This window comes from Pseudorca crassidens, chromosome 4, assembly GCF_039906515.1.
Source record: "Pseudorca crassidens isolate mPseCra1 chromosome 4, mPseCra1.hap1, whole genome shotgun sequence".
Classification (NCBI taxonomy): Eukaryota; Metazoa; Chordata; class Mammalia; order Artiodactyla; family Delphinidae; genus Pseudorca; species Pseudorca crassidens.
The window spans coordinates 63,167,058-63,735,279 of NC_090299.1; the positions used below are offsets into that span (position 1 = coordinate 63,167,058).

The following is a 568,222-nucleotide window of genomic DNA, read 5'->3' on the forward strand; positions in this document are numbered from 1 at the left end:
AAATTCTTCGACTTTACGTCCTCCTACACCAGGAACTCTGAAAACACAAGGGAAGGTAACTAGCAGTGGTGAGAGTTTTCCTGCTTCTACGTGCATGTGTTTAATACTCATGGACCCTCAGTCTCCCTCAGACTGGTCACTCCCATAGACAAGCAGGAGGAACAAGAGACAAACTCACGGTGTAGTGAGACTTCTCTGTACTGTTCATGCTGTCCCGTTGTTCTGAGAAGCTGTGTGCGTGTGTGTGTGTGTGTGTGTGTGTGTGTTGTGAGTGTGTGTATGCACCCATGCAGGGATGGTGGGGAGAAAAACTGGCAGAGCTAACACAAAAGGATTCCTGGAATATTACCTGCTCTCATCTGGATTTTTCTTTCTCTAGAACCTGTCTGGTTTTATTGTTGTGGTTGTTCTTGTTGAAGTGAAGGAATTCTAGAAAACATATTGATATTTCCTAAGATAACTTACAAATGAAAATACTTTATAAAATTGTTTCATAGAAAATAGGAAAAGGGAAACAGAAATGTCATGTCAAGCATCCTGTGACGTGAGTGTGAAAAGAGAATGTTTATTTTTGATACTCCTTGTCCACTGTGCCCTCAGTGGAAGAGGACCATGAAAGGCACTGGTTGGGGGTGGGGCTGAGGAGGGGCGGGCCCAGAACTGACCTTTCACTTTTCCACTGAGATAGTCCCTCCATGTTTGTTTCCTCCAGTCCATCCCATGCAGCCCTTTCTTGGTCATCTCCTTTTTCTGTAACATTTAATATACCATCCAATGATCAAAATAAGAACAAATACCAACATAAAAAAAAAGTCTCGGGCTTCCCTGGTGGAGCAGTGGTTGAGAGTCCGCCTGCCGATGCAGGGGACGCGGGTTCGTGCCCCGGTCCGGGAAGATCCCACATGCCGCGGAGCGGCTGGGCCCGTGAACCATGGCCGCTGAGCCTGCGCGTCCGGAGCCTGTGCTCCGCAAGGGGAGAGGCCACAGCAGTGAGAGGCCCGCGTACCGGGAAAAAAAAAAAAAAGAGTCTCTGTGATATAACTTTATGTCCATGGTTATTTTCCAGATTTTAGGAATCGAGCAAAATAAATTAGTTGCCAATACCATAATTTTAATCCATATATTCAGCATGTCTAGTAGCATCTCCACGCCATATTGACTCTCATGCAAATGAGGCAGTGGCCACCTGATATCTTTTTGGATAACAACTACCATTGACTGACTTTCTGTAGATTGATTCCTACAACCACCACCTTGTAAGGTAGGTGCTATCACTGTTCAGCCTTTACAGGTAGACAAGGTGGCTCTCAGAGAGGCCCTGTAACTGCCTCACAGTCACAACTTAACCCATGGTGAGTGCAGAGCCTGGGCTCTTAGCCACTCTGCTATCTTGTCTCTCTAGGGTGAGTCAAGATAAATCTGTTTTCAAAATACACTATAATACATTAATCAATGAAATTATAGCTCACTACATCATACTGAGTCTTTAACGTTTCCTTATACACAGTTCAAGGAACCCAGTGAATAAGTCTGCAAGTGCCACCCAGCTTAGGTTTTAGGTCAGTTACTTACAAGGATTGACATGGATTGAGCCGTTATGTAGAGCACTGTCTTGTTGAAGCCACTGTATTTTGGGGTCGCTTGTTATAGCACCCTGCCTATGTCCTACCTAATGTACTATTGCACTTAGAATGAAATCCAAACTCCCAATACTGGATTGTAACGTCTCCCAGGAGCTGGTCTTGCTTCCTTCTGGGATCTCGTTTCACATAACTCTTCTCCTGACCCTCTGCACTCCAATCATACTGCCCCTCTCTTTGGTCCTTGGCCACATCATGCTTGCCCCAACTTCAGGGCCTTTACCCTAGCTTTTCCCTCAGCTTGGGATGCTCTTCTCTCATCCTTCCTTGGCTGGATCATTCTTACCATTTAGGTCTTGGCTTAAAGTTTATCTCCTCTAAGGAACCTGATTTGACCACCTAATCTAAAGAGGCCATTTTGGGCTTCCCTGGTGGTGCAGTGGTTAAGAATCCACCTGCTGGTTCAGGGGACACAGGTTCGAGCCCTGGTCCGGGAAGATCCCACATGCTGCGGAGCAACTAAGCCCGTACGCCACAGCTACTGAGCCTGTGCTCTAGAGCCCGCGAGCCACAACTACTGAAGCCTGCGCACCTAGAGCCAGTGTTCTGCAATAAGAGAAGACACCGCAATGAGAAGCCTGCGCACCACAACGAAGAGTAGCCCCCGCTCGCCGCAACTAGAGAAAGCCCGCGTGCAGCAACGAAGACCCGACGCAGCCAAAAATAAATAAACAAAATAAATAATTTTTTTAAATGGGAAAAAAAGGCCGTTTAGATGAACTTGGTGTTCATTCCCTTCATCCTATTTTATTTCTCTACAAAATAGAGCACTTACCACTATCTGAAACTTTTGTTCATTTATTTGTTTGTTGATTACTTCCCCACCGCTCACACCCATGAGAGAAGGGGTCCGACAATCTGGCTCATCTCTATTCCCAGCACAGAGAATAGTGCCTGGTACATCGCATGTGCTCAGTAAATACATTAATGTATATATGAGTAAATGAATTATCTCACTTTTTATTCCTTAGCACAATGCAGTACATAATATGCTCTCAAAAATATGTATCGGATGAATTAATTGGAGTTATGAATTCCTGTTATGATGCAGTGCATGATAATCAGAGAATGAGTTTAGTGATAGGAATTGATCACTAAGGCATAGAAGAGATAATGTATATAAACCACTTGGTATCACACCTAGCATATCACAAATGGTAGCAGTTATCAGGGCTAAAACTAGGGTGATTTCAGGCACATATTTTAAGAGGCACCAAGAAACTCAGTAATCAAGATAAATAATATTTTAATAAAATATTTTAAAATTAATATAAAATCCATAATGAACAAAATATCAAATTTTTTCATAAAGACAGGGTTAGTATTACTGATTTTTCCTCTTGTCTCAGGTTCCAGTGTGGCTTGGTAGGACATTGGCAGTTATAGTCATTAAGAAGATGAGGTGTTTTTAACATTATTATCTCACAGAGTACTTCAGTTCATAGCGACTTACTTTAAGTTGCTCCTATGTCTAGGAGCTATGGCCCTTGAAAAATACTATGTCTAGGAGCTATAGCAACCCAGTTGCTTTATCTGGAATCCCCTGAGTTAAGATGTCATAGCTTTCATGTTTTACCCATGTTTTACTCTTCTCTCTGCCCAATACCACAACCTCATCTGAAACTTATTCTAAAGAAGTGAGAGGAACTAACTCTTTCTGAACTTCTCTTAATACAATAAAATAAAAAGGTCCTCTCTCTCAGGCAATGCATATAAATTATGGCATTTCATTTAAACATTTTTAAAAGTAGGACAAACTTTTGATGAAAGATGCAGTCAATAAATATGTTACTATCATAGTCATGCTACTGTTACTGGGTGCTGAAAGCAGGTGAAAAACAGAATGACTTTCTTTAACAGTTTATGATTTAAAAGTCCAAGTCAAAAGACACCATGAAATGATTATTGGTGGCTTGCCAAAGAATACTTAAACATCTAATTTCTCTTTTCCCAATGATGCAAAAACAAAAAATGGAGAAGGGGTTAAAAACCCATCGAATGTTGAATAATCTTTACAACATAAGAGTAAGAAAGACTGACATTTTATGAGCGTTTCCTGTTTGCCTGGCACGGAGCTAAATGCTTTCCATACATTCATTATCTTGTTCAATCCTCTCAACAACCCAACAAAATGTTGGATACTTTTATCCCCAATTTACAAATGGAGGAGCTAAAACTCAGAGGTTAAGTAACTTGCCCAAGGCGAGCCAGTGAATAAGCGGTAGAGCATGAATTTGAACCCAGACCTATTTGGTTCCTTCGGAACCCAAATGGAAGGCATTTCAGACTCTGAAATGAAAGAGCTTAGGGTGTGATTTACCGAGGCTAATTCCGTTGCCGGGACTAGTTGCCACTGTGGCCTCTTCCTCTCTTCCCACCTTATGTGCCTCTCTCCGAAGCTATTTATACTCTGCTAGGTGTCATAAATTTCCGGAAACCCAAACCCTCAAGCACTTGCAAGACAATTCCTCAGATCAATAGTGATCAATAGTAAGCCCAAGGTCACTCACTAATCATTAATATTTAGATTAGTATAGGCAAAATAATAAATACTGAAAATCTGAACAAATCTACTTTCCTCCCATTTTCTTTAGAAAAGACTATGCAGCCCTTATTTCATTTTCATGAGTGTTAACAGCAAACAAAACTAAAGAGTTCTTACCCTCAGGCTTGCAGCGTCTCCGTCAGAGCTGCAGGTGTGGATTATTCATAGACAGGACTAGAATTGGCTGGAGCAGTGATTGAATCAAGCTTTTCTGTGAAGCGTACGCTCCTTTGCCCTCTACTGCATACTGGTGGCATTACATGTTGCGTGAGTTCATACAATCTTAGATCACTTTTTAAAGAATTGCAGTAAAATACACGTAATGTAAAATTAACCATTTTAAGTGCACAGTTCAGTGGCATTAAGTACATTCACATAGTTGTTCACCCATCAGCATCACCCATCTCCAGAACCTTTTCATCGTCCCTCCCTGAAACTCTATATCCATTAAGCAGTAACTCCCATTTCTCCCTCTCTTCAGTCCCTGGTAACCACTATTCTCCTTTCTGTCTCTATAAATTTGCCTACTCTCGGTACCTCAAATAAGTGGAATCACACAATATTTGTCCTTTTGTGACCGGCTTTTTTCATTTAGCATAATGTGTTCAAGGTTCTTCCATGTGGTAGTATGTACACAGTTTCCTTCCTTCCCTTCTTAAGGCTGAATAATGTTCTGTTATATGTATATAGCACATTTTGTTTATCCATTCATCCATCAGTGGATATTTGGGTTGTTTTCACCTTTTGACCATTGTGAATAATGTTTCTATGGACATGGACGTGTACAAATATCTGTTCAAGTCCCTGCTTTCAGTTCTCTTGGGTAGATACCTAGAAGTGGAATTGCTGGATCATATAGCAATTCTACGTTTAAATTTTTGCAGAACTGCCATACTGTTTCCCGCAGCATCTTAGAGCACTTTGATGCTGCTTTACTTCAAGGTTCGAATCAGTCATGCCGCCCATCAAATTGGGTGGGAAGGCCAAGTGATAATAAGAAGAAATAGGAATGGTGGCGCCAAAGTTTCAGCAATCTGACTGGAAGAGAGTGGGAAGGGGTTAATTAGAGGCTTGTCTTGAAACGAAGTGGTAAAACAAGCATGACATTTTTTAATGTAGACTGCAGAGAACAGATCAATTTTTTCAAAGCAACACTTTTTGAGGTTTTATTTATACTTGACTTTAGGTTCAGATGACACTGCTGGAGATCACTAAGGAAGATGAAAATTTCCAAATGGATTTGTCGACAGGTGCGTGATGGTCAGTTTTTAAATGGATAATTATAATAGGTTTATGTAAATGTAAAATTAGGGGGTCCTTAACACAAAATTTTTTTCACAGTTATGTTGAGGTTCTTTAGTAAAAATGTATGTATTTCTGCATATATTGTAGGGATAAAATCATACAATGAATAACTATAAAGAAAAACAAAAAAACAGTCTGCTCTTCTGCCCACGTAAACATATACAAACATGTCTACATTCACGTATACATGAAGTCAGGTGCTGGATGCATGCCCGTCGGAAATATTGGAGAGAGTGTTGTTAGCTTGTTGGATAAGCTCTAAAATTTCTTTCATCTCAGAAATTCTCAAACGACTCTGATTGGTACACATATTCTATACAGCCCTCTCAAGAAAAAATAATCACTTGGAGTTTTTCATGTCCAAAGACATATTCTTCCCTTTCTCATAGCCCAACATTTTTAAACACTCTACACTCTCAGTAAATGGGGAATTTTCTTTACTCATTTTTAATTTCCAGAAACAAGTCAAGCCAAGTTAGAGAGTAGTATTCTGTGTCGTCATCATCATCGTCGTTGTGATCACTATAGCTTGCATTCTTCCTAAGTGCAGAAAGTATTGCAAATAAGATATTGGCTAATCCTCACTACAAAGGACATAGAACATATATATGATTCCCATTTGACAGATGATGAATCTGGTTCAGTCAGAATGAGAAACTTGCCCAAGGCCATCATCTGGTAAGAGATGGAGTCAAGATTTAAAACTGAGTCTAGGGACTTCCCTGGTGGTCCAGTGGCTAAGACTCCGTGCTCCCAATGCAGGGCGCCTGGGTTAGATCCCTGGTCAGGGAACTAGATCTCACACGATGCAACTAACAGTTTGCATGCCACAACTAAGATATCCTGCATGCCGCAACTAAAGATCTCACATGCCACAACTAAGACCCAATGCAGCCAAATAAATAAATATTTTTAAAAATAAATAAAACTGAGTCTATCTGGCTCCAAAGCCCACAATATTCACTACTTCAGGTACCTAAGAGTTTGTATACTATTTCCTCTGCCTTCACCTGGAATTTCTAAAATCTTTAAATCCTAATAGTATGCTCAGAACCATATGTGCTGACATCTTTGGCTAGGCATTTTTTTTTTTTTTTTTTTTTTTTTGGCGGTACGCGGGCCTCTCACTGTTGTGGGCTGTCCCGTTGCGCAGCACAGACTCCGGACGCGCAGGCTCAGCGGCCATGGCTCACGGGCCCAGCCGCTCCGCGGCATGTGGGATCCTCCCGGACCGGGGCACGACCCCGTGTCCCCTGCATCGGCAGGTGGACTCTCAACCACTGCACCACCAGGGAAGCGCTAGGAATTTTTTTAATTCCCTTCAAAAGTCTTTCTCCGATGCAGGGGACACGGGTTCGTGCCCTGGTCCGGGAAGATGCCACATGCTGCAGAGCGGCTGGGCCCGTGAGCCATGGCCGCTGAGCCTGAGCATCAGGAGCCTGTGCTCCACAACGGGAGAGGCCACAACAGTGAGAGGTCCGCGTACCGCAAAAAAAAAAAAAAAAAAAACTTTCTCCGTTTTCCTTCCTTTTTTTCCCCCTCTCCTCTTACTCTGGGCTTCAGAGATATGTGCCCTGATATCCCTCCACCTCGCCGCCCCGCCCCCCCCCCCCACATAGTCATTCAGTCACTCACATACATTTCTTCCCTTATGCCTTCCCCTGAGTTTAGACTTCTACCTGCCGTATTTCTGCCTTCATATAAAATTTGCAACCAACAGAGAGCTTTGGGTTACCTCAAGTGGATGGAGGTTTATTTTAAAGATAAAGCTCTTGCAGTCTAGCACATAGTCTAGTATGAAACATATGTTATTTGGGTAGAGCTCCTCTAGTTTAGTTATAAGTATCAGTAAGAGAAAATAGCGACAGAAGTTTTTTTCTGAATTTCTAAAAAACAAATATAAGTGAATAAAATTCTCACATGGTTAGGAAATTCAAATCATTTATCATTCATTTACTACACTCAGTGAGTATAAGGAGGGGAGAAAATTTTAATTCAAACAAATAAGCAGTGGAAACCTAATAATTTTGCAGAGATTTGGTACTTTATTACCAAGGACTATAGCAGCATTGTCCAATAGAATATAGAAAGAATGCAAGTCACACAAGTAACTTTAAATTATCTAGTAAACATGTTTAAAATGACAAAAAGAAATTGGTGAAATTAATTTTGATTATATATTTTATTTATTCCATTATATCAAAATGTTCGCATGTAACAGAAAAAAAAACTACTAACAAAATAGTGTACGTTCTTTTCTCATAGAATGTCTTAGAAATATGATGTGTATTTTACACTTACAGCACATTTCAATTCAGATTTGCCACACTTTAAGAACTCAGCAGTCACACATGGCTAGTGGCTACCATGTTGAACAGATAGGGCTAGAGTCTTAAGTTAATAAATGACCATCCTACAATTAACCAACAAACTGGAACCCTAATTCACCACAAAATATTTCTTGGTAATGCCAAATATTGCTGTTGCTCACTTCCTCATGTCCCTGATTCCAGCTCCTTCTCCCTTTCTCATCTGACCCTGTTCACTCTGCAAATGATCCTGTTCTAGGAACATCTATCAGGACCTGTGTCCTCAGAAATTATCCCAAAGCCTTTAGGGGCAAGAAAGGGAAAAAAATCTATATAGGTATATAGATAGATATATTGGAATGGGGAGAGAAGAGAGAGGATAAGCAAAGACTAAAGAAATATTAAAGAGGAAAAGAGAGAAAAATGGAAGGTTTGGAAAAGCCAGAAGGACAGCAGATTTAAAAAGGAAAAATCAAAGAGCTGGGAGAAAGAATGGAGGACAAGAAAATGGAGGAAATGAGGATGGAAGGCAAGGGACAGGAAAGAAGAGAGACCAAAAGAAGGGAGAAAATAAAATATATAGGTTAAAGAAGGGAGTGGCAAAGGAGCACAGTAGAGAAGGAAAGAGGAAAGTCTAGATTTCTCATTCAGGTGCTAATTATTATTATAGCTTTATTAGTGAGTTGCCTGGCGTTTATCTTAGACAAAGTTATAGAGAAATTCAATGATGTATTGGTTGGCCAAAAAGTTCGTTCGTGTTTTCCATGTTAAACCCGAACTAACTTTTTGGCCAACCCAATAATAAACGTCCTATAAGACACGTCAGCGTAGGACTCTCCCTGGATTTCCTTGTTTGCATCCAAACCACATGCCACTGTTTTGGCTGAATATGAAAAAATTACACACTGAATCATGCTTACTAAGATATGTTCCAAAACATCCACTGGTCTGCTAGAGCCAGCTTACTCCAGCTCATGAGAGCCAATTTTTAATTTTCAAGAATTTGGTGGACTTCCCTGGTAGTTAAGAATCCTCCTGCCAATGCAGCAGACACAGGTTCGAGCCCTGGTCCGGGAAGATCCCACATGCTGCAGAGCAACTAAGCCTGTGCGCCACAACTACTGAGCCCGCATGCCACAACTACTGACGCCCACGTGCCTAGAGCCCGTGCTCTGCAACAAGAGAAACCACCACAATGAGAAGCCTGTGCACCACAACAAAGAGTAGCCCCTGCTCGCCGCAACTAGAGAAAGCCCGCGCGCAGCAACGAAGACCCAACGCAGCCAAAAATAAATTAAAAATATAATAAATTAAAAAAAATTAAATTGTATATACTTGCAATTAAGTAAACTATATTAAAAACAAAAGTAATAAGTACTCAAAACCCATCACTTCCTAATTATTTTACTATATATTTACTATTATTATGCTCTTGAAGTTATTTACATCTGTAGTATCTGTATGGTGGAAATATACACAGTGGTATATTGCTGGTACATCTCCTTCCAACCCCACCTTTAGTGACATCATATTGGTACCTTGAAAATGACCACACTGAGAGTATTTACACCATGAAATTGGCAAAAATTATAAATCAGGACTTTGTTTTGTTAATTTTCTGGAATTATTTTTGGAGAATCTGTTGTTAAACATTTACCAGCACACCACTGCCTCTGGTATCATCTATATCTAGCAAAAAAAAGGAAAGAAAGGAAATCATGTCTCTAACTCAATGATTAACTCTTTTTTTATTTTTTTTTTTATTTTTGCGGTACGCAGGCCTCTCACTGCTGTGGCCTCTCCCATTGCGGAGCACAGGCTCCGGACGCACAGGCTCAGCGGCCATGGCTCACGGGCCCAGCCGCTCCGCGGCATGTGGGATCTTCCCGGACCGGAGCACGAACCCGTGTCCCCTGTAACGGCAGGCGGACCCTCAACCACTGCGCCACCAGGGAAGCCCGACCTGGAAGATCCCACATGCCGCGGAGCAGATGGACCCGTGAGCCATGGCCACTGAGCCTGCGCGTCCGGAGCCTGTGCTCCGCAACGGGAGAGGCCACAACAGTGAGAGGCCCGCGTACCACTAAAAAAAAAAAAAAAAAAAAAAAAAAAAAGTTATCTCTTACTTTTGGTTAAATCATGTTCAGTGTTTACATTCTTGTGGTATGTAAATATTGGGGCACAGCTGAAAACTACATTGTATACTATGATTACGACTCCACGATTACACTTAAGTCTGACTTGTAGTTGCTGCCATTCTGCAACGTCCTTGCCCCTCTCTCCTCTGTTAGATTTATTAGATTGTCTGTTTCCTGGAATGCGTGGCATCTTCTTTCTTGATTTTCACCTATTGTAGTGGAACACATCTTCCCATAGTCTCCTAAGAAAGAGTGCTTTGACGGTTAATTTGGAGAAAGAACGTAAATGTCCCGCCTCATGTTTGGTTGATTGTTTGGCTGGATCTAAATTTCTAAGTTGCAAATAATTTTCTCATGTAATTTTGGAGATTTTTCTATTTTCTAGCTTATAGTATTGTATTGAGAAGTGCAATGCCATTTTGATTTCTGTTTCTTTGTACATGCTTCCTCCCTTTCTCTCTTTCTCTCTCTTCCCCCACTCCCTCCCTCCCCTCCTCTCCATCTCTCCCTCCCTCACCCCCAATCCTACCTGCCCTCTCATTCTTTCTTTCTATGGAAGTTTTTAGAATCTTGTCCTTGGTGTTCAAAAATTTCAAGGGAAAGTGGCTTATTCCTTTCATTTTGCTGGGCTCGGTTTGGAGATGCAGGTCCTCCCATGGAATTTCTCAATTTTATTTCTTGGATAATGTCTTCCCCTCCATTTTCTCTTTCTGGAACACCCATTAGATGGATGTTGACCTCCTGATTTAGCTCTTTTTTTTAAAAAATTTGTTTTATTTTATTTTTGGCTGCGTTGGGTCTTCGCTGCTGCGTGCGGGCTTTCTTTAGTTGTGGTGAGCAGGAGCTACTCTTCGTTGTGGTGCATGGGCTTCTCATTGTGGTGGCTTCTCTTGTTGTGGAGCACAGGCTCTAGGCATGCAAGCTCAGTAGTTGTGGCATGCGGGCTCAGTAGTTGTGGCTCGCGGGCTCTAGAGCACAGGCTCAGTAGTTGTGGCGTACAGGATTAGTTGCTCTGAGGCATGTGGGATCTTCCTGGACCAGGGCTTGAACCCGTGTCCCCTGCATTGGCAGGTGGATTCTTAACCACTGCGCCACCAGGAAGCCCCCGGATTTAGCTCTTATTTCTTATTTTTTCTCTTGCATTCGCAATTTATCTTTTTGTTCTAATTCCTTAGAAATTCCCTTAGTGTATTTTCCAATGTTTCAATTTATTTGGGGGAGGGGACTATCATATTTAAGTTCTAAGAAGTCCCTGTATCTTCAAGTTGTCCTGAAAGAGAGGTGAACATCCTCATGGGCCTGATGTGACCACATCATCAACATGCAGCACTCTTGTCCCCTGACTCTCAAAGGCACGGTGCTGGGGACCTTGTTGATTAACTTTGATAATGGATTTTTATTAAGGGTAGTCATCCACTTGTGTGTAGGTGTTAACCTGGGGAATACAAGAAGTGACTGTGTCCTAGTATGAGGATGAAGTCCATCAGAGAGCTCAGGAACAGCCAAGGAAGGCAGGGATGAGCTGGTCCAAAGTGTCGTGGAGACACAGGAAGAAAACAGTCCAGAAAGAGAGCATGCGAGGTAGCCAGGAAGTTCAGCACACCTCTGAAACCCTCAGGAGGGACAGATTTCCTGTCACCACAGAGGTTGGGGACTCAAATTGTTTAATTGAAAATAAAAGGAAGTGGTAATCCCACAACTAGAAACTTTGGCAACAATCGTGTTGCACTAATGAGGTTGAAGTTTTTCATGTGTTTCTTCTCTAACTGGATCCTGTTTGGAGCTGTCCAGCTCATTGTCAATATATCAGTTGGGATCTAAGGGCTTTTCTGTTTTATCTTATTAGTTATTTCTATAACAAAGGAAAAGAGAATTTTATCTGTGATATGAGCTACCGGTTTACTTCCCAATTTATTATTTCCCCATTTGTCATTTTTAGTGGTTTTTATTTGTTTGCTTATTCATTTGCTTGTTTGTTAACATAGAGCTGTTTCCAGGGGGGGTTTTTTGTAGTCAAATTCTGTCCCTTTTATGATTTTCTTTAATCTTAGAAAGCCCAGGACAATCTAGACTGAACACGATCAGCAGCTCAGCTCCAGTTCCACATTTGGTGGCATAAGATAATGAAGATAACAATAATTGCAATAATAATGATATCATTATAAGAGATAGCATTTATTGAACTTTTGCTTTGTGCCAGCCACTGTTCTTTGACATTACATATATTAACTCATCTAATGCTCCTAACAACATTATGAGACAGGTATTACTATTCCTATTTTACATCCAGGGTAACAAAGCAGAGAGGAATTACATAACCACTCAGGGTCACTAGAAGGAGGTGGAAGAGGCAGAATCCAGGCTGGGGTAGCCTGTCTCAGGAGTGTTCCTCCTACCCACTATGCACCTCCAGCCCTAGAGTGAGTAGCCAGACCCTGACTTTCCACACATTATACATCTGGTTTCTTAACAATCCTATAAGAGAGGTATGGTTATTATGCCATTTTACAGATGAGGAAAAGGAGGCTGGAAGAGGTTAAGGAATTCATCCAAGGACACAGAGTTATAGAGAAATTGAGCCAGGATTTAATTCCAGAATGCTTATCTGCAGAACCCAGCTTCATAACATTTATTCTCTGCTGCTTTCACCTCTAATGGAGACCTAGTTTTGTTCTCCTAAACCCCATTTCCTTTCTTTGTTGGTTGTAAAAATTTTAAGTACAGAAAAATGTAAAAGCAAAAGCAAGCATCAAGCACAGGCAAGTGGTGATAATGTTTTTGTATATTTTCATCTAGACTTTTTTCTCTGCATATTTTTAACATATTGAAACCATTCTGTGCATACAATTTTGCATCCTATGTTTTTCATTTATATTGTAACATAAGCATTCTCTTATGTTAATAAAGAAAGACTTCCTATACCTTTTTTTAGTTTGTGGTAAAAAACACATAACACAAAATTTACCATCTTAACTGTATATACTACTTTTAATAATTGTAAAATACATCACTAAATGAGCCCAGCACATCCTTCCATTGTTGGAAATTTGAAGTGCTTCAAATTTTTCAGTTAACAATGACTCTGCAATTAACCTATTTGTAAAGAAATATCTGTCCACATTTCAACTTATTTGCTTAGGATGGATTTCTAGAAGTGGAATTACAGGTCAAAGATCATGAATATATATATATATATATATACACACATACATATATATATATATACACACACACACACACATATATATGTATACATATATATTCCAAATTAAATGCCCATTCCCTTGCAGTCTTGTTAATATAACAAGCTGATAAAAATGGAACTATTTTAATTTCAATGTTGTCGAGCACCCTGCAGTGAAGTGTGAGACTAGATAACTGCAACCCTTTGCTGACTTCTAGCCAATAAAAAAGATTGGAAACTCTGAGAGAAATTAAGGATTAGAAGAGGATTTTGGAGAGGGTTTTTGGTGTCTTATGAACTCCCTCTTACCTCAATCCTAGGAAAAGGGGCTTCAAAAGAACCACTTGGAAAGTTGGCCATGTGAACTTTGCCCTTTGGGGGACATATTGTAAACAGTCTTTAATTCATACCTGGAAATCTAAAGGTCTTGGCTTGCTACTCTAAAGGTACATTTTACAAATAATGAATTTAGGCTTAGAAAGTTAAAGTAAATTATCCAATGTCATTCATATATAAGTAATGGTTAGCATTAAAACCCAGACACTGCGAATCAGAGCTTGCTTATGTACCCAATCTGCAATGGTTTTTTCTTTTTTAATTAATTAATTTATTTATTTATTTATTTTGGGCTGTGTTGGGTCTTCATTGCCGCGCACAGGCTTTCTCTAGTTGTGGTGAGCGGAGGTTACTCTTTGTTGTGGTGCACGGGCTTCTCATTGCAGTGGCTTCTCTTCTTATGGAGCACAGGCTCTAGGCGCACGGGCTTCAGTAGTTGTGGCACGTGGGCTCAGTAGTTGTGGCTTGCAGGCTCTAGAGCGCAGGCTCAGTAGTTGTGGTGCACGGGCTGAGTTGCTCCATGGCATGTGGGATCTTCCTGGACCAGGGATCGAACCCATGTCCCCTGAACTGTCAGGCAGATTCTTAACCACTGTGCCACCAGGGAAGTCCCTGCAATGTTTATTCTCCTTTACCTGTGACATCTTTCTTACTTTCCTTACTATATATTTATTCACATTTTGAACTGATTCTTCATCCCCCAACTTTGAATTCTTGAGCAGGAGATTCCACAAATACAATTTCAAGCTCCAAGGGGCCTCCTTAAGATCACTTATAAGATCAGATATTTACATATAGGATTGATCTAACTTCTCAAAATCTTGAGTTTGTTAAATAAACTTTAACTGACTTTATAACTCCCTTTAAGGGTTTTTTTTAGACTTGCAGTATGTAATGAGTTGAATTGTGTTCCTCAAAATTCATTTGTTGAAGTCCTAAACCCCCGTACCTCAGAATGTGACCTTATTTGGAAACAGAATCATGTATATTATATTAGTTAAGTTGGGGTTGTTAGGATGGCCCTAAGCCAATATGATTGGTGTCCTTATACAAAAGGGAAATTTGGACACAAACAGGCATAGAGGGAAACCCATGCAAAGAAACACAGAGAGAGACAGTCATCTGTAAGCCAAGGGGAAGGGGCCTGGAGTAGATCCCTCCATCCCTCAAAAGGAACAAACCCTGCCAACAACTTGATATTGGACTTCTAGCCTCCAGAACTGTGATACAATAAAATTCTATTGTTTAGGATACCCAGATTTGGAGCCCTAGCAAACTGATATACAACTAGTACTGAACAATTGAAACTTGGTTATGAAATCTTGAAGTTCAATACAGGAAGGGCATTCATCCTAGAGAAAACAGGAAAATCCAGTTCTAACAACTGTTGCAACTTCCATTACAGAACGAGAGGTTTCATACATTTTAGCATATATTTCATGGTTTTAAGTTGCTTTCTATTATAAATGAAATATAAATGATGACTTTCCTGTAGCCCTAAATTTTAACTCCATAGCTTGACTTTCGAGACCCTTGACAATATGATCTTAATCTAACTTGCCATGCTTATATCTCACTGTTGTTTTTCATAAACTTCATGGTCCAGTCAAATTAAGACACCAGTCCCAGAATAGGCCTGGGTATTCCTGTCTTCTCCACATCTTTCTACTTAGAATGGCCTTTTCATTCTTCATAATTACACATTGAAAAATCCAACAGTCTTCTTTCAAGGCCCAGTGGAAAAACCGTCACTCCTAAGATTTTTTTCACTCAATCTAAATGGTCTCTGAACTTCCATTTATGTTTTTGTTTCATTATTTTTATTTTAGTTGTCTGCATACATGTAATGTCCTCTGATTGACTGTAAGTTTTTTAGGGCAAGAAACAACTAGCACAGGTTAAGTGTTACGTGGGTTTCTCCTCCCAAAAGTGAAGACTCAGACAAGAGCATTGTGTGTGGGTCATTTGTTCTGAAGATGTAATCTCAGGGCTCAAGTGTGAGGAGACTGAGAAGAATGAAACAAGGAAAAATGGAAAGCCAAACCAAGAGTGAGTTATTGAGCTGGTTACTCCTGTAACCAGCTGTAATCCCATGGGGGATTCTGAGGAATGGTCTAGACTATGCCTTATTTTTTTTACCCAAGAATAAAAGAAAAAGGAATATTTATCTAATGACTCCCATCCCTTTAGAAGTCAAGGATCTCTTCCCAGGGTATCTCTTGTACTTCCAGGTTTGTGCATAGACCAGAATAGCTGAACAGACCTCTACAAACATCCTGTGGAGTGGTATTAGTGACATCATGGGGCATAAAGTGAGAAGTAGATGGTGCAGCTATGACAAGGTGCTGCCGGGCTACACCTGCCTAGCACTGGCTGCCAGAGTAAGAGTCTCTAGAGACTGACTGATGAGTATGGAAAATAGCTGATATCATAAAGCGGGGGAATAAAGTCTGATAAAGCCCATTCCTTGCACTGCTCCAATCTGCTCATGCCCTATTTTAATAGTTTCCCCAAAGACAGGGATGCTGTGTATAGAAGCAGTACACATCAACTATATTCCTCCCTCTGATCAAAAGAGCAAAGGCTCTCCTGCATGCTAGTTCAGACAACTAGAATCTTAGCAAGATATCCAGCCACAGAAAACCAGACTCATTTTCCATTTGGCCTGAAGTGCAACACACTCTTGGTTTGCAACCCTGAGACAAGTATTCTACTGCAAGTAGTTTATTTCAGAGGTGTTCCCAGGAAACACCCTTGGAGGAATGAGGATATGAAATAAAAATAGAAAAGAAGCCAATAAAGCCATTTCTACCATAGAGAATCAGAATTCCATCCTACTGGGGGATTCAGGGAGAATGTAAAGTATATCTCAGGTTTGTCTCCCCCAAAATGGGTGAGAAAGTTGTGGTATTTATCTGTCAATTCCTTTCTGGCATTGGTTGATGGCTGCTTCCAAGGACAACTTCCAGCACTTCTGAATTGCCCTTTGTGTGGACTAAGTGGCTTCTCATGGCCAAGAAGAAAATCCTTCAGGCAAAGAGTGTCCAGTATTAGCAATAAACAGCCTTCAACATGCAGAGGCAAATGCTGACTGGAAATGAGGAGGACACCAATAGCTTTAGAAATCTGCTTTAGAAACCCAGCTACAAGTATAAAATGCATGGAGTTTTCTAACATTGACCCTGGCACAAAGGGACATTTATCAACTGAAGTTGTTTGAATAGATGCTTCTCTTGATTACATGATAAATTCAATGAATTCAGTCCTACCAAAGAAATAGGTGAATCCTGATGAATACAGATGCAAAAATCCACAACAAAATACTAGCAAACAGAATCCAACAACACATTAAAAGGATCATACACCATGTTCACGTGGGATTTATCACAGGGATGCAAGGATTCTTCAATATACACAAATCAATCAATGTGAAAACCATATTAACAAATTGAAGAATAAAAACCATATGATCATCTCAATAGATGAAGAAAAAGCTTCTGACAAAGTTCAACACCGATTTATGATAAAAACTCTCCAGAAAGTGGGCAGAGAGGGGACTTACCTCAACATAATAAAGACCATATACGACAAACCCACAGCAAACATCATTCTCAATGGTGAAAAACTGAAAGCATTTCCTCCAAGATCAGAAGAACAAGACAAGGATGTCCACTCTCACCGCTATTATTCAACATAGATTTGGAAGTCCTAGCCATGGCAATCAGAGAAGAAAAAGAAATAAAGTAATATAAATTGGAAAAGAAGAAGTAAAACTGTCACTGTTTGCAGATGACATGATACTATACATAGAGAATCCTAAAGATGCCACCAGAAAACTACTAAAGCTAATCAATGAATTTGGTAAAGTTGCAGGATACAAAAGTAATGCACAGAAATCTCTTATATTCCTATAAACTAATGATGAAAAATCTGAAACAGAAATTTAAGGAAAGACTCCCATTTACCATTGCAACAAAAAGAATAAAATACCTAGGAATAAACCTACCTAGGGAGGTAAAACACCTGTACTCAGAAAACTATTAGACACTGATGAAAGAAATTAAAGACGATACAAACAGATGGAGAGATATACCATGTTCTTGATTGGAAGAATCAACGTTGTGAAAATGACTATACTACCCAAAGCAATCTACAGATGCAGTGCAATCCCTATCAAATTACCAATGGCATTTTTTACAGAACTAGAACAAAAAAATCTTAAAATTTGTATGGAGACAAAAAAGACCTCGAATAGCCAAAGCAGTCTTGAGGGAAAAAAACGGACCTGGAGGAATCAGACTCCCTGACTTCAGACTATACTACAAAGCTACAGTAATCAAGACAATATGTTACTGGCACAAAAACAGAAATATAGATCAGTGGAACAGGATAGAAAGCCCAGAGATAAACCCACACACCTATGGTCAACTAATCTATGACAAAGGAGGCAAGGATATACAATGGAGAAAAGACAGTCTCTTCAATAAGTGGTGCTGGGAAAACTGGACAGCTACATGTAAAAGAATGACATTAGAACACTCCCTAATGCCATACACAAAAATAAACTCAAAATGGATTAGAGACCTAAATGTAAGACTGGGCACTATAAAACTCTTAGAGAAAAACATAGGAAGAACACTCTATGACATAAATCACAGCAAAACCTTTCTTGATTCACCTCCTAGAGTAATGGAAATAAGACCTAATGAAACTTAAAAGCTTTTGCAAAGCAAAGGAAACTACAAACAGGACGAAAAGACAACCCTCAGAATGGGAGAAAATATTTGCAAACGAATCAAAGGACAAAGGGTTAATCTCCAAAATATATAAACAGCTTAAGCAGCTCACTATTAAAAAAACAAACAACCCAATCCAAAAATGGGCAGAAGACCTAAATAGACATTTCTCCAAAGATGGCCAAGAAGCACGTGAAAACCTGCTCAACATCACTAATCATTAGAGAAATGCAAATCAAAACTACCATGAGGGATCACCTCACACCAGTTAGAATGGGCATCATCAGAAAATCTACAAACAACAAATGCTGGAGAGCGTGTGGAGAAAAGGGAACCCTCTTACACTCTTGGTGGGAATGTACATTGATACAGCCACTATGGAGAACAGTATGGAGGTTCCTTAAAAAACTGAAAATAGAATTACTATATGACCCAACAATCCCACTAGTGGGCATATACCCTGAGAAAACCATAAGTCAAAAGGAGTCATGTACCACAATGTTCATTGCAGCTCTATTTACAATAGCCAGGAAATGGAAGCAACTTAAGTGTCCATCGACAGATGAATGAATAAAGAAGATGTGGCACATATATACAATGGAATATTACTCAGCCATAAAACGAAATGAAAATGAGTTATTTGTAGTGAGGTAGATGGACCTAGAGACTGTCATACAGAGTGAAGTAAGTCAGAAAGAGAAAAACAAATACCGTATGCTAACACACATATACAGAATGTAAAAAAGAAAAAAAAAAGGTTCTGAAGAACCTAGGGGTAGGACAGGAATAAAGACGCAGATGTAGAGAATGGACTTGAGGACACGGGGAGGGGGAAGGGTAAGCTGGGATGAAGTAAGAGAGTGGCATGGACTTACATATACTACCAAATGTAAAATAGATAGCTAGTGGGAAGCAGCTGCATAGCACAGGGAGATCAGCTTGGTGCTTTGTGACCACCTAGAGGGGTGAGATAGGGAGGGTGGGAGGGAGACGCAAGAGGGAGGGGATATGGGGATATATGTATATATATAGCTGATTCTCTTTGTTATAAAGTAGAAATTAACATACCATTGTAAAGCAGTTATATTCCAATAAAGATATTAAAAAAAATAGGTAACTAATAAGAACCTGCTGTATAAAAAAATAAATTAAATTAAATTCAAAAATACAAAAAAAAAGAATTAGGTGAATCACTCATGTGGTAGAAATTAACTGTTTAAATAGAAATTATAACATTTCATCAAATTTATTACCACATATACATGGGAACCTGGGGCCTGAAAGGACATACCCATTTTTATCTACATCCTAAATTCAGAATCATGTTTATATCCATATTGATGCAAAATAAAGTCATTGCTGGAGCTTCCAAAAGCAGCAACATTTTTTCCGAAAGCAGCAGAGGAATATTTTTATATTTGTGTGTGATTTATTTCTTTTGCTTTGTCCATCAGTTTAATATTTATGGATGCTCTTAGATTAGCCCAAAAAAGTCTATGTTTGCTCTTCTCCTTGGGCCATTCCAAATAAGTTCTCTGGGCCATGAGAGCTTTGAGCTTGTGATAGCTGCTAGGAACAGAATACTGTGGAATGGGATCCAGCAAGATCAGGATTAAGTTATTAGATCCTTCACTGAAGAGATTGTGGTGGGCAAAGTAGAGTTCATAATGGCACCACTCACTCTGGACAAAGTTGGGAGACAAAACAAAGATGCACTTGTAACTTTTCTCAATGCAGTTTATGATATTTTCCACGATGCTCTTGCCGGGAACAAAGTTTCTCTCATGGAGACAAATTCTTATATCTTCTTTTTCTAGGTTTGGTATTAACTCATTCTTCACCCAGGCAGAATCATGCCCACTATATGAAATAAAAGCATGGAACTGGACAGTTCTTTGGAGTTCTTCTAAGGGTACATTCCTAGCCCTGCGCCGGGTCTGGGTCCACTGACACACCATCCTGAGATACCAGGGCAGATCCAAGTAGACACAGAGGGCAGTCACGGTAACAGCCAATACCAGCCCAGGGACCCCAATGGTGACAATCAGCAGAGCTGTGCTGCAGGATAATTGAGATACATGGAAGTCCTTTAGTGGGGTTCCCTTATAGCTTTCTGGATAATCGCACTTATAAGAATCAGGCCAACCCTCTACCACTTCACTTGATACTTGGCCTACACTTTGGATGAAGTCTCTTAACTCACATGTACATTGGAATGGATTGTTCCCTGCTTTTAGGGACCTAATCTTCTGGCAGCTCTGGAAGAAATCAGCTGATGGGTTGGAGACTGAATTATAGTCAATGATCAGTATGGAAAGGCTGCTAAAGGTACCACATCCAGGAAGGTGGGCTAAAGAATTGGAAGCAACATTGAGTTCTTGCAAAGTTTCTAGACTGGTGACATCTTTAGGGATGCTCCTTATTCTGTTATTGTGGAGATCAAGAACCTTGACCCTGGGAGGTAAACATCTGAAAACAGAGTCAGTAAGTATATTTGACGACATATTTAAACTTAATAAACTTCTGGTCCAAGGGCAATTTCCTTCACTTTCATCATACTTTAGGGAATTCTGGCTAACATCCAATTGTTGTAGAGACTTCATCTCCTTGGTCATATGAACTATATTTGCAAGTTCTTTTAACTGATTCATTTGTAAACTGAGTGTCTTCAAATTAGCTAAGTTTGCACAGTTTTTAAAAACCATGTCTGTTAAGAGATTGTTGGAAAAATTCAAATACAGAAGTGGGCTAATTTGGGATGGGCAGACCATGTGGACCATGTGTGCAGCAGACACTGTGAGATGCTGGATGTTCATATTTGAAAGGGTTTTATAGATATAATCTTGTGGAAGACTGAACACTTCATTGACAACTTGGTGTATAGACAAGGCCTTCAGTGAAGTACCAGAATAATCAAAATCTCTGAAGTCAACGCGACCTTTTAGTTTCACATTTGAAATTGAGAAATAGTTGATGTTTGTAGGCCAAACCAACTGGAGGATCATAAAGAAGGAATTCCAAGTTGTTTCAATGTTGTTTAAAGTAAGATTTGATAACCTTGAATTCTTTTGAAGTTTTGACAGAACATTTTGGAAAGAAGAACACCCATTATCATCTAGCACACATTTGATATTAGACAGTTCCAGACTTACGGCGGTGCTGACTGACACATCCAAAATAAAATGGAATTCATTTCTTGTGGGGAAAACAATGTGCAGACTCTGGGTGTTAAGGTCTCGAAGGCTCTCAGGGTCTTCTTTTTCCCCGTATGTGTCTCCTAAGACCAGTAAAACCTTACTGATGTGCAAATAAGCAATCGGCAGCATGCTGGATTTTTGTAACTGTGTGGCACTCAACCCCAGAAATTCTAGTTGAGACATGTTGCCAAGCTCTTGGCATATGGGCAGAGCATCAAATGCATTAAATGAGAGGTCTAAGTGCTTGAGGTTCAGAGTAGGGTGGCAAGAAATCTTCTCCAGCTTGTTGTGGGACAAATCCAAGTATTCCAGTTCCTGGTTAAATCTGAAAACACTCATGTCAAGATACTGGATTCTATTATGAGAAATTATCAAAATCTTCAGCTTTGATAGTGATATGATGTCAGAAGTCCAAAGTTCAGAAATGTAGTTTTGTGATATATCTAAGATTGTTGTGTTCAGGGACAGGTCTTTGGGAACATGGGTAAGACCTGTTTTTGATCTGTCAACTAAAAATTCACTTTCATCAGATAACTGGGTTCTGATCTCAAGTATTAATATGAAGATGATGGCAAAATGGAAGATGCTAGAATTCGTTTTAGTCATTTTGTAACAGTAGACAATCCTAAGAGTAGTTGCTATTCTTCAGAGCATCTTGATACAGATACAGCTCCTAGGGGGAAAAAAATCAACATTAACTGACTGTATTAAATTAGGCATGGCTGACATTAAACATTTTTTACTAGAGACTCATTAAATGAAGGCTACATTATTTGGAGTCACACAACCTGAAACCAGGAAAAGGTACATATTTATAAACAATTATATTATCTCTAATCAAATAACTTTTAATATGGATATGTAATGGGTTGAATGGTGACCCTCCCCCCAAAAAAGATATGTCTGCCTCCTAACCATGTCCTAATCTCCTAACTGAATATTATCTAATTTAGAAAAAGGGTATTTGTAGAGATAATTAAGTTAAGAATCTTGAGAAGATCATCCTGGATTATCTAGGTGGTCTCTAAATCCAGTGACAATTATCCTCATAAGAGAAAGAGGGAGCGTTATTTACAATAGCCAAGATACGGAAGCAACCTAAGCGTTCATCAATAGACAAAAGATAAAGATGTGGTACACGTATACAATGGAATATTACCCAGCCGCTAAAAAAAAAAAATGAAACCTTGCCATTTGCAACAACATGGATAGATCTAGAAGGTATTATGCTAAGTGGAATAAGTCAGACAGAGAAAGACAAAAACCACATGATCTCACTTATATGTGGAATCTAAAAAACAAAACGAACAAAATGAAAACAGATTCACAGATACAGAGAATAAATATGTGCCAGTGGGGAGGGGGATGGAGGGTGGGAACAATAGGTGAAGGGGATTAAGAGGTACAAACCACGAGTTATATAATAAATAAGTTATGGGGATGTAATATACAGCATAAGGAATATGGTCAATAATATTGCAATAACTCTGTATGGGGACAGATGGTTACTAGACATATCATGGTGATCATTCCATAATGTATTCAAATGTCAAATCATTAGGCAGTACATCAACTACATTTCAGTTAAAAATAATAATTAGAATTTTTTAAGCATAAAAAATTATAAACAAGAGAAAGGCAGAGGAATATTTGACAGAGACAACAAAGACATGGAGAAGAAGGCCATATGAAAATATGAAGATGGCCATATGAAGGCAGAGAGTGGAATGATACACCCACAAGGCAAGGAATGCCAATAGCCAGAGGGCCACCAGAAGCCGGAGAGGCTCTGGAGAGAGTGCAGCCCTGCTGACGCCTTGAATTTAGACTTCTGGCCTCCACATCTATGAGAGAACAAGCTTCCGTTGTTTTAAGCCACCAAGTTTATGGTAACTGGTTACAACAGCCACAGGAAACTAATACAGAGGGGTTTACACATTCAAGGCGAGTCCTCTGACCCCAACCTCCCCAAGATCCTTTAGAGCTCACGCTAGGATTCACAGCTGGTGTACTTTCTATATTTGATACGTACCTCCCCATGGCTTTTTTGAGAGTTCCATCCCTGTGTGGTTGAATTAGGATTCTTTTTGCATTACCTTTTGTTACCTACACACAGTTTGGTGCCTAACTTTGGTCTTATTCAAAAGACAAGGATGTCCACTCTCGCCACTCTTATTCAACATAGTTTTGGAAGTCCTAGCCATGGCAATCAGAGAAGAAAAATAAATAAAAGGAATACGAACTGGAAAAGAAGAAGTAAAACTGTCACTGTTTGCAGATGACATGATACTATACATAGAGAATCCTAAAGATGCCACCAGAAAACTACTAGAGCTAATCAATGAATTTGGTAGAAGTTGCAAGACACAAAATTAATGCACAGAAATATCTTGCATTCCTATATACTAACAACGAAAGATCAAAAAGAGAAATTAAGGAAACAATCCCATTCACCATTGCAACCAAAAGTGGCAGGGGGAGGGGTGGTAGTGGTGGGATGAATTGGGAGATTGCGATTGACATATATACACTAATATGTATAAAATAGATAACTAATAAGAACCTGCTGTATAAAAAATAAAATAAAATTCAAAAGTTCCATAAATAAAAGAGTTCTCCTGCCAATGTAGGGGACACAGGTACGAGCCCTTGTCCGGGAAGATCCCACATGCCAAGAAGCAACTAAGCCCGTGCACCACAACTACTGAGCCCTCGTGCCACAACTACTGAAGCCCACACACCTAGAGCCCGTGCTCCACATCAAGAGAAGCCACCGCAATGAGAAGCCCACGCACTGCAACAAAGAGTAGCCCCCGCTTGCCGCAACTAGAGAAAGCCCATGCGCAGCAACGAAGACCCAACGCAGCGAAAAATAAATAAAATTAAATTAATTAAAAAAAAAAAGTAAGGGTGGTATTTTTATGTCATTGTTTGTATTTGGCTGAAAGACCCAGACATGACCCAAGTCTTCCTCTCTAGCTTCCTGAAAGAGCTACTCATACAAGGAGAAATATTTCAATGAGAATAAAAATAATACTCAATTACTGCCTGGGCCAGTGCCTAATATCTCAGAACAGAACCATCCTGTATAAGCTATATTGAAGTAAAAGTGGTTTGGGCTTATGGCTCGAGTGGGTTTCCCTACTTATTCCTAAACCTGAATCCAAATCTGGGGATCTTTTAACTTTCTGGCCAAACTCCAGAGTTCAAGGAAGTAGTGGTCAGCACCATCAGGTATGGTACACAGCGTGTGACTGGAGAGACAAAGGGCAGAGACAGGATCCCACACACAGACGTGAGTGCTTAGCACACAGTGAACCCATCACAAGCAAGATGAAAGCGGTCTTTGTTTGCTTAACAACGGCAACCATCACAGCAAATTTAAATTTATAAAACTGAGACAAGCTGGGACCTGGGACCCTTTGTGGCAGTGCTGCAGTGCTTGTATCTGGACAAATGACTCCTCAAGCAACAAAAAAAACCCAAAACAACTATAAGGGACTAAAAATAACTGCGTGCATGTGCAGTTGGGGCAAATTCTGGACAAAAGACACAAAAAGACCAAAAAAGCCCAGCTGCCGCTTCTAAAGAGCCTGGAGCAAAAACATGGTGTCGGGAGCAAAAGCAGGGTACTGCGCATGCCCACTGCACACAACACCACAAAGGGGCGGGCAAACCACCAAGCCACACCTCCAGCGACCCCCCTGGATACACCCCTAACCTCACTCCAAATAAGGAACCAGCTTGCCACCCCCCTCCACCTCGGGCCAGCAAGCAAGGGAAACTGTTACTTGTTCTTGCTCCCCTCTGCTGTGGCAGGGGCCCCAATAAAGCCTTGCCTGAGTTTCCTGTCTGGCCTCTAGTCAATTTCTATTTATTGGGGAAGTCCAAGAACCCTGGTCAGTATCAAAACTGCCTGTCTTCAAGCATTTAATGAAAGCATGGCTTCAGTTTTCTATCTAGCTTAATTAGTTGACTCAAATATCTTCTATTTGCTCAACCTCCATGTTGCCCTTTCATTTATAGTCATTATCTGAAGCACTCAATTTATGAAACCATCATATTACACCTGAGATGAATGGCCAGCTCTTTTTACATTCCTTTCTGTTTATGCCTGACTGTCCCATCCCTTTAACGGGAAGAGATTTGTTAACTAAGTTAGGGGCCACTCTTTCTCCAGGGGCAAGGGAACCACCCTCATCACCAAACGGTTCTAACAAAAAGCAAAAAGGAACAGATAAATTCTGAAGCTAAAATAGAAGCCTTAGTAGACCCTGGAATGTGCAATATCGAGGTTCCGGGCTTGGCCAAAGATGTCCAGCCAGTGATTAAGTAAAAAGGGTTATTCAGTGTCTAAATATAAGGTACAAATTTCTTAAACCTAAGGAAGATCTTCAAAAATGTTTGGAAGTAGATTAACAAAATAGGAGGCCACTGGTCTGACTAAACTGACCATAGCTGATATTCAGACCCTGATAGGAATTTTGGAAGAGGCCTTCTCCCCTAAGCTAAATGAGGAAAAGTAAAACTTTCCAACATAGGTGAATGGGTATGTCAGTCCTTCAATATCATTGAGGTAACCACCCAATTCTTTGAAAAGGAAAACAAAACTTCCTTGTTTTATAAATGTAGTCTTCACAGGACCAGAGGTGTGGTTCCAAAAATAATCCAAAACTCACCAATCCTTTTGCCACTCCCAAAGCCTTCCCTGTTTATCTTAAGAGGCTTGAAAGTATTAAACAAAGGGGAAACAAAATCATCCTAGGAGGAACTTGCCTGTACCTTTGAGATGCAAATGTCCTATCTGGTCTTTTCAGGAACCCTAATTTCTGACATCTTTTTAAATGGAAATTTTAAAAAAGAGGGTAAAGTAATTTAGAACTTGACTTGTCAAGGATAAATAGAAATCTTAAGTGCCTTTTCTGTAAACACTAGTAAAATGGGTGTGTTCATCTGCTAGAAACCCAGTTTGAATCCAGCCCCTTGTAACTGATGGCTTTTATGTTATACCTGACTGAGGGCTGAAATTTTGAAATGGGTACTATAAGGCCTCTGTGTTTGTTTGTGTGTTCATATGTATCTACGTGTGTTGTAGGTGTATGATATTGCAAAAAAATGAATTTGTAAAAGAGCTCTACTTAATAGGCTTAAAAAAAATTAAGTGCTTATATAAATACTCAGAAATAGAAAATAATCTGGCCAGAGTGAATTTCAGGTTCATGTTATCTGGATAATATTCACTACTAAACTGATATCTGGTATTGAAGGTGGCTTAAGCTTGTTGGTTTGATTAATATAGACATGTAAGAGTCATCAATGTTAAGTATAATACTTCTGTTGTAACTAGGTTTTTTTTTTAAGCTTTTTTTCCCATACATACATTTATTTATTTATTTATTTATTTATGGCTGCATTGGGTCTTCGTTGCTGCACACGGGCTTTTTCTAGTTGCGGCGAGCGGAGGCTACTCTTCCTTGCGGTGTGTGGGCTTCTCATTGTGGTGGCTTCTCTGGTTGTGGAGCATGGGCTCTAGGTGCACAGGCTTCAGTAGTTGTGGCATGCGGGCTCAGGAGTTGTGGCTTGTGGGCTCTAGAGCGCAGGCTCAGTAGTTGTGGTGCACGGGCTTAGTTGCTCTGTGGCATGTGGAGTCTTCCCGGACCTGGGCTCGAACCCATGTCCCCTGCATTGGCAGGCGGATTCTTAACCACTGTGCCACCAGGGAAGTCCATCTAATTGGCTTTTGATCAGGCCACTATTAAAGGTGGCTGAAAGTGGGAAGAGGGAGGGGTCAAGATCAAAGTTTTGCTAAAACTCATTCATAGAGAAGATCACTCATGGGCTTTTACCAAATGGAGGCTAATCATGTCTTTTCCGACAAACTGGATTTCAGAGAAAATCTGGTGCTCAAAGTTTTTTCCATGGATATTTCAAACTTTCTTCAAAAAGTGATTTTTGAAATCTCCATGTGAAAAACACGCTAGCTAACAATCTCTTTTCTCCGATAAGGTCTAAGACATTTCCTGTGGGTTCGTTGCTGTTGTCGGCATGCTCAAGGAATCCAACCTCATAACTCCACTCTGGTCTTTTAAAACAACAGTAACAAAACAACAAATGGGCAAATAAAGCTAAGAAATGCTAGCTAGCTGTCTTCCTCTGAACTTGTGCTCAGCCTGGTGCTGCATGATGTCCTATACAAGCTGGATGCAATTCTTGCTGGAATCAGCTTTTCTCCCACAGCAAGCAAAGTCAACTTCCCTAAGAACCCTGAGATTCTTTTTGACTTGTACTATTCTGTCTCTCTCTGTTTCCTCCTAGCCCCTCACAATTTGTTTAAGCGGGAGGCATGTCTATAAATCTATTTTTGTGACTGAAAGAATGAACGTCGTCCCCCCTTCCACTCTCACTTACCATTACTTCCCCCAGGTCCATAAATGGAGATAAGGGGGCTCTTTGATTAACAATTCAGTTCCTGGCTCCCAAAAGGCATTTGATTTTGTGAACCAAATCTAGAAACTAATGCCCAGGACAGGGAAGTCAGCAGGGCAGAAAGAAAGCACTTTAGCACTCACAAGCTCATCCCCACTCTGAGTTGCCCACCCGCCTCTTTTTTTTTCTCCCTATTATCCAATAGGTCAGCAGTCCCCAACCTTTTTGGCACCAGGGACTGGTTTCGTGGAAGACAATTTTTCCACAGAAGTGGGTGGGTGGGGGATGGTTCAGGCAGTAATGCCAGCGATGGGGAGCGGTGGGGAGCGGCAGGTGAAGCTTCACTCACTTGCCCGCCACTCACCTCCTGCTATGCGGCCCGGTCCCTAAGAGGCTGCGGACCGGTAGCAGTCCACAGCCCGGGAGTTGGGGACCCCTGTAATAGGTAACCAGGGGCCAAACATACTTGTAATTATGTACACCCAGGCATTGATATATCCACCTCTCCTAAGGAAAAACTTTAATTCTCAAAGAACATGCTTTCTTTTAACTTTTTAAAATATTTTACTTAACCCAGTATATCCAAAATATCATTTTAACATGCCATCAATATAAAACATTATTAATAAGATATCATCTATAATATTCTTCATTCTAAGTCTTCAAAATCCAGTGTGTGTTCTACATTCACAGCCCATCTCATCTGGGCTCCCCACATTTCAGGTGTTCCATGGGCACACGTGGCTAGTGGCTCTACCATATTGGATGGCCTGAGCCTAGATGGAGTTATCACAGCCATGCAAATAAGTACAAGCCTAAGTCCAGTCAATAGCAGCTCAAAGAGCTAACTCAAAACAGAGGTTCCATATCTTAGAGCCTAGGCACCTCTTTACTTCTCTCAATAGCAGTTTCTGTCCACTCTTGATTCCATACCCAGGTGTTCCTTTTTGGATTCAGGGCAATGTAAATGTTCTGCCAATTAGATGGGACCTGTATGTGTTGTTTGTTTTTTTAAAACAAAAGTTTTATTGAGATGTAATTCATATACCATAAAAAATGTCACCCATTTAAAGTGTACAATTCAGTGACTTCAGATCAATTCACAGAACTGTGCGACCATTACCGCAAGCAATTTAGAACATTTTCATCACCCTGAAAAGAACCACACCCCTTAGCTGTCACCCTCCAATGCCCCATTTGCCTCAGACCTAGACAATCACTACAGATTGTACTAATCTCTATAGATTTGCCTATTCTGGATATTTCATATAAATGGAATCATATTAGAAGTGGTTCTTTGTGTGGTTTTTTTTCTTTCACTTAGACTAGTGTTTTCAAGATCCATCCATGTTGAACCATGTGTCAGGATTTCATTTCTTTGTTGCTAAATAACTTTCCATTGTATGGATATACCACATTTTATTTATCCATTCATCAGCTGATGGATATTTGGGTTGTTTACACTTATGGCTCTTATGAATGTATAAACATTCACGTACAAGTTTTTGGTAGACATACTCTCTCTTGGGTGGATACTTAGATACTTAGGCATGGACTTGCTGCATCGTATGGTAACTGTGTTTAGCCTTTTGAGGAGTTCCAGGCTAGCTGCACCATTTTACCTTTCCACCAACAGTGTATAAATGCTCCAGTTTCTCCATATCCTTGCTAACACTTGTTATCATCTGACTTTTATTATAGCCTTCTTACTGGGAATGAAGCAGTATCTCATTATGGTTTTAATTTGCATTTCCTTGATACCTAATGATGTTGAGCATCTTTTCATGTGTATATTAGCCATTTATATATCTTCTTTGCAAATTTGCTGAACTTGTGTATTAGTTCTAATGGCTTTTTAGTGGATTCCTAAGTATTTTCTGCAATTAACATCATGTCATCTGCAAAATGTCATCTTCTTCCTTTCCAAGATGGATACCTTTTATAACATGTTCTTGCCTAACTGCCCTGGCTAGCACTCTCAGTACAATGTGGAACGGAAGTGGTGTGAGCAGACATCCTCGTCTGGCTCCAAATGTTAGGGAAGAGCTTTGAGAACCGTTAAGTATGATGTTAGCTGTGAGTTTTCCATCTATGCTTTTTATCAGGTTGTGGAAGTTCCCATCCGTTTCTAGTTTGTGAGTGTTTTTTTTTTTCCGGAAGAGGCAGAAGTATTGTTTCTTAATCAACAAGGAAGAAAACAAATGCTCTGACCACAGTGTCCTAGTTTGGGAGATGCCTCTCCCAGTGGAGTTAGTACAGTTGACCCTTGAACAAAGCAGGTGTTAAGGGTGCCTAATATGATTATAACTTTACAGTTGGCCCTTTGTAGCTGTGGTTCCACATCCTTGGATTCAACCAACCGCAAATAGTGTAGTACAGTAGTACATATTTATTGAAAAAGTATCTGTGTGTAAGTGGACCAGTGCAGTTCAAACTCATCTTGTTCAAGGGTCAGCTGTACTCACAGCTGTGTTCCATTCCTTCCTTCCCTCCCTATTTTCCTGACAGAAAGTACAATTCCTCTCTCCAACCTGACCCCAGAGTTCAAACTGTGCCCCATGAAGCTGGCTGGGAATGAAAGATGACATCACTACGACATTTAGCATTTAATTAATTCTCCCTTATCTACTTAAAATTTTCCAGCAATTTTTTTTTAAGTTGCCACCTGAGTAAATCTTAGGCTAAGGCCAACCTGTCTCCAGCTACTGACCTGAGGGGAGGGTTCCTCTTTTAGCTTCACGAAATGTTAACCAGCAACTTTGTACACAATCTTGGTCCAAGTTTTTTACTGTTGGCTTAGGATAAATTCCTGGAAGGAGTAAATAAATGTCTTGGATGGGTTTTCATGTTTATTGATAATTTCTATCACTTCTGTGAATTACTTGTTCACGTCATTGCCTATATCAGGGTTATGATTTCACTATTTAATTATACATTCTCTTTTATGTTACTGACACTAACCCTCCATCAAACTTTCTGCAAACATCTTCCCTCATTGTTTATCTTTTTATCCCATGATCTCTTGAACCAATAAGTACATAACGTTTTATATAAACAGGTAAGTTGACTTTCTCTTTGCTACTACTATCAGTTAGTTGTGTACTGGTGAACCAGGTTACAAAACAAAAATAAAAAGCCTGATTTTTTAGCACTTGCCAATATCTATGGTGTAAGTATTTCCAGTATAGCTGATTTCTAGTTACCAACTGACATGCCTGCAAAATTTCTGAATATTTAACCACTGGTTCTCACAAGTGTGTACAAACCAGCTCCAGCAGACTACTGGTATATGTTGCTTTTAGGTTTAGAGAGTTATTCTTCATAACAAGGTCAGATAGATATATGTGTATATGATCTCCTCAAACATAATTTTTCAGTTAATTTGATTTTTTTATTATCCAAGTAATAAATGTTTACTGAAGAAAACAGGAAATATGAATAAATAAAAACAAAATTTCAAATCAATAATAACCATATAGAGATACACCAATATCATTTTTGGAGCAACCATGTAGACTTTTTTCTTTTTTTTTTTTGCGGTATGCGGGCTTCTCACTGCTGTGGACTCTCCCGTTGCGGAGCACAGGCTCCGGACGCGCAGACTCACGGGCCCAGCCGCTCCGCGGCACGTGGAATCTTCCCGGACCGGGGCACGAACCCGTGTCCCCTGCATCGGCAGGCGGACTCTCAACCACTGCGCCACCAGGGAAGCCCCAGACTTTTTAATATATATATAAACATGCTTTAGGCTCTTGATACCTGTTGCCAAATTGCTATTCACACACCCACCCCCTCAGATGGCACTGGACCAAGTATTCTGTTTTGTAATCTGCTTTTCTTTTTTTAAATTAATCAATTAATTTGTTATTTTTGGCTGTGTTGGGTCTTCGTTTCTGCGCGAGGGCTTTCTCTAGTTGCGGCGAGCAGGGGCCACTCTTTACCGCGGTGCTCACTGTTGCGGCCTCTCTTGTTGTGGAGCACAAGCTCCAGACACGCAGGCTCAGTAGTTATGGCTCACGGGCATAGCTGCTCGGCGGCATGTGGGATCCTCCCAGACCAGGGCTCGAACCCGTGTCCCCTGTATTGGCAGGCAGATTCTCAACCACTGTGCCACCAGGGAAGCCCTAATCTGCTTTTCTTAATCCATAATGCGTCATAAATGTCTGTTTATATCAGTAAATATCCACCTACAGCTTTGTTATTATTGGCTGAATAATATTCCATTTTATTTACAATGTATTTTTAAAATATTTTAATTAACAATGTATTCAAGCAATCTTTTTAAGTTGTCTCCAAACTTCACATTATTATCATAAACAACTCTGCAATAAGCATCCTGTTCATCCATTTTCTTAGGATGTGTATGAGCAATTATTTCCTTAGGATACATTCCATGAAGTGAACTCTCTGAACCAACTGACATAAATCCATACCATTTTTCTCTGCCTATTGCTATGAATATGCCTTTTTGATTTTTTTTATATGTCTTTTTTAAATGATTTAATCCAAATTTAGAATAGATTTTTAGGTTGTTCATCTGCTATATAATTCAATAGCCTACTGACAATTTTGGTTTCCCTTCTGTTGGTTCTACTGATTATGGTATAGGGTGTTGACTGGAACTTTTCCTATGACTTGGGTCCAAAACCAAGGACTAGGAAGTGTTACTTACCCCATATTCTAAGGAGAGCTCCCAACAATTAGGGCCAAGCACTTCCTAAAGCAGTTGAACCAGACAGTGCAATCCCCACCATCACCCCATCCTCACATTTCCCAGGTACAAATACATAAAGAGGCAGCAGTGAGAGAGTCAGCAGCATTGAGATACCAGTGTTTATGATGTAAGGCTACACCCTATGATATGGGGAAAGGAGAAAACCTTTAGATGGAATTGGAGATTGAAAATGTTAAGCTAGAGTGCACTGTTAATACCTCAAAAGGGCTGAAGATGTCTGAAATCTGCTCACAAAAATTACTTCATATTTAGACTTGACTCTGTTGAGATTCCTTACTCCGTGCTTCCAATGCAGGAGGCGTGGGTTCGATCCCTGGTCTGGGAACTAAGATCCCACATGCCATGCGGCCAAACAAACAAACAAACAAAAAACAGAAAGTCCCTGTGGCTTTAGAAATCCCTTTAAGTCTCTTTATCTGCCTGTAATTTATTCTAATTCTCTTCCGATCAAACCAATCTCCAGAAATCTAGACAGAAAGTGACTTCCTCCTTTCCCAGTGCTGTGTTCTGTGTTCTCATTAAGACTCACTCTCTCCTCCATTTATATCCCAGTCATCCAGTCACTGTCTCTTAGCCATGCTTTCACACCCCTCCATCCCATCTTCTCTGCCAATCTCTCCCTTTTTTGGACTTCAGAACTGTGAGAAATACATTTCTGTGGTTTAAGCTACCCAGCCTGTGGTATATTGTCAGGGCAGCCTTAGCAGACCCCTACACCACTCTTCTCGATAATGGTCATGAGGCAGGTAACCCTGCTCCCCACTCCTCAATCCCCGTCCTCACTCACCACCATGACAGCAGGTCATGACAAGGAGCTTGACTTTTGTTCTTACTGCAAGGGGAGGTCATTTAGAACGTTTTAAGCAGGGGAGTGGCTTAAAATAATTTATACTTTAAAAATAATTACTCTGATTGCTGTTTGGAGAATGTATGAGGCAAGAGTAAAAGCAGGGAGGCCAGTGAGTTTACTGCAGTCATACAGGTGAGAGATATTGGTGGCTTAGTCGGGACAGCGGATGCTCTGCTCCAGGTTACAGAGTGGAACATGCACACTCTGTCCCTGATGGCCTGCAGACTCACCTGGGGGTGGCAGTAGAAAAAAAGGGAGGGAAGAATATCACAAAAGCTGCGTGGGTCCATGAGACACTTCTGTATCCTTGAAATAAACACGCCCTTTCCCAAGTTGGTATCTGCTACTTGCAACTAGAAGAATTCAAAAGAGGAAACAGGATTCCTGGAGATAGAACATCTTTATCTAAAAAACAAACTTATCTCTTATGATAGAGCTTTCATATGTCTGAAATGTGCATGGTTTCATATGTGGCAAAAATACAGGTTTTGTTTAATTTTATTTGAAAATGCCAAAATTCTATATTTTCATATAAAATATATTCTATATTTTCTAAATACTGTCAACAGTATTTTGTGGGAAACATATTGGAACCATTTAAAAATATTTGATCATTTAGAAGGTGTGACATAGTTTGTTGTTTGCTTTTTTTATGAATTTATTTATTTTTTTATTTTTGGCTGTGTTGGGTCTTTGTTGCTGCGCACGGGCTTTCTCTAGTTGCGGCGAGCGGGGTCTACTCTTCCTTGTGGTGAGCGGGCTTCTCACTGCGGTGGCTTCTCCTGTTGCAGAGCACGGGCTCTAGATGTGCAGGCTTCAGTAGCTGTGGCATGCAGGCTCAGTAGTTGTGGCTCGCGGGCTCTAGAGCGCAAGCTCAGTAGTTATGGTGCATGGGCTTAGTTGCTCCACAGAATGTCAGATTTTCCCAGACCAGCAATCAAACCTGTGTTCCCTGCATTTGCAGGCGGATTCTTAACCACTGCGCCACCAGGGAAGTCCCAGTTGTTGTTTGCTGTTTTGGTTTTGTTTGTTGGCTTGGGGATTCTTTAGTTTAGGGAACAAGTCCAACAGGGGCTAGAGAAAATTTACCATTTGGGAAAGGGCCTGTGGAAGAAAGTAAGTGCTCTCCTGAAGAGAAGGAAGGGCTAATGCAGACAGAAGATGACTCTAATACAATTTCATTAAGGCTAGTTTCTTTATAACTATTAATTATGAAACCAGTTTATTGAATGAGCTAGGTCCAGAAGGAAAGGGCTTTATTTTTCTCTCTAACCATAGCTTTACAAGCAAGTTTTGTTGAATCTCTCCCTCTATAAGGATCTATTCAGGATCTATCCTGAATCCTGAATCCCACAGATTTTAGTGACAAGTCTCATTTTAGTAATTGCACCTCTATTTCAGGCATTGAAATGTCCAGGCCAGTCCAGTTTAACATCAGTCTCACACCTAATTCAAAATTCTGCTTGGCCCTGGCTCGGGCCTTTCTTGCAGTGAAGCGGGGAAGGAGTGTGGTCAATATCATCACTCTTCCTCCATCTTCTCTGCCTTCTCTATATTCTGGATGTTCCCAGGCCCCTGCAAGTGAAGAGAGTATTAGAGAAAAAGGAGCAAGTCTCCCTGCAATTAACAACTGGATAAGGCAGGCAGGCCATCATGCCTCTGCCTCTGATTATGGCGGAGTCCAAATGTTGGTTCTTTCACAGGATGCATCTGTGGGTCATTCAGAGGCCTTGGGGGGGATCCCACATTGCACAGCTCTTTGATGCAAGTGGCACATTCTCTGGCTGACCTCTTGCAGCACCCCCCTGACTCCCCAAGTCATACGCCTCTTCTCCCTAACCCCTTGCCTCTTAGCAGTATTGTCCCTTTGCACAACAGGCTGCCCTATTAGCTAAGGTCATATCATGACACCTCAAGCCCAGATACCCTTCCCATGGTCATTATGGCCCACAGGAAATCCACAACACTTCTGCCATGCCAAATAATGGAAGGGTAGGTTGCAATCACTGCTTCCTTTCTTTCCTCATCCTGCTATTTCGGGCTGCCCAAGCCACCCTCTTACCTCCTGAATTCTCCAGGTGAGAAGCACTCATGCATTCATTCAACAAATATTTATCAAGCACCTATATTTGCAAAGCATTGTTTGCCAATAGGTGACACTCATCCAGCTCTTCCAAGAGCTCTCACTCCATACTCTGTCTGCCTCACTGGACCTGTGCATTCCTGTTACTCTGCAAGCTTTCAGGCTGGGAGTAGGATGTGAGGTTACTGTTCTCCTAAGCTTACAGCCCATCTCGTTTGCCTTTGGAAGAAATCCAAAGCAATTTCCCCATAAGTCTAGAACCTCTACTTAATGACTCTCTAATCACCCTTTTGAAGCCAGTCTTCTGAAAATGGGTAATATGAGTTGATAGTTACTGATAGTTACTGACGTCTTTCTGCTATTTTTTTATAATTCCAGCCTGGCTGTGTCTAATATCTGTTTAAAATGTGGTGATATTTACGGCCTTTTGTCAGCTTTGAGGCATTTGCCAAAATTCTAACACAACCAGATAACTCCTATTCAATCGGTTACAAATAACTCTGGCTCTGAGTTTCCTTGGCAAGCCAGTAAATCATGTCTTTGGCCTCAACAGCCTATGACTAAGACTCTATTTCCCTTTATATACATAGACTACCAATGCCATAAGTCACTACTGATTAATTGCATATTTGTGTAGCAAAGTCAAACATTTTATAAACTATTACTCAGATGTGAAGAAAAAAAAAAGTATCTTTATCTTCCATATCTGGTCTAATTTCTCCCCCAGCCCCAAAGTAGAGCAGGATAACAGAGCCGACCAGAGGCCGATGAGGATTCACAGGACACTCCACTGCATACAGTTCTGAGGTTGACTCTTTCCTTCCATGAAGTCTCATAAACTCCTGCTCACACAAAATCCTCTGGGGAAAGGAGAAGAGAGCATTTACTCAAAAGAGCTTGTTTCAATTTGAAACGGAATGGTTCAACCAGAAGAGACTGAGCTACCTGTCATCAGCACGTTTGAGCACCACCACAGCCCCCAGTCTAGTTCCCAGTTCAACTGAAACACAGTTTTCATTAAGTGTTTCCTGAATGCATGGAGATAATGGAGGCAGCAAACACAATAACTTGAAAGCACAGTGTCCATCAGAATTCAAGTTAATGATGGTTTCTTAAGTTGGACGTCTGATCTTTTTAAGCTTTCACATCATCATTTTCAGTGACTAGTATTAATTTAATATTAAAAGCAGCTCTAATATTAGCCCAAAAAAGTCCATGTTTGCTCTTCTCCTTGGGCCATTCCAAATAAGTTCTCTGGGCCATGAGAGCCCTCAGCTTGTGATACTTGCCAGGAATGCTGTCCTGTGGAATGGGATCCAGCAAGATCAGGATTAAGTTATTAGATCCTTCATGGAAGAGATTGTGGTGGGCAAAGTAGAGTTCATAATGGCACCACTCACTCTGGACAAAGTTGGGAGACAAAACAAAGATGCACTTGTAACTTTTCTCAATGCAGTTTATGATATTTTCCACGATGCTCTTGCCAGGAACAAAGTTTCTCTCATGGAGACAAATTCTTATATCTTCTTTTTCTAGGTTTGGTATTAACTCATTCTTCACCCAGGCAGAATCATGTTCACTGTATGAAATAAAAGCATGGAACTGGAGAGCTCTTTGGAGTTCTTCTAAGGGTACATTCCTAGCCCTGCGCCGGGTCTGGGTCCACTGATACACCATCCTGAGATACCAGGGCAGATCCAAGTAGATACAGAGGGCAGTCACGGTAACAGCCAATACCAGCCCAGGGACCCCAATGGTGACAATCAGCAGAGCTGTGTTGCAGGATAATGGAGATACATGGAAGTCCTTTAGTGGGGTTCCCTTATAGCTTTCTGGATAATCGCACTTATAAGAATCAGGCCAACCCTCTACCACTTCACCTGATACTTGGCCTACACTTTGGATAAAGTCTCTTAACTCACATGTACATTGGAATGGATTGTTCCCTGCTTTTAGGGACCTAATCTTCTGGCAGCTCTGGAAGAAATCAGCTGATGGGTTGGAGACTGAATTATAGTCAATGATCAGTATGGAAAGGCTGCTAAAGGTACCACATCCAGGAAGGTGGGCTAAAGAATTAGAAGCAACATTGAGTTCTTGCAAAGTTTCTAGACTGGTGACATCTTTAGGGATGCTCCTTATTCTGTTATTGTGGAGATCAAGAACCTTGACCCTGGGAGGTAAACATCTGAAAACAGAGTCAGTAAGTATATTTGAAGATAAATTTAACACCACTATACTCCCAACCCAAGTGCAATTTCCATCATGTCTATCATATTCCAAAGAATTCCAGCTAACATCCAGTATTTCCAAAGAGAGCATATCCTTAGTCATGAGACCTACTTTGAAAAGGTCTTTTAATTCATTCTTTTGTAGAATAAGTGTCTCCAATCTAACTAAAGTGTGGCAATTTTGAAAAACACTATCTGTGAAAATATTCTGGGTGAAGTTCAAAAATGTAAATGTGCTTGGTTTCTGAGGACAAAGCATGTGTACAAAAGGTGTGTCTGATATGGTTAACATCGTAACAGTCATCTCAGAAAACACTGTGTATAATGCTGTCTGTGAAAAAATAAAAACTCTGTTTATAATATGTTCTATATTCAGTGCTTTCAATGTTGTTTCATGATAAGTAAAAACTTCTTCATTGATGCTTTCAACTATTGTTAAATTGTAAATATTGAGATATTCTACAGGTTTGGGCCAAAGGAATTGAAAAACTCCAACCAAACATTTCCAAGTTGTTTCCATATGGTTTAGGGTAAAATTCAGTAAGGTTGGCCCTCTAGTGAGTTCTGACAAAAATTTAATTAAAACTTGACAGTTGTCATCATTCAATTTAATATTAGTCAGTTGTAACCACCCTAAACTATTCACTGATATGTTCACTTGGACAGAGAAGAAGCTATTTGGGTGAAAAACAAGGTGAAGTTCCTTTGTATTCAGAATTTGAAGACTTTCTTTCTCATTTTCTTTCACAAAATAACCTTCCAAATCCAGAAGGATGCGACTTAGGTGCAAGTGAGCAATTGGTAGTAGATCTAATTGCTGTAACTTTGTAGCACTTAATCCTAAGAAATTCAGTTGAGTCAAGTTGCCAAATTCCTTACAGATGGGCAGGGCATCAAAGTCATTGAATGAGAGGTCTAAATGCTTGAGACTTGTAGTGATCGGATGACAGGATATCTTCTGCAACCAATTGTGAGATAAATCCAAATATTCCAAATCCTGGTTGAACTTGAAAATACTAATATCAAGGTACTGGATTCTATTATGGGAAAGTCTCAAAACTTTCAGCCCTGAGAGAAAGCCGATGTCAGAGAGGTGAATCTCAGATATGTAGTTTTGAGACATATCTAAGACTTTGGTTTTTGGTGGCAGGTCTTTGCGAACACGAATAAGGCCTATTTTTGACATGTCCACCACAAATTCACTTTCATCAGAGAAATGGATTATGGTTCCAAATACTAAGGTCAGGATGTAAACAAAATGAAGGTTTCTGACAGCAGATTCTTTGCCTTTGGTCATGATGTTGAAGTGGCTATCCCCTAGAGGGTTGTTGCTGTTCTTCAGAACATCTTGCTATGAATCCAAATTCTAGAAATATAATATACATTAAGATGTATAAAGATTGGATGATTGCTCTCAAACCTCATCTTACTAAACACAAAATCTCAATGAGTTCTTCATTCATTTTCAGAATCATTTCTGTCCCCATAATTTAATGTGTTATTTTTTCCAGTTATACAAGTTGCTTGTGCCAGGAAAGGCAATACAGACCTTGTTAGCAAAGAATTGTAGTTGTGTGTTATAACCTGTCTGGTGGCTTTCTGAGGGGTCCACTCAGGAGTGCGCCTTTGTTTCACCCCATCCAACTCAGAACTTTCCCAGGGCTGCAGCAGCCTCCTGGACAGTGTTTCGAAAACCTTTAAAGGCACAAACACTAGCCACAGCCACCTGGAGCAAGGGATAAGATATGGGGCAGGCAGCAGACACACCAGAAAGCCAGAGAAGGAGGAAGCTGGGAAAGGAGATACATGGGAGAAAAAAGACTCTAGAAATCTCCATGTATCCCAGGTAATCTAGAGGCCATACACATGCCCAGGGCTGGATGCATGCTCAGAGAAGACCTGAGAAAATCCTAAACATTCACCTCTGATTGGCTTTTAGGCTCTGTGCAAGCAGAAAGTAAAAGCTAAGGCAGAGTTGGAAACAGCCTGGATAAGCACTGAGGAAGTGCTTCAACACAGCCAATCTGCAAAGATCAGGTGTTTTTTGTTTTGTTTTGTTTTGGTTTGGTTTTTTTTCTCCAGATGTTTAAGAACATCTCTGTCAAATCACTAGCTGACCACTAAGCCAATGGAACAGAGAATTCAATGGCCACACACAAGAAGGAATACAGTCTTTACAAAAAATAGTTTAGAAACATCACCAAACAGATAAACAACCACATCCCACAGCAAGCAGCAACAACAAACCCTGGGAAAGTGGAGAATCTGAGTTACCACATCCTAATATTTCCAGAGTTACCACGTTATAATATTCAAAATGTCTGACTGAAGTAAAAGAACTATGAGGCATGCAGAGAAATAAAAAAGTATTGTTCATTCATAGGAAAAAAAAAATTAAAAGAACAAAGTTAGAGAACTGACACTACCCAACTTCAAGTCTTACATAAAGCTATAGCAATCAAGACAGTGTGGTATTGGTGAAAGAATGGACAGATAGATCAACTGTCCAGCATAGCGAGCTCAAAAATAAACCCATCCAAATACAGTCAACTGATCTTTTACAAGGGAGCAAAGACAATTCAGTGAAGACAGGATAGTCTTTTTAACAAATAGTGCTGGAAGAACTAGACATTCCACATGCAAAAAAAAAAAAAAAAAATAGGTCTAGCTCAAAATGGACCACAGACCTAAATGTAAAATACAAAACTATAAAACTTCTAGAGGTTAGTATAGGAGAAAATCTAGGTAACCTTGAATTTGGCAATAACTTTTAGACACAACATCAAAAGTACAATCCATGAAAGAAAAAAATGTTAAGTTGGACTTCATTAAAACTAAAATTTTCTGCTTTGCAATTAAGAAAATGAGAAGACAAGCCACAGACTGGGAGAAAATATTTGCAAAGCACATATCTGTTACAGAACTTGTATCCAAAATAAATGAAGAACTCAAGCTCAACAGGAAAATAAACAACACAATTTAAAAATGGGCAAAAGATCTGAACAGATATTTCACCAAAGAACATATACAAATGGCAAATAAGGACATGAAAAGATACTCAATACCATATGTCATTAGGGAATTGCAAGTTAAAACAATGAGGAACTACTACATACCTGTTAGATTGGCCAAACAATCCTGGAACAACATCAAATGTTGGTGAGGATATGGAGCAACTGGAACTTTCATTCATTATTGAAATTCAAAATGGTACAGATACTTTGGAAGACAGTCTGACAGTTTCTTACAAAGCTAAACATAGTCTTACCATATGAGCCAGCAACCACACTCCTAGATATTTACCCAAATGAACTGAAAATCTATGTCCACACAAAAACCTGCACGTGAGGGTTTCCCTGGTGGCGCAGTGGTTGAGAATCCGCCTGCCGATGCAGGGGACACGGGTTCGTGCCCCAGTCTGGGAAGATCCCATATGCTGTGGAGTGGCTAGGTCCGTGAGCCATGGCCACTGATCCTGCGCGTCCGGAGCCTGTGCTCCGCAATGGGAGAGGCCACAACAGTGAGAGGCCCACGTACCGCAAAAAAAAAAAAAGAAAAAAAAACCTGCACGTGGATGTTGATAGAAGCTTTATTCATAACTGCCCCAAACTGAAAGCAACAAGATGTCTTTCAATAGGTAAAAAGATAAACAAGCTGTGGTACATCCATCCAATGGATTATTATTCAGCAATAAAAAGGAGTGAGCTGTCAAGCCATGGAGGAACCAAAATGTGATTGCTAAGTGAGGAAGCCAATCAGAAAAGGCTACCAACTGTATGATTCCAACTCTCTGACATTCTGGAAAAGGCAAAACTAAAGAGACATTAAAGATCAGTGGTTGACAGAGGCTGGGGGAGTGGGGGATGAATAGGCAGAGTATAGAGGACTTTTAGGGTAATGAAACTATTCCATGTGATTTTGTAATGGTGGATATATGACCATATGCATTTGTCAAACCTACAGAACTATGCAACACAAAGACTGAATCCTAATGTATAGACTTTAGTTAATAATATATCATTATTGGTTCATCAATTATAACACATATACCACACTAATGCAAAATGTTATAATAAGGAAAATTGTGTGTAGTGGAAAGGGAGTATATGGGAACTCTCCAGCCCATTTACTCAAATTTTCTGTAAACTGAAAACTGCTCTAAAAAATAAAGTCTATTAGGGCTTCCCTGGTGGCACAGTGGTTGAGAGTCCGCCTGCCGATGCAGGGGACGCGGGTTCGTGCCCTGGTCTGGGAGGATCCCACATGCCACGGAGCGGCTGGGCCCGTGAGCCATGGCCGCTGGGCCTGCGCGTCCGGAGCCTGTGCTCTGCAACGGGAGAGGCCACAACAGTGAGAGGCCCGCGTACCGCAAAAAAACCAAAACAAAACAAAACAAATTAAAAATAAATAAATAAATAAAGTCTATTAAAAAAAAAGGAGAAGAAAAGTCAATAGAAATGGTACCCAAGGAAGCACAGACATTGATTTGCTAGACAAAGACTTTAAATCAACTGTCTTAAAAGTTAACTACATGACTACGGTCTCTTTTCATTGGACTCAGAATACTTTATTGCTCTTTCAAAGGGCAGTCCTCTTATCCCCTCAAAATGTTTTACCCGTCAGTCAGTTTGATCATCTAAAATTGTACAAAATGGTATGCAAGGAGCTATTGCCAAAAACTACAAGACAGGGCTTCCCTGGTGGCGCAGTGGTTGAGGGTCCACCTGCTGATGCAGGGGACACGGGTTCGTGCCCCGGTCCAGGAAGATCCCACATGCCTCGGAGTGGCTGGGCCTGTGAGCCATGGCCGCTGAGCCTGTGCATCCGGAGTCTGTGCTCCTCAACGGGAGAGGCCACAACAGTGAGAGGCCCGCGTATCGCAAAAAAAAAAAAACTACAAGACATTCTCACGAGTCTACACCAGCATTCAATTTGGTACTACACTCAGCCATCTGCTGCAACCAGTGACCCCTCATGGGTGAAGGGTTAACAAACTCATTTCTCTCCTTCTCCATGGACTAATCTGATCTAACTCTTTTCTGGAAACCTGATACAGGGAGAATGTCAGCTGTGTTATCAGGAAGAATCACTTATGATAAAAGTGACCATTGAGGGGCTTCCCTGGTGGCGCAGTGGTTAAGAATCCGCCTGCAAATGCAGGAAACATGGGTTCGATCCTTTGTCTGGGAAGAGCCCACATGCCGTGGAGCATCTAAGCCCGTGTGCCACAACTACTGAGCCTGTGCTCTAGAGCCTGTGAGCCACAACTACTGAAGCCCACGCGCCTAGAGCCTGTGCTCCACAATGAGAGAAGCCAACGCAATGAGAAGCCCACGCACCACAACAAAGAGTAGCCCAGCTCACCACAACTAGAGAAAGCCCATGCACAGCAACAAAGACCCAACACAGCCAAAAATAAAAACAAATAAATAAATTTATTTTTTAAAAAATGACCATTGAACGGTAAATAGCATCCAGGCTGAAAGGACTGCGTATGAACTATAAATACCAAGTAGGAAACCTGAGCTCTATTTCCTCTCCTGTATCTTCCTGAGTAAACTGGGACCAAGTGTGGCCTATTAGCACTTGTGCGTCTGAATGTTCAGATGAGCCTGAGAGGGCCTCCTGGTGGGCACTGCAGAGCCATGCCAGCAGTAGGCTAGACCTTCAGATCCTCAACTCAATTTGGCCAAAACAACATGAGATGAAAAGGATGGGGAGGAAGGTGGTTGACAAGTCCCTGAGGCCTGGTTGGAAGGCCCATCTCCCTGTAGCTTGATGGCTAAATCTCTATGGCATAAGACAGGGGATAAATCCTCTTGTGAGGGTAGATGAGGATAGGAGTGAGGCCAAGTTTGTGTTACAAGAAGAACTACTTATACTCTTTACCTCCATGAATTGGACCTCAACAAAACCAGCTGTAGCTGGGCTGGCAGAGAGGATACTACCGTTCATGGAGCCATTTGAGAAGATATGATTAATACAGGCCAAGCCGGGCATTGATGACCATTGTGGGTGCAAGCAGATTCACCAGCCCACAGACATCATGCTTGTGACTGAGACAAAGGGGTGGAACTAAAATTGTGCTAAAGGTCAAGCAAGAAGCCAGTCCCAGAAATTCAGACACACATTCGTGAGTCTATGCCACTCCAGCTCTGATCTGCACAGAAAAACATCTATGAGCCCCAGCAGGGAACAAAAGCTGGCCAGGACACACCAGGCTCCACAGCCACCTAGTTCCCTCAGCAGCATCCTGAGAGCAGCAGTGGCAGCTGTGATGGTCACAGGGCAGCCTCCTGCACCTACATTGGAGTGTCCACACCACATCTGCCTGGAACCACCTATAGGCAGAGGTTAGAAGTGCTTCACAGACTGGCGAGGGTCCGTTGAGATAACACATATACTCTGCTCTTTCCAGTCACAGGATTTTTTTTTTAGTTGCAGGATCTCATTTTTGGACACAATTCTCATAAACATGGAAATACGTTTTTCCCATTCACATTAGACCAGAAGCAACAAATTCAGAGAGGCAGGATTCGGCACTTGATAATCTGAAATCATCAAGTTCCTACAGTTGACACACTGATAAAACAGGAGAAGATGGAGAAATATTAAAAAGTGCACTGAAGAAATTGGAAGGCACTTCAGGATAAAGCTGCTGTATGTAAGACAAAAGTCTTCCCAGAGCCCAGAAAGTCTCACTGTACTACAATGGATTACAAGACATTGCCTCTCAGGACAATGATGCTGAGTGAATGAGAAAAGATTAGCTGGCAGAGGGGAGGAGGCAGGTGTATGCACCCATGGACTCAATATCTGCTACCAAGACAAAGGGCTAGAACTTCGAGGCTTGCTCAACCCCATTTAGGATCTGATCTCCACAAAAAAGCATCTAGGAGGCCCCAGGGGACAAGAGCAGGCAACAGAGTCCTGTGTAGCAGGAATAATTGAGAACAGATTTTGACTACTTGTTGTTGTTCAGTTTTATTAACAAAAGGATCCACTGTTCATCACTTGAGGGCACACTGGAAATAGCAAAATAGTTAAGAGATGAATAGTTTTAACTAGTCATACTTTGGAAGAGTGAAAACTCTTCTGGGTTGGGGAAATTTCATTACAAAATGGCATATAGTAGTTAAAAGTCCCTCCCAGCTCCTCCAATACAGCATTTCCCACCTGCCCATCAAAACACCCAGAAAACACAGAAACTCTCAAAAACCCACCTTGTCACCAAAACCAAAGAAGGATGGAAAATTAATGGCCGGATCCAAAAGCATTTACACTCATGAAGAAATATCTGGAGCTGTATTAAGGAAAACCTGGCATACTCAGGCTTTGTTTCAGGAAAACAGACTCCCTTCTGAAAGGTAGGAAAGAATTTTGTCCCTCTACCTGTTTGTCTCTGATTCAAATGCCAAGGATAAGTAACAACCAGGCAACGAAGTAGCATTTCTTTTACCCCAATGCTACTGATGTTAGTAGGTCAGAATACTGAGTTTTCCTTCTACAGACCATCCCCCCGCCCAGCTCTCCAAGATTTCTACACCTAGTCAGTGATGGACATTATCAGGTAAGAACTGAGCAAGAAGCACTATCACCACTCCTATTCAACACAGTACTGAAAGTCCTAGCCAGAGCAATTAGGCAAGAAAAAGAAATAAAGGTGTCCAAATTGGAAAATAAGAAGCAAAATTATCTCTGTTTGCAAATGATATGATTTTATATGTAGAGAATCCTAGATTCCACCAAAAAGCTGTTAGAATAAACAAATTCAGTAAGTTGCAGGATACAAAACCAACATACAAAATTAGTTGTGTTTCTATATGCTAACAACAAACTATATGAAAAAGAAATAAAACAATCCCATTTACAAATGCAAGAAAAATAATAAATTTAACCAAGGAGATGAAAGACCTGTACACTGAAAACTATAAGGAATTGATGAAAGAAATTGAAGAAGACACAAATAAATGGAAAGATATGCCATGTTCATGGATTAGAAGACTTAATATTGTTAAAATGTCCACACCACCCAAAGCCATCTATAGATTCAGTGCAATCCCTAACAAATTCCAAAGGCATTTTCCATAGAAATGAAAAAAAAAAATCCTAAAATTCATATGGAGCCACAAAAGACCCTGAATAGCCAAACAAGCCTGAGACAGAGCAAAGCTGGAAACATCACACTTCCTGGTTTCAAAACATATTACAAAGCTATAGTAATCAAAACAGTATAAATTTAGCATAAAAACAGACACACAGACCAATGGAGCAAAATCAAGAGCTGAGAACTAAGCTCACACATAAATGGTCAGCTAATATTTGGCAAGAGAGTCAAGAAGACTCAATGCGGAAAGGGTTATCTCTCCAATAAATGGTGTTTGGAAAAGTGGATAAGCATATGCAAAAGAATGCAATTGAACCTGTGTCTTACCCCACTCACAAAAATTTACTCCAAATGGATTAAAGACTTAACTGTAAGATCTGAAACCATAAAACTCCTAGAAAAACAAGTAGGAGAAAAGCTCCCTGACTTTGGTCTTGGAAATGATTTTTTTTGGATCTGACACCAAAAACATAAGCAACAAATGCAAAAACAAACAAATGGGGCTACGTCAAACTAAAAATCCTCATGCACAGCAACAGAAACAATCAACAAAATGAAAAATCAACCAACAGAATAGGAGAAAATATAAACCATTTTATCTGGTAAGGGGTTAATATCCAAAATATGTAAGGAACTCATATAACTCAATAGTGAAAACAAAACAAAAACTTAAATAATTTTATTTTAAAATGGGCAGAAGACCTAAATAGACATTTTTTCCAAAGAAGATATACAGATGGCCAACAGGTACACGAAGAAATGCTCAACATCGCTAATCATCAGGGAAATGCAAATCAAAATCACAATGAGATATCACCTCACACCTATTAGAATGGTTATTCTCAAAAAGACAAGAGATAACAAATGTTGGCAAGGATGTGGAGAAAAGGGAACCCTTGTGCACTGTTGGTGGGAATGTAAATTGGTGCAGCCACTATGGAAAACAGTATGGAGGTCCCTCAAAAAATCAAAAATAGAACTACCATGTGATCTAGTAATCCCACTTATTGGTATTTATCTGAAGGAAATGAAATAACTATCTCAAAGATAGTGCACCCCATGTTCATTCCAGCATTATTCCCAATAGCCAAGACATGGAAACAACCTAAGTGTCTATCAGCAGGTGAATGGGTAAAGAAAATGTGGTGCAGACACACAGTGGAATATTATGCAGCCATAAAAAGAAGGAAATACTGCCATTTGTGACAACATGAATGGACCTTGAGGGCATTATGCTAAGTGAAAGTAAGTCAGACAGAGAAAACAAATACTGTATAATCTCACTTATATGTGGGATCTAAAAAAGCCAAACTCATAGAACAGAGAATAGAAAGTTAGTGGCCAGGAAACAGAGGAAATGGGGAGATGTTAGTCAAAGGCTACAAGCTTCCAGATGTAAGGTGAATGGGGTCTAGGGATCCAATATGCAGCCTGAGGACTACAGTTAACAAGACTGTATAATATACTTGAAAATTGCTAACAGAGTAGATCATACATATTATTACCACACACACACAAAAAGGTGTGTGTGATGGATGTGGATAACAAACCTTATTGTGGTAATCATTTTGCAATATACATGTATCAAATTGTCACATTGTAGACCTTAGACTTACACAGTGTTGTATGCCAATTATATCTCAATAACGTTGGAAAATAAAAAGAACTGGGCAAGAGGTAAGGAGGGATTTGAGGGGGTACATTTCATTCTGAATGGTGTAAGACATACAATACTTGTAAATGGGGCAGAAATAAGAACTTTAGCAAGTGTATTCATCAGAAATTGAAGTTTGTATGTATAATACTCCATTAGGTCAAAGTATCAGAGAATTGGGCAATGAGAATAAGAGAAGCTACTGTCTAATACTGGTTAAAACAAATAGCTCACAATGAAAATACAACAGATAAGGACACCTATGCAATGAATAACATTGCATCAAAATTTACAAAGTAACAATGCTGAAAACATAAGGAGACATTGATAATGAAAGTAATATATTTCTCTGGGTCATAGTTAGATCAAGTAGCAAAAAAATAAACATATATGGAGGGTTTGAATAAAATAATTAATAAAGGATTTAATAGAGACTTATAAACTTTGACCCTACAAAAAGAGAATATTTTATATCTAAGGGCCAGGGTTCATGGAACATTTGCTAAAATTGTTTCTTAGGTCAAATAAATTTTAAAACAAATACCCCAAAGCAGAAATTCGTGAAGTCGTATTTCTGACTACAAAATAAACTTTTAAGATCACTTTTTAAAATGTTCTAAATATGTTCTGGATCAAGAAAATCACATTTTCAATTATAAACATTAAAAATGATGAGAGTCAACAGGGTGATATGCACATGCGCTAGCCACTGCCTCTTGCTCTAAATCCCCAAAATAATGAAATACACACACACACACACACACACACACACACACACACACACTTAAAAGCAGAAAGGGAAGTCTTTAGGGGAACTGAAACTAAGAGAAGTCTCTGAAATCCACAAGCAGATTGGACTACGATTGACAGAATAGTAGCCTCCCAGAGATGTCCACTTCCTAATCTCAGAACTTGTAAATATGCTGTTACATGGAAAAAGGGATTAAAAGTTGCAGGTAGTATTAAGATTGTTAATCAGCTGACCTTAAAATTTACTCAGGTGGGCCCAATGTAATCAAAGTATCCTTAAAAGTGGAAAAGGGAGGCAGAAGAGGTCAGAGTGATGTGATATGAGAAGGAAGTGACCTTTCTTGAGGAAGAGGGCCATGAGCCAAGGTATGCAAGCAACCTCTAGAAGCTCAGAAAGGCAAGTAAGTGGATTCTCCTGTAGAGCCTCCAGAAGCAATGCAGCCTTGCCAACACCTTAAACCCAATAAGACCTATGTTGGACTACTAGCCTACGGAACTGTAAGATGATAAAGTGTGTTTTTCAAGCCTCTAAGTTGTGGTAATTTGTTACAGCAGCAATATAGAATTAATACAGACTAGTTTGGTCTAACCGCCCAACAAGCAGGCTGTGAAAACAGATCAACAAGCAGTTTTACATGGAGCCTCAAGCACAATTTGGGTTGCACAAACAAGAAGCATGACACTTTTACAAAGCAAACCCTGTGATAGAAAGGAACCAGACTCAAGATACAACAGACATTAACACCCAAGGAGACAGAGATAAAAGAGAATAGGCATTTTAATAGATAGATATTCTCAGAGAGGTAAGATTCTAAAAAAGAATGGAGTAGGAATCATGAAAATTAAAAACTTAATAACTGAAATGGAAAACTCGTTGGATGAGTTGAACTGCAAAGTGGCACTGCTGATGTGAGAATGAGTGAGATAGAAGACCAAGAAGAGGAATTTTCCCAAAATACAGTCCAAGAGGCCAAAGAGATTAAATATATGAAAGAAATGCTAAAAGATGTGGAAGACAGATCCACTATATGAATTAGTAAAGGATAGACTCTATCCTCTGAAAGAGAAACTGACTCAAAAAAAAAAAAAATTGGGAATCAAGAAGGAATACTTCGCAAAAAAAGTAGAAAATTTATTGCTAAGTCCCAATAAGGATAGATGACAAAAATTTTAATAACAATCTGGAATTTAAATTGCCAATGATAACAAGGGAGTTAGTGGATAGTGGAGGGAGAGGGAGAGAGTGGACTGAAAGCATGTAAAGATCCTTGCCTGACTGAGAAGCAGCTATAGATACCAATTAACTCAAGATTCTGTTAGAAAAATATAAGCTTAAGTATGTGTATTATAAAATTAAGAGTATGTATATTATTAAAATATAAATAAAAGAGATAAATTCCAATTATTTGGTAGTAGGGAGAAGATCAGATTGAAGAAACCCTAATCAATTTTGCTCTATGCTGAAGGGATAATACATAGTGATTAATTTGGATGTTTCTGGGACTGTAAGCATGACTTATTAGTAAATCTATAACAATAATACAGCAGTGGATAAAAGGAAAAAAAAAAACAGAAGAGCATCTCCATAGATATTAAAAATTCACTTGATAAAATTCAGCATTCATCTTTGACTAAAAACATGTTAATTAAAGTATACATTTAAAAGATACTTTTAAAACATGATAGGGCTTCCCTGGTGGCACAGTGGTTGAGAGTCCGCCTGCCGATGCACGGGACGCGGGTTTGTGCCCCGGTCCGGGAAGATCCCACATGCTGCGGAGCGGCTGGGCCCGTGAGCCATGGCCGCTGAGCCTGCGCGTCCGGAGCCTGTGCTCCGCAACGGGAGAGGCCACAACAGTGAGAGGCCCGCGTACCGCAAAAAAAAAAAAAAAAAAAAAACTTGATAAAGAATATATCAAGTATCTGACTTAAACAAATATCCCACCCCCAAAGCATTTCCATGAAAGTCAATATCGAGGATGCCCACTATTATTTAACACTGTTCTAGAAGTTCTAGTCATTGTAAGTAAGGGGTGAAAATGAGAGACAGAAATATTGGAATGGAGGAAATAAAATTATCATTATTTTTAGATTATGTGATTGTCAATGTGGAAAATCCAAGAGAAGTAATTAAAAAACTGTTAGAACCAGTAAAAGAGTACAATAAAGGGGCCAGTACAAAAATATTTTTTTAAAAAGAAATCTGTCCAAAAATAGCAGATTGTTCAAATAAATTATGGTATCTCCATATAATTAAATATTACTGTGTGGCCTTTAAAAATAATGAAAATCTAATTCCATGGAAAATTGCTCACTATATATATGTGACAAAAAGTAGCTTATTTATAAAATGTGCAGCAGTTAATATGTACACATGCATATGGAAAAATTAATAAGATACATACCAAGATATTAACAGTGATGATCTCTATCTGGTAAAATTTTAAGGGGAGGGGTTATTTTCCTTTTAGTTGTTACCTATATTTTTCAAATTTTGAGCATTTAAAATTAAGTAGATCACGTGATCTGCTCAGAAAATTTATCCCCCCAAAATCAATAGTCAATAATATGAATAACATCCAGTCACACAAAAATCATATTAAATCAAAATAGTGTATAACATCTAAATGAAACTTGTGATATTGGACTGAATCTCAACTTAGACAGACCTGCTGTAAACGTTACTTGAGTATCAAGGGGAGAAAGGATTTTAAGAGGGACCAGGTATTAGATTCTATTAAGAAATAAATGTTAATTTTTGATAATGTTATTTGGCTATGTTAGGAAAATGTACTTTTTTTAGAAATACAGAATGAAGCATTTAGAGGTGAATTATTAGCACGCCTATAATTTAAGATATTTAAGTATAAAAAGATAAATTGAATCAAATGGGAATTTTTTTCTTAAATATATTTTTAAAGGCATGATTATTTTCACCTACCAAATTGGGAAAACTCAAAAATATAGTACCCAGTGTTGGCAGGTGGGACTAAAATAAGAACTCTCACTTACTGCTGGCAGGAATGAAAAATTAGTACATTTGTGAAAGGCAATTTGGTCCCATGTATAAATTCCTTAAAAATATGCTTACCCTTATTTTAGCAATTCCACTTCTCAGAATTTTCTTCTAAAGGAATACACATAAAAATATTACTATGAGGTTGCTCATGAAGATGAAAAATTGAAAAAAATCATAATGACTAGTAGAGAAAATTGTTTAATCAGTTATGGTACACCCATACCACGGAATAGCATGCAGCCTCAAATACTGCACTTCGGAAAAAAAATTTCTATGACATAATGTTAAGTGGACAAAAGAATACAAAATCGTGTGTGCAGTAGGACTCTAGTTTTGTTAAATATGATTAAAACCTGACATGTACAAGAAGCCTAGGGGAAAAAAAAGAATGGAAAGAAATATACAAAATGCTAACTGGTTATCTCTAGATCTCTAACTCACAGATGAATTTATATTTCCAAAATTTCTAATTTTGAACATGTTTTATAAGTTGAAAGGCTTGTCTGGAAATATAGCTAATATAAAATTATCTATATTTAAAGAAATATAATACACTTGCATTTGTGTGGAGAGAGAGAGAGGGAGAGCTTCTTCCACGTGATAGACAATTGACATCGTGGGTGAGAACCCACTCAGAGGTCTCTGGATGGTGTCTGTGTTCAGGGGACTGAAACTTAGCCACTACGTAGGAAAGTTGATAAGCTTCCTGTATAACACCCTGCCTCCAAAACACAAATATTCCTCCCCGATCATTTATGTCCTCAAGCGTTTCCTAGTGTTTACATTTAAGCCAGGAGCTTCTCTATTTAAGAAAAAAAAAAAATATGGAGGGGGGAAAAGGGAGACGAGAGAGCGGAAGATTACAGAGGTCACAACTTTTTTTTTTTAAAGGAAGTGTAAGAGATAAAAGGTAAAAGGTTTTTTGTTTTGTTTTTTTTTCTTTAATGCATCAAATGAAAGGTGTGGGTGGGGGAGACAGAGGGAAGAAGCTCTATATCAAGAAAGAAAATGGAAAAAAAAAAAAAAGGGGGGGCTTCCCTGGTGGCGCAGTGGTTGAGAGTCCGCCTGCCAATGCAGGTGACACGGGTTTGTGCCCGGTCTGGGAAGATCCCACATGCCGCGGAGCGGCTGAGCCCGTGAGCCATGGCCGCTGAGCCTGTGCATCCGGAGCCTGTGCTCCGCAACGGGAGAGGCCACAACAGTGAGAGGCCCGCGTACCGCAAAAAAAAAAAAAAAGAAAAGAAAAAAAGAAAGAAAATGATGGATAGGATCTATGAAAATAAAAACTACGAAAAAGGAAAGACCGGTAAAACGTGCAATTCCATAATCAAATCAACAAATATGCAAGAGAAATACTGTTTTATTTGTCAAAGCTTAGGTGAGAATGTTGAAAAAGGCAAGTTCTGGGCTAGTCCCCGCCACTTCCTCCATTTAATAAATGTTTATTCAGAGTGTACTATGTACCAGAACTGCCCCAGACGTCCAGTGCTGGGGATATAAATACGAATAGCAAAGGCATAATCCCTGCTTTCAAAAGCTTATAAATTAGTGACAGACACAAATAAACAATTATAGAACCATGTGACAGGAAGGATCAAACACTCAGGTCTGTGGTAAAAATACATAACATGTGATAGGCGCCATATCAGCGGCAGAAACTACTGTAAACCTTACTGAAAACAAGGAACTAGGGAAAGGTGAAAAGAAAAAATGTAGTAGACAAAAACAGAAGAAAGAAATAACATCAGTTAGTTTTTTCCTTAATTATGACAAGTGCTAGCTATTTTTATATCTTTCAAGATAGCCATATCTTTATCTTTCTTGTCTAATAAAAAGAACGCTTGCAACATTAAAAAAAAAAACAACCTTAAAATCATTTTGCAAAAACTTAAAAGAAACTTTACCTATTTCCTATACAATCGTTAGCATTTTCTTGCTTATTTGAAGTAATTATTCCATAATTTGAAAAAGCCACAAAGGCTTCTTACTTACCAAGATTTCTTTCTCAGAAGAAGGGAAAATAACTTCTAAATGCACGGAAAAATAAGTGCTTGACAAAACCAAGTCCTTAGTTCAAGTAAAGCAATACCATAAAAACGGTTTGCGCCACCTGTCGGACATTACTGGAATTACCCCTGCACATGAATTTCCCCTTCAAAGGTCCTGAGCAAAGCATGTGGTCAGTAGGGTTTTCTGGGCTACAGATTAAAACAGTAATCAAATTTCTTAATTCATATGATCACGCAGCTTATGACAATTTCAGTATGAAGTAAAATGTTTTTCTAAGGTGACATTTATCTGTAAAAGTTTGCAGCCTGAATGTTAAATTGTCACCACAATGGAAAGTTACTGAACTTTGCCTGTTTTATCACCATTTTTAATATTTTCAATATAATTGTAACTACCATGATCAATCAGTTTTGAAGCATTATTTTAGCTGGATGGGATACTTTAAAATAAAATGAACTTAGGTTCAAGAATTGGTTTTTAAAAAATCAACTTTTAAGGAAAGTTTAGTAGTTACCACATCCGGGGGAAATTACATCCTGTTTCTCCATGTTCTGACCAACATTTGGTATTGTTAGATGTTTTCATTTTTAATTCTAAAATAATAAATGCCACTGAGATCCTGCAAGACTAATTAAAAATCAATTTTCTAAAGGCCATTTAGAATAATTTTAGAACAATATCAACAAAGCTTGACGATACAAAAAGAGGATGTCTGATTAACCAGATACTTCAGGCAGCCAGGATACCCTGTTCCCAAGACTTTCCCTTAACTGAGGTTCTGTAAAGAACTGAACATATGAGTTAAATAATCATTCTATAATTAATCCCACTGTTTGGCATTATTTCATCGTTAAAAAAACAAGTTAAGACTGTACAGTCTGACCCACGACAAAGTTGGACATCAGGGTTAGAATCACTTCTGCTTTCGGGGGAAGGAAAGGCCAACTTCTTACTATACATTCTTACGCATCAAACATAACAGGAAGCCTTCACAGGCCTGGGGAGGGTCAACAAGCAGTGGCTGGATCTCTGCTGAATGAGCAGAGGAGACGGCTAGAGTGGAGTGGGTGCCTGTGACCCTGGGAAACCAGCTTTGTGAAACAGGCAGAAGAGAAAGGAACCAGCTATGGGTTTGAGGGAATTTCAAACAACACTGAGCCAAAGTCTTTAAGAAATAAGCACACATACATGGCTGCAGATTTGGTCACATCACACAGTGACAAAATGTTTATGAGCATTTGGTCACAAACACTCATTAGGGTATTGCATAATAATGCTGGTTTTCGGGAACAAAGAGGCTATTCTTGTTGAGGCTGTTAGAATTCTGAGAAATGTCTTTAAGGAGATGAGAAAACCCACAAAAATCAGGTAATATGCAAGATGGCATGGCAGTGGAACAAACAAACAGACAGTGCTGGGCAGAAGTCCTCCAAATGCCATGTCCTAGCTGTATGGCCTTGGGCAAGTGGCTTAACCTCAAAGACTCCATTTATTCATCCACAAAATGGGAGTGCTTGTGACTTTTTTGGGAAGATAATAAATAAAAAGTATCTGGAATAGTGATTTCCATAGAAGACAAGTCATTATAGTAAGGAGTTTTAGAATTCTATGCAAGCCTCACATTTTTTATGCTGAGGTGGAAAGACTATGAAATGAAGAAAAGCAAAGGGCAGAAGAGTATGGAGAGTGTTTCAGACTTTGCATAAAATCCAGTCCCTCAGACATCTGCACAGGTTATCTTCTTGCGAGGAGTAAGGCACACACAGAGGAGAGACACACACACAGAGAGAAAGGAACAGGCCAGGTGAAAACAGAGGCAGAGGTTGGAATTCTGCAGCCACAAGCCAAGGAATGCCCGGAATCACCAGTAGCTAGCAGCCCTGCCAGCACCTTGATTTTGGACTTCCAGCCTCCAAAAGTGTAAGAGAATAAATTTCTCTTGTTCTAAGCCACCTGATTTGTGGGAATTTGTTATGGCAGCCACAGGCATCTAACACAAGGGTCTACATACTTATGCTGACATCTGCATAAAAATCTTTTTTTCTGAGGGGATACTTAAGAAACTGTTACCTTTGAGCCAAAGAACCAAGGGAGGGAGATATTTTTACTCATCATTTTATGCTCTTTTGTCCTGTTTGATTTTTTTTTTTTTTACTATGTACATGCATTACTTTTATTTTTAAAAAATAAAATAGCATTATAGTGGGATAAGTAAAATAGTCTAAAGCCAGCAAATATACTGTCCCTATACAAACAGAAGCAAGACATTACTTTAATGATTTTTGTTCTTTAAAACTTCTCTTTCCCTGGAAAATCAATTAAAAAATCAATTGCCTACCAACAGGTTTGAAACAAGTTATATAAAAATGATCAGCATCATAAAATATACAAACCACTAGAAATGAAATTGATAACCTAGATATTAAATATTAATATTAAAACCAAAATCTTCTGCTGAATTAAAAAGAAAAAACAAAACACATTCCAGAAGATACTTGTAACACATATAACCACAAAAGGATTAATATCTGAAATATATAAAGTATTCCTACAAATCATTAATAAAATGGCTAACAAACCCAATGGAGGTGGGGGTAGGAATTAGCAAAGGATATAATCAAATGGATAACAGGATAACATTAAGACAACCAGGAGACACCATTGTACACCCCTGGGATGGACAAAAATTAAAACATCTAATGATACCAAGTGTTGGTCACAATGTGAGGAAACAGGACCTCTTACACATGTCCAGAGATTCTGACTTAAATAGTCCAGGATGGGGCCAGATATCAGTATTATTTTGAAAGCTCTTCAGGTGATTCCACTCCAACCCAGTGAGGATCAGGGCGCCCTGAGACCTAAACGCCATCCTGAACACCGCGCCCTCTAGTGGTCCCTAGTGGTCTCCAGTGGTCCCTCTTTTCCTCACACCTCAGGGCCTGGAGGTGATGTAGGTTTCCCTGACTCTCACTGCTACTTCCAGATCACTGTTCTTCCCTCCAACCCTTGAAACCTACCCCTCCTGGTTGCAGTCATCCACAGGCCCATCACTCCCTCATTCACTGAGTATTTTTGCACCATTCACTGTCTGAGTCTAACACCACCACTGTCATAATTCTAGTGATTTCAGTAGCTATGTAGAGATTCTTTCATTCCCCTGGCTTCTTAGTTCTTCGATATTCTCTCTTCTAATGAGCTTGTCCTGAAACCTACCTCAGCCATGCATTCCCTTATTGTACCCTACATATTATTATTACCAATGGCTGTGCTCTCTCCATAACCTCTCTTGCCAGCATCCCGCTTTTCAACTAGCGCCTCTAACTCTTTCTCTCAGATGCCATCAATTCCCCAGTCCCAATGCACTGGACTGAAAGATCATGGTCCACCCTTTTAACCATCTCTCTGAATTCACCCTCAGCTACCTTACTCCTCTCTCCTCAACCCAGGTTAAATCCAACTCGCCACTGGACTATATTGAGCCTGACCAGCTGAACACAGTTGGAGAAAATACACACCCATCCTGAAATTCATGACTTGAAATTCATGACTGGATCCCAACCTCAAGAGGGAGAAGCCATTCTACTATACTTTTTGCTCCCCTTCCTTAGCCCATTCACTCTCACTGTCCTACACATCCTCCTCTTATGCTTCCAACACCTCCTTTCCTTCCTCACTTTCAGCTGCTGATACTTCATTTTTCAGGAAGAAAATAAATGCAGCCAGAAGAGCATTTCCACATCTTCCCTCCAAAATTCTACTAGTGCCTACTTGTCCCTGTTCTATCTGTGCTTTCCTCTGTTCTCCTGAATGAACTCTCTGTGTCGAGCCAATTCCTCCCCATTAAGCACTGAACCTCACTCCTGCTTATCTACTCAAGGAAATCCCTTTACAATTATCCTCTCTACATTGCATCATCATTTTTTTTTGCTCTGATGTATGATTCCAATTAGCATATAATGCTACAATTTCTCTCATAGTAAAAAACAAAACCCTCCTCTGAACCCACAACCTCTTCCTCTCTGCTCCTCTTTACACTAAAAATCCTTGAAAAAGTTGATTTACTCACTAACTGCAATTATTCTCCTCCCATCTTCTCAAATCCTCTCTCTCTCTCTCTCTCTCTCTCTCTCTCTCTCTATATATATATATATATTTTCATATTCTTTTCCATTATGGTTTATTACAGGATAATGAATACAGTTCCCCGTGCTATACAGTAGGACTTGTTGTTTATCTATTTTATATAACTCCTAATTTATCCCTCCCCCACCCCCTTTCCCCTTTGGTAACATAAGTTTGTTTTCTGTGTCTGTGAGTCTGTTTCTGTTTCATAAATAAGTTCATCTGTATCATATTTTAGATGCCACATATAAGTGATATCATATGGTATCTGTCCTTCTCTTTCTAACTTACTTCACTTAGTATGATAATCTCTAGGTCCATCCACCATCTACCTCAAACCCCAAACCTGTCCCTTTTGCATCCTTCCTCATCTCAGTAAATGATACTTCTATTCTTGCAGGCTAAATTCCTTGGAGTAATTTGAGACTTCTTTCTTTTCGCTCAAACTCCACACCCAATCCATGAGCAAATTTTGTTGAGTTTTTCTTTAAAATATATCCACAAGCAAAACCGCTCTCATGCCCTCTACCACTCCCACGTGGCCAAACCATCAATTCCCTCACGTGGGTAACTGCAGTGGACCCCTAATTGGTCTATCTGGCTCTACCTTTCCCTCCATCCCCCCCAACCCCATCCCAACCCAATTAAAATCATGGCACACTCCTACTCAAAAGCTGTAAGGATTCCCTTGCCACTCAAAGCATAAGCCAAATCCCTACCATGGTTTGCAAGGCACTGCCTGGTCTGCCCCATCTCTCAGCCTTCAGTGCCTCTGTGGCCTCATTTCCTTCCACTCTGCCCCATCCTCCCTCTGCTCCAGCCACACTGGCCATCTTACCATGCTGTGAGCACACCAAGCATGCTCCCACACTGCTCCTGCCGTTCCCCCTGCCTGAAACTGTCCCCACATATCACCGTTGTTCACTCCCTCACTTCCTTAAAGTCTACACTGAAGTGCCGCTTTATCTGCAGGGCCTTCCCTGACCACAGCTGCTTCCACCCATCATTCCCTAGACCCTATAGACTATATTCTGCTTTATTCCACCACCTTGCACATTATCTAGTTAGGGTCTATCTGCCTTGCGACAGAATATAAATTCTTGGAGGGCAGGACTTTGCTCTGCTCCTTATATCATCCCTAGTACCTAGATCAGTTTTAGGTACGTAGCGCACTCTCAAAAAAATTTTGTTTAGGGGCTTCCCTGGTGGCGCAGTGGTTGAGAGTCCTCCTGCCGATGCAGGGCACACGGGTTCGTGCCCCAGTCCGAGAAGATCCCACATGCCGCAGAGCGGCTGGGCCCGTGAGCCATGGCCACTGAGCCTGCGCGTCCGGAGCCTGTGCTCCGCAACGGGAGGGGCCACAACAGTGAGAGGCCCGTGTACAGCAAAGAAAAAATTAAAAAAATAAAAAAAATTTTTGTTTAATGAATGGTTGGGACCACAGTGTAGAACGATTTCATAATATCTAGTGATGGTCAACTGGCTATTCCATTTCTAGCCTGGGATACAAGAAAACATACAAAGTTGACCATAGCAGCTCTATATGCAATATAGTAGGTAGCACTATATTGGCATTCAGCACATGTAACAACATGTAATAGTGAAACATGAAACACACTAAATGTCCATTGTGTGGGGAATGGATATATGTGGCACATTCATACAATGGAATCCTATGAAGACTTAAAAATGCATGTACTGGAGCTACATGTATGAATATGAATGATTCTCAAAAATATAATGTTGAGTAATTAAGTGTACAGGATGTTATTTATAACATTTTAAAACACTGAAAAACAATTTTATATAGTGTTGATGAATGAGGATATGTGCAGCCAAATGTAATAGAACTATGGGTGGGAAGGATGCACAACAACCTCAGGACACTCGTTACCGTTACCTCTGGAGAAGGTGGAGACCAGGAGGAACAGGGTTCAAACATATCTGTAACTTTTTTCTTTTTAAAAGAAGGTTCTAAAATAAATGTGGCAAAAAATAAGATTTGTTAAATCTACATATTTTCATACCATTCTCTACTTTTCTTCACACACATAAGTATTTGTCATATTTTTCCCAACCTGGGTTCTTGGACTCTTTAATCAATAGAAATTGCTAAGAGGCCAGACGAGGAATTCAGGCAAGGCTTTATGGGGACTCGTGCTGCAGCATGAGGGATTGAAAACAAGTAACAGGTGCCCTTGCTCGAGCCCCAAGGTGGGTGAGCTGGTCCCTTAAATGGGGTGAGGGTGAGGGCAGATTTGTGGGTTGGGCTGGAGGGTTGCTTAGGTCATTTGCCTACCCCCTTGGTGGTGCTGCATGCAGGGATCATGCTCAGGACGCTGCTTTTGCTCCTGGCACTTCAAAAGTGGCAGTTGGGTTTTGGCTTTTTTGTATCTTATTGTTCATATTTTGCCCCAACTGCACATGCATGCAGCTATCTTTAGTCCCTCATAGTTTCTTTGTATTCTGTTGCTTGAGGAGACATGTGTCCAGGTACAAGCAGTGCAGGAAAGGGTCCCAGGTCCCAGGTCCCAGCCTGGCTCAATATTATTCTCTAGTTTTCTATATATTTTAACTACTCCTGAGTCTTTTAAATAAAAATTGCTTACATTGCCAAAAATTAAAGTTTTGAAATAAACCAGGTGGGCTTGAAGCAGCAACATTTGAGTAAAAGGGCATAATTAGCAGTTGGCAACAAAACCTGTTGCTTGATTGATAGTCTCTTATTGTAAAGATACAGTTTGGGTCAAAGGAGAAAGAAAACTGGATAAACCTACCTAAGGAGACAAAAGACCTGTACTCCTAAAACTATAAAACTGATGAAAGAAATCGAAGATGACACAAACAGATAGAAAGATATACCATGTTGTATATACCATTGATTGGAAGAATCAATATTGTCAAAATGACTATACTATCCAAGGCAATCTACAGATTTAATATTATCCCTATAAAATTACCAATGGCATTTTTCACAGATCTAGAACAAAAAATTTTTAAAATTTGTATGGAGACACAGAAGGCCCTGAATAGCCAAAGCAATTTTGAGAAAGATAAACGGAGCTGGAGGAATTAGGCTCCCTGACTTCAGACTATACTACAAAGCTATAGTCATCAAAACAGTATGGTACTGGCAAAAAACAGAAATATACATCAATGGAACAGGATAGAAAGCCCAGTAATAAACCCACTCACCTATGGCCAATTAATCTACAACAAAGGAGGTAAGACTATACAATGGAGGAAAGACAGTCTCTTCAATAAATGGTGCTGGGAAAATTGAACAGCTACATGTAAAATAAAAAAAGAAATTAGAACATTCTTTAACACCATACACAAAAATAAGCTCAAAATGGATTAAAAACCTAAATGTAAGGCCAGATACTATAAAACTCTTAGAGGAAAACATAGGCAGAACACTTTGACATAAATTGCAGCAATATCTTTTTCAAGCCATCTCCTAGAGTAATGGAAATAAAAACAAAAATAAACAAATGGGAACTAGTTAAACTCAAAAACTTTTGCACAGCAAAGGAAACCATAAACAAAATGAAAAGACAACCCACAGAATGGGAGAAAATATGTGCAAATGATACAACCAACAAGGGACTAGTCTCCAAAATTTACAAACAGTTCATGTGCCTCAATATCAAAAAAACAAACAACCCAGTCAAAAACTTAGCAGAAGACCTAAATAGACATTTCTCCAAAGAAGACATACAGATGACCAAGAGGCACATGAAAAGATGCTCAACATCACTAATTATTAGAGAAATGCAAATCAAAACTACAATGAGATATCACCTCACACCAGTCAGAATGGTGTTAAAAATCTAAAGATAATAAATGCTGGAGAGGGTGTGGATAAAAGGGAACCCTTCTACACTGTTAGTGGGAATGTAAATTGGTGCAGCCACTATGGAAAACAGTATGGAGGTTCCTTAAAAAACTAAAAATAGAGTTACCATATGATCCAGCAATCCCATTCTTTTGCATATATTCATAGAAAACTCTAATTCAAAAAAAATACATGCACCCCAATGTTCATAGCAACATTATTTACAAGAGCCAAGACATGGAAACAACCCAAATGTCCATCAACAGATGAATGGATAAAGAAGATGTGGTACATATATACAATGGAATATTACTCAGCCATTAAAAAGAATGAAATAATGCCATTTGCAGCAACATGGATGGACCTGGAGATTATCATACTAAGTGAAGTAAGAGAAAGACAGATATGATATTGCTTATATATGGAATCTTAAAAAAAATGATACAAGTGAAGTTATTTACAAAACAGAAACAGACTCACAGACTTAGAGAACGAACTTATGGTTACCAGGGGGGAAGAGTGGTGGGAGATACATTAGGAGTTTGGGATTGACATGTACACACTGCTATATTTAAAATAGATAACCAGCAAGGACCTACTGCATAGCACAGGGAACTCTGCTCAATATTCTGTAATAACCTAAATGGGAAAAGAATTTGAAAAAGAATAGATACATGTATATGTACAACTGAAACTAACACAACATTGTTAATCAACTGTACTCCAATATAAAATTTAAATTAAATTTAAAAACAAGGGGAGGGGGTTTCCCTGGTGGCACAGTGGTTGAGAGTCCGCCTGCCGATGCAGGGGACACGGGTTCATGCCCCGGTCCGGGAAGATCCCACATGCCGCAGAGCGGCTGGGCCCGTGAGCCATGGCCGCTGAGCCTGCCCATCTAGATGGAGCCTATGCTCCGCAATGGGAGAGGCCACAACAGTGAGAGGCTCGCGTACCGCAAAAAAAAAAAAAAAAAAAAACACAAAGGGAGGAATGCCTGATAGGGCTGTTGCCTTTCAGCAGGGCAAGGAGGGGCAGGTGTGGCAAAGGTATTTGCTATGCCCTAGGCAGGCACAGAAGTCACAGGCAATGGTGTTTGTGTCTGTGGTACACCAAAACACACCTGTCACACCTGGAATACAATTTGCTAACACTCACAATGGCAGAACTCAGAAAGAATCACTGTTTTTAAAATTAAATTTTCCCTAAACTTTATACAAAAAATTACAATACACATACATATTCACAAGAATAGGTTTATACTATATACACACTTTTGTAAGCTTCCCTTGCTCTCAACTTAATATTCGGCTATGGCCCGCCTTCCTTCCATATCAACAAATTGGACGTACAGTTATAGTTAATGACTACAGCATGTCCGATTGTTTGAAGTTACCATAGTTTACTTCACCAATCTTTTTACTGGGGGACAGATTATTTCCGCGTTATTTTCCCCGGCATAAACAACCACAATAAACATCCTTGGACGTACATATTTGTACATTTGACTGTTTACTTAGTACAATTCGCAGATGTGGAATTCCTGGGCCAAAGCTAATACATTTGAATTTTGATCCGCATTTCTAAACTGGCCTTCTAGAAAGTATTTTTATTCGGTTGATTGGTTTTAAATCAAATTACACTCCCACAAACAGAGTAAGACAAAGCTGTTTAAAGCACCACCAGGGGATCGCAAACTCTTACTGAACTTGAGCGGTCCCTTCTCGGTGAAACTGTCTGCGGTGTTTCCTGGGCGCTTTTAAAGGAAGGAAAGGGATCCGGAGAACCCCGAGTCCCGCCCTGGGTGGGGGTGGGCGCCCCTCCAGTTCACCCGGAGGCGCAAAGCCAGAAAAGCCAAGTTCCCCAAGCTTGGTCGGAAGCGCGCCCGCGACCCCCGCAGCCTGAGGAAAGAGGTGCCCGGGACTTCCGCCGCGCTCTGGGCTGGGGCGGGGTCACGGGGGGCGGGGCCCTGTCGGGACCGCGGGGCGGGGCAGCTCGGCTCGTCAGCACCCGTCCCCCTCCTGGCCCGCCCTCAGGCCGCGTCCCCGCCAGCCCTGCCGACGTGGCGGGGCGGGACCCGGCGGGCGCTCACGCGCGCACTCGGCCGCCTGAGCGGTAAGAGCCCTGGGTAACTCTCGCCGTCGTCCCCTTCCCCGGGCGGGCAGATGGGGGGGGGGTGGATGCGGGGACAGCCGCCGCGGGGTGGTGGGGAGACCCTGCCGTCGCTGCTTGTCCTGTTCCCGGAGTCGGCAGGGGCTTGGCACGGGGCGCAGGACCCGGAGGACCGGCCTTGGGTGAGGGTCCCGGGCGGCGCGAGCGTTGCGGCCGAGGGCCCTGCGTGGGTGCGGGCGTGTGAGTGTGTGTGTGTGAGTGTGTGTCGCTCCGGGTCCACGCTCATGCACACACCCACACGCCCGCACTCTGGCTCTGCCCCCTCGGCCGGCGAGAACCTCTGCGGAGCCTGTCTTGTGCTCCCGAAGTATCCGGTCCAGCACCATGCAAGTCGGAAAAAGTTTCCCCAAGGTCCTAGGATCGACTGAGAGGTAGGCTGCGGGGTCTCCGCAGCGGGGGACACAGAGGAAGCAAGTCCCATCCCGGGGTTCGCTGCCCTTGGCCTCGGAAAACTGAGCTCAGGCCTTGACCTCCCACCCAAGCTCATCATCTCTCCCCCTGCAGACGCCGGCCGTGTTGGCTCTTCCACCCCAGCCAACACTTTAAGCCAGCAGCACCTCCATTCACAGCTCCCAGGTTGAGTCCTACTCCCTACGCCAGCTCCCCAGCCCCCCAACCTGCCCACCCAGTTGGCTCATCTTCTTCCCTGGAATCTGGTGAGTATTTCCAGCCATCTCAGATCAGGCGCCTAAACTTCACTGCCCTTTCCTAGAGTAGGAGACCTCTCTGTATCATCTTAAGAGTGATCTCTGTCCTACCGATCCTATCAATTCCCATCCTAAACACGGAGAGAGTCAGGCAGGTAGCTTTTTAAAATCAATGTCTCTTGAACTCCAGAAGACCTCAGCCAACCTGAGGAAACTGAGAATGAGGCAGGCTTACTCCTCAGAGGCCTCTCTCTGCTTTCTTTTCCGCCTAGTGCTCCTTTCCTACCTCACCCATATCCATTCCCTGCTCTCTCCTTCCTTTCTCCATCAAAACCTGAGCTCAGGAAAGACTGATAAACTCCTTACATCATAAGCTTTAAGCAAAAGAAGGAAACTTTCAGGGTGGAATTTGAGGCTCCACGGAGCCAGTCCAGAAGGAATTTGAGGGTAGGAAGGGACCTTGCTGAATCTCAGGGATTCAGACCATATAAGCAGCCATTTATTTATAAGACCAGGCTTACAGGACTGAGATGGTGAAGAGATCTTCTGGGTACTCTGGGATCTCGATACAGGGAGGCCTTGGTGAGCTATGAATTACTCTCATCTGCCTCTCCACAGGGGTTGTCGTCACTCCTGTTTTCCAGAAGATTCTCTGTAATGTTTCTGTAGGACTTTATACTCCACAAGCTTCAATTAAAGCAGGATTCAGTTTGAAAAAAATAATAATAAGACCAGGCTTATATGGAACGTTGTTTCTTTTTAATCAATATCAAACAATATATTTCAGTTCAGTAAATATTAGAGGGTCCAAAGCCAAACTATGTGCTTGTTGGTCACAGTTCTGGAGGAGAGAATGACAGAGAAATAAATATTCCTTATAAATGCCATAGAAGTCCATGCAAGGTATCATGAAAAACACGGAAGAGAGAGTAATTCATTCTTTGGAAGGAGTGGGACAAATTCAGGAAAATTTCAAAGTAAACAGTGACATTACACATTGAGAAACAAATAGGAACTTGCCAGGCAGTTGGAGACAGGGCATCCTGGGCAGAGAAACCAGCATAAGCGGAGGTGGGGATGTTTATGAGCTGTGCCGGCAGTGATGGAGCATCTGGTGAGGGAAGAGTGTCGGGTGTGTTGAGAGTTACAGAAGCGGATAGAGAGATTGGAGCTGGATTGTGCGGGGCCAGGGATGCCATGCAAAGGTGTTTAAACCTAATGGTTTTTAAACAGGGGAGCAGGTAGGTCCTCTCCGTGTTTCATAAAATTACCTGGCAGACACGTGGAGGCCGGACGGGAGGATAAAGAGACTGGGCTCTGGGCACGTGTACTTGTCAAGCACCGTAGAAACTCTTGCAACCTGGTTAAGAGCCTGTCATCCACAGTTTTTGTTCCTGGTCTTTCACTTACTGGCACTTTTTGAAATTGGGAGCAGTGATTTCACACAGGGTATGGTATTACCAAATTCTTATTTTGCCAAGTGAGATCATTAAAAAAAAATCCATGCACTACACCACTATTTCATAAAATGAAAGACATTTTAATACCAGGAAAAGCACGAAGGCTAAACTTGCAAGATGAAGGCAGTGCTTTACATTTAATAAATTTAGCTTGATGAAAAACTCTCTATCTTGTCCTCATTTTCCTCTGTCATCATGGACTGGTTCCAGTCCTGCAGTCTGGTGTTGGGGAACAAAGTATCCAGATCATTTTGTCCAGCCTTACTCTACGTAGGAGGGAGTGAGGAACAACAACAAGAATGAGCTGTACGCCCACAGAGGGATGGTGGGACCAGAGCATGGCTCTTTGCGCCTCAGCGTCCATCCCTCCCATCCCTCGCTATTCCTCCATATCGCTCTTGGTCCAGCCACACAGCATCTGTTCTGAATATCTACATTCATTCTTGGGCATTTGCACATACTCTTATCCCATCATGCCTGAATAACTATCAAAGCCGCTATCAAGGTTCTCCCATGTATGAGATCAGTCTTGTTCAGGCACATCTTTCCCTGCTTTGATGTGCTGTTTTGCATCATCACTTAACCATTTCATGTTAGATGCAATAGTTTCCTGGGCCTTCACTGACCAGGAATAAAATGAAAACAGATTATTTGTTTTCTGAAGGATAGTAACCATGTCTTCCGTTTTAAACTTATTTTTGGAGCTATGATGTTGCTGCTCCAATACCTAGCATAGTTCTGGGAGCATTCTAGGTGATGAATGAATTTACTCATGAAAAACTAACTTATTCCCAGCCCATAAAGGCTTCTTTATATGCCACTCTTCCTCTCCTTGGAATCTACTGAAGAAGCCTCCTTGTTTCTGTGGGTTGAGGCTCCCTAGCATCAAAGCCACAGGACATGGCTGCAGCGATCAACATTCCAAACCATAAATCGGGAGATTTTAAGTCTGACTGCTTCTGGGGCATCCAGGCAGAGGTGGGGGCTGTCCCAGGAAAGAGCATGTATCACAGCTGTGGTCCTTCTGGACACCAACAGTCACTGCATAGAAACAGCTGTGTCTTTAGAACACAATTTCTAATGGCTTCAGACAAAAGGGCACCGCCTTAAAAAAGATTACATATCTCCTGTCATAATAACATCCAGAGTAGACAAAGATCTACCAGGACAAAAAAGGTTTGGGAGGGGATTCTTTTTTGGTTTTGGTTTAGGGAAAATGTGGACCTGTAACAGGCAGAAGTTCATGTACAATTAGAAGTTAAAGTAGGGCTGAATATTATGGTGACCATTTTCATTATTTGAACAGATGTAAAAATATAGTCTTTCTGAAATTTATAAGTTGTCTATAAATATTTCCTAACAGTATTGGTTCAGCACCTGATAGATGAACTTTGGGCATGTTTCTGAAGGAATGGCTTCATGTTGTTGCTTGAATACAGAGCAGCTGCAGGGAAGAGAGGTTTTGTTCGATAATTTTTCCACAATTGAGGTGAGCTGACTTAGGGCAGTTTGGCCATCAGAGATGGATGAGGGCTGTAGGGCTCCTCTGTGCAACATCCCTACCAAGACTGATTGTACTATGAATCCACCTCTCAGATGGAGTTCTGCCTCACACCCACATGTATATTAGCGACCAGGCTCAGTTATGTAGCTTGTTCTTGTAGGTTGATGAAGTCCTAGCTCTCTTTGCTTTTAGGACTGCTCTGGTGGCAGGACTCAGCTAACCTTCTAATCAGGCTTTGATGTTCTCCTGCAATTAGCAGAAGAACTAGAAAAACTCTACTGCAAAGTTCAATAGCTGCTGGACTGAATATAATCTTCTGCCCTGGAAATGGAAGAGCTGAAAGCACTTGTGCATAATTTCTTGCCAATCCACTTTAAGCACTATTTCCATTTTATCAGTGAAAAATGCTTTTAATACCCCTTAGGATAAGTAGTACCCCCTGATAAATAGCGATCAGAGAGAGGGATAATTGAACCCTCTCAAAAGGTGAACACTTCATTACAGAATCTGAAATGCTAAGTAAGTAAAGACCCTGGAGAGTATATTCCTGAATAGGGCGCTTCAAATGTTAACCAGCCACCCTCAGGGCATAAAATACAGCTAACTCACATAGATGTCACATGGTATGTGCTGAAATATTTTAGCACTGGGAACAGTATCACAACAATTGAGGGTGAAGCAGATACAACAAAGTGTTTATAATGCTTTTTATTCACCCATGAATGTTTATCATAACCAGGTTTATTCTCATGTTCCTGCTTATAGAGAAGTGAAATAGCTTGGAACTTCTTAATAATCCAGATCAATAAGGATTTTCAAATTATCTTACAAAGAAATTAAGATATCAGACAGTGCCTATGACCAGCTGTTGATGAACAAAAAAATGGGAATATAAGTGATGTCCAATATGGACCCATTCTCCTTATGGTTGTGCCCCTAGGACCCAGGCGGGGTTAGGGCAAATTAGGACAGAGAACTCTAGGCCATGGCCGTCAAGCAATGTCCTAGACCATGGGTTAGCAAACATTTTCTATAAACGGCCAGCTAATAAATATTTTAGGCTTTGCAATTTTGTGGGCCATATGGTCTCTGTTGCAGCTATTCAACTCCGCTGGTGTACTAGAGAAGCCATAGACAGTACATAAACAAAATGAGCATGTCTGTGTTCCAATAAAATTTTATTTACCAAAACAGAGGGAAGGCAAATTTAGCCAGCAGGCTGTAGTTTGGCAGCCCCTTTCCTAGGCCAGTCCTGACTCAAGGTTTTCATAAAGATTTTATAAGTTTCCATGTGATGATAGCTTTTCAAGTACCCTCCCTCAATCTCATCCCCCTCCCATGAACCACAGTAACTACTCCTTTTCTGTACAGTGGCCTTTTTCACTCTTTACTATTTCATCTAGGCATTGACCATACTCATTGACAGACCATATCCAACCTTGAATATCTGAAATTTAATATCCCACCTAAAAGGAAATATGCATTATTTGCCTTTCCCATCTGTAGACTTGTTTACAGGTGTGTTATCAGAGAATTCAAGTATTTTTGTTTAAAAAGAGACATTCTAACTCAGTTATCTGGGAGGTGAAGGAACAAAGGAAAGACAATATGGGTCATTTGGAACCACTTGCTGTAAGATAACTCCTGAGTAGTGAATGGGGTAAAGACATTTTCTGCTTGCTTTCATTCCAAATTACACTTTAATTTTAAATCTCCACAAAAATATTAATACAACTCAACACACATATTTCTTGAGCTTCCCACTATATTCAAGAAACCATGTTAAGTGCTATATAAAATATGAAGACAAAACAAGGAAGATCCTTGTCTTCATAGAATTTACAGTATAGTAGGAAAACACTCAAATGACTGATCAAAGACGATTGTAACCCTCCAAAGTGAGACAGATGCAAAGCACTCTGGGAAGTTCAGAGGAAGAAAAGTTATATCCAGTTGGGAAGAACAAAAATAGAGGAGGCGGTTATTTTAAATGGGCCTTAAATATGTTAAAACAACATACTGAACCAACAGCCATCTGAGGTTCTTTTGTGAATGTCAGGCATTTTTCACATACTTATGTTGTCTCACTTAAGGATTTGGAAGGGCATCGTGGGAGGTAAACCTAGTGGGATCAGAGCACAGAGGTCCTTGGATGGCAGCTGAAGGATGTAGCTTCATCTCAATAGGAAGTGGGAAGCCCCTGAGGATGTCTGAGCAGGAGATGATGTAATTAAAGCAGTGAGGTAAAGGGTGGGGAAGGATGGGGAAGTGAAAGGGAGAACAGTGGAGAGGTAACCCCAATATTGAAATCATCAACATGAACCAAATTGAGGACCTGACTGAAGGTGATGGCAGGGAAAATAGAAGTCAAAGAAAGGATATGGATTCTGAATAAAGAGCCTCTAGGATTTGAGCACTGGTTGAATGTAAGAGAAGAGGCAAGTGGCATTGCAGATAGGGCTCCAACGTGGCTCAATCTCAAAGTCAGACGTGGGTTCAGATCTCAAATCTGCCACTGTTTCTTAAAGTGTGACCTCTGAGCATCAGTTGCCTCATCTGTAAAATGAAGCTCGTCGTAGCTAACTCACAGGAGATAGCACGTTTAAAGAGCTTGGATTTAATAGGCACTCAGTAAATGATAGCTATTGATATTATATATTCTTGAGAAAGTGAAGGTTTGGTCAATGACAGCTCTGAGATTTTAAGCCTGGGTTATTGGAGAAATCTAGGTGCCATTAAAAGAAACACAAAGGTCAAAGTGAAGATCTAGAATTAATGGCAAGACAACAGGTTTCCTTTGGGATAGAAAGAGATGTTCAGCTGACGATTAGAACTGCTTATCCAATGGTGGAATTTTTTCTATGGCAGTGTATTGAGATATAATTCATACATAACAAAGTTCACATACTAAAACTTCACTCTTTTTAAATGTGCAGTTCAGTGGTTTTTAACATGTTCACAGAATTGTACAGCCATTACCACTATCTAGTTTTAGGACATTTTCATCACCCACAAAAGAAATCTATACCCATTAGCAGCCATTACTCATTTCCCCTCCCTTCAGCCCCTAGAAGCCACTAATTTACTTTCTGTCTCTATAGAATGGAGGTAGATATTTGAGAGTCACAACATAGAAGTGTGTAAAACTGTGAGAAAGGAATGTGATTCACCAAGGGAGAGAAGGTAGCAAGAGAAAAGAAAATAGCTAGACAACTTTAGGGAATGGCTATTTGAGGGGACAAGAGGGTTGGCATAGGCACGTGAGTTCTAAGTCTGTGCCATCATGTGGCCAGTATGTTAAATGGCTTCCCATATACTGTGGTTTTAACAGTGACCAGAGATTTGACCAACTGGTAAACACTGAGGTCAACAAAAATACCCACTGATTTTCCTGAGACTTGGCTTCCTGTATAGTGAGAACACTGTGTCTTTATTTTAGACTAAGAAAATTATCATCTTGAATAAGCCTTCTAGATATGTGTTATTCAGTAAGATAGCCACTAGCCACACATACCTGTGTAAATTTAAGTTTACATTATTTAAGATTAATATTTTTTTTTGGCTGCACCGCATAGCTTGTGGGATCTTAGTTCCCCAACCAGGGATCGAACCCAGGCCCACAGCCCTGAAAGCGCCAAGTCCTAACCACTGGACCACCAGGGAATTCCCTAAAATTAAAATTAAAACTTAGTTCCTCAGTTGCACTAGCCACGTTTTAAGTGCTCAATAGCCACAGGTGACTGTTAGCTACCATATTGGCCAGTGCAGATACAGAACATTTTCATCATCACTGAAAGTTCTGTTGAACTGCACTGTTCGATATGATAGCAATAACTTGCAAGCTTCATAAAGAGTTTTCTGCTTCGTAGATTATTTTGTAATGGCTACATTCCTTATTTGGCTTAATATTGGCTTCTTTTTTTTCTGTTTCATCCTTGTGTTTTTCCATCTAAACTATTGTCCAAATATAGCCCAGGCCTTCATGGGCTGGTACCCAACAAGGCACACTTATGTGTATGTATGTCTCTCTCAATTTGAATTTCAGACCACATTGCAAAGCCAAATGTCAAATATTTTTTATAAGCTCTCAGGTATTTTCCATGCTTATTCTCATTATGGCTAAAAATATAATTAATAAAGTCATATTAAATAAGTACTTTCACAGATACAGATAATGCTCTTAGTTCCCATATGCATATTTATTTCTTCATGCCAAGTAAGAGATCCATGAAAGTTTAAAGAGAGCACGGTTGGCTTGTATTAGTTTTTTATTGCTGTTGTAACAAAGTACAACCAACATAGTGGTTTATAATAATACACATGTATTCTCTTATAATTCTGGAGTCTCTGAGGGGAGAATGGTTTCCTTGACTTTTTCAGCTTCTAGTGGCCACCAGTGTACCTTGGCTTGTGGCCCCTTCCTTCATCTTCAGAATGCATCACTCCAGTCTCTGCTTCTATCATCACATCGCCTTTTCCTCTTTGTAGTCAAATCTCCCTCTGCCTCTCTCTGATAAGGACACTTGTGATTTCATTTAGGGCTCACCCAGATAATCCAAGCTTCTTAATTTAATCATATCTTCAAAGTCCTTTTGGCCATATAAGGTAACATTCACAGCTTCCAAGGATTATGACATGGATATTCTGGGGGGCCATTATTCAACCTACCCCAAGGTTACATAAACTTTCTTCTTGGTAGAAGAAAGGTTACCCCCACCAGATTTAACTTAATTATTCAGGGCTTTGAATTAACGTTTAACAATTCGGATTAAAGCATAAGATGTTTGTTTGTAATCATGTTGACAGATATTAAAATGTCTGATGATGGTGACGATACCTTAGCCACTGGAGACAAAGCAGAAATCACCAACATGCCCAATAGTGATACTTTACCCAAAGATGCAGAAGCGCACTGTGATTCAGCTACGATTTCAAATGAGCTAACGCCAGCTGACCCCAGAGGAGATGTACATGAAAATGCGGCTGTTCAGGGTGCAGAGACTGCTGACACTGGACTCACTGAGCAGCCCAAAGACCCCGGTCCCATGGAGCACCCCCGCAATGGAGAAGTGACTGAGGATACCCTTGTTGAATGCATTGACTCCGTCAACCTCGAGGCAGAACTTGGATCCGAAATACTCCTGAAAGAGCAGAGTAATCCGGTAGGAGTGGTTCACTTGACTCAGTTCAACCTAAGTTCTTACTGATACTACCATGGCCATAGATTTGTGCCAGGCTCTTTGGGTAGGGATTAGAAGTTCAGTATATACTGTGACATTACCTCTGTCATCAAAGATGTGTTGTGTGGTGAGAAAAGGCTTATATGAGAGTAATTGGTCATTATAATATTTGCATTTTGATAATTATTTTATTATTAATAATAACAATCACCAATTATTGGGCACATCCTGTGTGCCAGGCACTCTGCTAGCTACTCTATATGTTATGTAATTCACTCTATACAACAGTTCTTTGAGGTTCTAAGCTGGATATTATTGACCTCAAGTTATAGATGAGGCAACCAGACTCAGAGATATTAAGCAACCCAGTAAGATTAAGCTACTCAGTAGTATATGGAAGATATTGTAATATTGAACATAATGAGTCCAAATTATTAATGAACCTGATTCCACCCTAAACAAGTCAATGTTTCTTTAACATCACTCAAATTTTGATACATATTTACAAATCTACTGTGAAGATCTTAAACATTCAGATCACTCATTTATTATCACATACCACCGTCCAGGGGACCAGAGGCAGAACACGTTCATGCTTCCCTTCAGTGCCTGCACCTGTCTCTCTGGGCGATAAGACAGACCAGTGTCTCCCAGGTGGTACCTGGTTCCACATCAGTATGACCATCAAGCTGGGTTTTCCTGACACCTTCCCCTCCATCCATGTGGGGACTGGAAAGGGTGGGGAGGCCCTGTCCTCCAATCCTCCCTTCTAGAAGGATGCTACGGTATAGGGGAAATGAGAGTCTTCCCTCTGCCAGGCCCAGCCCTGCTCTCCTGGAGTGTACCACACAGATCACCGCCTTGAGGTGACTCTGCTCCAAGCAGTGAGGGACGGGAATGAAGCAGGGGGTCGGGGGGGCCTGGTTTTCATCCTCCATCTATCGTTAACTTTGTTAGTTTGAGCAAGACACCTAATTTCTCTGTGCTTCAGTTTTTCCTCTGTAAAATGAGGACTTTGCACACGAAGACCACGAGGTATCCTTCCAACTAATGTTTTGTGATTCTTTTATTCAGAATCAAACTTCTTAGCCACAGTTTCCTCAAAGCGACTCTTAGAATTATTCTAAGATGATATGAGCTTCCTCAGGGAAGAGGGGGGGTTCCCATCACTGGAGATGTTTAAACAAAAGCAAACAATCATTCTGCAGGAACGTCATGGAAGGCATTTGAGGACCAGATGGGAGTTTGGATCAGATATGTAAACATACGTGTAAAATTTTGTTTACAAGTTCCATGATATCACAGACCCTTTAAAGCCATCCATGAACCCCCCTGAGGGAACTCCTAGACCAGAGGGTCTCGACCCTAGCTGAACATTTCAACCACTGAGAGAGCTTTAAGAAATAATGATGCCAGGATGTATATTAGCCTGAATTCTCAGAGAAACAGAACCAATAGGATATACCCTATTCTTGTATTTACCTATATGCCTGACTCTGGAACCTGGGTTCCCTCCATGCTGTCTTTCTATTGGGGGACCACTGGTTCCCAATTGTTATTGTAAGTGCTACTATTGATACATATTAAGACACTATGTCTTAGCCACACCATTTTGACCGAAGACGACTTAAAGAAACTACAAAAGCTCCACTGATTCAAAATACGTGAGCTCATGAAGGCTAGATTATACATTCCAATTTCAGACTTCTGAAAGTTATAACAAGATTGCCAATAAAGATAGCACAAAAAAATTCAGTATGCTCCTACACATCCATCTTCCTAAATTTTGAGCAAATCGAATGAATCCTGCTCTTGCAAGCACTTTATAAACCTCCTTAGTGCTACAGGGAGAGAGCCAACTGGCAGACAGGTACTCCCCTCCTCTCCCAGCACCACTGATAGCTTTCAAGGACTTTGAAAAGGTGAGCATTTCCTCATAATGAAGCATCACAAAAGTACCTGGATGGAAATACAAATATTAGCCACAGAGTTGGGGCCATGGCTCTGCATGTGTGTGTGTGGCATTGCATCAGGAGCTCAGATAGAAATGGGGTGTAGGAGGAATTCTTGTGAGTATATTGGTTCTAAGAAGGCAGAAAGCTGATATGGGTGGCTGGAAGGGCCTTGAAGGGAAGGGATATATCTCTTTCACCCAGGTTCCATTTAAACCCTTCTAAATAGGTACAAATATAGTCTCCTTTAAATAATTACCAGAAAAGGGGGTTCTGCTATCTCTCGTGGCAGCCTATCCTTGTATCTTAGGTTAATATAGAAGAATTTGGTTTTGTGCTTCATCTTCAAGCATTGTTCGTTTGCTGTTTTATTTGCTGTTTGTTGGACACTGATAAGAAGTCCTTTTGCAGTGATGAAAACAACCATTTTTCTGTTGATCCAGCAGATAATGAATTCTACAAAAAATCTTCAATGAAAAGTTCTTTTACAAGTTGGCTGTTTGGATCTTGAACACAGATCCCCTGAGGGATGTCAAGTCCTATAGGTGTAGTCAAGCTCCAAAACCTATCTGATTCCAGGTGTATCTGAGCCTAAAAGAATCTCATCACCTTTAAAAAACGTTTCTAAGGGAAAATTCCTGCTTAAAAAAAACCTGGCAGAATAGTCTTTGAAGACGTAAACTTATATAATCTAGGACACACTAGATTTTGTGATAATGGGTTTAAATGTATATATTTTTCTATAAGTGGTCTGAGTTCCCTTAAAATCCACATTATTAGCTTCACCTTTGCCTGAGCCAGCATGGGGGCCATAACTTGGCAGGTAGGGCGGTGTGACAAGGAGGGGGCCTGGGGCCAGCGGTTCTGCCAGCTACTCAGCTGGCACCTCTACCTTGAAGGATCACACCGTTCACAGTTGATGCACTCAGAGAAGCTATTTCTGTCTTTAGGGCCCCTTTCTCATCCATTCTGATGTACAGACTCAGAAGCCATTGAGTTAAGGCTTCCTTCAGGACTCCACTCTACCACATCCATAAGAGATGGTCCCCAGCCTCACTTGAACTTTGAAGGTTGTACTAGATCCTTTAAGGCCTCAACCAGCCTCAGGATACATGAGTTATGCCCCAGAATCTGAGTAGTACAACTATCTTCAGGACGCCTACCACCTAGATGGGTAAGGCAGTGTTGCATAAAAGCAACTATAGCATGTCTTATAGTACTAGATAGGACAGGCACAAGGTAGCCTTAGATAGAGCACTCAAATCAATCTTAAGGAGTCAGTGAAGTCCTAAGCTTCCATTCAGAGATGTTTGTCTTGAGTGCTAGCCTGGAGCGACATTTATTCCCAGAGATCTTGTGGGACCTTATTATGTACTAGTCTATCAGCCCCTAAAAGATCTAATCTAGATAAAATTTCTCTAAATTCTTAGCACCAAGAAATATTTCCCAGAGTAAAAAAAATTTCATCCCTACTGTCCTACACCAGTGCATAAGACCAATTATGAAGAAGGTAAAGAACGCAATGTTACAACTAAAAGTACTCTCAAAGGAAAACATAGACTACCACTCAATAGTTCTGTCCCTGGAAAAGGAAAAGCAGGGTGTTTAAGAGCAATAAAATTGCTATCAACAGAGACAAAGATGAGAGAACATAGGCCAAGACATGCTGATGATAGATTTTTGCCTCTTAAATGAGTGAGTAGAGTTTGCTACAATTCTGTTGGAGTATTTCTCCTTTTAAGCCTCTCTCCATCATGGCACCTGATTTTTGACTTGGGCAACCAGGTGGATGCTGTTGCCTTATGGCTATATTGGGCAGTGCGTCCTAAATCTGGTGGTATATTAGAATTACCTGGGAAGCTTGTTAGAAATTCAGATTCTCAGGGTAGAAACCCTGAGAGATTCTTTTTTAAAAATTTATTTACTTTATTTATTTTTGGCAGCGTTGTGTCTTCGTTGCTGCGCACGGGCTTTCTCTAGTTGCGGTGAGCGGGGGCTACTCTTCATAGCGGTGTGTGGGCTTCTCATTGCGGTGGCTTCTCTTGTTGCAGAGCACGGGCTCTAGAGCGCAGGCTTAGTAGCTGTGGTCCACGGGCTTAGTTGCTCCACGGCATGTGGGATCTTCCCGGACCAGGGCAGGAACCCGTGTCCCCTGCATTGGCAGGCGGATTCTTAACCACTGTGCCACCAGGGAAGCCTGCTGAGAGATTTTTGTTTTGTTTTGGTTTTGGTTTTTGTGGTACACGGGCCTCTCACCATTGTGGCCTCTCCCGTTGCGGAGCACAGGCTCCGGCCACACAGGCTCAGCGGCCACGGCCCATGGGCCCAGCCGCTCCGCGACATGCGGGATCCTCCCGGACCGGGGCACGAACCCGTTTCCCCTGCATCGGCAGGCGAACTCTCAACCACTGCACCACCAGGGAAGCCTGAGAGATTCTTATTCACAAGATCACAGTAGAAGCCAAGACTCTGTATTTTTAATAAGTTCCCCCAGATAATACTCTTGCAGTCAGTCTGTGGACCCGTGTTTGGGAACCACTAATACGGGAATCGTGTAAAATTGAGAAGATGGTGAGTTCCATATTGAACATGAGATGAGACATCAAGTGAAGATATTTTGTGGGCAGTTGGTTATAGTGGTCTGGAGCCCAGGGGATAGAGAGAGATTTGGAGGCCAGCAGCAACTGGATGTTATTTAAGTAATGGGAGTGGGTAAGATTGCCCAGGTGTTATATATAAATAAAGAACAGAGGCCAAGGACCTGGCCCTGAAGTCTCCTGTCTCTAAGCCACTTTGGTCATGGATCGCTCTTTGATAAGTTGTGATTGCCAGCAAAGTTCATTCTATAAATGAAATCAAATCTCAAATCACATTATACTACACTGACGTTTTAAAATTAAACATTAACTAACAAGAAAGTTAAAGATAGCTTGTGAGAACTCATGTAGGCTTGAGAATGTGCCATTGTTTTGGACTTTTAGGTGCTTTGACCACTACCCTGCGTGAAAGGTGCATTCAACACAAATGTCTAGAATTCTAGGGGCAGGGGTTTCTTCCCTTATACCTGGCATCAGAAACCAGAATTCTCCAGAGTTCAGAGATGGATAGAAGATCATTTAGTACAGGGAAAAACCCTTTCTTGCACCCTATTCATGTAAAGGTAGGAAGAGGCTCTAAAATATATTTAACCATCTACAAGTGTTTAATACCTTTAATTTCACCATCGAGAACCCCTTTCAGATATTTAAAATGCTAGTCAACAGTCCACCATGTTTACCAGTTAAAGCCCATTTCTGTAATTCAGTATGCTAATTAGCAAAGCATCATACGTTAATACAGATGCAAATAATAGAAGTGTTCATTATAGCTGCCTTTGAGGTATGGCTTTCCTGATTAGGATGCCAGCTGACCACCTGGACTGTGTGTATTTTATTGGAATGCAGTTGGGTTGTATCTTAATCTAAGGAGCTTCCATAATATCACAATATGCATGTGGAAACTTTCTAAAGTAAACTGAAATCATCATAATAAGGGATGGACAAAAAAAGCAAGAGTCAAAAGATAGGTCATGAAAGCCATGAGAAGAGTCTTTTAAGAATTGAAAAGTGCTTAAGCTTCTGATGCTACTGAGAGGTCAAGAAATAAAATGACTAAAATGAGTCCATGGCTTTGACAATGAGGAAGCCATTGTGATCTTGGTGAGAATGGTTTCATGAAATAGTGACCATGGGAGAGTCACCATGGTGGGTAGAGGAGTGGAGGGGGTGGATACAGAAGGCAGGCATCTTTTTTAAGAGTTGAAGAAGAAAGAAGGACATGGAGCAGAAGCCAGAGAAGTTCGAAAGAAACATTTTGTCATCGTGATTTTCATTTGCTGGTTTTAAGATGGAGGAATCGTGCACATCATTAAATGTGGGAAGCAGCCAGAGAGAAAGGTTGAAAAACCAGGAAAAAAGGGAGAACCAACCTTCCCAGGCCCAGAGGAGTTCAGATGGAGGTGATAATTACAACTAAGACGAAGATATCATTTCCGTTATGATAGAAGGGGAGGAAGTAATTGTGACTGGGGATGCAGTAAAGTTAGATTTGTATTGAGATAGGTTTTTGGTGTAGGCTAGTCTGTGTTTTGTCCATAAGAAAAAGCTACTCAGACTTTTAATTTGGTTTAAACAATTAGTGTTCAATATATTAAGGTTACAGATTCACAATGTCAATTCTCCCTAGTATTTACATTCATCTCACAAATCTTACTGTATTTAGAAGCCTAACATAATTGAACAGTCACTTTCAAGGGGCTTTTGATTAATGCTTGGTCCTTTTTGCCAACTTAAACACTGTCAAATATTTTTAAACTACATCTATAAACTTAATATACATTTTAAGTACCTCATTTATCTACTTAAACAAAATCTTGCTGAGTACTTAAAAATTGTTGTAAATCTTAAATTTATAGAGTAGACTAAACAACCCCTTAGGTGGCATAACATTATGCATAAACTTAGGAAGATTTCAACTTAAAAATCAGAAGTCTAATAATTCAATTATTCATTTTAAATTGATTTTCAAAAAATTGTCACTCTAATCAGTCAAATTCCTTAAACATCAGTAGTATAGAAAAGACCAAATATGCACAAAATGATTAATAGCATATTTCACGCTTTAAACCTTTCCATATTTGATGTTAAATCTTCCTAGAGTTGAGTGATGCATACTCACCAAGGAAGAAGATTACCTGGGAATAACTGAGGCCATTTTCAAGCAAATATTTCGACAGAGCTGCAGGCCTCCAGAGTAATTTACATCCTCCCAAATGTCACACTGGGCCCTTTTTAGAACAGCTGTGTCACAAGTTACAAAACTTAAAAAGGCTTTGGTCTCATAACTCCTACTGTCCACATCCCAAGACCAAAGTTATACACAGTATCTGATTCTTGATCTACCCAAGGAAATAGGACAACCAGGTTGGTCTTTATCCTTTAAGAGAGGTACATATATCTTCTATCTAAATGTTAAAGGCCTTTGAATTTGATGGAATTCTAAGATTTGTGCATATTTTTCTATCTAATGATACCTTTGAACTTGATAGCCTAAAAATAAATAAATGTCTTTTATATTTAAAGAACTTCGAACTTGATAGAATCTTGCACTCTTTCATGTTCTTAGGACCACACAACAGTTATAGATGTTTAAATGATCTCCAGTTGAGTTTTGGAGATCCCTCTTGATCAAACCAAGTCTGATTTGCTGTTACAATATGAGGTCACTCTTCTGTGAGTTTATGAGGAAGGGACAGGAAGTTGAGAGAGTTCTTATCTGATGGCTTCTGTTTTCTCTGTAAATTAGGATGTGAAGTTCTCTGGTAAAGGAGGTGGGGGTTACATGGGTGAGGGTGAGAAAAAAGCTTTAAAATATCCATATATGAAAATGGGAGATCTGAGTAGATCCATGCTGCCTAATTTGTAGTCTCATAAGCATGTGACATTAAAGCTATTTAAAGTGGAGACAATACTCAAGATGAGATATATTTATAATTCATGTCAAACATTTAGTTTTTGTGGTTTTATATTAAATGTGCACATTTAGTTATTTGAGTATTTGCCATTGATAACAAATATTCTTTTTAGCTGATCAGGAAGTCACAGCTCAATGTCAAAGGAGCTTTATTAATAAAGCAATTGAAGTAGTCACACTGCAAAAAGTTCTAGACTCATTTAACATTAATTTCCATTTGCTAGTCAATTACCAGCTGTCATGGCATATTACGTATTGTAAATTTGAGACAGAAGCTGTCACCCCTAAGTGTATTAACTCTCCCTAATCACATAGGTAGAGATTGGTCCCATGAAAGAACTATATTAATCACCAACTTACATATGTCTTCATGATGGTATAAAATTGCCACTGGCTTCATTGCTGAAGTGAAGTAAATCAATGTAGACACCAAAAATGAAAGCAGACTGTCATGAATCTTGAGTATTTCCATTCATGTTAACAAGCTTCTCATTGTTTCCAAACAGAAAAATAATGTCAGCCAACTTTCAAAACCTTTTGCTTCTTAGTGTTAAAAATGTAGTTACTTATTATTATTACTAGTTAACATTTCTGGAGTATTTATTATGTGCTAGGCACTATGCTTACAGCTTTAAGCGAATTATTTCTTTTAACTTCCACAATAACCCTGTGAGGTTATTGGTTCTTATACCTATGGTTGCATTTTTGTAATGAGTCAGTGATAGCTAAAAGACTTGAGTAACTAACATGTCCAAGTGGCAGAGCCTGGAGTCAAACCCAAGCAATTTAATTCCATAACCTTTACTCTTGACCAGTAGTCTCTGCTGATGGATGATGTTTGATATTTACGCGGTGAATCGCTTAGGAATGCATTTGGGTGCAAGTAACTAAAACCCAACATATATTAGCTTACAAAATAGCAATTAATTTTTTCTCACTTAACAGAAAGAATGGAGATATGCAACAACTCACATTTGTTTAGTAGCTTAGCAGTACCAGGACCAGTGACTCTGTGATTCCCTGGCCTTTCCCTCATGGCAGCAAAAATGGCTGCTTCAGGTTCAAGCATCAGGTCCACATTCAGGGCAGGAAAAAAGGAGAGGGGAGAGTCGGCACCAGACAAAACTGTGTATTTTATCATGAAAGCAAAACCTTTCCCATTTATATCTCACTTGTCAAAACTGTTTCACATGGCCACCCTTATCTGCAAGAGTGGAAGATAAGAGTGGAAGACTGCACGCAGAAGGAAGTTGGGGATGACGATGGACCAGCCTTGAGTCAAAAGTTATAGAATCTAGAAACTCTGTAGGAATTTTTCATTTCCTTCTTAACTTCTTCCGTTCTTTTCTTGGAGTGAAAGAGCTGTTATTCTTCATCTCCTAATGTGTTCTTTCCTCATTTTCTATAATGCATTCCTGGATATTAAGGGAAAGCTGTGGTTCCACCAAGTCAGGATGCATTGGTTGCAAGTAACAGAAACTAAGCACACCTAAGAAAATGGATGAATTTCAGTCATTTATTTAACAACTAAATTTATTAAGCACTCATTATACGCCATGAATTCTATGCTCTGTGGACATAACAGTGAACAAAACATTAAAAGAGAGAGAAACACTGTGCTGGAATCTCATAAAACCCAAAAGTAGGAATGCGGTAGGGCCTTGAAGAGGGACAGGAAGCAGAGGCTGAGAAGCTCTCTGGAATCCAAACAGTTTCTCTGAGCGTATCTCAGAGAAGATTCTGCTCACTATGCTTTCTCTTAACTCTTAGTCTGCATGGTGGGTAGAATATGGTCACCCCACATTGTCTGAGTTTTTATCTTCTATTCAAGCTGAACCAGAATCTCTCAGTCCCAATCAAAATACCTAGGAAAAAGAATTTGAATCAAGTGAGCCCAGGGACAGTGAGAGATATAGTTACAGGGGTCATTGTGAGTGGAGTGGACACCTTGAAAGTTGTCTACCTCAAAAGGCTTCCTGTTGCTATTCGCCATCTCCAAGCTTCTTGATGCTTTTCTAGACACTTTGCCTACTACCATCCATGCCAAAGCTCCCTCCTACCACCCCAGATTTTTGAAAGTTAACCCTACCTTGAAGAGCACATTATTTTAGTTCTGTAAAAATTGCATGAGTCAAGGTTGTTTTGGAGTTTTAACAAATCACTGTGTACCCTAAAATACTAAATCTCTCCCTCTCCTCCACAGCCCTATCCCTGTCTTCCAGATAATGGGAGATTTGGGTCTTAGTTGACATCAAATTCCCTTCTCACCTCAAGCTAAGCCCTCAGAAGCCGACACCACTACAAACCAATTTGGTTCCAAAGTACACATTGCAATGTAGACTGGTATATTTTATGGCCCTTATAAACTATAAGCCAATGAGATATGGTTGTTGGTGATTTTTTTAAAATCTTCTCTTTGTTTCAAATGAATGGGTGTTTTTCCATTCAGGGATGAATGAAATTGCTGACCTTGTGGGTAATCTGGTTTTTTGCAGGCCGTGGATTCCTCTCCACGTGGAGGGGGCTGGGCAGGCTGGGGCTCCTGGGGCAAATCTCTGCTCTCATCAGCATCTGCCACAGTAGGTAAGCATTACACATTGCGTTTGAATGGATAAAGTTCAGGAGCCAAATAGGATATGACATTTTGATCATACCATGTACTGATAGAGTTTAACATTAGCTCATGACATAATAAGAGCAAATTGTTTTTAGTGTTTGCTGTTCTAAGTGCTTCCTGTATATTAATATATTTATTCTTCAAAATAACCCTATGAGGAGGCACTCTTATTTTCTCCATTTTAGAGGTAAGGAAGCTGAATCACAGAGAGGTTAAACATTATCCAAAGTCAGGAGTGGCTGAATTGGCTTTTAACCATTATATTATATTGCATCTTAGAATATAAGATTTAGGCTTTTATAATATATCCTTAATGCTTTGTGTTTATCATCCCGCATGAACATTTTAAAATATATAAATAGCCTACTCCCTAAAAGGATTTGAGGTATCTCAATAAAAGGCATTCATCACAGGGTATTAAAATACAAAAAGAAATATGCAGGTAGGGAGGAGATATATATCAAGGATAATATAATTGAACATTGACCTTAACTCTAAGATTCTTGGCTACCAGTAGATTATCTGTCTCACTGAGTGATAAAACAAGACTTAGTTTATTTAGATAAATTTATTTTCCTTGTATTAAACTTTTGAAGAAATGTCCCATATTGGCTCATATACAAAGAGAAAATATAATAGACAATGTCTTCATCAGTGAAGGTTTGTCAGAATATTCTTCATGTGACCATTTCTTATATCCACTCTTCATGAAAACTGAAGGTACAACCTAAACGTGTCTATGATAATGTAGCCGTAGCATTTCATCTTGAGGGTAGAGAGTGAAGAGCAGGACAGGGGAAGTCACAGGTAACACAGCTTGCAGATCATCTAACTCAGGTGTTCTCAAGGTATCTCTGTGGCATGAGGATCTTGTGATGGGCCATGAATTGGTCCAATTCACTGTTACTCCTAAAACCAGCAGGGCTGAGGTCTTTGACCCCACTCTAATGGACCATGGTCACAAACAGTTGAAGGGCCAGATACCTAATCTGATAGAACTTAGACTCCCTGGAAGAATGGATAGATTGCATTCTCCTAATTCCATGTCTGTCAAGTATCAGGAGAGCTCTGGCAAGAAGTAGATGGTGGTCAAATAAACGTTGCCCTCTGCATGAGAGCCTGGAAAGCAAATTTTTTTCTATTGCTAATTGAAAGGCCAGGTATGCCATGAATATTACATATGCAGATGGAAAAATTAATCAGATTAAAGTAGAAGAGCCTGTTTTGTTTTTTGAACAGGACAGAGTCTTTTCATAAGAGTGAGGACAGGAACCTGAAGGCATCCTACTTCCTAGGGAAAATGTTTGAGATTTAGTGGCTCTCAAATGCATCTTGCCTCTGGCAACACTCAGGATTGCCAGCTTTCTGAACCAAAATTAAAAATGTGCAGTCTAAAAGTTTCTGAAGTTGTGATAAGTCATGGAACAGTAAATTATATGGTCCCCAAATTATACGGCTCTCCTCATGGTTTATGTCATAAAACAGTACAGTGTTTTGGGTGCTTCCAGTTATAATGGTGTCCAGAACTGCCCTGGCTTATAATGAACTTGGTGCTTCAGAAGGTTCTATTATAGACAAAGGATTTACTTTCTCGTTAAAAATTTAAATATAAGCTCCTTCCACGGTAAAGACAGCTATCAGCTGCCCTGTGGGTGTCATGTGCAGGTGTTTTTGGTACACTTACAGGTGCACTCACCTGTGACTGCTTTGCTCCTCGTAGGTCTGACTCTTTGCTATTGTTTCTTATCAGTCAGCGACTACACCTCACCATTTGACTTTGGGCTTTGCTGGACCTTTATAAAGTTTTCCATCCATCAACTGGCGGCTTACCTGTTGAATTTACTGTGCATTATCTTTTTCAGTGTCCAGTTGTAATCTGACCTTTGCACATATACAGCCTAGTGCAGCCTTCTTCTGGTGGACTGTGCTCCAAGACCTCTAGATTTTGTTACCTGATTCAGGTATAACCAGTAGATGATGCTGGCTTTACTGCTTAAAAATCAGGCTGTGACTCCGATGGCAGGTCCCAGCCCATACTGGTAGGCACTCATCTTTTAATTTGACCTCAAGTCAGTGTCTTAATCTTTAGCCTGTGCTTGGGTTTGGGGTTACTCTTGAGGTTTCCCTAAGGCACCCCGAATAAATGTTGCGTCTTGTTAATGTTGCAACCACTTAAAACTTGTGGTGCTTCTCACCTGGCTCTGTGCAGTAACTGATCCAGAAGAACCTGGGGAGATAACTGCCTGTGGACCAGCAGGATCATTGTGCCATCACTACTGCCATTTCCCTCTTATGGTTGGTGGAGACAGGGCTCCTCTGAGATGATCTGACAGTCACACATTGCCCCATCAAATATCAGAATGAAGTTCAAGTAGACCCTCTTGTATTCACTTCTATTGCTATGTAACGAGTTACCACACATGTGGAGGCTTAAAACAACATACAGTGATTATCTCACAGTTTCTATGGATCAGGAATTCAGGTCCAAGATAGCTGGGTTCTCTGCTTAGTGACTTGCCAGGCTGAAATCAAGGTGTCAGCTAGCTGCATTGTCATCTGACATTCAGGGTCAGTTTCAAGGTTATTCAATTTGTTGGCAAAATTAGTTCCTTGCAGTTGTAGGGCTGACACCCCTGTTTTCTTGCTGGTTATTGGCCAGGGTCGCTCAACTCCTAGAGGCTGCCCTCCGATCCTTTTTCAAAGCCAGCAGAATAATTTCTCCCATGCTTCAAATCTCTCCCTTTAGGAAGGGCCCAAGTCCCTTTTAAAGCCCACCTGATTAGTTCAGGCTCATCCAGGATCTCTCTTTTGATTAACTCAAATTCAACTGATTAATGACCTTAATTACTTCTGAAAAGTCCCTTCACCTTTACTATATAATGTAACCTAATCATGGGAATGAATCCCATCATATTCACAATCCTGTCCACACTCGAAGTGGGGGGATTGGGCTTCCCTGGTGGCGCAGTGGTTGAGAGTCCGCCTGCCGATGCAGGGGACACGGGTTTGTGCCCCAGTCCGGGAGGATCCCATATGCCGCGGAGCGGCTGGGCTCGTGAGCCATGGTCGCTGAGCCTGCGCGTCTGGAGCCTGTGCTCCGCAACAGGAGAGGCCACAACAGTGAGAGGCCCGCGTACCGCAAAAAAAAAAAAAAAAAAAAAAAAGTGGGGGATTGCATGTTGTATATGCCAGGGTTGAGAATCTTAGGGTGATCTTTCAATTCTCCCTAACAGACCTCCCTTTTCCGTTTGAAAACCTCATCAGTTATACCACCAATGCCAGAAACTTAGTATTTTTTAAGGGCTCTGGCTACATGTTGGAATTTTTTTTTCAGGAGAAGGAAGGATTTATTATTACTTGCAGTAAGTAAGGAGAACACCAGGGATCCTTCCCAAAGCACTATCTCCCTGATATATGTTGGAAGTTTGAAAAGCATTTTAATCTTGGCATTTTTCTCTTATTTGCACCCACAATGACCAAAGGGCACATGAGGGAGAGCAAAGAAAGTTTGAAATATTGATACTCATTCTAAGAATCCCTTTGGAAAAATTGGAGCTATCTTTAGAGATGTAGAGACTAAATATGTTCATCACCGCTGGTCATCACAACCCCAATAAATGCAATAACAAGATAGCTGAATGCCATCCCTAAGTTGTTCTCCAGGTACATTTTGGAGATTTTTGGTCAGGATGGGCTTTAACTTTACAAAGTAATAGTAGCTAAACTAATAGCAGTATATACTTGAAAACGAGATAAGTATTTTGGTGGACCTGATAGAGAACTAAAACTTGAAGCATAAGGGGAGGCTTAGGTTCCAAGGCTGGAAACAGGCAGTGGTGGTGATTGGGAATTTGACTCCCAAAACATAACAGGGATCACAAGTGTGCCACAAATGGAGAAGTGTCACAGCCAGGCTCACAGCCTGAAATAGACGGTTAGAATAGGGTTCAACCACCTGTTTACAGAAGCTTGAAAAAGTTATGGGCACCGTCCTGGGTTGTGGTCTATCTTGAGCTACTATCTTTGGATTGAGAGAGGCAAGCAAGGCAGACCTTCCATTATGTACAGGCAAATAATATCCATCCAGGGCTTTGCAACATTAACAGTTTATTATCACAGGGTGAAAAAACTTATTGGAAAACAGAGCACGCACAGCAGCAGACAAGCTCTTGAAGGTTTATAAATTGCCTGTGGAAAGTAAAGAAAGAAAATAACCATATATTCTATTGCAATTAATTCCCACTCAGAAACCTCATGTTACCCCCGGGGTAATTCCAGTTGCAGATGGAATTCTATGCAAGACAGCCTCTATAGCAAAACTCAGAGCTGTCAATTGAGCACTAGAAACAGAAACCAATACTTCTTACAGTTGTTGAAAAACTGCAGTCACAATCATTAGAACTGTTTAGAGTTGGCAGGAGAGTAACTGGAGAATGGAAAGATTTAGAAGATGATTCTGTCCTGGAAAGAACACTGTATCAGAAGTCTAAGACCTGAGACCCGGTCCCAACTGCTACTAACTTGTGATCACAAAGAATTGTCACTACCTAGCTACACTATGCACTGAACCTCTCCAGACTCAGCTCCTTACTTGGGAAAGTATGGGTGGAAGAACTTGAGAAATTCTAAGATTCCCTCCAACTTCCAGAATATGATGATTCCATAGTTTGTGGCTGTATATAGCAGGAGAAGGATATTTGTAACCACTGTGCTAAATAGAAAAATATAGAAAATTGATTGACTTTTTGCTACACTGTATTTTTATATTTTATCTTTTGCCTCACTACTTTGACCCCCAAGGTTAAGGGAAAATGAGAAAAAGCAACCTTTCCAATGCTTATATAAAATCCAACATTTCTCAGCCAACAATTGTTTTTGGAGAGGCCATATCTCCTGCATTAGTTTCGTTGACAGCCATGCTATTATCACATTCTAAGAAGACTTGATCAGCTGCCATTCATGCCTTTGGACAAGTTCGTAAGATACAATGAAAACGGTTGTTATTTAAGATCCAGGAAGAAACCTGAGTGGGAAAGGAAAATGTAAAAAAAAAAAGAAAAAGCAATTTTGATGATAATTTCAAAGTACTGTTGTGAGAACCAGATGTGATTTCCCACAAGCACCTTAGAGACCTGACTTAATCATAGAATATATTGCTAAGTTAAGTGATGGACCAGTAATCAAAATGAAAATCAACAATGCTGAGATATATACAAATATACCAAGGTAAAAATTCTATAGTAGAAAAGATCAACTTATTTCCAGATACTACAAATGACCTACATGTTTATTTAAAATTCTAGTTTTGACAGTTTTATGAGTCTCAACACCTTGTATAAGAGTACCTGAGGAGGGGGAGGGAGATCTGATCTGCATATTTACCTTTTCAGAGTTACCATTGTTCTCCTTCCCCATCCTCTCCTGAGTTACACAATTTTTTCCTTCAGCACATTTTAATGAAAGTCTTCTACCAGCACTGTCAGAAATAATGACAATGTCTTTTTATCACAGAGAACGGCAAACTTGTCAGAATGATACTACAGTAAGAACTCTTAACTAGGTATTTCAGTATCAATATCACATGGGTTTATTTTTGAAGGTGGCATTGCTGATGATGTGAAAATTCTCAAGGATCATTGATACAAAAGATAATAGGATTAATGCTTGGAGTTTGTTCACAATCCTTTACAATCTATGAATAAGTTAATGAATTCCTATGTGATGGCAAGGCAAACACTATGAGTTCAGAAACTCTTCTTGTCAATTTTGAACCTAAAGAGAAGTGAGTATCTGATTACAGAGTGGGCATCAACCATCATTACGGAGAGAGAAGACTTTTCCAAAAGGAAGGTTGGTTGGCTGCAGGTTCTGCTGCCCTGAAGTTGGCTTTAGTTGAGCACAGCAACACCATCTATGTGTTTTTCTAAATAACTACTTCTCACAACTATAATATCTTGAATTCATTGATAGTAGAGTCTGAAATGCAGCCAATATTTTTATTTTTATTTATTTTAACATCTTTATTGGAGTATAATTGCTTTACAATGGTGTGTTAGTTTCTGCTGTATTAACAAAGTGAATCAGCTATACATATACATATATCCCCATATCTCCTCCTTCTTGTGTCTCCCTCCCTCCCACCCTCCCTATCCCACCCCTCTAGGTGGTCACAAAGCACAGAGCTGATCTCCCTGTGCTATGCGGCTGCTTCCCACTAGCTATCGGTTTTACAGCCAATATTTTTAAATGGTTCTATTTCTCAAAAATTCACCCAAAGAAGAGTAGAAATTGGCACAACCTTCAGAAGAACAATTAACACTATCTATAAAATTTTAGATGCATGTGTCCTCTGTCTAGCAGTTCCACTGTTGATTCTTTGCAAAAGTTCATTAATGTATATGTTCAATATGGAATTCACTCAGCAAATACATATCTTACCAGGCCCTGTTCTAGGCACTTGAGGTAAAGCAGTGAGTAAACAAGATGAAGACCTTGTAGTAGAGTTTACAGACTTGTGGAAGGATGCAGACAATAAACAATACACATCCAGCAATCCCACTCCTGGTTATATACCCAGAAAAAAACCATAATTCGAAAGGATACATGCACCCCAATGTTCATTGCAGCACTATTTACAATAGCCAAGACATGGAAGGAACCTAAATGTCTATTGACAGAGGAATAGATAAAGAAGATGTGGTATATATTTATATAATGGAATATTACTCAGCCATGAAAGAGAATGGAATAATGTCATTTGCAGCAACATGGATGGACCTAGAGATTATCATACTAAGTGAAGTAAGTCAAAGACAAATATCTTATGATAGCACTCATGTGTGGAATCTAATTTTTAAAAAGGCTGAAACAAATGGACTTGTTTGCAAAACAGAAACAGGCTTACAGATATCAAAAACAAAGTTATGGTTACCAAAGGGGAAATGTTGGGGGGAGGGATAAATCAGGAACTTGGAATGAACGTACACACGCTACTATATATAAGATAGATAACCAACAAGGACCTACTGTATAGCACAGGGAACTCTATTCAATATTCTGGGATAACCTATATGAGAAGAGAATCTAAAAAAGAATGATTATATGCATATTTATAACTGAATCACTTTGCTGTACACCTGAAACTAACACAACATTGTAAATCAACTATACTCCAAAAAAATTAAAATTTTTAAAAATTAAAAAATAAACAATACACATAATGAGTAGGAAGATTATAGAGAGGGTTATAAAGTGTTAAGTCTATGAAAAATATAAGGTAGTGTCAGGAGTACAGGTTAAGCTTTTAAAAAAGGTGGTGTGGGATAGATCTTAATGAAATGGTATTTGAGCAGAGACCTGAAAGAGCTGAGGGAGTTCACCAGGCATATATGAGAAACTGGAAACAACCCAAGTATCCATCCACAGAGAATGTTAAACATGACAGAACCATTCAGTGGAATTCTGATTCTATGCAACCATTAAAAAGAATGAGGTAGATCAGTGTCCTAGGTCGGATGCCCGGGGAGAAACTGAGGCAGGGATGAGTGTCCTGGAGTTTTATTAGGAAGGACCCTCAGGAGCAAGCCTTGCAAGAACTGGGCTGCAATGCAGTTGCGTCAGAGGCCACAACCCATCCCACAGGGAGCTTGGGGGTTGGGATGACTCTTCAGAGCTGTCCCAGGGCATAAGGCACAGGACCAGGCTTTTGTATCACCAACTTCCCCACTGACCAGTCATTACAGTACAGTCTTGAAGGAGCCAATTCCCTTTGGTGAAGGGCATTTCAAAGGGAGGCGTTTAGCTGAGAGCTAGCTGTCAGCAGGGGTGAAGAAGCACTGGGCTCCCAGGCAGCACACACAGCCTCCACCACCACCTACACATGCTGAGACCTCCATTGTATATGGTGAAGCCGGGTCCAAGACACTTATATGTAGGGATGTGCTTTTCAGAACTTTTCCCTGAAAGGAATCAACAAGAAACAAATCAGACTTGTTATCCTTAGAAGGAAATGGGGTGTAGGGGGTGGGACTGGAAGGAAGGCAGGGCCCCTTTAAGTCTTTTAAGAGCCCTCTCCTTTTGGAAGTCCCTCTCATATCACAACAAATATAATAAAATGCACCCACATCCCTCATTAAATATGTAATTTGTATGTAACTGTGGAAGAGTTGAATTTACTTGAACTATAGTTGACCAGTTGACCAAGTATTACATTTTTGAACACATTTAAGTAAATATTATTTAATTTCTAATTTACAAATTTTCTTTTTTGTCTTTTAGAACCAATACTTCTTTTCAGGTCTTAAATCATTCCGTAGGCCCCTGTAAGCTCATAGACTGTATTGACTGTTAGGTCAATAGGCGCTGTTTAGGGAGAAAGAGGCTGGCCCACCTTCTGTTGTCTATGTTTCTATACTCTGATTTTGCTAACATTATAAATGTTTATTTTTACTTATTTATTTAATTTTACATTTTTTATCACTTTAATTAAAAGTTTTATTTTGAAAAATATTCAGACCTACAGAAGAATTGCAAAAATGTTATAATGAACTCTCACAGTACCTTGATATAGATTAACCTAATAAATGTTTATTTTTAGAAATCAACCATATAGAGAAATGAGATTATGGGATTTTTTTAAAGTTTCTTTTCTATATATCCACCTTTTAAAAAGAAAAAGAAAGAAATGAAATGAAAAAGAAGGAAACGTTATATTAAAGATTAAAGCAATCTAAAAGGGGAGAACCCTCTGGACAAGTTAGCTGCTGCCCTCCTGGGGGGTCCTTTATCATAAGGGATGAGCAGAAAGTACCCATAAGGCTACCCAGTCATCCAGGGTGCTGTGTAGAACTACTCTTGCTCCCCTAAGTTACCACTTGGTCAGAGAGACCCTCCCACCAATAACAGATTATTTTCATCCTCCAGAGAGAGGGGAGACCTCCCTTCAATGGGGTTTTGATCTTCTCAACAAGAAGCGAGGTTGGTAAAAAATTTTTGAGAAAAAATTAAACTGGAGGTAGAAGACAGCACCACACAGTGTCTTGGGATCCGTGCCTGCACAGCACAGGGATGATCCTAAAAACATTAAGCTGTACCAACCCAAAGCACAGCTGGGAGGGCCAGGGTTAGAGGAAGGTTTCACTGCAGGGGTGACCTTCACCTGGCTGTTTGGTCAAGGTAAGGTAACTCAAGCTAATTTTAACATAAACCAATATTTTAAAGATGAAGAAGCTCCTGATTAAGTATCTGATCTCCAAGGAGTTATAGAAATGGGACTAAAATGACGTTTAATCAACTACAAACGGCATGTAAGACTTTCTTAACATAACATAGTGATTGAGCAAGTGAGTTTTAGAGTCAGAAATATGGGGTTCAAATCCTGCCTCTGCCACTTATTGGTTTGGGGACCTTCAGCAAGTAATTTCACATCACCAGGTCTCAGTTTTCTCAATCGTGAAATGGGCATAATAGTATCTCTTACTTCATAATGAAAAGATTAAATAAGATAATTTACTACACTGAAAATATTTAGTCCAGTGCCTGGGACATAGTAAGTGCTCAATAATGTTGACCAGTACCAAAGGTTTCACATATTTCTTCTCAGTGACCTTATAAAACCCTGGGAGGTAGATGTTATAAACCTCCTTTCAGAGAAGACACAGCAGCAGAGACTCAGAAAGGTCACCAAGACCACATGGCTAATAACTGATGGAACCAAAATTCCTCCACAAGACTCCTGACTCCTAAGTTTAGGGTGTTTTCCACTAGAGTATGGATGATAAATTAAACACCAGCCAATCATTTAACATTTGTTTTTAAATGATACAGTATCACGGCATGTATTATCTTACTTTCTTTGCAGTACTCACCTTTTTACTGCAGTAAGTCAAAGAGTAGAGGATATTCCGTCTTTAGAACGATAGAATTTGGATGGGTTCATTTCTTGGGGATACTTAGGGTTCATGATGACATGTGAAGAAATGAATCCATGAACTACACCCTGTAGTACTATTCATATTGGTTGTTTTTCTCTGTTATTGGTAGAACAAAACCAGTATCTCTGAGAATGAATCGCTCTCAGTCAAAAGGCAGCAGTGGCTCCGTATTATTACTTCCTTGTCTGGGCACTAGATGTCACACTAAGTAAAATTTTAGAAGTTATTCTTCAAAGTAGGGTGTGGCATAGAGTCTAAACCTTAGCTATGAAAAACCATAGCTTTATATTTCTAGTAGAATGTAGTTAAAGATGTACTTTCACTAACAAAAGAACTCAGAAAAAAAGAACTGTTAATTAGAAAATATAATTGGAGGAATCTTAAATATGTGCAAATCCTTGTACATCCATGATACCTCAATAGTGTGTATATGTTTGTGTGTATATGTGTGTGTATGTGTGTGTGTGTGTGTGTGTGTGTGTGTAGGTGGAGTAGGAGCCTATTGTCATGTCTGTTAAAAAGACACATTCTACTTATTATACACGTAAAATGGTATTTCCTTCCAGAAACAAAGCGATTTTTCTAGAGGCAGGTAGTGCATACATATCCACAGTCGTTTGTGAGAAGCTGAGATGGTGAGAAGCTGTTCTTCCCCGGGAAAAGATTCAGACATGGCTCTAACCTGCAAAGGGATGGAGAAGGTGAAAGAGGAGGTAATGACAGTGAAGTTCATTAAACCCTGAATGGTCTCAGGGAAGGATATGGAATCATCTCTCTTGTACAGTTTACACAAAGAAGATATAGCAGATGCCCACCAGCCTTCTGAAACTCATTTATCCCTTGATTTTAGCTCTCAGAAATCTAAATGAGAATCATGGATGGAGATTTGGATGTACATTATTTCCTTTTTGAAAATGTTTGTGCTTTTAAAGGATGTCGAGGAATATGAGCTCAGTATATAATAAAGTTAGATAATTATATCCCATAATTTACATGTGTTACTGAAACTCCAGTGAGTTTCCATTGAAATGCTTTGAATTAATTGGAAGCTAGAGAGAATCAAGTCTTACTTTTAGCAGTTATAGTGCATCTTTTTTAAAAGTAACTCAGTAAGGCTTCCCTGGTGGTGCAGTGGTTGAGAGTCTGCCTGCCGATGCAGGGGACACGGGTTCGTGCCCCGGTCCAGGAAGATCCCACCTGCCATGGAGCGGCTAGGCCCGTGAGCCGTGGCTGCTGAGCCTGCACGTCCGGAGCCTGTGCTCTGCAACGGGAGAGGCCACAACACTGAGAGGCCCGCGTACCGCAAAAAAAACAAAACAAACAAACAAACAAAAATAGTAACTCAGTAATGAATTTGGACTGTGTCTAATGATCTACACATGAATATAGTCATATGTTTCTGTATGTAATTAATGTTGTAAACATTGTAAATATTGTTTCCTAAGTTTCAGTGTTTTCTAGATAGTGTATAATAACAGGTGATTCCCACTGGATTTAATTAGTCCTCTATCAGTTTGGCAAATTTCGGTGCCGTGATTAAGTTAAGACCCCTCTGATAAGCAAGCTTACGATTGATGAAATATGACTCTTTGGGTTTGGGGTTCATCCGTGTCTTTCTCTTATTCAGGAGATGGACGGTCAGTCATTTGAATGGTGCCCTCTACAACTAGATGGTTCTCTTTGGCTCTCAAATCCTGCTGTGACTTGGGCCTTTTTCCCCCAGATATTAATATTGCTGCTGCCTTGGGTTTTAACATTCTGAGGTTGCCTAGGGTCCTGAGTGAATCTTTCATTTTCTTCCCGAGCACTAAGGGGGAGGTGAGTGCTGTGACGATGGCAGCCCAGGCTGCTTCTCCAAGAATTCAAACAGCCACTTAGGACATCACTAGACTATTAGTTTTCTAAGGAGAAAAAAATGGCTCCAAAATAAAATGTAGACAGAGCTATTTCTCTGTCAAGCCAAAGTTTGTTTGTGTGTATGTGTCAGTGGCGGGGCGGGGGTAGTGAATGAGAAGGTCAGCTCTGTATTCACTAAACAGTTATTGATATTGAATGCACACTGTGCTGGGCTCCAGGGAATTATAGGGATTGTCCCGGCTCAGATAGAGTAAAATCAGTGCCCCTCATCCTGGCCGACTGTTCTTACATCTTGTGTTTGGACTGTTACTGCTTAAGATAACTATCAGAGCTGTTGAGTGCCCTTTCTGGTTTTCCCACTGGCTTGCCTTTGGATCATGACATGTCATCTCCAGACCCTGCTCTCACACATACAGACCATACTAAAGGAATGACTGACACTTTGTTAAGGCTCAGCTGATTTCTATTCAACAAGTAGTAATTGAGTACCTACAATAGGATAGGCCTACAAGGAATCAAAAAATGAATGACACGTACCTGCCTTGAGAAGCTTAGAAAAGAGGAAAGAGGGTAAGACAGGGATACCATTCACAGATAATACCTTGGGTTGGAAACCCCAGGTTGCTAGTTAGATAGTGTGAGAAGTAAGAGGGACTAATAAAGCATCTGGGAGCCCTGTACACGCACTTATTTGCTCCTCAACAACAACACAGTGGAGAAATTGAGTCACAGAGAGGTGGTAACTTCTCAAAAGTCACCCAGCTGGGTGATGGTGAAACTGAGCTCGAACTGGAACCCACATCTGAGGGCTCGCAAAGTCTGTGCTGTTAATCACCACGTTCTCTCACAGTCAGGATATACACCTACAGCTTACAAGAAGAGCTCTGGGAGATGAGCTGTGGAACCTGCAGACCGTGGGCTTCTATTGTATCTATGAGCCATATTTTATTTCCTGACAGGTCATGGGTTGACAGCGGTCAAGGAAAAAGCAGGGGCCACCCTCCGGATTCATAGTGTGAATTCTGCCTCTTCCGAAGGGGCCCAACCTGATACTGCAAATGAAATCCCTCACAGTGAGTGGCGCATTTATTTGGGGATTTCTTGGACTTGGGCTGCATTACACCACGTGCACAAATAGAGTTCCAAGTTCATATCAGCAAAACGAACTCTAAAAGGGTGTTTTTCTCTTTAGTAGCAGTTGCAGCCGCAGATCAGAGGCCTGCAGAAAGCCCGCCCACTTCTCCTTCATCGGGGTCTCGGGGCATGCTGTCAGCCATCACCAATGCGGTTCAGAACACAGTGAGTCGTTGGCTGCTTCCTCTGTTTTCCCTGAGGTCTGCCAGTGCCTTTTTTTGATATTTCTATTTACCAGTGACCTAGATACATCAGAGAAAAGATGGTCTTGCTCATAACTTTGGATTATGATTTTGTTATGCTTTCTCCCACGGAGTAGGCGTGACCTTGGAACCAAAATGATAAGAACAAAATGAAATATATTTTATGTTTAAAAGAAGGGAGCTGCTTAGAAGGAACATTGTTCAGTCTGATATAACAGTGTCCTTTCCAATGGCTGCGAGGACAGCCTCTGCTTGCGGGGAGAGAGGGCTCTTTCTTAGAGCTGTTTTTCTGAGATGCTCTATGTTTCTTAACCTTCAATTTGAAAAATTATAAAGTGATTCAGGTATATATATATATATATATATATATATATATATATCAGTAAAGAATCAGGAACATTCCCCAACATGTTACTAAAGTGTTTCCAGATAACTAAGACCAACATTCTTCCTCCATCCCTACCTCCCAATTCCCACTCTCCTCTTTCCTTGAATAGCCCTAATACACATCCCTCCTTCCCAGGCCCCTTCCTTTTAAAGAAGCTTAAGAAGCTTGTTATTGACAACAAAACACTAATGAATAATGAAAAAAGGGGGATGCACCCCAACTGAGATAAGGCAGTTAGCTGGTCTTCAGGATCAGAAGGAAAAGATTTACTTTCTGCTATGTGAAACCAAATAACTAGTTTTTTAAGAAATATGGCTCACATCCAATTTATTCATTCATTCATTTAAAAAAAAAAGGTAATTAGCTTTCATTATATCCCAAGAGCTATGCTAGATGCTGGGCATAAGCTGGAAGAGGGCATAACATCCTGGAAGGTGGAGGCAACTTAACAGTTATCAAATGCAATGCTGTATGGGAAGAAGAGGGGGCTGTGGACACACGTATGGGGGTGTCTTAGCCAGACTTCAGGTCAGGGTATGCCAGAAATAGGAAATGACTGTTCCTTTCCTTGATACTTGAGGTCCTCTAGACTAAGCAGGGAGAAGGGGGGTCAGCAAGTATGTTTTAGGAGTCGGATAGCAGTACAAGTCCAGTATGCCCACGGCAGGTGTGTGGGGAGGGTTGTAGGGCTGGGGATGGGACAGAGCACTTTCATTACCTCTGGCGTAAGAAGTGAATTCGTGGGGACTTCCCTGGTGGTCTAGTGGCTAAGACTGCACGCTCCCAATGCAAGGGAAGAGAGTTTGATCCCTGGTCAGGGAACTAAGATCCCACATGCCTCATGCTACAAAGGCACGGCCAAAAAAAAAGAAAAGAAAAAAAAAAGGAAGTAAATCCATGGTCTCCCTGAGCTACGAGGCAGGGCCCTCTGAGTTTGTTCTCAGCATCCTCACATTCCTTTCTGTGCGCTCTCCAACCTTCCGGTTCTCCCTTTACCCAAGCTCCAGACACTCCCCCACCAAGTCTGCCCTTACTCAAAGTCCCTTCATCCTTCCTTCTCCCATCTTATTCTCTACTGAAGTAATCCCTCACAGGATGTTAGGAGAAAGTAAATCAAATTATGCAAAAGTGTGAATTGCTGATATCCGCTAGTCCTCCCAAAATATGTGCATTTAAAAATCTGTTTTGGGGCTTCCCTGGTGGCGCAGTGGTTGAGAGTCTGGCTGCCGATGTGGGGGACGCGGGTTCGTGCCCCGGTCTGGCAAGATCCCACATGCCGCAGAGCGGCTGGGCCCGTGAACCATGGCCGCTGAGCCTGCGCGTCCGGAGCCTGTGCTCCGCAACGGGAGAGGCCACAACAGTGAGAGGCCCGCGTACCGCCAAAAATAATAATAATAATAATCTGTTTTGTAGTGTGATTATTGATTGGCTCCCAAATCGGAAAACAGTCTAAATGTTCAAGATGGAGATGACTAATAAAGCATATTAATCAGTGAAATCAAATATTGCTGTTGAAGTGATAATTATGAAAATGGATAATGCATATAAAGAATAATGTAGGGCTTCCCTGGTGGCGCAGTGGTTGAGAGTCCGCCTGCCGATGCAGGGGACACGGGTTCGTGCCCCGGTCCGGGAGGATCCCACATGCCGCGGAGCGGCTGGGCCCGTGAGCCATGGCCGCTGAGCCTGCGCGTCCGGAGCCTGTGCTCCGCAACGGGAGAGGCCACAACAGTGAGAGGCCGGCGTACCACAAAAAAAAAATAATAATAATAATGTAATAATAAAATATAACCTATGCAAACTCATGTAAGGTGAGAAAAAACACAGATATATGCATATTGTAATTGTAGTTGTATAGTTGGGGTATAGGCAAAGAAGATGTTGCAAAGAAATGTAAGCAGTTCTGTTTGTATGTACAGTTTATATGAGTAAATCTTGGTTGTTTTACTCTTTTTTTTAGAAAGAGAAACAGTGACTGGCAAAGGAATTTGCAGTGGTTAACTACATAATAGAACAATTTCTAAAGCCAGAAGCACATGGAATCAACCTGTCTTATTTCATGAAAATACTAATTATAGGCGGTTATTGCTACTTTCTGAAAGTATGCAAGAGCCACTGAAACAGCCTGAGGGTCCTACACTCTAGGGCCCTATATTAAAGAATTCCCTAAACTGGCAAGAGTATTTGACATTTTTATAGACTGTTCCAAATGATTCTGCTACTTGGGTTAAAATTTTTTCAAACAAAAACAGCAATTGGGTCACCTATTAATTTTTTGTCTTAGGAACATATCTATTCATACACACAGCCAATAAAATTAATCCCTAATGTGCTTTGGTTTTCTTAAGCATCCTTATTTAATAACATTGCATGTCCTACAAAGTTATATGACATACGCTCTTCCACGGAAAAGAAAATAGGATTAAATGGATGATACATCTCCTGATGAGAAAAAACTGTGACTTTATATTGCTTTTCATATTTGAAGATAGTGCAGTCTAGGAGGTGCTGACTGCCTCGGAACAGCAAAACATGAAAACCTAATCTCATGCAATTATCTCATTGGCAGGGTAAAAGCGTCTTAACAGGTGGTCTTGATGCTCTGGAATTCATTGGCAAGAAAACTATGAATGTCCTTGCAGAAAGTGACCCAGGTTTTAAGCGGACCAAGACACTCATGGAGAGAACCGTTTCCTTATCTCAGGTGGGATTATGTACTTTTGTGATTCGTTCTTTCAGTCAATAAAGTGAATACATTTTTATTTACCTTTTTAAATAGATGTTTTAAAGCACATGTCAAATTCAAATGACACAAAATATCAGGGAGTGAAAATTGAGTTTCTAATACACCCCTTTCCCCAGCCACACATCATGGGAGACAACCATTGTTAACAACTTCTTACGGATTCTATCAGAGACATTATACAGACAGATTTAGATATAGCTATAGATATGGATATAGATATGACTATATAGATAGATGTAGCTAAACATATACATATATATACATGTGCACATATATACATACAAACTTTTTCAACCAAATGTTAGCATACTAACCATGCTCCTTTGTACCTTGCTTTATTAAGTATAAATTATACTTAATAATTTCTTGAGGATGATTCCATTGATGCCATTTGTCTTAGTCCATTCGGGCTGCTATAACAGAATACTGCAGACTGGGGGGCTAATAAACAACAAACAGTTATTTCTCAAACTTCTGGAGTCTGGGAAGTTCAAGATCAGAATAGCAGCAGATTCAGTGTCTGGTAAGGGCCTGCTTTCTGATTCATAGACAGACGTTTTCACACAGTTTCTTCGCATGGTAGAAGAAGGCAAAGGAGCTCTCTGGGTCTCTTTTATAAGGACATGAATCCTGTTCGTAAGGGTTCCACCCTCATGACTGAATCACCTCCCAAAGACCCCACCTCCAAATATCATCACACTGGGGATTATGTGTCAACATAAGAATTTTGGGCAAACACAAACATTCAGTCTATATTACGATTATATTCCAGCTCTACCACGTTCTAGCTACATGACCTTGAGCAGACGACTTAACCCTTCTGTGCCTCAGAGTACTCATCTGTACACTGGGAACATCAATACCTACTGATAGCTTTGTTGTGAGGATGAAATGAGTTAGACTAGAACCTGACTCATAGTTAGCACCCAAGAATGTTAGTTGTGGTCATTGTCTTTTTTATGTATCAAGATGATAGGTAGAAATGGTATCTCATTGGAATTTTAATTTATATTTCTCTTACTATGTGCAAGGTTAGACTTCTCCTCTCATACTTCCAGCTCTAAAGTGTTCCTCCTTGAGAAATATGGTATGAAGAATTTAATCTATGTTTTGCTTACTTACAGTAGTCAGTAAAATTAAAAATAATGTTTATCTTATTTTCCAAATACAAAACTCTAATACTGAACTTGCTCTTTCAGTTGACACATGACCAGCTCAGACCCCATAGTGTCAATCATGCCCCTTTTCCCCTTCCCCCTTAAGAGTCTGATACACCAGGTCTCTCTATGTCTTATCAAAATCAGGAGCAGCAGATGCAGGATCTTACAAATTTCACAGGCAGGACAAACACATCTTCCCATGGCTCAGTGCTGGGAAGCCACGAAAGAGCTATCACTGGCAACAGGTGAGTGGCAGCTCCTGAAAAGTTTGATTTTTAGGTTATTTCTTCTTGGCTCTTCCAGAATAACCCACATATAACCACTGTGATATTACAGCCCAGGTAGGGACTTGGTAGGATCAGCTAGACCATCACCCTCCTGATCCTTAAAGAAGAAAATAGATTTTGTATTAATCAGGACATTAACACTAGATGTTGTACAAATACAAAACAAAACCAAAAATAATAATAATAACCCAAGTATCAATGTGGCTTAAAATGAAGACGTTTTATCTTTCATTCCTATAGCGTTAGCGTTCGTGGGCAGCCCACGTCTTGTGGCTCCACCATCTTAAAATCCTTTACTTCCAGCCTCATAGAAAGGGGAGAAAAATATGTGGGGGGCCACTGCCCACTTCAGCTTCCTTCCGAACAGTAATTTTTCATTCGGTCATTCACTCCACAATGCATTTTGAATGTCCGCTATGTGCTAGGCACTGTTCTAAGCACCTGAGATACATCAGTGGTCAAAATGAGTAAATATCCCTGCATTATGGAGATTTGCTCTAGTGAGGAGGGACAATAAACAGTATCTCATATTTTAGAAGATGATGAGTGCTGTCAAAAAAATAGAAAAAGTAGAGCAGAAAGAGGGTAATCAGGAATATGGGAGTGAGGGGCAGGTTAAGTATTAAGTCAGATTGTGAGGGAGAACTTCATGAAGATAGATGAATGACGTTTGAGCAAATACTTGAAGGAGATGAAGACTTGACTATGCAGAATCTGGGTGAGGCGCATTTCAAGCAGAAAGAGCAGTTTGTGAAAAGGCCCTGAGGCAGGAGTGTCTGGTATGAACGAGGAAGAGTAAGGATGCTGTGTGGTGGGAGAGGAGTGAGCCAGGATGAGAGTTGCTGAAGATGAGGCCAGTGTGGTCATGGGGAGCAGGTGATGGAAGATTGTGGAGGGCGTTTGTAAGAACCTTTGACTTCACTATTAGTGAAAAAGGGAGACCATTGCAACGTTTTGGAGTGACAAGATCTGATTTTAAAAGTATCACTCTAGTTATGGTGTTGAAAACAGACTAGGTTGGGGGGAGGGTGAAGGGCAGGGAGGCCAGTTAGAGTGTGTATCAGCCTACATCCTCCCGGAAGCAGATGCCAAGGTAAGTTTAAACGTGCAAGGATTTTATTGGTAGAAATGACAATGTGAGAGAAAATTGTGGGAGTTGGGGGAGAGCCATAAGACCACAATGCAAGTCTGATCCCAGTGGAGGGGAACAAGAAAGGAGACTGGGTGCAATCATCCTAGACTGCTGTGCAGCCTAAGGAAGGTTTGGCAAAGCCATGGGAGAGTCCTTCAGCCAAAGTCCACTGACAGGAGTTTCCGTCTCTCAGGAGAAGGTCTGCCCTAACATCCCTGCTGCACCAGTGATTGGCAGGGGGAGGTGGTAAGAGGCATGACCTCAGTGAAAATGAAGAGTGGGTTTCAAAGCGCACCCTCGGGGCTCTTGGTCATTTATGCTCCCCTCTCACAGCCTCCTCAGGAGGCATTTGCACGTATCTAAACAAAGGATAATGGTGGCTCAGAGCAGTGTGAAGCCATGAAGGTGGTGATGAAGGCTGGTTCTGGGTGTAGTTTGAAGGTCAATCCAGAGTTCCTGGTGGACTGAGTATGGAGTATGACATAAAAGGAAGAGGCACGGATGATTCCAGGGTTTTTGCCTGAGCAGCTACAAGGATGAAGCTGCCATCAACTGAGAGAGGGACATCTGTTACGTTTTTCCTAATCCACACTAAATAACTCTAGACATCAGAAATGTTCATGCATGCCCTCCCTAAGTTTCTCATGCATTCTATCTTACTCTTTGAATAACATGGGGACAGGGTGATTCTCAGATCCCACTGGTGTAAGTTTCCAAAGCTGCCCTTCTGTCCCAAAGTCTTCCACGCCAGAATCACTCACTGCTATTTAAACCAATCTCCTTTTCTTCTCCGGAAGGAATGTAGCAGCAGCACCCCGAAAGCCAGTTAATTCTTCTTTAGGCCACTTTAATTTCACTCTTCATTTCTTGGGTGAATCCACATCGTTCCAAAGTGACAATTTCCCTTTACCTTTTATTGCATCCCTTTTTCCCTCTAACCTGAATCAGAATTTAGAGATGGAAGTTGGTGTAGGAAAGAAAGCAATTTCAGTGTCACTTTGTTACTTTATTTCACCACCACCAAGCCAGTGAGATCCGTGGGAGTAGCTGGGTTTTATTGTAAATGTTAACAATTCCCAGGGATGATTTGATGGGGCTGTTTTGAAAACTTTCAGATCTTATACTTATTTAGTCTTAAAGACAGGCAGGAGGGAGAATTCTGTCTGCAGCCTGGTGGGTTTGGGGTCAACAACCTCAAGAACCAAAAAGGAGAATGAAGCTGATTGTTTATTGACACATAATAAAAACCAAAATCTATTCTTTCATGATCTTCCCCTTGTGACCTTGTGGTGGCCAGTGCATTTATGGTGCTCTTCACAGATATTAAAGAACCCTATAAACTAAATGCCACAGTCACCTTGATGAGGAATCAAATAAAAGATGCTTAGAATCAAAGAAAACAAAGGCAGGAAATTAAGAGTAACTGGTGGACTTGCGTTTATTTTACTGTCTTATTATTTAATCAGCAGAAAAATAACTGGAGAAAAATGATCAACCTGGAGAGGAACTCGGTTCACAGTATTTCTAGAAACCAATCTTATCAAAGAACTGATAAGCTAACATTCTTATTTACATTAATATTAAGTATCTGGTGAGGAATACACTATGAGTTTATATTTTATTAATCATTTTCATCAAAGATGTTTAATAACCACACACACAAAATTTTTAAATAACTCAAATAAAATCAGACCAGCTTATTTTTCCTTTGAAGTCTGCCTAAGTGTACAAGTTGCAAGTAATCCTGTCACAATAGATTCAACTTTCCCAGTGTAAATAAAATTTGCTCATTATAGAAAATCTGGACATTTTAAAAATAAGATTAATCACACACATGGAAAACACTTCAGTAGAAACCACTGTTCAGCTTTTGTTTTGCTGCTTTTCAATCCTCTTCCTGGGTGCAGAATTTTTGCTTTGTTTTGCTGTGTACATATGAACATGAAAAGTTCAAAGTGGAATATTATGTAAAAACTTGTGAGTAAGATCAATGCAAAAAGTCATTTTTTTTAGAAATTCCACAGTGACTAAAACCTACTCTTCACAAGTACCAAGTCAGTGCTCATCTCCCCCAACATCTTCCGCAGGAAATGCGGCTTTTAAGCGTACACCTAGTATACAAACACTGTGTATTTGTGCAGATGTTGCGGGAAGCCAAGGAGAAGGAGAAGCAGAGGCTGGCACAGCAGCTCACGGCCGAGAGGACTGCACACTACGGGATGCTGTTTGATGAGTATCAGGGTTTGTCACACCTGGAAGCCCTGGAAATTCTGTCCAATGAAAGCGAAAGCAAGGTATGTCTGTCCTGGTCATTTGAAGTAGTATGCTCATGAATACGTCTTCTTTTTTTTTTTTTTAAATGTTAAAAAAAAAATTATTAAACACACACACGCACACACACAAACAGGGTCCCTGTACTCATCTCCCACATTTGGGGTCTGAGGACTGTCTACTACATGAGAAGCACCTGGAGTGAATACGTCTTCTTAAACACGAAAGAAAGCCTCCTTTCTAGAGCCTCATTACTGTGCTGAGGTCACAGATACTGTCCACCCTGATGACCCCCCTCAGGCTCCATATTATTTTCTCTCTGTCCTGTGCCTAGCTGTTCCCCCTCACCAGCCCCAGGAGGGCCAGCATGATAGGAGTCATCACCACCCCCAACTCACGGCCCAAAAGGCCTTGCAAACCCTGGCTGTCAGCACCTGGCCTGTGCCTCCATTTGATGATGTAGTACCCAGATCAGAGGTGCCCTGCCAGGCCATGTCTTCATTCCTACCCAGCGGAGACAAAGCAGCTGGTATTTCTCCCAGACTGCAGGGTTCTAATATATTTAGTTTCATGGGTGATATAGTTATTTATTTAGAATGCCTGGGCCACAAAGGGCAGGATTATCTTACTGGGCGTTAAAGCTCTATTTAGTGATGCTCCTGAACAGAGCTCTGGGAAATTACCTAACAGCCCTGCACATTCACACTGTCTGATCCCAAGAAAACAAACATGAATAGTGGAAGTCAGCAGGGTTGTTGGTGATTTCTTTTTTTTAAAAAGGATGTGTGTGTGTGTGTCCGTCCCTAAATGTGTGTGTTTTTATTTAACAAACACTTATATGTCATTTATATAATCACTAATCTAAGCACTTTAAAACTATTGACTCATTTAATTGTATATACTGCTCTTTTTGTGAGCCAGGCTTACTGTAGTCTGGGGTGTTTTTGCAGTGAAGGCCACAGGGCAGTACCCTCTGGACTTCCTGGGAGGGGCCATGGGCCATCCCAGTGACATTTACTTGGGGGAGAGGCAGGTCCTCAGACAGGAGGCTGAACTTGGAAGTAAGCCTTAGAAGCGAACAGTGATTTTTGACTCTCTGTTGACCTTGTCTTCTTACATTTGGACTTTGGGGGGTTGAGACATTCTTGAAGCCCACCTAGTCAGGGAAAGAGGACCTCTGCCATATAACAGGTAACGAAGAACCAAACAGGATGGACACACACACACATACAAGATTACAGAATTACAAGTTACTCTGTGTTTATTTCCTTTTTCGTTATCCATCAGCCATCACTGACAGTCTTGTGGTTAAACTGTTAACGGATCATTTTTTTAAAGCAAAATCATGACTCATGCAGATACCAAGTGAACACAAATCAAAGAATTTACTTACCTCATTAATTAAATGAAAGAACCAGACAGATGTTATAACCGGTTCGAAGGAAAAGCCAAAGAAGCACAAATTCATATGAAATAAAGCAATTTTGAAATGAACGTACAAATGGACACAAACCTGGTTTTTCCATAGAAGGAGAGGTTGTCCCTCCACTGGGCAAAATTCGTTATTGTTTTGCACTGCTATCAGCTATCTACATTTTACGGAGTTATAAAATTACTCCCATGGAATCAGAATCCAATAATCTGGTAAAGTGTGATCTGGAAAATGTAGTTTTCCACTAAAAAACAAACTTTTCCCTACAAAAGCAGGGTTTGGGGTCAGACATTATGTGATCAAATGCCACTCAGTAGCTGTATGGTTTTGGACCTGTCTTACCTCAATCTCCTTACCGATGAAATGGGAATGATAACCAACTTCGTAAAATTATTAAAAGAATTAAATGAGATGATCCATGTGAAGCTAGTTGCAGCATGCCTAATACATAATAAGTAGTCAATAAACGTTAGCTGCCATTTTTACATACACGTGTAGATGCGTATATAATGTTGATGACATTTTATTTTTATCTGCATTCTTATATATACATGTTATTATTGTTGAAAACATTACAGGGGAGCATGGCCCCTTGAATCTATCACGGTGGTAGAGATACATTCCACTCTGGCTGGTTCCAATGCAGGTCTAGCTGTAAAACAGCCCCAGGCCTCTAGAAAAGAGCCCCAAAGGACTGATGTTGCCAGGAAGGCAGTTTGGTCCCTGGAGGGGGGTGTTTCCCTCTGTTGGCATACTGCTCCCACAAGCTCTGCTTTCTTTCCCCAGCCTGGAGATTTTCGTAGTTTTCATAGTGAGAAATGCAGAACTTTTTCTTGGCTTAGTAATAATAGTTACTGGGTGTTATAATAAATAGTCCTAAAAATATATGGGTCAAAAACAGTAAGAGTTCTCCTCACTCCTGTGACAGCCCAAGATATGAGTGTCTGGTCAGCAGGCAGCTTGCCAGCATTTAGGGATCCAGAAGCCGGGCTCTGTCCATCTTATGGCTCCACTAGTCCCATCCTAATAGTCACAGGCTCCTGGCAAGAATACAAATGGAGACCCTACTGCGGTTGTCAGATTTAGCAAATAAAAATACTGGATGACTAATAAAATTTTAACTTTAGATAAACAATGAATACTTTCTTAGTATAAATATGTCCTGTGCAATATTTGAGATACACACTTATACCAAGAAAACGCTCATTGTTTATCTGGAATTCAAATTCAGTCAGACATCCTATATTTTATCTGGCAACCCTGCACATACCAACTATTTCAAAGTTAAAGAGTTTTGGAAACAAACTGTTAAAGAAAACATATTCTGTCATCCTTCCTTGACAAATGTACTTTCATAATGGCCTGGAAGGCCAGGTTTCCACTTAGAATTCTCAGACTCCTCAAATTTTCATATCACCCTCCTGCCTGCTCTCTTCCCTTTATCTCCAGCTGTCTGTACAAACTTGCAAAAGTAGTAAATAAGCGATAGAGATCTAATGTGTAGTATGAGGCATACGGACAACAGTACTGTACTATAATCATCAAACTGGCTAAGAGACTACAATTTTAATTGTCTCAACCACTAAAAAGAAAGTATAATTATGTAATGTGATAGAGGTGCTAAATATCGCTACAGTGGCAATCATATTACAATATACACATGTATCAAATTAACATGTTATACACCTTAAATTTACACAATGTTATCTGTCAAATATATTCACTTAAAAACATGGGAAAACTGAAGCCCAAGGAGCTTATGTAACTTACCCAAAGTTGCACAGTTACTAGGCAGTTAAATCCAACATTCAACCCAGTGTTACCTCCCACACCATGAATCACCTGGGAGAACTGGGCACAGCTGTACGTAAACATCATTAATGAGAAGAAAAGATGACAGTTATGCTGACCTATTTCTTTTTTTCAGGTTCAGTCATTTTTAGCATCACTTGATGGAGAGAAGCTGGAAGTCTTAAAAAATGACCTAATTTCCATTAAAGACATCTTTGCAGCCAAAGAATTAGAGAATGAAGAGAATCAAGAAGTGCAAGGTAAAGGAAAGTAACCAGTTAAATAGCAAGACAAACGATTGGTGCCATCCTTAGAAACTGCTGTTAATAAGCATAGCCCTTTGAACAGGAGAGAATTACTTAATTCAGGTGCTTCTCCTGCTCACTTCCAAATTCTCTGTGCATCTGCTCTTTTTACAGGAGCTGGTCACATTGACCTATAGTCCTCCTGTCCTTTGGGTGGGAACTGCTGAGTGAGGCACCTTTATTTCTCTGGTGTCCCTGTCATGTCACAGGCACACAGCAAATGCATCTGGTCAAGTGAACAAAGAGCACAGTGCACTCAACAGGGCCCTGATGACTAGAGTTTATGCTCCAGTGTCTGATTTTTTACCTGCATGTGGAAGTTGTTGAATGTGGTTGATCTTGATGGTGGGCAGGTCTTTCAATGGATTTCTTTTCATATTTTTCTTCTTCCTTTTAATTTCTGTGTGTAGGAGTTAGGGTGTATTTGTAAGTGGCCTACACGTCACCCCAAAAATACAAAGGCACAGGGTGCATCAAGGCGTGATTTGTCAGGTTTGATTGATTTAGTCAATCACTAAAGTGAGCCAGGTACACGCTCTTCCACCCAGACGATGACATGACCCCAAGGAGACTAGAACCTATTTTGTGAGAAGCAAGGCTTCCTTGAGAGAGGAAAAGAGGTTCCCAAAGTTGGATGTGCTTAATGATTAAGTTGTCCATTTAGGAGCAGAATATAGTAAAGCATTTGTTGTGTACATGGAGAGTGATTGATGTCATCACCAAGCACTAGACAGTTGTTTCACGTAGGTTACGCTGAAAACTTAAGCAACCTTGGACACACAAGGCTGGCTTCTCCTGGGATCATCTGAAGGGTCTTATTTGCAACATTTTCACTACTTACTTGCTATTTGTCCTTGAACAAGTTATATAACCTTTCTGAAATTCAGTATCTTACCTGTAAAATGGAGACAGTGATACCTATTCCTAAGGGCTATTGTAAGGATCAAATTAGATAATATATGCAAAAACATATTACAGAGCCTGGCACACAGAGCTGCTCGAAGCGTTAGCTGTTATTATTATTAAAAGTGCTAACATAATTCCAGGAAAATAGTAAAGATGCAATAAGTTACAACTTTTATTTACGATTGTACTTGTGATAGTGTACATGCATAGCATGTACATCACTCTCTGGAAGCATTTTGTGCCCAGACGTGTTACATATCTTTAATCAAAGCTCAAACACAAGAGCTCAAATGCTTCAGCCTAGATGCTCGGGGCAAAATTATTCTAAGCATTTGCAAACTGTCTTTTAAATACTATCTCCCGCTTTAGCCCCGCATGCTGACCTCGTGTGCCTTCAGTTTAATGAGATATGCTCACTGCATCAAAATAGAAGAATCAATTACACTGAAGCATAGGAAAAGGTCAATATCAAAGAGACAGATGGAGAACAATGGTTTTGAGCATTTGTGTGTTTCTACAAAGTCACAAAGGATGACAATCTTGTCTTTGCTTTAATAATGAAGAAACTAAGATACTAGCTGTCAAAGGTCATGCAGCTAGTATTCTGAACCCAAGATGAGCTAATGTAGATGCCTCTTTTCCAGAGTAACAATCACCAAAAAGATGCAGGCTATTTTTCTTCAGTTTATGATGCCTGAGGTAGACCTTTGCCTTACTGGGGGTGTCATTCAGAACGGATAAAAACAGGATCCCAAATTCTCCCTAACATCAAAGAAATATTGTTTCCAGTGTAAGTGAATGCAGTATGGCATCCCCAACTAGTGCAATTTCTTGGAGATAAAACTTGATTCAATACTGTTAAATAGAAAATGTTACTACATGTGTTATGTTCCAGTGTTAATATAGAGCTTCAGTAAATGGAGATTTTTTAATATGACCAAAAAAAAAAAATTGAAGTCCTGAACAGCATGCTTAAGAAATGGTAGATTGGGCTTCCCTGGTGGCACAGTGGTTGAGAGTCCGCCTGCCGATGCAGGGGACACGGGTTCGTGCCCCGGTCCGGGAAGATCCCACATGCTGCGGAGCGGCTGGGCCTGTGAGCCATGGCCGCTGAGCCTGCACGTCCGGAGCCTGTGCTCCGCAACAGGAGAGGACACAACAGTGAGAGGCCCGCGTACCACAAAAAAAAAAAAAAAAAAAAGAAATGGTAGATTAATCTCTCTTTAAGTGATGGAACCCTGTTACCTCCCATAATATGTCCATTTTCCTAAAGGGCAGCTCCAGATTATCAAAACACAATTACTTTTAATTAACTTAATTTAATAAATAAATGTCATTTAGACACCTAAAGAAGAATAGGAGAGAAGAATAGCAGGGTTGTCATTAAATCAATCCAACATGATGGAGTGTTACAACTCCAGAAAGGTGAGGGATTAACTAAAAGCTGTCGAGAGCAATCTCATTAGTGAGGGAGAGCAGACAATCCAGGAGCAAAATTCTGGGAGAAACCACAGCATTCTCATCATATTTTTTCTTGTAAGCTTGCATTCCTAAAAGCCCCCTAACACCTAAATAATTTATCTGGTAGTCTTAGAAAATGTAATGAACTGTCATTTTTAGATAAATTTAATATTGGACTCCTCTGCATTTAATAACATTAGCTAATGATTTGCATGTTTGTCCTACCAGCAGAGTGTAGTTTTATCACACTGCCGTGGGTCTCTAATTTGGTTTACCACTGTTGTGAAAAGATTTTTAAAAGATATTTTCTCTTTTTATTGACTTGGTGAAGATCTTCTCGGCCACACATACAGACCAAGAATTGTAGTAATAGGTATTCTTTGTTGCAACACTCTTTAACATCTGTTTTTTATTTACATCCATTTTTCTCTGTGATGATTTTCCTAAAACATTTGCTACAAGTTATTGGTGTTTTTCTCTGTCCTATAGAACGAATGCACATTTAAAAGCTGGAGCTACAGAGAGTACGTGTATCCTAATTTAGTGTTGATTACTCTCAAATATTTTTAATCTCCCTATGTTTATATCTTTGTAACACTTAACAATATAGTTTATATAAAACTCTAGTGTTTACAAAATTCTGCTTGCTCAGTACTGTGGCTCTGTGGACCTAAAAGGGTACCCTGAGTATCATTAAGGGTTGCAATGCTAAGCATAACAGTACTGTAAGTCATAAACACAGTGTTGTCCCAGGGCTCTCAAGCCTGAGAAGGGTCATTCATTTGTTCATTCAGTCATTTAGCAAACAGCTACTGACCACCTACAGCTGTGAACAAGACCAGTAGGTCCCTCCCTGCCCTCACGTGCCCTTCGGGCCAGCCCAGGGATGCCCCAGCTAGAGCTGCGAGCAGCAAGGCTCCACCAGCCCCTCGCCCAGCTGCAGCCTGCTGCCTCGCCTCTGTGCTTATACATGGGCACAGCTTGTCTTTGCCCAGCGGCTGGAGGGCGGGCTGCTGCTGCCCCCACTTATACTCTGACTGTGGGCTCTGACTGTAAGGTTGGGGGAGCTGCCACATTCTGAAGGATGAAAAATAAATCATGCTTCTTACTTCTGTCATTTTCTATTTCCAGGGATAGAAGAAGAGGGAGAAGAATTTGCTAGCATGCTTACAGAGCTTCTCTTTGAATTGCATGTTGCGGCCACTCCTGACAAACTCAATAAGGTCAGCACCATATGAATCTCAGTTTTTGCTTGTTGGTTTCTTTTTGTTTTTTTTTAAAGGTCTCGGTTGTAAAATCCAGAAATCCACCTGAAATAGAAAAACCCCAAGTCCCAATGGCACATAGCAGGAGGGGAGTCCCAGGTCAGTAATTAAGATTCGAGGAGGCAACATCATGAAATGTGGCTGCGGAGAACCTGCTAGGCTGTGTCGCGAGACCTGCATTTTAGTTGCAGTTTCACTGGCAATTACCTTGTGACCTTGAACAAGTCATTTCTCCTTAAAATAGGGTCTTAGATCAGATCAGTGGTTACCCTCAGCCTAGAGGAGGAAAGAAGGTGCAGAATCACCAAAGGGCTTTTTCAAATTCCATCTCCCCTCCTCTCGAAAGTGACATGCCACCATTAGGCAGAGAAAGCACATCTGCCAGAGCCAGGCCACTCACACAACCCCTCCCACGGGAAAGCCGGTGCTTCGTCGTGTCTAAGACCATCTGAGCTTTCACTGTCTGGCTTCCTCTGAGGGTAACACTGGATGTTTTGCAAGTTCCTACAAGGTCTTGCGATGGCATTTCTTAATGAGGTCACTGATCATTAATTACTTAAAACTGTCATTTTTCCCATTCTCTCTTTCTTCTCTTTTTTTTTTTTGAATTAATTTAATTTATTTTTTTATACAGCAGGTTCTTATTAGTCCTCCATTTTATACACATCAGTGTATACATGTCAATCCCAGTCTCCCAGTTCATCCCACCACCACCCGCTCTCTTTCTTCTCTTTAGCGATCGGTGGTTGACACAGGTCCTCACTCATCAAGGTGGGTGAGGAAAGGGCAGACTGAGGCAGTGAGGTGGAGAGATGAGCAATTTCTTTATCTCTGGTAGAGGTCACTGATTCTGGCAGGTCAGTGACTTGAACACAGCAGGGAAATTGCCTCGTTCATCTCCACACAGCACCTGCCGCAGCTCAGAGAGTGTGTGTGGTGCCTCCGAGGTCTCACTGGCTTATTTACATAGGTAAACCTTTGTCCCTAAAAGAGGACACACCAAGCATGGTTTGTTAGGTTTTGTCTCCCCTAATCTTCTCCCCATTAACTTGCCATCAACACCATGACACATTAAACTTTGACATGCAAGCTTTCAAATGAGAAGTAAGTTTTGCATAAGCTCAGATGCAACTTAAGCAAACAGCTTAAACTATAATATAAAAGCTGGTAAGTCTGCCCTTTCAAAATTCAGGGAGTAACAGATAGGGAAGGTGGTGTCTGCTTGTTCAAAAACTTTTAAGGCCACAAGTTGCTCAAACTGCACTCATGTGAAGTGAAATTCATCACAGTTCTTCTCTTGTTCCCACCCCCCGACCCCGCCCTGCGAGGTTCTGGCATGGCTGGAGAGGAGCAGAGCCATCCTTCATCTTCCGGTGCGATACATTATTAGGTTCATGAAATATTAAGGGCTTCATGAGACATAGCAGATGAGGAAATTGGCTTTAGCAATGACCCTGGCTAAATTTCATATATATATATATATATATATATATATATATATATGAAATTTTACAGTTGGTCACAAAAAGTGAAAAATATACTATGGCTTTTCCAAAGTGACGGTCATTTTTATTCCTATCTGAGTATCATTTTATTTTTATTTTAAGATTTTATTTATTTATTTTTTGGCCGCATTGGGTCTTCTGTTGCTGTGCACAGGGTTTCTCTAGTTGCGGTGAGTGGGGGCTACTCTTTGTTGCGGTGAGAGGGCTTCTCATTGCGGTGGCTTCTCTTGTTGCAGAACACAGGCTCTAGGCGCGCAGGCTTCAGTAGTTGTGGCACACGGGCTCAGTATTGTGGCTCGCGGGCTCTAGAGCGCAGGCTCAGTAGTTGTGGCGCACGGGCTTAGTTGCTCTGTGGCATGTGGGATCTTCCCGGACCAGGGCTCGAACCCGTGTTCCCTGCATTGGCAGGCGGATTCTTAACCACTGCGCCACCAGGGAAGCCCTGAGTATCATTTTAGAATGCTTTCCAAAAATTCCTCAGGCCCTGCAGTTTTCTCTCCATACATTCTTTCTACTCTGTCCCTTTTTCTTACTGTGTTTTTTTACCAGAAAGCAACAACAAGGTGTTTTTAAGGAAGTTGAGGAATTGCCCCATCACTCTTTAAACGTACAAAGAACCACCCTTGGCGGTTTAGGGTTTGATCCAAGTCATGGGATTGGCTTTTGTGTCTCCATATTTGTACAATAAACGTATTGCTTTGGTTGGGGGCCTTTGCAGGCCATGAAAAAAGCTCATGACTGGGTGGAAGAGGATCAAACTGTGGTGCCAGTAGACGTGGCCGAAGAGTCAGAGGACAAAACAGAGAAGGAAGAAAAGGAAGAGAAACCTGAAAACGCCGAAGAAGACAAGAAGGAAGAAAGGAAAACTAAGACAGTCGAGGTAAACGCATTACAGATCGTCCGCCTAAAGAGCAGTAATATTGTGTTCATTTTATTAGCAGCCTAATTTTAAGTGAGGCAAAACCATTTCATTTTCATTTATACCCTATTCCACACTATAGAAATATGAGTATTAATGTAATAAACACTAAAATTTCTCTATACCAGGACATTTCATGATTTAGCATAGATATTGTAGCTTTCCTCCATAGCGTTACAGTTATAATTTAAAGGAAAAAAGATATTTAAGAACATAGTTGATTTATCTTTAGGGTAAAATTCCATCATATCAAATTTGTAACCATAACATGTCCTTATGCCCCATAACTAATGAGATAATTCAAGCTTTTTCCAAAAAAGAATTTCATTACCACAGTTTTTATTCTGTAGTTTAATAAATTTATATGTGCATAATTTATAATCTGCCTATGTTCACAAATGAGTTTGTAATAACTTCATTTTACGTTGAATTTTAATTTTAGAGAAAGAAAATTTCAAATTAGATCGCTCTAAAGAAAAATGTCCACTGAGGTCTGTTCAATTCAGCCACCCTTCCACACGCTTTCATGTCTGTTGTGTGCCCAGCACTGCTCTGAGAACTGGGGACCCAGCTGTGAAGAAGGCTTGTTATGTCCCTGGGACCTGGTGACACTTCTGTTTTATGGTAGTATTTCCACTTAGAAAAGTCTTAGGTACACCCATTAATCTTTGGGTAAATTTTTTCAGGTCATATTTGTTTTGGGGGATTTTTTCCAGGAATTATGTAATTGTTTTAATGTCACAGGAGTTTTTTAGAAAGCATCTTCTCCATGAATAATTTTCTGACTTGTACTTTTTGCTTTCAGGAAGCATACATGCAGTCCATCGAAAGCCTGGCAGAAGTAACAGCTCGCTGTATTGAGCAGCTTCATAAAGTAGCAGAATTAATTCTTCATGGACAAGAAGAGGAAAAACCAGCTCACGACCAAGCAAAAGTTCTGATAAAGTAAATGTTACTTTTAATTCTTATTTTTCCAATTTTATGTATACGTGCCATTCAAATGCACACACACACACACACACACGCATACACCCTCAGCTACTAAAGATTCAGATTTTATGTCAACTAATTCCATTGTTCTGTGGTCATCTTAAGAATTAAGAACTCTCTTAAGAAATGAGCCAAGTTAGCGAGAACAGTAATAATTAGCTAGACATTCCAGGAATTATTTATGAAGAGATTTAAGGGAAGACACCCTACATCATTCAGCGCTAAGTGTTTCTTTTAATAGATCAGAATCTTGAAAGTACAGACCTTTGAATATAATTACATTTTCAACATGCCACACAGATAAAAGACACCTTAATGGACCTTCTCAACTAGTTTCACAGAAATATGCAAACACACCCCCACTGTTCCGAGGGACTTACACAAGCTCTGCATGTTCTGAATTCTGGCAGTGATGGTCACTAACGTAAGCCAGTTCACGGTGGATTGCTTTTGCATGCATATTTGCTATCATATGTTTATTCTTCAGTAAGCTACTATTATTAGTTTAGTGAAATAAAAACGTGTATATATATATAATGTTATACACATGAAAATAGCTGGTATGGAGCGTTCATTAAAATAATTGATTATGGAGCTGAAGAATAAGCCATTAACTTTTACACATATGACTGTAAGCTATGGTATAGAAAATCAGCACAGGTCCAAACGCCCTCTCATTATTATATAGACACAGGAGCCCAAATAAGAGCCTCCTAAAAATATATGGGTACACACGCACAGACACACACACACACACACACACACATCTCAACACATTCACTCACTTGCTAGCTAACTAGTCTTCACTTATTACTACATTTGGCATTGTAGGTTGGGGAGCAAATTTTTGGTGGAAGGACCTTCCAAAAAGTCATTATTAGTGTCTCTGATGGCATTTTTCCTCACTTGTACAGATTTGTGATCTAGTGTAGATTTTCCTATCTAAACATGTGAAAATCCAAGATATTATAAGCACTGCACAATCCTGCCCTTAAAATGCCTGCAAAGAATATGTACTTGTCTAGACGTAAAGAAGGAAGAGGAAAGGGCGACATAGGAAAAGTTTCAAGTATTGAGGAAAACATCTGAGTACTGTTTTATATTTGCATGCTGATTGGAAAGAGGAGGGCTGAAGTCAGAAGTTTCTGAGTATGGAAAGCAGAACCTTACCTTTAGCTCCTGTCTGATTCTCAGCCCCTGATTGTCCCAACCTTACCAAGCTGCTCCAAGCAAAATGTAATAAGGCCTCATATATGTCTGTACAGTAAGTGCCTTTCCACCCACCTGCCCAAGAACATAGGCAGAACTGCTCTTTGCTATCTCTTGGCCTTACTCCTGACCCTTCCTGCAGATAAGTTTTGGATGGTTGGGTGGATGGATGAGTAGTTGGATGGATAGATGAGTGGAAGGAGGGATAGATGGATATAGCTCAACAAACCTGAATACATAGCTTAGACAGAACCCCTATTTATCAGAACGAAACTTGCCTCTACTGACTTCACTAGATCTTTTAACATGTAAGATTCTTAACTTGGAGTTATTGTTTTGCTAATAGCATTTTAATCACTTCATAAAAGTCTTACATACTTATTGTTTAAAAAAATCAGGCAAAATGCACCATTGTTAGGTAGATTGTTTTCAGCTTTTGTCATCATCTATAATGTTATGACAAACATTGCTTTGTTAAATATTTGTATCTATCTTGCATTATTTTCTTGGGGTAAAGTCCTAGGCGTGATGGCTGGAATAAACATTGGGGTAAAGTTTTGATGTATTTGATGTAAGTCTTAAAAAACATATTCTACAGGATCTTTATTTTGAGGCATCTCATAAAAACATAATCAAGGGCTTCCCTGGTGGCGCAGTGGTTGAGAGTCTGCCTGCCAGTGCAGGGGACACGGGTTCATGCCCCAGTCCGGGAAGATCCCACATGCCGCGGAGCGGCTGGGCCCGTGAGCCATGGCCGCTGAGCCTGCGCATCCAGAGCCTGTGCTCCGCAATGGGAGCGGCCACAACAGTGAGAGGCCCGCGTACCGAAAAAAAAAAAAAAAACCCATAATCAAGATATGAAGAGACATCTGAGTTTGAATTTCTTCATCTATAAAATGGGAATAATAATGGACCCTAATAAGGTCATTATGCAGATTAAATGTGATTATGCATATAAAAGTATTTAACATAGTATCTCAGTGAATGTTCATTATTATTTTCAAATGAACAATGCTGGAGAAAAGTCCCTTGGCAAGAGTTTTATACCCCTTGTGGAGCTCAAGCCTGATATTTTCCTGCATATGCCTTTGCTTCGATAAAGAGGTAGGGTGAGAATTAGATTAAACTGTGATTGTGAATCATGGAAGAATACTGAGGAAAATATTTCTACAGAGCATCTTCAAACTTGAGTGCCCTTCTTTTAAAGGGAATACTGTATTAATATCAATAATTGTATTAACAATACAATTATTTTTCTTTATTAAAAATACCCAAATCTCTTTTTTTCTTCTTTCAGATTAACTACTGCAATGTGCAAGGAAGTGGCCTCCTTATCAAAGAAGTTCACAAATTCTTTAACCACTGTTGGGGTAAGATTATGATACTGATTCTTTTTTCACCTTTTTGAGGGGAAGGCCTACAAGGGGCTGTGATATGGAGTGGAGGACATAGTACCTTCTTTGATAGCTCCACAAAGCAGAAGCTCTGCCGGGACATTTGCTAAAATGAGACCTGAGCATCTTCTTTAGCTATAGGCAGCTTAAGGCTCTCATCTGACTGAGTTCTAGCCCTGATGTGACCATATCAGACATACAGGGTATTGGGTGGATTTTCAAACCTCTCTGGGCCTCATTTCCTTTATTTGTTCACTAAGGTTCCTTCTGTTATTTAACATCTGCGATATATAATTCCACAATCTCTAGTAAAATAATTCTGCTTTATTGTTACACTTCAACTTTGACCAAAAGAAAAAAATTTCACCAATCTGTAGAAGTGTTTCTGTTCCCAAGGCAACAATTTTGAAAGGTTCGGCATTCATTTGGAGCTGTGGCTTCTGGTTCTTTTCTTTAGAAATCAGTCATGTTTTGTAACTCAACCTAATGGGATTGGAGAAGACAGTGGCAATTATTCCTTTTCAACCTTTCTTCTTTTCCTTTTAAGGCCCTGGATGCAAAGGCAGATGATTCTTTACAAGAGAAACAGCAAGTTTCACTTCCTGTTTTAGCTAGGGTGTTTGGGTTACAAATGAATTAGTTTCTTAGGACTGCCTTGACAAGTACCACAGACTGGGTGACTTCAACAACAGAAATGTATTGTCTCACCATTCTGGAGGCTAGAAGTCTGAAAGTAGGGTATTGGCAGGGCCATGCTTCTTCTGAAGCCACTAGGGAAGGACCCTTCTCTGCCTCTTCCAGCTTCCCAGGCATTCTTTAGCTTGCAGCAGTGTAACCCCCATTTCTTTCTCTATCTTCACATCATCCTCCCTCTGTGTGTGTCTATGCCCACATTTCCCTCTTCTTATAAGGACAGTGGTCATATTGGATTAAGGTATGACCAGTACAACCTCATCTTATCTAATTGAATCTGCAACACCCTATCTCCAAATAAGGTCACAGTCTGATATACTGGAGGTTAGGACTTCAACATATCTCTTCCTAGCACAAAGTAACAGAAACAAGCACTAAATAATTTAGACAGAAAGGGGAGCTTATTAAAGGTAGTGGAGGTATATGAGCAGCCGTGGGGGACCCATCACCAGAGCTCATGTACCTTCTCTCTGAAGTGTTGTTATTAATGTGACTCAACTACAGCAGTTCCTGGTTCTCTTCATTCAAATTCCAGGATCCTGGGTGAGAAGGTTTGAAAGGCTCAGATATGCATCTTGGTGTCTCCAGTAGTGATGAGGACAGGGTCGTATCATGTAGACCTACTTTGCTGCTGGGGTACACCTCTTCGCACCCCCACCCCAGGCAAAGAGCAGGTCTCAAAAAAAGCAAAAATGATTGTGGACTGGGCTGTCCGATTTGTGTGCCTCTCAGACTTCTGTAAGTGGCTTAGTTGATAAAGGATGAGTTACATACCAACTATTCATTCTGCTGTCAAAGCATATGGTTTGCTTCTCCTATTTTGTAAAAGACCAGCTTTTATATTTGTCTAATTTCAGGCCTTCAGCAATAGAGCTTCACTGTAAACAGGCAGAGTGAAGGGGGAGGGTAGAAGCTCATTGATAGGATAGGCTTGATAAAATACATTTATGTGATTGGCATCATCTAAGTTAACTGATGCCCATGGACTTTGGTGTAACTGCTAGATTTACAGAGAGGTGTGAGCTCTTAATCAGGATGGAATGACCTTGGCGACTCAGCTTCCCAAGGCTCTACTGTACCCTCTTCTCGCTCTTTCCAGCTTACTACCTGAGAAACTGAGTCTCAGAAGGGTGAACGATTCACCCAGTTGACTCAACTCCCAGTTGGCTGCCCATCAGACACAGCAGATAGATAGCTAACTGTTTGGTTCTCTACGGTTGCCTAGTGATGAGGATGTATATGTCTGTGTCTATGTGTGTTATATGTTTTATATGATTCATGTTAAACATTAATTAATTTATGTTAGTGGGTGATATTCATGGTATTGCTTTCTATTCCGTTTAATGTATTGTATTCCAGCACAGTGCTTCTCAAACCTTAATGTGCAAGCAAATAACCTAGAGAGCTTATTAAATGCAGATTTTGATTCAGTGGGTCTAGGATGAGGACTGAGATTCTGCATTTCTAACAAACTCCCAAGTGGTAACAGTGCTCCTAATTCATATCCTACATTTTGAGTAGCAAAGCTCTAGCAGGTAAGTGTGTACTTGAATAAATACACACACATAAAATACACACACACAGGGCTTTCCTGGTGGCACAGTGGTTGAGAGTCCGCCTGCCGATGCAGGGGACACAGGTTCCTGCCCCGGTCCAGGAAGATCCCACATGCCGCGGAGCGGCTGGGCCCGTGAGCCATGGCCGCTGAGCCTGCGCGTCCGGAGCCTGTGCTCCACAGCGGGAGAGGCCACAACAGTGAGAGGCCCGCGTACCGCAAAAGAAAGAAAAAAGAAAAAAAATACACACACACACACTTGTGTCCAAATGTTTGTATGAACACAATCAGGAACACACAGATTATCGTTTGGAGAAAGAAAAAGCCAAATCTAAATGGAGTTTACTGAAATACCATCTCACGACAACAGTACCTCTCATCTTGTGCTGTGATGAATCATTCACATCGTCATTGTTTGTATTCTCTAAAAGAGCCATTATTCATAACTTGAAGTTAATGAGTATATATTGCTCTCCAGACTCTATTTAAATTGCTTGCACATCTCATTGATTCTGAAAACCGATGCCATTTTATTGCCCTCATTTTGATTATATTTTAGAGGTTTATTGATAATCAAATAAACATGAAAGCAAACCATAATGGATTTTCTGGTTACTTACTAAAATGACTGGGTTTTTAAAGAGTTTTTCCCAAGACTCCATTCTGGTTTCCCCAGTAGGACATTACTTAACCCTCGGTAGAGTAATGTCAGTGAAAGTGGGCTGCTCTGGGAAGAAATAGTTCATTTATATACTTTTGTTTGTCATAAAGTCTTTCAAGTACAGTGAGGGAAAGCAGCCTATTAAGACTGCCCTCTTCTTTCTAGTCCCTGTAATTATTTATTGTCTAAGAGTGGATTGAACATTTTAGATAGAGAAGACTGGACATAATAATAACGGCGACATGAACACTGACTCCCACTTTTTGAACACCTACTTAATATCAGGTTCTGTATTCTGCGTTTTCCATGTTTTGCAAACTGGGATATGCTGACCTGTTTGCAAGTTATATTTAAGAGTGTTTTAACTTTACTGCCAACCTTGAAGACACACCCTATAATCAAGTACCCGTGTTTGCATTTAAAAGAAAAAAGACTACAGACCAGGTCTGGAACTAGGGTAGGCAAGTAAAAGTACATAACATGTCTACCAAATTTAAGGGGACTCCCCCCCCCACAAAAAGAGACAAAGAAACAACCTCAGTCATCTAGATAAATATTTTAATGCAGTATTTTAAAAATCAAAATTAACACCAAAAAATCATGATGAACAAAATATCAAAATTTTAAATAAAGACTGAATCCGACCCTGTACAACTCAGCCTCACTCACCTCCCCCTAATCCCAGACCTGCTACGAGCTTTAAGTAGTTTAAAAGGTCTGAGTGTAAATTTCTAGCTACATGACCTTAAGCAAGTTACTCAACCTTCCTGATTACTATTTTCTCATCTTTATTTTTTTTAATTTTTTTATTAAGATTTTTTTTGATGTGGACCATTTTTAAAGTCTTTATTGAATTTGTTACAATATTGCTTCTGTTTTATGTTTTGGTTCCTTGGCAGCAAGGCATGTGGGATCTTAGCTCCCCAACTCCCCAACTAGGGATTGAACACGTACCCCCTGCACTGGCAGGCGAAGTCTTAACCACTGGACCGCCAGGGACGTCCCCTATTTTCTCATCTTTAAATCGGGGTTATCATGGTACCTACCTACCTCCTAAGATTTCTGTCAAAATTAAATGATCGTGTAGGGGAAGCACCAAATATGAAGCCTTGTCTGTAGTAAGCATTCCACTTCTCCCCTTCTTCTCTAAGAGATTCCTCAACAAAGCCAGCATCTGCATTTTCTGGGACAAGCCTTGGAGTATGAGCACCTAATCTGTCAATTTCATCCTTTTGATTCCACAGAGCAACAAGAAGGCTGAGGTCCTTAACCCCATGATCAATAGTGTACTGTTAGAGGTAAGTGGCCTCCTGGAGCGAAAGTGCTTCTGAATCAAAGCAAATGTTAGAGCTACATTTTGTGTGTGTGTGTGTATTTCTCCCAGGCAGCAAGTGTTATTGCAATTCTAAATTTTATCGTCTGCAGTCTTTTCTGAGTACATTTGTGTAGTTAAACCAGCTGTAAACCCTCGGGTGAAGCAGCAATACCTCATTTTCAAGAATTCTGATTATAAAGAGAAACGCTAAGCTCGCATGTTATTTCTGTTGCTGTTTCCCCCGACAGAAGCACATTTCTGCTGCCAAGTTTGACACCAGATTTAACACTGTGATAACTGGCTGCAATGAGGTATTCTTGCTCAGTGGTGATTTTCATAAAAATGGGCACTTCCCTCCATTTACATAACCTTGAGTTTAGCTAGGTCTAAGCTCCAGACTGGCAAAAATGACAAGTAGAATGTTTATCATCTGCCCGTTCAGTGACCAGAGGCAAGACCCTCTGTGACCGCTCACTCCGTGGCCTGCCCACCCACCAGGACATTGTAACATGGACATGCAGCTGCCCCGTACAGCTGTGGCTTTGCCAGAAGTAACGATGTAAGATCGAAGAAGAGAAGCCCAGGAGGCCTCATTCTTGACTTAGAGGCACTGTGTTCCACCTGTAATTAGTGGGGAAAACCTTCTATTAGGGACCATCTCTAAGGAACTGGCACATCTGTAGCCCCAGGGCACCCCACTGAAGCCACAAGGTGTTGACAAGTTGAGTTTGAACATGGGCAATGCATATACAGTAGTTTCTTGCTGTCTGAAGTACCTGTCAAATGCAAAATTTGGAAATTACAAAAGTCAGGGAGGGCTACCTATGTATTTATAGCAATGCGTTTAGGAATTGGGTGTTATCGTTAAGGGAAACTACCAAGGTACAAGAATAACAATGTGGTGACAACAAATGTTATCGTTTAAGACAAAGCCACAGAGGGGGATGGAGTTGACAAGAAGAGACAAGGAACCATAGAGGCAGGTTCTGGAGGACGCAGCTAAGAGGAAACCCAGGCAGTCAGAGACAGAATAGAAACATCCAAAGAAATGTGTTTACATCTTTTTTAAGCACCAACATTAAAAGAAAAATATTCTAAAATAGTGTGGGGTATGAGGAGAAGGAACATTATCAAATGGGAGGAATTGTCAAGCTGGAACTCTGACAATAACCCTCCAACCACAATTTTCTCCCTTCATAGGGCTGCAATAGCACCACATACATACAGGATGCCTTCCAGCTGCTGCTGCCTGTCCTGCAGGTTTCACACATCCAGACGAGTCATTCCAAAGCACAGCCATGACCTGGCCAGACTCCATCTAGTTAAAGGAAACAGCAGGCTCTGTTGCTCTGACATATACCATTTCATGGAATGTTTTCGACGCATCTGACCACAGATGCCTGTTTGGAGACACTACAAGCAATTTTGCACAGACAGATTGAGAATGCAAGTTCAAAGACAGTATCATTTCTCTTAATGTATACGGTTGTTTTTACAAGTAATTATGTTTCCTTTATGTTAATTTAAATTTACATGGCTTTGTATTGATAATTTCCTTTATCTGGAGTTCACTCAAAATATTCATTTCTATTTTCCTGGTCAAGCATGTTATATTTGGAAATTCATGGACAGACCCTAGACTTTATATTTCCACTTTTAAATTTCCCGTTCTTCTAGTATGACTTAAAATCAATTTTTATCCTAAACTTAGTTTTGTTATATTAATGCCACTGTCAGAGATAACACTACTCATAGATATTACCTATTATGGTGAAAGAGAAACGTAAGTATCTGTTTATAGTCATGTACTCTCAGAACAAGCATTTATTGAGTTCCTACTGTGCGCTCACAATAGAGGAACATGATCTCACCCCAGTAGAGACAGATATTCTGAGAGGGGATTTATAATAATTCTTAAAATGCTTTAAAATACTAATAGCTTTTTTAAACCTTAAAAAATTTGAAGAACAAGGTAAATTAGTGTTTTTTAAAATGTTCTACCCTTCAACTGATTGTACTTTTTTATCCCAAGCTTTACATATGGGATGAAAATACATATGAAAAAGGATACTAAAGAATATTTTGTTTAAAATTGAATTCTTATGACTATAAGTACATAATAGCACAATCATAAAGCTTGTAAGTATTCAGATAGAAAATTAAGGGAATTACAACAGAGTAGACCCCTAGGACTGCATTTCTAAATCTACTACAGTTGAGTCAAGCTGTTCCACGAATACACAGATCACACTCGCCAATGGCAAATGTAATGATTGCTTCTAAAGACAGAAAATGCTGATGTGTGGATGACTAATTGGTCACAATCCAGGAAGCTGCACAGAAGACCCTGCGGCCAGGAGAGGCCTTGTCAATGGGCATTTCTCCCCCCGAACCCCATATAGTCACTCTGGGTAGGGGTCTGTACAATGTTCCTATCTGGGAGCCCCGCTGACATCCCTCCAGGTACTGTCACAAGGTGTCTTGCACAGTGGCTCTCTCCAGGCCAGATGAAGCCTATACTTTTGCCAGGGTGAAAAAATCCCTCGTTCACTTTTGGTTTTATTCCCCTGATAGAGTTCCATACAGGCAAAGTAGGTATATTTTTGTATCATCCTACTTCTCAGCATTTTATTTTCCAATATCCTGCATTTCATTTGTGTATCTCCTGAAACAACAAAATGGAAAATATAAGAATTTATAATCTGGAAAAAAAATTCTCTGAGGAATCAATTAAAGCTGGGTTTTCCTACTTGCTTTTTTTTTTTTTGGCTGCTTTGGGTCTTTGTTGCTGTGCGTGGGCTTCCTCTAGTTGTGGCGAGCGGGGGCTACTCTTCATTGTGGTTCACAGGCTTCTCATTGCAGTGGCTTCTCTTGTTGCGGAGCATGGGCTCTAGGCACGCAGGCTTCAGTAGTTGTGGCACATGGGCTTGGTAGTTGTGGCTCGCGGGCCCTAGAGTATGCGGGCTTCGGTCATTGTGGCACACGGACTTAGTCGCTCTGCGGCATGTGGGATCTTCCCAGACCAGGGATCAAATCCGTGTCCCCTGCATTGCCAGGCAGATTCTTAACCACTGAGCCACCAGGGAAGTCCCCCTACTTGCTTTTTGATTGCCTGAAATGTTTCTGCTATTCAGTCTAGAGAACAGTTAACTCATGAAAGTGTTCCATTTGCCTCATCATAAATTTTAGACGTTTTGTGTATAGAGCAGAAGAAAGGGTTTAGATTTACAATTTCTTCACATCAGATGTTTTAGCATCAGATGGATTTATAGACGATAACTGGAAATGTAAAAGAAACCAATAGTTTCAAAGGGGCTAGATTCCCAAAATTAGACTTTAAGCCTAACTGCACCCATTTAGTGCATAGCAAAAATTTTAATCATAAAATGAAATAGAAATCTGCGAAAGAACAAGAGAGATAATTATTTGTTTAAAAGTGGTTGACATTATTTACATTGCATTTATATATCTTTTAATGATAGAATGTCAAGGGTTGCCAAATGGAAACGTAGGCCGAGAGATGATTCCTGGGGCCTAGCTCCATGGTCTGTGAATTATATTATTTAAGAGAGAATCGTCACTTAAAATGTATCCACTCTCCAGGATTGCTCTCTTTCAATACTGTTTTTCACCATCACTTTTATTTTTTTTATTTTTTTATTTTTGGCTGCGTTGAGTCTTCATTGCTGTGCGCGGGCTTTCTCTGGTTGCGGTGAGCGGGGACCACTCTTCGTTGCGGTGCGTGGGCTTCTCATTGCAACGGCCTCTTTTGCTGTGGAGCACAGGCTCCAGGCGTGTGGGCTTCAGTAGTTGTGGCACACTGGCTCAGCAGCTGTGGCCCATGAGCTCTAGAGCACAGGCTCAGTAGTTGTGGTGCACAGGCTTAGTGGCTCCGCGGCATGTGGGATCCTCCCGGGCCAGGGCTCGAACCCGTGTCCCCTGCATTGGCAGGCGGAGTCTTAACCACTGCGCCACCAGGGAAGCCCCCACCATCACTTTTAAATAACTGCTTCTTTGCTTTGCTTTAAAAGCTAGCAAAGCACAGGATCCAGATCTGGGCACATGTCAATCCGTTACTGAATGAATGATTTAGCAGGCTTACTTTGTAGGTTTTGTATTCCTTCAATAATCCTTTACATAAATTGGGTTCATTTTACTCTATGCAATTACCCTGAACATGCATGCCAGTTTTTTATTTTTTCCTTACATCAGGTGCAAAAGATGTTCTAGTCTAAATAATGAATGTAGTCCTGTGCCTGTGCCTTATTAAATAAAAAGCATATTTCAAATTCAAAGCAAAATGCATCCAAGAAAAATTGCTTTGGGGTATTGATACATACAGCTCTGAAGGGCAAAATCCCAAATCCTAAAGCAAAGGCCTAAGCGTAAATATTCTATCCCACCGAGGACAGAAGCCTCTCTTTCCTCTGGGTCTCACACTGGGCTGTACATCAAGCCTGTGGTTAAATGAGCAGTGTGGCTCACTGGGGCAGTGCCAGGAATGAGCTGCTTCAGCTGCACCCACAAAGGAACCATGGACCTCAGCTGCAGAACTCAAAGGCGAAGAAGCACCAGCCTTGGGAAGGCAAAGGAAAGTGCGAATTACATGGTAGAAGTCCCAACCGAGAAATGAGAGTGTCTCCAGTGCTTTGTAGAAGTCAGCTGCCCCTAGGGGCTTGCATGTCTGGGAAATTACCTTCTGCACAGGCCAGCCAGGCTGCACTTAAGCTAGAAACAAAAGCAGGCAGATTCCAGTCACAGCCATCTCAGAGGTCCAGGATATAACATCTTATGAAGTAATTCAGCAAAAATGTGAAATAAGCATATTTCTCTTTTTTCCTAAAAAAAAAAATGTATGTATGTATGCTGAACAGATGGGGTGGATCATAACACATGACTTCAATCCGTATTTAATTTTATAAAAGCAGTTATTCTTCAAGGTCAAGGTAAATTTTGTAATGTAAAAATTACCCTTTGGTCTTCCTCTTAAGTGTGCCCTACGTTCTGATATTCAGATCCAGGCTTCAACTTGGCTTCTTAAATTATTGTGTTTGTAAAGGCACATCAGAAGAGATCATAATGAAAATTCAGTTCAGAACTGCAATTCTGCCTTGATTTTGTAGTTGATTAGAATTCAAAAATCTAATCTAGGAGTGGATTCAGACCAGCCATTCTTCACATTAAAGAAAGTTAACCATTTGTTGTATTTTTCTAGGTATCTCATAACTTATTCAGGTTTGTGTTCATTTTCTGTATATTTACCTATAAATAGATGCTCCACTACAATATCTGCTATTAAACAAATCTAAATTCTTTGTGTGTGTGTGCACGCTTAGATCCTGAAAATAATCTGAGTTATTCTATCGTTTGGGCATTTTACCTTTAGCAATGATTAACTTATTACAACCCAACAGTAAGAAATCAGTGGTGTTTCTGTTATTTCTAGTGTCTCCTGTCATTGTAGACTGGGAATAGAAGCTGATTATGGAGGGTAAGAATTTTGTGTTGGGGCCTTCCCTGGTGGCGCAGTGGTTGAGAGTCCGCCTGCCGATGCAGGGGACACGGGTTCGTGCCCCGGTCCGGGAAGATCCCACATGCCGCGGAGCGGCTGGGCCCGTGAGCCATGGCCGCTGAGCCTGCGTGTCCGGAGCCTGTGCTCCGCAACAGGAGAGGCCACGGCAGTGAGAGGCCCGCGTACCGCAAAAAAAAAAAGAATTTTGTGTTGGAATTGAAGCTACATTTACCTTTGTCTGAACCAGAGAATATTTTTCTCTGCATGAGCTGTCAGCCAAAAAGCAAAAGGCTTATGTCTGCCTTTGGTCACTGCTGACTCACTTGACAGGCCTGTCTCTTCTATTAGTCTCAAAGGAATTACGTACTGCAAAAGACTAATATGTACATTTCATATATGCCTTCCCTGAGAACAGAAGTTTAGGGTAATTCAGAAATGGTCTGTCTCCTTGCCCTGGGTTTCACCACTAGGTTTCTAGAGCTGCATTTGGAGGAAACAGCAAGCATAGAAGCCAAGACCAGATGGATGAAACCTTGGCAAAAAAGCAAAGCTAATTCTCTGCCTCGAGTCCCTGCCATCTTTATCCTTTTTCTCTCTCAGGACTTTTTTGACAGTCGTTAAGTGCCTCTCTTCCAGGATCAGCTTTTCACATCCTGCCTCTCTTTTTCATGTCTCCTCTTCTATCCTTTCTCTTTCTCTACATTTATACTCTCCTTTCCCCATTTACCTCACCAGAAAACAATCCAGCCAAAAGATTTCTATAATGATCATCATATGTATTTACTGTTTGCTGGGCACTGTGCTGAGTGTTTTATATGCATTATCCCATTTAATCTCCATAAGTACCCTATTGGGTAGATATGATTACAATTTCCAGTGTCTAAATGAGAACATTTAGACCCAAGGAATTATGGAACTCATCCAATCTTACACAACTAGTAAAACAGAGCCAGGATTCAAATCCATGTCAGCAGTTCGTCCTGACCAGCTAACATTATAAACTATTATGTAGAACTTCCCAACAAAAGAGAAAAGTAACACGTTATTTTAGAGACATCTGAACACTTACGTGTTTAGTTCTCTTTACGCCGTGAGGTGGATTTGTAGCTGAAAGATTTGGTCGTCAGCTTGGGTTGTTTCCACACAACTGAGGACACACTGGGGCCAAAGAGACACAGAATGAAGCCAGGCGAGGTTATGGAGCCCCTGGATGGTTCTCACCGCAGGCCTCTTCACCGCTTCACAGACATTTACATCAAGCAGCTTCCTGGTCAAATTCAGCACAGCAGCCTGTCTCACAGGTGCCTTTGTCCTAAAATGGCTCTACTTCCCCCTCCCCCTCCCCCTTCACTGGTGCCAAGGAAGCCCATTTTCATATCACCACCCTTCCTGAAAATCCTTAACCCTCTACTATTTGCCTGAAGCTTGGGCTTGTTTTATGCTTCCCTTGCCTAGAAGATTACTGACTTTAGGCAGCCTCTCTGCTGAATCTTCAGTACCAGGTGCTGTGAGATACAGATAAGTGTTTTAAGGATGCACTCAATAATACCTGCTTGTCCCTGAACTTGCTGCTGTTCCCTGTTAAGCCCAAGAAATTATGGTGGTGGTGGTGATAGAGATGATGGTGATGGTGATGGTGATGATGAACTTATTCACAAGTACTTACTATGTCCCAGACACTATCTCCATGATCTCAATTTAATTCCCAATGTCAACCTTATGAGATAGCGACTATTATCATACTCATTTTACAGATGAAAAGCGAAACACAGAGAGATTAAATAATCTGCCTGAGGTTATCCAACTGATACTCGCAAGAGATAGGACTTATATCCAGGCAGTGTATAAAATGCTAGTCAGAGCCCACAGACAAGCAGATACCTGGTCATAAAAAGGAAAAGTTGCTCATTTTCCCTTAGGTTGAGTTCTTTTCTTCCAGCTAATACCTGGGCTCTCCTCTCTCTACCCTGTGGCCTCAGGCAGAGACAAATTGCTCCACAAATCTCCCTGTTAGAAGGCTAACCACATTTTTCCTGCTCATGCTTCTGATCCCAAGAGAAAGTGGGTAGCCTGTGTATACCATTCTCCCTCATGTTATAAATCTCATGCTGAGTGGTCCATTTCTCACTGAAAACTGTGATTGCCTCTTAACACTTCTGCAAGAAAGCTCTAGTCTACTCTCTTTGGGGAAAAATCCGATGCTAGGAAATGTGATAAAGGATGAGAAACCAATGATGCACTGCAGGGCAAAAAGACTGGTCATTTCTGTCAGAAAGAATTATTTGGTCCTAGAGGGCGTCTTAGTCAGGGATACATAGGATAATTTTCTTCCAGACAGCTTCACACATCCCTCCCTCACTTCTTTTAGGTCTTTATTCAAAAGCACACCTTCTTGGTGAGGTACCTCCAGGTCAAATTGCAACCCTCCCAATATTCCCTTTCCCTGCTTTGTTTTTTTCTCCTTAGGATATATCACTATCTACCATCCTTTACATCTTACTTGTCTATTATTTATCTCTTGCACTGGGATGTAATTTCCATAAGACAGGGATTTTTTTGTCTGTTAACATATTCCCTGCATGCATACCAGTGTTTGGCTCATAGTAGGGGCTCAGTAATGATTTGTTGAATGAACAAATACATCAAAGTCTTAAGGGTGCAATCTGTAAACACTGAATAAGAGAATGGGAACAGCCATATTATGGAGTAATTAATGATGGAGAATATCTGATCGAGTTAATGTTAACTATAGAAGTCCTTGTGTCCATTTTAATGGTATTTGGTGTTGTAACGTAAATGGGCATGATTTGAGGGCTTAGAAGTACATAAACGGGCTTCCCTGGTGGCGCAGTGGTTGGGGGTCCGCCTGCGGATGCGGGGGCCACGGGTTCGCGCCCCCGTCCAGGAGGATCCCGCGTGCCACGGAGCGGCTGGGCTCGTGGGCCGTGGCCGCTGGGCCTGCGCGTCCGGAGCCTGTGCTCTGCGGTGGAAGAGGCCACGGCAGTGAGAGGCCCGCGTACCGCAAAAAAAAAAAAAAAAAAGAAGTACATAAACATTTTTTTCCATTAAAGTGAATGGAATTTACATTTTTTACTTAGAAGAATTCACTCTGTAAGGGATTTTTCAAGACTCTTCATCAGGCCAGGGTAGACTATAGTGAGAAATTAGAACCACCTTAATAAGTAACTATGGTATACCAATACTGTGAAATATTATGCAACAGTTAAAAAGAATGGAAAGAATGTGTCCTGAGCTGTTTGAGCTGCTGTAATAAGTATACCATAGACTAGGTGGCTTAAACAATAAACATTTATTTCTCCAGTTCTGGAGGCTGAGAAGTGTAAGATCTAGGTGCTGGCAGATCCAGTGTCTGGTAAGAGCCCACTTCTTGGTTTGCAGATCGCTGTCTTCTCAGTGCATTCTTACACAGCAGAGAGCGAAGAGAGAGAGGAAGCAAGCTCTCTTATGTCTCTTCTTATAAGTGCACTAATCTCATTCATGAGGGCTCCACACTTATGACCTAATTACTTCCTCAAAGCCCTGCCTCCCAATACCATCACATTGGGGATTAGGCTTCAACACATGAATTTGGGGAGGATACAGACATTCAGTCCAGTATATTTTCTCTCAAATAACATGTGCACACACAAAAATATACTACACACACACACACACACACACACACACATTCCTAGAAGAAGATCTGCAAAGATACACACAAAACTATTAACAATGCTTGTGATCAGGGGTGGAAAAGGTTGCAATAGGGTGGGGAGAACATCAGAATTTGACATAGTAATCAAAGGCAACTCCAGTGTTGTTCGTAATATTTAAATATTTTTATAATGAAAATATATTAATGGATGACTTATATAATGAAAATTTTAAAATCAAAACAAGAAGCAAAAGAACATAGCTTCTGATGGAGAGACGAGAGGATAGGGCCCTGCCAGAGCCTTAAAAGTGTAAAATACACAGGTTATTTTTCAACAGAAGGGCCAGATGTGTGAGTGAGAGCATCTAAATGATTTGGATTTCTTTGTCATCAATGTTCCTATAAAGTTCTAAGACAAATTTGAGGACGATACAAATCTCTCCTTCCTTTCCTCAAAAAAGCCCAAAACCAAGTATTCCAAATGCATAGTTTGTAAAGACTGTGATGATGTAAACAGAAAAATTTGTCATTTCTATCTCATTGGAAAAGGCCAACTTCTTTAGCTGGATAGTCTCTCTAATCTTCCTACTAAACCTGAACAATCCTACGTCTATGTAATGACTACAAAAGCAATTTCAGAAACTTCTGGAGGGAAACACCACACAAATGAATGAGTCTGTGGTTCACAATTATTAGTTTGATGCCCAAATGCATATCATGTTTGCAAGAGGCAGTTTACAATCTGCTCATCTTGACAAATGTAGCACAAGGGGATTTAAATCCCTGCATTTGCAATTTCTGTCTCTCCCTCTCCAAATTTATGGCGAAATTGTAGACATGAATAATGTGTCAGGGATGAGTGAACTGAGGTCTGTGCTCTGTTCCTATAGCTCCATTTCACTCAAAGGACAGTAATGAATGGGAAACAAAGAAAAGTCTCAGCAGGTAATGAATTTGAGTCCTAATGACCTTCCTGAACAATAAAATGGATTTTCTTGGCATTGCCCAAACCATTTGGTGCCTGTAGTGAGGTGTGAAAACATTTTGACCATTCGGGGCCAGGACCATGCATTTTAAGTATTTCCTCGATGATTCATGAAGAGTCAGAACTACCTTTCCATGGAAAGGTAAAAGTCATCCGTCAGTGGTAATGGAAGACTTGTTTCCAACCTGCCCTGTCTATCGCCTTGACGGCAGTGTGGTTGATTATTAAGGAGGCTTGGACTATTCTTCAGCCCCCTGGGACCATAGTATGGCCATTTATATAAGATACGGGTATCACAATCCAATGCCTGGTATCCCACATCTCTTTCTTTTAAAGCCAGTTGATCTCTGGCAAGGAATATAGAGTGAAGACTCACATTTACTCAAAGAAAGTCATGTGCAAAATAACATGTTTGCTTACTGAACAGTAACAAGTCTGTCACTTGACTGGTCACCTCCATCTGGATTTGCTGCAAAGGCAGCAGTCGATCAGTCACTGCTAGGGCATCAATACCTAATGGGAATAATATACATCAATGGTCTGAACTTAGTTGGCATAAAAATGAAAGGCTCATTGGCTTTTAAGAGCAGGAATGCAGTCTTCCATGTATTGCATCCAAACAACCCATCCATTGTGACCTTCTTGCTTCTTTGAGATAGTCATATTTTTCTTCTTTCCAGAGCTAAAACTGAAACAAATCATGAGATAAAGTAAAAAAGGAAAACATCTATTGATTTTCATGAAGCTCTACCCTTCATTCATTCAGTTATCCATTCATCCATATATTCATCCAGTCAGTACCTAACATTTATTGCAACTGTTTTACCCTCTAGTAATTAAAATAGGGTTCAATTTGAAATTCAAACTGAAACTGACTTTGCAGTTCTTTTATCCAAAATTATATAAATCTGTTTGTGCAAAAAAATCCACTAGGTATATCCATGGTTTCTACAACCACCCACCTATATGTTAATGACACCCAAATTTCTACCTGGAGCCCTGATATCACTCCTGGATTCTAGCCATAGAGTCAGCTTCCTACCAGACACCTGTACATCAATATTTGGGTGTCCTTGTAAATTTAATCTGAACATGTCTGAATTGAATTCATCACCTTTCCCCCTCCTCCTACATTCTCTGTCTTAGTTGGATACACAGTGTTACTTCTACCAGAAACCTAGCTGTCACCCTAGGCTCTTGCTTTTCTACACCCTCAACACCCAATCAGTTTCCAAATGCTATCAGTTACTTTGTATATCTTCCTCAATCCCATTGCCTCAGTCTTGTTTCCCTTTCTTCTCATCATTCCTGTGAACTGGTGTAATAGATACTGAAGGGTTGCAGCATATGCCACTGCAGTATATAACTGTAGGAGTTCAGGACATGCCATCCCCAAATATGCTGCTTTGGTATGTTGATTACTTTGAGTTGTAGGCACTTGAAAAACAGCAAATAGGCATTCCTAAAGTCAGCATAGCATCATTAGCACAAACTGTGCTTTCATGGAATTTATCTTAGACTGGATTTTTAAAAATCTGGCTATAATATAACCCCAAAAGAGGGATGAAATTTCTTCCAGTGTCTCAATCTTCTCTTACTGCAATGATTCAAAAACTGGTAGTCAGGGATAATTGGGAAGGAAAAAAAAGAATTTTCCTGAGAAGAGTGTTAACCATTAATAAACCTTTTTTTTTTTTTTTTTTAACTATAGTGAATTCCCAAACCTTTCAGTTTATTATTGTGTATTGAAACTCTCCAAAAGGTGGACTGAAGGTGCAGCTTCTCTCCAGGTTGAACAGGGAAGCCTAGATCTGGAGCCCCAATTAACAGCCACCTCCAGTGGTGTTCCTCTGAATGCAATCTGGCTTCCCTCCCTTCCAATAACCTTGTGAGTAATAAATCATTCTTTCAGTTGTGCAGTAGCATTTAAGGCCTGCCTGCTTAATCTTTAATTGGTTAAGCAGTTACAAGCTCAAATTATAGAGTGTGAAGAATATCACAATAGATCACAGTATTGTCAGTTTTCCCCTGCAGAACCCTGACATTATCAAGTTTAACAAAGCCCATCCTCTCCCACATTAATTACGACAATGTCCTTGAAAGAGAATAGCATGGTTATTACTATTTCAAAGAGAGCATGCTTCTGTCTCCTGCATGACAGGAGCTCACGTGTGTGTGTGTGTGTGTGTGTGTGTGTGTGTGTGTGTGTTGTGTGTGTGTGTGTTAGACACATAGATCTTAATTTAGGCCCCCACTTTTCTGTACACAACTGCCCAAGTGCCTTCATATGTGTTCTTTACACCCTGGCCAACTTCTCCTTTCAATCTCAGATTGTGTCCCCTCCTCCAGGAAGTTTTCCTTCACTTCTTCCTCCTTGATTTAGGTTCCCCTTGTCTGGGCTCCCATAGCACTCCATTCATTAAGTCCACAAACACTTAATGGGTAATTTCTATATCAGATACCAGTATTCGTTACTGGCGCTCAGACACTAGCTTGTCGGGGGCACAGGTAGGCCAACCTGGGTCCCCAGGGAGGGGAGGCCTACACGCCCAGGGCTCATACAACCAGTTCCCAAGGGAGGTAGGAAGCCTCCTACCTCCTCTTCCTCTCTCCTCCCTACTGCTCCTCCACCCCTACCCATCCCATGCATACCAGCAGTTTCTCAGGAATACAGCCTGTGTGAATTCTGTCTCTGATGACATTTCTGTCAGTAAAACATGCCATTGAAAGAGATCATTTTTGCTCACATTGATCTAATTATTCTGATAAAAAAGCAACAACTACTACTGAATAATAAACATTTTGTCTAGTATTAGTCTGTTATTTAGATAGCTGGAATAAAATAGACAATTTTTAAAGTACCTTTTTTTCTATTGAATTTTTCACTCTGAATAAAGAATAATGTAAGAAAAAGAAATCTCACTGTGATATAATCATTAAGCACTCTTTTTTTTTTTTAACATCTTTATTGGAGTATAATTGCCTTACAATGTTTTGTTAGTTTCTGCTTTATAACAAAGTGAATCAGCTATACATATACACATATAAACATATCTCCTCCCTCTTACGTCTCCCTCCCACCCTCCCTATCCCACCCCTCTAGGTGGTCACAAAGCACCGAGCTGATCTCCCTGTGCTATGTGGGTGCTTCCCAGTAGCTATCTATTTTACATTTCGTAGTAGATATAGGTCCATGCCACTCTCACTTCATCCCAGCTTACCCTTCCCCCTCCCCGTGTCCTAAAGTCCATTCTCTACGTCTGCATCTTTATTCCTGTCCTGCCCCTAGGTTCTTCATAAGCTTTTTTTTTTTTTTTTTTTTTTTAGATTCCATATATATGTGTTAGCATACGGTATTTGTTTTTCTCTTTCTGACTTACTTCACTCTGTAGGACACACTCTAGGTCCATCCACCTCACTACAAACAACTCAATTTTGTTTCTTTTTATGGCTGAGTAATATTCCATTGTATCTATGTGCCACATCTTCTTTATCCACTCATCTGTCGATAGACAGTTAGGTTGCTTCCATGTCCTAGCTATTGTAAATAAGCTGCAATGAACATTGTGGAACATGACTCTTTTTGAATTATGGTTTTCTCTGGGTATGTGCCCAGTAGTCAGATTGCTGGGTCTATGGTAGTTCTACTTTTAGTTTTTTAAGGAACCTCCATACCGTTGTCCATAGTGGCTGTATCAACTTACATTCGCACCAAGAGTTCAAGAGGGTTCCCTTTCCTCCACACCCTCTCCAGCATTTTTTTTTTTTTTTTAAATCTAATGTTTAATTCCAGGAAAACAACTCTTTTTTTTTTTTTTTTTAACAGATTTATTTATTTATTTTTGCTGTGTTGGGTCTTCGTTTCTGTGCGAGGGCTTTCTCCAGTGTGGCAGGCGGGGGCCACTTTTCATCACGGTGCATGGGCCTTTCACTATCGCGGCCTCTCTTGTTGCGGAGCACAGGCTCCAGATGCACAGGCTCAGTAGTTGTGGCTCACGGGCCTAGTTGCTCCGCGGCATGTGGGATCCTCCCAGACCAGAGCTCGAACCTGTGTCCCCTGCATTAGCAGGCAGATTCTCAACCACTGCGCCACCAGGGAAGCCCCACCAGCATTTATTGTTTGTAGATTTTTTGATGATGTCCATTCTGACTGGTGTGAGGTGATACCTCATTGTAGTTTTGATTTTCATTTCTCTAATGATTAGTGATGTTGAGCATTCTTTTGTGTGTTTTTTTGGCAATCTGTTTATCTTCTTTGGGGAAATGTCTATTTAGGTCTTCTGCCCATTTTTGGATTGGGTTGTTTGTTTTTTTGATATTGAGCTGCTTGTAAATTGTGGAGATTAATCCTTTGTCAGTTGCTTCATTTGCAAATATTTTCTCCCATTCTGAGGGTTGTCTTTTCGTCTTGTTTATGGTTTCCTTTGCTGTGCAAAAGCTTTTAAATTTGTTGAGGTCCCATTTGTTTATTTTTGTTTTTATTTCCATTTCTCTAGGAGGTGGGTCAAAAAGGATCTTGCTGTGATTTATATCATAGAGTGTTCTGCCTATGTTTTCCTCTTAAGAGTTTTATAGTGTCTGGCCTTATATTTAGGTCTCAAATCCATTTTGAGTTTATTTTTGTGTATGGTGTTAGGGAGTGTCCTAATTTCATTCTTTTACATGTAGCCGTCCAGTTTTCCCAGCACCACTTATTGAAGAGGCTGTCTTTTCTCCATTGTATATTGTGGCTTCCTTTATCAAAAATAAGGTGACGATATGTGCATGGGTTTATCTCTGGGCTTTCTATCCTGTTCCATTGATCTATATTTCTGTTTTTGTGCCAGTACCATATGTCTTGATTACTGTAGCTTTGTAGTATTGTCTGAAGTCCAGGAGCCTGATTCCTCCAGCTCCGTTTTTCTTTCTCAAGGTTGCTTTGGCTATTCGGGGTCTTTTGTGTTTCCATACAAATTGTGAAATTTTTTGTTCTAGTTCTGTGAAAAATGCCAGTGGTAGTTTGATAGGGATTGCACTGAATCTGTAGTTTGCTTTGGGTAGTGGAGTCATTGTCACAATGTTGATTTCCACTCCAAGAACATGGTATATCTCTCCATCTGTTTGTATCATTTTTAATTTCTTTCATCAGTGTCTTATAGTTTTCTGCATACAGGTCTTTTATCTCCTTAGGTTGGTTTATTCCTAGGTATTTTATTCTTTTTGTTGCAATGGTAAATGGGAGTGTTTCCTTAATTTCTCCTTCGTATTTTTCATAATTAGTGCATAGGAATGAAAGAGATTTCTGTGCATTAATTTGGTGTCCTGCTACTTTACCAAACTCATTGATTAGCTCTAGTAGTTTTCTGGTAGCGTCTTTAGGATTCTCTATGTATAGTATCATGTCATCTGCCAACAGTGACACCTTTATTTCTTCTTTTCCGATTTGGATTCCTTTTATTTTTGTTTTCTGATTGCTGTGGCTAAAACTTCCAGAACTATGTTGAATAATAGCGGTGACAGTGGGCAACCTTGTCTTGTTCCTGATCTTAGTGGAGATGGTTTCAGTTTTTCACCGTTGAGAATGATGTTGGTTGTGGATTTTTCATATATGGCCTTTATTATGTTGAGGTAAGTTCCCTCTATACCTACTTTCTGGAGGGTTGTTATATATGGGTGTTGAATTTTGTCAAAAGCTTTCTCTGCATCTATTGAGATGATCATACGATTTTTCTCCTTCAATTTGTTAATATGGTGTATCACATCGATTGATTTGCGTATACTGAAGAATCCTTGCATTCCTGGGATAAACCCCACTTGATCATGGTGTATGATCCTTTTAATGTGCTGTTGGATTCTGTTTGCTAGTATTTTGTGGAGGATTTTTGCATCTATTTTCATCAGTGATATTGGCCTGTAGTTTTCTTTCCTTGTGACGTCTTTGTCTGATTTTGGTATCAGGGTGATGGTGGCCTTGTAGAATGAGTTTCAGAGTATTCGTCCCTCTGCTATGTTTTGGAAGGTTTGAGAAGGACAGGTGTTAGCTCTTCTCTAAATGTTTGATAGAATTTGCCTGTGAAGACATCTGGTCCTGGACTTTTGTTTGTTGGAAGATTTTTAATCACAGTCTCAATTTCAGTGCGTGTGATAGGTCTGTTTATATTTTCTATTTCTTCCTGGTTCAGTCTCAAAGGGTTGTGCTTTTCTAAGAATTTGTCCATTTCTTCCATGTTGTCCATTTTATTGGCATATAGTTGCTTGTAGTAATCTCTCGTGATCCTTTGTGTTTCTGCGGTGTCAGTTGTTACTTCTCCTTTTTCATTTCTAATTCTATTGATTTGAGTCTTCTCCCTTTTTTTCTTGATGAGTCTGCCTAACGGTTTATCAATTTCGTTTATCTTCTCAAAGAACCAGCTTTTTTATTGATCTTTGCTACTGTTTCCTTCATTTCTTTTTCATTTATTTCTGATCTGATTTTTATAATTTCTTTCCTTCTGCTAACTTTGGGGTTATTTTTGTTCTTCTTTCTCTAATTGCTTTAGGTGTAATGTTAGGTTGTTTATTTGAGATGTTTCTTGTTTATTGAGGTAGGATTGTATTGCTATAAACTTCCTTCTTAGAACTGCTTTTGCTGCATCCCATAGGTTTTGGGTCGTCGTGTTTTCATTGTCACTTGTTTCTAGGTATTTTTTGATTTCCTCAGTGATCTCTTGGTTATTAAATAGTGTCTTGTTTAGCCTCCATGTGTTTGTATTTTTTACAGATTTTTTCCTGTAATTGATATCTAGTCCCATAGCATTGTGGTCGGAAAAGATACTTGATATGATTTCAGTTTTCTTAAATTTACCAACACTTGATTTGTGACCCAAGATATGATCTGTCCTGGAGAGTGTTCCATCAGCACTTGAGAAGAAATTGTGTTCAGTTGTTTTTGGATGGAATGTCCTGTAAATATCAATTAAGTCCATCTTGTTTAATGTTTAATTTAAAACTTGTGTTTCCTTGTTTATTTTCATTTTGGATGATCTGTCCATCAGTGAAAGTGGGGTGTTAAAGTCCCCTACTATGATTGTGTTACTGTCGATTTCCCCTTTTATGGCTGTTAGCATTTGTCTTGTGTATTGAGATGCTCCTATGTTGGTTTCACAAATACTTACAATTGTTATATCTTCTTCTTGGATTGATCCCTTGATCATTATGTAGTGTCCTTCTTTGTCTCTTGTAATACTCTTTATTTTAAAGTCTTTTTTGTCCTATATGAGAATTACTACCCTAGCTTTTTTTGATTTCCATTTGTATGGAATATCTTTTTCCATTCCCTCACTTTCAGTCTGTATGTGTCCCTAAGTCTGAAGTGGGTCTCTTGTAGACAGCATATATACGGGTCTTGTTTTTGTATCCATTCAGCGAGTCTATGTCTTTTGGCTGGAGCATTTAATCCATTTATGTTTAAGGTAATTCTTGATATGTATATTCCTATTCCCATTTTCTTAATTGTTTTGGGTTTGTTATTGTAGGTCTTTTCCTTCTCTTGTGTTTCCTGCCTAGAGAAGTTCCTTTAGCATTTGTTGTAAAGCTGGTTTGGTGGTGCTGAATTATCTTAGCTTTTGCTTGTCTGTAAAGTTTTAATTTCTCCGTTGAATCTGAATGAGATCTTTGTTGGGTACTCTTGGCTGTAGGTTTTTCCCTTTTGTCACTTTAAATATGTCCTGCCACTCCCTTCTGGCTTGCAGAGTTTCTGCTGAAAGATCAGCTGTTAACCTTATGGGGATTCCCTTGTATGTTATTTGTTGTTTTTACCTTGCTGCTTTTAATATTTTTTCTTTGTATTTAATTTTTGATAGTTTGATTAATATGTGTCCTGGCATGTTTCTCCTTGGATTTATCCTGTATGGGACTCTTTGTGTTCCTGGACTTGATTACCTATTTCCTCTCCCATATTTGGGAAGTTTTCAACCATAATCTCTTAAAATATTTTCTCAGTCCCTTTCTTTTTCTCTTCCTCTTCTGGGACCCCTGTAATTCGAATGTTGGTGCATTTAATCTTGTCCCAGAGGTCTCTGAGACTGTCCTCAATTCTTTACATTCTTTTTTCTTTATTCTGCTCTGCAGTAGTTATTTCCACTATTTTATCTTCCAGGTCACTTATCGGTTCTTCTGCCTCAGTTATTCTGCTATTGATTCCTTCTAGAAAATTTTTAATTTCATGTATTGTGTTGTTCATCATTGTTTGTTTGCTCTTTAGCTCTTCTAGGTCCTTGTTAAATGTTTCTTGTATTTTCTCCATTCTATTTTCAAGATTTTGGATCATCTTTACTATCATTACTCTGAATTCTTTTTCAGGTAGACTACCTATTTCCTCTTCATTTGTTTAGTCTGGTGGATTTTTACCTCACTCCTTCATCTGCTGTGTGTTTCTCTGTCTTCTAATTTGGTTAACTTACTGTGTTTGGGGTCTCCTTTTCGCAGGCTGCAAATTCGTAGTTCCTGTTGTTTTTGGTGTCTGTTCCCAGTGGCTAAGGTTGGAGCAGTGGGTTGTGTAGGCTTCCTGGTGGAGGGGACTAGTGCCTGTGTTCTGGTGGATGAGGCTGGATCTTGTCCTTCTGGTGGGCAGGTCCACATCTGGTGGTGTGTTTTGGGGTGTCTGTGGCCTTATTATGATTTTAGGCAGCCTCTCTGCTAATGGATGGGGTTGTGTTCCTGTCTTGCTAGTTGTTTGGCATAGGGTGTCCAGCACTGTAGCTTGCTGGTCGTTGAGTGAAGCTGGGTCTTGGCGTTGAGATGGAGATCTCTGGGAGATTTTGACCGTTTGATATTACGTGGAGCTGGGAGGTCTCTTGTGGACCAGTGTTCTGAAGTTGGCTCTCCCACCTCAGAGGCACAGCACTGACTCCTGGCTGGAACACCAAGAGGCTTTCATCCACACAGCTCAGAATAAAAGGGGGAAGGAAGGAAGGAAGGAAGGAAGGAAGGAAGGAAGGAAGGAAGGAAGGAAGGAAGGAAGGAAGGAAGGAAGGAAGGAAGGAAGGAAGGAAGGAAGGAAGGAAGGAAGGAAGGAAGGAAGGAAGGAAGGAAGGAAGGAAGGAAGGAAGGAAGGAAGGAAGGAAGGAAGGAAGGAAGGAAGGAAGGAAATAAAATAATTAAAATTAAAAATAATTATTAAGAAAAAAATTTTAGAAAGTTAAAAAAAAAAAGAGACGGACAGAACCCTAGGACAAATGGTGAAAGCAAAGCTATACAGACAAAACCACACACAGAAGCATACACATACACACTCACAAAAAGAGAAAAAGGTTAAAATATATATATATCGTTGCTCCCAAAGTCCACCGCCTCAATTTGGGATGATTTGTTGTCTATTCATGTATTCCACAGATGCAGGGTACATCATGTTGATTGAGGAGATTTAATCCGCTGCTCCTGAGGCTGCTGGGAGAGATTTCCCTTTCTCTTCTTTGTTCGCACAGCTCCCGGGGTTCAGCTTTGGATTTGGCCCCGCCTCTGCGTGTAGGTCGCCTGAGGGCGTCTGTCTGTTCTTCGCTCAGACGGGACGGGGTTAAAGGAGCAGCTGATTCGGAGGCTCTGGCTCACTCAGGCCAGGGGTGGGAGGGGCACGGAGTGCAGGACGAGCCTGCGGCAACTGAGGGCAGCGTGACTTTGCACCAGCCTGAGGCGCGCCTGCGCGTTCTCCCGGGAAGTTGTCTCTGGATCACGGGACCATGGCAGTGGCAGGCTGCACAGGCTCCTGGGAGAGGAGGTGTGGATAGTGCCCTGTGCTCGCACACAGGCTTCGTGGTGGCGGCGGCAGCAGCAGCCTTAGCGTCTCATGCCCGTCTCTGGGGTCCGCGCTGTTAGCCGCGGCTCGCGCCCGTCTGTGGAGCTCGTTTAGGCGGTGCTGCGAATCCCCTCTCCTCTCACACCCCGAAACAATGGCCTCTTGCCTCTTCAGCAGGTCCAGCCTTTTCCCCGGACTCCCTCCCGGCTAGCCGTGGCGCACTAACCCCCTTCGGGCTGTGTTCACGCTGCCAGTCCTCTCCCTGGGATGCGACCGAAGCCCGAGTGTCAGCTCCCAGCCCCGCCCGTCCCGGCGGGTGAGCAGACAAGCCTCTCGGGCTGGTGAGTGTTGGTCGGCACCGATCCTCTGTGCGGGAATCTCTCCGCTTTGCCCTCCGCACCCCTGTTGCTGTGCCCTCCCCCGCGGCTCCGAAGCTTCTCCCCTCTGCCACCCGCAGTCTCCGCCCGCGAAGGGGCTTCCTAGTGTGTGGAAACGTTTTCTCCTTCACAGCTCCTTCCCAGAGGTGCATGTCCTGTCCGTATTCTTTTGTCTCTGTTTATTCTTTTCTCTTTTGCCCTACCCAGGTATGTGGGGAGTTTCTTGCCCTTTGGGAGGTCTGAGGTCTTCTGCCAGCGTTCAGTAGGTGTTCTGTAGGAGCTGTTCCACATGTAGATGTATTTCTGATGTATTTGTGGGGAGGAAGGTGATCTCCACACCTTACTCTTCCGCCATCTTGAAGGTGTCCCCCATTAAACACTCTTGATTTGTTTTGACGTAGTGGAACTTTGTTTTGGTAAATTGCTTAAAAATAAAACATTGTCCGTTTGCCAAAATAGGATGGGGAATAGAGATGATTTCCTGTTTCTCTGTAACAAATTTCAAGTAGAAAAATGTTTTGAACCCATAAGCAGAAAGGGAATTTCCAGGTACTTAGTTCACAGCTTTTTCTAATCAATATTTGGCTGTTTTTGCACTGTAATTAGTATCATTCACCAAAGGGGATCTTGAGATGAGTTCAAAGAATTTAATTCTTTTAAAAATCTATTAAATGATTTACCTTTGATCCTATTTTATGAGCATCCAGAGCAAAAAGCTTCCTTCTGTGCAGTTTTCCTCACAACTACCAAATAATTAAGTTCTTTAGATGTGCTTTGTTGCATGGGTAGAGACAAGAAAAGCATTTGTTGTGGAGGAGTACTTGCCATTGAGCAGTGCTTTTTAAGTATACCGTCCAAGCATTGTTGGGACACGGGAGATTCATGCTATAGAACCCCCTGCTAGAAGTGTTTATGAAAAGGTGTTGGACAATCTCTTCCTAAGAAAATGGATCTACCTTTACCTCCACAGAGAGATTCCATAATTAAGATGTTACGGGGAAGATGGTTAAGGGCATGGACTTTGAACCCAGACCACCTGGGTTCAAATCTCAACTCTGCCACTTAAACCTGTGAGTCCTTGAGCAACTGCTTGACCTCTCTTTGCCTTAATTTCTTCACCTATAAGCTGGAATCCTGATAGAGGTACTTACCTTCTGGTATTGTGCTTAAAATAGAGACAGGCACATAATTAGTACTACATTAAACCCCTCCTCAACTCCTACCCTAACACTGGGCTATTTTGGCAGCAGTTATATGAGGTACGACTGCCCTAAAGCACCTGAAAAAATAGAGCAGATATATATCTTCTAGTGTGAATTGAGGAAGGCTCTCCCCAGATGCACACAGCTAGAAGCTAGAGTTAAAAATGGTAGATAATCACTTTCAGAGCCCTAGCCCATATGTTTCCCTAGAGCAAACCACTTCCTTTCCAAACATGAATTTCAAGAGAAAAATAAATATTTATAGATAGCTGGAAGGAACTAAGGCTCCATATAAGGATATAAACTGATGCCTGTCTTTACCAGATGCCATATACCTGAAAGGACTATCTCTGAAACAAGTTTTTTTTAACTACACAAAGCAAATTGTCAGTTTGCAGGGGGAAATGAAGATTTTAAAGTCGCTATTCTGTGTTAATCATGAGAGAGAGAGGAGAAAGTCAGACTGTGGTTTATACTAAAAAGGAATTAAAATTAAAAACTGACTGCACTACCCTGGGCAAAGGAGCCCCTGTCTTATTCCCAGTTCTGTCACTGACAAGCTCTGTGATGTAACCTTGGGTGAAACCCTTAACCTCTGGGAGCTTCAATTCCCTCAGCTGTAAAATGACGGCATTGACCAAATGATCTATAAGATTTCTTACAGCTCAGACATCCTGTGATTTTATGAAATAAAGTAGATGTTAGATGTATATAGCAGGCAACAGAAACCAACTCTGAAACTGAAGCAGGAAAGAATCTTTTTGCAAGGATGTTACTGGTAGCTCACAGAATCAAAGGGAAGACTGGAGAATCAGGCTCAGGACCAAGGCAGTTTGGTGGGGGTAGGGAGATATTGGGGTGTCTAAAAGCAGGAATGACTCAGCAGCTGGAATGAAGACGCTCAGATCTTTTTTTCCACCTTCATGTCGCTATAAATCAAAGTCCTAAGGAAGTGGGTCAAATTGGTCTAGCTCGGGTCATATGTCACCCCTTGCCCAATGGGAAAGAAACCATGATTTACAGTCTTGCCAAGACATCATTCAGTGGACGAGAGAGAATTCCTAAGAGGAAAGTCACATAAGGCCACGAAAGAAAGGTAATGACGACCATGCAGCTCTTCACTACAAATGTTGTGCCTGCCTTTGTAATATCACACACTGATATCACTTTTCTATGTGGAAATTGTTGGGTTATTTTCACAGTCCTTCTGAAAATAGACATGTCTTTGGAGGGAGATAATGGCCCCACAACAACGCTGTTGACACCCATCGTGAAATGTTGGGCAATGACACATGCTTGGCAAACAGCCTTAGCATGCCCCCAAGAGATTGTTCTGGGGGGAACATAAACAAGCCTGTGTTTTGTCTTCAATCAGTTTCTCTCTGCACGTCTCCTTGGAATTGAGGAGGAACGTTCCCAGAGCCACCCAATAGTCATTTCCTCTTCTTCCATGTTTACAGAGCCCTGTTTTCATTCTGATGGTCAATTCCTCTCCCCTAAAGCAAATCTGAGTTCTTCTAAACTAGTCATAATGTTCCCAACCCCCTGTCCTGTCATTGGTGGGTTTAAGGGTGGGTCTGTGATCCAATTCTAGATGCTCTGACATGAGGAGAAATCTTCCCAGGAGGGGTCTTCTTATAAAGTTTCTTTACTCTTAAAAAGGATACTGTGGTGTAAGACTGTGCTGATGGCTGATGCCGTGGCATCACCATTGAATACAATCTCTTCTTGAAACCATAAGAGGGGAAGCCTGAAGGCAAAAGCCAACAAGTTGAAGGTGGCAGAGAGGAAAAGGAGGAAAGAACCTGCGTGCTCGATGATGTGAGTTCTTGAATTCACCAACTTGGGAAGCACCCTATTCAGAATTTCTATTAGGTAAGACAGTAATTTAATTTATCTTATAACTTCTGTCATTTTGATTTGGGCCTGCTATTATTTGCAGATGAAAGTACCTCAATTATAACCCTCAAAATGATATTCTTTCAATAAGCAATAAATTTATCTCCATATTTCTCTCTGGAAACAGCCTTAACTCTCAGGTGAAAAAATAACTCATCCAAAGAATTTTGTGAGTATTATTTTTTGCCACAATGTCCTGTTTTGCTCCATGCCCTTGCATGCACACTTCATCTTGTCCTTCAAATTATAGAAGCTTCTAGACTACCCTGTCTTTACTAAAGTACATGATTCCCAGTTCATAGAGGATTTTTAAATGCATCTTTTGTTGTCATATCTCTCAGTTAATCAATAACATACCTTATTTGGATTTTAAAAATGTAAGAACTTCCTTCCACTCATTATCCTAAGATTGCCACCCATCAGAATAGCACCAATAGTTGGAGATGGTTAAGAAAGATACAGACAGAAAAGAGAAGTAAAATAAAAAATAGAGAAGGAAGTAAGCAAAATCAGATCATGGGAATCAACTGTCAAAAAATTGATTCCAAGTCTTTATTCTACCATGTTTTACATGAAGGGAAAGAAATATAGTTGGGAGAGAGACAGACAGAGCTATCTTCTGACAGAGGGAGAAAGGAAGATGCAATTTATATGCTATTTATCCTTTGTAAAATTTGGTTTTATTAAATTTCGTGTAGGTACAAAAGTATATTTTAAAATATATGTAAGCTACATAGAATCATGACACAAAGACTCCCATATACCCACCACCAAGTTTATAACAGAACATGACAGTTGTGTTAGAAGTCCCTGGCATGTAGCTGCCCAGCCCCATCCCCTTCCCCATCGCCTTAGAGGTAACCACTGTGCTGAATTTACAGCCAACATCTGTCAAGCTCCATTGATGAGCATTGCGAGGGAGGAGCGGGTAGGGAGAAGTGAGTACCTGTCCCTGGGGATTCAGAAGCTGGAGAAGATGTGGTTCCAAGTCTCCTCACCATCTGGTGGGGAAACAGACATGAGTACAATGGTTGTGGTGTGAGGCAGGATGGAGAAGTACTTTGCAAGAGGACTAAATGCTGGGAAAGCACAGAAAAGAGACATTATTCCAGCTGCGGTCAGCAGGGGCTGCTCCATGGACAAGGTAGCCTTTCTGCCTTTGAAGGGTGGAGAGGATTTCTACAGATGGAAGGAAAGATCAGATGTCACAGTCAGAAAGGAGGCAGAAGGAGCAAGGTGGTCTGGAGAATGACTGCTCCATTCAGGATGACTAAGGATGCAGGGGGCAGGGGGAAGAAGAAGTTACAACCAGGATGAAAGTAAAGTTTGAAGGGAATCCTTTGGGAAATGAAAATTCTTCTAGAAACCCAAGCTAGCAGCTATAAATTCGGGTGATGCTGTTTTCCCCACATAGAGATCCGAGGGGTGCCCTCCGTGCCTCTTCTCTCCGCCTTCTCCTGCCCCACCCTCACTCACACACCTGCATCAAATCATTGCCAAGTGCCACCAATTCTCCCCTCACATCCTCTCTCCCTCTCTCTCCCTCTTTCTACCAATCTAATTCCACCGTGTCTGCTCAGTGACTGAGCAACGCTGGCAGCCTCCCTGCCTGGTGCCGGGTTCCCTCCCCCTCCAGTCCACACCTGAACCCCTCTGCATGGAGTGCTGGGGTCCCGGCTGCTGAGAAGGACACAGAGGTCAAGGAGGTGAGTGTGGCTCACAGCTGGGAAGGGGAGCCTGTGGTGAGAGCCACAGACACACGACGACAAAGATATAAGTCATAGGGAAGGGGTGTGAGGTGGGTCAATGTCAGACGTGGAACCAGTTGAAAACCAGGATGGGCCAAAAGTCATGCTCAGCTGTGTAGACTGGAAGCCAGGCATCACACCAGGCACCCAGGAACACAGGGTCGTTTTTATTGGAGCCAGGCGGGCAGGGAGGCGAGCAGAACTGCGGGGCTGAGGGAGACATGCAGGACCAGCAATGCCGAGGCAGTTCCATCAGAGGCCTCCTCTGAAGGCAGGTTCACCCAGCCTCTTTGCACTCCCAGAAGAGAGGCCGCTGGTGTTCTCGGAGGGAGCCCTTTTCTCAGGCACCCCCTCCAAGGATCCTGCACCCTTTGCCCCATCTCCACCCCACAGTGCGAGTCCTGGGAGTAGCACCGGCTTTACAGACCTTGCCTGGAGCCAAATACTAGTCCAGAGATGGCAGGCAAACTGGTGAGCTTCCCTTGGCCTCAGCTTCCTCAGGGATGATGACACCTAAGAGCAGTTGTGAGAGGAAATGAGTATACACGACTGTGCCTGATGCACAGGGAGGCTCCATAAATCGTTCTTCATCCAACAAATAGTTATTAAGCGCCTACTGTGAGCTGAGCATTCTACCAGCTGCCAGGGATAGTATGGTGAGCAGAACCAGTCTAGAGAAGGAGACAGACATTAATTAACAACCACAAAAACAATTGTAAGTGACCAATATGAAAAGGGCTATGAGGGCTGAGAACATGTACACGTGGGAGATTTGACTTCTACTGAGAGAACAGGAAAAGCCATCTTCCAGACCCTGCTCAAAAGTGGCCTTCCCAAGAAGCCCACCAGATTACCCCCACTGGCAATGGTTCTTTTGGCCTGTGAACTCTCAGCATGAAGCATGGAGCCTGCTAATGACACTCACCTTACCATTGCATCTAGTATTGTAACTAGCGGCATTCATATCCTGTCTCCTCCACCACATTGTAAGCTTGCTGTGGGCAGACAGCCCATAACACTACCTCTTTCAGTGCTTCACAGTTTCTGTTAAAGTCTAGTATTTTAATAAATAAGTGAAATTAGCTTCTAAAAGCTGCCACAATGTAACAGAACTTGAAGCTTAATTCATGCCTTTTGTAAGCCAAGTTGCCATTGATTTCCAAGTCGTTTGTCAGATCCTAATAGGTGATATGCAAGGAAACAATAATTTGACTTCTCAGAAACTGTATATAAGGTCCATACTTCAAAGAGTGTGACATCCCTCAATTCCTGCTGAAGCATCCCAGACCTGAGCCTGACTCACCTATTAATCAGGGATATACAAGTAAGAAAAAGTATGACTAGTAGAATAACATTTGCCAAATCCTCAATCCCTAAATTTTACAGGTAGAATCTCAGTTTGTGATCTAACAACAACAACAAAAAAAACTGGAGTACCAAAAAAACCTGTGTGCTGAAACATTCATTCCTGTTAGGTTGCTTAATGTTAAATCTGACCCTGCAGTTAAACTCTGAAAATCTACTCAGATAAGTAATTTTAACCATATAATGACATCAGGAGATTAAGTTCCACCTTAACTCTCAGAAGGTGTTTTCTTTTCCTTTTTAAAATTGAAGTATAGTTGGTTTACAATGTTGTGTTAATTTCTGCTGTACCGCAAAGTGATTCAGTTATACATATACATTCTTTTTGATATTCTTTTCCATTATGGGTTATCTCAGGATGTTGAATATAGTTCCCTGTGCTATCCAGTAGGACCTTGTTGTTTATCCATTCTATATATAATAGCTTACATCTGCTAACCCCAGGTTCCCACTCCATCCCTCCCGCACCCACTCCCCCTTGGCAACCACAAGTCTTTTCTCTATGTCTGTGAGTCTGTTTCTATTTCGTAGATAGATTCATTTGTGTCATATTTTGGATTCCACATAGAAGTGATATCATATGGTATTTGTCTCTCTGTCTGACTTACTTCGCTTAATATGATAATCTCTAGGTCTATCCATGTTGCTGTAAATGGCATTATTTCATTCTTTCTTAAGGCTGAGTAGTATTCCATTGTATATATACAGCACATCTTCTTTATCCATTCGTCTGCTGATGGACATTTAGGTTGTTTCCATGTCTTGGCTATTGTGAATAGTGCTGCTATGAACATAGTGGTACATGTATCTTTTTTTTTCTTTTTCTTTTTTTAATTAGAGTATAGTTGCTTTACAATGTTGTATTGGTTTCTGCTGTACAACAAAGTGAATTAGCTATATGTATACATATATGCCCTTCCCCTTGAGCCTCCCTCCCACTCCCCTGTCCCACCCCTCTAGGTTATCACAGGCGTGCATGTATCTTTTTGAATTATAGTTTTGCCCGGATATATGCCCAGGAGTGGGATCGCTGGGTCATATGGTAGTTCTATTTTTAGTTTTTTGAGGACCCTCCATAATGTTTTCCACAGTGGCTGCACCAACTTACTTTCCCACCAACAGTGTAGGAGGGTTCCCTTTCCTCTACACCCTCCCCAGCATTTATTATTTGTAGAATTTTTAGTGATGGCCATTCTGATCAGTGTGAGGTGATATCTCATTGTACTTTTGATTTGCATTTCTCTAATACAGTAAGTTCCCTACATACAAACAAGGTCCCTTCCAAGAGCGTATTCATAAGTCCAATTTGTTCGTAAGTCCAACAAAGTTAGCCTAAGTACCCAACTAACACAATCGGCTATATACCACTGCTTTTACGCTTGCTTCTGGACATCCTGGGCTTGAAATAATGATACTGTACTCTATACAGTACTGTACACAAAAGCACAACCACTTGTAGAGGATGCATACACGTGACAAGGTATGACAGACACATGAATTTACATGATTGGACATGCGAACACATGTTCGCATCTCTGAAAGTTCGCAACTTGAAGGTTCATATGTAGGGGACGTACTGTAATTAGCAATGTTGAGCATCTTTTCATGTGCCTGTTGGCCATCTGTATGTCTTCTTTGGAGAAATGTCTATTTAGGTCTTCTGCTCATTTTTCGATTGGGTTGTTTGTTTTTCTGTTGTTGAGTTGTATGAGCTTGTATATTTTGGAAATTAGGCCTTGTTCATCTCATCATTTGCAAATATTTTCTCCCATTCCATAGGTTGTTTTTTCATTTTGTTTATGTTTCTTTTGCTGTACAAAAGCTTGTAAGTTTCATTAGATCCCATTTGTTTATTTTTGTTTTTATTTCTATTGCCTTGGGAGACTGACCTAAGAAAACATTGGTAAAATTTATGTCAGAGAATGTTTTGCCTATGTTCTCTTCTAGGAATTTTATGGTGTCATGTCTTATGTTTAAGTCTTTTAGCCATTTTGTGTTTATTTTTGTGCATAGTGTGAGAGTGTATTCTAACTTCATTGATTTACATGCAGCTATCCAACTTTCCCAGCACCACTTGCTGAAGAGACTGTCTTTTTCCCATTTTGTATTCTTACCTCCTTTGTCAAAGATTATTGACCATAGGTGTGTGGGTTTACTTCTGAGCTCTCTATTCTGTCCCATTGATGCATATGTCTGTTTTTGTGCCAATACCACACTGTTTTGATTACTGTAGCTTTGTAGTATTGTCTGAAGTATGAGAGGGTTATGCCTCCTGCTTTGGTTTTTTTTTTTTTTTTTTTCCCCCCCTCAAGATTGCTTTGGCAATTTGGGGTCTTTTATTGTTCCATATAAATTTTAGGATTATTTGTTCTAGTTCTGTGAAAACTGTCATGGGTATTTGATAGGGATCACATTAAATCTGTAGATTGCTTTGGGTAGTAAGGCCATTTTAACAATATTAATTCTTTGGAAAGTATTTTTCAATGTTAAGAACTATCCTCTTTTTTATATTTGATTTTACTGTAGTTAATAACTATAATTATTCTTGACATCAATGATAGCTATGAAAAGATGAAAGCCAAAGGAAACAGAGGAAACATGTTGTTATTAGATTTAAACATTCAAGTATTTCACTTAAATTCATTTTATTTTGGTGTTTTGAATTTTTTTTAAACATCCCAGTGCCAAAAGGAAGGAAGGCTTTACACATGCAAGCAAATGTATAAACAAACAACCCAGGTCCTCTTAAGCAATTTGCCAAATAGAAACAATCCATCTATATAAGAAAACACATCAAATCAGGATCTGCAATGTGGGCCAGTGAGAGAAAGGATTTGCATCCTCAACTCTGTTTCTGGTTCCTCAAAATCAAAATCTTGGGACTAGTGTAAGCTGTATAATGATGGATAAACAAAGAGAGTAAGTGTTCTCTTGCTTTTTCCATGGGTTTCATTAGCTTGTTTTCCATGACTCATAATGCCTTCCTGAAAAAAACTCTTGTGCCTTTGATCTCCTGGGTCAAATGAGTGCTGTTGAGTTAGTTTCCATCAACCAGTCAGCACTCCTACTGGTTCCTATTGTGCATCCTCAGCCAGACCAACTATTACCAGTTAACTCATTCCCAGAATAGAATCATGAATACTCTTCAGAAGGGTTCAGTCCAAATCGCCCAGAGGAATTCATATGGATAGTCTGAAGATTTAAAAAAAGGCAAATATTATTCACACAAAAATGTTGTTGACCTGAAAATAATTAGTGGAAAAAAATTTTAAACCGTTTATTAAAACTATGTCTTATAAGAACATGAAAAACTTCCTAAAGTCACTGATTAAGGGCTCTTTCCAATCCTTTGTTATGCCATGGAGCCTCCTTTATATCCCCAAGTAGACAGTGTGGTTAGTGGTAATAAACTTCTCAGCCTAGGTCCCAGGAAACCTGGGGTCTCCTCCAACCTTTGCCACTATATTTTTTTGGCTTATTTCCCACTTATATAAAATAAAAGTGAAAGTGTTCACGCAAGTTTCTTTTGGTTACAGGAGTCCATGATTCTATTAGAGAGACACAGAAGTTGAGATTTATCCATTCACTCAATACTTATGTCCACTAAATATTTATTGGACATCTATTACATGCTAGGCAACATGTCCTCTGAATGAGGGGTCTCCCCATAATGCTCCCCAAGTCCCGTATGGGTACCTCCATCATGGTACTTGACACTCAGTTGGAATTAGGGATTCCCTAATCTGATTCCTCCACTGATGGACTGCATGTTATTTTGCCAATGAGTAGCAGAATTCTTGGTACACAGTAGGTGCTCCAAAAGCATTTGGTAAAAGGACAGAGGAAAGCTCTTCACGTGCAAGCTTGAGCATCCGAGAATGAGGACCAGAATGAGAAATATCAAGCATAATAGCCAGTAACATTTCATTAAAACAATTATATGATGACATTATATTCTCCCTAGGAATGTCTGAGCCAACAGCAGACCCTGATTGCACTAAAGACCCAAGCACGAAGACCTGCCTCTCTCTAGTCCTGAAGACAAAGTGTTCCTTGGCACATAGTTTCCAGTTTGATGTATTGGGCCACCTATGCTGGATCCCTTTGGTTGTCTCTCCAGATCTGCCCTCCCCTTTTGTCCACTTTGCCTGGTGCTCTGGGAGGCCAATCTATATGAACTGTCTCAATCAGCGCCAGTGTCCTCTGGCTCTGGTTGGGTTTGGCCAATGGGGAGTACTGGACATTGGGAAAAAAGGAGAACAGCCAAGTTAGGATATTCATTCTCTCTCCTCAGGGCAACCACAGGCTGTTGTGTCCATGACCAAATGCCACAGCTCCTATCAGTCAGCCCTCCCCACATATTCCTTCTGTGTGTGTATGTGTGTGCTTCTGTCTTTGTCTCTCTGAGTTCCTTGTCCCTTTAGTCTTAGGGACAGTAGCAGTGCCCCCAGTTACTAGTCCTAGGATGCTACACTGTCCTTTTTTGGTTTCCCCACATCCTGGCTTAATAGGCCCTTTATGAAACTCTCCCCAAATTATTCAATATGAGTATACCATCAGTTTCCTGCCAGGACCCAAATATTATAAACAGTAAATGATCTAGTCTATTACCACCAAGCATAATAAAAGAATGCCAAGAAATGCTAGTTTCCCTTCTTGTCCCTGTTATAATTTTTATACCCCCTGCAGTGGTTATCAGTAGTGCCTTTAACAAAATAGCTATTTAATAAATATTTGTTGAATGAAAGAAAAAGACACTAAGACACTTCTGATCACAGTTTTGTATTCAAATACATGGTAATCAATGTGCATTAATCTAGGTTATCAAGTATTAAATTTAGAGAAGTTTTTATTTCAGTAGTTGAAAGTCAGTGAGTAGTTCTGCTTTACAAATTTACATTCTCTCTTTTCTCATGTTCCAAGTGAAATAATGATTAGCCTACTGGACTTATGACTCAACCCCAGGAAACAGTACCAAGAGATGAGCAGACATCTCAGGGCACATGTTGTTCAACAAACTAAGAGATTAGTTTACTGGTCCTTCCTAGACCTTGGAGGAAACAGTGATTTTATTTCATGCCATCTAATTCATATGAACTGATTTTGAAAGTTCATCAATTTCTATCACCTACACCCGGATAGAAATGCAGTTTGGGGAAAACTATACCTCCTTGGATCTATTCACGTTTATAATGAATAGTCAAATCGTCAATAAATCTGAAGCATCACTCACCGTGTATATTGATCTTGCTGATGCGCCGTGGAAGTAACTTCTAGTTCTGGTATTGGAGGAAGCACGTCCTTGACATGAGCCATAGGCAGCCTCTGCATGGTCTCTGCTGTTTAAGAAGGAGAGCTGTTCTAGTCTGTATTTAGTCAAGAGCAATGTGAAAGTAGACACAGTATATTCCAATGTAGTAAGAGAACCATGCCTTCCACCTAGACAGGACTTTGGAAGTTTCCATGACTTACTAAATTTCCTGCCTGCAACTCTGACACTCTTTTTTTTTTTTTTTTTCATTAGTCATCAGTTTTATACACATCAGTGTATACATGTCAATCCCAATCGCCCAATTCATCACACCACCATCCCCACCCCCCAGCGGCTTTCACCCTTGGTGTCCATACATTTGTTCTCAACATCTGTGTCTCATTTCTGCCCAGCAAACCGGTTCATCTGTACCATTTTTCTAGGTTCCACATACATGCATTAATATACGATATTTGTTTTTCTCTTTCTGACTTACTTCACTCTGTATGACAGTCTCTAGATCCATCCACGTCTCAACAAATGACCCAATTTCGTTCCTTCTTATGGCTGAGTAATATTCCATTGTATATATGTGCCATATATACATGTGTATATGTGTATATGTGTATATATTTGATTTATGTCGAAGAGTGTTCTCCCTATATTTTCCTCTAAGAGTTTTATAGTGTCTGGTCTTACATTTAGGTCTCAAATCCATTTTCAGTTCATTTTTGTGTATGGTGTTAGGGAGTGTTCTAATTTCATTTTTTTACATGTAGCTGTCCAGTTTTCCCAGCACCACTTATTGAAGAGACTGTCTTTTCTCCATTGTATATCCTTGCCTCCTTTGTCATAGATTAGTTGACCATAGGTGCGTGGGTTTATCTCTGGGCTTTCTATCTTGTTCCATTGATCTATGTTTCTGTTTTTGTGCCAGTACCATACTTTCTTGATTACTGTAGCTTTATAGTATAGTCTGAAGTCAGGGAGTCTGATTCCTCCAGCTCCATTTTTTTCCCTTAAGACTGCTTTGCTATTCGGGGTTGTTTGTGTCTCCATACAAATTTTAAGATTTTTTGTTCTAGTTCTGTAAAAAATGCCATTGGTAATTTGATAGGGATTGGATTGAATCTGTAGATTGCTTTGGGTAGTATAGTCATTTTCACAATATTGATTCTTCCAATCCAAAAACATGGTATATCTCTCCATCTGTTGGTATGACCTTTAATTTCTTTTATCAGTGTCCTATAGTTTTCTACATACAGGTCTTTTGTCTCCCTAGGTAGATTTATTCCTAGGTATTTTATTCTTTTTGTTGCAATGGTAAATGGGAGTGTTTCCATAATTTCTCTTTCATATTTTTCATCATTAGTGTATAGGAATGCAAGAGATTTCTGTGCATTAATTTTGTATCCTACAAATTTACCAAATTCATTGATTAGCTCTAGTAGTTTTCTGGTGGCATTTTTAGAATTCTCTATGTATAGTATTATGTCATCTGCAAACAGTGACAGTTTTACTTCTTCTTTTCCAATTTGTATTCCTTTTATTTCTTTTTCTTCTCTGACTGCCGTGGCTAGGACTTCCAAAACTCTGTTGAATAATAGCAGTGAGAGTGGACATCCTTGTTTGTTCCTGATCTTAGAGGAAATGCTTTCAGTTTTTCACCGTTGAGAATGATGTTTGCTGTGGGTTTGTCATTTATGGTTTTTATTATGTTGAGGTAGTTTCCCTCTGTGCCACTTTCTGGAGAGTTTTTATCATAAATGGGTGTTGAATTTTGTCAAAAGCTTTTTCTGCATCTATTGAGATGATCATATGGTTTTTATTCTTCAATTTGTTAATATGGTATATCACATTGATTGATTTGCGTATATTGAAGAATCCTTGCATCCCTGGGATAAATCCCAATTGATCATGGTGTATGATCCTTTTAATGTGTTGTTGGATTCTGTTTGCTAGTATTTTGTTGAGGATTTTTGCATCTATATTCATCAGTGATATTGGTCTGTAATTTTCTTTTTTTGTAGTATCTTTGTCTGGTTTTGGTATCAGGGCGATAGTGGCCTTGTAGAATGAGTTTGGGAGTGTTCCTTCCTCTGCAGTTTTTGGAAGAGTTTGAGAAGGATGGGTGTTAGCTGTTCTCTAAATGTTTGATAGAATTCACCTCTGAAGCCATCTGGTCCTGGACTTTTGTTTGTTGGAAGACTTTTTAATCACAGTTTCAATTTCATTACTTGTGATTGCTCTGTTCATATTTTCTATTTCTTCCTGTTTCAGTCTTGGAAGGTTATACCTTTCTAACAATTTGTCCATTTCTTTCAGGTTGTCCATTTTATTGGCATAGAATTGCTTGTAGTAGTCTCTTAGGATGCTTTGTATTTCTGTGGTGTCTTGTAACTTCTCCTTTTTCATTTCTAATTTTATTGATTTGAGTCCTCTCCCTCCTTTTCTGGATGAGTCTGGCTAATGGTTTATCAATTTTGTTTATCTTCTCAAAGAACCAACTTTGCTATTGTTTTCTTTGTTTCTATTTCATTTATTTCTGCTCTGATCTTTATGATTTCTTTACTTCTACTAACTTTGGGTTTTGTTTGTTCTTCTTTCTCTAGTTCCTTTAGGTTTAAAGTTAAATTGTTTACTTGAGATTTTTCTTGTTTCTTGAGGTAGGCTTGTAGAGCTATAAACTTCCCTCTTAGAATTGCTTTTGCTGCATCCCATAGGTTTTGGATCGTCGTGTTTTCATTGTCATTTGTCTCTAGGTATTTTTTGATTTCCTCTTTGATTTCTTCAGTGATCTCTTGGTTGTTTAGTAACATATTGTTTAGCCTCCATGTGTTTGTGTTTTTTACATTTTTTTCCCTGTAATTCATTTCTAATCTCATAATGTTGTGGTCAGAAAAGATGCTTGATATGATTTCAGTTTTCTTAGATTTACTGAGGCTTGATTTGTGACCCAAGATGTGATCTATCCTGTAAAATGTTCTGTGCACACTTGAGAAGAAAGTGTAATCTGCTGTGTTTGGATGGAATGTCCTATAAATATCAATTAAACCTATCTGGTCTATTGTGTCATTTACAGCTTCTTTTTCCTTATTTATTTTCATTTTGGATGATCTGTCCATTGGTGTAAGTGAGATGTTAAAGTCCCCCAGTATTATTGTGTTACTGTTGATTTCCTCTTTTATAGCTGTTAGCAGTTGCGTTATGTATTGAGGTGCTCCTATGTTGGGTGCATATATATTTATAATTGTTATATCTTCTTGGATTGATCCCGTGATCATTATGTAGTGTCCTTCCTTGTCTCTTGTAACATTCTTTATTTTAAAGTCTACTTTATCTGATATAAGTATTGCTACTCCAGCTTTCTTTTGATTTCCATTGGCATGGAATATCTTTTCCCATCCTCTCATTTTCAGTCTGTATGTGTCCCTAGGTCTGGAGTGGGTCTCTTGTAGACAGCATATATATGGGTCTTGTTTTTGTATCCATTCAGCAAGCCTGTGTCTTTTGGTTGGAGCATTTAATCCATTCACTTTTAAGGTAATTATCGACATGTATGTGCCTATGACCATATTCTTAATGGTTTTGGGTTTGTTTTTGTAAGTCCTTTTCTTCTCTTGTGTTTCCCACTTACAGAAGTTCCTTTAGCATTTGTTGTAGAGCTGGTTTGGTGGTGCTGAATTCTCCTAGCTTTTGCTTATCTGTAAAGCTTTTGATTTCTCCATCGAATCTGAATGAGATCCTTGCCAGGTAGAGTAATCTAGGTTGTAGGTTCTTCCCTTTCATCACTTTAAGTATATCATGCCACTCCCTTCTGGCTTGTAGAGTTTCTGCTGAGAAATCAGCTGTTAACCTTATGGGACTTCCCTTGTATGTTATTTGTCGTTTTTCCCTTGCTGCTTTAAATAATTTTTCTTTGTCTTTAATTTTTGCCAGTTTGATTACTATGTATCTCAGCATGTTTCTCCTTGGGTTTATCCTGTATGGGACTCGCTGTGCTTCCTGGACTTGGGTGGCTATTTCGTTTCCCATGTTAGGGAAGTTTTCAACTATAATCACTTCAAATATTTTCTCTGGTCCTTTCTCTCTCTCTTCTCCTTCTGGGACCCCTATAATGTGAATGTTGTTATGTTTAATGTTTTCCCAGAGGTCTCTTAGGCTGTCTTCATTTCTTTTCATTCTTTTGTCTTTATTCTGTTCTGCAGCTGTGAATTCCACCATTCTGTCTTCCGGGTCACTTATCCATTCTTCTGCCTCAGTTATTCTGCTATTGATTCCTTCTAGTGTAGTTTTCATTTCAGTTATTGTATTGTTCATCTCTGTTTGTTTGTTTTTTAATTTTTCTAGGTCTTTGTTAAACATTTCTTGGATCTTCTCCATCTTTGCCTCCATTCTTTATGAGGTCCTGTATCATCTTCACTATCATTATTCTGAATTCTTTTTCTGGAAGGTTGCCTATCTCCACGTCATTTAGTTGTTTTTCTGGGGTTTTATCTAGTTCCTTCATCTGGTACATAGCCCTCTGCCTTTTCATCTTGTCTATCTTTCTGTGAATGTGGTTTTTGTTTCACAGGCTGCAGGATTGTAGTTCTTCTTGCTTCTGCTGTCTGCCCTCTCAACTCTGAAACTTTTGACCCATTTCTCTCAACTCTGTATCTATCCTTTAGTTGTTTTTCTGGGGTTTTATCTTGTTCCTTCATCTGGTACATAGCCCTCTGCCTTTTCATCTTGTCTATCTTTCTGTGAATGTGGTTTTTTGTTTCACAGGCTGCAGGATTGTAGTTCTTCTTGCTTCTGCTGTCTGCCCTCTCAACTCTGAAACTTTTGACCCATTTCTCTCAACTCTGTATCTATCCTTTCAATTCCTCCTCTCCCATCTCCTTCTGAGCACAAGACCTGCAGTATAGTTAAGGTGGAGCAAAGTCAAGAAAAAATTTAAGGTACAATGTCAAGTAGCAAGAAAAGAATTTTAGTTTGGAAAGTACAAACATTTCCTTCTTTGCATATTGTTGAAATATGTCCCTAAGAATAATATTAATAAATAACATCTTTGATTTCAGGGACAATTTTACCAAAAAGCAAGGTTACAAATTAGATGAACTCTAACCTGTCTTCCTTTGCTATGACTCTGTGACTTTATAAAACTCTTCTAATATTATCTTCAACTGACTTCAAATAGAAGGTAAAACTTGATGTCCATGGCTCAATGGTATCTCTTTTATTCCACTGGGGTCCTGGGTCTTGCTTTTCTAGTCTTTATATTGAAACTTGTGTTCTACATAATACACGTGGTTTTTTGCTTCACAGATGTCTCTACTTTTTATACAAAGCCCTGAACATGGATGGAAATGAGGTGACCTCTAATTTAAAGAGAAATTTGTGTAGTTGCTTCTTAAGAATAGATATCAGAAAGGAAGATTTAAGTATAATCAAGAATATGATGCTTTTTTTCCTAGAAGATTATTAAACACTGGTGTAGTTTACCAAAAGGGAAATCCTGTCAAAGCTTCTGTCAGAATGTTATTCCTTTAATTAGAAAAAAATTTTTGATAAGAAAAACTTATTTTCTGGACTTAATTTTCTGTATAAGGAATACATTCACCTGATTAAAAATTTTTAAACTATGAAGGGATATTCAGTGAATATTCCTTTTTACCCCATCTCCCAGGCAATCACTTCCCACCATTTCACATAGTTCTTTCCCTTCTAGATAGTTAGATAGATAGATAGTTAGATAGATGATAAATTTATACTTTAATATATGTGTTATTAAAATTTTGTTTTTGTTCTTCTTTACACAATTGGTAGAATACCATACATATATATCATGAATGATATATCTTAGGGATCTTTCCACATAAGTGCTTCCTCTTTCCTTTTTACAACTTCCTGGTATTCCACAGTATGGATGTAACACCATGTCTTTGAACAGCCTAGATGGTGTCTGCTTAGATGGTGTCTAATCATTTTTGATCTTATAAATACACAAGCAGTAAACATTGTATAGATGCCATTTCTCTCCTATGTGAGTAAATCTATAGGATAAATTCCTAGAAATAGAATTGCTGGCTCAAAGGGCTTATACATTTGTAACTTTGATAGTTATTGCCAAATTACCTATCATGGAAGTTGCACCAATTTTGCCTCTCAGTTTACCTTAGTAAAGTATGAGAGTACCTCTTGCCCCTTGCCATAGAGTGTAACGTCAAACTTCTGGACTTTTGCCAATCTGATAGATGAAAGTGGCATCTCAGTGTAGCTTCAACTTGCTTTCCCACCTGAATGAAGCTCCATGAGAGCAGAAATCTTTATTTTGTTTGGTTCACTGCTGTGTCTCCTGTACCCAAGTGACCAATATTATTGGCACATAGTAAACAACAATAAAAAAAGTTTTTTTTAAGAATTTGGTCTGAGTGAGACCAAACAACCTTTCATATGTTTAAGAACTATTTGTATTTCCTTTTTCTGTAAACAGTCCATTCTTGTCCTTTACCAATTTGCCTACTAGGTTATGATCTTTTCTTCATCAACTATTAGAAGCTCTTTATATACTAGGAAAGGTTGCTTATCTGTGATGAACTACAAATAACTTTCCCCCAATTGCTTTTGCTGTGTACATTCTTTTTCATAGGGTCAAATTTATTAGTGTTTTAGCTGAGTTTTGTGTCATGATTAGTTCTGCGTTAATTGTAAATGAATTCTACCATTGTTTCCTCTATTACTTTTGTGGTTTCATGTTTTCATTAAAATCACTGATCTGAATGGAATTTACTCCAGTATTAGTGTGGGCTCTGGATTAAGTAAATTTTTTTTCCTAGATGATTATTCAGTTGTTCCAACATCATTCATTCAGTATTTCTTTGTTTCCCTACTGATTTGATATGCCATTTTCATCATTTACTAAAGTCCTGAACTTTCTAATGTTTCATTGGGTATTTTTATCTAGTCTGTACCAGTACCATAATGGAATGGATACTTCTGTTTATTCTTCTATGTCCATTTTTTTCCTGTCTACTATTGACAGTTTATTTTTCATTGGGATATGGATATGAACTTGTTTATTTATTGACTTAGGGAAAATTGGCATCTTTTTATATTCATCTTACTTTCAAGAACATTATATACTATTCCTTTTCTTCAAGTCATTTTTATGTCTCTCAGGAGCATTTTTCTGAAGTTTTCTTCAGAAAGATCATGCACATTTCTTATGAAGTTTATTCCTAATTACTTTATTTTCTGCAGCTGTTTTAAATGCAGTATATCTTCTAACTGGTTGTTGTTTAAATATATAAATGTTGTTTGACTTTTTATATTAATTTTGTACCCTGCCCCTTACTGAACTTTTCAAAGATGTTTTTAGGGAATTAGATTTTTTGGGTACATATCATCTGCAAAATAAGTGATCATTTTACTTATCCTTTCCAACTTGTGAACCTTGTGGTTCTGCCTCTTATCTAATTGTGTTGACTAGTACTTCTAGGATAACTGTAGATAAAGTGGCAATAGTGAACATTCTTGAACATTTCTGGCTTTAGCTAAGCATGCTTTCAGTATTTCCCTACTAAGCATGATTCTGAGTTTTTGTTTGAGACAGATATATTTTATGATATTATGGAAGTACCTATTTATCTTATTTTTATTAGGTGTTTTTATGAAGAATGGGTATTGTATTTTGTCAAATACATTTTTTTCATTTTTAACAACTTTATTGATATCTTTGACATATAAAAATAGTAGTTATATAAGGTATACGTACAACTTGATATTTTGATATATGCATACATTGTGAAAAGATCACCACAATAAAGCTAAATAACTTATCCGTCACCTCCACATAGTTACCATTGTGTGTGTGTGTGTGTTGAGAAAATTTAATTTAAAATCTATCCTTTTAGCAGATTTCAAGTATACAATACAGATTAAATAACACTTATACAAAATACCCAATTGTTTATACTTAGCATTATATCTTCCTTACTTTGTCTAAATTTTATACATTTTGCTTTTTGTGTGTGGTTTCTGGATTTTTAATTTAGATTTTACTATATGAATTATGCTTTCTGTAATTTAGTCTTAGGTGTTTTGATCGTTAGGTAAATTGTTTTTAATTTTACTAGTTTTACTAAAGGTTTACAAAATCCCTACAGCTATTGCTGTGAAATGACCTAAGCCAATCTAACCATGCACAACCCTTAGGTTATTATCAGTAGATAAAATCAACCACCAAAAAGTTTGAGCATGGGTAGTCTCACCAGGAGAAATTTTTCCTCACATACAGGCACTTATTAGGTATTTGTTAGCCAGTAGAGAGAAGGCAAGGACACAGCTTGGAAAACCTGCTGTATAGGCTTGATGTGAGTCCATGCTCCCTGTCACTTGGGCTTCACAGCTCACTTGGGGAGGCCAGGACATGCTCCAGAGGTAGGACTTGGTTAGGCTTGCAGTTGGCATCATGCAGCCAGGGACCTGTGCAAGGAGTTGGACGATTCCTAAAGTAGAGGTTACAGTGTTGGCTGGGTTCTCATACCCCATTAGTGCAGCCATGGAGCATTTTTCTACAGTATTTTATCCAGCTAACAAATCTTGAATGCCTCTAATTTCAACAATGAACATACAATTCGGACTTTGATTACCACTAATTTTACTAATGAAAACTCATTTCTAATATTCACATTCTACTTAGCAAAGTCTCTGATTGATAGCTCAGACCCTTGTGGTGTGCTTAATATTTAACTGTAACATCATATTATCTATGCTGAAATGTTTTAAATCAATTGAATATAGCATAACAGCTATATTTGTCTTTTAAAAATTAGAAGTAAATTTGTAGAATAAATAATGAGAAAAGTAGGTCTTCTAAGTCTTCTTCTTTTGTGCATATAATCAAATACATTTTTATCATCTATAGAAATGATCCAACAATCGTTCCCTTAGATCTGTTAATACGATGAGTGATATTAATAGATCTCCTAATGCTGAACTCTTCTTGTATTCGTGGAATAAGCCCCACTTGATCATAGGAGTGTGTGTATGTATGTATACATATTTTTTTAAACTGTGCTACTGGATTCTTTTGCTAATATTTGTTGAGGATTTTTGCATACTTAGATATAAGTAAGATTGATACTTTCATTTTAGACAATCTTTCTTGGGCTTGAATATAACTGTTTATTTCATAAATAGACGTAGGAAACATCCTTTTTTTCTATGGTCTATAACAGTTAAAATACCACTGGAAATATCTGTTGTTTAGAAATTGTTAAAATTCCGCTGTGTACTGCTCTTCCTGTTATTTTTTGAGAGATAACTGACAAATTTTCTGTTTCTTCTATGACAATGGTTTTGTTTAGATTTTCTGTTCTTCTGATGTGAGGTTTTGTAAGTTTTCTCAGAAGAGTATCCGTCTTAACTAGACATTTTAAAAATTAAGGTAGCAACTCCTCTTTAAGGGAATTAGATGCCTTTTTGAGGCCATGTCCAGCAGACACAGAGGGCCCTTTCATTCCTATAGAAATGCTAAAATCACCACCAAAGTCCACATTTTTTCCTATGGAGCCTTTAGCTGTAAAGAGTAAATGACAAAGCTTTCCTGACTGATTAGAGCAAAGGTGGGAAAACAAGACCAGTCTTTCCATTTTTATTTTATTGTCAGTAAGGCCCAACCGCACCTATGAGACTAAATCTATCAACCTTATCTGTGTCACACTGAAAGTTCCCAGGCGTCTGTGATTTTTGTCCTCTGAAATCTGTGCTTTTCAAGGGTGGCTGTAGCAAGCAGGATCTCAAACAGCCCCCAGATTCCCACCCCTGGTGTACATGGCCACCCTCGTGACTCCCTTCCCTTGAGCGTGGGCAGAACGGTAAATAGCATCTCATTCTGGTGACTAGGTTACACTAAGATGAAGAGCTGTTGCAGGCGTAATTAACATCCCAAATCAGTTGATTTTGAGAGAGACTATCCTGGGTGGGTCTGACTTAAAGAGGTGAAAGCTTTTAATAGAGAGACTGGGCCCTCCCTGGGGTCAGAGAGCATCCCTCCCTGGGCTCAGGAAGCATGCCGCCATGTCTGCACTGTCTATGGAAAGGGTCATGTAGCAGGGGTCTGCAGCTGGCCTCTAGGACATGAGAGTGGCCTCTGACTGAGAGCCAGTTAAGAAACCAGGGCCTTCAGTCTACAGCCTCTAAGGAAGGAATTCTGCCAACAACCTGAACCAGCTTGGAAGCAGAGCCTCCAGATGAGAACACAGGCCAGCTCACATCTTGATTTCAAGCTTGTGAGTCCCTGAGATCCAGCAAAGTTGTTCCCAAATTTCTCACCCAAAGAAACTGTGAGATAATGAACATGTGTTGTTTTAAGCCCCTAAGGTTGTGGTAATTTGTTACACACAATAGAAAATGAATAAAGTGATCAACAGAGCCTTGGCTTGAAAATCCCCAGAGGTAGTAATTTAAAATGCAGGTTCTAGGACCCTGCCCCAGATCTACTGAATTACAATCTCCTTTCATAAAGGCCCAGGAGCCTTTGATGGTTAATTCTGATGCACATTAAAGCTTCAGACTGAATTTACCATTGCGAATAATTGTTTAGACATCCTTGACAAAGCATCTTTTTTTTAACTTTTTATCTTATATTGGAGTATAGTTGATTAACAATGTTGTATTAGTTTCGGGTGTACAGCAAAGTGATTCTGTTATACATATACATGTATCTATTCTTTTTCAAATTATTTTCCCATTTAGGTTGTTACCAAATATTGAGCAGAGTTCCCTGTGCTATACAGTAGGTCCTTGTTGGTTATCTATTTTAAATATAGCAGTGTGTACATGTCAATCCCAAACTCCCTAACTATCCCTTCCCACAACCCCTCCTCCCTGACAAAACATCTTATAACCTTCCAGAATTTGAGATTTGGAGATAATTCTTTTTAAAGGTTAAAATCTCAAAAGAGCCTATTCATGAAACCAAATAATTATCAAAGAAAATTAACAGAGCTCTTTTGGTTGGAAAGCCAAACTGCTCATCATTTGCTTATTCATTAGGTTTGCTGACGTTTTATAGTATGGTATAACCATAATTCAGAAAGCCATTATCTGTCAAAATGACAGCTAGTCCGAAGTGACTCTCTAGTGGTACGTTATCTTCTATTTCTCCTAGTATCCAAAGTCATGTAAGTTACATGGTAATAGGAAAACTTCTGAAAAATTGATAAAAAGACAAAAAGGTAGGATATCCTGTCATTTTTATACCTTCTTTAGAATAGCTAAAACAGGTGGAATTTTTTTCTAGTTTTACACTGAGAAATAGGGTTTCTTTCAAATCATATTAATTCAGCAACACTAGTTAAGTCAGCAGAAGCAGTCAGAAGTATTTTAAAACCTCACAGAAGTCTTTTCATGAATTTGTCAAATCTCTAAACCAAATATTTCTTTGACTTTTTCCAAGAACCTTAGCAGAGCCTAAAAAATTAAAAAGAACCCCGGTCTGAGTTTTGACCTGGTTGAGTCTAGTGAACAAAATGGATTTCCAACAGTAGAAACTTTGATTAAAAATAAAACTCCATGCCTTAGGTTCTTGAATAAAGCCCCTATCATTCCGTCCATGACAGTGTCCAAGCTGACCTCTGATATTTCTTTCTCTCCTTTTTAAAAAAGGTTATCACTTTTCAAAATGCTTTATATCTATGTCATCTGGTATCTAACCTCAATTCATCTTTCCAAAGTAATTCTTGATTCCCACTTAGTAATGGAAACTTACGAGGTATTTTCTTCACTTTGTTCCTGATGATTTTCATGTCAAAGACAAGGTACATCTCCCACACTGAAGACACATCTAAAACTTCCCCATCCTAGTCAGTCTGTCTTGGCTGCTAAGGGAATTTGCCCCATCAATGTTTGATATTCGTTATCTCCCAAAATACTTGTTCAGCTAAATTTTACTTGGTTATTAAATTGGAAAGCCAAAAAACAAAAGAAGAACAAAACAGATTTATGTATCCATACTATCTATGACCCTCTGTGACCTCTACTTTCCCAATAGTGAATTTATCCAATTTTGCATAAATTTGCATAATTTATCCTTATTTGCCCACTTGTGTACAGAGATTGTTTTGTTTTGTTTTGTTTTGTTTTGCGGTACGCGGGCCTCTCACTGTTGTGGCCTCTCCCGTTGCGGAGCACAGGCTCCGGACGCGCAGGCTCAGCGGCCATGGCTCACGGGCCCAGCCGCTCTGCGGCATGTGGGATCCTCCCAGACCGGGGCACGAACCCGTGTCCCCTGCATCGGCAGGCGGACTCTCAACCACTGCGCCACCAGGGAAGCCCCAGAGATTGTATTTTTATGCATGGTTTTACTCCCCAGAACCCACCTTGGAGCATGACACATAATAGGTACTCAATAAATACATGTTGAATGACTGAAAGAATGTTATTTAACTTCTTTGTGCCTCATGTTTCTTAATAAAATGGTGTATGTTCAAGCAGAACAAAAAGTCAACTCTGGGGTACCACCCAGGAATTTGGAGATAAGGAAAATAAGAGTGCCCTGTGAGAAAGCACCACCAAGTGCAAAACAAAGTATTTTTACTGGCATCGTTTTAAGCCCACTGGAGGGCCCTGCTCAGAATTTAGTAGGACCTGTGTGTGAACTCAGCAGAGAAGGACTATGGATAGCTAAACTCGGAAGCGATGACCTTGGGCGCTTCCTTCTCTCCTTCATACTTCAGCCATGACTCTTTGTGGAGACAATGACTCTTTGTGGAGATTCAGCCATGACTCTTTGTGGAGACAATGGCAATAAATGTCTAAACTGTTACCCACAAAGTACTTGGTTTCCTCATAAGAGCCTCTCCAAAAAGGAAGGAATTCAAGTTAATCGTCACAGATTTCTTCGGTCAAGACAGATGTGGACATTTTCAGATGGTTTGGTGATTCTTATTCAGTTCTCTAATCAGGCTTCAAAAAAACTTTTCAGTCTTAATTATTTCTTCTTACTGTCATAGGAATGCAGAATTTCAGTATTGCTATGCATCATTCTGACCTTTCCATCACATAAAAACACAGGCACTTTTGTGCAAGTCCAAGATAGCTAGTAGCCTTTTAGGGTTAATAGAACCAATTATGGTGGCTTAAAATAGATTTCCACTATTCAAGAGGCCAACTCCCTACTATGTTCAAAGATCCATCTGTTATTTTTAACAGTGAACCTAAAACTACTCAGCTATTCCAAATCTGGCCAGTGTGAAAATCAAATGAGGATGGAAAAATAAATGACTGCAGAATTATCTAGAAATAGCAATTAAAGAGGGGAAAAAAAACCCTCCTTGAACAGACAGCTGCCAATATTCTGAGCCATTGACTCAGTTTCCAATTCACTCACACTTCAGGTATCCTTAATACTCCAAGGAATAAAACTGATGAAGTGTTTAACCATTCTCCTTTTGTTATTTTGGGTAGGCATTATCAAAAGTTATACTCTGGGGGTGGGGGAAAGTATTTGAAAGGTCTTTGTAAGACAGCAGCAGTCATTCTTTCAACATAGACAGTGTAGAGTTGTATTTATTTAACAAATATTTATTGGGTACCTATTATGAACTCATATGCACTGTGCCATGAGCTGGGGACGCAGTGATAAGTATTATCAGGTAGTGTCCCGGATCTCAAGGAGCTAACTGGCTCATAGGAGAGACATCAATCAAATAATAACAGAAATGTAAAAGAGCAATAGTGATAATTGCCACAAAGAGAGAAGTGTGATGTTATGAGGGTCCACCAGCTCTGAGACAACTTCCCTGAGGAAGTGTTAGTTAAGCCAAAATCAGAGGACAGGGTTGGACTTAACTAGATAAAGGCAGGGTGGGAAAAGGGGAGGATTGCAAGGGAGGTGGCGAGTGAGGCCAGATGGTTCAGGCAGGGGGAGTCTGTGCGAAGATGGAGAAGATGTTTATCTGCATGTTTTATCATCAGTTTTTTCAGACCTGGCACAAATGGCTGTCACATAAAGTCATTCAATGAATGAATAGAATAAATCATCCTATTTTGCCTATAGATTCTTCACACTTTATGAATTTCCTCCTGCAGGTAGAGTCACCCTCTGAATCTTGATCTATTCTGTAACCAAGCAGATGGCTATAACCTTTACTGTTTTATGGACCCCAATCTGTATTTTGAGTCTTAAATATTATAGTTAAGCAAGTAAAAATTAAATTTTCATGTTATCTTGCTTGGTTGCTAGACATCTGGCACCAGTAATTTATCTTCTCTTTGGCAGAAAATTGAAACCTGCTTAGTCTTTATTATGTTGGTCTTAAACATGTTGCAAATTATAATTTTACATTTCCACTAGTTTTATTTTGGGGTAATATATATTACTGGGTCATCCACTTCCCTTTGGCATTTAGCAATTCTCTTTCACAATGAATTTCCGTTTTCTTTGCTTTGTGGTCCCTAAGAGCCCACCCACATTAAGTGCCAATGCTGAAATATTACTTTGAGGATGACTCACATTGTCTCACACAAGCTTTTGATACCTTACAGAGAAAATGTCTCATCTCAGTTCCCAGCACTAAATGTAAAGTAGCGAGAAAAGTTTTGATCTGTGGCTTGAACCAGCAGGAGTAAACTCCCCAGTTCATCTTGCCATTAAGTGATGCGCTGGAAAGTGCAGCCATTGGACAGAACTGAGTTTGAACCCTAACCCTGCTGGGATCTGGCAGTGGGTCAGTTACTTTAAACTCCCTTAGCTTCAGTTTTCTCACCAGGAAAAAAAGTGAGGCTCTTATGAAATGAAATCAAATGATGTGTGTGGAAGTACTGTGCACGTGGAAGGTGCTGAATGAGTTTGTATAGCTTAATTAGCTTCCCTTCTCCTAAGGAACTAGGAATTGAATCTCCTGAAGGGTGGTGTCAGCTCCATGGAGGCGGGGACTGCGCTGTGGTACAGCCACTGCATGGGCAATGCTTAGCACAATTTCTGGCCCATAGTCAGTGTTCAACAGATTTTGGTTGAATATTCGAAGGTGAAGAACTTCAAGTTTTAAAGATCTCACCAGTTTTGATGGACAAAGTAGAGAGATGACAGGACTCCCTTGGCTGACCCATGCAGTGGAGGCTCGAATCCTAGGAACCTAGTGTCGTGCTTGTAGATATTTATTTGTTGGCTGACCAGCATGTGGCCATCTCAGGGGTACTCTCAAGCATGCAGGAAGCCAGAGGGGCATATATCTCCTCTCCCTGCCTCCTGGTACCTGGAGTACCAATCTGTGGCCTGCATTCAGTCAACCAGATACCCCTCCTTAGGGCTTGCAATCCTGGACAGTGCTGCAAAGTTGCAAGGTGGTCAAAGGGAAGCTCTAGCAGCCCAGAGGGAGCGTCCAGTGGTGGTGACACCAGCAGAGGCATTCTCACCAGACCATTCCTATGGGGCTGTATTTTTGGCTGCTTGGCCTGTCTTGACTCCTGCATAAGCTCAGCTTGCCTAATGTTCCTGTTGCTTGCATGGGTTACCTACTGGTTTTCCAATAAATTTCCTTTCTGCCAAGTCAGCCAAGTTGGTTTCTATTGTCTGCATCCAATAATTCGAGTCCTAGTACACTGCTCCTGCCCCTGGCCTTGGTCTCCCAATGTGGTCAACTCATTAAGCACTGTTTCTAGGGATGCATTTCAAAGTTACTTTTGCATCGTTCTCAAAATCTCTTCTTCAAGACTTTTTTTTATTATTCTTTGATATCCTTAGCAATTCTACAAAGTGAATTTTATGTTCTTCAATGAAATGGAATTATGTTCCCTCTGAACACTCTTTGTTTCTCCATTTGTTTTCACATTTCCCAACCCCCAAGATTCATTTCTCGTTCATCTTCTCTTTTTACTCATTTCCCCTGAAGGTTTGTGCGATTTACTAAGCGTTTATTGTGCATGAACTACATGCCAGATATTATGCTAGGGACAGGGATCCAAAGATGAGTAAGACAGAGTTATCACCTGTGTGAAGAGAATAGCTGAGTGAATAAAATGTAAAATAGATTAACACCAAGGCAATCAACAGAAGGTATCACACTTCCCCAAGCAAGGAAGAAAATATCAGAGACACATAAAAGCTTGGGATTCGATTCTGTATGATATCTCTTTCTACAGCGATGAGGCTCATTTACTCTATCGGTGTTTAACCTGCGCCGGTACATGCCAAGCCCTGTGCAGTGCCAGGGTGTTGGTAATCTCTCCTTATTTCTCTCTTATCTTTTTGAGGGTGTGAGTTATCTATAGCTCTGTGTGTATGTGTGTCACAATACTTACTTTGCAATACATGAACAACTAGAGAGACATTCTGGAATGTACAGCCAGAGCTGACAGCAAGCTGCTCGGCTGAATGTGACTATATTCACTGCTCTCTTTGAAATACATTTTTTTTTTCGCTCGTGTTACTGCTTCTCCCGAGAACCACGCTGGCACATTTTTTCCCCTTAGATTCTCACTGCTGCCTATAATCCATCATTACAAAGAGAGGCCTTAAGAACAGCACTCGGGGGAGACATTGTTTCCTTCCCATTTCGCTCTCAGAAAGAGCAACTTATAATGGGAGGGGAAAATTGCATTTAGGTTAAAGGAATATATATAACAAGAAAGCATCTGCTTCTACCCCTCTTTAAGATGCTAAGCTTCAAAAGGCCTCTTGGTTTTAAAAAAGGCCATCACCCCTTGGCCTGCTCTAAACATTAATATTATATGCCTGGTAATAAAGCCAGAGGATTTTTTTGTGAGAGCCATTAAAGGGAAAGGATGGCCGAGACAGATTCCTCTGGTGAATGAAAATCACAGGCTCATAAATAGAACCTGTGAGGTTAGTCTTGTGGTTAGCTAGTACTTTAAATTTGCGATTCCCCCGATTATATTGGTTGATGGGAACTGCTGACCTTTTCTGAGACGAGGCTGTGATGCTCAAAATTATGACTTAAAAAGAGAAAGTACCAGAATTCCTAAGGCAACCAAAAGCCCAGCAGCACCAGGTTAAAACACGCCTGGTACATGAACGTCAGAGTACTGATAAGAGGGGAGAACAGAGTAAATGCAATTTTCTCCCCATAAAAGTTAATTTTGCCATTTGAAACCGCCCTATGATATTTATGTCATTCATCAAACAAGATTGTCACTGACCCCACAAAATTTTCATCAACTTTCTTCACATTTAGCTGGTGTCAAATGACTACTTAGCTAATGCTTATTACTAGCCATAGGTTAATAATTTTACTGCTAATTATGAGACTAGAAAGTCTAATTTTTTTTTAATTGAGCTCTTTAGGTGCACCCAACCCAATTTTTCCTCACGCTAGGGGTGTGAGTACCTCCTAGTTTAAATAACTAAGGAAAGTCTCAGCACAGTTCCTAGTGAAATGCTGTGCAAATCTCCACGTGGTTACAGATGCAGCTATGGTGGGCGCTCGGGATTTGTTCGGTTTCCTTACATTTTTGAAAACCGTTTACATACCAGACTTGAAGCTCCTTATCTAACTTGTCACAGAGTACGAAGGCGCCCGCTCCCTGGCTGTGTGCAAGGAGCTGTGGTAACATTAGTCATAATTCTGGGGTTTTCAAAGAGTCAAGGACATTATTTCTCCCTGATGAAAAAGAGGCCTTTGCCCACATTGCATTCTCTCTCTTTCTTTTTAATGCGGTTTGACAACTTGAATTCAGAAGATTTCACAATTAGAAGAACGAGATCGAACCACAGCATCTGTGCTCACAGCCCCCTTAGCTGCTCTAATTAGGATTCCCTTATTCCATTTCTAGTTCTCAGGAGAGGACAGGGGACTTTTTAATTGGGGCTATTAGACGTTCTCTTTGTACAATGACACCCTCTGCTAAGCGAAGGCTCCAGCAAAAGCCACGCCCACTCTGCAGTTACTTCTTGCAATTCCGAGGAATAATGGTATCTTGTCTCATTTAAAAATAAACCTGAGGCTTATTCCTTATTGCTTTCTCTCCTCTGCCTACTCACATGAATTTCTTCTTGCCAATTAAACCAACTTTCCATTATTTAAGGAGGTAGTTTTGATCATAACTGTCGCCTGATAATAAGACATATTAAACTAGATTTCATTTGCTCACAGCTCCTTTCTTCTAGCTACAAGACTAATTTAAATGAGCTCAGATCACTCGATCTTATGTTTACTCAATAGTGAGTGGTGAAGTGTTGGAATTTCATAAGTGGTACTCTGCATGTCGCAGAACTCACCTGAAATGACCTGCACGTTCAATGTTCGCAGTTTCTCAGAATCACTTCCTCTTAAGAGGACAGATGTAGGTTTGTATTTATGACCTATTCCAAGAAAAGAAATTAAATATTTAGATGCTAAGCAAGCACATTCTTAATATATATTCCCCATGTTGGTTCCAAGGATTACCAAAGAAAATGGGCCATTCACAGCAGAGCCTGGAGTAACAAGACATTAACAGCCTTTTCTTATTAAGTTATTTTCCATTAACAAATAGGTACTTTCTAAAACCAGTGGCTTCTCCACTGCCATAAATGCCATTATGCATCTCTTCTTAAATGCAGAATATTATTTACATTATTACATACAATAGATATATACAGAATATTTGATGTATATTTAATATTTAATAATATTTAATGTCATAAATGGCGTGGTATTTTTCACTACTTCATATGCTTCAATTTGCAAGGCAGCTTTTGAAAGCCAGTAAGCCTGTCATTTAGGTAGATGTTCATAAAAACTTAATGTCACGCCCCACTATTGGTCTCTTTCTAGGCATTTTTTTCTATCTGGCTTCTGTTCTCTCTTTCCTAATATGTAATCATTTATAGAAAAACAGATCAAGAAACTCAAAACTATGCACTAATTGCAAATGACACACATTTATTTAAAATAATATAATTTTCAAAACTAGAAAGACCCTGGGTCTTAATTCTGTCATTTTATTAGCTGTATTACTTTGGACAAAACACTTAATCTCTCTGAGGCTCAGGGTTTTTTTCATATATAAAAAATGAAAGGAATAACACATACCCTGTTTATAAACTTTGTTTATAAATAAATAAACTTTGTTTATAAACCCTGTTTATAAACTTGAGAATCTAGTAAAAATCTCATGAAAATGTTCTGAAAATGTTTATTCTACAAATATACAATACTGATGATGTTATTAACCAATGCATTTAGGACTGTATATACTAAGGTACCAATGACAAGACTTGATATGAAACTGCTCTCAGAAATATCTCCAACAAACACTTAGCCAAAAAAGTTAATGAAACTTTCACTCAGCCCTACAGGCAACCACTCTTTCTGCCTACTGAAAGGACTAACACAGCCTTGCCTGGTAAAGAACACAAGAGCCTTGGGAAATACTACACCAGCACAATGCTACTATCCTTTATTGAGAACTACTAGGCTCAGGGCACTTTGTTACACTTCTTATGTAATCTCTTTAGTTCAATCCTCACCTCAGCCCAGTGGGAATGGTGATTATTCTTGTTTTACAGAGGAGGGAAGGGACACTCAAATATGGCAAGTAACTTGCACAAAGTCACATAACTAGTAAGTGGTAGCACTAGGATTCTAACCTAAATCCACCTGACTCCAAAGCCTAGTTTTTTTGTTGTTTTTTTTTTGCTTGTTTTTTTGCGGTATGCGGGCCTCTCACTGTTGTGGCCTCTCCTGTTGTGGAGCACAGGCTCCAGACGCACAGGCTCAGCGACCATGGCTCACAGGCCCAGCCGCTCCACGGCATGTGGGATCTTCCCGGACCGGGGCACGAACCTGTGTCCCCTGCTTCGGCAGGCGGACTCTCAACCACTGCGCCACCAGGGAAGCCCCAAAGCCTAGTCTTATAATGACACATTTTATCCTGTCTTTAAGAGACCAACTACTCATATTATAAACTGTCCATCAGGTCTGATATTCAGCCAGTATGTGCATGGGTGCACACCAGAAGGGTCATGTATACATGCTCACACACCAGTAGGGCCAGTATATACATGGGTACACACCATAAGACCACGATAGTAGTTGACAGTCAATGTCCATTCTGATAGGTGGATGCCCGTGTTATGCTAGTTAATTCTTTTTTAATATCATCCCTACTTCCTGATTTCCAACTACACATTTTAGTGCTTCACAGTCAAAAATCTACTGTCCCCCCACACTTATTAAAGATTGACTCCTGCTCATCACCTAGAGCCTAGAGCTCAAGAACTCCAACTCCGAAATTCTTTATCACCACTCCTATTCTTCTACCCCTCTTCTGCCTTCACTTCCACCAAGCTCTGCTCAACCTCCAGTCCACCAACTCCTTCCAGTTCACGCAGCCTTTCTTCCCCTTCTATTCACTTGTCTGGGCTGGAGAAAGATACATGAAAATCCCTGAGTGCTGGCACTATGTCTTACTTATGCTTATGTTCCTTGGGTTACCTAGAATCACCACTTACACACAGTAGGTGCTCAGTTAGTGGTAAATTGAACTAGAAAAAGAAATTGAGCCTACAGATAAGATTAGGAGTACCTTGATACTAGATGAATTCTCCCAAAAGATGGATTTATTTTTCAATACTTACCCTGCCACTTCTGCACTCTCCTGTGGGCTTCAAGTATTTTGTGGATAATGAAGATGAGCAAAAATATAAAAACTAATAGAACCAGAACATACCAAGTGATCTTCATGGAACAAATAAAATCTGCAAAAAAAAAATGTACTATAAAAATACGGTAAAATGATGCAGGAGATAAGAGGCAACATGGTGATGTAGCTGGCTTCTACTATATATTCTGCCCATAACTGAAAAGTTGAATATATAACCATCACTGTAACAAGGTCACTTGCTTTCCTGAGTTCTTTCCTAACGTGTTAAATGAAGAAACATGACCAAGTGGTTTCGAGGGATCCATTTAGTTTCATAATTCTAGGATTAATTTCACTTCCAAGTTATATTGATGTTAGTTTTGCTATCATTGCTATCACTAGGTTAAGACCACAACAAGCAGAGTGCCAGAATCAGAGCCATTTGTGATTAACAATTTGGCCCTGGACCAAGCAGCCAAAAACTGTGTCCTCAAATCAACAAAGATACAGTGTGTAAGATGAGGATGGGGAAGAAAGGGAAAGGCAAAGAAAGAGGTTGGATTGAGGCATATAAGAAACCAGGGTAGATGATTAGTCATACGTTCTTTCCACAGGGGCTCGCATGGCAATGATCAGATCAAGTGCATGCATTAGTTAAACATACAGTTACTCTCGCCTGAATTTAATAAGGATACAGGTAAAAAATCGCTCATTCAAATGACAGTGAGGCAATATGGAAGTAGAGTCACCATCAGCAATAGCTGAGCACGATATTCTTTCGTCCCATAAACACACACTGGCCAGCAGACCCAGGAATCAGTGACTTAAAGGAGGTTGACTTCATTGTGTCCAAAACACAATTGTCTACTGACTTTCTAAGCCACCCTATGTACTCTCTTCCTGGTATGCAAAACACAGCTAGTACTTATTCAACTTAGCAGGATATATAACTTCTGAATACCCTTAGATGACTGCTGTTTGGGGGCTCATGATCTGGGTACCCCTTTTACAGGTCCCCCACTCCATAAGCAGATGTACATTAAATAGGCAGTGAACATTTATTTAGAGAAGACACTGAATGGAGAAGGTAGAGTTTGACTGGAATGGCAGCACTCGGCCTTCCTAACATCATTCCATACTATTTAGACTTGCATACCTCACTCAGCAAAATAAAAGCATGCAGTTAACTGGCATAGAGAATGTGCAGTGCCAGCAAGAGTCAAGGTGGACCCAATACCAAGGTATCATGGGGCACTGATCAAGCTATGAAAAAAGGACCATGCATTCACCAACTTTATATTACAATAGCAGAATGTACACAGCTCGGGCCAAGCCAGCCAGAACACCCACCAAAGCACCAGTGAGAACACAGATGAACGTATCTCCCTACATCCTATGCTGTCCCCCTACTCCCTGTCCCTGTAGCCGTCTTGGAGAGGAACAAGGGGAAATGGACAGGAGTCTGAAAAAAATCTAAAGAGGTAGATTAAATTATTTTTTCTGAGTAAATTTACCAGACTGGACTAAATTTAGTCCCCCTCCGCCGCTCTCCAGTAGATAGGACTTTTAAGGGAGATCAAATTAGTCTTTGGACAGCAGAGTAAAATATGAATAAATTTTTAATCTTCTACACATGGCAAAATAGGTATACTTTTCCCCAAATATAAGACTATATATTTGCACTACTATGTATAAAATAGATAACTAATTAGAACCTACTGTATAGCACAGGGAACTCTACTCAGTACTCTGTGGTAACGTAAATGGGAAGGAAATCCAAAAAAGAGGGGATATGTGTACATGTATAGCTGATTCACTTTGCTGTACAGCAGAAACTAGCACAACATTATAAAGCAACCATACTCCAATAAAAATTAGGTTAAAAAAGACTACATATTTGTACACTTCTGTTATCTTTCTGATTTATGGACCCATAAAAGCTGTCAATTACTACTTCACTTTGGCATTTATGATTTTTTCCATTAACACAAAAATTAATTCTCAAAATAAGGAATATGGTAATGCTTATTTTTCCTTCATGTTTTAGAAAACATAAAAAGCAATTAGATAGATACATAAATGGACATTGAAACAAAAATAAGTTTTAAATATCTATAATCCAAACCTCTTTATCTTTCAGATTTCATCATCGTCTCCTTCTCTATGTGGTCTTTTCAAAACCTCCAACCTCATTCCTGAGCCAGAGGGAATTAACCCCTCTGTTCAGCTTCTCAGATCCTCTCCCATACCCCCTACACATACACACACCTTGAAATACCCCCCTAACTGCAGAGACTGTAGGGCCTTGGGCAAACTAACTCACAGGAGAAATTTATTTGAAGTCTTATATTTCACTTTAAAAATGCATGCATATTATATATTTGCATTTGCTTTAAAATAAATATAACATTTTAAAATAATTACCTCTAATAGAATTAAAGCTTTAGAAACTCATTCTAAGGCAATCTGAAAGGCTTCCCTATGTCTGGAACCTCAGAAAACACAGCAAGTTACTCTGCCCTAGCACCTGTCCCACTGATTGCACTGACTCCATTGTTTTACATACATCTATCTCTGTGTCTCCAGTGCCTGGCACACTGATTGGCATACAGCAGGCACTCATTAAATGGTTATATCATAAAATGCTCTTCAAGAGTAGAGTATATGGGTCAAGTGAGGGTACCCTGCTTAGTAGTGAGGATCAACTGTGTTAATTTAGAATAGGGTGACTAGAGTGTTAATCAACCTTAAGCAGAATTAAGATATATGTAAGTTTTATATTTCAGACTCCTACCTTTCCCTCAGAGTCATCCAGTGCCTCAAAATGCTTAATCTGTACCCCACCTAACTTCACAGCAATATATCAAAAATCCCTTTAATTCAGGTCTGTTTCTCAGCTCTAAGAGAGGACATGTTAAATCAATTCAAAATTTAATAGCACATCACAATGTATATGTATATTTACATTTAAAAAGAAATATCATCCTTGAATACACAAATGTGATAGTGTTACCTCAAGCACAGCTAATAGGCATTCCCAGAAGTTATTCTGGGGCAGAGGGTCTTTCTAATGCCCCTCAGATCACAACCCATAGACATCTCCTTCACCTCTGAGTACAGCTGGGTTCCACAAAAAGCACATTTTGAAAGAAAAAATAAACAGATAAAGGACGAACGTTCTTTCCAGTGTTGCTATTTCATCAATAAAATTCTTCAACTATTCAACTTTCAATGCAGTTAATGTGATAGTCCTTACTTAACTTTGTGTCTATATTCCATTCTCCTTTTCCCTCCAATTTCCTTAAAAACTTACATTTTACATCCATTTCTAGGTGCAAAGAAATATTTATACAATTAGTCGGGTGTTCCATAATTCTACAAGTATGGTTTATATCTGTTTCCTTGGTTGGATCTTCCTCATCGATTGCTGACCTTCTAGTGTGTGTTTTTAGATTACAGGTAATGTTACATTGCTCCAAGTGGTCAACCACAGGAGTTACAGTGAAGTTAAAATGTTGACAAGGTGAATGAAAATCATTTGCCTTCACTTCCGTTGATCCTCTCATGATAAGAACTAGAAAGAGATTAAGAAAATGTTATTCACAAAAAATAGTAGTACATGGTAAGAAAACACATACAACTCAAAACTAAATCCCCTCCTTCCTATACAACAAAAAAGAGTAGAAACAAGAAGTACCAGCACTAAAAATAACAATTACAGTGCTTACATTTTTTAAGAGAGTGAAAACTAGGTGAGTTTGAAATAAAATTGGAGCATCTCAAAGAAAAAGCAAACATTCTCCTGATGACCTGTGGGACAGATTTTATTTTCCAAAATGGCCACAACAATATTTCCCATCCCACATTATACTAGTTTGCTAGGGTTGTCATAACAAAGTACCACAAAATGGGTGGCTTAAACAACAGAAATTTATTGTCTCACAGTTCTGGAGGCTACACTTTCAAGATTAAGGTGTTGACAAGGTTCCTTCCTTCTGAGGGCTGTGAGGAACAATGTCTCCCATGCTTCCCTTCTAGCTTCTGGTGGTTTGCTGGCAGTCTTTAGTGTTCCTTGTCTTATAGAAGCATCACCCTGATCTCTGCTTTCATCTTCACATGGCATTCTCCCTATGTGTGCATGTCTATATCCAAATTTTTTTTATTTATAAGGATGTATCAAGGATTCAATGACTCCTTGGGGAATCAAAGTGTGATTTTATATGAGAACCTGCAAGTTTACTTAGAATTTTTTCAGTACTTTTGAAGAGAGCTTGCTAAATAATACTTTAACCATTAAATGTACATGGATTAGTGGCATTTTGATGTATTTTAAGCATAGATATTTTGATAAAGTAAACCAAGAACAAGTTATTATCCTATCTCAAAGCCTGTAAGTCACTCATTAAGCACCACACGGCTGGGTGTTCCAGGGCCACTAGACTTAACATTGGGATGTATTATTAATACTTTTTTAACAGAATGAGGTTATTTATCCTTGATAATTTTAATTCTCACTTTTCTTTTGCATTTACCTTTTGATGTTTGTTCCTGAGAAATAAAATCCATGTTTCCTTTGGACTCACAAGCCAAACATGAGGAGCACATTTTAAATTCACTTGTGATGTCTTGGCAAATCCTGGTGAAGTTTTGAAAACTGGAGTGATTTAGAAAGATTCCCATAATAGTCTGAGTTTCTTTTATTGGTTGCAGAAAAGTCACGAAAGAAAAATTTAAAGAGGAGAATGAATAGGTGAAATTACGTTGTAAACATACTTCCAGGCATGATAGCTCCAACGTGTTTCCTATAAAGGAAAAAACAAAACAAAACAAAAAACAACTTTCTTTACTGTAAAATTTTGAGTTTTTGGCATTCAAATGAATACACAATAAGCTCCCAGTTTTTCTTAGGCAGATTCAGTACATTTCAGTTTATCACTGACAAGACTTTGTTTTCACGTGAATTAACAATATCTAGTCCATTTAAATATTTTTTTAAAAATTTGTCAACATTCCCTATTAATTTTCAGAGAAGAGAAGTCCTGCTGAGAAGTTCTTTGAAACCCTAGCATTGTAACCATTCTCTTTTCTAGGAAAATTTTAATGGACAAACCTTAGTTTCCTCTGAATCCATCTGTTCCCAAATAGAGGTTCAAGTGAATTGCATGGAGTTGAACAGGGAATGGAAAACTTGAACAGTATCTCTGTATTAGTTTCTGAGGGCTGCTGTAACAAACTACTACAATCTTGGTGGCTTAAAACAAGAGAAATTTATTCTTTTACAGTCCTGAAGGCCAGAAGTTCAATGCCAGTGTTACTGGTCTGAAATCGAAGCATTCCCAAGACCACACTCCCTCTGAAGACATTGCACCTCTTCCAAATTTGGGGGACTGTTGGCATTCCTTGGCTTGTGACCACATCACTCCAATCTCTGCTTCCATGGTCACATTACTTTCTCCTCTGTATCTCCATCTTCTACTCTTCTGTCTGTGTCAAATCTCCCTCTGCCTCTCTCTTATAAGGACACTTGTGATTAGATTTAGGTTCCACTGGGATAAGGCTCAGGATAATCTCCCCATCTCAAGATTCTTAACTTAATCACATGTATAGAGACCCTTTTTCCCTATAAGGTAACATTTATAGGTTCCCAGGGATTAACACCTGATATATTTGGGTGACAATTATTCAACCTACTTGAAATTTAATAGGATAACATCATAATTTTTATTTTGGTGTGAAGACAAGTATCAGATTTGGAAATAATGGCATAATAGAAGGAAGACTGAGTTCAAAGCAAAAGACAAAGACTTTAGTGCTAAAGCTGTTATTAGCCAAGATACCTGAATAATTTACTTTTTCTCCACAAGTCTCATTTTCTCATTAGCAAAATAGAGATAATAACAAGATCCTGCTAACCTTGTGGGGTTATAGTAGCATCAAGTGATATATATGAAAATATTTTTGAAAATTGTTCAAATGTATATTATTAAAATGCAAACCCATATTCCAAAGTAAAAATTTAAAATTCATCCTTTATTTAAGATGAGATTATGTAAGATTTAATCCACATGAGTAATTAAAACTCACTATATGAAAATTGGGAATCCCTATGTAGCAGTAATGATAAACTAAGCAATAGGTAACCTCTCTTTCAGATATTCTCAATTTGACAGTCATTTACTAGCATGAGAAAATAGCTGACACGCTCAGTTCCACATTTATGTGGCTTTCTTTACCATTTCTCATAATCACATGGGGCAAAATATATTTTTAAAATTTTCTAAATAATGTGGAGCACAATGAAAGAATTTCTTCATTTTTAAGAATGATTACTCCTAGTCATACATCTTGATTCAAACGTAAAAGAAAATCAAGCTATTGATTTATATTAAAGCACATTTTTTACTTGTTGAATTTGTACTTTGATAGTAATTTCATAATTGTTTCGTTACTGATGATATTTTTATTACTTAACAAATTAAAGGTTCATTTACCAGCCCTCTACATTTGAAATTGCTTCTGTAATAATTCACATGTAATTTCCAGCTATAAACACATTTCATACTTGAATTGCTATAAAAGTTTTGGGAGGTAGAGATTGTATTTTAGTCAAATACACAATTTTGTAATGTCTCAATATATTTGTAAACAAAGTTGTAATCAAATTAAAACTATTTTTTAAAAAATTGTCTTCAATAATAATGTCTCAAAAAGAAGATAGGAATGTATCATTTGATAGAAATTTATAATCTGTAGATTTTTTGTATTACTAAACACATGAAAAAATTATTTCTTGCCATCTTTCCATTTTCCTCACTGGCATTTTTCATCTTATGAAATTTTCAACTTCTTGAATTTATATTCTTATGTTATGACCTAGAAGGGAGATAGAGAAATTTTTACTGTCATAGAGAAATGTTTACTGTCAGTATTAAAGTCTTCTTATCCAATAAGTGACAAACTTGGCTTTCTAGAATTGTTGAGATATATCCATTGTATTTGGCTATGAGGTCATTTTATGATGGTTTTTAAATCTTAGTTTTAAATAATTCAATTAGGAAAGAAAGAAATACAGGACATATCCTTCCCCAGTATAATTTTAAGAAATAAATGAATTCTACTCAATCATTTTTGTTATCAGGTGGGCTGTATTCTCATCTTCATAAACAAGGATATATGAATTTAACTACTGCCATTAATATTACTGAGAGTCAGACATCTAAATTCTCACTCCCAGAGATAGAAATGCATTCCAGAATTACTCCAGTACTAAGACTGCAATCTTTCAAGATTGCAGGATATAGAATACTAACTAGAATTAGGAAAGTAAGTTACAGTATAGGACAAATGCCCAAGTCAATGATTTTTTCTTTTTAAAGAAAAGCAAAGAGTAAGGTTAAACTGTCTTTATTTTCTTTTTTAACTTTATTGTAAACATATATCATATACAATCCTATATAAAATGCATTGTTCCAGTTAAAGAATAATAAAAATAAACGAACACTCATGTATCTATCACACAGGTTAAGAAATAGAATATTAGCAACATCTCTGAAGCACCCTATCCCTCCCTGCCCCTACATACTCCTTCTTTCACAGAGGTTAAGCACCACATTGAATTTTGTTGCATTAGCATACTGTATACATATATATGGACTATATTGTAGGTATTCATCTATGACTTGATTTTTTTGCAGAATATGTTTTAGTCGTGTTGCTACACATGGATGTAGTTAATTATTTGTGGTACGTTTTGAATGAATATACTACAATTTATGTATCTATTCTTCTGACAGTGAGCATTTAGGTTGTTTCTATTTTTGCTGTTCTGGATAATATTGCTGTGTACCATAACTCTCATACATTGTTGGTAGGAATGTAAAATAGTACAACCACTTTGGAAAACATTTTTATTTTCTTTAAGTTAAACATATACTTAGCACGTGACCCAACAATTCTACTCCTAGGAGTTTACAAAAGAGAAATAAAAACATATGTCCACACAAATACCTGTACATGAATTTTCATGGCACCTGTAAAATTTATAATAGCTAAGAACTGGAAACAATCCAAAAGTCCAACAACTAGTGAATATATAAACAATTCCTGACATATCCATAGAATGAAATACTACTCAGCAACAAAAAGGAAGAAAATGCTGATACAAACAACAACACGGATGAATCTCAAATGCATTATCCCAAAGGAAAGAAGCCAAACACAAGTGACTATATACTAATGTGATTCCATTCATATGAAGTTCTAGAAAGTGGAAAACTATATTGATAGTGGGAGAAGGGTTCTTCTGCAAAGGAGAAAGAGGGACATTTTGGAGGTATTGGAAAGTTGTATATCTTGATTTTGTTGATAGTTACATTGCTGTAAACATTTGTCAAACCTCAAACTTTGTACTTAAAAATGGCAGCATTTTATTATATATAAATTATATCTCAATAAAGCTTATTTTAAAATAGCGCTACTATGAATATTCATGAACATGTCTCCTGGTACACAAATACAGAAGTTTCTCTAGCATACATATTGAATGAAATTGCTGGGTATTCAGTATGCACACCTTTGATTTTACTAGAAAATGCCAAATCATTGTACAAAGCAGTTGGACCAATTTAATCTCCCATCTGCAGTGTATAAAGGTTTCCCATTGATGCATATCTTGGCCAGCACTTTTCAAGTTTTGACAATTCAGTGAATGTTAAATAGAACCTCATCATGGTTTAAAAGTGTATTTTCCTGGTCTTCCCTACTTTTTCTATTTTTCCATTTTTCTGGTAGGTTGTTTGTCTTTTTCTTATTAATGTTTAGGAGTTTTTAACTTTCCTTTTAAAAATTTTAAGAAGTTCTTTACATTTTTTATTAAGATATCTTCTCACAGTTTGTACCTTGTCCATTCATTTTCTTTATGATCTTTTAGTTAAAGGAAGCTCTTAACTTGAATGTATTGAATTTATCAATCATTTTCTTTACAATTTGTGCTTAGTGTCTTGTTTAAGAAATCCTTCTCCTGGACTTCCCTGGTGGCACAGTGGTTAGGAATCGCCTGCTAATGCAGGGGAGATGGGTTCAAGCCCTGGTCCGGGAAGATCCCACATGCCGCAGAGGAGCTAAGCCCATGCGCCACAACTATTGAGCCTGCACTCTAGAGCCCATGAGCCACAGCTACTGAGCCTGCGTGCCACAACTACAGAAGCCCGCACATCTAGAGCCCGTGCTCTGCAACTACAGAAGCCACTGAGGTAAGAAGTCTGCACACCACAACAAAGAGTATCCCCCACTCGCCACAACTAGAGAAAAACCCGCGCGAAGCAACGAAGACCCAACGTAGCCAAAAATAAAATAAATAAGTAAATAAATTTATATAAAAAAAGAATCCTTCTCCTTTAAAAAGATCTTCACCCACATGGTCTTCTAAAAGTTTTGAAGTGTTGCCTTTTATGTTTAAGTTCTTAATCTATCTGATACTGTGTACAGTATGAAGTAGGAAACCAGATTAATTTCTCCCACATGTGATAATCAATTGTACTACCAATTATTAAGTAGTCCCCACTATCTGTAATGACATCTCTATAATCTATCAAAGCATCCATGTATGTATGACTGTGTTTCCGGGTTCTCAATTTTGTTCCATCAGTCCATTTTTCTATCTTGGCAAAGATATCTTACTGACTTAATTACTTTTGCTCTGTAAAGCTCTTATATCTGACAGGAAAAATCCCCTCACCTTGTTCATTTTCTTTAGGAACATCTTAGCGATTCTTGACCCTTTGCTCTTTCCAATACATTTTAGAATCAGCTTACTAAGTTCAGTGAAGAACCCAGTTGTGATTCTGACTTGAATCTCAAAATCAGTTGGAGAAAAAAGATATGCTACTGAGTTTCTCCTATCACTCTTTTCTTCCTTTTTTTCTCTCTATTTATATAGGTATTCTTTGATATCTTTTAATAAAGCTTCCAAATTTTCACCATTATGGTCCCATATATCTTTTGTTAGATTTCCTCCTGGCTACCTTATTTTTTGTTGCTATTGCCAATAGTATCTTTCAAGAAATATCTTTTCTGTTTATTAGTAGTACATGGAAATACAGTTGACTCTTGGATATCAATTTTATTTTTTACCACTTGTAAACTTCCTTATTAATTTTAATTTTTCCTATAAATCTTTTGAGTTTTCTATGCAGATATGCATGTTGACTGCAGATAATGACACCTTTATATCTTGCTTTTCAATTCTTATACCTTTTATTTCTTTTGCTTGTCTTAATGCACTGACTAGGACTTCCAGCACCATGATAAATAGAGGTGTTGAGAGCAGACATCCTTGCTTGCTTCTGCATGCTTATGATGTTCAACGCTGAGAGTGATGTATAATCATTTTTAGATATCCCGTTTCACTTTAAGGAAGGTCTCTTCTATTCCTAGTTTGCTAAGAGTTTTTAATTATAACGGCTGTTGAATATAATTGAACACTCTTTCAACAACTATTGAGATGATTATATAGTCTTTCTTCTTTAATCAGTTAATACAGTGAATTACATTAGTAGATTTTCTAATGCTAACTCAATCTTGCATTCCAGGAATAAATCTAATTTGATCATTTTTATACATTGCTGCCATCAGATTCTTAATGTTTTGTTTAAATGTTTTTTACCTATATTTATAAATGAGATTGGCCTGTAAAGTTTTCCTTTTTGTCTTTGTTGGGTTTGGATACTAAGATATACTAGCCTTAAAAATAAATTGGAAAATGTTCCCCTTTTTCTATTTTCTAAAAAGGTTTATTATAAAATTGCATTTATGCATTGCACGGGGAGATCAGCTCGGTGCTTTGTGACCACCTAGAGGGGTGGGATAGGGACAGTGGGAGGGAGATGCAAGAGGGAGGGGATATGGCGATATATATATACGTATAGCTGATTCACTTTGTTATACAGCAAAAGCTAACACAACAATGTAAAGCAATTATACTCCAATAAAGATGTTAAAATAAATAAATAAAATAAAAATTAAATTGCATTTATCTGTTCAATCCATTTCTTGAAAGTTTGACAGAACTTGCATATAAAACCATCTGAACCTAGTGCTTTTTCAGGAAAATTAAACCACTGGTTCAATTTTCTTTATTGCTGTATGATTCTTGGGTTTTCCATTTCTTCCCAAGTAAGTTTTGGTAAGTTATATTTTTCTAGAAATGTGTCTTTATATTTTAACTTTATTGACTTAAAGTTATTCATAATAATCTCATTATATTTTAAATTTCTATGTCCCTTTTTCATTCCTAACATTTGTTACTTGTGCCTTCTCTCTTTTGATTATTCAGTATTAGTAGGCAGAATAATGGCCTCCCTAAGATGTCCGTATCCTAATTCCCAGAACCTGTGAATATGTTATATTATATGGCAAAGAGGAATTAAGGCAAAAGATGGAATTCAAGTTGCTAATGAACTGTTCTTAAAATAAGGAAATTATCCTGGATTATCTGGGTGGGCATAATGTAATCATACATGTGTCAGATGGGAGAAAAACTCAACAGGCTTTGAAGATGGAAGGAAGCCACAAGCCAAGGAAAGCAGGCAGCTTCCAGAAGCTGGAAAAGACAAGAAAATAAATGTATTCTTTCCTAGAGCCTCTGAAATGAATGTAACCCTACTAACACCTTGATTTTAGCTCAGTGAAAACTCTGTGGGACTTCTTACAGGCTGTAAGATAATATATTTGTGCTGTTTGAAGCTACTGTTTGCGGTCATTTGTACAGTGGCCATAAGAAACTAATACATCAGTCATTCCAGAAGTGTGTCCATTTAATTAGTCTTTCCAAAGAACCAACTTTTGACTTTATTGATCCTTTCTATTGTATCTTTTAATTTCATTGACTTTTGCTTTCGTCTTTATTATTTCCTGCCTTCTACTTTCCTTGGGTTTATCTCACTGTCTTTCTTCTGACATCTTACATATAAGTACTTAAAGCTATAAATTTTCTCTAAATATCTGCCATTTTTATAATATCCCACAAGTTTTAATAGATGTTATTTTATTATCATTAATTTTTACCATTTTCTAATTTCCATTATGATTTCTTCTCATCCATGGCTTATTTTTACATTTCCAAATACAGTGTTTGTTTTTAGTTTGCTTTTTGTTACTAGATTCTAGCTTAATTGCATTTAGTCAGATATATATTAAAGATTGTTTGAAATTTATTGAGGCTTACTTTCATAACCTAGTATGTGGTGAATTTGTATTAATGTTTCATAAGTGTGCCAAAATAATATGTATTTCCAGATGTTAAGTATTCTAAATATGTCATTAGATAAAACAAGTTATATAAATTATTTGAATCATCTGTATTCTTATTATCTGTCTGATTATATTTTATACTGGAGGATCATGTTTAAAATCTCCCACTCTAATAATGAATTTATAAATGTCTCTTTTAAGCTATCTCATTAGGGGCATACAAATTTAGAACTGATAGATATTTTTGTGAAGTGAACTCTTTTCCATACATACTGATCTTCTTTATTGCTAATAATGACTTTGATCTTAAAATCTTATATTAAGACAGTGATACATGCTTTCTTCAGTTACTATTTGCACCTTATATTTTTCTCATCCTTTTATTTTATTTTATTTTATTATTTTTTTTGCGATACACGGGCCTCTCACTGTTGTGGCCTCTCCCGTTGCAGAGCACAGCCTCCAGACGCGCAGGCTCAGCAGCCATGGCTCACAGGCCCAGTCGCTCCACGGCATGTGGGATCTTCCCGGACTGGGGCACGAACCCGTGTCCCTTGCATCGCCAAGCGGACTCTCAACCACTGCACCACCAGGGAAGCCTCATCCTTTTATTTTTATCTTTCTCATATTCTAATGCTTTAGATGCATCTCGTTTAAATGTCATATTGCTGACATTTTTTAAATTTAACCTGATAATTTTTTGTGTCTTTACCTGGATAGATTTACCTACTTACATTTACTGAGATCATTGATATATTTGAATTTAACTCCATCATATTATTTAGTGCTTTCTATTTTTACCACTTTCCCTATTACCTTTCTTGCTATCTATTGATTTAATGATTTTTTAAATTCCATTGTTTTTCCCTTTAGTTATTTGCAGGTTAGACACTATATTTCTATTATTTTAGTAATTTTTAACAGGCATCCTTAACGAGTCTAAAGCCAATCAATAATGTTACCCTCTTTCAAACAATATAAGGATCTTAGAATACTTTAACTCTGATCACATCCTTCCTGACCTAAATGCTATTTTTGTACAACATTTTAGTTCTACCTTGTTTTTTCATTAACACACAAATTAGTAGTTAATTTTGTTTTATACAGTAATATTTTCAAGATTTATTTGGATTTACTCATATGTTTATAATTGTTGTTGAGGGTTCTTTTCCTGCCACTTCTTCTTTCATCTCTGTCTTTTCTCTTGGGATTATATTCTTTCTCCTGAAATTAATTCTCTAGCAGTTCCTTTACTGAGGATCTGCTGATTATACACTCCCTGTTTTTGTTCATCTGAAGATATATATCTCACCAATTCTAGATTGACAATAATTTTCCCCAGCACTTAGCAGACATTATTCCATTGCCTTCTGATTTTCATTGTTGCTTTCAAGAAGTGAGTTCTCAGCCTAACTATTGTTCCTTTGAAGACAATCTGCCTTTATCTCTGGTTATTTTTAAGATCTCTTTAGGTTTCATGTTCTACAGAATTTCTTTTTATTTATTCTATCTAGAATTTATTGGGTTTCCTGAATCTGAGGATTTGAGTCCTTCATTGCTTCTGTAAAATTATCAGCCACATCTCTACAAACATTTTCCCCATTCTGTCTCTTCTCTCCTTTCATAGGTTTAATTAGAAATATCTCCCTTTGTTCTCCCATGGAGAGCTATTTCTAATTCAACTCTGTTTCACATTTTCTATTTCTTTGGTTCTCTGAAATGTGTTCTAAGTAATTTCCTTACATCTACAATCCACTTCATTAATTCATTATTCAGTTGCATCTAATCTATTTATTGCATTCCTTGTGTTTCTACTTCAAATTATTATATTTTCATAATTAGAATTTCTAGTAGGGTTCTTTTTCAAATCTGCCTGGTTATATTTAATAATCTTGTTTCTTAATCATACATTTTGATACCATTTTTAATGTATTGAAACAAATTAAATACTTATTTTATATTTTATATCTCATAATTCTGATATCTGAATTCTTTAAAGATCCAATTATATTTGTTGTTTCTGTTGACTCTTGTCAACAGGAGTCTTAATATGTTTTATGATTTTTGATAGTAGCACATGTTCGTTAGAATTTTATTCAGGAATATCTGAGATCTGGTTTGAAGGTATTTTCCTCCAGAGAGGATTGTGTTTGCCTCTACTTGATGTCTAATGACACCATTAATCCAAAATTACTTTAAATTAAATTTTTGGATTGGGCTTTTCACACCTCATAGACAATGACCCTCAGTATCCAAATTATGACCATCTTGTGTTCACAGACTCTCAAAGGAATTTTTTCCTTACAAAATTTACTTACAAACCAACAGGTTATTTTCCTTGATTACTCTTTCATGGAGCATATCATCTTTTGAGTCCCAGACTTACATGTCCTGCCCATGCATGGCCCAATGAAAATGAGACTCTAGCCACCAGGAATTGGTAGATGCTCCTGAGGTGACCAATTTCTTCACTCTTGCTTATCCACCTAGATTTGTAATTTCTAGTCATTTTCCAACTTTAAGGAGTTTTTTTATTTTCTTATCAGTTCAACTATGTATTTTTAAAGTTTTTAATATGTTTAATCTCGTATTTTTAGATATTTTGTGCCAGAAGTGTTTTTTAAAGTATAACTGCAAGAACAGAAGTCTCATCTATCTGTTGAACTTCAAAAGTAAGTGATAATTTATAATAAAATCTTCATTGTTTGGCCCACAACAGGAGCTCCAGAAACTACTTTATGTCATATTTTCCCAATACCTAGGTTATTCCTCTGTTAATCAGTTGTCAGGGAACTCTAAGGAAGCATGGATTATTTCAGACAATATATATATTCTAAGTGTTATTGGTCCAATATATTAGATATAAACCAGAGAAGATAAATTTTACCATGAGTTATAGTGAGTACAACTCCTCTGGAGAAGCATTTGGTGATTTCTTATAAAATTAAATATACTCAGTTATTTCACTACTAGATGGTTATCCAATGAAATGAAGATATATATTTATTCAAAGATCTGTAGAAGAATGTTCATAACCGCATTTTTATAATAGCCAAAAACTGGAAACAACCCAGTGGTTGAAAGGACAATTGTAGTGTATTTGGACAATGGGCTACTTGGCAATAAACAGAAGGGAACTACTGATACACTCAATAACATGGATTAATCTCAGAAACATTATACTAAGCTGAAGAAGCCAGACCAAAAGTAGATACTTTGTGATTATTCCATTTATACAAAGTATAAGGGACTTCACTGGTGATCCAGTGGTTAAGACTCCATGCTCCCAGTGTAGGGGGCCTGGGTTCAATCCTCTGGTCAGGGCAGTAGATCCTGCATGCCGCAACTAAGACCTGGTGCAGCCAAATAAATAAATATATTTAAAAAAAAAACGAAGTATAAGAAGGGACAAAACTAAACTATGGTGAGCTAGGCCAGAAAGTTGCCTTGGGGTTGGAAGGAGAGTTGATCGGAAAGAGCAGAAGGAATCTTCCTGAGAGTGATGACAATCTGTACCTTGTATAGGGTGATAGATAGGTGCATACAACTATGAAAATTCATGAAACTGAACACTTAAGACCTTTCCATTTTATTATATGTAAATTATGTCTTTAAAAAAAAAGTCAAACCAAACAAAACGTAGCCAATTGTTTCTAAAGATCTTTCATCATTACTGGATATTCTGTAGCTAAATTCAGCAATTTAAAAATATTAGCTGCCAGAGGTGTAGACAAGATGGCAGAGTAGGAAGATCTTGAGCTCACATCCTTCCATAGGCACACGAAAATTACAGATATTTATAGGTCAACTATCAATGAGAACAACCTGAAGACTAGCAGAAAAGATTTTTCACAACTAAAGATACAGAGAAGAAAGCACAATTAGATGGGAAGGAGGAGCAGAGACGTGGCACAGTCAAGACCAGGCCTCCAGGTAGGTGGCCCACAAATGGGAGCATAATCACAACTGCAAAGGTTCTCTCCAAGGAGCAAGGGGTTTGAGCCCCAATTTGGGCTCCCTAGCCCAGGGGTTCTGCACCAGAAACATGAGCCCCCAGAACACTTGGTTTTGAAGGCCAGAGAGGTTTACATATGGGAGAGTCAGAGGGCTGTAGGAAACAGGGACTCCACTGAAAATTTCACACCCCCCAAGTCTCAGCACAGAAGTAGGCTTGAAAGAAGCCTGGGTCAGACTGATCCTGGAGAGCCTCCCAGCGACGTGGGAAGCACCTGAGATTCTTGCTTGTGGACGTAGATGCTGGTGGCAGCCATTCTTGGGAGCTCATTCTACCACAAGGACACAGGTGCTGGAAAGTGCTGTTTTGGAGTCCTCCCTCCAGCCTATTAGCATCAGGGGCTTACCCACCCACTAGCAGGCCAGCCACTAGCCCTAGGCCCCCGCAGGCCCCACAGCCAGCTGCACCAGGACCTGGCTCCACCAGCTGGCCAGCAGCCACCACACAAGCAGAGCCTGGCAGCCAACCAGCCAGGGGCCAGCCCCACCTACCAGAGTGCAAACAGTAGTTGGCCCCAAAACAACGGAAGGGCCCACACAGCCAAGTAGGAAGTACCCCTAGAGTATATAGCTCCAGTGACCATGAAGGAGTGTTCTGTTGGGCCCCATGAGACTTCTCCTACATAAGGCCACTTCTCCAAGACTGGGAAATGTAAATGGCCTAAAAAATACATATAAATAAACACAGAGAACTGGGCAAAATCCGGAGACAGAGGAATATGTTCCAAACAAAGGAAAAAGACAAAATCCCAGAAGAACTAAGTGAAGTTGAGATAAGCAATCTACCCAATAAAGAATTCAGGGCAATGATCATAAAGATGCTCAATGAACTCAGAAGAATAAATGAACACAGTGAGAGGTTTAACAAAGAGAAAATATAAAGAAGAACCCAAAAGCTAAAGAATACAATAACTGAAATAAAAAACACACTAGAAGGAATCAACAATAGATTAGATGATACGGAGAAAAAGATTAGCAAACTAGGAGACAAAGTAGTGGAAATCATCCAAGTTGAACAGAAAAAGGAATTTTTTTCAACTTCAAGCATACTAATATTTGCATTATAGGGATCCCAGGAGAAGAGAAAGAGAGAAATGTGCAGATAATTTATTTGAAGACATAATAGCTAAAAAATTTCCTAACCTGGGAAAGGAAATAGACATCCAGGTTCAAGAAGTACAGAAAGTCCCAAATAAGATGAACCCAAAGTGGTCCACACCAAGACACATTATAATTAAAATGGCAAAAATTAAAGATAAAGAGAATCTTAAAATCAGCAAGGGAAAAGCAACTAGTTACGTATAAGGAAACTCCCATAAAACTCTCAGCTGACTTTTCAGCAGAAACTTTGCAGGCCAGAAGGGATATATTCAAAATGATGAAAGGAAAAAAACCTACAACCAAGAACACTCTATCCTGCAAGGCTATCATTCAGATTTGTAGGAAATATAAAGAGTTTTACAGATAAGCAGAAGCTAAGAGTTCAGAACCACTAAACTGGCTTTACAAGAAATATTAAACGAACTTCTCTAAGTGGAAAAAAAAGACCACAACTAGAAATATGAAGTTACAAAGGGAAAAATCCCATTGGTGAAAGCAAACAGTAGATCAACCACTTATATTATGATGGTTAAAAAACAAAAGCAGTAAAATCATCTATATCTACAATAAGTAGTTAAGGGATACACAAAACAAAAAAATGTAAAATATGATGTCAAAGGCATTAAACATTTGGGGGATAGTAAAAATGCAGGGTTATTATAATACATGCAAACATAAGAGATCATCAACTTAAAACAATTACATATATTATAGGTTGTCATATATACCTCTTGGTAACTACTAACCAAAAATCTATAATAGATTCTCATACAAAAAACAGAAAAGGAACCCAAACATAACACTAAAGATAATCATCAAATCACAAGAGAGCAAAAGAAGAGGAAAGGAACAAATAAGGACTGCAAAACAACCCCAAAACAATTAACAAAATGTCAGTAAGTACATACCTATCAATAATTACTTTAAATTTAAGTGGACTAAATGCTCCAATCCAAAGATATAGCATGGGCCTCCCTGGTGGTGCAGTGGTTGAGAGTCTGCCTGCCGATGCAGGGGACATGGGTTCGTGCCCCGGTCTGGGAAGATCCCACATGCCGCGGAGCGGCTAGGCCCATGAGCCATGGCCACTGAGCCTGCGTGTCCGGAGCCTGTGCTCCACAACGGGAGAGGCCACAACAGTGAGAGGCCTGCGTTCCGCAAAAAAAAAAAAAAGATATAGCAGGGCTGAATGCATACAAAAGCAAAACACATATACATGCTGCCTACAAGAAGCTGACTTCAGATCTACAGACACATGCAGACTGAAAGTGAGGGGATGGAAAAGAATGCTCCATGCAAATGAAAAAAAAAACTGAGGTAGCAATAATTATATAAGACAAAATAGACTTCAAAACAAAGACTATAACAAGAGCCAAGGAAGAACATTATGTAATGATAATGGGATCAATCCAAGAAGGTAAAACAACTCTAAACATATATGCACCCAACATAAGAGCACCTAAGTACATAAAGCACATATTAACAAATGTAAAGAGAGAAATTGACAGTAACACAACAACAGTGAGGGACTTTTAACACCGCACTTACATCAATGGACAGATCATACAGTCATAATACCAATAAGGAAACACTGGCCAACAGATTAGAGCAGACAGACTTAATAGATATACATAAAACATTCCATAGAAAAGCAGCAGAATACACATTCTCTTCAAGTGAACATAAAATGTTCTCCAAGATAGATCTCATGCTACTCCACAACACAAGTCTCAGTAAATTTAAGAAGATTGAAATCTTATCAAGCACCTTTTCTGACTACAGCAGTATGAGACTAGAAATCAACTACAAGAAAAAAACTGGAAAAAACACAAACACATGGAGGCCAAAGAATATGCCGCTAAGTGACCAATGGGTCACTGAAGAAATTAAAGAGGAAATAAAAAAATACCTGGACAAATGAAAATGGAAACACAACAATCCAAAATCTATGGGGTGCAGCAAAAGCAGTTCTAAAAGGAAAGTTTATAGCAATATAAGCTTACCTCAGGAAACAAGAAAAATAAGTAAACAATCTAACCTTACACCTAAAGGAACCAGAAAAGGAAGACAAAGTTAGCAGAAGGAAAAAAACTCATAAAGATCAGAGCAGAAATAAATGAAATTGAGACTGAAAAAAAAAAAGAAAAGAAAAGATCAATGAAACTAAGAGCTGGTTCTTGGAAGAGATAAATAAAATTGATGACCCTTTCACCAGACTATAAAGAGAAAAGGAGGGCTTCCCTGGTGGCACAGTGGTTAAGAATCCATCTGCCAATGCAGGAGACATGGGTTCGAGCCCTGGTCTGGGAAGATCCCACATGCCACAGAGCAGCTAAGCCCGTGCGCCACAACTACTGAGACTGCGTGCCTAGAGCCCGTGCTCTGCGACAAGAGAAGCCACCACAATAAGAAGACCTCACACTGCAACGAAAAGCAGCCCCTGCTCGCTGCAACTAGAGAAAGCCTGTACACAGCAACAAAGACCCAACGCAGCCATAAATTAAATAAATAAATAAAATTTTTAAAAGAGAGAGAGAGAAAAGGAGAGAGAGCCCAAATAAATAAAATCAGAATAGTTACAACCAACATCACAGTAATACAAAGGGATCATAAGAGATTAGTACAAACAATTATATACCAATAAAAAGGACAACCTAGAGAAATGGATAAATTCCTAGAAACGTTCAATCTCCCAGGACCAAATCAGGAAGAAATAGAAAGTATGAACAGACTGATTAGCAATAATGAAATTGAATCAATAATTTTAAAACTCCCAACAAACGATAGTCCAGGACCAGAGAGCTTTGCAGGTAAAGTCCACCCAACATTTAAAAAGAGTTAATACCTATCCTACTTAAACTATTTCAGATAATTTAAAGGGAAGGAATGCCTCCAAACTCATTCTACAAGGACGGCATCACTCTGATACCAAAACCAGATAAAGACACCACCAAAAACAAAAAGAAAATTATAGGCCAATATAACTGAAAATATTAGCAAACCGAAGTCAACAATACATTAAAAGGATCATACACCATGATCAAGTGGGATTTATCCCAGAGATGCAAGGATGGCATTTTTCACAGAACTAGAACAAATAATTCTAAAATTTGTATGGAACCACAAAGACCCCGGATAGTTTAAAAAAAAAATCTTAAAAAAGAAAAGCTTGAGGTATCACACTCCCTGATTTCAAATTATACTACAAAGCTACAGTAATCAAAGAGTATTACTGGCACAAAACAGATACATAGATCAATGGAACAGAATAGAGAGCCCAGAAATAAACCCACACTTAAATGATCAATTAATCTATGACAAAGGAGGCAAGAATATGCAATGAGGAAAAGACAGCCTCTTCATTAAACAGTGTTGGAAAAACTGGACAGATACATGCAAAAGAATCAAACTGGAGTACTTTCTCACACCGTATACAAAAATGAACTGAAAATGGATTAAAGACTTCAATGTAAGACTTAAAACCATAAATCTTCCAGAAAAAAACATAGGCAGTAAGTTCTTTGATATTGGTCTTATTAATATTTTTGGATCTGTCTCCTCAGGCAAGGGAAGCCAAAGCAAAAATAAACAAACAGGACCATGTCAAACTAAAAAGCTTTTGCACAGTGAAGGAAAATACCAGCAAAATGAAAAGGCTGCCTACTGAATGAGAGAAGATACTTGCAAACAGTGTATCTGATAAGGGATTAATATCACAAAGAGCTCATACAATCCAACAGCAAAAAATCCAACAACTAAATTAAAAATGGGCCAAGGACCCAAATAACATTTTCCAAAGAAGACATACAGATGGCCAACAGTCACATGAAAAGATGCTCAACATCACTAATCATCAGGTAAATGCAAATCAAAACCACAATAAGATACCACCTGTCAGAATGGCTGTTATAAAAATACAACAAATAAGTGTTGGCAAGAACGTGAAGAAAAGGATACCCTTGTGCACTACTGGTGGGAATGTAAACTGGTGCAGCCACTATGGAAAATAGTATGGAGGTTACTCAAAAAATAAAAACAGAACTACCATATGATCCAGCAATTCCATTTCTGGGTATTTTTCCAAAGAAAACAAAAATACTAATTTGAAAAGATATATGCATCCCTATATTCATTGCAGCATTATTTACAATAGCCAAGATATGGAAGCAACCTAAGTATCCATTGACAGATGAATAGATGAACAATATGTGGTATACACAGTTGACCCTTGAACAACACAGGTTTGGAACTGCATGGGTCCAAACTTTACATGGATTTTTTTCAATAGTAAATACTACAGTACAAGGTCCACAGTTGGTTGAATCTGCAGATGCAGAACAGTGGGTGGGTGTGGAGGAACTGCGTGTTTGGAGGGCCAATTATAAGTTATGCATGGATTTTTTGCTTTAAGGAGGGTCAGCACCCCTAAAAACTGTGTTGTTTAAGGGTCAATTGTATATACAATGGAATATTGCTCAGCCATAGAAAATAACGAAATCTTGACAGTTGTGACAACATGGATGGACCTAGAGGGTATTATGTAAGTAAAATCAGTCAGACAGAGAAAGACAAATACTGTATTATTTCACTTATATGTGGAATCTAAAAACAAAATAAACATATCAAAACAGAAACAGACTCATACAGAGCAAACTGGTAGTTGTTAGAGGGGAGAGGGGTGAGGGGAAGAGTGAAATAGATGAGCGAGATTAACTCTCAGGGATGTAATGTCCGGCATAGGGAATATAATCAATAATATTGTAAAAACTTTGTATGGTGACAGATGGTAACTAGACTTATTGTGGCAATCATTTTGTAATATATAAAGATATCAAATCACTATGTTGTACACCTGAAACTAATATAATATGGTAAGTCAATTATACTTAAATTTAAAATTTTTAATTAAAAAATTCTTGTCTCTAACCACATAAACTGCATAAAAATATGCCATGATAAATTTCTATTCCACAAGAATTAAAATATGCATATTGGTTGCCAGGATAGAAGTTCATGGCTTACCTACCTAATTTACAGAGACGTTAGTTAATATATATTGCTTTCCTTTGGTCACAGGTCTGCTTCTTTAACAACTGGCATAGACTCAAAAGAGTATCAATTTCAATAGCAAAAACTCTATTATATTTCCATTTGAGTACAATAGTTGAAGCTTCTCTAGCAATATTGAGCGGGAAAGGGTGAAAAAATATCATGTTGTGTATGGATGATATATCCATGGTGTTAACCAGATTAGGAAAAGGGCAGTCTAGAGAGAATATGGATTTATTCAGAGATCATTTGGGGAAGACAATATAAAATATTTCCTAGGAGGAAGGGGCAAGGTTTGGGATCACTTTTAACCTATGGTCGCAGTATATGAATGGCAGGTTTGGGACATAAGAAAGAGACTACTGGTTTTATTTGTCAAAACAAGGAAAGTAAATGCACACTGTGAAATTCTCCATTGGGGAAAAAATGGTAGGTAAATGATTCAGGGTAAAGTGATGCATATCTTTTAAGTAAAAGATTCTGTGAAATAAATTTCAGAGGGTGCACAACCTAAAAGTTCTAGGTTTGTGGTGAAATTTTATGTTTCAGAAATGTAAGATGAGGATAATAATGCCTGACCTACCTAAATTAAAAGATGGTTGTGAGGGTCTGATGGGAAATACTTTCTTCCAGAAAGCATTTTCTTTTTTATTTCCTTTATAATATTTTTAATTTCCTTTACAATATGACTCAGAAATTTCACTTAAGCACAAACTGAGTGCCTTCTAATGTGCCGAGTACGTCCTAAGTGCTTGAAATATGAACAAAACAGACAAAAAACCCTCATTTTCACTGAGCTTACATTCTATTTGGAGAAATCAGGCAACAAAAACTATAAACAATAAATAAGTAAATAATATAGGTGGTAAGCGCTATGGAGAAAAGAAACAGCGGTATAAGGGGAATATACATTACCATATTAATGTTTTAGAGAAAGCCGTTTTTTCTATAAAAACAAAAAAGATATTCCGAGAGAACATTTATCTACTAATGCAGATGAATGAGACATGTAATGAGAAAGCTTCCCAAGCAAGGGTTATTGGTTGTAACCTCGCCTATGAGAGAATAAGGCCAATTCTGCCAAAGCAGTGAAAAACATTATTTTCAGCAGTAATTTTTTTGCCAGTATGTATGTCTAAGATATATATGTAAAAATACCATGTCCATTAGTAGCCATTTTAAAACTATAATGATTCAGAAAAATCAGTAAGAAATAAAATCTTTAAAAAAGCAAATTTATCCATCTAGGCTTATTCCTTCTTCCTGTAGATTTTCAGAACAGTCTCCCTTGAGAATGATGCTTCACCATTAATGAGTTGAAATCTTTAATGAGTTAAAATAAGTTATTATATGTAAAAGTACTTGGTGTATAATACCTGCAGATGTATGTATAAATATTTGTTAAATTTTTAAAAAACTTTTTTTAATAGTAATGACTATATCCCAGACCTGATTGGGGATTACTGATTAAATTATTAATGCATCAGCCAATAAGAAAATAAAGTGCCCATTTTTTGAGAACTAAGATAAGAATTTCTCAAATTAATTGCAGTTACCCTGATTACACTGGTCTTTATAATATAGACATAAGTAATATGTACATACGCTCATATACTTCAGGGTTTATCCTATAGTTTGTAAGTATTTGAGGTTCCTTTATCCTTTGTTTTCTTCCATTGCACTGCTCACTATACAGCCATTTCCATCAGAAAGTGTGAAGTGGAAGGGAAATGAAAGCTGGTAAACATAGTGTATGTCAGTTTGGCTCTTAAAAGTAAGAGAGGCGGGCTTCCCTGGTGGCGCAGTGGTTGGGAGTCCGCCTGCCGATGCGGGGGACACGGGTTCGTGCCCCGGTCCGGGAGGATCCCACATGCCGTGGAGCGGCTGGACCCGTGAGCCATGGCCGCTGAGCCTGTGCGTCCGGAGCCTGTGCTCCGCAACGGGAGAGGCCACAGCAGTGAAAGGCCCGCGTACCGCAAAAAAAAAAAAGTAAGAGAGGAAGTCAAAACAGCTAGATGAAATTAGGTATGAGGTGTTTTCATCTGTGCTATTCCTGGTCCTCGTCACCAAAGTCAGGAATATACTCACATAACTCACTAAAATTTCTGGCTTCAAGAATTTCTGAGATATAAATACGAATATATTTTATTTGAAAATCAATAACAATTGCTTCTTTTAGAAAGTGCTCCTGCAAGTAGCGAAGGAGAAATATTGGGTGATCATTAGAACTCTGACAATTATTTCTCTTTGTGAATGAAAATGGAAGAAACATCCTCCCCCAGACAGGACTGGAAGCAACTTTTATGTTCCCATTGCATCTTTTTAACGTTGCTATTTTCATGATTACAGTATTGTATTTAATTATTTAACAGTCAGTCCTCCCCTTGACTGAAAACTTTTTGAAGGAAGAATTGCCTTCATTTTTGTAGCCTTGGGTTCCTAGTACAGTTAGACACTATTCATAAGTGAAAGAATAAATAAAGATCACTGAGATTTATATGAGTTAACCAGGTCTCTCTCTCTCTCTTAAACACTGTAAGTCCACCTAAAGCAGGTTGGTAAAACATCTTTTATTTGGAACAACCCAGCTCCCTTAATTTCAAGAACTCTGAATAAAAATATATCCATACCCTTTTATATCTCTATTATCTAATGCAATGTAAGAGTATGAAACCGTTATATTAACTATTGTGTCTTAGTATAAGCTGCCTTTCCAATAAACTGAAAACTAGAATAAGCTATCTTGCCAGTGCAAACCAATGTAAAGTTATTAGAAGTCCCAAACACCATTAAAGAAGTTCCCCATCTTTGCTAAAGTTAGACTAAATAGCTTATACTATGTAATTATAATAATTGAATATTCTGTGTAATGATTATTCAGATACATTCTTGATGAAAGATGATCAAACACAGTGTTCTATTTTTAACTTAGGCCTTCAGAGGATTTATTATTTTGAAATCAAATCTATTAAACCTGGTGAATACATTATTCCTCATTAAGATTCCTTTTGAATTCATTCGACATGTTAAAGACAGTGTATCAATAAATAATTTGCAAGTAAAAATCATTTTATAATATTTATCTTAGAAATTAAAGTGAATAGAATATAAGAATGGAAAAAAGACACAAGTAACTGATAGGAAGGGTAAGACTACATGGGAAACTCTCAAGGTTAATTTTAGCACTTCTGGAACTCTTTTATCTTATCATCTAAATAATCTTACTAGATATTTTATTTTATGAAATACATCAGTTAACAAGTCAACTCATTTCATAAGGCAACTTATTGTGATTAAAAATTATTTTAGGCCTTCTCTGGTAGTGCAGTGGTTGAGAGTCCGCCTGCCGATGCAGGGGACACGGGTTCGTGCCCCGGTCTGGGAAGATCCCACATGCCGCGGAGAGGCTGGGCCCGTGAGCCATGGCCACTGAACCTGCGCGTCCGGAGCCTGTGCTCCACAACGGGAGAGGCCACAACAGTGAGAGGCCCACATACCGCAAAAAAAAGAAAAAAAAATATTATTTTTTAAAAAGACAAAACAATTATGTGCCCTTAGTTTAATCAATATAGAACTGTATAAAATGAAGATATATAAACTTGCTCCTGGTGATCCATAAACCATTATAAAATATAAAGCATTATTATTACACTATTGCATGTGTAAAACATTTTGCCTAAGAATCAACTTTTCATTTATGGCAGCTCTGTGCAAAATTCCTTCTACCACAAAATGATATTAGGACAAAATGGTGGTTTTCAAACAGTTTTGTTTGTTGGTTCCAAGGAGAGTTCCTTTGAAACAAAATTCTCAGATAAATCCATCACTCTAAAAAGAGTTGGAGGAAATATCTACGTTGCTCTTGGACAAGGAAAAGAGAAATGGGTATTTTAAATTTTAGGAGGCAGTAAAGGTAGTATTGGAAGCTATTGTAATCAGTTAAGAAACTAAGAGTACAAAATCATTATCAATGATGGTTGATTATTGTCGAGACATCTGCCCCCAAAAGAAAAACTTTTAACATGCTCTTGTAGTCACCAGTTCTCACAAAACACTAACCAATACTTAGCAAATAGATCATTAAATCTTTTAGACTGATTACCTGGTTTTCATTAGATCCAACCTGATTTTCTTTAGAGGTGCTAGATACATCTATCTGATCTACCTTAGACAGCTATTAAATGAGCTACCCCTCAGCCCACAATAGCTTAAAAATTGAAATAAGTTATCTCCATTCCAATTCTAACTATTCCTTTTATATTTTCACTCAGTGAAATCAAGAATTAAAATATATGCTATGATTGCTTAATCTAAGCAACATAATGCCAGAAAACCAAGAGTAATTTGAAAAATTCAATTATTCACAAAATGGACATTCATAGTGTTTATTTATCAAAAAAAATTTTATCTGCTACTTTACATCATGTATATACAATATTAAATAATCATTGCAATATGTCACCAAATGTTATTAGCAAAAGTATTTTCATCTGGCCACTTAGTATTATGTATATGCAATAATAAATAATCATTGCAAAAAGTCATGAAATATAAGCTTTTCTCTGATTTTAATCAAATTCATATGATAACTTTTTAATGATAGAACACAACATTTTCTTTTTACTTTTTCTTCTTATGAAATGCTAGGGAGAACAATTACCATTCAAACAATCACACTAATATATTTTCAAATCTTTTACTGACACATAAACATAGTTTAAATTTACATCTATTTATTTTCCTACCCTAGGTTTCAGCAATATCACAATTTTCTGAAATACACACAAAGCTAATTTTGTTCCATTTTTCTCTAGTTGCAAATATGCACAGGCATACACGTGCTTAAATTTGCACCCATCTTATTTTGAAAAAAATCTAAATACATTTCCATAAAGTGACAGTAAGTGATGTGTGTGAAATAGTTGTGATAGAGGGAATTCAAGCATTTTTAACATAGTAAATGTTACTTTCTTTATAAAATAATTCCAGAATGTAAAAGCATAATTAAAACTGTTTTGAAGGAAACTTTCAAAGAGCAAAATCTTATGATGAGATTATTGTAAACTCAGTGTTTGAAAGCTAGACTACAGATTTCAAGTATTTCTTTTCATTTTTTCATTTCATTGTTGTATGCTACAATACTTAAGTACTGTACTATACTGTACTATATAACAGTCAACTAAAATTGCCATCTCATTTTATTAGCTTTTCAGGCATAGAACTTCAGCCCACACAACATGTACTCAAAAACAAAGGCCTTTCCTGTAACCATTAGCTGACATAAGTTTTAAAAATTAAAAAAGAAAAAATAGATTGTAATTAAATACTCACTGTTTGGTGTCTTGAAATATTCTGGCAAAATTAAAATGAACGTGATTACCATGGCCAAAAGTAATTTAAGGAGGGCTGTATTTGTCATGTCTCTTCACATGACACATGTGTTCTCATCAAGTACATTGATGGCATGTTTCTTCCTGGTTTAAGTTTCATCTCTGCGGTACTTTGTTTATACAGCTTACCTCATACTCACTTCCTTTTTTATAAAAAGGAGGCCTTGAACTGAGACTTCATTTTTGAGTCACTTTCCACTAAGAAAACTATCTTCTAACAAGCACTTTCAAACTATCTTCTAAACAAGAAGGAATAAAGAAATGATCTCAGGAAGAAAAGAGGTCTTGTTCTCATCTAAATTTGAAGCTGTTTTCCTACACTTACCAATCTGTGTGAGTAAATATAAACCCACAATATACTCACCGAAAGTGAAATGATGAATGTCAGTTATGTCCAGGTTGTAAGAACGTCATTCATTCATTTACTTATTAAGTGATTATTGACCCACTTTTAAGTGCATTGTCCTGGATTCTGGTGTTCAGAAAACAATATGTCTAGAAGACAGTAAACAGTATAAAAGGTAAGGATAAATTAAAAAGACACATGTAAAATTTTGGCTGTACTACATTGTATAAAAGCAATAGAATGGTACTTATTATCATTATACCTATAAATACAGTGATTATTGTTACAGAATCCACATTTTCAGTTCCCATTTCAAAAAAAGATCTTTCATTACAATAATTCCAGTGAAATAAAATGCATCATCTTAGAATATAAATGAAGGGCAGGTAAAATTCATGGTGAATATAGAATATGTGCAAACAAGTATTTTTATTCTATTGTTCTTGTTTTCTGGTTTAAAAAAAAATGGTATCAGATATGTCCAATCTTTTCTCCCTGCTCATTCCCTCTTGTACCCTCACCACCCATCCATTTCCATCTATCCTATTTCTTGTTCTTTACCCATCCAGCCCTGAGCTTTATGGAACAATGGGTGAGCTGGGGGTAGGAAGCAGGGAACAAAGGTCATCCTGTGAATATATTGTGAATATGAATTAACTGTCTTTTCTTCTGATTGGGTGCAACAATTTGTTGGACAAATGGGAATCATGGACCTTAAGACTTGAGTCTAAGAACAGTCAAAATGGGTGTATGACTTCAAATATGGGACTTATTTTATGACCAGCATTAAGGATCATTCAAAGGAAGAGAGAAATTGATGAGAGTTATGGCCTGCACCAATTACTGGACTGAGATATATTGGATTACAGGTCAGGCAGTGTCTTCAGTAGAGATTCTGGTAAGGATGGATGGGAAACCCTGTTCCTTAATTCTTACAGGTATCACTAAGTGGTCAGTGGACTCTCTACTCCCCATTTTGACCCTGTTTTGATTCCCTCAGACATTCTCTTATTTATGAATACAAACATTCCAACCATAACTTTACCAATGGCGATAAAATTGATCAAGAAAGTATTTACTTGACATAGCACTATTAAGTCAGTTTAATTCCTGGGTGAATTTTCTCATAAGAGCAGTTAAACCACTTCTATATTTTTCCCCTTTAATTTTGATTTTACTGAAGCTACTTTTTTTTTTTTTTTTTGCGGTACGCGGGCCTTTCACTGCTGTGGCCTCTCTCCCGTTGCGGAGCACAGGCTCCGGACGCGCAGGCTCAGCGGCCATGGCTCACGGGCACAGCCGCTCCGCGGCATGTGGGATCTTCCCAGACTGAGGCACGAACCCGTGTCCCCTGCATCGGCAGGCGGACTCTCAACCACTGCGCCACCGGGGAAGCCCTGAAACTACTTTTGTTAGTACCTGCCCTTTTCTATGAACGACAGCGCTTTGGTTCATTTATTAATTTTTTTGTCCATATTAAATTTTATGGATTTGTGAGCTTTTTGTTTGTGTGGTAGTATTTCTTATAGATCTGCTTCTTTCCTTGCTACTCCCTTCCCTGCAATATGAACTCAGGCTGCTAAACTTATTCCTGAACACCTAGAAGATAAACTTGCCTAGCGGCATCATGGGTCCTTTGTCAATAATGGGCTGTTCCATGTTCTCTGCAGCTGGCTTCTCTGGTGCTGTACAGATGGTGGATGTCAGGAGGCCAGTCCAGGGTCCCTTAGTCCCAGGCCACTGCCTGGCTGCTCTGAGGATGTAGGGGTTCAGTGTCTCATACCTGGCCTATAATCCATTTGCCGGATACCAGTGTATCATCTCTGATTTAGCAAATCATGAGAAAATTGTGATATTCCTTCAGATATTTCAAGAATCTTTTATTGTCCTCGATTGTTCTATTATATTTTAATTTAATTTTCATAAATACTTTTGATCTTTCTGCTTACAGTTACTAATAGCTTAAAGTGTTAGCAGAACAATAGCCAACAAGAAGTTCCAAGTACCCCTTGGGTCAAATCCTCCAAGATTCAATAGCAAGGGTGAAAAGAGCTGAAGTATCTTGCTTTTTCTGACTCCACTAAAATGTTTTATTACTGACATTGCCACATAAAGTATGTCATTAAATATTTGCATTTTAAACACCACCAATCACGAAAAGTTAAGAATTAGGCTGCAGTTTCTTGTAGGTAATCCAACTTAAAATGATAGTGCCTTAGAAATAAATAAATATGGGTTGTGCTAACTCTTGATTTTATTTAATTTTAATTTGAAGGTAGAACTGAAGCAGCAGAAAAGTAAGAAACAAATAAGTAGATAAGCATCTAGTGGTGTGTAAGAAACTTTGTTTAACAATGTCATTTGTGGCTTTGAAGGCCAGAGATGTAGTAAGCTCTAAACCTTTAAGCGTGTGACTCTGAGTTACTGTTAGAATTTAATGTGAATATTTACCCTAAGGTACTGTGAGAAGCCCAGGAGACTCCCAGAGCCTGAGAAGTATGTAAGGGTAAAGGACACTCCTCTTTAGATGTCCCCCCTTGCATCTGTGCTCTCCTTTCTTTCATATTTCTGTACCATCACCTCTCTGTAAGCCAAACATGAAAACTCTACAGAATAAGTTATTTCTAAAGACTATTTGATGTAAAATAGCTAGCTAGTGGGAAGCAGCTGCAGAGCACAGGGAGATCAGCTCCGTGCTTTGTGACCACTTAGAGGGGTGAGATAGGGAGGGTGGGAGGCAGACACAAGAGGGAGGAGATATGGGGATGTATGTATATGTATAGCTGATTCACTTTGTTATACAGCAGAAATTAACACACCATTGTAAAGCAATTATACTCCAATAAAAATGTTAAAATAATAAAATAAATAAAATAAAGACTATTTGATTTTCTAATGGTTCATAGATCGAAATTTATTTAAGCATACTCCATTTGTCATTAAAAATTTTTTATATAGCACCACAATGTGAATAGTCACATGCATATATCTTTGTGCAAGTCTGATTATAGAGTAGAATTATGAAGACAAACAGCATAAAGATTTTTGAAGTTCTTAATTCATATAGATAACTGTCTCCCAGCAAAGTTGTGTCAACATATACTCTACCCACAGTGGATGGGGGTGCCCTTGTATCACCAAACTTCAACACTGGCCATTTTATTCTTCTAACCTTTGTCAATTTGAAAGGGAAAAAAAACACAAAACTTGTTTTAATTTGTGTTTCTCTGATTGCTAGTAGGTCTGAACATATTCCATATTTACTGGCAATTTGAATTTCTTCTCTTTTGAATTGCCTCTTCATGTCTTTTATGGGAGCACTCATATCCTTGTTGTTGCTCTATGGGCCTATTTTCTCTATTGGGAATACGTATTTTTTGCCATATATGTTGCAAACATTTCCCCCAGGTTGTCGTGTTCCCTTTTATTTTGTATATGGTGGGGGTTTTCTCCCCCATTTTGTGACAATTTCCAAAGCACCTTCACAAACATCAGATTATAAAAAGAGAATGACTACAAATCTGCAAACTCACTGTGGGCTTCTCTCTACTATCTCAATGAAGGAATAAAACATTAATAAATCTAAAACACAAGAGACTGTTGATACTGTACTAGTGTTTAACATTCCTAAGTTTATATTTCATATTTGAGAGTTGGATTCTGGAAATACTTTAGTGTATCTATAATTCTAATTGAAAAAAGTCTTAATTAAATAATTGTATGTTGCGTGCTAGATACAACTTTTTTAAATGAGAGAATCCTTTATTTCAAGGAGCTGCTCTACCAGGATAGCAAGAGCAACATAGTTTTAAAAAATAATAGTCTTAAAAATGATGGTTTGGATTTAAAGTCTGTGTAGTTATCTCTTATTGTATGAAATATACACTTGTAATACTTTATATGAGCAATATTTTTTCTATTTTTTCTTTGTTGAAACTACCCCCAATCCCTTCACTATATTCTGTGGAAAGATCTTTTGCGGTCAACAAAAACAATAGCAATGATCAATGACATTTATTAAATGTTTACTATGTGCTATTACACATTGTTGACTTAAAACAGGTAGACTGCCAATTATTTCTCCAGGAAAAAAAAAGTGGGGGGTTGTTATTCAGGATCAGCAAAGAATTGCAATTCAGAGTCTGCAATCATGGCAAGCCACAAGCAAGTCCACAGCAAAAGTGAAGAGGAGTACTCTTTTATAGAAGGGGAAAGGAAATTGGGAGGACTATAGTAAACAAAGAGTCCATGGATTTTCATTGGCTGAGTTGTGACAGTCTCTCATTGGTTGAGCTCTTGCCAGGCAAGAAGAGGAGTCTTTCTTCTTCCTATTAGGCTCTCCTATTGTTGTAGGACATGGGAGCTCCCTGCTCTGGTCTCCCAACTCTATTTAATTGAGGTTTCTGTTGATTAATTTTTTTACAACATTACTGAGTGTTTTATATGGATTATTTTAATCAATCCCCAGCAACTTTCTGAGGGAGTTTCTATTGTTATTCCAATTTTATAGGCAAAGAATATGAGGCATAAAGTCAAGTAATGTGCTTAAAATCACATTGTTAATAAACAGTAAAGCTAAGCTTCAAACCCAGAGTCTGACTGTAGACTTAATGCTGTCAACCACTGTGCTATACCCCCAGTTACAGACTGTGTGAGAACATTTGTCTGTCAGAGAAGAATCACTTATAAAATAATAATAATAGCAAACACAAATACAGTAAGTCCCCTACATACGAACCTTCAAGTTGCAAACTTTCAAAAATGCGAACATGCGTTCGCATGTCCAATCACGTAAGTTAGTTCTCATGTCTGGCATTTACTGTCACATGCGTGCATCCTCTACAAGTGGTTGTGCTTTTGTGTACTTTACTGTACAGTACTGTATAGAGTACAGTAGTACGGTATCTTTATTTCAAGCCCAGGATGTCCAGAAGCAAGTGTAAAATCAGCAGTATATAGCCGATTGTGTTAGTTGGGTACCTAGGCTAACTTTGTTTGACTTAAGAACAAAACTGGCCTTATGAACGTGCTCTTGGAATGGAACCCATTCGTATGTAGGGGACTTACTGTATAGCCCTTTCTGTGTGCCAGACATTGCTCTAGTCGAGGGTTTCTCACAGGTGGCACTACCAACGTTTGGGGCTGGATAAATCTTTGTAGGGGGCTATCCTGTGCATTGTAGAATGTTTAGCAGCAGAGGCCGGTAGCAACAGTCCTCACCCCTGTTTGGACAACAACAACAAAAAATGTCTGCAGACAATCCCAGATGTCTCTGGGGTGGGCCAAATAGCTCCCAGTTGAGAACTACTGTGCTAAAAACTTCACTTACATTAAGTCATTTAATCCTAATAACAACCGTATGAAATAGTTACTGTCATTATTTCCATTTTACCCACTTCAGACCAGTTCTATTCTAGATAATCTAATCATCCAGAAAGTGAATTTAAAAGACAATTCATAATCTGGACCAGTCTAATTACCTCTAAATGTATTACTTGAAGATAAACCATCTACTTTGGCACAGCAGTGCTTGGATTAACACATTTTGGGGGTGGAAATAATCTTTTATTAATGAGGCCTGCCTAAGTATAGGGAGGTTTGGGGGAAGCTCCATTGTCCTCATTCATTTTGCAGTTCATTCAGCAGACATTTAGTGAACACCTACACAGTGTCAGGCAGTGTTCTGAACCCTGGAGATGAAGTGGGAAATGAAGCAAAGTCCTGGCACTCACATTCTGGTGGGAGTGTACATTCCAGTGACAGACAACAATCAAGAAAATAATGACAATAGTTCATTTTCAGATAATGTTAAGCGTTCTGAAAAAAAATAAGAGTATGATGTGCTAACAGAGAGTTGGGCAAGGTACATGTTGGTTTAAATAAGGATGTTAAAGAAGGCTTTCTATGATTTCTTTTATATGACACCAGGGGAAAGCAGAAGTGCAGAGACAGAAAACAGGCCAGTTGTTGCCAGAGGCTGGAGGTAGAAGGAGGGGTTGACTACAAAGGCATATGAGGGAATTTTTAAGGTGATGGAAATATTATATATCTTGATTATATCTTGATGATGACGGCTATTATACAACTGTATGCAAAAACTCTAGAACTGTACACTGAAAAGGGTAGATTTTACTTTATGTAAATTGTAACTCAGTATACATAATTCTCTCTCTCTCTACACATAGGCTTTTTACTGTTTTAGAAACAAAGATTATTGAGAAAGAGGCTGGGATGTTGTTCCTGAGGCTGGGAGTGTAGGCCAGAACTTGAACTTAGTTGGAGAGAAATTCAGAGAAAGCCTCAGGTCAGGCTGACAGGAGACCACAGTGTTGCCCCTGCTTGCCTTGTTACCTTCAGTGGCTGTAGTGAGGCTGCTGCAAAGAACTGAGGTCATGTGGGCACACAGGAGGTCACCTGTTAGCAGCCAGTTGAGCCGGGCCAACCTGGGATGTACACCTGGCCCCTCAGAGAACCAGAAAAGATGCTCAGACCACAGGCTACGGTTCACTGAGCTGCCTTTTCTTTGTTCACCTCCCCTCTGGGGAAGATCTGGTTTGCTCTGCCACAGCTGTGTTTAGAACTCTCAAGACTAGGCAGAGTTCACCCAAGGTCTTCACCCACAGGCCTCCTCAGAGGTGTCAGGCCTTCACGTGCCTGGCCCACACATGGCTGCTTTCCCTAACCTGTCCCCACCCCATCACCTGTGGCAGGAAAAGCAGAATCTGTTTTCACTAACAAAACCCATTGAACTGAGATAGCAGCCTGTGCAGGAAGGAACCTGTCGGGACCACTTTCCTTAAAAGGAATAAGAGGCAGGCTTGTCTGCCCAAAGAGTACAGTCAGAGAGGGGAGGCTAGATGGAAAGCCACCCTGGAATGGATTCCTTGGACCGCTGCAGTATTTCAGCCTGTGGGAACAAAGTTTCTGGCAACTAATTTGACCTTGAAATGTATTATCATGTTAATGACATGTATCAAGAGACAGAAAAGTACAACCGAAACATTCTTCATGATGCTAGAATATAACAACCTTTGACTCTTTAGGAAATAGAGTAAAATCAATCGCTGAGCATCTGAAAGTTTAGGTCCAATAGGTCTATACTCAGATAAAAAGAACTGGCTGCAATAGGAGGGCTCTTCTAAATCTAAGCGACACTATTTCTTGATTTTCTTGGGAATGGAGGGGAGGAGAATGAAATGCATTCATAATTTGACATTGAAATGCCCTCTTGTTGCAGCAAGTTCTTTATATCTGAGACTGGACCTATTGCACCTAAAACTTTCAGATGCTGAGCGATTGATTTTACTCTATTTCCTAAAGAGTCAAAGGTTGTTATAGTCTAGCATCATGAAGAATGTTCTGATTGTGCTTCTCCATCTCTTGATACGTGTAATCTATAAGTAATACTATGTCTTGACTTTCTTAGGGACTGGGGAAGGAGAATGAGATGTTTGTTTTCTTCCCCGTCTTGCTGAGACCATTGACTTTGTGACTGTCTTTGAATGTGTATAGAACATGCCACTTTCTAGTCACCCACTGTTTTTGTATCTCAGGTCAGCTGCTTATTACTCAACCTGAATCTTTCCTCAAGAATTCTGTGCTAAGTATAGATATTGAATATAGAATGCTGGTGTGAACAAAGAGGGATTTGTGCTTTTAAAAAAAGATGAGCAAAATGGAGGAGGAAGAGGAAGCATAATGATAAGAACTTTTCAGTTTACATATCTGTCTGAATCATCTTTGTTTAATACTTTCCCCCATAACAAGTAGCATCGTGTCTTCTGTGCTGTAGGCCTCTTCATCACATCTGGTAAGTGTTGCTGCATGAATATTCGAAGAGCAAACCATCAGCACAGTGCCAAACCTAAATGCTTAACCCTGCATAGTGGTTATCAACTTCTTCTCTGAGACCATTGAGATGGAAGCCAGAGGAGTGGTTCCTGTCTGTTAGGCAGTGGACCCAGAAGTAATATATCAAATACGAAGATACATCAAGGAACATTTTTTAACTCATAAGAAATCAACATCAATTAGCAGTCTTGCAACTTTCATTTTTAAAAAGCACAACAAGTATATTGAGATGCTGGAAGAATTTTTTTAATGCATGAAAATAAATACAAGTACTTTGTGCTCATTCTCTTGCCTTATAAGTTAATAGGATCCTAAATTAAGGACCTTCTAAAGTTTTATGAAACTGGTAGTGTAACACTATAAATTAGAGGAAAGTTTCCATTCATATATGTTATAATGCTAAGGAGTAGAAATGGCCATACCCTAATAAGTTGCTATTTCTCAAGGCTTCATAGGCAAGGGGTTTTTTCATTCATTCATTCATTCAACAAATATTTATGAGTGTCTGACATCATAGACTTCTCAGCTTGTCAGGGAGGCAGACAAGTAAACCAATGTTCATAGCCCATTAAGTACCTGTGACAATAGAGAAGTATGCAGGATATTATGGGAACACAGAGAAGGAACAAGGTCAGCCTGGAAGATTCAAGATAAAGATTGCCAGATGAGATGCCCCTTGAGTTGAGTCTCAAGGAACTCACGCAAGCAGAGATTGGAAAGGCAGGACATTCCAGATGGAGGAAACATATTTAAAAGTATAATTATAGAAGAAATGATACATTCTGGACACTGCAAATCATTCAGAATGGGCACAGGCCTGGAGAGGTAATAAAGGGGTAAGGTTATAAAGGATCTTACAACCATGCTAAGATGTTTGAACTTTACCCTGAAGGAAATGGAGTCACTAAAGCTTGCTAAGCAGGGTCCTGGGGGATGAACAGAATTAGGTTTGTGTTTTAGCAAGGTTAGGGAGACTGGCAGGAAGTGTTTAAATTTGTTTTACAAAAACCTTTTTTTCTGGTTAGAACACAGCCTGATTATAAAAGGCCTACTTACGAATGAGTGGATGGAAATATGTGCATGAGAGAATGCACATTGTTTTCCAATGTCCCCAGCAGGTTTGGGGGGTGGGGAGGCTTGGGTTTCTTTGTGGTTGTTGTTTACTTTTCTTAATTTTTTGTAAAAAGTTGGCTTTATTTGTTACTCTTTCACCTTATCTCAGTTATGCCATTTTGGCGACCACCGTGGCAATCCCCGGGGGAGCTGGGGCTGGTACCGCCCACCATGATCATTAACCACAGAGAGTGAACCTGAGCCTAGTAGGGCCCTGCTGAATGGTTATAAGCTTCAGGCAGGGCTGCAGGGCCCCCCCCACGAGGCCCAGTGCCCTCCGACTCACAGCCCCTGAGCCTGAGGACTAGTACCCTGCCTGCCAGAGGCCACAGTGTTCCCAAGGGAGGGGGGTTGCTGAGCAGACCGTGTGTCGGGGGAGATGCCAGATCTCTGCTCAGGACCGGGTCTGATACAGCCATCTGTGGTATGGTGGTATGTCCTGGACTGTGGGAGGACAGACCTGTTGGGCACATCCTAGTTCTGCCGCTGACTTGCTGGGCAGCTTTAGACAAGTCATTTCTTGTCCCTCTGTCAGTCTGTTTCCTGATAGGCACTGCCAGTGATGTCTCCTAGGAGCCCCTCATGACTCAGACAGGTGCCAAGTTTGCCACCTCTGCTGAATTATGACCATGGATTTGTGCTTTGAAGGCCACTGTGTGTCTGTTGCTGAGCATCTCTCACCATAGGGCTGCTCTTGCCCCTGGTGTTCCCTTCTTAGCACTGGGGTGCCCTCCAGCAAGAAACCCTCAGGCAGTCAGTACCTGACTTTGTTGTCTCTGCTGCCCAGCACTGCCAGGCCCCTGTCCCAAGAGGGGAGTCCTTAAACTTTCTAATTCCTAAGATCTAGGTCACCTGTTATTGTGAACAGAACTTATTTTAGACATAATTGTGAGTCTTTCTATTGTAGAGTAATTCTTATGTGAATGCTCTGGGGACGGAAAGGAGTAACCTGACAGTGGGCTTATAATGACCTTTCCTCCATAAAGAGAGTCCCACCTGAAGAAGGAACTCTCACATTGTGACAGTCCCCAAGGTCCTGGCATTGGACTGGGACTATACCATAGCCCTCTGACCAGAAGCAAGCATTGAACAGGTGTACAAGTCCAATAGTTGTGATTGGGACAAACCTGATGGCTCTCATGTGAAAGACAGAAAAAATGACCCTACCATGTGGAGAAAGAAAGGAAGTCAAGAGGGAAGGAAACTAGGTAGATTGCCTGCAAATTTATACCTGCCCTTTGGGGATGGAAATTTGATCCTGGAAGAATGGAAACTGGAGAAGAGCAGCTGAACAAATGAATGGAGTTATGGGTGTTGCTTATATTTTCCATAATAATTTCATTTTTATTTTCCTTTAGAATTTAGTAAAGTTCATTTTGAAAATTCTAGATTGGCTTGGCTGTGGTAAAGAAAGCCAAGGAAACCTTTAATTTAATTTAATTTAATTTGGTATTTGAACCAAGTTAAAAAGGGAAATGAAATTACCCTGGGGAACCAAAAGAAACCAGAGTGAGAATCTGAAGTGAACTTCAAGGGGACACATTTTGGGTTGGGTTTCTTGGCCATCTATCTCTCCCAACCTGGAGATTCTCCTTCCAGGGGTATGATCTGCTTAGACCTTTTAAAGCTCTGTATTGTCACAGAAAACTGTTTCATGTCAAAACATGGATAGCAGCAATACTGTTAAAAGTAATCCTAAAGTCTCTAAAAAAGATCCCATTCCTGGGATTTTGAACATACTGTATATAATGATATTTAAGCCTTTAATTATCCCCACTCACACAACTGGTAATCAGAGCAGAAAATAAAAAGTCAAAACACCTCTTTACTAAGGGCATCTATACACTAGGATTAAGTTCTGTTTGCTATCTATCAGTGCTACATTTTAACCAGATTAAAACATTAATTGTTAACCTCATTATCATGATTATTACCAATTAAAATCATCTGAGCACTCACAAAGGACATTGTATTGGCACCATTTATCAAGTTATCAGCAGAGTAATCACATTTTAGGTTTAATTATTCCGCTTCTGATTACTGCTATATTGTTTCATCTCAGGGAAAAATATTAAGACTTTGACAACATTTATTGATCTATCATTATTCTCTGATTCTATGGATCCATTTTGGGCCAAGTTGTAAGATCTCAGCATAAATTCTTAGCTGGGAATACTTCTTCAATTCCTGTTTCTTAGTGTATTGCCAGAATAAGAGATTAAAACCTGCCATTTTCAAATTCTAATTTTAAATAGGGTAAAACCAGGCTGTATTTTAGACCTTATAAATATGTCTAAGTCATATGACTCAGTTATAAGATAAATTTCATGAAAGCCCTTTGGCCGTTACAAAAAGGGATACAAGCTATCTTTCCTATGTGAAGTCATTCATTCATTTAAAACATATATGTATATGTATATATATATATTTGCTGAGTATCTACTATGTGACAGACAACAGTAAGTAATAAGACACTGGATATGGAACGGTGAACTAAACAGACAGGATTCTGCTCTCATGGAGCTTACATTCTCGTGGGAGTAGAGAAACAAATATATGTCAGGTGGTGCTAAGTGTTGAGAAAAAGGAGAGGGGGTGGGCTGGCGGTTTGCAGGTTTACATACATAGTCAGGAAAGGTGACATGAAAAAAAAAGGGAGACAGTCATGTGTATGGCTAAGAGCCTTCCAAACAGACAGACACGCAAAGGCTTCACTGGCAAATTCTTGGTTTGTTGGCAGGAGTGAAAGGAGTCCACTGTGTGGAACAGCCTGAGAGCAAGCATGGTGCGAGCTGAGGCCAACAGCAGGATGCCAGATCACAAGGGATGTTTTATTTGATTTGCTTTCACTGGGGTGGAGGAGCAAATAAACTGTAAACAGATTAGTAAATCAAAGAGAATAGATTTCAGGACCGAACAAACAATATACTTAGTATGGGGGAAAAAAAAAAGAGAGAGAGAGGGAATTCCTATTTCTTTTTTACTGCAATTGTAATATGATTTGATTGTAATGCGTTTTTAGCCTTTCTCACTATAAACCCAAATGAAAAAGACTGAATTAAATTTCCAAAACTGAACAAATAACTATGAGAGGAAACAAAACTATGAGAAGAGTGTCATTTGCTGTCAATGTGCACAAATGTTAACACTGAAAAATCAAATGAGAGCTTAAAATTAGTACCAAATTCTATAAATTCAGGCTGTGGGTTTACACAGTTGTCTTGTGTACTTAAAGACAATGCTATTGAAGTAATTTTTATCTATGCATGGTAGGTGAGGTTGCAAAGAGGGAGTGGGGAGTCTCTTCCAGGTGGCTCTGATAAAAAATGTATCCTGAGCTTTGCGGTTGGAGCCCTCAGTGGTAGATTTTGTGAAGTATCTCTTCCTGATTTTAACAGTTTAAAATCAGGTCATCCACTTTGAACTAGCATATCAATGCTTCATTGTTTTACATTATGTTGCTTTTTCTAACCACTTCCCCAAGAAGGAGTGTACAAAATAGATCCCTAAATAGATCTCCCAGGCACCCCAGGCTGTTGCCACAATTTGGCTATGCTGTTTTGCTGATGACTTGACCCATCAGTCTTCTGGACCATTTGCTTCCATTGGGTTTTCATTATGCACACGTACTGAAGACCTCCTTAGTAAGTCATTTTGGGACGACTGACGACATGCAGCCCTCACCGATAGGATAGATAGAGATGGCTCAGAGTACACTGACTGCAAATAATGAACATATGCATTACATTGAGATCAAAAAGCAGGTGGACATTTCCTTTACACATCAGTCTGAGACAAACTAAGGAAACCCCTTCCCTCCCTTATCCACCGTGAGCTCTGTGGGGGAGGGACCTTAACTGTTTTGCTTAAGACTGATTGAGTTAACACATATAAAGCGCTTTAGATTTGTGTTTGCCATATAGGCGCTGAATAAACTAGTCACTGACATTCTCAGCATCTATCATATATATACATTAACATACTAGAGAAATAAAGAATATAGCTCGCTAGAGAAATAAATAAGGAACCAACTTTTGCGGAATTCTTATTAACCCACCATTGGAAACCAATGATTATGGCCACAGAGTTGAGGATAATAATTGCTATGTCACAATACCCACAAACCCACTACCTGGAGCACAATAATTATCCGAGTGTTTCAAGGGGAAGGGTTGCAGGGGCTGGAGAAGAGAGGCAACTCTTGGTGAGTTCCCCCAAAGCTCTAGGACAATACAGTCCTGTTCTCCAAGGAATCAAAAAAACACAGGCCAGCTCTCTGATCGGCTTCCAGCCCTGCAGACGGACGTCTTCCTAAACTTCCACCCCCAGGAATTCCCCCTCATCCCAGTTTCAAGGGGCGGGGAACAACCGGAATCTTTGTCAGGTCCTCCGCGCCCCGCCCCCTCCCCCCAGAGCCCCACCCAGCCTGACGTTCTCCTCCCCCACAAGCTCCCCTCCCCGCAGCCTGCGGCCTTGCCTCCCCTCTACTCCCCGCCCCTCCCCCTTCTCCTCTCCCTCCCCGGGCCCAGGCCGTCGGCGGGCACCACTCCCGGGGCAAGGGAAACCGCCAACCGGGTGGCGGCGGCGTCTCCCGGGGCAGGCGGGCTGGCGAGGAGGGGCGGAGCCTGGCTGGAGGGGGCGGAGCCAGGCTGGAGGGGGCGGGGCGGGCAGCCGCTCGCGCCGCACCCGGACTGACTGGCGAGCCGACCCCCGACCCCCACCCGCCGGCTCGCTCGCCCCCCCTTCGGGGCTGCCAGACTAATTTCTCTCCCCACTGGCCTGGTGCGGCCTGACGGAGGTGGAGTGGCTGGCTCCGGGCCGGCCGGCGCCGGGGGTGAGGCTGCCGGGAAGGGGCTGGGGGCGCCCGAGGGGCCGAGCATCCCTCTCCTCGGCCCGCCGGCCCCCGTTCCCCGCTTTCCCTCCTTCTCCCGCCTGGCCGCCCCGCCCCGCCGTGACCACCGGGCGCCTCCAGAGCCCGACGCGGTAAGTGCGACTTTCTCCTCGGCGTCGGGGATGGGGCCGCAGAGGGCCGGCTGCGCGCCGAGGCCCGCTCCCCTCTCCGCGCGAGCTTCCCGCCCGGCCGCGGCTGCCCGACTCCGGACGGGCCCTCGGGGAGGCGGCCCCGGGGCGTCTCGGTCCGGAGGGGTGGGCTAGGCGGGGACTTCCCCGAGCCGCGCCCGGGGCTCGAACCCCGGCCGGGTCTCCCGCCGCGCAGCCGAGAGTCCTGAGCGGCGTCTGGGCTGCCCTCGAGTTGTACAAAGTTCTGGACGCGGCGTTTGTGGCAGGCCTGCTGCGGCGTGGGCTGCTGTCCAGAATCAGTGCTTCCTCCCCGTCCTCTTCTACCAGTAAAACAAAGTGGAAACCACATCGAATTTTTTTTTAATTGTTACCCGCAGGCGATCATAATCTAAGTTTTTAAGTATATAATTGCCTCAGACCCGGAGTGAGGAGAATCAGAAAGAGACTTTATTTCAATAAAAACCGGCGTGTCTGGTTGAAACTTTTTCATTTAGGCGTTTCAATGCATACGCAGGGATCAAAAGCTGACGAAGAAAGTTTATTGAATCAAAGAGTAAAGCACTTCTGCCGTCTTTATTATCATACCGTTTTTTAAAAAAATGTTTTGAGTAATAGATTCCTAAAATTCAAACGGTACAAAAGAGATACACAAAGTCTCTCGCCCCACCCACCAATATTACCAGTTTCTTGTGCATCTTTCCAGGGATCACGTATAATGCCAATGTCCTTCTTTAAAACAAATAATAAAGTGAAACTGTTGTGTGTTAAGTGCCTAGCAGTTACTGGTACCCAATAAATGGTAGTTGTCCTTACGTTTCCAAAAGAGTTTAATAAGTCTTTTTGGTATTAGACCGCTGAAAAACCAGTAGTAACTTTTCTTCTGGTTTAAGCGTTGCAAGTTTGATTATATTGTGAATGTGTATGTTCTATTGGCTTGTCATAACTCTGTGGATACTTTTACACAAAGGTGACACTGATATTTTGGGGTAATGGGACAGGTAGGGAGATATCAATATGAAATTGTAAGAAAATAGGACTTAGTATATACAATAGATTCAAAAATGATTTGAAGCAACTTAGTGTCCATATAGTATTGTAGGGTAAAACAAAACTAAATGAGAAAAATTGAGGCAGAGCAGGGAAAATATGGCTACAAAGTCAAGGGTAAGATAATACCAAGTGCATAAGATCCTGTACTAGAGGTGACAGTTTTGGCTCTGGGCTTCCCTGGCAGCCAGGCGGAAAAAAGAGAGAGTGGAATAAAATAAGTTTCAGTGTGTTTCTAATTCCAAGATAAAAACAAACCAGTTCTCCTGCATAAGCACGACATTTTCTAGTAATGAGGCCTGAGAGGAACATTTTCTTATGGGCCCTAATAAAAAGGAAGATTGTTGTGATACAGTTGACAACAGCTTTAAAATATCCCTACAGAAACTGATGAATTTTGGTTAACAGTGTTCTTCAGTATAGGACAATGGTAAGACTCTAAAGGTGAGTTCTCTGAAGGCTTAACTTTATCCATTCATAATGTTTAGAATTACCTAGAACAGTATTTCCCGAACTGTGTTCTTAGGCCTCAGAAATTAGTAGTTTATTTCTTAAAATAAGATTCTGAGCTCAAATAAGTTTGAGATAACTGGGTTAGACAAATTTCAATAGTTTTTTTTCTCAATTTCTTGGCTAATGTTCAAGTTTACTGTCTTAAAGGGGGATGTATTGTGTGACCTTTTCCAAAATTATTTGACTATGGAACACAAATTGAGAACCACTGAACCCGTAGAAATGGGTGGATTGCCTATCCTTCAGGTGATTCTTTTTTTTAAAATTTATTTATTTTTGGCTGCGTTGGGTCTTCGTTGCTGCGCCCGGCGTTCTCCAGTTGCGGCGAGCGGGGGCTACTCGTTGTGGTGCGCGGGCTTCTCATTGTGGTGGCTTCTCGTTGCGGAACACTGGCTTTAGGTGCGTGAGCTTCAGTTGTTATGGCACATGGGCTCAGTAGTTGTGGCTCGTGAGCTCTAGAGTGCAGGCTCAGTAGTTGTGGCGCACGGGCTTAGTTGCTCCACCGCATGTGGGATCTTCCCGGACCAGGGCTCGAAGCCCTGTCACCTGCGTTGGCAGGCAGATTCTTAACCACTACGCCCCCAGGGAAGCCCCCTTCAGGTGATTCTTTGTGAATATTTCTTACAGCTGAGGTTTGATAAGAATTAGAGCGCAAAGGGTTTGAGGTTAGCCAGTTTATTAAGAGCCAAACTGAAGATAATCTAAAAGTCAGAATTTTTTTTTTTGGCTGTGCTGCATATGGGATCTTAGTTCCCTGACCAGGGATCAAACCCTCGACCCCTGTGTTGGACGTGCAGAGTCTTGACCACTGGACCTCCAGGGAAGTCCCTAAAAGTCAGAATTTTAAAATACTATATATCAAAGGAAAAGGCTGCTTTTTCCTGGAGTTCTTTTTATAGTTCCTCGTTGTTCTGCAAATTGCCAAATGATCTCGAGAACTTTTTCCTGTTCTGTGCTTCAGGGTACTCAGGGTCTTGAATTAAACTAGGTTTAGGCAAGTAGAACTCCTTAAAGGTTGACTTTTATTATTCTTGGATGTAAATATGTCATTAACATTTACTTTTTATCCTAAACACTGTTGGTACTATTACTATCAAATCCTAGAATTCTGTAGCTGTAAGAGATCTTGGAAAGCATGGTACGTAATGGAAAGGGGTTTGGAGCCAGAAAATCTGGGATTGTGCCACTAATGTGCAGGGTTGTTTCCAGTAAGTTTATGAACCTCTCTGAATCTGTTTCCTTATTTGTAAGATTAGAATGATGACAGCACACAATTCATTCAATAGATGTTGAGAGTCTAGTAGATACTGGGCAGTAGAAAAACAGCTTTAAGGGCACAAATGAAATAATGTATCAGGAATCCTTTACTGTCCAATTTTTTTCTGTTCTTGAGTGTAGATGGCAAGAGTTTGAACAGCAAGGAATATCATCCTATTCCAATATATTTGGTCTCTGAGTTTCAGATAGCAAGTAGTGAGGGGTTGAGAGAATGAGGGATTAGTCCAAAAATGTATTTGACTCCATCCAGTTGTGTTGGGATTTTGAGAGTTTGGATAATGAGTGATACTTCTATAAGAAAGTATTCTATAAATGATGCAGTGCTGTACAAAATGTTACCATTCTGAAGACAATGAGAGGGGTTTGCAGAGTATATCAGGTAGGATAAATAATGATGTGGTAACAAAAGCCCTCACATCTTAGTGGTTTAAAACAACAAAGGTTTGTTGCTCAGTCAGGCTCAGTTAGGGTCAGCAGGAGAGCTCTGTTGCAATAATCATTTAGAGCTCCAGGTTGTCAGAGGCTCCATTTCAACCCCTGCTTCCACATTTGTTAGGGAGGGGAGAAGATGTGATAAATTGCACATTGGCTCTTAAGGCTCTGCATGAAAGTGACACAGTAACTTCTACTGCCATTTCATTGGCCAAACAAGTCATATGACTGCAACCCAACTTCAAGGAGGTGGAGAACTGCAATTCTATCTCGTGCCCAGAAGGAGGAGAACGGGAATAGTCTTAAGAACAACCTAAGCAGACTTTATAGTACCACAAGTTAATACAAAATCTGAATAAATCAGATCCAGATTGTGTTTTTCAGTATTCTATTTAGAGAATAGAAAACAGCATTCCTTTGTGTATATATATATATAATCGTAGAATTATGCTAATGAGAATTTAAAGAACGTATTTTATTAATTGGAACTGAAATGCTTTTGAAAACTCCCAATTAGACAAACTGGCCAAGTGGATTTCATTATTTTTTAATTATATGTCCATTCAATAAACATTTGTTAAATGTGGTGTATATGAGGCAGGATGTTAGATACCATGAGGATAAAAAGATGAATGGAAAGTTTATACCCCAACAGAAAATAACTGTAATTGAGTTCTCTCTCTTTCCCTTTCTCTTTAAAACAACATTAAAAAAAAAATTAACAGAATCTTTCAATATGATAAAACCTGATTATGTATATATACATTGTTACACTTTGCCTCTAACCATCTTTTTTGGTCTTAGGGATTATTTGGTGACAAGTTATAGAAAATTAGTTAAACTAATTTAAGCAAAAAGGATGTTTTGTTAGAAAAGGGATATAGCTTTATGTCAAAGAATCCAAGGGCAAGAAGTGCAGCTGAGTCTCAGAGGCAACTGGCATCAATAACAGAAAGTTAGCAGCTGGGCTGCTTGCCCCTCTCCAGGTCTATATGATTTCTTGCCAGTGTCTCTCTCTGCACGTATACTTAATTCCTCTTTTTCTCTGTTGACTGGTTTTCTCTATTCTGCTGTTAAATGGGTGTGTTTAACCTAAGAGTTCACACACTTAAAGGAAACTAACTAGAGCCTTTAGCAATTCCAAAAGAACTACTTTTTTTCTAAGTGCCACATCTTGGTTAGTTCTTAAGTTAACCACTATCAGAATTTGAAAATAATAGAGTTGGCCCTAAAATATCAATATAACAAGTTAGGGTAATTGACAACTTTGTAATAAAGGAGGCAGTTCTAATAGCTTAGGATGAAAGAAACCTGCGATGCTGGTGAAAGTTCTACATAATTAACATCAGCTTGCAGATATCCTGGGACAGGCTGATTAGAATAATCAGGATAAGAGGGTAGAACTAGAGCTGACTTGTGGCAACAATATCCCCTCCCCGAACACTGGCAAATGCCATCTCCATTGTAATCCTTTTAGCCATCCCTTCTCCCTCTCCCAAGGTACAGACTACTGAATTGTCTAATTCTTATAAGTCACCTACTTTTGATGCTAATGCAGGGCTCCCTGGTTTCTTCCCATGGTTAATAATGCAGAAGGGAGCACTTAATAGACTGCTTTACGCTGTTCTTTTCTATCCTCCAAATTGGTCTAGACACTCTACTTGGCATTTTACCCTTTAACATGATCGCCATATTTCCCCACCAACTTAACCTATTTTTATTCTTGATAAATTTCCATTCTTTTTTGTAAACTGTGTACTTAGCTTCTCTAGAAGAGTTCCCTTGGCATTCTTTACCTATGCAATATCTCCTCTAGTTTTGGAAAAACGTCCGTAGCTTCACCTTAGCAGATGGCTGAAGGGATGGACTGTGGAGAGGTAGTATATGTTACCTGGAAGAGGGGATCCCCAGGAACAAATAACAACAGAGGAAGGCGAGTAAAAGCTGTGTAAGAGATCAGGTGGGATTTGACAGGGATACATGTTAGGCTAAAAAAAGAAAGAGGAAGGGGTTGGGTTCAGATTGTAGAACATCTGGAACGTCATTCTAAGACATTCTTATAGTCTTGTTGCTGTGCAAATGAATGGATCTTCTTGGGTTCAGACTTGTAAAACTACCACAGGCTTGTTTACTCAGAAGGCTATCAGACAGGAACCACAGCTTGCCAGCAAGGCAGCATCACATATTACTCATCAGTGGTTGTAATCCTCACAGCAGGCCACGTAAGCCATTCTTGTAGCCACCTGGGAGACATCTCTCCCTGTGAAAGCTTAGGTGCAAGGAGACAAAGCTCACAACAGGAAGATGCGGGAGCTGAGTTGGCTTAAAATCCTCGTGTCCCACAGGCGACAGTTCTCTCTTACAGGATTCCATAAACTTAGCTTCCAGGGTCCCCACAGGGAATGTGCCAATTACAAGAGCCACCACACTTAGGAAAGTCAAAGCTATGGCTTCTTAAGAGGTATTTATAGTTCATTTATCATTCCTCTGAATCCAGATGCAAATTTACTAATGGGGGATCATTTTTATCATAAGCAATGTTGCCAGGTAACATAGTCGGCATACATACTTCCATCAGATTGCCAGGGGAATAGAGCCAAGAGAGTTAGTTGAAAGTTAGTAGTAGAAGGGAAAAATTTTTTTTTTTTTTTTTTTTTTTGGCGGTACGCGGCCTCTCACTGTTGTGGCCTCTCCCGTTGCGGAGCACAGGCTCCGGACGCGCAGGCTCAGTGGCCATGGCTCACAGGCCTAGCTGCTCTGCGGCATGTGGGATCTTCCCGGACCGGGGCACGAACCTGTGTCCCCTGCATTGGCAGGCGGACTCTCAACCACTGCGCCACCAGGGAAGCCCGGGAAAAAGATTTTACCCACACTTGTCATTATCCACAGTGTCTTCCATAGTCCTTTTCATTTGGGAAGTACTCAATAATATTCATTTTGCTTATGTTAATGTAGTGTGTTTTAACTCTTCGTGACAGAAAGTGTGAAATAGAGAGCTTGAGAGAAAGGGAAGACTGGAAAGGTAGGCAAGGACTACTAGGTTGTCAAAAACACTGAATTCCATACTAAAGACCTTGGCTTTTATTTATCTTGTAGGTGATCAGGGAAAAAAAAAGTTTTAAGTAAGAGTGATGTCAAGAATTACACTTTGGAAGGTTAACTTTGGCTATAGTGTGAAGAGCAAATTAGAAGAGATTTAAATTTGAGGCTGTTTGGTTCATTTCTAGTAAATATTTGCCTTTCTTTGGGGAGATATTTCTCTTATAAGCAGAAAGAGGGAATATTCAATTCTGTGCTCTGCAGTTTAGAATTGCTGGACAGCTTCAACATGGTCCACTGGATGGAACCAGTTCATCTTTTAAAATTTATTTGCCATCCCCCCCAACCCCCAACTTGAAGACTGAGAGTTTGGGAGGACTGCTGTGGACTGCCTGAGAACATTAGATTAACACTAAGAAATAATCCTCGCCTCCACTGGTCTCCACTGATCGCCATTTTACTCACTAGCATGCCTTAGTTTGCTTTTTGCCAGAGTTAAATTATAGAACAGTCTTTTGGTGGCTTTTTCACTTCTTTTCTTTCTTTCTTTCTTTTCCCCTTTTTTTTGGTTTGGTTTGGGTTTTTTAGGCCTGGTTGTAGGGCAAGCCAGGGAGTTTCTTTAATAGCTAACTGGTTTAACATTTGTAGTGATTAACCATTTCTAATTATGAGCAGTTGAGAAACCTAGTGCTTCATGTTTTTCTCCTCTCTATTGCTTACATTGCCCTTTTTACCCTTTCCTTACCCAGCTTACACTGTTCTATCTAATATAAAATACAGTTCATAAAATCTGATTGATCCTACAGCAGAGTCAAGTTGATCTGTGATGGGCTCATTATGTTCCAAGAACTCAGGCAATTTTGCTTGATTATATTTGTGTCTAGAGAGTACTGATTGATTACTTTTTTCCATCACCATAAAGCTACAAAGAAGACAAACACTTACTGGATTTGGTTCAGGTCAGTAAAAGACAAAATTATGGTTATACAGATTATTACTTTTTATGGTACATAAGACAGCTATGTGCACATGCCAAACATAAAGTATCCAGCAGGAATTTAGCAGTGGTTTGCCATCAGATTTATGGTATGATTTTCATCCTTGTGCCGCAGCAAATACATACTTAAATTCACAAAATCTAAGGAGGTGGTGCTAAGGAAGTCTTTCGTTTTGACCTGTCATCAAGTCAAAGGGCTGTTTTCTTTTTGTTTGTTTGTTTTTTGTTTTTTTTGCGGTACGCGGGCCTCTCACTGTTGCGGCCTCTCCCGTTGCGGAGCACAGGCTCCGGACGCGCAGGCTCAGCGGCCATGGCTCACGGGCCTAGCCGCTCCGTGGCATGTGGGATCCTCCCAGACCGAGGCACAAACCTGTGTCCCCTGCATCAGCAGGCGGACTCTCAACCACTGTGCCACCAGGGAAGCCCCAAAGGGCTGTTTTTTAAAGTCAATATTTTGTTATAATCATGCTATGGTCTTCAAAGTATCAATTGTGATAACTTTTATAGATGAGTTGGGGATTAAAAGGCCATATAATATTAGTTTAGCTGATTTTTAAAATGTAACTTGTTCTACTACAAGCTGTTAGTACCAATGGACAATTGAGGGATGAAAAGGTACTTTTGATGTTAATGTGGGTCAGCACTTCACACTATAAGAAATAGTGACAGAAGTTGGGAGGGAGCCAAGTGGGGCAAAATCTGTGAGGCATTTGTACTTGGTGAATAAATGCCATATTGGCACTTAATTGCAATAATGATGAACTTAGTATTTTGTTATATTAGGAGTGATATGGTAAGTACTCTTTTTTTCTTGCTTATTGTCTTTTTGCTTTTAGTTTGGTCAGTCTTACTGATAAAGCATTTAAGTCTGCTCTATGGCTCTCTTCTAGATAGCTAACCTTGATAACCTAGACTTAGCTACACTCTGAGTCTGCTTCCCAATTTGGACAATGAGGGTAAATACCTACTCTGCCTTCTAACAAGGTAGCTGTGGGTTGCAAATGAGAATACTTTAAAAGCAAGAAGCAGTGTGATGTACTTGACAGTGTATGGTCTTTAGAGCCAGTCTTGGATTCAAATTGAACCCTGCTACTCACCAGACAGATACATGTAGCCTCACTTCACTTCAAGGTCCTCACGTGTAAGGGGAAAGCGGAATGACCCGTGTTTGCCCAAGTGCCTGTGACAACTGAATGCCCAATTCAATGTAAAGTATTCTGTGTTACCCTGCACATTTGCACACTGAGGAAGTGGTAGCTGGTTTTACAAATTCACGTTCTTACTCAGTTCTTCCACATGCTACTTACTTAGTCCATTTATCTTAAGAGAAAACTGAAGATCGAGGAGGTAAAGTGATTTGTCCAAATTATACAGCTAGCTGGTGAGTAGCTCAATTATTGACTCAAGTTCTTTCTGCTCTACCACTTAGGCTACCACTAATAAGTGACCATGTGGGAAAATGACAGCAACTGTCTGTGAACTGACTCATGGTTTTAACCTAACACACTCTTTTCCCTCTGTAAAATGTACTTACTGATCCCAGGGGCCAAATGATCACTCATGGCTGAGTAGGCTACTCCGTGGCAGACCTGCATGACTCTGTGCCTACCTGTTGAGTTGGGTACTTACCAAAAGTTGGTTATTTTTATTCACAAACCTATTTTTAACAGTTATGCTTGTTATGGTAACTATAAAACGTTGGTAAACATGTAAATTCATGAGAGTGTAAGAAAAAGAGAATTCATTCTTTGAAAATTAAGTTGACTGCTTTGGGACGTCATCTCAATATAAATGAATTATTAACAAATTTGCTATCAAATTTGATGAAGGCTGGATAACTGTAAAAGACTAGGGGGAACATCATCAAAGCCTAAACCAGAGGCTGTTAAAAGTGTTCAAGTCCATGGTCCAGCTAACTGGTCATTAGACTATTAGTGGTTCTCAAGGAAATAAGGAGCCCACACCAGAATGTAAATTAACTACATCATTAAGCACACTGTTTGGTTCAGCTGAGAGGTTTTTTTTGTGGTAAAACTTTCTCCTTGAAGGAAGCAGTGCATTAATTTACATTCTGGCGCAAGTTTTTTATCTCGTGGTGGATAGACCATTGGACTAATGGATTCTGTATTCATATTCTTTCAGAAGTGCTTTTAAGTTCTCTCTCCATTTATAGAAGCAATAAGTGGAAATCGTAGATGATGGGTCATTGTGAGCATGGCTTATGCAAGAAAGAGGACCCAAACTCAGTAGGAGGCCCACGTCAAATATGTGGCATTAACCCTATATGAAAAGATTTATGAATGAATGTGCATTTATGTTTAAATTGAAATAAAACCTTTAAGAATATGTAAATATAATTTTTATGCTTACTAACTTTTTCATTTAGTGGACCAGCTATGGGTTTCATCCAACAAGGGGACTTTTATTATACTTAGAATTCCAGCTTAACTGGAAATATATCTTTGACCTCTGCAGCTATCTTAGCATCCTGTGCTTGCCCCTGTATATTTTTACCATGCTGTATTGCAGTTTTAAAATTGAATGTCAGTTCATGTATTGTAAGTGCTTCAAAAGCCGTAGTCCTTTCTGTAATCTTCATAGAGTTTCCAGTCTAGGGAAGAAGGCAGACATTAAGTAAATAATTTCAGTGAGATTATTGAATTATCTGAGCAAGTAGTTTGGAATGCTATGTGACCATATAGCAAGGAGACATAATTTAAAGGTTAAAATTTAGCCCACTCATTTTTTTTCACCTTGATTTCATATAAGTATATATCACAATACTTTTAGGGTACACAAAGAAATAAAATCCTTGTATTAGATGGCTATTACCATGAAATTAGTCTTCAGTTTTCAGTGTATAGGAGAGTTCTCAACTGCTGTTTTCAATCTACCGTATAACTTACAAAGCTAAACTAAATCTCTTAGCTTGTTACAGCTGAATTTAAATTCAATACTTATTTTTAATTTTCATTTACTGTTTAATCAGAAATATTTCCCAAATATTTTTAACAGAGTGAAAGATTTAACATTGTGCTAGAAATTTAATTTTGGATTTCAGAGTGTGTGTCCCCTGCATCGGCAGGCGGACTTTCAACCACTGCGCCACCAGGGAAGCCCTGCTGCCATACATTTTTAAATGTTAGTGGAATTATATCAGTCTTCAAATTTTTAAAATAAGCCAAGTTCTCATAAAAGACCTAATTTGACAGAGCTTTAAAAGTGTCCTGGAATTATCAAACTTTAAAGGGTTCTTTGAAATCATGTGTTGTAACTTATTCTTTTTATAGTTGAGGGGAAAATTGGGGAGGTGAAGTGCTGCTAAGTTAGTACAGTAAAATTAATTCTTGATGTGTTTTATGCAATATGTAGTACACACTTAAAACTATAGGAATAGATTCATTAAAATTGATTACTCATAAAACAAATACTGTTTTCTTAAAAACACTATGTGATGAGAGGTTTGTATAATAATGATTACACATATAAACCAGTTACTAAATGGTTGTAATTTAAATTGTTGAGTGAAGCCATAGCTTTAAAAGCCATACTGTTGAAGTGAGCTCATCTGCAGTGTATCTTAATGACATCTCAGTGTTGCTATTGTCATATTGAGTAATGTCATCTTTTAAATTCACAAACTAACATATGAGAAGTTTTGAAGCAGAAATTGCATGTGGATTCCTTAATTACTTTTAAAATAATGTATTCATAATTGACACTTACCTATTTTAAATACTGTGTGAGCTTTTGTATCTCAAATTTAAGTAAAGCAAAGTTATTAAAACAAGAAAGAGGTACAGAATATAATTTGATAATCAGTTTGAAGAAAGAAATGTCAGTCTGAAAAGATATCTGCTGTTTAGCCAGTAGATTTCAAAGTGATACAAATTTTATGCCTAAAGAATGAAATAGAAAAGAGAAATTCTTTGAGTAATATATTGTGATTTTTTTCTTAAGTTGAAAAAATACTAAAAAGGTTTTGTCACCAGAGGTAAATGTTTTCTAATATTCTTTTAACATTTGGTTCTTAAGTTTATTTTTATTTATTTATTTTTTTTGCGGTACGTGGGCCTCTCATTGTTGTGGCCTCTCCCGTTGCGGAGCACAGGCTCCGGACACGCAGGCTCAGCGGCCATGGCTCACGGGCCTAGCCGCTCCGTGGCATGTGGGATCTTCCCGGACCGGGGCACAAACCCATGTCCCCTGCATCGGCAGGCAGACTCTCAACCACTGCGCCACCAGGGAAGCCCCTTAAGTTTATTTTATAATTTCAAAAATGTACATAATAAGTATATATCTTTTATTATTGCTCTTATAGTTATTGGATTCATTCATTAGAGAAATATTTATTCAGCACCTGTCTTTCAGGTACTGTTTTAAGTGCTAGGGCTACAGCAGTGAGTCAAACAAAGCTGTACTGCAGCTAACTTTGTGGTGAGGGTGAAGATAATAATAAGGGAATAGCATCTCATATGCTAGGGGATGATAAGTGCTGTGAAAAAAATCAGGAGGGTCAAGGGGATAGAGAATGATGAGGGATCTAATTTATATAGAGTAGCCTGTGCAAACCATTTTGATAATTTAACAATGTAATGCCTTTTAGTATGTATTGCTCTTTCATAAATAATTACCCTAGGAAGGACTTCTCATCAGAAATGCATAAATTTTTGAGTGAAACAATATTATATTGTATAGTAAAAGTTGATGGGACAGAAGAAAAAGTGTTATTTAAATAAATGCTGAATTCCATGCCATGAAAACCTTAATGCTTAAGTTTACTACATATTTTTCATAAAGTATTTGGCCCAAGAATTCAGTTAAAGCTGGGAAATATTTCTGTAAACCCCTTTCTATCAGTGGGTTATAACAAGCTACTTTATGAATAGATCATTTTTTAATGTATTTTGTTAGAGTAAAGATTTTCCCCCAAAATACCCATGCTTAGACAGGCTTAAGCTTAGGTGAAAATTGTTAGAGACCTAGCTATAAAGGATTTTGAGCAAATTCTGTCTTTGAGGAGTATTTTCCAACTTTGCTTACCTAAATTCTCTCCATTTGTCATCATTTCCATTATTCAATATGACATTTAAAATTTTTGTTGCAATAGTGATCTTTTATTTTTTAAGTCTTTTATTTAAATATTCTATTTTAATGGTCATGTTATCCTCATTCTAAGTTCTAATTTGTTTTTTCTTTGATTGAACTTGCTAGGAGGTAAGAGAAGATACCAGCAAATTTTTTTGTGTGTGTGGCGTGTGAGCTCTAGAGCACACGGGCTCAGTGGTCAAGGTGTGCGGGCTTAGTTGCCCCACAGTATGTGGGATCTTAGCTCCCCGACCAGGGATCAAACCCATATCCCCGGCATTAGAAGGTGGATTCTTTTTTTTTTTTTTTATACAGCGGTTTCTCATTAGTTATCCATTTTATACATATTAGTGTATATATGTCAATCCCAATCTCCCCATTCATCAGTACCAGCACATTTTTAAAGAGATAGATCTCTAATTCTGTCATTTCATTTCTTAATTCTTTAGTTTCTCCTCTAATCTTTATTATTTCATGACTCCTTTTAGAGGACTTATTTGGTTTTCAACTTGAATAGACTGACTAGTGCATGTCTTTTCTTTCCTTTTTAAATAATCAATGCATTTAGAAAGTCATAAATCTTACAGTAGAGGAAATATCCCACCTACAATGATTATCCAAGCCATCCACTGTGCTTAGGTGCCATTCCTTTTTCTTTTATCAAAGTCTTCACTTTTTTTGCTCCAGTGCTTTCGCCTGCAATCATCAATCTCACCTTCCTGTTGGATCATTCTCATCATTCTAATATGTTCTGTGTTTTTTTAAATCAACAAATAAACAAGCAGGCAAAACAAATCCATTGCCTTGATTCCTCAACTCTTCCAGCTGTAATCTCATTCCACAGCCTCACTATTGAGCAGAATTTTCTGAAGGCGTTGTCTGTACATGCTCTCTCTTATTTCCCATCTTCCGTTACTCTCAACCCACCGCAGTCTGGCTTTGGTCCCCAACCCTTTACTGAAACTGCTCCTATCTGATTTGGCAAAATTTTTATATTGCCAATTCCAGTGGACATTTTTCTTTTCACGTGGTACCTGACCTCTCATTTGACATTGTGACCATGGCTTTTGCGTTGAAACACCTTTATCCCTTGACTTGCCTAACACCATACACTGCTGATTTTCCTCTACTTCATTGGTTGTTCCTTCTTAGTGTCCTTTGCCTTCATCTGTTAGAGTTCCTTGGAGCTTGGATCTGAGCTCCAGGAACATTTATCCAGCTACCTGACATCTCCACCTAGATGTCTCAAAGTTGCCTCTAACTTATCAAGAAATGAACACTAATTTTAAAAATATCAAAGCTAATGAGAAAGTATGATAAAAGGACTGGATATAAGATAAATGTACTTAATACTTTTATTATAATGGCAATAACCATGTGGAAATGCTAGAAAAAATTTATTGCATTTACAACAGTGAAAAAAGAGAAAATAAAAGAACATGATAAAAATTTTAATAAGAAAGGCACAGGACGTATAGTTAAAAGATTTAAAAATCTTATTAATGAGCATAAGATCTGAACAAACTAAAAAACATGCTTGGATGTGAAGCCTTGATATCATAAAATGCCAACCATCTTAAAATTAATACACAAATTTAATGCAATTCCAATTAGAATCTCAATAGGGTTGGATTTTTTAAAAAATATTTATTTATTTATTTGGCTGTGCCAGTCGTGTGCAGGATCTTTTAGTTGCAGCATGTGGGATCAAACCTGGGCCCCCTGCACTGGGAGCATGGAGTTTTAGCCACTGGACCACCAGGGAAGTCCCTAGGGTTGGAGATTTTTGTTGAGAGGATTGGGTAATATTATTTTAAAGTATATATAGAAGAGTACATATTCAAAATTAGTTTAAAATTTATTGTAAAAGACTATATGTGTAGATAGGAACTTGCTTTAACAAATAATAAACATATTGTAACTGTACTGTAATTAAAACACTAATATTGGCATAAAAGTAGACAAATGGTGCAACAGAATTAGCATCCTGAACTGTTAAAATTCATAACAAAAATAATACCTCAATTCAGTGGGAAAAGGGTGGTTTATATCAAAATGATGTTGATAATAGAGGGCTCATATTAGAAATATAAAGAATTATAATACTTATTGTTGACTGGTGGGCCTGTGAAAATGAATGAGGATACACTCACTTTACTTTTGAAAATATAAATTTCAGGAAAGTAAACTATCTTTTCAAATTTAAGATGCACATACTTGCAACCCAGCAGTTCCACTCCTGTGAATAAATTCCAGAGACACAAAAGCCTCACAAGGATGTTTATTTCAACATTATCTTAATAGCATAAAACAAAAAAAACTGAAATCAATTTGCATGCCCACTAGCAAGGAAGTAGTTTAATAAATTGTGTTTTACAATTATGGAATATTATGCAACTATTAAAAAGATCATTATTAGTTTATATTTCCATGTATATAATTTTGGTGGGAAAAGCAAAATGCCAAAAATATGTATACAGTATGATCTCTTTTATAAAACAATAACAAAAACTCCTATATATGTGTATATAAGTTTGGATATGAATTTTATAAACAAAGAGAAAGGTGTGAAAGGCTGTACACCAAGCTGTCAACATTGATTACCAGGAAGAAGGAGGAAGATTGACAAAATAAGTGTCTCAGTGAAAAAAGCATGCAGTATGAGTCCACCAATACAAAAGGTTGGGGTGGTGGTGAGCTTTTGTATATACATGCGTATGTATGTATGTATGCATGTAACCAAACCCATGACTATTACAGCAGTGGTTAAAGGCTGCTACTTGGCCTTTGTCAACCCAAGATCCTAGTATCCCTTTAAAATCAGAAAGCCTATTTCAGTGGCTAATCTCCCATATGCATCTCTAGTCTACTCAGAAGAGCTACTACATTAAAGAGGTATTTATTTAATGTATATCTCACTACCTTGGTGAAGAGGGTCTTTGGCCCCTCTTGGGAGTGGAGGCATGGTTCAACATTTTAACGTTCACATCTTTGGATTTCTTCTCTATATCGGGAAATGTCTTGCATATCGGTGGCCTTTTTTAATAAATTTTTTAAACTTTATTTATTTTGGGCTGCATTGGGTCTTCATTGCTGCACGTGGGCTTTCTCTAGTTGGGGCAAGCAGGGGCTACTCGTCGTTGTGGTACACGGGCTTCTCACTGCAGTGGCTTCTCTTGTTGCGGAGCACAAGCTCTAGGCATGCGGGCTTCAGTAGTTGTGGCACGCAGGCTGTAGAGCGCAGGCTCAGTAGTTGTGGCGCATGGGTTTAGTTGCTCCGCAGCATGTGGGATCTTCCTGGACCAGGGCTCGAACCTGTGTCCCCTGCATTGGCAGGAGGATTCTTACGTACTGCGGTACCAGGGAAGCCCATCTCAGTGGTCTTTAATGAAGTCCACTCTTGTGTTCAGGCTCCAACCAATCAACCAAACAGCAAAACAATTAAAATTAGCTTTTGGAGCTGGCACAGTGTAAATGGACTCTCTGGTAATTGTTTTCATGTTGACAGATTGAATTTGAAATTAGAAATTATATTTATATAAAATTATATATATCAAAATGTATTCTTTATTTGTAATGTTCGTTTAATTATCCTTTTCTCTACCAGAGTATAGCCCTCTTTAAAGAAAGATCTTTGTTATTTATTTTTCTACCTCTTGTGGTGCCTTAAACATGTAAATGCTTCGTAAATTCTTATTTGCATGAAGACAGTGATGGCAAGATCATTATGAACTACTACAGTGGCATTTCTTCATTGTGTGGGTCTATACCATGCACTGCAAGATGTTTACCATCTCTGGCCCCTGCCCATTCAATGCCCATAGCCCTCTCTTGTCATTCCAACAACTAAAAATCCATGCCCCCTTCTTCCAGAAGCCTTTCTGGGGTGTGGGAGCAGAGAGCTGTTGTTGCCTTTGTTGAGAACCACAAGGCTAGAGTAATTGGAGAAGCCTTTCTAAGGGCAGCAGTATCTGTGCTAAAACTTGAGGGATGAGTGGGATTTCAAAACCAGATAAATTGGGACACAAACAGCATGTAAAACAGGAAGCACAGTAGACTTTGTCTTAACTGATGAAGCAGTGTGTCCATTTGGAAAATAGTTAGAAACAAAGTTGGATAGGTAGAGTGGAGTTAGAAGGGTGTTGATAAAAGGAGTCTGACAGAGGTGAGAGGAGAGGGAATGGTGTCATTTCATTCTCTAATGCATCCTGCATACTACTGCCAAATTAATTTTCTAAAACATTGCCCCGTTCAACAGTCCACTTAACATTGCCTGCTAGCCTTTACACCTTTGATATGTGTTCAGGGCATTTTATGTCATCTTATGCATCCAAATTTATCTCTTATTACTCCTTAATATTAATTAGGTATTTCTGGTTGGCTGATCAAACTGATATTCCCCCCTCTTTCTTTGTCAGTGTGCTCACTTCATGCTTTGTTAATATCTTTCTTCCTTTATAAAATCTTTCATCATTCTGGCTGTAAAACTTCTTACTATTCTTAGAAGCCTTCTCCCTAATGAAACTGGCCCATAGCACTCCACACCATCCTGATATCTCCTTTCTCTTTCTTATAGTATTTATGGTTTGTCCTACAGTATTTGGCACAAAATTATATATGGCTTTTCATGCCTATTAGTCTTATTTCTCTGAATAATTTTTATTCTCCTAAAGAGCTGTGTGAGGTTAAGATATACCTCACAATATTTTTGTAAGCCTCCAAAGCAGCTTTTTTTGTCATTTATTTTGTCATTTTGATATAGCACTAGATATTGAGCACCCTGAAAACTCAAACTCTGTTTTTGTAGATGACAAAATGTTAATACTGCAGCATTATAATATTTCTTATACTTAAGTTATCAATTTTGTTGTTTCAGTAACTCGATTTAATTATTTTTGAGGGTAGGAACCAAGATGTATGTATCTGTTCCCCCATAATGCCTATAGAGTGTCTTGCTCACAATAATCATTCAATATTTTAAAATTTGATTGCATTTGATAGATTTTTATTTGCTTTATCAATTCTCCTTAGCTGTAACCATGTTCAGACCATTGCTTTGTTTTGCCAACAACAGAGGGCACCATCGGGGTACTTATACACCCAAGAAATAATCCTATCCCAGTCCTAGGTAGCTTTCTTGAGCCACACTTTCCTTTTCCTAAGTAGTGTCATAGAAATTTGGCTATTGTAGTAATTCAGAGTGGCTCAATCCTAATTATAGAGCAATATGGACTTCAGGTCATTTATTTGAGAAAGAATAAGTACTGTCGTATTTTGATCCTTTGTAGTTTTCAGACTTTTTCTTTCTTTTTAGTCTTCTCAATATCTTTGCTCAGATGAAGTCTTACCCAGATCTTACTATATTAATGAAACACACTCCTTTCCTGAAGGGAGAAGATAGAAGTGGAGAGCAGTGAATGGGAACCCCATCTTTGTACTCCTCCTTCTTCCTGACCCCGCATCCAAAGAGCCAGCTTGAAAATCACTATAACTCATCTAATTTAAAAAAACTTTAAAACAACCTGTTGTTTTGTGATATCTCATTTAGGAACTTAGTATAAAAATAGAAACATTTTAGTTTTACAGTGATTTTTAAGTACAAAGGAAAATGCTGTGGCATACATTTCTTGTTTCAGCAATAAAAGAGTTAATATACTAAGCAGCAGAGACTGAGACACTGCGACTACGGGATAGTGCTTTCTGTCACTGTCATTTGTGGTTTAAGAAAAGGGGGTGGTGTTCTGCGTTTAAAAGGACTTTAATGAATGCTGTCAGTGTTTGTGAGAGCTAATGGTCAGTAAGGGAAAGGAGAGTAGGGGACAGTGGTCTAGCTGTTTCAGGATAGGTGGATGAGAGTTTGCTCTGATTGAATGGAATGTTCCACCGTGTTTCATCTTTTTTTCATTGTCCTTTGTTCTCTATAATCTGATATATTGGTATAAAAGTAAATGTAGATATATATGTGAATGTGATTTATTTTCCTTTCAATTTGTTTATTGTGTACAACAGGGCATATACTTCTCTTGTCTTGGTTGGATGCACAAATTGTGCAGTGCTTTTTGCCCGTTGCCTAGACGATCACTTGGTTTCTCTGAGGATGTCTGGTTCTCGTAAAGAGTTTGATGTGAAGCAGATTTTGAAAATCAGATGGAGGTGGTTTAGCCATCAAGGATCATCTCCGAATTCTACAGTTGACAGCCAGCAGGGAGAATTTTGGAATCGAGGACAGACTGGAGCAAACGGTGGGAGAAAGTTTTTAGATCCGTGTAGCCTACAATTGCCTTTGGCTTCAATTGGTTACCGAAGGTCCAGCCAACTGGATTTTCAGAATTCACCTTCTTGGCCAATGGCATCCACCTCTGAAGTCCCTGCGTTTGAGTTTACAGCAGAAGATTGTGGCGGTGCACACTGGCTGGATAGACCAGAAGTGGATGATGGCACTAGTGAAGAAGAAAATGAATCTGATTCCAGTTCATGCAGGTTGATTATTTTCTTACTGATAGAAATGGGGTGTGGGGGTATATTCTATATACTGTTTAAAATAATTTAGTATTATTACTTAAAATCTATGATTTTATATATATATATACACATACCTCTACATATATACACATATGTAATATCTTGGTATGTATATGTGATACTTTTGCTGGAATTTTTTTAAATGTTCTAATATTGATTTTAATTCTGTAAAATTATAAAGACAACAAATAGCTTTCATTTTGAAATATCTTGTGTTCCCTATATAGATCTGGCTCTGCCCTGAAAATAATACATGGTAGCAATTTTATGCATCCTTGCCTTGCATTTTGCTTCATTCGTTTATCTTCTATAGTCATAGCAAAACTATAGAAGACATTTCTATAGTATAAAAATTTTTATGACATTTTAGTTTGCAACAGATTATAGAGTCATTTTTAAATTTTTATGAAAATGAAAGGTTTTATGAGGAGAGGTATATTGTAGTTGCCAATAATTTTTGCACCATTGTAGTTATCAATAATATTTTTCTTATGGTTATTTCTCTTTGTCCTATGTTGCAGCCCTCCAGACTAATTCAGAGAATACAGTAACATGTCTCTTTCTAAGATGACAGCTCTACTAATTCCTGTTGCCTTCACTTCTCTGAAAATTGTGCTATTTAGGGAAATGAAGGACATTCCTTCAGTAGAGTGTAAGGGAACATAGAGGAGCTAGATGTGGTCAGCTGGTGAAAAGGGGGCAAAAAGGAGAGGAAATGAGTTTGAGGAGAGAAAATTAAAAATTGGTAATTTCATAATGACTTTATCCACCTTCACCCGTGGAACCAGGCTTTACCTCTGAAATGAATTTTCTTCTTTATCAGTTTAAACTATCAATACTATAGCATATTATGTAACAAGTTAGGGCCTGAAAGTCATCTTTCTGATTCACCTTCATTCAAAAATATTTAAAGGCTTATTATTTTTCTAGATTAATTACTGGATCCTTTTTCTTTTAAAATTTCTTTACAGGTTTTGATAACACTTGTAATTTGTATGTTGGTTATTATTAATATAGGCATCATAAGAGATGGAGACAAAATGAGTTCGTATATTCAGATATCTTTTACTTGGGGATATTTACCGCCTTCTCTTCTAATCTTCAGAATATGGAATTCTGAACTGTGATGCTGGAATAATAACAAATATAGAACAGTCCTCTGTAATCATTTGTTTAATGGAGAGAAGGGAATATCTCTACATAGGTAACTAGTGTATTTAATTTTTTAAAATTTAATTAGTTTATGATTTAGCATTATTTTAAGGGAATAGGAACCACGAATAATTTTGATTGGAGATTATTTGAATTAATATGGTTTCATTGTTTTGTATTTTCTTTGGATACTTGTTGCCATAAAAAGAATAAAGTATATATTAAAAGGTTCAGGGTTTATCATTTTGGGGATAAAACCATTCCCATTTGGAGGGAAACCAAAGAGTAATCATCTTTTTATTTGAAACCAATACAATGTATCAAGAATATTCTAACAAAATTAGAAAAAAACCAAAACATTCATTCGTTTACCAGCATTAGTTATGAAAATCTTAACATGTATCTACTACCTGGAGAGAGTATGCATATGTGAGTATAAAATTTATATACATGTATAACCTTAGAAAGGTTGTACACACATAGGTCACTATAATTTACTTCCTTCAACAGAAGTAGTTTGCATAGCTAATGATTACTGAAATTAAGTTAATCTATTCTTTAGTATCCATATTAAAGTGTCATCTTGATGGGATATTCATTATGACAGAAAAAGACTTTTTTTTTTACTGAGGTAGCTATGTGCATACTTCAAGAAAATACAATTGTTATTTTTAGTTGTAGGAGTTATAAAAATAAGAAAATTATATGTTTTAAAATTTAAAATAAATTTAGTTGTTTTCAAATGCTAATCAAGAAGATTGAGAGAGTAAATAATAAGATGGGAGTAAACAGTTCACATCTGCAGTGACCAAACTATTTCTAAAATATTATTTCAAAAATAAAATGTACTTAGAGAACATGTCTTTGATTTTTAGATATAAGAGGGGAAATCTGTCAAAGAAATTTAATATTCCTGGTGGGTTAAAATTTCTATCCCAACATCTTATTGCAAAAAAGTATTCTAGATTTTAGAAACGTCAATTTGCGTGTATACTTTTACTTTTCCATTTTTTCCCTAGATTTAAATACATCTAATTGTCACATCCTCCTTCAGTCCTCCAGCTCTGAGTCTTTGATCTTCGTTATGTGGATAAATTTATTTGCCCCCAGCTTTTTGATTAAGTAAGCAGTCTCTCTAGGTGTTTGCCCTTCTACTGTAAACAAATCAAAAACTATCACTGTTAATGTCAAAAGAAGCTGCACTGACATTCATCAGATTTTGTATATAACTTGGAAATAGTTATTTTCATTATATAATATTTGCAAATAATAAAATATATAGTAAACATTTTATTTGAGTATACTATAGATTGATATCACATGGTGGGGAAATACAATATACGAAGAATTTCTCATTTAAGCGGTCGTAATACTTGCATAGACCTCAGAACTCAGATTGAAATTTTGAGTTATTAGAAAAAAGGGAAGACAACTTAATGGTTTTACATACACAGAATCATAACCCCTACAGTGGGTCCAGACAAGTTAAAGCAGAAGTTAAGAGGCAGCATATGTTGCTAATATGTTTGATCAGTTGTATTCTAAGTAGGAGAAATGTCTGCCTGAGCCTTCCGCTTATGGTAATTTCTGCTGTCACACATCTAAGTGATTTCTTATCTTTTAACTTGGATCTTGGGTCTATAGCCTAGCCACTCTCTGTCTGTGGAATCAACTCTAAGTCATTACTTTGTTTTTAAAATAAAATAAAAAACTTTGGTTTCTATACCATGAGGAATTTTAAACCCTAAGTAACTGTTGTGACCTATGTGAGCAGTAGGTTCCAATGACTTTAACTCAGGATGAATTTTCACCAGGGCCAGCCAGGCTTACATAGTGGCTCACCATGTGACCATAGCTTAAACACGGTTTACACTTTACTGGATTTGCCAATTTTGAAATTATGTAATATTGACATATTGGAGAAATTTTCATTATTTATATTTTCATTATAATTTCATTATAAACAACCTTTGTTTATAAAGTTAGGGTTTAATATTTTATATATCAGACTACTTTTAGTCAATATGTATAAAATACTTCTATACAAATATCCAAAAATTATAATAGCTAATATTGATTGGGGGCTTGCTATCTGTGAGACACTGTTCTAAGCATTTTAGTACTATATTACCTCATTTAGTCTTCACAAATTTCTGAGTTAGATTGCTATTATTATCATTCTAATTGTAGAGATGGGGCCAATGAGGCACAGAAAGGGTAAGTAACTTGCTCAAGATTAGTAAGTAAAATGAAACCGCGTTTAAAAAACTAAAGTTTATATTTTTACAATAGTTTTAGATTTACAGGAAAATTTCAAAGATAGTATGGTGAGTTCCTTATATCCCACACCCAGTTTTCCCTATTACTAATATATTAATATGGTATATCTGTTACTGTTAAACCAGTATGATACATTATTATTAACTAAAGCCCATACTTTATTCAGATTTCCTTAATTTCCTTTTTTCTGTTACAGAAAACGTCCTAACGTCCTTTTATCTGTTACAGTCCATGATACCAGTTACATTTAATCATATCTCCTTAGGCTCCTCTGGGCTGTTACAGTTTCTCAAACTTTCCTTGTTTTTGATGACCTTAGCAGTTTGGGGAGTAGTGGTCAGGTGTTTTGTAGAATGTCTTACTCAGTTGGGATTTGTCTGATATTTTTCTCATGCTTAGGTGGGGGTTAATGAGTTTTAAGGAGGAAGACCACAAAGGTAAAGTACCATTTTCAGCACATCATATCAAAGATACATATCATCAATCTAACTTATCAGTGTTGATATTGACCTTGATCACTTGGAAATAGCTGCATTTTGAACCCAAACGATTAACATGTAGATTTCATGCACACATACCAGTAAGCAGTTCTCTGTGACTATTCATTTAATCACTGAGTTCAACTTGGATCAACATAACAGTTAATGATTCAGTCTATCCAGTTTCACTTTCTCTCCTCAACTAATTTTCTCAGGCTGGTTCTTGAAAAAGCCAACCCTGGCTGGCATACAGGTATAATCTTTCGACCCACAACCCTTTACCCACAGTCATCCGATCTGTCTTATCCATTGTTTGCTACTCTGTGTTTCAACTGCACATACCCTTGAACTCTTCTATACTTTGTCAGTTGATTTGCTATTCTTTGACTCATCTTGAAGGCATTTAGGTCCTTCTCCTCTCCCAACAAGGGGTTATCTTCATAATATACCGTTTCTCAAGTGCTATCTCCTTTTTCTTGACCCTCTTTAGGTTGTCTCTGTATCTCCTTGTTTGAACCATTCTATTGATTCTGGTTTACTTTAAAATTAAAATCTTATATGTTTCCACATGAAAAAAATTTTGCTTCCAGAGATGGCAAAGAAGTTCAACTATATTGTACTTGTATCTGGGAAGGATGTATTGCATTGTCCTCCCTCACATGTGTATGCCCAAGTCATATCATGGATTCCCTTGACATAAGCCATGGAAACTCTCCCCAGAAAACCGTCTGTATGTGTGTGTGCACATACATGTGCGTATGTGCACATGTGTGTGTTAAATATTTCATATGGGGCTCATATGGGGTTCAAGGAATTCGTAAGCCCTCTAAAGCCTGTCTGTACACTGTATCAATCAGTGTTCTTAGTTTTAAGCAACTGAAATTGGCTGGTTTAAACAGAATAGGAATTTATTGGAATCATGTTAGTTCCTAGAAAGAATCAGCTTAGGAAAAATGTTGAGCATTACAGTTGCACAACTGGTATTTATAAGTCCAGATTTTTAAGGCAAAAGAATCTTTTATGACACTTATTGCTTATATTTTATTTTCATCTAGTTGGAACTGGATAGTGAAGTTTTACATTTTTAGAATTAGATATATTAGGCATGAAAACAATGATACACATGCACACACATACACACACCACATAATCACTCATGCACAGAGCCATATAATTTGGCCATTTAACTTTAGGGAATATATTAGTAGAGAATAGGCTAAGATAATATAACAAAGAGATTCAGAAATATAGTGGCTCAAATAAAATAGAAGTTTATTTCTCTGTCACCTAACAAATGGGGAAGTGACCCAGGGCAGACAGGTAGCTCTGCTACACAGGTTCCCTCAGAGACCCAGATTCCTTCTATATTGTTTCTCCATCCTGTAGGGTGTTATTATTTCTTTATGGTCAAAGCTTCCTCAGCTCCCCTCTGCATTCTAGCCTATGGGAAGGACCAAAGAAAGAAAAGGGAGGACATTAAGCAAATAACACAAGTTGCATATATCATTTCTGCTCACGTGCCATTGTTGAAAACCTAATCACATGGCCACGACTAGTAGCAAAGGAGGAGGCGCAGCTGTGGTCTCTGCCTGGGTAGCCATGTGTCCAGCTAAAACTCATTACTGTGGTAGATGTGAAGAATGGTTTGGAGGTTAAAATCAACAGGGTGCAAGAGGTGAGGACAGCTGGATAGAACTCTTCGGAATCTTTGGATCTAATTATTTAATGATTTTTTTCTCATATTATTTACTATTTTTACCACTGAGACGTGAGCAAATAGAGATAAGCAAAAATGGAAAAATAAAAATTACAAATTACCCTGCCACCCCAAAATAATAACCATTAACAATTTGAGGAAGTATCCTTCCAGTATATTTTAGGTAAGTATGGAATAAAAATATATTTTTAGAATAAAAATCTGAATCTTATTGTACATACTATTTTGTAACCTTTTTTGCCCTAATGTAAATATAAAATTAAGACTCCTTTGGTCAAAAAAGGCAGAAGCCCCAACTCAAACTGACAAGCAAAAACTAGAACTTTTTTTTTTTTTTTTTTTCCTGTACGCGGGCCTCTCACTGTTGTGGCCTCTCCCGTTGCGGAGCACAGGCTCCGGACGCGCAGGCTCAGCGGCCACGGCTCACGGGCCCAGCCGCTCCGCGGCATGTGGGATCTTCCCGGACCGGGGCATGAACCCGTGTCCCCTGCATCGGCAGGCGGACTCTCAACCCCTGCGCCACCAGGGAAGCCCAAAAAACTAGAACATTTTGATTCACATAAGTAAATAAAAACTCAAACAACTTTAGACATGATGAATCCAGATACTCAAATAACACCAGAAATCCTTTTTTTCCCCCTCTTTAGAATCTGTTTTCCTTTGTGATGGCATTTCCTTAGGCAGGCTTTCTTTGTGGTAGCAAAAAGCCACTAGTAGCTCCAAGTTTACTTTTTATCAGCTTAACCTCCTCAATGGAAAGAGAGTGACTCTTTTCCAAGAGTACCAACAAACATCTTGAAATGGACTCTCATTGGTTTTCTTTGGATCTTATGTCCACCCAAATCAATCATTATAACCAGAAGATATGATACTCTTGTTGGCCAGGCCTCAGCTGCTTGCTCACCTCTGCCCAGGGGGAAGACTCAACTCTGCCCAAGCCCTGTGAACTGAGGTAGGGTATGTGTGGTTTCCCAAAAGGTCGAGATGGGTCTGTTACCATAGAAAGAATCCTGGATAGGCAAAAGCAGTGTCCAGTAAAACAGCTTGCTATGTCATTAAATGTTCTCCTGTATCTTTTTGAATGGCTGCATCATTCTCCCTTGCACAGACATACCTTTTGGTTATTTAACCAATATTCGAATTTTTTTGGAATTTAGATTGTTTCCAGTATTTTCTTGTTAGAAACAACCTGTGATAACCCCGTCCCCATAGTTAGATCTCTACATACAGATGACCATTTCCTCTGGATAAAGTCCCAAGGGTGTGCACGTTTTTAGGGTTTTTGATCTGTATTCTCAAAGTTATTTCAGGAACATTACTCCTCTTTTAATTCTCAGCAGCATTGTATGAGAGGGCCCACTGGCCCTTCTCCTTCACACTGGTTATTGTTTAAGAAAATCTGATTCTTATATAAACAACATTTGACTCTTTTCACCACAGATATTCTGACTGCAGGACCAGCAGAGAACTCCTTAAATTCCAAAATGAAAAAGTATTTCTCTTGAGAAGGGAAGAGGTGAATGTATTCTTTTTCTTTGCCTCTTGCCATTTCTCTTTATGCACCTGCCTTGTCCTCTCCTTAAAAGAAAAACCCCAACTTCTCTTCCTCCTTGCTCATCTAAACCTTAAGATGTATTTCAGATCTCACCTGCTGCTTGTTGCCTTTCCAATCACCAGCCCATACTGATCTTTCCTTTCTGTAAATTCTGATCGCAGTTACGTTCCAATTGGGGATGTACAAGATGATCTGTTGGAGAAATGGTAATTATATGTATATATACTAGAATGTTTATTTACATTTTATTTTTTAAATCTATTCTTTTTCTATTTTATAATATAAATAATAATTGTACAATGACATATGTATATCTTTTATAAACTCATAAATATCCATATATTGGGGCACATGCTTAAAAGTATACTGAAAAGGATATGCATAAAAATATTTTTAGAGACTGCTAGCCTACACTAAGCAATTTACATTCTTATTTTACATTTGTGACTTTGAATATGTGTAAAAGATGTCAAAAGATTCATGATATAGTAATCTGCACTTTGGCAAAAGCATGAATTCTGAATGCCAGAAGCTATGAGGCAGCTTATCACTTACCTGGGGAGTGAGCCAACAGACCACTTAAGAGTTTCAATGCAGCTTTGTTTTCTACGCAAAATCATATACAGTATAATTCTTGTGAAGTGATTTTTAAAACTTCTTTTTGAAAAATTACTCCATTAAGAAAGCCTAATGCAAGTTCTGGTGATGATAGTGAGGAAATCTAAATAGTTTCTAATAAAAAGATAGTATTGGCCATGGTGCATATTGTGTGCGCACAGATGTGTGAAATCTGAAGAATTGCAAGTATTAGTGTTGCTGTTTACTTTTTTCCACTTTATAAAACTTAAGTCTTCAAATTCTAAGTCCCTTCACTAAAAGAAAAAAATCATACCTTCTTTGCATCCCCAGTTTCTAACAACTGGTGCAATAATGCATCTCAGGAGTTACTCTATAAATAGTTGGTGACTTGATTTGTTTGATACTTGCCTCTTTTCTATGTTTAGGCATTTTCTGACTTACAAATTCATAGCCTACTGCAGAGGGACAATAAGCTAAAAAATAAATGTTTCCCGGTAGCCTGGAAATATCCAGCAATGTAGAGTTCATTACAGTGAACGTCTGTTACAAAAGATTTGAATGATCTCATGATGCAATTCTTTGAAATATGACTTACCATCTTAGTAACATCAAAGATATAAAACTAAGCAGAAATGTTAGATATATTTCCTCTGTCACCATGTAAAGATCTAGTAGGAATCACAGAGAAATATGTTTTAAATGCTCCATAAATGGCCTATTCCCAGATGTTTATATTGTGGGTTAGGATGTCTACTGGGTTTGTTAAAGGCCATTTTAATTAGGAATCAGGAAATTTAGTTATAAAAATTGATAATGTTGGCGATCGTTTTTTAGGAAGACAACCAAACAAACAACATTGTATAAGACAAAAGACTGAGATTACAGGCCTTCCCACTGGCCTTTGAAAAGCAAGGATCTACTAATAGGAGTTTATTTACCTTGATTGTGTACTTTTTCTGTGCTAGGGTTATGCATTCATTTAATAATCCTCCCATGAAGTATCCTCTAAAAGAAAATACTATGTATTACTTATTCCTGTATTGCTATTGGAGGTAAGACTTAGAGAAGTTAAATAACTCGTCCAGATACATAGTAACAGAGTTGAATCAGCACTATGCAATAGAACTTTATGCAATGATGGAAATGTTCTATCTCTGCACCATCCAATCTGGCAGCCACTAGCCCCATGGGGCTACTTGAGCATTTGAAACATGACTAGTTCAACTAAAGAACTTTTTTATTTTATTTTCTTAATTAAAATAGCCACATGGGGGGCTTCCCTGTTGGCGCAGTGGTTGAGAGTCTGCCTGCCGATGCAGGGGACATGGGTTCGTGCCCTGGTCCGGGAAGATCCCACATGCCGCGGAGCGGCTGGGCCCATGAGCCATGGCCGCTGAGCCTGCGCGTCCGGAGCCTGTGCTCTGCAACGGGAGAGGCCACAACAGTGAGAGGCCCGCGTACAGAAAAAAAAAAAAAAAAAGCCACATGGGGGCTAGTAGCTAACTATATTGGACAGCACAGTTCTAGAACCTTCCTAAAATGCTCTTAATCACTACCCCATACCTCTCCAATTCAAGCTTCCAAACCAAAACACATAATAGGAAAAGAAATAGTAAGAAAGTAATGACATTATAAATTACACAGAGCCAGAGTATTAAAAACCTTTGATTAGCCAGAGATAGAGATGTTATCTCTGCCCCATGGAAAACTAAGAGACTCTTGCTGTCTTAACCCTAGCTAAGGGGCAGTAACAGAGCAGTAGACTTTTGTCTAAGATCCTGAATTCTCATGTCTTTTGTTGTTGTTGTTATTGTTAAATTATCCTCATTCATATTGTACTATCATTCTCCCTTCATACCCTTGGTCCTTGCACTCACTAATGCCTTAAGGTAAAGGTAAGCAAAAATTTCCATTCCTTTGTGAGTGATTTGACCAACATTCTGAATGCCTCCTGATCCCTGGTTTTGTATCCAGCTACCTATATGTCCTTGGTTGATCACTTTGAGCCATTTGGGGCCTCAAAATTTTCTCATCTGCAAAATAAGGGGGTTGAATTAAATGACTACATAGGTTCCTTCTAGATGTAAAAATTCTGTGTATAATGGTTCTGATACTTAGGTTCTACAGTTGTCTGGATATGCAGCAAATTCTTTTTTTAAGTAAATTCTTCCATTATTAAAATTGTATGTGCAAGGTCCCAAATTTCTTAAAATAGAACAAGAAACGCTAGAAAGCTGTGCAGCTCTTTAAGCCTGAGTAGCTTTGTTCCTACCTCTTTCATGTTCCTTTTGTGAATGGACAGCTTTGCTTTTCCACAGACTACAAATCAGAAGCCTGCACTTCTTTTGATCCTTCATTTGGAGCAGTAGGAGTGATTGCTATACCCAAAAATCTCTGAATTAATTGTCACATTGAAATAACATGTTTATTTAACATGTGATAGCAACTGAAGCCTTGAAAGCAAATCAAGAAGTTCGAAATGTTCAGCAGAGAGTGTAAATAGGAGTAGAAAATTTGAATTCCTAGGAGCCAGAGAGCTAATACAAATCAGCAAAGAGGGTAAGGTTGGTGGTCAAGAGGACAGCTGGTCCCTGGTAAGATATTAGATATTTATATTAAGAAAATTCTCTTAAGATATAGTGAGGCTTAATTCAACAAAGCATTTATCAGAATCATTATATCCTTAAAAGTAGATCTGATGAGAAATGATAACTAAGTTACGGCATAGTCGGTAGTTTTGTAGTTAATTGTATAACCAAGGGATGTTGATTACTTGATTCAAGTGATCTTGGAGAAGGGATCTAGGGGAGAGGGATGGGTTTAGGATTTCATTCTTAGTCCCAATCTTTTCACTTTTTCACCATTTCCATCAATGAATCATAATGAAAATATAGAACAAATACTCTTCAAATTATAATTTGGAAATTTCAAATAATTTTTAGATACCTGGGTTAGGCCATCAAATTCTCTTAAGCTATAATCTAAGTTATAGGTTACCTGGGCTATTGAAGACTAGTCAGAGAATCAAATGATTTATAATGATTTATTTATAATGATCTATTAATAATTATTTATAATTTATAATTATTTATAATTCATTTATAATTTTATAATATATTTTGTATTCTAAACAGTTATAAATGAACTGTGAACATAACCCATTTTTAAATAAAGGATGGCTTGGGTTTATATCTCCAAAAGAGTTTAATTCCCTTTCTGCCTTCAAAAAATGATCTCTTGGGCTTCCCTGGTGGCACAGTGGTTGAGAGTCCACCTGCCGATGCAGGGGACACGGGTTCATGCCCCGGTCCGGGAAGATCCCACATGCCGCGGAGCGGCTAGGCCCGTGAGCCATGGCCGCTGAGCCTGCGCGTCCGGAGCCTGTGCTTCGCAACGGGAGAGGCCACAACAGTGAGAGTCCTGCGTACCGCAAAAAAAAAAAAAAAAAAAAAAAAAAAAAGATCTCTTATGCCCTTAAATATAATGTTGGAGCTATGACTATCAATATGAATATAGTTTGGCTCTTTTTCAGCAGAGACGTTGTATTGACAAGAGAAGAGACCTCAGGAACAGGCAAAGAATATATGTAGCTATTAACTAGAAGGTATCACATTCACAGTGTTTGCAAGACACACATATGATTTGAGCCATCATTTGATTTTCAAAGGCAAAAATGATGAATGATTGTTCATTAATATAGACTGATAGCATTGCTTCTATTACATTTGAAGGATTTAAAAGGACTTAATAGGAAAGATATTTTTAATGTGTTAGCGACTTTTCAAAATGTGTGTTTTCTTTCTTTTCAGGACTTCCAATAGCAGTCAGACAGTATCATCCTGCCATACTATGGAGCCATGTTCATCAGATGAATTCTTCCAAGCCCTTAATCATGCTGAACAAACATTCAAAAAGATGGAAAACTATTTGAGACACAAACAGTTATGCGATGTAATTCTAGTTGCTGGTGATCGCAGAATTCCAGCTCACAGGTCATTGTTTTCTAAATTTCTATATGTGTGAAATATTTCCTTGATCATTTAATTATGTATATTGAGGTAACTTGTTCTAATTGATTATGCAATGGACTCTTTTGGTAAAGTGGTATATTTCATGGAGTTTCTGCAAAGAAGACAGTGCATATGAAATTATTACACATTGAATGACCCCAGAAGGATCACTTTCCCTCTGTAGAAGCATAAAAACAAAACATACCAGCCTGAAATCAGTATTGTTTGGTATAGATTTCAGCTACTATGAGCAGCATTCCACCATTCCACCTATTAAATAACTTTCAGTAAGTTCAGTAGAAATTAGAGCTCTGAGTATTTAGAAACAAAAAGGCTGGTGGAATGGAGTGGCAAAACTGTTGAGTTTTTAAATAGCCACATCTATTCCAACTTCTGTTTGCCTGCCTCCAAGAAATATGAAAAGCAGTGGTGCTAGGGAATAAAAGCCTTTAACAGAAATGAAGTATTACTTCTTGATGTAAGAAAAGGAAATGGAAGCTGTTAAATAAATAACGATTCATTATTTTTCTCCTAATAATTACATATTTAATTGTTCAGTGTTAATCACCATTATGATCCCAAAGGTTTTTTTTTATAATACCTTTCAAAACTAATTAATACTGTGTCCCAAAAGTTTTGTTAAACCCTCAAAAGCGAAAGTAAAATTAGAAAAAATGGTCTTGGTCTTCAAGTTTTCAGTTACTCAGTTCAGCATATATTTATTGAGATGCTACTATATATTGTGACAGAAAGTCCATGTTGTGAGCATGGGTTTATTAGAAAGATATTCCAACCTGAATTTCATACAGGCATCTCAAATTCCTTGTTTACAAAACAAAACTCATTACCTTACCTGCAATGCTTGTGAAAGCCATCACCATCTCACCTGGATTACCAGTGCAAGAAACTCCTAACTAGTCTCCCTGTTTGCACTTTTCCCTCTTACATTCCATTTTCTACACAGCTCCCTGAGTGATCCTTTAAAATGGAACTTAGATCTGGTTGCTTCTGTGATCAGACTTTCCAGTGCCTCCTCATGTCACAGTGTGAAAGCCCATTTCCTCACAGTGGCTTATGTGATCCAGCCTGCCATTACCTCTTTACCATTCTGCCCTCCTTTCTCACTCTGCTTGAACCACACTGACCCCCTTGTGGTCTCTTGCATGTGGCAGGCATGCCGCTTCTGCCTTTGGATTTTTGCACTGGCTGCTACTCTGCCTGAATGCTGTTCCCAAATACCTGTGTGACTAATTCCTGCACCTCCTTCAAGTCTTTTCTGAAGTGTCACCTTCCCATGAGACCACCTATTTAAACCCACTCCCCATTTGCCCTTACCCTGCTTTTTTCCCCATGGCACTTATCACTTTTTGATGTACTATAGAATTTACTTCTGCTGGGTATTTGTCTCCCTGTAGAATATAAGACTCCATAAGAGAAGGTATTAATACATCTCAAGTATTTAGAACAGTGCCCAGTATTTATTAGGTGTGCATTATTATTTGTTCAGTGAATAACTGAATGAATGGGCAGTTCTCAGAAGAAGAAACCTGAATGGCCAAAAAACATTTGAAAACACCTTCAACCTCACTAACAATCAGGTGAATGAAAATTAAAACAACAATGAGATACCATTTAACACCTTGCAGGTGGCCAAAATTTTGACATCGACAATATTGTGGGGAAAGGTTAACTCTTATGCAGTGCTGGTGCTAAACTAAACTGGCACAGCTCTTTGGAGAGCAGTTTGGCAAACCGTAGGATTCAGCAGTGCCCTCCTGGGGAGAGAGGTGAAGGGAATTAGAGAGGAGCATAGAGAGAGCTTCAACTATTATCTGTATCATAATTTCTACTTCTTTAACAAATGAATAAAGTAAATCTGTGTAAGTGTGCTGATATGGAAAATATCTTCAAGACATATTATCAAATGAAAAATGCACGTTTCAAATACATATGTTTATAACCTATTTTGCTTAATATGTGACTATCAATAATTTGGACAGAGACATACCTAATATATAATAATGTATTATAACAAAATACAAAGTATAGTTTTGTATTGCGATAATGATATAATTTTATAACAAAATACAAGCATTATAATATACTATCATAATTTAAAAATCATGAAGTTTAAAAATAACCTGCTAGGGACTTCCCTGGTGGTCCAGTGGCTAAGACTTGTGCTCCCAATGCAGGGGGCCCAGGTTTGATCCCTGGTCAGGAAACTAGATCCCACATGCTGCAACTAAGAGTTTGCATGCCAACAACTAAAAGATCCCACATGCCGCAACGAAGATTCCACACATGGCAATGAAGACCTGGCACAGCCAAATACATAAATAAATATTTTTTTTAAATAACCTAAAACCAGTCTCAAATGTCTTCCATGTATTGACTACCTCTACAATTAAAACAAAACTTAGATTATTTTCAAAAGTGATAAAAAGAAGAACCTTTGCATTCTTCCCCCCATTTTTTTAACCATCAGTTTAATGCTGTGAGCTTGTAGCTTTTTTTTCAGGATGTTAAAAAGGGATATTTAAGTAGTGAATGAGTAAATCATTTATGTCAGCAGAAAATTTTCAGTAATGGTAATTTGTTACTCAAAGGAAGGAGCTAGAGCATAAAGCAATTGGTCAAACTTAAAATGCATTTCTCAGTACCAAACACTCTCTATGGGTAACAAAATTTTTTTAAAAAAGGAAAAGAAAAGTAAGGAAAAAGAAAGCAGCAGCATTTACTAATGAACATCAGCTTTGACGTTGTCACTGATTTGTTGCTTTTCTTCTAATATGTTCATAGATTGGTGCTCTCTTCTGTCTCAGATTATTTTGCTGCCATGTTTACTAATGATGTCAGGGAAGCAAGGCAAGAAGAAATAAAAATGGAAGGTGTAGAACCGAATTCACTATGGTCCTTGATTCAGTATGCATATACAGGTAATAAATCTGAAAATATGAATTTAAAACTTCTTAAATGTAAGTTGTATTATTAGATTTCAGATTTCTGCTTTTAATAAAGCCTGCCTTAGCTAACAGTTAATTCTGCTGTTATAATCACCACCCCTGGTGGTATGTATATAGGTTAAAATCTCTATATTAGAACCTTTAAAATGGTTATCATAATTAAGCTATTGAATGATATTTTAAAACATTAATGTAATAATTTGATGAGTTATGTTTTTTAATTATTGTATTTAAAATTTTAGTTATATGTAATAGATATATTACTAATTAAATCATTCTTTAAAAATTCTGGAAACAAACTATTAATTTTTAAATTTTAGTAGAAGTCACAAAGTGCTAATAGTTTTTTTTCATGTTTAGTACTTTTTTTTCTTTTTGGAATGTCTTAAATCATCTATGTCTGGAATGCATGTAATGAGCTCTTGCTTAGAATTATTACTGTTAACACCAATTACCTTATAAACTAAAGTTAATATAATTCCATAGTTAATGGAATTTCTTTTTATCATTAAGGCCGCCTTGAATTAAAAGAAGATAATATTGAGTGCCTGTTATCTACAGCTTGCCTTCTTCAGCTTTCACAGGTTGTGGAAGCATGCTGTAAGTTTTTAATGAAACAGCTTCACCCATCCAACTGTCTTGGAATCCGTTCTTTTGCTGATGCTCAAGGTTGTACAGATTTGCATAAAGTGGCTCACAATTATACTATGGTATGTATTTTTTGAAAAGCAAGAAGGTATATGCTCTTTGCTTTATTCCTTATTGTTGCAGGCTTATCTACATGTTGCTGTCTTCCCATGGCTCTGCCATATGTCTTGAGGTTCAGGCTCACTGTGTAGTTTGTCATATTTTCATTGAGTTATGAGGAAAAAACATCAAGTAATATTTCTCCTGGATTTATGAGTCAAGCCTTAAGTTATTATAGCCATTAAGAAGCATGGCGGTATTAAGAAGCAGAGCGGTAGCCTAGGACTGTTCCATTCAAGATTTTCAGATCTGCTGCTTTTTAAAGCAGGATTTCCCCCAGACAGTTTATTTTGTAGCACATGGATGAATTTCAGAATTGTCCACATACTGTTGGAAGTTGGTGATGGTGATTGTAGTGTATTGGTGCAGTATTAGTACAGAAGATAGGAGGATGAAAGGGAGACTTTTTATTAAGGATAAATCTGACTATATGTTAGAAGTGTCTTTAGCTACATAGAAAAATGTTCTTATTAATTGTAGCAAATTATGTGCTCAAAGTAAAACACAGGGGGTTCTGATTCAGAAGCCTGGAGGATAATGGATATAGATTGATCAAGGACAGCAAGAAAATAAGGGCATGTTGAGGGCATACTGTTGGGACCAGCCTCCACCATCTTAATAGTAGAAGGATTTGGGGAACAGAGGTGTGTGGATTTTTAAGGAACGACCATCTTGCTACACGTGGGTCTTCACACCTGGGCAGTGATTGAAATTTTTGCTTTAAATGCTTCATTTAGGGCAATACGGCTTCTGAGAGAAGAAAGAATGTGAACATTCACATACACGTATATCATTATCCATGTTACTGATTTAGTCAACATTTAGGAGATATTTTTTTGTCTACCCTCTCTTCCATCCCCCTTCCTTCCATTGAATTGGTTTGTAGGTGAAGGGATTGAACAGTACTTTAGGAATCTTCTACTAGAGAAATAGAGATTTGGAAAAAATTATAAGAATAGATATTTGTAACTATGAGGAAGATTAATTCTGCTTACTTCATGGGCTTAATGTGAGGATTAAATGAGTTAATAGAAGTTTAGCACTTAAAACAGTGATTGATACATAGTATACCCAGTCAATAAATGATGTCATCATCATCATTATTTAGATTTACTCTGTTCAACAGAGTGATCTAAGTGAGTGAGCAAAAGCACTCAGGCAAAAGCAGAACCTTTATTCTCCCCGTGGTGTAATCGCTTCTTAGAAATGTTTCTTATTTATGATGTCAAAGTGTTTCAAGTGAAAAAATAGAGATTGTGTAGACAGGGCAGTACTGTATAGACCTAGCATCATATTAGCTTAACATCTTTTAAGTCCTTTGAAATATTCCCCACCGCCAAGCCTTTTTTTTTTTTTTTTAAGGAGACTGGTACCCTCTTTAAATTTTTGTTTGTTTGTTTGTTGTTTTTTGAATTTTATTTTTTATACAGCAGGTTCTTATTACTTATCTATTTTATACATATTAGTGTATATATGTCAATCGCAATCTCCTAATTCATCCTACCACCACCCGCTTTCCCTCCCTGGTGTCCATATTTTTCTTCTCTACATCTCTGTCTCTATTTCTGCCTTACAAACCAGTTCATCTGTACCATTTTTCTAGATTCCACATATATATGTTACTATATGATATTTGTTTTTCTCTTTCTGACTTCACTCTGTATGACAGTCTCCAGGTCCATCCACGTCTCCACAAATGACTCAATTTCGTTCCTTTTTATGGCTGAGTAATATTCCATTGTATGTATGTACTATTTCTTCTTTATCCATTTGTCTGTCGATGGGCATTTAGGTTGCTTCCATGACCTGGCTATTGTAAATAGTGCTGCAATGAACGTTAGGGTGCATATGTCTTTTTTTTTTTGGCGGTATGTGGGCCTCTCACTGTTGTGGCCTCTCCCGTTGTGGAGCACAGGCTCCGGACGCACAGGCTCAGCGGCCACAGCTCACGGGCCTAGCCGCTCCATGGCATGTGGGGTCTTCCCAGACCGGGGCGCAAACCCGTGTCCCCTGCATCGGCAGGCAGACTCTCAACCACTGCGCCACCAGGGAAGCCCACATGTGTCTTTTTGAATTATGGTTTTCTCAGGATGTATGCCTGGTAGTGGGATAGCTTGGTCATATGGTAATTCTTTTTTTAGTTTTTTAAGGAACCTCCATACTGTTCTCCATAGTGTCTGTATCAATTTACATTCCCACCAAAATTTCAAGTGCAAGAGGGTTCCCTTTTCTCTACACCCTCTCCAGCATTTGTTGTTTGTAGATTTTCTGATGACTCCCATTCTAACCTGTGTGAGGTGATACCTCATTGTAGTTTTGATTTGCATTTCTCTAATAATTAGTGATGTTGAGCATCTTTTCATGTGCCTCTCAGCCATCTGTATGTCTTCTTTGGAGGAATGTCTGTTTAGGTCTTCTGCCCATTTTTGGATTGGGTTGTTTGTTTTTTTAATATTGAGATGCATGAGCTGTTTATATATTTTGGAGATTAATCCATTGTCCGTTGATTCGTTTGCAAATATTTTCTCCCATTCTGAGGGTTGTCTTTTCGTCTTGTTTATAGTTTCCTTTGCTGTGCAAAAGCTTTTAAGTTTCATTAGGTCCATTTGTTTATTTTTGTTTTTATTTCCATTTCTCTAGGAGGTGGGTCAAAAAAGATCTTGCTGTGAATTATGTCAAAGAATGTTCTTCCTATGTTTTTCTCTAAGAATTTTATAGTTTCCAGTCTTACATTTAGGTCTTTAATCCATTTTGAGTTTATTTTTGTGTATGGTGTTAGGGAGTGTTCTAATTTCATTCTTATTTCCCAGCACCACTTATTGAAGAGACTGTCTTTTCTCCATTGTATATCCTTGCCTTCTTTGTCACAGATTAGTTGACCATAGGTGCATGGGTTTATCTCTGGGCTTTCTATCCTGTTCCATTGATCTATATTTCTGTTTTTGTGCCAGTACCATATTGTCTTGATTACTATAGCTTTGTAGTATAGTCTGAAGTCAGGGAGTCTGATTCCTCCAGCTCTTTTTTTCCCTCAAGATTGCTTTGGCTATTTGGGGTCTTTTGTGTCTCCATACAGATTTAAAAATTTTTTTGTTCTAGTTCTGTAAAAAATTCCATTGGTAATTTGATAGGGATTGCATTGAATCTGTAGATTGCTTTGGGTAGTAGAGTCATTTTCACAATATTGATTCTTCCAATCCAAGAACATGGTATATCTCTCCATCTGTTTGTGTCATCTTTGATTTCTTTCATCAGTGTCTTGTAATTTTCTGAGTGCAGGTTTTTACTTCCTTAGATAGGTTAATTCCTAGGTATTTTATTCTTTTTTTGCAATAGTGAATGAGATTGTTTCCTTAATTTCTCTTTCTGATCTTTCATTGTTAGTGTATAGGAATGCAAGAGATTTCTGTGCGTTAGTTTCATATCCTGCAACTTTACCAAATTCATTGATTAGCTCTAGTAGTTTTCTGGTGGCATCTTTAGGATCATCTATGTATAGTATCATGTCATGTGCAGTGACAGTTTTACTTCGTTTCCAATTGGGATTCCTTTTATTTCTTTTTCTTCTCTGATTGCCGTGGCTAAAACTACCAAAAGTATGTTGAATAACAGTGGTGAGAGTGGGCAACCTTTTCCTGTTCCTGATCTTAGAAGAAATGTTTCAGTTTTTCACCACTGAGAATGACGTTGACTGTGGGTTTGTCATATACGGCCTTTATTATGTTGAGGAAGGTTCCCTTTGTGCCCACTTTCTGAAGAGTTTTTATCATAAATCGGTGTTGAATTTTGTCAGAAGCTTTTTCTGCATCTATTGAGATGATCATATGGTTTTTCTCCTTCAACTTGTTAATATGGTGTATCACACTGGTTGATTTGCATATATTGAAGAATGCTTGCATCCCTGGGATAAATCCCACTTGATCGTGGTGTATGATCCTTTTAATGTTTTGTTGGATACTGTTTGCTAGTATTTTGTTGAGGATTTTTCATCTATATTCATCAGTGATATTTGTAATTTTCTTTTTTTGTAGTATCTTTTCCTGGTTTGGTATCAGGGTGATGGTGGCCTCATAGAATGAGTTTGGGAGTGTTCCTTCCTCTGCAATTTTTTGGAAGAGTTTGAGAAGGATAGGTGTTAGCTCTTCTCTGAATGTTTGATAGAATTCACCTGTGAAGCCATCTGGTCCTGGACTTTTGTTTGTTGGAAGATTTTTAATCACAGTTTCAATTTCATTACTTGTGATTGGCCTGTTCACATTTTCTATTTCTTCCTGGTTCAGTCTTGGAAGTTTGTACCTTTCTAAGAATTTGTCCATTTCTTCCAGGTTTTCCATTTTATTGGCATAGAGTTGCATGTAGTAATCTCTTAGGATGCTTTGTATTTCTGTGGTGTCCATTGTAACCTCTCCTTTTTCACTTCTAATTTTGTTGATTTGAGTCCCCTCTCTCTTTTTCTTGATGAGTCTGGCTAAAGGTTTATCAATTTTGTTTATCTTAAAGAACGAGCTTTTAGTTTTATTGATCTTTGCTGTTGTTTTCTTTGTTTCTATTTCATTTATTTCTGCTCTGATCTTTATGATTTCTTTCCTTCTACTAACTTTGGGTTTGTTTGTTCTTCTTTCTCTAGTTCCTTTAGGTGTAAGGTTAGATTGTTTATTTGAGATTCTTGTTTTTTTGAGGTAGGATTGTGTTGCTGTAAACTTCCGTCTTAGAACTGCTTTTGCTGCATCCCATAGGTTTGGGGTTGTCATGTTTTCTTTGTCATTTGTCTCTAGGTATTTTTTGGTTTTGTCTTTCATTTCTTCAATGATCTCTTGGTTATTTAGTAACGTATTGTTTAGCTTCCATGTGTTTGTGCTTTTTACGTTTTTTTCCTGGTGATTTGTTTTTAATCTTCTAGCGTTCTGGTTGGAAAAGATGCTTGATATGATTTCCGTTTTTTTAAATTTACCGAGGCTTGTTTTGTGACCCAAGATGTGATCTGTCCTGGAGAATGTTTCGTGTGCACTTGAGAAGAAAGTATAATCTGCTGTTTTTGGATGGAATGTCCTACAAGTACCTTATCTATCTGGTCTGTTGTGTCATTTAAAGCTTTTGTTTCCTTATTAGTTTTCTGTCTGGATGATCTGTCCATTGGTGTAAGTGAGGTGTTAAAGTCCCCCAGTATTATTGTGTTACTGTCTGTTTCCTCTTTTATAGCTGTTAGCAGTTGTGTTATGTATTGAGGTGCTCCTATGTTGGGTGCATATATATTTATAATTGTTATATCTTCTTCTTGAATTGATCCCTTGATCATTATGTAGTGTCCTTCCTTGTCTCTTGTAACATTCTTTATTTTAAAGTCTATTTTATCAGATATGAGTATTGCTACTCCAGCTTTCTTTTGATTTCCATTTGCATAGAATATCTTTTTCCATCCCCTCACTTTCAGTCTGTATGTGTCTGAAGTGGGTCTCTTGTAGACAGCGTATATATGGGTCTCTTTTTATATCCAATCAGCAAGCCTGTGTCTTTTGGTTGGAGCATTTAATCCATTCACATTTAAGGTAGTTATCTATATGTATGTTCCTATGACCATTTTCTTAATTGTTTCGGGTTTGTTTTTGTAGGTCCTTTTCTTCTCTTGTGTTTCCCACTTAGAGAAGTTCCTTTAGCATTTGTTGTAGAGCTGGTTTGGTGGTGCTGAATTCTCTTAGCTTTTTTTCTTTTTTTTTTTTGTGGTACATGGGCCTCTCACTGTTGTGGTCTCTCCTGTTGAGGAGCACAGGCTCCGGACATGCATGCTCCATGGCCATGGCTCACGGGCCCAGCTGCTCCACGGCATGTGGGATCTTCCCGGACCAGGGCATGAACCCATGTCCCCTGCATCAGCAGGCAGACTCTTCAACCACTGCACCACCAGGGAAGCCCTCTCTTAGCTTTTGCTTGTCTGTAAAGGTTTTGATTTCTCTGTCGAATGAGATACTTGCTGCGTAGAGTAATCTTGGTTGTAGGTTCTTCCCTTTCATCACTTAAAGTATATCATGCCACTCCCTTCTGGCTTATAGAGTTTCTGCTGAGAAATCAGCTGTTACCCTTATGGGAGTTCCCTTGTATGTTATTTGTTGTTTTTCCCTTGCTGCTTTCAATAATTGTTCTTTGTCTTTAATTTCCGTCAATTTGGTTACTATGTGTCTCAGCATGTTTCTTCTTGGGTTTATCCTGCCTGGGACTCGCTGCACTTCCTGGACTTGGGTGGCTATTTCCTTTCCCATGTTAGGGAAGTTTTCGACTATCATCTCTTCAAATATTTTCTTGGGTCCTTTCTCTCTCTCTTCTCCTTCTGGAACCCCTATAATGCAAATGTTGGTGTATTTAATGTTGTCCCAGAGGTCTCTTAGGCTGTCTTCATTTCTTTTCATTCTTTTCTCTTTATTCTGTTCTGCAGCAGTGAATTCCACCATTCTGTGTTCCAGGTCACTTATCCGTTCTTCTGCCTCAGTTATTCTGCTATTGATTCCTTCTAGTGTATTTTTCATGTCAGTTATTGTATTGTTCATCTCTGTTTGTTTGTTCTTTAATTCTTCTAGGTGTTTGTTCTTTAATTCTTCTAGGTCTTTGTTAAACATTTCTTGCATCTTTTCAATCTTTGCCTCCATTCTTTTTCCGAGGTCCTGGATCATCTTCACTATCATTATTCTGAATTCTTTTTCTGGAAGGTTGCCTATCTTCACTTCTTTTAGTTGTTTTTCTGGGGTTTTTTCTTGTTCCTTCATCTGGTACATAGTCCTCTGCCTTTTCATTTTGTCTGTTTTTCTGTGAATGTTGTTTTCATTCCACAGGCTGCAAGATTGTAGTTCTTCTTGCTTCTGCTCTCTGCCCTCTGGTGGTTGAAGTTATCTTCCCCCCCAGTCTTTATTCTTCCCTGTAGATTTCTTAGTTTAACTTTTACAGCTCAGGTTCAAATATTTTTTCGAATAAGATAAATATAAATAAAATAAAGGTGGATATTTTCCTTTGTAATCATTACATAATTTACGTAATATCTCTTACCTACCTAAGAAGGAGTTTTATTCACATGCAAACATTTGTATGCATTTAGGTCATTGCTGTTCTTTACAGTAGAGGCACAGTTGCTCCTTTAAGGCTTAGATATAAATTAAATTTAAATTAGCTCGATGTTTATAAAGCTATTTTCATAGCCAGTTAGTTGTGGTAGTTTTTTTCTCCCCAAGGCCATTATTTGACATTATTCAGTTTCAACAGAGACGTGAAATTGAATTCTAATAACAATAAGTAATTTAGAGGCAGGTTGTGTGATTTGAGTTGTTGCTGTGGGAACGGAATCAAAATGTATAGCAAAATTCAGTCTTCAATTTAAATAAATCCCTCAGTAATTTCATGTGCTTGAAAACTATTCCAAAGGAGGAAAGAGCATAATGCTAGCAAGTGTTTGGTAGCATGATAGCTGTTTGTATCGTAAAATGGATTTAAAATATGAAGTAAGCACAATGCCACAGAGTGAAATCAACTGTCACAATTAGCAAATAGTGCACATACTTGGGATGTTCACTCATCCTGCACGAATACAAATAGAAAAGGATGAAAAGTTCCTTCTTGTAATCCTGAAATCTGGAAACTTTTGTTCTTGTTCTGACTGCCACTGAACGTGACCTGGAAGACATCATGTAACCTCTACAAAAAAAAATCTTAAGACTGGTTATGTCATTACAAATATTGAGTGTTATTGTGGATTGATAAAATAAATACAAACATTTGATTTTACAATTTTAAGTTTTGTTTCTTGTTCTAGAAAACCTGTAAAAAACATTGAATTTTGCTAAAATACTTGCTTCAAAACCAAATTAATACTTTTGAAAAGCACTTTGTGTTTAACCTTGAGTTCAGTAGTATTTCTATAAGGTATTGAAAAACCCCATTTTCACTTAATACAAATTATACCAGAGTGGAATGGGCATTGTTCTGAAATAGATATATCAACAAATAAACTATTAATTAAATGAATATTTATATAATCTTTTTCTCATTGATAAAATGCAATTAATTCCATTTGAAAGTATGGCAGTAGTTACTTCAGTGTTGTATAACTGTTGACTGTGCTATACACTATACTTTTGAACAATTAGAAATGTATATTATTTTGATTTCTTCAGAATCTCATCTAACATTATATAATAAATATCTTTCCATTTATCTATGTGGTCTTTGTCCCTAAAATTGTTAATGCCTGAATAATAGTCAATTGAGTTACGACCCCCTAGAGCTGGACATTTAGGCTATTTCCCATTTTTTTACTATTATAAATAATAATACAAAGAAGCACCATTAGAGAAGCATCAGCTTTTTCTTCCCCTTCTTGTGAATTATTTACTAAGGATTAAACTACTTGTGGTATAACTACGAGTTGAGAGCTTCAGCATTTTTATAGCTCTTGCTGTGTGTTACCAAATCATTTTATAATGTCGGTATACAATTGAGTAGTACAATTTGCTTGAAGCCATTCCAGCCCTTAGGTTTTATTAAAATATATTTCTGAAAAATGATAATCAGTCATATTAAAACAGATTCATTTGGGCATCTTTAACAAATCGTGATGAATTGAGGCAATTGAATGTAGTTAATTATTCATGTATGGTTTTCCTCTTAAGAATTTCTTGGAAAGGAGTGAAATGTCAACCCAAGATATATCTTAGATCAGTACCTAACTTGGGTTACTGGATGCTATGTGGAAAATACAATTTTCATCTTAATATAGAAGATAATTGTTGATAGTCCTTATCTCTAGCTCTAATTTAAATATCTTGAGCTATTTTTAAATGGCTCTGATTTAAACAGCCTTAGCTTTTTTTTATTAAAACTGTATGCTGAGACAGCCATAGTACGTTAAGAAGCATAAGAAAAACATTAAGGGACAATACTTGTAGCATTTGCGTTTGTATTATAACTGTGTAAGCAGCCCATGCATTAAGACTTGTAACCTTTTACAACAGAAGACTATTTCTCTTCTCTTTAGATTGTTTAGCATAATAGCCTAGTAAAAATTATCTAAGGGCATTTTTATCTTCCATTTCAAATTATAAAGAGGCTGATTCTAGAATGTAGCCAGAACTGAGTCATCTTCAGTCTAAGGCTCTGGAGTCCCAGTGTACTGTAGGTCAACATTTTTGTTTTGGCTGTTTTTCCTATGAGACCAAAAGAACTTTGTACGTAAATCATGTAAGAAGAGATTAAAGTTTTCAAATCAGACCTAAAATCCTTGGTGGTCTTATAAATAATATTAAAATACTTTTAAAGGCCAGTTTGGCTCATGGATAGCTCTAAGGACACATTCTCTTCCCAGGCAGTCTGAGAAGACTTCCGTGGTTCAGAATGGTCTTGGGAAATTTAGCCACCCTAGAGGCCATTTCTGGGTAAGAGAAATAACTTCATTCTCACCCAGGTATTTTGCTCCCCTCTTGGCCAAAATCTTCTGCACCACAAATCTAAACTCACTTTTGATGTTAATCATACAAAGTGTCTATGTCATTTTTTCTATCTTCCTTTGAAAGACTTGCCAAAACTATTCCCTAACTTGAGCAAAGCAATGCCTAAAAGTCCCAAATTTATTTTTTAATTGTAATAAATGATACAAAGCTTTAATTCTACTTACATAGAAATAAGAATTTTAACAACATAATTACAGTTTAAATGTTATTTTCTGCTGTGTTTTTTCCCTTGCAGGCAATAATACATTGTAAGGAAGGGCTGAAGTATAAACTGTGTTTTGGCATCTAATTAAAAAATGTTTAGTTTCTTTTAAACTGTGATGGACAGAAGAAACAATATCAATTATATGCTCTTTTTCCCTCTAGGAACATTTCATGGAAGTAATTCGAAACCAGGAATTTGTGTTATTACCAGCCAGTGAAATTGCAAAGCTCTTGGCCAGTGATGACATGAACATTCCTAGTGAGGAGACGATATTGAATGCACTTCTTACTTGGGTCCGTCATGATTTGGAAGAGAGACGGAAAGATCTCAGTAAACTTTTGGCTTATATTAGGCTACCTCTCCTTGCGCCACAGGTAAACTATTTTTGATTATTTAAAATCAAGGTCATAATTTCAACAACAGTAATTGCTGCAACTTTGAGTAGTCAGCCTTCCACATCTGTGGGCTCCGCATCTTAATTTCAGTGAAGTGTAGATTGAAAATATTTTTTAAAAAATTCCAGAAAATTCCAAAATGCAAAACTTGAAGCTATCCTGTACCAGCAACTATTACATAACATTTACGTTGCATTTACAACTATTTACATAGCATTTGCATTGTATTTGGTATTGTAGGTAATCCAGAGATGATTTAAAGTATACAGGAGACTGTGTAGATGTTATCTGCAAATACTACATATTTGAGGTGAAATGTTGTATCCACACAAATCCTGGAACCAACCCTGTGTCCCCAGAATACTGAGGGACTACTGTATTCACTTTATGCTAATTACATTAATATGAGCTTATCTATTAATTACATTAATATGAGCTTATTTATTCTATTCAATATGGTTATTTTATATATATTCCTATGAAATGTTAAGGTGAAAAGTAGCAAAAATAAAATTCTGTTTGTTTTCAACCCAGAAGGTCTGACTATCTAAATTGCATCCATTAAGTAACATTGTTGCTTTGAGGTTAGTAATTTTATTTGACTCAGCTGCAGACCTATCCTAGCAACTGCAGACCTATCCTAGCAACTGAAGAATTAATAAAGCTGCTAATGAAAGAAACACTGGACTCTAGGAACCAGAAAATTTAGATTAATTCATTTGCCACATATTTATTAAGTATCCACTAAATGCTGGATTCTGATGGTATATAAATTAATAACATGTTAATAGTTCTGGCTCTGACATCCTAAAACTCGGTGACTTGGCAAATTCACTTACCTCGGTTTCTTCATCTGTCAAGTGGAGATAACATCGTTTCTATCTCACAGGATTTTTATGAGGATCAGAAAAGTGCTCTGTGAAATAAAATGTGTTATAAATAATATTAGTATAATTATTACCATTATTTTAGAATTGAGATATCTAGTTGGTATATTCAAAGCAATCAGTAACATATTTACATGCATAGTTTCCCCTTTTTACAGTTTCAGCTGGAATATACAAAAATTTCCTCTGCATATTTTGCTACTTATTTTGAGGCCTTAAATAGAGTCCTTGAAAGTAAGGAAAGAATGAGTTGTTACTGCTTGAGATCAGATTTTTTGTTGTTGTTGTTTAAAGTGCCATGAGTTTAATTTTATTTGTATTTATCTTGAGCATTATATATTATTTCCATCTGTTGTGAGCAAAAGTTACTGTTTGTTCTCTACCTTATAGAAACAAAAATCAGTGCTGATGCTTTATAAGAAAGACCTCTCTTCACAGATAGAATATTGTTTGAATTCATAGGAGTGAAACTACACGAACTGGTGACAATTCAGGAACAATAACATCATAAAACATTTCTCTTAAAATCAGATTTAAAGATGAGAGGACTATTTTTGCTGATATACAACAGAATTTTTTTCTTATCCTTTTCTAAATGAAAGAAAATAAAATCTGAAAAATCCTAGTGGACTTTGAAAAGAATCTGTGCAATTAAGTAAACTGACAATTTACTTCAGTCCTGTAGCTTCAAATATTTATGATACTATATTTGCATGACTCTAAGAGATCTTTAAAATTTCTTTTATCCAGGATACTGCTGATAATCATAGCCATAAGATCTTAGAGTTGAAAGGCACTTTGGAGAACATTTAGTCTAACACCTGTTGTACAAATGAAGTAACAGACCAAAAAAGTAAAACCATATGCACAAAATCGCAAAGTGATTGCATGAATCCCTTCTGCGTTGTAGTTTTCTTTGGCTTTGTTACTTGGCTAACATCATATATTAGAGTTATGAGACAGAGGTAGGACTTGAACCCAAATAAAGTTCTATGCCTTTTCCACTGAACTATTCTGCCTTTTGAATGTACTTTGTGTAAATTTGCGAGGTGGGGGGAGGGACATCAGGTGGAGGAAGAAATAGATTAAAAAATAAATCGGGGCTTCTCTGGTGGCGCAGTGGTTGAGAGTCCGCCTGCTGTTGCAGGGGACACGGGTTCGTGCCCCGGTCTGGGAAGATCCCACATGCCGTGGAGCGGCTGGGCCCGTGAGCCATGGCCGCTGAGCCTGCATGTCCAGAGCCTGTGCTCCACAATGGGAGAGGCCACAACAGTGAGAGGCCCGCGTACCACAAACACAAAAAAATAAAAAATAAATAAAAAATAAATCAGTAATTACAATATAATGAGATGAAGGCTGTGATCTATACATAAACACGGTATTATGAAAATAATTGGAGTGGCCCACCCAGACCGATGGTGGGGAAGCTAGGAGAACCTCTGAAGTGTCAGTCAGTTTGCAGGCTGAGTTCGCCACCCAAAAGAATGGACATAATAGCCCAAGGAAGAAGGGGTTCTAGTTATAGAGCCATGAGCAAATTCGTGTTCTGGAATTTGAAGATAGCTTGCATGGCTAGAGTACAGAAATAAAAGGGCAATGTTGAGAGATGAGTCTGGAGAGGTAAACAGACCGGATTGTGAAGGAACTCAGTCATGCTAAGGTGTTTGGATTTTATCCTAAAAGCAGTGAGGAAGCACTAAAGGGTTTTAAGTAGGGAATGGCATAATTATCCTTTTAGTTTAGAAAGATCCTATAACTGCATTGCAGAGAATGGATTGGAGGAGTCAAAGTAGAAATACACTAGGAAGGCTATTGGATTCAGACCAGTGAATTAATCACTTTCTGGAAGTGGAGGTAGAGAAATTAATTACCAGAATCAAGAGCTATTTAGAAGGTAGAATTGATGCAACTTAATGACCAACTGAATGGTGTGGGGTAAAAAAGAAAAAAAAAGAAGGGTCCAGAATAATTCTGATTTGTGCAACTAGGTTGATGAAGGTGCTGTTGATTAAGACAGAATACAGGATGAAGAGCTGATTTTGAAGGTGGGGAAGAAAGTAGAAGAACCATGTTCCCAGAGCTTCTCGACACCTTGAATCCTCTTAGAGTCTAAGAAGTTTTGAAAACTACTTATTTATGTTGTTGAAGCCAAGGAGAAGAGAGTGACACTGATCAAAGAGAACATGAGGGTACTAGGGGTGGAACCCTAAGAATTACTAATATTTAGTGGTAGTCCCAAAGCTGCCTAAATACCTGTAGTACCATTAAAAAGAGATTGCAAGTTCTAGAAGGAGGAAATTTTTTTTGCAGGGGAGCTGCATTGGGTCTCCTTTGCCACGTGGGCTTTCTTTAGTTGCGGCGAGAGGGGGCTACTTTTCGTTGCAGTGCATGGGCTTCTCATTGCGGTGGCTTCTGTTGTTGCAGAGCACGGGCTCTAGGCCCGCAGGCTTCAGTAGTTGTGGCTTGTGGGCTCTAGAGTGCAGGCTCAGTAGTTGTGGTGCACGGGCTTAGTTGCTCTGTGGCATGTGGGATTTTCCCAGACCAGGGATCGAACCCGTGTCCCCTGCATTGACAGGCGGATTCTTAACCACTGCACCACCAGGGAAGGAGGAAATTTTAACATCATCAGATACTACAGAGAAGACAGATAAGGATGGAAAAACCACTGGATTAGCCCAATGGTTCTCAAAGTGTGATCCCCAACTATAGGATCAGCACCACATGGGTAATTGTTTAAAATGAAAATTATTAGGCCCCCAGTCTACACCTACTGAATCTGAAACTCTGGGGGTTGTTATTAAAACACAAGCCAGCTGTATTTTATAAGCCCTCAGGTGCATCTGATGCCCACTCAAGTTTGAGAACCACTGTCTTAGCTTGATGAGTAGCTGTGATGGAAGCCACATTGCTCTGTATAATTTAAACAAGTTAATAACACCTCTTGGAGCACTGTTTTTCTTTTCTGCAGTGGTAATACTCTGTTGCACCATCATGGCATTTAGAGATACTAGCAGGTTTTTTTTTTCTCCCTTGCTAAAAGTAAAGGGCAAGTTTGCAGACTTAGAGTTGTCAAGTGATGAAGTATTGAAGTAGACTCTGAAATCATCAAGAAAATGTTGGATTGTATTCTGAATGTTTTATTTTAAAAGATAGGAAAAGGATGAAGTTGCTAAGATCTTAAAATTTCTCATCACACACCAAAAAATTGTAACTCTGTGGGGGTGGATGTTAACTAGACTTATTGTGGTGATCATTTTCATATATATATATATATATATATATACATATCTCAAATCATTATGTTGTACACCTGAAACTAATATGTTCTCTGTCAATTATATTTCAATAAAAAACAAAAGTGAAAAATGAAAACAAAAGAAGTCTAGTGCCTATCAAATAAATGACTAATTTTTTTAATTGACATTAGATCCAGTTACCTAATGAGTTTACTTTTGTGAAATAATTCCTTTTTCAATGAGGTTTTACCCTACTCCATTGATAAGAAACATTCTATTTACCCTAACTAGAAAGAGTTCAACTGACATATAGTAATTTTATTGTAGTGTCTCCTTAAAATGATATAGGAAATCATATATATCATTGTAATCCTCATCCAAATGATCATTTTAGTGTGGCTTTTTTTTTTTTAAACTCTGAATAATCCAGAAGACAAGTGTGTGTGTAGTTTTATTTTACCTTCGAAAGCATTTCAGACTTTTCTGTTTGATCCCATTTTAAATAATGTTCATAGAAATACAGTTGGCCCTCGAACAGCATGGGGATTAATCTGTGTATAACGTATAACCTCCATATCTGAGGTTCCTCTATATCTGTGGATTCAACCAGTGGACTGTGTAATACCGTGGTATTTACTACTGAAAAATATCTGTGTATAAGTGGACCTGTGTGTTTTGTATCCATGTTGTTCAAGGGTCAACTGCATTAGGACATTATTTTAAAGATTTTGGCACCTAAATTCTTAATGTTCCCAATGGTTACCCTGTATTACAAGTGTCTTGGTCTCCACTATTCTGTTCTCAATTCTCATTATTGTTTTTTACTAAAATTCAGAAATATAAAACGAGTCAGTATTTATATTTAGTATTTTATTTTACAAGTTTTGTAAAAACTTTTTTTTGCAAGTTTGTAAAAAAAAACTTCTTTTAAAGGCTGTAGAGTTCATAAATCATTCACATTCTGTTTTTCACTCTTAGTAGTAGTTGAAGGGACAGTTTTAGTGAAATAGTCATATAGTGAACAAGTATGTGAGTGAAGATAAAAATTTACAAATGGAAAATGTTTCTTCTATTTTCTAAATGTTTCCATTTTAATAATTTGCCATTCTTTTATGGCAGAGAAGGTACATAGTATTCACCTAAAATGAAGAGTATATGAGAGTCTGTATTTTGTAGTGCTTTATCAGTACCTTCTGAATGATTTTCCAAATGATATCTGGTACCTTCTATTTGATTAATCTGATACTTAGATTAATGGATGCATATTTCCTTCCATTATTTCATCTCTCTACTTAAATATAATTAATTCCATTTGTTCAAAAATTATAGATAATGTCAGCATGCTAAGAAATATATTTTGCTTCATATTGCAGTAACTATTGAGTCTCACAAGACTTTACTTTCTATAATTTTTTCACATTTATTTTTTTTCAAAGGACTAAAGCAATTATATATAACCGAAGTAATATAAACACTAAGATTAATCTAAATGAACCAACTCAATGCATATTCATTAATGGCTTCTCTAGCAAGTATAACTATATTTTGTGTGCACAGAATAATATAGAATAATTAATACCAGAATTTATACTCTGGCTTAGGTCCTGAGACTTAGGTCTTAATTTGGCTTTTTTGCCTTTAGCATGCTGTTCTCAGTTTCCAAATGCCACAAACTATTTTACAGTGACTTTTGTTAGAGACTCTTCCTTCTCTTCCATTATCAAAATATGAACATACTCTCAACATTATTAGCCATTAAGGCAATGCAAAGTAAAACTGCATTTCCCACCCACTCAAGTGGCTAAAAAGAGAAGACAGTAATAATTGTTGGTGAGAATGTGGAGAAACAGGAACACTCATAGATTGCTGGTGTGAATATAAATAGTGCAGCCACCTTAGAAAACAGTTTGACACTTCCTTAAAAAGTTAGCATAAGTTTATGACATGACCCAGCAATTCTACTCCTAGGTATATACCCAAGAGAAATGAAAACATATATCCACATAAAGACTTGCACACAAATATGCTTAGCAGCTTTATTCCTAATAGCCCAAAACTGGAGACAATATAAGTGTCCATCAACTGGTGAATGGATAGACAAAATGTGATGTATCCATACAATGAATTATTATTCAACAGTAAAAAGAAATGAAGTAGTGATACATGCTACACATTGATTAACCTCAAAAACGTGCTAAATGAAAAAAGCAAGATACAAGAGACCGCATATTGTATGATTCTCTTTATACGAAACATCTAAGGGCAAATCTACAGAGACAGATTAGTGCTTGGAAGAGGAGACAGGAACAGAGATTAACAGTAAACAGACATGCGGGATCTAATCAGGGTAATGAAAATGTTCCAAAACTGTTTTATGATAATGGTTGCGCAACTTGGTAAATTTACTGAAAATCATTGAATTGTATACTTGAAATGGTGAATTATAAAATATATAAAGTATACCTTATATTATCAAATACAATCCTACAGTGTATCAAAAGGATAATACACTATGACTAGGAAGGTCTTTTTCTAGGAATACAAGAATGGTTGAGTATTAGGAAATCTGTCAAGGTAATTATATCAGTAACTTCAAGGAGAAAAAGCCTAATAATCATATTAATAGATGTATAAAAGATACTGGAAAAAATTAGCAACCATTCTTAATTTTAAAACTCTAACGTAAAATAGGGAGAGAAGAAAACAACCTATCTATAATAAAGATGGATTACTAAATGCTATAGTAACTCTTATCTTAAATAGTGAAACACTAAAAACATATCAATTTAAACCAGAAAAATGGATACTCTATATCACCGTAATTATTTAACATTGCTTTGAAGGTTTTAGCAACTACAATAATAAAATAAAAATGAAATAATTGGCATACATATTAGAAAAAGATGTAACTATCCCTGTTTGGTGATTATTATGATTTTATGCCTAATAGCTAGAGTTTGATAAGGGAATGTGGTAAAGTTGTAGGTTATGATACAAGTATACAATGACAAAAGATATGTAAAGTGGAAATTCAAAAATCTATTTCCAATAGCAATAAAAATAATTTTAAAAATATATTTAATACATTATTTAATACATTTAATATAAAATGAACATATTTAATTTAAAAAGGCATAATAGTACCTATATAAAGAAAGCTATAAACAGTGGAAAGGCATCTTGAACAAAAAGACTTAGCATCATAAAAATGTAAATTCTCCCAAAATTAATAAATTGAATGCAGTTCATATTAGAATGCCAACAGGATCAAGATGGCAAAGGGGAATTAGATAAATCTGTCTTAAGTTTATATGGAAAGTAAAGACTCAAAAATAGTCAAGGGCTTCCCTGGTGGCGCAGTGGTTGAGAGTCTGCCTGCCGATGCAGGGGACACGGGTTCGTGCCCTGGTCCAGGAAGATCCCACATGCCGCAGAGCGGCTGAGCCCGTGAGCCATGGCCACTGAACCTGCGCGTCTGGAACCTGTGCTCTGCAACGGGAGAGGCCACAACAGTGAGAGGCCCGCGTACCGCAAAAAAAAAAAGCCAAGAAAACTGTGAAAATGAATAGTGAGGGTAGATTTATATCATATAAGCAGGAAATGCCATAAAGATGCTGTAATAAAATATAGTATTAGAAAAGGAATAGACAAATAGATTAGAGGATTAAAGAGCAGATCTCATATATCCTGAGACTATTTATGACCAAAGTTCAATTCAGTTGGAAATGGAGGGAATTATTTAGTAAGTGGTGCCAATACAGAACTAGCTATTCATTTGGAAGAAAAAATATTTCTCAACTCATCTTCTGTTTAAAAATTAATTTCGTATGGCTCAATATCCTAAATGAAAGAAATAAGGCAATAACGGGGCAGGGAGGGGGATGGAGAACCAAGTACAAAAAGAAAAAAAATAATTTTTTAAAAGGCAGGGTATGACCATATTTATGCATTTACATAAAATTACATAGGTAAAAAAATAGAATTCAGTGAAGTACAAGGAATTTTAATTCATTTAGAATAAATCACCATTTGGAGTTCTTTGCCGCTTAAAAAAATTGGCAAGGTTTGTTTTTGCTGTTGGTTGCTGGTTGAACATTCTTTAGAGAGGTCAGATAAATGCAGTCTAATTAGTCAATTCCTACTTATTATTCTTCAGTTAAAACTATTTCTAACTTAAAGAGTAAAATGATTTATTTTAGACAATCTGGAAAATATAGAAACATACAAAGAAAGATTATTTAAAACACCAGTTTCCCCACTACCCAGAGATAAGCACTATTAAGATTTTAAAGCATACCACTTCTCCTCAGTTTCTGTTTTTCAATGAAATGTAAATTTTGTAAATGTTGAATATTTTAGTTAAAAATAGATGTCCAGACTTGGATTTTTTTTAACTTTTCACTTTATCTTATTTTTTAATTTTTTAAATTCATTTATTTTAATTTTTTTGGCTGTATTGGGTCTTAGTTGCGGCACACAGGATCTTCATTGAGGCATGCAGGATCTTTCCTTGTGGTGCACAGGCTTCTCTCTAGTTGTGTCGCGTGGGCTCCAGGGTACGTGGGCTCTGTAGTTTGCGGCATGCAGGCTCTCTAGTTGAGGCTCACGCAAGCTCAGTAGTTGTGGCACGTGGGCTTAGTTGCCCCACGGCATATGGGATCTTAGTTCCCTGACCAGGAATTGAACCCACGTTCCCTACATTGGAAGGAAGATTCTTTACCACTGGACCACCAGGAAAGTCCCTTGGATTTTTTTTTTAATGAGATCATTTCCATTTGTGAACTAGTTTATTCTTTCAACCCTACTATTTTCTTGGTCATTCAATACACATACTATTTCTTCTAGTTCCTAGCAGACATGGAAAATAATGCACTTTTTCGAGATGATATACAATGTCAGAAACTAATTATGGAAGCAATGAAGTATCACCTACTACCAGAGAGACGGCCCATGTTACAGAGTCCTCGGACAAAACCTAGGAAGTCAACTGTTGGTACATTATTTGCAGTTGGAGGAATGGATTCAACAAAAGGTATTAAATAATCTTTTATTGGAAGGAATGGAAAAATGAATATTTTAAAAATTTTTATTGAAGTATAGTTGATTTACAATGTTATGTTAGTTTCAGGTATACAGCAGAGTGATTCATCTATACATATACATATATCCACTCTTTTTATAGATTCTTTTCCCATATAGAGAAAAGAGTATTACTCATTACAGAGTATTGAGTAGAGTTCCCTGTGCTATACAGTAGGTCCTTACTAGTTATCTATTTTATATATAGTAGTGTGTATATATCAATCCCAATCTCCCAATTTATCCCTCTCCCCTTTTCACCCTGTTAACCATAAGATTGTTTTCTACATCTGTAACTCTATTTCTGTTTTGTAAGTAAGTTCATTTGTACCATTTTTGAAGATTCCACATATAAGTGGTGTCATACAATATTTGTCTTTCTCTGTTTGACTTACTTTACTCAGTATGACAATCTCTAGGTCCATCATGTTGCTGCAGATGGCATTATTTCGTTCTTTTTTATGGCTGAGTAGTATTCCGTTGTATATATGTACCACATCATCTTTTTTTTTTTTTTTTTTTTTTGTGGTACATGGGCCTCTCACTGTTGTGGCCTATCCCGTTGCGGAGCACAGGCTCTGGAAGCATAGGCTCAGCGGCCACGGCTCACGGACCCAGCCACTCCACAGCATGTGGGATCTTCCCAGACCGGGGCACGAACCCGTGTCCCCCACATCAGCAGGTGGACTCTCAACCACTGTGCCACCAGGGAAGCCTGCGGTGGCTTCTCTTGTTGCGGAGCACGGGCTCTAGGCACACAGGCTTCAGTAGTTGCAGTACGCAGGCTCAGTAGTTGTGTCTCATGGGCTCTAGAGTGCAGGCTCTGTAATTGTGGCACACGGACTTAGTTGCTCCACGGCATGTGGGATCTTCCCAGACCAGGGCTCGAACCCATGTCCCCTGCATTGGCAGGCGGATTCTTAACGACTGCGCCACCACGGAAGTCCTCAAAAATGTTTTTGAACAGCTACTGTATACAGTGGAGTCTATTATATGCCACTGAGAATGCAAAGATGGAAAGAGACTTGGTATTTATTACAAATAACTTAAAATTTTTGTAAAGTAAATAAAAAATAATAAAACTCAAATATATAAGAAAAATATTTTATATATATGCATATATTTACACACACACATATATATAAACCTTCAAAGGTTTCTTGCCATATATGTATATGGCAAAACTATAAATTTTAGGAGATATCAATAGCGTCTGTGCTCTGGTGACCTAATTGTAGCAAATACTTTAGAATAAATGTTTGTCTTGATTGTAATTTTGTAAGAATAGCACTGATAGCATGTTGTATTAGAAGCTTAGAGGACAGAAGTAAAGTAGATACTAATGGAACTCTTCATACCTGGGGGTTGGGTGTTTGTTTGTTTTAGAGGAGTGGGTCTTTTTTTTTCTTAATTCCACTATTCTTACCTCATAAAGAGAACAGAAGAGTTCCTCGGCTCTTCTAATTCTTGAAAAAAATGTAGACACTGTCCAGCAGTTATTCCCTAAACTTTCCACTCTCACAGCTCCCAAAGCACTTGATGTACACTTATGCTCTTGTCTTTCCTGGTTGCAGTGGAGTGTGTATCCTCTCCCTCCTCCTATCAAAGCCCCTCCCCTGTGCCCTGATACTGCCCTTTCCTGCCTCTTCAGGAACCTCCCACCATTAATGAGGATCCCTTCATCTCCTGTATTTTCAGCTTCCTTCCCCACAACTCGATCCTTCCCATTGACTCAAGTTTTTCTACTTTTAAAAGCAAAACAAAACGAAACCTCCCTCCACTGAGTAATTCTTATCTCTCTCTTCCTTTTTGTAGCCAGACTTCTTAGAGGAATCGTCTATGCTCACTGTCTCCATTTCCTCACCTCTCAACTGCTCAAACAAGGGACCCTGCCTAAAGTCATCAGTGACCTCCATGCAGCTAAATCCAGTCATACTTTTTAGTCTTCATCTTACTTGATACTCTCAACAGCTATACACTTTTTTACTTTGGTTTCCACGGTGCTAAACTACCCTGCTTTCCTCCCACTTCTGGCTGTTGCTACTCAGCCCCCTTTTACAGATAATCCTTTCTCATTTGACCTCTTAGTACCAGAGCCAGGTGTACTCTGGTACTAGAGAATAGTAGGAGCTGAGGACAGAGATACAAGCAAGGATGAGCTCATGCAGGGGCTTATTGTAATTTATTAAATGTATTACTGTCACTGCTAATAATATACTTTTATATGTCTAATTTCATAAAACACTCAAGCACGGTGAGCTTTTTATTTGCCTAACTTCTATCTATCACTATTAAGGAGCAACAAGCATTGAAAAATATGATCTCCGTACAAATATGTGGACTCCTGTAGCCAATATGAATGGGAGGAGGCTGCAGTTCGGCGTTGCGGTGTTAGATGACAAACTGTATGTGGTTGGAGGAAGAGATGGACTGAAGACTTTGAATACTGTAGAATGCTATAACCCCAAAACAAAAACTTGGAGTGTGATGCCTCCTATGTCTACACATAGGCATGGCCTTGGTAAGCATAACTGCAGATTCATTCATAAGGTCATACCCTAGGCTTGCATGGCATTTTCACATTCTTTACCAGGCAGAAGAGCAGTGTGGCAGCTGCTGGACCAACAGCAGTCACCAAGCGTTCCTGCACATGCTCCCTGTCATCTGAGAAGCAGAAGCAGAGAAAACAAGCCTGTACATAAATGTATATTGTGCAACCAGCACAAGTGAAAACATGAATATTTAAGAATTGTGGTGTACCACGATGGAGTGACAAGCCACCTTTTGACATGTGGGTTCTATGTTGACAATTAGTGTTATCTAACCTAATTGAAATGCATACTTATTTAAAAACCTTTAGCATTATTGGTTTTCATCTATATCCCTTAGTTTTTAAGCAGAAATGAGTACGACGCAGAAAAATTTTGAGGTGGCACAGAGAATGTAATGATAGAGGTTTTTTTTCTTTAATTCAGTAATCCACTGAGCAGATATTGATTAGTGTGTGCTATATGCCATGCTCTGTGTTCTGTAGGTATACAAAGATGAGAAAGATGAGGCTTGCAATGTATGTGTATCGTCCAGATTTTGCTGCACAACAAGCCACTTCAAAACTTGGAGGCTTAAACCAAGAGCCATTTATTTAGCTCATGGACCTGTGTATCAGCTGGGCAGTTCTTCTGGTCTGGACTGTCTTAGAAGATTTCTGCTGGGTTTTCTCACGAATCTAGGTTGGGCAGGCAGGCTGGTTGGCTGGTTGATCTAGAATGGCCTCACTCACGTGGGTACTGGTAGACAGGCTGTCAGCCTGGGCAGCAGAGGCAACTGGGCCATATGATGCTAATCATTCAGGCTAGACCAGGCTTCTGCAAATGGTGGCAGTCACAGGGTTTCAAAAGCAGGAAGAGAAGGCATGCTCCAATGCACAAACACTTTTCAAGCTTCTGCTTGCCTCATGTTTGCTAACATCCCATTGGCCAAAACAAGTCACATGGCCAAGCCCAGATTCAAAGGATAGAGAAATAGACTCCTCCTCTTGATGGGAGGACCTACAAGAATCACATTGAAAATAAGCATGTATTCTGGGAAAGGAAGAATATGTGACCTTATCGTCAATTTATCACAATTTGGAAAATGTTTAAAATAGTTGCAATAAAGAATTTGATAGGTTATCATAAAAGATGAGTTAAAAGATGAATGAGTAGCAGTGAAAGGATAGTTGAGTTTGGATAGCATAGGTTTCTACTATACTCAATTTATTAATACTGAGCACCACAGTAGAGGTTGCCCAAAAGGCCAATGAAAAATATCTAGGCATGAAGATTGGTATGGTAGTGGATACAGCAAAAAATCAAAGAGACAAGGGTTTCTACTAGTTGCATTTAGGTTTCAATGAAAGATGATCTTAAATTCCAAGTTAGGTAAGTGAGTAAAACCAGACAGTTGGGGCTAAGGTACTGAGAGAAGAGCTTAAAATTAACTATATGAAATTTAACAAAGAAAACCATAACACATTACTCTTGAGTCCATAAAATCAACTATTACGTAGGCACAGAACAGGAAGATATATCTTAAAAGCAACATGAACAGGACTTACAAATTTGTGTTGACCATAAAATCCAGGGTCAAAAGTGTGATTCAATTGCAAACTTTCCCCTACTATGGGGAAAAGAAAATCAATTCTAACTTAAGATAAATCTTATAGATATAGTATTACATAGAATGAGAATGCCCATGATCCAGCTATGTCTTGTGCAGATGTGATTGTGCATGGAATACTATCATTAGTTCTAGGTACCATACAAAAGACTTTATTGAACTGCAGCAAGTTCAGAGGAGAATGATCATATCACGCAAAGTGTCTTCTTTAAACCTTTATTTCCATTTTTGTGTCATTCAAAACAGCTTTGTTGTAACTATTTACCTTGTAATATTATTTACCTTATAATAATGTTTTAAATTTGAACTTATAAAAGAAATCTTTATGTAAGTAAATTTTAAATTAATTATACTCACACACATATATATAATTGAATATGTATTATATATAATTGGAGATAGATTAGATAGATCGATCTCCTATAGCCAGTACTGGCAGAACACAAATGAGTGGAATGATACGTTGGTTTTGGTCATACATGAGTGGTGACTATGTCATCTGGCCATGATTTCACAAAAGTAAATGTCTTCGTATCACAATATTTGTGTTTTGGCCTTCAGGTGATACATATTTATATCTCACCTGACTATGGTCATATCATACCTCTTCTCAAAACCCTCTGCTGACTTTCCATCTCATTTAGAATAAAATCCAAAATCCTTACAATAGTCCCGACCACCATGTGATTTGACTCCACCCTTCCTCTCATCTCCTACGCTGTCCCCCTTACTCACCCTCCACAGCCAACTGGGCTCCTTGCTGTATGTACCACAGACGCACTAAGCATGCCTCAGGACCTTTGTACATACTGTTCTCTTTATCTCACCTTCTTCTCCCCCAGATACATTCATGTCTGGTTTCCTAACTTCATTCACATTTTTGTTCAAATGTCACTTTATTTGAGAGGTCTCCCTTGATCCTCTCTACTCTTTTACTTTGCTCCTTTTTTTTTTGCGGTACGCAGGCCTCTCACTGCTGTGGCCTCTCCCGCTGCAGAGCACAGGCTCCGGACGCGCAGGCTCAGCAGCCATGGCTCACGGGCCCAGCCGCACCGCGGCATGTGGGATCCTCCCGGACTGGGGCACGAACCCGCATCCCCTGCATCGGCAGGCGGACTCTCAAACACTGCACCACCAGGGAAGCCCTAAATTTTTTTTTAAGATATATTTATTTATTTATTTTTGTCTGTTGGGTCTTTGTTGCTGCACGAGGGCTTTCTCTAGTCATGGCAAGCGGAGGCTACTCTTCGTTGCGGTGAGCGGGCTTCCCATTACGGTGGCTTCTCCTGTTGCGGAGCACGGGCTCTAGGCGCTCGGACTTCGGTTGTTGGCGCACACGGGCTCAGTTGTGGCACGCGGGCTCTAGAGCGCAGGCTCAGTAGTTGTGGCTCACGGGCTTAATTGCTCCTTGGCATGTGGGATCTTCCCAGACCAGGGATCGAACCCGTGACCCCTGCATTCGCAGGCGGATTCTTATCCACTGTGCCACCAGGTAAGTCCCACTACTTTTTTTTCTCCTTAGCACTTATCAATGCCTGAAATATACTTTGTATCTGTTTCCTAACTAAAATGTTAGGTCGAGGCTTCCCTGGTGGTGCAGTGGTTAGGAATCTGCCTGCCAATGTAGGGGATACGGGTTCGAGCCCTGGCCCAGGAAGAACCCACATGCCACGGAACAACTAGGCCTGTGTGCCACAACTGCTGAGCCTGTGCTCTGCAGCAAGAGAGGCCACCACAGTGAGAGGCCCGCGCACTGCAATGAGGAGTGGCCCCCGCTCTCCGCAACTAGAGAAAGCCTGCGTGCAGCAACGAAGACCCAAAGCAGCCAAAAATAAATAAATAAATGATTAAAATAAAATAAAATATTAGGTCCATCAGGGCAGAGTCCTTATCTATTACGTTCTACTAAGTGCCTGACACTTAGTAGAAACTCAATAGCTATTTGTTGAATAAACGAAATTTGGCTTGGTTCCCTCGCGATGAAACACGCCAATGGATTGTGGTATCTAATCTACAGCAAAATCTTATGAATTTGAATTAAAGGGAGAAAAGAATAAAATTGCAGTTTTCTAATATATTATAAATCCAAATTATTGAAAAATGTTTTAAGTATGGCAATGTGTGCATCTTGTATTTTTTTAAAATACCTTTCCCCTGTTGGACCTCAAAATACTGCCTCTAAAACTTTTTTTTTTTTTTTTCTTGGTACGCGGGCCTCTCGCTGCCGTGGCCTCTCCCGTTGCGAGCACAGGCTCCGGACGCGCAGGCTCAGCGGCATGGCTCATGGACCCAGCCACTCCGCGGCATGTGGGATCTTCCCGGACCAGGGCACAAACCCGTGTCCCCTAAATCGGCAGGCAGACTCTCAAACACTGCGCCACCAGGGAAGGCCTGCCTCTAAAACTTTTAAGAGCTACAGTGCTATTGCTCCCCCTCACCCACCCACCTATCTACCAAGAAGAGCTATGAGGAAGCCAGATATCTTTATCATAAATTTTTGCCTAGTTAAATTTGCATGTTAAAGGTTCATTGTACTTACATTTCAGTTAAAAGATTTTTAAGTCACTGCTTCTTTCCTGTCTCCTTGTAGGTGTGGCTGTATTGGAAGGTCCTATGTATGCAGTAGGAGGGCATGATGGTTGGAGCTATCTGAATACAGTGGAAAGATGGGACCCTCAGGCTCGCCAGTGGAATTTTGTTGCCACTATGTCCACTCCCAGAAGCACAGTAGGTGTGGCAGTACTAAGCGGAAAGTAAGGAAATATTTAAGGTTCCACTTAAAACACAATAAATTAAATGTATTAAGCTATGTCTTGTCCAACTTAAAGATATATAGAAATCATGAGAGAAATAACTCTGAGTGATGTAAACAACCTTTTTAAATAGTCTCTTTTTATAATAGCTCTAAATATAAATAGCTCAACATTGTTAGTCTTTTATTCTAATGTGCAGATACTATAAATTTCTAGTTATCATTTTGAGTGAATAAATTTTATATGAATATTCAATGTCATCAAAATCTGGTGGTTCATATAGCTTTAAAAGTATATGGTCTTTTAAAAGTTGTATGGTCTCTCTCATGTTTCCCTAAATAATTCTTTCCATTTCTTCTACTGATTTTTCCTTACTTTTACTTCCTTCTTATCTTGGTAAACTGCTGAAAACTAGAATGCATTTAGAAAGAGGTGCTTTCTTGCTTCTTATCTGCTCTAAATAGAGTAAACAAATTTGGATAGAGCCGCCACTCAAATACTAAATACATAGTATCTTTTTCAGGCCTTTCTTCCATAAAATGAAGCCCTTATGGTTATTAAATAAAAGTTGTTTGTTGCATACCTTTACTCACTTAAAATGTTTTATCATCATTTCCAGGAAGAGGAAGGAACCAAGGTTAAAACATAGAGACTTAAAATTATTTGTTGGATTGTTACTGATTATCAAAAAAATGAGAAAATGTTAGTAATATTTTTATATTTTATGACCTAAGGTCTTGTTTCCTCAGGACCTGTTAGTTGCATCCTTTTTTTTTTGTTAATTTTTAGCACGATTACAAGTAATAAGATATAGAAATAGAAACCCATTTTTTAAATATATCTGATCTCAATACACCTCTCCTCATTTGTTTTAGCTAAAGAAATGGCTTCAAATTTTATCACTACATTTCTCTCCTAGTTCTTTGGTAGAAGAGTCAGCCACGAAAGAGTATAGAAAGTGAAAAAAAGAAATTACTATTTCTGGCTAGAAATATTTATTTCTAATAGAAGACATAAGAATAACTGCCTTCTCTAAAACCTGATTTCCAAACCTACAGTATCCTGGACTTCTAGGCATAGAGGTATCTTACTTTCTTACCTTTTCTTGCTCTCTAATGAGAAATAAATATTTCTGTATTTAACCTACCTGAAGCACAATTTATTGAGTATAATTCTGAGAGTACCTAATAATATCAGAAGCTAAGGACTTCTTATCTACTAAGTAGTAAGTTGATTTTGAAAGTATCGTATATCTACGCTGTGATTTTAACTGGTCTATTGGGGTAGACTGGTCACTTTGTCCCTAACCTTAACTCTCTTCCTTTCATTCTTCATTTTAGAGACTCACCTAATGTTCTGCCTAAAACACAAATAGGACCATGTCACTTTCCTACTTAAAACCTTTCAGTAGCTTATCTGACCAAGCCTCCTTTTTGATCTTGCCTCTGTCCACCTCTCTAGCCTCTTCTCTCTCCTCTACCCATGCATAATACACTCCAGCAAAACTAATCCATTTGTGAAAAATACATTTTGTTTCACATTCCTATTATCTGTTAACCAACACCATCTTTCTTAGAATATTGTTTCCCCCACTTTCCTTCCTGGCAAACTCAGCATCCTTGAAACTTGCTTAAAAATCACCTCCAGGAAACCTCCAATCCCCACTCTCATCTCTTCATTCCCCCTGCACTGATTGTCCATTCCATCCTCAGCAATTTTACTGTATATAATTTGTATATAATTGTATTGCAGCATGTACCACTCTATTATTGTAGTTATTGACTTGTCCATCTCCTATAGCAGATCATGGTCTTGAATGACCTGATCTGACTTCTTGTTTCTTACACCTAGCACAGTATCCAGCACATAAACCTGAAGTGTGCAACCTTAGTGAAGAATATCCTGGTACCAGTTATATGCAGTAGTGCTTTAATCACCCCAAGAAGAGGATGTGTTAATCCATCAACCACCATTTTTCTAAGCTTGCACTAAAATAAAGTAGCAATGTTTTAAAATATTTTGTTAGTTTCCATTTTGGGGTACAAATCCAGAACCTGGAAAAAATAGAAATTATGTTGTTAATATTTTAAATATGCAGTTGATTGAAAAAATTAATTATGTATCTTCTCTCTACCAGTTCTTTGTGATTTAAAACAAATCATTTCTCTGTGCCTCAACTTTTTTAATTTATAAAATGAAAAGCCCAGTTAAATACTGTTTTTGTTATTTTAAATTATTTGACGATGCTTCCTGATGCAAAATATAGTTCGTTTCTTTAGGGAAGAACTGTTTTAATGTTTTATGAGTTACACTCTGTATCTTAAAATTTTGAAAGTGTTAAAATTTTTATTTCTGCCATGTTTGACAGAAAGAAGCTTTGTCTAAACTTCCAGTTGCTCAGGCTACTTTTAAGCCATTGGCTGGCAAATACTTTTGGCAATAGAATCTTTCTTTCAAGTGAAATCTTACAAAAACCTCGATGCTTAAGGCAAATGGAGGTTCAAGTTTATAATAAGCTTATTTTAAATTTATTATAAGTTTGAGTTTATAATACTTACTGTAAAAATCAATGTAGAAGCATAAGTCTGTTATAAAGAACACAGATTATTTCTGTTTTGTTTTGGTTGTCCAGTATGAAGAAAATCCTGATTCGCAGATAAGAAGCTGAAATTGGTAATAGTTATTTTAACTACTAGAGCAATTTAATTGGAATCACAGGAAATTCTTCAGTTAAATTGCTCAAGTAGTTTGAAAGTAGTAGACATTTTTTTCTCAGCTGAATCTCAAACAATATCTACCAACCACTTGTATTCTTGCTCATAATTTTAGAAGTCAGGTGAGACCTAAATCTTATTTTTAAATATGTAGTACAATACTATTGCAATTTGACATAATATTTCTCTTTTTATTGTAATAGATATTGTCATAGGGAAGAAAGATGAGTTCTGAATTTTGCATGACGTTTAATTGAGCCAGGTGATATTTTTGAAAATTAAAACTACTTTTTAATCTTTAATTTTAAATGAACCATTTTGGGGGTCCCCTAACATCCTCCACAGAGTCCTGGTCTTAGAATACAGTTTGAAAACCATTGCGTGAGATATGATTCTTCAGAAAGTGTTACAATACATTTTAGCCCTTAATATTATCTCAGTATGAATGTTGTTTGTACATTTAACATCTCCTAAAATACCGTTTTCTAAAAGAATGCAAATAGAGACAGAATTTATTTTTCCTCTTTAACACATACCATGTTTACCATGTGCCAGGCAATATTCAAAGTACTTTAAATTTGATCACCAATAATCCTGTGAGGCAGGGCTTCTAGATTTTATGGATGATGAAGTTCAGGCAGACGGAGATTAAATAACTTGTCCACAGTCACAGCTAGTAAGTGATAAGTGGTAGAACCAGGATTCAAACCCGGAGAGTCTGGCTCCAGAGTTCATGCTCTAAATCACTGTACTACACCACTTTTCACAAGAAGACCCATGAGTTCACTGTGAAGAGGGTAGGGTGCTGGAAGCCTATGATACTATATGTGTGTGTGTACATATATTTTTAGTTACTGACATTTTCTAGTTGATTCCTTCTAATATTCTATGATCCATATTTAGGTAATTATTCTTCCAAGTATTAGAGATGAGGACAGCTTAATATTAAGAACAGTAGCACAAAAAATAGTTTTTAACAGATAAAATTTTTAACAGATTAAAGTTTCAAATAAATTTCAAATTCCATACTATTAATATATTTTAAGTTTAGAACAAGACACTGCTACAAACATGCTTTGCTGTTTAAAATATGGTCGTCTTATTATTTAAGAACCAGTTTGAGTGGCATAGGTACTTTAAATTATGAATTAAAATTATGAAATCTGTCTTTAAAATATGTATATTTATCCAAATATAAATACTTAGAGTTTTAATGGGCAGAAATTTGATATAGTTCAAATATTATTTCTCAAGAATTAAAAATAGCTAAATATTAACTAAGGCATCCATAAATTCAAAATGTGTGGGCTTTTGAACAAGCAGTGAACTGAATTTATTATTTTTTTAAATGATAGAAAAAATATCTACAAAGAGCTTCCTATGTGAATAGTAAGTGTAAGAAGATTTTGTGCTTAATAAAGAATATTCAAATGTTTAAATATTTAAAATATTTTATATATATTTTAAGTTCAGAGTAAAAAGACTTTTAAATTAATGCAGTATATTGATTGATAATAAATTGGTTTACTAGGCAACGTTTAGGACGTTAACATACCAATAAATATAAATATGGTATGTTAACGTCCTAAACGTTGCCTAGTAAATCACTATTACAAGTACATACCAGATGACTCTTGACTGTCCAACTGCTCATTAATATAACTATTGTCCTGGTTCTGCTTCTTCCTGGGTGACTATGTACAAGTCTCTTAATCTCCATGAACCCCAGTTTCTTCACCTGTGCAACAGGGATACAAATGGTTTGTCATAGCATCATTATAATGATTAAATTAATACATGTAAAGTGCCTCGCCTGTGGTAGGTGCTCAGAGAAGGTTAGTTTCTTTCATTTATCACCAAGTCCTATCTTAGCTATTTAAGAAATGTTGTGGTATATTTATACACAATATTTTATCTATTTTAAGACATACTTTAACATCTCTAAAATTGTGACGCATTTTACACTCAATGATAACTTGTCAAACAGATGGCAGCTGTGAAAATGTTGTCATGTTTTCATGTGAGTTTGTTTTCTTTTTTTATATGTACAGAATAATATATATATGTGCCATTTAATTGGTAGCACATCTTTCTCTTTTTTATAAATGTATTTATTTATTTATTTTTGGCTGAATTGGGTCTTCGTTACTGCACACGGGCTTTCTCTAGTTGCGGCTACTGGGGGCTACTCTTTGTTGCGGTGCTCGGACTTCTCATTGCAATGGCTTCTTTTGTTGCAGAGCATGGCCTCTAGGTACGTGGGCTTCAGTAGTTGTGGCACACGGGCTCAGTAGCTCTGGCTCGCGGGCTCTAGAGCACAGGCTCAGTAGTTGTGGCACACCAGCTTAGTTGCTCCGCGGCGTGTGAGATCTTCCTGGAAGGGATCGAACCCATATCCCCTGCATTGGCAGGCAGATTCTTAACCACTGTACCCTCAGGGAAGTCCCATCTTCTTTCTTAATGGCACATAAATTGACAGTATTTCTTTTTTTTTTTTTTTGGCGGTACGCGGGCTTCTCACTGTTGTGGCCTCTCCTGTTGCGGAGCACAGGCTCCGGACGCGCAGGCTCAGCGGCCATGGCTCACGGGCCCAGCCGCTCCGCGGCATGTGGGATCTTCCCAGACCGGAGCACGAACCCGTGTCCCCTGCATCGGCAGGCGGACTCTCAACCACTGCGCCACCAGGGAAGCCCGACAGTATTTCTTATCGTTGATAGGCACCTTGAATTCAATGAAATACCATAAGAATAATCTCTGTCTTATGCATAATAATAGCACCATCTCTTATTTATCATCCCATTTGTTGTTTTTACAGACTTTATGCAGTTGGTGGTCGTGATGGCAGTTCTTGTCTCAAGTCAGTAGAATGTTTTGACCCTCATACTAATAAATGGACACTCTGTGCACAAATGTCAAAAAGGAGGGGGGGAGTAGGAGTCACTACCTGGAATGGATTGCTGTACGCCATCGGAGGCCATGACGCACCTGCATCCAACTTGACTTCCAGACTCTCAGACTGTGTGGAGAGGTAATTTCCTGTGAAGGAAAACTAGGAATAAAAAATCAAACCTAAGCCTCTGACACTTCCACACGAATTGGTAACTCTTTATTGAGCATCCACCATGTGCAAGGCAGTTCCTTAGGAGCTCTGTAAACACTGGGTGGTCTGCTCAGGCCATCTCTCAGTCTGTCACCAAGAGCCTACTCAGTCTTCTCTCAATCTGACGTTAGAATTGATTATACAGTTTATTAATTGAATCATATGACAAACATTTATTGTGTACCTATTTTGTACTGGACATTGTACCTAATAAGAAAAGGGGTTTGACAAATTTCACAGAGAATTAATTACGGGCTGGAGGCCAAATAAGCAAAAAGGAGAGGGACATTCCTGACATATTTTGATATAAAATGAAGTAGTATGAAATACTAAAAGAAAATAAAGGGCCAGTAAGGCTTGAAATCTTGATCAAGTCATCCTTGTTCAAAACTCACATATGGGCCTAGGTAAAGAGCCCGACGTCAGCGGAAGCTCTGGACAGTGGTTTAGGCTCCCATCTGCTATGGTCAGTGGAATGGGGAGAATTGAAGGGCTTTAGGAGGTAGAGTCAATAGGAGTGTGTATGAACACTCCAAAGCAGGAAGGAATATGTTTCATTCAGAAAACTGGAAGTCGGCCACTGTCATTGGATAACAAAGAATGATGGAGAGAGTGGCAGGAAAGGAGTGGCGGGACATTGGGGCAGATCATGCAGAGTCTTGATGCCTTATTAAAAACTTTGGATTTTAAAGAGCAATGGGAAGTTAATGAATGTGTGTGTATATATTATTCAATAAATTATAAATGACTAGAAGAAGAAGAAAAAGTGAAATGAAGGTTTGTTGATGACAACAAGTGCTTTCTATGAAATAATAAGCAGAGTTGGTTGGTGTTTTTTGAGAGAGCATGATAGTTACACCTGCATTTCACCTGTATTGGGGAGAAAATAATTCAGACTATGCTTGTTACATGTTACAATCCAGGAAAGGGATATAGAAGTCTTTATATACTTTGCCCCATAAATTACAGGCCCACTACAGGACTGCACCCAGTGAAAAATTGTTCATTGATACAAGTATTGGAAGCAGTATAAGTCATCTTAGCATGATGTATCTGCTCTCAGATAGACAATTTGGGGCAATTCTAATTAACATACTTCATAAAAGGAACAAGAAGCTCCAAAAATGGACAGTTAGCAATGATTGAGGCTGTAAGTCATCTTACATAGAGCTTCATAAATTGATTTCCTCAGATTTTCAGTAGGCAACCTGAAACCTTAAAGCAGTTTTCAACATTTACATTAGCTCTTTTGACTAGTTTAAGTGTTATGCATCTGCAAAATGGCTCTATTATGTTGTAAGTTAAAAATTTTCAAGAAAATATTGATATTTTTCTCTAAAATATGTTCAAATGTATTTTATATAGCAGATGATAAGATTAAAGGACAAAACTATTTTTATGTAAAATATTGTGAGAACAATATCAGCTCCAGTTCTAAAATTTTCTTTCAGATATGATCCTAAAACGGATATGTGGACTGCAGTGGCATCTATGAGCATCAGCAGAGATGCCGTGGGAGTCTGTTTACTTGGTGATAAATTATATGCTGTCGGAGGGTATGATGGACAGACTTACCTTAATACAGTGGAGGCTTATGATCCCCAGACAAATGAGTGGACCCAGGTATGGCATTTCATTTTTCATTATTACACTTACTCTGTTTTTGTTACAAACAATTGTTTTGGTAAAACAAATCCTCTCAATTATGTCCAATATCAAAATATATGGCATAAACATGATAAAGTCATCTTTTAACTAAATATAAGAAAACAGAGGGAATGTTTAATTTTATAGTATAGTTAAAATCCAAAATTACGTTTAAAATATAAGTTAATACTCAAAGAAATTCTTATTAGTTGGTTATTGTTATTAGCTGCCACCATTTACTTGCTGAGAATTGATGAGATGTTCTAGCGTAGGTAGAGCTGATAGGACCACAAGAGGGCTGTAATAAAGGGAGGGAGATTGTGGAAAATTAAAAACAAAGATAGTAGTCAGGAACAAATGAACCACTTACCCATACATGAGCAATAATTTTTAAATACTCAAGCCACAGATATTTGGGAGCAGATCAAATGTCTGGTTAAAACCTAGTAAAGATGGCAATCCTAAGTTACATTAACAAGTAAGAAACCTGACCTGACAAACTTAACAGAAAAAATTCCCTCTTTGTCTATTTCTGAGAGGGCCTAGCACTTCTAAGAATGATGTTTTGAGATCTTTGTTTCCATCATCACCCAGAACAGAACGAGGAATTTTCTGCCTCTGGCATCCAATTCAGTATAGGGTACATAAAAGGCACTCAGATGTTTAATTGAGCCAAGGTTTTCCTATATACAAGGAGCAGTGGTAAGTACTGTCAAGAAAACAATACCTATGAGAATCCCTGCTGTCACAGAGCTTAACTACTTAGGTAGGTGAGATCTGCTCATGTAAAGGGAGGATCCACAGTGTGGAGCAGTTGGTATGAAGTGTCCGATGGTATAGGCAGTGAGTGGCCTAGGAAATCAAAGAGAAGAGAGAAAATGGCTGTTGAGAGGGCTTCGGTAAGGAAGAAGTGGGATTTACTCTAAGCCTTAATGAATTGATCCAATTCAAAAAGATAGAAGGAAGGGGCTTCCCTGGTGGTCCAATGGTTAAGACTCCTTGTTTCCACTGCTGGGGGCAAGGATTCTCTCCCTAGTCAGGGAACTAAGATCCCACATGCCGCGCAGCGTGGCCAAAAAATAAAAGGTAGGAGGAAAAAGGAAATTGTGTGAGAAAACATGAAAGAAATGTCACTAAGCAGAAATATGCAGGCTCTATTAAGGAAGTGTGGTGGGTTATAAGGCTCCATGCTTGAGAAGAGTAGGAGTTCTTATTGGAGAGGAAGGTTGGGGTCGGGATGGAGGTCCGCAATGGTCAATCTAAAGAGTTTGGTAATGAGAAACCAGTGGAGACTTCTAACCAAGAGAGCAATGCAGTAATAGAAAGTCCACATGTCAGCAGGTGGGGACAGGGTAAGTTGGGTTAGGGGCAGGGTAAGTGAAGCCTGGGTGAAAGGAAAATATTTATAAAGTTATAAACTTCAGTTATAAGGCTTGAGGTGTTAAATATACAGATGGATCCAAGAGATATTACCAAGTCCTGTTTATTTTTAATTTATACACTTACTAGGTTGTATAGAGAGGTGCAGCTTCTGAAGGAAACAGCAGAAGAATGATTAGAGAGTGTCTTAGTAGATAATGAAATAGAGCATTAAAAGAAAGGGGGGGGGGGCTTCCCTGGCAGTCCAGTGGTTAAGATTCTGCACTCCCAACGCAGGAAGCACAGGTTCAATCCCTGGTGGAGGAACTAAGATCCCACATGCTGCATAGCACAGCCAAAAAAAATAAATAAAATGTTTAAAAAAAAAAAAGGAGAGGGGAATTTCAACAGCGTAAGGAAGAATGAAGAAGATTTGTCATTCATGAAGTTGTCAGGACCTTTGAGAATATGATAGAATCAGAAGCCACCACACAGTGTAAAAAGTGAAAAGAAGAGTAAAAGTAAATGTGGGAGCTAGAGGGGCATACAATTTTAAAATGATGATGATGATAGAAAGTTAATACTTACTTACTGAGTACATTTTATGTACCCGACTCTGGTCTAAGTACTTTACATTAAAGAATCTTCCCAACAACACTATAAGGAAAGTACTATTATTTCCTCACTATGTTGGATGAAGGAGTCTGAGACAGAGAGGTTAAATAGCTGACCCAGCGTCACACAGCAGATGAATGGTGGAGTTAGAATTTGAGCCTAGGATCTTTTTCACGATAGAGATGAAGACGAGAGTTGAACAGGATTCCAGATGCTAGAAGGAGAAAGCAAAATTGAAGGGCACTTTTCTGAAAGAAGGACAGGAACAGAATTGAGAGCAAAGGCAGGTCCTCCTTAGACTGGAGGAAAGATCTTATCCTCCAAAGCTGGAGGGAAAAATGAGAATATCAGTGTAGAAAGATACAAAGTGTTTTCAAGTGAAGAGAAGGATAGAAAAAAAGACTTAGATTGTTATGACCTTGATCTTGTTTCTTAAGTAAGTGAGATCACTTGGTGAAGGCGAGAAGGCATAATTTGAGAGCTTGAGTTAGAGCTACGGGATTTCATAGAAATTATGAGATTACCTACCATCAGCCTCCTACCGTGGCAGAAGTAATTGTGAATGATAACCAAGGAATCCAAGAAGAGATAGAAGAATCTCTTTTCCTGAGGTGTATTTTATTTAGCCCTTAGGCCAGTTATAAGGAAACCTATTAGCCAGTATTTCAGACTTGCTGTTACAGATAATTAATACCTTATGCTGAATCACCCTGTATCAAAATTAATAATCTGTGACCACATAGCTCTTTGGTTTACATGCCATCTCCATTACTTTTCTTTAAATTTTTTTTATTGAAGTACAGTCAATGTACAATATTATAAGTTACAGGTATACAATATAGTGATTCACGATTTTAAAGGTTATGCTCCATTTATAGATATTATAAAATATCGACTATATTCCCTGTGTTGTACAATATATCTTTGTAGCTTATTTTACACATAATAGTTTGTACCTCTTAATCCCCTAGCCCTATTTTGCCCCTCCCCCTTCCCTCTCCCCACTGGTAACCAATAATTTGTTCTCTATATCTGTGAGTCTGTTTCTTTTTTGTTATATTTGCTAGTTTGTTGTATTTTTTAGATTCTACATATAAGTGATTTTAAAGCTCCTAAATGTGAATTTACAACCATAGTATCTGAAAAATAAATGTTTTCCATTCAATGTTTCTACAAATGGACAAGAGGACATTTATTTGTACAGGGAATGAAATGTGATTACTAAGTCTTAAGCCATCACCCACCCCACTACCAGCCTTGACCCAAAGCAGGAGGTGACTGCATTGTATTTAATAAATTCTCTAAGCTAAACTTTCTAGCTGGTTGTCGTGACAACATCAGCTATTCACAATGTAGAGACTTAGTGTCTTGAGTGTTTTGAGAAAAGCTGCTGATTACAGACGTTTTGATTTAAATGACGTAGAGGTTACTTCTAGAATACTGTAAGTAGATATGGTTTTAAAATAGGTTATTTGTTCAAAAAGATATAACAGTGATCAAAACAACTGATTCAGATGGAGAACAACCAAGAATTCTCTTAAAATTGAAGTCAGATGTATTCTTAAAATCCACTCATTAGTCTGGGGAGGGGGAGTCAAAATGACTAGAAAGTCACTTTGATATCATGTATTTGACAAAAATACTTTATGACATACACCCACATCCATAAGTACAAAACAAACTTTCTTAGTACTTTATATTAGTCACCCCTTCCCAAATGCTAGTGTCTTAATTCTGTTAGCTCAAATGCATAGATTCCTACTGGGCTCCAAGTAGTCCTTCTTTTAAAACTATCCTTGTCCACACTTATCTCCGCTATGAATTGCCCAGTGTCTAGAGTACTTTAAAAAAAAAAAAAAAAAAAAAGACAAGAAGTGAAAGATTTAAGAATTGTTCCTAATGCATAAGTCAAGATTATACTTTTCCCGTAGTACCTCATACTTCTATCTCACTGTCATGGAGTTTATTCACCAGGTTTGTTTCCACTCCTAAGGAGTTCAATCGGTAGTATTTATTATTTATTCACTCTGGTAAAAAACAGTAGAATGGGTTTAGACCCTTCAGCCATGCTGAGAAGGTCATCAGTGAATGTGAAGTTAGTGGTTCCTCTGGAGTCGACAGACCCAGGGCATGTGGTATATTCTATGTACTCTCTCTGAGATAGCATTTCTGTTGCATGGCCTCTCAGGATAATACTTGGTATTTTCTCCACATTAGTCACAAAGTTACTCTAAGTGTTCAGCATTTCCTCACATCCATGTTGTGCATCATGTTGGCCAAAATAGTGTTTCATGTAGAACAATTCCTGTGCTATCTTTAAAAATCACCTTTAAAGAGAAGTAAATACTACATAATTATGTTATATACCCAAAACAATTTAGTCTATGAAGCTTTGGCATCAGGAGGAAGAGTCTTGTTTAAGACCTGGGCCAGCTTAGGGTGCAGGCAGCAGCTCTTTGCCAACAAGTATGAACTATTTCAGTATTTCACCGACTGGTGTGGTATTATCAACGTTTTTACCCACAAACCCAACACGTGTCTTTTTTTTTTTTTTTTTAGGTTGCTCCACTGTGCCTAGGAAGAGCTGGGGCTTGCGTTGTGACTGTAAAGTTATAACTTAGTGCTTTGTTTTCTCAATGAAGATATTCGCTTCCTTTATGAATTTAGTATAATTGTTCTACTATCAATGGATACGTTTTTAGTAAATTTGGAAGGCCACATTCCAGAGCACGAAGTGCCTGGTCTCTAAGGGAAGATGTTAAGACAAGGAAGAACCAGGATTAAATACTTTTATTTCTTAGCAAATCAAAACTGCAGCTGGTGGATTGTGAACATATGTTCCTGATATAAAATATGAGGACAAATGCACTGTTCCTGACACAACCCAGTGTTAACCGGAAATTTCATTTCTTTTAATAATCAAGCACATTTTGCTCATATTATCCACATTTCTTTTCTTACAGTGCAAATACCCCAGATAAAACTTCTAATGTTTTGCTATGTAACTTTATCATACATGAATTATGGTAATTTTTATTCATTTGTTTACTTAACTACAGCCACTGTCTTAATGATATTACTAAAGACTATGCATTTAGCTGTTTTCGAAATAGCTGCATTATATATGCTTCGCTTGTGGATATATTTCTAAAATCGGCTTAGTCCAATGAATAAATAAAAATATTAAAGAGTTAGAACAACAAAGACCAAATAAAAACTTGATATGACCTTTGGGATGTATTTAAATGTTCATTCCATCTAGATTCACCAAGAACTCCATGTTATTGATATTCTTAAATTAGAATTGAAACATGGTGTTTTGCATTAAATTTAAGATATGCAAATTTTGTGGAGAAAATAAATGTTATATACCCTCTAATGTTCTTTCACCTAATTAGCATTTAATCGTGTGAATTTGCTTTCTTTTATATCGTTAAAAATGTTTTGATTTTGTCTTTTTATATTGACAGAACTGTTTGGATATTCTTATGTTCTCAGATCTCTATTTGCCTCCCCTGCCTTGTTTGCTATCTTTTGCCAGAGTTAGTTAATCCTTTGTGCTTCTTTGTAATCAAACAGTTTGGGGGGAAGGGGCTTATTCAATGTTTGAAAAATAAGTTTAAAGTGTTTATTACCCAAAGTTTTGTACATTTGTAAACTCTTAATTACACATGTGAATGTTAATATTCTCAGTGAATTATTTATTGTTTGCAAAAATGCACTGGGCAGTAACATTTTATGATAAATCCTTTAAGGTATAAGTCATTAACTTATATCTTAATATAAAATGAGTATAAACTAAATTTCCACCTTTTGAAAGTCCACATTGTGATTAATGTGTTTTTACATTTTATATCAGGGTAGCCTTTATTTTAGTTGCTTCCTTTAAAAATTAAAAGAAACTTTTTTTAGCTGATTTTGAATGCTTGTGAAATGTTTCTACACAGGAAACCAAGAAACTTAGTACGTCTATGCATAAAACAAATTCCATGGGCATTTTACTGGTGTGACCACTAAGAAAATAGCAGTGATAGTGACAAATACATTAATATTTCATATATTCATTATAGTGTGGATATGAATTCAGTTACTTTCCTGACAAGGAGGGATCAGTGGTAGAGTATATTTATGTATTTAGGGTAAGGGAGAGAAGAAGAGGAAAAGCTATAAGAAACAAAGCAAAAATTTCAAAAGCAGAAATGTGTCAGTACATCATCCCTTCTTGTGGAGGCTTAGACCTGTGATTTGGAAGGAAAGTACTTACACTTGTGATCATTTCTCATCTCCACTCATCATCCACTCTCTTGTTCCCTGTGCCCGCAATGGAGTCAGACTCACCTTAAAGTAAAGGAACTGATTCTTTTCTCTGAGGATCTTCCTTTCCTTTATGGCATTCATAGAACAGTCCCTTTGATTTTTTATCCCACTGAAGGGGCCTCTCTAATGCAGTTTTGTCATCAGCAGGCTCTGCTCTTCTGGGTACTAGTGAAGAAAACTATTTCTTTTCTAGTGACAGAGCATTCACCAAAGCATTCATTCTTCTCCTACTGTGGGATCTTATAAATCTAGAGGAAAATATGGTCCTTCCTTGTGTGCATCATCTAACATTGCTATCTTGACTTTTACTGTTAGCTTCTGCACTGAGATGTGTAGCTGCTCTTAATTTTAACCCCAATTAATGACCAACTTATGAAAAATAATAATATTTCTTATAATTATTGAATGTTTATTATGAACTAGGAACCAAGTTTTTGCACGTATTAATGCACTTAATCTTCACAGCAACCTTATGAGGTATGTTCTGTTATTATTCTCCTTTTTACAGATGAGGAACCCGGGTCAGGAAGAGTTTAACCCCAAGATTCTATATGGCAAATAAGTGGCAGAGCAGGGATTCAAACACAGGCAGAGGCTCAGGAGTCCATTCTGTCATCACTCCTGTTTCTAGGTAGAAAAAGAAGTTTCCTTTTATGTGAGAAATCATTTACTTTAACAAAAAGAAACGTGAAGAAGGCTTATGCTTTTTAGAAGTGAAATTTATCAGTCACACTCTTATCAGAAGATTTTTGTTTCTTACTATTGGGGAAATTTTGTTTAATTCTCTTATGGAATTTTATATACATTTTGCTTTAGAAGACTAAATGCAAGAAAACATACATTTCAGGTTTTATAAATATTAGATAAATTGCATGGTATTTTGGATGGCTGAACCATAAACAAATTTATTCATCAAAAATAAGCTTTATTGCCAACAAAATAGATAACCTAGATGAAATGGACAAATTTCTAGGAACACACAAATCACCAAAACTGACTCAAGAAGAAGTAAAAAGTCTAAACACATCTATAACAAAGAGATTGAATCAATAATCAAAAACCCCTCAACAAAGAAAGTACAGAACCAGAATTTAGTAGAAACCGCTGGTGAAGTCTACCAAACATTAAAAGAAGAATTAACACGAATTCTTCTTAAACTCTTACAAAAAAATAGATAAGGAGTTAACACTTCCTAATTCCTTCTATAAGACCAGCATTACCTTGATACCTAAGCCAGACAAAGACAGATTATATACCATGACAAACTAAGATTTATTGCAAGAATATGGGGATGATTCAACATATAAAAATCAGTTAATGCGGTATACCACATAATAGAATGCAGAGAACTCAGAAGAAACTAGAACAGTGATATGAAAATAAAGCTCTTTGTTATTAAAAAAAAAGAATGAAGGGAACATAAACATTATCATCTCAATTGATAAGAAAAAGCATTTGACAAAAATCAGTACCCTTTCATGGCACTCAGCAAATTAGGAAGAGAATGGAATTTCCTCAACCTGTTAAAAGGCATTCACGAAAAACCCACAGCTAACAGCATACTAAATGGTGAAAGATTGAAAGGTTTCCCTCTAAGATCAGGAAAATGTTCACTCCCACCACTGATAGTCAACATTGTACCAGAAGTTCTAGCCAGAGCAATTAGGCAAGAAAATAAATAAAAGGAATCGCAATTAGAAAGGAAAAAGTAAGACTCTCCATTTGCAGCTGACATGATCCTATGTATTAAAAATCCTAAAGAATACACACAAAAACTATTAGAGCTAATAAACAAATTCATTAATGTTGCAGGATACAAGATCAACACACAATTGTTAGTTGATTCCTATACACAGGCCCCCCCCCAAAAAAAAAGCTAAGATGGAAATTAAAACTAGTCCATTTACAATACTTGAAAATAAATCTAACCAAGGAGGTGCAAGCCTTATACATTGAAAACTACTAAACATTGCTGAAAGAAATTAAATAAGACCTAAATAAATGGAAGACATCTCATGTTCATGGTTTGGAAGACTTAAGATGGCAATACTCCACAAATTATAGATTCAATGTAATCTCTGTCAAAAGCCCAATGGCCTTTTTTTGCAGAAATGGAAAAGCTGATCCTAAAATTTGCGTAAAATTGCAAAGGACCCAAAAGAGCCAAAACAATCTTGAAAAAGAACAAAGTTGAAGGACTCACATTTCCTTATTTCAAAATTTATTGCAAAGCTACAGTAATCAAAACAATGTGGTACTGGTATAGGGATAAACATATAGACCAAAAGCATAAAATAGAAAGTCCAGAAATAAACTGTGGTCAACATATTATGGTCAATTCGTTTTCAACAAGGGTGCCAAGGCCATTCAATGGAGAAAATAGTCTCTTCAGGGATATTCATGTTCAAAAGAATGAATTTGGTCCTTACTTTACAACATATATAAATATTAAAGACATAAATATAAGAGCTAAAACCATAAAACTCTGAGAAGAAAACAGGCATAAATCCTCATGACCTTTGATTTGGCAATGATTTCTTAAATATGACATCAAAAGCACAAGCAACAAAAGAAAAAATAGATAAATTGGACTTCATCAAAATTAAAATCCTCTATCAAAGGATACTATCAAAGTGAAAACCCACACAATGGGAGAAAATATTTGCAAATCATATATCTGATAAAAGTCTAGTATCCAGAATATATAAGGAACTCCTACACTCAACAAAAAGACAATCTAATTTTAAAATGGGCAAATGACTTGAATAGGCATTTCTCCAATGAAGATATATACAAATGGCCATCAAGCACATGAATAGATTCTCAACATCATTAGTTATTAGGGAAATGCAAATCCAAACAACAATAAGATACCACTTCACATCCACTAGGATGACTGTAATTTTAAAAACAGAAAATAAGTGTTGGAGAGGATGTGGAGAAATTACATAGCAAAGAAAATGGTAAACCAAGGTGGAGCTTCCAACATCAAGAAAGTGATTAAAAGAAGATGAAAGACTGAGGAATGAGGCCTTGAACTCAGTATGTCAGGTCTCCCCACTGAGTCTCTGGGCCTGAAGACAAGCAGAGCCTCTCTTAGGTGTTGAAGCATTTAAATGAAATTGGGCTAAAAGCTCATGTTTTATTAAATTGCCTCAGACTTGGTCATTTGTTTACTGAAATATAGGGAGGTTGAGTCAACTTGATTACGTGGCAGGTACTGTGTGCTGAGTACATCATGTATATGTTCATACATTTAATCTTTACAGTAGCCCTATGAAGTAGATACGATTATTCCCACTTAATGATGTAGAAACTAACAGAGCCAAATTTAAAAACGAACCAGATGTGTATGACCTTAGAGCCTTTAACAAAAATCTATGCAAGATTGCCACATGAAGGTGAGTTCTGGCTGTCCTGATTACATAGGATGATGATACCTATTTGATGCCAAGGTTAGATATTGTGATAGTGTCCTCATCACATCTGTGCTACATTTGAAGCTTTTAAGGAGTAGAAACAGGCTGGGTAGTTCTGCCTATTACGTGCATGAGTGCATACACACACACACACACACACACATGCAGAAACTGATCCTTACTAAGTACGTTTCTGTGGTGAGAGGACAAAAGCAGGGCATTTTAGTAAGGATGGCATATTTAATGTACTGGGTACAGAGAAGAATTGGTGCTGTCAATAGAGTGAAGAGCAGGGATGCTGAGTAGAGCAGTAATGAGTGGAAATGAGAAGATGAGCCATTAGTAGAAAGTCATGAATCCATTATTAGAAGTTTAGTATAATTTAATAGAGACAAATGCTTAAAAATTCTAAGGCTATGAGGAAGATGATTCTGTAGTTATGATGTATTAGTCAGGGACCAATCAGGAGACAGAAACCACACAATAATTTGAACAGGGGAGGTTTGATATAAAGAATTAAATGCTATAATAGAGGACTGAACTCACAAAGGATCGGCTGGTTATTAAGATTTGGAATTTGATCCTGCCCTATTTGCAAGCTAGTAAATTATCCTGTTATTGTTTCATGGATGCTGGCGGAAGACACAAAACTCCTGGATCAGAGAAAAAGGACTTTATTACTCAAGGCGTAGAAAGCAGTATGACTGTCATCTTTGGGTTAATTCCCCTTGCCTCCCAAGTCCCACATGAGCAACATGGAAGATCCCAGGTAGGAAATTCCCTGACTTGGGGAATCCACTGCTTTTGTAGTAAATGGTAGGCAAACCTGAATTTAAACTATGTCTCAAATTTTAAAATTAACGTGTAGCATCTAATATTCCTTCCATGATCTGATTCCCTTGTCCAGCCCCAATTAAACTTCAGATTCAGAAGTTCAACAGAGACATGGAGGTACATCTCACGTTCTACCTAAACGTCAATTGAGAGAGCGATAAAGGATGTTCTTTTCCTTTTCTGCATGAACTAACAATAACAACAAAATCTATTGTGGCCATCTTAGACTGTGTCATACCAGCCTATGGACCCTTCCTTGGAGAAATGAAAAAGAAAAGAAAAGAAAATGAGTGACTAAATAATAGAAGAAAAAAGAAAGAACATGGCAATGGGGAAAAAATGGTTTACAGGGGTTATTATGAAGTTGAACAGAGAAGGGGGAAATAAAGAATAGGGAAGGGGGAAATAAAGAATAGGGAACAAACTGTCAAGATTTACAAGGCTTTTGAAAGTAAAAACAACAGCCCTTGAAAAATGTATACTCTTTACGAGTAACTTCAACCTAAAGTACCATCTGATTTTGTTGCCAAGCCAATTTAAAAGTAGGTAAGAGAATCAGAATGAATGACTGTAAAATTAATCTAATTCAGATAAAAACATACTAGGGACTTCCTTTGTGGTCCAGTGGTTAAGAAGCCACCTTCCAATGCAGGGGATGTGGGTTCAATCCCTGGTCAGGGGAACTAAGATCCCACATGCCTCGGGGCAACTAAGAGAGCCCGTGCGCTGCAACAAAGACCCAGCTCAGCCAAAATATAGTTTTTTTTAAATTAGAAAAAAAAAAGTAATTTAAATTTCATTTTAAAAAAGCATTTTCCTATCCTAATAATGTGATCTAAAGCCATTAGGTGGAATATGACAAGGATGGCACCTGCAGTGGTGCTGAGGGACGTCATGGTAGCCCCATGTGAGGTATTGGAGTCCAAGTGGGGTGAAGAGGGCATCCTACAGAGGAGAGGGATGGCCTGGGGTAGGGTGTCAGACCCCAAGCAAGGTAAGGAGGGTAACCACACAGGGAGCAGCCTGGCATTAGAAAGTCAGAGCCTGAGCAGTGAGGAAGGTGTGTGTGAGGATGATGACACATAATGAAAGTCTGGAAAGAGGACTTAGAGCCCAGCAGGGAGGCGTGGGCATCTGGGCAGAGAGGGAATGGGGGCAGGGATTAGAGAGTGTTTGCATACAAGAGTGTGATGTTGTGACTTATAATAAGAAATGTGTATCACTATTTGTCTTCCAGTTTCTGGCAGCCTCCTAAAACCCTTGGAATTTCCTGAGCTGAGGGCGATCAGGGTGTCTTGTGTGTGTTAATGAGGTAACTTTCCGAAAGCACCTAAGGATGGAGGTCTGTTGCCAGGAGAACCAACTTAGTGATTAGAGGGTTGGAATTTTCAGTCCCACCTCCTTTACCTCAGGGGAGGGGAGAGAGGCTAGAAGTTGAATTAATCACCAATGGCCAATGATTTAACCAATCGTGCTTTGTAATGAAACCTCCATAAAAACCCAAAGGGATGGAGAACTTCTGGGTTGGTGAACACGTGGAGATTTGAGGAATGGAATGCTCAGCAACGACTGGAAGCTCTGAACCCTTTCTCCATACCTTGCCCTATGCATCTCTTCCACCTGGCTGTTGCTGCATTATATCCTTTTATAAACTGGTAAATAAAATGTTCCTGTGAGCAGCTCTAGCAAATGGATGGAACCTAAGGAGGAGGTTGTTGAAACCTCCAATCTATAGCTATTTGGTCAGAATCACAGGTGACGCCTGGGCTTGAGATTGGTATTAGGAGTGTGAAGGTGGGTGAGTAGGGGGTAACAGTCTAAGGACTGAGCCCTTAACCTGTAGGATCTGCCGGGATATTTCCAGGTAGTGTCAGAGTTGAGTTGAATTGCAAGACACCCAGCTGATATCAGAGAATTGCTTGGTGGTGTGGAAAAACCCTGCAGACATTGGAATTGGTCCCAGAACTATTAAAGGGGATTAATCAAATTAGTGATTATATTAAGGATAATGAAAGACCAGATTCTCACTGTTGGAGAAGAGAGTTATGAATACAGAAAAGGGAAGAAAAACTAGAATGAACACTGTAGTGTTGAATTGGAATTGGGCACATTAGTATGAACTCAGTTTTCAAGATAGATTTAGATAGATGATAGATAGATAATAAACAGATAAATAGATATATTCCCTAGCTCAGTCCACAGAGAGTCTGGGAATAACAGTGATCACATCTTGTGCCCAGATCTTGACTTCTAAACATCACTTTCTACCAAAAGGAATGACGGATCCTTGGGCAAATGGCTGGTTCCAGAGTTGAGGCAGGGAAAATACATGGTGAACCTGGAACATCTTATTGTTCCAGTAAACAAGACTGTGCTCAAAGAATGTTGGGGACATAGCAAAAGTACACAGAAGTCAGCTTCGAGGGGCTTCCACTGGCCAAAATGGAGCCAATTTAAGCATAAAAATAAATGAGAATAATGAATTATATCCCTTTGAATAACACAGGAATCCATACAGGCATAAATAAACACACAAACTGAAAGTTTGATGAGGAACAAGATATTTACATGGTTCTAAGATATCTTCCCCCCAAAATATTCATTTATTACAAAGGGCAAAGGATAACTTTACAGGTAAGAAGCCTGGCAGATACCACTTTAGTCAAGTGATCAAACTGAAAATCATCAGTAATGGGACAAATCAAAATCTTATGCCACATAATAGAATGGGATGAGAAGAACACAGCATTACTTCTGTGATACTCCTGCCGAAAATGCATAACATGAATCTAATCATGAGAAAATATTAGACGAAGTAAAATTGAGGGTCATTCTACAAAACAACTAGCCTGGAATTTTCAAACATGTTGAGGCATGAAAGTTAAGATTGAGTAGCTATACCAGATTGAAGACTAAAGAAAAATGGCAATTAAATGCAATGCATGATCCTGGATTGAATTCTTTCACTGTAAGCAACATTATAGAGGCAACTGTCAAAAGTTGAATGGTTTTGTGAATTAGATGATAGTAATGTATCAATGTTAACTTCTTGATTTTTATGGTTGTATTGTGATTTTGTAGATAACTGTCTTTGTAGGAAATACAATGTATTCTGGGGTGATGGGCCATCATACTGGCAACCTACTCTCAAAACAATTCGGGGCAGGAGTCGGGGCAGGGGGGCGTTACTTTTCTGTAACTCTGATTGTTTCAAAATTTGGGAAAGTGGTTTTTAAAAAGTAGGCCCATTTTAGGCTTAACACATGTTCACTGTGTTCTAGGCCTCTTCCTTCCAGTCTTCCACAAAGCAAATTTCTTGCCTTCCTCAGATGTATAGGAAACATTAGTGGAGTAGAAAATCATCTACAAGTAGTTGATTATTGAAAACTGCACATCTGATCTCAGATTTGCCAATGATAGCTTCTCCGCATATAACTCCATCAATATGAGATCGATTTTATGAAAATGATCCATATTGCAAATGAAGCAGACAAAATTCAGTTTTCCATTTCTTCCTTCCAAGAAATTCTTAGAAGCAAATTGATACCCTTCCCTGTGGAAGAGATTAGATAAAGTGAGTGAAGGCATGGAAAAAAATGCTGAAACCTTTGAAATGAGTAGCATATATTGTACACATTAACTAGGAAGATGAAAAGGTGTTTTATATTCAGGGATAGCCTTAGGGTTTGAAAGACCTGATGTAACCAGAGTGTTTTAGGGCCTTAGCTCTGTGTTATATTAGTGGTCCTCCTATAGATAGAAGTATCAGCTAGAAGAAATCTAAGGGCAGGTCTCGGGTCCCTGACCACTTCTGCCCTGTAAGTCTGATCCTGTGTGTTTATCATAGAATGTTGTAGTGTAACAGTTACATTACTTATCCATTATTTTCACTCTTTCAGAATAGTAACTTTTCACTCTCAAATAGTAACTTTTCCCTTGGTTCCAAATATATCCCATCCGCTTGGCATTTTTAAATACCATAGGATATCTTTTTCTTTTTTTTTAAGAAAAATTCACATTTCTGGTGTGTTTTCAAGAAAAATCTTGACGTCTACAGCTACTTAAGACAATATTCACATTTCTCAACCCTACTACTCTGATTTTTCCTATTCTTTTTATTTTCCTTAATTTCTTTCCTTCCCTTTGGCATGCTTCTCCTCTGCCCTTTTAGAGAAAGCATTATTTTCAATGATTTACCCTTGGAGGACAGGTCCATCCAGAAGTTTTAAAATCACTAACACTAAGGGACTTCCCTGGTGGTGCAGTGGTTAAGAATCCACCTGCCAATGCAGGGGACACGGGTTCCATCCCTGGTCCAGGAGGATCCCACATGCCACGGAGCAGCTAAGCCCGTGTGCCACAACTACTAAGCCTGTGCTCTACAGCCCGTGAGACAAAACTACTGAGCCCGCGCACCTAGAGCCCGTGCTCCATAACAAGAGAAGCCACCGCAGTGAGAAGCCCACGCACAACAACAAAGAGTAGCCCCCGCTCTCCACAACTGGAGAAAGCCTGCATGCAGCAACAAAGACCCAATGCAGCCAAAAAATAAATAAATAAAAATTAAAAAAAATAAAGACATAATATTTTTAAAAAATCACTAATAATTGAGACAAGGGATACCCTTTGGTCACTGCATGCTCCTCACTGAGGACCTAAACACCCAATTTAAAAAAAATTCAAATCCCCAGATACAGTATATTCTTAGGTATATTCAGAATATAGGTAAGTGAGAGCTTCTACCTAAGGCTCTTTATGAAACAAACAAAAAGCCTGGATCGTGTGATTAGGTAGATTCAATAGTTGTTTTATGACAAGGTTTAATCTGATTTTCAGAAAAGCTAGTTTTGTTTATCAAGAAAATCACATTAAATGTAAAGATTCAATGTGCATAGGCTTTTTTTTTAATTAAGTCAAAATTCATGTAACATAATATCCATTTTAAAGTGGACGATTCAGTAGTATTTAGTATATTCATATGTTTGTGTAACCACCACCTCTGTCTAGTTCCAAAACATTTTCATAAGCCCAAAAGAAAACCCTGTAGCCACTAAGAAATAACCTCCCATCCCTCCTTTCCCCAGCTCCTGGCAACCACCAATCTGCATCCCAGCTCTGTGGATTTACCTATTCTGGGTATTTCATGTAGAATAATACAATACGTGACTTTATGTCAGGCTTCTTTCACTTGGCATATTTTCAAGATTCCTCCATTTTGTAGCATGAAATGTAGCAACACTTCATTCCTTTTTATTTTGGAACAATATTCCATTGTATGTGTATACCAAAATTTGGTTATCCTTTCATGAACATTTGGGTTGTTTCTACCTTTTGGCTAATGTGAATAGTGCTGCTATGAACATATGTGTACAAGTATTTGTTTGAATCCCTGTGTTTAATTCTTTGGGGTATATACCTAGGAGTGGGATTGCTGATTCATATAAGTAATTCTATGTTTAACTTTTTAAGGAACCATCAAACTGGTTTCCAGAGCAACTGAGCCATTTTACATTAGTGAGCATAGGCTTTTACCAGAATTAGCTCTCCACTTTCAGAAACAAAACAGGCGTTCCATCTGCTGTTTTACATTTGGCATACTGGTCCAAATGTAAATAAACGAATGGTTCTCACCTCTGTACACCACAGAATTAGAGAGAGACAGAGACAGAGCAGGAAAGAAATAAAAGATAGGCTTCATCTCTAGAAATTCTGTTTCAATAAATCTGGGTTGAGCCTGAGCCACCCCGGGTGACCCCCAAGTCATTCTAATGGCAGTCAGGATTAAGAACTACAATATGAACTCCGGAGAGTAATACAAAACATTTCCCCTAGAGAATAGGAATCATTAAATTGTCATGGACCCAGAACTAATTTTTTGTTTGTTTGGTTTGGTTTTTTTTTTTTTATAGCTCTGCATTGGAGTATAATTGCTTCACAATACTGGTTTAGTTTCTGTTGCACAACAAAGTGAATCAGCCATATGCTTACACATCCCATAGCCCCTCTCTCTGAGCCTCCCTTCCATCCTCCCTATCCCACCCCTCTAGGTCATCGCAAAGCACTGAGCCGATCTCCCTGTGTTATGCTGCTGCTTCCCGCAAGCAAACGATTTTACATTCTGTAGTGTATGATGTAGTGTTGATGCTACTCTCACTTCGCCCCAGCTTCGCCCCCCTACCCCATGTCCTCAAGTCCATTTTCTATGTCTACCTCTTTAATCCTGCCCTGCAACTAGGTTCATCAGTACCATTTTTTTTTTTTTTTTTAGATTCCACATATATGCGTTAGCATACAGTATTTGTCTTTCTCTTTCTGACTTACTTCACTCTGGATGACAGACTCTAGGTCCACCCACCTCACTACAAATAACTCAATTTTTTTTTTTAATATCTTTATTGGAGTATAATTGCTTTACAACGGTGTGTTAGTTTCTGCTTTATAACAAAGTGAATCAGTTATACATATACATATGTTCCCTTATCTCTTCCCTCTTGCGTCTCCCTCCCTCCCACCCTCCCTATCCCACCCCTCTACGTGGTCACAAAGCACCGAGCTGATCTCCCTGTGCTATGCGGCTGCTTCCCACTAGCTATCTATTTTACGTTTGGTAGTGTATATATGTCCATGCCACTCTCTCACTTTGTCACAGCTTACCCTTCCCCCTCCCCATATCCTCAAGTCCATTCTCTAGTAGGTCTGTGTCTTTATTCCTGTCTTACCCCTAGATTCTTCATGACATTTTTTTTTCTTAAATTCCATATATATGTGTTAGCATACGGTATTTGTCTTTCTCTTTCTGACTTACTTCACTCTGGATGACAGACTCTAGGTCTATCCACCTCATGACAAATAGCTCAATTTCGTTTCTTTTTATGGCTGAGTAATATTCCATTGTATAAATGTGCCACATCTTCTTTATCCATTCATCTGTCGATGGACATTTAGGTTGGTTCCATGTCCTGGCTATTGTAAATAGTGCTGCAATGAACATTGTGGTACATGTCTCTTTTTGAATTATGGTTTTCTCAGGGTATATGCCCAGTAGTAGGATAGCCAGGTCATATGGTAGTTCTATTTTTAGTTTTTTAAGGAACCTCCATACTGTCTTCCATAGTGGTTGTATCAATTTACATTCCTACCAACAGTGCAGGAGGGGAATTCCCTTTGCACCACACTCTTTACAGCATTTATTGTTTCTAGATTTTTTGATAATGTCCATTCTGACCAGCATGAGGTGATACCTCATTGTAGTTTTGATTTGCATTTCTCTAATAATTAGTGATGTTGAGCATCTTTTCATATGCCTCTTGGCCATCTGTATGTCTTCCTTGGTGAAATGTCTATTTGGGTCTTCTGCCCATTTTTTAACTGGATTGTTTGTTTTTTTGATATTGAGCTCCATGAGCTGTATGTATATTTTGGAGATTAATCCTTTGTCTAATGTTTAATTTGCAAATATTTTCTCCCATTCTGAGGGTTGTTTTTTTTGTCTTGTTTATGGTTTCCTTTGCTGTGCAAAAGCTTTTAAGTTTAATGAAGTCCCATTTGTTTATTTTTGTTTTTATTTCTGTTACTCTAGGAGGTGGGTCATAAAAGATCTTGCTGTGGTTTATGTCAAAGAGTGTTTTTCCTATGTTTTCCTCCAGGAGTTTTATAGTGTCTGATCTTACCTTTAAGTCTTTAATCCATTTGGAGTTTATTTTTTGTGTATGGGATTAGGTAGTGTTCTAATTTCATTCTTTTACATGTATCTGTCCAGTTTTCCCAGCACCACTTATTGAAGAGGCTGCCTTTTCTCCATTGTATGTTCTTGCCTCCTTTGTCATAAATTAGGTGCCCATATGTGCATGGGTTTATCTCTGGGCATTCTATCCTGTACCATTGATCTATATTTCTGTTTTTGTGCCAGTATTATACTTCTTGATTACTGTAGCTTTGTGGAATAGTTTGAAGTCGGGGAGCCTGATTCATCCAGTTCCGTTTTTCTTTCTCAAGGTTGCTTTGGTTACTCGGGGTCTTTTGTGTTTCCATACGAATTGTAAAATTTTTTGTTCTAATTCTGTGAAGAATGCCATTGGTAGTTTGATAGGGATTGCACTGAATCTGTAGATTGCTTTGGGTAGTATAGTCATTTTCACAATATTGATTCTTCCAATCCAATAACATGGTATATTTCTCCATCTGTGTCATCTTTGATTTCTTTCATCAGTGTTTTATAGTTTTCTGAGTACAAGTCTTTCGCCTCCTTAGGCAGGTTTATTCCTAGGTATTTTATTCTTTTTGTTGCAATGGTAAATGGGAGTATTTCCTTAATTTCTCTTTCTGTTTTTCATTGTTGGTGTATAGGAATGCCAGAGATTTCTGTGCGTTAATTTTGTATCCTGCAACCTTATCAAATTCACTGATTAGTTCTAGTAGTTTTCTGGTGGCATCTTTAGGATTTTCTATTTATACTATCATGTCATTGGCAAACAGTGACAGTTTTACTTCTTCTTGTCCAATTTGTATTCCTTTTATTTCTTTTTCTTCTTTGATTGCCATGACTAGGACTTCCAAAACTATGTTGAATAAGAGTGGCGAGAGTGGACATCCTTGTCTTTTTCCTGATCTTAGTGGAAATGCTTTCAGTTTTTCACCATTGAGTATGATGCTTGCTGTGGGTTCGTCATATATGGCCTTTATTATGTTGAGGTAGTTTCCCTCTATGCCCATTTTTTGGAGAGTTTTTATCATAAATGGGTGTTGAATTTTGTCAAAAGCTTTTTCTGCATCTATTGAGATGATCATATGGTTTTTATTCCTTAATTTGTTAATGTGGTGTATCACATTGATTGATTTGCGTATATTGAAGAATCCTTGCATCCCTGGGATAAATCCCACTTGATCATAGTGTATGATCCTTTTAATGTGCTGTTGGATTCTGTTTGCTAGTATTTTGTTCAAGATTTTTGCATCTATGTTCATCAGTGATATTGGTCTATAATTTTCTTTTTTTTGTGATATCTTTTTCTGGTTTTGGTATCAGGGTGATGGTGGCTTCATAGAATGAATTTGGGAGTGTTTCTCCCTCTGCAATTTTTTGGAAGAGTTCGAGAAGAATGGGTGTTAGCTATTCTCTAAATGTTTGATAGAATTCGCCTGTGAAGCCATCTGGTCCTGGACTCTTGTTTGTTGGAAGATTTTTAATTACACTTTCAATTTCATTATTTGTGATAGGTCTGTTTGTATTTTCCTGTTTATATTTTTTTGATGCTCTGTCCATTGGTGAAAGTGGGGTGTTAAAGTCCCCTACTATTATTGTGTTACTGTCGATTTCCCCTTTCATTGTTGTTAGCATTTGCCTTATGTATTGAGGTGCTCTTATGTTGGGTGCATAAATATTTACAATTGTTATATCTTCTTCTTGGGTCCTTTGATCATTATGTAGTGTCCCTCCTTATCTCTTATAACAGTCTTTATTTTAAAATCTATTTTATCTGATATGAGTATTGCTACTCCAGCTTTCTTTTGATTTCCATTTGCATGGAATATATTTTTCCATCCCTTCACTTTCAGTCTGTATGTGTCCCTAGGTCTGAAGCGGGTCTCTTGTAGACAGCATATATATGGGTCTTGTTTTTTGTATCCATTCAGCCAGTCTGTGTCTTTTGGTTGGGGCATTTAATCCATTTACATTCAAGGTTATTATCAATATGTATGTTCCTATTACCATTTTCTTAATTGTTTTGGGTTTGTTTTTGTGGGCCTTCTTCTCTTGTGTTTCCCACTTAGAGAAGTTTCTTTAGCATTTGTTGTAAAGCTGGTTTGGTGGTGCTGAATTCTCTTAGCTTTTGCTTGTCTGAAAAGCTTTTGACTTCTCCATTGAATCTAAATGAGATCCTTGCTGGGTAGAGTAATCTTGGTTGAAGGTTTTTCTCTTCCACCACTTTAAGTATAACCTGCCACTCCCTTCTGGCCTGCAGTTTCTGCTGAAAAATCAGCTGATAACCTTATGGGGATTCCTTTGTATGTTATATTTTGTTTTTCCCTTGCTGTTTTTAATATTTTTTCCTTGAATTTATTTTTTGTTAGTTTGATTAATATGTGTCTTGGTGTGTTTTTCCTAGGTTTTATCCTATATGGGACTCTCTGTGCTTCCTGGACTTGGGTGACTATTTCCTTTCCCATGTTAGGGAAGTTTTCAACTATAATCTCTTCAAATATTTTCTCAGACCCTTTCTTTTTCTCTGCTTCTGGGACCCCTATAATTTGAATGTTGGTGCATTTAGGGTTGTCCCAGAGGTCTCTGAGATTGTCTTCTTTTCATTCTTTTTTCTTTATTCTGCTTCTCAGCAAATATTTCCACTATTTTGTCTTCCAGCTCACTTATTCATTCTTCTGCCTCAATTATTCTGTTACTGATTCCTTCTAGTGTATTTTTCATTTCAATTATTGTGTTATTCATCTCTGTTTGTTCTTTAGTCCTTCTAGATCTTTGTTAACATTTCTTATATTTTCTCAGTCCATGCCTCCATTCTATTTCCGAGGTTCTGGATCAACTTTACTATCATACTCTGAATTCTTTTACAGGTAGATTGCCTATTTCTTCTTCATTTATTTGGTCTTGTAGGTTTTTACCTTGCTCCTTCATCTGTGATGTATTTTTTTGCTGTCTCTCTTTTTTTTTTTTATGAGTGGGATTGTGTTCCTGTTTTACTGGTTGTTTGGCCTGAGGCTTCCAACACTGGAGTTTGTAGTCTATTGGGTAGAGCTGGGTCTTGGTACTGAGATCAGGACCTCTGTGAGACCTCACTCTGATGAATATTCCCTGGGATCTGAGGTTCTCTGTTAGTCCAGTGGTTCGGACTTGGAGCTCCCACCGCAGGAGCTTTGGCCCAACCCCAGGCTCGTGAACCAAGATCCTGCAAGCTGCCTGGAGTGGCAAAAAAAAAAAATAACAAAGTAAAAAATAAAATTACTCTAGGAAACTAACAGATATGTTAGGAAGCGTATAAAGATTAAAATAGAGATGAATCAACAACCAGAAGGTACATGAGTACCACAATAGTAAAAAAGAGGAGGAGGGAAAAGAAAAAAAAAGGGAGGGGGGAAGACCTTGGCTGTGGAGGGTGGGTCCTAAGCAAGGGCGAGGTTTGGGTGGAGGGCAGGGCCAATGCTTAGGACCCACAGGGCTGGAAAAGGCCCTGGGGGATGTGGGGGGTGTGGCTTAGGCTCAAGGAACAGAAGGGGCCCAGTTGTGCCCTTCCCCTGGTCTCAGAGGGCAGGGGACCTCACCTGGGAGCCCAGCAGGCTTCCCAGGATGAGTGGACAAGGCCAGCGCCCTCTGCTCCTCTCCCGCTCCTCCTGGAGGGCTCCTCCCGCCTGCCTCTCCTCATCTTCCTAGCCTCCCTCCTGTTGCCCCCAGGACCCACACGGCCTGTATGGGGCTTTGGAGGGGGCAGTACTGGCTTGGTAGCTCAGCAGGCTCCCTGGCCTGGTGGGCCAGGCGATCACCCTCTACTCCTCTCCCCCTCTTCCCGGAGAGTCCCTCCCACCTGCCTCTCCTGATCTCCCCGGTCTCAGGGGCACCTATCCCCCCTGGGCTCCACTTCTCCTACCCCCTCAGTCTCCCTACACCACACTGGTTCACTTTGGGGTTCCTCCCGTCTCCATGGGCAGCAGAGTCCCCCACCAGTGGCCGGCAGGTGCCCTAGTTGTGGGGAGATGATAACTCCATGTCTTCCTACACAGCTATCTTGACTCCATCTCCCAGAACTAATTTTAATTTCTTAATTTCCTTGGCTATTTGATTCATAGCCATGTATCTGCATCTAGAATCATGCTTGGCACAGAACTAGACAAAAATAATTGGCTTAATTTTGAATATTCAATTATATATATATATTTTTTAAATAAATAAATTTATTTATTATTTATTTATTAATTTTTGGCTGCTGTTGGGTCTTTGTTGCTGTGCACGGATTTTCTGTAGTTGCAGCGAGCAGGGGCTACTCTGTTGTGGTGTGTGGGCTTCTCATTGCAGTGACTTCTCTTGTTGCAGAGCACAGGCTCTAGGCGTGTGAGCTTCAGTACTTGTGGCTCGCAGGCTCCAGAGCGCAGGCTCAGTAGTTGTGGCGCACAGGCTTTGTTGCTCCGTGGCATGTGGGATCTTCCTGCACCAGGGCTCAAACCTGTGTCCCCTGCGTTGGCAGGTGGATTCTTAACCACTGTGCCACCAGGGAAGCCCCAGATATTATTTTTGAATACACTGTCTTTCTCTAGTTATTGTTAGGCTTATTAGACTTCCTTTCTATATAATTTTTGTTTTATTTATTTATTTATTTTTGGCTGTGTTGGGTCTTTGTTTCTGTGCGAGGGCTTTCTCTAGTTGCGGCGAGCGGGGGACACTCTTCATCGTGGTGCATGGGCCTCTCACTGTTGCGGCCTCTCTTGTTGCGGAGCACAAGCTTCAGATGCGCAGGCTCAGTAGTTGTGGTTCACGGGCCTAGTTGCTTCACGGCATGTGGGATCTTCCCAGACCAGGGCTCGAACTCCTGTCCCCTGCATTGGCAGGCAGATTCTCAACCACTGTGCCACCAGGGAAGCCCTCTATATACTGTTGGTAGGAAATTATTTCCTCAAATGGCTATCATTTTAAAGTTTGGAAGTGTAAATGATAAACTGGAGGCAAATTATAAGATGATCAAACAATATTGGCATTTCCTGGAAGTGTAGTATGCAATAAAAACTTTCTGAATTTATATCTATTTATCTTTAAAATCTGAATTCCACCTAAATTTCCTAGTTTCTTTATCTGTACTTAGTGTTAAGTGTCATTATTTTCCATCCCCAATCCCATGCTATCCCGCTTTCTCTTCACCTTGGAAGCTCTCCTCTTTCTCTCTTTGGAAAAACGTTTTTCTGATATTATAACAAGTTATGTTATTCATTTTTCTCAATATCCGTTTGAGAAGCTTCATACCATTTTTACCCAGATTCTGGCAAATACTTTCTCATAATGCCATACTTTTCCAGATAAATTAGAGGTTCCTGAAGATTACTATAATAACATATTTATTTATACTTAAATAAGGAATCAATTTTAAGTTGTATAGTTCATTTTAAAAAATAGCTCTGTGCACTCTAGAATTACCCCTTCCCATAGATTGTATAACAGATTGGCTAACTCTTCAGTGAATCTCTCCCCACAAATGGACACCAGATCCTTTCCCAGATGTACAGGTTTAATCATGTTCCTGGTTCTTAAATTTTAGAATGGGAAGCTGTATTTCTCTTCTTTCCCAAATATTTTACATAAAATTTTGTATTTAGGTAAGGATACACATATTTCCAAGGTTACAAAAACTTCCAGAAGAATACCACAACTAAAAATATTTTTTATCAATTTTCAAGTTCCATTATAGATAATAAAAGTGAAGCTTAGGTGGAGTTCCCTGGCAGTCCAGTGGTTAGGACTTGGCACTTTCACTGCCATGACCCAGGTTCAATCCCTGGTTGGGGAACTAGGATTCTGCAAGCCAAGGTGCAGCCAGAAAAAAAGAAAAAAAAGAAAGAAAAGTGAAGCTGATAATTATTGCTACAATGGCAATCATATTACAGTATATAAATGCGTCAAATTAACATGTTGTACACCTTAAATCTATACCACGCTATATGTCAAATATATGTTTCAATTAAAAAAAAAGTGAAGCTGAGAAAGTTAAGTACATAATCTGTTACTAACTGGTTGTTACTGGGTTCAAATCAGTTTGTCTGCATCTTCCACCTTGTACCTCATTACCTCTAAGTATCCTTTCTCTTTTATCCACCTGTTGAAATCCTGCCTATTCTGTTAGCCTAATGAGAAAAACAGAGTAATAAAAAACAAAAAACTAGGCAATAATTAGGATCCCTGTTTTATCTAAAATAATACCAAATGCTCCTTGCGCTTAAAAATAATAAATTGAAAAGTGACTTTCAGAGGCATATACTTGGAAAAGATTTGTTGCTTTGTAAATTTAATCAACATAAAAAGGAATACAGACTGTTTTTAGTATAACACGTAGGACAAAAAAGTGGAGAGGCTTTAGGAAACAAATATTTAGAGAACAGTGGCCTCAAAGTGTAATCCATAGATGGGCATAATCAGCATCACCTGAAAATGTGTTAGAAATGCAAATCCTCCACATCAACCCCAGAAGGACTAAATCAGAGACTCCAGGTGGAACCAAGCAATCTGTGTTTCAACAGGCCCTCTAGGTGAGTCTGACACCCACTAAACCTACCAGATACACAGTAAAGTTAGAGAACCAATTTTTGTAAATGATTCAGCCTCAGAAGCAGTGGAAGGAGTGGAAAAAGTTGATTTTCTTGGTATGGGGAAACTAAAATTATTAGGATTGTATGCTTTTCTACTGCTCAGTACTAAGCACCCTAATAAATGTGTTATATTATTTGACCTAAATAAATGTGTTAAATACACACATAAATACCATAATTATAAATACATAGTAAAATTGGTATACATAGGGGCAAAAAATAGAGGGAAATATGCCCCCCCAAATTAATATGTTGATGTGGGATTTTTGTTTTCTTTTTAACTCATTCTCTCATATCAGGTAAACATAATACATAGAAATTTGTATGCTTTTCCCCTGTTAATTGGTCTTATGTCAGTTTAATTCTCAGGCCCCAAAGGTAAAGGTAAAATTTTGTCTCACATTCCCGAAATCTAAAAAAGTCCCATTCACTCTGTTTTAAATACTACAAGGACAATTTCTGAATTTCTACTTCTCTAACCTTTTTCTCCTTCACTCAGTCACCTATTAAAAACATCTCCCGGGGCTTCCCTGGTGGCGCAGTGGTTGAGAGTCCGCCTGCCAATACAGGGGACATGGGTTCGTGCCCTGGTCCGGGAGGATCCCACATGCCGCGGAGCGGCTGGGCCCGTGAGCCATGGCCGCTGAGCCTGCGCGTCCGGAGCCTGTGCTCTGCAACGGGAGAGGCCACAACAGTGAGAGGCCCGCGTACCGCAAAAAAAAAAAAAAAAAAAAAAATCTCCGTTTAAATGTGCAGGTCTTGCACCCAAATTTAAACATCTGAAGATACAAATATATCCCCAGCAGAAATCAGTCTTCAATTTTAACATCCCTTGAATAGCTTCAGAGTGATCTCTTTGCGTGGATTGCTTAAGAGTATTGCCCCATGAACCAACTCCCCCCTCCTTTTATCCACACTCAGTTCCTTTCTTTTCTTGAAATTCTCAGCGCCCTCCTCTGGCTACTATTGACTTCTTAGCAGCCGGGGCCGAAATTTACGCAGGCGCTTTCCAACGTCTCATAGAGTCAGCCTCCCCTGGGTCGCATCCAATCAGGGCCCAGCCAGAAAGCAAGGGCGCTGCAAACCCTCGCGAGGTTCAACTTCTCTGGGCCTTGCTTCTCGGGCTTCACGTGATCTCAGTCCACACCTCCCGCTCTTCTTCGCGGAGGTCGCCGCTAGGCACTGTTTTCAGCTGGCGCTCGCTGATTGGCCATTGCTCGCGCGGTCTCCTGGGAGACGGGAACGCGGTAGCCTTCTTGAAGGAGACTGCGTGCGCCTGCGCACTTGCCAGATCGCGCGGCTGCTCGAGCTTTGAGATGAAGGTAAATAACTTACGAACCCCGGGGGAGCGGGAAGAAGCCCGCCAAGAGTCGCTTTGAGGATAGGAGCTTGTGATCTCCTTTCGTCCTCCCGAGTGCGTGAGAAGTGGGGAAGGGAGCGCAGGGGCGAAGTTGAAGGAACAAGGGAATAGGAAGGAAAATTGAAGAGAAGGCGGGGAGGGAGGCCTCTCATTTCTGGGACCGCGGCTGGGGTTCGTGCTTTGGGGGAAGAGGGAACCCCGCCACGGCTGGAAATGAGCAGACTGGATCTGAAGAGAACCCAAACTTCGCACGGTAGAAAGAACGAGTTGTGTGAAAGCGCTTGGAGGGTCGCGGTGAAGTTGACTCGTTCGGGTGTCAGGAGCTGCCTCATTTATTGCAGCTAAACACCTGGCAAGCCGCGCGACTGCTCAGCGCCTTAAAACGAGTGAAAAGCCTGCGAAAAAATAATCCCAAATTGTATTGCCTGTGACTGGTGCAATTTACAGATCACCTGGTGGCGATGTACATTATTCACGGGGAAATCTGCACACGCAGGTCTCAAGCTCTAGAGCGTCATCCTCTGCACGCACGGTTTCTAGGCTTGGGCTTCTCGTGAACCCCATTCCCGGGTCACTGGCTACAGATCATTCACCCTTCGCTTTACCGAGCAATATCCCCTTACACACACACACCCCGGCCCTGATCCGGCAAAGAAATGGAAAGCTTAATTTTTATAAGTTCTGGTGGCTATTAATGTGGAGATTGCAGTTGACAGACTGGTAATCTTAACTCATTTCTAAAGCTCTTCACGACTTATGAAGTACCAGAAGTAAGGAGATATTATTATTCCTGGTTTACAGTTGAGAATTCTGTGTTTGAGGCAATTTAATCGACCTGCTTTAAGCCCTACAGCTAATAAATAAAAAGCCAAATATAAACGTTGGTATTCTGGTTGTGAAGCTAGCACCTTTTCTGGTCCATTGTATGTGTATGGAGTGTCTATAAACCTCCTTTGAAGAAAAATAGTTTATAAGGTCACAGCCAGAGGAGGTCTACCATGAAGCTGGTAAAATTCAAGTTTAGGGACCCCTCACTTCCATGCAGGGGTTCCAGGGCAATGTGGTCATAAAATTGCAAAAGTAAGATGCTTTTATACTCTTTTTTTCTTTAAGGGTGTCTTCATGCTTCACGAAACTTGGATGCACCTGTGATTTTAGCGCACCTGTTTTCAGTACAGGTGGATTTAATCTTTAACATAGTAAATGCCTGTGATTGCTGTTCAATTTTGACCATTTGAAGAGTTTTGTGTTGCTATTCAGACTGTCAAGCCACCTGCAGTAGTCTCTAAACTTCACATGCCTAGATATAGGCATCATTGTTTAACCTGTAATTTAACCTAATGTTAAAATCTACATTTATTCATCCCAAACTCTTAAGTTCCTAGATGTTCTAGATCAGCACTGTTTTGATATAAATATAATGTGAGCCAATGTAATTTAACAATCTTAGTAGCCAAATTAAAATGTTTTTAAAGAAACATGTAAGATTACTTTTCATAATATATTTTATTCTACCCAGTATATCCAAAATATTATCATTTCAACATGTAATCAGTATGAAAGTTATCAGTGAAGATAGTTTGCATTCTCTCCTTTATAGTCTTTGAAACCCCATGTGTAGTTTATATTTACAGCACATCTAAATTTGGACTGCCCACATTTCAAGTCCTCAATAAAATTCCAAGTCCACATGTGGTTTGTGGCTTCCATACTGGATACACAGTTCTTTATTGTCTAAGTGAAAAGAATGATTTTTCAGTTGAAAAAGTGTCCACCCAATAGCCAAATTAAACACTGAATGATAAAGTAAATGTAACTGATGGGGAAAGGAAAATAATAATTTTGAAGAAAATATAGACATTTTGTATTTCTATCAGAGTTAATATTTTTAATAGCAATTTTGTTAAATTTAATCTCCCCAAATCTATGCTATTAATAATTAGCTAAGTTCAAGTTTAAATTATTTAAATTTTTAATAGCTATAAAACACTAAAGCCATACATTTTTATAAAATTAATATTCGAAAACATTCAAAAGCAAAAATGTTATATAGTAAATGCTCCCATATGTATTGAGGTCCATACTTTACCGATCAGATTGTGATTATTTGGTTGGTTGGTTGATTGGTCATTTTGTTTGTTACATTGTTGACTTCTTTTGGGTAAGCTCTAGCATAAGGCTTCACCATCCTGAATCCTACTGTTTTCATTATCATGTTTTGACATCTTTTCTGACCAATGCTTAATTGTATGTTTTGAAAATACAGAAATTGTATTGTGTTTTTTAGCGTGTTTTCTCACTGCTAGAAAAGACTTGGCTTGGCACACCAATAAAGTTTACCTGGCAGAAAACATCAGGAAACTACCTTGCAGTAACAGGGTAAGAAATCAGTGAATGTTGGTAAATCGTCCTGACTCCAAATGGTTGTATGCCCACCTAACTACACTATCTGTTCAGTAGAAATTCTTGGGTGATGACTGAATGGTGGGAAAAGTAATATATTTCCATTAACATCACAATTCATAGAACCTTTTCCCTGGTAATAACTTTTTACATATAAATTATGAAACTATCGTGAGAAAATAAAATCAGTTGGGTGTATAAAAAAACTCTTTAGAGAAATAAGAAACACTTAAATCGTATCTTTGTGTTCTGATTGCTTTTAGAGCTGATCATATTGTGAAAATCTTTGATCGCCATGGTCAAAAAAGAAGTGAAATCAACTTATCTGGGTAAGTACAGTGGTAGATCAAAAACTTTTTCAAGCTTTGTGGCCTAAAAAATAAAAAAACATTGTCTTAAAACTATAATCAAATAGAATTTTATAACTTATATCTCCTCTTTTGCCTTCTCCATTTGCAAAGAGATTTGGTTTTTTATACCATAAACAGTTAATGAAATATGTATATGTATAGCATATGAATTAGAATTTAACGTTTATAAACACTCATACATTCACAGATAAGCTGTAAGACAGAATTATAAATGAGTCCATGTGAAATAATTCTTATTTAATTATAAACAAGCTTTAGTGTGTGTATATGCAGATAAGATAAGCCCATATGGCTGTAGTATTTCCTCTCTAATAGTTACTTTCTGCATACTTCTTAAAGGACAAAGGCCTTATTTTATCTATTTTAAGGAAGTCATTCTAGATTACAGTAAGCATAACATAAGCATTTTTAATGATTCAGTGTTATCATTCCCTGTAGTAGTTATTTTACTGATAGTCTTAGTGGTTATTATGATGTGTAGAGTCCCTCACCTAAATGGTCTTATGCTGCCAGCCTTTTTAAATACACATCTGCTTTCTGCTTTTATCACCACCATCTTTGCAAATCAGGTTGCTTTACTTCTCTCCCATCCACCTAATGCCACCATTTTGGCATTTCCCATTGCTCTCTTTTTTTTATTATTATTAATTTTTATTGGAGTATAGTTGCTTTACAATGTTGTTAGTTTCTGCTGTACAGCAAAGTGAATCAGCTGTACGTATACATATAGCCCCTCTTTTTTGGATTTCCTTCCCATTTAGGTCACCACAGAGCATTGAGTAGAGTTCCCTGTACTATACAGTAGGGTCTCATTAGTTATCTATTTTATACATAGTAGTGTATATATATATGCCAATCCTAACCTCCCAATTCATCCCACCCCTGCTGCCCTTGGTATCCATATGTTTGTTCTCTACATCTTGTGTTTCTATTTCTGCTTTGCAAATAAGTTCATCTGTATCATTTTTCTAGATTCCACATATAAGCGATATTAAATGATATTTGTTTCTCTCTGACTTACTCTGTATGACAGTCTTTAGGTCCACCCTCTTCTCTTCAAATGGCACAATTTCATTCCTTTTTATAGCTGAGTAATATTCCATTGTATATATGTAGCACATCTTTATCCATTCCTCTGTTGATGGACATTTAGGTGCTTCCATGTCCTGGCTATTGTAACTAGTGCTGCAGTGAACATTGGGGTGCATGTATCTTTTGAATTATGGTTTTCTCCTGGTATATGCCCAGGAGTGGGATTGCTGGGTCATATGGTAGTTCTATTTTTAGTTTTTTAGGGAACCTCCATACTGTTCTCCATAGTGACTGTATCAGTTTACATTTCCACCAACAGTGTAGGAGGGTTCCCTTTTCTCCACACCCTCTCCAGCATTTGTTGTTTTTAGATTTTCTGATGATGCCCATTCTAACCGGTGTGAGGTGATACCTCATTGTAGTTTTGATTTGCATTTCTCTAATAATTAGTGACGTTGAGCGTCTTTTCATGTGTTTGTTGGCCATCTGTATCCCACTGCTCTCTTAATTGTTGCTTCTGGTTTCTCTATTCTAGGAAACAGAGGGCAAGCTAGTTATAATTATGTCTAAAAGTAAGAAGCACTTAGTAAAAGAACTTCTTTGAGTAAATTGTATGAGCTTTATTGCATAAAGCTCAGATAGATCTCTGTGACATCTATTTTGGTTACACAATGGCCTTATTTTTTTACTTATGAATTCTTTTTTGTTGTTGTTGTCGCTTTTGTGGTACGCGGGCCTCTCACTGTTGTGGCCTCTCCCGTTGCGGAGCACAGGCTCCGGATGCGCAGGCTCACCAGCCATGGCTCACGGGCCCAGCCGCTCCGCGGCATGTGGGATCTTCCCGGACCAGGGCACGAATCCGTGTCCCCTGCATCGGCAGGCGGACTCTCAACCACTGCGCCACCAGGGAAGCCCACTTATGAATTCTTTTGCTGTATTCATCATAGTTGAATTAGACTGACAAAAGATCTCCACATAAATAAAATGCCATTATATATTGTCTTTACTTGGCAGATGATTTTATCAACAATTTGAAAGCCTTCCTCTTCCACACTCTCAAAATCCTGAAAATATTATAGAAAATTGAGATCCCAAAACATATTTTATTTATTTTTAATTTTTTTAATTTTTGGCCACACAGTGTGGCATGTGGGATCTTAGTTCCCTGACCAGGGATCGAACCCATGCCCCCTACATTGGGAGCATGGAGTCTTAACCACTGGACCACCAGGGAAGTCCCCCAGAACATATTTTAACAGTTCAAAGAATAAAATAACTTAAGTAATGCCCAGCTGTCTTAAATGTAAAGCTGAGTATGGCTTAGCCAATACCCAAAAACAGAGGGTCTCCAAATGAAATATAGCATCAGAGAAGGAAGGAAAGGTTAATCTTCAAGGAAGTTCTTAAATTATAATAGACATTTGGAGTAATTTTAAACAGTAAGAAACATGTTAAATAGAGCATTTCCTATTTATAACTATTTTGTTATCTTAATTGAATCACTCATTCTATTAAGATATGAAATAAAAATAAACTTTCTTACTATTTCAGAATTCAAGTCTTTCTTGTTGTTTGCAGTCCTACGTCTACCCAGCCTTGATCTGTTCAATACACAGTTTATCTAGATATAACATCACTTCTTATCAGTACCTACTTTTTCCCTCTGTAAATCTGAAATAACCTTTCGAAAGTTGATCATACAAATTTTCTCTTGATTCCAGGTGTGATTCCTTTCCAGAGGTGCTTGATGAGTTTGTTTTACCAAAGGGCCAGGCTCTTTATAGGTGTTGAGAAAATCTGCTAACTTATTAGGTATAATTATATTTAATATAGTATATGAAAATGATATTTAAAATGTTTCTGTTCCCTCAACAACGATATAATTGGTGTTAGTTTTATCTAGGCACTGAATGGTGAGTTATATTTCTCACTTTAGAAAGTTTATGACGTATTCAAAAATAGATTGAATGGTCTTGTTATAGACAAAAATCACAAATAGTTGAGTGTTTAAATTTCTTTCCCTACTTAAAAAAAATGCATAGTGATGTTTTGCTCTCTTTTTAAAAAGTAACTGTGTTGCTATGGATTGGGATAAGGATGGAGATATCCTAGCAGTGATTGCTGAGAAATCCAGTTGCATTTATCTGTGGGATGCCAACACAAACAAAACCAGCCAGTTAGACAGTGGCATGAGGTAAGGATAGTTTTTTTTATATTTTAAATCTTCACTTAGAAGTATCATTATTTGCAGATTTGATGCTACAAATACTACTTTCATTATAAAGATGCATTGATGAGTTATTTTCTTATAAAGGAAAAAGTTCATTTCTTTTTTAATTGTTATATATAATCCTATTAATTTTGTTCAGTTAATTAGAATAAAGTTGTTATGATTATAAAATATGACTTCTTAAAAAGTTGCTTTCAATGGAACAGACTAAAATGTCCAAAGAAGAGAGAAAACGTATATGGGAAAATCTGGAGATGGGATTGGCTGCAGGCATGGCTGGATCTAGGGGTTCTAATGATGCAATCAAGACTGTCTCCATCTCTCGGCTCTTCCTTTCTCTGTATTGACTTCTTCTAAGTCAGACTCTCTCTCTTTTTTAAATTTTATTGAAGTGTAGTTGATTTATAATGTGTTAATTTCTGCTGTACAGCAAACTGATTAAGTTAAACATATATATATTCTTCTTCATATTCTTTTCCAATATGGTTTATTACAAGATACTGAATATAGTTTCCTGTGCTATACAATAGGACCTTGTTGTTTATCCATCCTATATATGTAAGTCAGACTCTTGATGGCTACTGGCAGGTATCAGCTTATACCATTCTTCACAGCAAGTTATGCCAGAGGAAAGAACATGCCCCTATCACATTACTAGTGTCCACTCAGTTCTTCAGAAGGTCTCTGAATAGGGTAGGCAGGGCCATGGGGTTGATAATCCTACCCAGTGAAGAGTGGAGTGAGGGTGGGGAAGTTCACAAGTGGGAAAAATCCTGGGCAGACAGAATAAATTGCAGGTCTCTGCTAAAATGGAAACCATTTTGCCATATGGAAAAGAAAAACCTATCGGTATTTACAACTAAAACTGCAATTTTGACCTTGGATAAGTTGCTTAACCTCTCTTTAATCCTCAATTTCTTCATATATGTAAAGAGTGTATAGTAATAATAATCTGCTTCATGGCATCATGTGGCCTGCAGGTGGGCAGGAAGAGATCACACACATACCATAAGGTTAGACTATACTTTTCCAGCTTACTTGCCAAGGAATAACAGAGCAGGACCAAACATCACCTTAGCTCAGGTTCTCTTGACCCTCCAAAGTGACGCACGAGACATGCATCCACAGGCAATAGTGTCTGACCAACATCAAGTCTTGCTAGGTATGAGAACCTTCATTTCTTGCTCTGTCCTTTAACACTTTGGTACATCACTTTTCAGAAGGATTTTACACACCCTGTGTGCTTCCATTCAAGAGGATGTTTATAAACATCAGGTACTGCTTCTTGAACCAAATTGAGCATCAGTGAGGCCACATCCTGACCCAGAGAAAAATGCATAATTAATCCCAGGTGTTTCGAATTGGCAGCTCTGCCTCCCACTGTCTTATCTTCCCCCACTTCCATTTTCTCACATCATCTCAGGATTGTTGTGATAGTTAATTGTATGCAGTGGCCAGGCACCAAAATAAGAACTGAGGGAACAGTAGATGTTATTGTAATTATCAATAAGGTAAAATTAAGGGTGTTTTACTGTTGCTATTAATATTTAATGTCTAAAGCCCTTTGGCTATAGAAAGGTATACCTACTACTATTTGTTTTTTTGTTAATGATCAATCTAATACATCACGATAGTTAACAATTCTGAATATCAAGTTTGCAAAATTTTCTTAAATATTTTGCAAACTTAAGTTTCCTTTAAACAATTAAAATTTCATTTACAAATTTAATCTGATTAGATTCTTCTGTGCACTTCAGACACAAATAATTCACAAAGCATCAAATATAATTATTACAAAACTTGCTGCAAGGCCACTTAACTATCTTAAATTATTATGTTAGCACAATGGGCTGAATTTATTTCATCATTTTTACTAAATGTATTTTTTATACCTTTTTAAGATTATAGTGGTACTTACCCTGATCCTACCTAGGCCGACAGCAGTCATCATTTAGTTTTTTACCTGGGATACAGCAATCTTTTCAGAGAAACTCTGAATACAACATCTGGTTCATAAACCAATTGATTCTTGGTTGGATCATGGGACATGGTTGCTTCTCCCAAGGCCATTCACACCTGAGTACTAGTCACCCTACTCAGCTTCTTTTCTAATTGACCTTCAACTGTCATATCAGCCAGAATTTTACAAACCTATGCCTTTCACATAGGTTGCCTTTTTTTGTAGCCAGGTGCATTTTCCTAAAATAATATATTCATTACATTTTTCTTGGCCAGAAATATGTGTCATTATTATATGTTGGCCTCATCGGTTAGCATAATTGGAAACATGTATGCCTTGGGATCTTACTGTACTTTGTAGGACCTTCTAGACGTCTTATCTCCTAAGAGAGGAAGATAAAGCCCATTCAGTTAACTCTTCTTTTGATGGCATTTGATTACTTGATCTTCTTGGAATACACTATTTAACCCTCTTTCTAGTTGGTTGTTCTGTGACTGTTAGTACTGATCAACTATTGACTGGACTAATATTGTTACACTACTTACTATATGTGACCGCAGTTGCTAATCAGACCTTGTTCTTGTCATATAGTTCCTCTTTTCTCTGGTACTATTTAGCTCACTCCAATTTTTTAAATTCATGTTTTCTGAGCAGCAGACTCCAAAATGGGATTAAATGTGTAAGGTGTTTATCACAGGAAATATCTGTGAGGGAACAGAGAGGGAGAAGAAGTTAGAAGAGCCGTCAGACCCTTGTAAAGGAGAGAGGGAAGAAAGAAAGGGGGGGTAGAAACATCTGGGACCGCAGCACAGTTCTAAAAAGTTCAGCTAGGCCCAGTCTGAGCCAAGGTTACCATCAAAGGAGTCCTGTGCCTCCCAGGAATGGGCCTCAACCGGACCCTTGCCATGCGCAATCATTGTCTGGGAGCAGCCCATGGGAAGGTGTGGTCCCAGCACGTTGAGGTGATGGATTCCAATGCCTAGCAGCTGGGGGCCTTGGTCGGTTATACTTTCTATAGTTGGAGATCTGAGAGGCATATTCTCAGGGCTGCTGTACCTACTTAAACTGAGAGACAAATGCATATTTATCTTTTATAAAGTATGTACTTAATATCTTTTATAAAATATACTGTATACTTAATATATTCAATAATTGTAAATATATGCTCAATTGAAGAAAGCTAGCAGCCCAGTATATTAATATTTCTTGTTAAAATTAATTTTTAGCTAAACATTTTATTACATTCACTTATTATTACAACTAACTTTTCCTATGCTTTAAGTGAATTTTTGTCTTCCAAGTATCATTAGGTTTTATGGCCTTTCACAAACTCAACTTGTTTCAATTAAATATGTAATTTTTAATGCTCAAATTCCTCTAATTTAGCCAGAGGAGTCCCCTTTAAGCTGACTCTTTTGTCCTTTTATTACTGCCCTCAACATTCTTGAGAGCTGTGTTGCTTTCTGAAAACAGTAGCTTGATCTATCAGTGACTGTCAAAGTTTAGCTGCATCAGAATCACCTGGAGAGCTTATGAGAACACAGACAGCTGCGCACCACCCCCAGTTTCTCATGCAGTAGGACAGGGGTGGGATCTGGGAACTAGCATTTCTGAAGTTCCCAGGTGATGATGCTGGTCCTGGGATTGTATTTTCATAACCACTTTTCTAGATCCATTGTGATTTCTTTCCTCAATATATAAATGAGCTACTCTCCAAGGAGTCTTGATTCCCTTTAGTAGAGGATTGTATAAAAGTTCAACCTATGGATCCTAGAATGCACAGTAAGAACTGGTGGTAGGCAAACGTGCCTTCTACCTCCTTCTGAGCTACTCTTAGCAGAGCTGGAAAATGTATGTCCTTTTTCATGAATTCCCAATGATTTTTCCAATTTAGTATATCGTATAGTTGGACCCTACTTTTTTTTAAAGCATAAGATGTTATCATCCATGAAGATTTTTACCACAGAGTTACAACTATCATTAGTAGACAAATTAATAAGTATCTCATCATGAGTCATCTGATGAAATTTGAGATTCCATCATGACTGAATTGAAGCCTATATTCATCATACATTTGTATTTTAAGTCTCACTCACCTAAGATCATTTTATAGTGTCTCAGAATGTCTTTAGCACTTCTTCGTAGTCCTAAAGCATTAAGTTGTAATTTTGTACTTCAGCTTCTACGTAGATGTTAAAACTATTCATGAAGTACTTTTTAAAAGGACTACTTAGGGGGTTATAATTGTGAATTGTTTAGTAATTTGTATCTTAATGTTACAGGGATCAATTGTCTTTCCTTCTTTGGTCAAAATTTGGAAGTTTCCTGGCTGTTGGAACTGTTAAAGGAAATTTGCTTATTTATAATCGTCAGACGTCTCGAAAGATTCCTGTCCTTGGTAGGTTGTAGCTGGAAACACTGCTAAATATTTGAGATGCTTTACATAAATGGAAATTTTACCACCTCAGATTTCCCTGATATTGCAAGAGAAATTTTGTAGTTTAAAATGAAGACTTCCCTGGTCAAGCCATACATCTATCTAAACTAGAAGATCCATCTTCACTACCTACTAAGAATTTCCCAGGCTATGTAACAGGTTGCCCTAGGGTGAGCCTGTGCCTTTGGACACCAGTACATTAATAGCATGGCTTCTATCTGTCCCTTTCTCACCCAAATTGTGCCTCTGGCATGGAATAGCTCAGATGCATATCAACACATTAGTAGATGGGCTAAAACATTTGGTGGCTTCTTGGACAGAGTATCCAGATTCCTAATTCTGACCCCTCACTCTCTCCAAACACCAATTTAATCTAGGAGTTAACTTCGAGTTATATTTCCCTCAGGGTATATGACTGGATGATACGCGTGTTTAATCCTTTGACCTTCTTGGTTCAGTCTCTGATTCCCCCAGCCTCTGGTCGCCTAGCATCTGCCCTGGGACTCCCCAGGAGGAAACAGTATGGATTCTTTTCAATTATTGTAACATCATGCTGGTGAATGGTGAAACAGTGGGCTTAATTACATACAGGTGGCCAGTATAACTTACCACTAATGAAAGAATCAAATCCTGGAGATAATAGTGCCCACAGAATACTTGAGAAAGTGCCTTTCAATTAAGGACACTTGTTCATTTCAAATTATTTTCACATATATGTATATCTTTCATAGGAATATTTTTAGTGCTCTAGCTAAACAGTTATGTCATTGATCCATCTGAAAAATTAAACTAAAAACTTTTGAGTTACAAAACTCTGCTTTCACCATATAAATTAATTTGTTTGACTTAAATAGGCATTTTCTATATCCCACTTCATTTACAGGTATATTCTACCAGTTAACTTATAAGCCCTAGAAATTTTGACACTTGAGGTATAAGAAAATAATTTGTCAAAGTATGATTATTTTGTGTCAGTAACTGTCATATATACATGATTTTATGTGATCTTTGTATTTAATATGAATATTGATTCTAATCTCAGCTAATTTAATTCACTGTGTAAAATGGAAAAGATTCAGGCTAATTATATATTTTAGGTCCTTTAGCTGCCTCTTTCAGAGTTAGTTGTGATTTGTGGCTCTGCTTTTTTTCCTTTGAAATAATTTACTTTCCTAAAACCAAGGCATTTCACTTCCAATAGCAGCTGCACGAATGCATGGTTTTTACAGTAGCTAATGTCTGTTACCTTGTTTTGTCATGCTCTGATTTATTTCCTTGAACTAGACTAGATATAGGCAGTTCTCACTTTGCATGCTTCTAACATGCATGAATTTCAGTGTTCACAGTGTACCTAATATTGCCAGTCTCCCAGTAACATGATTTACATTTCAGTGGCCATAGTATGGTAGCTGTAAGTTAATACTAATTAAATGAGTCAATATGTGTAAAGTGCCCAGAGCAATGTTAAGTAAGCACACAAAACATGTTAACTGTTATCAGTGAGGTTAAGGTTAACCTGAATTCTGAGCACTAGAAGAAAAGGAGAGATTTTCTTCTCCCTTTCTTGAGTATAGAAAGAAGTTTGTCTTTGGCATCTTTCCACCTCTCTTTATGTACTCCTTTTTTCCCTTCTAACACCCATTACTTCCGACACTCAGTTCCAGTGTACTACTTAAGCCACTTAATCTATGATCAGCAAAATCTCCTATATCCCAATCTCTTCTCTGAATGTTCCCTTCACTTTTGTGCTCTGGTCTTCTGATTTGAAATACTACCTCTATAGTCCCACATTTATCTCTTCCAAACTCTAGACTCATACATCCAGCTGCTTACTCAACATCTCCAATGAGATTTCTAGTAAACACTTCAAATTTAATACCACCAAAACCAATAGTTTTCCCTCTCATTGATGGCATTTCATCCTTTTAGATATTTAAGCCTAACCTTACCATCATCCTTGACCCTTATCTTTCTCCTACGTTCCATACCTAATTTGTCAGAAAATCTAGTAGGATCTATCTCCAAATATCTCCAGAATCAAGACTGTTCTCATCACCTCTACTGCTGCCACCATGGTGTGGGGCTCAGACATCTTTGAACTGAATTTCTGGAATATCTTAACTGGTCTCCCTGCTTCAGATCTTGCCCTGCTATAGAATATCCTCAGCCCAGAGGCCACAGTGAGCCTTCTGCTCGGAACTCTCCAGTGGCTCTCCATGTCACCCAGGGTCAAAGTCCTCACTATGGCCAGCCAAGCCCTCTGTGACCTGGCCCTTGGCGACTCTCTGACTTCATCTCTTACCCATCTTCCGGGACTTCACAGCTATACTTTCCTCCTACCTGAGCCTCTAACACACTCTGGCACACTCTGGCCTCAGGGTCTACTCACTTAACAACTATTTATTTAGAGCCTGCCTTCTGCATACATACTGTATTAAGTTCTGTACGGGGTACATGAATACAATAAACATGATCTCTGTCTCAATAACAGCTAAAATAGCTAACATTTATATGGCATTTCCTATATGCCTGGCACTCTTCTAAGTGCTTTAACTCGTTTGATCCTCAACCCCTATGAAAGAGCTCCTACTATTATCCCCAATTTTTGGATGATGTGACTAAGGAATAGAAAGGTTAAGTCACTTACCCATGGTTTTGCAGTAAGTGGTGGAGCCACTTATTCAAAATAGGCAGTTTGCCTCCAGAATCTGTATACTTAATTAACCTTGGGGCTCTTGAGTATTTATCTATCCCAGGACCTTCAACAAATGCCCTCAGTGTCAAGCATGCAATTTCCACTCCAAAATGTGGTTTTTGCACTGTCTAGATTGCTCAATAAAAAAACGTCCTGATACTTAGTGGCTATCTAATATCCCTCACTAGCTAAATGAGTCAATTCTTTTTTTTTTTTTTTTCGCGATACGTGGGCCTCTCACTGTTGTGGCTTCTCCCGTTGCGGAGCACAGGCTCCGGACGCACAGGCTCAGCGGCCACGGCTCATGGGCCCAGCCGCTCTGCAGCATGTGGGATCTGCCCAGACCAGGGCATGAACCCGTGTCCCCTGCATCGGCAGGCGGACTCTCAACCACTGTGCCACCTAAATGAGTCAATTCTTAACACAAGTCTCACTAAGGTGCATTCATATTTGTACCTCAGTGTTAATCATGAATCATTGTATGTCCTTTAGTTATATACGAAGAGTCAGAAGTGTGATGTTGAATCTGCTTATGCTAAGGGTCTCCCACACTGTGAAGCTGAATATAGTAGAGATAGCTTCAGTGCTTTGAGATTTAAGCACATTTTGTGCTTAAGACATTAATGTGATAAGTTTGGTTATATGGTAAACAAACTTGTCAAGGGGTGGAATGTCTTTTTTATGTTAGGACCTATGCTCATATGCACATAAAAAATTGGAAAACATGATTGCCCTCATATGCCTTTATCTTGATTTACAACTTGGTAATAAACTGTTTTAAATAAGGTTGCTTAGACACTAACTGCTTTGATGAGATTTTAAATTTCTTGTCTGTTTAATTTCCATAGTATATTACCTAAACTTTCAGATTAACATCATGGAGATCTAAAATTTTTTTTGAGAAATCAATATGTACATCTCTTTTTCAGGAAAGCATACTAAGAGAATCACATGTGGATGTTGGAATGCAGAAAACATGCTTGCTTTAGGTGGTGAAGATAAAATGATTACAGTTAGTAATCAAGAAGGTGACACAATAAGACAGGTAATACAGTAACATCTCTTTGGTCTGCTATATTCAAATTTTCTTCCAAAACAAAGTTTGTCTATCAAACAGATCTATAAAATTTAAAAATCTCTATGTGAGATATGTAAACAATAACTTCACATTCTAAACATCAATTTTCTTAATGTATTAGGACGTTTTTCTTTAATATGAATACTTTATCCAAATATCCTCCTTTGTACATTTCCCATTGGCTAGTTATTAGCATGGATTATCGGCTCTGTGGTTATAGTCAAACACTGTATTTGTGAAATAACTCTTATTTTATATATGTATTTTACGGCGTAAATGTTAACAACTGGACTCAGAGTCAGGTAATGTAATCAACTGCCTGATTCTAAAGCCCACTCCTTTAGCTGATATGTTAAATTGCTTCCAAACTAATTCTAATTAAATTTAATTTTAGGATTAGATTTTACTGATGTTCAAATTTCCCAAGATTGATTAGATCTTCAGAGGCTCCTTTCAAGGGAATTTGTATTACCCATAGCTGTAGAAGCTCACCAGTGGCAAAATTTCACTTTGGATGACTTGGCTTATGATTTATTACTTCTAGAGCAATATTGACGTGCTTTGAATACCTTCTAGTTACATGGCACTGTGCTATGTACTATAGAAGAAATATGAAATATGACTACAGAAGAAATAAGAAATATGGCCCTATATTAACTATCTATTGCTGCATAATAAATTACTCCCAAAACTTAGCAGTTTAAAATAACAAACATTGCTTTGCAGTTTTTGTGGATGAGAAATCCAGCTGCAGCTAAGCTGGGTGCTTCTGCCTCAGGGTCTCTCATGAGGCTGCAATCATTTTGTCAGTCTGAACTGCAGTCTTATCTGAAGGCCTGACTGGGGACCACAACAAAGCAGCTGGCAAGAGAGTGAGAATAGTCATTCAAGACTTAAGCTGCAATCGTTAATAAATAACCTGATCTCAAAATTATTTTTGCTGTATTCTGTTCTCTAGAGGTGAGTCACTAGGCCCAGCCTACACTGAGGGGCCGGGATGGGGATTACACAAAGGCATGAACACCAGGAGGTGAGGATCATTCCAGACCATCTTAGAGGCTGCCCACCATAGGCCCCCTACTCTCAAGAAGAGAAAACTAATCATGATAAAACATATATCATCTTATATGATTATCAAATTGTGTGATATAGCTTACAAGTCCTGTAACATTTGTGAGATAGAGGAGATAAATGAAAGTTGGATTGTGAATCTGTAAGGGAAAAGATGATCTAAATCAGTCAGGGTATAGGCTAAACTATTGTAACAACAAGACCCAAAATTACAAGGACTCTAAGAATATGGTAGTTTGGGTGGTTTTTTCTCTTTTTTTTTCTCATAAAACAGAGGGGTAAGCATGTCATCTATGTATCTCTGCTTCTCAAGGTTGTATAAATTCCCCCTTCCTTCCTTCCCCTCCCTTCCTTCCATCTTATTGTTCTGCCATTTTCTAGGGTGTTTTGCCCTCATGTACATGGTTAAAGCAAGCATACCAGCACCTCATTTCAGCCCCAGGCAAGGAAAAAAGAGAAGTGGAGTGCAAGAAATTTGTGAACGACCTAATCTGGAAGATGCAATCATAATTTCCATTCATATCATATGACCAGAACCTAGTTATATGGTCACACCTTGCTGCTGCCAGGGAAGCTGCAAATTTAGTCTACCTAGGTGATCATGTGCCCTGCTAAAACTTGTTTTAATGGGTATTGTAAGACATTTAGCAGTTGCTGTCATTCACTCCAAGCAGAACAGAACAAAGATAAGAGGAAAAACTTATTACAGCCTTGTTCATGGCTTATTCCAGACTGGACTGACTGAAGATTTGGACTTTGAGAATTTATAGAAGATAAGTCTGAAGAAGAAAGTTGGTTCTTGTATCTGGAAAGCTTTGAAAGTGAGATAGAAGTAACTCAATCATGTTGAGCAGACCATAGCATGGTGGTTCTTAAGGAAGGTTAATATGACATTACAATAGAGATGTTAAAATATATATATATATATATATATATATATATATATATATATATATATATAGCATTACTGTAAAAAATAGTTTCTAGAAACCTTGTAATTTTGGTCCATCTATGTTGGAGTCCTTTAGAATTAGAATGCTACAGGTCCCCCCTCTTGTATCCATATCACACATCATCAGTAGATATTGGCATTTTTTTCCTTCACTGAATCAAGACCTTAGAATACTTTTCCACACACAACATCCAAGGAAGCCACTACCACTGAGCCATTATAAACATACAAGACAACTATTTCCCATTTTTAATCTGCAAGAAGTATGCTTCCAGAATTTGGCATACTACTTAAGTTATGATGCAGTAAACAAAACATACGTTATAAGTATTGTTTTGTCTGGTATTTTCTCTGCGTTGCTTTGACTTGGCTATTCTGCAGAGCACTCCATTGTAACTTGTGTGGATTTATCTTTATTTATCCTGCTGAGGACTTGTCTTGCTTCCTGAATCTGAAGATTGCTATCTTTCATCAATCCTGGAAAGTTCTTAGTCATTATCTCTTTGAAATTCACCTCTCACCCTTTCTATTCTGTCTTTCCAGAGCAACTGTTAGACATATGTTGGATCTTCTTATATCTCTTGATCTCTCTTTCATAGTTTCTTTTTGTCACTCTTTGCAATCTTCAGGATAATTTCCTCAAATCAGTTAACTTATTCTTTCTTCAAATTTGTCTAATCTTCTGTCCATCCCATTGAGTCTTTATTTTAATGGCTCTACTTTTTATTTGTAGAAAGTACTTTGTAGCTCTTTTTAAAATCTGCCTGGACTTTTAAAGAAAGTGTTGTCTTTTCTTATATTTATGAGTCCTTTTATGTTTTTAGCCATTTTAAATGTATTTATGATATCTTTCTGATAATTCTGTTCTTTTTATATCTGGTGACTCTTCCTCTTGATCCATTGTTTGTTTCTGAGTTTTCTCATTTTGAATTGTGAGCTCATCTCCAGCAGGGCTTGACTGTGGAAGTTTTTTGCAGCCTTTGAAGAGGATTTAGATTCGTTTTGGCCAAACACTGCAGGGACTTTCTAGACCACTCAAAGTATAACTTTGGACCTTAGACCACAATGAGCATAGGAGGGAAAGTCTTTGATTTTAAAAGAATTTTTTCTGACCCAAAGCCCAGCTTGAGCCAAATGGGCTTTCTTATCGTCTCCCTTTACCAGCTGCTGCTCTGGATATCTGCAGCATCAGTTTCTGCACACACTTTGGTTTTCAATTTGATCTTTGCTTATGGTCCCTGGAAATCTCCTAACCTTCTTTCAAGCTTATCTTAGCCATTTAATGTGTTCAGTTTCATCCACAATTTCTAGAAGTTTGTAGCAGTAGGATTTTCAGGTTGTTAGTCCAACCTGTAACAGAAATGAAAGCAAGTTACCTGTTTTAGTAATAGAATGAATTTGAGTTTGGGGTTTATTCATAGTGATAGTATTTTCACCCTTGCAGACACCAGTGAGATCAGAGCCTGGCAACATGCAGTTTTCCATGATGAAGACTGATGACCGAACCTCCACTGCTGAAAGCACGGTAAGAGTTCTAAATCAAATCCAGGCCCAAATTATTTTGGTAATTTTTTAGGATATTCTGTCTCCTTTTCTAGTATGGTTCAGAATCTATAGTGATAAATAAATTATAGTCCTTCACTTATTAAACCAATGCAGGCCCCAGTTTCTCAGGCCTAAATGTTTTTTCTGCTGCCACCTAATATCACAGCAAGTGAGGACAGTTTCCTGTTAACTTGCTGCTCTTCTTGTTCTTATGGTAGCAAAAACAGTGGGGGCACCTTGAAAAGCAAGAGTATTGATTTCTCTATCTTTTTTTTTAATTTTCACTCTATCAGATGTGGGGACCAGAGCTCTGGAAATTACAGTTTTATTTTTTTAATACCTTAGATTGTTTTCCCTGCCACATTTTAACATTCTGAAATCCAGATGATTTTCACAATCAACAAGAATATGTTTAATGAAGTAATGTTCCTTTATTTCTCAAAAAGCTATTATTAAAATGATAATAACTCCTAACTGGTAGCATCTTAGAATCAAGGAAATATATCAAAGTGTTTCTCTTTACATATATATATCCATTACCCTTAATGAGCCCAAATAAGTAATGCACTCTTTTCTCTCCCCAACACAGTTAGACCCTCAACTGAGAATTATAGTTAAGTACCAACTTGTAACAGCGGGATAGTAGTCTAGGCACACTGACCAGTGCCCTGCTGGTGATGGGAAGAGTGATGGTATAAAAAGCCGAGCTAGATTATCCACACAGGTGTGGACCTGTAATCCCAGATAGCCCCAAATCAAAATCAGACGGCCTTAGGATAGAAGACTGTCTATACTCTGGATATGAATTCAGTTTCAATGGAACTATGTCAGACCTACCTTCCTGTACTGCACAGGACTCATATTAGAGGTACAGAGAATTGTAAAAGGTTATTCCATCGAGCTATTTTAGTGTACTTCCAAGGGTGTATTGCATATATGTGAAGCCAAGGATCCTTTCCAGACTGTATATTAGTGAAATGTTACAAATGTTTTGAGTTAGTCACATTGTTACCTTACTAATTATAACATTTAACACGCTAAATTTGGCTCATTGTTTTTCTAAATTAGGTTTATGCTCTTTGGATTTGCTTATTAGTCTTTTCAAGAAGTGCTGAGTAATTCATTTCATAATCTCTTTTCTTTTCTGGCAGATAAGTGTAGTGGTTGGCAAGAAAACTTTGTTTCTTTTTAATCTGAATGAACCAGATAGCCCAATTGATCTGGAGTTTCAGCAGCGCTATGGCAACATTGTCTGCTATAGTTGGTATGTACAAAAGCTCATTACAGAAGGATACCCCTGTGTTTTCCCTTACTAATTATATGTAATTTTTATAGCATTTTCACTTCTCTATGTAATATTTTCTGGATTATAGTCTATGATTTATTATGTGGAACTACCTAGCATATTATCTGACAAATAGGCCCTTGATAAATTATATTCTCTAATTCCTTAGTTTTAAGGTATTTGCTTATTTACTGTATTGCAAATGATAATCTTCCTTTTTACTGTATTATTGCCTTCGTTGCTATAGGTATGGTGATGGCTACATCTTGATTGGTTTTTCACGTGGAATTTTTGTGGTCATTTCCACTCATATTCGAGAGATCGGTCAAGAGATATTTCAGGCTCGTGACCATAAAGATAGTCTAACCAGTATTGCAGTATCACAGACCCTTAACAAAGCTGCTACATGTGGTGATAACTGGTAAGTTATATTCACATATTCCCAGGAAAGCTTATATAAGGAATATTGAAGAGATTCAACAAGACATTGTTAACTAATGTGAATCTGTCAACCATAGTTGCACTGTTAAAATACGTTTGCAATTGAAAATTCCTAACATGCCTTTACCTCTGCCTTTAACACTCGGGGTAATACCTAAAATACTAAATGCGTACTAAATACAGAACCTAAAATGGAGTATGCTTGAAAATCAATCTTAAAAATAAAATAGGCACTTCTGGGTAACATGGAGTAAGCACACTCCACCCTGTCACTCTCACCGAATACAGCCATAAAACCTGAACAGAATCCATGGAACAGCTATTTAAGGACTCTGAAAAGTAAACAGTAGCAGGCAGATTGGAGAAGAAGGCCGGCGTCTGAAATATCACTGAGCCAGCGGTGAGTCTCCCATTTGTCTTCTGGTCTCTCTCAGCCAGGACTCAAGGCTGCCTGAAATCTGGACCCTGGATGTAAGCACTGGGCAGAGAGAGAGAACTCTGAGAGAAGCCCTTTAGTTCTGGCTCAAGTTGCAGGAAAGAGAACTCCTAACACTCAGAGAAAGTTGGGGAAATCCCCCAATTTTCTTTTTTTTTTCTTTCTTTGTTCTCTCATGCCCCAGCCACCAAGCAGTCTCACCATGGGAGTGACAGAAAGGACCCACAGGCACCTAAAACTCTGATGGAGGGTAACCTTCCTCTCCAATTGGAGGAGCTGTGGTCCCGAGAAGGTGGGGCATACCCTTGTTATTTATTTTTCTCTCTGTCCTCTCACTACTTGGCTGCAGGCACAGTTGTAGGAGGTACAAGGCAGAGGAGAGCAACTAGAGCCCCAGATTTCCTGCTGGAAGACCAAAAAGGGGAGCCCTAGGGAACCAGAATATACCAGGGAGGTCCTGGAGAAGGAGAAACTCTGGAAAGCAACCTGTGAAGATATTTATGAACTCCCAGGTTCATCCCTGAGCTGTGTGTGTGTATCACATCCTAAACACATACCAAAGACTTTGACAACTGAAATAAGGGATAGATCATAGCCCATGACCTATACTGGCCAAAGAGTAGGGCATACAGGGACATATCCGAGTACCACTACAAAGGCTTTGGAAGTGGAACTGACATTGAAATCATAACCCACAGAAGGCTGGTTAAAATGTGTGGCCTGAACCCAACTGGGCTGATTGCCTGCTTAAAAAAAGAAAAAAAAAAATTAACCTTCTCTGTGGGATTTAAACAAGACAGAGTCTCCTAACATAATATTCAAAATGTCCAGAGTATAACCCCAAATTACTTGACATATGAAGAATCAGGAAAATTTCAACTCACTTGAGAAATGGCAATCAAAAGACACCAATGCCAAGATGATGCACATAGCAGCTATTATAAAAATGCTCCAAGAAGTAAGGGCTAGCATTCTCAAAACACATGGGAACAGTCTCAGGAAAGAAATAGAGCCTATAAAGAACCAAATGGAAATTCTAGGACTGAAAAAATAATATTAATGCAGTGTATGTAATACCAGCATGGAAATCACAGAGTAAAAGAGTTGGTGAAGTTGAAGGTAGAGCAATAGAAATATCCATTCAGACCCAGAGGAAAAAAAGATTGGAAAAGAGAAAAATGAGCAGAGCCTCAGGGACCTGTGAAACTACCAAAAGTCTAACACTTTTGTCTTAAGAATCTCAGAAATAATGGCCAGAAACTCTCACATTTGGCAAAAGACATAAACCTATATATTATATAAGCTCAGCAAACCCCAAAAGGGTAAATCCAAAGAAATCTAGGCCCAGACACATCATAATCAAACTGCTAAAAGCTAAAGGCAAAGAAAAGATTTTGAAAACAGCCAGAGAACATTTTGAATGACAGCAGATTTCTCACCATAAACCATAGAGGCCAGAAGGAAACTCACAACATTCTTAAAGTGCTGAAAGAAAAGAATTGTTAACGAAACCTCTCTCTATATCCAGTAAAAATATCCATCAGTAATGAAGATGAAATAAAGACATCCTCAGATGAAGGAGAATGAAGAGAATTTACTGCCCGTGGACCTCCTCTAAAAGAATTGCTGAAGGAAGTTCTTCAGATAGAAGAAAACAGATGACAAGGAAATTTGGAACATCAAGAATAAAAGAAAAGCAACAGTAATGGTAAATAGCTGGGTAGGTCTCCAGGCAGGGGAGGCTGTTGGTCACAAGGACTGTTGGTGAAGTCACATAAGGAACTTATATTTGCTTGTGACTGTGGGCTGCTATGTAGGGCATGCATGTGCAGGAAGGACTAGTGTTAGTTTAAGGTCCCTGCAAGCCACGTGGCCAAAGTAGATGCCAAGGCAGCTACATCATGGTGTAGCTTAGCTAAACTCTCAACAGACTTGGACTGTGTTGTAAACCAACCAGACCTAGCAGCCATCTACAGAACACTCCACCCAACAACAACAGAATACACATTTTTTCCAAGCACCCATGGAACATTCACCAAGGTAGACCATATCCTGGACCATGAAACAAACCTCAGCAAATTGAAATTGAAATCATTACAAAATGTGTTCTCTAACCATCATGTAATCATGCTTGAAATCAGTAGCAGAAAGACAACAAGAAATTCTCTAAATGCTTGGAAAGTAGACAGCCTACTTCCAAATAACTCTTGGGTCAAAGAGTAAATCTCAAAGCAAATTAAAAAATACATAGAACTTAGTGAAAATGGAAATGCAACATATCAAAATATATGAGAGTCAGCTAAAGCATTTCTGAGAAGAAAATTATAGTATAAATTCATACACAGCAAAGAAAAATTTCAAATCAATTAGCTAAGTTCCTACCTCAAGAAACTAGAAAAAGAAGAGCAAAATAGGCCCAGAACAGAAGGAAGAAAGTAATAAAGAGCAGAAATTGAAAATTAAAAAGTAGGAAAAAATTAATTAGAAAGCTGGAATTTTTGAAAAAAATTGATAAATCTCTAGCAAGGATGACAAAAATAGAAGACACAAATCACCAATATCAGGAGTGAAATAGAGGTATCACTACAGACCTGAAAACCATTGAAAGGAGAAAGGAATACTACAAACAACTTTATACTCAGAAATTTGACAACTTAGAACATAGGGAACACAACCCAATCAAAAAATGGGCAGAAGATCTAAATAAGCATTTCTCTAAAGAAGACATACAGATGGCCAAAAAGCACATGAAAAGATGCTCAACATCATTAATTATTAGAGAAATGCAAATCAAAACTATAATGGGGTATCACCTCATACCAGTCAGAATGGCCATCATCAAAAAGATCTACAAGCAATAAATGTTGGAGAGGGTGTGGAGAAAAGGGAACCCTCCTACACTGTTGGTCGAAAAGATACGTGCACCCCAATGTTCATTGCAGCATTATTTACAATGGCCAAGACATGGAAGCAACCTAAATGTCCATCGACAGAGGAGTGGATAAAGAAGATGTGGTACGTATATACAATAGAATATTACTCAGCCATAAAAAAAGAACAAAATAATGCCATTTGCAGCAATATGGATGGACCTAGAGATTGTCATATTGAGTGAATAAGTCAGACAGAGAAAGACAAATATATGATATCGCTTATATGTGGAAACTAAAAAAATGGTGCAAATAAACTTATTTACAAAACAGAAATAGTCGCAAATGTAGAAAACAAACCTATGGTTACCAGGGGGGAAGGGAGGGAAGGGATAAATTGGGAGACTGGGATTGACATATACATACTACTATATATAAAATAGATAACTAATAAGGACCTACTGTATAGCACAGGGAACTCGACTCAATATTCTGTAATGACCTATATGGGAAAAGAACCTAAAAAAGGGTGGATATATGTGTACACACACACACACACACACACACACACACACACACACACACACACACACACACACACACACACACACACACACACACACACACACACACAGAGTACAAGTAAGACCAGGGACATCTGAATAAGATTCATGGGTTTTATCAATGTCAACATGATTATGATATTATACTATAGTTTTTCAAGGTGTTACCATTGGGGAAAAAGGTAAAAGTTACACAGAATCTCTCTGTTACTTCTTAGAACCACATGTGGACCTATAATTATATCAAAATTAAAAGTTTAATTAAATGAAAACATTTAATGTTTTAAATGAAAGGAAAAATATATAAGTGGGAAACAGTGGGAGGGAGGAAGGAAGGAGAGGGGAAGGGAGACAGGAAGAAAGAAATGTTGCAACCGTTGGGTCCCAACATCCTGCTACACAGCTTTCATTCTCATTAGCATACTTACTCTTCCCAATAACCCCATGAAGTAACATTATGCCTGCATTTTTCAGAGCTTTCCACCTAGGCCTTGTGATTCCAAATTGAATGCTCTTTCTATTATACGTCATTTCTTTTTGTAGGAAAGAACTCTTGGGGTGGGCGGGGCGGGGGGGAGGACACATTGCAAAGAGAAACCTGTTTCAGCTTGCAGTAATCAATACTGCTCAGGGGAATGTTTTCCTACTCAAACTTTTCTTCAGGATAACTTAGACCTCCTTGTTCCTGAAGCTGTAGATTAGAGAACTAGGGCACAACCCTACCCCACAACTCAACAAACAAACAAAAATTTAAAGGATAAAATATAATTAAATATAGAAAATTTAATATTTTCTTACCTTAACCCAGTGGATCCTCCTTCTTTTGAAGAGCACAGACCTGTTCCATAGCTTATAATTGTTTGTGAAGAAAAACAATTTAACTTAGCAGTCATATTTAAAGGACATTTTTTTTTTTTTTTCAGCATTAAAATCCATGACTTGGCAGAATTAAAAGACATGTATGCTATAATCAACCTGGATGATGAAAATAAAGGTACTGATTTTTCTGTAGTAGAATGACATTTTATCATTTCGATTACAGAGAGTAATGTGTCACTGTATAGTTTGCATTAATTATAGGAGGAATAAAATTAACACCTTTCACTAGAGTTCCCTAAGATAGCATCCTTATTTCAGTAATTATGTTGAGTCATACTCCTTGACTAGAAGCATGTAAGTCCACTTTGATTCAAAGATTTCTAGTGCATTTTATCCCAAATCCAGTTGCAAAAACTAAATTCTTACATACCTTCCCTTTGAGCCAGTGTTGAATGAATCAGGGCTCATGTCCATAAGCCAATCCATGATGAATGTCCTAGTCTAAATAAAGACTAAACTATTTTTAAAATTTGAAGATTTTTATGCTTCTGGCAGCTTAAGTGAGGAGAGTTGCTTGTTTGCCTACAACAGTATCTCTGTTTTTGAATAATCCTTTATTATGTCCATTATTTCAGGGTTGGGCACCTTGTCCTGGACAGATGATGGTCAGTTGCTGGCACTGTCTACTCAGAGGGGATCGCTCCATGTTTTCCTGACCAAGCTCCCTGTCCTCGGGGATGCCTGCAGCACCAGGATTGCATATCTCACCTCCCTCCTTGAAGTCACCATAGCCAACCCTGTTGAAGGAGTATGAAAATGCTGTTACTTTTATTTATTAATAAAATCAAAACAGTTTCAACGGTTAACTACTGTTATTTTTCTCTATTATAGGAGCTACCAGTCACAGTTTCTGTGGATGTGGAACCCAACTTTGTAGCAGTAGGGCTTTATCATCTGGCTGTGGGAATGAATAATCGAGCTTGGTTTTATGTCCTTGGAGAGAACGGCAAGTCTAAATCCAGTTGTTTTCTTATCTAGCATATAATTTGTTTTTATTTGGGAAGCACTGATAGTTTCTTTTAAGACCAAGTCTTTCACTCCTTTTCTTCAGACATCCCTTTCTTAGCTTAAATGGTTTTGCAAATCTTCTAAAAAATTTGCATAATATTTGGAAAGGTTTTATTCTTTACCTTTGTTGTGAAGACACCATGGTATAGCGGGGCAGAGTGTGATCTTTAGAATTGGGCCCTGGGTTCAAATTCCCTTCAGCCCCTTTTAGCTGGGTGCCTGTAGACAAATTCTTTACCCCTCTGAGCCTTGGTTTACTTATCTGGAAAATGAGGATTCTTCTACTTATGAGGAAAATTAAATGAAGTAAAATGTGTGATCTGCTTTTGCACACCGTCTTTCTTAGGCACTTCTTGGTCTGGTGGGTACTTAGTAAATGTTGATTCCCTCCCCCGCTTTATTCTTTGAAAAATGACCATTAGCATCTGAAGGGAGCCTTGCTTTTTCTTCCCCTCCTTCCTCCTCTCCACCCCTTTCCCCACTGGAGGTCAGATATCCCTCAGGAACAGAGCCAACCTGAGAATTATCCTTAGATGTTCTATTAAGCTTATTGTCACTAAGGTTTAATTTTTGGTTGTTTTGCATGTGATTTTATTTTACATTACTTTGTTTCGTGTGAACCACTATGAAATTCCTGAAGGCAAATTTATATGGCAACTAAGATTTTCTTTAGAATGGCTAAAATAAAAATTTTAGGTTCGGAATATTCTTGCAAAGGCACACGTTTAAAACTTATTTGCAAATCATTAATTAGATCATTTTATTTATATTTTAATGTGTTTGGTTTTGTTTTAATTGCTGCAGCTGTTAAAAAATTGAAAGATGTGGAATATCTGGGGACAGTAGCCAGCGTTTGCCTTCATTCTGACTATGCAGCTGCACTTTTTGAAGGCAAAGTCCAGTTACATTTGGTAAGTATAATTTTGATGTCCTGAGGCCTGCTCAGGTAAGTGATGAACAGCCTAATGTTTTATTATCAAGAACTTTGGTCAAGAAGCGACCATATGCTTTGTGACCACCTAGAGGGGTGGGATAGGGAGGATTGGAGGGAGCACAAGAGGGAGGGGATATGGGGATAAATGTATATGTACAGCTGATTCACTTTGTTATACAGCAGAAACTAACACACCATTGTAAAGCAATGATACTCCAATAAAGATGTTAAAAAAAACAAACAAAAAACAGCATTAGGGTAAAAACTAGGAAATCTGAATAACGTATGGCGTTATGTTATAAATGATGTATCGATATTCGTTATTATTTGTAATAAACGTACCATACTCATGTAACGTGTCAATGATAGGGGAAACCAGGTGTGGGGTGTATGAGAACTCTACTATCTTCACACCTTTTCTGAAAATCTAAAAGCATTCTAAAATAAAGATTTATTTTAAAAAAATAAAGAAGCAACCATATGACAGACTAGCTAGAAAGCCAGATGTGGATAAAGGATTAACAGAACTCCTTACCCTTCTGCACGAGCTGTTCAGTTGACTCCCAAGCTCTGTTCCCATGAAACCTGACAGAGTTTCAGCTGTGCTACTCACAACATTGCTTATGGTAAAAATGACTGTGTAGACTGCATCTAGGAGGAACTATAAGTAAATTGTAAAAACTGATGGGAATGCCATACGTCTGGCTTCCTGGAATGCACTGACCCATGTATTTGGGCATGTCACTTGTGGGGATCTTGAAACTGTGCCTGTTGAGTTGTTCAAGAGATATTGGCCCCTGAAATATGGGACTTCTCAACCAGGGCATCTCCCACATCTGTTTCTTGGCTCTTTGCTTCTGGGAAGCCAAAGATACTAGCTACTAGACAATTGCAGAGCCTGCTGCGGAGACTATTCCCATTAAAAGGGTTGTTTAATGCGCCCTGCTGGCAAGCTGGGTTCCTTCCTGATATCTTTCTGAGTAAACTGGTCTGTGATAGTTTGGTGAGTCTGAATGTTTAGCTGAACTTAAGAAAAAGACTCTCCCCTACCCCTTAGATGTTGCAAACCAGGTTTATTCAGATAAATCTATGATCCACTATTATTCTTTATGTTTTAGATAGAAAGTGAAATGTTGGATACTCAAGAAGAACGTGAGACTCGACTTTTCCCAGCAGTGGATGATAAGTGCCGTATTTTATGTCATGCCTTAACTGGTGATTTCCTCATCTATGGCACAGATGTACGTATTGTCTTCCTTAATATAGGACATGGGGGAATTTCTCATTTTTACCTTGTAATTTGTTTATTATATATGTGTTTATATACATCTATTATATAGATATCATATGTGCAGTTACAAACATTATATACTTATGTAGCGCACATAGGTGGTGTGATTTGCCAGTGTCAAGTGCTTTTGTAACTATAGCAATTTTGATGGCACAACGGCTTTGGAGCCTGGACAATCTGGGCTCAGATACTAGCTCTCTTACTTGCTGCTTCCTGCTTGACACCTCCCAGCCTCATTTTCCTTATCTAGATGCTTTAAGGATTTAATTTGATGACAAATGTAAAACACGTCATTCAACTTTAGCTCTCCAGTGCCTACATTTAGTGGGCATTTAATTAAAATTACTTGAATATTGAGAATCCCACTTCAATTTTTTGTCTTTTGAACCACCAATACCCTGTACTCCTAAATATTACATTAGCCACATATACATAAAACTTAGTTTAGTAATAGCATCTTATATTTGTAAAAAGTTTTCAGAGTTTTTCAAAGCATATCATACCTCTTACCTTGCTTAGTCTCTAGAAGAATTCAGTGAAGTTGGTCTAAAAAAAAAAAACATTGTTTTCCACATTAGAAAACAATTATTCACTGTTTCAAAGGTTCCATTATCTCATACTGTTTTTTAAACCGAGCATATTTTAAAACATGCTTATTGCCAGACGAGAGACTTTTTAAATTTAAGTTTGACCTAAAATAATGAGTCTTTGAGCTATATACACAAGTAGGGTAGGTTTCATGTATCAGGTAAAGTGGTAAATGATATGGTAAATAAGTAGTAAATATAGTCATAAATATATAAGCAGAAAAGTTTTAGAGATAAGGATACTGAAGATTGAGAAGTTAGTAAGTTTGTAGTAGAGGTGGACTTAACAAGCAAGATTTTCTGATGGAAAATCTACTCTTCCCACTGTGCCACACAGCATTGTGAAGTAAGAACTCAAAGTGTAGTAATCTGCCAATAACGTAGCATTTATCTCTATCTCAGTTTCTTTTTTTTATTGAGGTATAATTGACATATAACATTGTATTAGTTTCAGGTGTGCAGCATAATGATTCAGTCTTTGTACATATTGCAAAATGGTAACCCTCTAGTTAACATCCATCACCACACACAGTTACAAAATCTTTTTTTCCTATAAAATATCTCATTCTTCAGTGATTCTGAAAATATCGGGGTTTTTTAGCAGCTTTATTGAAGTATAATTGTTATATAATAAACCACACTATTGAAAGTCTCTAATTTGATAAGTTTTGACATATGTATATCCTGTGAAAACACCATCAACTTAATCAAAATAGTGAACATATTCATCACCCCCAAAAGTTTTCTAATGACCCTTTATGATTCGGTCTTCCCATCCCTCCCCACTCAGTGCTTTCTGTCACTATAAATGAGTTCGTCTTTTCTAGAGTTGTATATACATGGAATCATATAGTAGGCACTCCTTTTGTCTGGCTCAGTATAGTTATTTTGAGATTCATCCATGTTGGTGTGTGTGTCAATAGTTCATTCCTTTTTCTTGCTGGGTAGTATTCCACAGTATGCATATATCATAATTTGCTTATCCATGAACCTATGGATGGACATTGGTGTTACTTCCAGTTTGGAATATTTACAAATAAAGCTGCTATAAACAAATTTGTGTTCAAGTCTTTGTATAGACATATGCTTTCTTTTCTCTTGGATAAATGCCTAGAAGTAGAATGATATGTCATATAGCAAGTGTATGTTTAACCTTTTAAGAAACTGACAGACTCTTTTCTAATTTAATTGGTTGTACCATTTTACATTCCCATCAACAGTGTATGAGTGCTCCAATTCCTCTACATCCTCACTAACACTTGATATGATCGGTCTTTTACATTTTAGCCACTCTAATAAGTGTGTAGCGATACCTCATTATGATTTTAATTTGCATTTCATTACCGGACTAATGATGTAGAACATCTTTTCATATGCTTATTTGCTAGCTGTATATCTTTGGTGAAGTGTCCAAGTTTTTTGACCATTTCTTTTTTTTTTTTAATTTATTTTATTTATTTATTTTTGGCTGCATTGGGTCTTTGTTGCTGTGTGCGGGCTTTCTCTAGTTGCAGCAAGCAGGGGCTACTCTTCGTTGTGGTGCATGGGCTTCTCGTTGCAGAGCACAGGCTCTAGGCACGCAGGCTTCAGTCGTTGTTGCACATGGGCTCAGTAGTTGTGGTTTGCGGTCTCCAGAGCGCAGGCTCAGTAGTTGTGGCACACGGGCTTAGTTGCTCCGTGGCATGTGGGATCTTCTCAGACCAGGGCTTGAACCTGTGTGCCCTGCATTGTCAGGCGAATTCTTAACCACTGCGCCACCAGGGAAGCCCTTGACCATTTCTTAATTGGATTGTTTGTTTTCTTATTGAGCTTTGACGGTTCTTCACACATTTTGGATTCAAGTCCTTTATCGGATATGTGCTTCGCAAGTATTTTCCACGCAGTGCGTGAGTTGTCTTTTCAGTCTCTTAACACTGTCTTTCAAAGAGGAGAACTAAAAAATTTTTGACCAGGTCCAGTTTATCAATTAATTTTTTTTATAGGTTTTGCTTTGGGTGTCATATCAAAGAAATTTTTGCCTAACCCAAGGTCACAAAGTTTTTCTCGTATGTTTTCTTCTAGAAGCTTTCAACTTTTATGTTTTACATTGAGGTCTGTGATCCATTTTGAGTTAATTTTTGTTTATGCTGTGAGATATGGATCAAAGTATTGTGGGTTTTTTTCCCTGCATATAGCTATTCGGTTGTTCCAGCAACATTTGTTGAAAACACTATTATTCTTCGAAACTATACTGTTTTTGTACTTTGTTGAGTCGATTTTGTACTTTTGTCAAAAATCAATTGTCCATAAATGCACAGATCTTTTTCTGGACTCTGTTTATTCTCTTGATCTGTTTATCTGTCTTTACATCAGTATCACACTGTTTTGATTACTGTAGCTTTATAATAAGTCTTGAAATCAGGTGGTGTTAGCCCTCTAACTTCTGTGTTTCCTTTTCAAAGTTGTTTTGGCTATTCTCAGTTTTTTGTATTCCCAGTTAAATTTTACAATAAGTTTGTCCAGTTTTACAAAAAGCCTGCTGGTATTTTTATTGGGATCATTGTTGAACTTACAGATCAATTGCCATCGTAACAATATTGAGTCTTCCCACCAAGGAACAAGATATATATCTTCATTTATTTAGATTTTCTTTAATTTCTCTTAGCAGTGTTTTGGAGTTTTCTGTGTACAGGTCTTTCACATCTTGTTTCAGATTTATACCTAAGTATTTCGTATTTTGGGTACTCCTATACATGGTATTGCTTTTTTATTTCGATTTCTGATTATTCATTTTTAGCAGATAGACATGCAACTGACTTTTGTATATTCATCTTGTATCCTGAAACCTAACTAAACTCACTAATTCTAGTAGTGTTTTTTTGGTAGATTCCATTGGATTTTCTATATAGATGATCATGTCATCTGCTAATAAAGATAGTTTTACTTCTTCCTTTTCAGTCTGCCTTCTATTCCAATATATTGTTGGATAGAAGCAATGAGAGTAGATGTCTTCATCTTGTTCTTGACCATTAAGTATGATGTTAGCTGTAGGTCTTTTACAGATTCCTGTTATCAGGTTGAAGAAGTTTTCTTCTATTCCTAGTTTACTAAGAATTTCTGTGGATGTTGGATTTTATCAAATGCTTTTTCTCCATCTATCGAAATGATCACATGGGTTTTCTTTTTTAGTTTGTTTATAATTTGTGGATTATATTAATTAATTTTCTAGTGTTAAGCCAACCCAGCATTCCTGGGATAACCCCCGCTTGATCATGATGTATTCTTCTTTTTATACATTGTTGAATTCATTTACTAAAGTTTTATTTCAAATCTTTATATCTACGTACATGAGGGACATTGGTCTGCTGTTTTCTTTTCCTATGATGCCTTTGTCTGATTTTAGTTTCAGGGTAATGATCATAGAATGAGTTAGTCATCTTCAATTTTCTGGAAGGGTTGATTAGAATTAGTGTTTTGTTTTGTTTTTTGTTTGTTTTTTGCTTAAATGTTTGAAAGAATGTGCCAGTGAAGCCTACTGGGTGATCAAGCAATTCCTAGCAGTAGTTGAGTAGTACCTGCTAGGTTGGCTTGCTGCACTTCCATAGATTCAGCTGGTAAGGAGGAAGCAGTCCCAATAGATGTATACAGCAAAGGCAAGATCATGTTATTAGAGCTCCCCACATCCTTAGTGCCACAGAATAATACCAAACCGAAGAGGTCAGATGCTCTTCTATGTACTCTGTGGTGGAGGACTCAACTCTGCTACAACTAAGCAGTTTATACTCTGCAGCTATACACTAAGGAAGGTGAATTGGACAATCCAAGATGAATTGGACATCATTGGAACCAGGGAAGCAGCTGAGAAATTCCTCATGGAAGTCTCCCACAAGACAGAGAGGTGGATGAGAAATGACTCAGTGACAGATTTTCACAAGAGTGCCCATCTCACCATGTTCCTTGTAAGATAACAGAGGATTCTGCCAATACATGGGTCAGACTACAGTTGAGCCTTGACTCTGTGGCATTGCAAAGTAGCCAGGTGCCATGGTGGAGCTGTTTTCCTACGAAGCCTTCTAGGCCTGGAGTTTTTTTATGGGAAGGTTTTAAACTATAAATTTAATTCCTATAATCAATATCAAAATATTTGGGTTATGTGTTTTTTCCATGAGTGAGCTTTGGTAGTTTGTGTTTTTCAAGGAATTTGTCCATTTATCTAAATTATCAAATGTATAGGCATAAACTTATTCATAATATTCCTTATTATCCTTTTAAATATTTGTAGAATCTGTAGTAATATCACCTGTTTCTTTCCTGATTTGGGTAATTTGTGTCATTTTTCCTGATTGGTGTGCCTGGAGGTTTATCAGTTTTGTTTTATCAATCTTTTAGGAGAATACAACTTTTTTGTTTCATTGATTTTTCTCTGTTGTTTTCTGTTTCATTGATTTCTGCTCTGATCTTTATTTCCTTTCTCCTGCTTATTTTGGCTTTAATTTGTTCTTTTTCTAGTTTCTTAAGATGGAAGCTGAGTTCATTGAGTTGAGACAATTCTTTTCTAATATACTCCCTTAGGGCTAGACATTTTCCCCTAAGTACTATCTTAGCAACATCCCGCAAATTCTGATATGTTGTGTTTTATTTTTATTCAGTTCAGAATATTTTACAATTTCTCTTTTAATTTCTGCTCTGATTCATGGGTTATTTAGAAGTCCGGTGTTTAGTTTTCTAACAATCGAGATTTTACAGAGATCTTTCTGTTATTGGTTTCTGATTTAGTTCTGTTATGGTCAGTGAACATACTTTGTATGACTTGAATCCTTTTAAATTTGTGGGACTTAATTTATGGTACAGAGTGTGATCTATCTTGGTAAATGTTCCTGTGTATTTGGAAAGGATATGCTGTTCTAGAATGTCAGATCAAGGTGGTTGATGATGTTCAAGACTTCTGCAACTTTATATATACTTGTTCTGTCAATTATTGAGAAAATGGTATTGAAAACTCAGATTACAATTGTGGATTTGTCTATTTCTCTTTGCAGTTCTGTCAATTTTTTTTTGTGTATTGAAGCTCTGTTATTAGGTACATAACCATTTAGGATGGTTATGTTCTCTTCATAAATTAGCCCCTTTATCATTTTGAAATGACCCTTTTTATCCCTGGCAATAGTCTTTGCTCTGGAATTGATTTTGCCTGATTTTAATATAGCCATTCTAGTTTTTTAGAATGTTACCCTGGTATATATTTTTCCATTCTTTTATTTTTAACCATTTGTGTCTTTATATGTAAAATATTTTTCTTGTAGGCACCATATTAATTCTCACAATTTGACAAACTCTGCCTTTTAATTACAGTGTTTATTTTTTTGTAAATTTATTTATTTATTTATTTTTGGCTGTGTTGGGTCTTTGCTGCACGTGGGCTTTCTCTAGCTGCAGTGAGTGGGGGCTATTCTTCGTTGCAGTGCACGGGCTCCTCATTGCGGTGGCTTCTCTTGTTGCAGAGCATGGGCTCTAGGTGTGCGGGCTTCAGTATTTGTTGCACATGGGCTCAGTAGTTGTAGCTCACGGGCCCTAGAACTCAGGCTCAGTAGTTGTGGCACATGGGCTTAGTTGCACCACGGCATGTGGGATCTTCCTGGACCAGGGCTTGAACCCATGTCCCCTGCATTGGCAGGTGGATCCTTAACCACTGCGCCACCAGGGAAGTCCAATTATGTTGTTTAGACTTTTGAATTTAATGAGATTATCTCTGTGTTTAGGTTCGATCTACCATCTCGCTATTTGTTTTCTATTTGTCCCATCTCTTCTTTGTTGCCTTTTTCCTCTTCTTTTGCCTTCTTTTGGATTGTGTATTTTTTACTATTCAATTTTATCTCATTCATTGACCTTATTAGCTACAACTCTTATTTTAGTGGTTGTTTTAGGTTTTGTAGTATACATCCTTAATTTATCACAGGCTACCTTCAAGTGACATTATACCTTGTAAGGTATAGAGAATAGTATAAGTTCATTTATTAGAATATTATGTGTCCCCTCCTACCTCTGCTGTTGCTGTCATACATTTTACTTTTGCAGGTGTCATAAACCCCATAATACACTGATATTAATTTTGTTTAAACAATTAAGAGATTTACATAATTAAAAATATCTTATATATTTCTCCATATAGTTACCATTTTTGGTGCCCTTCATTCTATTATGTGGATCCATAGTTCCAGCTGGTATCATTTTCCTTCCACTAAAGGACTTCCTTTATCACTGTTTGTAGTGCTGGTCTGCTGGTGATGAATTCTTTTGCTTTCGTGTCTGAAAACATCTTTATTTCACCTGCATTTTTGAAAACTATTTTTGCTAGATATAGAATTGTAGGTTGACAGTTTTTTCTTTCAGTACTTTAAAGATGTTGCTCCTCTGTCTTCTGGCCTGCATTATTTCTAATGAGAAATCGGTCATCTTTATCTTTGTTCCTCTGTGTGTAAGCTGTCTTTTTCCTCTGGCTTCTTTTAATACTTTATCACTGGTTTTGAGCAAGTTGATTGTGATCTGTCTTGATGTAAGTTTCTTCATATTTCTTGTGCTTGAGGTTGTTGAATCCAAGGGTTTATAGTTTTAATAAAATTTGGAATATTTTCAACCATTATTTCTTCAAATATTTTTTTCTCCCTCTGTTTGCATTCCAATTTCAGAAACTCCAATTATACATATATTAAACCACTTTAAATTATCCCGCAGTTGATGCTCTTTAAATTTTTTTATTCTTTTTTCTCAGTTTCATTTTGGATAATTTCTACTGCTGTATTTCAAGGTCACTAGCCTTTTTTTCTGTCATGTTTAATCTGCCAGTAGTTTCATCCATCATATTTTTCATTTCAGACATGGTAGCTCACCTGCAGAAGATATATTAGAGTCTGTTTTTGTATCTTCCATGTCTCCGGTTACCTTTTTAAACATATGCCATGCAGTGATATTAACTGTTGTAGTTACATTGTCTGCTAATTCTAATATCCGGGTCAGTTTTGATTGATCAGTTATTCTCCTTAATATGGGTTATGTTTTCCTACTTCTTTGCACTCATGGTACTTTTACCTTTTGGGGTGCTGGATGTTTTTGTATTCCTAAAAATACTCTTCAGCTCTGTTCTGGGATGCAGTTAATTTTCTTGGAAATCAACTTTGACCCTTTTGAGTCTGATTTTGTGATTTGTTAGGTAGATGTGAAACACTGCTTAGTCTAGAGCTGATTACTTCCCACTTTTGAGGCGAGATCTTCCTGAATACTCTAACAATATCCCATGAATTATGTTTTCCAATCTGGCTATTGGGAACAGTCACTCTTCCCAGTCCTGTGTGAGTGCCAGTCACTGTTCACGCTCATCCTTTTGGATGGTTCTTTTTCCTGGCTTCAGCAGTTTTCTCATATTTATGCAGTGATTAGTTCTCTGCTGAAGACTCAAGGTAGACCCTCTGAAGATCTCCAAGTTTCTCTCTCAGTGCAGCTTTCTCCTCTCTGGTACTATACCCTACAAAGTCTAGCCGCCTCCTTCCCTGCCCCCACTGGATTCTCAGCTCTATCTCCTCACCTCAGGGAATCACGCTCCACCTGCATTTTCCCTCCCTTTGCCATGGCTTGAAAACTCTCTCAAGGCGAAAGCTGGAGCATTCACAGGACTTACCTTGTTTGTTTCCCATCACTAAGAGATCACTGTCCTTTGTTGCCTTATTCCAATATCTTAAAAACTGTTTTTTCATGTATTTTGTCTGTTATTTTTGGTCATTTTGGGTGGGAAAGTTAAATCACGTCTGTTATTCCATCTTGGCCTGAATAGAAATCTAAGATATTATTATGTGTTTTTATTTCAATTAAACTTTTTATTTTGAGATCATCATAGATTCACATGAAGTTGTAAGAAACAATACAGAGAGATCTTAATAAACCCTTTTCCTAGTTTCCCCCAATGGTAATATTACATTGCATATCACAACCAGGGTATTGACATTAATAGTCAAGATACAGAACAATTCTGTCACTACAAGGATCCTTCATGTTGCTGTTTTATCTCCACATCCACTTTCCTCCTGCCCCCACCTCATCCTTAATCCCTGGTAACAAATAATATGGCTTTTCTGGTGTATTCCAGTGATCTGTGTGTCTTTCCTCCACCAATACTACAGAACCTTGATGGCTGTAGCTATAAAAAAAAGTCTTGAAATTTAATATACTAATTTTCCCACTATATTTTTTCAAAACTGTTTTAGCTATTGTAGTTCCTTTGCCGGTCCATATAAATTTTAGAATAATCTTGTCTGCGTCTACAAAAAAATCTTGTTGAGATTTTTGTTGGAATTATATTAAACTTATATATAAGTTCAGGAGAAGTAACATGTTTACTATGACACCAATCCATGAATACAGTACACCTCTCCATTTATTCAAATGTTCTTTAATTCTTTCATTAGTGTTTTTTAGTTTTCAACGCACAAATCCTATGCATGCTTTGTTGAATTTACACCTAAGTATTTAATTTTTTTGAGTGATTGTAAATGATATATTTTTAAATTTTGATGTCTACATGTTCTTTGCTAACATATAGAACTACAATTGATTGTATCTGGTGGGTTTTGGTTTATTTTTTATTTTAAACTTAATTTTCTAATTTATCTATTAATTAATAGCAAAAATATTTAAAGTAACATGACTTGAAAGTCACTCTTAAACAATAAGGGTATTTCTTGCAAGTGGAAAATCTGAAAAATCAATTAAGCTTTAATATCACTAAGAATGTTAGAATTAATAGACTGTTTAATCACATGTGCGTTTTCATTTTACTTATTTTCTTGGGTCTGTACTTGGCTCATATAGTAAATATTATTCTTAAATTCTTCCTTGATCAAAAATACGACATTTTTTTTCTTTAAGTTAAGAAATATGTTTAACATAAATGCTGAAAGTCTGTATCTTCTTGACAACCTTTTATTTCTATGACTGTATTTTTTTAGACTGGTGTCATTCAGTATTTCTACATTGAAGATTGGCAATTTGTTAATGATTATCGACATCCTGTCAGTGTGAAAAAGATTTTTCCCGACCCAAATGGGACCAGATTAGTTTTCATTGATGAAAAAAGTGATGGATATGTCTACTGTCCAGTAAGTCAAGAAAAGTTTTCAAATGCTTGTCTTTAAAAAATGCAACATATGAAGAAAAAAGTATTTTTAAAATATATTCCATATATAAGATCATTTTCTCTTAAACCTTGCCAAGGATTGTAGTACTTTGTTATCATGTTTGTGATATCATGTTTGTGATCCGTTTTCATGACTATTTACATCAAGAAAAGTTTTTCCATCATTTTGCCATTTTTCAGTGTTAAAGATCTTCAGAGAGATTTTTTAGTGGAAAGAATAGTTGTTATATTCTGCACCATTTTTAACCTTATTTACTGCACAGTATTACAGCGCATCTTCAGGTACATGAGTTTTCTCTCTAGAAATGCAGTAGCTTCAGAGGGCAGGGACTGTTCTCTGTCCTTTTTGTCCACCTTTTTGTCCTCAGTTGATTTCCCTCTTCCCTTAAAGATCCTGAACATAAAGGAAAGGTATTTTTGTATTAGGTAATTGAAAACAGATGAACCCATTTTTAGACTTACTCTTACTTTTAAACATCCTTAACTTTTTTGAGAATAGATTTAGATAAAGGAGATGTTGTGTTTTTACATTATCTACTATACTTGAATTTTTCATTTATTTTTGATATCCAGTTAATGATTTGTATGTTGCTGGTCACAGTTCACACAGCCTACAGCTGCTCTTGGACCCACCCTTAATAACTGTTCCCTAGGCATCTGTGCTTCACCACAGCGAAGACATGATTCAATGAAGACAGCTCTCCCCTCACAATACACTCTCCTAGATATAAAGACTTTCTTCCTTCCATTTCTGTCTCTCTCTTCCTCTCCTCCCTTCCTTTCTTTATCTTCCCTTCATTTTTTTCTTTCTCTTTTCTTTCTTTGACAAATGTAACAGGTTTCCATGTGTGTCTGAATTATTTATGCCAAATTCCTAATATTCTAGTTCTTATTCAACCCATTTCTCGATCACAAAACAAATGAGGAAAAATGACCTAAATAAAAAGATGACCTTGCGTTCCCTCTACTTAATAAGGAAATTCAATCTGTAGAGATTTCCTTTCTGGAACAGGGTATACGGAGTTAAGCTGCCTTGCTTCCTATGTGGGTTCACCCCAGGTGGAGTCTGCTGTTTAGACAGGGTGCACAAGAGGGTAGCAGGGTGCAGCGGGGCATCTGACAGGACTGAGAGTGAGAAGTGGGGTCTGACGGCTCGGAGAAGGGCCAGGGGTAAGACCTGTCCCGAACAAGTTGATGCTTTTTTCTTTCTCCTTTTACAGTTCTCCTTTCCTTGATAATTTCTGTCAAAGAGGCTAATGTGACCTCCTTCCTGGGGTTGGGATGAGGTTTCAATGAGCTGATTTTTCCAAACATATTATCAGGCATAGGGTAGCTATTTAGCAGGGGTTAGTTAAAGCTCTGCCCTCTTACCTCTTTATCACAACTTAAAACCCTCACATTCCAGAATTTTGTCACCTGTTGCTGCTCATCCCCAATCCCTTTTCCAAGTCTAACCTGAAACTCAGCTAAGTTAAAAACAAAAACCCTGGTGAAACAAATCCGCACAAAAGAATGACTCCACGAGGGCATAGCCCCTCCCTAACCCAACATGGGGTTGGGTGTGAACTTCTTTCCAAGTTAGGGTCTCACTGGTAGGTTAGAGTTTTAGGTTGTTGGATAAGATATCCGAGGGGCGTGTGGTACCCACAGGAGCAGTCCCTCTTTTAAATAATACCCAGTCTTGCCTAGGAGTAAGGCCAGCCTGGCAGGGAAGGGAAAGGAGAGCTTGTGGTGCAGAGCCTCCCCATACCTCAGACACAAGAGGAAGCTATGCTAAGGCCCTTGGACTCTTGACCAGAGTGCTGTGCTGTTTTTGTTTGTTTTTTTTTTAACACTCACCCTGTCATAGTGTGCTACTATTGCAGCTTACTTTTTCATCCAACTTCAAAGTGAGAAAAACATTGCTTCTGTGATGTACATATATGAAAGTATATAATAATTCAAACCACAACTATTCCTCTTTAAAATTCCCATATATACTCGCAATTTCTCTTCATGTGTACATTTATTCAACCTCTTTTCCCTCACTGTGTGGATGGCAAGGAAGTGACTCCTGTCATACATTAGAGTTGGGAGAGATGGCTTTTTTCTTACATGTGCCCTAATGAAAACCTTGCGCCCCATCACTCCCTATATACCCATAAAGGCTGACTTGTGATATACTGTAGGAAGTTCATAAACAGAGGCAGTAGAGTATAGTAGTTTAGTGCATGGGCAGACAAACCTGGATTTGAGATTAGTAATAATGACAACTAATATTTCCATGCTGAGTATGCTGTACATATATCAGGGGTTTCTTGTAATCCTTAAAGCAGCCCCAGAGATCAATACTCCTATCTTACCATTTTACAGGTGGAGAAATTAAGGCATAGAAAAGGTAAGTCACTTGTCCAAGGTCACACAGTCAGCACATGGTATCAGTGGTGTGAGACTAGGCCAGCTTCCTCCAGGGCTCTCACTTTGATTGGATTCCCAGTTTCCGCATCTATAAAATGAAAATGGTTCCAGTACCTACTTTGTAGATTGTATAAAAATTAAATGGGATAATGCACATAAAGCTTTCAGTACAGCATCTGCCACATAGTAAGCATTTAACAAATGGTTACCCCCTTTAAAACATTTCTACCATCTAGCACTGGTGTGCTCATCCTTACAAACTGAGAGTCAGTATGACATAGTGGCTAGAAGCATAGACTGTGGAGCCAGACTGCCTGGTTCAAATCCTGACCCTTCAGCATATTAGCTGTGTGACTTTGGGCAGATTTCTGTGTGTCTGTTTCTTCATCTGCAAAATGGGCATAATAGAATCTGTCTTATAGAGTAAGAGATTAGAATTCAATATATTAAATTATAAACTATTAAATTATATATATACTTACATATCTTAAAGTAATTCTATATATTAAATTCAGTAAGTATAATTTACAAAAAGTAATTTATAAGGTAAATTAAGTAAATATAAGTACAATAAGTATAATTAAATATAAGTACACTTCTTGGTAAGCAACACTATCCAATAGAAATGTAATTTGAACTACATACATAATTTTAAATTTTCTACTAGTCACTTTTTTAAAACAGGTGAAATTAATTTTAATAAGATTTTTAATTTAACCCAATATTATCATTTCAGTATGTAATCAACATAAAAATTATTAATGAGATGTTTACACTCTTTTTTTCATACTAACTCCTTGAGATCTGGTGGGTAGTTTACACTTACCCACATCCCAATTTGGACTAGACACATTTCAGTGCTTAAGAGCCACATGTGGATATTAAATAGTGGCCGTACTGTATTGTATGGCTGTATAATATTAGTTATTATTATCTATAGGAATTTTATATTTCATTCTTATTTTGAGAGGAAGATAGATTAGAGAGGAGGCAGGTGTTTCTTAGCTTCACATTGAGGATATATATAAGCCTATCTGCCTGAGGAATATGTGGAATCGGAATATGTGGACTGATTTTTTTTTTAATAGCTTATATTACTGTAACTATAGTTTATGTTTGTTGGAATTGCGCTGTAGAGAAGTTTTTGAAATAAAACATACCGAGTGTAATTTATTTAAATCTCAAATCATATACAAATTAATTTGTTTCTTCTCTAGTTGGAGCATTTCTGTACCCAGTACTATTGAAAATTTTCTAAGCACAAATGTGTTCATAGTTTAAATTTCCATCATCTTGAACAACTTCAACTTTTTTTCTTAACCTGAAGTTTTGTGTCCAGACTTGTAGTTTTTCCTGCAAATTCACCAAATTTTAGATAAAATCCTTGATTTTCCATATAACTACAGGTTTTTTTCAAGCCAGACCTCTAGGAACGGGAAAAGAAACTTTTCTTCCTTTATCTTGGGATGTTGCTGAGTTGAATGTGGGTTGGTAAGCTTTGCCAGCTAAGGCTGTAGACAGGCTCCTTCCTACCAAGGCAAATGATAGTGGTTTAAGTGCAGACCTGGGGCAAATCTGTAAATCCTTATTTTGTAGGTTAATGATGCTACCTATGAGATTCCAGATTTTTCACCAACCATTAAAGGTGTTCTTTGGGAAAACTGGCCAATGGATAAAGGTGTGTTTATTGCCTATGATGATGATAAGGTGTACACTTATGTCTTTCACAAGGACACTATACAAGGTACTTAATCACTTTTTTTGTACATTTACTGAGAAATACATTTCCATTGCAGTGAAATTAAAACATGCCTTTCTGATGTGTGTGCTGAGTATTAGCTTTCAGCATTAAGATGTCTGTTTTATAATATAGGATCCAAGGTCGTTTTGGCTGGTGGCACCAAAGTTCCCTTCTGTCATAAACCTTTGCTGTTATATAACGGAGAGTTGACCTGCCAGACACAGAGTGGAAAAATAAACAACATCTACCTTAGCACCCACAGCTTGCTCCACAGTTTAAAAGATGTGGAGCTTAATGATCTGAGGCAGATGCTGACGCAGACTTTAATGCTAAAGAGGTATGGTTTTAAATACTTCTCGTGGGGCCTCTCATTTGCTTTTGTGATTTTAAAGGTCAACTTCTATTAAAATAGTTAGAGGTAATAGTATTTACCTCATTTACTTCACAGGATTATTGTGAGGCTCAGATAAGATGATGGATATGAGAATGTATATAAATTCTAAGGGAAGTACTTTTGTACAACACTATCAGTGCTTTATTCCAAGAAAAGCCCTTCAGAACAAAAAGGTTTCCCATCACCCAAATAGCACAGTTATTGTGAAATTCTAATAAACGTAATTATTTCAACACTCTTAATTTCATCATAACAAAGTTTGATTTTACCTTACTTAAGATTTCCTTTTCCTGCTTTTTCCTCTCACCTCTTAGGGCCACTGTGAATTTCTTTGTGGTTCTGATTCTTCTCACCATCTCTTAAATGTTGCTCTTCCTCAGGGTCCCTTGAGCTCCTTTCTTCTCTTCTCACTCTAATTATTCTTCCAGAGTGAATCTCCTCAAAGATGGTTTCAGTACCATCTATACGAGGCTGACTCCAAAATGTGCATCCTTGACTTAAAACTCTGTTTACCACTGCCTCCCAGTCATAGGTAGTTGGGAGTCCATGCGTTCCTCAAAGTTGCCTCATCATCTTCCCCAGCCTCCCCCGCTGCCCTAATCACATTGTACACATGCCCTACCACCCACCCACACACGCACACACACACACCCTCACACACACACCCTCTCACACACAAACACCCTCACACACACACACCTTCACACACACATGCTCACACACACACCCTCACACACACCTTCACACACACACCCTCACACACACACGCTCACACACACCCTCTCACATACACCCTCACATGCTCACACACACACCCTCACACACACTCACACATCCTCACACACACACCCTCACACACACACCCTCACACACACACACCCCTCACACACCCCCTCACATGCACACCCTCACACACCCTCACACACACACAGCTTCACACACACGTTCACACTCACACCCTCACTCACACACATACCCTCACACACACACACACCCTCACACACACACACAGACACACACCCCACACACACATACACCAGGTCCTTTTGTCCTCTGCTATTCCCCCACCTTAACTCAGGCCCTCACGTGGAGTAGTATATAGCGGAACCACTCCTGACTGCTCTCTCTTATGGTAGCCTCATTACAATCTAATCTATTCTTTACACACTTTGGAAGATGTGAATCTGATCCTGTCATTTCCCTGGTGAAGATCTTCCAGTGACTTCCTGTTTTCTTTAGGAAGAAACCCCTGCTTCTCGGGGACCTCAGCATGACATGCTAGGTTCATGATGATTTAATACTAGCCTCATCTGTCCCCACTCCTCCACTCCTCTCTGTGCACTGACTGCTTGGATTCAGTATTTTTCATGATTTCTTGCCTTGGCACGAGCCGCTTTTTCATCCTGGGCTGCCCCTCCCTGTCTCTGTAGATAGTAACTCTTCATTCTTCACCATACAGTGGAGCGCTCTCCTCCTCCAGGAAGCCTTCCCAGAAGCCCCGACCACTGACAGTCTAGGTCAGGGCCTTTCCGATGTGTTGCCTCAGAGCCAGGATCCAGTGTGCAGAGTGGTTTAGCACATGTTATCTCTTACCACTGTGTGACCTGGGCTGGATTTTTAAGGCCTCTAAGCCTCACTTTCCTCAGCTCTAAAGGAGAAATAATAATAATACATAGTGGATAGGGTCGTTAGGGTGATCCAGCGAGAGAATTTACACAAAGCACTTAGCACAAAGATTCACATATTGTAGGCACTCCGGTACCTTTGTCATACTGTGTCATAGTCATCTGTTTTCTTACCTGACTCTTCCACCTTCCCCAAGTATGACTGCCTAAAGGACAGTGATCTGCATTTGAGCCTTACGTCTTGGTTCCTGGCACATAATGGTGCTCAGTGAATGTGTGTTGGATGGAAAAATGCATCAGTGAATAGAGGGGGAGGCGTAACATATTCATCAACGTAGGGGTTCCACAAAAAGTCTCACTGGCATTTATGGTTAAGTTTTATACCAGAGGTCAGCAAGCTTTTTCTGTTATGGTCCAGATGGTAAGTATTTCAGGCGTTAAGGGCCATAGGGTCTGTCACACCTACTCAGGCCAGCTGTTGCAGTGCAAGCACAGCCAAGACAGTCTGTAAAGAGCGGGCGGGTGAGTGTCTGTGTTCCACTCACACTTTATTCTCCAAAACAGGCAGCTGTGGGCCATAGTTTGCTGACCTCTGTTTTAAAGTTCCCAGTTTATAGGGATAGAGTACTAATTTTATTAGAATTATGTGAGAACAAAAATAATTTTCATCTGTGTGTGAAGTAAACCAAAAATAAATAAACAGAATTAGTTGTTGATGAGGGAAGGTGGTTATACAGAATAGATTGAGATTAATTCAAGAAATTCAAGAAAAAACATCTGCATAAAACTGGAAGAAAAGTTTATGTAGCTTTTCATAACTTGAAAATGACTAAAGATGAAGAAATGTTTCTGCAAAATTTATCTAGGGCATAACATTAAATTATATACTATCTGAAAATTGCCTAATACGGGGCAAATAGAGCTCCCTGATTAAGCTTATGTACTCAACTGCTAGGTTTTCTGATGCTTGGGAAATGTGCAAGATTCTGAATGATCATGCTGCCTGGAATGAGTTGGCCAGAGCTTGTCTACACCACATGGAAGTGGAGTTTGCAATCCGTGTTTATCGAACAATTGGAAACGTTGGCATGGTGATGTCCTTGGAACAAATAAAGGTAAACAGCATCTTATGGGAATTATCAGATTAGCATTTAAATGGTGTTTAGTCAAACATTTAAAATTTCTGCAGTTAATCTTACCTAACTCATAAACATTAATTGATAGACCACTACCACTTCCTCCTAAGTACAGTCCTTAAATAAAAAACCCCTGTATTGGGCTTCCCTGGTGGCGCAGTGGTTGAGAGTCCGCCTGCCGATGCAGGGGACACAGGTTCGTGCCCCGGTCTGGGAAGATCCCATATGCCATGGAGCAGCTGGGCCTGTGAGCCATGGCCGCTGAGCCTGCGTGTCCAGAGCCTGTGCTCTGCAACGGGAGAGGCCACAGCAGTGAGAGGCCCGCATACCGCAAAAAAAAAACCCAAAACAAAACAAAAAAAACCCTTGTATTTCTTCTCATTAAAACTGCTTTTATTTGTAGGGAATAGAGGACTACAATCTTTTGGCAGGACATCTTGCCATGTTTACTAATGATTTCAACCTGGCTCAGGACCTGTACCTGGCATCCAGCTGTCCCATTGCTGCCCTGGAGGTACGGCTCTCACCTTTTGTAGAGTTAAAATCTCTCAGCAACAGATACCACATGCCTTCCCCCTCCTGGAATTTAGACTTCAGCTTTAAGAATTCCTGAGTATTCATTAACTTTAGAAATATTTTCATTCTGCATTCTGTGGAGCCATAAAAGGCATGGTATTGTAATATTACCAAATAATTTTAAAGTCAGACTGTGTCCAGAGAGGACAGATTCTGTAACTTACAAAAACGCACACAAATAAAAACAGCCACCATTTCTTTCTTTCTTTCTTCTTTATTTTATAGACAAATATGTTTATTTTAAGAGTATTTGTTTTTTTGTTTCTTTTAACATCTTTATTGGAGTATAATTGCTTTACAATGGTGTGTTAGTTTCTGCTTTATAACAAAGTGAATCAGCTATACATATACATATATCCCCATATCACCTCCCTCTTGCGTCTCCCTCCCACCCTCCCTATCCCACCCCTCTAGGTGGTCACAAAGCACCGAGCTGATCTCCCTGTGCTATGCGGCTGCTTCCCACTAGCTATCTATTTTACATTTGGTAGTGTATATATGTGCATGCCACTCTCTCACTTCATGCCAGCTTACCTTTCCCTCTCCCCATGTCCTCAAGTCCATTCTCTAGTCTGCGTCTTTATTCCTGTCCTGCCCCTAGGTTCTTCAGAACCTTTTTTTTTTTTTAGATTCCATATATATGTGTTAGCATACGATATTCGTTTTTCTCTTTCTGACTTACTTCACTCTGTATGACAGACTCTGGGTCCATCCACCTCACTACAAATAACTCAATTTCGTTTATTTTTACTGCTGAATAATATTCCATTGTATATATGTGCTGCATCTTCTTTATCCATTCATCTGTCGATGGACACTTAGGTTGCTTCCATGTCCTGGCTATTGTAAATAGAGCTGCAATGAACATTGTGGTGCATGACTTTTTTTGAATTATGGTTTTCTCAGGGCGTATGCCCAGTAATGAGATTGCTGGGTCATATGGTAGTTCTATTTTAAGTTTTTTAAGGAACCTCCATACTGTTCTCCATAGTGGCTGTATCAATTTACATTCCCACAACAGTGCAAGAGGGTTCCCTTTTCTCCACACCCTCTCCAGCATTTATTGTTTGTAGATTTTTTGATGATGGCCATTCTGACTGGTGTGAGGTGATACCTCATTGTGGTTTTGATTTGCATTTCTCTAATGATTAGTGATGTTGAGCATCCTTTCATGTGTTTGTTGGCAATCTCTATATCTTCTTTGGAGAAATGTCTATTTAGGTCTTCTGCCCATTTTTGGATTGGGTTGTTTCTGTTTTTGATATTGAGCTGCATGAGCTGCTTGTAAATTTTGGAGATTAGTCCTTTGTCAGTTGCTTCATTTGCAAATATTTTCTCCCATTCTGAGGGTTGTCTTTTCGTCTTGTTTATGTTTTCCTTTGCTTGCAAAAGCTTTTAAGTTTCATTAGGCCCCATTTGTTTATTTTTGTTTTTATTTCCATTTCTCTAGGAGGTGGGTCAAAAAGGATCTTGCTGTGATTTATGTCAAAGAGTGTTCTTCCTATGTTTTCCTCTAAGAGTTTTATCGTGTCTGGCCTTACATTTAGGTCTTTAACCCATTTTGAGTTTATTTTTGTGTATGGTGTTAGGGAGTGTTCTAATTTCATTCTTTTACATGTAGCTGTCCAGTTTTCCCAGCACCACTTATTGAAGAGGCTGTCTTTCTCCATTGTATATGCTTGCCTCCTTTATCAAAGATAAGGTGACCGTAGGTGCATGGGTTTATCTCTGAACAGCCACCATTTATTGAGTGCTCACATGTGCCAGGCACTTTTTTAAGCATTGACATATTTTAAATTCATTTAACCTTCACAACAGTCCTGTGAAATAATACTATTATTTTCTCTATTTTCTAAATGGGAAAATTGAGGCGCATTTGTCTTTTATTTATTATGTGAAATTCTCTTGTGTATGAAGAGGGCGTTAAGGCTTGTGTATCATCACCAGTTTCCCAGAGGTGAGTGTTGCAGGGGAAGGATTAGAAATGAGTGAAGGACCTAGTTCAACGCAAGGAAGGAGAGAGCTGTGGCTGTGTAGAGTAGTGGTTAAGAACGTGGACTTTAGAGTCAGACGTGGCTGGGTTCAGATCCCAGCTCTGTGTAACCTTGGACAAGTTATTTCATCTCTCTGTGCCCTAGATCCCATTTAAAGGAGGGATAACAATATCTAGCCCACAGGGTGTTGTAAAGATTTAATTATGAGATTAGGTCTTTTGGAACAGTGCCTGAAGGGCTGTAAAGACAGAGATGGTGGCTGCTGACACTCACATTATTTCACCCCAGCCAGCATTTCTACAACCACATAGAGGGAAGCATATTTGCTGTTGATTTCACAACTTCTCTTTTCAAATTGTTCTATAGCAAATTTTCATTTTAAAATTTTAAGTGAACTAAATTACTTTTGTTTTAAGAAAAAATTAGATAATATTACAACATTATTTGAGCTCATTGGGGACACCCTGGGAAATTTCAGAACTTGGATTGGTAAGCACTGAAGTAGGAACATGGCTGCACTGAGTGAGGGCAACGATGTCATCCCAGCTCTTCTGCATTAGCTGTGGACACTTGTGTGCTGCTGGATTTATAAAGGATTTAAGGTGATGGCTTCACAATGGAAAGAGGTGATTGCACCCTGTTGTTCCTTTAACCTCACTTTGAAGACTGATAGGTTAGCTAAGTAAAGAGGTTGGAAGCAAAGCCCTACTGCCCAGCCCTGCCACACACTAACAATGAGACTTTGTGTGCAAAACTCCCTCTCTTTGCCTCAGTTTCTGGATCCCTAAAATGGGCACAAGAGCAGCTCATTACAAAAAGCCTAGTTGTGAAGAGTAAATAGGCTAATGTCCTAAAACAGTACCTGGCAGAAAATAGCACTTACAAAATGTTAGCCATTATTAATTCTTTACAAAGAGTGAATAAAGTGAGGAATGAACTCTAAAAAATTAATGATTTAATCTTTAATGGTTAGTTTATATGTGGAATTATGTACCAGACACATATAAAAGACCTTGGGAGCCAGAGAGAAAGACACGTTCACGTTTTATTTATGTTTGCTACTATTCATCTCATGATATAGGTTCAGATTTTCTCAGAAAATAACATCAGTTCCTATAGTAAAGTATTTCTCAACTTTTTCTTTATTATCTTCCCTCTAAGAAGAAATATTAATTTTAATTTAGCTGATTGAATTAATTTTAATTCAATTTAATTTTTTCCTATGGAGAAAAATTAACTACTAAAGAGAATAAGATTTTGTTTAGGATTGAGTTTTGGAGGGCCACAAACCATTGTAATAGCCAAGATGTTTTTGGTCTCCAAGAACCAATTTTCACCCTTTTGGAGGCTCTGTCACCTGCATTGAGAATGTATGCTATAGTAATTTATTGTCTTTGGAAAGACCAAGTTTCATTTTTTAAACAAAAAGTATCTGTAATCACTTTTATTAAAAACTATATGGTGACTGTGCAGAATAATTTGCTATTTGAAATTAATATCTCTCTCTTCCTAATAGATGAGAAGGGATTTACAGCACTGGGACAGTGCTCTACAACTGGCAAAGCGTTTAGCCCCAGACCAAATACCTTTTATATCAAAAGAATATGCTATTCAGCTTGAATTCACGTAAGTACTTGTCTTTATATGTTTCAGTCAGTATCTAATTATTGAATATCTTCAATTCTAAACAGCTGTTCATTATAAGGCCATTAATTTAATAATTAAATCCATTGATTTAATAATTGCTTCTTAGGTGGAAAAAGCCATATTAATTATACGTCCAAAAAGTTTTATTCTAACTAATGATGTCTTATCCATGTATTTATCCACTTGCATTTTCAGCATCAAAGTCTAAGTTTGGGGCTAAGCCTTTTCTATATTTAGAGTCTAAATATTATTTTGAATCACATTCGGCCAACAACAGTTACACATAAACATTGGGATGACTCTGCTTTTCTTAACCTAAGTGCATGACCTTGACCTCTTTGAACACTTTGAGGATTTGCAGTGTGATTTCAAGGCACAGTGAAAAATACCAGGCTTTGTTCTACAACTTCTATTTGCTTAAATTTGTACTTTTTTTTTGTAAATTGAATTGCACATAGATAAAAATTCAACAGTTAATGTTGAAAATCAAGCCAGAAACTTTCCACAGGTGGATATGTAGTGCTAGAATAATAGTCCTTCATGATGCATGATGAATAGGCTTCACAGATCTTTCCTACCTTTGAAAATGCCATAATCCATTCTGAGAGATTTAGAATTTTCTAGTGCTGTTAATTGCTAGATGGTCTTAACTGTCAGTAGTCTTAATTGGCAGACTATACATTTTTATTTCAATGCTGCATAAAAGTGTAAGTTTAGAGGCATTCAAGATCCAATTGTAAACTCACCTTCAGCCATGGTTAATGCCACTAATGCAGATACCTGCAGAGACAAAAAATGAATAATTCATTTGCAAATATAAGTTCACAGGTATATGTGCAATGGCAGTTACATCACAACTGGACAATTTCTTTTGACATTTATTATAGGATACATTCCAATTTCAAAAACTATAAAATGGGAAGAATACTGTTTTTTGAACAAAGAAAATATGGTTCTAGCATTTAAAACAAAATTTTTATATAGTTCCACTTTGTTTTCTATAGACTTTAGATTCATTGAGAATCTTGACAGATAATAGTTGTAGAAATTATTCCATCAAAAGTATTCTTTCATTTCTAACCAAGATACCTTATTTAAAATTTTCCATTTTGCAAATAAAAACTTTTGGAGATTTTATTTCTTCTTAGTCAACCTTGATCTAAATTTGGCACATTTCTGCCTCTTATACAGTTAATCTATATTTTGAAAAGGTCAAATAGGAATCTTAGTACATAACACAACGGACAAGGCCCTCCGTGTCTGTCCTGAGAGTGACTGGGTCTTAGAGTAAAGAGAAAAGGGTCAATACATTGGGAGATGACCCACCATCTCCTGTCAGAGGACAAACACCAAAGTAAGCCCTGGAACCATCCAGAAAACTTCCATTGTCTCTTCTTTCAGGAGAATCAAAGTTTTTGTAGCAGACCCTCAAAAACTGTCTCGTTATAGTCAGATGAGCTGAGCCAGTTGAAAGCCTGTGATGCTTTTGATATTTTTTAACCGTTTCTGCTCAACACTTCACCGTGAAGCCACCAATTCCCAAAACTTTCACTGCTATTTCTGTGCTGACCCCTGGACCCTGATCTAGATACACACCCCAGCCCCCCAAATCAGGAGACTTTCCCTTGTGATAATAGTAATGAACTAAGTATATCTCATCATCATCCGATATCCCAGTAGCCACCAGCTGCTGATTTTGATGCTAAGGCCCTAGGCCTGTGCTCAGTTCCATCAGTCTGTTTTATTCTGCATCCAAGACATTGATTAGATCAAAGCAGGACCAGTCTGTCACCTGTGGGAGGGATTTAGCTCTCCAGTCTGGCACTAGAATAATGAGCTAGATCCACATGAGAGTTCCAAAATAAAATAATAATAAAGTGAGTGAACTAAAATACCATAAAAATAAAGTGAGAGTTCCGAAGTCTTAATTTAGCATCTCCTAACTGGGTTTGCCCAAGGAAAACCTCAGGCTCCTGAAGGAGGAACTATCAGGAGACATCTCTAGCTGTGTTGATGTAATTGGGTCCAAGTATTAGAAATTCGCACTTAGGAACACTGCTGACTATGAAGCCCTGGGCTGTCCAAAACAAAGTTCTCAATTGGCTTCTCTTCCAGAAAATTCCTTGTAACCAACAGATGAGGAAACTGAGTGAGGATGAGAGAGGTTGAATAACTGGTCTAAGCTGATAAGGTAGAGCTCAAATAATGCCATTTTCAGAGCTGATTAATTTATTATGGAGGAGGTGATTTCTCAGAGGACAATGGATCTCCAAATTGATCTTAAGTAAATCACTGGTCCATTCTGTTCCAAGCAATAAAAATGAATTGATACAATAAATATGACTTCTAGATATGCAGATCCATGTTAGCATTGGTCATGGGAATAGGGAGTGGTATTATTTATTTCATGTATAATACTTCTAATCAGAATAAGAACCAGGGCCCTTAATACTGTCATCCCCAGTGTTTTCCTTCATTTCTACCCAGATTCTCTTAATACATATTGTACTTATAAATATTGGGTGTTTGGAAAAAACATTCTTTTTTATGGTCACATGATTGTCTTTAGTGCCCCAAAGGAGATAATTAAGCAAAAGTGACCCATAAAATTTAATGTACTTCCCCAAAATGCCTAGCATACTGCAAAGTTAGTACCTTACAGTCTTAGCAAAATCTAGCTTAATAATTATTTTTAAAGTAGCAAAATAATGGACTGCACTTGAAAGAATGCATGTATAAATGTATATCACACCTTTTATGTGCTTAAGCAATTCAGTGACAGATGATCTTTTAAATCTTGTATATGTAAATAAGATACTTGAATGTGTATTAAAATTCACATTTTTTTTTCAGGGGTGATTATGTGAATGCTTTGGCTCATTATGAGAAAGGAATAACAGGTGATAATAAGGTAACCTTGAATAAAGATAAGATATGCATAATTATCTTTGGGTTTGTTGTTAGTTTCCTTTAAAAAATAATCTTATTTGCATTGTATTTATTCCATATATAGCAGGTGAGCCTTTTTTCAGTTTATTAACAGCTTTGCAAGGATATGGTTAAATCATTTTAAAACCCTGAACTCTTAAAAACTGAAGTTGACAATATTTTTATCAGTCTGAAAAAGCTATGTTTTCCATACACCCTAATTATGAGCTTCATGTTAAGGTTGGGAGTATGATTTTTATCCCTTCCCAGTTACAGGCTAGCTATTGATTTTCATAAAGCTGTTCCTTTTACTCTTAAAAAGTTTCAGTAACCACTTTGAAAGTGAATTCCCAGTCCATAAAAGTTTGTTCTGCCATTTCATTCCTTATGCTGTATCTTTTATGATGAACCTGGTAAGCATGTACTTTACCCACCATTCCAGTCCATTCTCCCATCCCAGACGATCCCAGAATTTTAGCTCCAGAAGCTAAATTTTGCGATAAAAATGGATGTTTTTAAGTTAGGTGATGTCAAGATTGAGAATCTTTTTCTTTTCTATATTATATCTAGCATTTTATTACAGAAGTAATACAATTTCAGTATAGTCAATTTGAAAAATCACCAAAGTATGTTAACCTGCAAAGTGAGAGTCCAACGTTCTCTCCTCCATCCACACTCCTTAATTTTATATATTTCCATCCAGAATCTCTGCTAAGCATACAGATATGTATCTAATAGGGATTTTTACTAAAAATGAAATCATTCACTTCCATTCATTCAGCAAAGATCAACTGAGAATACATTCTGTGAAAAGCAGCATTTTGCTTTATGGTCTTTCCAAATCAATACATTATGAATGTTTTAATTTTTTAAGAGCTTCTATAATTTCATTGTTTGGATGTACCATGGTTTTTTCATCCACTCCCTTATTGATTATATTGTAGTTGTTTAGGGTTTTGTTTCTATCAAAAACACCACAGTGAATATTCTACCTAGCATATATATCTTTAGCTACTTAAAATAGTATTTCTGCAGGATATATTCTTACAGGTGGGATTCTAGGTCATAAAATGTGTGCTTTTAATTTTTTGTACTGCTAGATTGCTCTCCAAAAGAACTTGTAGTAATTCATCCAGCTGTTAGTTGTGTAGGAAAGGGTCTGTTTCCCTCACATTCTCAACACTACCAATCTCTACCAATTTGATCAGCCAAAAAAAAAGAAGGTATTTCATTTTACTTTGTGTGTGTTTGATTATTAGTGAAGTCAAGCATGTTTTATTTATTTATTGGCCAATTGTATGTTTTTTTATGAGTTGCCTGATTATATCCTTTGTTCATTTATCTCTTGGGGTTTTGACATTTTCTTTGTTTGGCTGCATCTATTTAGGTTCGTCCTTAATTGTGTTATTAAAGACAGTCACCACTAGTCACATGTGGCCATTTAAGTTATTTAAAATTAAATAAAATATAAAATTCAGTTCCTCTGTCACAGAATAAATAAATAAAGGTTTTATGTTTCATCAGGCCTAGTAGAGAAATTTTCAGTTTGATGAATATTTTCTTTCTTAATGTTATTCATACATAGCATTTATGCTATGTGCCCAGTATATTTCCTCTCACGTAAAATTTTATACCAAGAAGACATACAAAGAAATGCAAGGTATTACGACAAAGGGGCAGTAAAAATTTGGTCTTGAGCACAAAAGATCTAGACTTCTAAAGAAAAAAATATAACTTTACAACGGATGATTTTTAAAAAAAAGACTAAATGTTATTTCAAAATCTTGAGATTTGCCAGAAAAAGATTAATGAAAGTAAACCATAACCTTTGGGCTCATTTTAGATATAAATTGTTTGGCTAGAATACATCATTTTAAGTTAGGGTCTGATTCATTAGTTATTTGCCTTCTAATTTCAGGAACATGATGAGGTATGTCTGGCTGGCGTGGCCCAGATGTCCATAAGAATGGGAGACATCCGCCGAGGGGTTAGCCTAGCCCTCAAGCACCCCAGCAGGGTCCTTAAAAGAGACTGTGGAGCCATATTGGAGAATATGAAGGTAGACTTTTCTGTGAATAAATATTCATGTGGTCTCATACATAATAAATTTAGTATTTTGATAATCTCATATTATTTTAGCAATTTTCAGAAGCAGCTCAACTCTATGAAAAAGGTCTCTACTATGACAAAGCAGCATCTGTTTACATCCGCTGTAAGAACTGGTAAGAATTTGCTAAAATTTGTTCTGAGCAGGTGTGGAGATGAATGTGTGTCGACGATCTCCCCACTGGTTTTCTTGCTGCTCCTCCCAGCTGTACAACTGTTGCCTCTATCTGGGCCTTCCTTCCATCTCCTCTTTTTCTTTTTAGATGAGTTACATTAATAGTTCCTTTTTCAAAGAACAGCACATTTTCTTGGTTTAATATGGGGAAATACCTGATAGATAAATTGCTAGAATAAAAAAGCCCTGTTGTCCCCAAAGAGTTAATGAACTAACCTTCATTTTCCCACAGAGGGTGGGCTAGTGGGGTTGCGGGCCGGAGAAACAGCAATTAAATCTTTTACCTGTAGGAGGCCAAGATTTTTTAAAGATCACGATAACTGTTTTTTGAATCCTAAAAATGAATATCTGATTGTAGGAAGCTACTTTTAGAGCAAATGTAGTGCTGATATTATTCTCCTAAACCTACCTTTCTAGGGCAAAAGTTGGTGAACTTCTGCCTCATGTTTCTTCACCAAAGATTCACCTGCAGTATGCCAAAGCTAAAGAAGCAGATGGAAGGTTTGTACAATTTCTCAATTTTATACAAATTTAAAAGAATGTTTTTATAAATTAACTTTTGATATTTGCAACCCTCTAAGAAAGGCAGAGCACAGAAAGACAGAAAATACCTTTACTCCTCACCTGGCTTGAAGTGCCAGACTATTAAATTTTTCCCACACTTCGATATCCCTCAGTCAGTCCTTTATGTATTCATATATGGACTAAAATCTCATTTTTACTTGAGGGTTAAATATTAGAAGTTGAAATTTTGATATAATACGGCATGAAAATGAAGTGAGGCAGTAGTCATTTTATTAAGGACGATAACTTACAGATGCAGAGGAAAAGAAAAGGGAAGAAACATGAAGTTCATACCTATGGCTGCACTGTTTAAGCCACAGAACAGTATTAAAATATAGCAATGGATAGTTGGTATCCTAAATATACAAATATTTCCTGGAACTTTAATACAAGAAACTCAAAGGCACTAGGAGGAAATGGGCTAAAGACAAGGAAGAAATACAGTTATGAAATTATATTTTATGCAAACGTGAAAAAGTTCTATCTCACTAACAGTAATTAAATTAAAGCAAACAGTATGTCATTTTAACTTATCATATTGGGGAAAAGATTTGTTTTAAACTAATAACCATATTGTCAAAAAGCACTTGTTTTACATGACTGATGAGACTGTAAATTTCTAAAGTCTTTAGAAAGTTATTTAGCAATATGTATTAAGAGATTTTGAAAGGTTACTTCCTTCTACTTTTAGAAAAGTAACCTTAAGAAAGAGATATACATTAAGTGTCTTGTTAAAACGGAAAGAGCTAGAGAGCTCATGGGGACTGAACAGAAGTCTTGAGCTCCGTCTAAAGGTCAACACACAATGATTTTATATATCACTGTTAAGCTATGTCTCTAATTGTGAAAAATTCCTTATTTTCTGTTTTCTAAAATAAGCCTGTATTACTATTATAATCTTTCCACTCTAACAAAAACAATAAAATGTAAAAAATTGTATATATATATGGTTCAGATGAGAAAACAGTAAAATTGGTATTTTACTGTTAGTTTATCAAACCTCTGAAAAGAACGTATTTTAGTGAAATGGTTCCTGGTATTCTTTCTGATAAAAAATGAAGTTGTTCAAGAAAAATAAGCAACCACCATCAATAAAAAAGTGTCCCAAACAATTATTGACATTTTTTTCCCCAAATGTGACAGTGTTAAGAAAGTTTGTCTGAAATAAGTATCTCTTATAGATACAAAGAAGCTGTTGTGGCTTATGAGAATGCAAAACAGTGGAACAGCGTGATCCGCATCTACCTGGACCACCTCAACAATCCAGAAAAGGCTGTCAGTATTGTCAGAGAAACCCAGTCCCTGGATGGAGCCAAGATGGTAGCCCGGTAACATAACGCATTAATATTTTTGGACTTCCAAAAACGAACCTTAAAAGAGAGCCCCCACTTCCTCTTATCAAAAAATCAATTCAAATGGAATACTTATTCTGTTTTGGGGTTTTTTTTTTAAATTATATCTAAGTGTTTAAATTCAAAGGCTGTTTGTTGTGGTCAACGTATGAGAGTGTGTTTTCCAAATATAAACATATGGTATAGAACTGCAGTTTACCGAATACATTTTTACTTTTAAGTGGTTTCTCCAGGTTGAAAAATAACTTATTTTGTAAATGACAAACTTCTTTTAAATGAGTCAAATTCATTAAAGTACTTTGTTTCAGGTTTTTTCTACAGCTAGGTGACTATGGGTCTGCCATCCAGTTTCTTGTTATGTCCAAATGTAATAATGAAGCTTTCACACTGGCTCAGCAGCACAACAAAATGGAAATCTATGCGGACATTATCGGTAAATATCGTTTTTTTCCCTAATTTCTCTTAAAGACTTTATCAAAGGAACGCTTTGACTCTTATGGTCTAATGATCAGATTTGTATATCCACAAGGACATGCACACACACCATTTATACACAGACACACACACCAGCTATATGTAACTTGTTAGATTTCAAGATCCCTACTATACCTTAAAGATGAGACGGAATTATAAGACCATTTTCAAAAATTAAGGTGTTTTGGGTGACTTCTGCGAGAGGCCAGATTTCCCAAATCCTGCTACTGCTCAAGGAACCTGGTAAAGCAAGGTTCCAAGATGAAGGTAATAGGAAATGAAGAATGATTTTTGAAAAAGTAAATGTTTTCATAAATTTTTTTAATTGAGTTATAAATTAAGAATATATGGGGGCTTCCCTGGTGGCGCAGTGGTTGAGAGTCCGCCTGCCGATGCAGGGGACACGGGTTTGTGCCCCGGTCTGGGAGGATCCCACATGCCGCGGAGCAGCTAGGCCTGTGAGCCATGGCCGCTGAGCCTGTGCGTCCGGAGCCTGTGCTCCGCAGTGGGAGAGGCCACAACAGTGAGAGGCCCACGTACCACAAAAAAAAAGAATATATGATGTGTTTTTTAAAGATTTTGAAAGTACAAAAGAAAATTTTATATTCTGAGAATACTGGCTTATACGTTTTCTTCCCATGTTTGTAATTATTCTTAGAAATTACTGAAACAATTTTCAGATTTTTCACTTCATGGGCCATGTATAACATTATTTGTGGTGTGATTTTTCTTCTTTTTTTCCTTTTTTATTGTAAAATATACATAATGTAAATTTACCATTTTAACGATTTTTAAGTGTACAGTTTGGTTGCATTAAGTACATTCGCATTGTTGTGCAACTATCACCACATCCATCTCCAGAACTTTGTCATCATCCTAAACTAAAACTATATACCCATTAAACAATAGCTCCCATTCCCCTCACCTCCCAGCCTCATAACCACTGTTCTACTTTCTGTCGCTATGATTTTGACTACTCGTGGTACCTTTTATAAGTGGAATTATAATATTTGTCCTGTTATGTTATTTCGTTTTTTTACAATTCACAAAATGACTGTAAGAATTGTTGGTGGGATTCATGAGAAAATTTTTGTTTCAGTCTTCAAGGGAAGTAATAGGTAAAAGCATCTTCTAATATCTTAGGAAGTCATTCAAGTAATTGGAGAAAATAAAGAGCTAAAGAAAAAAAGGAAATACAGATAAAAGCAACATTACCAATATTAATGTTTAACATGACAGATGACATTTCTGTCCTAACAATTGCAAATCATCATGGCACTAAAGCATTTAAGTTTTTCTAATTTCAGAAGGATGTGGCTTATCCTAAATCATGCACACACACATATACACACATATGCCCTCCCACTCCCAAAACATAACACACTTTTCTTCACCTTTCTTTACTCCCTTCTTTTATAAACTCCATATCTGCCTTGGTCTGGAGACACAGAGCTGTTCTTATACTTTGGTGCCCTACTGGGCCTCCAACTCCCATGGGTAAACATAAACAATGAATTGGAATTCCAGCAGCTTTGGGGTCTTCTGTGCTTAATATGTTTAAGCCTGTAAAAGAAAAACAGAAAAGGGACTTCCCTGGTGGTTAAGACCCCACGCACCCAATGCAGGGGGCCCGGGTTTGATCTCTGGTCAAGGCGCTAGAGCCCACATCCCACAACCAAGATCCAGTGCAGCCAAATAAAAATTAATTAAATAAATATTTTTTTAAAAAAGGAAAAACAGTAATTATCTTTATATAGCATCTGTTGTCCATTTGAGTATCATCTCCCTTGTCTGACAAATACATACAGACTATTGTTTAAACTGGGCACTGGAGAAAGGAGATGGATTACATTTGCATTATGGTTAACTTTGCTCCTGATTGTTCTGAAACCCTAGGGAAATCCTGGATTGTTCCTTGTTTTAGGAAATAAGATTGAGACTCTTAAAGAAAGATAAAAGTCACTAAGGGTAATATCAAACCGTAACCCAGCTTCTCACAAAGCGTCATAACTTCCTCTCCTGATTGTTATTTAGAGCGAAAAGAAGATGGAACAGAGTTGATATGTGGGGTTATTATGGTGAATGTGTTTTGTGATGAAAAAGACACTGATAATAATATTTGCTGTTAAAAGGTTTTCATCACCTCTTTTTAGATCACCTCTTTTTAGATCCTATTTTTAGATTAGCAATAAGAGGTAAACAAGTTTTGCTCAGATATTTTACTCAATGAATTTCTGTTGTAGGTTCTGAAGACACTACTAATGAGGACTATCAAAGCATTGCCTTATATTTCGAAGGAGAGAAAAGACATTTTCAGGCTGGAAAATTCTTCTTGCTGTGTGGCCAGTATTCACGAGTGAGTATTTGCCAAGAAAACATACTTTGGACTCCACAGGAATGATCAGATAAAATAAATAATGATATTAAAATAATGATAATCATTAAAATAACGATATTATTTTAAGTAATATCTTAAAATATATTATGCTCCCAGACACCCAGATTTGAAATCTCAGAGTCAGCCTTAAACTCTTCCCCTCTCTCCCACATCCAGTCACATTCTGCCTTCGTAACCTCTCTCACAGCTCTCTCTTTTTCGTTCTAACTACCATCCATGTAATCCAAACCTGGGTCACCTCACTTTAGATTATGGCAATGGTTTCCTGTTTTCCTCGTTTTTAGCTTCTCTGTCTATAACTCATCCTTTATTTTGTTCCCCAAATGGTACTAACTTTGACTGACAAAGAGCCCCTAAAGCAGGGGTTACGGTGTTCAAGCAAGGGACGTAAACAAGTGAGCTGCAGGGTCAGGCTGTGCGTTTACTGAGTGACAGGGTAGGGACTGCTGGACGGGGACGCATTTTGTCTGAAGGGAACAGCTGTTTCTCACCTCCAAAAAAGTGTTGCCATTCAGGAGTTTGGTCCTACTAGCTCAGATCATAGGATTTTTTCACAAGAAACACAAGTCTGGGTCAATATTAAAATATAGGCCCAGATATTTGTATAACATCTCGCTGGCCAAAGAAACATGTCTGTGTGTGAATTCAGCCTTCAGGCCATCAATTTGCTGTTCTGGCCTCTTAGTTACTGAGTCTAAACTCCTTAGCTGGCACTCAAGAGAATTTCCACAGTTGACCAACCAGCCTGAACTTCCCAATCTGGCATCTAGCTTTTTCCATTGAAGAATCCCACGCTTTCGCTAGCCTTCTCCCGTCCCTGTTCTCCACCTGGGTTCCTCTTTGCCCTCTTCCCCACCTTCCACAGACCTGTCCATCTTCAAGTCCTTTTCCTCTGTGTTATCTTCAAGATCATCCTCATGTCTAATCATCTTTTCTTCTTCAGACCACCTATAAAGCGAACTGGCAATACGGCCCATTTGTCTCTGAAACTTTTATAACTTTAAACGTCTTCATAGGTGTGGTGGTGTGGCGTTCAGGAGTTAGACAACTATGGCTTAAAATATTTGATTATAATAATTATATTTTCATCACATCACATAGATCTCTCCAATTAGATTGTACATGATACAAAGAGACGGCCTGGTATTTTCCATAGCATCTAGCACAGTCTCATATACAGAGCAGCAAGTTGTCAGTAAATGTTTGTTGAGTGAATAAATGAATGAAAATAATTAACTCTTCCTGCCTAAAGAGGGCACATTTTTCATTCTGATTTCATTTGAAATCAGAACTAGATGTTTCAAAGGGTCAACTGGATCCTTCCACTTTTTAAACTACACTCAGCCTTTTAAGTATATATTTTAAGACTCAGCACTGTGCAAGCTCCTGGTTAAGATGAAGGTACTTTCACAAACTGTGATTACTTTGTTTGTGTGAAAACTTTGTTTTTCCCAAAGTGAAAGCAGTCTGAAAATTTTTAATTTCTATTCAATTCTCATTTCAGGCACTTAAACACTTGCTGAAATGTCCAAGCTCAGAAGACAATGCAGCAATAGAAATGGCAATTGAAACTGTAAGTTAACTCTGGAATGAAACTTTCATGAATGCTAATTATTTTTTTAACTTTTTGAGGAAATTTCCAAACATTTACAAAAGTAGACCAAACAGCATAACAAACCCCCAGATACCCATCATCTCATTTCAACAGCTGTCCACACGTGGCCAGTCATATTTTATTCATACCTCCACCCTCTTTCCCTATATTATTTTAAAGCAAATCACAGACATCATATCATTTCATTTGTGGATACAAAATCTATCTCTAAAAGATAAGAACCTTTGCATTTTCTTTTAGGTGTAACTTGCATACAGTAAAATGCACGAATCTTAAATATGCAACTCAATTAGTCTTTTCAAATAAAATCTGTGTACACCTGTGTAACCCCCATCCAGATCAAGCTCCCCAGAAGGCCCACTGCTGCCTCCCAATCAGTGTTCCCCACCAGGGGTAACCACAATTCTGACTTCTATTCTTATAGATTGGTTTTACACGTTTATGGATTTCATGTAAATGAAACCATACATATGTTCTCTTTTGTGTCCAATTTCTTTCAGTCAACATTAAGTCTGCAAAAGCATCTGTGTTATCATGTGTAGCAATAGTTCATTCTTATTCATTGCTGTGTAGTATTCCACCATATGACTGTCACAATTTCTTTACCCATTATTCTGTTAATGGACATTTAGGTTGTCTCAGTTTGGGCATATTATGAATAAAGTTGCCATAATGCTGTTCATGTCTTTTTGTGTACATAAATAAGCCCTCAGTTTTATTGGGTATATATCCACGAATAGAATTATTAGGTCACAGAGCATATATATCTTCAGCAATAGTAGGTACTGCCAAACATTTTTTTCAAAGTAGTTGTACCAGTTTCACTCTACCAACAATGTAAAAGAATGTAGTTGCTTCCCATCTTCACCAGCACTTATCAGTCTATTTCATTGTAACTATTCTGATAGATGTGCAGTGGTATCTCGTATGGTTTTAGTTCATTTTTCAAAAGAATAATGAAAGTGAGCATTTTTTCATGTGTTCATTAGCCATTCAAATATCCTCTTTTATGAAGTTCTGTTCAGATCTTTTTTCTAATTTTTAATTGTATCATCTCATTCTTACTGATTTGTAGGACTGTATTATATATTCTGGATACAAGTCGTTTCATCAGATAGATGCAGTGTTGTAACATGTATCAGTGCTTTATTCCTCTTAAAGCCTAATAATATTTAATTGAATGTGTACACACTGCATTTATCCATTCATCAGTTGATACACATTTGGGTTGTTTCCACTTTGGGGCTATTATGAACAATGCTGCTGTGAACATTTGTGTACAAGTTTTTGTGTGGACATGTGTTTTCATTTCTCTTGGGTATATACCTAGGAGCAGAACTGCTAGGCCACATGTTAAGTCTATGTTTAACATTTTGAGGAACTGCCAAACTGTTTCCCAAAGCAGCTACACCACTTTACATTCCCAGCAACAATGTATTGGGATTCCAGTTTCTCCAACAATAATTTCTTTTTTTTTTTTTTTTTTGCGGTACGCGGGCCTCTCACTGTTGTGGCCTCTCCCATTGCAGAGCACAGGCTCCAGATGCGCAGGCTCAGCGGCCATGGCTTACGGGCCCAGCCGCTCCACGGCACGTGGGATCCTCCCGAACCGGGGCACGAACCCACATCCCCTGCATCGGCAGGTGGACTCTCAACCACTGCGCCACCAGGGAAACCCCCCAACAATAATTTCTTGATATTGTTCCTTTGCTCTTGCTGTTACCCACACCTAGGACGCCCTCCCTCCTGCACCCCTGCCTCCTACCCAACATGCAGGACCCACTTCACACGCCACTCCCTGTAAAGTTTTCCTGAACTGTCCTCTGGATGAAATTTCACCCTCCTTAGAATCCTGTAAGTACTCTGAACCTTACTTACTGCTACAGTTAACCCCCTTCAGATTAGTAGTTCCTCAAGGTCAAAGGCCCATCTCTTTATAGAGTGTTCAGCACATTGTGGACACTCAATATTTATTGAAACTACTATGCAGGTGATATTAGTTTCCTTCCCATTCCTTTATCCCTTTATCTTCTTTCCACCTTGAGACCCCTCCCCTGAAAAAAATAAATCACCTTTACTTGTAACATGCATTTTCTCACAACCTGTGCACTGGTACCTGCTGATTCTCAACCAGAAGGCATAGCCCTTAACCATTTGAGAACATCTTTAAAATATTCATGCTTCACTCACCCCCACCCCCATCCTCTACACCTCAGAGTTCTGAAATACCTTCTTGGAGAAGGGGGGCAGTAATAGACCCCTAGTTGGGAATCATCACCTGAGAGAACCCACGATAGGGATGGGAAAGATGGGTCTGTACAGCATCCGACGGTTAGCTTTGTGGGGGGCCTGCTCACCTTGCAGTCAGCTTCTGCCTTCACCCCTCTGTAAACCTTCTCTAAAAGGTCCCCTCTGATCTCATCCTTGCTAAATACGGATGTCCCTTCAGCCTGCACCCTACCCCATGTTATGGCAGCATTTTACACTATTACAGTGCATCTTTCTCGAACTTCTTACTCCCTTAGAACACTGCTTCTCTGCTCTCCAGGTACTCCTCAGATGGTCCCTTCTCAGCCTCCTTCTCTGGCTCCTCTGCCCGTCAGTGGAAGTGTCCTCAGCATTCTGTCTCCACCCTTCTTTTAACTTTAATTCTGAGTGGCCACATCTGTTCCCTGCTGGCTCCCCTTTCCATCTATACTAATGTCTTGGGTGTGCTCAAGTCCCTGAAATTCAAACTTAACTGGGCATCTTATATTTTTTGTTTGCTTTAGCTGGCAACACTGCCTGTTTGGCACCAGTCCAAGCCCTTTATGTGTATTAACTTATTTAATCCTTACAACAATTCTGTGAGTTAGGTATTATTTTTATCCTCTTTGAGGTCCCAAGAGTGACCTGCTCTGGATCACACAGGTTATCTTTTGACCTCAGGCAGGCTGACCCCAAAGCCCTTGCTTTAACCATTTCTCCGTACGGGCTTATTCACCCAAAGCCACGCACAAAAGCCATCGAGGTGATGAGCTCTACCTTCTCTTCCTTCCTTAGAGCAGTGGCGAGAGCAGAGGCAACAGATTGGTCAAAGCTTAGCTTTCCTACACTGGTGACGACCACGGTCAGTGGAGTGTGCAGAAGTTCTGCAGCCCGAGAGCCTCTGTCCCCGACAGGTTCACGGCGACCTCTTCTGTGCTCAAGTCAGCTGATCTCATCCTTCCTCTCCTGCACAAAGAACTTCCGAACTTTTCCTTACACTTTCCCGGAGGGGTGGCAAGCTAGGCCAACGTGTTGCTCTGTCCCTAATGAGCTTCCTTTCTTTTCTGGTAGCTTTTCTCACTGTATCGCTGATGTGGCTGTGCTGTTCAGTGTTCCTTCTCCTCGGCTGAGCTCCAGTTGGGTTCTTGGCTCACCTCTTTTTTATAGACACAAGACTCTTAAGCCGCCTAATCTTGTCAGTAACTATTCCTACTATCTAAATCTAATACATTTCCGTCCTCCAATTTGATAAATAATTTTCCTGATCAACACGGCAGTGATTTAAGTCTGAGCTTTATGGAGATGACTCTCAAATCCAGATTTCCAGGCCAAAGTCCTCTCTAGAACTCCACCCCACATTTCCAGCTGCCTGCCCTCTTCTGGGACCCTCTGGCCGTACTTTTATTTCTACTTTAAATTACACGTAGCCATATGCAAGTGCCTTTTCTCAGGGAGCTGCTGGAGATGAGGCACTTGGAGGTATATTGTTGTATAAGGCCCAGTTCCTGTGCTCAAGGAACATGGCATTCTCTCCATGTCACAGTCACTTATCTTAAGAAAGTTTTTATTGAAACATCCAAGAAGTACATTCTCTCTGTGTGTAAAAAACAATACCACAGTATTTTGATACGGCAACTTAGAAAAGCTCTAGCTTCTAAGGATGGATTTTTATTAGTGGAGACTCTACAAATGAATGAAGACACACCCTGAGCTTACATCATGTTTCAGGCACTTGATTATGGGTATTTTTACACAATTTTTAAATTTCATCTCCTCAGTAGATTATTTGTCCTCCCCCCCCCCCCCCCCGCCGTCCACGACCACCCCTTCCTAAGTTTAAGATGCTGGACTTATATTGTTTCTTTCTCTTCCTAAACAGGTTGGTCAGGCCAAAGATGAACTGCTGACCAGTCAACTGATAGACCACCTTATGGGGGAGAGTGATGGCATGCCTAAGGTACTTAAAGTGTTTTCGCCACTGAGATTCTCAAGTATCTTAGTTATGGTTTTACTTTATTCTGCCCTGTTTTTATCTGTTATGGCTTTTGCATCATAGATGTAAAAAGTTTTCTTTCTGGGTGCAGCTTTAGGTCATCTAGACAGACCCTGCATTTTAGATATTGTGTACATTCACTCTTTGACATTGGCATTGCCCCCTGTGAAATAGCCACGCCCTTCTGGGTAACAATCCTCACCACCCACAATTTTTCTCAAATGTTACAGAGTTTTATTTATTCTAGGAACCATGAAAATGATTACTAAAACCATGAGTTAGCACTAATCCCTAAAAATCAGTGTACTTTGTTCATATTTCAGAAATTTGGGGACTTAATAAAAATCCTATTTACCATAAAAGTAACTCACTGAAAATATAAAATAGAAATAAATCATTAAGAACACGTTTTCGAAATAGGTGACTCTTGGATTTTGTGCAGAAGTTGGTCTTCTCTCAGTCCTAAGGAGGACAGACTCCTTTCAGAATGCCCCTAGAGCCTTTTTTTTCACTTTTGCTTTGGTGTTTTAAGGGGATCTGCTTGTGAAGGAAACTCGAGTACAGTTGACCCTTGAACGACACGGGTGTGAACTGCACAGGTCCGCTTATACACAGATTTTTTTCAATAGTAAATACTATAGTACTACCCAATCTCAGGTTGATTGAAACCGAGGATACAGAGGAACTGCAGATACAGAAGGGTGACTATAAATTAAACACTGATTTTCAACTGCGTGGAGGTCGGCGTCCCCTAACCCCAGCATTGTTCAAGGATCAGTTGTAAGTGATTTGGATACAAGGTGCTGGAATGTCATAGCTGGAGAGGATTGTAGCCATCCTGATCCCTGAGTCCATTTTCTGTATTTTACAGATAAAGACACTGAGACCCAGGGAGGCTAAGTTAATCTGCCAAAGGGCACAGGCCCTTAACCTGTGCCGAATCACCTCACCTTATGTCCACTTATTCTGATAATCAGCACACCAGCATCAAGTATGTGAAATTGTTTAGAGTTAACATAGAAATGGAAAATGGGCCAAAGAAAATTTTATAGGCCAGAGAAATTTATATAGGTGTAAAAATTTTTGAAATCTTGCGAAGTTGCTACATTGTATAAGAGCACCTTTCCGTTTGAAGCACATGAGAGAGAACTCTATGGACTAGGGTTAGCATGCAGACTCTGAAGCCAGACCACTGTGCTTCAGATCCTGGCTCTGGAGAGGTGCTGTTGTGTTTCAGTTTCTCATCAATGAAATTAGTACAAAATCGCACCTTCCTCCCAGGGAGGGTATGAGGATTTAACCGAGTTATTACTTCTAAGGATACTTAGAATACTTACCTGGCACATATTAAACCCTGAATAAATACTTGATAAATAATTCTTTTTTTGTTTGTTTTTTTGCGGTACGCGGGCCTCCCACCACTGCAGCCTCTCCCATTGTGGAGCACAGGCTCCGGACGGACGCGCAGGCTCAGCGGCCATGGCCAACGGGCCCAGCCGCTCCGCAGCACGTGGGATCCTCCTGGACCGGGGCACGAACCTACGCCCCCCGCATCGGGAGGCGGACCCCCAACCACTGCGCCACCAGGGAAGCCCGATAAATAATTCTTTATTTGTTGGCTTTAAAAAAAAAAACAATTTTGGGCTTCCCTGGTGGCACAGTGGTTGAGAATCTGCCTGCTAATGCAGGGGACACAGGTTCAAGCCCTGGTCTGGGAGGATCCCACATGCCACGGAGCAGTTAGGCCCGTGAGCCACAACTACTGAGCCTGCGTGTCTGGAGCCTGTGCTCCACAACAAGAGAGGCCACAATAGTGAGAGGCCTGTGCACCGCGATGAAGAGTGGCCCCCGCTTGCCACAACTAGAGAAAGCCCTCGCACAGAAACGAAGACGCAACACAGCAGAAATTAATTAATTAATTAATAAACTCCTACCCCCAACATCTTCTTTAAAAAAAAAAAATTTCAACCCTCAGTTACTGGAAAGTGAATATGATTCTAACAGAAATACAGAATTTTAGATGTTTCTCCCTTTAACAAATGCAGAAAGTGATGTTTCTCTAACGGCTTGTATGTCAGGATGCCAAGTACCTGTTCCGCTTGTACATGGCCCTGAAGCAGTACCGAGAAGCCGCCCGGACTGCCATCATCATTGCCAGGGAAGAGCAGTCTGCAGGTAGGTCCCCAGTAGGCATGTTTTTCTCCCCAAACAAGTAGTAGAAGCCAGCTCCAGTCCCTTCTCTGTCCATTTCTAATCTAGGATTGCTTTGAGCCCAAAAGGCTAGGCGGATGACCATTTCTGGGCTTCAGGGAAGTAAAATCATTCACCGTCACAGAACAGCCCCACTGAAGCCTTCTCATGTTCGGTGCTAGTTCCTCTCCTCCTCACAGTTCTGTCTCCTGGACGACGGCTTCTCTGACCTCTCCAGCCCACAGACCCCCCTGCACTTTCACTACACTTTCTTTCCATCCCAGGTGTTTGGTCTTAACAATATAAAACATATTACAAGGTGGAAGACGATGTGGTATTCTTATTGACCTAGTTTTTTATAACACGCAGGGACTGTTTATAGAATCTCTAGAATGGTTCTGTTCCTGTCTATGCTCTGTAAATACTCATTGAACAAGTCAGAATTAGTCTGACATCTTCACTGATTTTTGCAAGCTGATTCTTTTAAATGTTCATAAATATGGAATACAATTTTGGAAAATACGGAATTAAATGTCATTCTTTATTACCTAGTAACTTAATAAGATGATTAACAAAATCCACCTGTAAAATGGTGGCCCATAGAAAGTCCTCAGATTTCATCCTTTACAGTAATGTCATCTTACCACCTATTTTCAAGGAAACTATCGGAATGCACATGATGTTCTCTTCAGCATGTATGCAGAACTTAAATCTCAGAAGATCAAAATTCCCTCTGAAATGGCCACCAACCTCATGATTCTGCACAGTTACATACTAGTGAAGGTGAGGCCCTTTGAGTGACTTGGGACACAGTCTGCCAGGTGCGCTAATCACCTGAAGGGCTTTCGTTCTGGGCACCTCTCCATTGGATCAGAGCCATTTCCTAGATCTCTGTAGCGTTAACCGAAAAAGCAAGATACAGAATAATTATACAATATGCTGCCTTTTGTGTACCAAAAGGCAGAAATATATATATATATGTTTTCATTGCAAATAAAATTAGAAATATACTTTTTAAAAAAAGCCTAGGAAACATAGTTTCCTAAAGGGATCAAGGCATGGAGCAGAGGAGGCGTGGCACCAAACCCAGTCAGGGGAGAAGAGGGAGAACAGGTTTCTCCATACAGTATATCTTTTTATACTGTTTTGATTTTGAAGCATATAAATGTATTACTTGGTCAAAAAAAGATTTACGGAAAACATTTTTGTTTAACCAGAGCTTCCTAAGTTTATTAATTCTAGGATAGTGGATTTTATACAATTCCACTGTGTTTTAATACTATTTAGTTTTCATCTGAATATAAAATAGATATTCAATGAGAAAATTTAGAGAATATAGAAAAGTATAATGAAAAAATAACTTGCCCCCTTTAAATCCATCACCAGATATAACAGTTGTTAACACTGTGTTGTATATATCCTCCATATTTCTAAAATAATGTGTGCACCCTTTTTTTACATTAGGAATATATTTATGTCCATAAAAATCACTGATATTTTTTAATCAGTGATTTTCAATAAAAACAAAATAGAACATGCAAACCTGAAATACTTCTATTTATAATTTACATAAATGTTATATGTGTGTGTGTATATATATATATATACACACACACACACATAGTTATATACAGACACATATCTTTGTAAAAATACAGGTAGATGCCAACTTACATACTTTTCCAAATTTTCATTTATGTCAAAGTACATCTTTCCATATTAATGCTAAGTCGGTTTTCAGGCCAGACCACAAGAGCTTATGCAATTTTGAAGCTTTCTAGCTTACAGCAATCACGTTATGAATGGCTTAGATCCTTATTATGGTCCATAACAGCACTGCCCAATAGAACTTTCTGCAGTGCTAGAAGTGTTCTGTATCCACTAGCATGGCTGTGGAGCACTTGAAATACAGATAGTGCAACTGATAAACTGAACTGTAAATTTTATATAATCTTAATTTTTATTTAACTAGCCACATGTGACTAGTGGCTACCATTTTAGGCCCCACAGGTCTATAGTCCTGATTGTAAGAGAAAACTTAGAATTCCAGCTTGCAACCACTAGGAGTGTATTTCCCTTCGGAGCCGCATGGGGTCCCTTCTCTCGTACAGAAAGGAATACAAAGGGGGAGGGAGGACTTTCTCAGTTTCAGACATCAGTGCTGGTGCCAATGTGCTGGGGCACAGAATCCAGCCTTTAGGGGTGGAGGGGAGGATAGAAACAAGTTAGTGGAAGATGGGAACAAAAATAGGGATTGCTGTAAGAAGCCCTCCAGGACCAGGGCTTTCTTCCACTAAAAGCCATAGGGATGGTTCTCGAGTCTTTTTCTTTTCCTCCGGCCCCAAGAGCTGGCCCATCACTTCCACTGGACCAGACATCCTCTTCCCCTTCCACTGAAGAGCACCCGTGTGACTTTTCCCCTCTGCTCTAGTCTCTTATTCAAGCACCAGATATTTTCAAGATTTTTAACAGCTTGTGGTATCAAAAGGGAAACTATTAGACCTTATCAAATAAGAATTGATGTAAAAATGTCACAGCCCTCTTTGACACAAAGGACTGGAGAAAGTCAGCCACATTTCAGGGGAAATGGAGACTTGGCTTTGGTGGATGCTTCCTCCCCAGAGCTGAGGCAGGGGCTTTGGCTGAAGGACACCCTGGGGCCTTTGCACATGGGTGGCTGAGCCGGGTAGTCTGAGGCCCAGGGAGTCAGTGGAGGGTGACTTTAGATTCAGTTAGTATTTATGAATTACATTGCAGTGCTCAGTAAATTATACCATCATCTACGTGCTTAGACTGGATGGATGTTATGCCTGGGAGTTATTCTGTACTCACCCTTCACATTCTCACCAGATATCATCAGTTCTGACTCCTCGTCTGTCTACTTCTCTCCATCCCCACTGCCTGCCCTCTGTGGACCGCCTCCTCTCACTGGACGACAGCAGTGACATTGTGGTCTGGCCCTGCCGACTCGCCAGCCTCATGTCATCCTAAGTGGACCCCCTCCTTTCATCACAGATCCCACTCGTACTTACCTAAGCTCAGGCCCCTCCAACCATCGTTGCCCCTTCCCTTACACAGGCAGCGCCCTCTTCCTATAACAACTCATCCCTTCTCCTGCCTAACTCATAACTCAGCTTTCAGGTCTCACAACAACTTGTTAGTCCTCCCATAATGGCCAGTAAGAGATGGACCAAGGATTGAACTCATGTTGAGTGGTCTCAGGCAAAGTGAAAAGCTGAGTGTAGAGTAGGGGTGAGGCCAGTGAGGCCAGGGGGCCAGGTAGCAGCTGCTGGAAGGAGGATAAGTAAGAGAGAAACCCCAAGTGGCATTAAAGTAAGGCTGCAAGGAGCCCGTGACCACCCGTTCAGGGTCACAATCAAGGATTGTTTATTTCGGTGAATGAAACATGGATTAGGGTTAATCAAAGTCTCTAAGAAGAGTAAAATTTATCATTTATTTCAGATTCACGTTAAAAATGGAGATCATATGAAAGGGGCACGTATGCTTATCCGGGTGGCCAACAACATCAGCAAATTTCCGTCACGTGAGTACTGAGAGGAGCCTGTTGTCCCCATGTCTGCCCGACTGTAGCACGCCAAGATCATCCTCACGGACTCTGCCAGCCGCTCTTCTCTACACGTAGTAACTCATTTAATCCTCACAGCAACCCCATGAAGTGGTGTAACCGGCGCCCGTCCCCAAGACCACCCCCAGGCGTGAAAATTCACGAGGGGGATTCACATAACTCAACATATAGTAGTGCTAAAGCTAAGATTTATTACGGGGAAAGGATACAAAACAAAATCGGCAGAGGGGAAAGGTGTGGGGGGTGGGGGGCCGGAGGTCAGGGGCGAGCGTCCACAGCCCCCCTGCCACCACTCCCCCCCCCCCCAGTAAAGTCACACTGGACACACTCAGCACCTCCAGGCAGCACGTGGAAGGTGGTGTCTACCAGGGTGCTTGTGAGAGACTCGGTACCCAGGGGTGGTCTTGGGGAGCTGGCCACGTCAGCACTCCCTGCTTAGCATGTACCAAATTTTCAGACTCCCAGAAAGCAGGTGTTCTGCATAAACCCTATTGTTTGCACAAAAAGGTCAGGCACAGGCAGCCACTCTTCTCAGTTCTGGAAATGGCAGGAACTCTCCCAAAATCCAAGTTCCCAGATCCCAGTTTCAGGCAGATCCTTCTAAGGAAAACAGTCTCAAGATTGCACACAAGTGGCCTATTGTTATTTTCCCTATTTTACAGATAAGCAAACTGGGGCAAAAGAAGTGAGGTAACACTTGCCCAAGACCATACTGTCAGCCAGTAAGTCTGACTCTGTGTTCTCAACCACTGTAGACCATTGCCTCTGAAAAAGGTCCCAGTATTCTAAAAGACTTGTCATTATAACATTTTTCAGTGATTAGATTTTGTCACATTCCATGACGGAGTTAACAAATGTTTGCTGTAAAGGGTCAGATGTCGAATGTTCGGGGCTTTGTGGGCCACGTGGTCTCTGTTGCAACTATTCAACTCTGCCGTTTCGGCGTGACCCATACATAAATGGATGAGCATGGCTGTGTTCCAACAGAACTTTATTCTTTTGGACACTAAAATTTGAACCTCATAAACCTTTCAAATGTCGCAAAATATTCTTCTCCTTTTGATTTTTTTTTCCAGTCGTTTAAAAATGTAAAAGTCTTTCTTAGCAAATGGGCCATACAGAAACAGAGGGCCAGATTTAGCTCACGGGTCATAAGTCACCAACCCCTGTTCTCTAAATGTGTTCTTTTTTGTTACATAAAAAAGACTAAAATAACTGTTCACCATGCTGGCAACGGGTGTGATAGGACAGGCATTCTCATGACTGCTGGTGGGATGGAATGGACATTGTTGTGGCCTTTCTAGAAAGCAGTTTCACAATTTGTGCTAGGAGTATTTGTTCTTTAAAGTCACGTTCTTTGAGCCAGTAATTTGACTTTTAGGTATCTGTCCTGAAGAAACAGGTGCATGCAGAGAGGTTAGTGCATGAAATTGTTAATCTCCCCACCGATTCATCAGCAGTCCTGTCAAATGCAAAACTCTCTCAGAGGCAGGGAAGGACGCACGCAAAAGGTTACCTCAAGGGAGTGTGGGTCCTGGTGTTACAGGCAAAACACAGTATAATCGGGAAAGACATTGTGGTGAGCAGTTACCTGACTCTACTGCCGTGCCCTTTCCTCGTTAAACAGTCCACTTCTGGTTCTTTGTCAGAAAAAGCAAATTTAGAGAGGTGCAATCCTGGCATCACGCCAGTAGAGGCAACATGCTCATTCTGCTCCTCCGTTTGCGTTGCAGACATCGTGCCGATCCTGACGTCTACCGTGATCGAGTGTCACAGGGCCGGCCTGAAGAACTCTGCCTTCAGCTTTGCAGCCATGTTGATGAGGCCCGAGTACCGCAACAAGATAGATGTCAAATACAAAAAGAAGATCGAGGCAATGGTCAGGTAGGCGGCTGTTTCTACCATCTAATCGCATTTCACAAGCGTATCTTTCAGAACGTAGCTGCTATTATGTGGGCTCAACAAGAACACAGATTGGGGGTAGCAATTAGGATTGTACTCAGCTACCAGCACCTGGAAACCCAACGACGGCTTTATCTGATTTATGTGACTCACGCACAAGGCATCGTAGCCCAGGGCTGGTGGTGCCGTGTCCCGATGTCACCAAGGACCGATCCCTCTGCCTTTTGGCTTTACCATCCAGAGCACACAAGTTTCCTCCTCATGGCTGCACAGTGGTGGTTGTCATGGTGGGGTGACATCATGTACCCCATTCAACGCAGAAAGAAGGAGGGAAATTAAAAGATGAAAAGGTCTTTTGCCTTTTTAGTTAGGAAGGACACCACCCCCAGGACTTGCATTTACATCTCACTACTCAGCCGCGTGGCTACCTCTAGCTGAAAAGCATACTGCTGAGTAAAAACCAAGTTCTCTTGGCAAGGAAGAAGAAAAGATGGCTATTAGGGAGGCAGCAAACAGCGTGTCTGCCACAGACAAAGAGTGGGTATTTCTCAGTGTGAGAAACCTGGTACTTATACCGCCTACTGCCAAGAGACTTCACTTCGAAATCCTGTGTAGCTCCAAAGGCACGTAAGGCATATCCTCACTTCAGAAAGCCTGGTTTTCAACAGGAGAACTAGGAGAAAGTAGCACTCATCTTTACAAAAGGAAAAATTACCTGCAATCCTGTAGTAGTTCTGTACTACCACTTGTTCATAGCGATGACATCTGGGGTACCTGTTAGTCCCGTTTTGACCAGGGAGCTCAGGTGTACCTGAATCTTGACCCAGAACTCTCTCATCTCAGCCAAGGGAGATGGCTACACCAGTAATGGCAAAGGGAAGCAAATACTACTTATTGTTAGCTGGGCTCATGGCAGGGAACTCTAACCTGGACAGGGGCTACACGGAACACTCCCTTTTTTTTTCCAAAGCTGATAAGCCTAAGTAGCTTCAGACCAAATCAGTCTGACCCAACATACCTGCCATCAGGAAGAGTGAGGTGGGGAGAAAAAGCTAGAGCACATTTATCCCCCAGTTCCGTGCCACACCAGTCTAGGTGCCAGCTTGAAGAGGCGCTGGTTATTCTCTCCCCGCGCAAGAGCACTCTTAGCTATGAGGTCTAATACGGTATCTGCCGGCTGCTTGTGGCTATTTAAATTTAAATTAATTAAAAGTGAATAAAATGTAAAACTTAGTTCCTCACACTATCCATATTTCAAGCGCTCTGAGCTCCATGTGGCTCATGGCTACCGTATTGGAGAGCGCAGAATTAGAACAGTGCCATTGTCACAGAAAGTTGTGCTGCACAGCTCTGGACAGCCTTTACGACTTCAGTACACAAAGGGAAAGACAGAGAAGCAGCAAGCTCACTACTCCAGTGACAAGGAAGACACGAGACAGCCAGACCCACCCGTGTTTTCTCCCACATAATGTGCTGTGAACCCCAGCTCCCAGAGGTGGCCATGGAACGCTAGCCTGAGCAGTCCTCATTCCTCTCCCTCCTCCGTGGGCCGGAGCGTGTATCTCTAGTCTCAGAGTCTGACTGTGAAGAAGTAGGTGCATTTCATGTGATTCTTCCTCACAGGAGACCCGATACATCTGAGACAGAAGAGGCCACGACCCCATGTCCATTCTGCGAATTTCTTCTCCCAGAGTGTGAACTCCTCTGTCCTGGATGTAAAAATAACATCCCATATTGCATTGCAACAGTAAGTTTCTTTATCATCATTTCCCTTTCTTTGCATATATATCTATAGCCCATTTGAACACTTGTTGTATGTCAGTACTTTCTTCACTTCTGAAATAATCTTATCCCTCAAATTTCCTGCAACATTTAGCATACAATTTCATGGTCAACAAAGTTGAAAGTTATATTCAAGGCACATAATAACCTAAGTTAGTATCAGGAAGGCACTGTGGGGCAGGAGAGCACACACTCGGGGATCAGATGGTCCTAGGCTTAGATCGTCTTTCTGCCACTTACTGGTTACATAACCTGGTGCGATTTGCTTTTACCTTGCTAGGTCCATCAGTTAACAGTACCTGCCTATTGAGGTAAACTGCAGGTTGACGAGAGGACGTGTTTGAAGCCTTAGTACAATTCCCGGCATGCTGTAGCACTTAATAAATGATGGCTTCTATTGTACACTTTAATATTAAGACCTATTATTAGAAAATTTTTAAATATCAGATTATTTGTTCATCACTAGGCTAACGTAAGCTTTATTTTAAAGGAAAATAAATCTAGGTAATGTCACAATATTGAAGATTATTCTCTTTATACATGAATCTGATAAATTTGGCTTTAGTCCTTTTGATGCCATTTCTTTCTAATTACCCACCTATGTGAAATATCAATAATTTCATAATTTAGAGGTCTGTCTGGCTTTTAACTGTAACCATGTATTATAATTGAATAATGGGGGGAGTTTTAAAAATAAAGATGAATTTTATTCTTCAACGTACTGTTTCCAGGGTCGACATATGTTAAAGGATGATTGGACGGTGTGTCCACATTGCGACTTCCCTGCACTGTATTCAGAATTCAAGATGTAAGTGCACATCATTTCACTCAGCCATACAGATTTATCCAATAATAGGCCTTTTATCCAACCACTTTTATACTGAGGTCTCTGTATGTGTTCATGTTCTTAAAAATCTCTAAAGACTCAAATTGTCTTCTTGGAAGAACCTTCTGTGATCTTTGAGAACATTTTCTTTAAAGGGGATTTTGCATGAGACTGAATATTCCTAATTCTTAAGTCTCATGATGAACATGTACTAAGAAGTAGAAAGGAATAGTTGGTTTTCACATCACAATAACCCAAAAGTAAAGGAATATTTAATCTACTCTGTCTTTCCCTCTCCAAACAGCATGTTAAACACTGAAAGCACATGTCCTATGTGTTCAGAAAGATTAAACTTTGCTCAGCTGAAAAAAATCTCAGACTGTACCCAGTACCTGCAGACAGAAGTGGAGCAGTGAGTGGCAAGCGCAGGTAAGTCAGACCATCCACTTACCTTCCCAGGGCACGAGATCCACGGGGTGGACACAGCTTTACAGTGTGTTTTGCCATTGGCTCCTTTTTGTGCATCATGTAACTTGTCAGATTTGAACAAACAAAACTTGTCAGATTTGAAACAAACCTTTGATGTACTTAAAAAAAAAAGCTAAAACGCAGGTTGTACAGTCTCCATGGTGACAAAGGTTATTTGGCCAAGCAGCATCATGGATTCCAACCAAAACGTATATTATCAAATCACATGGGCTTCTTTTTAACCAGTCCATTAAAACTGTAGCTAGCTATTAACAGTGGGGTTTTTGAGTTCTATAATTCAGAATATATTGTAAAAATTTTTGCTTCCAGAGGCTTGAAAACTCCCCATTTCTTTTTCTTTCCAAGTGTCATTTTTGTTGCATGGAAGCAACACAATACCGCTTCCACTCTCACTCCATTGGCAAGAATTTACTCATAGGGCCACACATACTGCAAGGGGAGGCAGGGAAACGTAGTCTCCAGGTGGAAAGCCAAAAGCCCCTGCCAAAAACTCTTTAATTTTAAGATTCTTTAATTAAAAGGAAAAAGTAAGATTAGTCCCTGACACAGCACTAAACATAGTTAAAACGGAACCCTTGGTTTTCACACGAAACCTGTTCTCGCAATCTTCACTCCATCAGTAAACAGCAGCTCCATCCTACCAGCTGATCACGATGGAAATGTGGACACCACCAATCCCCCAGTCCATGGGCAAGTCCTCTCAGTCCCCCTCCAGTGTATCTGGTTCCCTTCCTCAGGGGGACTTTTTATTGCACCTGCAAAAATAAAGAGCCTAAAAGACTCGACACGAACTGCCCCAGCCTCCTCCTCTGCTCCCTACGCTGCAGCCCCACTGGCCTCTTGGCTGTTCCTTGGACTCCAAACTGCTTTCTGTAGCACCTGCAGTCTCTCACATTCCTGCCAGCAGCACCCAAGGGTTCTAGTTTTCCCATATCCTCATCAACACTCGCTGTTGTCTGTATGCTTGATTATAACCATCCTGGTAGGTGTGAAGTAGTATCGCATTGTGGTTTTGATGTGCATTTCCCTAATGGTAACGATGTTGAGCATCTTTTCACGTGCTTGTCGGCCATTTGTATATCTTCTTTAGAGACCTGTCTTCAAGTCCTTTACCCATTTTTTTAACTGGGTATTTTGTCTTTTTATCGAGTTGTAAGAATCCTTAATATATTCTAGGTACAAGTCCTCTATCAGATACATGACGTGCAAATATCCTATTCTGTGGAAGTATTTTTTTACTTTCTTCATAGCATCCTTTGATGTACAAAAGTTTTTATTATTTTGATGAAGTCCAGTTTATTTTTTTTTCCTTTGCCTGCTTGTGTTCTTGGTGTCATGTCTAAGAAACCACTGCTTAACCCAGCGTCACAAAGATTGACACTTACATTTCATTCTAAGAGTTCTATAGTTGCTGCTCTTACACTTAACGTCTTTGATCCATTTAATTTTTGTGTATGATGTGAGGTAGGGACCCAATTTCCTTTTGTGTGTGGATGACCAGGTGTCTCAGCACCATTTGTTGAAAAGACTGTTCCTTTCCTATTATTACTGGGTATTGTCTTATTATTATTGTTATAAAGGTTATTTGTATATTCTAGATATAAATCTTAGATTTACTTTGCCGATATTTTCTCCCACTCTGTGGCTTCCCACTTCTTTTTCTTAATGGTTTTTTTTTTTTGGAATATAGTTGATTTATCAATACAATGTTGTGTTCGTTTCAGGTGTACAGCAAAGTGAATCAGTTATACATATATCTTAATGGTCTTTTAATGAGCAGATTTTTATTCTGATGAATTATAATTTATCAATGTTTCATTTTATTATTACTTTCATTACTTTCTGTGTCTAAGAAAATTTTTGCCTACTCAAAAGTCAGGAGCATATTCGCCTGTGTTTTCTTCTAGAAGCTCTGGGTCTGTGATCCATCTTGAAGTTATTTTTGTTTACAGTATGAGGTGGGGATTGAGATTCTTTTCCCTCTCAAGTAGATATCCAGTCTTCCAACACCATCTGTTGAAAAGTCTTTCCTTTCCCCATTGAACTTGCTTGCATGCCTTTGTTGAAAATCAGCTGGGTTTTAAATATGGGTCTACTTCTGGACCCTCTCTTCTTTTCCATTGCTCTGTTTGTCCCCTATTTTTATACTATACTGTCTTCATTACTGTGACGTTATAGTGTATCTTAAAGCCAGGTATTGTGGATCCTACAACTTTGTCATATTTTCCAAGACTGTTTTTTTTTTTTTTTGCGGTACGCGGGCCTCTCACTGTTGTGGCCTCTCCCGTTGCGGAGCACAGGCTCCGGACGCGCAGGCCCAGTGGCCATGGCTCACGAGCCCAGCCGATCCGTGGCACGTGGGATCTTCCCGGACCGGGACACAAACCCATGTCCCCTGCATCGGCAGGTGGACTCTCAACCACTGCGCCACCAGGGAAGCCCCCACCAAGGCTGTTTTGACTACTCTTACTTCTCTCCATTTCTCTCTAAAATTTTAGAATCGGCTTGTCAAATTCTGTTTTAAAATCTTACTCAAATTACGATTGGGATATGTTTATTTTTCTGTTGCCACATAATATCACATATTTAGCATCTTAAAACAATATACATTTAATATTTCACAACTTTTTTTGAGGTATAATTATCACCTTGTATTAGTTTTAGGTGTACAACATAATGATTTGATATATGTTTATACTGTGAAATGATTACCACAGTAATTTAGTTAACATCCATCACCACACAGTTACAATTTTTTTTAATTGAGAACTTTTAACACCTATTCTTTTAGCAACTTCCAAGTATACAGTGTTGTTAACTATGATCGCCATGCTGTATATTACATCCCCAGGACTTACTTGTAACTGGAATTTTATACCTTTCAACCACCTTCATTCTGCCCACCCCCACCCTCTGGCAACCAACAGATTGTTCTGTATCTATGAGTTCAGTGGGGTTTTTTTAAAATTAAACACGTGAGATCATACAGTATCTGTCTTTCTCTTATTTCATTTAGCAAAATGTCCTCAAGGTCCATCCATGTTGTTGCAAATGGCAGCATTTCCTTCTTCCTTATATGTATATACACATGTATACATATGTACCACATATTCTTTATCCAGTGCCATTTTCTTTATCCAGTATTAGTGGACACTTAGGTCATTTCCATGTCTTAGCTATTGTAAGTAATGCTGTAATGAACACTGGGGTGCAGATACCTTTTCAAGATAGTGATTTTGTTTCCTTCAGATAAATACACAGAAGTAGAATTGCTGGAACATATGGTAGTTCTATTTTTAACTTTTTGAGGAATCTCTGTAGTGTTTTCCATAATGGCTTCATCAATTTACATGCCCACCAACAGTGTACGATGGATACCTTTTCTCCATATCCTTGCGAAGACTTGTTATTTCTTGTCATTTTGACAGCTGCCATTCTAACAGGTGTGAGGTGCTATCTCATCGTGGTTTTGATCTGCATTTCCCTGATTTGTGATGCTGAGCACCTTTTCATTTACGTATTGACCATATGTACGTTTTCTTTGGAAAAATGTCTATTCAGAGCGTTTGCCCATTTTTTTGATTGGATTTTTTTTTCTATTGAGTTGTATGAGTTCTTTATATATTTTGTATATTAACTCAAATTATCAGATATATGATTTGCAAATATTTCTCCCATTCCATAGGTTGCCTTTTCATTTTGTTGATGGAAACTTTTTAGATTGATGTAGTCTTACTTGTATATATTTGCTTTGTTGCCTTTGCTTTTGGTGTCACATACAAAAATACATTGCCAAGACCAATGTCAAGGAGCTTACTCCCTATGGTTTCGTCTAAGAGTTTTATGTTGTCAGGCCTTATGTTCAAGACTTTAATCCATTTTGAGTTAATTTTTGTGTATGGTGTAAGATAGTGATCCAGTTTCATTCTTTTGCATGTGGCTGTCCAGTTTCCCCAACACCATTTATTTAAGAGATTGCCTTTCCCCATTGTATATTCTTGGCTTCTTTGTCATAAATTGACCATATATGCACAGGTTTATTTCTGGGCTCTCTATTCTGTTCCATTAATCTGTGTGTCTGTTTTTATACCGATACCATACTGTTTTGATTACTATAGCTGCATAATATAGTTTGAAATCAGGAAGTGTGGTGCTTCCAGCTTTGTTCTTTCTCAACATTGCTTTTTGGCTGTCCAGTGTCTTTGTCGTTCCATACAAACATGAGGATTGTTTGTTCTATTTCTGTGAAAAATGCCATTGGAAATTGATAAGAATTGCATTGAATCTGTAGATTGCTTTGGGTAGTGTGGACACTATAACAATATTAATTCTTCCAATCCATAAGCATAGAAAATCTTTCCATTTATTTATATCTTCAGTTTCTTTCATCAGTGTCTTATAATTTTTCAGTGCACAAGTCTTTCACCTCCTTGGTTAAATTCATTCCTAGGTATTGTATTCTTTTTGATGCAATTATAAATAAGATTGTTTTCTTAATTTCTCTTTCTGATAGTTGATTATTAGATACAACAGATTTTTGTATATTGATTTTGTATCCTGAAATTTTGCTGAATTTATTATTCTAACAGCTTTTTTGGTGGTCTTCAGGGTTCCCTATATATAATATGTTATCTGCAAATAGTGACAGTTTAATTTATTCCTTTCCTATCTGAATGCCTTGTTTCTTTTTCTTGCCTAAAGGCAAGAGTGACATCCTTGTCTTATTCCTGATCTTCGAGGAAAAGCTTTCAGCTTTTCACCATTGAGTGTGATAGCTGTGGGTCTGTCCTATATGGCCTTTATGATGTTGAGGTATGTTCCCTCTATACCCACTTTTGTGAAAGTTTTTATCATGAGCAGATGTTGAATTTTGTCAGATGCTTTTTCTGTATCAAGATGATCATATGATTTTTATCCTTCATTTTGTTAATGTGGTGTATCATCTTGATTTTCTGGATGTTGGACTATCCTTGCATTCCTCCAATAAATCCCACTTGACTGTGGTGTGTGATTCCTTTAATGTATTATTGAATTCAGTTTGCTAATATTTTGTTGAGGGTTTTTGCAACTATGTTCATCAGAGATATTGGCCTGTAATTTTCTTTCTTATAGTTCCTTTGTCTGGTTTTGGTATCAGAGTAATGCTGGCCTCATGGAATGAGTTTGGAAGTGTTTCCTCTTCTATTTTTTGGAAAAGTTTGAGAATTGGTATTAACCAGTGAAGCCGTCTGGTCCTGGATTTTTGTTTGTCAGGTTGTTTTTGATTACTGATTCAATCTCCTTGATAGTAATTGGTCTAATTTTCTATTTCTTCATGATTCAGTATTAGAAGGTTGTATGTTTCTAGCAATTTATCCATTTCTTCTAGGTTGTCCATTTTGCTGGCATTCTAGTCCATTTTGCTGGCATTATAGTATTTCATAGTAGTCTCTTTTGTATTTCTGTGGTATTGAATGTAATATCTCCTCTTTCATTTCTGATTTTGAGTCCCCTATTTTTCTTGGTGATTCTAGCTAAAGGTTTGTCTATTTATCTTTTGGGCAAAAAAAAAAAAAAATAGCTATTAGTTTCATTGAACTTTTCTATTGTCTTTTTAGTCTCCATTTCATTTATTTCTGCTCTTTGAGATTTCCTTCCTTCTACTAACTTCGGGCTTAGCTTGTTCTTTTTCTAGTTCCTTAAGGTGTGAAGTTAGGCTGTTTATTTGAGATCTTTCTTGTTTCTTAATGCAGGTGTTTATTGTTATGAGCTTCCTTCTTAGAAACTGTTTTGGTATGCTGTATAGCTGTCCCTCAGTATTCGTGGGGGATTGGTTCCAGGATCCCTAGTGGATACCAACATCCACGGATGCTCAAGTCCCTTATATATAATGGTGTAGTATTTGAATATAACCTATGCACATCTTCCCGTATACTTTAAATCATCTCTAGATTACTTATATTACCTAATGTAAATGCTATGTAAATAGCTGCCAACATGTAGCAAATTCAAGTTTTGCTTTTTGGAACTTTCTGGTACTTTTTTTTTTCTTCCTGAATCTTTTGACCCATGGTTGGTTGGATCTGTGGATATGGAACCCACAGATATGGAGGGCCAACTCTATTTCCATTTTCATGTCTCAGGTATTTTATTTCTCTTTTGATTTCTTCTTTGACCCAGCAGTTGTTGAGCAATATGTTTGAATGTCCATGTATTTGTGAATTTTCCAGTTTTCTTCTTGGAACTGATTTGTAGTTTCATACTTTTGTGGTCAGAAAAGATGCTTGATATGATGTCAGTCTTCTAAATTTATTAAGACTTGTTTTGTGGCCTTACATATGATCTGTCCTGGAGAAATGTTCCATGTGTGCTTGAGAAGAATGTGTATTCTCCTGCTTTGGGATGGAATGTTCTGTAAATGCGTTAAGTCCATCTGGTCTAACATGTCATTTAAGACCAATGTTTCCTTATTGGTTTTCTGGCAAATGAAAATCTATTCACTGATGAAAGTGGGGTAATGAAGTCCCCTCCTATTATTGTATTGCTCTTTCTCCCTTTAGATATGTTAATATTTGCTTATATTTAGGTGCTGCTAATGTAAATAATAAATATCTACAAATGTTATATCCTCTTGTGGATTGATGCCTTTATCATTATATAATGGCCTTCTTTGTCCCTTCTTACAGTCTTTGTTTTAAAATCTATTTTGTCTAAGTATAGCTACTCCAGCTTTCTTTTGGTTTCCATTAGCATGAAATCTTTCTCCATTCCTTCACTTTCAGTCTGTGTGTCCTTAAAGCTGAGTGAGTCTCTTGCAGGCAGCATATAGATGGGTCTTGGTTTTTATCCATTCTGTCTTTTGATCAGAGAATTTATAAATTATATTTAAAGTAGTTATTGATAGACAGGGACTTGCTGCCATTTTGTTCATTGTTTTCTGGCTGTTTTGTAATTCCTTCGTTCCTTCTTTTCTTGATCCTTTTTCTCCTTTTGTGATCTGACAATTTTCTGTAGTCATATGCTTAGATTCCTTTTTGTCTACCATAGGTTTCGCTTTGTGGATACCATGAGACTTACATAAAATACAACAGTCTGTCTGAAGTTGATAACAACTTAAGTTCAAATGCATTTTTACTCTCACCATCCACATTGTTTGTGATGTCACAATTTATATCTTTTTATCTTGTGTATCCATTAACAAATTATTAGTTATTTTTACTATTTTGTCTTTTAACTTTCACACTAGGTTTATAAGTACTTACCATTACAACATTAGATTATTCTGAATTTATATATTTACCTTTACCTTTGAGATTTACAATTTCATATATTTTCGTATTATTAATGAGTGTCCTTGTGTTTCAGCTTAAAGAAGTCCCTTTAACATTTCTTGTAAGGCCAGTCTAGTGGTGATGAACCTCTTTAGCTTTTCCTTGCCTGGAAAACTTCCTCGCTCCTTCAATTTTGAAGGATGGCTTTCCCAGGTAGAATATTCTTGGTTGGCAGTTTTATTCTTTCAGCACTTTGACTATATCAGGCCACTCTCTTCTAGCCTGCAAAGTTTCTGCCAAAAGAATCTGCTGACAGGCTTATGAGGGGGGAGGGGGTTCCCCTGTACAGAACAAGTTGTTTTCTTTTGCTGCTTTTAAGATCGTCTTCTTGTGTTTAACTTCTGGCGGTTTAATTATAACTTGTCTTGGTATGGGCCTCTTTGGGTTGAGTTGCTGAGCACTAACTAACTTTGCACTTTCTCATTCTTCTCAGTAAGGTGGCTGTTATCATCATCCTCACTTTATAACAGAGGTTCAGCAGCTTGCCCATGCAGTTCTAGTCAGTTGAAAAGCCAGGACTGACACTCGATTACAGACTGGGAATTTCTTACTTGAACGTAGTGATCCTGCTCCACATTCCAGAAATGAGCAAAAAAATCTTCTTTATTATGCTTGGCTTTATTACTAAATGCTAGTAGTTACCTGAAACCCTTCTAAAAGCATATGGGGTTTTGTTTTTTATTTTTTTATCCTTTCTAGGTATTATGGTCCTGAGAAGATACCATTTTTCCACAGGAGGCTGTGTTTCTACCCCTGGCAGATTTCAAGATGGTCCATCCCGAATACAGAAAAAACAAGGTCACCTCTCCAGGTCACCACTTTCAACTTCTGCAGAGTGGGAAACAGTGACATAGAGCATTGCTGTTTATACTTTGTACATTTCCTCTTCTGAGTCTTACATAGTCTATGCTCTATACTGTTAATAGTAACCTACGACATAACTGTAAATATTCAGCTTTTTGATATCTTTTCTATTTTGAAATACCTCCTTTAAAATAAACTTATTGATTAGATATTTGTAATGTTTTCCCAGATTTAAAGACAGCAAAAGAAATAAAGGAAGGTAGCTTTAAACCATACTGTGAAGTTTGGGCAGCACAGATATTAACAGTGTTAAAAAGTTTGAAGTGAGAGGCTTACACAAATCCAGGCTATTTAGCAGAATCAGTCTGAGAATAAAAACGTCAAAAATCAGTAAAATCAGCACTTTTAAAGAATGAAACTATAAGCTTATGTTTCTTGAGTCATTATGCTACATAGTATGGAATTCCTGTCACAAAATTAAATCGTTTGACTTCCCCTGAAGACGTACATTATTCAGAATCTTCCCCAAGGTGGGTGGAGGGTTCCTTTCCCATGTCACACACACCCAATACTATACATATCAGTATATGCTTCCTTGCCATCCAAAGCCAAAGTATCAAAGTCTGAGCAGCTGACAGAATCATGTAGCCTAACTAACTCTGAATGTATCAGATGATATGATTTTACAGTATAGCCACCAGCATTCCGAGCATTACAGAGGTACCTACGAGCCTAGGGTAGAACCCAAAGTGCCAGTAAAGTTTTACAGCATCCAGGTATCCATATGCATGCCTCCAGCTTTATGCTTTTCCTTCCCAAAGGCTGGCTAGAGGCTCTGGCCTTCCTAAGTGATACAAGTCATTATCATTAACCCCACCCGTGGTCCCTTTGTTTTGTGTTATCACTTGAGGGATGTTGTAAGGTTACAGGAATAATAAGAGCCATAGGCACTTGGGATCTGTAAGGGTAAGCACATTATATTTTGGGAGTTAGTTATGGGCCTCAGACATTCACTAATGAGCATAATTGTTCCAGAACTTATTTAGGAAGATACTCCTAGTACACATAACTATGTGCTCCTTATTAATAACTTCAAGAGGCCCAATAATGTTGCTGTAAATAATACACTGACAAAACTTAAAAAATGACGGACGAAGTAGTATTAGTAATAAAGTAGTAGTTTGTTATAGACTACCAAATGGCCAAGACTCAATGGATCGCAAAGAAAGCAAGTGTACAGTTTTATGCTGCAAGGATGATGTGTGGCATCCAGTGGCTCCAATAAGGATTTACTGGTTGCTCCAAATCATAATGAACAAGTAAAGGACACTATCTGTTGTTCTGGCTGCAAGGAGATAATAGTCCCTTTCCTGGAAAGCACAGAGCAAGCAGGCAGATATGACTTGCATATCAAAAAGCAATAGAAATGGAAAAATATGCATAAGAAATTTATGCTCACCCCGCTGGTGAGGTGAGGCAGTCGTCAATCAAGAAAATCTTCACTGGGCTTCCCTGGTGGCGCAGTGGTTGAGAATCTGCCTGCTAATGCAGAGGACACAGGTTCGAGCCCTGGTCTGCGAGGATCCCACATGCCGCGGAGCATCTGGGCCCGTGAGCCACAACTACTGAGCCTGCGCGTCTGGAACGTGTGCTCCGCAACAAGAAAGGCCGCGATAGTGAGAGGCCTGCGCACTGCGATGAAGAGTGGCCGCCGCTCGCCACAACTAGAGAAAACCCTTGCACAGAAACGAAGACCCAACACAGCAAAAATTAGTTAATTAATTAAAAAGAAAATCTTCACTGAAGCAGAAGTTTCAAGCAGGGCTTTTAACAAAGAGAGGGACGTGGTTTAGTAGGCAAAGGCTTAAGGCAACATTTTATTCCCATAATGAACTTAATCTACATGAAAGACATTTTTCACACTGGTAAATACATTTTAAATGTCTCAAGAACTTCATCTGGCGTCCCAAACAAGACTATCAGTTCCTTAAAGGCAGGGAACAGAATCCTGATTTTACATTCCTTTTAGCACATACCTTGCAGAAGTAGCACATACCCTTGAGCATTTACTAACAAGATTTTAAAAATTGCTAGACACCCAAATTCCAGACTAGTTCCACAGCCTCAGGCCCGTCAACAAGCAGTTACAGGTACAATCTAAAGTTCCAGTAGGGTTTGTGGAATCTGTCAGGACAGAACTGAATCCCTCAGGGACAAAGTAAACAAAAGCCAGTGTTCATTTAGTCCCAAACCAGAGTGAGGATAAGAGTTTGACCCAGCCTAGGCCCTACTGGTTTTAAACTAATGAGTTGAAACTCTGGAAGGCTAGGAATGTCTGACAATCTTTCTGCAGCCACAATACCCTCTAATAATAACAAAGAGCCCTCTCCACGAAATTCTATTCACAGCAGAGGTGTGGTTGACACTCATGGGGTAATGAAGTTGGGAATTAGAGTTCTGACTCTTCAACTGCCAAAGTTATGTTTCACAGAACAGGTCAGTAGGAATATAGTTAGCTTTTGTATCCAATCATTTGCAAATTAATAAGGAAATAATATACCAACATAGTATCCTACTGTACAAGATGACAATCTTAAGAATTTGTACATGTATCATGTGAAACATTTTTATTTCTAATTTCTATTTTGCAAGGTATTTGACAATGTACAAAGAATACCCAGTTCTAGGTGGTGACTGTTTTGTATTTTATTTACAAAATTTCTCCACATAATAGTAATAACTACCTACCTCTTTTTTTAAAAATCGGCATTGGTCGTATAATGGCCATTAGGATAAATTCTTAAGCCTACAAAAGCCGCCTTAGTACCTCTGTTCCCAGACATATTACTGTTAACTAAAAATCTGACTCCAAAGCCCACATGTAGTTTCTAATTCTGAATATACAGTCATTTTGAAGTACAATCTCATTAGATTGACAGGGGACAGTGGAGGACCCAAGCAGTCCTATCAACCTCTATAAGAGGTGTACATCAGCCTACTGTTTACATCCTTCTAGCTGTACCACCATTTATTTGTAATGGGACCATGAGGTTGCCCCATTACACTAAAACATGGTTCCTTTGGAAAAACAAGGCATTCTCTAAGACCAGCTAGACTGGTCAGCAGGTTGAGTAAAAAGTAGCGGTCAGCAGTGAAAAATGGTTTTATTTCTTTGAACTTTTTCCTTTTCCTTTTCTGGACTCTTTTTCTGATTTTGAAGTCTTTGAAGATTTTGTCTTTTTCTGTTGGGAGGGAAAGATGCACAAAATAGTTAGTGGCTGTGTTTATGAGTAAATGAAATAAGTTCATCTCTACAAGAAAGCAAATCTTTACCTGCAACTTAATAAGAAGAAAGGTTGCAAACACCTAGATCTTGAACTACAGCTACCCTCGATGAGCTTACTAATAACAACTGGCTAGCTGTAGCTTTGAACTACTGAAAAGCTATTTAGACTCTAGAACTAGGATATGTTCCCCAGAACACCGATATATTTAGGAAAGACAAAATAAGCAAGATATAATTTACACACATGGTAATGTTTTCATGAAGAATTTCCTTTTCTTTCAGTTTCAGATTAGAGATCCAAACACACTCAGTTTGAGCAGGGGAGGGAGTAGACTTCTTATGTCTACACAAGACTAGAGAGCCACACTGGAGAAGGCCACTACTCCCACCCCTGCACATACAAAACAGAATCAAGGAGCAAGAATGATAAACACACACACACTAAGGACAGAAGAGGATACAAACTAGATTCCTTTGCCTCAGCCAATGGTAAACGGGGCTGATACCATAAATAATTTTAATCTTTCCTAGCAAAAGATGAGGATGTTTTGCTCTGGGAAACTTCTATGGGCAGTTCAAGAGCTATAGCAAAAAATAAATAACAGAAAGGAGAAATGGTTTCATTAAAAATGCTTTTCTTGATTATGCTATGAAAATATGTCTGTGGGTAAAGCACACACCAATGGCAAATTAAAAAAAATAGTCCTTTTTCCAACACAGCATATGACCATCAATATGATGGCCTATTTTTTTGCTGTCTGGCTCTTCCACTGTTATAAGAAGTTGACTGTTTATAAAAATGAAATCTACACCTTCTTCACCCTCGGAACTGTGATGAACAAAACAGAAAGTATTTTCAGCTTCCTCTGTTACTTGCTAAACAGGCTCTGAATAATTTCAAAAGGCAAGTTATACACAAGATAAGCTGTTTTGAGGGAGTATCATAGCTTCTCCTATTTGCAGATGAAAATACTACCTTGATCATAGCATCAGTTTCCAAAGTGTCCTGGTCTTTCTCATCAGATTGAGAGTCATCTTCATTTAACTCTTCATTGTATTCAGCATCCAGCGCTGGGCCTGTGCTGTGTCTGTGTGTCTTTACTGCCTGGAGTGAATACGGAATAAGGTGGACTTCCTTATTGTAAGCTCTTGTGAAGGCTGCTTTCACCTACACAAAAGGAATAGAGGGAGGTTTTTAAAACTCTAACTGCCAAACAACCCCTTTAAACTCTGTAGGCCTAGAGGCTCTGAGAGACCCTAGGAGCCCCTTGAAATTGTTTGTAAAATATGTATGCATGTACATGTAAGTATATCTATATGCATTTTCCTATGGAGAAGTTCCATATTTTTCATGACGTTCTTAATAGAGCCATGACTCAAAAAATAAGAATCAGTATTTGGGAACATTAGGCAGGTTTTTAAAAGTCACTTTAAGTCATCAATTTTTTTCTATTCAGTGTTCTCTGCAGTTCTACAAAGTGACAAGCAAAGTTAGTGAACCAATAAATCAAAAAAGGCTTACAATAAAGTACAAGTTGTCCTTTAATTACCATAAAATAGTAACTTGAAAAGCTTAACCTCAAGCTTCTAAACCTAACTGTAGAATTAGTCCACAAATTCTAACAACGAATGTCTCTTGTGAGAATTTACCTACAGTCATACCCGTAGTCAGGTCAAAATTCTAGAGAAGACAAGCCACAGAGAACATGTCTTCTAGAACAGCACCAAGTAAACAAGCACAAGGGTGACATATTAGATACCACAAACTCATGTTACGTCACTTTACTTTTTTCATGGTCACTATATAAAGTAGGGGATACATCATTACATAATAGATTGTCCAACTGTAATAAATACACTAAAACACAGATTAGGCAGACTAAGAAAAAGTCTAAAAATGCTCAGCCAGTAAACACTTCTTTTCATCATGCATTCCCACCACCTCACTTTTACTTCCCCAGGCTCATCTGCCTATCCTTGTAAGGAATACATCTACATTTGCTCCTCAGATTTCACACCTTGCTTTTCCATGCAGGATAAGGCAAAGATAAAACTATAAATTATAAAAGTCAAATCCCAGAGTCTACTCTTAATATTGTACTCAAATAGTATCTTTGGAAAGCACAGACCATAAGTAAAAAGCATTTAAGAAAAGAAATTAAACTTTTAAAAACATCTAAAACATCTCTGAAGTACTCCTAGTAACACGGTAATTACAAAATGATGGAGAACCAGTGGGGTACACAATTTACCTTGGGATCCAGCTTGGAGAAGCGACTAGGTCTGTCTCCCCAGCTGCTAATTTCCATGATATTCTCAAAGTCTTCTTTCATCAAATAATACGCGTCCATAAGAGCAACAACATCCTGTACTCCTTCTATCCCTTGTGAGGTCAAGGGCTGTACAAGTGCATCCCTTATATGGGACAGATAATCCACGTTTACAGTCCTTTTGCTGGAGTAAGTTCTTAAACCAAAACAAAAGATACACTGTAATCGATGGCAAACTACCACCAACTCATAGTCCACTTTTAATAATGTTAATGTATCTACACAATGTATCTACACAAATATAGTGGAAACATCAAAGAGGCACACCCCAGGGCAAAGTGATACATCACCTTGAAAAAGTGGTGGGCAGGGAATAGGAAAGGAGCTGAAAGACAGGCCTTCAGCTTGAGCTATGAGAAGAGCAGGGGAGAAGAGCCCTTTCAAGCTTCTAGAGGCCACCTGTATCTCTTGGCTCGTGGTCCCTTTCTCCATGTTCAAAGCCAGCAGTGGGAGCGCAACATCTTCACATCTCTCTGACTGATGCTGCCGCCTACCTCCACCACTCCTTTTTTTTTTTTTTTTGTAAAAACACTTATGATTACATTGGGCCCATCAGATAATCCAGGGTAATCTTCCCATCTCAAGATGGGAATAAATTTGTGTTGTTTTAAGCCAGTAAGTTTTGGTAATTTGCTATAGCAGCAATAGAAAACTAACATGGGGTGGCAAAAAAATGACCCACACCATAAACTACAAAGAGGGATCATAGTAGGAAGCAGAATTCTACAGGAACAGAAGAAAGGAACATCTCAGTTCAGTTTTAAACAAAAGTTAAGGTTAGACTAATATTAATATTCTTTCCAGGGACTAGAAAGGAAAATAAGATTGCTTAAGTAGTTCTTCATGGTTAAAAATGAATCCCTAAAGTTCACTTAATATTTGTATGCAAGCACATTTCTAAGTTTCTAAACTTTAAAAAAATTTAACCAAATTAAGAATTTTTGAACGTCCTTAAACTTCTCCAAGGACATTGGTTTTCAATCATCTGAGTATCCACCTTCTGTAATACGCTAAACTGTATCCCCCTGTCCCAAATGACTAGGTCAGTTTACTATTAGGATAGGAGGCAAAAACTAGTTCATGTATTTAAATAGTTCCCTTTTTCCTATTAATTTATTTGGAGGCCAATATATTATGTATGCCTACTAGTAATAGGCACAGTCACAATAACAATAAATAATAGCACTACCTCAGATTTATATAGCTTTAAAACTTATCTTAACATTATGGCACATCTACCATCTGGCTTTATTCTCCAAAGTATCCTTTTAAGTAATAAAACGAGTGTCATACCAGTTACAGATAATAAAACTCAGGGCCGTGAACTTATCCATGTTCACTTATCTAGTTAGTAATGAAATCAAAACTAAAACACAAATCTTTGTGACTCATGCTATCCTTATTAAAGGCTAGATATACTACCCTGATAAAATGCCACACATAGAGTAATACCCCGCTTACCTGAGACTCATATGCAATGCTAGGTCCTGAACAATACGATCGTGTTTGCCCATAGATGAGTGCTTCCCCAACCAACTTGGGAAGGTAGGAAACTGGGTCATGTACCCCCTCATTAACTCTCCAGGAAGAACACTGGCATAAATGGCCTGAAAAAATTAATTGCAGTCCACAAGTTAAATTCAGTACTGAGTTAAGTTGCTTCTTTAGCAGCTGTTGGCTTCCAAGCAGTCTCCGGAAAATGCAGTAACATTGCTCCCGGTACCTAATTCCAAGATAGGCCCCTTCCCTCTCTCCCTCATCTGTTGGTATGGGAAACTTCAACTTGAGAAAACAATTAATTGCAGTAAATGCCTTGGTCCAAAACATGTTATGGCCCTCACAGATCATCTAGCCAACACAGACTCCTCAGCCAACTGATCTCAACATACACCAGTTACCTCACAATGCCAGTGTTATACAAAAAAACTGTTTAAGAGGAATATGATTGTCTTCAACATAAGATATCAATAAACCAGGTGGATCAAAGCATGGAAAATCTAATAATTAGAGAATTAAGTAAACTGACACTTGAGAAAAGTTTTTTTTAAAGGTATCCTTGGATATCATCTATATCCAGGGTTTTTACCTTTTTTTATATATAAATTTATTTATTTCTGGCTGTGTTAGGTCTTCGTTGTGGGCTTTCTCTAGTTGCGGTAAGTGTGGGCTACTCTGCAGTGCACGGGCTTCTCATTGCGGCGGCTTCTCTTGTTGTGGAGCATGGGCTCTAGGTGTGCAGGCTTCAGTAGTTGTGGCATGCAGGCTCAGTAATTGTGGCTCATGGGCTCTAGAGCACAGGCTCAGTAGTTGTGGTGAACAGGCTTAGGTGCTCCGTGGCATGTGGTATCTTCCCAGACCAGGGCTCGAACCCGTGTCCCCTGCATTGGCAGGCGGATTCTTAACCACTGCTCCACCAAAGAAGTCCCAGGTTGGAATTATACATAGGTTGGAATTATACATAGATCTTGTGTCCTGCTTTGTTCTAATAATATTCTCTCATAAGTATTTTTTATATTAGATGTTTTTTAAAGGTTGGAATTATACATAGATCTTGTGTCCTGCTTTGTTCTAATAATATTCTCTCATAAGTATTTTTTATATTAGATCATCTTTACAAGTAATTTTAAAGGCTGCATAATGTTCCATCAAGAGGATCTACCATAATTAATCAGACTCCTATTGCTGAACATGGAGATTTTCTCCCATTTCTTGCTATCAAAATTAATGCTTTAGGGCAGGGGTCCCCAATCCCCGAGCCACACACCGGTATCGGTAGGAACCGGGCTGCACAGCAGGAGGTGAGCGGCGGGCAAGCGAGCGAAGCTTCATCTGTATTTACAGCCGCTCCCCATCGCTCGCATTACTGCCTGAGCTCCACCTCCTGTCAGATCAGTGGTGGCTCATAGGAGCGTGAACCCTACTGTGAACTGTGCACGTGAGGGATCTAGGTTACGCGCTCCTTATGAGAATCTAATGCCTGATGATCTGAGGTGGAGCTGAGGCGGTCCCATCACCCCCAGATGGGACTGTCTAGTTGCAGGAAAACAAGCTCAGGGCTCCCACTGATTCTGCATTATGGTGAGTTGTATAATTATTCCATTATATTTTACAATGTAACAATAATAGAAATAAAGTGCACAATAAATGTAATGTGCTTGAATCATCCCAAAACCATCCCCCCGCTACCATCCGTGGAAAAACTGTCTTCCATGAAACTGGTCCCTGGTGCCGAAAAGGTTGGGGACCCCTGCTTTAGGAAGTAGTTTTGCACATTAAGCTGTTCCTGTGTTTAACATTATTTCTTCAGGATAAATTCTCATAGGTATAATTATTAGGTACAAAAAAAAAAATGAACACTTTTAAAACATAAGAGAAAGGAATCTTTAAAAGAAGAGTAGACCTCCAGAAGCCCCTTGCTTGTTAGGTCAATATTACATAAATATGCAAAACTCAAGAATAAATAACCAGTCTTAATTATGAAAGTTTGCAAAACTCTGTTTTGAGTAAAAGATACCAACCTAAATAAAGTACCCAATACAAAGCTGCCTCTGTATCAAGGAAGAATAAAGAAAATCAGAATTCATATATCCGAAAAATGGCTGTGAACCTGCCCTGGTTGCATTTCTTCAGGGATGAGCTACTTAGTAACAATCTGAGATAGCCAAGAATGACAAAAAAAAAATGGATTCTTAAGGTAAAAGAGAGCAAATGAAACTTTTGACTTACATCTTAGTTATGACCAAAATCTGACATTCCTAGTTCCATGTGTCCATTTACATTAAAAACATTGAAAAATAAGAGTAGATTAAGAAATAGATAATAGTGACCACAAGGTACTTTAATCTATAACAGATTATATTTTTTGCCATTAAGAGACGTAATGTTTATCTGGTATTTCAAATAATTACAGGAGCTAAAAGCTATTTTGTTCTAACTAAAGCAGGGTCTGCGCTTTAAGGAAAGCCCTATGCTTACCTGTGTGGGCAGAAGACTCCAGTTTTGCTTATTCCGGATCTGACGGTCCACTAGGTCACCATCAGATATGCTGTCTGCTGCTCTGCTTAAAAGCATCAAGTGCTTTTTCATGTCACCCCTGCAGGAATAAACCAGTCCGAATTACACCACTGTCCACACTCCACACCCCTCCCTCCCAGGTATCTGGCCCTACCCCTCATTAGCTCTGAACACTCACCCTGCGGCTACAGGCTTCACATGTATGTAGTTCTCCTGGACAAAGAGGGGTGCTATTGAATAATCATGAAAAAAGAGATCTAATTTGTCCACAAGTGACATATGAGCAGTCTCCTCTCCAGTTACAAACACTTTCCGGGCAACGTCAAATGGGCCCTAAAAAGAGAGAGGGACATACCTAGTAGAATGACCAATAACCAAAACACTGACAACACCAAATGCTAGCTAAGATGTGGATAAACAGAAACTCTCTTTCACTGCTGGTAGGAGTGCAAGATGGTACAGTCACTTTGGAAGACAGATAGGTAGTTTCTTACAAAACTAAATATATTCTTAACATACCATCCAGCAACTCCGCTCCTTGGTATTTACCCAAGTGAACTGAAAACATATCCACATAAAAAGAAATGACTTACAAAGCCATGAAAAGATATGGGGAAACCTTAAACGTATATTACTAAGTGAAAGAAGTCAATCTGAAAAGATGACATACTATACGACTCCAACTATATGACATTCTGAAAAAGGTGAAACTATGGAGACAGTAAAATGATTAGTGGTTACCAGGGGCTGGGGGAAGGGAGGGATGAACAGGCAAAGCAAAGAGCATTTTTGGGGCAGTGAAAGTATTCTGTATGATACTACAATGGTGGATAAAGGCCACTACATATTTGTCAAAACCCACAGAATGTACACCACCAAGAGCAAACCCTGATGTTAAACTATGGACTGTGGGTGATAATGGTGTGTCAGCGTAGGTCATCAATTGTAACAAATGTGCCGCTCTGGTGGTGGGTGTTGACAGTGGGGGACATTATACAGGGGGACATGCAGGCAATCTCGATTTTGCTGTGAACCTAAAATGGCTCTGAAAATGTTTACTGATTTTTTAAAAAGAGGAAGGGAGGGGAAAAATACTGTTTAGTCATTGCTCTAACTGTAATAATAAATTCTGACTGGTGACTAGGTGAAACAACACAGAGACAATTGATACAGACCTGTAGTTTCAGAGAGGTCATTTAAACTATAAGCCAACTGAAACAAGATTATTCTGACCAGTTCCAAAACCATTCAAAACATGAAATCCATATATAAGGGACTCTAGAAAGGCCATTTCATAACTACTGAGGCATAAAACTTCCCTTTCTCAAAATTTACAATTACATTGACAGTCCAGTAAGGAAAAATTCATTTGAATTAGAAACACTTTTAGCAGCTGTCTATATCTCTTACTATAAATATCCATAGGTTCCACAGGTGGCTCAAGGAACTATAATAACTATTTCAATTAAATTAATACTAACAGGAAAAGAAGTGCTTTGGCACTTAAGAAGTGGAAATTTATTTTACCAATTTGATATCCTTTTTGGCTCTAAGAGAATCAGCCTTAGCCTGGTCATAGGTTAGTGCTTTACTTCGTGCACACCACATACTCAGATTGTGTAAAACCTGAAAGAATCACAAGTAAGACACTGTTAAGACAGGAAAATACTGCCACTCCCCATCCCCAAAACACTGAAGGCATCCATTCAAAATCATCATCAATGTTATATAATATATATCTCATTTACCTGTCTGATATCTTGATTGGCTCCCAAAATTATTTCATTCATAGCTGGAGGGGGGATCTTTAAACCCTCTTTAAATGCAATAGACATCATAGCACCCTGAAATTGACAAAGGGGAATGAATCTTCACTCATTTTTTTTAATTCATATAATCAGATTTTTAAAAAATATTTATCAGGTACTTTTAAAAATTGACCCAGAAAACACGGAAAAAATAAAATGACACTTTCCCAAAGGATATTATAAGTTTCAGTCTCCAGGCTTTGAAGACTGGAGATGTTATGGGGCATTTTTCTACAAAGCTTTCATCTGAAAAGATTTCCGCTTTATGATGAGGTTCTGCCGACACTTCCAATCTTCTAGGAGCTTGTAAAATTGTGGAACTGAAGAGCCGTTGTGGATCTTGGATATTACCTTTCCCAAACCTCATATATCCCAGAAATCATATTTTCACTCACAGAAAGATAGACAAGATGAAAAGGCAGAGGGCTATATACCAGATGAAGGAACAAGATAAAACCCCAGAAAAACAACTAAATGAAGTGGACATAGGCAACCTTCCAGAAAAAGAATTCAGAATAATGATAGTTAAGATGATCCAGGACCCTGGGAAAAGAACAGAGGCAAAGATCGAGAATATGCAAGAAATGTTTAGCAAAGATCTAGAAGAATTAAAGAACAAACAAACAGAGGTGAACAATACAGTAACTGAAATGAAAACTACACTAGAGGGCTTCCCTGGTGGCGCACTGGTTGAGAGTCCACCTGCCGACGCAGGAGACGCGGGTTCGTGCCCCAGTCTGGGAAGATCCCACATGCCGCGGAGCGGCTGGGCCCGTAAGCCATGGCCACTGAGCCTGCGCGTCTGGAGCCTGTGCTCCGCAATGGGAAAGGCCACAACAGTGAGAGGCCCGCGTACCGCAAAAAAACAAAAACCTACACTAGAAGGAATCAATAGCAGAATAACTGAGGCAGAAGAACGGATAAGTGACCTGGAAGACAGAATGGTGGAATTAACTGCTGTGCAACAAAATAAAGACAAAAGAATGAAAAGAAATGAAGACAGCCTAAGAGACCCCTGGGACATTAAATGCAACAACATTCGCATTATATGGGTCCCAGAAGGAGAAGAGAGACAGAAAGGACCAGAGAAAATATTTGAAGAGATTATAGTAGAAAACTTCCCTAACATGGAAAAGGAAATAGACACCCAAGTCCAGGAAGCACAGCAAATACCATACGGGATAAACCCAAAGAAAAACATGCCAAGACACATAGTAATCAAACTGGCAAAAATTAAAGACAAAGAAAAATTATTGAAAGCAGCGAGGGAAAAACAACAACTAACATACAAGGGAACTCCCATAAGGTTAACAGCTGATTTCTCAGCAGAAACTCTACAAGCCAGAAGGGAGTGGCATGATATACTTAAAGTGATAAAAGGGAAGAAACTACAACCAAGATTACTCTACCCAGCAAGGATCTCATTCAGATGGAGAAATCAAAAGCTTTACAGACAAGCAAAACCTAAGAGAATTCAGCACCACCAAACCAGCTCTACAACAAATGCTAAAGGAACTTCTCTAAGTGGGAAACACAAGAGAAGAAAAGGACCTACAAAGACAAACCCAAAACAATTAAGAAAATGGTAATAGGAACATACATGTTGATAATTACCTTAAACGTGAATGGATTAAATGCTCCAACCAAAAGACACATGCTCGCTGAATGGATACAAAAACAAGACCCATATACATGCTGTCTACAAGAGACCCACTTCAGACCTAGGGACACATTCAGACTGAAAGTGAGGGGATGGAAAAAGATAGTCCATGCAAATGAAAATCAAAAGAAAGCTGGAGTAGCAATACTCATAATCAGATAACATAGACTGTAAAATAAAGAACATGACAAGAAACAAATAAGGACACTACATAATGATCAAGGGATCAATCCAAGAAGAAGATATAAAAATTAGAAATATATAAGCAACCAACATAGGAGCACGTCAATACATAAGGCAACTGCTAAGAGCTATAAAAGAGGAAATTGACAGTAACACAATAATACTGGGGGACTTTAACACCTCACTTACACCAATGGACAGATCATCCAAAATGAAAATAAATAAGGAAACAGAAGCTTTAAAAGACACAATAGACCAGATAGATTTAATTGATATTTATAGGACATTCCATGCAAAAACAGCAGACTACACTTTCTTCTCATGCATGGAACATTCTCCAGGCTAGCTGACATCTTGGGTCACAAATCAAGCCTCAGTAAATTTAAGAAAATTGAAATCATATCAAGCATCTTTTCTGACCATAACGCTATGAGATTAATAACCAAGAGATCACTGAAGAAAACAAAGAAGAAATCAAAAAATACCTACAGGGCTTCCCTGGTGGCGCAGTGGTTGAGAGTCCACCTGCCGATGCAGGGGACACGGGTTCGTGCCCTGGTCCAGGAAGATCCCACATGCCGCAGAGCGGCTAGGCCCATAAGCCATGGCCGCTGAGCCAGCATGTCCGGAGCCTGTGCTCCGCAACGAGAGAGGCCACGACAGTGAGAGGCCCACATAACGCAAAAAAAAAAAAAAAAAAATACCTACAGACAAATGACAATGAAAACACGACGATCCAAAACCTATGGGATGCAGCAAAAGCAGTTCTAAGAGGGAAGTTTATAACCATACAAGCCTACCTCAAGAAACAAGAAAAATCTCAAATAAACAATCTAACCTTACACCTCAAGGAACTAGAGAAAGAAGAACAAACGAAACCCAAAGTTACCAGAAGGAAAGAAATCATAAAGATCAGAGCAGAAATAAATGAAACAGAAACAAGGAAAACAATAGCAAAGATCAATAAAACTAAAAGCTGGTTCTTTGAGAAGATAAACAAAATTGATAAACCATTAGCCAGACTCATCAAGAAAAAGAGGGAGAGGACTCAAATCAACAAAATTAGAAATGGACGAGGGGAAGACGGCGGAAGGGTAAGACGCACAGATCACCTTCCTCCCCACAGATACACCAGAAATACATCTACACGTGGAACAACGCCTACAGAACACCTACTGAACGCTGGCAGAAGACCTCAGACCTCCCAAAAGGCAAGAAACTCCCCACGTACCTGGGTAGGGCAAAAGAAAAAAGAATAAACAGAGACAAAAGAATAGGGACGGGACCTGCACCAGTGGGAGGGAGCTGTGAAGGAGGAAAGGTTACCACACACTAGGAAGCCCCTTCGCGGGTGGAGACTGCAGGTGGCGGAGGGGGGGAGCTTCGGAGCCACGGAGGAGAGCACAGCCACAGGGGTGCGGAGGGCAAAGCGGGGAGATTCCCGCACAGAGGATCGGTGCCGACCGGCACTCACCAGCTCGAGAGGCTTGTCTGCTCACCCGCCGGGGCAGGCGGGGCTGGGAGCTGAGGCTCCGGCTTCGGTCGGAGCGCAGAGAGAGGACTGGGGCTGGCGGCGTGAACACAGCCTGCAGGAGGTTAGTGCACCACGGCTAGCCGGGAGGGAGTCCAGGGAAAAGTCTGGACCTGCCAAAGAGGCAAGAGACTTTTTCTTCCCTCTTTGTTTCCTGGTGCGCAAGAAGAGGGGATTAAGAGCGCTGAACGCTGCTTAAAGGAGCTCCAGAGACGGGCGTGAGCCGCGGCTAACAGCGCGGACCCCAGAGATGGGCATGAGACGCTAAGGCTGCTACTGCCGCCACCAAGAAGCCTGTGTGCGAGCACAGGTCACTCTCCACACCTCCCTTCCAGGGAGCCTGTGCAGCCCACCACTGCCAGGGTCCCGGGATCCAGGCACAACTTCCCCGGGAGAACGCAGGGCGCGCCTCAGGCTGGTGCAACATCCTGCTGGCCTCTGCTGACGCAGTCGCGCCCCACATCCGCACCCCTCCCTCCCCCCGGACTGAGTGAGCCAGAGCCCCCGAAGCAGCTGCTCTTTAACCCAGTCCTGTCTGAGCAAAGAACAGACGCCCTCCAGCGACCTACACGCAGAGGCAGGGCCAAATCCAAAGCTGAGCCCCTGGGAGCTGTGAGAACAAAGAAGAGAAAGGGAAATCTCTCCCAGCAGCCTCAGGAGCAGCGGATTAAAGCTCCACAATCAACTTGATGTACCCTGCATCTGTGGAATACATGAATAGAAAACGAATCATCCCAAATTGAGGAGGTGGACTTTGAGGGCAAGGTTTATGATTTTTTCCCCTTTTCTTCTTTTTGTGAGTGTGTATGCTCTGTGTGAGATTTTGTCCGTCTAGCTTTGCTTCCATCATTTGTCCTAGGGTTCTATCCGTCCAGGTTTTGTTGTTGTTTTTTTTCTTAATATTTTTTAATAACTTTATTTTATTTTACTTTATCTTCTTTCTTTCCTTCCTTCCCTCCTTTAGACAATGAATCATCCCAAATTGAGAAGGCTGACTTTGAGAGCAAGATTTATTAATTTTTCCCCTTTTCCTCTTTTTGTGAGTGTGTATGTGTATGCTTCTGTGTGAGATTTTTGTCTGTATAGCTTTGCTTCCACCATTTGTCCTACGGTTCTATCCATCCAGTTTTTTTTTTTTTAATTTTTTTCTTAATAATTATTTTTTTAATAACTTTACTATATTTTATCTTACTTTATTTTATTTTACCTTACCTTCTTTCTTTCTTTCTTTTTTGCTTCCTTCCTTCCTCCCTCCCTCCCTTTCTTTCCTTCTTTCTTTCTCTTTCTTTCTTTCTTTCTTTTCCTTTCTTTCTTTCTTTTCTTTTCCTTTCTTTCTTTCTCTCTTTGTTTTTGTATCTTTCTTTCTACTTTTCCTCCCTTTTATTCTAGGCCGTGTTGATGAAAGGCTCTTGGTGCTGCAGCCAGGAGTCAGTGCTGTGCCTCTGAGGTGGGAGAGCCAACTTCAGGACACCGGTCCACAAGAGGCCTCCCAGCTGCACATAATATCAAACGGCGAAAATCTCCCAGAGATCTCCATCTCAACGCCAGCACCCAGCTTCACTCAACCACCAGCAAGCTACAATGCTGGACACCCTATGCCAAACAACTAGCAAGACAGGAACACAACCCCACCCATTAGCAGAGAGGCTGCCTAAAATCATAATAAGTCCACAGACACCCCAAAACACACCACCAGACGTGGACCTGCCCACCGAAAGACAAGATCCAGCCTCATCCACCAGAACACAGGCAATAGTCCCCTCCACCAGGAAGCCTTCACAGCCCACTGAACCAACCTCAGCCACTGGGGACAGACACCAAAAACAACGGGAACTACGAACCTGCAGCCTGCAAAAAGGAGACCCCCAAACACAGTAAGATAAGCAAAATGAGAAGACAGAAAAACACACAGCAGATGAAGGAGCAAGATAAAAACCCACCAGACCTAACAAATGAAGAGGAAATAGGCAGTCTACCTGAAAAAGAATTCACAATAATGATAGTAAAGATGATCCAAAATCTTGGAAATAGACAAAATGCAAGAAACATTTAACAAGGACCTAGAAGAACTAAAGATGAAACAAACAATGATGAACAACACAATAAATGAAATTAAAAATACTCTAGATGGGACCAACAGCAGAATAACTGAGGCAGAAGAACGGATAAGTGACCTAGAAGATAAAATAGTGGAAATAACTAATGCAGAGCAGAATAAAGAAAAAAGAATGAAAAGAACTGAGGACAGTCTCAGAGACCTCTGGGACAACATTAAACGCACCAACATTCGAATTATAGGGATTCCAGAAGAAGAAGAGAAAAAGAAAGGGACTGAAAATATTTCAAGAGATTATAGTTGAAAACTTCCCTAATATGGGAAAGGAAATAGTTAATCAAGCCCAGGAAGCACAGAGCGTCCCATACAGGATAAATCCAAGGAGAAATATGCCAAGACACATATTAATCAAACTGTCAAAAATTAAATACAAAGAAAACATATTAAAAGCAGCAAGGGTAAAACAACAAATAACACACAAGGAATCCCCATGAGGTTAACAGCTGATCTTTCAGCAGAAACTCTGCAAGCCAGAAGGGACTGGCAGGACATATTTAAAGTGATGAAGGAGAAAAACCTGCAACCAAGATTACTCTACCCAGCAAGGATCTCATTCAGATTTGATGGAGAAATCAAAACCTTTACAGACAAGCAAAAGCTGAGAGTTCTGCACCACCAAACCAGCTTTACAACAAATGCTAAAGGAACTTCTTTAGGCAAGAAACACAAGAGAAGGAAAAGACCTACATTAACGAACCCAAAACAATTAAGAAAATGGGAATAAGAACATACATATCGATAATTACCTTAAATGTAAATGGACTAAATCCTCCCACCAAAAGACACAGATTGGCTGAATGGATACAAAAACAAGACCCATATATATGCTGTCTACAAGAGACCCACTTCAGACCTAGAGACACATACAGACTGAAAGTAAGGGGATGGAAAAAGATATTTCATGCAAATGGAAACCAAATGAAAGCTGGAGTAGCAACTCTCATATCAGACAAAATAACTTTAAAATAAAGACTATATTAGAAGAGACAAAGAAGGACACTACATAATGATCAAGGGATCGATCCAAGAAGAAGATATAACAATTGTAAATATTTATGCACCCAACATAGGAGCACCTCAATACATAAGGCAAATACTAACAGCTATAAAAGGGGAAATCGATAGTAACACATTCATAGAAGGGGACTTTAACACCCCACTTCCACCAATGGACAGATCATCCAAAATGAAAATAAATAAGGAAACACAAGCTTTAAATGATACATTAAACAAGATGGACTTAATTGATATTTATAGGACTTTCCATCCAAAAACAACAGAACACACATTTTTCTCAAGTGCTCATGGAACATTCTCCAGGATAGATCATATCTTGGGTCACAAATCAAGCCTTGGTAAATTTAAGAAAATTGAAATTGTATCAAGTATCTTTTCCGACCACAACGCTATGAGACTAGATATCAATTACAGGAAAAGATCTGTAAAAAATACAAATACGTGGAGACTAAACAATACACTACTTAATAATGAAGTGATCACTGAAGAAATCAAAGAGGAAATCAAAAAATACCTAAAACAACTGACAATGGAGACACGACGATCCAAAACCTATGGGATGCAGCAAAAGCAGTTCTAAGGGGGAAGTTTATAGCAATACAATCCTACCTTAAGAAACAGGAAATATCTCGAATAAACAACCTAACCTTGCACCTAAAGCAATTAGAGAAAGAAGAACAAAAAAACCCCAAAGTTAGCAGAAGGAAAGAAATCATAAAAATCAAATCAGAAATAAATGAAAAAGAAATGAAGGAAACAGTAGCAAAGATCAATAAAACTAAAAGCTGGTTCTTTGAGACGATAAACAAAATTGATAAACCATTAGCCAGACTCATCAAGAAAAAAAGGGGGAAGACTGAAATCAATAGAATTAGAAATGAAAAAGGAGAAGTAACAACTGACACTGCAGAAATACAAAAGATCATGAGAGATTACTACAAGCAACTCTATGCCAATAAAATGGACAACCTGGAAGAAATGGACAAATTCTTAGAAAGGTATAACCTTCCAAGACTGAACCAGGAAGAAATAGAAAATATGAACAGACCAATCACAAGTAATGAAATTGAAACTGTGATTAAAAATCTTCCGACAAACAGAAGTCCAGGACCAGATGGCTTCACAGGTGAATTCTTTCAAACATTTAGAGAAGAGCTAACACCCATCCTTCTTAAACTCTTCCAAAAAACTGCAGATGAAGGAACACTCCCAAACTCATTCTATGAGGCCACCATCACCCTGATACCAAAACCAGACAAAGATACTACAAAAAAAGAAAATTACAGACCAATATCACTAGTGAATATAGATGCAAAAATGCTCAACAAAATACTAGCAAACAGAATACAACAACACATTAAAAGGATCATACACCATGATTAAGTGGGATTTATCCCAGGGATGCAAGCATTCTTCAATATACACAAATCAATCAGTGTGATACACCATATTAACCAACTGGAGAATAAAAACCATATGATCATCTGAATAGATGCAGAAAAAGCTTTTGACAAAATTCAACACCCATTTATGATAAAAACTCTCCAGAAAGTGGGCATAGAGGGAACCTACCTCAACATAATAAAGGCCATATACAACAAACCCACAGCAAACATTATTCTCAATGGTGAAAAACTGAAAGCATTTCCTCTAAGATCAGGAACGAGACAAGGATGTCCACTCTCACCACTATTATTCAACATAGTTTTGGAAGTCCTAGCCACGGCAATCAGAAAAGAAAAAGAAAAAAAAGGAATACACATTGGAAAAGAAGTAGTAAAACTGTCACTGTTTGCAGATGACATGATACTATACATAGAGAATCCTAAAGATGCCACCAGAAAATTACTAGAGCTAATCAATGAATTTGGTAAAGCTGCAGGATACAAAATTAATGCACAGAAATCTCTTGCGTTCCTATACACTAATGATGAAAAATCTGAAAGAGAAATTATGGAAACACTCCCATTTACCACTGCAACAAAAAGAATAAAATACCTAGGAATAAACCTACCTAGGGAGACAAAAGACCTGTATGCAGAAAACTATAAGACACTGATGAAAGAAATTAAAGATGATACCAACAGATGGAAAGATATACCATGTTCTTGGATTGGAAGAATCAATATTGTGAAAATGACTATACTACCCAAAGCAATCTACAGATTCAATGCAATCCCTATCAAATTACCAATGGCATTTTTTACGGAACTAGAACAAATCATCTTAAAATTTGTATAGAGACACAAAAGACCCCAAATAGCCAAAGCAGTCTTGAGAGAAAAAAACGGAGCTGGAGGGATCAGACTCCCTGACTTCAGACTATACTACAAAGCTACAGTAATCACAACAATATGGCACTGGCACAAAAACAGAAACACAGATCAATGGAACAAGATAGAAAGCCCAGAGATAAACCCACGCACCTATGGTCAACTAATCTATGACAAAGGAGGCAAAGATATACAATGGAAAAAAGACAGTCTCTTCAATAAGTGGTGCTGGGAAAACTGGACAGCTACATGTAAAAGAATGAAATTAGAACACTCTCTAACACCATACACAAAAATAAACTCAAAATGGATTCGAGACCTAAATGTAAGACCAGACACTATAAAACTTTTAGAGGAAAACATAGGAAGAACACTCTCTAACATAAATCACAGCAAGATCTTTTTTGATCCACCTCCTAGAGTAATGGAAATAAAAACAAAAATAAACAAATGGGACCTAATGAAACTTAAAAGCGTTTGCACAGCAAAGGAAACCATAAACAAGACGAAGAGACAACCCTCAGAATGGGAGAAAATATTTGCAAATGAATCAACAGACAAAGGATTAATCTCCAAAATATATAAACAGCTCATGCAGCTCAATATTAAAGAAACAAACAACCCAATCCAAAAATGGGCAGAAGACCTAAAAAGACATTTCTCCAAAGAAGACATACAGATGGCCAAGAAGCACATGAAAAGCTGCTCAACATCACTAATTATTAGAGAAATGCAAATCAAAACTACAATGAGGTATTACCTCACAACAGTTAGAATGGGCATCATCAGAAAATCTACAAAGAACAAATGCCGGAGAGGGTGTGCAGAAAAGGGAACCCTCTTGCACTGTTGGTGGGAATGTAAATTGATACAGCCACTATGGAGAACAGTATGGAGGTTCCTAAAAAACTAAAAATAGAATTACCATATGATCCAGCAATCCCACTACTGGGCATATACCCAGAGAAAACCATAATTCATAAGGACACATGCACCCCAATGTTCACTGCAGCACTATTTACAATAGCCAGGTCATGGAAGCAACCTAAATGCCCATCGACAGACGAATGGATAAACAAGCTGTGGTACGTATGTACAATGGAATATTACTCAGCCCTAAAAAGGAACGAAACTGAGTCATTTGTTGAGACGTGGATGGATCTAGAGACTGTCATACAAAGTGAAGTAAGTCAGAAAGAGAAAAACAAATATTGTATATTAACGCACGTATGTGGAACCTAGAAAAATGGTACAGATGAACCAGTTTGCAGGGCAGAAGTTGAGACACAGATGTAGAGGACAAACGTATGGATACCAAGGGGGGAAAACCGCAGTGGGGTGGGGATGGTGGTGTGCTGATTTGGGCGATTGGAATTGACATGTATACACTCATGTATATAAAATTGATGACTAATAAGAACCTGCAGTATAAAAAAACAAACAAAAAAGAAATCATATTTTCTCTGTGTATATGCTGTGATAAAGCTCAGAACTTAAAGCACTGGTTCAAAAGTTACGTTTATGTTAAAACTGTAATAGCTATAGTTCCTCCCCAAATTGTACTCATTTATACATCTGTCATTAACATATGAAAATACCCTTTCCCATACCCTAGACAACACAATATATTGCCAAGATTTAGAAATGAAAAAAAAAAAAATTGACCCAAAAATATATAGGACAGTGTGATGGAGAAAAATATTCCAATTATCATACCTTAATTTGTTCAACCCGAGGTCTTTGAAAACGAAGATCAAAACAGTAATGAACCAAAGATCGAATCTTGGGATGATTTCTATCATTGCACATACAAATAATGGGAATTTTTGTATGTTTTATCAGGCCAATTAATTCCTGAAAGGAAAATTTGCAACATAAAAACAATTTATAAAAGAACAACAGAATACCACACAACGTATGTATTTTAGGTTTTAAAACCTCCTCAGCAACATGCCTGAATTGCCGTAAATATCACAGCATGATAATTAGTTCTTTAAATATATATTTTTTTAAAAAAATAAAAATCAACAGTGAAACTTCAAAACTACGGTGATTTCATTACCTGAATTCCTCCCCTGTCCTCATTGCCGGCCATGCCATCTACTTCATCCATGATGAGAGCATGTTTCGTGCCTACTGAATGGGCTGCTCCACCTGCCCCACGTTGAGAAGCAATGGGACGGGACACAAACAAAATCACAATTGTTCAAACACGGCTGCTTTAAAAATGTATCTATGTAACACATGTCCATGGCGTGAAATTCAAGAGGCACTAGAGTAAGCAGTGAAAAGAAATTTTCCCACCTTTGTCTCCTAGGATATGCAGTTTCTAGAGGCAAACAATGGGAACAGTCTCCTGTACGTATATCCCTTAAGAGACATTCTATACATATTAAAAACGTGTACATAAAAATATACACCTTGGTTTTATCATTTAATATGTTTTTGTGATCTGTTCCTTATCTGCACATACACAACACCTTATTTATTAAAGGCTATTTAAATATTCCATTTTACACATACATCATAATTAACCACTTTCCACTGATAAAATATGAAATGCCTCCAATCTTTTGCTATTATGAATCGTGTGCAATGAATACCCCTACATATATCTGTCATTTTGCATATATACAAGTATAACGGTTGCTAATTTCCAGAAACTGGATTTTCTGGGTTAAAGGGTATGTATAATTTAACTTTGAGCAATACTGTCAGATTGCCCTCCAGAGCTGTACTGATTTATACTCCCCCCAATCATGTATAAGAGTGACATTTCCTGAGCAAATTCTTTTTATCATCTTCTACCGTTCAGGTGACCATGCAATATACCATAGATTCTAAATATGCAGTATAGTCTGTAATTTGGGTATCTTATTTTCCACATAAACTCTGGCCATGCCAGACCACTAGCTACAACCTGAAACACAGTGGCACTTTCACACTATGTCCTTTCTCCTCCTCTACCACCTTTGCCTGAAATAACCTCTTCCACCCACAAACTATTCCCTTTCTCATTTTTCAAGGCCCTCTGAACAAACGTCACCTTTTACTGGTAGTTTTCCCCAATGTCTCAAACAGAATCATTCCTTCACTTACAGCCTTTATCTCTTCTCTCATCGCACTGTATCATTTATCAACTTTCTCTCTTCACAGGATTCACTTTTGAATCCTCTAAAATCTGCATAAATGTGTCCACATATACATTTTTATCACATTCTCAGAAACCACTAAGACCTGGCCAAAAAAAATTTAACTACTGGCTTCCCTGGTGGCGCAGTGGTTGGGAGTCCGCCTGCCAATGCAGGGGACGTAGGTTTGTGCCCCGGTCCGGGAGGATCCCACGTGCCGCGGAGCGGCTGGGCCTGTGAGCCATGGCCGCTGAGCCTGAGCATCCGGAGCCTGTGCTCCGCAGCAGGAGAGGCCACAGCAGTGAGAGGCCCGCGACCGCAAAAAAAAAAAAAAAAAAGTTAACGACTGTCCTATCAGAATTATGTCAGAGGCTTTTCTTATTCTCTCATTAGCTCTAGGACTTAGAAGGGTGCCTGGCACATAGTAATGTTCAATACTAGTTACTGAACATTGAAATTAACCTGTTTTTCTTACATAACCTCTCCCCTCCACCAAAAAAAACCAGTTTAAAAATCCACGTACTTGAATAAAAGCCTTTGATGCTGGTATTATTCAGCGATTCAGCAACAATCTCCTTCAAACTGTTCTTACTCCGAGTGTCACTTGCATTCAGTTCCACGTAGCTATATCCCAATTCCTAATCAAAATATTGGACACCATTACTATCACAATGCAAATTAATAACTCACCCCCCAAAAACAAGGCAATTAAGAAAGAAAGAGGGTAGAGAAGTCACATAAGTAACCATGGGTGAAAAGATAAAGTAGGATACTAACAGACAATAAGATGAACTATAATATGCCTCACATTACTAAGAGATTTTTTAAAAATATCATATACATAACATACCACACACATGTAAACACACACAAGTTTGGTCTTAAAACCTTACCTCACATAGCACTAATCTGGAAGAGTATATTTGAACACAAGCAATTTTAAGAAGTTTGCTTCTTAAAGTCCCCAAAAGAATTAAATATAACCATCCTAAAATTTCAATAGTAGATCTAGAATTAATCTTTATTAGGATAACAAAAATTATTGACTCTTCAAGATAAACTATACAGTTAAATCATTCTTTGTCAAACTATCCCGATACACAATCTTCCTGTCAAATTGTGAAAAGTAATTTGGACTTATTTCCCAAAATTGATCATTATGTTGATCATAAGGCATTATGAAAGACCGTAATTCAATTCCCAAAAAAAGTAATGATAATAATAAAGGGAAAATGAGCCATCTTCACAATTGTAAAGACAAGGGAAAAAATTTTTGTTTTTTTAAATGTTAAATAATAGAATAGAAAATATATAGTTATTACACCAACTAAAAATTTATGGTCTGGTCCATACAACAAAGACTAAATGAAACCACCAGCCTATCCAACAGAGGGTTGGGAAATCCAGCAATAATTTTTTTTTTTTTTTTTTTTTTTTTTCCCTGCGGTACGCGGACCTCTCACTGTTCTGGCCTCTCCCGTTGCGGAGCACAGGCTCCGGACGCGCAGGCTCAGCGGCCATGGCTCACGAGCCCAGCCGCTCCGCGGCATGTGGGATCTTCCCAGACCGGGGCACGAACCCGCATCCCCTGCATCAGCAGGCGGACTCCCAACCACTGTGCCACCAGGGAAGCCCCAGCAATAAATTTTTAAAAAATATATATATATTTATTTATTGGGTTGCACCGGGTCTTAGTTGCGGCACGCAGGCTCCTTAGTTGCGGCATGTGAACTCTTTAGTTGCAGCATGTATATGGGATCTATTTACCTGACCAGGGATCGAACCCAGGCCCCATGCATTGGGAGCATGGAGTCTTAACCACTGGGAAGTCCCAATCCAGCAATAAATTTAAAGTAAGTTTAAAACCTCTCATTTTATTATGCTGATACTATTTCATGTATCGTTTCATAGCATCCTGATACATGAGCCCTGCTTGGCTCTAGTGCCTCGTCCTCTCATTGTCCAGAGATATGGCAGCTGTAGAGACAACAAGAGCAAAGGCAGGATCCCATAGCAGTGAAGAGTTAGACTACCTGGGTTCACACTGTGCCACCACCCTCCTCTATAAGCCTGTTTCGTTTGTCACATGAGGATGGCAACAGTACCTATATTGAGTACACAGCATTCTTCCTACAAGGGTATATAAGATATCTGTATCTATAAGAGTCTGCAAGACATATTATCTATAAGATTATACACCCAAGGGCTTATTTGCACACTGTCTGGCACACAAGTGAATATCACCTATTATTATAATTACCAATATTTAAAAAAGGATGAAAATGACAAATATGCCCAGAACCAAAGCAAATTCTAGAGGTTTGATTTTAGAAAAGTAAGGACAGAATACCCACCTGACAAACCAGAGAAGCTGTGGTTGTTTTGCCAACACCGGGAGGGCCTGAGAGCAATGCAGCTTTAAAACTGGAGCCATCATCTTTGCCAGCAAATTTACCAAACTTCGCCGCTAGGAAAAAAGAAGTTCCAGAATGTTAACCTCTGCTACCTAACAGAAATGCAGGAATGGCAGGAATAACTGCGTAAAGTTAGCATCAGAAGCACCTCCAGTTTAGTTCGAAATTTGCAGAATATTTTTTACAAAGTATAAACAACCGTTTCCAGAGCATTTAGTGAAATTCTACTCCCTATCTCACCTCCACTCAAAATAAAACACGAAAACTTTAAAACCCTGATCTGAAACAATAATCTTATGAGTTTCCTTTCCTACAAAAGCACAGGTCATGGAGCACACTACCTGGGCTCTGATCCTAACTCTACCGCTCACCAGCAGCTGGGAGAACTTCAGAAGTGACTTAACCCCTCTGTGTCTGTTTCCTCCTTTGTAAAATGAGGGTAACAATAGTAATGCATCTAGTGGGCATGCTGTGAGGATGGACATGCTGAGCACAGAGCCTGGCATGTCTCAGTAAATACTAACAAGCACAGTCACCTACATGATCACAAAAATAATGAACTGAAAATGCTGTATCTGCAACTATCCTGCCCAGCTCAACTCCTCCCCTTATCACATGGGGACCTGGCACATAATGGGTTCTCAATTCACATACAAGGACTGAGAGAGAGATGGTTAAACCTACTTCAGGCATGGGAAAACGGACTATAGTTCACCCGAAGCCTTAAAAAGTCTTCTCTAGGTACACAAAGCACTTATACCACCTTTTATTTGGTGTTGGAAAGAGAAAAGGGGTCAGCTTAAGTTTAACCCTGTATTATTACAATTATATTATCTGTTATAAATAAAATAAACTGGAATTTTTGGCCAATGTCTAGTGACCACCTAGACATTAATAACCCCGGTCATTGCTTTGGGAATTCACTATGATGCTCACTAAATTTTTCCTTCTTATTTCTCACACAGTATCGCCCAGGGCTGTGGCTGGAGCTCAAGACAACACTACTAACATTTGTGATTGGAAACTTCAGTTCCAATAATAAACACTTTGGACATTAAATATATATTGCAACTGTTCATTTTCCGTGCCTACCAAAAGCAAACATGCTACTGGGATTCTCAGGCTGCCTACTCGGTAAGCGTGCCTCAGCTTTTTATTTGCACCTTTCCTCCCAAGTCTCTCTGGCCCTCTCAGGGGTCTTGCTCTCACATGTCTCGGACCTTGGTACATGTATGCTCTCCCACCCCACACTCCCCTCCCTTCACTTCGCTAACTCCTTCTTAGTTTCCAAGTCTTAGCTTACATAGCTCTTCCTCTAGGGATGGGAATCCCTGACCACACACTTCCACCCCCTGAGGACCCTATACTTAACCCTGTAACAGTACTTAGCACAATACATTTTAATTACTGGTTTACCTACGTCTCCCTCACTGACCGGGTGTGCCTTAAAGGGGACTGTGTTTTGTTCACAATAGCATTCCCGGGGTCTAGCACAGCACCTAGGCTCAGAGCAGGCTCTCAATAAATGCTTGCTGAGAGATCAATGAACCAACTACTACACTTCCTAACACATGTGTCACTGAGCAATGACATGGTGACAGACACACAGAAAAATGAATGAAGCTGTAAAATCACCGTGTTTCTTATCTTCGGATGGACTCTTGTGCCAGTTTTGGAGCCAGCGTAGGAGTTTGTTGGCACAGCTCTGGTCACCTTGCTGTCCAATTATGGTCTTGAGCGAGGATGGCTTATATTTATCCACCCAGAGCAAATTCTCCACTTTGTTTTCACTGCTGTCATCAGCCAAATTCCTAGCCCAGCTGTCACCATTTGTTTCCTCAGCCACCTGCTCCTTGAAGTCCAGGCCTCTCTGAAACATACTTGTTTCCTTTTTTATTGACTTTATAAAACTTTGCTTTTTGGGAGTCAGTCTGCACTTTTTAGATTCTGATTCCTTCTTAGTTGGACTAATTTTTCTTTTTCCTTGGTCATTTTTTTGGGGTGTCCTTTCCAATTTGGATTTTTCTTTCTTCATCTTAAAAATTGGAGGAAAAAAGAAACCTGATGAGATATAGAGAATTTCTATCCTTCTAAATGTACTCTAGAGGGCAATCTAAGATATCCAAATGAGCTACCCAACCTGGGTCTGTCTTTTCACAATGGACCCTGCTATTTGTGGAAATCCCCACCTTCCAAACCTTAAAAAAATTAACAGCACACCGAAAAGCACCCAAATACAATTTTAAAAATGAGAATATATTAGTTTTTTGAAAGTAATAAGTATTATAAAATCAGTTTAAAAAAACGTAAAGGGGCTTCCCTGGTGGCACAGTGGTTAAGAGTCCGCCTGTCGATGCAGGGGACACGGGTTCGTGCCCCGGTCCGGGAAGATCCCACATGCTGCAGAGTGGCTGGGCCCACGAGCCATGGCCGCTGAGCCTGCGCGTCCGGAGCCTGTGCTCCGCAACGGGAGAGGCCACAACAGTGAGAGGCCCGCGTACAGCAAAAAATAAAAAATAAAAAAAGGTAAAGGATTAAGAATTTGTTTTCTGACTAGTTAATATTTAATTCCTCCACAAAACCTCATACACAAATGTTCATAGCAGCATTATTATATTTTATACATACAAATAATTATATTATTATAGCCAAAAGAATGGAAACGACCCAAAATGGCCATCAAAAGATGAACAAATAAACAAAATGTGGTACACCCACACAATGGAATACTAATCACCAATAAAAAGGAGTGAAGCACTGATTTATACTTCAACATAGCTGAACCTTGAAAACACGATGCTAAGTGAAAAAAGCCAGGAAAAAAGACCACATATTACATGTTTCCCTTTATAGAAAATTTCCAGAACAGGTAAATCCATAGACAGAAAGTAGAGTAGTGGCTGCCAGGGGTGGGAATGAAGAGTGACTGCTAATGGGTGTAGCGTTTCTGTGGGGAGTGATGAAAATGTTCTGGAATAGACAGTGGTGACAGCTGCACAGTCTTGTGAATATACTAAAAACCACTAACATACATTTTAAAAGGGTGAATTTTATGATGTGTGAATAATGTCTAAATAAAAAGAAAAGTGCCTCTGCATTGTTGGTGGGAATGTAAATTGATACAGCCACTACGGAGAACAGTATGGAGGTTCCTCAAAAAACTAAAAATAGAACTACCATACGACCCAGCAATCCCACTACTGGGCACATACCCTGAGAAAACCATAATTCAAAAAGAGTCATGTACCACAATGTTCATTGCAGCTCTATTTACAATAGCCAGGAGATGGAAACAAGCTAGGTGTCCATCGACAGATGAATGGATAAAGAAGATGTGGCACATATATACAATGGAATATTACTCAGCCATAAAAAGAAACGAAATTGTTATTTGTAGTGAGATGGATGGGCCTAGAGTCTGTCATACAGAGTGAAGTAAGTCAAAAAGAGAAAAACAAATACTGTATGCTAACACATATATATGGAATCTAAGAAAATTAAAAAAAAGGTCATGATGAACCTAGGGGTAAGATGGGAATAAAGACACAGACCTACTAGAGAATGGACTTGAGGATATGGGGAGGGGGAAGGGTAAGCTGTGACAAAGTGAGAGAGTGGCATGGATATATATACACTACCAAACGTAAAATAGATAGCTAGTGGGAAGCAGCCGCATAGCACAGGGAGATCAGCTCGGTGCTTTGTGACCACCTAGAGGGGTGGGATAGGGAGGGTGGGAGGTAGGGAGACACAAGAGGGAAGAGGTATGGGAACATATGTATAACTGATTCACTTTGTTATAAAGCAGAAACTAACACACCATTGTAAAGCAATTATACTCCAATAAAAATGTTAAAAAAAAAAAAGTGCCTCTTTACCAGTGAGTGGGTGCTAAAATTAGTGGGTGAATGTTTGAGGAACAACAAGGTATTAAAGTATCTCCCCAAGATATTTATCAGTTACAAAGGGGAAAAACTGTCACTTCACTGGTGGGAAAGGCAGGCAGAAATCATCTTAACCAAGTAACAAAGGTTAACATCACCAGTAATAAGACATACCGACATTATGCACAGCTGATACGATACACTGAGGAGGACAGAGTATCACTTATGTGGTCTTCTTTGCCAAAAATGCATAACCTCAATCTAACCATGAGAAAACATCAACAACCCAAACTGAGAGACATTCTACAAAACAACTGACTAGTATTCATCAAATCAAGGTCATAAAAAGACAAGGAAAGTCTTAAGGAACTATCATAGATTGGAGGAGACTAAGAAGACACAACTCAATGCAGTGTGGGATCCTAAGGATAACGGGGGGGAATTGTGAAGTTAACAGCATGGCATCAATGTTAACCTCCTGGTTTTGATAACTGTATTACGGCTATGTAAGCTGTCAACATTAGGGGACACTGATGACGGGCTAATCCAAATCATTCTCCAAGATTTTTCCAACTGGAATAAATCGGAAGACCACCTCACCACTTGGATGACAGAGCTGGGGACATTTAACTTGGGCTGCTGGCACCCCTGTGTCCTACACGTGGACAAGACCTGTATATAGTGGAAATGAATAAAGCTAACACTAGGAGAAGTAGAGACAGAAACTGAAAGGGTCCTAAAAGCACTGCAGTCTGTACATGCAGTAGTTCCTGCATCCGACTGCCCAGAGTTTAGTTGTGTGAGTCAAAATTTTTCCCTTTTTGCTAAAGCTAATATCGGCTCGGTTTCTGTCACAACTGGAAAAGTCCTAATATAGTTCTAAATGAAAATATTATCATGCTGATACCTATAGCATATCCTTCAAAGAACTCTTAAGCAAGAACCTTTGCACAATGTTATTGCAAGAATATGGAAAATATGGACGGTTTAAGTAGATATGGTAAGTGCAATACAAGGTCCCCTCTCCCTCCTCATACTCCTTTGAGAAAGGTAAGGAAACACGTCAAAGACAACAGCCTACAGCACAGTCCACCACTCAAAAGGAAATAAGGTAAGTTCATTTGTGGTAGAAGGAAAAGTTAATTTTTTAGCCCACAGACCTGCATCCACCCAAGAAATGTCTCTATGAAACAGGGAAGCTGCTATACACCAACTTAAATAAGTCAAGTTCATTGTATACAAACCTCAGCTTCAGCTGCTATTTCATACTTGGACTTCTTGCCTGGCATAGTTCGAATCAGATTCAATAGGCCATCTTCATCAATAATTTTTGTTCCCAAGGCTGCTGCCTATTAATTAAAAATGCAAATCATTGAAACCATTACTTTCTGTAAAAAAAAAAAAATATGATTCCCAGGCTTGTCAGAAGGTGAAAAACCACATTTGTAAATTAGATAACACTGGAATGTTTTCTAAAACCATGTTCATGAAAAAGTATCATTAAAAAGAAAGAAAATAGGGCTTCCCTGGTGGCGCAGTGGTTGAGAGTCCGCCTGCTGATGCAGGGGGCGCGGGTTCGTGCCCCGGTCCGGGAGGATCCCACGTGCCGCGGAGCGGCTGGGCCCGTGAGCCATGGCCGCTGAGCCTGCATGTCTGGAGCCTGTGCTCCGCAACGGGAGAGGCCACAACAGTGAGAGGCCCGCATACCGCAAGAAAAAAAAAAAAAAGAAAATAACAGATACCTCCTCTAAGAGTGGTGGGTTGGCACCTGAGGTATCACACTGCCACTTCTGTGGATTGCTTTACCTTTCCCTCTGCCCTACAAAGGTCAAAGCCACTAGGGTCAAAGCCATATCGGCTGGCAGACACTCTCCTCTACCTTATCCCTGCTAACAGAACTCCAATGTGTCCATCTCCAAGTGATGACTTATGATTGGTCTGAGAATCAGAAAAGTCCTCATCCTCCCCAACCTCTTGTGTAGCTGTGAATGGCCATGTGACAGCTCCGGCCAATGAGACTTAAGTGGAATTCTGTAAGAGGTGTTTCCAGGAAAACTCTTATAAGGTCAGTCACAGCTAGTATAACATCTTGTCACTGCTCCCTATTTCCAGCCTTATATGTGAACTTGAGAGTGGCAGCTACCTTGCAACACAAGGCAACGTGCATGAAGACAGAAGTGGAGGATGGCACTAAGTCTAGCTACATCACCGAGGTGCTGAACCATCCCCCGCAACTGCCTGCCTCTGCAATTCTCATAAGGTAAGGAAATAAGCAGCTATTTGTCAAAACCACAGTTAGTCAGGTATTCTATTACTTGGAACTAAATGCAATACTACCCAACAGACCTTCCAATAAAAAGATCTTCCAGTTAAAAAACTTAAGATGGAGTCCACAGCAGCATATATAGGTATACTTAAGACTAGAAAAAGAGATTTTCAAAACAAGATTTTGACTAGAATAGTACGCTAAGAAAGCCAAGTACATAGGAACTGTGCCTTCAACTGGAAAACCAAAATCCCAGGGTCAAAGCCAAACAACATCTCTGTGGAGAAGAAATAATGTAGTGAAGAGATTACTTTTCCATTTTTTTCCTTCATCTCACAACATGTAAAGGACATTATACTACATATGGTCACATGAAGAGCCCGCCAAGGCAAGCAGCCTACTTCACTGTGCTGAGAACACAGCAGTACCCACCTTATCACTCTTGGACTGACCACTATCACGACCCATGACAAGGTAGTTTGTTTTCTTGCTGACATTTCCTGTTACTTTTCCCCCATAACGCTCAATTAGAGACTTGGCCTCATCTCGTTCAATGGACTCCAGCACTCCTGTGATTACAAACGTAAGGCCTTCCAAGCAATTTTCAGCTCCCTAAAAACCAAAGTGTTCAAGCAGAGAGGAAATTACATGGCAGCTTTCCAAAGAAATATTTGGCATCAAAGCTGCAGGAAGTTGATTTTTCTCATTTGACATCATAAATAATCTCAGCATGAAAAAATTTACAGGAAATTTACAGCAAATAAGCAGGAACAAATTAAATCCTGAGAAATTCTTATGTAGGTTAACATTTAATAAACTTATAAAACCAGCAATAAAAAATATACGTCCAACATGGTTAGGAAAGTGTATTAAAATTATCCATTCATACTATTCTCATTTTTTTTTAATATTTAAACTACTAGTTAACTTGTAACACTTTAACAACCAGATGCAATGTACCTACAGAATATCTTGCTATTGTTAAAAAATGAAAGTTTCAATTCTGAAAAAACTAAACAAGTTTGAGCTCCTGCCCTTCTCTCTGGCTGTTTCCCCTATGATAGTAAATCTAACAACCTGCGAGCAACTTAAAGGCAATAGCACATAATCTCTTGATTGGAAAGTTAACTTGATAATACAAAAGACATGCGCCAAAGAGAGCCAAGTCCTACAGATTTTGCCTCTTCCATTGAAGCTACTTCACTTCTCAGCCCTTTCACTGCTACTAGCCTGGACAAGTCACTATTATTTCTCACCATCTCCCCTAATTGATCTCCCTATATTTATTCCTCCCCCTCCACTGCACTCTATATTCAGCAGCCAGAGTGCTCTCCTTGAAATGCAAATCTGGTCATACTCTTCCCCCACTTACAACTCTTCTTAGGGCCAGGTTCCTCTGTTACACCCCCTAAAAGAATCTTGGATTGTTCCCTTATGGTACATATCACAATTATAATTAAATAATAATTTACTTAATGTCTCTTTCCTGAGTTAGACCATAAGCACCATGAAGGCAAAGAGCATTAATCTTGTGACTGCCGTAGCCTATCTCCTAATTCGTAAAGATGGTGACTAAGGCTTTTCTGTTCATTTTTAATTATTAATTCTCTGCTACTATAAACATAGTAAATACATACATGGACCCACAGGCCAGAGGCCATGACATATCCTTTCAGTACTCTTACCTTTGGTATCTCTTTGGAGCCCAGAGCTTTGGGACCTTCTCGATTTAAGTAGCTTCGATAAGCTTGATAATTAGTTCGTCTCTTTTCAGAATCTTCAGGACTTATAGACTTTGGGGAGAGGGAGAGGAAATTGAATAAAGTCATGCAAATTCAATGTAAAATTAAAAATACATATCAATAAATAAACATTAAGTCACTTCAGTGTTTGGTCCTGATATTAACAATTTTAGCTACAGAGGTACTCCCCAATTTACACGTGCCTGGCTTATAAACATCCCTGCCATCAGCCCTTCTCAAACCTTTTGACTCTCTCTAAAGGCACGTACCTCAGGGTAGATTGGGTGTATAAGCCAAGTTGCCAGCCCCAAGCAAAAAAAACGAAAAGGGGGACTTCCCGGGTGGCACAGTGGTTAAGAATCCGCCTGCCAATGCAGGGGAAACAGGTTCAAGCCCTGGTCTGGGAAGATCCCACATGCCGTGGAGCAACTAAGCCCATGCACCACAGCTACTGAGCCTGTGCTCTACAGCCCGCGAGCCACAACTACTGAGCCCACGTGCCACAACTACTGAAGCCTGTGCACCTAGAGCCCGTGCTCCGCAGCAAGAGAAGCCACCGCAATGAGAAGCCCACGCACCGCAATGAAGAGTAACCCCTGCTCGCCACAACTAGTGAAAGCCTGCGCGCAGCAACGAAGACCCAACGCAGCTAAAAATAAATAAATAAATTTATTTTTTTTAAAAAAAGTACTGTAATGACTTATAAAGTTAGAAATAAAACTTGAACACAACCAAACCAAGATCAACACACAGCCCCCAAATGATATGCTTTTAGAAAACTTATACCTCTTTTTTAGCTGGAGAACTTTTGATTTTCTTAGGAGTTCTTGTCTCTTTCAACTCAATGGCATTTTCTTTTCTTTTTGAGGCCATAGGCTGTGTTTCTTTATTAGAACTTTCTTCTTTTTTTTTCAGTGGTGCCAGCTTGGAACTGGTTTTTGGAGAAGAAGTTTCTCCTATTTTATGAGTGGATGACCTGGAATGTTGCTGAGATTCTTTTGAACTTTCACATTTAGTTTGCTTCTTAGGACTGCAGTTCTTTCTGTCATCTGAAAATTGTTCTGTTTTTATTAGGAAGAAGGAAAAGATTATGATTGTTGTTTTTGGAAAATGATACCCAATATCAAGATTATTTTTTCATTTTTCAACTGAATAATCTTAGTAGGACACAACGTCATATGGTGACTTCATAACATGCACATTAAGATTTTAGTTCTTCGCGGCTTCCCTGGTGGCGCAGTGGTTGGGGGTCCGCCTGCCGATGCAGGGGACACGGGTTCGTGCCCCGGTCCGGGAAGATCCCACATACCGCGGAGCGGCTGGGCCCATAAGCCATGGCCGCTGAGCCTGCGCGTCTGGAGCCTGTGCTCCGCAACGGGAGAGGCCACAACAGTGAGAGGCCCTCATACCGCAAAAAAAAAAAAAAAATTAAACATCTGTATATTACTTCTTTGTATAACCAGTTCAAATTAAGAGATCTGCCTTTTTCAATATAAATTACTCACTAATTGAAATAATATGGTAAACTACATCTGCGAACATGGACTTTATCCCACAGATAAACGTCAATGATCTGAAATTCACACAGAAAAGTTGCTAATTAAAATATGTCACATAAAAATTTCTGTTTGTAATAAAGTCTGAAAGAATCTTGGGATTTCAAGACTAAAATTATATGAACAGATATACTTATAAGATTAAGCCCATCTATATTAACAGATGGTTAGATATCAGGACCACTAAAAAAAAAACCTAAAACCTACAGACAACCAGCAGAAGAGCTTCAGATGACCTGGATAACTATGAGCCAACTCTATGAGCCTGAAACATCTAGTCTTTTGTCTTCATGTATTGAAGTCCACACAGTTGCACTACACTTGGAAATAAACATGAAGCCAAGAGCTATGATACATTTCTCGCAATCAGAGCAGACAGGCATTCTACACCAACTAATATCCAAACAGCTTTCCAGGTATCTAAGTAGAACACGCTCCAGTACTCCTATGAAGTATCTATCTAAGAATACCAGGCAATTACTCAACAGAACGTTTAAAAATGATTACATCAATTTTCTTCGATAAAGATAAATGTTCCAGCTTACTTTTTTCTGCTAGTTTTACCTTTATGAGGATATTTAGGTTTTTCTGCTTTACATAAACTGGCTTGCACAGATGAAAACGTCTCTCTCTCTCCTGGGTCCTTTTGAGCCTAAGAAAACGTAAAAAGTGTCAAATGTGGCAAATAACAGGAAAACTGTTACCACAAAATATGTTGTTAAAATCAACCAAACATTAAGGGTCGTCTTCCAAAGTAGAGGAACAATACAATAAATTTTCATTCATTTATACACAAAATTTCTGGGGCAAATGAAACATGTTTTAGTACTTTTAATTTTACAGATGAGGAAACAGATGAAAGGGTATAAAAAATACATCTATAAAAAATTATGCCAGTTGTTCCCCACTTGTGAGTCTGAAAATGAAAGCCTTGTTTCTGCTGGTTTCATCTCCAGTCTCAAATTGTTAGCATTATGCAGTTAAAAACTAAAATCTAAACCCAAAAGACTAAATTAAAAACAATCTAAAGATCAAAAGAAAAATAAAGAGTATTTTCTCAAGAGAAAAAAATGTCCATTCTCTTCACTGCTCCTTCAAAACTCTCCATTTTACAAAGAGGTCACAAACTGGGGTGCATGACACAGCATATTTTTTAAATAATTCTAATTTAAATGCCTTTAGATGAAGTAAGGCATTTCAAATGACAGAGTTCCCACCATACCCTATTGTGTTATACCTGCCTGCTGTAAAATCTTTTAGTCAGGTATTGATAATGACAATATTAACAGAATGTGATTCAACAGAAATAAGGCTAATTATTTGGAGATCAAGTGCTTAAAGAAAAAAATCTTGATGCTTTTAGAGAGTCCCAAAAATACACTCATTATTATTTGAGACTGTCCTAATACAGATCTTAAAGTTAGCTAACTAGAAACAGCAAAATTATGTTTTTAAGAAGACAGTAATTAATATTAAAGTTATTAAACTTTAGATTCATTGTAATCTTTATAAATGTTATTCTCTGAACAAGTACATGAGAATCCCTTTGTGACAGACAGTAAGTAAAAGTTACAACTTGTTGTTTTGTGAAGAAGGGTTTTGGTTGGCTTTGGCTCTATCAACCTTCCTTTAGGAAGAAGAAGTTTCTCAATAAGCTTCTCCAAAAACATTTTTATAAATGAAAATAATTTAGCTTCTCTCTAGCAGAGTTATTCATGGTTATATCTCCAGAGCCTAGACTACACAGGTCTGAAAGGGCACACTGATCTGTACTGTATATTCAGAGTGCAAACAGCCTGGTAAAACACCACCTTTTTGGTCTTGGGTTCTTCATCCAACAAGGCTAATGTTCTGGCAAACTCTTCATCTTCATGCAGTTGTCTCTCTAGCTGTAAAAAGTGTCAACACAGTGAGCTGCTTTTTTTCTTTTTGTAAATGAAAAGTTTTAAAATGTGTGGTTCATGATACTTAAAAGAAACTGGAAAAACATTTCCCAGAAAGTAACTAGGACATTTTTTCACTTAATAGCTGAGTATCACAAGTTTGTTTCGTGAAGCCAAATTAGACTGCAGAACATATATTTCTAGTTTTGCAGGCCTGATAGATAAATTGAGCATAAAGTTCCAAGTCTTTAGCTTTTTCTTAATGGTCCCAATGCAACACTTACAGATCTCTCATCTCTATTTATTTTAAACTCTAAAAAGAGTTCAGGAGAGAATCACTATCCTAACAGAAAAACAATAGCCATGTGGGGGACGTGGGGGGCACACAAAGAAATGAATCTATAAACCAAGAAAATTATATACCTTCTTTGCACACACAGTAAGATACATACTAATGCAACTATCACTAATATCATCAAACTTCTATTTTCAATTACTAATTCAAATGTATCTGTTCTGATATTTTTTTTAATTGAAGTACAGTAGACTTAATAGTATATTAGTTTCAGGGGTACAACACAGTAGTAATTTATCTGTCCTGACTTTTGAAAATTTAAGTCATTATATCAGAAGTTTTCCTAAAATGCTAATGTAACACGCAGACATTCACCTCGCTGTTATTTCCAAATATTTTTACTTTCAGTAAAATGGAGCTCTTCCAGAAGAGAACGTGTGGAAGTAGAATGTATTTCTCATTATATATGAGAAACAGGACCCAAACAGGATTCTGAAAGGATGTGATAGAAATGGGAAAACAGAGGATTGTGATACAAACTGCCACACCTGGTTTGGAAAGGACAGGGTAAGCCTCCAGTATTTCAGACAGATAAGAAGTCAGGTCCCTAAAAAAATCACTTCATGATTTTACCTAGGCCATCTGTCCTACCCTGAGTCATGTGGATATCTGTATGTAGTTTATAAAATTCAGTGTCGTCAATAAGATGGAAAAAGATTTTGAAAACACAAACTATAAACTGCCAAATTAATAAAACGTGAACAGTCAGTATTACTATTTCAGAAGACTAGAATACTGTTCTCTCAAAACAATTGTTATCAAGAGCCTCTTCTTTGTATAAGTATAGCTGATTCACTTTGCTATAAAGCAGAAACTAACACACTATTGTAAAGCAATTATACTCCAATAAAGATGTTTAAAAAAAAAAAAGAGCCTCTTCTTTGCCAAGCACTAAGATGAACACTGATGTCACAATAGTTGAGACATAAACAGCCCTGGTAGGTAGAGTTTAAAGTCTACAGACAGGAAGACAGTGAAATAGCAATTTAAGAAGACACAAATAAACATTAATAGTAGCTACAGGGCATACAGAAGGGATTTCTAACATAGTTTAGGGAATATGAGAAAGTGGCACTTAAGCTAATAAACAGGAAGGAGGTTCAAAGAGCAGGTACCAAGGTCTAAAGTCTCTGACAGAGACAACACTCCCCCTTGAAATACCTTCTTCACTTGGCTTACATAAAATACCAAGCTTTCCTTATTGTCCTACTTCACTAGCCACTTTCTTTAAATCTCCTCTGCTGGATCATCCTTCTCTTCCTGACCTCTCATTGTTAACAGTGCCCCAGAGCTCAATCCTGAGACTTCTTTTCTGTTTACATTCTCTCCCCATGATCTCATCTAGTTACATTGGTTTTAATACCATTCAAATGTTAATGATCCCAAATAAACATCTTCAGTTTAGACCTCTCCCCTGAGCTCCAGATTATTCTACCCAACTACCCACTCTGCATATCCATTTGGAAGCCTATTCGGCATCTCAAACTTATGTGCGAAACAGAATTCTTGATTTTCCTGTACCAGTGTTCCAGTCTTAATAAATGATATCACCAGGGCTTAGCTGGTGGCGCAGTGGTTGAGAGTCCGCCTGCCGATGTGGGGGACACGGGTTCGTGTCCCGGTCTGGGAGGATCCCACATGCCGCAGAGCGGCTGGGCCCGTGAGCCATGGCCTCTGAGCCTGCATGTCCGGAGCCTGTGCTCCGCAACGGGAGAGGCCACAGCAGTGAGAGGCCCGCGTACAGCAAAAAAAAAAAAAAAAAAAAAAAAAAGTGATATCACCATTCACCCAGCTGCTCAAGCCAAAAAACATGGAGTCACCTTTAAATCTTCTATTTCCCTCATACCTTACGTCCAGTCTATCTGCAACAACTTGAAGGTTGCACCTTCAAAGCATATACAGATGATGACCACTTCTCACTACCTCTTCCGTTACCCCCATCCTGGTACAAGCCAACATCTTCTCTCACCTCCCCTACCCTAACAGTCTCCAAAATGATCTGCTTTTGTTCTTGCCCACCGTGGTTTCTTTAGCTTCACAGCAGCCAGAATAATTTTCTTTTAAGAGCCATCAAAAGTCATGTCATTTCTCTATTCAATACTCCAATGGCTTCTCATCTCACAGAGACTAAAATCCAAACTCCTTACCATCTCAAGTCCTTCTGGTAGGTACCAAAGACCAGTCATGACATAACAGGATTTGCTGCTGGCCATTTCTTCCAAACTCATTAAACTCAAACATTTCTACCTCAGGATGCTTACACCTGCTATTCTCTATGTTTAGAGGAAAGCTTCCTCCAGGTAGAAGGAAGCCCCATGGCTCACCATTATCATGAATTATGTGCCCCAATGTCACTTCCTCAGAGGGGTTTTCCTAACCCCTGTATTTCAAATAGAACACTCATAACCCCATTGATCACACCAAACATCTATTCCTTTACTTTTCCTCGTGGCATTTATAATGATCTGACTTTTTTTTTTTTAATTTCAGTATCCTTAACACCTAGAAGTGTGCCACGCACTCAGTAAGTGCTCGATAAATACTTACTGAATGAATATAACAGGTTCACTACAAAGGGCACTCTGAACTGAAGATAGATTTAGAGATCACCAGCATATGCATAGTACTTAAAGCCAGAGGAGTAGATGAGATTGCCCAGAGGGGAAAGAGAAGAGATAGGACCAAGTTAAATTATTTTAACTATTCTAAAGGAGGCTTCCATTCAAAGAAATCTAATAATAGATCTTTAGTTATCCCCTGCTCTCATCATTTATCTTTTATATAAACTTAGATTTTCATATAGTATTAGATTTTAACTTATTTTACACATAACTCTTACAATGAGGCTCAACCCAAAATGAAACTAGAACTATCTTAATTGCCTGCCTGGGTAGACTAAATAGCAAGTGACAACATCAAGGTGCTAATGAAATCTAAAGAAAATGCTAATACCTCTGCATCTTCATCAAGTTGCAATTGCTTGGCGATGGCTTCATCATTTAATCTGGAATCATCTGCATTTTGTGAAGGCTATATTTCAAGGAAAATCAAGCAAGATCAGCATAAACCTTAAGTTCAAAGTAAGGTGCTTTTTCTTAACTATAGCTAAATAAATACACCAATGAGAGATAAATGTACCAGTTATGAAACAGACTCAATGCACACCAGCCAAAAAATTATGTTCATGGCTACTCCGTGACCACATCCAATTTCTTAACAAGCAAATATGCTACAGACAGATGATTCTCACTTAATTCTATTGAAATGTTCAAAAGAAGTACCCAAAAAAAACCCTAGAGACTAATGTCTTCGCTTCAGAAGTAGTCCAGAACATTGGCACACCAACACATGAGAAAGATTACACTGTCTAATGGAGGTACTAATGAAATCAACACACACACTGCTCGGCAGGCTTCCACGCAGGGAACTACTTTCACTAACTTATCTGTATTTGTTTCCTAAATGTCCAGGAAAAGATGAATCCAACATCAGCCAAAATAGAGTAGGTCACAAGTATAGCATAGGGAGGCTCTATTCTAAGTTATGTGTTCATGACCTCATTTGGGAACAATTATATTGTCTGAGGTCAAGGGTAAAATGAGTTTGCATTCTGAGTATTTAAATTCTAAGAATCACAATTTATTCTTATGATTTAAATGATCTTTTCTCACTTTCAAATATTAAAAACTTAAATGTGTGATATTCTAACTTGGTCGTCCTCCAACATAATAGCAATTACATTTTACCCATAATCATAGGAAAATTATTTTCATCAATAAAATGCTGGTCTATTCATAAAATCCAATTTCACCTCTTATTAATAACTGAACGGGTACAAATCCTGAACATTCTTGCTTGCCTGTAGAACACTCACCTCTTTTCTTTTGCTTGCCACCATCTTCTTAGCCGATCTTTGGACACTTGCAGTTCCAAAATAATCAAGCACTGATGTGGGGGTAAGCTTCATTGGTGACAAAGGCTTATTCTTAGTGTTTAGTGTCTTAGTGTTTTCTTCATTCTTTTTCATGTTTGATGCTCCAAGATAACTATTTGGAGATCCTCCATTCTCTTTTGATTTAGAGGCTGCCTTCTTACACACAAAGTCATCTTCTTCATCTTAAATGAAATATGACCAAATATGGCTTGATAAAATATCAATTCTAATTACAAAAGCAACCACTTCCACCAACTTTATAAAAAATATACAAGTGCTATGGAATGCTAATGATTTTCTTTTCTTCCTATCTCCTAAATTCAACAGTTATCCTCACATTTACCAGTGCCAGGTCTGTAATACACCATCTCCCCCAATTACTACCCAGAGTACACAAACGTGTATATTTACTCATGTATTCAACAAATAATTACTGAGCATCTATTATGTGTTAGGCACTGAGGATAGAGCAGCGAATAAAAAAGACAAAATCCCTGCCATCATGGAGCTTGGAACCTAGAAGAGGAAACAGATACAGAAATAAATAAACATATACTGTCAAGTTATAAGTGCTATGAAGAAAAGTAAGACAGGGGCTTCCCTGGTGGCGCAGTGGTTGAGAGTCCGCCTGCCGATGCAGGGGACACGGGTTCGTGCCCCGGTCTGGGAAGATCCCACATGCCGCAGAGCGGCTGGGCCCGTGAGCCATGGCCGCTGAGCCTGCGCGTCCAGAGCCTGTGCTCCGCAACGGGAGAGGCCACATCAGTGAGAGGCCTGTGTACCACAAAAAAAAAAAAAAAAAGTCTTTCTAAGCATTCATGACAATGCATAGATAATTAAAGACCCCAAAAATGCACCTCAAAAGGGCCTCAGTAAACTTTTTTGTTTGATTCAGTGATTCACAAGATAAAAATCTTTTTACTTTGGCCTAATAACAAAAGAAATCCAATAAAAAGAAAAATCTAAAAGGCAGCCATGAATACTAGGTCAGGTCACTGTGGGGGAAGGAGGGTTCACTTTATAAGTTTGGTGTTCAAGGCCACACATGAATGGGTCTTACCTCCTCTCAAGTACTCATTCAACTACTAGTGTTTGCTAAGGGTCATACGTGCCAAGCACTGTGCTGTTCCTAGGTGCTGCCATCGCAAACAAAAAAGTATCCAAGATATGTAAAAATCAAAAAGGGTTTAGCCTTACTCTCTAATTATTATATTTATATTAAAATTAAACTATAAACTTTACAAAGCATAAATAACTTACAGGTTTCTGAGTACTAAATGTAAAAAGTAATCCACTATTTAAAGCAAGAGCAGAGTAGACACCTCTGAGGATGTCCATACAGTTCACTATAAGCCTACTTTCCCTAAGGACTTACACCCCACTCCACCCTCCAAGGGCCTCCAATAACCACAGATATATTTATTAGATGGTTCCATATTCCTTGCCATCACAAACTGGACCAGGAGTGAGCACCTGAACAAGGTGGGGTGTATCTTACCCTTGATCAGTTTGCTGAACTAATGTGTTTAAACTAAGGTGCTAAAGGTTTATTTTTGCATTCAATGACATTCAGCAATGGCCTTCTAATAAATTCCATTTTGCTTACAACAAGCTAGGTTTTCTTCTTAACCTGCAACCAAAGATTTTAGTTAAAGCATACTTGTTTTCTTATCTTCAACTATAGCCAATCTACCTTCAAGATTAAATTAAAAATTCATTCATCAATCTTTCTAAGCACATCCAAGGCTTGATGCACGTACCAGAGTTCAATCCATGTATTGACAAGAGTCAACAGACTAAGTTTAGTCACTCATATATCTGTTCTTCCTACATAACGAGTCCTTCTCTGCCTCTGCCATCTGCTTCAGATGGTTCTGCAAAGGCTAGTGACATTATCCCCATTCCACTTAGGTACCATAGCCATGCAAATCACTCATAACAGTCCTAGTAACCACTGAGAATATAATCTGAAACTCCTTCCCTCTTCTCTAAGATAACAACATAATGAATTGTTATATTACTGAAATCCAATTTTTTATAATTTAAGGTTTGTCTATTTTAAATCCCTAGACACAGTTAAGCTGTAGATAACCAAACCAGTAGCATTCAACAACAAACTATTCTACCTTAGCAGTCAAAACAAATTATATGAAATGCCCTTAAAAGAAGATTCAAAACAAAATTAACATTGCTGGGACTTCCCTGGTGGCGCACTGGTTAAGAATCCTCCTGCCAATGTAGGGGACACAGGTTCAATTCCTGGTCCGGGAAGATCCCACATGCCACGGAGCTACTAAGTCTGTGCACTACAAGTACTAAGCCTGCGCTCTAGAGCCCGTGAGCCACAACTACTGAAGCCCGCGCACCTAGAGCTCGTGCTCCACAACAAGAGAAGCCACTGCAACGAGAAGCCCGCACACTGCAATGAAGAGTAGCCCCCGCTCGCCACGAACAGAGAAAGCCCACGTGCAGCAACGAAGACCCAATGGAGCCAAAAATAAATAAATAAATTTATTTATTTTAACAAATAATAATAACATTGCTGATATCCTGGCTTTAATAAAAATAAAATAAGAAAGCTACAAAACTGGAACCTCCTAAGTATAGATATCCAATATATCTCCTTAGGCAGTAAGTGCAAAGTTAAAAGCATATCTAGTGTATACAAGACAAGACTTTCAATCTTATCGAGAGCTTATTAAATTTTATAATTTTTACTTGGTTTGTTTTGAATTCAACAACTGTACTTCTGGGAAGAAAGGATTTCCTTAATGGAGAAAGGACAAAATTAAATTGTATCTGCAAAATGACAGTCTTCTACTAGTTTCTCCCTCACTTTAAAAATGCCCAAAGCAGTAACATGTGTACAAGCAGTATGACAGAAAATCCCAGAACTGAATGGACCAAGTCAACCACTATGTTTTTCTGTTATAGTTCTTCCCCTACACTCAAGAATTTCCTTAGTATATAAAATATTGTAACTGTCCTTAAGCAATTAACTCAAACTAGATCAATCACTGATATCTGGTATAGACTCAGAAAGGGAAACAATGGTATTGTAGATATTTGCAATCCCTAGCTTAACGCTTTCTCCAGCAATCTCATAAATATTCACAGGTAACAGATGAGCATGATATCTAGTGAGATCAAGAATTTCTAAGACCATCAGATTAAAAAGACTGTTGGCAAGGGTGTAGGGAAATGGGACCTTTACATACGCAATAGGCAACAGTATTTTTAAATAGTAAATTTAAAAAAATCTTTATGGGGGGGCAATCTTGCAACATGTATCAAAACCTCTCATATGCATACCCATTAGTTGGACCCAGCCATTCCACTTCTTTTTTTAATTTTTTTAAATTTTGGCCGCACCGGGTCTTAGTTGCTGCATGCAGGATCTTCATGGTGGCACGCGGGATCTTTAGTTGCAGCATGCATGTGGCATCTAGTTCCTTGACCAGGGATCCAACCCGGGCCCCCTGCATTGGAAGCACAGTCTTACCCATTGGACCACCAGGAAAGTCCCAGCAATTCCACTTCTAACTAACTAGTCTAAAAACAAAACAGGGGGTCTTCCCTGGTGGCGCAGTGGTTAGGAATCCACCTGCCAATGCAGGGCCACGGGTTCGAGCCCTGGTCCAGGAAGATGCAGCGGGGCAACTAAGCCTGTGCGCCACAACTAACGAGCCTGCACTCTAGACCCCACGAGCCACAACTACTGAAGCCCACGGGCTTAGAGCCAGGGCTCTGCAAAAAGAGAAGCCACCGCAGTGAGAAGCCCGCGCACCGCAACGAAGACCCAACGCAGCCAAAAATAAATAAGTTAAATAAATAAAATTTAAAATAAATAAATAAAAACAGGGACTTCCATGGTGGTCCAGTGGGTAAGACCCCACGCTTCCACTGCAGGGGGCACAGGTTCGATCCCTGGTCTGGGAACGAAGATCCCACATGCTGCACACCGAGGCCAAAAAAAAAAACAAAACAAATGAACACGTACACAAAGACATATGTACAAAAATGCTTATCATAGCATTTGTCCATTCAAAAGTATGGAGGGCTTCCCTGGTGGCGCAGTGGTTGAGAGTCCGCCTGCCAATGCAGGGGACACGGGTTCGTGCCCTGGTCCGGGAAGATCCCACATGCCGCGGAGCGGCTGGGCCTGTGAGCCATGGCCACTGAGCCTGCGCGTCCGGAGCCTGTGCTCTGCAACAGGAGAGGCCACAACAGTGAGAGGCCCGCGTACCGCAAAAAACAAAACAAAAAAAAAGTATGGAGAACAGACTGCAAGAGGGCAAGAAAAGATGAAGGAAAAATTAAGGGACTAATACAGTTTAGGCAAAAAAGACAGCCTCAACTATGACAGTTGCACCAAAGATAGAGATAAGTGAACACTGTTTATAAAGTGAGAAAACAAATAACCTGAATACCTACTATTATGTTCAACCATGTAATGAATTATGCAGCAACAGAAAATTATAATGCATATCCATATTTACTGACATCAAGATATTCATATGTGTATTAAATGATAAAAGAGATATTACAAGATGTTTAGTGATATATCTAAATCTACCCATCTATATATTTATAGATATGCTTTTAAATTCATGTTCAAAGATCTGAAAAGAATAAAATGTTATCAACTTTTATCTCTGGATAGGGGATTGTGGGTGATTTTTCATTTCTTTCATCGTATCTTTTTTATCTGTATATTACACTTCTCTTTCTTTTTAACCTACATCTAATATTTTACAACAAATTGACTATCTCCTAGAAACTCTCCGTCCCCTTGGCTTTCTGAGACAGAAGAGGTTTGGCTTTAGCTTCTCCCTCCTCTCCATTTTTCTTTGCTTACTTCTTTCATTATTTATTAGCATCTCTGCTTATTCTGTCACTAGCTTCAGGGACTTCATGGTATCTTTTTATCTAATTTATGATATAATTAGTTTATAATAGTTATCATTATTGAGCATTAAACTCCATGCCAGGTACTCTACCACATTCTTTATAATGCATTATCTTTAGTCAACTAGTTCTCTTATTCCATACATGGATTCCATTTTCCACATTCCTGGCAAACGCAGACTGGGCTTAAATACTTTCAAAATGGAGCAGTGTAATTCAACGTGACCTCCTCTTTCTTTGGTGAACAGCACTACTGTATTCTTTAGAAAAGTTCTTCCTTACATTAAGCCAAAACACTTCCCTGTGAATTCCACCTATTTTCCCTAATTAATCTTTTTTCCCATTCAGTGTTTGAAGACTGCCTTCGTTCTCTTCTTTAGCTCCTCTTCCCTACAAATGGTAAAGTTTCAAACCACTCACCACTTGGGTTATTGGAAAGATTAGATTTTTAAAAATCAAAGTGCCCAGTATAGTACCGCGCCATGTTATAATAAACATTCAGTAAACAATAAAGCAGTATTCTCTGGTGAAAACAATACTGAACCAGAAGTCCAGAAAACTAAAATGCTAACCTGACTTCGGCTTTCTATTGTTATTTTTTTAATTATCTGGGATTCGTTGTCCTCTGCAAAATGTTGGACCAGACAAACTCTTTTAAGATTTTCCCTTCTATAATTGTGAAAAATCTGTGGATAGTCACATAGGTTTTGTAGCTACTATACTCAATACTGATGAGAATGTGATAAGTCTGTACTAATATAAACACTAACTATGAAAGTGTAAACTACTGGGTTAGCCAAAACAGTTTGTTTGGGTTCTTCCATAACATCTTACGAAAAACCCGAACGAACTTTTCGGTCAACCCAACAGTATGACTTTTCTAGAAAGCAATTTGGCAAAATATATCTAGAACCTTAAAGAAGTTCATAACCTTTAGCATAGTAATTCTTAGAGATAATGAGAGGTGCTGACAAACATTTATATACAAATATATTCATCACACTACTAAAAACATTAAAAACGTAGGCAACAAAAATAATTAAAACTGGAAGGGCTATATACATTGTGATCTAGTCATACAATGAATTCATGCTGTCATAAAAAATTAAGCCCAAATTTCAAAGCTCAAAAAAAAATTATGAAAACAGTAAAAATAAGCTGGCAAAAAACCAAAAATGCATCACTTTGTTCTTTAGGTTAGCCTTAAACATCACTCCTAAAAGAGAGCTTCTTTCCATAGCCTTCTCTACTAGAGATCTTTTTACAATGGGTTTAAAGTTAACAATGTCTTCAAGCTACAGATCCCAAAAATATACTACATCTAAACACAGACATAACTTTATAAACATTTTCATAAATACTGAGTAAAAATGTAAGTTTCAAGAAAAAATATGGAAATATTCTGCATGAAATTTCAAGTATGTTTTCACTGTACTAAGCAAAAATTATATACAAGGTGCTTTGTTCTCTACTAACCACAAAATAAATGGTTCTCCAAGTCCCCTTGGAAAGCAGGAGCAATTCTAGTGAAATACAGTTATGCAAAAAGGAAAAAAATATATTGACTTGCTTGATTTAATGCTTATTTAGTGCCCTGTGATTTGTGAACTTCTCCACAGTCCTTATAGTTACATGGACCTGTAACTATAAGGCTGTGACCATCCTTATGTAAAATAAATATTTTACGATTCTACACAGTGTGTAGATATGAAACACCCCAAATAAAGTTATGGTTGTTTTTCTTTTTTAACATTTGTTCTTGTTTCCTAATGAGCCTAAATTTGTTCTGCCTTGTCAGAAGCCAAAGGCAAAACTGTGTTCTCTTCTTCACATTAACTTAAAATAATGATAAATAGATCTAAGTCAAATTTCTGTGACCTAGTTGAAAATCATGGGCAACGGAACACTTAGAACCTCCCCCCAGGATATCTGACTCCTTATAAAAACACCATTTATTTTTATTTATATACAACATAACCTCAAATGTGGTAAGAATCACCACGTAAACTAGCATTATCCAACATACAGCAGAGGAATTGCCTGGAAGAGAAGATTGCTTTGCCACTCTGAGTTAGATACATTCATTTATTTAAAAGGATAACAAATGAAAGAGCAAGAAAATAATGTGCAGGTCTCTAAAAAAATCTAATTCTGAAGTTCCTACTGCTGAGAGTTTGGGATTCTAATTTTTTTCCCTCAGTGTGAAATACACAGAAACCAAATTAATGGAGACCATCCTAGAGAATCTGGTTACAGAGATTAAAAATAATTTATTTTGCAACAAGTCAAAAACTAAAAAGGGAATCTGAGTCTTTAGAGCCTTTTTCTACTAACTTCCTTTTCAATACTTCCTTGAGTCAAAAATCCAAACTGTCATTTTGGTGTGGACATAGAGAACGGTTCATATGCATATTCCAAGTCTTCAATAAATATTTGTTAATTAAGTGGTTGGAAAAGAAACTACACATATCATCTTTGCACCGCTTATGGGGTGTGAGAATCGGACATTCTGGGGTGAATCACTGAATGATTTATGTGGTGAATCAGATATATTTCAGTATAATGAAATAAAACTGAAACTGCTCATCCTTAATCAAGAAATTTAGAGATATCATGATTCTTTACCAATAAATCCTCTTAGAATCAAATGGAGTCAGTTATATTTTAAGAATAAAATTACTTAATAATTCGTGAGGTCTAGTGAGGTAGCTAAGTAATGATATTTATCATTAAGAGAAAAAAGTATTGGCTTGTGCTGTGATGTTATCTACCACATAGAGTCCTCCCCAGAGCAGGAAGAACAGTCCATGGAAAGTCACAGCTGGTTTCAATTACTAAGAAAACAATGCAGGAGAAGAAAGTGGAACATTTTACTACTTACTCACCTCCTTCCTCCATCTCCACTGCATCTCACAGGAAAAGAAAAAGGAGGTTCAGGGTTAGGGGAGGGAGGGCTTAGACAACTAGCCACAGGTACATTATCCAGAGCTTCTTACAACTCTAAAGCATGAAACCGGCAACAGAAGGAAAACTCGACTGACCGGAAGAGTTAAGGGAGTGGTTCAGCAATGCGATTCACCACTTCCATTCACATTCCACTTCCCCGCACATGAGAGGACATAACAATGCTGGTTTCTATGCTAAGACCAAGTATAAATCACCTGTATACTGTTTCATTAGTGCTTAATGACATTTTCATAACATAATCCTACTTCCTTAGCATTCTCGAATACAATCCTGTATCTCTCATACTTTCACAAGTACCTGACAACAAAATATGTGTCACCAGAAAACAACAGTCTGTTCATTTTCAAAGATGTTTCAGACACTCAATAATCATTCCAGATACTCTAGTGCTTCATTATTCACTATGTCCTTTTCAGTTCTCCTTCTTCATATGCCACTGAATTTTTTTTCAGGTCTCATAATATGCACTACTGAAAGGGGACTGAAGAGCAAACTAGGGAAAAAAGACTACAAGAAAGCACCTAGCTCTTATAATGATGCTTCAGTCAAAATGAATTTGGGAATGAACTTGCTAAAGGATATCAGTGACCTTGAATCATCATATAAAATGGAAGAAGTCTCTAAAGATTAAAGAGGAGAAGTGGAGTCCTAATTGTCGAAAAGAAAAAGGCAGATCCCCAACTACAGAAATATAGAAGGAGAAAGGTTTGGTTACAGTTCTACACAACAATATCAAGAGCAGGGCAAAAAGAGAGTATTTACAGATAGCCAACAGTCACATGAAAAGATGCTCAACATGGCTATTAGAGAAATGCAAATCAAAACTACAATGAGATATCACCTCACACCAGTTAGAATGGCCATCATTAAAAAGTCAACAAATAACAAATTCTGAAGAGGGGGTGGAGAAAAGGGAACGCTTCTACACTATTGGTGGGAATGTAAGTTGGTGCAACCACTATGGAAAACAGCATGGAGGTTCCTCAGAAAACTAAAAATAGAACTACCGTATGAACCAGCAATCCCACTTCTGGGCATATATCTGACAAAACTATAATTCAGAAAGATACATGCACCCCAGTGTTCACAGCAGCACTATTCACAACAGCCAAGACATGGAAACAAACTAAATGTCCATCGACAGATGAATGGATAAAGATGTGGTACATATACACAATGGAATACTACTCAGCCATAAAAAAGAATGAAATAATGCCATTTGCAGCAACATGGATGCAACTAGAGATTATCATACTAACTGAAGTAAGTCAGAAAGAGAAAGATGAATACCATATGATACCACTTATATGTGGAATCTAAAATGACACAAATGAACTCATCTACAAAACAGAAACAGACTCACAGACATAGAGAACAGACTTGTTGTTGCCAAGGGGGAGGGGGGTGAGGGAGGGATGAAGCGGGAGTTTGGGGTTAGCAGATGCAAACTATTATATATAGAATAGATAAACAACAAGGTCCTACTGTATAGCACAGTAAGCTATATTCAGTATCCTGTGATAAACCATAATGGAAAAGAATATGAAAAAGAATGTACATATATGTATAACTGAATTACTTTGCTGTATAGCAGAAATTAACACATTATAAATCAACTATACTTCAATAAAAAATTAAAATAAAAAACAAACAAAAACCAAAAAGAGAGTATTTAACAGAAGCAGACAGAGATTCACTGAGATTAAACTATGCTGGCCTGAGCCATCATTTATTCTTTAGGACTAGCAGATGAGATGAATATTAGAAACAGGGATGTCTGGACTGTAACAAAGCATCTACCAAATTGTCTTCCGATAGGCTACGGCAGGGTTTTTAACCTCTGCATTATTGACATCTTGAGCCAAATAATTGTTGTAGGGGGCTCTCTGGTGCACTGTAGGATGTGTAGTAGCAACTCTGGCCTCTACCAACTAGATGCCGCAGCATCCGCCAGTTGTGATGACCAAAAATAGCACTCCAGATATGCCAGATTTTTTGCTGCAAGGCAAAATCACCCTTGATTAAGAAGCACTGATTTATGGCAAGATGGAGAAATACAAGATACGTAACAGTGGTTTCTGAGATTCATAACTAATTGCAAAGCTCTTCAGAAGAAACTGAAAAGCTGTATCCAGGATGCTGATATTCGATCATGTCAATTTTGAAAAAGGTTTCTTTACATGTCCCTTAATACTAAACAGTTTTACTAATGATTCAGAAAGAAACACACAGATAGGTTTATCAAATCTGTAGAAGATATGAAATCAGATGATATAAAAAATAAGTGGATGAGGGGCATCCAAAGAACTACAGGATTCTTTCACACTGAAGCTTTGTGCAACCTTAGATTGAAAATTGATTCTTTAAGAGTAAGTTTTCTTAAAGCAAGTCAGCTCTGATATAAGGTAGTTTTGAAGATCAAATGAGACAGATAGGAAATATAAGCCATATAATAAATAATGTTATTCCATTCCATGAAGTCAGTATAAAAGTGTTTTGAAAAAAATTTATAATAGTATACAAGACAAAATTTATGTTGACATTATTAAGGTCGAATTCTCCCTGCCTTTCACATGGACACAGAGGTTTCAAGTAAAGTAAGAGATTCCTAAACAGATGATACTGTAATTAAGAAAATACAAGGTACGATACAATACTAGGTAGTATTAATCTGGTCTAAGTAAATCTGTGAAAGTTTATAAATTGAATTTTTTAAAGTAGATTTTCCTCTTTCTATAAAGTTAGAAAGTAGTGAATAATGCACATGAAACAGCACTACTGATTTCCAAACTTCACATTATTCTCCTTTCTAGTATACACAATACCTAAATCTCCATGTTAAATCCTACCAAAACCTTTGATGTTTATCTCAAATTTCTCTCTCTCCCAGGAAATGTTTCCTGAACTTCCAAAATAAAAGTTACCTCTCTCATGCCCAAATATCCTTGGAAGATATTTTTATCACTGTTAATTCTTTCCTTGTATTATAATTTTTATGTAAAAGGCTTATCTCCCCAGTAGAATTTAAGCCCTTGAGGACAGGGCTGAACTTTATTCTCTTATCTATTTCATAGATTGTCCAGTATGCTGTTGGGCACAAACAGTGAACAATCGCGTTTGTTAAATAAATAAATCAGTGAGAATTTAATATTGTTAAATGAAAATATTCAAATGTAAAATTAAAAAAAAAAAAGATGACAGAATCAGAATACAAAACCCTGGAAGCTAACAAGATAAAAACGTAAGAGTTTCAGAAAAATATTTTCAGCAAAAAAATTTAATAAGGATAAACATAAAGTCCCTTTTCTGGACCTGAGAAGCACAAAGTGGAACCCCCTTCTATTCTTTATAATATAGGTGAATAAACTACACCCTTAAAACAAATGCCACTTAACCTCAAGAAATTCTATTCTCTTTTAAGTGATAATATTCTTCATTGTGAATTGTCCACTTATTGATGGCTAAATATGTTCTATTACAATGAAGCATAAACAAGTATGTTCACATCAATAATCCAATATCCAAAATAAGAGTATGAGAAAAATTAAATGCATACCATTAAAATTCACTATGCAGAAGTTTAAAAGAATGAGATAGGAATCTTTCTGTATTGAAAGAGAGAGAGGCTGAGGGGTGGGGAGGGAGGGAGGGGAGAAAAGGAGAGAAGGAAGGAGGAAGGGAAGGAGACATTAAGTTATGAAAAAGCAAGCTGCAGAAATGTTACAAGATGCCACTCCAAATACGTGTATATATGTAAATATACATGTGTGTATATATATATTTTTTAAATTTATATAGCTATGTAAGGCAAAAGGGATGGATGAAGGAATGGAACATTTTTTATCTGAATTGTTTCTTTTTCAGTGAGAATGTGTTACTTAGGAAATTCTGAATAATATTAATCTAAATACTCATCCTCAAAAATCTAAACTTAGTTTCTTTTATAGTCTTATAAAAACTATAAATATTAATAGTATTATTAATTTTTTAATATTGATTTTAAATCCATATTAATTTTTGCACAAGTATAATGAAAGAAATATAATACACAGTTCTTAGGTTTCCTCTCACTTCAAGGAAATTCTCTGTCTCAGCCACACTGGGTTTCCCTGAAAATATCTAAGAGAAGTTCTCTATCCTATACAGAAATCTATTCTTATTTATCTGGTACACAAAGCTGTATGTCACTAAAAATTAGCACACACATTCCCCAATAATATTTTCTGCTGCTATTTTCCCGAGTCACAAGTCACTGATATTACATGGTAACCTGGAGAACAGCACATTCCCAATTTTTTCCCACTTAATGTCCCCAAAATAATTATAACTTCAAGAACACTATCAGCCTATGGAATTATATGCTCAATAAAAATTACCGGTCATAACAACCCACAGAATGGGAGAAAATATTTGTAAATGAAGCAACGAACAAGGGATTAATCTCCAAAATATACAAACAGCTCCTGTTTGGACTTTTTTTAATACAATATAGAAAAAAAAAACAGCTCAATCAGAACATCGGCAGAAGATCTAAATAGACATTTCTCCAAAGAAGACATAAAGAGGGCCAAAAATCACATGAAAAGATGCTCAACATCACTAATTACTAGAGAAACGCAAATCAAAACAACAATGAGGTACCACCTCACACCAGTCAGAATAGCCATCATTAAAAAGTCTATAGGGCTTCCCTGGTGGCGCAGTGGTTGAGAGTCCGCCTGCCGACACAGGGGACACGGGTTCGTGCCCCGGTCTGGGAAGACCCCACATGCCACGGAGCGGCTGGGCCGGTGAGCCATGGCCGCTGAGCCTGCACGTCCAGAGCCTGTGCTCCGCAACAGGAGGGGCCACAGCAGTGAGAGGCCTGCGTACCGCAAAAAAAAAAAAAAAAAGTCTACAAATAACAAATGCTGAAGAGGGGGTAGAGAGATGGAGAAAGTGTGGAGAAAAGGAAACCCTCCTACACTGTTGGTGGGAATGTAAACTGGTACAACCATTATGGAGAACAGTAAGGAGGTTCCTTAAAAAATTACATATAAAACTACCATATTATCTGGCAATCCCACTCCTGGGCATATATCTGGAGAAAACCATAATTTGAAAAGATGCATGCACCCCAATGTTCATTGCACCATTATTTACAATAGCCAAGACATGGAAGCAACCTAAATGTCCACTGACAGAGGAGTGGATAAAAAGACGTGGTACATATATATGATGGAATACTACGCAGCCATAAAAAAGAATGAAATAATGCCATTTGCCACAACACGGATGGACCCAGAGATTGTCATACTAAGTGAAGTAAATCAGACAAAGACAAATATCACATGATATTGCTTATATGTGGAATCCAAAAAAATGGTACAGATGAACTTATTTACAAAACAGAAAAAGAGTCACAGATGTAGAAAACAAACTTATGGTTACCCAGGGGGGAAGTGGGGAGGGAATAAATTGGGAGATTGGGATTGACATGTACACACTACTATGTATAAAAGAGATAACTAATAAGGACCTACTGTATAGCACAGGGAACTAGACTCAATATTCTGTTATGACCTGTATGGGAAAAGAATCTAAAAATGAGTGGAGACATATATATATGCGCATATATTCACTTTGCTGTACACGTGAAACTAACACAACATTGTAAATCAACTATACACCAATAAAAACTTTTTTTAAATTACCCGTCATAAACAATTCTCAAGATTGGGAAAAGCCCCACCATTTTCAACCAAACACAAGCAGCCCCTGATGAAACCGCATAATAAAAGGTCACCTGTGTCAAACAAAACTCAAGGTCTCTCACTTCATTAAACAACTAAAAGTAAACATATTTACCCAGTACAACAAGTATTTGGATTTTTACCAACCTACAAGAACATTTTACTACAGTCAATGGTTAGCTATGAAGATATGTATAAGCAATTTTTTTCCTTTTCCTGTAATATGAGAAACTAATGTAGTTAAAGTACTTTAAAAATCAGTAAGGGACTTCCCTGGCAGTCCAGTGGTTAAGACTTTGCCTTCCAATGCAGGGGGGTGCAGGTTCGATCCCTGGTCGGGGAGCTAAGATCTCACATGCCTTGCGGTCAAAAAACCAAAACATAAAACCGAAGCAATACTGTAACAAATCCAACAAAGACTTTAAAAATAGTCCGCATCAAAAAAAATCTTTAAAAAAATCAATACATAATAGAAGACAAATTTAATCAAACAAAGTGATGATGAAAAGTGTGTCATGGAGCTAAATGATAAGCCTAAAGATCTGTATAACAATATAGCCTAAAGAACTGTGTAATAGTACAACCAAAGGCACCTGAAGTAGGTTAAGTAGGTTATTTTCTTTTCTTTTTTAACTTTTTAAATTAATTTTTATTGGAGTATAGTTGCTTAGTAGATTATTTTCTAAAGTTAGGTTATTTCCAAGACTTCCTTGGTGGTCCAGTGGGTAAGACTCTGCACTCCCAACACAGGGGGCCCAGGTTCGATCCCTAGTCGGGGAACTAGATTCCACATGCATGCCACAACTAAGAAGTCCACAGGCCACAACTAAGAGCCCACATGGAGCAACTAAGACCCAGTACACCCAAAGTAAATAAATAAATAAATATTTTAAAATAAATAAATAAAGTAAGGTTATTTCCTAAGTATGTTTCTCATTGTTTATAAAGCACTGTGCAACAGGAATAAAATGCAAGCCACCTTTTTAAAAAGGAAAAAGAAACAGATGAAATTAATTTTAATAATATATTTCACTTATCCTAACATATTTAGATTATTATTTAAACATGTAATCAATGCTAAAAAATTATTAATAAGATAATTTATCCTTTTTTTTTGTAGTAAGTCTTTGAAATCTATACTTCACAAGTAAAACATTCTGAATTGGGGCTAATCATATTTCAAGTGCTCAACAGCCACATGTAGTAGTTCCCATACTGGACAAAGAACATCTATAACATAAGTGGGCCAAATACAATTTCTAAATTTCTAAAGCACAGTTATATAATCAAAAAAAGCCCTAAGTATCTAAGCAAAAGCAAATGTCTTTAGCATAATCTTAAAGGCAGATGTAGGTGTACGATCAGGTCAAAATATAATAATAACAGTTAATACTTACTGAGCATTTCAGTAATGTGACAGACACTATTTTAATTGCTTTTCAAGCATTATCTCATTTGATCAAGCACAAAGGCCTCTGATGTAGGTACTAGTAATACCCCATTTTACAAACAAGAAAACTAAGACACAGGGAAAGGTAAATGAAGGTTTAACCCAGGCAGGAGGTTTTACTCAAGAGCTCATGTTCTTAAACACTACGCATGCTATGCTGTAAGGAAAAAAAACAGTTGGTTTATAAAAGATAAAATATGGAATAGTAAAGAAAATTGTTTCTTTTGGAATTAACAGGTTTTTAAAACTGAATCATCTCATATAATCCTTTTCCACAAGAAGCTCCAAACTCCAAAAAAAAAAAAAGTACAATTTTATTACCACAAATATTTTATTTAACCTTATACTGATAAATTGTTGTTGTGGGTTTTTTTTTTTTTTTTTTGGCCACGTGGCATGTGGGATCTTAGTTCCCCTTACCAAGGATCGAACCCATGCCCCCAGAATTGGAAGCATGAAGTCTTAACCACTGGACCTCCAGGCAAGTCCCAATATACTGATAAATATTTATTTCTACAATATGAATACTTATTCATAACCAGCATTGAAATTTTGTATGTAGTTTTAGCTTTAAAAAAAAGAATAAAAGAATTATTTTATGGTCAAGAAATTTCTAGTTAGTTTATTAATTTCAAGAAGCTGCACTTTTCTTTTTGTGAAACTCATTATATTTCTGATTTTATTATGCTAATTTTATTGCAGACTTCTTTTTAACCGTCTCATTCTCTTTTATGATGGGAAGGAAAAGGGCTTTTCTCCCATTCACCTATCACTCCAAGGCATAAAAAAGTATGAGAAGATAAAACAGGCAAAAAAACAGCTAACTTCTTTCCTGTATCTCAAATCCAGGAAAAAGCAGAATACTATGTAATACTGAACATCATATGAGATAGATATACTGTACCCCAAGAATTTTTGCTAAGACAAGATGACAACATTCACTTTCACATGTACATACCCTTGGCAGGGTGATATAAATACTGTCTAATGGTCATAAAAATTTCAGATAAGATGATAGTTAGTTATCTTTTCAGAAAATAACATTCGAAAATACCTGGTCTGAAATAAACAGTCCCATGTTAAAGAAAACCTGTGATCAGAGCTTAAATTGTTTGACCCTTCTGTGTACCTAAAATCACAAGATAACGATAGCCTTGATCCACAGTTGAAGGCCATCGCTGTCTGCACACTAACTTTGACGTTTTCAGGGTGTCACTGGAAAGCTTGATCACACCACCTTCAGTTACATAATAAACCTATCACCATACTGGTTTTAGTATCCCTCCCACATATTCAAAACTTGACAAAGGTGGCCAGATGTAAGAGGGAGCCTTTTAATGGAAGAGCGCATTTGCACAACGTGCCTGAACAGATATTTAGCAACAGAACAGAAAGGTTCAAGAGTCAATCTGCCACAGGCCATAATGAAGAAATTTATCTCAGCTTCCAGAAAATATGTTCATGTCACTTAGATTTTCTCTTTGGTCATTTGAACAACTTTATCAAATATGTAAATGTTTCAGAGAGCCTACAAAGCTTCATCTGTGGGCTTCTTTCATTTTTATTTTTTCCTTTTGACAGCCTGTTATTTATGTTTCAGGCACTGGGTCTGGCCCTTTCATATGCATCATCCCATTTTTTCCCAACTAGCCTATTCAGTTAGTGTTTCTACTTTACAGAAAGGGAGACAGACTCACTGCCCTTTAGCCCAGTCACACAGCTGTTAGATGGGAACTAAGGATGTACCCTCCACGCAGGGCTTCTGACCTTCCAGTCTCAGCTTCCTTCTACAACTCAAGGACTTCTTTCCTGTTTCATTCCCTACTTACTGACCAATTTATCTACCATGAGTACCTTCATACTCTCAAGTAACAGCCCATACATGAAAGCAAATTCCAATAACATTAAAACATTAAAGGTGGGGATTCCCTGGTGGCTCAGTGGTTAAGAATCGGCAGGGGACACAGGTTTGAGCCCTGGTCCGGGAAGATCCCACATGCTGCAGAGCAACTAAGCCTGTGCGCCACAACTACTGAGCCTTTGCTCTAGAGCCCGCGAGCCAAAACTATTGAGCCCACGCCCCACAACTACTGACGCTGCGCGCCTAGAGCCCGTGCTTCGCAACAAGAGAAGCAACTTCAATGAGAAGCCAGCGTACCGCAACAAGAGTAGCCCCCGCTCGCTGCAACTAGAGAAAGCCCGCATGCAGCAGCAAAGACCCAACGCAGTCAAAAATAAATAAATAAAATAAAAAAATTTTAATTATATTAAAAAAACCATTAAAGGTTAATTGTATGGTATGTGAATTATATCTCAATAAAGTTGATGTTAAAAAATAAAAAAATTTTACATGTAAGCATGCTAATAACATCAGCTCTCTAATTATCCTAATAGTAAACCATAGATAGCATGGCTGAATGAAGCCCATAGGTAATCCAAAAACCTAACCTATAACTCATCCCCAAAATGTTTATAGATCAGTCCCTAACTATTGCTAACTTTTAAGACTCTCATTACTTCACTCGTAGATTACCATAAATGCCTCAGCCTCCCCAATTATGATTTTTCTATTCTCCTTCCCACCTTAAATACTCGCAATCACTCTTAAATACTAGCAATCACTCTTAAATACTATTTTCATCATTCTATATCTGTTCAAAAACTTTAATGGTTCCCTTTTCCCTGCTATGTGGAATTCCTCTGCCTAGCTTTCAAGATCTTCCCTAAACTGGCTTCATCACCTCTCATTATTCCTCATCATGTGGGCAAGCAATCTCTTCAGTGTCCTGCTAATACATCAAGCCTTGTGCTGGATGCTGTGCTTTAAATAATCCCATCTTATTAACCACACATGTTCTTTCCCTCCACCATGGGCTCATCCATCAAGGGTTAGATCAAATCTTACCCTCTCCATGAAGCCCTCTCCCTGACTATTGTATATTGCAGCCTCAGGCAATTCCTATAGTACTTAGGAGTCTTTAATCATCTTTGTATCCCAGCACCTAGTATCTAGGACAGAAAAGACAATCAATAAATGTCTGTTGAATGTAAGTTGTAACATGCTGTGTCAAAATAATTGTGGTTTTTACCCTGCCTCTTCAAACCAGGTGTATTCACTTCACTAGCAATACAAGTAGCAGAGTGCTAAAAATAATGGTGTCAGAGGTTTTCCTTAAGATGAACAAACTAATGAGGTATCAGATGCTCTCATGGCCCCTTTAAGCAATTTCTATATAGGAACTGATAAAACAGGTTCTGTGAATTTGAAGATGGTCTCCTCTAGGAGTTAACAATGCTAAAATCTAAATGGCTTTATAATGAACCCATCTAAGTGTTTTTTCCTAAGATGACAATATAATTCAGGGTTCCTCACCATAAAAGAATACTATCTATGAAACAATTATTTATACTATGATATCTTAAGATTAGTGTACATTTATAAATGTCTTATTTTCTGACCACTCAAAACAGCTCAAATAAATATAAATACAATAACAATCATTTTTTTTTAAAGCCAATGCTAAAATCTTTTGTGTCACCAGAGAATATAAGGAATTTAGGTCACATCTGTGCTAGATTATAAAGCACAAATATGAATAGTCATTATATACTTAGATTATTATGACTTTAACACCCAAGATAAAAAAACTTACATTAAAAAGTTTTAAAACAACCCAATAATATTTGAATATATGATTCAAGACAGAGCTTCAACATATATGCTTCAATATACAGCACTTTAAAAAAATTCTAAGAACCAATTCCCCTGTAATTGGCCCTTAACTCACAGAAAATGCCAAAGATAATTACAACCTTCCCCTGGTAAATATAATTCAACAAACCAAAAAAGGCAACAGAAATTCAGTTCAAAGTGAAGGAGGTACATTTAGATACCAACGAGAAGCTCAAGAACATAACACACACTGCGCTTTTTTCTAAAACAACAAACATATTCGGTACCCTTACCTGTTTCTGAAATGTATGTAACAGGATCCTGGTGTCGAATTTTAGCAGGTTTAGAAGACAGTGGCAATTTTTCTGGTCGCTTTTTGGAGTTTTTTACCTGCACTGTCTCCTCTGATTCTGAATCTAAATGAGAGGAAAATTAAAACTTTGAAAAGAAATAGTATAATATAGTGTGTTTTTAAAGTGGGTTTTTTTGTTTTGTTTGTTTTTTGGCTGTGCCATCCATCTTTCAGGATCTTAGTTCTCCGACCAGGGATCAAACCTGGGCCCACAGCAGTAAAAGCACCAAGTCCTAACCACTGGACCACCACGGAATTCCCTTAAAGCGGTTATTATTAACCAATTCCTCAAGACCCTTTTCAAGGCAAATCTCTTTTATAAGTTCTCATAGGTTGCCTTCTATCCAGTGTTAAGCCTTTGTATTACTTTTCTGTTGCTGCTGTGACAAATCACCACAAACTTAGTGGCTTAAAACAACACAAATGGGGAATTCGCCGGTGGTCCAGTGGTTAGGACTCCATGCTTCCACTGCAGGGGTCACGGGTTCTATCCCTGGTCAGGAAACTAAGATCTCGCATGCCGCATGAAGCAGCCAAAAAAAACAACAAACCAACACAAATGTATTATCTCACTGTTCTGGAGGCTGGAAATCCAATTTGGGTCTCACTGGGCTAAAATCAAGCATCAGGATGGCTGTGATCCTTTCTGGATACTATAGGGAAGAATCCATTTCCTCACCTTTCTAGTTTCTAGTGACTGCTAGCATTCCTTAGCTCATGGCCCCCACTTCCTCCATCTTCAAAGCCTGCAACATTAGGCAAAGTCCTTCTCATGCTGCCATCTCTCTAATTCTCTAACCTTCTTCCATAGTCAATCTCTCTCTAAATCTCTTCTTCTGCCTTCCTCTTCTTTGTGACCACATTGGGCCCATCCAGATAATCTCCCTACTTTAAGGTCATCTGATTATCAACCTTAATGTCACCTACAATTTTAATTCCCTTTTGCCACGTAACCTAACATATACACAGGTTCTAGTAACTAGGGTGTGGACATCTTTGGGGGCCATTATTCTGTCTACCACAATCTAATCACCCAGAGCACTTAAATATAAATCAAGACAAAGTATAAATACCTAGTATACGTCTGGTACACAATAGAGGAGTTTCAGAAACTTTAGTGTCCTTCCTCTTCCTCTCACCATGCATTTTTAAATCCTGTCTCATATTGTTCTAAAATGTATCAAACAATTAAATTTCCACTCTCCCAAAAGATGGAAACTCCTGAGAAATGGTGATATGTACTTATTTCAAATTCTTTACAATTCTATACAGCAGTAAAAGACTCACGATAAACACTCAAGTACTTTTAGAAAATGAGTCAGAATCTTTGCTACCACTGTCAAAATCCTAACAATCTATAAATGCTTCCTTAGGTTACATTTCTAACTTTAAGAATTCATACCAAATAGATCTTCTCCAAAAAAAGCAAAACCTAAAACTTCCTGAGTTCTACTATTATTTTAACATATCATAAAAGGCATGCATAAAAGTGTATGTTCCCTATCTTAAAAGGATAGTTGATCCTTGAACATGGGTTTGAATTGCACATGTCTACTTATACACAGATTTTTTTCAATAAATACATTGGAAAAGCTTTTGGAGATTTGCAACAATTTGAAAAAAGAGACAAACCACGTAGCCTAGAAATATCGAAAAAGTTAATTAAAAAGTATGTTATGAATGCATAAAATATATGTAGATACTAGTCTATCCCTACATAGGTATAAGGTGATCTTTAATATAAAATTAACGTGTTAGTTTTCTGTTTTGTAACTTTGCTTTCAAAGAATCACATTACTATACAGTATGCCTCTCTATAACTGGAGAAACTGCATATCAGCCTATCTATCATCACAGGTGAGTTTTTTTTAATGTAACAATGTTTCCAATACTGTATTATGAATATGACTGTAATACTGTATGCCAAAATTTTATAACAGATTCATTCATTAGTGCATAGGCTAGGCTATCATGAAGCAATTGTATCAACAACACTAGGCTACCATAAAGCAATCATACTGCTGCTTCTTCATTATTAATGTATGAATCGTTGTATCTGTAAATAAATACGAACTTCCTTTTCACATTATCTTTTCATTTTTGATGTCTAGCATTAGTAATACATATAACATCTACAGTCTTTTGTATCATATTAGACAATGTTGATGTAGGTACTAAGAGATGATTCATCTTGTAAACAGATGACATAAACTTACGGTATCAAAAACACAGTACAGTACTGTAAAGGTATTTTCTCTGCCTTAAGATTCTCTTAATAACACTTTCTTTTCTCTAGCTTACTTATTGTAAGAATATAGTAAAAATATATATATAACATACAAAATATGTATTAATTGACTTTTTATGTTATTGACAAGGCTTCTGATCAGCAGTAGGCCATTAGTACTTAAGTTTTGCAGGGAGTCAAGTTATATGCAGATTTTCAACTACAAGGGGGGTTGAAGCCCCAACCCTTGCATTATTCAAGGGTCAACTGTATATTCCAAGTTTTTAAATTGTGTTTGTTCCTTTTTAACTGCAACAAAAAAGGACCAGATCAAAAGCACAAAAATTATATTTTAGATCTTTGTTTCTAAAGCAACATTTTACGGCACTATTTTTCAAATTCAGTTTCTAAGAACCTCAGCTGAAAGAGAAGTTAATATGAATATTTAAAAAAATAAACATACCATATTCAAAGTAAGTTTCAGACATGCTGTATATACTATCTCCCCTCCCGAACAAAACTTTAATATATTAACATATTTCGGCTCTGATAAATTCTGTAGTGTAATAAAGTTGTTTTCAACTTTACTAGAACATAGAACCCTCTTCTCACAGCACCTGTTAACATCATAGAGAGCTGTGTGTCTCAGAACATCAGTCTGGAAAACACTGTTCTAACAGATATAAAATAGTTTTTAAACTTGAAAGCTCCTCAAAAGAAATATTACCTGAATCATAGATGATCCTCTTTTTCTTGTTTGGTTGCTTCTGTTTGAAGTCATCTTCTTTACAAGAACGATTTACCTATAAACATCACAGTATAATTAGAACACAGAGAAGACCATATAACTTAGCTGTTTTTTCCTCATTAGATTTGGGCTCAATAGTTCACAACTAGAGGAAGGCTGCCCCCCCAGGAAACATTTCTGCTTGTCATAACTGGGGTGAGGGTGTTACTGGCATATAGTGGGTAGACGAGGGATACTACTAAACATCCTGCAATGCACAGGACAACGAAGAATTATCTCCACAACGAAGAATTATCCTGCCCCAAATGTCAGTAATGCCCAAATTAGGCTAAAGAACAGGCCAGACCCATCATCAAAAAGATAAGAGATAACAGATGCTGGTGTGGATGTGGAGAAAAGGGAACCCTTGTGCATCGTTGGTGGGACTGTAATCAGTGCAGCCACTATAGAAAACAGTATGGAGGTTCCTCAAAAAATTTAAAATAGAACTAACTACCATATGACACAGCAATTCCACTTCTGAGAATATAACCAAAGGAAACAAAACACTAACTTGAAAGGGTATCTGCACCCACATGTGGTAATCACTGTGGTAATCATTTCATAATATATGTAAGTCAAACCATCATGCTGTACACCTCAAACTTATACAGTGGTGTATGTCAATTATTTCTCAATAAAATTTGGGGCGGGGGGAGGAGCAGGGGAGAGAATAAGCCGGATAATAATTGCATCAGATGGCAAAGGCAGGATCGTAGAAAACGCTATATTATTGTTCATTTCCACTTTCAACACTAACCCATGTATAACAAAGAGTAAAAGGATATCAGATATTACAAGGCAAGTGCTTCCTGAAAATGAAAAATTGAGACAGAAATAAAAGCTAAGGAGTTGTGGGCCTATCACTACTCATTGCCTGGTGGAAAACTAAATAAAACCAAGGCAAGGGTAATTAATATTTATATTTTTTAGTTATATACACATTTCTAACATATTCATAAGGTATTACTAATATTTTGTATTTTATATTTTATATATTTTATATATTTTGTAGTTATACATCACATTTCTAACACATTCAAATTTTCCCAAACAAAAATCAAGAAAGCAGACAGCAAAAAAACTGACTATAATCAATTACAAGGTAGAAATACGTTTCTATCCATTATAATAAAACTTCAAAAACTTAAGCACAAAGAAAAAAAAACTTAAGCACAATCAACTAGCTTGGAAGAAAATGAGATGAATAAACCACTGTAATTCAAATACACCACCAGACTAGAGGACAGGGTTAGAAACAATGACAATAATTCAGAAGTGAGAGAAAGGGGTATCCCAGGAGGGAGAGAGCCACAGAAGGAGTGTTCCAAATTCTGTCAGTAAACTTAGCCCAAATCTGTGGCTGTCTCCTGAACTATATACGCACAGAAAAACTCGAAGTGCCCAGCTAAGGTTAAAAAAAATTGAACAAAGACTTCAGATGCTGCCCATAACAGAGTGGACAAGAGTTTGGAGTTTGAGTTCAGGCAGGTTAACTGCCTGCTAAACTAAAAGAATTAACACTCTTTGGAGGAAATAACAGAATCCAAAGTTCCTACATTGTAAAATTCACACTATGCAAGGTAAATCCAAAATAACCAGATGTACAAAGAAATAGGAAATGTGACCTGTGATGGTTACTTTTATCTGTCAACTTGACTGGGCCACAAGGTGCCCAGATATTTCATCAAACAAGATCAAACAGAGTTTGCCTTGCTAGGTTTTAGACTTGCTTGGCACCTGTCACTCCTTCTTTCTTCTGATTTCTCCCTTTTGAAATGGGAATGTGTATTCTATGCCTGTCTTACTATTATATTTTGGAAGCGCATGCTTTGTCTGGTTTCACAGGTTCACAGCTGGAGAAGAATTTTGTCTCAGGATGCATCATACCTAAGTCTCACCCATATATGATTTAGATGATATTTAGATAAGCCTTTGGACTTCAGACGTTAGAACTGGTGATGCACTGAATTAAGACTTTGGGGGGCTTTAGAATGGAATAAATGTATTTTGCATGCAAAAAGGACATGAATTTTGGGGGACCATTGGCAGAATATTATGGAATGAAAGCTTGTATCCCCCCAAAATTCATACATTGAATCCCTAACCCCCAGTATGGCTGTGTTTGGAGATGGAGTCTCTAAGGAGGTAATTAAGGTTAAATGAAGTCATAAGGGTAGAGCCCTGATCTGACAAGTTAGTGTCCTTATAAGAAGTGAAACCAGAGAACTCACGTGCATACACTCACTCACTCTGTCTCTCAACCTCTCTCCCCACGTGTTCACACCAAGGAAAGGCTATGTGAAGACTCAGCAAGAAGGGAGCCATCTGCAAACCAGAAAGAGAGTTCTCGAGAGAAACTGAATTGACTGGAACCTTAATCATAGACTTCTAGCTTCCAGAACTGTAAGAAAATAAATTCCTGTTGTTTTAAGTCAGCCAGTCTACGGTATTTTATGGTAGCCCAAACTGACTAATACATGACCCACAGACTCAAGATAAAAGGCACTAAACTGAGATGAATCCAGATGTTAGAATTAGTAGGCAATGCTAGAACTGAAAAATACAATACTTAAAACAAAATATTCACTGTATAGGCTTAATAGCAAATTGGAGATGACAGAAGAGTCAAAGAACTTGAGGACAGTAATAGAGAAATTATCCAATCTGAAGTACAGAGGAAAAAAAGAATAAAAATAAATAAGCTGCAATGATCTGTGACGCAATTCCAAAATTCTTTTTTTTTCCATATTTATTTATTTATTTTGGCTGCACCAGGTCTTAGCTGCGGCACACGGGATCTTTAGTTGCGGCGTGAGGACTTCTTAGTTACAGCATGCAAACTCTTAGTTGCGGCACGCATGCAGGTTCTAGTTCCCAGACCAGGGATCAACCCGGGCCCCCTGCACTGGGAGCATGGAGTCTTACCCACTGGACCACCAGGGAAGTCCCGTAATTCCAAAATTGTAATGTGTATATAATTGGAATCCCATAAGAAGAGGAGAGAGATAATGAGGCATAAATATATTTGAAGAAATAATGGCAGAAGTTCTCAAATTTGAAGAAAGATATAAATTTACAGAGTCAAGAAGCTCAGAAACCCTAAACAGTATAAACACAAGAAAATCACACACAGGTATACCATGGGCAAAGCTGAAACCCAAAGATAAAGGGAAAATCTTTTAAAGCAGCATGAGAAAAATAATACATTACATACAAGAGAATACAACATGACCACTAACATCTCACCAGAAAAAATGGAGGCCAAAAAAAGAATGCGACATTTTTAAGTGCTGAAACAAACTGTCAATCCAAAACTCTATATCCAGCAAAAATATCCTTCAAGAATGAAGGCAAAATAAAGACATTTTTAGATAAACAAAAACTTACAGGATTCATTGCCAACAGATCTACTCTACAAGAAACGCTTTAAAAAATTCTTCAGGTTTTAAAAAAATGATATTAGATGGAAATTCAGATCTTCAATAAGAAATGAAAAGCACTAGAAGCAGCAAATACATAGTTAAGTATAAAAGATCAATTCTCCTTTTATTTATTTATTTTTTTGCAGAGCAGAAAACTGAGGTTTTTATTTTAGTCTCATCTAAGAAATAAAAAAATTATGTGTTTAAATTATAATTTATTGATGATTTTGATGGTTTGCTTATTTTAAATTATTATATGTATTTGTTTATAATTTTAATCTTACATATTTTTAAAATTTTGTTTAATTTTGTTTATCTTATTAATTTAAGGTAAGTTTTTATTGAGAAATAATTGACATGTAACATTATATTAGTTTCAGGTGTATAACATGAAGATCTTATATTTGTATATATTGCAAAATGATCATAAGTCGTTAACATCCATCACCACACGTGGTTACAAATCAATTTTCCTCTTTTAATTTCTTCAAAATAAGGTCAGTTTACAGCAATAATTATTACACTGAGTGTGGAGTATTAATATATGTCGATATAAGACATATGCCAATTAGGGCATAAAGGATGGGGTGGTGGTAATCAGACCTGTAGAGTTGCAGAATGCTTACATTTTACACAAAGTGGAACAATATTAACTCAAATACACTATTGTAGTCATTGCCTGCTTTTCATAGTGACGTTATATCTTAACTTCTCTGAGGCCCAAGGAGGACAGGAAAAAGAATAAAGCTTTCCTCCAAAGCCTTCCCTCACCAGAAGCCCAATACCATTCACCTGGCACTCCTGTCTTTATGAGCAAATTTTGGTCTTAAAACACAAAGTTTTAACAACTAAAAAGGGTTCCATGTCTAGTGAAGGAAAACACCAAGCTATGAATGCAGTAAGATATATTAACCAGAAATAAGTAATACCTTATTACTTTTCTTCTTCCTCTGCTGAGTTGAAATCTATATTTACTCGAGACTCCAAATATATCAAATCTCAGAACTGAGTTTATTTTATACAATTCAATATTGTATCTGGAAAACTGACCTTGATTTCCTTTATTCCTTTCTTCGCTTTTCTGGTTTCTTCAGCAGACTTCGTTTTCTCATTCTTCTTTGCTGTTTCACTTACAACTTTCTTTCCACTTGGTATAACCCCAAAGAATTTTCGAATATCCTAGAAGCAAAAAAGGAGAATCATAAACAAACATTAACTGCACAAAATTCTAATTTCAATTGTAAAAAGGAACAACTCTCCACACACACTGGTTTACTCTCAGTAATTTCTTCATAATGAGATAGTTCCACGTGTGCAGCAGCATTCTTTCTATATGCAAAAGTTAACTGATAAAATTACCTCAGTTAAAAATAATGTGTCCAGGGACTTCCCTAGCAGTCCAGTGGTTAGGACTACTCACTTTCACTGCTGAGGGCCCGGGTTCAATCCCTGGTTGGGGAACTCAGATCCCACAAGCCACGTGGTGTGCATCCCCCCGCCCCCAAAAAAAGATTTAAAACTAGTGTGCCTAATGAAAAGTAATATTAATTCTCAGAATCTGGCCAAAAATAGGGCAAAAATAAACAAAGGAAATTTTTCCTAACGACAGCACAACTACTAAAGAGGCAAGTAACAAGCATTTATTGATCATGTATGCACATACCCCATCATCTCGGGCATAGTAGGTGAAAAGACAAAGAGTTGAAGAACATAATCCTTGCCTATGGGATTTTGTTTTTAATATTTATTTATTTATTTGGTTACACTGGGTCTTAGTTGCGGCAGGCAGGCTCCTTAGTTGCACCTCCAAGGCTCCTTAGTTACGGCATGCATGTGGGATCTAGTTCCCTGACCAGGGATCGAACCCGAGCCCCCTGCACTGGGAGCACGGAGTCTTATCCACTGTGCCACCAGGGAAGTCCCGCCTATGGGATTTATACTCCAGTTTGAGAGAAGAATAACTCTCAGAACCCTGATCATTTAAGACCTTAATAACTAAGAACCTTGAAATTATTTTCCTTTACATGATTTTTCCAAATTCTGAAGAAAAAATTTTGACAATACTTTCTTCAATTACTCTACCCCATGTTAAACAACAGAATCAAATTAATCATACTGAAACACTTACAATGTAATTTACAATTAATATCACTCATCTTTCTTATCCTTCGCATACATATTCTTCCCTACCCTTTTATATTTTAGCTTTGAAGAAACTGTGGTATAGAGAACAGGGAATAGACCTTAGAATGAGAAACCTCTGGTATGAATCTCTGCTCTAGTGCCTTCTAGCTGGGTGACCCTGAGCAAGTTACTTTAATCTGTTTTCTCATCAGTAAAGTGAGACTAATACTCTCTACACTTTATGAGGATTAATCATGCATCTGTCACAATATTGGCTCAGTAAAAACTTCCCTTCTCTCTCATTTATGAACTATTATCCCTTCATGTCACTGAAACATCTCCATTTACAGTTGTCTCTGCTCACAGGCAAGGGTATAAGGAACAAAGTATAGTGAGAATTTAGGATCTGAATTCCAAAGGATGGGCTCAAGAGCCTGTTGTATTGTTTTCCCTATTCCTATCCTTAATGGTCATAAGCCTGAGTCTTCAATTCTTTTTACCTGTTCCAACCTATCTCTATTGTAGTGAGGAAAATGCCTGTTAAAAGTACCTTACCAAGTGGAAGAAAGGTAACAACTTTTCTCCTAGATCCTGGCAGTAATTGTCAAACCCTTAAAATGTCAAAAATCCCAAACAAGTGTGTTATACAAAGACACACACACACACAGCTTTGTGGTTAAGGCAATAAAGAAAACAGATAAATGAGATACACAGACATGTTAATTTTTTTTGAAAGGTTACAGACTTCCCTAGTTTTATACCCTCTTTTGTAAATTTCTTAATATAAAAAAGTCACAAATCCATCCTAATAAAATCTAAGTCTAAAAAATACTGTTAAAAAATAAATAAATAAAATAAATAAAAAATACTGTTTGCAGAATGGATACCTCAGTTATGAAACTCAGACATTTGTGTCAGGTGCTAAAGAAAAGTTAGAGGAATCAGAAAGCCACAGTCTTCCATATAATTTGCAAAGAATTGAGTTTGAGGCTAACAACTACTTACTTTATTGCTTCTGGAGGAAATGAGAGTTTCACATTGGAGTTTCACTTTTGAAATGACCAAGTGAGTCTTCATTCAAACAGTGGTGATTTTTTAAACACATACAAACACATACACACATACACACATACACTCACACAGCACACATGTACCATGGAAATATCAAAACTAAATATTAATAATCAGCTTAAAGTCAATGGTGGTTTTCCATCTGTGTTGGAACCACAAATACTTAAAAAAGCAAGAGGAAGAAAACAAAATATAATTCAGGAAATGGAACTGTTGGTAACGTTGAGCTCTCTGATTTTTGTCTGTTCCATACTGCCAATCCTCAGCACTGTTGCCACCTTTCCTCCCTAAGTAATTCTTCCTATTCACAACCTCTTTCTTTTCCTTTCCCTTTATTCTACCCTACTCTCCCACTCCCCATGCCCTTATACTCTGATGGCAGCTGAAAAATTAAATTACAGCATCCTGATCTAACTCAATATACATTAAAAATCTAAACTTTTGGAAAAGAATTTACATCAGAATGAAAGCGATTCTACTCACACCTTTTTAGGGATTATCTCTAGTGTGAGCAGCCATCTGCTGTATGAACATTTAAGAGCCAAAGTCACCAATTTGACTTTAATTTGTAGTGTGACTTCACCTCACTCTTTTTTTTTTTTTTTTTTTTTTCCTTCTGGTACGCGGGCCTCTCACTGTTGTGGCCTCTCCCGTTGCCGAGCACAGGCTCCGGACGCGCAGGCCCAGCGGCCATGGCTCACGGACCCAGCCGCTCCGCAGCACGTGGGATCTTCCCGTGTCCCCTGCATCGGCAGAAGGACTCGCAACTACTGCGCCACCAGGGAAGCTCCACCTTACTCTTAATTCACATTCCCTGCCTGGTATTCCAGGTCTTCGAAGACTAGTGACTAATCGAACTCCCAAATAATGGATCTAGACATCACTCTTACCTGCACGGAATAATTCTTGCTGAGTATATTAGTAAGGAACAAATTTTTAAGTTTACTTTCATAATCTTAGCAAAGGGAAGTCCTTCCAAGCAGAACATGAAGGCTAGAAACCACCCATAAAGAAAGATTTGACTGCATAAAAATAAAACAAAAGATGCCATAAACAAAGTTAAAATATAAGCAACTAACAAGAAAATATCTACAACATGTTATATATAAGAGGGCTCCTACAAATCAATAAAAAATAACCCAGTAGAAAAATGAGTAAAAGCTACCAGTAGACAAATTATAAAGAAATGCAGATAACCAATAAACATAACAAAAGATGCTCAACTTCACAAATAATAAACAGATAAATTAGAACTTGATTATATTTCCCTAAGCGTTAAAAGACTGATAATGCCCAGATATGTCAAAGTTGTGGGGAAACATGCTCACATACTACACTGCTAATAAAAGTAAAAATTGGGGGGGGGGGGGGGAGAGGGGGAAGATGGCGGAAGAGTAAGACGCGGAGATCATCTTCCTCCCCACAGATACATCAGAAGTGCATCTACACGTGGAACAACTCCTACAGAACACCTACTGAACGCTGGCAGAAGACCTCAGACCTCCCAAAAGGCAAGAAACTCCCCACGTACCTGGGTAGGGCAAAAGAAAAAAGTATAAACAGAGATAAAAGAATAGGGACGGGACCTGCACCAGTGGGAGGGAGCTGTGAAGGAGGAAAGGTTTCCACACACTAGAAGCCCTTTCCTTCGTGGGCGGAGACTGCGGGTGGCGGAGGTGGGGAACTTGGGAGCCGCGGAGGGGAGCGCAGCCACAGGGGTGTGTAGGACAAAGCTGGGAGATTCCCGCACAGAGGATCGGTGCCGACCAGCACTCACCAGCCCTACAGGCTTGTCTGCTCACCCGCCGGGGCAGGCGTGGGCTGGGAGCTGAGGACTTGCAGCGTGAACACTGCCTGAAGGGGTTAGTGCACCACAGCTAGCCGGGAGGGAGTCCGGGGGGAAAGTCTGGACCTGCCGAAGAGGCAAGAGACTTTTTCTTCCCTCTTTGTTTCCTGGTGCGCGAGGAGAGGGGATTAAGAGCGCTGAACGCTGCTTAAAGAAGCTCCAGAGACGGGCGTGAGCCGCGGCTAACAGCACGGACCCCAGAGACGGGCATGAGACCCTAAGGCTGCTGCTGCCGCCACCAAGAGGCCTCTGTGCGAGCACAGGTCACTCTCCACACCTCCCCTCCCGGAAGCCTGTGTAGCCCACCACTGCCAGGGTCCCGGGATCCAGGCACAACTTCCCCGAGAGAACGCACGGCGCACCTCAGGCTGGTGCAACGTCACGCTGGCCGCTGCCGCTGCAGGCTCGCCCCGCACTCCGTAACCCTCCCTCGCCCCAGCCCGAGTGAGCCAGAGTCCCTGAATCAGCGGCTTCTTTAAGCCCGTCCTGTCTGAGTGAAGAACAGACGTCCTCCAGCGACCTACACGCAGAGGCGGGGTAATTCCAAAGGGGAGCCCCGGGAGCTGTGCGAACAAAGAAGAGAAAGGGAAATCTCTCCCAGCAGCATCAGGAGCAGCGGATTAAATCTCCACAATCAACTTGATGTACCCTGGATCTGTGTAATACCTGAATAGACAACGAATCATCCCAAATTAAGGAGGTGGACTTTGAGAGCAAGATTTATTATTTTTTCCCCTTTTCCTCTTTTTGTGAGTGTGTATGTGTATGCTTCTGTCTGAGATTTTGTCTGTATAGCTTTGCTTTCACCATTTGCCCTGGGGTTCTATCCATCCGTTTTATTTTTACTTTTTAAAAAAATTCTTTTCTTAATAATTATTTTTTTATTTTAATAACTTTATTTTATTTTACCTTACTTTTCTTTTATCCCCTTCCTTCCTTCCTTTCTTTTTCTTTCTTTCTTTCTTCTTTTTCTCCCTTTTATTCTGAGCCATGTGGATGAAAGGCTCTTGGTGCGGCAGCCAGGAGTGAGTGCTGTGCCTCTGAGGTGGGAGAGCCAACTTCAGGACACTGGTCCACAAGAGACCTCCCAGCTCCACGTAATATCAAACAGCGAAAATCTCCCAGAGATCTCCATCTCAATACCAACACCCAGCTTCACTAAACGACCAGCAAGCTACAGTGCTGGACACCCTATGCCAAACAACTAGCAAGACAGGAACACAACACCACCCATTAGCAGAGAGGCTGCCTAAAATCATAATAAGTCCACAGACACCCCAAAACACGCCACCTGGCGTGTGGGCAGACGTGGACCTGCCCACCAGAAAGACAAGATCCAGCCTCATCCACCAGAACACAGGCAATAGTCCCCTCCACCAGGAAGCCTTCACAACCCACTGAACCAACTTTAGCCACTGGGGAGAGACACCAAAAACAACAGGAACTACGAACCTGCAGCCTGCAAAAAAGAGACCCCAAACACAGTAAGATAAGCAAAATGAGAAGACAGAAAAACACACAGCAGATGAAGGAGCAAGATAAAAACCCACCAGACCTAACAAATGAAGTGGAAATAGGCAGTCTACCTGAAAAAGAATTCACAATAATGATAGTAAAGATATCCAAAATCTTGGAAATAGAATAGAGAATATGCAAGAAACATTTAACAAGGACCTAGAAGAACTAAAGATGAAAGAAGCAACGAAGAATAACACAATAAATGACATTAAAAATACTCTAAAAGGGATCAATAGCAGAATAACTGAGGCAGAAGAACGGATAAGTGACCTCGAAGATAAAATGGTAGAAATAACTACTGCAGAGCAGAATAAAGAAAAAAGAATGAAAAGAACTGAGGACAGTCTCAGAGACCTCTGGGACAACATTAAATGCACCAACATTCGAATTATAGGGGTTCCAGAAGAAGAAGAGAAAAAGAAAGGGACTGAGAAAATATTTGAAGAGATTATAGTTGAAAACTTCCCTAATATGGGAAAGGAAATAGTTAATCAAGTCCAGGAAGCACAGAGAGTCCCATACAGGATAAATCCAAGGAGAAACACACCAAGACACATACTAATCAAACTGTCAAAAATTACATACAAAGAAAACATATTAAAAGCAGCAAGGGAAAAACAACAAATAACACACAAGGGAATCCCCATAAGGTTAACAGCTGATCTTTCAGCAGAAACTCTGCAAGCCAGAAGGGACTGGCAGGACATATTTAAAGTGATGAAAGGGAAAAACCAGCAACCAAGATTACTCTATCCAGCAAGGATCTCATTCAGATTTGATGGAGAAATTAAAACTTTACAGACAAGCAAAAGCTGAGAGAGTTCAGCACCACCAAACCTGCTTTACAACAAATGCTAAAGGATCTTCTCTAGGCAAGAAACACAAGAGAAGAAAAGGACCTATAATAACAAATCCAAAACAATTAAGAAAATGGGAATAGCAACATACATATCGATAATTACCTTAAATGTAAATGGACTAAACGCTCCCACCAAAGACACAGACTGGCTGAATGGATACTAAAACAAGACCCATATATATGCTGTCTACAAGAGACCCACTTCAGACCTAGGGACACATACAGACTGAAAGTGAGGGAATGGAAAAAGATACTCCATGCAAATGGAAACCAAAAGAAAGCTGGAGTAGCAACTCTCATATCAGACAAAATAGACTTTAAAATAAAGACTATTAGAAGAGACAAAGAAGGACACTACATAATGATCAAGGGATCGATCCAAGAAGAAGATATAACAATTGTAAATATTTATGCACCCAACATAGGAGCACCTCAATACATAAGGCAAATATTAACAGCCATAAAAGGGGAAATCGACAGTAACACATTCATAGTAGGGGACTTTAACACCCCACTTTCACCAATGGACAGATCATCCAAAATGAAAATAAATAAGGAAACACAAGCTTTAAATGATACATTAAACAAGATGGACTTAATTGATACTTATAGGACATTCCATGCAAAAACAACAGAACACACATTTTTCTCAAGTGCTCATGGAACATTCTCCAGGACAGATGATATCTTGGGTCACAAATCAAGCCTTGGTAAATTTAAGAAAATTGAAATTGTATCAAGTATCTTTTCCGACCACAATGCTACGAGACTAGATATCAATTACAGGAAAAGATCTGTAAAAAATACAAACACATGGAGGCTAAACAGTACACTACTTAATAACGAAGTGAACACTGAAGAAATCAAAGAGGAAATCAAAAAAATACCTAGAAACAAATGACAATGGAGACACGACGACCCAAAACCTATGGGATGCAGCAAAAGCAGTTCTAAGAGGGAAGTTTATAGCAATACAATCCTACCTTAAGAAACAGGAAACATCTCGAATAAACAACCTAACCTTGCACCTAAAGCAATTAGAGAAAGAAGAACAAAAAAACCCCAAAGTGAGCAGAAGGAAAGAAATCATAAAAATCAGATCAGAAATAAAAGAAAAAGAAATGAAGGAAACGATAGCAAAGATCAATAAAACTAAAAGCTGGTTCTTTGAGAAGATAAACAAAATTGATAAACCATTAGCCAGACTCATCAAGAAAAAAAGGGAGAAGACTCAAATCAATAGAATTAGAAATGAAAAAGGAGAAGTGACTGCAGAAATACAAAAGATCATGAGAGATTACTACAAGCAACTCTATGCCAATAAAATGGACAACCTGGAAGAAATGGACAAATTCTTAGAAATGCACAACCTGCCAAGACTGAATCAGGAAGAAATAGAAAATATGAACAGACCAATCACAAGCACTGAGATTGAAACTGTGATTAAAAATCTGCCAACAAACAAAAGCCCAGGACCAGATGGCTTCACAGGCGAATTCTATCAAACATTTAGAGAAGAGCTAACACCTTCCTTCTCAAACTCTTCCAAAATATAGCAGAGGGAGGAACATTCCCAAACTCATTCTACAAGGCCACCATCACCCTGATACCAAAACCAGACAAGGATGTCACAAAGAAAGAAAACTACAGGCCAATATCACTGATGAACATAGATGCAAAAATCCTCAACAAAATACTAGCAAACAGAATCCAACAGCACATTAAAAGAATCATACACCATGATCAAGTGGGGTTTATTCCAGGAATGCAAGAATTCTTCAATATATGGAAATCAATCAATGTAATACACCATATTAACAAATTGAAGGAGAAAAACCATATGGTCATCTCAATAGATACAGAGAAAACTTTTGACAAAATTCAACACCCATTTATGATAAAAATCCTCCAGAAAGTAGGCACAGAGGGAACTTTCCTCAACATAATAAAGGCCATATATGACAAACCCACAGCCAATATCATCCTCAATGGTGAAAAACTGAAAGCATTTCCACTAAGATCAGGAACAAGACAAGGTTGCCCACTCTCACCACTCTTATTCAACATAGTTTGGAAGTTTTAGCCACAGCAATCAGAGAAGAAAAGGAAATAAAAGGAATCCAAATCGGAAAAGAAAAAGTAAAGCTGTCACTGTTTGCAGATGACGTGATACTATACATAGAGAATCCTAAAGATGCTACCAGAATACTACTAGAGCTAATCAATGAATTTGGTAAAGTAGTAGGACACAAAATTAATGCAAAGAAATCTCTGGCATTCCTATACACTAATGATGAAAAATCTGAAAGTGAAATCAAGAAAACACTCCCATTTACCACTGCAACAGAAAGAATAAAATATCTAGGAATAAACCTACCTAAGGAGACAAAAGACCTGTATGCAGAAAATTATAAGACACTGATGAAAGAAATTAAAGATGATACAAATAGATGGAGAGATATACCATGTTCTTGGATTGGAAGAATCAACATTGTGCAAATGACTCTACTACCCAAAGCAATCTACAGATTCAATGCAATCCCTATCAAACTACCACTGGCATTTTTCACAGAACTAGAACAAAAAATTTCACAATTTGTATGGAAACACAAAAGACCCCAAATAGCCAAAGCAATCTTGAGAACGAAAAACGGAGCTGGAGGAATCAGGCTCCCTGACTTCAGACTATACTACAAAGCTACAGTAATCAAGACAGTATGGTACTGGCATAAAAACAGAAAGATAGATCAATGGAACAGGATAGAAAGCCCAGAGATAAACCCACGCACATATGGTCACCTTATCTTTGATAAAGGAGGCAGGAATGTACAGTGGAGAAAGGAGAGCCTCTTCAATAAGTGGTGCTGGGAAAACTGGATAGGTACATGTAAAAGTATGAGATTAGATCACTCCCTAACACCATACACAAAAATAAGCTCAAAATGGATTAAAGACCTAAATGTAAGGCCAGAAACTATCAAACTCTTAGAGGAAAACATAGGCAGAACCCTCTATGACATAAATCACAGCAAGATCCTTTTTGACCCACTTCCTAGAGAAATGGTAATAAAAACAAAAATAAACAAATGGGACCTAATGAAACTGCAAAGCTTTTGCACAGCACAGGAAACCATAAACAAGACCAAAAGACAACCCTCAGAATGGGAGAAAATATTTGCAAATGAAGCAACTGACAAAGGATTAATCTCCAAAATTTACAAGCAGCTCATGCAGCTCAATAACAAAAAAACAAACAACCCAATCCAAAAATGGGCAGAAGACCTAAATAGACATTCCTCCAAAGAAGGTATACAGACTGCCAACAAACACATGAAAGAATGCTCGACATCATTAATCATTAGAGAAATGCAAATCAAAACTTCAATGAGATATCATCTCACACCAGTCAGAGTGGCCATCATCAAAAAATCTAGAAACAATAAATGCTGGAGAGGGTGTGGAGAAAAGGGAACACTCTTGCTCTGTTGGTGGGAATGTGAATTGGTACAGCCACTATGGAGAACAGTATGGAGGTTCCTTAAAAAACTACAAATAGAACTACCATATGACCCAGCAATCCCACTACTGGGCATATACCCTGAGAAAACCATAATTCAAAAAGAGTCATGTACCAAAACGTACATTTCAGCTCTATTTACAAGAGCCCAGAGATGGAAACAACCTAAGTGTCCATCATCAGATGAATGGATAAAGAAGATGTGGCACATATATACAATGGAATATTACTCAGCCATAAAAAGAAACGAAATTGAGCTATTTGTAATGAGGTGGATGGACCTAGAGTCTGTCATACAGAGTGAAGTAATTCAGAAAGAGAAAGACAAATACCGTATGCTAACACATATATATGGAATTTAAGGGAAAAAATGTCATGAAGAACCTAGGGCTAAGACAGGAATAAAAACACAGACCTACTAGAGAATGGACTTGAGGATATGGGGAGGGGGAAGGGTAAGCTGTGACAAAGCGAGAGAGTGGCATGGACATATATACACTACCAAACGTAAAATAGATAGCTAGTGGGAAGCAGCTGCATAGTACAAGGAGATCAGCTCGGTGCTTCGTGACCACCTAGACGGGTGGGATAGGGAGGGTGGGAGGGAGGGAGACACAAGAGGGAAGAGATATGGGAACATATGTATATGTATAACTGATTCACTTTGTTATAAAGCAGAAACTAACACACCATTGTAAAGCAATTATACTCCAATAAAGATGTTAAAAAAAAAAAAGTAAAAATTGGTAGAACCTTTCCAAGACAATCTAACAATATCTATCAAAATTTTAAATGTGCATACCCTTTGTCCCAGTAATTTCATTTCTAAAGGAAATGGTGAAAGAAATAGTTTTATTTCGGGAACCAAAAGAGAGTAGTAATTCACTCTTCTTACTTTCTTTTTTAATAGTTACTAATTGAACAGGTCAGTTCAAATAAGACAAAAGATTTAGGCAAAAATTACATAAAAATTAAAACAAATTTTAGCACACACAGCTAATAGTAACAAGTTAAGTTTTTCACACTTTTACTTACAGCTACTGGACATAGATTTATCTCTTCTGATGTTTCTGTAAGGTATAAAGGCAAATAGAATGATTTATCTCCATTTTATAGGTAAGTAAGTGGAATTAAGTCAGACAAAAAAAAGCTTTTTGTCAGTTTTGCCACTTACTTCCAGACACTTGGGATGAATTACTTAATTTCTCTGGCCCTTACTTTCCTCGTAATGCCACTTACTCCACAGGATTCCTGTGGGGATTAGAAGAGATGACACAACAGAATGGAACCTAGTCCTCTGACTACAAATCCCTTTCATAGTTCTCTACTTGACCATGACTGCTCCCTCATAGTTTTACCATAATTCTAAGGATCTATGCAAAAGTAGCCATACTCCACAACTAGCAATATGGCCTTTCCATTCTCATTATTCCTGATACATTTGGTCCTTGTGTGAACACAAACAGGAAAATGCCCTCATGAGGCTACCTGGGAGATAAATTAATATATAAAGAATTAAATACAAAACAGTGCTAAGACAGAGCTAAATCACAAAACTGTAAGAGCACCAGGAGCCCCTAACACAGAGAGCCTCAGGGACAGTTGACCAAAAGAAGCAACACCTGAAATGGGTCCCAAAATGATTAGTAGGAGATACTTTTGATAGTCATAGTAATCTGAGTTTGAAAACATTGCTGTAAGTTCCATACAGCAGGCCTGTCTAGCTTACTCACCTCTGTATCTCAAGTACAGGGCCAACAGCTCAGATAAGCAGATGCTTAATTAATAATGGTTGAACACATGAGTGGTTATTCCTAAGGTCACTGACCTTCACACCTGGGCTCAGAAAGAGACGTTCTTAATTATGTAAAATGAAATTCATGGTAAATTTGTTTTTAAAGATTGTGTATTAAAATAATCTTTATTTGAGACTAATTTTTTGCCATCACTTTACCTATTGCACTTTGTTTTAAGAAACTTTAAGTGGGTATTAACACTTATTGTGTATTATTACTTCTATCATATAGTACTCTCTTGTCATATTACAATATTGTGGCTACAAAAAGCAAAAACACTTTCACTTTTAGTATAATACTTCCTCTTCTTCAGGGCTTTTTCCTGAAGCCTATTAATGGCTCTCCATGAACCCTAAGTTAAAAACTTCTGATTCACATATTCACAAGCTAACTCACATCCATCTCAACGTCAGTACCACTTAAAAACACACTGCTACCTGCTAAATCTTGTCTCGACTCAAGACCTCTGAGCTCCATATCCATGTAGCCGATAGTCTGTCATCTCCACCCCTACCAAATGCCCCAAAGGTGCCTCCAGCTCATAACGTCCAAAACTAAGCCCATATTTTGGAGGCTTGCTTCTCTCTCTTTATTTCCCTCCTCAATGCATAGCACCACCATTAACCAAAAACAGAAAAATGAGCACTGTTTTTCCTCCTCATTCTGACCCTCCACCTAATCAACCAACCCAACCTAATCTCCCAAATACTGCTGTCTTCTTTCCTCTATTTCTGTTGCCAGTGCCCTGATTTAGGGCTTCATTTATTTACTTTTTTAACAAACCCTTAAATAGGACTTACTCTGTGCCAGACAATGATTTAAACACTTAAAAAAATTAATTTAATCCACAGAACAAATCTATGACATTCTTTAACTTTAATTCACAAATGAAAAACCTGTGAATGACAAGGCATTTTCTAGTAAAAGTTTTGAAATTTAAATGCTCTTAAGTGTAAGCAAAAAAAAAAAAAAAAAAAAAAGATTTATTGCACTCTCCTACCCTAAGGTGTAACTAACAATTCTACAACACTATTAAAGAGAAGCATCGCCTATCAGGCAACCCAAATGCAATTTTAATATGCATAAGTCAAGACAAAGTACCAGACCTCGCTGGTACTCAAAAAAATCATGCATTTTTTAGAATTTTCTAACTTGGTTGATTATAAATCTATTAATAGAGATGAAAAAAAATTTTTTGCAGTAAATACTCCTAAACCTGCACAAAGTAAGCCATCATAATGACCTTTTAACTTTAAAAAGTCAAAGTACAAAAGCTGATATATATCAACTTTGAAGTATAACCAAACAGCTCTTATAACTTTTTTCCACTACTAATGGGCTCAACCAACCAACAAGTTGTTTGTGCCTACCAAAAATGCAAAGAGAAAGCAAATCATGCCACCGTGTTCACTTACTTTGACAAGTACAGGATTTTATGCAAAATAAGTACTGCAGTGCTCTGTGGGGTAGCTACCAAAATATTACATTTTGGCTTTACTTCTCTATTTTGAAAGTAAAGAAATATAAATATTTCTGATTAATATTTTTAAGTCCTCCACCAAATCCACAAGCAGAAATTGATTATCACCAACACACTTCACAAAACCTATCCAAATGTAAAAATCTTTTATCTTTAAAACCACTTAAATGCAAAATTATAAATCTGACTAATATTGTATATTGATAGCAGCACAGAAGAGAGAAATGAAATAATTTTAAAATAGTTAAAATTATACTTTAAAAACAACAGGTAATTTGTTAGAATGTAGTCCCTTAAGGTCAGGAAGAAGACAGATCCTTCTTGCCACTCCTATTCAACACTGTGGCAAAAAAAAAAAAAAAAAAACTAATTAGGCAAAAAATAAATTATAAAAGGGGCACCTAGATTGGACAGGAAGAAGAAAAATTATCTTCATTTGCCGATGAAATGATCTTAAATGGAGAAAATCCTAAGGAATTCACTAAAAAACTATTAGAACTACAAAATGTGTTCTCCAAGGTTGCATGACACAAGATCAATATACTAAAACCAATTATATTTCTATACTTTTGCAATGAACAATCCAGAAGTGAAATTAAGAAAACAATTCCAGGACATCCCTGGTGGTGCAGTGGTTAAGAATCTGCCTGCCAACACAGGGGACACGGGTTCGAGCCCTGGTCCGGGAAGATCCCACATGCCGCAGAGCAACTAAGCCCGTGCACCACAACTACTGAGCCAGCGCTCTAGAGCCCACAAGCCACAGCTACTGAGCCCAGGTGCCACAACTACTGAAGCCCGCGTGCCTAGAGCCCATGCTCTGCAACAAGAGAAGCCACTGCAATGAGAAGCCCGCGCACCACAACGAAGAGTCGCCCCCCACTCGCCACAACTAGAGAAAGCCCGCGTGCAGCAACAAAAACCCAACACATTATAAAAGGGTGACAACACTGCTCCGGGAGAGCATTCACATAGTAAACTACAATGTGAAAGGTCTCCCCCAGAAAGCTGCAATGAAGCAGCTTAGATGTAGTCAGACTCTCTTTGACAGCTCTTCAAAAACGCTTTCCCTTAAGTCTCATGCATGTTTAATTCAAACTTATGCATATTTTCAATAAATAACTATGCCAGCCAATGAATTATATATGTTGATTTCTTAAAAACGGCATCTTTCAAGTTTTATTCACATTTTGAGCAAATAATTAAATCCTCGTAGCAATTCAAATCATTTACATGGCTACTTTTTATTCTGTTTATTTTAATTTCATTTCGATTCCTTTAATAGACATTATATTCACATGGTTCAAAAATTCAAATGGGTAAAATGTCTCCCTCCCACTGTGCCTCTCAGACACACATTTCCCATCTTTGGAGGCAACAAATGTTATCAGTTAGTTCCTTGTGTATCCTTCACATCTTCAAGCAAAATAGGCATATTCTTTTCTCTCCTTTCCTACATAAAGTGGTAGCATACTTTACATATTGTCCTGTACCTTCTTTTTTCACTTATCTTGGCAACTGTTTCACATCAGGGCATAAAGTTTTCTCCTTTTTAATGGTTGCGTAGTATTCCGTTTTGTGGATATACAGTATTTTATTCCTTTGATAACTTTAACTGGAAAAGATTTGAGAAAAAGATGCAGCTCCCAGGGCAAGAGTTGCTAACCCTGCACCTGTAGAAGGGCTTCAGAAGATATGCAAATCCCCTAAAATGGTGTGTATGTATCCATATGTATTTCTGTGGGCAGAAAACTTGCATACCATTCACCACAACATCAAAGAAAGCTGTGACCCAAGCAAAAGTTAAGAACTACTGTACAATATAACTTGTGCATAGGTGTTCAATAAGCATAGGTTGAACAGAATTCTGGTCTAGGCTTCTGCTAATTTTTGTACTACAAGACAGAAGGACTAAATTAAACACTAATATAATCCAAAACTCTTATGTACTTTATAGAACCTTTTCCCCACTTGTTTTCTGAGAAGGGCTTTATTTTTCCTATGCACTATGAACAGGAGTACTAAGAGGGAAAAGAACCAATCATTTAAAGTAACTGAATAATCAAAAGTTGAATAAATAAGCTGTTGTTCACCATAACTGACAACATCAGAGGCATCTTTGATGTCCCTTAAAACTCTTTGTAATGTTTCATAGAGTCCTTCCTGAGAAAATTAGATCATTAGTAACGTAGTTGTATACTTCCTACCACATGCCAGGAAACAGAACAGAAGCTTTACATTTATTATCTTGTTTAATGCTCAAGACAATCACTTAAGGCAGCTATATTTCCCCCCTTTTACAGGTAAGGAAACAGAGGATTTAAGAGGTTAAAGTTAAGATATTTACTTAATCAGAACCACTTAACCATTAAATGGGAGAGCAAGACCAAAACATTGCCTCACTCTCACCTTCAAGACTCCAAATCTCATGAACTTTACACAATTACCATAGTGCCTGAAGTCCAAAATGCAATTTTGATCATTATAGGGAGGTGGTATAATGCACTGAAGGGTTTTTTTTAAAGATTACTTTTAACATCAGGTGATAAGCGATGACAGCTGTCAAATGCATTACAGCTGTTTCTACCAGGTTTTTTGTTTTTTCTCCTGGTAAACCGTGTTATCCCTTTGATTTCTATGAACTCATCTAAACAAAACAAAACATCCTTCCCATGTCATCGATTTCAAAACGGCTCTGTGATGAGCATTTCGCTGAGCTGTTAATCATGAAAGTTGAAGGCCTAAGACAACTTTTTCATTAGAAAGGAAAGTCTGTTACATTCTTCTCCTTCGAGACCCAAAGCCTGAAGTCAACGCTTTAGGCAGGACTCAAACCGAGGTTCGAGGCAACACTGAACAGGAAAAGCAACTGTACCGCTGAGCCCCCAAATCACCTTCATTACTCCCTTCCTTTCTCCCTTCCCCCACGAGTGGAAAAAAGTTAAAACTGCTGCGCAGCACCAAGAGCCCTGAGCGCTGGCTGCGGCTGAGAGCTGAAGCCCGCGGTGCAAGGAAAGCTGTGAGACCAGTGCCTAGTTTGTGGCCCCTTTCTTGCCTTCGCTCCCCTCCGAAGCCACGCATCGCGATCCTCCCCGACCCTCCATGCCAGGAATGCCAGGTCCACGCCCAGCCTGCAAACTCTCCCCAGCCCCCTGGTCGCATAGCCTCCCCCGGGGGCTCACCATTGCAGCCCACGGATGAAGGCGCGGGCGGGCAGGCCGGCCGGCTGGGGAATCCGTTACCGCGACTCGGGATCCATTCGCGCCAACAACTTCTCCCGCGAAGTGGAAGGAGGTCGAGGCAGCGGCGCCCTGTGATGACGTCACGAGGTGCGCAGCTTCCTGTGGGCCCAGGCCGGGAGGCGGGAGGCGGGAGATGCCACGTGGGCCCAGGTGCAGCCCCCGAGACCCGCAGGCCGCCGCAATCGCGAGGAGAGGCAGGGCCCAGGACCGCGCCCAGATTTGCGTCTTCCGCTTCTCTAAGGGCCTCTCAAGTGGGGAGGTTCTGAGATTGATTTCCCCCGAGGGCGGGCACGTTTAGAGAATGCAATGCCCCCCTCCTTTAAATGTAGCTTTAAAATGTTTCTATTACCAGCCAAAGTAAGACACCTTTTAGGTATACGTTTCACATATTACTTTTTAATATCTATTCTGAAACAAAAATTTCACCAAACAGTACTTACCCCGATTTTTTTTTTTTAATGTTTGACCAGTCGAATTGGTCTTTTCGCCTACTTTTAAGTGGAGACCCACAGTTTGAAAACACATTTAGGACAATTTTATGTTGTATAATTCCAGGGCAAAAAAGACTTTGATAAAATAGTCATTACTACCCACACCATTTTATAAGTGAAAAATATAAGGCCCAAACAAGCTAAGGGTCCTAGCTGGGAATCTAGGCCTCCAAATTCCCAAACCTGCGTGGCTGAGTCCCTCAAAGGGGTGTGTGAAACCAAGACATAAACAAGGTACATCTTCTCCCTAGAAGAACAATGATCCCGAAAGCTTTGGAGTAAACAAGTTTTATATTAATAGATAAGCAACTGAACTGTGGAATAGCATGTGACATTTGCATACAATTTTAAGAGAAGACATGAGGCCTTAAGGAGTTTAATGGGAAGAGCAATATCTCCAGCTTTGGCCCTAGACTTTCAAATCCTTATCCACCCACCCCCTGTTCTGTCTTGCATTTTATCACACCCATATCTCTACAGTGAAAGATAGCAAAGTCTTCAGGAATAAAACAGAGGCTAAGCATGGAGAGCTCCTATTTATTAACTGCCCACTGTCGTATGTGCCAGGCATGCAGCTATGGACTATCCCAGTTTAACTCGTCTAATACCCACAATGACACTGGCTACTATTATTATCCCCAATTTACAAAGGAGTAAACTATAGCTTATGAACAGGGCCTCATTGCATAGGACTCTCGGAAGCCAATATGCTAGGGTTCCTAGCCCCACCACATGCTAATTATGTAACCATGGGCAAGTTACTATGCCTCAAGTTTCCTCAACTGTAAAACAAGGATAATAGTACTATGTTCTTCATAAGGTTATGAAACTGCTCCTGGCACATAAGCAGATAATAATCTTTTTTTTTAAGTCAGCTATTATCATTATTATTACACAAGGTTAGGTATTATCAAGGGAGATGTTTCCAAAAATGAACTTATCTACACCATAATTTTACTCAGGAACATACTTGATTGGGGAGGAGGGGAGTCATTAGATCCTTTGAGAAATCAATAATCTATGAAGCTACTCCCCAGAAAACTGTACATAGCAGACACATCACATAAATTTTTGCCTATAACTTAAGAGAACCTAAACCAATTTACAATGTTCATTGTGTTATAAATAAGCAAATAAGATGTATATTAAATGTTTTACATATCTTTTACATTATATTACTTTAAACTTTTGCATTCCTTTTTTAGTATTTTGAAGCCTTCCTTGAATTCAGGTGAGAATTAAGTCAGAAGACTATAACTTCCAGAAAGATACTGAACTGAATTTGTTGGATTGTTTTCTTTTTTCCTCAATAAATTTATTTATTTATTTGTGTGTTTATTTATTTATTTTTGGCTGCGTTGGGTCTTTGTTGCTGCACAAGGGTTTTCTCTAGTTGCGGTGAGCGGGGAATACTCTTCACTGCAGTGAGCGGGCTTCTCATTGCAGTGGCTTCTCTTATTGCAGAGCACGGGTTCTAGGCCCACAGGCTTCAGTAGTTGTGGCGCGTGGGCTCTAAAGCACAGTAATTGTGGCGCACGGGCTTAGTTGCCCCGTGGCATTGGATTGTTTTCTTTAGGAACATTTTTTTTTTTTTTTTTTTTGCGGTACGCGGGCCTCTCACTGTTGCGGTCTCTCCCGTTGTGCAGCACAGGCTCCGGATGCGCAGGCTCAGCGGCCATGGCTCGCGGGCACAGCCGCTCCGCGGCATGTGGGATCTTCCCGGACCAGGGCACGAACCCGTGTCCCCTGCATCGGCAGGCGGACTCTCAACCACTGCGCCACCAGGGGAGCTCTCTTTAGGAACATTTACTTGGAAATATTCTATCTCAAAAATGTACCAGGACTTCCCTGGTGGTGCAGTGGTTAGGAATCCGCCTGCCAATGCAGGGCACATGGGTTCGAGCCCTGGTCAGGGAGGATCCCACATGCCGCGGAGAGGCTAGGCCTGTGCACCACAACTACTGAGCTCGCGAGCCACAGCTACTGAGCCCATGAGCCACAACTACGGAGCCCGCGTGCCACAACTGCTGGGGTCCGGGCGCCTGGAGCCCGCACTCCACGAGAGGCGGGGCTGCCACAGTGAGAGGCCTGCGCACCACAGCGAGGAGTAGCCCCCACTCGCTGCAACTAGAGAAAGTCCATGCACAGCAACAAAGACCCAACACAGCCATAAATAAATAAATAAATAAAATAAAAATTTTTTTTAATGTTCCAGATTTAAAACGGCTGTATATGCTTTGATACTTCTCCCCAAATGTGGGCTGACCTGTGACTGATTTGATCTAAGAATATGGTGGGAATGATACTATGACGGTTCCAAATGTAAGCTTTAAGAGGACCAGCAACTCTCATCTTGCTCTCTTGAAGCCCTGAGCCACCATGTAAAGCAGGAGAAGGGGCCAGTTGAGCCCAGGCTTACAGCCACCTCCACCAGGTACCAGGCTTGTAAGTGAAACCATCTTGGACCCACCATACCAGCTGCTAGTCGAATTCCACTAAGTGACCCCAGTCAGCACTACGTAGAGTAGAAAAATCATCTAGTCAAGGCTTGCCTAAATTCTCTGACCCACAGTAGTGTGAGCATAATAAGATTATTGTTCTTTTAAGGTACTAAGTTTGGGGTAGATTGTTGTAAAGTAATAGATAAACAGAAATGTTTTAAAGAACCCAAAGTGTAACAAAAAATAAGCAGGAACAGAATATTCATGCTTATTTTCTCCACTGTGGTGATTTTGATGCATCATTCAACAAATATTTATTGAACATCTGCTGTGTGTCGGCACTTTTTTATGTGCATGCTGGGAAACCATAGTAAACAAGACAGACAGTCTTAGCTTCCCTAAAGTTCATATTTTTGAGGAAAAGAGAAAAATAAGTAAGTAGACAAAAATAAATTCTGTATTTTCAGATAAGGTAAGTGCTATAAAGAAAGACTTCATGAGACTTCAGGCCAAAAGATTGCTGTGATCCCATCATTTTACACTTTGTATTTTATGGCCAAAAAAAGAAAAAAAAAGATTGCTATGTGTTTTGTGGCAAAATATGATACTCATTGGTTTCCCATGGCAGAGAAATTTGAAGAGTGCTGAAAAGATTACCAAACATGATTTTTTTTTAATTTGTCTGTAGGAGAGCAGCAGAGTCTCCTGTTATGTTTGTTTCTGCATAATAACTGCATCTGGATTTTAACCTTTACAGGGCACTAGGCTATAACAGTGTCTAATTTGAATTTATTCCAGGCAAAAAACCAGCCCCTTCCATCTCTGTGTGGCCTTTCTTCAACAATGAGAATAAAATGATAATAGGTCATAACTACTCCCATCTCTCGGGGGGGGGTTTTGGCTGTGTCAAGCGGTATTAATTCCCCGACCAGCGATGGAACCCGTGCCCCCTGCAGTGGAAGTGCAGAGTCTTAACCACTGGACCACCAGGGAAGTTCCCCATCTCTCACTATTAACTGAAAGACTACAATAATGCATCTCTAAGAAACTGAGGATACACAAAGAAAGAATACAACAAAATAGGGCTGTTGATTTTTAGATAGTTTTTTTAGAGAAGCCCAGAAAGTCATTTTTCGGTGATGTAAACATTAGCTAACAAAGATTCCTTGCATGTTTTCTTGAAAGTATTTTCATAAAAACTGTCTGCTCATGTTTTCCTTAGTCATGCTTTCCTTAGTTCAGCTCTTCTTGGTATAAATGTTTCTGAAACCAGCTGATGAATAAATAAGACCAATAATTCTTTTGTAGAGTAACACTGGTAACATAACACAGCAATTGAATAAATACTGCAGTTTCCAGAATTAAGGGCATCTCTAAAAGCCTAAAATATTTTTTAAATATTTTTTTCTTTTAATAATGGTTTGAGACCTATCACAGAGAAGACCCATCTTAAGGGATATATTATGTATTGGATCTGATCACCTGATGCTCACTGGCCTTCTCTTAATCCTTAAAAGAAAGGGCTTCAAACAAAGCCAATTTTGTGAAAGTTAGGGATCTCTTTCCCTCCTCCACTTAGGGATATATCACTGGTAGAAGAATTGTTGACATTCCCTGAAGAACTCTTTACCTGAAAAGTTAGAATATTGACAGTGACATCTCTACTAGTATGTTTCTAAATGTGTGAATAGTTGGATTAAGCGAATAATAATTGGTTCTCTTTCCATAACATATACAGGGAGTTAAATCATTGCCCTCCCCAAAATGACTCAAAAGCTGTGTGTTAGAAAGCGCATGACTTGAATTTTGGTCATTCTTTATAATCTAACTAACTACTGCCATATATAAGTGAAAAACAATCGCAAAGGGCAGTATAAATTCTCAGCGTTAATGCCTGTGCCTTAGTTAACTTATCTGTGTGATGGGAATAACTCTTTACTTGGAGTCACTTGGAAATGCTTTTCAAGAGCACAATAGTTACATTGTCTTTCACATAGACTTTTATAAATCGGCAGAAATCAATCGAATTTTCACTGTGCAACAACAAATGTGACTTTCTGCCCTCTAGATAAATATTAGCATGTCCTGCTTTGTCAGGGTTTATTGGAACATTTTCCTTATAGAAAACAATCCGTTAGGCAGCTTGTCCTTTTCTGTGTTTGTGATACCTGCAGAGATCCAGAACAATGATGTTGACCTTGTAATCCATTTATGAATATAATCATTAAGTCATAATCTGTCACCATTAAAGTGGACTTAAGAAATTAGGCACTATGTCATTTATCTTAATTCTTGGATGAATTAAGATTATCATATTAATCATATTAATATGATCAATCATTAATATGATTATTCTTGAGTAATCTAAATTTATATAAACTTGACTGATGATATTTTACAAATAATAAAGTTTGTTACATTAATAAATCAGTCTCTTCACTTAAGTTAGAAGAAACATTTACATTTAAAAAAGAAAATTTAACAAAAAGCATATAACTTTACTATTGACATACACATTTGATTATATATATAATGTATCTCAAATTGTGAATTAACTCCCTAAAATATTCATTGGCAATTTTAAAGGTGTTTATAGACAGAGTAACAGGAATGCCAACAGTATTTTGTAGCTATGGTAGATTTTATGATTAGGCTAATCTTTCATTCTCCAAGTCCTACAAATCAAAGTAATTCTAGAATTTTTTTGTTGTTTCATAGGAATAATGTGAGGCGTAGCAAATAAAGGAAACTACAATAAGTTATTTGAGAACTGCTGCTATAGTAAGAATGACCACATACTTGGATATTATAGACCTTTAAGACTCTTGAGAATCTGAGCTTCTATAATAAGATACACCTAGAATTATTATTCATATTTCAACAAAGTTTGCAATAAAAACATTTTTGAACTTCCTTGAAATCTCACGGGTCATCTTTCTCAACATGCAGTTTAAACAGAATTGAACGTAATCACTGTTTATACAGAGTAGTGTATATTAGAGGTTAAAAAAAAAATCTTGTAAATGAACACAAGTCAGAATAGAAAAGACGCATGAAAAAGGAATTCCCATAAATTCTCATCTTCCGTAAAATATACAGCAAAATCTTATTCATATGACGTATGATTCATTGCCACAAAAAGGATGTAAACAATACTTTTAACATATGCATTTAAATTGCTACTTCCTATAGGAAGAGCTAACCTTGCTTTAAGACAAAGTCAAGTGCTTTGGACTCTATTTTAAAATATTTTACCTGGTTTGATGCCTTTCTATAAATATTATCATTAGCTCTGGGATGGTGGGAAGCATTATAACTGGTAAAGTAAATACAGAGTATCACTAATACCTGGGATTCCCTAAACATTTTTCAGAAAATGTTTATTTTAGTCTAAGAATATGATTTGCAAAAACATAACATTACTGTATGTTGAAACCATTACTATAGTTGAATTTCACCTCTCTTCCCTTCTTGCACCATGGGTGCATAATCTAAATCTGATCATGAGGAAACATTAAACAGACCAAAACTGAGAGACCTTCTACAAATTAACTGACCAGGATTCAGCAACAGTTATGAAGGGTCATGAAAGCAAGGCCATGAAAGATGGAGGAACTGTCACAGATTGGAGAGGACTAAAAATACACAATAGGGGACTTCCCTGGTAGCGCAGTGGTTGAGAATCCACCTGCCAATGCAGGGGACACGGGTTCGAGCCCTGGTCCCGGAAGATCCCACATGCCGCAGAGCAACTAAGCCCGTGCACCACAACTACTGAGCCTATGCTCTAGAGCCTGCAAGCCACAACTACTGAGCCCACGTGCCACAACTACTGAAGCTCACGTGCCTAGAGCCCATGCTCCGCAACAAGAGAAGCCACTGCAATGAGAAGCCCACACACCACAACGAAGAGTAGCCTCCCGCTCACTGCAACTCGAGAAAGCCCATGCACAGCAACGAAGACCCAACACAGCCAAAAGTAAATAAATAAAATAAATAAATAAAATACACAGTAACTAAATGCAATATGGCTTCCTGGACAGAGAGGACATTAGAAGGAATTAAGGTAAAATTTGAATAAGATCCGTACTTTAGTAAATAGTAGCATAGCATAGTATCCCAGTTTTGATCGTTGCAAGTGATTATGAAATAATGAAGTTAATATGAAGCAAAAAATAATGAAGTTAATATGAAGCAAAACTGAGTGAAGGATGCGTGTGAACTCTCTGTACTCTTTTTGCAACTTTCCTATAACTACTTTTAAGTAAAAAGAAAAAAAAAAGATGACCCCAAAGTAGATGGCTGTGCTGTTAAACAAACAGGATTGGAGGTAGGAAACAAGAATTTGTTTTTTGGACATGTTAAATCTGAGATGTCTTTTAGACTTGGAATGAAAGAAATAGTCATGAACAAAGAAATTAGAAAATTTGTATTTATGTCCAAGTAATGTATAACATGGCTATGAAGCTTAATGAAATTTTTAAGAAGATCATTTATTGGGCTTCCCTGGTGGCGCAGATGGTTGAGAGTACGCCTGCCGATGCAGGGGACACGGGTTCGTGCCCCGGTCCGGGAAGATCCCACATGCTGCGGAGCAGCTGGGCCCGTGAGCCATGGCCGCTGAGCCTGCGCGTCCGGAGCCTGTGCTCCGCAACGGGAGAGGCCACAACAGTGAGAGGCCCGCGTGCCAGAGGAAAAAAAAAAAAAAAAGATCATTTGTTTAAAAAAAACTTGAAGGTATAACATTAATAAATTATTAATAACCTGGAACTTAAATATTTATGATTTCAACAAAACATTTCTTCATGAGAAGTATTTCTTGATGAAATACTTTCTTCACTTTGTTTCAAGGACATCTGTAGTCTCCTAGTTTTCTTCTTTCGTCAATAGTCAGTCCTCAGACTCTTATGTTCATTGCTCCTAATTTTCTGTCCTTTTAATATTTGATTACCCTAGGGCTTGTTTCTATACTCACTGCCTGGTGATTTCATCCAATCTCATAGACTTACATACTATATAAATACTGACACTTCCAAATTTCTATCAACTGCTGATTTTTCCTGTAACCTTCAGATTTATATATCCATTTTCCAACTTCACATCTCCATTTGGCTGTCTAATAGACATATCAAAGTTACTCTGTCCAAAACTACACTCCTAATCTTCCCTCACAAACCTGCATCTCAACTGATAGCATCCTACCATTTGCTCAGGTCAAAAATTTTTGAAGCAATCCTACTTTGTCTCTCTCTGTCTCTCTGTCTCTCTGTCTCTCTCTCTCTGACACACACACACACACACACACACACACACACACACACACACACACAGACACTCATATCCAAGCCATCAGCAAATTTTGTTGGTACTACCTTCAAAACATAACCAGGGCTTCCCTGGTGGTGCAGTGCTTGAGAGTCTGCCTGCCGATGCAGGGGACACGGGTTTGTGCCCCGGTCTGGGAAGATCCCACATGCCGCGGAGCGGCTGGGCCCGTGAGCCATGGCTGCTGAGCCTGCGCGTCCGGAGCCTGTGCTCCGCAACGGGAGAGGCCACAACAGTGAGAGGCCCGCATACCGCAAAAGAAAAAAATAATAATAATAATAACATAACCAGAACCTAACAAATCTCACTACGTCTACCAGTACCATGCAGGTCCAAGCCACCATCAGCTCTCACCTGGTTATCATCTCTTGACTGATTGCCCTGATTCAGCTTTTGTTCCCCTCACAGTACACTCTGAACCCAGCAACCAGACTGATTCTTTTCAAATGTGAGTTAGATTATGTCACTCTCTGCTGAAAACTCTCTAATGCTCCTCTTCTCATTAAGGGTATAAGACAAATTCCTCCCTGTTCCCCTGCACCATCTGGCCCTATTACCTCTCTATACTTACTGCCTACTACTCTCAGTCATTCCACCTCAGCCACACTGACCTCTTCATTATTTCTTGAAGGTGCCAGACATGCGTCTGCTTCAAGGACTTTTCACTCTCTACTCACTCTCTGCCGAGTGCTCTTCCCTCAACTATCTGTATAGTTCACCTCCTCACCACGGCAAAGCCTCTACTCACAATCAAAGACGACCAAACACCAGCACCATGAGTGAGAGTCAGCAAAAAACAACAAAAAACAGATTTAGGTTCCCAATAACTAGCGATTCAGAATACAGAACAGCTATGTATGGAGTATTTACAGACATAATCACAGAAACGAACATTTCATCTATTGACCAACAGTATAGGAAGCAGAAATCACTCTGGATATTTCATTCAGAAAAGAGTACTGTTTTGGTTTTTTACAGGAATTTAGTACTTAATATGTTGGAGAGGCAGAGGTTTAAGAAATGAAGCCAGACACCATCGCTAGACTTTTGGCTTTAAGGTCACACTTGGAAACTGCAACTACTCTTGCTGCTTTCACGACCCCTGCCACTGCCAAGGCCTCCCACCCTTAGGAATTTGGAGTCAGTCCGGGGAACGTGGAGCTGGCTGCTTCAACTACTAGTGGTACTAGAAGTGGCCCATCAGCTTCTACCATCACAGGAAGCATCACCTCTGTCTCCTTTCGAAAGTTTATATGAAAATGATCCCCAACCTAGAAGTCTAAAACCAGCCAAACAACCAAACAAATGTGGGGGTGGAGGGGTGGAAGACATGAAATCCACCCTCCCGTCCTCCAAAATGTATTCCCTCTGTATCTTTTTTTCAGGAAACTACTAGAAATTGTGCTTCATCAAAATGAGGGGGCAAACGAAAAGGAAGATATCAGGTAAAGAAAAAGGCAATCTAGCACAGAAAAAGAAAAGGGAGGGGAATCCCCAGGTATGCCCCAGGTGTAGAGAGAGGGCAAGCGGTCCGGACTGCAGCAGTGTCACTTAGGAGACACACGTAGCAAAGGCTGTCATCACTGTGCCCTCTGGACAAAGCTACTGGGACATTTACTCCATGACAAGGAGGGAATAAACCAGGAAAAATGAAAGAATGAGATTCATGTAATGGAATCCAAACTAGGAAAAGGTAAAGGAATTCCTAAGTTGTCAGCAAAGGGAAGTCCCAAAATGACAAAGAGGCAGAATGGTGCAGGCCCAGAGCATCAGTAGATAGAGGGGAACAAAGGTCTGCAGGAGGAGTAACTCCAAGAAAAAAGAATGAAGCTAGTAATAGAAGAGATTGACCTTGTACTAAGAGCTATTGGCAGGTGTGGGAACTTGGCAATAGGTACAGACAACTAAGCAAATGAAAAACAAGGCAATTATTAACCTATAAGAAAAACAAAAAGAAAGAGAGAGAACATAGTCATAGTATACTACAGTACTCTGCAATGAATTATATTTATGTAAAAAATAATGTAAACTCTAGATATCAATTTAACAAAAAGGTAATTTTTTTAACCAACAGAAAACGGTGATACCAGAAACTTAAATCTTTATCTACCATGAAAGGACATCAATAGATAGTCTAAAACTAATGAATTGACAGATAGCAGTACCTGAGTATTATGCAAAATACAGATGTGGTGATGTACAAATTCTAGACAAACAGCTACAGAGTTGAAATTAGGGGAGGGGACATGGGAGCAAATACCTTAATAAAAATAAAAATTAATTTTAAGAAGATCACGCATGAAAAACAAAACTATAAAAGGACTAAAAACAATATATAGGAGAATATCTTTACAATTTTGGAGTGGGGACCACTTTCCTAGCCCAGAAACCCAAAAGGAAATGAATAATTTGATTGTACAAAGTGAAAGCCTTTTGCACATGTAAATATTTTAAAGCAAAGTTCAGTAATATTCTGAAATCGATTGTGGTAATGGTTGCACAACTCTGAATATACTAAAAACTATTGAATTGTATATTTTTAGTGGATGAATTTTATGGTATGGGGATTATATCTCAATAAAGCTGTTTTTAAAAAGACTTAGATCGTTGGGAGAAAATATTTGCAACATATACATAGGACAAGGGATTTAATACTTTATATAAAATGAGCTTCCTCCTCTAATTCTTTAGAAAAAGAAAAAATAAGAAAGTAAACAAAGGAGATGAAAAGGTAACTCACAGAAGAAGAAATTCAAAGGACCAATAAAAATATGAAAATATTAGTAATCAGAGAAACCCAAATGAATACAAAAATGAAATGACTTTTTTTTACCATATTGACAAAAAAGAGAACTATTGATAATACCCAATACTGAGGAAAATAGGGAAAAATGGCCCTCATGCACTAATGGTAGGAGCTTGAAAGTATCTACTGCCTTTCTGAAGGCAGTTGGGAAATATCCCTCAACATAGAAAATGTACATACTCTTTAACCCAACAACTCCAGTTTTAGCAATCTCTTGTATCTCCCACATATGCAAAGTTATGGATTCAAGGTTATTAATTGCAGAATTGTTTGTAATAGAAAAAATAGAAAAACTTATATGTTTACCAGTTTGTAAATAGTTAAATAAATAAAATATATAGGTGCATATATGCCATGGAATATTATGCATCTATTGAAAACCATTGAGCTAGATTCATGTGTACTGACGTAGAAAGAGTTTCACAATAAATTATTAAGAAAATAGACGGCTTCCCTGGTGGCACAGTGGTTGAGAATCCACCTGCCAATGCAGGGGACCGGGTTTCAGCACTGGTCTGGGAAGATCCCACATGCCGCGGAGCAACTAAGCCCGTGCGCCACAACTACTGAGCCTGCGCTCTAGAGCCCGTGAGCCACAACTGATGAAGGCTGCACGCTTAGAGCCCGTGCTCCGCAGCGGGAGAGGCCACCACAGTGGGAAGCCCGCGCACCACGGCGAGGGGTAACCCCCGCTCGCTGCAACTAGAGAAAGCACGCGCACAGTAACGAAGACACAACTCAGCCAAAAATAAATAAAAGAAAATAAATAAATTTATTTTTTTAAAAAAGAAAATAGAGCATGTTGTAGTATACCGTGTATGGTGTGTGATCATATTTATGGTTTTTAAAAGTACAAAAAGTGTGTGTGTATGTGTGTGTGTGTGTGTGTGTAAAGATAGACTCCAAATGTTAACAGGGGGGACTTCAGCTTTTTACTCCATATTCTTTTATTTTTACTCTTTTAAATCACCTCTTAATAATTTGTTTCTAGTATTTTAAAGAATTTGAATTCTAAAAAGAAACGGAAGTCAGGTATCTATTCAGATCTTCTGAATCAGGCTCCAGGGGTGGAGATTGAGCATATGTATTTTTTAAAACTCAAGAGGTGATTCTGATGCATAGCAAAAATTGAGAATGTGGAAAACAGTACAGTAATTCCTCAAAACATTAAACACAGAATTTCCATATGATCCAGCAGTTCCACTTCTAGGTATACACTCCAAAGAACTGAAAGCAGGGACTCTAACAGGTATTTATACACTCGCGTTCATAGCAGCGTTATTCACAATAAGCAAAAGCTAGAAGCAACCCAAATGTTCATCAATGGATGAATGGATAAACAAAATGTGGTATAGCCACGTAATGGAATATTGTTCAGCCTTAGAAGAGAATGAAATTCTGACACATGTTACAAGTGGATGAACCATTACGAAAACATAATGCTAAGTGAAATAAGACAAACACAAAAGGACAGGTATTGTGTGATTCTATGTATGTGAGATACCTGGAGAAGTCAAATTCATATAGAAGCAGAAAGTAGATTGTTGATTGCTGGAGGCTCAGGGGAGGGGAACGTGGGGAGTTATTGTTGAATGTGTACAGAGTTTCAGTTTGGGAAGGTGACCGAATGCTGGAGATGGATGACGGTGATGGTGGCACAACAATGCGAATGCACTTAAGGTCACTGAGCTGTACATTTAAAAATGGTGAAAATGGTAAATTTCATGTTACATATATTTTACTACAATAAAAATGTTTTTAAAGACTTGAGAAAAACTACTTTTTCACTTCTTGTTGTGTGATGCATCTCCATTTATTTCTGAAACTTCAACTATTGTCTATATACTGATAGTGCACACATCTATACCTTCAGAAAAAAATCTTTCCTCAAACTTTAGTCTCAAATATTACCTGGTCATCAGATATCTCATACCTCAAACTCAAAATGTTTGAAACACCATCTTCTTTCCGAAGTCTTCTGTATTCTGTTTTACCCAGTTGCCCAAATCAGAATTCTGGGTCACCATTGGCTCCTTCTTCTCCTAAACTCAGTCTCAACATCCAATTGATTATTGCGGCCTGTCGATATTATCTTCTAACTAGTTCTTTTTCTTTTTTCTTTTTTTTTTTTTTTTGGCTGCGTTGGGTCTTCGCGGCTGCGCGCGGTCTTTCTCTAGTTGAAGCAAGTGGGGGCTACTCTTCGTTGTGGTGCTCGGGCTTCTCATTGAGGTGGCCTCTCCTGTTGCAGAGCACAGGCTCCAGGCTCATGGGCTTCAGTAGTTGTGGCACGTGGGCTCAGTAGTTGTGGCTCGCAGGCTCTAGCGCACAGGCTCAGTAGTTGTGGCGCACGGGCCCAGTTGCTCCGCAGCATGTGGGATCTTCCTGGACCACGGCTCGAAGCCGTGTCCCCTGCATTGGCAGGCGGATTCTTAACCACTGCGCCACCAGGGAAGCCCTTCTAACTAGTTATTGAACTTGTTTCTTTCTCGCCACCTACACTACTACTACCTTTGTTCAAGCCAAATCATTTTTCACTCAGGTTAACAGAAGAGCCTCTTAACCAATCTCCCTGCCCCCAGGATTACCCACTCCCTGCCAGAGTGATTCTCCTAGAGTGCAGATCTGATCAGGGCACTCTCCTGTGGCAGAGGATGCCAGCTAAACACCAAAATGTGTGCTCTCCCTTCCACAGCATTGAATATAGAGTAGAGAATAGAGTGTCCAGCCGGCCTTTCCTCTACAGGTGGCCACAAATCTATAAGATTTATGAATACTGTGACATCTTCAGTTTTAAATTCCAGCCTCCAGCAAAGTGCTTGATCCATAGGAGATAGATAGATTTGTTGAATGAATAGATGAGTGATTAAATGATGAATTCTGGCCTCTAATATCTTGGTCTCAAAACGCTCATCTATAAAATGAAGGGCTGACCTAGATGATCTCTAAAGACCCTTCCAGCAGTAAAATTCTGTCATTTGTACAAAGCATTATGAAGTGATGTTTTGAATGTAGAATTCCTAGAGTGTGTATATCTGTCCCACTTAACCTGGTACTTGGCAGACGTTATTTATATTCTTAGACATTTTATGGTTTTTATTATGTTATTTCCTTGACTAAACTGTATACTCTTTGAGGGCAGGGACATATATATAGTTCTCTCCTAGGACCTAAGATGGGTCATTTTATGAGTAAAATATTGAATAAATATTTGATAATTGTTTAGGAAAGATGATGCCCTATCCTGATTCACTAAGTCATGATAAATACTTCATGAATTCATAGTCTGTTTTCATAAATATTTAGAAATTTTTAATCTCAGTATTAAGTCATTGTCATCATAAAATTTCTTCATATGTGTTTTTTCTTTCATTCTTTTTTTTTTATTATTATTCTATACTGGTCAGAGTGTTTCATTTAAAAAAACAAAATGAAGCAAAAAGTCCTTTAATCAGAAATTCTGATTAAATTCAGTATTAACTCAAGTTCTCAGAAATCAATCGAGGAAAGCCAACAGGTGCATCAGAGAAAAGCTGGCAGCTGTTGACAGTTCTTTGGTGGAAAAGTAAGTTGCATACTTATACGAGCTGCCCTAATGATCATCAAGCCCAAGTTACGTTGTCCAAATACAGGTTTCAAGATACACTAAAGAAACCATACAGACACCCCCACCAGTATAAAACTTTGACAATGAAGTTGAAGGATGTAGGAAAGTCAAGTATGACCACACACGTGACTAATTTATAAAATAAGACTGTCAATCCTAGAAAACTAAAATGGGGAGACCTCAGAAACAGTAACAAACATAAAACGAGGGCTAATAGCAAATGAAACAACCCCAAACATTTTCCTAATGACTAAGCTACAAAATGACAGTTTAGGAGACTATTAACATGTAGTTTTTCTTCTGGCTATCAATCAATACATATATTAAATTAGGGTAATTTTTTTTCCACTCAATTACCATCATTTCTTTCTTTTTACCTTTTCCCTAATTTTCTCTTGCAACATTTTTCCTTTGGCTTGACCAGTTGAACTCAAGAGGTTCGGAACCTAAAGTGAGCATCAACTCATTATTGGAATAGCACTTGGGAAATGCAATTGTAGAAAAGACAAATTTGTGCAGCGTTGGTGGTCTAGTGAGCATAGCTGTCCTCCTAAAAAAGACAAATTTTAACCGAAGTGGCTTGACAAAGTTAGGCAGCCATTCTCAATGTGACAGTGTCCCCCTGTTAATCAGTAGGTTAATGGCTTCTCTTGGCTGGATCGCATGATCCTGCACGACAGCGGCATGCTCCCTGGTGGATAACTGCAGAACTATGTGTGCAAATATCCACCCATTTAAGCTTACAAATAAATACAAAGCATTGTTTTAAACCATTTAAGTAGAATAAATATTGCACTTCTATCGGCCTGGTTTTCCTTGTGAACTAGCTTGGAGTGCTGTGCATGACACAGAAGACACAATAGTTAATTACTTGCTACTCCAAGCTCCTTACACTTCACTACTTCCCGCTCTTCAAGGCTCAGCACTTTTTTCGCAGAAGTAATGGTATTCCTCATTAGCATTGCCACTGTCATGGGACAAACACCCCCCAGGGACTGGAGTGATGTAACCGGCTTTCTTCCTGACTCCTTCAAAATCCACATCTCCAACCAACTTGGGTTTAGCAGTTATGGGATCTTGAATTCTATTTATTCCCACATCAATGACAGCTGCTCCTTCCTTAATCATATTGGCTGTGATCAGATTTGGAATGCCTGCAGCGGAGACAACAATATCTGCAAGAGCTGTATGTTTCTTCAGCTGCTCCTTGGGAGTGTATGGATGAGAAATTATGACAGCAGCATCACCTCCAGGATGTTCGTGTGCCCCTCCGGTGTGTAGCAACACTGCAATGGGCACTCCAACATTTTTTAACCTTCCATCCACACCCACATTCTTCCCTAGGGTTGGAATGCCAGTTTGCTTAATTATTTCCTACATACCCCATGGAGTAGCTGGTAACATGGAATTCTGGTCCAAACACATTCGCCCTATGTTAATTACATGAAAGCCATCACCATCTTTGTCTGGAGAAACAGCATTGCAGATCTTTCTCTCATCAATGTGCTCTGGAAGAGGCAGCTGAACGAGGAGGCCATCTACATTATCATCATTATTTAGTTTATTGATTAAATTCAACAGTTCTTCCTCTGAAATTGAAGCTGGTTTCACAATTGTCTCACGGTTGATTCCCACATCGGCAGCTACTCTGGTTTTGTGGAGGACAGAGGAGTGACTTGCGGGATTCTCGCCAACCAAAACCGCGCTCAGGTGTGGTCCTTTGTTGCCTGACACCACCCACACTTCCAGCTCCTGCTGCACTTCCTGCTTGATCTGCTTGGCAAGTTTCCTTCCAGCATTGACAACAGCTTCATTTTGGACTGCTGATTGCTGGAAGTGGCGATGGTGGAGGCAACAGCTCTGTGCTGGGCTGGAGCAGCAGGGTGGCCAAAGTGGATACAAGAGACGCTGCAGCCATGGCCAGTGCCCTCTCTTTCATTCTTTAAAAAAAGAAAAAGAAAAAAAGCCAAGACATTGAAGCAACCTAAGTGCCCCATCAACAGATGAATGGATAAAGAAGATGTGATATATATATTCCATTATATATATAATGTATATATTACATACTATGTATATAGTATGTATAATATATATAATAATATATACTATAATATATATATAATGGAATATTACTCAGCCATAAAAAAAGAATGAAACCCTACCATTTGCAGAAACATAGACGGACCTAGGGATTATCATGCTAAGTAAAGTAAGTCAGAAAGAGAAAGACAAATACCATATGATATCACTTATTTGTGGAATCTAAAATATGACACAAATGAACTTATTTACAAAACAGAAACAGACTCACAGACATAGAAAACAAACCTATGGTTACCAAATGGAAAGGGGAAGGGGTGGGATAAATTAGGAGTAAGGGATTAACAGATGCATACCACTGTATATAAAATAGATAAACAACAAAGATTTACTTTTTAGCACAGGAAACTATACTCAATATCTTGTAATAATCTATAATGGAAAAGAATTTGAAGCTGTACACCTGAAACTAACACAATATTGTAAATAAACTATAGTTAAATAAAAATAAATTTTAAAAAATACTCAGTACACATTTCAAAACTTCCCTTTGTCAATAAATTTTTTTTAATTAAAAGACTTTTATTGAGCAATTATAGCTTCCATACACTCCATCACTCCCTCCCCACACATTTTCCCTATTTTTAACATCTTGCATTAGTGTGGTATATTTGTTATAATTGGTAAGCCAATATTGATATATTACTCACTAAAGTTCATAGTTTACATTAGGGTTCACTCTTTTTTTTAAAATTAATTAGTTTATTTATTTATTTATTTTGGCTACGTTGGGTCTTCGTTGCTGCACGTGGGCTATCTCTAGTTGTGTCGAGCGGGGTTACTCTTCCTTGCAGTGCACGGTCTTCTCATTGTGGTGGCTTCTCTTGTTGTGGAGCACAGGCTCTAGGCACATGGGCTTAGCTGTGGCATGCAGGCTCAGTAGTTGTGGCTCACGGACTCTAGAGCTCAGGCTCAGTAGTTGTGGCACATGGGCTTAGTTCCTCCATGGTGTGAGGGATCTTCCTGAACCAGGGCTCGAACCCATGTCCCTTGCATTGGCAGGTGGATTTTTAACCATTGTGCCACCAGGGAAGTACAGTATCCTAGAAAATATTCCTTTCACTACCCTAAAAATCCCCTGTGATCCACTTATTCATCCCTTCCTCTCCCCAGTATTTGGGGACCACTGATCTTTTTACAGCTTAACATATATTATAGTTTGAATCATACAGTATGTAGCTTTTTCAGATTGGTTTCTTTCACTTATTAATGTACATTTAAGGCTCCTCCATGTCTTTTCCTGGCTTAATACCTCATTTCTTCTTATCACTGAATAATATTCCATTGTATGGATATTACACATCTTTGTTTATCCACTCACCTATTAAATGACATGTTGGTTGCTTCCAAGTTTTGGCAATTATGAATAAAGCTTCTACACACATTCACGTGCAGGTTTTTGTGTGGACATAAATTTTCAGTTCATTTGGGGAAATACCAAGGAGTATGATTGCTGGATAGTGTGATAAGAGTATGTTTTGTAAGAAACTTATAAGTAGTTTTGTAAGAAATTTCCAAGCCGCCTTCCAAATCGTCCATAAGTTTTTGCATTCCCACCAACAATAAATAAGAGTTTCTGTTGCTCCACAACCTTGCCAGCATTTGGTATTGTCAGTGTTTTGGATTTTGACCATTCTAATAGGTATGTACCAGTATCTCATTGTTTTAATTTGCAATTCCCTAATGACATATAATGCAGAGTATCTTTTCATATACTTATTTGCCATCTGTATATTTTCTTTGCTGAGATGTTTGTTCAGGTTTTCTGCATCTTTTTAATTGGATTTTTTTATTATTGTTTTTGTTGAGCTTTAGCATTCTTTGTACATTTTGGATACTAGTGCTTTATTGATGTTTATCTGTTTTGCACAGATTTTCTCCTAATGTGTGGATAATTTTTCATTCTCTTAACAATGTCTTTTGCAGAACAGAAGCTTTTGGTTTTTTGGGTTTTTGTTTGTTTTGTTTTGTTTTGTTTTAAATGAAATTTAACTTGTCAATTTTTATCTTTGTTGGGTCATGTTTTTGGTGTTATATCTAACAAGTCATTGTCAAACCCAAGGTCTCCTAGATTTTCTTCTATGTTATCTTCTAGAAGTTTTACAGTTTTTCACTTTATATTTAGGTCTGTGATTCACTTTGAGTTAATTTTTGTGAAGTGTGTAAGGTCTTTAACTAGATTCATTTTTTTGCAAGTGGATGTCCAGTTGTTCCAGCAACACTTGTTGAAAAGGCTATCCTTACTCCATTGAATTTCTTTTGCTCCTCTGTCAAAGATCAACTGACCATATTTATGGGGGTGTATTTCTGGGCTCTCTATTTTGTACCATTTCTCTGTGTATCTTTTGTTAATATCACACTGTCTTGATTGCTGTAGCTTAAGAGAAAGTCTTTTTTTTTTTAAATATTTATTTATTTATTTTGGCTGTGCCAGGTCTTAGTTGCAGTACACAGGATCCTCGTTGTGGCATGTGGGACCTTTAGCTGTGGCATGCAAACTCTTAGTTGTGGCAGCCATGTGGGAACTAGTTCTCTGACCAGGGATCAAATTCGGGCCCCCCTGCATTGGCAGCGCAGAGTCTTACTCACTGGACCACCAGGGAAGTCCCTAGAGAAAGTCTTAAAGTCAAGTATCATCAGTCCCTGGATTGTCCTTCAATAATATGTTGGCTATTCTGGGCCTTTTGCCTTTCTATATAAACTTTAGGATCAATTTGTCAATATCCATAAAAATAACTGGCTGGAATTTTTAAGGATTGCATTGAATCTATAGATCAAGTTACAGAGAACTCACATCTTGATAACATTTAATTTTCCTATCCATGTACATGGAATCTCTCTCCATTTATTTAGATCTTTCTGATTTCTTTCATCAGAGTTTTGTAATTTTCCTCATATAGATCTTGCACATATTTTGTTAGATTTATACCTAAGTATTTAACTTTATTTGGTGCTAATGTAAATGGTATTATCTTTTTAATTTCAAATTCCAATTGTCCACTGCTGGTAAATAAGAAAACAATTGATTTTTGTATATTAAATTGTACTTTACAACCTTGATATAGTTGCTCACTAGTTCCAGAATTTTTTTTTTTTTTTAGTTAACTCTTTGGGATTTCTTACATTGACAATGATCATCATCTATAAAGACAGTCTTATTTCTTGCTTCCCGATCTATAAAAATAATAATTTTTATTTCCTTTTCTTGTCTTATTACATTAGCTAGGACTTCTGGTATGACGTTGAACAAAAGTGGTGAGAGTAGAAATCCTTGCCTTGTTCCTAATCTTAGCAGAAAACTATCTAATTTCTCATCAATAAAGTTTTATATCTAATATTGACTTTTTATGTTCATTTTTGTTATTAAAAGTAAAAATTTTTAATATATAAAATAAAGGAAATAATTATAACCTATTTTTCACCATCCAAACACAATATGGTAAAATGTGGGTATTTTCTTATAATTCTATGTATTGGTTATAGCTTTTATTACATCATTATAATCATACTATTATTCAATTTATTATCTGGATTTTTTCAGTTAGTTTTTTATCTTCAACATTTTAATGTTACTATATATTCTTTGAAAATGTTAATGACTCTACAACATTTCACCAAATGAATATTTCATGCTTTAGGTAATTATTCTCTTATGAATAAATCCTTAAATTATTTTTAATTTCCTTCTGTCATAAATAAAGCTGCTATAAAAATATTTGCACATATAGCATTTTATATATTTGTAATAACTTATTATGATACATTTCTGAAGTTATTAGATTAAAAGGTATGACAAAAATCTAAGGTTCATGATATATTGAAAAATTGCTTTCCATGAATATTGTACAAATTTATATTCTAAGCAGCAATGTCCTACAATCTCATCAACACTGATTTTCATTACTTATATTTATTTTTGCTAATTTTATAAAAGAAAATATTATATAGTTTTTTTGTATGTGTTTTTTTTGTTGTTGTTGTTTTTATTTTTGGCTGTGTTGGGTCTTCATTGCTGCATGCAGGCTTTCTCTAGTTGCGGCGAGTGGGGGCTACTCTTTGTTGCAGTGCGCGGGCTTCTCATTGCAGTGGCTTCTCTCATTGTGGAGCACGGGCTCTAGGCGCGCGGGCTTCAGTAGTTGCGGCACGCAGGCTCAGTAGTTGTGGCTCACGGGCTCTAGAACACAGGCTCAGTAATGGTGGGATACGAGCTTAGTTGATCCACGGCATGTGGGATCTTCCCGGGCCATGGATCAAACCCGTGTCCCCTGCATTGGCAGATGGATTCTCAACCACTGCGCCACTGGGGAAGCCCCTGTATGTGTTTTTAATTATTGGTCATTTAAATTTTTTTCATTAGCTACACAGTCCTCTTTGTATATTTTTCATTCATGTTGTTTGCCCATTTATTTGATTTAGAGTATTTTTCTTACTGATTTGCAATGAAATACTTATATAACAAAAAGTTGGCCATTTTCTTTCTATATCTGCTCATTTTTCAAGTTTGTTATTAGTCTTCCAATTTTTATTTTTTCAAATATTTTAATTATAAATTATATGAGATCATATATACATAAGATCATACAAAATATATATTTATATAATTTCATATTTATTTCTGTTTTATTCTAGAGTTCGGTGGCTCTCTCTTACTCTCTCTCTCTCTCTCTCTCTATATATATATATATTTTTTTTTTTTTTTTTTTTTCTGGCTGTGCCACATGGCTTGTGGGATCTTATTTCCCCATCCAGGGATTGAACCTGGGCCCTCAGCCGTGAAAGTAGAGTCCTAACCACTGGACTGCCAAGGAATTCCCTATATATATATACTTTTTTTTAATTGTGGTAAAATACACATTACATAAAATTTACCATCTTAAATGTCTGTGGCTATATATTTTTGAAATAAATATATTTATGAGGGTTCAAATTATTACATTAAATTTTTTTATTTTTAATAATCATTTCATAATATATACATATATATCAAATCATTATGTTGTATACCTTAAACTAAAACGATGTTATACGTCAATTAAATCTCAATAAACCTAGAATTTTTTTTTTTTTGGCGCGCCACACAGCATGCGGGATCTTAGTCCCCCGAGCAGGGATCAAATCTGCACCCCCTGCAGTGGATGCGTGGAGTCTTAGCCACTGGACCACCAGGGAAGTCCCAAACCTGGAAAATTTTTATTTTAAAATAGGGAATTGGGCTTCCCTGGTGGCGCAGTGGTTGAGGGTCCGCCTGCCGATGCAGGGGACACGGTTTCGTGCCCCGGTCCGGGAGGATCCCACATGCCGCGGAGTGGCTGGGCCCGTGAGCCATGGCCGCTGAGCCTGCGCGTCCGGAGCCTGTGCTCCGCAACGGGAGAGGCCACAGCAGTGAGAGGCCTGCGTAGCACAAAAAAAATAAATAAATAAAATAAAATAAAATAGGGAATTAACTGCATCAACTCCATTCACTTAACAGACAGTGATTAAGCATTTACTCTGATAAGCGATGATAAAATTTTAGATAAGAGATATTCTTACAGTCTAGTAAGGGAGACAAAGAATTCCCGGATTATGTGATAAATACAGTGATAGAGGTATACATAGTATACCATAGGTACATTCCTTCATTCAACAAATACTTTAGGCCCCAGTTATTCAACAGGGAACCAAACAGTAACGGTCCATATTTTTAAAAGAGAGAGAGATGACAGTCAAACAGAGGATACAAATAAATGTATTGTATGTTAAGTGTCAAAACAGCAAAAGCATGGGCTGCCATGGGGACACAGAGAATATCCATCTAAATCATATCAAACTGGCTTTTTTCACTCCCTGGCTGCCTGAGGATCAACTGCCAGCATGAATGACACTGTAACTATCTGGACCAGGAAGTTCATAACCAAATGACTACTTCAGCAGAAACAACTGGTCAATGACGTCCTTCTTCCTGGGAACACAACAGTACCTAAGACAGAAATTCGAGAAAAACTAGCTAAAATGTACAAGACCACACCAGATGTCATCTTTGTATTTGGATTCAGAACCTATTTTGGTGGTAACAAGACAGCTGATTTACAGTTCCTTAGATTACACCCCAAAAAATGAACGCAGACATAGACTTGCAAGACGTGGCCTGTATAAGAAGAAGCATACCTCAAGCAAAAGGAATGCAAGAACAGAATGAAGAAAAGTCAGGAGACTGTAAGGCCAATGTTAACACTGGCATAATGAGAGCTGGAGATTGGACACAGGTGGAGTAGATTCTGCAGTGACTTTATTTGCAGCGATTGTGAAGATTTTTCACAAGAGGATTGATAAACTAAAAAAAATTTTTAATCTAAATTTTAAAATAAATAAAATCAAACTGGGGAGTCAAAAAGGCTTTCCAGAAGAGGTACTGAAGTTTTGAAAAACAGGTAGACATGAGCTAGTTGAAGGGGAGAGAACACATCCTATGCAGAGAGCAGAGAGCACACGTACCAAGGCACAGGGACTGATCAATGTGTGCACAGCTATTTAGAAGTTATTTGTTATGGCTGCAGGGAAGTGGGTTACTTGTGGTTAACGGATGAGAAATGAAGCTAAAAATGTAGGCAGGAGCCAGAACTTAGTGTCTCTTATGCTAAATCCTAGCATCACTTCCTGAATAATCCTTACCTTTCACATAAAAATAAGTAATGTTCACTGAGCACTTACTATGTATGTGTCAGTATCTGCTAGAAGTGCTTTACATGTATTAACTCATTTAATCCTCACAATAATTCAGGCAGTTGATACTATTATTATGCCTTATCTTACATGAGAGGAAACTGAGGAGCAGAAAGGTGAAAGAACTTGTCCCCAGTCACATAGCTGTATGACTGGCAGTCTAATTCCAGGGGCCAAACTATTAAGCACTCTGCCTCTCATTAGTATGCGATGCTTCAAATATTTAAAACTTTAACTATTTTCAAGGTTATTTGGAGGCTATAGATTCTGTAATATTTCTTTTTATTTATTCTTTTTGCAGACAATGCTCTTTAAATTGTTTTTTAATGTTTTTATATCTGAAGGTAGTAAACAGCTTCACTATTTTCTTTTTCAGTTTTTTTTTAATGATTGCCTATTTATTCTTTAAGTGAACCCCCACAATAACTTTGTTGAACTAAAATTTGGGATTAGAGGACTTTGGTTAAAAGTGCATTAAATGTATAAATTAAATTGGAAATGACTCAATGCTTCCACCCAAACAATTATTCAATGTTTCAGTGTTATATATTTCTTCATTCATCTTTTTTTAATTTATAAAGACACTTTTATAATTTTCTTAAAATAGATAGCATTTAATAAGATTATTCTTAGATGTGTTGTAATTTTCGTGGAAGTGTAATATCTTATGTTTTTTAATTCTTTATTTGGGGCATATAGGAATACTATTTATTTGTCCATAAGATTGTTTTTCCTGAAATGTGAAAAATAAAATTACCACTCAAAAACTATAAAAATAGAAAAGATATACACTTTACTCAATAATGTCCAAAACATTCAGAAAAGATTTGGATCCATATGAAAGGCTACAAAGAAACTATGGCATTTTATTCACTGTTAATGTGTGTTTGTTACACATTGGAACTATTGTCACATGCATTTCCATCTAATTTTTCCAATAATAAGAGAGAAGGTGACGTGTTGGTGAGTGTAATAGAGCCCCCTCCCTCAAATTACGTTGCTCTCCATGACCCATCCTAAGTCTCACAGTTCAAGCTAATCATTGACAGAGCTTTACAATCACAAGCTTTTTTACTGAAGCGTTGATAAGACAGTCGAGAAGCTAGTGGCAAATGAAGCCAGGCTGTGCGGCATGATCTCCAGGGAATGAATGGATTTTCTTCAGCACCGATGAAAGAAACATACGCTATAGGAAAACAATGTCCAGCGGGGGACTGCAAAGATCTGTCATCCTGTCAGCATTTATTCTCCTTCGAGCTGTTACTGGATTCTCTGGAGACGGAAGAGCTATATGGTCTAAAAATCCTAATTTTAGTCCGGTAAATGAAAGTCAGCTGTTTCTCTATGACACTTTTCCTAAAAACTTTTTCTGGGGTGCTGGGACTGGAGCATTTCAAGTGGAAGGGAATTGGAAGACAGACGGAAAAGGACCCTCTATATGGGATCATTTCATCCATACACACCTTAAAAATGTCAATGGCACAAATAGTTCCAGTGACAGTTACATTTTTCTGGAAAAAGACTTATCAGCCCTGGATTTTTTAGGCGTTTCTTTTTATCAATTTTCAATTTCCTGGCCAAGGCTTTTCCCCAATGGAACAGTATCAGCTGCTAACGCAAAAGGTCTCCAGTACTATAATACTCTTCTCAATGCTCTGGTACTTAGAAACGTTGAACCTATAGTTACTTTATACCACTGGGATTTGCCTTTGGCGCTGCAAGAAAAATATGGGGGGTGGAAAAATGAAACCATAATAGATATCTTCAATGACTATGCCACATACTGCTTCCAGACGTTTGGGGACCGAGTCAAATATTGGATTACAATTCACAACCCATATCTAGTCGCTTGGCATGGGTATGGGACAGGTATCCATGCCCCTGGAGAGAAGGGAAATTTAGCAGCTGTCTACACCGTGGGACACAACCTGATCAAGGTACTGTACAGCTGACTTATTATAGCTTCAGAGGATAAAGAGCAGGAGTTTAAAAGAAACTCTAAGAAATGTATCTTCTATTTAAATAACTCTTTTTACTGAAATCAACTCAATTAATTTTAGTCTAATTCACAAGTTCTATCCTCAAATTTCATTCTTAGTGTATGTCTTATCTATCTAAGCTATTATTAATATATTAATCCAATTATTTTCCTTAAATATTGCACTTTTTAAATTAACTATTTTTAAATCTACTGTTATACATCAGAGCATGAGAATGTGAGTTTACTTTCATTCTGTGGAAAACCAGTCCTCCATAAATTTAATTGTTGAAACCCTTTTCTGACCACATGCAACAATTTCAGAATTTTATATTAAGGCATGACCATTTCAAATATGTATTTGTTGTTAGTCTTGCTATTCTTAGTGATATTTAGAAATAGTAAGCTAAATAAATGTTAGCTAACTGATGATACATATTAAATGCAGGAATTGAAATAAATGTATTTCACAGTTGGTTTTATTTGTATTACATGGCAGAAAAGATGAGATTATTTGTTCTAGGAGCTAAAATTAAACTAGTACCATAAAAACTGGGAAGAATATGCTTTAAGTGTTTTAAAGGAGCATATTTCAAAAGCTAGAGTTTATGCTGGGAAATGCTAACATGATTAAAACAATAGTGAAAATGTAAGCAAAATAATAGCTAATATTTATTGAGTGCTTACTATTTACCACAGATGACATTAAGCATATTACATGCATTATCACATTTAATCCTCATGATAACCTTATGAACTGGGTCCTATTATTATCCCCATTTTAAAGATGAGCAAACTGAAGCTTAGTGAGATTAAATAACTTGCCCAAGTTTACAGAGTAAAATGAGCTGTGGTCAACATGGAATTTATAAATTACAACATTAGTAAACATTGGATGCCTCTATTAAGAATATTTTTAAAAGAGCAATCTTTCAGGAATTTTCAAGAGATTTCATCTCACATTGAGGCTAATATCTAGAATCAGACTTCACTTTTTGAGCTAAATAGTTTGCTTGGGAAAAATAAATTACCCTGGACACCTGCTACCTTTTGAAAATGAAAAAAGCTTTACTAGTAGGGTTTCATAATGTGCTACGAGACATAATTTGATTTTTTAATAATCAAATGTTAAATATATAGAAACAGAAAAATGTATAGGAACATAAAATTACTCCATGTCTAAATTTGCACATACAAAATATGTTAATCCTTCTTTTCTTTTTGAACTTTCTGGTTTATTACACGTGTGCATTGCACTATGGTTCAGTCACATCTGCCCTTGCAGTTAACAGATTGCATTACAATCTCAAGGTCATTTACATAGCTTTGAATATAGCTGTATATAGAACATATTATTAATATGTGGGTATACTGTGATTTGGCAAATAGGCCTCAAGGGGAGAAAAATTATAGCTATTAACTATGAAGGTTATGATATATATTTTAGAAAAAATATTCCTTTTATTTAGTTCTTTCAATTATTAAAACAATACATGCTTGTGTAAACTGAGAAACATCAGATTGTACCAAAGGGTACACAATGAAAAGCTTAAATTTCTCCCTCCCTCCCCACCTGATAATCCCAACCTCAAGAAAACTAGTATTAGTAGTATTTTATATAGTCTTTTTAAAGTTATCTATGCAAATACATGCACATATATGCTTATTCAACTTTTGTGTAAAGAAAAATATTCTAAATTGTTAAGTTTTTGGTTACCTGGAAAAATGTTAACAATTAGAATTATCATGAAGAATATGTTTCAGTGATTCATTTAAAGCCTTAAAAACTGACTGATAAAAATACACAAGAAAAAGTTATAACTAACAAATAGATACTGCTTCCAAACTTATCCTATCAAAGCTATATTTTCAGATGTTTTTCATTTTCCTCTAATTTAAGATAAACTCTGCCTCTAACACAAGATTAACACTCTCTGATAGTAAGATAAATTTTATAGTTTTAAATTGATGGATTACATTTTTAAATTATTATGTTTTCCAAATAATTTCTTTCATCCCTTTAAAGTTTCTAAATCAAAAACCTACATAAGGAGCATGAGGGGTCCCTTGTAATTAGTTAGAAAGTGAACTCTGCTGCATAACCCAGTGGCTTACAGCACCAGAGAGAAATCTTGCAATAGTCTGGCGGCCTGAGGTGAACTAGATTTTCTCACTTGCTCCCTCTCTGTCCTCCTTCTAACATAGAAAAGATTAATTTGATATTTTATGTTGCAATGAAGTATTTCTTCCTCATTATGCCACCTTGTGACCCAGAAGAAGCATTCTTTAGGACTAGTTTTTTGTCCAAGAATATTTATTGAGTTAAAAAAACTAATATAAAACTAAATTCATGGGTGGTTTATAGACCACTTTATTCCCCAATCCTCAGATATTGAAAAGATTTCACAGCGCCTATTGCAATGTTTCTAGCTCCAGGATGATGCTGAAAACGCCAACTCAGTCTGAAATGTCCTGGTTTGCAGGAAACCTAAATGGTCTAGGCAGTCCTGAGACTGACCTGGAATCTAGACTCCACTTTATGTGGACTTGGTGGCACCTAGAGCAAGTCTCTCAGGCAGAAATTTACCATAACCACCCCGACTAATAGATGCTCCACTCTGAGTTTTTTACAATATTTGGAACAGAAAGAGGGTGACTTTTTTGGCCTTAACCATCTCTAAGCACTGTAATCATAGCTTTATATATTATCTATAATCTTTACAACAACCTTGCCAGGTACCTATTATTATCTCCATTTACAGAGTGACATTTCTACCAAGCATCATGTCACTCCCTTGCATAAAATCCATTAGTGGCTTCCCAAAGTTTTAGGGATAAAGTCCCAAGTTTTCATCAAGATCTTCAAGACACAACCCCAGCCTCCATTCCCTCCTTCCTGGCCATCCCCATCCCTCTCCCGTCCCCATCACTAATGCCGACCCCTTGTACCCTACACTCCACAATAATGCATGACTAGGAGTGCCTTAATTTTACCTTACTATTCCTCTCCACTCAGCCTCTACCAACTCTCTATCCAGCTAGAACACCCTCCTTACTCCCTGCTTTAACCATCTAATGTCCTTCAGTACTCAATTTAGGCAGCCACCAGCTCTAAGTTCTCCTTGACTCGTTAGGCTTAGTGTCCCTCCTGAGGGCTCCCATAGTAAAATGTGCTTGCTTTTATCATAGCAGTCTTTTCATATGGTACTTTTCCATCTCCCCCAACTAGTCTGAGAGTTCTTTGCAAGGAGAGACTATTTTTCATGTGTTTTATGTTTCCAGCACGTAGCACAGAATATTAGGTACATGATAGGTATTAAGATTTGAGGAATGAGTGGTTTAGGATTTCTATCTTAAACCTTGTAATCAAAGAACCAATCTCAAGTTCAAAATTCATATTTCATTGCATTCTTGCTAATTCTTGAAATATTGCTTATATTAATCCAGTGGTGTGTTTATAAGTTAGGACTCTTGGTTGCAAGAGACAGAAACCTAATTCAAGTTGGCTCAAGCAAAAATGTGCATTTTCCAGTAACCAGATCACAGGGATGAATGGACCCAGTAACCAGGACACTCTCAGAAGCCCTTTATCTCAGTCTCTCATGTCCATTTCTTCTTGTGGGTTCTCCTCATTCTCTCCTTTGTAGAGGAGCGTTCTCTCTCCCAAGTTCAGTTTTTAAAACCCCAGAGACAGATCCTAGCCTGTTTGGCCTATGCACTCGTGCCTCAGAGCAGCAGAGCCACAAGTTTTCACATTAGTAAAGGCAATAATGGTGTCGGTTTTTATTCTATTTTTAAAGCAGTAAATATGCATAATAACTGAAATTTATAGATTCCATCCCCTCCTCCTTAAAATGAAATATCTGAGAGCCTCTGAGTAAACATGCAGGGAGGTTGGAGGATATGAGATTGCTCATAAGATGGTAACTCATTCAGTTTATTTCTCCACTAAATACTGCCAGCTTCCATGATAGTTCTGACCACTTCATGGTTTTAAATGATTATCTTTCATAGATGTGAACTGTTTACATAGTACCAGGATTTCTCAACCTGGGCACTATTGACATATTGGGCCAAATAATTCTTTCTTGTCGTGAGTTGTCCTGTGCATTACAGGACGTTTAGCAGCATCCCTGGCCTCTCCCCCCTAGATGACAGTGGCACCTTCCTCCACAGGGTTACAACAACAAAAATTGTCTCCAGACGTTGCCAAATGTCCCCTGGATTTGGGGGCGGGGGGTGGGATAAAATTTCTCCCCCTTCCCTCCCATGAAAACCACTGACTTAAACCTATAAATTGGCAACTGGTTAAAGACATGAAGCATAAAAAACAACAAGGTTGAAATAGAATCAGTATGAGGGATGTAAAATTGTCTCAGTTTTACAAAATTGACTCAAGGAGATTTTCACCAGACCTGTAAGTCGCATACATAGACTCTAATTTATGCCATATCAGGATGTTTTTAGAGAACAAACGATTCTTTTAAAAATGTTAAATGAGGAAATAGTGTTGATGATTGTATCTAATTTGGCTTTTCACACTTTGGGAATAAAGACTGTTCCTACTAACTTTGTGTTATTTGTAAAATACTTGAAAGAGTTGCCCCAAACTATTTCTCTTATATAGTTATTTATGAACAAAACAGTAAACTTACTTTTGAAAGCTTGTACTTTTTTAAGAGCAAAATTCAAGAATTCAAACAGAATGTTATAGAAGCAATATTATAAAAATATTTATCCATTTTTGATGCCATAACACTGTGTTTCACAAAGTTTGGGTATTTTGTGCATCACTTCATGCTGGCTTTTTTGCTGGCTTTTTTGTTTGTTTGTATATCCAAGTACCACATGCACTATTATTTATTAAAACAGTTTTCTTTAAAAATGTTTATTTTGGGGCTTCCCTGGTGGCGCAGTGGTTGAGAGTCCGCCTGCCAACGCAGGGGACACGGGTTCGTGTCCCGGTCCGAGAAGATCCCACATGCCGCGGAGCGGCTGGGCCCGTGAGCCATGGCCGCTGAGCCTGCGCGTCCGGAGCCTGTGCTCCGCAACGGGAGAGGCCACAACTGTGAGAGTTCCACGTACCGCAAAAAAAAAAAAAAAAAAAAAAAAGTTTATTTTGAGGGGAGTTCCCTGGTGGTCTAGTAGTTAGGATTCAGTGCTTTCACTTCTGTGTCCCGGAGTTCAATCCCTGGTCAGGGAACCCACAAACCGTGTGGCCAAAAAAAAACAAAAAACGTTATTTTGAAAGGAAATTTTATATACTATTATTATACACGAAATACCAGTATTTTCTAATATCCTTAAAATAAATATGTAACATTTAAAATAAAAAAATGTTCATCTTTGTTATGCCCAATGTCATATCCCATACAAAAAGAGGTAGGTGTACCAGCCTTGGAAAAGACCACTGAATATGTAAATTTTATTCTGCATTTTAGTATATATTCAGTCGTAAAACCAAACACATTGTGTCATTTAAAAATGTGTCATAAAATGCTTTTTCTTATGTAATTAAAATAATTTTAAAAATATAAAAATATTTATTAAATGGGAAAATGCCAATACTTATGTTTATGTATATGAGTATTTTATATATGAGTATTTTATTTTCTGAATATTTTAAACTTCTTTGAAATAAACTTTTCAGTACAATCTTTAAAGAAATAGACTTATATAAAATAAAATATATGTCAACACTTGTTTGTATACCACACACAAATAATGAAATGATTTTTTAAATTCCTCAGGAGCTCAAGAGATTTCTTAATACTGTGAAAGAGGGTTTCAGGACAAGAAATGTTGGGAAACTCTACTCTAGGTCAAGGCCTCACCCATTTGTTCCTGAGCCTACGATAAGACTTGATTTATTCCCTATTTTTCCACCTCTTTGAGGAACTCTGTCTTAGCATTTATTGGCGTCATTTCCTCAGAGAAGGTCACAAGCAGCTGCTTATGTATTAGGTGTTCAATAAATAATATTAATTATTTTCTATTTAAGGGAGATCTGCCTTGCCCCAGAAAGTATTTAAAATTGTAATTGAATAAAAGTGGACTTCAGACACACACACACACACACACACACACACACACACACACACACACACACATGCACACACACGCACACCAACCCAGATACTGGCATAAACATATAGTCTTTTCAGAACATGCAAATCAATTTCTGTGTATACCAGCTTCTATTAAAAAGTTTACATTGAAAGCCCATCTCAAAACAAGGTACAGAATGTTGATCATCCTTAAAGCTGAGAGATGTGTTTTGAGGGGTCATCATACTATTCTTTCGATTTTTACGTGTTGTGACAAAAGCAAAAAATACATAAGAAAGTAATGAGAATATTTTGTATTTTTAAAAGAAAAGAAAAGAAAACAATCATCTTTATATAGTACACTTCTTAAGGACTTGTCAAAATTCTTAACCAAAATTTAGTGCTAAAACTGCAAAAATAGCTGTGAAAAAGCCAGCATTCACATGATTTATAGCTAAGCCTTCTTTGGCAAAAGACAGCTGCCATTGCTTTCTTTTTTCTTTTTTATTTAATTTATTTATTTTTTATTTACTTATTGTTTGGGCCGCATTGGGTCTTCATTGCTGCACGTGGGCTTTCTCTAGCTGCAGCCAGGGAGGGTTACTCTTCATTGCGGTGCAGGGGCTTCTCATTGCTATGGCTTCTCTTTTTGTGGAGCATGGGCTCTAGGTGCGCGGGCTTCAGTAGTTGTGGCACGTGGGCTCAGTAGTTGTGGCTCACGGGCTTAGTCGCTCCACGTCATGTGGGATCTTCCCAGACCAGGGCTCAAACCCTTGTCCCCTGCATTGGCAGGCAGATTCTTAACCACTGCACCACCAGGGAAGTCCCTGCTTTCTTGAACAAGAAGGTTGCAGTGTTTCACAGGCACATTTAAACAGATCAAATGTCATTTTTAAACCTCTTTGGCCCAACCCCCCTACCAATATCTTGAAGACTAAGTGTAATATTTTGAAATGGAGTTTCTAGCTGGAGCATTTTTAGCTTGCCTTGGTTAGACAGAAGCAAAGTCTTCAAGGATCGTCAGAAACGTTTTTTTTCCATGAAAAAAAAAGGAATTTTTAAAAACTCCCTTATTAAAGTTGGGTTGCAAGACAATAATACATTAAAATTAATTTTGCTAAATCTTGTAGCTAAAAAACTAGCCCAAGCTTTTCTGTCAGTGAGAAGGTTAAAAACAAACTTACTTGCTACCTTCCACCACGTCCCCGCCAACACCAAAAACAAGCAAACAAACAAAAAAGAACACAGAAATGGGGAGCATAAAGGACAGAGGTTGGTCTTAAGTCTTAAAATGGAGACTTGAGACAATTACTACAGATAACTTTTTGACATTCTATCATACTATTCTTAATAACTATTATTTTAAGCAGAATTTTTTTCACACACCTAATGTATTGTCAGAAACTGTACTAGGTACTTTATATATGTTAGCTCATTCAATTCTCACATCAACCCTGCCAGGTAGATATTCTTATAGGCATTTTATAGTTGATGAAACTGAAGCCCACAGAAATTTGCCTGAGGTTACAAAGCTGTACAAGTGTGGGTTTTTTACTCCTAGTAAGTGTCAGATCCAAAATTTAAATTTCATCTGTCCGAATCCAAGCTAGCAGGTTTAATGACATGAATCAGCTACCTAGCCTCAGTGAAAAACAATTTACAGCCTACAACTCCATTGCAGCCACTTGTGTTGATGCAGACTCAATAGATATTTGACTCATATTCCCTATTTAAAGACCAAAACAGGGCTTCCCTGGTGGCGCAGTGGTTGAGAGTCCGCCTGCCGATGCATGGGACATGGGTTCGTGCCCCGATCCGGGAAGGTCCCACATGCCACGGAGCGGCTGGGCCCGTGAGCCATGGCCACTGAGCCTGCGCGTCCGGAGCCTGTGCTCCGCAACGGGAGAGGCCACAGCAGTGAGACGCCCGCGTACCGCAAAAAGAAAAAAAAAAGACCAAAACAATCTATGTATATCCATTCATCTGTCAATGGACATTTAGGTTGCTTCCATGTCCTGGCTATTGTAAATAGTGCTGCAATGAACAGTGTCGTACATCTCTTTTTGAATTATGGTTTTCTCAGGGTATATGCCCAGTAGTGGGATTGCTGGGTCATATGGTAGTTGTAGCACATATATATGATGGAATATTACTCAGCCATAAAAAGAAACGAAATTGAGTTATTTGTAGTGAGGTGGATGGACCTGGAGTCTGTCATAGAGAGTGAAGTAAGTCCGAAAGAGAAAAACAAATACCGTATGCTAATGCATATATATGGAATCTAAAAAAAAAAAATGGTACTGATGAACCTAATGGCAGGGCAGGAATAAAGACGTAGACATAGAGAATGGACTTGAGGACACGGGGAGGGAGGGGGAAGCTGGGACAAAGCGAGAGTAGCATCTACATATATACACTACCAAATGTCAAATAGCTAGCTAGTGGGAAGCAGCTGCATAGCACAGGGAGATCATCTCAGTGCCTTGCGATGACCTAGAGGGGTGGGATAAGGCGGGTGAGAGGGAGACGCAAGAGGGAGGGGATATGGAGACATATGTATGCACATAGCTGATTCGCTTTGTTATATAGCAGAAACTAATACAGTACTGTGAAGCATTTATACTCCAATAAAGATCTATTTTTAAAAATCTATCTACATGTTTTATTTGTCCACAAAACCTATGAACAATTTATCACTGACCCATACATTAACCATTAGTTTTTTCCTTTGTTCCCATGATTTTACTTTTTATTTGCTCAAAACTTTAGTGTCCCATTAAAGTGCTGTGAAATCACATATGTGTGTCCTCTGCGACGCCATCTAAAGTTTAAAAATGTTAAAACAATTATTCATTTAATTAGCTAATGCATAGTACATATATATATATAAATACATACATATATATATATATTTTTTTGCCACGCCACGCAGCTTTTGGGATCTCAGTTCCCTGACCAGGGATTGAACCCGGGCCACAGCAGTGAAAGCTCAGAATCCTAATCACTAGGCCACCAGGGAACTCCCCGTAGTACTTATATTATTATCCCAACTCATCTTCATTAGGATCTAAGACACCTCTAACAAAATATAGGAAATAATGATCAAACAAGTTACAACTAGTATTCTTGTAGATGCTCCTAATCAAATTTGAATAAAAGGTAAAAACAGCTTTCGGATAAGAATTGCTAAAAAGTTTCAATAACCAGAATACCATTGTTAGACAGAAGAGTCATGTAAAAAAAAACTATTTGTAGATGGCAATTGGTATTTTATAACCTTCAAGAGAGCAGTATTTACCTTTTCTAATCATTAAGTAGAAAAAGTTATACTTCAGTGAATGATTAACAGGTTTAAATAAATGTAATTATAAATGTTCAGAGAATACCATTATGATCGTATTTAAACAGCTTAATTTGATATGAACACTCTCATACATGGAAAATTAGGCCCAACTGGAGAACAGAAAATATTGTAAGTAGTGGAAACAGTGCTAGATATGACGAAATTATGAACTGAGGGAAACTTCACACTCGTTTATAATATAATACATGTATCATTTAATTGCATGTAAAAAATCTTACTGAGAAAACTCAATATTAGAAAATAGTCTATGTTAAAAAGGAGTAATTAAAATTATTGAACATTAACAGCAATTCTCTTGCTGAAAAGTAGAGGGATGCTGAGAATAGATCAGAACCTTCTAACTTACTAACCAATAAACAGTGAATCACAGAAGTAATTAAAGTGACTTCCTGGGTGATCTAATAGTGCTACTTGTTTGGGGGAGCCTTAAGGCTGATGAAAACCAGGATCTTTTAGTATTTGGAGGATTCCATTCATTGGTTCTTTATAGCATCATATCTTGACCACAGATTATGTGACTGAATCTTAAATAAAGAGCTGGGTTTACTGTTATCAGTTCTTCTTCCATGTTAATCATGTGTGTATTGTACGCCTCCTCCTTCTACCTTTGAATATCAACGTATTATTCCAGAGTAAAAATACATAATGAAATCCAGAATAACAGAACTTTTAATTTAAGTTTCTTTCTTTTCCTTTGAGATTTTTGGAACTTCAGAGAAAGTGAAGAGTAATAGCATAGAGCAATTAAATTCACTGACAGAAACCATCTGTTTCAACCAATTCTCATGACTTTTTTAAATTTCAAAGATAATGCATTTTTACTGCAAAACATTCAAACAACACAGAAAGACATAAAGTTAAAAAGGAAAGCTCTCCTCTTTTCATACTCCCTAATCCAATACCCTAGAAGTAACAACTGCTAGCAGCTTGTTCAACGTCCAAATATTTTTCTATGTATATATAAGCATATACATATAGTCATTTTTTTAACAAATTTGAATATTACTACATTAAGCTTTTGTTATCATTTCTAATTAATTGAAATGTAGATGTATACTGTTTTTCTTCTACTTATTTCTATACTTCTCTCTCCTACTAGAGGTCAGAGTTCATCTGAAGGCAGGAGCTACCTTGTTAATATTTTTTCTAAATGCCTACTAAGGTGACTTGCATTTTTTTTTTAAGCAGTCTCCATAGAGACTCTCAAAAATTGCCAATGCCAACTATATTTCAAGTCTTCATGGCAGGGTATTAGGAAAATTTTCAATTAGCAATAATCATGCTTCGGATAAACCTCATTGGCTATGATACTGCCACTGCACAGAGCTACCTTGTGTTTGTTAAGTAAGTGTTTATAGACTTGAATTTAAGCAATCAATCAACATAAATGAATGAAGAGTGAAGAAAAGGATAAAATAATAGCCATGGGTTGAGGCCTTCCCTGGTGGCGCAGTGGTTGAGAATCTGCCTGCTAATGCAGGGGACACGGGTTCAAGCCCTGGTCTGGGAGGATCCCACATGCCATGGAGCAACTGGGCCCGTGAGCCACAACTACTGAGCCTGCGCGTCTGGAGCCTGTGCTCCGCAACAAGAGAGGCCGCGATAGTGAGAAGCCCCCGCACCGCGATGAAGAGTGGCCCCCGCTTGCCACACTAGAGAAAGCCCTCGCACAGAAACGAAGACCCAACACAGCAAAAATAAATTAATTAATTAATAAAAATTCCTACCTCCAACAAAAAAAAGAATCCACCTGACAATGCAGGGGGCGTGGGTTCAAGCCCTGGTCCAGGAAGATCCCACATGCCGCAGAGAAACTAAGCCCGTGTGCCACAACTACTGAGCCTGAGCTCTAGAGCTAGTGAGCCCCAACTACTGAGCCCATGCACCACAACTACTGAGCCTGAGCTCTAGAGCCGGCGAGCCCCAACTACTGAGCCCGTGTGCCACAACTACTGAGCATGCGTGCCACAACTACTGAAGCCCGCGCCCCTAGAGCCTGTCCTCTGAAGCAAGAGAAGTCACCGCAATGAGAAGCCCGCGCACCGCAACAAAGAGTAGCCTCCGCTTGCCACACCTAGAGAAAGCCCACGTGCAGCAAAGAAGACCCAACGCAGACAAAAATAAATAAATAAATAAATTTATTTTTTTAAAAAATAGCCATGGGTTGAAGGAAAGAGATAAGTAAAAATAATTTCTCTAAACTTGATTTTGCTGATGTGTATAATTTCTTGAAGGGGAAAAATAATTAAGCAGAACAGAAGGTAATGCCGATGAACTGTTTGACTGGGGACTGAGGGAATTGGATGGAAGACATAATCAAAACCATGACTCTCAGATTGTCTCTTAGAGTGGTCCTGGCATCCAAACACTGTCAGATGGCTTTCTCAATGTACTGGCCCTTGTTTTTGTGCCATGTCTGTTACATACCCTTGCATTTGCACAGCCTGTTCAATCACCTTTGAGTCTAAGATGTAAAAATGTGTTTCAATAGCTCATAATTTAATTTGCATCATGTCCAGAAATCACAGTGATCTAGAGGCTGAAGGATTTAGTTCTAATTCTGACTTTGCACTAACTGAGACCTTGGGCAAGTCACTTCTTTTTCTTTTTCTTTTTTTTTTTTTTGGCCGCGCCATGCGGCTTGTGGGATCTTAGTTCCCTGACCAGGGATTGAACCCCGGGACCCTGCAGTGTAAGCAAAGAGTCCCAACCACTTGACCACCAGGGAATTCCCAAGTCACTTATTTCTTTTGCTTCAGCATCTTATCTATAATAGATAGTTTTTAAGAATTGGACCAAATGATCTCTAAAGTCCATCTTCTATCTCTAATTAGCAAGCAAGAACACAGAACTTGGAGCAATACAGCCTGGGCTTGATTTTGCTTATGAGTAAGCTACCTAACCTCTCTTCCCTCTCCTATAAAACGGGAATAATAATAGTACCTACCTCTCAAGATTTAAATGAGGATTAAATGAGATAGTACATGGAAAGTGCTTAGAATAGTGCTCAGCACATTTAGCACTAAATATATGTTCATTCTTATTACTGTTTATATTGTAAATTTTCTATGGTTCTGTAATTTAACCACTATTCTGTTATATTTGATCATGAAAGTCACTCATCTTTAAGGACCATTTAATTATGATTTGTTCAAAGGCGATGCTGGGCTAACTGCTATGCAACCACAGCGTCCCTGCCCTTTCAGTCTAACATTGACAAGGGTGTAATGATCACCATCCTTGGTCAAGACAGTCAAGTGTAGAAATGGTTCCTAAGGGACTCATTTAGCCTCTGACGCCAGTAAGGACAATATCCAATGTCAACATCGCTGGTTCTAGGAAAGAGGTACAGGGAATTACACATAAATGTTACATGCTGTACTAGACACTTGGACAACTACATCGTTTTCTGAATACCTCAAATTTGCTGGCAGGTCCTCCATGAACTTTCTAGGTGATCCTAAATTCCAGACACATATAGATATTTTATTCTCAACAGGTGAGAGTGGGACCCTCATTCTAGGACTGTTTAGTTCTTTTAATAACCAAGTACAGCCGAAAGAAAATATAATTTTAAAACAGTATGCTGTGGTTCATGTCAAATGGCCTTTCCCCAACACTCAAAATTTAGAACTGGTGGGACATACAGAAAGCACGATGGTTTAGTATAGTGATCAGAGAGGCCTGAATTCACATCCTGTCTCCATGACTACCTAGCCTCTGTGAACTTGTTTCTTCTCTAAAATGGGGGGAAAAAAAACCTGCTTTGCAGAGGCTGTATTATCAACAATGTATGTCAGGTCACCAACAAACTAGCTGATCCATAGTGGGCATTTATGCAACAAGTATTCTATGCCAGGCTCTTCCCTGGACATCTGTATGTATAACTGTGAACAAAAGAGATACAGTTCCTGCACTCAGGAAGCTCGTAGGCCAGGAGTGGATCTATGTTGCAGGGGCCTGAGACTTACATAAGGAAAAAATTAAAAATTATGGACACAAAAGTTGGTACAAAAGTAAACATCTATTTAGAATGAGAAAAATATTACAACAAATTACTGTGGTCTTGGAGATTCAGATTCCTTATTTTCTGAGGTCTCTTCAAGGAATTTATCAGAAATATCGATACTTACTTAGAAATGTTTCCAATCACTACCTGGCTCCCCACCCTCCCAGCACATTTCATGGGGACTCAGGCGAGTGAGGAGTCCTGAAGTTTCAGTTTCCTTAGGTTCATGGTCAGTCTGCCTTTGTTGCAGGCCCCAAAATGGTACGTCTTATTTTTGTTTCTGTACAAATTATATTATTTGTAATTTTCAGAGTGGTGTCTATATTGACTATCTTTAACTTTTTATTCCTAAATCCTGAGGAAAGGCTTAAAGTCTCCAACCCAGGTCATTTTAGCTTCAATTTTACTTGGAGATACAGTCGTTTTGCATTAAAAAGATTACTAATAGGATCACTATTGTTAATTTAGTACTAACAGAAAGCTTAAAATGTCATTTCACCTTCTGCAAAGTTGGCATGCAACTGTTCGCCTTGGGCAAAGAACCTGAACTTCAGTAAGGTACCAATTTACTGATATTGATTTCTTCTAAGTGCCCTTCTAATATCTGGGGAAACCCACAGATGCTTCATTTAATAAATTATGAACCTTATTCTAGACCTTTTTCCCTTTGTGTTGCCAGGTTTAGATTCTGGCTCAGGCATTGGTTTAGTTTAGTAATATTATAATTGAAATTAGAATTCTATAACAATAATAGGACTTTTTTTAAGGAACAAATATATTAGAGTTTAGTTTTTACATGATTTCTATGTGGAAATCCTGACACTAGGCAAATTGATAGCAATAGATGATTTGTTAGAATAAGTTGAAAATATAATGATTGAAAAGAAAATAGGAAGAAAACAAATTTTAATATGATCATTACTAAGTTAGTCCAACCGTAGAAAATATGAATTCAAACCATTAAAAATAGAATGGGTAAATATTTTCTTTATGAAAGGTGGTAACTTTTGTTAATATTTAAATTCTCTCCTAAGAATAATGAGGGTAAGATATTGTTTCCAAGAGAGTTTCAAGATTATCAAAAAATTAATAAGAAAATGACAATCACATAATTTATTTTTAGCAATGAACAATAAAGTTCACATATCTTAAGCACCCAATAAATATTTGTGGAATGAATGAATGTTAAATAATCTGGAAGAGCAGCAATTGTAACTAGTAGAAAACTTGATACTTAATATAAAGAAGTGCTGAGTAAATTAAATAATAAATCAAACTGAAATGAATCCTAGCCCAAATGAACAATGAATAATTTTGACCAGCAGCAAAAAAATAAATGAGGACAAAGCGGTCAGCTGCGAGCCTTGAGAGGTCAGGGAGCGCCATCTGTGAACACCCCTCAAGCCTACACAACTCCCCACCGTTCTGCACAGCAGGTTAAATAATTTTCAGCTTGCTCTTTCAAAGTCCTTCAAATTTAGGTTCATGTGGTTTTCGTAGGGTCTTTACATGTATTACCTCATTCTATGTTCACAACGATTCTCTAGAGTGTTTATTTTTAGCTCAGTATAATGAAGGAGGGAACTGAGGCTGCTAAGAGGGAATTGACTGATCCAAGACCGTAAAGCTAATTAGTAGCAGGGCCAGTACTAGAGCCTGGGTGTCCTGCTTTCAAGAACCGGGTCCTGTTCTCTGTGGTACCAAGTAGGTGAGTAGCACTTTTATATCATTCATGATGGCCAGTTATCCCCCAAAAGAGCAATCAATGATTCCAAGCAGGTGGTCAGAAAACACTCTCAGTGAAGGACAAAATGTATGGAAATCAATTTGGAAACATGCAAAACAATTCAAAAAATAGGTAGCTCATTCCTGGGATTCAAAAAAGGAAAGGATTCAAACAAATTAAAAGCTATATGACCAAAGTTAGTTACTACATTATTTATGACAGGAAGGAAGGAAGGCATGAAGAGAGAGAAAGAGAAAGACAGGAAGGAGGGAGGGAAGGAGGGTAAGTAAAGGGAGGGAAGAAGGAAGGAAAGATGGCAGGAAAAGGAAAACAAGTTAATTTTTATGAAAAGAGGGAGATGACTAAGTAAATCATATTTCATCAGATTGATGAATTGTTATACGAAGATTATTATGAAAACTAAAAATAACATGGAAAATGTTAGAGTGACTTTAGCTGGGAAATATATTTGGAAAAGTTGGGGGGAACACAGAAATATGAAAACAGTTTGCTCTGTGGAGTTTTAAAGTATATTTTCTTTAATGATTTTCATTTAATACTTTATTAAATAGCTTTAACAATAAACAAGTTTATAGTTCACATGAAAATATTTCAGCCAAAATGTGGCTAAATTCGTGCACAGATTTGAAAATTTAACAAAAATTTATTTTTTGACAAACGATTGGGTGTTCCTTAAATACAGACATGTGTGATGAGGTAGGTTTCTTCAATGCACGCCTTCCAAAGCACTGCCTTCCACCCGTGTCCCTTCCACCACATCTCCCTGACCTTTGACCCCTTCTTCATCTTTGTCTAAAGTTGTCCAGCTATCTTATTTGCCTCCTATTATCCACAGAACTTATCTGAGTCTGGACTTCCAGGGGCATCAAAGAGCTGCTACGTTAGATTAGAGGAGGGAACAGAATGAGATATTAGGCCCCTGGCTGTCTCTCAATGACATTAGACCCTGCTATCTGCCTCAAAAAGAAAAAGCTGACTTCCCCTTTAAGCTACTGCATCTAAAGAACAAAGGTTGAAGCTCCCTTAAATCAATCATTCCAAAGGTAGACGGCCTTGTACAAGATAGAGGGTAACCTTGGAAAATCACAGAATGACTGTTGTGCAAGGTTGCAGGGCCCAGGTTGCACTCCCCCGCCAACCCCAGTTCAGTTTCCCCAACAGACCTCCTTTATGAGCATTGGACCAAAGCACATGCATAGATACCCCAGTTTCATCAGGAGTTATGTCAAACTCACTGCCTCAGAGCAATAGTTTTTACCTTGTTACCTGGTGAACAGGATCAGGTTATAACTACAAGTGCTGCACAAAGAACCTCCCCCACATTCTCCACATGAGGATGGAGAGGCTGTCTTCAGCCCAGAGCAAAGATAACCCTAGATACCTTGATAGCCTATGCAAATAGCAGCAAAGGTGAAAGAGACACTGTGAAACACCAAAGTCAACTTGGGGCATAAAAACACATGTATATATAGATATATGGAGAGATATATATCTCCAGAAAACTCGCTTGGAAAGCTATTGCAAAGGTACATGTCTGTCATCACAGCTTAGGTCATCTTTCATATAGTTACAGAAATATGCAATAGAATATCCATTTCAAAGAAAAGCCCCCCTGCTTTTTTTCCCTATTAGAACCGGTTAACTGCTATTAGGACTGGTTTATTACATTTATACTAATTTCATCTCACTCTCCCTTTAGTGTCTGATGGCATCATATTCACAAGACAGCTAGTTTATGGCTCAGAATCTTACATGTGTTTAGTGCTTCACAGTTTACACATAAGAGATACACACCCACCCTGAAGAGGCATACTGATCACTCACTGCGGCTTTTATGGTTGAAAGTGCTGAGGCTACCAAGGGATTAAGTGACCGCTTAGAATAAAGCAAAGAATGCCTCCCTGTGAATTCTAGTAATGCATGATTACTTTTGTTTCAAATCAGGAAAAATGCAGTTAAGAGTTTCTGCTGTGTATACACTACCAAATGTAAAATAGATAGCTAGTGGGAAGCAGCTGCATAGCACAGGGAGATCAGCTCAGTGCTTTGTGACCACCTAGAGGGGTGGGATAGGGAGGGTGGGAGGGAGACACAAGAGGGAGGGGATATGGGGATATATGTATATGTATAGCTGATTCACTTTGTTATACAGCAGAAACTAACACACCATTGTAAAGCAATTATACTCTAATAAATGTGTTAAAAAAAAAAAAAAGACTTTCTGCTATGATTCCAGCCCCAGAAAAGTCCAGAAAGAGCTGCTGAGACCACTTAAAGTGGAATCTGCCCTGGGCTGCCCTGAGATTCCTTTCAGAAGCTGGAACCTAGGGGTGGAGGCAGGGGAGGAGGCTACAGCCTGAACACTTTTCTGAGAAGGACATTCATAAGGATCTTTGGGAACATTTGGGTGCTAAGTGGTTCCAGGATCTTCCAATGAAAATGGAGTAAGAACAGGTAGATAGAGGTAATACCTTGAGGCATCTACTTCTTCAGAAAATCTTTCATGGAATTATTTAAATTAGCTATTCTTGCATAAAACAAGGAGACACCAGTTTTGGAATCCTCAGCCCTTACATTAATGTCTATCTTTCCCCACCTAACAGAGTTTATGGAACATTTTTAATGTCCACAGGATCTATTAAGTTTGAGCCATTGCTTGTATTTTTTTGTTTTTGACCTTCAAAAAGGCACTTTTGGATAATTCAGCCCAATATAAAACATCTCCAATGAGCAAAAGGAAAGCTAAAGAACAAGACTGAAAGCAGACTTTGTGGGTTAAAAACAGTAAGGGTTTGTGCCCTTGTTTTAGAAACACCCAATTAAAGGAGAAATTAGCAGTCCTGGGAAGAGCCATTAAGAGACAAGCAAGTCAGGTGCTGAGAGGAGGAGAGGCAGATACATAAAGGAGCAAACTCTGGCTGGCCAGGCAGGAAGGAGACCTTGCGCATTTAACTGGCCTTGAGTCCTTAACTGGAGTCCTCAAGTTAAGAACCATACAGCTAGCTCATGGTTCTTTATTGAACCATGCCTCTGCCTTAATTTAGTGTCTTATTTTATTCAGTTTTATATGTTTCTCTTTCATACATTTTAGTTTTATTTTCCCATTAAGATTATTGGCTCCTGAGAGCAAATCCCTGCACCATTTATTTCAGCCTCTCAGGGCAGGGCAAGACAGGCATTGAGTCAGCGCTCAGTAAGTACCTAGTAAATAGACTGGAAACTGATCGTGAGGCTCTGTTTTTTTTGTTTTTTTAACATCTTTATTGTGGTATAATTGCTTTACAATGGTGTGTTAGTTTCTGCTTTATAACAAAGTGAATCAGTTATACATATACCTATGTTCCCATATCTCTTCCCAGGGTGTTTTAAATGAATGCAACAGGAAATGTAAATTCCAGGGGGACCAATAATAATAACATCCATCTTTAGGCAGTAGCTCCTAGGTGCTCTATTCTATGCTACATATTTAATATGTACATTAGCTCTACATCTAACAACAACTTTACAAAGGGTATTATTATTTTTAACTTCCTTTTACAGCTGAGGATACGAAGAGATTTCAGACAGGTTAAGTGCCTTATCTAAGGCTACTATAGTTAATACCTGAACTTCAAGCCCAACTGTGCTGATGCCAAATCCTACACTATTTCCACTGGTTTTCTGAGTTGTGCCATGCCTGCCACCCTTTTATAATAATAGTAATAATAGCTAAGGCTTATATAGAGCTATACTGTGTGCCAGCCACCATTCTAGAGTGCGTTAATTCATTCAATCCTTACAACAAGCCTAGGAGGTGAGCTCTATTATTATCCATTTACAGAATATAGAAATTGTATTATCCTGGACTTCTAAGTTAGGGCCAAAAGAAGACTCTGTAGAACAATGAAAGAGCACTGCTCTGAGTCTTTCTATGCAGAGGAAGAAACCCTATAATCCACATAGTGTCTCACCTGTACCCAGCCCCAAGAGAGCCCGGAAGGGAGCCAGGGAGAGGAGAAGTAAGATGGAGCTGGGACAAGAGCTCTCTGCCTGCCTCTCGGTAATCCTATAGGGGAGGCTTTAGGTTGGAAGCACAGGGGAAGTGAACAGAGAGCAGACTTTGCGGTCATCAGCGTTCCCTGGCAGCTTTCCCTTGCAGCACCCGACGCTTCACTAATTTGCCCACGAGAAGACCTTCTATCAGCCAAGTCACAACCCTTTGAGTAAGGACAGTAAAGATTAACAATATTTTCTTGTTCTTAGGCTCATTCGAAAGTTTGGCATAACTACAATAGAAATTTCCGCCCACATCAGAAGGGTCTGTTATCAATCACGTTGGGATCCCACTGGATTGAACCAAACAGATCAGAAAACACAATGGATATACTCAAGTGCCAACAATCCATGGTTTCTGTGCTCGGGTGGTTTGCCAACCCTATCCACGGGGATGGTAACTATCCAGAGGTGATGAAAAAGAAGTTGTTCTCCATTCTACCCCTTTTCTCTGAAGCAGAGAAGAATGAGGTGAGGGGCACAGCTGACTTCTTTGCCTTTTCCTTTGGACCCAACAATTTCAAGCCCTACAACACCATGGCTAAAATGGGACAAAATGTGTCCCTCAATTTAAGAGACGTGCTGAACTGGATTAAACTGGAATATGGCAATCCCCGAATCCTGATCACTGAGAATGGCTGGTTCACAGACAGTCATGTGAAAACAGAGGATACCACAGCCATCTACATGATGAAGAACTTCCTCAACCAGGTTCTCCAAGGTTGGTTGTACATTAGCTCAAAACAACTGTCTTGAATACTTATGCTATAGAGTATTTAAAGTCACCTTTGAATATATATTATTGTTGTTCCGGTCATTGTGGGACTTCTCTATTTTCCAATGTTGACAGAATTTTTTAACGTGACTCTCGTTCTTTTTTCTTTATAAACGTATTTATTTATTTATTTTTGGCTGCGTTGGGTCTTCATTGCTGCGCATGAGCTTTTCCCTAGCTGCAGAGAGCGGGGGCTACTCCTCGTTGCGGCGCGCGGGCTTCTCATTGCGGTGGCTTCTCTTGTTGCGGAGCATAGGCTCTAGGCACGCGGGCCTCAGTAGTTGTGGCACGTGGGCTCAGTAGTTGTGGCTCGTGGGCTCTAGAGCGCAGGCTCAGTAGTTGTGGTGCACAGGCTTAGTTGCTCTGTGGCATGTGGGATCCCCCCGGACCAGGGATCAAACCCACGTCCCCTGCATTGGCAGGTGGATTCTTAACCACTGCGCCCCCAGAGAAGTCCCACTCTCGTGTCCTTTTAAATAAAGGTTTGAAAACAATAATTTTAGACTGTAGATACATCCTTAATTGGCAACAGGATGCTGTTTCATTCCTTTTAAAAGGACATAATGCTAAAGGAGACATGTCAAAAGTTTTCTAACAGTAGTACTTTAGTCTAAGATGCTGAAAGCTTTTTTTGATTGTGCTCCTTTTACTCTACTACATGACTCAATGACTAAAAGTCTGAAGACAATGAATGAGCCATGAATGGCTAAGGTGAGCAACTTCTATTGTTCTTGGATATTTCTCTAACCCCTGACCATCCCCTCATTCCTTTTCCTTTACTCAGGTAGTGACATCTGCAGGTGGCTGACTGAAATAATGGAGCAGAGGACAAGCTCGAATTCTGATGTTCTGTCTCCTACAGAGTTGGGCTCCATTTCTCTCTTATATAAAGGAATCCTCAGTGGATCTTTCTACAACTCTGTAGCTCTCTTTAGAAGTCACAAGCTTGGAGGGAATTCCCTGGAGGTCCAGTGGTTTGGACTCATGGCTTTCACTGCTGAGGGCCCGGGTTCGATCCCTGGTCAGGGAACTAAGATCCCGAAAGTGGCACAGCATGGCCAAAAGAAAAAAAAATGCCACAAGCTTGGAGAAAACTCCCTTGTTCTGCAGAAGAGAGTGTTCGGGGAGGGTCCTCAGGGAGAGCAAGATGTGCTGTCCCAACTTGCAGGAGGAGTACATGGAACAGAGCCTTGCCCAGCCACGGGGCACATGCACATGGGGGCCTCCAGAGCAGAGGACTCTGCCCACAGGGCCTGGGCCAAATGCCAAGCACTTTGACAAAAGTGGTGTCATTCCCCAGGCGTTACCATTCCACCACTCCTCAGGACCCTACGACACCAGAGAGACTAGAACCAGGGCCTGCTGAAACATACTTATTTCATCAGAACCCCTTTTTTTAGGCCGTGCCATGTGGCATGCAGGACCCCAATTCCCCAGCCAGGGATAGAACCCACGCCCCCTGCAGTGGAAGCACAGAGTGCCAACCACTGGACCACCAGGGAAGTCCCACATCAGAATCTCTTGACATCAGTTCCCTTGACATTGACTCCACCTTTTAGGAAAAGAATATCAGTGATAAAACCCCCAAAGTGCAGAAATGAGACATTACCATGAGAAAATGAAAGCTTTTAAGAAAAGAAAAATGGTTCACGATTGATTGGGGTATTTGTTGTTTTTATTCCATATTTCATTTTTATCTAGTTCCTAAAAGTTACTGAATTTAAAGCTAGAAAGTTCCTGAGAGATCATCTTTTCCAAACTTCTCTATTTACAAATGAGGAAACAAGAGATCGAGAAACTTGCCCAATAGCCCCATCCCAGGAGCACAGTAGAGCAAGCCCTCTCCCCTCCTGCCCCTCGGCCCAGTCAGTTCTTGTTCTCTTACATCACTGTGCTTCTTTCTCCTCCTTAAATCTACATTCACACATGCTCATTCTCAAAGCTGATATTTCAGTCCCTGAGGATTGTTTCACAGAAGATAGTTTGTCCACAAATGTGAACCAGCCCAAGGTTGAAATGAGAAACTCTTGGTCACAAGCAGACGTCTACATTGGTCCCAAAGGGTTCTGGAAATCATCATGCCCTCTGACACAGATTTTTTTTTTTAACTATTTTAATTCAGTATTTTACTTTTTTTTTTCTTCTTATAAATCCTCAACTGCTATTTATTTATTTTTGGCTGCGTTGGGCCTTCATTGCTGCACGCGGGCTTTTTCTAGTTGCTGCGAGCGGGGGTTACTCTTCTTTGTGGTGCACAGGCTTCTCACTGCGGTGGCTTCTCTTGTTGCAGAGCACGGGCTCTAGGCACACGGCTTCAGCAATTGTGGCCTGTGGGCTCTAGAGCGCAGGCTCAGTAGTTGTGGTGCACAGGCTCAGTTGCTCCGCAGCATGTGGGATCTTCCCAGACCAGGGATCGAACCCACATCCCCTGCATTGGCAGGCGGATTCTTAACCACTGTGCCACCAGGGAAGTCCTCTGACACACATTTGCACACTAAGCCTCAGGAATGTTTTAAATTTTATCCTTTAACTGTGTCATTCACTTGAGAAGACCACTCTAGATGAAAATAATTGCCCCTTTTCAAATATAAAAATTAATTTTCTATTTGATATATTGGGCCTGCAAATTTAGGAAAAAGGTTGGTTTCACAATATGCTGCCCCTGGCATGTCATTAGTGAAGTGGTAAACATGAACCAGAGTGTGTAGTCCTCTGAACATCTCTGCTTTTTTCCTTCTGTGCAGCAATCAAGTTTGATGAAATACGAGTGTTTGGTTACACTGCCTGGTCCCTCCTGGATGGCTTTGAATGGCAGGATGCTTACACCACTCGCCGAGGATTATTTTATGTGGATTTTAATAGTAAACAAAAAGAAAGAAAGCCCAAGTCTTCAGCACATTACTATAAACAGATCATACAAGAAAATGGTTTCACTTTGAAAGAGTCCACACCAGACGTGCAGGGTCAGTTTCCCTGTGATTTCTCCTGGGGCGTCACTGAATCTGTCCTTAAGGTAAGTGGCTACTTACAAATTAACTATAAAGTGGTGCAAATAGTACACAATATTTTCTTTCACTTTACTCAGTGACATCTAGGAGATAGCTTTCAGACAATATCAAATACCATGATCACCTGGAGGTTATGAGGGGATGTTAGGGAAAGAGGAAGGAAGAGGAAGAATTCATGCTTACTGAGAGCTTTTCATACTGCCCTCAAGTTGTATACAGTCTAGAGTGACCTTACAGTCATTTTTGTGAGAGGCATTTGTTAGTAGTGTCAAAATTAAAGGAAAATAATTTTATAGATTTTTTTTAAAATTTTTTGGCTGGACTGCACGGCTTGCAGGATTTTAGTCCAGGGACTGAACCCACACCCTCAGCAGTGAAAGCACGGAGTCCTAACCACTGGAACGCCAGGAATTCCCTAGATTTTTGTTTTGTCAAAAGCAAATTGTTAGTGGCCTTTTATTTAAGTGATTCCTCTTATTTGATAAATTTGGATTATTTGCCTTATGAAGTCTTTATACCCCAGTGGGGCCTCCTGACTTGTCTCATTCCTCACCTTCTTCAGATGTTTACTCAGATATCACCTTCTCAATAAGGCTTCCCTCCACTCCAAAAAGCATAACTCCATCACTATCAGTGCACATTCCCCCTTCCTGCTCTATTTTCCTATATAGCATTCATCATTCTCTAGCATACTATGTACATTACACATTTCCCTTTTTTCTCCAGCTTTACTGAGATACAATTGACATACAATATTGTGTAAATTTGAGGAGTATGATTTGATACGTTTATATATTACAAAATCGTTACCACTATGGCATTAGCTATCACTTCCATACCATCACACACAATTCCCATTTCTTTTTTTGTGGTGAGAAAATTTAAGATCTACTCTCTTAGCAACTTTCATGTATGTAATACAATATTATTAACTATAGTCACCATACTGTACAACAGGCCCCCAGAACATGTTAATCTTATAACTGGAAGTTTGTGCCCTTCAACCGGCATCTCCCCATTTCCCCCACCCTCAGCCCCTGATAACCACTTTACACATTTTTCTTACTGATCACCTGTCTTCCCCTACAAGAATGCAAACTTTCTCCTCAAGAGGGTGGAGAGGTTTGAGGCTTTGCTGCCTGCTGTATGCCTTACTAGAGCAATGTAAGGCACATGGCAGGTGCTCAATGCATAGTGCATGAATAAGGTCAACTTTTAGAGCCAGGTGAGCCCTTCGAAACCTCTTACTCCAAATCCTTCATTTTATAGCTGAGGAAAGTAAGACCCATCAGTTAATAATTGAGACCTAAGTGACTTGCCCAAGGTAACACAAATAGTGGCAGAACTGTAGCAGGCAAACTTCAAGCCCCCAGATGCACAATGCTCTTTCCAAAATAATAATAACTATTTTTTGAAGCTCCTACTATGTACCAAGCACTTAACCGCTGTATGTATGTGCATTCTGTCTACTTAATCTGTTTTTTTAAATTTAATTAATTTATTTTTGGCTGTGTTGTGTCTTCTTTGCTGCAGTCAGGCTTTCTCTAGTTGCGGTGAGCGGGGGCTACTCTTCGTTGTGGTGTGCAGGCTTCTCACTGTGGTGGCTTCTCTTTGTTGCAAAGCACAGGCTCTAGGTGTGCAGGCTCAGTAGTTGTGACACAGGGGCTTAGTTGCTCCGCGGCATGTGGGATCTTCCTGGACCAGGGCTCGAACCCATGTCCCCTGCATTGGCAGGCAGATTCTTAACCACTGCACCACCAGGGAAGTCCCTGTCTACTTAATCTTAAAACCCTCATTTTAAAAGACATAGATGTAGAGAACAAACATATGGACACCAACGGAGGAAAGTGGCAGGGGGGTTGGTGGTGATGGGATGAATTGGGAGATTGGGATTGACATGTATACACTAATATGTATAAAATAGATAACTAATAAGAACCTGCTGTATAAAAAATAAATAAAGTAAAATTCAAGGGCTTCCCTGGTGGCGCAGTGGTTGAGAGTCTGCCTGCCGATGCAGGGGACGCAGGTTTGTGCCCCGGCCCGGGAAGATCCCACATGCCGCAGAGCGGCTGGGCCCATGAGCTATGGCCGCTGAGCCTGCGCGTCTGGAGCCTGTGCTCTGCAACGGGAGAGGCCACAACAGTGAGAGGCCCGCATACTGCAAAATAAAATAAAATTCAAAAAAAAAAACAAACCTCATTTTATAGGCAAAGAAACTGAAGTTTAGGTAGGTTACATAATTTGTCCGGGTTACCCAGATTTGTCTGTCTCCTGACCATTATGCTATAAGACCCCACAATACCACACTATTACCTGTATTCTAGAAGCATATGGAAAAACAAGATGTGCAAGTGATAGGACCAGACAAAAGGGCCCAAACCATTAGTGGGCAAAGTTATGAATCTCAACCCCTATCGATATTTAAATAAGACTTTAGTAAAGGCTCAGAGGTGATAAAAGGGGGAAAGATACAGAGAGTAATATAAACACAGTGACTCACCTTCAGTTTGTGTCCCCTGGAGAGCCACCTACTTACCCAGTGTCTATCTCCTCCTCCACATGGCACAGGCAGGCCATCTTTTCCATACCACTTCAAGTAGGTTTATATTTTCCAAAATTCCAGACCCAGCAAAGAGAGGCCCCAGGGGAGACAAGAGTTCCAGCCTGTACATGACCCAACCTGTAAGTTCCTGCTTCCTCTGAAGACCCATCTGTTCCCCAGTGTTTGACACTGTGAATGTCTGCCCCCTCTGAGGACCCTACTCCTATTACTCAGAGAAAGAGCTGATCACTTGGGTCAGAGGAAAGTAATTCTGTGATCAATCAGGCCTGGGTTTCTTGCTCACACCTGGAGCCCATCAAGGAGTCAGCATCCCTTGAACTTAAACCAGGAGTGAGGATGAGTGGCTCGCCAAGAAAAATTAGGGTGCATTATGAAAACTCAGCCAGATGATGTATGAAAAGATGATGGGTAGGCAAAAGAGTAGATGTTCTCTATAGGAAGACTAATAAAGTGAAAGTAACATTTTAAAAATATTGCTATGCCTACCCACACACATCTTATTTTCCTCCAACCTTTTTTTCCTTCAATATTCTTTTTTTTTTTTTTTTTGCGGTACGCGGGGCTCTCACTGTTGTGGCCTCTCCCGTTGCGGAGCACAGGCTCCAGACGTGCAGGCTCAGCTGCCATGGCTCACGGGCCCAGCCGCTCCGCGGCATGTGGGATCTTCCCGGACCGCGGCACGAACCCGTGTCCCCTGCATCGGCAGGCGAACTCTCAACCACTGCGCCACCAGGGAAGCCCATCCTTCAATATTCTTCTCCAACATTTTGTTTTGAAAAATTTCAAACTAGTACAATAAACACCCATATTCCCTTCATCAAGATTGGCTGATTGTTAACATGTTGCCATGTTTGGTTTATCTCACTCTTTCAGAACCATTAAAAAGTTGCAGACATCATTATACTTTACCCCAAAATATTTCAGCATATGTCTTCTAAGAACAGTGACATTCTCCTATCTCATACTATTATCATACTCAGGAAATTTAATATTTATTCAATATAATCCAACATATAATCCATATTAAAATTTTCCTAAATGTCCCCAAAATGTCCTTTATAGATTAAAAAAACCTTTTTTTAAAAACCATGAATAAGGAACACATATTTGTTGTTGTGTATCTTTAGCCTTTTAATTCAGAGCAATCCCCCTAATCTCTTGGTATTGACATTTTTGAAGAGTTCAGGCCAGTTGCTTGTAGAGTGTTTCATGGATTTCTCTGTTTCTTTATTAGATTAGTTAAGCATTTCTGGAAATAATACTACATAGATGATGTTGTGTATTTCCCATACATCAAATTAGGAGGCACATAAAATCAGTTTGTTTCATTACTGAAGACATTAGTTGAAGTAATAGTCACCAGACTTCTTGGTTAAGGTGGCATTTGCCAGATCTCTTAACTGAAAAGTACCTTTTCCATTTGTAATTAAGAATTAATCTGATGGTGATACTTTGAGACCATATAAATATCCTGTTCCCCAACAACATTTAACCAGTGGTCTTAACATTGATACAATAACCTTGCCTGAATTAATGATTACTTTGTAGATTGCAAAATGGTGAATTTCTAATTAGATTATTCCTTCTATATTTATTAGGTGAATTCTTTTAAATTCAATGTGTTATAATTCATTGTTGTCATTGTTTCATTGGGCCTTTTGCTACTCAAATTTTCTCAAATTTGGCCAATGGGACTCTTTCAAGCTGCTCCTGTGTCTTTTTGACATTTCCCTTTTAGGTTTTAAGCACTTCCTTATTTTTCTGGCACAAGATGTACCAGCATCACTTCATTCTTTTCGTGCCCCAGACCTGGAAAAAGCCATTACTCCAAAAACCCCAGGATCCTTTTAGTGGAAAATAGAACTTTAGAACCAAGCTCTGGGAGCCAGGGTTGAGATCAGGGTGCAATACTTTAACTATATCTATTGGCAGATTAATCACACACTGGCTAAGACTAATGCTTTCTGGATATTTTTAAAAGTAAGACAGATTTGGGGAATTCCCTAGCAGTCCAGTGGTTAGGAGTCGGCGCTTTCACTGCCGTGGCCCGGTTCAGTCCCACATCAGGGAACTAAGATCCTGCAAACCGTGCCTTGGCCAAAAAAAAAAAAAAAAAAAGAGATTTTTCATTTGATCTTACCTTACCTTATGGCAGGATTTCCCTTTGTAAATACCCTTTCAATATCATGATGCTCTGCGATTTCAAAACACTGGAACTGACCATCTAGGCTAGGAGGGTTTTACTCAAATAATTATATACAGATTTACCTTAATGCTCACATGATCAATGTTCTCTCAGTTTAATGTTCTAGATAACTGGCTGGCAGATGGCAAGTGGGAATGATATGATTTTGTAATTAGACTATGAAAGATGACACACGAGAAAACAATTAGAGGGAAAATATTTACCAAAGGTTAATTACCCATTTATTCCAGGTGTGTTTAAATTCAGTCATGGGAAGAAAGAGCACTTTAAAACAAGTTCAGAACTTTTACTTTTTTAAATTAAGCTTGAATTTAGATATGTTTTTCTTAAGCCCTTTTCTGTTTTAATTTAGACTCAAGGGCCTAGCCGGCAATTATTGCAAGGAAAACTAAACCCAAGTTATAAGTACCTTATGTTTGTAGAGTGCTTTAGAGTTGACAGAGTAGTTGGCCAGATCACACCTGTGAGGTGCGTGAGATTGCTCTGTCACTATACAGAGTTGCCAAGCCTTGACTTTTAAAGGGACAGAATTAGAACAGGAATCCAGGGCTCTCTCCCTGGTGGACGGGCAGGGAATGGGACGCCATCAGATCCAAGAGTCAACTTGGGAGCTTCTCACGGTTATTTTAGGGTCCTCTCTTTTCATAGTTCAAGTACCTTATGTAAGGAGGGTGTTGAGTATTCTCCCTTTAGATGAATAAATGCTTTGTTCTCACAGGCACATGGGTGGGGGAGAAACAGAATGATGCACATGTGATATCACCGGGACTTTTCAAATCAGGTGCGTTAGAGAGATGCCTTCAGCAAATGCAAGGGGTCATTCCCCACCCTGTCCCACTGTCCTCTTTTAGGAAACGTGGCTGGGGTCAACCAGTCCCCTCTAAACCCAAGTGCCTATCTCAGTGAAATCCTCGACAACTGGAATGTTAACTTTGCCTTCAATTTATGGCAGGGTTTGGAAGGTCCATCTTTTGTGACTCCTTTTAACTGAGAGGACTAAGCCAATTTCCTGATGCATTTGAACAGAATCACATGAGAGACCCCTACTACATTACTGTGTTTTTAGGACCGACAAACTGGAAAACAGCTTCTCAGTGTTTTCTTTTTTTTTAAATTAATTAATTATGGCTGTGTTGGGTCTTTGTTGCTGCACATGGGCTTTCTCTAGTTGCCGCGAGCAGGGGCTACTCTTCATTGTGGTGCGCGGGCTTCTCATTGCGGTGGCTTCTCTTATTGCAGAGCACGGGCTCTAGGTGAGCAGGCTCAGTAGTTGTGGTGCACAGGCTACGTTGCTCTGCTGCATGTGGGATCTTCCCGGACCAGGGCTCGAACCCATGTCCCCTGCCTTGGCAGGCAGATTCTTAACCTCTGTGCCACCAGCAAAGTCCCTTCTCAGTGTTTTCTGAAAGACAACTTGTTTTCCAAGGCAAGCCCTGGGTGTAGTTCCTTCTCTACGTTTTCTGGTCTCCCTAGTAAATTTCAAGGGCTGAGAGGGAGGACAACCCATCAGGCCTTTTTTCTGACATCGCCAGAATAGCAGGAAGACATATGTTGTTATGAAGGACATGTGCATCACTTATTTTCTCTGTTGTCAGTGAGAGGCAAAATAAGATCAGGCTCTTCTTCTCAGAGGATGTATGCCAAGTCTGTCTGCCAGGGTGTGCTTTACCTGAATGTGCTTGTTTTTCACAGCCAGAGTCGGTGGCTTCCTCCCCACAGTTCAGCGATCCTCACCTGTATGTATGGAATGTGACAGGCAACAGACTGTTGCACCGAGTGGAAGGAGTGAGGCTGAAAACACGACCAGCTCAATGCACGGATTTTGTCAGTGTCAAAAGACAGCTTGAGATGTTGGCAAGAATGAAAGTCACCCACTACAGGTTTGCTCTGGACTGGCCCTCAATCCTTCCCACTGGCAACCTGTCCACGGTTAACCGACAGGCTCTGAGGTACTACAGGTGTGTGGTCAGTGAGGGACTAAAGCTCAACATCTCCTCAATGGTCACATTGTACTATCCAACCCACGCCCACCTAGGCCTCCCCGCACCTCTGCTGCACAGCGGAGGGTGGCTGAACCGGTCAACCACCAAGGCCTTCCAGGACTATGCCGACCTGTGCTTCCAGGAGCTGGGGGACCTCGTGAAGCTCTGGATCACCATCAACGAGCCTAACCGGCTGAGTGACATCTACGACCGCTCTAGTAATGACACCTACTGGGCAGCCCACCACCTGATGATCGCCCACGCCCTGGCCTGGCACCTCTACGACCAGCAGTACAGGCCTGCACAGCGTGGGGTTGTGTCGCTGTCTCTCCACTCGGACTGGGCCGAACCCGCCAATCCCTATGCGGACTCGCACTGGAAGGCGGTCGAGCGCTTCCTCCAGTTCGAAATCGCCTGGTTCGCAGAACCCCTCTTCAAGACTGGGGACTACCCGTTGGCCATGAGGGAGTACATCACCTCCAAGAATAGGCAAGGGCTCACGCGCTCCGCACTGCCTCAGTTCACCGAGGAGGAAAGGAGGCTGGTCAAGGGCACTGCAGACTTCTACGCCCTGAACCACTTCACCACCAGGTTCGTGATGCACGAGCGGCAGAACGGCAGCAACTACGACGCGGACAGGGACATCCAGTTTCTGCAGGACATCACCTGCCTGAGCTCCCCCACCCGCCTGGCCGTGATACCCTGGGGAGAGCGCAAGGTGCTGAAGTGGATCCGGAGGAACTATGGAGACGTGGATGTTTACATCACGGCCAGTGGCATCGACGACCAGTCTCTGGAAAATGATGAACTCCGAAAATACTACTTAGAGAAATACATTCAGGAGGCTTTGAAAGGTGAGGTTCGGGGGCTATTTCAGATACAGTGAAGTATGACATTCCCAGATAATATGAACAGAAGAATGAGGGGAATAGGCTCATTAATGACAGACAGTGTCAGCTCATTATGGGAAATTTGGCAAGTACAGAAAAATATTTTTTAAAACCTGAAATCTTACACCCCCGAAAAAAGTGCCTAGGCTCGTGCTGACTAGATATCATTAATACAATTGAGCTCATACTACAATATAGTCTTGTAGCCAACTTTTTTCTTAATATCACATTATAAATGTGTTCTGTCATTAAAAGTTCCTTGTTAACATTATTTTAATCGTTGCTTAATATCTCATTATAGGGACATATCTCAGTGTACTTAGCCACCTCTCTCATGTTTGATACTTAGGTGTTTCTTCAACTACTAAAAAATAGGTATCTTTGTATATAAATTTTTGTCTTCATTTCTAATGATCTCCTTGGGATGGATTCTCCAACATGGAATTATTGGATCATATATTATAAACAGCAGTGTTTGAGAGTGCTTATCTCACATACTCCTCCCAGCATCGGTTAATATCACATTTTTAAAAAATATTATTTTTAAATGTTCATGATCAATTTGTTGAAGCTGCAAAAGTTCCTAGAAGTTTATTCATTTATTTGACAAATACTTATTGAGTACCCAGTATGGGCAAAAACTGGTCTGGGCAAAAACTATTCTGGGCACTATGCCACCACTGAACAAAAATAAAGATTACTGTCCTTTATGGAGCCTATATTTTTCTGGAATAAGAGTCAACAAACAAGTATAAGATATAGCATGTCAGGGGTGAAAAGGTCTGTGGAGAAAAAACAGCAGAGAAGAGGGTGCCTCAGGGTGGGAGACAGGAGAGTTGTTACAATTCTAAATAGAGTGGCTTGAGAACCTCAAAGATCCTCAGAGAAGTGAGGCAGCAAACTGATAGTTAAGGAAGTGTTCCAGATAAGAGAAGAGCAAATGCAAAAGCCCTGATGTTGGAGCATGCCTGGCCTATTTGAGGATCAGGAAAGAGGTCAGGATAGTTAGAAAATAATGAGCAAGGGGGAAAGTAACTGAAGATGAGGTCAAGGAGGTAAGGGAAGAGGCAAATCAGGTAGGGCTTAGTAGGCCACTGTAAGAACTGTGGCTCTGAGTGAAATAGGAAGACTAGGAGATTTTAAACAGAAGGGTGATATGCTCCAACTCACACTTTAAAAGAATTACTCTGGTTACTTTGTGAATACACTGTAAAGGAGCAAGAATTGAAACAGGGAGAATTGCACTGGTCTGGGTAAGGATAACAGTGGATTGGATCAGGCTATTAAGAGTGGAAATGGTGAGAATTGGCCAGGTTCTGGATGTATTTTGAAGGTAGTCAAACAGGATTGGATGTGGGTATGAGAGAAGAAAGATGATTCCAATTTTGGCTTGGGTAACTAAAAGGGTGAGTGGCCATTTATCAGGTTGGGGAACAGGTTTTTGGAGATGAGTTGTTTGTTGTGCAAAGGTTAAGTTTGAGATGTCTCTTAGACACCCAATTAGAGATGTCAAGTAGGCTAACAGATATGAACCTCAGGTTCAGGAGAGGTCTGGGGCTGAGACACAAATTTGGGAATCAAGAGCAAATGGATGTATTTAAAACAATAAAGCTGAAGGAGATCACTAAGAAAGCAAGCATAGAGAAGAGGGCTGAGCCCTGAGAAACCAGTATTAAAAAAAAAAAAGACTAAACAGGAGCCAATGCTGTAAAAGATAACTAGAGGAGGATGTGCAATCAAGGGAGGTTGTTGTTTTTGCTTATTAAGATACCAAAGTTATAGCATATTTATATGGAAATGATCCAGTAGTGAGGGAAAATACATGAGAAAAGAGAAAGAACAATGGAGCGATGTCCTTGAGTAGATGAGAATAAACTTAGTGAATGTGTAAGTGGAGAAGTCACTTTCCTCCAGGAGCATGAATAGGTCATCCATAGTAACAGGAGAGAAAGCAGAGTACCAGTGCAGATACCAGTAGGTGGGTAGATGTGATTATAGGAGACTGAAGTTCTCCTGAGAGCTTTAGCTCAGCAGAAGTAGGGAGGAAGGTCATCACTTCAAAGCAAGGATGACAGAGTAGGGTCTATCAGTTTGAGGACAGAAAGGTGTGAAAAAGTTGAGGAGAGGGCTTCACTGGTGGCACAGTGGTTAAGAATCCGCCTGCCAATGCAGGAGAGACTGCACCTTCATGGTCCGGGAAGATCCCACATGCCGCGGACCAACTAAGCCCGTGTGCCACAACTACTGCACCTGTGCTCTAGAGCCTGCGAGCCACAACTACTGAGCCCGCGTGCCTAGAGCTCGTGCTCAAGAGAAGCCACCGCAATGAGCACAGGCACCACAACGAAGAGTAGCCCCCATTCACCACAACTAGAGAAAGCCCACGCACAGCAAAGACCCAACACAGCCAAAAATAAAAATATTTATTAAAAAAAAGTTGAGAGCTAGAGTAAATGGCTGGGGAAACCAAGTGTAGTTATTGGGCAGCACAAAGGGCACATCTGAGATTTAAAATCAGGCCAAATAGGCAAGATTTTTCTGCTTTTGACACTAGGAACAAAAGTAACAGTAAGTCCTTTGAGCTTCATGGCTCCAATTCTTAAATCTGCTTTTCCTCCAGGTGTTTTTGTATTATTATAGATCAAAGTTTTACTTCAAATTTCTTTTTAAAGTTATAACATTACACATATTTTCATCTTAAGATCATAAAAGAATGTCAAAAAAACCTTTAATGAAAATCACATTTTATGGGCACGAGTTTCAGATTGTTTCAATGAAAACTAAATTCTTATTCAAAGACATTTTATAGTCCACTTATGATTAATAATGTTCATTTCTGATATTTTTCAGCATACTTGATTGATAAAATCAAAATCAAAGGCTATTATGTATTCAAACTGACTGAAGAAAAATCTAGACCCAGATTTGGATTCTTCACATCTGATTTCAAAGCTAAATCCTCAATCCAGTTTTACAACGAACTGATCAGCAACAATGGCTTCCTTTCTAAGAACAGTAGTCCTAGATGCAGTCAGACTCAAAGAAACACAGAGTGTATTGTCTGCTTACTTCTTGTACAGAAGAAACCACTGATATTCTTTGGATGTTGTTTCTTCTCCACCCTGGTTCTACTTTTATCAATTACCGTTTTTCATAAGCGAAAGAGAAGAAAATTTTGGAAAGCAAAGAACTTACAACACATACCATTAAAAAAAGGCCACGAGAGTTCTTAGCTAAGCTGATCCTACCATATTTCTGTCTGCATGATGGAAAAGTTTAAAAAATTCACTCCAGTTCCATACACTGGTAACTTACAGAAGATACACCTATACTGTAGAAAAACAAGTTTTGAGATATTAGTGATAGCCAAGGTAATGACAATAAATGTCTCCGCTATGTGGTTCAAATTTTCCCTTATGTGTTAACATCAGTGAATTCAGTTCTTGGATCTAAGGTAAAGGATTCCCTAGAAGGTAAGGTATGAGGATTATCTGATACATTGTTTCATGGAGTTTGATGAGCTGTTTCCTATCATTATCCTACAGTTTTTTCCTAGGAATACCAATAGCTACTTATGATAAAAGAAATTGTTTTGAAAAAAGTGCAACTTTGTTAACTCCATAGCAGAGATTTAACTCTTAACACAGGATAGTCGGTGATAAATTCTGTCACTTCTAACAAGGTGCTTTCCCCTTTGGTGAGGGTGTTTCTCAAATGGAAAGAAAAAATAGGGTAAGTAGTGCTTGTGTATAGCCAGTTACAATATAGACTGTAGCACATCAATCCCTTAGTTTTTCTCAATAAAAATTAAATTAAGCACTCACAAAACATCTAATTTTGTGAGGTCTTTTTCCAAATGACTTTTAAAAAATAACATTTAATTTCCAAAACTCATCTTACGTTAAATATCAGATGACTAAGATTAAAAAGAGAGCTTCCCTGGTGGCGCAGTGGTTGAGAGTCCACCTGCCGATGCAGGGGACACGGGTTCGTGCCCCGGTCCGGGAAGATCCCACATGCCGCGGAGCGGCTGGGCCCGTGAGCCATGGCCGCCGAGCCTGCGCGTCCAGAGCCTGTGCTCCGCAACAGGGGAGGCCACAACAGTGAAAGGCCCACGTACTGCGCAAAAAAAACCCAGCTAGACCCAACTGCCTGTGATGACAGGGAAGTCACTCAACCTCACCGTACACATACAGCAACTTCTTTAGACAAATTGACATTATTCTTCACTTGAATTTTCTGAGGTGACAAGATGTATCATACTTAGGAAAATTAAAACATTCTAAAAAGATGAAAAGTTTTAAATTATCAAGTTACCAAAGGACCATTTATCCCATAAGACTTGCTCTCTCCCCTGAAGTGCTTCACTGTTCTGACACATGCACAGAGACCTGTAGACTGCAGCCATATCTGGACCTCTCAACTGTGTCTCTTTGGACACAATTCAGAACGTTGGTGGTCTGCATAAGTGAAAACTATTCTTACATTGCAACTTTTGAAACTAGGATTAAGCAAATTCTTAAACCTGAATTTGCAGTTTGACTTTCTTGAACTCTATGCTTAATATTCATTCACTGTATTCTCAATATTGGAAGAAAACCTGACTCTAAACCCATTTATACACATTCTTTCTTTAAGTGAGTCAGCATTTAAATAACTAACCATTGTCTACTCTCCTGGAATTCTGACTTTAAGAGTCAAAGGAGGGACCTCCGGTGGTGCAGTGGTGAAGAATCCACCTGCCAATGCAGGGGACACAGGCTCAAGCCCTGGTCTGGGAAGATCCCACATGCTGCAGAGCAACTAAGCTCGTGTGCCACAATTACTGAGCCTGCCTTCTAAAGCCCTTGTGCCTAGAGCCTGTGCTCCGCAACAAGAGAAGCCACTGCAACGAGAAGCCCGAGCACCACAACAAAGAGTAGGCCCCGTCGCAACTAGAGGAAGCCCGCGCGTAACAAAAGACCCAATGCAGCCAAAAAATGAATTTTTAAAAAAGGAGCAAACACTCATTTAAAAAAAAATGAAGACTAAACGCAGCCCAAAATAAGTAAATATAAATAAATCTAAAAAAAAAGTCAAAGGAAAGCTCTTATTTCCTACATAACTGAGATACTAGTTGATAACAGCATTGTTTCAAAGATACAAATAACAATTGGTCAATTCAAACAAATGCAAAAGTGGTGAGACATCAATTTGCTATCTCTGGCTGGCCAAATTCAAATAGTAAAATTTGGCAGATGTGTTCTTCTATTCTCCTTGTTCCAACTGCACCCCTCCTTCAAACTTAGCAGATTTTAGGTTATGCAAGGAATTTTTTGTATTTTCTTTTTGAGAACCACTTAGTTATTGGCCTTGAGGCTATACACAATTACAATAACTAGTCAATTATTTTAATTTTATGGATTATTAGTTGAGCAACTCATCAACTCTTTAACCTCTAACGTCCAAGGTTTTGAAAAAGAAATGCATATTCAGTCATAGGAATAACAAAGCTTTAGAATTAAGATTTTGCTTTTATGGTCTCTACTTTGTGTTTTGACTAAAGTATCTTGTATTCATTGTTTGTAACTCCACTAAACAGCATTATTTTATGTCTTTACATTTAGTGCTTAAGCTTGACTTGCGACCCCCTTTTTTAAACTTGTTGCCTTGCCATAAATTCTTGCAAATAGTAAAGTCCCTAACCCAATGCTTACCCTCTTCCCTTTTTTTTGGCCACTTGGGAATTATTTTACTTTTTTTTTTGGCCACACCATATGGGAATTAGTTCCCTGACCAGGGATCAAACCCACCGCCCCCTGAAGTGGAAGTGCAGTCTTAACCACTGGTTTAAGCCATCATCATACGAAAGTCCCTAGGTAAACATTAAAACTGGCTCATGATCAATTATATTTACTATTCAGGTTTTTCTTAAACTCATTTTAAAATCATAAAGGGTCAATTAGGAACTGTTGATAGCTTTTGACAGGGTAAGATCTTTAAATTTAAGCTTTTCTGAGACTTGGAAAAAAATCATCTTAAAATGTAGCTTGTGTTACTTTGTATATTGTTACATTGCTGTTGTATTCAATGTAACCTTTCACTAAAAAGTCTGATACATATGGAAATATCACAACTATGGTGTTTAAAGAGCCTCTGGAAAATGAGGTCAGTACGTTGTGACTAGGTGTTTAATTCTCGATGTAATTTATTCCAAATAAACCGGTTTATGCTGATTATTTATATTCAACTAACAATCTGGTCAGTTTTAAGAACTGTGGAATGTGAATGGGTTTGGTGTTATAACTGGGTTGTGCCCCAACACTGCCTCCCCCATCCTCCCAAACAGTGTGCCAACTGGGTAACTTACTCCTGAGTATGTTTTCTGATTATACAACGTGGACTCCTACACCTCAAAACTGAAAAAACACACATGTGCTTATCCATAGTAAACACAGAAAATGTGGAGGTCTTCCCTGGGGAGAACTAGACTTTCATTTACCACACCCAAACTACTGAATGGAAATAACTCCTTAGCTACAACCAGACTGCAACAGTAATGCTGTGAAGGTCTCACACCACCCACTTCACTCTTGGAGAGCATCACACTTACTCCCACAGCTGCTACTACCGCCTATATGCTGACACTCTTCAACAGTAACACCTCTCTATCCCTCTGCAATGTTGCCACTTGGAAATTACTTCCTCAACCCTCAAATTCTGTCAACACCTTCCAAAACATCTTTCTAGTCCCATTACTATTACTGAATCTGCATAACTTGAATATCCCTGGCAATCTGGGAACCATTCACTCAGCAAACAGCTAAATGCCAGACATTTTTCCAGGTTCTTTACTTGGAATATCCCAGTGTAGAAAAGATAGAAAAGACCACATCCTCATGAAGGTCAGACTCTAGCAGGAAAAAAGCATACAATCAATACATAACAAAGTAAACTATTAATATTACATTATAAATACAATGGACAAAAACAAGTTTAGCAGGGCAAGGGTATGCTAGGATGGGCATAAGGAATGAGCACAATTAATAGGAGGGTCAACGTAGGCTTCACTGAAAACACTGGACTATAGACTTCAAGATAACCTGTCACTCCAAAGGGAAAGACAACTTGAAGGCTTTAAGGCAGTGGTATTGAGGAGCAGGAAGGTCAGCTCAGTCAGTGTGGTCAGAAAGGTTATGAGGGAGTTTGAAAAATGCATTCTGGCTACTACTGAGAACAGATGGGGGAGGGAGGAGCAAGGGTGGATCAGTTTAAGGGGTTTGGCTTCATCTTCTAATTGTGAAAAATTTCAAAATTTTATGCAAATAGGAATAGTATAATGAATCCCCATCATTCAGCTTCAACAAATATCAATGTATTGAAACCCTAGACCTAGAACCCCATCCAATGCCTACCCCAAACCTCATCTAAAATATTTCAAAGCCAAACTTGCATTTACAATTTCATCCATTTCTTAAATACTTAACCATTGTTATCAAACCAAAGATTATTAACTCAATATAAAAATTAATTTCATTTATCTAAATGAAGATCTTTTAAGATCCTTATGCTCCAAATGGGTTTTATTTTTGCTTGCTTAGGCCCTGAACATACCTTACTTTGAAGGCACAGCCCACAGATTTTTCTAACAGACTAGACACACAGGATGTTAGAGAAATCAAACTTGAATGTTAAGTTTTGCCTGAGAAATCAGGAAGTTGGAGTTTCTATCAAAGAAGAGATTTAGAGGCAATCCTATTGAGTTAAGATAGTCTAGTACAGTAGTGCATCTAAAGCATGACACATGGAATGAAGAGACTATGGAAGGGTTGTAAGTTTTTTTTAGATATCAAGGACTAGGACAAAGGAGTAAATGGCTGAAATTACGCTAAAACAGAGAACCTTGGGCCACAGCAACCATGTTTATCATGAATGTAAATTAACTCCATCTTCTAATTCTTACTAAGACTGTATTACTTCTCAGCTGCTTTTTCACACAAGGTTACTGCAACTCAGGCACTTGCCCTCACAAATATTCAAATTCGTGCCTCTGCGAAATTACACATACCTTCAGGACATCTCCCAAAGTTCTTCATCCAATAATGAACAACCACAGTGTTGCCAGTCACTGTTACCCATATTCCTCTTGCCTGAAATACCCTTGCTATTCCTTCAAACCACTTCTCCCATTAAGTCTTACTAAAAAAAACCCTCCTATTCCTTCTGTTATTGTTCTTAGCACACTAGAATTTACTTAGCAGCTTACTGGCCAAATAGTTGGAAAGGGTAATCAATTTAAGAAAAAGTCTCAAGTCAAAAGAGCTTTTATTCATTTTTAAAATATCACATATGAGCCTGGCCTCTTGTGGTTTCTGTAACTGGATCACTGTAAAAAGAAATGAAAATGTCAGTAAATCTCCATCAATATCCTTGCCCAGAAAAGTTCTACTCTGAATCATCTAAAACATACTTTAAAATTATGACTTACTGGTTCATAGTAAAAATGTGTCAATTCTATCTCTTATTCTGCCAAATTTACTGTGTTCCAGAATGCAGGTCTCCATTTTCTACCTTTGCTACACCTCCAGTTTAAGTCTCTTAATCAATTAAGACCCCCAACTAAAGCAGTTAATAAAATTTATATGGACATTACAAGAACCTACCTCAGATCTTATTCATCAGCCTGCTGAACTGTTCCTTTTTCAGAAACATAGATACCATCCAAAAATTTTCTGATATCCTTGTTTTTTACTGTTGTGGCTTGCTGAATCAAAGCAGCTGTAAGAGTGAAAAAGATAAGGCAATTATTTTATCAGTCAAACCCAAATCATAAGCAAGTATTTTATTATATGCTATATACTCAAAACCCAAGTATCTTTGGGATAGTTTATTAGGGTCCCACAATTTAAAAAAACTCACCCATCTTTTTGTCTATCTCATTTCTCTCTCCTTCCCCATAATATTTTTTATTTAGCTACTTATGTTTGATTGCTCTATTAGAGGTATAACAAATTAAACTTGAGTCCTTTTGTCCCTATTAATATCCAATGTACTTAAGAGTCTTTTCTTTTGTGCCTTCACATGTTTGTTTTTCTGTACACAGAGTTCCCAGGTCTGTTTTTAACTGACTGACCAGTGTCTTTACAAAATCCCCACGGAACACTGTAAGTAAAATAAACGGATGAAAAAAAAAAGCTCACTAAAAGAACATATATCATGTATTCAACTACAAGATTTAGGTAAGATTTTATGGGCGTAATCAGGCACAGTAAACATACAAACCTGAATTTGACACAAGTTCAATGTCATTTCCTTCAAGAATCAACTCATCTTTCTGGGCTTGAGATACTGAACAAGCAACACCTAAAAAGGTAAGAGAGCATGTGCATAATGTCAACATAAGATAAGATTTGTAGCATTATTTAAAATATTTAAATTAAGTAGCAATTTATTCCATTTAAAATTCCACACACCAAAAGAACTGTTTTGTAACAGAATCTGTATTATCTGGGCCAATCTTGTATTCCTGCTTGAATGAATCTGTCCCAGACTGATTACAGACTATGATTCAATTAAGGAATATGAGAAAAAGGTATCCAGCTAGTAGGATTTAGCTGTACAAAGATTTGTATCCAGTCTTACTTCTACTGTATATTTGCTTTCCCTCAAAGCTCATTTTTCACCTAAGGGTTCTCATTAAGTACTGCTGACCATAGCAACTATCATGTAATATTTCTGTAGAGCCATTAATTGGTACAATCCCTTCTTCCCACCCCCACAATTCAACGGAATCAAAAAGCATCAAGAGCACTAAGTTTTAAAACTTTCTAATGCTTCAGTGTTAGCTATGCATCAGACAAGAACTATTTTTAAAACGCATTTCAATTTCAAGTCATTTAATCATGAGATGTTCCCAATTTTACAGATGAGTAAAATGAGCTACATAGAGGTAATCTGCCCAAGGTTGACAGTGAGAGCTGAGACCTGAAACTAGGAAATCTAGGTATTAACCTCTTTTCAAATGGGTCTTTTTTTGGATTTCAGTTTGCAAAACCAATCACAGCTCCCATGGCCTGCAAACTACCCCAAATGTAAGCCTTCAGGAACCACAACTGGTATAAATATGATACAAAGCCATAATCAAACTGGATAATTCTGAAATAAATCTGGTCTTATTTATAGCTAGCCCAAAATACCAGCCTTCACAAGTAGAAAGAAAATTTCTAAACCATACCTGGCCTCATCCGAACCCTGCGGATGTATTTTTCACCCAAAAAATTTCGGATTTCAACAAGAGAACCATTCTCCTGAATAACAACGTTGATGGGGAAGTGAGCATACACAGACCTCATCTTGTAACGGAAGCCCTAGGTTAAATAAACAAAATAAACAAACGATTAGCAATGCTGAGAAATTTGAAAGATAGGATTTCCAGTTTTTCTCTGAAAACCAAGGAGTTGCCCTTTTATAGGGAACATTTACATATTTGTCAAGGCTGTCTCCCTCCCTGCACCTAGAAAAGGATGACCAAATCTCTAGAAATTATCAATGGAGACTTTAGAGGAAAATTTCCTCCTTCCTGACAAAAGAAACTGAAACAGTTCTCACGCAGCACTCATTGTCAAGGTTTTGTAAAATGTATCACCTATACCAACCCTTACAACAATTTTACACAAAAACATGTGTTTCTGTGTCTCCTCACTGGACTGTGAAGCTCCTTAAGGAAGCATGTATTTTACCACCTGCTATGCCCACAGTAAACAATGCTAGTTTCCCATTAAAGGAGAAGCCCTTCATCTTGGACATCAAGCTAACATACTGAGTTACTAAGGTACGCCAGATTCCAAGAACTGATGACACCAAGACAGGGCCCCTGCCCTCAAGGAACCTAACCTGTTATGTTTTTAAGGAAATGGACAAGGAGCTCAGAAATTAGGTCCACCTTTTTCTATCCCTACAAGAGGTCCTGGTGGTGACAGGGATAAAACAAGAAACCAAAGCCTACCCTGTATGTTACATTTTTTATATATAAAAAAAAATTCACCCCGAAGATGAGTCCTATTTTGTGTGGAAAAAACACCATCAGCATACTATTAAGACCATCTGGTCTTTACTCTTATTTATCACTCAATCTTTACTCACATCACTTAATCCTAAAACCCAGGAATGCCTATTAAACACATTTGCCAAGAACACTTTTTCCCACGTACTTAATAAGTACACATAACTGAGTTACATGCATAATCTATTCTCTCGCAGGAGACATTTATGTTGCATACGTAAATCACAGCTGAGAAACCTCCCCTTCCAAAACAAAGTAGTCTGGTTAACCTGCTTACCAGTGTAACACCCTTGATCATGTTCTGTACATGACTACAGATAGTGCGAACAGTGGCCAGTTCCTTCCTATTCCCCCACCATTTGTCAACCCGGAGCTGTAACAGAACAAAAACTTTAGAAAATTCTTTCCGGTAGTAAGTAGGCTTGGAAAAAAGTCCATTTATTCACAGTAAGTACTCTAGATTCTAGTATTTGCCCAAATTAAAACACGATTTTCAAGGAAAAATTAAACCACAAAGCCCTCAATTAACATTTTTGTTACTGTACATTACAGGTACACTACTACTTCACAAAGGAATGAAAACCCAGAACACAAGTTTTGTAGAAGCTGCATCAAACTTCACTCCTGGAAAACTAAAATACCAGGTTTAAAAGATCTACTGCTGCATTCCTAGGATTCTTACAAAACAATCAGAAGAAAAATAAACTTAACTTGTAACAGCAATAATACTTGATACGAATGACAACTACTAGTATTGATCTTTTATAACCCACTCTGTTCAGAATCTCGTTTTCCAATTTCACTGAAGCAACACCACCGAAACTAGTTTCGCTTCTGGACACCAAATTTTAAGTTAAAACACTGAACCTCAATTCCATAATTTTAAAAGCAACCCAATTTGATGCTCTTAAATCACAACCTTCCAAACAAGCAACTGAAGTGTCAAAAAACAAAAACTCACCCTCTTCTTTTTCTTCCCAAGAAGACTGAGTTCTACATTTATGTGATTAAAGTCCCTCCGCAGGGTGCCTCTGGGGCCCTTCACAATAACTGTGCGTCCCTTCAGAGTAATGTCGACTAGGAGAGAACGTATTCGTGAGGTCTCGGAACAAGGTATAGAGCGTGTAGTAAAGATGTAAGAAAAATGCAAGCACCAAGTCTCGTACCATTTTCTGGAATGTCGACAGTCTGATTGCTGAGAATGGTCTTCATTCTGAAACACAAACACTTGGGGTAAGAAAGCCGCAGAGGACCTGTTTTCGACCAAACTACGATACACGGACCTCCACTCCTACCGGAGACCGCAGGCAAAAATCCCGGGAAGGATACGGGAGGACCAGCAGGGAGAGCGGCCCCCACTACGCTCTGGCCTGGAAGGAGCAGCTCCTCTGCGGGTGTTATAAGCCCAACGGGCCAACTCCCGCTCAACGCAACCCTGGGACTCCCATCAAGCCGGCGCCATCCCGGCAAGGCTGAGGAGCGGGAGTAGGCCTAAAAGCCCAGCACAGGGCTCGAATGCCATCACCACCAAATTCATACGGCGTTCGCCGCGTGGGGAGACAACCAAAATAGGGCTTCCGAGGGCCAGACTGGCGCCGTTGGCTTTCCCTGAGCCGATGGCTTCAGATTCCCAAGGCCCACCGATTACGGTACCCAACCTCACCTCGCAGTAGATGCAGCAAAGAGAGAACGTCTTTCGTCATCACGTTCTTATAGGCCGTAGGAGTACTGCGTATGGCGTCATAAGCGCGCGACGCTACTAGGCTAAAGCAGCCAATCGCGGAGCAGCGCAGCTTCCACAGGGTCAGGTGTGGCTCAGCTTGTCGGTCATAAGTCGAGTGACGGTTTTTCCATCTTTTTTTCCCGGGAATTAGTGATCGCTCGGCCCTGCTAGAAAAAAAAGAGAGGGATGTCTCTACGCTGCGGGGGCGCGGTCCGCACCGTGGGCCCCCGGGTGAGCTGCGGGGCGAGCAGGGTGCGGGCGTGGGGGGGGGGAGGGGGCTCCCATCCCTTTAGAGCGCCCAATAATGCCAGCACTTACTGAGTGTTTACTTCGAGCCACGTACTGTTCTAAACATTTTTCTTGTGGTATCTCATTTAATTCTTCCGACACCCCAACGAGGTTAAGTCTCTGGTACTGGTTTGTTTGTAGGTCTCTCTGGCTGGCGCTGAGAGCTTTTTTTCTGCGTATCAGTGATTTGTACTCTGTATTTATTGGAGCGTTATAGGACCACTGCGGTGAGCACTCCAGATTACTGCTTTGTGTTGAGCTCTTGTGTACTAGACACCAGTTTGGGCAATTAGAACCCAAATCTATGCTCTAGACTCGAGTGGGAGACCTGGGCAAGTACAATAGCAATCGTGCAGCATTAATAGGCACTGTATTTTTTTTTTAATTCTTGAAGGTTCTTTTGCTTTGTAAGTACTGACTTGAATTTTATAGTGTTTTGGCTGTCTTGTCCGTGTGTGTTCAGATCTAGAAGCCAATGGCTTCTTATGGTCAAATACATATTGAGTGACTTCCTTCTTTAAACACAGAATGTAACCTAGAAAATTAAAACATTAGGTTTGGTTTCCCTTCTTCAAGTTCTGTGAAACTAGTTGAGCACTTCTACGTTTTAACACATATGCTTATCCAAAGTCCAAAGCAGAGAGATTTACTTCAAATTTCATTTAAATGTCCTTGACTCAAGTCAGGAATAGAAAATTCAAAGCTGTAGCGTCTTCTCCCTTATTGCAATTTAAACTTGAAAAACAGACTTTTAGTACCTAAATGGGTTACATGAAAAGTGTGGCATGTTAGCCAGTTCCAATGGTTTCCAAATCTATTCTAAATCCAGCAGGAAATGGTCAGCTCCCGTTCTCCTTTAGGTTTGGTTTGTTCCCTTTGGGTCCTCCTTAATCTTAGATTCTCAGCTCCTACACAGAGCTTGTAAATAGTTTGACATAATTTCTGAATCAGTTCTCTGGGCTTTACCCTTCCTTTTAGGTATTAAAATAGGTTAAAACTAAGTTATTCCAAACCCCACTAAATAAATGTCATAATGAACCCTTTGTTTAGGTATTTGGAAGATATTTATGCAGTCCAGTCAGAGAAGTAAGTTCCTTGCCAGATAAAAAAAAGAAATTTTTGCAGAATGGACCAGACCTTCAAGATTTTGTATCTGGTGATCTAGCAGACAAGAGCACCTGGGACGAATATAAAGGAGACTTAAAACGCCAGAAAGGAGAAAGGTAATTGAAATTTTGAGGTAACTTTAATGTCCCATTTCTTCATAGTGCATCATTTTCAGATATAACCAAGCCCTAGGGTATATTTTAATCAGCTTGTTAAATTTAGCTAAACATCATTAGAAAGAAGTGATAACAAACATAGAATAGGTGAATAGGTGAGATTGTTGGAATCTATTTCTTTTCTCTCTGCCCTCTGACAGTTTTTCTTCAACCTTCCTAGGACTTAGCCATCCTACACCATCTCCCATTTTCCACCCAGCAACAAATTTCTTCAGAGAGCAAAGATTATCACCTTGTTACTAGTCTATTACACTTTAACAAGTTTTTCATTGTTACTGGGTGTCGGTGATCTAACTTGTTGCTTCGCCTAGTCAATGTACATATGATCTATGGATAGCATGCCTTAGTTTAAAAGAATTGTAAGGGAATTTAGTGCAGAGAGCAAATTGTATTGGGAGATACTTTACCTAGCAACTTACAGATCACAAGTGGGTGGAAGTCAAAGGGAACCTGAGGAAATGTAGTCTTCACTCCAAATTTTAGATTTTTTTCCACTTAATAACTATCAAAATCTAGAATGTAGAGCAGAAAGTCCACTTGTGGGGGTCTCTCCTTAATCTGAACAAATATAGAATTTTTTGTCAGTATTATTTTTTAGGGAATGAGATGTTCAAAAGCTTCTTCATTTTTTTATTGGGATGGTGTTACTCTGTGCCTTTGCAAAAGTAGACATGAGCACAGTGCCCTGCTAGACACAGTTATAGGTGTTTTCTAAAGTGGTTTGAGCAAATCTAAATTTCATTCTCTGTTATTACTCCTATGGCAGAAATTAAAAGAGTTAATCCAGGATTATGGGGGGAAAATTCCTAACTAGGAATTGTAATAGAGCAGAGTAACTTCAAAGCTGTGTGATTATTTGGGAACATACTTGTTAATGTATAGTTATATTTGGCTTTCCTCAGGTTAAGACTACCTCCATGGCTAAAGACAGAGATTCCCATGGGGAAAAATTACAATAAACTGAAAAATACATTGCGGAATTTAAATCTTCATACAGTAAGTTATCAGAGGGTTAAATATCCCTCTTTACCAGAAGCCGTAATTTTCATATATATGTAACTTAAAAATTAATAAAATACATATCAAAAATAGCAAGGAAAGTAAATAAAGATGTTTAGTGATACATTACTCTCAGTAATGGAAATACATTTAAAGATTATTTTCCCTGCAAAAGAAACAAAAAGTAATTGTATTTTTTAACCTTTCATTTAACAGTACAAACAAAAAAAATTTTTTTCTGCAGTTTCGGGAATGAGGGTTTTTGTGTGTTTTATATTACAAATTAAGTACATGCTTGTTGGAAAGGGTATATTAAATGTGAAGCATCCTATGTGCAATCTCAAATGTTTAACTGTTATACCACTTTAACTGTTCAACATATACCCTTGCAGGGCTTTTTATTTGCACATGTAAAATATATACATTCATATAGGTTTTTTTTGTTTTTGTTTTTTTAAAATTTACTTATTTATTTTTGGCTGCGTTGGGTCTCCGTTTCTACGTGTGGACTTTCTCTACTTGCGGCGAGCGGGTGCTACTCTTCGTTGCGGTGCATGGGGTTCGGGGCTCTAGGCGCCCAGGCTCAGTGGTTGTGGCGCACGGGCTTAGTTGCTCCGCTGCATGTGGGATCTTCCCAGACCAGGGCTCGAACCCATGTCCCCCGCATTGGCAGGCGGATTCTTAACCACTGCGCCACCAGGGAAGCCCCCTTCATATAGTTTTTAATTTAAAAATGGAATCCTAATATCTATATACTTCGACAGTTTTAACAGCATTTTTGAATAGTGAATTTCTTCATAAATATGCTGTGAAGAATGGATAGTGTAAACATACCTGTTGACTAATTTGCTCAGTTGGTAAGTTTTTTCAACCTGACCGTACTCAGTTCCCTTTTACCCACAGGTGTGTGAGGAAGCTCGATGTCCCAATATTGGAGAGTGTTGGGGGGGCGGAGAACATGCCACTGCCACTGCCACAATCATGGTAAGCCCAGCCTCAAATTCTAAAGTCTAGAGACTGAAAGGAAATGTTTTGTGTCTTTCTCCTACAAATATACATTATGAATCTCTGATCAGATTTCTTGTTACATATGAGTTTATGAGAAATGTGGGAAAAAACCCGACAGAATAATCCAGCCTGTTATGATCTCACCCTTCTCTGAATAAGTCTGTTATTGATTCTTCCATCTACCTGATGGTTAATCATGTGCTGCCTTGACATATCTCTTCTATTAATTTTTGGAAATGTTCTTCATGTTGGCTTAACTTGTTATTCATTTTGCCCCTTAAATAATAAGCATTTATTTTTCTCCCTTATGGGACTTTCAGTTGGCCTGTGTTCATCTGTTCTTGACTGGGCTAAGCTGGACTCCAGGAAGTAGGTTGGATTCAGGTCTGCTCTAGAGAGCTTTATTCATGGACCGGTGGCTCTCCAAGGCATATTCTTATCATGGAGGATGGAAGGAGCACAAGAGGGCAAGCCATCCATGCACATTTGAGGTTTCTGCTTCATCATGGCTGCTATCATTCTATTGGCCAAAATAAGCCACTCAAGCCAAGCATGAGTGGGAGTAGAGACATAACTTCCTCCCCAAGTAGGCGGGTCCTGCAAGTTACATGGCAGTGGGTGAGATGTATAATCTTAATATGATAGAGTAAGAAATGGGATTAACAGTGCAATCTACCATATTATTTATACAGAGGAGTTTGGAGATTGAAGTATTGGGTTAAATATAAATTATGTGCAACTGAAAGTTCATACTTATCTGGGGAATGTCTGATAAACTGTTGAGTTATATCAGCAAGAGACTATTTAGACGAGGAGCTGGGGATTCTTATGAGATAGAGCTCCTTCTGGAATAATACAGAGCCAACCAGAGAGTTTATCTAAGTTATGCAATGTCAATTCTTGAAGGAAGGAGTGATTCTGAATACTCCATAATGGAAATCTCTGGTTTTATCCCTTGCCTTTCTTTTTCTTTAGTTTTACCATATATGTTTGTATTCCTTAACTGTATTGTTTAGCTTTGAATGTTTTAAATTTCTTAAAAACAGAATCAAAGTTTATACATTCATTGCAGTTTTATTCCCTTAACATTACATTCTCTAAGTCATCTGTTTATTTGATTTAAATTGTAACATCTCTATTCTAGTTGATGGGTGACACATGTACAAGAGGTTGTAGATTTTGTTCTGTTAAGACTGCAAGAAATCCACCTCCACTGGATGCCAATGAGCCCTACAATACTGCAAAGGCAATTGCAGAGTGGGGTCTGGATTATGTAGTCCTGACGTCTGTGGATCGAGATGGTTAGTGCATCGTCATTACCTCTTCCAGAAATTGGCTCTTATCAAGTTATGACATCATCTTAAGCAATGGACTCTTTTGTTTCTAGATATGCCTGATGGAGGAGCTGAGCACTTTGCAAAGACTGTGTCTTACTTAAAGGAAAGGTACTTACTTGTTTTTGCATTTGCTTGTGTAATTTAAGGACTTTTGATCCATGTAAATTCAGTTTATTTTAGGTCTTTACCTTAAAGCAGTGGTTATTAACCTTTTGTGGGGATTATAAACCTGTCTCATAATCTGCTGGAAATTATGTGGTCTTTTCTCCAGAAAAGTCGTATTCAAACATACAGATACATATTCGCAGAAATTTTAGGGATGTAGGGACACAAACTTATTCATGGACCTTTAGTCCATAGAGCCCCTCCTTCATATTTGAGTATCAGTCTAAACTTTGAGTAATTTTATGAGAAGTATAAAACTAATCTTCCTAGCACTGATTTAAATAAACCATCATCTAGAAGAAGTTAGGATGAGATAAACTCCCACATTGTTAAAATATGTAATCTTGATATAAATTTTATCACTATTGATATGCCCTGGGAATTTTACCCATAACTCACATTTTATTAACATGTAAATTCTATGTATTTAAAAAGCATTTAAAAAGGAGGTTTTTTTTTTTTTAATTAATTAATTTATTTTTGGCTGCATTGGGTCTTCATTGCTGCGCGGGCTTTCTCTAGTTGTGGCGAGCGGGGGCTACTCTTCATTGTGCTGCGTGGGCTTCTCATTGCGGTGGCTCCTCTTGTTGTGGAGCACGGGCTTTAGGTGCGCGGGCTTCAGTAGTTGTGGCTTGCGGACTCTAGAGCGCAGGCTCAGTAGTTGTGGTGCACAGGCTTAGTTGCTCCAAGGCATGTGGAATCTTCCTGGACCAGGGCTCGAACCCATGTCCCCTGCACTGGCAGGCGGATTCTTAACCACTGCACCAGGAAAGTCCTATGCTTATTTTCTACAGCTCAGTACTAGTCTAGCACCCTCAGTAAATGTTTTTTCAGTGATTCCCCCAATATTTTCTATTTTATTTTTTTACAGTTCATTTAAAAAAAGTTTTGTTTGCCACCCACAAAATTGATCTGACAAACTACTAATGAGTCTCAACTTGCAGTTAAAAAAACCGTAGGTTACAAGATGTGTTCTTTGAACATCTCTTGTATCCATGGGAGGGTGTGTATGTGGTCCTTTCTACATCTGTTCTCGCATGAAACAGCTCCAAAAAAAACTTTGCAGTTGGGTTTGTGAAAAAGTTTTAGTTTCCCAGTCATTTCTACTACTTGTCAAAGGGAGCAGCTTTATGACCTAGTTCATATTTTAATGCTTGAATGCATAAATATAGCCAGAATATAAATAGGAAGATTAATGTTTAGCTTGTATTTCATTTAAGCAAAGCTCATGACTCAGCAACTCAGAAGATAGTTTTTAAAGGTCAGAGCACTTGTGAAATATTTGTCTAGAGGATGCGAGGAGGGCACTATTCATGAATTTTAAAAGAATGCAGAATTAAAGGAATTAATATTTGCATTCACATAAGAGATATCCCAATTTATTTTCTAAAAAAATACAATGGTTATTTTATATTTAATGTTTTATATTTGTATTTTAATTCCTTTAAACAATTTTTTAATACCTACTTAATAAAGTTTAAAATTCTATATAATCCCAAAATTTACCAAAATTTATTCTGATCATTATTTACATGCATATGTGTTTTAACCACAGTGTGCACATTATTTGATGTTATAGGTTTGTTTGGTTTTTTGGGGGGTTTTTTGTTTGTTTTTCATTTAACAGTTCATATATAAACATTTGTGTGTTCATGCTATTCTTGGCAAGGTTCTAAAGCTTACCGTGTTGAAACTGATACTGAATGAGTACTGGTGGCTCCTATTTTGAGCAATAGTTATGTCAATTCTTTTCCTCAGTTTGACACTTATCTCTTTTTCACCCTAGGAATCCAAAAATCCTTGTGGAATGTCTCACCCCTGATTTCCGAGGAGATCTTAAAGCAATAGAAAAAGTTGCTCTGTCAGGATTAGATGTGTATGCACATAATGTAGAAACAGTTCCAGAATTACAAAGGTGATTTCATATACAGAGTAATGTTGGGAAGTTTGGAGGGTCAGAATCTGCTACATTTTCTCACTTGTTTCAGGGGAGAACTTTGTAATTCGCTTTTATAAAGTGAACTCGGTTTTTAAACAAAAACAACATATGTCTATTGCAGAAAAATAAAAAAATGTAGCCAACAAAAAGAATGTAAACATCACCCATAATATTTCCACCTAGTAGTATCAATTACTAACATCTAAGTGTAATATATATACTTATATATTTATACATGTGTGTATACATTTTGGTACACACACACATAATGAGCGTCTTTTTTTTCTTTCTTTTTTTTTTTTTGTAAAGTATCATTGCAGGTACCAACGAGCTGTTTTTTTCAAAGAACAGTTTTCAAGAAGAAAAACTTACTCGAGCAATTGCTTTGATTGTAGTTCTAAAAAAAGTCTTTTAACCATCCACTTGGCAATAATATATGCAGTAAATGATGCTGAAGAAAAACCTAGTACACTCAGATGTATTTCAGATCTCTTTTAAAAAGTAGATACTATGCTGTCTTACTCTTCCTAATGATTTTAGTAGTTAGGAATAATTACAGATTGTTATTCTACATCAATAAGTACCTTCATATTTCAGAAAAATGAAAAATTTGGGGCAAGATTAATAATTCATTTTCATTATTTTAGTAAAGCATTTGATAGTGATTTTATTAGGTTCTACACATTATTCTGTGTTAAAGAAAGAAGTAGGATAAACAATAACCAGCATTTCCACTAAATCATAAATATATTAGGGAGCATGACTTGAATTCAGTGGAGAAATAACTTCCAAAAAGTAATTTCCTTATTATCAATTGTGTGTGTGTATGTGTGTGTGTTTTAATATTTATTTATTTATTTATCTTGGCTGTACCTGGTCTTAGTTGCTGCATGAGGGATCTTCATTGTGTCATGCATGTGGGATCTAGTTCCCCGACTGGGTATCAAACTTGGGCCCCCTGCATTGGGAGCATGGAGTCCTACCCACTGGACCACCAGAGAAGTCTCTGTGATTATTTTAAAATTTATTAATTTGTTTCCTCTCTTCCCTGTGAACTGGTCTCTGATTAAAAATAACAACCATAACAACAAATCAATTACACAGAATAAAGGTACATTAGAATTCAAATGAAGGCTGATTTAACATCACCAACTTTGTGTCCTTTGGGCCTTATCCATTTAAGCCATGTTGGTTTGGCCCCTGTTGAAGTCTAGCACACAGCCTGTTCCAACCCTGTCATATCTCATGATACCACCACCAGTGGGTGCCAGTTTCTCTGTTTTCATTTTAAAAACATTATCCAGGACTTCCTGGTGGTACAGTGGTTAAGAATCCACCTACCAATGCAGGGGACACGTGTTCAAGCCCTGGTCCCAGAAGATACGACATGGCTGCGGAGCAACTAAGCCCGTGCGCCACAACTACTGAGCCTGTGCTCTAGAGCCCGTGCCCCGCAACAAGAGAAGCCACTGCAATGAGAAGCCAGTACACCGCAACAAAGAGTAGCCCCCACTCACCACAACTAGAGAAAGCCCACACACAGCAACGAAGACCCAACACAGCCAAAAATTAAATTAATTAATTAATTTTTAAAAATAATAAAAAACATTATCCTTTGCAGTGAAAATTCCAGAATCATGTATTTTTTTACCTAAGAGATGTCAAGCTATATACTTACCAGCAGAGGGCAGCTTAGTCTTTAGAAATGAACATAAAAGTTTCATTCCTCTGAAATGGTTCAGGTTAAATGGTTTTTTCTTTGTTCAGTATCGAGATTTTCTTCCACTTTTTTCCCCTTCTCTCTTGACTACTCTTCTAATCACTTATTCTCAGCTTCGGAATCCTGGTTTCTCAATGAGTAATTCATAAAATGAATTATTTCATTCATTACTTCCATTCTCATTTTCTCTGCCCCAGGCTTGAAAGGCCTGAAAAGTCAACAGAGTTGGGGGCCTAGTGAAGCCTGATTTTCTTTCTTAAAGTAGCACTTAGAAATTTGTGCAAAAATGTTACCATTGAACCATATGATGTAGCATGATGTCCAGAATGTACTTTTCTGGTCTTTCACGTTGCTTGCATAATTATGTACTTAGTTGAGCTTGTGGTTATTCATGCTGACAACAGCTTTGCTGTTTTCAAGGAAGGTTCGTGATCCCCGGGCCAATTTTGACCAGTCTCTACGCATACTGAAACATGCCAAGGAAGTTCGACCTGATGTTATTTCTAAAACATCTATAATGTTGGGTTTAGGTGAGAATGACGAGCAAGTATATGCAATGATGAAAGGTAAATAAATTGAAAATGAAAACTCTTTTCCATTTAATTTGAGTAATAGCAGGAGTTCCACTTTGAAGGACCTGTTATGCTTTCTCCATAGTCTCAGTGAAAGTGCCAGTGAGAACATATGTATAGTATGTGTTGTAAACAGCAGGAAAGGAAGTATGTTTTCTTAAAACTTTATGGAATGATGTACAGGATGCTCAGGATATGAAATTTGCATCCCATTTTATTTCTTACCCTTTCATCAACTGAAAACATGATTTTGTCCACTTATTCACTCATTAGACAGTTTTTGAGTCCAGCCAGGTACCAGGAGCTCTGTCAAGCACTGACAATCCAAAGATGACTAGGATGAATTCAGGCCTTTGAGGAAGTGCTTACTTATAGAATCGTTACACAACATGGTGTGCTTTGGACTTCGCTGAACCTTAGTCCATTAAATCCATTTGCTTTGTGATTCTTGCGCTTCTTAACTTTTAAAATATGAAAGCTTTTATTTTACCTGAAGATCCTTGGCCAACTTACAGTTATTTATTGGTTCAAAGAGTAATAAGTTCAAATAATAATTAAAAGCTGCTCTTTACAACAATGCATACAGTTAGCATTGTAGAAACATCTGCTTATGTAACGTGTGCTTTTTTTCCTGTAGTACTTCGTGAAGCAGATGTGGACTGTTTGACCTTAGGACAATATATGCAGCCAACAAAGCGCCACCTTAAGGTACAACTACCATAAATTGCCAAATGTTTAATGGTAATCTGAATTAAATCTTTATTTTCTTTAGGTAAAATTAAGAAGCTGCTGGCTTTTTAGTGTAGTGTTCCGTGTATATTTCTAAGTTCCAGTTTCCATTTTATTATCTGCATAAAGCAGCTACACTGGCATTTATTTGCTGCCCCCCAAATTGTATAACTTAAGTGACCTACAGGAAAAAAATTTTTAAGTTGGAAAGTTGTGTTCATTCACACTTGGTGATCTTGTGATTTGTTTTAGAATTATATGAGAGCCAGAGGTGAAGTAAGAAAGAAAAGTAGGTCTCCCTATTTCTATATTGGACATTTATTCATTCATTCAAAAAACATTTCTTGAGTAGTGACCATGTGCCAGACACAGTGCCGAGCAGAAGATACAAGATGAGTAACACAGTCTTGTCCTCAGGAATCTTTTTTTTTTTTTCTGTCAGGAATCTTATAGAAATAGGTGTGACTAATTTTTGATTGTACCTGTTGGTCAATAAAGGAATGATACAGATATATAATCTCTACAAATAGTCTCATTTTCTTTCCCTTTTGGAATAGCTAATGTAATTCCAAATTGATATGTTTCCCCCTTCTCTAATTTCACTATAATTACGTTCTGACCGAGTAGCCAACAAGTAGATTTTTGTATAGAACCGAAATGATTTAGGAAAATTCTAGAATCTAGAATTAATTCTTTAAATCTAGGTTGAAGAATACATTACTCCTGAAAAGTTCAAATACTGGGAAAAAGTAGGAAATGAACTTGGATTTCATTATACTGCAAGTGGCCCTCTGGTGCGTTCTTCATATAAAGCAGGTAAGTTAGACTGCAGAGCATGGTTCTATTTAGTCTGTAATTTTCCACATTAAAATGATAATAGCTGTGGTTGTCTTTTGTGGGGAAGAAAAAAAATTTTTTTTTTCTGAAATATCTTTAGGAACTTTGCTCCGTAAGGGTAAGTATCTATTTGACAACATTGCTGCTTGCATTAATATCTTTGTGTTTTTCCTCCCAGAAGCAACAGGAAAAAAAATCCATAAGGTTATTTTCCCTATGGAAATGTTTAGTGTAATTTTATTATCTACAGTGCAATTATTTATTTTAACTTATTAATTTATTTATTTACTTTTGGCTGCATTGGGTCTTTGTTGCTGCACACGGGCTTTCTCTAGTTGCGGCGAGCGGAGGCTACTCTTCCTTGCGGTGCATGGGCTTCTTACTGCTGTGGCTTCTCTTGTTGCGGAGCACAGGCTCTAGGTGCACAGGCTTCAGTAGTTGTGGCACACGGGCTCTAGAGCACAGACTCAGTAGTTGTGGTGCACGGGCTTAGTTGCTCCGCAGCATGTGGGATCTTCCCCGACCAGGGATTGAATCCTGTCCCCTGCATTGGCAGGCAGATTCTTAACCACTCTGCGCCACCAGGGAAGTCCTACAATGCAATTTTTTTACCTCTGTAATTTCGGCTCTTATTTTGATCAGTAGCTTGAGCTGACTTATAAAAATAAAAGCCAGTTTCTTTTTTTCTTTTTTTCTTTTTTTAATTTATTTATTCATTTTTGGCTGCGTTGGGTCTTTATCACTGCACACAGGCTTTCTCTAATTTTGGCGAGCGGAGGCTACTCTTCATTGCAGTGCACAGCCTTCTCATTACGGTGGCTTCTCTTGTAGCGGAGCACAGGCTCTAGGCGCACAGGCTTCAGTAGTTGTGGCACGCGGGCTCAGCAGTTGTGGCTCACGGGCTCTAGAGCACAGGCTTAGTAGCTGTGGAGCATGGGCTTAGTTGCTCCACAGCATGTGGGATCTTCCTGGACCAGGGATCAAACCCGTGTCCCCTGCATTGACAGGCGGATTCTTAACTGCCGTGCCACCAGGGAAGTCCTAAAAGCCTTTTTCAAGAGATAAAGTCATGTGGTAATGGCCATTACAAGAATAAACAGCTAGTTGTTTTTTGGGTATGTCCAAACCATGTTATACTATTAATGATCTTTTAAATGACTTACATAGTGGAGTCTAAATCCTAGATGTGTTAAAATTAGGCATAAATTCTATTTGTAAAAATTAATGTTCCGATGTTAGTAATATTCAGTGTGTTCCTGTAAAGAAACTGAAGACATTTTAATGAACTAACAACAGCTTATCTTAGTTATAAAACCCAAGAATTTGATTCAACACTGACTGACAGGATGTGGGAATTTTGGAAACCAATAATGATAAGTGATTTATTCTTTAAGGAGCACTATTGGCAAGCTAAAAATATATATAAAGGATAGGACCAACATCAGCTTCCAGGGTGGTCAGAGTAGAATAATGTCATTTGAAAGGACTTTTTATTTTGTTGGTTTGGGTTTTTTTGTTTGTTTTTTGTTTTGTTTTGTTTGTTTTTGTTTTTGGTAAGGAAAATTTCTAACAATTATGAGGAAGTGAATTATAAACTTTTTAATTCCTTTAAAATTACCAGTAAAAGGTCAAAGTATTAGATTTAGATGATGGATTAGGATGTGATAATATGGTTCTACTCTTACCAGATTTAGATGAGGCATGGGGCAGCACGGATTATTCTCTCCATTACTTGGCAAGGTTATGAGTCTTAGGATTCTTGGTGATTGTGTACAGATACAATCATCACAATTCTACTCATGTATTAAGATGGCAGAGAAGTTCATCAGACTCCTCATAAAATCGGGCCTGCAGTGCTGAACTCTGCCAATAAGCTTTGAGCCATGCTATAACAGTGATAGACTAAATGGAACCCTAATGACTGGAAAAGTGAAAGGGCCCCCTCTAAGCAGCTAACTTAGTCCGTAGGCACGTCTTAGGGGGTGGAGAGAAAGCAAGCCCATTATAAATGAGAGCTCTTGCTTCCCTAGAGGGGAATAAGCTAAAGAGATGCCATCAAATGAATCTGCTCAACTGCAGCAAGGTCTGTTTTATAAACATCAGATCCGGGCTAATAATGTAGCAGAATCGCTCTCTGAAATGAATTGTGCCAACAGCAATACTTTGTCGGTGATGAGGAATAGATGGTGTACATGAAGTGGAATAAATGCACAGAAGCAGCCCACAGATACAATAGGGTCACCCTTTATAATATTTCTTTACTAGAAAGAGTAATGGTAAAAATTGTAGTGATAGAAAAAGTTTTTTAAGAATAATGACTAGGGACTTCCCTGGTGGCGCAGTGGTTAAGAATCCATCCGCTGGGCTTCCCTGGTGGTGCAGTGGTTAAGAATCTGCCTCCCAATGCAGGGGATGCGGGTTCAAGCCCTGGTCCAGGAAGATCCCACATGCTGCAGAGCAACTAAGCCCATGCATCACAACTACTGAGCCTGCACTCCAGACCCCGCGAGCCACAATTCCTGAAGCCCAAGTGCCTAGAGCCCGTGCTCCACAACAAGAGAAGCCACCACAATGAGAAGCCGGTGCACCGCAATGAAGAGTACCCCCCACTCACTGCAACTAGAGAAAGCCTGCGCACAGCCACAAAGACCCAAAACAGCCAAAAATAAATAAATAATTAAAAAAAAAAAGAATCCATCTGCCAATGCAGGGGACGCAGGTTTGAGCCCTGGTCTGGGAAGATCCCACATGCCGTGGAGCAACTAAGCCCGTGCGCCACACTACTGAGCCCGCATGCTGCGACTACTAAAGCCCACGCACCTAGAGCCCGTGCTTCACAGCAAGAGAAGCCACCGCAGTGAGAAGCCCGCGCACCACAACGAAGAGTAGCCCCCGGTCACCACAACTAGAGAAAGTCCGCGCGCAGCAACAAAGACACAATGCAGCCAAAAACGAACAATAAATAAATTTATGAAAAAAAAAGCTCTTTTAAAAGAAAAAGAATAATGACTAAGCATTATGGTTGAGGAAAGTACCAAAGATATATGAGGTTAGAAAATTATTGCCATTGAGATTTGAGAAGAGAAAAACACCAATAAATACAAAAGTCTTCTTTAAAGGGAAACACTGAAGTATAATTATTCTGAAGTTTACTTTAAATTGCTATTAATGTATTTTTATTTTTCCTAAATAGGTGAATTTTTCCTGAAAAGTCTGGTGGCTAAAAGAAAAACAAAAGCCCTCTAACACTTAACAAGACATTCAAGATCACAGGAATTTTAAAACTTTGACTCCAGTTGGTAACAGAAGTGATGGCAGAATGCCTAAACTTCAGTGGATATATCCCAGTCTTTTTGTTTTACGAAAGATATCAATAAGCTGTGCATATTTAATTATAATAATTCATTTGTCTTTTAGCATATCTTCTTTGTCCCAGTAAACAATTGCTTGTTATGATGTAATCATAAAACATCTTTGTAAGAGTTTACTGTTAATAGTGTAGTTTAAACAATACATTAAAAACTTGTAGAAAATCTTTTAAGCCTCTATACATCATTGTCACGTTTCATTTCTGAAAAATGACATACTGTGATGAAAGTCAAAATAGATTGAGATTGTATCTGTTTACTTATAAGTAGCATATGTCCTTTGCATAATAGCATAACATCGTTGGAATAATGTAGAAAGACTTAAGAGTTTCAGTGTTGACTCTTCACATTGATATGACTACTTTATACCTACAGAAGAGTTTTATGCTGATTGCTTATTTAGGACCTCTATTAAACCAAGACCATGATGTTGTCCAAGATGGGGAAATATAACCTAAAAATAAAATATTAACTCTCATTTTATAATAGTTTGCTACATCACATGCACTATCCATTTGTTCCTTTCATTCCTCTCACCACTCTGGTGAGGTGGCTGTGTTCTATCATAGTAATGACCTGAATGAGGAATTTCTTTCCTAAGTACTAGAACTCAAATTCATCTTTTGACTCTGAATCCTGTTTTTCTACTACATCTCACAAAGGAAGTACTTAGATGGCAATATTATAAAATATGTAATTTGGATAGCCAATTTTGTTTTGAAGTTTTAAATAAGTGAACTAATTTTTTTTTAATAAAATGCATAACTTTGAAAATTAGTTACATTTTAATTTAACTCAGGGAGCCATATATACTTTGACTCACTTTCCTTATAGATCCTAACAAATTTTGCTGTGTAAAATTAACCCCATCAACTTTCCATTTTAACATCTCCGGCAACTACCCTCCTTCAAAATCTATTATTTCACCGGAAAAATGGATTACTTTTCAGACTCTGATTTTGTAACATAATCTGATGTTTCCTAATTTTGCACAGTGTAGGCAGTTGGTAATGAAACATTTTAGCAGAAGAGTCATTTTGTCAAATGAAATGTTTGGTATCCCAATGTAAAATAATTAAAATGGCATTTTATTAGCACAAATGTATGTCAAGGTTTTAGATTTGTAACAACTACACATAAAAATAGTGAATGATAAGATGAAGCTATTTTGATACATATGTGAAATTGGGAGTCATGGATGACGTTTGCAGTCTTTGTCAGGCCTCAACAGTCTACTTACTCCTTTGTTTTATTTTGGTTATATAGTATTGAGAAAAATCCTGACTGATACAGCTAAATAATGATAAGTTATTTTTAAAATTTAAAACATCTTGTAATCTCAGCATACTCTCCAGTTAAATTTAATCCAAAAACCTGAAAGATGATTAGCAGGAAATGTTTGTTTCAAAGTGGAATCACAAATAGTATCTTCTGAATTTGTTATTCATTCACTCATTAGAATATGTGAACAAATGCCTGGATCTTGCTGGACATTTGAGCGTAGAGAGTGGGTGCTGTAGAGGTGTAGTCCCTTGCATAAATGTACAAGAATGGACAGGCTTGAATTTTAAAAGGCCAAGGCAGAGCTTTGACCTTCGTAAACAATGATGCATTAAAAAGAAGTGTATTTAAATGCACAGACATGGCAGGTGGCCTATACAAAATTTCTTGATCGCGCAGCACAAGTTAATGCATCAGTGGTCTCCAATGTGTTAAAATCTGGCATGTGCCCATTTCAGTATGTCTGATCTTTTTCTTTCTGTAGCACCAATAGTATTTTTAAGAAAGTGAAAGTGACAAATACACATGGTTTTTAAGAAATCAATTAGTACAGGGGTCACTGTCCCCTTTCCAGCCACTGAATCAGCCAACCCTGAAACCCAATTCCTGTTTGGTGAGATATCTTTACTATTATTATTATTATTATTATTATTTTTTGGACCATACCATGCAGCTTGGGGGATCTTTGTTCCCTGACCAGGGATAGAACCCAGGCCCCAGCAGTGAAAGTGCCGAGTCCTAACCACTGGACTGCCAGGGAATTCCCTGAAAACATCTTCACTTTAGAGATATTATTTGTATTACTGCATTAAGAAGCATGAGCTCCAGTGGACTTAGGCAGAAAAATGGGAATAACACCCCAAAGAAAGATTCAGAGTATCAGTAGAGCAGAACAGCAGGAGCAGCCGCTGAGAGAGATTTGAGTACATGCCCTTCATCCTTGTGGGGACTCCCAGCTACTCAGAAGCCACACATACATTTGTGCTAATAAAATACCATTTAATCTATTTTGTATTGGATTTCCATGAAAATTTCATTTGATAATTATTCTCTTGCTAAAATTTTGGCCACCACATTTTAATTTTCAAGAGCAGTTCTCTGATTTTTTCCCCCCTTTTAAATAGCATTCTGTTCTTGTTTCCTAGCTACAAGTTCTTCCATTTTTCTCTCTGAGGATAGTGTCATTCTCTGCATTGAGCATTGTCTCTGTTTCCTTTGTTTGTTTTGGTCTCTGCCTTTTGTGTGGCTCTCCTTCATCTCCTTGGCTGTACAGACATACTAAGTGATGAGCCACTCTAAAGCTATTTGGAAGCTGGGGTGGGGGGAGCTATCTAATTGATAGAGCTCCACTGGAGCGTGTTTGGGGCATGAGCTAGATTTCTCAATGAGTGACTCCCAAATGTCAGGATTGAAAATAATAATTATAATCCTCAAGTCTCCTGCCTTGAGGGTTATAAACTTGGCTGCCTGCTTACTCAGAGCCAGATGAGTAAAAGCAAGCTGGTTAGGGGAGCGTGGGTCTCTGTTCCACAGGCAGGCTTTTATTTAGTTTCCTCGTTTCCAGTCTGGCAACTTACTAACACCCTCCCCAAGGCTGAACCTTTCTAATTCTATTCCTCCTGAAAATAAACCTCTAATATCCCATGAGAGTAAGGGGTGGCAAAGGGAGTTTCTTGGTGTGGGTAGGGTAGAGACTTGGGTGCAGTCAACTCTTCCTTATACAGCCTTCCATCAAAGTCCCCTGTGTTTAGCCCCACACCTAAACCCCACCTGTTGTGGTATGTGGTGCCTCTAATTCTTGTGGTCTTCTCAGGGACCAGTTACCTACATCTAGAAGGCAGTCCCTTATGTGGGCATTGAAGTTTCTGCTTGCTCTTTATAGTAAGTTACTTAGCCTCCGCTGGTCCACTTTCTAAAAATTGTTTGACATCTCTCATCTACTGGTGCCTCCTTTCTCATTCTTTGTCCTTATCTATTTACAGCTTTCTTATTTCTTTTCTGCCGTTTTAGTGAGATTTCAGGAGAGAATGAAAATAGTGCATGTGGTTAATTCAACGCATGTAACCCAAAAGTGCAGACAGTGCTTTGACTTGCTGGCTTTGCTTTAGGGCAGACTTGCAGACAGCTGGTATTGGACTTAGGGTTTGTTCTGGTGGAGAACAGTACTCATTGTTATAGTTCTCCCCAGGCAGTCGAATCAATTTCTTTAGAGAAGAAACTTCACCCTGCCTCCACCTACCTTTTTTTTTTTTTTTCCCCTTGACCCTGGGGGCTGGAAGATGTAATCACATGGGTGTAAATGCCAGGCTGCCTGTCATTGTGCCTCTAGAGGTGGATGAGATGAGAAGGTTGACTGTTCAAGTTAAAGACCTACAGTTAAGGCCCTGGTGGGTGCCCCTCTCTCTCCCACCTCCTTTTGGGTAGAGTCTCTGCTGTTCTGCTGGGCAGGGCCTCCTCCTCTGGCCCTCACATCAATATTCCAGGAAGCAACTCTTCTCTTTAGTCCGTATACATCTATCCACTCAAGGCTTTCCAGAAATTTATTTAAAATCTCTTGACCACTGATGGCCCCCTCCTATTCTCTTTGCTTTATTGGATTATGGCTTTTCCCCCTCTCACTGTAATTTTAATGGTGTCCTTAGAAGGGAGAGGATATAAATGTGTGCTCAGTTTGCCATGTTGACCAAGAACTCGGCTTGCTGTCTTTTTAATAGTAGCTTTGTAGATAATTTTACATATATAATTATCTATGTGTGTATATATGTATTTATGTTTATATTTAAATCAATCATTTGCTGAATTCCTGAAGCATCTCTGGATGCTTGGGTCGGTCATGGTTTGAAAATCATTGGTAGAGAACAAGTAACATTTAATATTCACTTTACATCTGTATGTTTGCCATTATGTATGCTTGCTCATTAGTGTTAGAAAAACTAACAAACACTATGTTTAGTGTTACTAATTAAAATACATCACCTACCACTGTTTCCTAAACTCCAGTCATTCATGTAAAACCGTCACAAAGTTTTGCCCTATCTGAATGGGAACTATAGTATTATATATTAATTTTTTTTTTACAATTGACTAAACTTCTAAACTTAAATTCCTTTAAAGTGAAACTTCATGTAGAATATTTAGCTGGCGTGTGGTTGATTATCCTGCTAAAAATTGTATTTCCCAGGGTCCTTTGCAGCCGGTTGTGGATATGTGACTAAGTTGGGACCAATGGTATGTGAGCATAAATGATTTGTGCTACTTCTGAATGTGCTGTTAAAGGGTGGGTCCTACTTTTCCCTTCTCTTTCCCCTTCCCTGCTGGCTGGAATGAGAACATGATGTTGTAGCTGGAGCAGCCATCTTGAACCATGAGATAGGAGACTTGTGTAAAGGGTGGCAGAGCCCAAGTGATGAAGTCTGAGCCTCTGATGACTATGGAAGTACTCTGCCAGCTGTGGACCACTGACCTGGACTTCCATGTCTGAGCGAAATATGTTTCCCTTCTGTTTAAAACACTATCATTTTTGGTCTCTGTTAGAGCTGTCAAGTTTATATACTAACTAATATAATTTGTAAGTCATGTTTATTCTAATGCCTTTAAAATAAATGCCTATTAAAATTAAGAAAAATGTATGTTCACCTAAAATAATCTGCCTTGTTACTAGTGGTATATTGTAAAATGCAGATCTACAATGAGTGATCTTTTGGACTATATTCAGGAAAAGGAAGGGAGGAAGACAGCAAGAGGTCACTGTATCCAACTTATCCTCTGAAGTTTAAAGGTCCCTTGTAAGTATTATTTTGCAAGTCTGGCACTAATGATATATTCATGCCTGGGTTTTGGTCTAAAACTTTAATACAGTGTCAATGTATGAATAAACTAGATGGTAACATCTAGTTTGGGGCAGCAACTCTGGAAAGCAAGTTTGAGTCTGTCCTTTAGTATGACTAACAGATATCTTTTTTTTTTTTTAAGAAAATGACTGCAGGGCTTCCCTGGTGGCACAGTGGTTGAGAGTCCACCTGCCGATGCAGGGGACACGGGTGCGTGCCCCGGTGCGGGAAGATCCCACATGCCGCGGAGCGGCTGGGCCCGTGAGCCATGGCCGCTGAGCCTGCGCGTCCGGAGCCTCTGCTCCACAACGGGAGAGGCCGCAACAGTGAGAGGCCCGCGTACCGCAAAAAAAAAAAAAAAGAAAGAAAATGACTGCATTTTAAAAAGAAAACCTTCGGTGATTCCATTTATCATTTTTAAAAAATATTTATTTATTTATTTGGCTGCATTGGGTCTTAGTTGCGGCACGCAGGATCTTCGTTGTGGCATGCAGGCCTCTCTCTAGTTGTGGCGCACAGGCTCTAGAGCACACAGGCTCAGTAGTTGCAGCACACGGGCTCTCTAGTTGTGGCTCAGGCTCAGTAGCTGCGGCGCGGACTTAGTTGCCCCACGGCATGTGGGATCTTAGTTCCCCGACATGGGATCGAACCCACGTCCCCTGCATTAGGAAGGCAGATTCTTAACCACTGGACCTCCAGGGAAGTCCTCCATTTATCATTTTAACAGTTCTAAAGTTTACACTTCAGTGGCATTAAGTACATTCACAATGTTGTGTAACCATTGGTGTCTCCATTTTGACTATTAAGTGAAGCCCAAACTCAGCCTGAAGTTCAAGGCTTTCTACAATCTGTCCTTAGTCTAAACTTCCAGTCTTCTCCAGCTGTTCCTCTTCATGCTCCCAACCCCAAACAAAAAGCAACTTGCTTTCCCTAGAACCAGTCTGAATTTTCCTGCAGGCGTCTTTTTGCTCCCATTGCTTTTGCCACTGACGTGCTCATTTGACCCACTTTCCCTATCAAGATCATGTTTGTCTGTTAAGGCCCACTTCAAGTGCCCAGATAGCATTTTGTTTTTATCATTTATGGCTGTTTTCATATTTTGTCAGTTATTTCTGCATGTGTCTTAGCTTCTCCACAAAATTGCTCTCATTCATCTGTGCCCTCCATTTCTTAGCACCACACAGCATCTGCCTTATAGTGGGTACACAGACACCCAATTTGAAATAGTTTAAATAGGGTTACTCAAATGTGAGTACAAATGAACTTACATAGAAAACGAGACCTTAACTTCAATAGTTTGTCTTACTGAACCTCACTCCTCTTCTTCCCCATCCCTACCCCCTGCAGAACCTCAGACCCTCTTCTAGTAGTTGGGAGTCCCTGGGAGGGGGAAAGGCAAGTATTTACATCCTTCTCTGCTGCCGCTCATGCTGTTTTGCCCTATCCATCATCTGTTTCTTCCCTTGGGATGCTATCCCATCAGTCTGCTTAAGGTCACAAGTGCCCACTCTTAATAATAATACCTCTGAAATTAGGATGCTTTCAACTTCAAGTAAGAAAAGCTCCTATTCAAATGGTCGTGACTGTGAGCAAGTTACTTAATCTTTCTAGCCTTCTGCCCTCCACCAGAAAATGGGATGGAACTTACCTCAAAGGCCTTACATGAGGAATAGATGAGAAAATGCACCTAAACCACTCAGTGTAGTGCCTGCCCTGTAAGGCTGTGTTAATTACTGTACTCTTAGTGACTCCAGAGCCTACACGTGGCTCTGGGTCAGTGGGCCTAACGGGAGTGCCCATCACCTGCCGGCCACTGCCAGTAAGATCTCTGTGTAGTCACTGATCTCATGTAATCTGCATAACAGCTGAGTTAGAGATGAATTATCTCTACTTTACGGATGAGGAAAATAATGCAGTCAGGATTTAAAGCTGGAAGTCTTAAGTGGAATAACACATGATTTCTGGAGAACATATTGTGGGAGACAGATTTTACTTTTTTATATATTCTTTTGTATCTATTTGAATTTTTAAAAATCATGTCCATGTATTATTTTCAATTTTAATTACTAGTTAATAGTCTCACATAAAGTACTAGCTAATAAAAATAGAAATCTTTTTTTACCACACCTGTGCAGTTTGTGGGCTCTCAGTTCCCCAACCAGGGATTGAACCCGGGCCACGGCAGCGAAATCCTGGAATCCTAACCACTAGGCCACCAGGGAATTCGCCTAAAAACAGAAATCTTGTATCAGCTTTTAAAATACACATGGTCTTTAATTTTCTTAATAGGGGAGAACAAGGCTAACCATCTTATTCCAACTTTTCATACAAAGGCCTCAAATAGCTGTAAGTTACCTGCCCAGTCACTGGGAGATTTTTCCCCATTACAAAGAGCCAGTTTACATGGCTCTATGAACTGTCTTTTGTATTTTCTTCCACTTACCAGTTCTCCTACCTTCTAATCAGTAACTGTATTTTACATGTTTACTTATCAGTTTACTTATCAATCCTAGGCATTGAAGCATCCTGCAACTTGAAACCAGTGCCTAATTCTATCTGTTTTAGCAAGACATCTTTGGGTTATAATCCCTTTACTAGAATACAAGATTATTAAGCACAATACAAAAATATTTTCAAGCAAAAATGTAAAGCAAATTCTACTTAATAAGCTCATCCTCACTTCAAAGTCTTATGAGCAAGGGATC

The 568,222-nt window shown here is 38.7% G+C and overlaps 11 protein-coding genes, 1 non-coding gene and 1 pseudogene across 34 annotated transcripts in view; 5 read left to right on the forward strand and 8 right to left on the reverse strand.

The window, feature by feature from the left end:
* The window catches only part of TLR10 (toll like receptor 10), a 10,207-nt gene extending 5,608 nt beyond the window's left edge, over nucleotides 1-4,599 (reverse strand). Inside the window, exon 1 of the mRNA XM_067735724.1 lies at nucleotides 4,303-4,599. The gene's annotated coding sequence lies outside the window, so the exon portion shown is untranslated. The remainder of the gene's footprint in view (nucleotides 1-4,302) is intronic.
* A 14,792-nt stretch (nucleotides 4,600-19,391) lies between these two features.
* On the reverse strand, nucleotides 19,392-63,151 carry TLR1 (toll like receptor 1). Of its 4 annotated transcripts, none has more exons than XM_067735729.1 (3): nucleotides 62,923-63,151; nucleotides 30,527-30,625; nucleotides 19,392-22,063 (listed from the first exon to the last, which is right to left on the reverse strand). In XM_067735729.1, the coding sequence occupies exon 3, from the start codon at nucleotides 21,994-21,996 to the stop codon at nucleotides 19,606-19,608; it is 2,391 nt and encodes a 796-aa protein (XP_067591830.1). In that variant the 5' UTR covers nucleotides 21,997-22,063; nucleotides 30,527-30,625; nucleotides 62,923-63,151; the 3' UTR covers nucleotides 19,392-19,605. The 4 variants fall into 4 exon arrangements, with proteins under 4 accessions (XP_067591830.1, XP_067591831.1, XP_067591828.1 ...); XM_067735730.1 differs by lacking the exon at nucleotides 62,923-63,151 and adding an exon at nucleotides 53,238-53,304; XM_067735727.1 differs by lacking the exon at nucleotides 30,527-30,625.
* Nucleotides 36,157-53,319, reverse strand: TLR6 (toll like receptor 6). 3 transcript variants are annotated; one of them, XM_067735726.1, is made up of 5 exons: nucleotides 53,238-53,290; nucleotides 49,897-51,353; nucleotides 42,997-45,012; nucleotides 40,832-42,960; nucleotides 36,157-39,081 (listed from the first exon to the last, which is right to left on the reverse strand). In XM_067735726.1, the coding sequence occupies exon 5, from the start codon at nucleotides 39,010-39,012 to the stop codon at nucleotides 36,619-36,621; it is 2,394 nt and encodes a 797-aa protein (XP_067591827.1). In that variant the 5' UTR covers nucleotides 39,013-39,081; nucleotides 40,832-42,960; nucleotides 42,997-45,012; nucleotides 49,897-51,353; nucleotides 53,238-53,290; the 3' UTR covers nucleotides 36,157-36,618. The 3 variants fall into 3 exon arrangements, 2 of the variants coding, with proteins under 2 accessions (XP_067591827.1, XP_067591826.1); XR_010942956.1 differs by lacking the exons at nucleotides 40,832-42,960; nucleotides 42,997-45,012; nucleotides 49,897-51,353 and having other exon boundaries at nucleotides 36,157-36,344; nucleotides 36,430-39,081; nucleotides 53,238-53,319; XM_067735725.1 differs by lacking the exons at nucleotides 49,897-51,353; nucleotides 53,238-53,290 and having other exon boundaries at nucleotides 42,997-46,451.
* Nucleotides 63,152-63,218: 67 nt separating the features above from the next.
* Nucleotides 63,219-126,087, forward strand: FAM114A1 (family with sequence similarity 114 member A1). Of its 3 annotated transcripts, XM_067735734.1 has the most exons (15): nucleotides 63,242-63,333; nucleotides 63,895-64,046; nucleotides 71,808-72,163; nucleotides 82,140-82,227; nucleotides 95,010-95,123; nucleotides 95,243-95,349; nucleotides 98,345-98,479; nucleotides 103,242-103,394; nucleotides 106,731-106,854; nucleotides 110,398-110,489; nucleotides 112,755-112,916; nucleotides 113,761-113,900; nucleotides 116,452-116,524; nucleotides 120,702-120,755; nucleotides 121,973-126,087. In XM_067735734.1, the coding sequence occupies exons 3-15, from the start codon at nucleotides 71,816-71,818 to the stop codon at nucleotides 122,072-122,074; spliced, it is 1,692 nt and encodes a 563-aa protein (XP_067591835.1). In that variant the 5' UTR covers nucleotides 63,242-63,333; nucleotides 63,895-64,046; nucleotides 71,808-71,815; the 3' UTR covers nucleotides 122,075-126,087. The 3 variants fall into 3 exon arrangements, with proteins under 3 accessions (XP_067591834.1, XP_067591835.1, XP_067591832.1); XM_067735733.1 differs by lacking the exon at nucleotides 63,895-64,046 and having other exon boundaries at nucleotides 63,219-63,333; XM_067735731.1 differs by lacking the exon at nucleotides 63,242-63,333 and having other exon boundaries at nucleotides 95,246-95,349.
* A 23,837-nt stretch (nucleotides 126,088-149,924) lies between these two features.
* Nucleotides 149,925-200,975, reverse strand: TMEM156 (transmembrane protein 156). The gene is made up of 7 exons (XM_067735735.1): nucleotides 200,836-200,975; nucleotides 177,624-177,893; nucleotides 176,405-176,665; nucleotides 173,087-173,206; nucleotides 170,744-170,827; nucleotides 152,500-152,605; nucleotides 149,925-150,458 (listed from the first exon to the last, which is right to left on the reverse strand). Exons 1-7 carry the CDS (start codon nucleotides 200,921-200,923, stop codon nucleotides 150,446-150,448), a joined length of 942 nt encoding a protein of 313 aa, XP_067591836.1. The 5' UTR covers nucleotides 200,924-200,975; the 3' UTR covers nucleotides 149,925-150,445.
* Nucleotides 200,976-214,854: 13,879 nt separating this feature from the next.
* On the forward strand, nucleotides 214,855-289,060 carry KLHL5 (kelch like family member 5). Of its 6 annotated transcripts, none has more exons than XM_067735741.1 (13): nucleotides 214,855-215,187; nucleotides 233,627-234,097; nucleotides 241,484-241,528; nucleotides 245,711-245,893; nucleotides 248,714-248,850; nucleotides 249,391-249,587; nucleotides 259,476-259,688; nucleotides 268,678-268,864; nucleotides 271,208-271,432; nucleotides 275,660-275,822; nucleotides 281,352-281,564; nucleotides 283,088-283,259; nucleotides 287,817-289,060. In XM_067735741.1, the coding sequence occupies exons 2-13, from the start codon at nucleotides 233,715-233,717 to the stop codon at nucleotides 287,871-287,873; spliced, it is 2,175 nt and encodes a 724-aa protein (XP_067591842.1). In that variant the 5' UTR covers nucleotides 214,855-215,187; nucleotides 233,627-233,714; the 3' UTR covers nucleotides 287,874-289,060. The 6 variants fall into 6 exon arrangements, with proteins under 6 accessions (XP_067591842.1, XP_067591837.1, XP_067591838.1 ...); XM_067735737.1 differs by lacking the exon at nucleotides 233,627-234,097 and adding an exon at nucleotides 241,208-241,283 and having other exon boundaries at nucleotides 214,859-215,187; XM_067735736.1 differs by lacking the exon at nucleotides 241,484-241,528.
* A 20,233-nt stretch (nucleotides 289,061-309,293) lies between these two features.
* On the forward strand, nucleotides 309,294-393,176 carry WDR19 (WD repeat domain 19). 5 transcript variants are annotated; one of them, XM_067735758.1, is made up of 37 exons: nucleotides 309,294-309,447; nucleotides 311,773-311,864; nucleotides 312,152-312,217; nucleotides 315,360-315,485; nucleotides 319,764-319,879; nucleotides 323,543-323,658; nucleotides 327,159-327,239; nucleotides 328,411-328,523; nucleotides 328,792-328,965; nucleotides 333,778-333,848; nucleotides 334,309-334,481; nucleotides 334,565-334,679; nucleotides 335,546-335,652; nucleotides 336,794-336,916; nucleotides 346,529-346,678; nucleotides 350,710-350,857; nucleotides 350,987-351,191; nucleotides 353,829-353,988; nucleotides 354,413-354,523; nucleotides 358,096-358,205; nucleotides 361,080-361,137; nucleotides 363,073-363,213; nucleotides 363,294-363,376; nucleotides 363,853-363,936; nucleotides 365,181-365,327; nucleotides 365,660-365,784; nucleotides 368,069-368,181; nucleotides 369,728-369,796; nucleotides 373,965-374,042; nucleotides 376,157-376,253; nucleotides 376,927-377,051; nucleotides 379,731-379,812; nucleotides 381,588-381,738; nucleotides 383,380-383,503; nucleotides 384,270-384,346; nucleotides 384,669-384,793; nucleotides 392,863-393,176. In XM_067735758.1, the coding sequence occupies exons 1-36, from the start codon at nucleotides 309,442-309,444 to the stop codon at nucleotides 384,778-384,780; spliced, it is 4,029 nt and encodes a 1,342-aa protein (XP_067591859.1). In that variant the 5' UTR covers nucleotides 309,294-309,441; the 3' UTR covers nucleotides 384,781-384,793; nucleotides 392,863-393,176. The 5 variants fall into 5 exon arrangements, 4 of the variants coding, with proteins under 4 accessions (XP_067591859.1, XP_067591862.1, XP_067591860.1 ...); XR_010942958.1 differs by lacking the exon at nucleotides 384,270-384,346; XM_067735759.1 differs by lacking the exons at nucleotides 309,294-309,447; nucleotides 311,773-311,864; nucleotides 312,152-312,217; nucleotides 319,764-319,879 and having other exon boundaries at nucleotides 315,359-315,485.
* Nucleotides 393,177-394,815: 1,639 nt separating this feature from the next.
* Nucleotides 394,816-477,519, reverse strand: RFC1 (replication factor C subunit 1). Of its 4 annotated transcripts, none has more exons than XM_067735762.1 (25): nucleotides 477,265-477,519; nucleotides 460,922-461,050; nucleotides 456,387-456,462; nucleotides 453,374-453,496; nucleotides 434,291-434,532; nucleotides 433,369-433,446; nucleotides 429,990-430,067; nucleotides 428,743-428,830; nucleotides 427,409-427,683; nucleotides 426,566-426,673; nucleotides 425,313-425,492; nucleotides 423,859-423,963; nucleotides 420,366-420,765; nucleotides 418,671-418,783; nucleotides 416,840-416,954; nucleotides 415,248-415,339; nucleotides 414,902-415,039; nucleotides 404,346-404,441; nucleotides 404,125-404,223; nucleotides 402,776-402,930; nucleotides 402,559-402,676; nucleotides 400,045-400,190; nucleotides 398,506-398,719; nucleotides 397,230-397,421; nucleotides 394,816-396,209 (listed from the first exon to the last, which is right to left on the reverse strand). In XM_067735762.1, the coding sequence occupies exons 1-25, from the start codon at nucleotides 477,265-477,267 to the stop codon at nucleotides 396,132-396,134; spliced, it is 3,441 nt and encodes a 1,146-aa protein (XP_067591863.1). In that variant the 5' UTR covers nucleotides 477,268-477,519; the 3' UTR covers nucleotides 394,816-396,131. The 4 variants fall into 4 exon arrangements, with proteins under 4 accessions (XP_067591863.1, XP_067591865.1, XP_067591864.1 ...); XM_067735764.1 differs by lacking the exon at nucleotides 477,265-477,519 and adding an exon at nucleotides 458,681-458,774 and having other exon boundaries at nucleotides 460,922-461,051; XM_067735763.1 differs by lacking the exon at nucleotides 429,990-430,067.
* A 14,707-nt stretch (nucleotides 477,520-492,226) lies between these two features.
* LOC137223154 (bifunctional methylenetetrahydrofolate dehydrogenase/cyclohydrolase, mitochondrial pseudogene) lies at nucleotides 492,227-493,909 on the reverse strand (annotated as a pseudogene).
* Nucleotides 493,910-501,905: 7,996 nt separating this feature from the next.
* Nucleotides 501,906-539,612, forward strand: KLB (klotho beta). Its single transcript, XM_067735748.1, is given in 5 exon segments — nucleotides 501,906-502,730; nucleotides 522,181-522,691; nucleotides 525,490-525,758; nucleotides 532,218-533,361; nucleotides 536,248-539,612. Coding segments are annotated over 5 exon segments (3,132 nt in total). The 3' UTR covers nucleotides 536,631-539,612.
* On the reverse strand, nucleotides 513,371-513,510 carry LOC137224168 (U4 spliceosomal RNA). The gene has a single exon (XR_010943266.1). It is a non-coding gene; the product is annotated as a U4 spliceosomal RNA (small nuclear RNA).
* Nucleotides 539,613-541,684: 2,072 nt separating the features above from the next.
* RPL9 (ribosomal protein L9) lies at nucleotides 541,685-545,764 on the reverse strand. Its single transcript, XM_067735747.1, has 7 exons — nucleotides 545,605-545,764; nucleotides 545,400-545,515; nucleotides 544,716-544,811; nucleotides 543,611-543,743; nucleotides 542,659-542,739; nucleotides 542,040-542,154; nucleotides 541,685-541,762 (listed from the first exon to the last, which is right to left on the reverse strand). The coding sequence occupies exons 1-6, from the start codon at nucleotides 545,648-545,650 to the stop codon at nucleotides 542,048-542,050; spliced, it is 579 nt and encodes a 192-aa protein (XP_067591848.1). The 5' UTR covers nucleotides 545,651-545,764; the 3' UTR covers nucleotides 541,685-541,762; nucleotides 542,040-542,047.
* A 441-nt stretch (nucleotides 545,765-546,205) lies between these two features.
* On the forward strand, nucleotides 546,206-560,579 carry LIAS (lipoic acid synthetase). 4 transcript variants are annotated; one of them, XM_067735744.1, is made up of 11 exons: nucleotides 546,208-546,392; nucleotides 547,500-547,672; nucleotides 548,635-548,728; nucleotides 549,635-549,715; nucleotides 550,884-551,040; nucleotides 551,127-551,184; nucleotides 553,028-553,156; nucleotides 555,321-555,466; nucleotides 556,110-556,180; nucleotides 556,906-557,017; nucleotides 559,749-560,182. In XM_067735744.1, exons 1-11 carry the CDS (start codon nucleotides 546,348-546,350, stop codon nucleotides 559,802-559,804), a joined length of 1,122 nt encoding a protein of 373 aa, XP_067591845.1. In that variant the 5' UTR covers nucleotides 546,208-546,347; the 3' UTR covers nucleotides 559,805-560,182. The 4 variants fall into 4 exon arrangements, 3 of the variants coding, with proteins under 3 accessions (XP_067591847.1, XP_067591845.1, XP_067591846.1); XM_067735745.1 differs by lacking the exon at nucleotides 559,749-560,182 and adding an exon at nucleotides 560,232-560,579 and having other exon boundaries at nucleotides 546,209-546,392; XR_010942957.1 differs by lacking the exons at nucleotides 556,906-557,017; nucleotides 559,749-560,182 and having other exon boundaries at nucleotides 555,325-555,466.
* Nucleotides 560,580-568,222: the final 7,643 nt, after the last annotated feature.

Excerpts from the sequence above, each read along its gene's own strand:
- KLHL5 (XM_067735741.1), top strand. The coding sequence starts at position 233,715 with ATGTCTGGTTCTCGTAAAGAGTTTGATGTGAAGCAGATTTTGAAAATC. Across the intron at positions 248,851-249,390 it reads GATTCAGTATGCATATACAG|GCCGCCTTGAATTAAAAGAA; the intron begins GTAATAAATCTG and ends TTTATCATTAAG. Across the intron at positions 268,865-271,207 it reads AGGAATGGATTCAACAAAAG|GAGCAACAAGCATTGAAAAA; the intron begins GTATTAAATAAT and ends ATCACTATTAAG.
- TLR1 (XM_067735727.1), bottom strand. The coding sequence starts at position 21,996 with ATGACTAAAACGAATTCTAGCATCTTCCATTTTGCCATCATCTTCATA.
- RFC1 (XM_067735762.1), bottom strand. Across the intron at positions 453,497-456,386 it reads GAGGATCATCTATGATTCAG|ATTCAGAATCAGAGGAGACA; the intron begins GTAATATTTCTT and ends CCTCTCATTTAG. Across the intron at positions 402,931-404,124 it reads CCAAAAAGGATATCAAATTG|GGCCCATTTGACGTTGCCCG; the intron begins GTAAAATAAATT and ends CTCTCTTTTTAG.
- TMEM156 (XM_067735735.1), bottom strand. The coding sequence starts at position 200,923 with ATGACAAATACAGCCCTCCTTAAATTACTTTTGGCCATGGTAATCACG. Across the intron at positions 170,828-173,086 it reads GAGAGTGCAGAAGTGGCAGG|GTCATAAATACAAACCTACA; the intron begins GTAAGTATTGAA and ends TTCTTGGAATAG. Across the intron at positions 152,606-170,743 it reads GAACGTGCAGGTCATTTCAG|CAGAGACCATGCAGAGGCTG; the intron begins GTGAGTTCTGCG and ends CTTCTTAAACAG.
- TLR6 (XM_067735726.1), bottom strand. The coding sequence starts at position 39,012 with ATGACCAAAGGCAAAGAATCTGCTGTCAGAAACCTTCATTTTGTTTAC.
- WDR19 (XM_067735758.1), top strand. Across the intron at positions 346,679-350,709 it reads ATGGATATGTCTACTGTCCA|GTTAATGATGCTACCTATGA; the intron begins GTAAGTCAAGAA and ends CTTATTTTGTAG. Across the intron at positions 377,052-379,730 it reads ACAGTTACATACTAGTGAAG|ATTCACGTTAAAAATGGAGA; the intron begins GTGAGGCCCTTT and ends CATTTATTTCAG.
- LIAS (XM_067735744.1), top strand. The coding sequence starts at position 546,348 with ATGTCTCTACGCTGCGGGGGCGCGGTCCGCACCGTGGGCCCCCGG. Across the intron at positions 547,673-548,634 it reads AAACGCCAGAAAGGAGAAAG|GTTAAGACTACCTCCATGGC; the intron begins GTAATTGAAATT and ends GGCTTTCCTCAG. Across the intron at positions 557,018-559,748 it reads GCGTTCTTCATATAAAGCAG|GGGACGCAGGTTTGAGCCCT; the intron begins GTAAGTTAGACT and ends CTGCCAATGCAG.
- FAM114A1 (XM_067735733.1), top strand. The coding sequence starts at position 71,816 with ATGTCTGATGATGGTGACGATACCTTAGCCACTGGAGACAAAGCAGAA. Across the intron at positions 103,395-106,730 it reads CCAATGAAAGCGAAAGCAAG|GTTCAGTCATTTTTAGCATC; the intron begins GTATGTCTGTCC and ends TCTTTTTTTCAG. Across the intron at positions 116,525-120,701 it reads ATTCTTTAACCACTGTTGGG|AGCAACAAGAAGGCTGAGGT; the intron begins GTAAGATTATGA and ends TTGATTCCACAG.
- RPL9 (XM_067735747.1), bottom strand. The coding sequence starts at position 545,650 with ATGAAGACCATTCTCAGCAATCAGACTGTCGACATTCCAGAAAATG. Across the intron at positions 545,516-545,604 it reads TGTCGACATTCCAGAAAATG|TCGACATTACTCTGAAGGGA; the intron begins GTACGAGACTTG and ends GTTCTCTCCTAG. Across the intron at positions 544,812-545,399 it reads TTGGGAAGAAAAAGAAGAGG|CTCCGGGTTGACAAATGGTG; the intron begins GTGAGTTTTTGT and ends GTTCTGTTACAG.